Source organism: Xenopus laevis, chromosome 3S, assembly GCF_017654675.1.
Source record: "Xenopus laevis strain J_2021 chromosome 3S, Xenopus_laevis_v10.1, whole genome shotgun sequence".
Classification (NCBI taxonomy): Eukaryota; Metazoa; Chordata; class Amphibia; order Anura; family Pipidae; genus Xenopus; species Xenopus laevis.
In genome coordinates this window covers 89,361,878-89,897,457 of record NC_054376.1, presented here as the reverse complement: position 1 = coordinate 89,897,457, position 535,580 = coordinate 89,361,878, and the positions used below count along the sequence as shown (strand labels likewise).

The 535,580-nt window shown below is 39.2% G+C and overlaps 4 protein-coding genes and 1 long non-coding RNA gene across 24 annotated transcripts; 2 read left to right on the top strand and 3 right to left on the bottom strand.

Moving 5' to 3' along the window:
• Window positions 1–65,782: 65,782 nt before the first annotated feature.
• Window positions 65,783–105,580, bottom strand: tbk1.S (TANK binding kinase 1 S homeolog). Of its 2 annotated transcripts, none has more exons than XM_041588630.1 (21): window positions 105,439–105,580; window positions 101,565–101,681; window positions 98,324–98,464; window positions 97,124–97,253; window positions 92,967–93,148; window positions 90,482–90,642; window positions 89,802–89,912; window positions 89,140–89,319; window positions 87,589–87,785; window positions 87,368–87,426; window positions 86,257–86,348; window positions 80,283–80,384; window positions 79,356–79,422; window positions 74,520–74,641; window positions 74,367–74,443; window positions 72,611–72,650; window positions 71,679–71,780; window positions 71,501–71,597; window positions 70,028–70,134; window positions 69,407–69,478; window positions 65,783–65,940 (listed from the first exon to the last, which is right to left on the bottom strand). In XM_041588630.1, exons 2-21 carry the CDS (start codon window positions 101,649–101,651, stop codon window positions 65,889–65,891), a joined length of 2,178 nt encoding a protein of 725 aa, XP_041444564.1. In that variant the 5' UTR covers window positions 101,652–101,681; window positions 105,439–105,580; the 3' UTR covers window positions 65,783–65,888. The 2 variants fall into 2 exon arrangements, with proteins under 2 accessions (XP_041444564.1, XP_041444563.1); XM_041588629.1 differs by lacking the exon at window positions 65,783–65,940 and adding an exon at window positions 66,011–66,221.
• Window positions 105,581–116,739: 11,159 nt separating this feature from the next.
• grip1.S (glutamate receptor interacting protein 1 S homeolog) lies at window positions 116,740–376,810 on the bottom strand. 17 transcript variants are annotated; one of them, XM_041588620.1, is made up of 25 exons: window positions 376,449–376,810; window positions 199,752–199,832; window positions 187,369–187,504; window positions 185,162–185,307; window positions 176,057–176,140; window positions 173,660–173,735; window positions 171,945–172,090; window positions 153,241–153,388; window positions 152,194–152,363; window positions 146,578–146,739; window positions 144,397–144,552; window positions 138,517–138,703; window positions 133,369–133,514; window positions 133,189–133,269; window positions 132,128–132,197; window positions 129,559–129,704; window positions 128,530–128,674; window positions 127,584–127,723; window positions 126,517–126,696; window positions 126,158–126,314; window positions 125,062–125,173; window positions 124,937–124,981; window positions 121,755–121,988; window positions 118,788–118,934; window positions 116,740–118,437 (listed from the first exon to the last, which is right to left on the bottom strand). In XM_041588620.1, exons 1-25 carry the CDS (start codon window positions 376,510–376,512, stop codon window positions 118,204–118,206), a joined length of 3,393 nt encoding a protein of 1,130 aa, XP_041444554.1. In that variant the 5' UTR covers window positions 376,513–376,810; the 3' UTR covers window positions 116,740–118,203. The 17 variants fall into 17 exon arrangements, with proteins under 17 accessions (XP_041444554.1, XP_041444552.1, XP_018111467.1 ...); XM_041588618.1 differs by lacking the exon at window positions 376,449–376,810 and adding an exon at window positions 287,226–287,787; XM_018255978.2 differs by lacking the exon at window positions 376,449–376,810 and adding an exon at window positions 287,226–287,786 and having other exon boundaries at window positions 124,964–124,981; window positions 144,397–144,549.
• A 61,505-nt stretch (window positions 376,811–438,315) lies between these two features.
• LOC108713159 (cullin-associated NEDD8-dissociated protein 1) lies at window positions 438,316–462,711 on the top strand. The gene is made up of 15 exons (XM_018255976.2): window positions 438,316–438,918; window positions 442,472–442,615; window positions 448,119–448,273; window positions 448,981–449,104; window positions 449,302–449,558; window positions 449,642–449,747; window positions 450,502–450,647; window positions 452,567–452,859; window positions 453,757–453,898; window positions 454,016–455,509; window positions 458,307–458,402; window positions 458,839–459,008; window positions 459,089–459,253; window positions 460,432–460,539; window positions 462,046–462,711. The coding sequence occupies exons 1-15, from the start codon at window positions 438,851–438,853 to the stop codon at window positions 462,268–462,270; spliced, it is 3,693 nt and encodes a 1,230-aa protein (XP_018111465.1). The 5' UTR covers window positions 438,316–438,850; the 3' UTR covers window positions 462,271–462,711.
• Window positions 462,712–501,794: 39,083 nt separating this feature from the next.
• On the top strand, window positions 501,795–512,860 carry LOC108713158 (dual specificity tyrosine-phosphorylation-regulated kinase 2). Of its 3 annotated transcripts, XM_018255972.2 has the most exons (3): window positions 503,470–504,108; window positions 504,245–504,380; window positions 507,525–512,860. In XM_018255972.2, exons 1-3 carry the CDS (start codon window positions 503,924–503,926, stop codon window positions 509,124–509,126), a joined length of 1,923 nt encoding a protein of 640 aa, XP_018111461.1. In that variant the 5' UTR covers window positions 503,470–503,923; the 3' UTR covers window positions 509,127–512,860. The 3 variants fall into 3 exon arrangements, with proteins under 3 accessions (XP_018111463.1, XP_018111461.1, XP_018111464.1); XM_018255974.2 differs by lacking the exons at window positions 503,470–504,108; window positions 504,245–504,380 and adding an exon at window positions 501,795–501,985; XM_018255975.2 differs by lacking the exon at window positions 504,245–504,380 and having other exon boundaries at window positions 503,963–504,108.
• Window positions 508,001–522,308, bottom strand: LOC121402197. Its single transcript, XR_005966677.1, has 3 exons — window positions 522,267–522,308; window positions 517,331–517,475; window positions 508,001–508,136 (listed from the first exon to the last, which is right to left on the bottom strand). It is a non-coding gene; the product is annotated as an uncharacterized LOC121402197 (long non-coding RNA).
• Between the last annotated feature and the right edge of the window lie 13,272 nt (window positions 522,309–535,580).

Below are 535,580 nucleotides of genomic sequence, written 5' to 3'. Positions count from 1 at the left end.
TGTGCAATGGAGCCATAGGCTCCTGGCACATGGGCATTTTGTTCCCCTCTATGCACAAGTAGAGGTTCCTATCTTCACCTGTCTTAGTTCCTTATACTACTGAATGACAACTTGACAAGCGTCCTATTGAATGCACATGGAGCAGTGGACCTCAGCACCAGAGATCAACCTAGAGTTTTGGCACCAATGTGAACTTATCACCAATCTGGGTCCATTCTACAGGCACTTGTCATTCAGTAGTATAAAGCAGATAGTGGTGTATTGTGCACCGCTGTTCTCTTTCTGACCCAAGTGGAGGAGAAAATGCCCATGATCCAGGGGTTTAAGATTATAAATAAATATATATATATATATATATATATATATATATATATCGTGGTTTAAAGTACATGCACTCTTACTGTGATAGCTTGCACAGTCAATCAATAATGCAGTCAAATCTGGAACAAACAATTCCTGGACCAGCACTTCCCTTTGTGATTTTATTTATACACACATATAGCCACTCCAAGTTTCGTTCACTTTGATAAAGGTCTTCTCAGTTAGTCATCAGTTAGTCATCAGTTATATGTGCAACCATGCATACAGATGTGTTTTTTTCTCTTTTTTTAAATATATGAAACCAAACAAGACCTCCTATAGTTTCTCACCTCTGCTCCAAAACAAGGATGTCAACACTCCCTCCAGCTGGTAAGAACAGGAAATCCCAGCATACTCCCATCAGTTAAAATGCATGGAGTTTGATATTAATGATTATATATATATATTTTTTAAACAATGAAACCAGATACTGGGAGAAATTTCTCTGTTCCACTGTTGCTTCTATCTTACAGTGTCAAGGGTTTATCCTAGAAATCAATATCTACAATGGGAGCCACCCTTTTATAAACATGCCAATGTTTGGTTACAGAAGTAGGACGAAAAACTGGACTGGAAAACATATTCTCATGAAAATGACAATTTAGGGCAATGGCATATGTAGTGCTTTGTTGTCTTGAAATAACTGCTTCACTCACATGCATCAAAGTGTCCAAGATATCCTTTAAACTAGAATGGGGATTGGTGTATGTAAAATACTTTACATGCAGTGATCCAGTGTAATCCAGGGAAAATGTGCTAGGATTGTGTTTAACATGGATGAATAATGTTTTCAAAAGACGTTTTCTAATACCATTCAATGTGCAAGGCACTTGTTAATGTTATTATATTTCATCACAATAGTTGTATATATTTTGGAACTTTTAATTGAAGTCTACAAGTATGTCATCTTTTCTAGCTATATTTTAAAGCAATTGTCTCAGAATATCACTCAAAGGTGAACAAACCCTTTAACATCTGGACCCCACAGGTAAACTGCACTCTGATATATTACTCTTATTTCTACCTGATTTTCTGTTCTCTGTATATTTTGTCCTCTACAAAAATTGTGTGATTTTAGTACCCAAAGGCTCAAGTATTCTTAAATTGGGCCTCCCACATGATTGTGTCTGTGGGAAATTACCAATCCCATGGTAAACAAATCGCTGTAAAATATCTTGCCATCCGGATTCATTAGAGTTACTGCCTGTAAAACACTTTACATGTGTTTATACCAGCTAACTGTGAGAAAATGCTTTCCCTTTTGAATTAAGACCAACTCAATTGTGAAACAGTTTATTTGGTGGATTTTTGTGAGATTATGTGTTGTCAATGCAAATGTATTTCTATTATATTGCAATATATATTCATTACAAATTGTCTATGGTTTTTAAATTGACTTGCCCTTTACAATGACCCAGTGTTGTGTTCCATACGCCTGTATTCTCATACTGTATATAAATGCACTGTGTAAAATGGCATTGTTATCAACCCCACTGATCATGTTAAAGGCTTACAGTTCTACTACTCCCATATTATACATTCACCATTTTATTTGTCAAGTCATATACATACAAGGACAACTTTTACAATAGCAATATTAATATATTTTAATGTAACTTCAAGAAAGTAAAAATAAACTTTTCCAAGTGAACCTAAGAAAGGTTAAGACTAGGGAATGGTAAAATTAGTGAAATCCTTTAAATCGTATTTTAAAACTATTGATACTGTCATCATCAAGGCAAAAAGGTGATACAGAGATAATTATTCCTGTTCACTATATAGATGATCTTGTATATAAATCATAAAAAGCAAGTCTAGCAGGATGATGGTGCAGAGGTAAATAATGAGAAGGCATGGTACCTCCCTGTCTTTGTAGGTATTGAAGTCCAGTTGTGCGTGTCTCTGGAGTGTCACAGGAGTGTGAAATTCCCTTTGATTGCTGGTTTCTCATTTCAAACACAGGTCAATCTTTTTGTATCATTACATTCTTCAGAAGTGACACCTCCACATACTTGTCATGCACTATACCTTTTTGCTAAAGCCATACTTTTTGTCATGCTATATCTTCAGAAGAAATAACTGATATATCTGAAACAATATGATCACCTTTGTTCTACAACGCACCTTTGTGTCAATGTTATATTTAGGATAAACAACACTGGAATCTGGAACATAAAAACACTGGGTAAAGGGGGTCTAATTTTGCAGCATGGTGGGTAGCACAGTCATAGGTTTGATTCCAGTATGAGCCCTATGTGCAAAGAGTTTGTATTTTCTCCCCATGTCTGTGTGAGTTTCCTCTGGGTAATCCGGTATCAGGCAGTTTAATTAGCCCCTTGTACTATATTCCTACTGTGTGTGAAGGTGAGCGGGACCTTAAGGTGGCCATATATGTAACAATTACGATCTTTCTTGGAAAGGATCTTTCCAAGAAAGATTGTTTGTTTCAATACACGCGTGTAGAGCTGAATTCTCAGATATACAGGTAGTTATACAGGAAGAAACAATAGAAGTCTACCTGTATCTGACGATTCAGCACTAACAATGGCCGATGTTTGGGTCCCTTCAAAGGCACCCAATCAAAATTTTCCGTCCAGCACGATCGACGAGCTGACCGATATCGGTAGGATCTTTTTCCACCATACACGCACTGAATATCGGACGAAAATTAGTTTTGTACCATATTATCTGTGCGTCTATGGCCACCTTAACAATGGCCGACGTTTGGGTCCCTTCAAAGGCACCCAATCATAATTTTCCGTCCAGCCCGATCCAAGTCTTCTGCCGATATCAGTCGGCTCTTTTTCCACCATACATGCACCGAATATCGGATGAAAATTCGTTTCGTACAATTTACCTGTGCGTCTATGGCCACCTTTAGACTGTAAATTCCACTGCTGCAGGCCTGGAACTGATTTGAATGTTGAACAATCTCTGTAAAGTGCTATGAAAAAATGCGTCAGCACTATATAACTAACAATAATATTCTCTTGAATAAGATTTAGGGCAGATTTATCAAAGTGTGAATTTAGAACTCACCACAATAAAACTCACTCACTCTCTATTCATTACTATGGGATTTTTAAAAGCATATTTATCAAATGTTGACCTCCATTTATAAATACAATTCTAAAAATCCCATAGTAATGAATAGAAAGTGAGTGAGTTTTATTGTGGTGAGTTCACATTACAAATCACATTTTGGTAAATCTGCCCCTTAATGTGCAAGAGAATAAACAACATACCTGCTCTCTATATAATGCCTTGATAACAGTTGGTGCTGCCTACTACTATTGTAGGTTCGACTAGACATCCCAGTTTTAGCAGTTTTATATGGATAGCCCTTCTGTAGAGTAGTTTGGTTCCAGCTGTGATTGAAGCCCTGTGATTGAAAGCCAGTGTGGCTTGAGCAGTAATTAAAGCTTTGCATGCCACATACCACAAAGAAGAGCAACCAAACATTAGTCCACGGATCATGTAAAATAATTCTTGTCTGCAGAGAACCAAAAATCTGGTACCATCTGCAAAATTATGACGACCTGCCCTTTGCAGCATGCTGGGATGAAACATGCTAAACATTGTTTATCTACAAAACTTGCTTGTAGAGCTAACAAATTTAAAATAATACACTGAAAAATGTAATGAAAGCATGCCTACTGTTATATTTCATTTTCATTAATCACCAACAGAAACTAGTAAAGAGGATGAAAATGCTATGGGCAGGGTAGCCTAGAGCAGCACAACAAAGGTGCAGGGTAATGATCACCTATGATGTTCACAGGCAGCCTCAACAAGCTTAGGTTTGTCTCAGCTATAATTAATTACTGGCAGACTTGTACAGCTGTTATCACGGAAGCCACTCTAGTTGTTTTAGACTAGGTTCAAAGATAATTTTAATACTTTGGCATTTGAGCTCTGTTTTTAAAATGTTACTGAGAAAAACTGTGTATGTAATCACATATTTCAAGAACCATTGTGCATATTCTTTGTTAACTGAAGGCTGGTGACAAGACACTCCTTTAGGTCAAGTTTTCATAACGAAAGCATAACTTACAAACTGAACACGATCAGCTTAATAATAACAAATTCACAACATGATTTAAGCCCAACCCCCTTACTATCTGCAAACCATTACTTTAAATTAAAATACCTAACCTCACTCACCTGTAAAATGTTCAAGGCAATGTGGCCTTATTTTTCCATTATTATATCAGAGATGAAAACTATGGGAATGATGGCCAGAATATGTAGGATACTGAGATCACCCTATAATTTGCTAATCAGTATTACATATTGTTCTTTAGGCTCCTACTGGCCATTACAGTTGTATCACACCCTGGTGCCACCACTAGCTGCCCTGTTTTGTGTTACTAGTACTATTTCAAAGAGACCTAGACTATATCAAGATTGCAGGACTGGGCTTTTCTTACAGAGATACCACTCATCATACAACATACACAAACCAGCAATTACTTAATTACAAAGTGAAAACACTGCACAAGCATATCTGCAAAGTGTTTACGTTAGCCGCACAGAAACATAATGGAAGGAAGGAAATTCTTCAAAGATCTAAAGGCTGGCATTGTTCTATAACAAAAAAAAAAGAAACATGAATTCCATATTCATTTTGTATGTTCAAGGTGTGAGCCAAATATAGCATTGTGTGCTTCATTTTCATGTCACCTTCATTTGTGTTTATGTGTGTGACATCCAGTGTGTGACTGCCTCTGGAATGTGGCTCCAGAAATATCTCACTGCCTTCTCCTTTCTGTTCACCCTTAAGCTCGCCATAGATGCAAAGATCCGATCGTACGAATCATCGTAGGATCGGACTTTCCCATCTCCCGACCCGCCACTAACCATTCAGATCAAAGTCTTACCAGTCAGATTAGTTAAAGAACAGATCAGCAATGTTCTGCCCCTGACAGAATCGTACGATATCTATGTCCAACCAAAGCTAGTGACAGTCTCCCACTGAAAATCGTACGATCGGCAATACACGCAGAGATAATTTCGGCAGCCGACAGAAATTTTCTAACCTGTCCGATCGACCAAACGACCGATCTCCGCCGGACGAAAAATGTCGGGACTCTTTACACGGTCCGAAAATCGTACGAATCCTCGATTCGTACGATCAGATCTTTGCGTCTATGGCCAGCTTTACACTCTTTAGCCCATCCAATGTGTATGCATTGAGAGGCACACAATGGAAAAGTGGTGGTGATATGATGACTCATAAGAATGCACTGAATAAACATCCCCAGCAGTTTGCAGCGTATTCAGGGATCCCAGTTGGGCCAATCAGGGCCAGAACTAAGGGCAGGTAGAGTAGGCGCCCGCCTAGGGAGCAATCATGGGGGGGGGCACACTTTTAAGGGGAATTTCCTTTCTTTTTTAAACCCTGATTTGCTTGGCCTTTAATCGTTTTATAACTTTATAAACCTCCTGTTCCAGACAGAATCACTCCCAGCTCCCTTTTTTGCAGTTGCTGGCACAGGTACATATTTGTGGGCAATATCCTGGCTGCTAGTTGCACAGGTAAACAGATGATATGATGGATATTTGGCTACTGCTGGCACAAGTACATATATGGAGGCAATAGTGTATATTTTTTGGCTGATACTGGCACAGGTACAGATTGGGGGCAATATAAGGGATTGGCTGCTGCTGGCTCAGGTACATGGGGCAATATGGTGGCTGCTGGCACAGGTACACAGATGTTTGAGGGCAATATGATGGATTTTTGGCTACTGCTGGAACAGATACAAATTGGGCAATATGATGGATTCTTTTGGTTGCCGCTGGCATAGGTACAGATTGGGGGTAAAAATATGATGGATGTTTCTGCTTATGCTGGCACAGGTACAGATTGGGGCCTGGGGGCAATCTGAGGGATTGACTGCCATTGGCATAGATACAAATGGAGGCAATATGATAGGTGCTGGCACAGGTAAGGTGGGAAATGGTAATGAAGGACTGGGTGGGGGGGGGGCACTGATTGAAGCCCTTGCCTAGGGTGCAAAAATACCTTGGCCCGGCCATGGGGCCAATACTCAGATAAGCAATTGTGCTTGTGCTTACTCTAAACTGCATATACAAGACCACACCAAATGCACATAAAGTCTGATGCATGGGTCTACTAAGGGGCTAGGAGAATCAAAGCCGCACAGAAATATTAGGAAGCTTAATGGTTTCTTTTACTACACAGCATGCTCACTGCATATATCTGAGGATGTTATTCCCTGTCTGAGATTTCTCTGCATATCAAACCTTGCTGTGTTTGAGTTTGTTTCCTGGGTAGCTGGCACTGGAAGTGACTTGAGGTTAACATCAGTCAGGGTATTCTGGAAAGTCTCTCAACAGCTGGGCAGCAACAGGTTAACAATTACCGGTATAAACTTGCATGTTACATAGGATAACTAGGTTATATACTGATGTATCTAACCTTTTTGAATCTAACCTTCCTGTTGAATTAATACCATGCTGGTGAATACAAATTTCTTTTTTAAGTTTTAAAATTCAGCTATGTTTTAGTTGTAACATGTTTTACAGCCTATTATTTAGATTCAAATAATCCATAGTTAATAGCCTTGCAGCAGGTCCCATTTTCTAGCAACCTGGACAGATTAATACTGCCCAGAAATTTCATTACACAGCACTAATCTAATCTGCGCTCAAAAAGTTCAGACTGCTTGCTAATGAGATTAATAACGAATGTTGTTTATTGTTAGGTACTCAATTTTTTATTCAGGTAATAGAGGAAACTTTCCATGACCTCAATGGCTTCATATAGGTGAGCTTTTTGGGCCTTTGGGAATAAAATATCCACTGCCTACTCTACTTATATTCTACTATATGATGAGGGGCTGAATCATTTGGGTTCTGCATTCACAGGTAGTACAAATGAAATTAATAAACACCTATTTACAGTATATTCTGACAGAATGGTCAGTGTCCTGCAAGTAAGTCAACTGGTATCTTCAAACTGACTTATCTCAAATGTGTCTCTGCCATTATAGGAAAAAGTATCATCACCTTTCTCTAAGTAAAACTTTCCTCTTAAAATTGAATTATTTGCTAGGCAATATACTACTCTAAGGGGCAAATTCATCAAGGGTCGAATATCGAGGGTTAATTAACCCTCGATATTTGACTGGGAATGAAAATCCTTCGATTTTGAATATCGAAGTTGAAGGATTTTGCGCAAATACTGCGATCGAACGATCGAAGGAATAATCGTTCGATCGAACGATTAAATCCATCAAATCGAACGATTCGAAGGATTTCAATCCAATGATCGAAGGATTATCCTTCGACCAAAAAAACTTAGCCAAGCCTATGGGGACCTTCCCCATAGGCTAACATTGGGTTCGGTAGCTTTTAGGTGGCGAACTAGGGGGTCGAAGTTTTTTCTTAAAGAGACAGTACTTCGACTATCGAATGGTCGAATAGTCGAACGATTTTTAGTTCGAATCATTCGATTCAAAGTCGTAGTCGAAGGTCGAAGTAGCCAAAAAAACAAGTCTTTATCCATTGTTTATTACTTGTACCTGGAAACAAATATGTTTTGATAGTCGTGTTTCTACTACTAAAAAAAACAGCACTCTTGCCGTAGTTTATGTCAGAGCCTCTTTATGTACACTAAGGAAAACAACAGTTGTCTGACAATACACCTGAGAGCATCACTTGCCCTTTAGCTCAAGCAATATCCATGTTTGCCATAGAACTATGTGACATTACAGCTCAATCAATCACAAATAGGATACGTTTACTACAGTATATGCGTGTATGGAGTATTTAGTACACATTTTTTAATTATATTTGAGAAGGAGCTGTCATGTTGTTTGCCTCCAAAAATATCAACACCACAAACAAAAGTCATAAAAAGTGGTGGATACTTTAGTTTTATGTGTGCACAAATGAAAATATGAAGGGAATATACAAAACTTTTATATATAAAAAAATGTATTTAAATCCAAATTTTCATTTGCAGAGCTCAATAAAACAAGAAAATGTGCTGATAATCTTGTTCAATCAGCTTACTGTGAATATCAAGGCTTTCCTCCAGTCTAATGAACGAACTGAGCAACAGACAGACAAATAATTACTGGAAATGCACAGGAAACTGAGGCCAAGCCCAACAGACCAATCCTGGCTAAATCTTTGCTTTTATTAACAAGGGCCAGACAAAACCCACAGGTGTATCCACATATAAAATACAGTAAAATTACTGGCAGGCAATGGTGACGTGGGCTGGGGGATACAACATGTCTTGCCGGCAGAGCACATTGGCCAAGAGAGATAGCCACGGAGGAGAAATCAACTGCTGCAGAATGGATGGTCGCCCTGTCGCCTTTTCTGAAGAAGAGCGGAAGTGGAGTTTCAGTAAGTTATTTGCTATTTAAAAGTTTAATTTGTGTTGGTGTTTATTTTTTGATGTATACTAACAAATTTTTTAAAAAAAAGTTTTTTGATGTTACTGGTCCTTTAATGGCCTGGAAAAGTACTGGTGCATGATCTGCAATGTAACTGCCACTGAAAAAAACATGCCAAGACCAGTTATGAGCAGGTTAGTGTTGCTTGTGCCCAGCGTACATTGTCTAGTTATTATTATTAGATGTTATCATTTTAGTTTTGTCCACAAGTGCGTGTACACTGTAAGAGCAAGTTTTGTGACAGATTCTTAATAAGGAAGCACACACACCCCAGTCTGAGCCTTGCCCCAGCATGGATAGAGTTAAAGTGGTGCAGATACTGCGTGTGGGAGAAGTGCATGCCCTCCTTTTAAGTCCAGCAGAAGTGTATGACTGTCTAGTTGTACACATATTCCCGGTTTTCTGTAGATGGAGTTTAGGTCTATGAATGAGTTTATTGTTTCAGAGTTTGGCCTCACTGTGGTTACAGTATATACATTGGTCATATGAAAGGGGCACTTTGATGTACCAGTCTATATCCGGTCCATAAATCAATTTTCCTTGCATGATTTAAATAATATAAAAGTGAGAGCACGTGTAAGCATTACAGAGCAGTATGCTGTGGGTCCCTTTGGGATAGATGTTAGGCCTGCAGACAGCTTCAAAAACACAACATATAGAGCTCACATTCTTTCTCAACATCTCTTTCTAGTTACTTTTAATTCTCATAATGCAGTTACATTTCTGGGAAACAAAAGGCCCCTGGGTAATAGAAAGTGGTGTGTAGTACGAGGGCTTCCTTTATAGCAATTGCCTGTTTATTTCTGTGGCTATTGATCCTTTTGAAGTAAGACTTGCTAATGACCAGTGTTGATGCATTGCTCCTATTTTCTGCTTGAATACTTCCAAGGTCTTTGGTACTATTTTAATTCTGACCCAGCAAGAAACAGATATATAACATTGTTTTATATTACTTCTTCTTGTGAGGAATACAAATTAATAAAATCGAGTCCTTTTATTTCTGGAAACCTGTATCACGGTTTTATACAGTTCATCCATCGAAAGTTACATATCTTGCAAATAAAAATATGGTGGATCCTGGGCCTATTTTCCACCTTTACTCAATATTTGTATATTCAGTTAAGTTGTGTGCCTTTAAGGGCAACTTTGCCTTCTGGTCTCTTTTTTTTGTTCTGTATTATTTTATCTCAAACCATGGTCACACAACAAACTTATGCCAGATGTATTTCATATTGTATTATATCTATGATTTTCAAATTGCAGCACAGCTGCCAGCATCCTAAAATAAACTCAATTGAGGATAATGCCTTTTTGTTATCATTTTTCTTTAAAATATACACTGTACGAGTTTTTTTTAAACAAATTATTACAATACAGTGCCAGAACTCTGCTTTGGTGTGTTTGTTTATGGATATATCAGAATATATTATAGAACTCATGGCAATGAGGACTCAAATGTATTCAATTTTAGATATCTGTCTTATTTGTTACACAACTATTAGACCTTTAATGGCTGAACTGCAATGTAGCTGGTGGAGCTATTCTGTTATTAACTCTAGAAAAAATGAGACTGCTCATAACTGCAAGAACTAAAACCATCAAAATCGCTTTTTAGGTACACCATCTGACATAAATGACAGACTCCATATCTTCATTAACTCTATAACATACACAGAGGTATAGGATATCCAAACGCACTGCTAGTCCAATCCAGTATAAAAGAGTGCAACATTCCCCAATCGGGTCACCACAAACCCATATATATACACTTTAGAATCTCGGAAATTGAGGAGAGCACTCCACTCCTTTAAGGGCACATAAGGTCCCAAACATGTTGTGTATTGGTAGTCGGTAATAAAAGAATATTCACAGCATTTAATATGCTCTTGGAGTGCTCGCCTCCATTTCCAAGATTCTATAACATACAGTAAGGGAAGAAATTGAATATATTCTTAAGAGACGATACAACCCCTGTTTAAGAGTGATTGCTTGCTTTGTTTCAGATTCATATACCAGGTATGTTGATCTCCAGCAGAACATTTCAAAATATGCCTCTAAGAAACAAAGGTACAGCACTGGGATCTGTAGTAAGTACATTTTGTCCAGAGAGAACTATTTTACACATTAAACACACACTTTTGCAAATTAAGAATATATTTAATTACTACAATTTCTAAGCAATTTGTAGTTTATTTCCATATTTCACAGCACTTAGAACTAAATAAGAAACTAGATATGTGCTCCACCTTTCCATCCAGATAAAATTAAAGCATATATTTTCAACGGTTGTGAGAATAGCTAAAGGGGCAGCATAACCTCTTCAATTAAAGGGATTATGTCATTGGAAAACATGTTTTTTTATAATATGTATCAGTTCATAGTGGAATCTTGCATTGAAATCCGTTTTCAAAAGAGCAGATTTTTTTTATATTTTTATATATGGATTTCAATACAGGATTCTACTTGAGAAGCTTTGTTAATTGCTGCAAAAAAAACCAAACATTTTTTCTTGTGACAGTATCCCCTTAAGACAGAGATGGCAATGTTTAAAGTATTCTACTCTATTGGAAATCCAGTAATGTACCTTGTCATTGTTGTTAGAGCGGTCCAGCGTTTCATTTGCAGGGATACATTCCATCAACTTCCCATTCGGTTCACAGCTCAGATGCACACGGTCCTTACAGTGCGAGTGACATGTGTATTTGCAGTCTGAAAGCAGAAAAATAAATAAACAACCGGTTAAAATCTATATAGATGTTTATATAGCTTCTAGTATTTATGGCTGAGAAAATCTATCAAGTTCGGTTTACATGAATCCAGTTTACACTGAACTTGACTAAGGCACAGAAAACCATTATTGAACTATAAGCCAACTGGTCACAATGTTGGAAGAATATAGCTTGCCTTAAACAACAGATTCCAGGGGAAAGTTTTTAGGCATATATTGATATTTTTCTAACTACTCCTGAACATAGTATTTCCTACAGTCTGGCAATTATTTAAGCCAATATCTAATAAACCCAGTGGGCTACAGTGCAGTTTACTTTGTGTCTGGTTTTAGCTGGGGTGTAATCCAAGCAATACCAAACTTAAAAAAAGGCAAATGTGACATGCTAATTCTGGCGCCTTACCAAATAAGCATTTCTCCTAGTGCTAGTCTGAAAGCAAGTACCAAAACTTTGCTCCTATTGCACCTACAGATAACACCAGAAGCAGAAAAAATGGAGCGATTCTGGGAAAATATAGTACAATTCAGATTTTTGCATGATTTTATCTGGTTTTTATCTTTTTTTTTAATAATAAATAAGGTCCAATCGTGGATTCCCGATTGGTCAGATAAGGTTTCCAGATAATGGACCCTGTACTAGGAAAATACAATCCTACATTAATTCTGTAAGAGAAGGGATGTCTAATCTGAAGGCTGTTTAAATATCTAGTTTAACAAGAGACAGAGAGCAACAAGTTGGATTTCTGTGTTAGACTATGGACTAGATGTATGAAGAGTGGATATTTTTGTACTGTGCATTAATCTGTGGGCCAAAAAGGCTTAGTGCAGCAACCCCACTGGTATGTTCAATGCTAAAGCACACAACCATAATCTTTCTGCCAAAATAAAGGCATCCATATCCCAGACAGCACTTTTATGTTTCTCATTTCTTATTCATTTAGTACATGCCTTGTTGCATCCAACAAATGAGCAAAATGTGTAGATGGAAGACAGTGATGATTAAGCATATTCCTGTTTCACATTAATTTATGATTCCTTATGTTGCTCTGTCTTAGCTCAAAACACTATGGCAAGTCTGCAGACAGCAAAACATTTCTATTTACTGTGGTAAAACAAACCATACTAGCTGGCTGTATAGGTTAAACTGGGAATGCCCACCAATCCATATACAGGGTGGTGCAGTATGCTGTGCTGGGTTGTTTTTTTTACCCAATAACCATAACAATATAGAGGAAGATTCTAAGCATAACTCTGTACATCATGCAAATAATAACGACCAATATACAATTATGTTTCCAGCCAACTGATCACAGTTCCTGCATTTTCAAGTTGTAATAATATAACAGCAAGAGGAAGATTATCATCATTATGTCCTGTATATCATGGATGGTCCATAAGACCATAAGCATCATAATGTCCTGCACACAATGAATGCTCTATAATTTATAATCTGCATTTAACCCATGTATGATGTGATCAGCCCATTTTAAGTTATTCATCAGTTCAGGCTGTATATTTCTGAAGAGCAATGAGATATTGTAATGAACAGCTGGTCAAGAAAAGTGGCATGTACAAAGAAACATATAGCACTGGGCTATAAAAATAACACAGTGCATCCATTAATAAAGATCCATACCTGCAGTTTTAGTTTTCTTCACCTGGAATTTGATTTTACTGGAGAGCTTATATATTGCCGTTCCCATCCCAGACAAGATGCTTAGCTGTATTGCAGAGAACCGATTCTGCTCATGTAACAGTAACACTCGGAACTGAATGCACAGTCAGTCTGAGCCGGCGAACAACTGACACTTAAGAGATCCAAAACTGTATCACGCTCCAGTATCATGCTCCAGTCTGTCTCAGGCAAGGCTATTGGGAAGTCATCTATTCCTGCCTATCCCTCCACCATTAAATATGTCTTTCACAGACAGCTGCATTGTGCAGACAGAGGCGGAAGTAGGACAGTCCCAGTGTAATACTGACACGTTCTATCACAGACATGTATATTTTATATATGAGGTTCCTCAGTAATAAGATACCATTACTTTATCCTGCTGTAATCAGCAGCTACTGAGCAGCCCTTTAATGAAAAGAGGAGCTATGCACCTTTTTAATGCCTACAACAATTGTAACCTAATCCTAGAAATTTATGGCACAAATTAAGCAGCCAATTGACCGCTTTTGTGTCTGAATAGCAAAAAAAACCAAGGATTCTCTATTTGAGAGCATATTTACTATGTTATCACCAAATTGAATATTTGCCACACTTATCAAGAATGCACAGGTATAAGACCTGTTATCCAGAATGCTCAGAACCTGGAGGTTTCTGGATAATGTATCTTTCTGTAATTTGGATCTTCATACCTTAAGGGGCAGATTTATCAAGGGTCGAATTTCAAAGTGTAAAAACTTCGAAATTCGACCATCAAATTGAAAAATTCGAGTCAAATGTTTTTTTTGTTTAAATTTAGCTGTTTTCAATCGAATTAAAATCATTCGATCAATCGTAGAAATCGTTCGATTCGAAGGATTTAATCGATCGAGCGATTTTCAAAAAAAACCAAAAAACGTTGACTTCTGAAAACTTAGCCAAATGTTGGCTATAGGTTCTAGGAGGTCCCCATAGGCTAACATAGCAATTCGGCAGGTTTAAGGTGGCGAAGTGTTGAAGTTTTTTAAAGAGACGGTACTTCGATTTTCGAATGGTCGAATATTCAAAGTATTTTCAATTCAAATCGAAGTCGGATTTGGCCTATTCGATGGTTGAAGTACCCAAAAATTACTTCGAAATTCGACGTTTTTAAATTCGAAAATTCACCTTTGATAAATCCCTAAGTCTACTCGAAAATTATGTAAACATTAAATCCACCTAGTAGGATGGTTCTGCTTCCAGTAAGGATCAAGTATATCTTATTTTGGATCAAGTACAAGGCACTGTTTTATTATTTCAGAGGAAAAGGAAATAATTTCTAAAAATTTTGATTATTTGGAAAAAAATGGGAGACGGCCTTACATAATCTGGAGCTTTTTGGATAATGGGTTTCCGGATAACGGATCCCATACCAGTACTAAAATTAAAATGCCAGTTTTAGTTTTGAAAAAATCACTTCATAATGGCAAACAATCAAATCTCTCCAGTGCAAAACTGAGAATATTTGTCAATTAACCAAAGCCCAAGAACAAGGTATCTTTATGCATATAAACATGCACCCTTATATGACTGGGTGCATACATTCTATTATAATAATAGTGCCCTCTTTTGATCAGTCCCTTTTGGTATACAAAGGCATTCAATATGCAAACAGTTGGAGGCATAGGTTATATATGGTGATTCTGTATTGGCATTTTGGACATTGTGATGTATGAACAGCAAAGAGATTTAGACACACTAATTGCCTCATTTAATCCATGTAATTGTATAGTAAAAAGGGTAGCAAAATAAAGCTTAATTTGTTAATTTGGCTTTCAGAATCTTTTTTTCCAGTGTTTTCTAACCTCCAGAATAGACAAAAGAAAGAATTTAGTTGGGTACTTGATTCATCTGTCGGTTGTCAGGCTTCTAGACATCCTTACAGACTGGAATAGTCTGTGGCCATACACGGGCAGATAAAGCCGCCGATATCGTTTGTTTAGACCAATTTGATCAGCTAATCTGCTCGTGTATGGAGGCTTCCGACGGGTCTTTCCGATCGATATCTGGGCACGATATCGATCGGGAAGGTTTGATTTTTCTCCCAACTGACCCGTCAGAACCCATTGCACTCATCGTAATCCGATCGTTTAGCCATAGGGCCGAGCGTTCAGATTACCCCCGATAAAGCCCTGCCGTTAGTGGCATTTGGGGGAAAAGATCCGCTCGTTTGGCGACTTCACTGTTGCCAAAAATATATATATATCAGGACAGTTCACAAGAGCAATTGTTTTGCTGAAATTGCCTTCAAGCTGGGCATCCCTATTCACTCTGTAGGCCCCAGTCCCAAAGATTATGGGGTAGCCAAGAAGAGTCACCATTGCCTAAAGAAACTGCATGCCTACTGTCAATAACACCCAATGTTGTCTTTCTTACCTATGCTCTTACGAATTCCTGCCTCTAAGTTATCCCGATCTATGTATTTGGATCCTGATTTGCACATGAATGTAGCTGCACATAACAATTAAGCTTTTCCACTTCAGCTAATATAACCATATTATATTACACTGTATAACATCTGTGGTTAGGAACATAATAAAAAATACAAAAGTTGTCCATGGTGCCCTGGGGCTGTTATTACAGGTATACAACCTATTATTCAGAATCCTCGGGACCTGGTTTTCAGGATGAGGGATATTTCTGTAATTTGGATCTCCATACCTTAAGTCTACTAAAAAAATAATTTAAACGTTAAATAAACCCAATAAGATTGTTTTGTCTCCAAAACATTATTTCTCGGTTGTGATCAAGCACAAGGTTCTGTTTTATTATTATAGAGAAAAAATAGTGATAAAAATGGAGTCTATGGCCATTCTGTAATTCAGAGCTTTCTGGATAACAGAACCCATACCTGTCCTATTTTAATAGCACCCAGCCTGACCAAGTACAGACTAGAAATAGTTCATACCCGCACTGCTCTCAGCTTGCCCAAGGCACCAGAGGCTTCTTTCTATGACTACATTAGTAAGTATAGTCTTGGCTCACAGAAGAAGTTGCACAACATCTAATCTTTTATAAATAAAGGAATTGGACCAGACTGAATTTGTTTATTGTAATTCTCCCGAAAATTCTGATTCTAAATATTTTTAGAAGTTATTCTCATTAATGTATACCACTGAATTCTATTGTGCTTGCATTAACTTATCATAATTAAACGCATCAAGTGATGATGCTGCTGTACGCTTTTTACTATTTTGGAATAAAGATTTTTTGCTTTTAACCTAATGCTTGGGAGTACAGAGACCTTGGTTTTCTTTATCACTATTTCCTATCTGATTCCCATGTTCCTCTATGAGGGCCTGTCATATTTGTGCAGCTGAAGACCATCAGCATTAGACACTAAGGGGGTTATGTAATAAAAGGCACTAAGTTTGCCCAGGAGCAGTAACCCATAGCAACCAACCAGCAAAATGTTTGACTATTTTCTGAAAACCACTCCCACCAAATCCGCAGTCTTCCCCCCCCCCCTATTTATCAATACATTTTCATGAAAATATCTTGTGCGGAAAAAAACTCAATAAAACATTTTTTCACATTTGTCGCCCAAAACCTCTTTGGATTATACCCAGCGCAGATCAGGATATCTTGAAAATGTCAACTGGACATCTGCCGTTGACTTCTACATGACCAGGTCTGACTTGGAATACTTTTTTATTCTGACTTTTAACACCCATCATGTTTTAATAAATCTCAAAAAATTCAAGTTTTTTTTCGACAAAAAAAAGTTTTTTCCCTTTAAAAGTCTGACCAGAAAAAAAAAAAAAAAAAAAAATCGGACTTTAATAAATAACCCACTAATTGACAGTTTGGGAAGAGGCAAATTGGCAAAACAGTCCAGTTTAGGAACTTCAAGTAACAATTACATTATTTACAAAAGCAGACCTGTCAGCAAAAAAACAAACAAACAAAAAAAGTCATTATCATGTTAAGCCTGCAATCCCTGGGATCCGTCAGAATTCTGCAAAATTATCTATAATTGTTAATCACTCAAATTGCGTTATAATGTGAAAAAAACCTGCCTAAAAACTTTTTTGAAATTACGCAACTTTAATAACATACACCCAATGACTAACATTCAGGGCAAAGACAAGGTATAAGCAGGCGGTTTGTTGCCTGCAGAGAGTGCAGTTTCCCTGTAGGTCACAAAGAAACTCATGTGCCACACACTAGAGTTGCTTAGAATCATCAGCTGCTTTATTTGCACTGCTGAAACTCTAATCCACCACTAGAACAATGTTGGAACTATAATGTGTGAGCTTGGAACACGGTTATATTGTAAATGAAGCATGGATAGCTCTTTGGCTCTTCTAATATTAATATCCCTTTTGTTATAAAAAGAGAGCTAGTGACGCACAGTCTTGCCTGTAACTAGATTTTCCATTGTGGATGTTCTTTATAAGCATCATTAACCTTTGCAAGCATACAGCAAGGCATCTCATAAGTTAATAATTCATGGATACTACTAGCTCTGTAGATGTTATGTCTGTAAATGAACTCTGTTGTCTATTAGAACTATTTGTAACTGATGAGAAGGGTTGAATAATGATTGGTGTAATCCCTGTGGTCATCTAGATCAAGTATGGGCATGTGAAGGCTCACAGAAGCTGTTGAAGTACTAATCCCAAGCAACATCCCTGGAAGCCATAACTTGTTTTCCATGCATGTTTTCCAAAATGCCAGATAGGCTCCCTAAGGGTAATGTTTTGGTCCCTGCCCATTGTGTGTTAAATGAATGGCTGTGGGACCTTGCTCCTCTATGCTCAAGACGCAGGCCATGTGTACCTGAGTCTCATGCTGCCTATGATTTAGCCTCAAGTGTTTTGTGGCAGGCTGGGACATGGGCCCCTGGGTGTCTAAAACAGAGGTGCTCAGACTTTCATGATGTGGTATAAAATTTTAGTGCCTATGTACCCCTTGATCAAGGGTGAAACTACAGAGGAAGAAAACTCTTCTTTTTCATTGCACTGAAAATTGATCTAATCTAAAATCAGTGCAATGTAGATGTAATGGAAACTTCAAGCGACTTCAGAAAACGAAGCATCGCGTGTGCCTTCCCTCAGGCGATTTTCATTTTAGCCGGCGGAGGGCAGGGCTAAAATGAGCTATGAATGCTTTAATAAAAAATAGAAATTGGATTTCATCTTTAATTTGAAAAGGACTTTTATTATACAGCTTTTTTATGTCTGGGTAACAGGGCCACTTTAAGTAACCGGTTTCGGCATCCATAAAATACATTTCTGTTTTTAGGCTTACGTTAAATATCATATATATATGATATGATATCTGATATATAATATATGATAGCTGACATAGCTGTACAAGGTGCTGCCTTTGCAGTCCAACTACACTCTACTTCTTGTCAATATTGGGGGGTGGGCTTGACTTTAAGGGTTACATTAGTCTTAAAAGCTCCTGACAAGTGAATTCTGCTTGTGTGGTATATCTTCCATATAGGTCCAAAAATCTTCCCAGTACGTGTGATGTGAGCAAGTCTCAACATTCTAGCTTTATGTGCATATGAGCCCGTATATCGGATACAACTTTACAAATTGTGTTCATTCCACTGACCTCTGGTGATAGCTATACTGTACTGCACACCAGCTAACTTACATTTATATATATATATATATATATATATATATATATATATATATACAGTGTATATATATATATCTCTCATCATCATCATTTATTTATATAGCATATATATATATATATATATATATATATATATATATATATATATATATATATATATATATATAAATAGTGAATAAAGTACTCCCTATTGTAAAATATAAGGATATTATAAGTCACAAGGAGTTCCATGACCATAACGAGTGCTTTTATACAGGTCATGGAATTCCGAGGTTACTATTAATACCCTCATATTTTACGACAAAGTAGTACTTTATTTATTAGAATACACACGTTTTAGTGAGTCATGTGACAAAAATTACATCACTACTCACCGTTTATAACTGATTACATCACGACTCACCATTTATAAGGATATTCATGGCTTTTGTGTATGATATATATATATATATATATATATATATATATATATATATATATATATATATATATATATATATATATGCACACTCAGGACTTCTTTAAATAAAAAAATGTTTTATTATGAAGCTACAGACTGATGTAAAGTAACCATTATGATCTAAACCCGCAATATATGCATGATTTGGCGGGAAACAACTTGCTTATGTGATTCAATCGTCAAATTTTAGCGACTGCCAATCGCATACTATCATGTATACATCCCCTACTCAGTATTGCACAAATCTCATAGTAATAAGTATAACTAAACTCCTAATAGGATGACACTGAATGTAATATGTCTGCTTATAACAACTAGTTAAAATAATAGGTTAAAATCAACATACAAAATAGCAATATTTACTGTTAAAATATTGTGTAACTGTCAATTGGTACTGTGTCAAAATTTGAGGATGTAATTAATTATGGTCATTCTCATGGTCAATTCTCTTATATGTTAACTGTATATATGTAAGTAAGGGTACCGTCCCACAAATACGTAAAAACTTTTGATCGCACTCCCATCCACTCAATAAATCTTGGGCCTCGTTAACCCCTCATTGTAACCGTTTCTAGCTCAAACCCTGTTGGGGCTCCCTTCTCTAAGCTAATTGGCAAAATATAGTAAACCTGGACTATTGTGTACAGATACACAATATTATAAGCTTTCCCAAACCCTAAAGTGCTCTCAAAAACCTCCGAAAATCCGTGAAAGTCCCAATGATTTTTTGATGTGTGCTGGGCTTAGTGCAATACCCCAAAGTTTTCTGGCAAAAATCAGAGTTTTCGGGTGAAAAATCCAAAAAAATTGTGAAAATCGAATGAAAAATAAAAAAAAAAACGTGAAAATCAGATTTTTTTCACGCGAAGCTAATTTTCAGGAAAATGTAATAATAAATTAGCGTAAAAAACCCAAGCAGATTTGATCGGAGTTTGTATCAGAAAATATTGAGATAAATTCGGACTTTGATAAATAACCCCCTTAAAGTTGAGTGAACACTGTAATGTTTTGAAAGTTACAGTGTATGCTCTTCCTACAGTTCATATACTGCATGAAAATAAGCAGCACTGAAAAATATAAGCAAGGGAATGGAACAAGATTAACTACTGAAAATACGATTATAAAACATTTAGCGGTCTGCAAAAAATATATCCAAACCTTGTCTATATTTGTTAAAATGATAGCTAATTGATTGTTATGCTTGATGCTACCACTAGATGTCCCTATAAGATTGTTTATTTACTTTACTATTCAATTTCAAACTATGTACAGTGCTATGTACCCTGAATTTTAAAGAACATTTGAACATGATAAAGCCCTAGTTTTTTAAACATGGACAATATATTAGTAAATTAAAGGAACAGTAATTAAAAAAATAAAAGTGTTTTAAAGTAATTAACATTTGGGGGCAGATTTATCAAGGGTCGAATTTCGAAGTAAAGAATACTTCGAAATTCGACCATCGAATTAAAATACTTCGAATGCAGATTTAATTTGGCGAACTATTGAAGTCAAAGTTTTTTTTAAAGAGACACTACTTTGATTATCGAATAATCTAACTATTTTACTTTGAATCGAATTCAAAGTAAATTCGAAGTCGTAGTATCCTATTCGATGGTCGAAGTATCCAAAAAATTACTTTGAATTTCGAATTTTTTTACTTCTAATTCACTTCGACCCTTGATAAATCTGCCCCATAATATACAGTTAGCATGCACTGGTAAAAGCTGTGTGTAAAGACTACTTTAGTTTAAAAATACAAGCTGCTATGTAGCCATGGGGGCAGTTATTCAGTTTGAAAAAAAATTAGAAACGGCACAGGTTACATAGCACATAACAGATAAGCCCTGTCCAATACAATGGTGTTTTATCTGTTATCTGCTTTATCTGTTTCTTCTTTTTTCCAGCTTGAATGGCTTCCCCCATGGCTACACAGCAGTATGTTATATGAACTATAATAGTCTTTCTGAAGCAAACACACATCTTTTACCCATGCAGAGCAAAAATACATAATATCTTAATTACTTTGCTACACTTTCAGTTTTTGGTGTTACTTTTCCATTAAAAACAGAGTCAGAGATACCATAAAATAAGAAATCTGAGTCGAAGGATTTATGTACCGACTCCACAGCCCTGATTTTTATCACTAAATTACATTGTGTATATTGAAAGTAATTCAATCTTTAATAACATTTATTCTTGAACCAATAAATGTATTGTTTAAGTTGTAATATAGATGTGTAGGCAGCCATCTCAGGAAATTGTGCCTGGTCATGTGCTTTCAGAAAGAGCCAGCACTTCACAGTGGAGCTACTTTCAGAAAAGATATTGTTTCTCCTATTCAATGCAACTGAAGGTGTCACAGTCAGCCTTGTGTGTGATACTATTGAGTGTTATTTTCATATATACCACTAGGTAGGGCATGGAGCAGTTTTAGCAAAGCAGGTGTTTTCTTGTTACCTTCCCATTATACTGTTGATAAGTTGCTGGGAGGGATAACGAGGGTCACACGAGGGCACCTGGAAACTAACAATATGTCTAGCTCTGTGTCAAAATTAAATATATGAAAAAAACTGCTTGCTCTTTTGAAAAAAGGATTTCAATGCAGAATTCTGCTGGAGGAGACCTACTGACTAAAAAAATGTATCCATCTTGTCCCTACCTACTTATGATTAGGCTAATAGCATCTGTGGAGCTTTTCAGCAGTCTGAAAAGACACACACACACATATATTTTATTTAGCTTACTGGTGCTTAATATTTATGTATGTGTTTGAAACCTTCAGTATGTGTGCTTTTTAGCCCTCAAAATCCGAGAACAGCTGGGAATCACAAAAGGCTGGTGTGTGGCACTTTTTCAGATGCCATGTGTCTCAGAGCACTTATTCTAGTCCAACTTTGTTCTTCTGTGACGCTGTCTTGTTCCCGTGCTGGAACCTGCTAGCATGTGCAGCCTTCTAGCTCCTCTGTATACTCTGGGCAGAATAGTACATTGCAGCTAAAGCTTAATTAACAGAACCATGAGAGCAACAAAATGTCCACTTATGTGTTTTTAGCATTATCAGTCTCCTCCAGCACAGGTTACCAACAGGTACTGGCACGAAATACAGTAAATATTTTCCTGTGTTCCTGCTTGCTGAGTATTTAGCACCAATTTCTGAATGAGCATCACATTTTTATTTCTTAATAAACAAAGTGAAAAGACAGCAGAGAGGCCTGTTCTGTGGCTTTTAACCATTGACAGACTCCAATTGATGACAGATTGAGAAATTTTGCCAATTTTTCAACTTAAATGCCTACTGACCAACCTTATTGCTGTTTGAACCCCTCTCATTCCCTCACTCAATATTTGAATCTTGTTTCACTTGAGCTTCTCAGCTCTGCCCCCTCCATACCCCTCATCAGCTTCTAGACTTGCACATTCACATAACAGGGATGCCAATCTGATGGCTCCTATGGAAAGTGTAAAGAAGGATAATCCTGCAGTCGTCTTCTGTTTCTAAAAATCAAATCTATCAAGGGCACAGCAGCATGCTCCAACTGGTTATAATGACTTCATAACCACAAACTGCACATTTGTACCGGTTCCACTGGTTGCTCATGCAGTACCATTGTTAGTAATGGCACTTATTATACAAACCGAACCATAGAAGATCACTCCCTGCCCTGCAGTTCAACGCATCAATTGTCAACTCACATGAATTCTACCAATATGAACCTTACATGTATTTATGGGTTTAATAAGAATAACTCGGTTTGAACTTTAACAGTTGCTAAACTAAACTGTAGTGGATGCTTAATTATTTTTCACATAACTTTTTCTAGTTTTTCAGATATATTGGTTTATTTTACTGTAGTTTTTCAACCAATCATATTTTTCCTGCTGTAAATGACCAAACCATGCAGTGTGTCAGTAGGACATTTTACGTTTGCAAACTGATGTCATTAAAGGGGACCTGTCACCCAGACATAAAGGCTGTATAATAAAAGTTATTTTCAAACTAAACATGAAAGAGAAATCCTTTTTTTTATCAAACCATATTTTGCCTTTTGGCAGAGATCCCAGAATATGTGCCCGGTGCACTTAGATACTTTAGTAACAATTTAAGATAAGCAAAGACGCAATTATAACAATTTAAGATAATCAGGTCTCTTGGGGAAACTGTGACTTACGTTTAAAGGGCAATTTACCTGCATTAGCAAAACTGTAATAACACATAAAAACCAGAGAAATGTGTTCAAACTTTAATAACCTGCCAAATTTTGTCAAATTAAAATGGTTATCGGGGGGTGTGACCACAAAAATGGGCGTGGGCTGATTCACGCAGCAAATCTTTTTATCCCTTTTTCTATTTCTGAAATATTGGGAGGTATGGCAAACTCCCCCGTTATATTTTTTTCATTCTGCAGCTGGTAGGACTGCATGCAGATGTGCGCAGATGGTCCTACTGGCTGCCCCAAAAAACTGCTCTAAGAATGACCAGGGGGCACGTAATGTTTTTCCTCTGCCTTTTCCCCGCCAAACACTTTTTTTCTGGATAAAGCACTGGATTTAGAATAATTTCTTAGGATGAGAGGTCTCCTTTAAGTGAGTGAAATCTGTGTTGGTTGCAGCCAGGAGAGAAACATTTGGTTGAGGAACTCACAATTAAATCATTAAGATAAGAAACTGTAAAAACTAAGGATTGCTAAGCACTAAGCACTGTTTATGTATTTTACAGATTATTTCATGGCTATAGGCGAACTTCCATTAAGGCTTGTTTCATTAAGTGGTTAAAGGCCTTGAATCCTTAGCTTTCAACCTAATAAAAATGCCATTTCATCTTACTGGAGTACTGCTATAATTTTTATTACAGCTTAGCCTGCAGCATAAATGCGTTTAACCCTTTCACTGCCAGACGATTTTTCCGTCACTTGCAAACTTTTATTGCCAGACAGTTTTGAACATTTTGTGCTCTTTCAGTTTTGGGACCTTTCTTGGGCGGACTTTTAGTTAACCCAGGTAAACAATATATTGTTTTTTCAGGCAACCTAAGATTTCAAAATATACTAGAATTTCGATGCAATGCTACTTTTGTAATAAGATATAGGCATCTAAATGTCAAAAAATTAAGACACATTTAAACACATATAGTAGAAACATAATTTATTTTATGCATGAAAATACTGGTTTGAAATGGCCCATGTCTGCTGAACATGCCAATATCAAACGTGTAGTTATAGGGAAATTTATTACTTATATAGGTCAAAAACTCCAAGCAGTACAACTACCAACATTCCACAAATCTGCATACTTTAGATTTCAAGGACATAAATTCTGCTAGCAGTAGGTTTACCCCAGCAAACTATACACTTTTGCAAAGAACCGATTCTGACATATCCAAAATAAGTAAATTTGTCTTTATACTCCAAACTACCCAGTCAAAAGCGCTTTCCTAAAGTTACAAGGTTTTATAACATTTTCTGACATCTTTGAAAAAGATTCATTTTGCAGCATTGTTTCTCTCACATATCATTAGGTACAAAGATAAATCACCCTTAATATGAAAGCCAGGGTCTGCTGAACAGTTTGATGCCCAATGAGTATAGGTTTACCTAAGTATGTGGTCTCAAGGGGCCCCAAAAACTAGGACACCCTGTATAAGCTATCATTTCTGTAGTTCCAGCTACTGCAAAAGTAACACATTTACTGCATTTTACGTAGGTAAAAGTTATTTTAAAAAAAGTATGCTAACCCCAGAAAGTCATATATTTTTTGGAAAGTAGACAGTCCCCCAAATCCAAAATGGGTAAATATGTATTTCTACTCCAAAGTACTAAGCCACAAAGCTTTCCTAAATTTGTAGGTTTTGATAACATTTCTGAAAATCACCTCAAAGCTTTCACTTTGAAGTATCTTATCTCCTACAAGGTACAAAGATAAAGCACCCTAAGATGCAAAATCAACTCATTTACTGCATTTTATGTGCATAGGTTTACTAAAGTATGTAGTATGAAAAACGGTCATATGAATTTTCACACCTGTCAATCAGCTTTTGCAAATAGAGCCCGACTGTGTAGTATGTGCCACAAGACCGCCTTAACACACAGAGACCCTCAGAAAACCATATATTTTTAGAAATTACACATCCTGATGAATCCAGTATGTTCTTGGCAGATGAGACCCTTGTCTGCCAGCACTTAAGGCACACATGCTTGGCAGGCAAAGGGTTAATGTATTTTCACCTTTCTCTGGATCAGCTAGCAGATCAGTTAGGCTACTTTCACTTAGACACAAATTTTGTGTTGATGGTTGAATGTTTGAAAGTTTTTTTCAACCTCATCTACTATTGTGTTGTATTATGTTCAAACTGCAGTAAAAAGACAGCTACTTTTCTTTGCAAGAGAACCAAAATATATCTACATTATACTTTCTGTATCTAAGATCTTCCATAAATTACACATTTAACATATCCCTTTTGTATTATGTGAAAGTAGACCAATACATAAGCATTAGTACTGATTTCCAGTAATGTGGCTGAACTGAATGTTTTCTATATTTTTTATAAGAGAGTGCAATGCATATTATTTTCAAAATAGTTTGGGCTTTGTCCATGTTATGTGAAAAATTACTTAGTACTTAACCATGCAGCCCGTGGACTCATCAGTTAATAGCTTTTAAGTCAGCCCATGTATAGGACAGATTTCAAATTGTAGTGCATTTTAGACAAAAATCCACCCTGTGTGCAGGTGAATTACTTTTGCCAATGCTTATAATATGAGCTATTTACAGCTAAAGACTGGACTCAGTCACAGTATCACAATCATGTTTCACCAAAGCTTGAACTCTATGTTATAGCAAACTCTTCTCTTAAAGAGATACTGACGCCAGAAATTTAACATCTACCATAAAATTGACTTTGCATGTTTCTTATAATTTTGCCATAAAGTATTTACCAAATGCTTTTACATTACCTGTCTGGTGTCCCATGTTCCTGTATGAGGGGGCTGCCATATTTGTGCAGCAGGAGTCCGTTAGCTTTAGAAACTTTAACTGACAGGCGGAGATTGGACAGTCAGGTTGGCAAAACAGTCAGGTTTAGGAACTTCAACTAGCAATTAGTTACAATTACAAACCTCTCAGCAAAAAACAATCTGATTTTAGATATGTACCTTAGGTGGAAGTGACATGATTTAATAAGTGACTGGATATGAGGAGTGAAGGACAGGGCAGAATCTAGGATAACCCCATGGCACCGGGCCTTGGGAGATGGGGTGATAGTGGAATAGTTAGCTATGATAGATACTTCCGGGATGTTATGGGTTTTAGTTGGAGGAAAGAGAACCATTTCCGTTTTAGAGAGGTTTAATTCAAGGTAACGTTGCGACATCCAAGTAGATATAGAGGACAGGCAGGAGGGGACCCAAGTTAGGAGCTCTGGGTTGAGATCAGGAGAGGAGAGATAGACCTGAGTGTCTGTCATCAACATAGAGGTGGTAGTGGAAACCATACGAGTGGATTAGTTTGCCGAGGGAGGAAGTATAAAGGGAGAATAATAAGGGGCCCAGGACAAAGCCTTGAGGAACCCCAGTAGAAAGAGGTAGGGGAGAAGATATTGCACAAATATTTTACCAATTCATTGTAAAGTTCTCGATTTCCTGTTAAGAGTAAAATAATCAGTCCAGTACTTTCCTTTCAGTTTAGAAAAAAAAAAGAGCTGAGAATTGGAATACACTGTAAAATAAAGAATATTAAACAAGTAGTTGATGTAGTGGGGATTTCCTGCCCTGTGGTTCTCAACCTCACAGGAGTCCCCCATAGAAGTTCCCAAATCTCATTTTACAGCATTTGGTGGATTCCCAGCCTACACTTAGTCTGTCCCACTGCCCGACATACACTATAATTACACATCAATTATCCTAAAAAATAATACAGGGAAATAGATGCAAAAAAATGAATTTTTAAGAGGACAAAAAGTCCTAACCTCAGTCTAACATACAGGCAAGACTTTCTGCCATCAACTGTGAAAACCAAGCAAAGACATGTGGGATGCCAGCATGTACAGTATGTCCATTCTGTGTAAATGACTGGAGGTTCTGCTTGGGTATCACAAATAGACACCTACTTAGATTCCTTACTGCCAGTCATGCACTACCCCATGACAACACACATACCCATGTACAGGTAAAGCAGCTGTTATTCAGAAACCTGTTAGCCAGAAAGCTCCAAATTACAAGTTATCTCCCAAAGACTCAATTTTAGGCAAATAATTCACATTTTTAAAATTGATTTTCTTTTTCTCTGTAATAACAAAACAGGACTATGTACTTGACCCCAACTAAAGCTGTAACTATGGGGGGGTTGTGGATAACACCTGAGGCCAATTTCAAAAAGTTTAAAGCCCTGTCTAAGTAATTCAAGTAAATATGCAAGTGCATGTAATTTTGAAACAGGGTTTTTTTGTTACAAAGTTATGATCATAATATTGATATAATTACAACACCTTGCTTCTACTTTTCTAAAATGGGCGTTGGTTAAGGCAGTCTCTCCCTCTTAAAAGCCGCTCAGCAGTTGGCGGGGGAGGATTTAGCACAGAGTTTGAAACCAAAGCACAGGAGATGTTTACATAAAGAATTGTTACTACACCGAGAGGTAATGTTCCTTTTTTACTATGACTAAAGATAAATAAGTTAGGGACCACCATGTGGGGTTTTACCTTGACGTGGTATGGTGGCTTATCAATATTATGATCATAACTTTGTAACAAAAAAACCCTGTTTCAAAATTACATGCACTTGCATATTTACTTGAATTACTTAGACAGGGCTTTAAACTTTTTGAAACTGGCCTCAGGTGTGTCTCAGTGGGACATGGGTTTTACTATTGAGTGCTGTTCTTAGATCTACCAGGCAGCTGTTATCTTGTGTTAGGGAGCTGCTATCTGGTTACCTTCCCATTGTTCTTTTGTTTGGCTGCTGGGGGGAAAAGGGAGGGGGTGATATCACTCCAACTTGCGGTACAGCAGTAAAGAGTGATTGAAGTTTATCAGAGCACAAGTCACATGACTTGGGGCAGCTGGGAAATTGACAAAATGTCTAGCCCCATGTCAGATTTCAAAATTGAATATAAAAAAATCTGTTTGCTCTTTTGAGAAATGGATTTCAGTGCAGAATTCTGCTGGAGCAGCACGATTAACTGATTCATTTTGAAAAAAAATTTTTTTCCCATGACAGTATCCCTTTAAAGTATACTTAAGGGCCTATTTATAATACCTCAATTTATTCTGGGCAAGTTTTTAAAGGAAAAAACTAAAATTTTACAGGAAAAAACCTAACATTTTTCTAGATTTATTATGCTGCTAAAAATTCAAATCTAAAAATATTCCAGCTAAAACCTGTTAAAAAAAGTCAATGTCAGATGATCCCTTTAACAATTGGAACATGTTTTTTGCCTTCATGATCGTCAAAAGTTTTGGGCTGTTTGATGTTCGTTTTCGTTCGATAACCCGAATAATTCCAGTTTTTTGGGCAACATTTCAAAAAAAGTTTCGAATTGTTCGTAAATTAAGCCAGAGTGTGAGCATTTGGCGAAATGTTGTTATTAAAATAATGGGGAAAAAGAGAGTTTTAACAGCCCCCTTAATGTATGGAGGTCTGAATTATGGAAAGATCCTTTATCTGGAAAACCCCAGGTCCCAAGCATTCTGAATAACAGGCCCCATACCTGTACTAAAGAGGGCTATATACAATAAGCATTCTACACACAGCACCAGAGGTTGCATGAAAACCATTATAAGAGTGTTCCCTATATTAAAGGGGTGGTAAGACAGATGAGGGACAGATATTCTGATCCCAGGGCTGGAACTAGGGGTAGGCAGAAGAGTCACATGCCTCGGGTGCAAAGTTGGTGGGGTGCCAGGCACAGTACCTCTTCTGCCGCCTTTCCCTAGTTTGGACCCTTGTGTCTACCATCTGTGGCAGCAATTACTCTATTCCAGGCACCAGCTCGGCTGTATATGTGCATGCACACATATTCAGCTAGTGCGCCCATTTGTACATGCTTGCACACACACTCATTCATGCACGAGGAGGGGGGAGACAAAGTTGCCTAGGGCACCAGGCTGACATGGCCCAGCTCTGACTGATCCTGACACTCAGTTTGGGATTTAAGGGTAGGGGCAATTAATCCTAGATAAAGGGGGCCTGCAATGATAATAGAGCAAAGAGTAAGGCCATATTGCAGGTAATTGCCCCTATTTTCAAAGCCCATGGGATACAACTGGGGAAGAAGTCTGTGGTTGCTCATCCTGCATGTCTTGCCTCTATCTTTTGATAGAATACTTGCTTGATTGATTTGCTTTCTTTTACCAAGCACCACCTTTTTAACAAATCTTGTGCATGGAAGTATCCTTGTTTCACTAAGCAAAGTAAAAGTACTTTGTTTTTCTAAATTAGCAACCTGCATTGCATGCTGGGTAGTTCCCCAGCATATAATGAGTTTTAGTGCCCTTCTGTGGCTTTATTAAAGCATATTTCTTAATCATTTTGGTTAGCAGGGAATGCTTTGTGGGTCATTTCTAAGCCCATTGCCATATTTCACCAGGCTGCCACTTTATAATCATCTAACGATGAGATGTAACAACTGCAGCAACATAATTTATAGTCTGTGCCTTGTCTCTTTAGAACTAGCTGACTCTGAAAATGTCTTCTGCTGCAATCCCTAGACTGAAAGAAGATTTAATACATTGCTACACTGTCACATGAAGACAAAAGAGGAGCAGATAAGTGTCAGGTGGCACCTGATACAAACATGGAGAGTTCCTGTAGAAATCAGTAAATTCCGAATTTATGTTGTTGATTTTGAGAAACAAGAGTATTTATTTTGCTAATAAACCGCTTGCCTTGGAGAAAAAGAGTTTGCCAAATGGCCCATAAAATAGAATGTGTTTCACCTACGGTTTCTGCTTCAGCAGATGCTAACTACAGGCAGGGAAATGTATTAAAGTACGTCTCATCTGACTGTATACAGTTGTTCCTTCTTTCTACCCAATGGACTTCCCTGGGATATATATGATAAAAAAAAAATTAATATTATAAAGGATTATAAAGTAAAACACACATATATTAAGAAACCATAACTACAGACATGAAACAAATCATAAACAAAGGTGTGTCAGTTCTCTCTGACAGGATAGTACATGCAGTGAGTTTGTTTTACTAGCTAAAGTACTAGCTAAGGAGAGTGCAATCTGTTGCTGAATTACATTTCCATTGACCCTTAATTTTTCAAAAGGCTCCTGAGACATGCAGAGATAGAATTCATTTACTGCACCACCATAAACCATAGACTATTTTCTAAGAGCATGCTGAAAGTTCCCTCAGACATCAACATGCTGAGGAAATTGCCGCTCAGAATTAAGGTCCCATTTGGAAGAATGCTCCCAAAATTACATCTTGCACACTGCACTTGCAAATAGGCATGCCATTTACCACTGGTGTAACTATAGAAGTAGCAGACACCTTGGTAGCAGGGGGGCCTGGACCACAGGGTCTGCTTCCTCTATAATTGTTAGAAAATCAGCATCCAGCTACTCTCCCTCTTACTTGTGAGTGGTTGCGGAGCAGGCAGAGCTGAAGCGGGTGGGCAGAAAGAGCCAGAACGGTGGATGGGCTTAAGTTTAGTAGCAAGGGGTTGCTGTGAGTGCTGGGCCCCTCCAACAATTGTGGGAAGCCTGTAGTTTCATGTCGAAGGTTGTGCAATCAAGATACAAGATATAAATGCCCTAGTGCTAACATAACAGTGGCACACTCCAAAGTAGAAAATTAAACACTCAGGTTTGGTAAGAATTAATTTTAGCAAAATTATATTGAAATCAACATTTCAGTCCATATAAAGGACCTTTCTCAAGACATTATATATAAGAAATGCAACTGTAGATGGAGTATCATACATGTATGGCTACTTTTTATAACTGTACCTGTATTATCCTTTTTATTCTCCATCCAGCTGCTGGGTAGGTGTTAGCAGCAATATAATTCTACAAGACTGGATGGCTGAATGTAAGATAATGTAATAAATGTTCCTACCGCACACTCGCCTTTCCTCTCACTGCGTTGGTGGTGCTGGTTTCTCCGTTGACCCCGGCCAGGTCCCTTAGCAACAGCAAACAAGAAACGGATCCGCACACACGCTATTATCAGCAGTTGGGGGGACACCCCTCTTTATTATATCACCTCGTGATCAACGTTTCGGGGGGATAAACCTCCCTTCATCAGGATAGTATCCTGATGAAGGGAGGTTTATGCCCCCGAAACGTTGATCACGAGGTGATATAATAAAGAGGGGTGTCCCCCCAACTGCTGATAATAGCGTGTGTGCGGATCCGTTTCTTGTTTGCTGAATGTAAGATAACCCTGACGTGAACAGAACACCAGTTTAAGAGGGGAACTCTTGGCCAATACATGTCCCTGCTAAAATTACACACTGCACAAAAAAAAAGGTTCCATTTAAGTCCTAGATTCATAGCGAATCCAGGCCCCATAACGTATGTAGCCTAATGTGATAGCACAGGCCATTTTCAGCAAATAGAGACAACCTGATCTAGATTTCAGGACTGTTTATGCACACCACGGTTATATAGGCCAACATGATTAATGTCTGTAAGGGGATACAGGTGTATATCATTTTTAAAACATCCACTGACACACATAGAGATCCAAGAACGCCTTCAGATTCAAACAAAATCACAGAATACTAATCTCTGATGTAGAGCAGGGTGATTTACAGAGCATTTCCCCCAGATCACATGTTGGTCTGCAACTGGAGTCTCCCAGAGTTTCCAAGCCCTAAAACACGTTTTCAGATCTTAGACCAGCAGGTGGAGGTTAGAAGGACATTTTGGGAATTAATTATAGCTAACAGCATTATTTAGGTCAGTTATAGAAAGCAGCCTTCCAGAGGTAGTTAACACTACTACTGCCTGCATGACCCCAAGAGTCAAAGGCTCCAGTTGCAGGCTTGAGTTACCCATGCCTGATGTATATTTTACATGGAAGGTAAAACCATGTAAAAGCAGGAAAACACACTGAGGTGGACTTTTAAAAACAACTATGGTGTAATGTAACAACATTCTCAATATTTGTTACTAATGGTTACTAGACCTGCTACAAACATTGTGACATTTACTACAATATCCACTGACTTTAGAACTATGTATATGGGTCTGTGAAAAATAATCTACCAACTCATCAAGACTTAATGATTGAAAGCATGCACATTTTTATTATGGGAATGCAAATAAAAGCCTTTTTTCCTTCTGGAGTTTTATTCCACTCCCTTATGGTGAAGTATCTCTGGAAACAAAGAGAACTTAATTACAACTATTGTGGGCAAATTACAATGTGGCAAGTCTTGTGAAGGGTGTTGTTTTCCAAGTCCCATCCAGCATCTAATTATCAAAGCAGTAAGCGCAAGGATTGAAAAGCTTTTACAGCACGGATGTCCAACCTGTAGCTTTTGTTGAAATACACGTTCCAGCAGTAGCATAACTAAGGTAATAGGTCTGGGAGCAATTTTAATTATAGCTACTACCCTCTAGAAACCATGGGGAAGATCTATTTTAAATCCAACATTTAGAATCAGTTATGACCACTTCTGGGTCCCCCAGCAGTTTTGGATCTGTTTCCATTTTTATACCTTGCCCCCCCAACCTCTGCCCCCACCATTCACCCCTACCAGACAGCCAAAAGTTCCTTTGCATCTGGGATGAAGCAAAGAGTTAATAACATATTTGACCATAAACAGTAAGAAACGTTTATTTAAATGTCTGTTTATTAAATGTCTACTTATCTGCTGGACATGGTAGTCAGGTCTCCTAGTAGCCTTTTACGTCCGACCTGCTGATACATGTTTGCAAGCCCAATGGTGTAGAGGCAGGGATTGTAAAAAAGTACTCCATCTCAAACCTGCCGAGGTCATGTAGAAGTCAATGGCAGACGTCCCGTTTACAACTGGAAGATATCCTGATCTGGGTTTCATACAATAATCTGAAGAATTTATGGTTTTCGGGCGGCAAACGATTCGGATTTTTTTTTTTAAAAGATTTTATAGTCTTTTCCCGCATCAGACTTTTTTGAGTTCATTTATTGATAAATACAGTAAAAATGTGGGTTGGTCAAAGTGGCTTTAAGAAAATAGCGAAACATTTTGGATTTTAGTAAATAACCCCCTTAAAGTCCCTATATCATAATATATACAGATTAATCCCAAACACAATGTTTTTTATAGTTTTTAACAATATTGATTGCCATTAATTCCGTCAACATAAAAATACTATTTCTTTTTCTAACCAAAGGGGTTAAACATTTGACAATAAACTAACTAATATCTAAACTAATATCTCATATCACAGAATCTTAATCTGCAGAGATTTATGGTGCCTTCTATACAGGACAGCATAACAACATGACCAAGGTCATGGGTTTCCCTCATCCCAATTCTCAGTGTCTCAGACCAATGCATTATCCCAGTAAGTTTCCCATCAACTAATGCAAAGCACATGAGTGTTAGGTAAGCAAGTATTCCCATTTTATCTATGGATTAGAGCAGGGGCTTGTACAGCTTGGGATTCATGACCTATGGACATCAATAGAGCTCACCACAGCAAGTAATCAATAGGTGCAAAAGAAGCATATCTGTATCCTACCAGTCTTCATATTGTTTTCTCCTAATGCCAAGCGTGGAATACCTATTTTAAGGGCAAATGCTCCATAATGCCAGATGAGCTTACAGAGTGACATGGGAAAATATTTTTTGTTTTGTTCAGAACGAAAATCTCGGTGCCAAATAAAATCATTTCCAGTATTTTGCTGCAGTGTATGTGACCAGCATGTACAATTCTGAATAAAGGAAAGAGTCTATACAAAAAGAACCAATTTTAATTAAATACCAAGAGCATTAATACACTTGCTTCCCATTTAATTTAGATAAAAATATGGGCATTTGACATATTTGTTTTGGCTTCATTTTAAAACATTGTATATGCAGGGTGCACCAGTGGTTCTTAACAGTCAACTCCCCACCATGGGCTATTGCAGGGTCTCAATGAAGACGGGAAAAAAAAAAAAACCCACATTACAGCACTTTTCTATGGATCAGCTTATTCAGTGCTGACATACATTAACGAATAGTAATAAATGCAAATAAACTGTTTAGCAGCGCTGCCTCGGTATCCAAATATAATTATCCATTACCCGTCAAGCTGTAACAGTCACCTTGCATTCTGCATATATGTCCTTACTGAAGGGGTAAAAGATTACATACCTAATGCAGAGATGTCGTTTCCATGTTTGACAAGCACAGCACACTGCATTGCTGATCCATCTGCATCAATGGCATAAGTGACACAGAAAGCAGCCCAGACAGTGCTTATTGCTAGCAGTGCTGCAGTATCAGACAGTCACACTGCCCCAGCAGCAGCCTGAATGGAATATATTCTATCTAAACCTCAAGAAGCCTGTGCAGAAAGCTCATCTCCATTGTGTGCAAGGCTATGCAATGCACTGCTGCAACCACAGGCTTAACCCATTCCCTGAATATGCAGGAAAACACTGCTACTGCCTACAATGCAGCATGCACATGGCACTTTCTAGAATGCAAAAAGAGAATGAAGCAACCTGATGCATCACAGGTTCTTACCAGCAGTCCTCCACAGCAGCTTCAGTTTCCTCTCCCTGTTGATGCTCAGTGTCTTTGGGAACCAGAAGAAGAGACGTGCAATTCTCCTTATTGTCTTCCCAAGCTCATGCCTCACTGCCATGGCTGGCTGTTACTAGGGGCACACTGAGCTGCTGGTGTCAGAACTCACATGAATATGCAGGCGGCAGCAAGACGCAGACCTCTGCTCATCAGTGTGTGACATGTTTGCTCTGAGCAGTGCCTCCACCAGCATGTCTCAAGACCACCTGTTGTCCGACATCCTCCTCCCCCTCTGCCAGTCAGCTGGTACATCCCAGACCTCCCCTCTTTTGTAGCCGGCTCATGTATTAATAGAGAGCTCAAGAACTGCAGACAGGCTATTGAAATACTAATCCTGGGACCCCTTTCCTCTTATGTCCCAGTGGCATTTGCTAGATATAGAACTAATACATAAATATGTACAAAGGTCTAAAAGCATGCCTCCCTTCTTGTTTACATGAAATGGTTAGTCACTCTCATCAGCACCTGCTTCCCATAGGTCAATGGCTCAGACCATTTACAGTCAGTGTTGTTGACCTTTTATTTTTAGGCTATGTGGACAATGTCCTTGTCTAACATCTTGGAGTAAAAATATTTATTTAACCTTTGCACTTTTTTTGCATTGAGAGCCTCAATTAACATAGAACAATCTTTTTTTTTTTTAAATCTTGCATCCTTTTGAACCAGGGCTTCATTAAAGGACCAGTAACATCAAAAAATGAAATTGTTTTAAAGTAATACAAATATAATGCAGTGTTGCCCTGCACTAGTAAAACTGCTGTGTTTGCTTCAGAAACACTACTATTGTTTATCTAAATAGGCTGATGTGTGGCCATGGGGGCAGCTATTCAAAGGAGAAAAGGCTCAAGTTAAAAGGGGACCCGTCACCCAAAGAAATTATTCAGAATCCTATTTCATCACATTAGTCAAGCAAAATGAACTTTAATTACACTATATAAACTATTTGAATCTTGTTTCCTTCAGTCTAGGAATTCATAATTATAGCAAGCAGGCAGGAGCCATTTTGTGGACACTGTTATTAAGGCAAGCCTTGAATCATCTAAAAATCTTGTTTGTGCACCAGAATAGGGAACCCAATGTCCATCCAGATGCCCTGGCTACACAATTAAACAGGAAGAGAACGGGGTAATGTGGGGAGAGCAGTGACATCTAGGAAGTGCTGAATGGAAAGTGAAAGAAATTGTCTGCCCCGCCTCTATGCCTCTTTATGGAGACGTACATTGTTTGGGGGGTATAGTTTTCCTTTAATAGCAATGGACTTGCTCCAAGCAGATCAAATTATGTGTTTTGTGAGTATTAATTTGTGTTCATATTGGCATTTGCAAGTTGTGATTGGTGCAAGTGCTGACAATTATGCAAAAAATAAGAAAAATGCTAAAATGGTAAAAAAATGGTCATGTTTATCCAAAAACTGCACTTTGCACAATGTACCAGATTTGTAAATGAGGTTATATAGGGGAAATGACATTATAGTAGTAATCAATATGGTTTTATGATGGACAGATGATACCAGACAAATATGCACTTATTTTTTAATATGTACATTTGTGCTGAAAGTAGTGTATCTGTATTTGCCAATGAAACAAGGCTATGCAGGAAAATTAATTCATCTAGTATCTGGCATCCTTCCAGGCGATGGGGTACAAACTGGCAATCTGTGTGTCAGATAACAATACATTTAATAAACGTTAAAAAATTAAAAATAGGCTACTTATTGGTAGAATATCTGGTGGTCCAGTGGGCTGCCCACTGTGCTCTTTGTGGGGATGCCCACAGCGCTAATCTTCTTTGGCGTGCGTCGTGATGTCATTGCATTTGGTACGAAATTAGTATATTTAAAGGAACTACGGATAATAACTCATTGCCCAACATAGCTCCTGGGTGTGTTTATCAAGTCTGATTTTTGTTCCTGACCCTTGCCTGTCCCGGACTTTGCTATCCTGCTGCCTGTACCAACCACTGCGTGTTATTGACCATTCCTCAGATACAGATTCTGAACCGCGTTACTGGTTGGTGTTGACTTGATTTTGATTTCGATTCTAGCCGGCGGAAAGGCTTTTCGGGAGATTAGTCACCTGAAGAAGAGGCCATTAGTTGCCTAAATCTCCCCGAATCTTCTCTTCGTGTGTGCTTGTGCCCTTAAAGTCTTTTTAGGGGATTTTAAAATAATGGGCTTACTTATCCTTTTAACAATTTATAAGGGCCTTTTTTCATCTGTCAAACTGAAAATCTGCTTTTTGCCTTTTAGAATTGTTAATTAGAATACAGCCAGCTTACTGGCACTTAAGTGGCCTACTCAGAAATGCCTTTATTAATCGTCTTTTCACTTCCTGAGCATTGAATCCTTGTCTGAAATGCAGCTAAACAAGTTTTACTTTCTAAGAACAGCAAGGATCACTATTTATAGTGATTATTGCCACTGAGCTAAAGAAACTTGTTTTTCACAGTGGGATTATTCCTTTTTCCTGTTGTTTTGTATACACACCATCCACTGTGTATTAGTAATCACAAATATAGAAAAGTTGGAACAGATTGGAACATAGGCAGTATTTTTGTCTGCAATCACCCTTTATTGGTGCTAAGTGATTTAGCACCAAAAAAGGGTGATTGCAGACAAAAGTACTGCCTATGTTCCAGTTCCAGTCTGTTTCAACTTTTTATATTTGTATAGCCACTGAGCAACATAATGAACTACCCATAAATATTATAATTTTCACAGCAATAATACAGTACAGTGACATGTACACAAAGATATATATTAAAGAATTCCCACTCCATTCAGCTAACACTGACTGGCTCAATGAACCTGCTATGGCACAGAAAAACATCACATCTCGAAGTGAGTGGATCTGAAATGATGTCGCAACCCATTAGTACCAGTGAAATATGCACTGCTGACATTTTAGCCTGATAAGCTTTGCTCAATGCCACCAATGCCCCCTAAACTATCTGTATATAATACAATACTTGCAAAGAAAAAACAATCCCCCCTAATTATCAAAGAGTTGTCAACCCATACACATTAGCTCTATCTCTCATTCTCTGCCTCCTACCCGTACAGACCATCACGGTTTTATTTAATTTTTTTATTTTAGTGGTTCTTGTGCCACTTTCCACTGCCATGCCACTAATATGAGAGTCTCCCTTGAAATCTCCCATTTTAATCTAATCTAATATAGACCATGATTGTGTACTATGATTTCACAGCTATCCAACTACATAGAATAGATGGGCCGACAAATACATTTGGAAAAAATGGAGGTTGCCTCTTAAAGGGAACATATTTTTTTCAAAATGCATCAGTTAATAGTGCTGCTCCAGCAGAATTCTGCACTGGAATCCGTTTCTCAAAATGCAAACAGATTAATTTATATTTAATTTTGAAATCTGACATGGGGCTAGACATATTGTCAGTTTCCAAGCTGCCCTCAGTCATGTGACTTGTGCTCTGGTAAACTACAGTCAGTCTTTACTGCTGTACTGCAAGTTGGAGTGATGCCACCACCCCCCCCACAGCAGCCCATCAGTAAAACAATGGACCAGATAGAAGCCCCCTGGCACACGATAACAGCTCCCTGGTAAATCAGCACTTAATAGTAAAATCCAGATCCCACTGAGACACATTCAGTTACATTAAGTAGGAGAAACAACAGCCCGCCAGAAAGCAGTTCCATCCTAAAGAGCTGAAGGCAAAATGACCTGAGAAGGCTGCCTACACACCAATACTACAACTAAAAAAATATACTTGTCGGAATGAAATTTTCCATCATAGAGTGAATTATTTGCAGTGTAAACAGTGTAATTTAGAAATAAAAATGACACCATAAAACCATGACAGAATCCCTTTAAAGAGCAATTAAGTAGCAACAATCACAAAAGCAACATAAATCAATACAAGGCTAAAACATTTGCTTTCTGGTTTTTGAAAATCTGATAGAGATGGGTTTAGAATCTGCAAATCAGTCTGGTTCCATAACACATGCACTGGGATGACATGAGAGATCAGCAGATAAAGCCGTCACTTATTTCTGATTCATAGGAGAAAATTATTATATCACATGAAAATTATTATTCACACGCAGCATTTTACAACCCAACTCAAACCAGCCTTAACCCCTCCCTCCATTTGGCCCACAAATTCCTCCATTTTCTTATCCCAGATCCAAAGATGCCAACTTCCCAGAAGTGATGCACTTGTTACAGCTTGACCATGTCCTGTTGCATCCTGACCACGCCCCTAAACTTAACCTTGCTTATAAATGCAGGTATTTCTTTTTAAATAGCAGATATTGTAGATGCTACCTTTACTCTCCAATACATATGCATCAAAACATTGGTTTTGAAGAACACATTTTAACCCTTTAAGTGCCAGCAGAATTTCACATTTTGGTTACGCGAAATGCCAGCCGTTTTTAAGCATTTTGTGCTCTCTCACTTTAGGGGCATTTTCTGAGGGGAAACCTATAGTTTACCTAGGAAAACTATACATTGTTTTTTTCGGTAGAAACTGAGCTTTCTAAATCTGCCTGAGTTTTCATGTATTTCCACCTGTGCAAAAAATATTTATAGTGCTAAATACCAAAAAAAAAAGAAAAATTACCATTTTTCATCGTATATCAATTTATACCAGAAAAATATTTCATTTTACAGATGAAAATCCAACTAATTTGGAAAGCCTTATGTCTCTCGAACGTGCCAATACCAGATATGTATAGTTTTAGGGAGATTTAGGACCAGGGTCGGACTGGGAGGCATGGGGCCCACCGGGGCTACTGCCCCAGGGCCCCCTCCAGCCGCCACTGCCGCTCCGGAGTGCTGCAGGCGGCTAGTGCGCATGCGCGCGGCGCCGCGTTTGTGCGCATGCGCAGCCCTTCTAGTCTACCGCGACCCCAAACAAAGTGGGGTCGCGCCGCCCCACTAAGTAGCGGAACTGGGCCGGCGGGGCCCACAAGAGCCCGGGGCCCACCGGGGTTTTTCCCGGTGTCCCGCCGGCCCAGTCCGACACTGTTTAGGACTTCTGTACAGCAAAAACTCCCGGCAGTATATTACTGAATTTTGAAAGCACTAAGGCAGAGAACGGCATGCTTTAGATTCCAAGGCAAAAAATCCTGAAACCATAGGTTTACCCCAGAAAACCATACATTTTTGAAAAGTACACATTCTGCCGATTACAAAATGGGTAACTATGTCTCTCTACTCCCAACTACCAAACAGAAAAGCTTGTCTGAACATAGCGGTTTTTCAAAATAAAATTCAAAATTTTGAAAAATCATTTCAAAGGTTTTATTTTGCTGCTCCGCATATCCCAAACTATATTAGGTACCAAGAAAAAGCACCTGCAATAAGATTGCCAGGGGTCCACTGAACAGTTTGATACCCATTATGCATAGGTTTACCAAAGTATCTGGCATTTAGAGACACCAATATGAAGTTAGCACATCCAAATTGTTCAGGACTTTACTTCAGCTACTGAGAAATCAACACATTGACTGCATTTTTTGTGGGGTAAAAACACAGAAATATATATTTACCCCCCAAACCCATATATTTTTGGAAAGTACACATTCTACAGAATCTAAAATGGGTACCCATGCCTTTCTGCTCCAAACTACTGAGTCGCAAGGCTTTCCCAAAATTGTCGGTTTTGGTGAAATATCTGAAAATTGCCTCAAACCTTCAACTTCCCAGCACCATATCACCCATGTATCATTACGTACTAAGAAAAAGCACCCTAAATATGATTGCCAGGGTTCCTCCAAACAGTTTGGTGGCCATTGTTCATAGGTTTACCAAAGTATCTGGCATTTAGAGGCCCCAAAATGAAGTTAGCGCATACAAACAGTCCCGTGGGTAACTTCAGCTAATGAAAGATCAACACATTGACTTCATTTTTGTGGGGTAAAAACACAGAAATATATGTTTACCCCCCAAAACCCATATATTTTTGGGAAGTACACATTCTACCGAATCTAAAATGGGTACCCATGCCTTTCTGGTCCAAACTACTGAGTCGCAAGGCTTTCCCACAATTGTCGGTTTTGGTGAAATATCTGAAAATTTCCTCAAAGCTTCAACTTCTCAGCACCATTTCACCCATGTATCGTTACGCACCAAGAAAAAACACCCTAAATATGATTGCCAGGGTTCCTCCAAACAGTTTGGTGGCCATTGTTCATAGGTTTACCAAAGTATCTGGCAGTTAGAGGCCTCAAAATGAAGTTAGCACATACAAATAGTCCTGTGGGTAACTTCATCTAATGAAAAATCAACACATTGAATGCATTTTTGTGGGGTAAAAACACAGAAATATATGTTTACCCCCCAAAACCCATATATTTTTGGAAAGTACACATTCTACAGAATCTAAAATGGGTACCAATGCCTTTCTGCTCCAAACTACTGAGTCGCAAGGCTTTCCCACAATTGTCGGTTTTGGTGAAATATCTGAAAATTGCCTCAAAGCTTCAACTTCTCAGCACCATATCACCCATGTATCGTTATGCACCAAGAAAAAGCACCCTAAATAGGATTGCCAGGGTTCCTCTGAACAGTTTGGTGGCCATTGTTCATAGGTTTACCAAAGTATCTGGCATTTAGAGGCCCCAAAATGAAGTTAGCACATACAAACAGTCCACTGGGTAACTTCAGCTAATGAAAAATCAACACATTGACTGCATTTTTGTGGGGTAAAAACACAGAAATATATGTTTACCCCCCAAAACCCATATATTTTTGGAAAGTACACATTCTACAGAATCTAAAATGGGTACCCATGCCTTTCTGCTCCAAACTACTGAGTCGCAAGGCTTTCCCACAATTGTCGGTTTTGGTGAAATATCTGAAAATTGCCTCCAAGCTTCAATTTCTCAGCACCATATCACCCATGTATCGTTATGCACCAAGAAAAAGCACCCTAAATTAGATTGCCAGGGTTCCTCTGAACAGTTTGGTGGCCATTGTTCATAGGTTTACCAAAGTATCTGGCATTTAGAGGCCCCAAAATGAAGTTAGCACATACAAACAGTCCACTGGGTAACTTCAGCTAATGAAAAATCAACACATTGACTGCATTTTTGTGGGGTAAAAACACAGAAATATATGTTTACCCCCCAAAACCCATATATTTTTGGAAAGTACACATTCTACCGGATCTAAAATGGGTACCCATGCCTTTCTGCTCCAAACTACTGAGTCGCAAGGCTTTCCCACAATTGTCGGTTTTGGTGAAATATCTGAAAATTGCCTCCAAGCTTCAACTTCTCAGCACCATATCACCCATGTATCGTTACGCACCAAGAAAAAGTACCCTAAATATGATTGCCAGGGTTCCTCCAAACAGTTTGGTGGCCATTGTTCATAGGTTTACCAAAGTATCTGGCATTTAGAGGCCTCAAAATGAAGTTAGCGCATACAAATAGTCCTGTGGGTAACTTCATCTAATGAAAAATCAACACATTGACTGCATTTTTGTGGGGTAAAAACACAGAAATATATGTTTACCCCCCAAACCCATATATTTTTGGAAAGTACACATTCTACCGAATCTAAAATGGGTACCCATGCCTTTCTGCTCCAAACTACTGAGTCGCAAGGCTTTCCCACAATTGTCAGTTTTGGTGAAATATCTGAAAATTGCCTCAAAGCTTCAACTTCTCAGCACCATATCACCCATGTATCGTTACGCACCAAAAAAAAGCACCCTAAATATGATTGCCAGGGTTCCTCCGAACAGTTTGGTGGCCATTGTTCATAGGTGTACCAAAGTATCTGGCAGTTAGAGGCCCCAAAATGAAGTTAGCGCATACAAATAGTCCTGTGGGTAACTTCATCTAATGAAAAATCAACACATTGACTGCATTTTTGTGGGGTAAAAACACAGAAATATATGTTTACCCCCCAAACCCATATATTTTTGGAAAGTACACATTCTACCGAATCTAAAATGGGTACCCATGCCTTTCTGCTCCAAACTACTGAGTCGCAAGGCTTTCCCACAATTGTCGGTTTTGGTGAAATATCTGAAAATTGCCTCAAAGCTTCAACTTCTCAGCACCATATCACCCATGTATCGTTACGCACCAAAAAAAAGCACCCTAAATATGATTGCCAGGGTTCCTCCGAACAGTTTGGTGGCCATTGTTCATAGGTGTACCAAAGTATCTGGCAGTTAGAGGCCCCAAAATGAAGTTAGCGCATACAAATAGTCCTGTGGGTAACTTCAGCTAATGAAAGATCAACACATTGACTGCATTTTTGTGGGGTAAAAACACAGAAATATATGTTTACCCCCCAAACCCATACATTTTTGGAAAGTACACATTCTACAGAATCTAAAATGGGTACCCATGCCTTTCTGCCCCAAACTACTGAGTCGCAAGGCTTTGCCAAATTTGGCGGTTTTGGTAAAATATTCTGAAAATTGCCTCAAAGCTTCAACTTTCCAGCATCGTATTGTCCATGTATCATTACCAGCATAAAGCATCCTAAATATAAACATAGGGGTCTACTAAACAGTTTGATGCCCAATGTGCATAGATATACCAAACTATGTGGCGCACAGAGACCCCCAAATGACAATAGTGTATATACATTTTCACGGCTGACGCGCGCTGGCTGCTGCAATATAAGCACCCGGTGTGTGTAATATGCAACATTAGACCCCCCTAACAGTACAGAGACCCCAGAAAACCATATATTTTCAGAAAGTACACATTCTGACAAATCCAATATGGGTAAATATGTGTTCCTACTGCAAACTGCCAAACTGCAAAGCAATGCTGAACGTAACGGTTTTTATCAAATTTCTGAAAATCGTCACAAAGCTTGAATTTTACCCCATTATATGCCCCACATTTCGTAACTTATCAGCATAAAACATCCGAAATATGAGCGCCAGGGGTCTACTGAACACTTTGATGCCCAATATGCATAGATATACCAAACTATGTGGTGCACAGAGACCCCCAAATGACAATATGTATAGACATTTTCACGGCTGACGCGCTGGCTGCAGCAATATAACCACCCGGTGTGTGTATTATGCGACATTAGACCACCTAACAGTACAGAGGACCCTAGAAAACCATATATTTTCAGAAAGTACACATTCTGACGAATCCAATATGGGTAAATAAGTGTTTCTACTGCAAACTGCAAAGCAATGCTGAAAATAACGGTTTTTATCAAATTTCTGAAAATCGTCACAAAGCTTGAATTTTAAACCATTATATGCCCCACATTTCGTAACTTATCAGCATTAAACATCCTGAATATGAACGCCAGGGGTCTACTAAACACTTTGATGCCCAATATGCATAGATATACCAAACTATGTGGCGCACAGAGACCCCCAAATGACAATAGTGTATATACATTTTCACGGCTGACGCGCGCCGGCTGCTGCAATATAAGCACCCGGTGTGTGTAATATGCGACATTAGACCCCCCTAACAGTACAGAGACCCCAGAAAACCATATATTTTCAGAAAGTACACATTCTGACGAATTCAATATGGGTAAATATGTGTTCCTACTGCAAACTGTCAAACTGCAAAGCAATGCTGAACATAACGGTTTTTATCAAATTTCTGAAAATCGTCACAAAGCTTGAATTTTACCCCATTATAGGCCCCACATTTCGTAACTTATCAGCATAAAACATCCTAAATATGAGCGCATGGGGTCTACTGAACACTTTGATGCCCAATATGCATAGATATACCAAACTATGTGGCGCACAGAGACCCCCAAATGACAATATGTATAGACATTTTCACAGCTGACGCGCTGGCTGCAGCAATATAACCACCCGGTGTGTGTATTATGCGACATTAGACCACCTAACAGTACAGAGACCCCAGAAAACCATATATTTTCAGAAAGTACACATTTTGACGAATCCAATATGGGTAAATAAGTGTTTCTACTGCAAACTGCCAAACTGCAAAGCAATGCTGAACATAACGGTTTTTATCAAATTTCTGAAAAGCGTCACAAAGCTTGAATTTTACCCCATTATATGCCCCACATTTCGTAGCTTATCAGCATAAAACATCCTAAATATGAGCGCCAGGGGTCTACTGAACACTTTGATGCCCAATATGCATAGATATACCAAACTATGCGGCGCACAGAGACCCACAAATGGATATATAGTAGATAAAATTTACATAGGCAAAACAAACTAACACAGAACAGTGTGAAATGCAAATAAATCACCAAAAACTAATAAAACCACAAAAATCAATGCTTTTTTTTTTTCACACTAGTGTAATCGGCCACCAGAATTACCGTTTGAATATTTTAGCTGGGCCAAATCGATTATACGGACAGAAACAAGTGAACAACACAAATGCAGAGCTGAAAATGCAATAAAATGGCTAAAAATTCAATAAAATGGCTAAAAATGCACCAAAATACCCAAAATTGCAATATAACCACCAAAATAACATACAAAAGCTATTGCACAGTACGGTTAGCGAATACGCTATTCGGAACGGCAATAAAACATTTTTTTTAGCCCAAAAAGAGACAATGCGATAAGAAAAAAAAAAAAAAAAAGCCACAAAGCCATATATGTACATATGCGTGTGCACAACGTGTAAATTGCATGTTATTTGCACGTGTGCGCGTGTGCAAGTGTACATGGGTGCTGTGAGTGTGTGTGACCCCCCCAATCCCCAAAAATCTATGTGTGAGTGCGTGTAAGTGTGAATGTAAGTGTATATTACTGTAATAAGTGTGTGTTGGTGTGTTTGTGTGTTTTTGTGTGTGTAAATGTTACACTTACCTGGGGTAGATGCTGCAGATCGTTGATAATGGGTCCCACAGAGCAGATCTCCAGCTCCAACGATCATCAGGCATGGGGGGGCGGAGCTGGGCGGAAGTGAAGCGCAGGCAGCAGCAGGACGCATAGGAAACGCGTCCCTGCTGCTGCTTTGTGGCCCCCAGGGGCCACACGATCCCCTGCTCTGCTCGTTGTCTAGGGGCAGGGGATCGTGAAGGAGCGGAGCGAGCGTCTCTAACAGCCGCTCCTCCGCTCGCAAACCCGGAAGTGCTGCAGAACGTAGAATCTACGATCTGTGGCACTTTGGTCCTTTGATCCACAGAACGTAGATTCTACGTTCTGTGGCACTTAAAGGGTTAAAATAGGGATTTTTAAGCTACAGTTTTTCGGGTTGGTCTCCAAACCAATTTTCTGTAAAAATGTATTCTGCAACATAATTTTTTAAAATCTGTGTGGGTTTAAAAGCCCTAAAACCATGTAACCATGAAGTAGAAGTGGAAATCACTGTAGACTGGCAATGACATCAGCAGGCGAGGGATGGAGAGAAAAAAGTAACAGACGGTTAAACTGTGGCCCTCAACCCAAACCACACAACATTAGCAAATGCTACCCACAACCAAAGAAGTACCTGTAGTTTACCTGTGGGTACCTTAATACAGGACTCGAACTCTGGTCTCCTGAGAAAAAGGTTACCATACACTAGTTTAAAGCAAGACTGTAAAAGGTTTCCAAATTGTCCTGCTTTTGAATTACAATTATGGTGAATAGATCTACCCTGCCCCTTTTTAACTACCTTGAATTACATACCATGTCTGGAACTAGATTTTCTAGCACCCAAAGCTTTTAAATTCCCCTTCTCCCATTAATCATTTTACTTCCATCCCAGAAGTCAATCCCATCTAGAATAAAGAAGCTTTTACTTATTTAAAGCCGTTTACAAATGTACGCATGAAGTATACTGTATGTATAAACAATATATATATATATACAGTATACTGTGTACAGATATATTGTTTAGGGGTTAAAATTATGATGGAAGATTAGAAAAACTGTGTCAAAATGAGAATGACTGAATCTGTGGAAAAAACAGGGGGGATTCCACAGCTGTATTTCACCAGTGTTCATATTCTCAGAACACACAATCTATTTATCTGTCATTAATCCATAGAGTAAACATTTTTTATTTATTCTGGGGAAGGTTACAAATCATAGTTTTGCAAGGAGGTGTGAGCACAATGTGTTTCTTACTTCTAGAAATACCTGTTCAACAACTGTATATTTATATTTCAAATATTTAGCATTTTTGGTCTGGAGGTGGGGCCCCAATCACCTGCCTCCCCCTTTATTTGCCTTTGATGACATGGTCATGGCAGCATACAAAATTTTACCATATGATAAATGACAATAAACTAATAGCAGCCTTGAGTAGGGTTGCCACCTTTTCTGGAAAAAAATACTGGCCTTCCTATATATTTATCTTTTTTCCCTATTAATAACATTGGGATTAACCATAATCATGTAAAATACCGGTCAGGTGGCAATCCTAGCCTTGAGCTGATTTGGGAATTATTAAACCAAAAAAGTCTGGTACTATCTGGTTTGATTATACATTATAGGGAGAGCAGAAGATCTGAAGGTAAAACAACACTAATGAATGTGAAGGGTGAAAAAACAGCATGACTGTTCTCCAGAATAGGCACGTACACTGCCATAATTCTAATGGAATGAAATAGGCACATGCAGTAACCAATGGCACAGTTAGGGAGATGCACCAAGGTTTTCATGTGCTCCACTTAACAGTAAAATAACAAGAAATAGTCTATGTACTGTTATAAAACAGTTGTTCATTAAAAACTTATTTTTTTGCATAAAGTGTCCCTAAAACTGCACTAGTCATCATTTGTAGCATGTTACCCCAATACCTTTACATAAAATGGTATATGATTAAGATTGCTCAAAACAGATTTTTTTTATACCTTTTACTTAATTCAGAAGGAATCCTTCTCAGACTTCTTATAGTGTAAAGCGTAGTTAGCCCATACCTATGCTATGAGCACAAGGAATCTATAGTTCTCCCATATCTGATCATTGGTTTCAATGAGGTCTACAGTTTGCATATGGGTGCTTTATGAGTATATTGAAATATACAGATTGCTTTGCATGTTTTGTGGGCGCAAGAAGTTTTTTGTCCAAACCTGCTGTGTACGTATAGTGGAGTCTACGGTTACCTCATATTTACTCTATAGGTGCAAAAACTCTGTAGACAATTCACACCTACTGTATGGGTACTATGAAATCTATAGTTTGTCAATGGCTGCTTTGAAGTCTTTAGCTACCTCATACCCGCTTTGTGGCACAATGGGTGCTATACTTAGCCCATAACCAGGGTGTCTAGTTAAGCCGTAATTCCTTTATGTTTACAACGAAGTCGGAAATTTGCCCGAGTCTGCAGACATGGGCAAATTACTTCTCTCCATATGATGAGATCTAAATATTTCCGCATATTCTCTATAAGTACAATATATGGCCTGCACTTTGGATACATTCAAGTCAAGTGCACCAAGGAGGCAACCTTTATACTAAGTTTTATTGAGAATATCAATTTTCCCTCAAGCACTTTTCCTGAAAAAAATATTGTTCAACCCAATTTCCTCAGGAATTAACTCATATTATAAAGTAAAAGAGAAACTTATAAAGCTTTTAGTATTACTGTCGGGTGACTCACACCCATATTGCTCGACACAGTAAAACAAGTCACTGGCTACAAATCAAATAGAAACTAAATATAATTTAGGAAGTCTAACTAAAAATTCAATATACTGATTTATTAGTCTGTTTTATTTGCTTTCTGTAATTCTAATATTATTTCACGGGAAAACAGTTACAAAACAGATTAAACATTTTCCTGCAATCATATCAGTTTTGCAAGTCTCAAATTAGCATTTATTTGTGGTCAGGCTCAGTAAAAGGAACAATATAAATCATTTTGGATTTCCTTGAATGACAAAAAATAGAGTAAAATTATTAAATTGAACAAAGCAGAGTGGATTTTTTGCCAAGAATTACAGTCCAGAGCAGATGGTTTTCTAAGTAGAGACTGCATGCCAAACCTCAGCTTTCCAGCTATTGTAATGCTCAGTGCAACTTTGCATTAAAATACCAGGTCAGTGGCCATTCCTTGCATTACCTTTCATTTTGTGTAATATAGATACCATGAATATCTCTTCCTAATGAAGCTACCTTACACAACACTTTAAGGACCAAATGTTGGTAAACCTCTGACTTATATGCAGACAGCGTTGCGAATATATCATATCTTCCCTTAAGTGGTCTAGCACAGATATTTTGTTATCCAAATCCAGAAGCGGTGAGCATACTCTTATAGGAAAATCATTTACCCTTAATTAAAGCTTGAAGATATTAAATATTCTCATCTCATGTATATTTTTCTACCTCCTACTCTCCTATTCTGCTTTTAGATCTCCCTTGTCTATCTTTATCTTTTATAACTCCAACGATATAAAATCTACAGCAAAAAATGCTTACTAGAAATGGGGTTCTGTGTAGCTACCCATAACAAACCTAGTTAACCATGCTGAGGGTCATTTATAAACAGTGGGCAAATTTTCTCCTGGGCTGTGACCCATGGCAACCAATCAGATGATTGCTTTCAGTGCTCAGCCTGCATGTGGCTGAAAAAAAAAAGCTAAACACTGATTGGTTGCTATGGGTGACTGCTCAAGCGCAAATTTGCCCAGGGTTTTTAAATGGTCCCAACATAATATTGTTACCATAAGGCTGTGCTCAGAAGCTGCACAGCCCCCAATTTTACATTTTCTCTGTGAAAAGATTACTAGCCAAAATGCCCACTACATTGGGTGTTTGAACAATATGTTTCATATTGTTTAAATAAGTGACAGGTTTTCAAAGTCATGAACTTACATTTTATTTTTGCTCTATAAAATCAAGGAAGAGTTCTGTTGTTGTTTTGTTTGTTTCTGAGGGATGGAAGTTGTAACAATACAAACATTGTGCTTTCATTTAATTGTTTTGCTTGTGAAGCTAGAAGACAACTTCTACCAAATATACTGCCAAATATACTGCCTGGACCAGTTTTATGTAAACATGCTTAGGTGCACAAGTTCTGTCATCTGAATTGTTATATAGACCATAAAATATTATTCCACAGTCCTCTTACAAGATTTCTCAGGACTGTTTTGTCCCAAAAGTGCACGTTATCTACTATTTAACAGTTGCTAGAATAAATTATTTTTCTCAATCTGTTTTAAAACTCCCAAATACCCTTTAATTTACCAATAATTTATCTGAAAAAAAATTAAAAAGTGGAGCAAAAAAAAGTTGCAACAAAAACGAGCATCAATTCAAATCGTGCAACTTTTTTGAATTGAAACTTTTACAGTAAGTGCTGTCGCCAAAAAACTTGTATAATTCGGATTATCGAACAAAAACCAGCATGAACAGCCCAAAACTATTGAGAATCTTGAAGGAAAAAAACATGTTCCAATTGTTAAAGGGACCATCTGCTATTGACTTGAACATGATTTAAACAAAATTTAGCTGCAGTATTTTAGCAGCTTTGGAGCATAATAATTCTCTAAAAAGTCGAGTCTTTTTTCCTTTAAAAAATTAAAATAAAAATTCCCTTTAAAACTCGGCCAGAAAAAATTGAGGCTTCATAAATAGGCCCTTTAGTGTTCTGTTAATTTAGAATAGATATTTTAACTAATCCTTGTTACACTAATGGAACTACAACCCTTCTTCCACAGATAATTCTACTGTACATTATGCCTATATTTGGGTGAACTTCTATAGTGGTTTTTACATAACCATATTTTCTAGAAAAAATACCAGCCTTTCTATATTTTTCTCTTACTTCCCTATTAATAACATTTGCATAAAGCATAATTTGTACCAGTCAGACCAGTAAAATACCTGCCAGGTGGTAACTCAATTTCTACAGCATAACCCAACAAGTAGTCTTGAAATGAATACACCACGAACCACAGAAAACCAACAGTCATGACATGCATGCTGCTGATTCTGTGTAATTGAATCATTAATTGAGGCTTGTTCCAAATAATAGCAGTATTCAAAATAATAGCAGTGTGGAGTTTAATTAGTGAGATCATTTATTCGGTGAAAAAAAACAGGTGTCTTTTGTGGCCCTTATATAAGGAACGAAGCCAGCAAATATTGTTCATGCTGGTTATAGTGCATTTCTCTGAAAATCTGAGTAAAATCGGTCATTGCTCTGAAGAATAGTGTACTTTGATAACAAGTTGAGTGGAGAAGGAAAAACATATAAAGAAGTGCTTAGCAACCAACCCCTGAAAGACGTGGAACAAAAACGTAAAACTACCATTCGAATGGATAGAATAGCCAAAATGGCAAAGACTCAGCCAATGATCAGCTCCAGGAAGATCAAAGAATGTCTAAAGTTACCTGTGAGTACTGTTACATTTAGAAGATGCCTATTTGAAGCCAAGCTATCGGCAAGAAGCCCCGCAAAGTCCCATTGTTAAAAAAAAACGTGCTGAAGAGGTTACAATTTAGCAAAGAACATATTGACTGACCTAAAGAAAAATGTAAACATTTTGTAGACTGATGAAAGCAAGATTGTTCTTTTAGGTCTAGGGGCCGCAGATGTCCCCCAAACACTGAATTCAAGTCACAGTACACTGTGAAGACAGTGAAGCATGGTGGCACAAGCATAATGATATGGGGATGTTTCTCATACTATTGTGTTGGGTCTATTTATCGCATCCCAGGGATCATGGATCAGTTTCAATACATCAAAATACTTGAAGAAGTCATGTTGTCTTATACCGAAGAGGAAATGCCCTTGAAATTTGTGATTCAACAAGACAACGACCCCAAACACACCAGTAAATCAGCAGCATCTTGGTTCCAGATCAACAAGATTGACGTTATGGAACGACCAGTCCAATCACTAGACCATAATCTAATAGAAAACTTGTGGGGTGAGAAAAATGCTCTTTCTGAGGCAAAACCAAGAAACGCAGAAGAATTGTGGAATGTAACAGGTGCCAGAAGTTGGTGGACTCCATGCAACACAGATGTGCAACACTTCTCAGAAACACTGCTTATACAACTAAATATTAATTCAGTACAAAATCCTAAAACATTTTTCAGTTGAATGAGTTGATAAAGAAGAATACTGACACTGCTTATTCCCTTTTCTGCACTTTCTATATAGGAATAACATACATTTTTCTTCATGTTTTGATCTGAATTAAATGTGCAGTGTTCCCACTGCATTTGCGTGTAATAAAAGCTATTATAAGGATTTTGAGCTTTAGTCACTTTTTTTAAACACACTGCTATTATTCTGGACACAACTGTATCTGACGGCTTAGATAATTGCTTCCTGTTTTCTTTTTGCCTGAATTATATTTACATACATAGTAGCTGAGACTAGGAAAGGCCATTGTCATGAAGTTCGATCATTTACTCAAATGAATCCTACCTACAGTATCTTCTACCCAAACAAGAAGGTGGTTAAAAAAAAGGTACATCTCAATTTATACCTACATGGAAAAAAAATCATTCCTGACTCCTCAATGACCATCACACCAGTTCCTGGATCAAGAGTATTAATACCAGTAGCTTATTTTCAGTTACTAAAAAAATATTCAGCCAGTTCCTGAAATCATACAATGTTTTTGCCAGTACAACTGTTCCTGGAAGAGAATCCAAAACTTCACAATTCTCACAGTGTAATATATTTTATTTAGTCTAAATGACCATCATAATTAAGTGAGCAAAGCCATTTGGATGCTGACTTCAGATTGTAGAGAAATATTGATTAATGGCAAATCAATTTGTATTAGGGAAACTAGTGCTACAGGCTGTGCATTTCAATCTCTTCTGTTGTCATAATATAAATATGTCCACATAAAGACCCATTACAGTCTGTATGGAGGTCTAACAAAGTATTTTAAGGGGGAAAAAAAGATGTTCGCAAAAATCTGTTGAGGGGAGTGTGTAAACTGGAAACACCAATATCACTAAACCCGTGAAGATCAATGCATCAGTATTGATTCATCTTTACAATCTACTTTATAGTCGAGTGTTTTCTTTGTGTTGCAACTGCTTGATTATACGTCCAAACATTCATCAGCAGAGTCAGTGTTAGGTTCACTTCTTCATCAGAAAATTCAATGTGATATGAAGTGCAGAATACAAATGCATTCAGCAGGCAGGAAAGCTTTCTCTTGCTCACAGTTACATGACTTATAATCAGTGATGGGCGAATTTGTCCCGTTTCGCTTCTTCAACAATTCGCTGGCGAAACGCGGAAATTTGCTGCAAATTCTGTCTGGCGAATAAATTTGCCTATCACTATGTATTATGTAAATATTATATCATTATAATGCTTATTGCTTATTATTTCATTCTCTATAAATCACATGATCTAATTGGCATCATTCATCTAATCAAGAACAAGTGTTATGATTATACATACTGTAGTTCAACATCATCAGTCAGTTGATTAATCTTGGTGGAACCTTGTTAGAATCTTATTATTAAGCTGAGTTTCTGTTATAAGATCTCAAATCATCTGGGCAAAAGCGATTATCATTTAATTAAAGAATTGATTAAGTTATTACCAACAATCTTCATTTATTTAGTAAATGGTTCTTTATACTGAGAACAAGCTGCCCATACCTGACACTCGGAATACCTTTTGGAGGGTCGCACCTAGATCCTAGATGGCAAATTGGACCACTGTAAACAATTAGATAAAAGTCATCTGATTTCACGCTAGTTCTGTTCTGTAATGCTGCTCAGTAATTTGAAAATTCCAAGTAAATAAAATTAAGTAAATAATATTAACTGCAATATTAAGACAAGGTTTTCCTTCTAAAAGCTTCAACATTTTTATTTACATGTGATAGAAAGCTGCATGAGTTCCCACACACACCATATCTACATACAATTACACAACTATGAAAGAAGGAAGCATTTCTGAAGAAGGAAGTATAGTAGCTACACTTCAGCTAGAAAATGAGTTGGGGAAAACACAATAAGCTTCTTTTATGAAGGTAATTCTAATAGAGGAAAGGCCCTCACCACAATCTTTTTGTCTGCTGACTTCATGATGTTATGGTTTCCACATGTGATGGAAATTTTAAGCTAAGTGGGAATTTTATGCTAAAACACGTAACAGCTGTGTAATATTAAATGCAGCTATCCTGAAGATGAAATCTTATTTGACATTCTAAGGGCTCTTACAGACGAGCGTTTGAAGCTGCGATCCCCTGCGTTCCGTTTATATGCGTTCAGCCACAATGGGGCTGTACTCACACAGGCGCATGTAGGCGCAGAAAGCAGGAAAAATGCAGCATGTTGCGTCTCAACTTGCGTTCGGCGCCTACATGCGCCTGTGTGAGTACAGCCCCATTGAAAAAAACTGAATGCGTCTACTCCTGCGCTCCCTTTCGGCTGAACGCATAAAAACGGAATGCAGGGGAGCGCAGCATCAAACGCTCGTCTGTAAGAGCCCTTAAACTCATATTTATGAATATGTATGCATGAGCAGATTATTCACTCTTTACACAAGCTCATACTTTCAGTTGAGGAAGAAACCCTTTGCCCCAATAAGAAGAGAGGTGCAAAGAGGCTACGGAAAATTAAATCATATTTACGATGTATTCGTCACTCTACGTGATAGATTTTATACTGTGAGCTTCACAAAAATAAGGAAACATGGGCGAGAGGTGAGATAGGTAAGAGTTTTCCAAATCAGCGCCAGTTATTACATTTCCCCAGTGGTTTTAAATCAGCATCCCTATCACCCCGTGACTCTTTCTGCTAAGTGTGGTGATTTGTGACACGTTCTTATGCAGATAATCTCTTGTGGCCATTCATCCGTTTTTTATTAGCAGTGACAATCATCATAACACTCATTGTTTCTATCAGTTGATGCAGTTCGTATTTTATATGGTAATCCGAATTATTGTTACTCTATATGTCCATGGCTATATTAATCTAGGGGGACCATTTTCTAACAATTGAATTGAGATTTTTTCCACAAATCTTGAAAAATTTGTGGTTTTCCTGTATTTATTAAAAGTTCTAAAAATGTAAAATGTATTTAGTGAAAAAAACACAAAACCTTTAATACCAAACTTTGCCAAGTAAAGGTTGTCGAGGTGCTATAGAAGTCAAAGGGAGCTTTGGGGATATTATTTGGCTGCTTTTTAAGGGGAACTCCGGCTTCCAAACCAAAATTTGATAAAGAGGCCCACATAACACAGAAATCCCTAATATATCAATCACAGTTACCGGTTTCTTCGAAAAGTATGAATAACTGACATTTTTATGCTGAAATTCATCTGTTTAATGGTTCTTCTCTTTTTCTGCATCATTTAAAATCCTGGCAGGGAAGGAGGGACTACAAAACTGATGTTACAAATTTTATTGAAATCATGTGTGCAGGGAATTGTGGGGTTTGGAGGATGCAGACTAAGGACAGATGACTGTTGATACAAAGTATCAGTAGTCAGAGAGATCAGCAAAGTAGTCAGAGAGATCAGCAAAGTAGTCAGAGAGATCAGCAGGAAAGCAGGGGTCTAGGCTTATAGTGTATATTGCAACGTTGCTTGAAATTATGTTTACTTCTCAAAAAGCTTAAGTTATGTTTTTGTGGATTTGCCCTAAAATCAAATTGGACTTTCAGAGGTTTTCGGATTTTTTTCCCTAGTAATTGTCTGAAAAACTCAAAATTTTAGAGGTTTTCGAGATAGTTGTATTTTTTAGTGGATGGTTCACACTTTTTTCCCCAGATCTTTTAATAAACTCAATGTCATTGGTGGTTTTAGTGGAGTTTAGTCGTGGTTTCAGAAACCTCTAAAATCACTAAAATTCTAAATAAGCCTCTTCCTTTTATCAAAAAAGTGGAGGCAATCTTTTGTAAAGAATTTGTATACTGATTAAGAAATGCTTAAAAATTTGTAACCATACTTTATTACTTTGAGGTATTGACTGGGATATCTTCAATTATTTTTAATCCCCAGATGCCTGTGGTTGAATGGTTTGAAAGCCACTGTGTGTAGGGTAATTTTGTCTTTTAGCCTCCTCTTAAGAATGATATTTTATAGAGGCACTATTTTATCCACAAAGTAAGTTGGAAACTTCCAAGTCTATTAACGTGTTTATGTCACATATATGTGCTTGACTGGTAAACTACAGGGATCAGTTCTTTGTAAACTCATTTTGCAGAATGCACATAAATATTATTTCTAATAAAAGCTCTCCTGAAACAAACAATTCTTCATTTCAGTTGTCTTACATTGCTATAAATGAGTGGTTTTACAGGCACCAATTTAAATAGAAAATATGTACCACCTTTAAAACCAAGGCTTTATTTAAGTAACTATAATTTTTACATTTTGTACACAAATGATTGGACTTGCAATTCATCTACATGATCTACAGTACATTTTGTAGGGTCTGAATACAATCTAAGTTACATATTTAAATCAGGTTGAAAAAAGACCAAAGTCCAGGCATTAACTGAATCAGCCATCTCAACATCACCCGGCAGTGCATTCCACAACCTCACTGTCCTGACTGTGAAGAACCACCTACGTTGCTTCAAATGAAAGTTCTTTTCCTCTAGTCTAAAGGGGTGGCCTCTCTGCAGTGATTCTCTTTATGGGTAAAAAAGGTCCCCGCTATTTGTCAACACTGAGGGGCATATTTATCAAGGGTCAAATTTTAAATTGAAAAAAAAACTTTAAAATCCAAATTCAAAAAGACCAACCGAAATTAAGTCAAAGTTTTTTTTGGTCGAATAGGTCGGTTTTCGATCGAATAGGTCCGTATTCGGCCGAATTAGAATCGTACAAATGGAAGGAATAGCGCATTCGATTGAATTCAATTTCAAGTTTTTCCCCCAAAAAAATTTAGATTTTTCAAAGTCCACCAATTGACTCCAAATAGGTGTAGGAGGTCCCCCATAGGCTAAAACAGCAATTCGGCAGGCTTAAGATTGCCAATGGTTGACGTTGAATTTTTAAAGAGACAGTACATGATAAATTTCAATATTTGAATTTTTTTTAAATTCAAATCGAATTTGTACTATCCCTAGTCGAAGCACACAAAAAATAGCTCAAAATTCGAAAATTCACCTCAACCTTTGATAAATCTGCCCCTGAGTGTCTCAGTTGTTTTTACTAAATATTCAGTGAAGCAGTCATATTATCAATATTATATTGTTATAGAAATACTAGGATTTTAATACTAATTTTTAAAATTTGAGTAAAATAAAACGAATCTATTAAAAAAATAGGTACCCGTATGTTTCTGGTTTGACTAAAGTAACAAGTCTGATATAACAGCAGCTAATTATAAGCTGTCAGCTTCTCAGTGGGATAGTTTTAAGCACCACTACACAAAACAGCACTTATTCTCCAAATGTTATGTTAGTACTATAACACTGAAGGCAGAGCTTTGAAGAACAGGTGTAATTTGTGCGGAGCCATTTTTTATACATAATACTTTAGCAAGATAAACATTAATTAAAACGTCCTTCATGTGCAATTCCTGTTGACAACATACATGGGGATGTTCTGGGTGACTCTGGTAAGGCCTTAACAGCAACCTTGAGTGACCTCTTTAAGCTAATGATGGTGACATAAGAAATTGCAGAGGACATTCCAAAGCCAGTTAAGAGACAACATCATAAATGTGTGTGTGGAGGAAACTGTAAATGTTAATGACTGTGAAACCTAACATTGTGGTATTTAAATGATCCATAAAGTAGGTATTTCCTTTACTTAATGTACATGTAGTGTGTTACATAATATTTTATAGACATATATTATACATGTTAATTTCATCATGCAAGAAATCACACAATTCAACAGTACCTAGACAAGATTTTTTGTGCCTCATTTACATCAACCCTGAAAGTATGGAATAACATTCATCAAATCCTAACAAAAAAAATGACACAACCATTTTGTGTCAATTGTATTGCCCGGCACAACTTTGCCATAGTTGCTTTTGGACTACAGGTAACTGGACTAGTGATGTGCGGGCCAACCTGATACCCGCAGGACCCGCGGGTCGGGCAGATTCGAGTCGACCTCGCATTGCTCCTCGCGGGTGGCACCTTAAAATGCTGGCATCCGACTTCCAGGTTCCGGTTTTTTAGTCTTGCGTCTGCTCGCCCCGCCCCTTTTGTGATGTCATTGTGATGTCATCGGCGGGGTGGGCAGCACAGGTCTATAAAAGGACCCCGGAAGTGCGTGTGTGGGTTGTAGCAGGGCGGGTTAGGGTCGGGTGCGGGTCAGGGAAACTAAAATTGGACCCTCTGGTAACTGCACTGATTATAACCTTTGTTTGCCCTGAGCCTCTACATGACTTTATGCAGCAGTGAATACTGTGTTATCACATGTTCCATTGAACATTTGGATTAGGGATGCACCGACTCCAGGATTCGGCCATTTTCAGCAGGATTCGGCCGCCAGGCCGAACCGAATCCTAATTTGCATATGTAAATTAGGGTTTGGTCCAGTATTCGGCCGAATCTTTCACCAAGGATTCGGGGATTCGGCAGAATCTCAAATAGTGGATTCGATGCATCCCTAATTTGGATAGTGATCCCCAACCAGTAGCTTGTGAGCAACATGTTGCTCCCCAACCCCTTGGATGTTGCTCCCAGTGGCCTCAAAGCAGGAGCTTATTTTTGAATTCCAGGCTTGGAGACAAGTTTTGGTTGTATAAAAACCAGGTGCACTGCCAAACAGAGCCTCAATGTAGGTTGACAATCCACATGGGGCTACCAAATGGCCAATCACAGCTTTCCAGGAACATTTTTCCTGCTAGTGTTGCTCCCCAACTCCTTTTACTTCTGAATGTTGCTCACAGGTCCAGGTTGTGGATCCCTGGATTAGAGAGTTCTACACCTCATTGTGGATATATTATAATTGATAGTCAGGGTATATACATGATGGGATTTGTGTAAATGGCATACAAATTATCAGCTCATACACATGGGTTTATATCAGTTGCTGAAGAGCAATAGTATATATTGAATTAGTTCTTCTCATGCCAATTAGCATGACAGAGTGCAGGATAAAGCCGGTGTAACAGTATCACTCTCCTCCTCTCTGAGGGAAACCCATGAGCCTGCAGTAAGGGATAAAGAGCCAAGCGCTACTGTCCCTGGCGCTAACCCCACGCATGTGCTACTCACCGGAGCAACGGAGAGCCTCGGAGAAGATGAAGCGGACACACAGGTCACACCAGGCGTTCACAGCGGCCTCGGCCTGGAAGTTGTGTAAAACCACCGGCTGCTGCTCCTGGAAGATGTAGCGGACATCAGGGGGCGGACGGTGGGAGCGGACCCTACTGCGTCGGACTCCTGGAAGGATACCGGTTACTCCAGAAGCATAAGCCGGCGGCTCCGAGCTATGGCCAAGTCGGACGTGCAGAGGCCTGGGAGCCCGTGCGAGGGCAGACATGTCACAAGAGTCCGGTAATAGCACAACTGGAGAAATACAGTAGCCAGTCGTTCTGACAGCCCGGGACAGCAAAGAGACGGGAATGAAATAGCGAAGTGTAAGTGGGAAACGCCTCCGCCGCTAGCTCCTCCCACTTAGAGAAATTTGCTCTCACAGGTTAAAGAAACAGTAACACGAAAACATTTTAAAGGAATGACAGTCTGATGTACTGCTGTCTGGCACTGGTAAAAGTTTTGTATTTGCTTCAAAAACATAACTATAGTTTATATAAACAAGCTGCTGTGTAGCCACGGGGCAGCCATTCAAGTACAGGTTATTTTATACAGTAGATAACAGATATGTTTGGAATACTTCCATTGTATACTACAGAGCTTATCTGTTATCTGCTGTGTATCCTGTGCCTTTTCTCCTTTTTTAGCTTTCAATGGCTGCCCCCATGGCTACACAGCAGCTTGTTTATATAAACTATTGTAGAGTTTCTAAAGCAAGCACAACATGTTTACCAGTGCCAGGCAGCAGTACATTAGAATGTAATTCATTTAAAACACTTACTTTTTTTGGTGTTACTATTCCTTTAACATTAGACCCAGTGCCTTGCAGATTCTTGTGCCCGCCCCTATTCTCCATCCCACTCCCACTAACAGTGTCTAGCAGCAGCGTTGTGCCTCAAGCTGTGCGTCTCACCTGTACTGTCTCCTCCCTCCGACTGCATTCTTGCTGCATTTCTAACTCGGCTGCACCTTGGGCTCTTCCTCAGAGTGGCAGCAGCAGTGCAGTAGTACGTGGCCAGCTGAAGTGATCTACTTGTACATTACATGATGAGCTTTTAAAGGACTTGTTCACCTTCAAACACCTTTTTTTCAGTTCAATTGTTTCCAGAAATAAAGACTTTTTCCAAGTACTTTTTCTTCTATTTGTGACTGTTTTTCTAATTTTGACGTGTAAAGTTTCATTTTTCACCTTCTAAAGCAGCTCTGGGAGGGGGGGGGGTCACCAACTCTTTAACTGTTATAAATGGATACATTTAGTTGATACATTTCTTATCTTTGTCACTGCTGAGCAGAATCTCTGGGTTTCATTACAGGCAGCTGTTAGAATTGATACAATAGTTGCTAATATTCTATAGATACTGCTGCGATCAACTCTTGTCAGTCACACAGTTTGGGACCCAGTAAGAGCTACATTCTGGGTCAGACTGGGTTGGAGGAACACCTGGAAAAAACCAGTGCGCCCTCCCAACCAGGTCCAGACTGAGAATTAAAATAGGCCCTGGCATTTCAGGTACACAGAGGCCAAATCAGCCCACACAGAGGCCCATACAGCTCCCACCAGCCCACTAAATACTGACTTTCTATGGGACCTTATAGCAGCCCCTCTGGCATTTTCCAGAACCAACACATTGCCAGTCCGGGCCTGCTCCCAACCTAGACCCCCTACCAGCCTGCCTCCTGACCACTCTCAGGCAAGGGGGCAGGGGTGCCAGAGGAGGCTGGGGTGGACTGCCCAGGGTGTGTAGAGGCTCCTGATAATGAAGCCCAGGGTCGGACTGGGCCGACAAGCCTCTGAGGAAAAAAAACAGGGGGCCCCCGGCTCTTGTGGGCCCCGCAAGCCCAGATCCGCACCCAGATCCCACATCTGAAGGATTCTTCCACCCGCAACCTCCCTTTTTTCAGGCGGTCGCAGCAACGCAACAGCAGAGGGGGGCCCTGGTACTATGTGGGCTCAAGGTAAAAGATGTAAAAGGGTAATATTTACTTAAATATATATTCCAGTTTGAAAAAATTCTTAAATAGGCCACTTAATATGATATAAAGTATCTGTTGCTTAAAAGGGTTGTTCACCTTTAAATTAACTTTTAGTATGATGTAAAGATATTCTGAGACAGTTTGCAATTGGTTGTTATTATTTATTATTAGTGGCTTTTGAGTTATTTAACTTTATATTCAGCAGTCCTCTAGTTTACAGTTTTAGCACTCTGGCTGCTAGGGTCCACATTACCCTAGCAACCATGCTGGATTATGAATAGGAGTGGGCCTGAATACAAAGATGAATAATAAAAAGTGCCAATAGCAATACATTTGTAGCCTTCAAGTGCATTTGATTTTTAGAAGGGGGTCAGGGACCCCCATTTGAAAACTAGAAAGGGATAGAAGATAGTAAATAATTCAAAAATGATAAAAAAATAAATAATGAAGACCAATTGAAAAGTTGCTCAGCATTGGCCATTCTATAACTTTCAAAAAGTTAACTCGAAGGTGAACTACACCTTTAAGTATTTATTTTGGCCTAAAAGCATACACATGGAGCAGATTTTGGTGAGAGAATGCACCAAAAACCGCTCGTGTATCTGCATACAGGCTGATACAGTGACTCTGTGTACCAGTGGCATAACTAGATGTTGCAGGGCCCACAGCAAAATAATTTGAGGGGTCCCCAAAAATTGTCCTGTTTTACCAATATATAGTAAAATTACTCATTAATTAGAGCCTCATGGGCCCCCTGCAGCCGCAGGGTCTGCTTCCTCTGTAGTAACCTCTGCTGGGTACAGACAAACAAGTGCATGAATGGCTTGTTTTTCGGCATGCACTTACACATGTATGTATGTCAGAGCCATACAAGTGAATTAAAACAATTGTTACTACATAATAGGGTGCAGTACATTCCACTTGGTATTGATGGTGGCTCTGGATGTAGAGGTTTGTTTTCACCAGTATACATTTGGAGATTTGTCCATATTTAGATTACCTTGCATTAGAATGTATAATGTAGTTTGGCTGGACGTCATGTATGAATCATAACAGCAGAATCCCACATGTGGCTTAAAAGTCCTGTAACACCAAAAATGGAAGTGTTATAACGTAATTAATATATACTCTGGTAAAACTGACAGAAATGCTACTATAGTTTATATACATAAGCTGCCATATAGCCACAGGGGCAGCCATTCAAGCTGGGGAAAAGGGAGAAAAGGCACAGGATACATAGTGCATAACAAATAAGCCCTGTAGAATACAATGGTGTTTAAGCTGTTATCTTCTATGTAGCCTGTGCCTTTTCTCCTTTTTCCAGCTTGAATGGCTGCACAGCAGCTTGTTTATATAAACTACAGCAGTATTAAAGAAGCAAACACACACCTTTTACCAGTGCAGGTCAAACCACATAATATTTTTTATTATTTTGATACACTTTCAGGTGTTGTTGTTACTGTTCCTTTAAATAACATTCATGGGCGGCTATACTCCTGCTTTGTCTGTCCTTAGTTCATCTGAATGCTCCATGAGTTACATGAGTCACATCAGTATGCACTCCAAAGCACATACCAGCATCAGCAGTAAAATAATGACACCTGGGAACTGACAGTTGTATATCCACTTACAGAAATTCCTCAGACTTTTACTTTCACTTCTCAGATCTATAATGTGTGTATTGTGTACCCGGCCCTTAGCACTTCTTAAAAAGTTCCCTTACAGAATGATGTATACACAATGTTACCTAACAGTGAACATACATTATATTCTTTGCTATGCTTTAGAGCTGGTGCTACATTACTTCACATTAGCACACTGGTCCCAAGCATTCTGGATACTACAACCCATGCCTGCAATAAAAATTTCCTGCTGGGACTGCCGGTTCAGTAGAATACAGAGCAATTAAGGGGTTCAGAGCAACTGAAATTCTTGGGTAAGTCTTCCGATACTGGTTTATTCGAGTTGATTCATTATCTACCATAGAAAATTGTTGAATTGATAGCAGATGATGTAGTTTCATACAGAAATCATAAGCGATAGCTCATTAGTGTATTAACTAAAAATGTTGCTCGTTTTTGCTGTGAAATCCTTATAACTCACCTGAAAATGAAATGTGTTGTAAAGGAATTTACCTTTCATGAAGTCTGCCCTTATAATCACACCATTGACAATATATCCCTTTTTATATCGTTTTATGCATTTTGATAACACAATATTTGTGAAAAATAATAAGGATTTGAAATTTTGTGACCGGGCACATTTTTCCATTGGCAGAAAGGAAAGAATTGCTTTGGTCATAAATTCTTAACGATGGGATTTAAAAAATAAAACTAAAGAACTGTGAACGCCCAGTAATATAATTTGAGCAAGATAACTAGAACATTTAGGGTTCTCCTAAATTGTAATTTGCAAATCAGGATTCAAAAGAACAGGTCGCCTTTAGATGCAAAGACAGAAGTAAAATATTCTTCAACTTTCTACATATAGAGGGACAATTATTTCTCAAAATATCTCATGTTTGATGGGCAGAATATATTAAAATGCTGTCATACAAAGAAGTCTGCAGCACACTCGACAAGGAGCAATAAAAATGACTTGGATACCTGCAGGTTCCTGTGTAAGGGTCTGGCCACACAAGCAGATTCGGGGAGATTAGTCAAAGTCGCACGAAGTTTCCTCGTGAGATTGTCACCCCGAAGAAGAGGAGATTTGTCACTGGGGCGAATAATCTCCCCGAATCTGCACGTGTGGCCAGACCCTAAATTGTCTTAGAGCAATGACGCACAGAGCTACAAGTAGCAGCTACAAAATGCCAAAAAATACCCTGCCATAGACACTACTGAGAATTGCCTCTCTAAAACACAAGTACTGTCTTAGCAGAGACAATGATCATTACTGTCTATTTTGTAGCTGTGATAAGTTGCTGCTACTTGTAGCTCCGTATGTCAGTGCCCTTAGGCAGTGTTTTTTTCTAGCACCACATTTCTCTCTTACTGAACCACAGCATCAAACCACACTGTGTCATTATAAAGGTGGCTCAGATGTAGAAATCCACTTGTTTTGAGACCCCGATATGCCCACATTAAATTGGGCGATATCACAGGATCACAGGACCACATAAATGCAGAGATACGGCCGCAATCCGATGGCATTTTTTAACCTGCCCGATCCAGATCTGGCCAACTTTCAGCCAGATATCGATCAGGGAAGACCATCGGATGGCCTTACACACGGTCCAATAAGCTGCCGACTCGGTCTGTCAGCAGCTTTTATCGGCCTGTGTATGGGAGCCTTAAGGTAGTGTCCCTTTTATAAAATGGCCCCTGTTTAACTACAATACAATTTTTATTTAATGTTTAGCAGTTTTTCATTTCCTGTCAATCAAGAAATCACACAGGCTTAATGTACTGGAGTTATGTATTATTCAGCTTCACCAGCAATGTATTCATTTACAACCATTAGGAGAAATAGGTATTTAATTCTTTATAGACCCACAGTTGCATACTCTCTGGCAGATAACAAGCTCTCTGCTTTGCTTCTTTGTCTTATCATCAGCAATCAGCACACAGATCTGCACACACGCCTAACAAAAGCTGTTCCCTGATAGCATACACAAAGTGCACACAACTCTATAGTCAACCCTGCTGTAGCAAGATTAGCTCCATGGAACTGCTTCGTAGTCAAAGATTTAAATGCTTATAGAAAAACAAACAAACAAAAATAAAACTCATTTTGAAAGGGTATATCATGGAATGAACTGTCTAATTCAAAGGAATCAATTTACTAATAACAGAGTTACAAAGACTTAAAGGGATACTGTCATGAGAAAACAGTTAATAGTGCTGCTCCAGCAGAATTCTGCACTGAAATCCGTTTCTCAAAAGAGCAAACATATAAATTTTAAATCTGACACGGTGCTAGACATATTGTCAGTTTCCCAGTTGCCCCCAGCCATGTGACTTGTGCTCTGATAATCTTCAGTTACTCTTTACTGCTGTACTGCAAGTTGGAGTAATATCACCCCCCAGCAGCCTAACAACAGAACAATGGGAAGGTAACCAGATAGCAGCTCCCTAAAACAAGATAACAGCTCCCTGGTAGATCTAAGAACAGTACTCAATAGTAAAAAGCCAAGTCCCACTGAGACACATTTAGTTACATTGAGTTGGAGAAACACCAGCCTGCCAGAAAGCAGTTCCATTCTAAAGTGCTGGCTCTTTCTGTAATCACATGACCAGGAAAATGACCCGAGATGGCTGTTAGCACACCAATATTACAACTAAAAAAAATACACTTGCTGGTTCAGGAATTAAATTGTATATGGTAGAGTGAATTATTTGCAGTGTAATTTAGAAATAAAAATGACACCATAAAAATCACGACAGAATCCCTTTAAGAATTAACAACAGTTTAACTTTATGGGGCATGTTTATTAACACTGGATGACAAACATCACTGGTAATGTGGCCCAATCAGAACTTTGCTTTTGTTTTCTAACTTGTAGGTAACTGTTCAAATCTAATTGCCAATTGGTTGCTATGGGCAACATCACCGGTGATGTTTATCTCCAATGTTAATAAACACACCACGTGTTCAGTTTAACAGTTTTGATTGCAGAGAAACAGTTATACTGGTTACCTAGAATACTTTAGTTTCATAAGTGCAATAGTGACATAATAAAAATACACAATTTTTTGAAAAATCACAGTATGGTACATATATATACATATTTCTGGCACTAAAACTTTATGGATGAAATGGACACAGGGAGTTACAAGGTCCTCATATATTTATACTGGCCACAGTTTTCAGCATATTAGTGCCTATTTTACTAAATGCAATCAACGTTCCCGAAGCCGCCATCCATAGTCAGGGCGCCAAACCTAGAAAAGCAAAAACAATTTAAGCATGAACATTTCGTTTTATAGCATTTTAACTGAACACACATATACATCTGTATTAGACAGGGTCTTTATTATCCTGTTCTCAATTAAAAACATCAAATAAAATTCAAAGTCGTCATTCAGCAGGTTGCCAACTGCATATCCATATGCATTAGACTGCATGGGATTTGCTTGGAGGGGCTGCAAACACAATCCAATATATTTACACGGTCTCTGACTGCAATATTCTAAATATGGTATGGGATCCATTATCTGGAAACCTGTTTTCCAAAAAGATCAGAATTATGGAAAGGTCATTTACCATAGACTCCATTATAATCAAATAATCTAAATTTTTCAAAATGATTTCCTTTTTCTATGTAGTAATAAAACAGTACCTTATACATGATCCAAACTATTAATTTATTGGAAACAAAACCAGCCTATTGGGCTTATTTAATGTTTAAATGATTTTCTAGTAGACAAGGTATGAAGATCCAAAATACAGAAAGATTTTCAAACAAGTCCTAAAAGCAGATGAGGAAAACCAAATTGAACAAATGAAACAAAAATTATTCTATTTGTTCATGTATTTATTGAAAAAAAAATGATCCAATAACATATCTGCATGTTGCAACAGTAAGTAAATCAGTATTTACTTACTTTTGCTCAGTATTTGGTATGACTCCCTTGTGCAGCCATAACTGCAACTAGATGTTTGTGGCAATTGTTGATCAGTCCTGCACATTGTCTTGCAGGTATTTTAGCCTATTCTTCCATAAAAAATAGTTTCAGCTCTTGGATGTTGGTGGGTTGGCCATTAGAAATCACGGGGCCCCGTACAACAAAATTTTTGGGGCATACGCACAATTAATTCTATGTAGAATCTGCAAAATCCCAGGGGAGATGATGTACGGCGATGGGAGAACCAGGTAATTTTTGGTAATTTTGTGGCATATGGCAGTCAGTGTTGTTGATGCCAGCCAAGTGGACAATGATAGACCAAAAGAACACTGCATAGGGGTAACATGTATAAATGGGGATAGTGATGACTAACCCAGTGCTAGGGTGAGACCCCTATGCTACTGTCATAAGGTGGGGGTGGTAATTGGTAAAAACACTACTGCATAAAGTAATGCTGGGAAGAGAATTTCCCTTATTTGTGGCTTTTCAGCACCAAAGGAACAATGTCATCAAGTGTAAACAGTCCCCAGAATGGCGTACCTTTCTCCCAACATTCAGTCTGATGTCATTTCTAATACAGAAGCTCATATTGCAGTTCCGTTCAGCTACTTCCACATCTAGCGTCAAGCTCCGCCCCCGTTTAATTTACTGAGCCTTCCTTGCCTATTGACCAGGGAAGACGTCAAAGAGGTGTCTGCTGCGCACAGATCTACAGCCAGCCAAGTACCTGTGCGCATGTGCAGTTTCTTCCCAAGAGCATTCCTGTTTTTGATCGGGACTTCAGAAGAAAGTGGCATGGCTTCGGCGCTGGCAAGGGGGGACCCGGCTCTTCGAAAAGTGCAGCACTGCCGGGCTACCTTCAGGCCCGGGCCCGGTACACTTGTACCCCCTGTGCCCCCCCCCAATGGCGGTCCTGTTTGTGGGTTTCTCACATGAACTACTTGCTTTAGCTCAATCTGCAACATTTCAGTTGGCCATTCCAGAACATTCACTTTATTCTTCTTCAGCAGTTCTTTGGTATAACTACTTGTGTGTTTAGGATCGTTGTCTTGCTGCATGACACACTGTCTCTTGAGATCCAGTTCACGGACAGATGTCTTGACATTTTCCTGGCATTCTCTGGGATAATTCAGAATTCATTGTTCCATCAATGATGGCAAGTCATCAAGGCCCAGATGCAGCAAAACACCCACACCACCATGTTTCACAGATGGGATAAGGTTTTTATGCTGTGATGTTTTACTTTCTCCAAATGTAATACTCCTGATTTAAGCCAAAAAGTACTATTTTGGCTTTATCTGTCTATAAAACATTCTTCCAGTTTCCTTCTGGTTTACCCTTATGATCTTTAGTAAACTGTAGACGGTCAGCAATATTTTGGGGGGAAAGCTGTGGCTTTCTCCTTGCTACCCTGCCATACACACCATTGCTGTTCAGTGTTCTCCTAATGGTGGACACATGAACATCAACATTTGCTGATGTGAGACAGGCCTTCAGTTGCTTAGAACTTACCCTGGGTTCGTTTGTAACTTCTCGGACTGACTCTTTGTAGTTGGAGTCGACCATTCTGGGTAGGGTAACAACGGTCTTGAATTTCCTCCATTTGTACACAATCTGACTGGTAGAATCCAAACTCTTTAGAGATAGTCTTGTAACCTTTCCCAGCTTTAGGGGCATCAACAACTCTTTTTCTGAGGTCCTGAGGTGTGATCAGGCTTTGCTGGATCAATAAAACTCTCAAACACACTTGATTGTCATCCCATTGACTGAAAACACCAAACTGTGATTTCACCTTTAAATTACATGATCCTAAGGATTCACTTACTTTTGCCACACACAAATATGTTATTGGATCATTTTTTTATTTTCAATAAATACATGACCAAACATCATCATTTGTGTTTCATTTGTTTAACTACTTTTAGGACTTTAGTTTGAAAATCTGATGATGTTTAAGGTCACAGTCATATAATAATATAGCCAATTTTAAAGGGTTCACAAACTTTTAATCACAACTGCTCCATAAAAGTACAGGCGGGTTAACTTGCTCGTAAGATTTTATGTTTGTGTGAATAAGATAGGACCATTACTGTACTCACTGGGACAGGGACTGATAATGTATAATCTCTGTACAGCACTACAGAATATGCCAGTGTTATAAAGGATAAATTAAAAATCTGCATCCTGATTGTGCCCCCATATAGAAGTATAATGCAGTATTGGGTGACTTTAAAGGGGTGGTTCAACTTTAAGTTAACTTTTAGTATGTTATGGTATGGCTATGTCTAAGCAACTCTTAAATTGGTCTTCATTTTTTATTTTGTGTTGTTTTTTAATTATTTGCCTTTTTCTTCTGAATCTTTCCAGCTTTCAAATGGGGGTCACTGACCCCATCTAAAAAACAAATAATCTATAAGGCTACAAGTGTATTGTTATCGATACGTTTTATTACTCTTCTTTCTATCAATGCCTCTCCAATTCATATTCCAATCTCTTATTCAAATTAATGCATGGTTGCTAGGTGAATTTGGACCCTAACAATCAGATCACTGAACTTGCAAATGGGAGAGACACTGAATAAAAGGGTAAATAACTTAAAAACCACAAATAAATGAAAATCAATTGCAAATTGTCTCAGAATATCACTCTCTACATCATAGTATTATTTTAAAATCTTTATGTTTTCATGGTCTCCAGAACTGAAAATAGCATTTCCACTGTAACTATTTAGTTGAATTTTGCATGGAAAGTTTGCAAAAACTGTTGAAAAAATTAAGGGTACCTTTCCAAAATGTGATTGTTTTCCTCTAATTCTTTAACAACGCCCTCCATGTCTTCTTTCAGTTTACGCATTCTGTCAAAGAAAACACCGTTATACATTAATAGTAAACCGCAATGTTTAAAAATGAACTCCGGGGGGGGGGGGGGGGTTATTTATTAAAGTCCGAATGCCAAAAACTCAAAAAATGCTAGTTTGTTTTTTTTTACTATAAAACCCAAATTTTTACTGGAAAAAAATCTCACATTTTTCAGGATTTATTATACCCCAAGGATGGAAAAAGTCAGAATCCAAAAATCCGGCATCTCAAGCCTGCATAGGTTGTATATAAGTCAATGGGAGAAGTTCCAAAGATATCGTGATCTGCTCTGGGCGTCAAATCCAAAAAATCAGATTCAAATTTTTCACGCTTTACTTTTTTCCTGCACAGGAAATTTTGGGAAAAATGTATTGATAAAATAGGGGAGAAAACCGGTGAAGATTTAGTCAAGAGTAGCTTTCAGAAAATAATGAGATCATTTCGGATTTTGATTAATAACCCCTAAGGCTAATGGCACATGGGTGTTTTAATGTACAATAAAACAAACTGCCTTGTTCAGTGCAAATGAAGCTGTCTGTACCTACCCAAGTGTCATTTCCACTAAAGTGTTGGGACTTGAATATATTGGATTCACTCCTGATTTTATGCCACCGGGTGCAGCAAACATATTTGGAGACATCTTCTCTTGATACTACAGTTGCATAGATTAAAAAGAAAACAGCTTAGCAGAACCATGCAGCTATACAACAACAAAATAAAGAGAGAGATGGCCGGGCTCCATAGACAAACAAGTAAACAATAGAAGCTGGCAGTGGTTCACCGTTTACAGTTATACCACAATTTCTCACTGCTTGATGCTGGGCAATTACACGATTCTAAAAGATTTGTCTACTCTCTGCAGTCTTCTGTTAATAGACTAACCTGTCTGTAGTCTTTGCCAAAAAGAAATGTAGAAACATTGCTCAGAGGACAAAGCATTTATAGAATGGGAGGTCACTTGTTCAATGGAGCACAGTAAAGTTATTGTGAGGTCGATCATAGGAAGTTTGCTGGAAAGAGAGCCTGATGTCAGGATATGGATGTATGAACCCAAAATAACCTACCCTGTGCTTCCAGTTGCTTCAAAATTCAAATCTTGTTGGCCAATAACTATTGGTGCACATGTGCAGTCATCATTCTTGTCTATATACAGATATACCTATTTCTCTGCTTATCAACAGAACTAATTAACCTACTGGGATAATATACACACATAACTTAGTAATAGCCATTAACGACCCAATACTCTGTGCAAATAGTTATTTGTATCTGTCCTATCACTGTGAAGCAGCCTTCTTAATAAGCCATATGGGCATGACACATTTGTGACCTCCTAAATGCTTCCTTTCCCTGTGATATACTTTTTATGATAAATTAGATGATCCCTGTCTATGTTATTTAACCCAACACCCATCACTGTTTAACTAAAGCCCAATCACTAAAAGATCAAATTTGCTAGAATATCCAACTAATGCAGCATTTTGAAGGAGCAGTTCAGTGTAAAAACAAATAATGGCTAAATAGATAGGCTGTGAAATGTGAAATAAAAAATGTTTCTAATATAGTTAGTTAGCCAAAAAGTAATGTATAAAGACTGGAGTGACTGGATGTCTAATAGAATAGCCTGAAACCAACTTCCTGCTTTTCAGCTCTCTAACTCTGAGTTAGTCAGCGATTTTAGGGGGGCCCCCATGGGACATAACTGTTCAGTGAGTTTGCAATTGATCCTCAGCATGCAGCTCAGATTCAAAAGCAACAGTTATGACCCATGTGCCCCCCCCCCTCAAGTCACTGATTGGTTACTGCCTGGTAACCAATCAGTGGAAACCAAGAGAGCTGCAAAGCAGGGAGTAGTGTTCTGGCTATTATGTTAGACATCCAGGCACTACAGCCTTTATATATTACATTTTTGGCTAACTAACTATATTAGAATTTTGTTTTATTGTGCATGGGTTATCTATTTAGCCAGTTTGTATTTTTTTATGTACTTTTAATGGTATTGAAGCTGCAGGATGTACCTGGTTGATGTAAAGCTGGCACTTTGAAAGTTCTTCTTCAATGTCAAAACACTGGCTTTTAACTGAAAATAATTGTTTTCGTACATGAATCATCTTCCTAGAAACAAAGATTATACCATATTAGTGAACACTGCTAGTTACCCCTTTTAAAATAAGTCACAGTGCAAAATACACTTACCTCATCCAGTCTAAAGTCTTGCTGCGGAAAACTTCATACTTGCCAACACATTCATCTTTGAAAAGGGAGAATGCTTTTGTTGCATGTATGCACAATTTCTGCCTGCATATAAAGAAAATTCGAATAAATATAGCATCACTGGTGTTGTAGCCAGTGCACTCTCTTGCCCACCTACCCACTGACAATTTTATGTGACAATATATAAATATTTGTAGAATATTCAGTGCAACAACTTACAGTTGAGTGAAAGGGCCTTTTTTATATTGTAAAAGACTTGAATAAGAAATAAATAGAGAAAATATGCAATTCTAAACTTTTTAACTGGGAGTTGCCTACTTGGGTAGCCCCTTAACAAAATGACCAGTACAACACAGATGTCCCCTCTATGCCGCCATTGTATTTCACAGACATGTGACATGGGGTTTCAGTGCTATTCAGAGCTCTTTGACTTGTTACAAGCAGAGTAAGGACAAAGATACTGAGCCTCCTGGAGCACTAACTGAAGATGTTCTGAGCTATTCAACCAGGTTGATATAAAATGCCCTATGGATAATGTGCTATATAATGTAATTTTGCAAAATTTCATTTAAACAACGCCAAACATCCCCCCTCCCACAAAACACCTCAAATGACTGATAGCTGCTTCTCATCCCTTTCTATGGGAATTATTCTGCTCGTGTTATATGCTCAACAGAGGAGACAGATGCACAATTTCCTTAGAGAGGATGCACCATGGGACACGATAACTCCATGCGCAGAAATACCTGAAAGCGCCAGGCAATAATGCTTTGTTACTACTGCTCTATGTGATATTCATTTGGAGAAAAAGTTGTCATGGCACCAGCAAAAGTGCTTAACTTTCAAGTAGGAATTAGTTCCTTCGTGGTCATAGTACTTAAAACACGAGTAGACGTGAATAACGCAAGACTTACTTGTCAAACTTGTGTATTTGCTCCTCATTGTACAAAAGCCCTGTAACAGATAAGAATATAATTATAACAGTGATTGAAATTTAAAAATGTTAAAAAGTTGTTCAAGTTAGGTGCATATATGCTTATGTAAAAGCAAACAACGACTTCCTTGTATGTGTAATTCATTATTCTTAAATATCTGAAATATCATTGAAAGATCAAGTACAGTACATCATCTATTACTCAATGGTAGTAAATTCAGCAACATCAAGGGTTGTATGATGTAAACAGTGAGCCTGATTTACAGTGCTCTCACACTGCAGTAAGATACGCTCACTAAAGCAGTTGTTTTTATCCTTTTTTCCCCCCACATAGACTGTCCCCATTTGACAAACGAATTAGGATTGCGGGTGCAAACACCTGCATGCTGCAAGCAAAAAACATTGAACTACTGCTATAGTGCTATAGAGCAGGGACCTCCCTCCTCCTGTGTCTGCAAATATGGATACTCAAACTTGAAATGTTCTTAGTAGCCCTACTAAACTCCAGTAGCTCCATAAACTCCAGTAGCTCCATAAACTCCAGTAGCTCCATAAACTCCAGTAGCTCCATAAACTCCAGTAGCTCCATAAACTCCAGTAGCTCCATAAACTCCAGATCCCAAGCATTCCAGATAATTAACCCAATACATGTAAGTAAGTGGTTTCAAAACTAGCAACAAAGTTAAATAAGGATAAATAGTCAAACAGATTCTCTACAAGTTTCCACTGTATTATTTATACTACAAATCCTAGTCAAATGCTGGGTTTTTATCTTTCCCCAAATATCTGCCTTAAGACCACTAAATGGCCTAATAGAATTACTACGGGATGCACCGAATCCACTATTTTGGATTTGGCTGAAACCCCTGAATCCTTTGCGGAAGATTTGGCCGAATACTGAACCAAATCCTAATTTGCATATGCAAATTAGGGGTGGGAAGGGGAAAACATTTTTTACTTCCTTGTTTTGTGACAAAACTCACGCGATTTCCCTCCCCGTCCATAATCTGCATTTGCATTTGGATTCGGTTTGGCCAGAAGGATTTGGCCGAATCCTGGATTCGGTGCATCCCTAAGAATTACTAACAACTTGCAGAATGTAAAGTCACCACATGCATATACACATCTTGTCTGATAAAATAAACCCAATAGGAGTGTCTTGCCAACAATATGGATTCATGCATACAAGATATTGTTTAATTATTACAGTGAAAAGGGAGATCATTTTTAAAAATTTTAATTATTTGATTAAAATGAACTCTATAGGAGATGTTATTAAATTAATAACTTGTGCAGCACTGGTGTCACCACAAGAAATGCTACCTCATAGTCAGGGTTTGCTGTCCCCAGCAAAAAAGATTCTCTGTGAAGCTACATTTTAATAGTTTTTGTTTCTATAGATCAGAGGTCCCTAACCTTTTATACCTGTGAACAAAATTCAAATATAAAGCGTCGAGAAGCAAAAAATAGTTCCTGGGGGTGCCAATTACAGGCTGTGGTTGGCTTTGAGGCCACTGGGAGCAACATCCAAGGGGTTGGTGAGCAAAATGTTGCTCAAGAGTCACTGGTTGGGGATCACTGCTATAGATGACTGAATGCAGGTTGCAAATTTGCTTTACAACTTCACTCTCTACAACATGCTAAAATTTAATTTAAAGTATTACCCCTTTAGAGAGGTTTGGCAGGCAGGTCAACAACAAAGAGGGGCTCTTTCATTTGGGGACTAATTTACTTACTGCGCTGTGCTTTATCCTTCTTGAACTGGCAGTATATTTCTGTTATCAGAGATAGCAACACTTGCAGTTTCTCCACACTAAGAAATAGAAATGAAAATGTAGATGAAATTTGCATTTTTTAAAAATGATTTTTCTTAAACTTTGATTATTTACTTTCTGTCAGCTGAGTGTGAGCCTTCAGTGTTGATCCAGGTGTCCATGAGAGCTCCTCCAGGAGTCAGTTTGTTTTTAACTTCTTGTAACGAGGATTTCACACTTTCCTGCGTGCTGGAAAGCTGCAAAGGAAATTCCTTTTCAGTATGATGAAACAACTTAAACTCTGCATTCAAATGACTGCCCTTGAGTAACATGTAAGCAGCCAATTGATCCATTAACCCCAAAACTTGATGTGGGAGAGGTTTAAACTAAAAAGTGGACGAGAGAGTTTTAAAATGAAACAGGAAATGCTAGGACTGTTTCCCATGCTTTACTATGCAATTCAACGATAGACAATTAAGGGTACTTTTACTACCCTAGTTCTCCACAAGCACAAAAGCAATCTGAAATAGTCATAACATATTTTTTATGCTCTTTAAAATAGCCTGCAATATATAAATTATAAACTCCAGCCAGCACTGCCCTCTCTCTTTCCATTTCACTGTGATCCATGTTAGCAATTATTATTCAAATAAAACACAAAAAGATAAATAAGTGATGATAGGATAAATCTAAGGGGTTATTTACTAAAACCTGAATCGGGTTGGGGTTTTAAAGGGGAAAATGTATCAAGTCTTTTCCTGCACCGGATTGTTTGAGTTATTTTATTGATAAATGAGGTAAAATTGTGGAGTTTGATCAAATTTATTTAATAAAATAATGAGAACATTTTGAGTTTTAGCAAATAACCCCCTTAATGTTAAACTGGCGAGCTGCAAAACAAAACATAAATGCCAAAGCCAATTTTCTTAGAATATCACATGATATTACAGGAAGACTATACCTTAAAGAGGCACTCCAGCTTACAAACCAAACTTTGATTTAATTTTCTATGCTGAAATCCAGCTGTTTAACAGTTCTTCTCTTTCTGCAACATTTGAAATCCTGGCAGGGAAGGAGGAACTAAAACACTGATGTTACATATTGTAACAACTTCTCCACAGCTCACAGACAGCATGCAGGAACTACATAACCCATAATGCATTGCACTGAGATGTTCCTTTCCTTATTGAAATCACGTGTGCAGGGAATTGTGGGGTTTGGAGGATGCAGGCTAAGGACAGATTGTGCTGATAAAGAGTAACAGTAGTCAGCCAGCTCAGCAAAGTAGTAAAAGAGAGGTCAGCAGGAGAGCAGAGGGCTACGCTTAGGGAACTGTCAGAAATAGAGATGCACCGAATCCACTATTTGAGATTCGGCCGAATCCCCAAATCCTTTGATAAAGGTTTGACCGAATACCGAACCCTAATTTGCATATGCAAATTAGAGGCTGTAAAGGAAAAAGTGGGGAAACATTTTTTTTACTTCCTTGTTTTCTGGTGAAACGTCACGAGTTCCCTTCGCGCCCCTAATTTACATATGCAAATTAGGATTCAGATTCGGCTCGGCCAAGCACAAGGATTTGGCTGAAAAAGGCCGAATCCTGGCTGAATCCTGAACTGAATCCTGGATTCGGTGCATCCATAGTGAGAAACCATTAAAGGAATTGTTCAGTGTAAAAATAAAAACTGGGTAAATAGATAGTATGTGCAAAATAAAAAAATGTTTCTAATATAGTTAGTTAGGCAAAAATGTAATGTATAAAGGCTGGAGTGACTGGATGTGTAACATAATAGTCAGAACACTTCCTGCTTTTCAGCTCTCTTGGTTAACACTGACTGGTTACCCTGGTTACCAGGCAGTAACCAATCAGAGACTTGAGGGGGCCACATGGGTCATATCTGTTGCTTTTTAATCTGAGCTGAATGCTAAGGATCAATTGCAGACTCACTGAACAGAAATGTACCATGTGGCCCCCCTTCAAGTCGCTGACTAGCTCAGAGTTATAGAGCTGAAAAGCAGGAAGTAATGTTCTGGCTATTATATGAAAAACAACTCAGGTAAGGCTTAGTCAGATAATAACAGGCTTGTAGTGTTGGGGTGTCCACTAAATAAACAGCATATAAATCAAGAAAAGAAAATGAAAGGGACTTATCCCCACACTACAAAAGCCTGAAAATTATGAAAATTGTATGAAAACAAATAAGTAACCAAAAATAAATAAAAAGCAATTTTTATTCACCACCATGCCATATTGAGAACAGTGAAGTTAAAACCATTTAAAATAATAAGCAGCGCTGCATATGGAAATGAAGGGATCCCTTCTATCAGGACAAAAAACCCAAAGCTGGTTATGTTAACCAACAAAGGGGAAAAAAAGGGTTAGCATGCTATCAAAAATTGTTTAGTAACAAAATTATGAAGAAATTCAGAGCAAGATGGTACATGTACGTTTTGCAATGCAATGGTTCAGTGAAATTCAATTAAATCAGTCCATCTTGATCCTAAAAAGAAAAAATTCCAATGTTCTGAGAGTACAGCATGTGAATATTCCCCTACTTGATTTATTCAAACGGATTGGCAAGAAAGCAGGGGTTAAAACCCCTAAGTCTCTAATGTTGGAGGGTCAACAATTGAAGGGCTCCAATCCTAGGGTTAATGCTTAATGGACGTGCTGGGGCTTCAATAGGCCAGGGTAAAGGGTTGGCTCGCCTCCGGAAAGTAATGGCGATTATCCGTCAGAGTAAAATTTCACCACATATATTGCCCAAATATTTCCCAATGATCACAAGGTCCACCGCCTCTTGTGACGGTTCTGTAGCCCTCATAAATAATGAAAATATACAGACCGTCTGGCGGGTTGTGCTCACGAATGTGGCCGTATTTCCTTGGGGCGTCTGTGTGTGGATAAAGTCCTTAGCCTCTCCCAGTCACGCCAAAATGCAGTCCAAGAAGGGACCCCCTGCGTCCAGTGCAGCGCCGAACCTCGACAGCTGTTTTGACAAAGCCACACGTTGTGGCGAAACAGCTGTCGAGGTTCGGCGCTGCACTGGACGCAGGGGGTCCCTTCTTGGACTGCATTTTGGCGTGACTGGGAGAGGCTAAGGACTTTATCCACACACAGACGCCCCAAGGAAATACGGCCACATTCGTGAGCACAACCCGCCAGACGGTCTGTATATTTTCATTATTTATGAGGGCTACAGAACCGTCACAAGAGGCGGTGGACCTTGCGAACATTGGGAAATATTTGGGCAATATATGTGGTGAAATTTTACTCTGACGGATAATCGCCATTATTTTCCGGAGGCGAGCCAACCCTTTACCCTGGCCTATTGAAGCCCCAGCACGTCCATTAAGCATTAACCCTAGGATTGGAGCCCTTCAATTGTTGACCCTCCAACATTAGAGACTTAGGGGTTTTAACCCCTGCTTTCTTGCCAATCCGTTTGAATAAATCAAGTAGGGGAATATTCACATGCTGTACTCTCAGAACATTGGAATTTTTTCTTTTTAGGATCAAGATGGACTGATTTAATTGAATTTCACTGAACCATTGCATTGCAAAACGTACATGTACCATCTTGCTCTGAATTTCTTCATAATTTTGTTACTAAACAATTTTTGATAGCATGCTAACCCTTTTTTTCCCCTTTGTTGGTTAACATAACCAGCTTTGGGTTTTTTGTCCTGATAGAAGGGATCCCTTCATTTCCATATGCAGCGCTGCTTATTATTTTAAATAGTTTTAACTTCACTGTTCTCAATATGGCATGGTGGTGAATAAAAATTGCTTTTTATTTATTTTTGGTTACTTATTTGTTTTCATACAATTTTCATAATTTTCAGGCTTTTGTAGTGTGGGGATAAGTCCCTTTCATTTTCTTTTCTTGATTTATGTTCTGGCTATTATATTACACATCCAGTCACTCCAGCCTTTATACATTACATTTTTGGCTAACTAACTATACTAGAAACATTTTTTATTTTTCACAGCCTATTTACTTTATATTGCAAAGTCGCTTAAAATTATTTTTCAAAAAGCTTAAGTTATTTTTTTGTGGAGTTCGCTTTTAAGAATGGATACTTGACCAACATAAGTGACCTATTTTAGCTTTAGCTTGAGAGTAAAAGATACAGCGTGTCCATTCAATGGTTATTTACTTAAAAAATTGCTATTTTCTATGTATCCAATGGAAAACTAGAAAAGAATACTTTTATAGAAATGGTTTATTTAGATGAAGCACATATTTATTTATAGAGACCTGCAATGTTCAGGGGTAGAGTTTACCATTAAAATATATTTCAAGTTAACAGTTTATTTTAAAAATGCAAGCAGGGGCTGAATTAATTTTGTCTGAAATAAAGTGTAAATTCTGGTCAACACTTATTGACTAAACGCACATAGTGAAGTCAAAAGGTGGCCATAGACGCACAGATAATATCGTACAAAGCGAATTTTCGTCCGATATTCGTTGCGTGTATGGTGGAAAAAGAGCCGACCCATATCAGCAAAAGACTTGGATATCGGTCGGCTCGTCGATCGGACTGGACGGAAAATTTTGATCGGGTGCCTTTGAAAGGACCCAAACATCAGCCATTGTTAGTGCTGAATCGTCAGATACAGGTAGACTTCTATTGTTTCTTCCCGTATATCTACCTGTATATCTGACGATTCAGCTCTACACGTGTGTATTGAAACGAAATATCTTTCTTGGAAAGATCTTTTCCAAGAAAGATCGTAATTGTTACGTCTATGGCCACCTTAAGTGTGTTACTTTTAAGTAGCACAGTTGGCATTTCTTTTTACAGCTTATTTACCGGTCTTCGCTATTTTTGCACTGATTTTTATTATTTTCATTTAATTATATTATTTAATATTACATTTATTATTCAAGATTTTATACTAAACAATGAAGTCCAAAAAAGTATCTCATATAGAATGAAAGACAAAGGAAAGCATTCATCTCTTACATTCAGCAGTTTGTCATGGATTACATAAACTTCTGGTTCCACACTGGTCTGCATCAGTTGTTCATATCTGAAAGTTTACACAGACAATAAAACACTTTCATTAAAATATCTGCAAAGCCTTCCATTTACACAGTAGAATAACAAAATTTATGCACCCCATAGCAAAACCTGTTTAATATTCCCTTGAGTCGAGGTGAGAATGCTGTTTTACAGACATATATTAAAATTGTGCATAATCAGGACCCGGAAGGACCCCTCTATATCATGTCTCATAATCACAGTAAGATCATGGGAATGTACATAAAAAAACATTGGCAGTTGACATGAAAATTATGCCTTAGACCTTTTGTGCGCAAGAAATGCATTAGCCATGATTTCAAATATAAAACAAACACTATGGGGTATATTTATCGTGCTGTGTATAAAATGGAGTGAAGCATTACTGGTAATGTTGCCCATAGCAATAAATCGGCAAATAGAGTTCAACAGTTAGAAAACAAAAGCAAAGATCTTATTGGTTGTTAGGAGCAACATCACCAGTAATGTTTTACTCCACTTTTTACACAGCAGGATAAATAGAGCCCTAAGTTTTATATACCTTCCTATTATCTAATGGTGATTGTGAAACATCATCTTGGGCTTGTGAGTGCTGCCTCAGTATTCTCCATTGTATAACACATGATGCATTAGTTTAAAATGGTTGAGACCCAGTGGTTTAGACTTAAAACAGCCATGTACATAAAAGTGGTGAAATGCGGAGTGTGATCTAAAAGTGAAAACAAGTGCTCTGAGAATACTAATCGGAGGCGTTAGTGGTATCTTTAGACAGTACTCTAAATGAAAAATCTGGTTAACTACAGATTGGTACAAATATATGAAAGATAATACAAACATAGAAAGCTATTGAACCAATTCCACTTAACATACATTTTGAGGTCTTTTTCTGTTGTTCTGTTACAGAGGTTAAGCTTAAGAGAAACTTCAGTATTCATGTGAACATTCTCATTATACTCCTCCTTCATTATTTCACTAGGGAAAAAAAATGAAAATGCGTTAATCATTTGTAATATAGTTGTGCATGCCTAATGAAGGCAAACAAGCTGCCAACAAATTTGCATAACTTGATGATTTATTTCATCTTCATTTATTATGTAATGGTGGCTTTACATGTCCCAATATGGTAAAAGTAAAGTAGCAGGAAAGCGACACCACTGTACAAGTTTGTGCAGTCAATTTGCAACCAAATGGTGTTTAGTAGGCATCTGGATTTCTACAGCAACTGCTAGTACAACTACTAATTCCAATCATGGCGTTGTACAGTAGAAAAACATTTTAACTCTCACTCAAGATACAGATAAATAAAAGCAGTTTTTACTGAGAAAAAAACCCATTTGTATTCAATTTGACATGAATCCCAAGTTAACTAAGAACTCTGGTTTACAGTTATCAGATGCATCAACATTTATTACGAACTAGAATGTGTTATGGAATTGTTTAGGGCAATGACACACATTTTTCACGCTGCCTGAAAATTTCCAAAATGCCGTGTCATTGCCAGCAATTTAAATCTGCAATTAAATTACTCAATTTGTGTACTTGCCTCATAAGGTACCTTCATGATTATGCAATTTGTATAATTTGCATTGCAGCAATTATGCAATTTTAGATGTTAAATCACAGAGGATAAAACATACCATCTGTCATAGCCTTTAGTTGTCTATACTTACTATCTAGTTGTGATTTTCTTGTTTGTGAATGTTTGTATCACATCGGATTTACTCTAGATTTGCAACTTTATTAAAAAGTTTCAATAAATATTGTTCTCTCTCTCTATATATATATTCAGTTACTGATCCTAACCACCTCAGAACTCAGTATCTGTCATGAGACATGTTCTACTATTGTTAAAGGGATACTGTCATCGGAAAAAATGCATCAGTTAATAGTGCTACTTCAGCAGAATTCTGCACTGAAATCCATTTCTCAAAAGAGCAAACAGATTTTTTTTATATTCAATTTTGAAATCTGACATGGGGCTAGACATTTTGTCAATTTCCCAGCTGCCCCTGGTCATGTGACTTGTGCCTGCACTTTAGGAGAGAAATGCTTTCTGGCAGGCTGCTGTTTTTCCTTCTCAATGTAACTGAATGTGTCTCAGTGAGACATGGGTTTTTACTATTGAGTGTTGTTCTTAGATCTACCAGGCAGCTGTTATCTTGTGTTAGGGAGCTGTTATCTGGTTACCTTCCCATTGTTATTTGGGTGGCTGCTGGGTGGGTGAGATCACTCCAACTTGGAGTACAGCAGTAAAGAGTGATTGAAGTTTATCAGAGCACAAGTCACATGACTTGGGGCAGCTGGGAAATTGACAATATGTCTAGCCCCAGGCAGTAAATATCAGTGGCTATACTTTGTTTTGGAGGGACAGAGGCAATAGAAAAGGAGGAGGGGTATGTCTGTATGTTAGGCAGGATTTAAAAGCTCATATAAAGGAGGAGGTAATGTTAGAAAATGAGGGGCCTGAAGTCGTATGGGTGGAGTTCTTCACAATTGTAAAGAATCCAGCAAATTAATTGTAGGAGTATGCTATAGACCCCCTAATGTAAGTGAGGAGGAAGAGGCAAAGCTCCTAATGCAAATCATCATCATTTATTTATATAGCGCTGTCAAGATACGCAGTGCTTTACTGCAGTTATACCAAACAGGGAATAAATGGTGGATAACAGACAAGGATTACAGAGTACAATAGGGTTTACAAACTAAAAGGTTAGGGTACAATTGAGACATTAGGATTGTATAAACACTTTGTCATTTTTGATACAGAATAATTAAGGTACATCGAATAGGCCTCTTTAAACAGATGGGTCTTTAAGGAGCGCTTGAAAGTTTGGAAGGAAGGAGAAAGTCTGACAGCTTGTGGCAGAGAGTTCCAGAGAAAAGCAGAAGCCCGAGAGAAGTCTTGTAGACGAGAATGGGCAGAAGATAGAAAAGGCTGCTAGTTTAGGTAAAATAATGATAATGGGGGATTTTAATTACCCAGATATTGACTGGAGCAACGGTACTGCTAGATCAGTTAATGGGGACAAGTTTATAAACTTATTGCACGACAATTTTTTAGCACAGGTTGTTGAGGAGCCTACCAGAAAAAATGCTATTCTTGATTTAGTGATCTCAAATGACCCAGAACTTATAGCAAATGTGCAAGTCATTGAACCCCTGGGTAACAGTGACCATAATGTTATATCTTTTAATGTCTGGTGCAAAAAACAAAAATATACTGGGGCAACAAAAACCATGAATTTTGCAAAAGCTAATTTTAGTGCCTTGAGGGCGGCCCTACAGAGCATTGATTGGGGCATTAGGTTTTCAGCTAAAAACACAGAACAGAAATGGTTGTCCTTTAGAATGATATTAAATCATTCCTGTTCTCAATTTATTCCCTTAAGGACTAAACGTAGAAGCTCTAAGAATCATCCTGTGTGGCTTAATACAGAGGTAAAGATGTTAATGGGAAAGAAGAGAAAGGCATTTAAAAACTACAAATCTGTAGGGACAAAAGCTGCATTTAATGAATATAAACACTGTAATAAATGTTGTAAATCAGCAATCCGGAAGGCTAAGAAAAGAAATGAAGAGTTAATTGCGGTGGAGGTGAAAACTAACCCTAAAAAGTTTTTTAAATATATTAATAGTAAAAAGATGCAGGTTGAGAGTGTTGCTCCATTAAATAATGGTACCAGTATGGTTGTAACAGATACAGAAAAGGCAAATGTGTTAAATCAGTTCTTTTCTTCAGTGTATACAATAGAGGAGTCTGGGTTCACAGGCTCACTTAATAACTGCACGAATGGTTCAGCTCAATCTAGTCAGTGGCTGACTCAGGATATGATTCAAAAAGCTTTAATACAAATTAATGTAAACAAGGCTCCAGGGCCTGATGGCATACACCCCCGGGTTCTAAGAGAGCTTAGTTCAGTTTTAGACCAGCCCTTATTTCTGATTTTCTCAGATTCACTGTCATCTGGTATGGTGCCTATGGATTGGAGAAAAACTGATGTTATTCCAATATTTAAAAAGGGATTACGATCTCAGCCTGGCAATTATAGGCCAGTAAGCTTGACATCTGTGGTGGGCAAATTATTTGAAGGCTTGTTAAGGGATCACATTCAAAATTTTGTCCTAATGAATGGCATTATGAGCAACAATCAGCATGGCTTTATGAAGGATAGGTCATGTCAGACGAATTTGATTGCATTTTATGATGTGGTAAGTAAGATTCTGGATAGTGGGGGGGCAGTAGATGTGATCTATTTGGATTTTGCCAAAGCGTTTGATACTGTGCCCCACAAACGACTGCTTTCTAAACTAAGGTCTGTTGGGCTAAATGAAGTCGTTTGCACGTGGATAGGAAACTGGCTACAGGATCGGGTACAGAGGGTGGTTGTTAATGGGACATTCTCTACTTGGAGTAAGGTTCTTAGTGGGGTCCCTCAGGGCTCAGTATTGGGTCCTTTTATTTAACTTGTTCATTAATGACTTAGGGGAGGGTATTGTAAGTAATGTATGAGTGTTTGCAGATGACACAAAATTATCCAGCCCAATTAATTCCATCCAGGATGTGGCATCCTTGCAACAGGATCTTGACAAACTGGCAATCTGGGCAGCTAAGTGGCAAATGAGATTCAATGTTGATAAATGTAAAGTCATGCACCTGGGATGTAAAAATATCCAAGCCACTTATACCCTTAATGGGACTGCACTAGGCAAATCCATTATGGAAAAGGACCTTGGAGTCCTTGTAGATGATAAACTTGTCTGTAGCAAGCAATGCCAGTCAGCAGCATCGAGGGCAAATAAGGTCTTGAGCTGTATTAAAAGGGGCATATAGTCAAGGGAGGAGGGGGTCATTCTTCCACTGTATAGAGCACTTGTAAGGCCCCATCTAGAATATGCCGTACAGTTTTGGTCTCCATCACTCAAACAGGACATTATTGTATTAGAGAGGGTACAGAGAAGGGCAACTAAGCTGGTAAAAGGTATTGAAAATCTTAGCTATGAGGAAAGACTGGCCAAATTGGAGATTTTCACGCTGGAGAAGAGGCGCTTAAGGGGTGATATGATGACTATGTATAAATATATAAGGGGATCATATAACAATCTCTCTAATGCTTTATTTACCAGTAGGTCTTTCCAGCTGACACGAGGTCACCCATTCCGATTAGAAGAAAAGAGGTTCCGCCTAAATATTCGGAAGGGGTTTTTTACAGTGAGAGCTGTGAAGATGTGGAATTGTCTCCCTGAATCAGTTGTACAGGCTGATACATTAGATAGCTTTAAGAAGGGGTTGGATGGCTTTTTAGCAAGTAAGGGAATACAGGGTTATGGGAAATAGCTCATAGTCCAAGTTGATCCAGGGACTAGTCCGATTGCCATTTTGGAGTCAGGAAGGAATTTTTCCCCCTCTAAAGCAAATTGGAGAGGCTTCAGATGAGTTTTTGCCTTCCTCTGGATCAACTGGCAGATAGGTAATTAATAAACAAGAAAAAAAAAAAAAAAAGAAAAAAGGTTGAACTCGATGGACGTGTCTTTTTTCAACCTTACTTACTATGTTACTATGTTACTATGTTACTATGTTACTATGTTACTATGTTACTATGTATGTTATGTCAGATTTCAAAATTGAATATAAAAAAATCTGTTTACCGGTACTCTTTTGAGAAATGGAATTCAGTGCAGAATTCTGCTGGAGCAGCACTATTAACGGATTTATTTTAAAAAAAAAATTTTTCCCATGACAGTATCCCTTTAATGATGGAAATTGTATGAAAAAACAGGATATTCTGGGTAAGGTTTACTAACACTTTATATATTCCCCACATTTATCATGAGAATACAGTATATTATATTTATCATTTACAGACTCAGAAAATAAGCAAATAAATGTGTACCGTATATACTCGCGTATAAGCCGAGTTTTTCAGCACCCAAAATGTGCTGAAAAACTCAAACTCGGCTTATACGCGGGTCATACCTTTCCGCGGCCCCAGCAGGACTGCCTGTGACTGCCTGTGTCGCCGCCCGGAGCAGGTCCAGGAGCTCCGGGCGGCGCGTCCTTCCCTGCCGGCGTTCGCTTTCAAAATGGCGGCGCCCATGGCCGCCACGTGGGTAGCGGCGCCGGCCGCTACCCACGTGGCGGCCATGGGCGCCGCCATTTTGAAAGCGAACGCCGGCAGGGAAGGACGCGCCGCCCGGAGCTCCTGGACCTGCTCCGGGCGGCGACACAGGCAGTCACAGGCAGTCCTGCTGGGGCCGGGTCACGTTTTACTGTGACAGAGGGAAGGACAGAGGGAAGAGCAGCAGACGTGAGTGCCGGGGTGGGGAGAGCGACGGGTGGGGAGAGCGACAGATGGGGAGGGCAGGGGGGGGAAGTGGCAGAGGGAAGCAAACATGAAATGGGGGTGGCAGAGGGAAGCAAACATGAAATCCGGGCGGCGACACAGTCAGTCACAGACAGTAACAGGTACCTGCCCAGTGTCCCCCAATTGTTGCGGCCGGGTCACATTCACATTTTGAAATCTGACATGGGGCCCCTAGGCTTATACACGAGTCAATACATTTTTCCAGTTTTCTTAGGTAAATTAGGTACCTCGGCTTATACACGGGTCGGCTTATACACGAGTATATACGGTATATGCTTCTGCATATTATATGGACAACAGAGTCATTAATTAATTAGTTATTACTTGAGCAAATTAACCTTTGCCTATCTTTTACTGAACTTAAAAAACACACACTGACCTTTTATGTAATGTGTTCATGACAATTGTTATGCCAGACTGCAAGCTTATGATTATGGATCATACGGATGCTAAAGTGAGAAATAAAAGAAGATGTTGCTTACCTAAGCCAGCGTATTCCTTTACGCATGAGCTCCAGTACAAGCAGCAGTGAGGCAGCAATTCGGCAGTAGTAGCAAACAGCGCCCGTTATTGCCTGGGAAAGGCAAATAAGAGTCGGTTTATTTAACAGGAAATGGATTTCAAAAACAACAGAACATGAAACAAACCCTTAATAAAAAAAACGTACCCCCCTACCCTACATAGACCCCCCTACCCCCCCCCCCCAGCCTAGCTGCCCCCCTGGGCAAATGCCCCTAACTCTACTCCTCCATTCAGATTCTGTCCAGCGGAGTTCACAGGTGCCATCTTCTACTCTTTGGTAACCTTCAGAAAGAGACAGGAGAAACGGCGCATGCGCTGTTGGAGCAATTGCCGAAGTGCCAGTCTCATTCCAAAGATTACTGAAGAGAAGAAGATGGCACCTGTGAACAAAATCTGCACGTAAAGAGTTAGGGGCATTTACCCGGGGGAGGGGGGCAGTTAGGCTTCTTATACAAAGATTGGCCATAATTATTCTCCTGTGGAGCTTAGAGTTTTTCATCATGAGCCAAATAAACTTGACAGTAATATTTAAAAAACAGGGTACTAACAAGGTAACTAACAAAGTTTTATAGATGAAAGAGCAGGATTAAAATGCCCGGTTGCATGTTTTTACAAAGCAAGATTGCCAACATATCCCTTAACAATTCTTCGAAAATTGATTTTTACGCAAGAAATTTTGCATTCGTCAGAAACGATGAAAAACTCTGAATTTCACCATTGCAGCTACAAGTAGCAACCAATCAGTACATAGTTTTCATCAGTCTACTATGTTTCAGAAAGAAAAGCTAATAACAGACAGCTATTACCCACACTGCATTACCCATTAAGATAGGTTTATTAAATGCTACAATGTATGCTGCTTTGTGTACAAGGCCTGGACATGATTTATTTCAGTGATTTTAAAAATCAATTTCAATATTGAATAATAGATTCTTGTTGGCCTCTACCATTTACCATGTTCTACCAATAATGTGATCTGTACATGCAATTGATATGGCTGTATAAAGATCTGATTTGCCAATCTCAGAGCTAAAAAAAAAACAAAAAAAGCAAAAAGGTGTTAATACCTACCTTTGCCATGTTAGCATCTACATCCAAGTCATAGTGAGAAACAAGCTTTGGGATCACAACTGAAATAGAAGCAGAAGTCTGTAAGAACTCACTACTGTCATTTATTCATGTTGTTACTATATTATATGTCAGTAGTTTAAATGTGAAAATTGAAAAGTTCTATTTTAGGAAGACTACTAGATTCTGCATAAAGAAAAATTCTAACAAAGAACATGACATACTTTCATCAAACCGCAGGCCAATAACAGAAACCATTTCTCTGGTTAAAACAAATATTGGATTTTCATCTGTGGTTGTAGGAAAATGCTGAGCAAGTCTCCCTTGTTCCAACACCAGTCGTCTGCCTTCAAAGAGCAGCTCTTGGTTCTGGGCAGGGATCTTTGTCTGTTTGTACACCAAGTCATGGAAATCAGGTACTCTGAAAGGCATGCATGCATTGTTAATTAGGGCCTTCTAAATCGATAACTGGTTAGTTATACGTTTGTTAAAGGAATAAGGGAAGATTAATACACTGGGGGTGCCAAAATGTTTGGCACTATCCAGTGTATTAAACCGCCAACTCTTTCTTCAGACTGATGGTCCTGTTCAATTAAAATGTCATAACTCCCAGACTCTTAATTACTAAAAGGCATTCCACTAACTCTGTAGCATTTCCCACAGCTAATTTTTTCTGCATGCGCAAATTGCCAATTTTTTTAAATTATTCTGTTCTAATTTTTAACAGGAGCACCAGTCCTGGGAAAAAAGTTAGCAACGAACTTATTAGAATCCCCAGTATATACATTTTTCTTGTCATTTAAAGGAACAGTTCAGTGTAAAAATAAAACTTGGTAAATAGATTGAATTTTTTTTTTATTTTGCACAGCCTAATTAGTTTGCCAAAAATGTAATCTATAAAGGCTCGGATGATGGGTATTTATAATGGGCAGAACGCAACTTTCTCCTTTACTAAGTCACTGATTTGAAGGGGCCACATGGGACATAACTGTCCAGTTAGCTTGCTTTTGATCTTTAGCATACAAGTGGGCTTCAAAATCAAACTAACTGAACAGTTATGTCCCATGCCCCCCCCCCACCCTTTCAAGTCATTGACAGGTTAGAGAAATGCAAAGGAGGAAGTTGTTCTGGCTATTATGTAAGACATCCATTCATTTCAGTTTTTATAGATGATATTTTTGGCTAAGTATACTAAAATATTTTGCACAGTTTCTATTTTTCCCAGTTTCATTCTTACACTGAACAGTTAAAGTTCCTTTTTGTGAATATAACTGAGAGTCTAGAATTCACAAAAATAAGTCACAAATTAACAACTGTCAAATTCTTTAACATTCGCTCTTTCCTGCACTCCAACATTAGGACTCTAATACTATCTTTTACGGTCTTTAATCCTTAGTTATTTCTTGCCCCTCCCAGTCTCCTGTCTCCCCCTTTCTCTCCTAATTCCAAGATTTGGATCACGTTTTTAAAACTTCAGCACATTTGTAGGATTTAAAATGCAGCTGACTTGGAACCATAAAAGTCTCTTTTCAGACAGCTGAAAAAGACAATTGTTTCTTCAAATGTAATTATGCAAATTAGGATTTGGCTCAGTATTCATTCAAGTCTTTTGTCAATGATTTGGTATTTGTCCAAATTAAAAGGCCATAGATATTTTTTTTTGCAATTAAAACAATAGGCAAAACATATGTTCGACATATACCCAAAGCACTGAACTTATGTTCAAAGGGTTAGCATGCCCTCTTAAATCTTATGAGGAAAGTATTAGCACTTACTTGTCATATGTGTTGATATAGATCTTGTGGAGAGTCATTTGCTGCAGTGAAAACACATGTATAACAATGTGATTAAATATATCATTTGTTACTGCAAAGAACTGCTCAAACCCCCAACACTTCTCCTGATCAGCTTCAAGGATATTTGCAAGGACTGGAGTGAACAAAGTCTGCAGACCCCTGGAATGAACCAAAAAAAAACAATGATCTTCAGGAGAATTTATGGGAATATTTCTGTTACAAATCCTCCCAGCTTTCAACACACAATCTTAGGATTTACACAAAAGTACAGTGGCATAACTAAGGGAGCTCTCCCACAAAATTATTTGCCATCCCCCCCCCCCCCCCCCAGCGGCAATAACAGGTGACCCATGGTGCAGGATCCTGACAAAGGGATGATGCACCATCCCCAAAACATTTATCCGTGTAGTTGCACTGGCATAATAAATGGGGTAAGCTCCTCGGTCAACAACTTCCAGTGAATGCAGTCTCTTTTTCATGTTCTACGTAAATCCTGGGACCATGAAATAATTAGAAGGGCATGTGCAGCAGCAAAACCTTTGTGTGTATGAAGTGATCTATTTTGCAACAGGCACAAACAGTACTCTTTGGCAGATTACAAGGTAAGAGGAAACAGCTAACTGAGAAGCTCTTGTACTTACATTGACAAATTACAGGTAATAGGTAATTCCCCGCTCCACTCAATTGGGCCATTTTCTGCACGCTGTACACCAGATATTGCCCCAGATGGTTTGCCAGCGATTATTTTATACCTGTAAAGAAACAAAAGGCAGGACCATATTTATTAAGTAGTAGGACTCAAATGATATGAGGAACTTTCATCAGTAAGCAAATTTATTTAAGAAATACATATGCAACACTGTATTTGCACATGACAAGGGAACATCTCATACATTTAGTGAATGGACATGCGTTGGGTGTTGTCTGCCCCAATAAAAGCCAAGCCACCCAGACTTTTTATTTAAGCAGTTGGTTTTGAGAAACCATGCAAAATTATACGTTTATTGTGGCTTTTACCAAGTTACAATCACAAAGAGGAAGAGACTATTATCTGAGGTTAATTATTTTCATAGGCCTTTTGCAGTTTAAGGTGAGAGCATATTAATGTCACAGGAAATGTTTTGCTGTGGATTTTGGCCACAGTTACACGAAAAAATTTGCAAATGGTGAAATGCGGAATTTCACGGATAATCTATGCCTGGCGAAAAAAAAAAAATCGATCATCACTAGTTTTCAGTTCTTTTTTTCAACATTCATTACAGTAATATTGGAGATTGCCCCATAATATAATTCAAACAGAACAACCATTTAAAGGGCATACATGACTTCCTTGTTCCTTCGAGGTCCTTCAAAAGGTCTGAAAGGAAGACTGCCTGTGGCAGCATGGTAGAATGTCACTCCGATACTCCACAGGTCCACTGTTGCACTGTACTTCTTCTGATGTTCCTTTCGAAGCACTGCCCGCTCATACATGTCTGGGTGCTTTAAGTGCAGAAAAATATATATATTATATCATATGACAAGTGCTTTGCAGGGTATCACATTTGTTTTAATAGAATGTAGATACTATATTAGGAAAATATACATTTTGGCAACAATGATAACTAGTCATATTTATTGTGTAGCTGTGTTGTTTAGCAATCAATGTGAAAATAATGGGTTTTTTTCACATTTATAATGATTGGTTGTTAAAAGGCAATAAGAGCTACACAGCAATAAATCAGACAGACAGCCAGGCATATTAAAGAAATAAAAATGAATTCATCATTTATTTTATGAACTTTGTGTTTTCCTAACCATTTGCAAACAAAATCGCCAAAAAGCATTAAAAGGTTAATTTGCAAACAAAATCGCCAAAAAGCATTAAAAGGTTAATTTAAATTACGTTTTAATATGTTACCATACATTTTATTGTTTGAATTATTATTAATTATTAATTCATTATTTGTGCACAATATATTCTTTCCTTTTCTTGCACTTCTGTTCTGACCCTTGAAACAATGTTGCAAAAGCCAGTTGATTAAAGGAAATCTATAACCCTCAACAATGTAGGTCTCTATAAAAATATATTGCATTATACAACTCATGTTGTAAAACCCTGCTTCACGTAAATAAACAATTTTCATAATAATATATTTGCTTAATAGTATGTGTCATTGGGTAATCCTAAACGGAAAATTTACATTTTAGGAGAACTAAAAACGAACGAAGAAGTAGCTAGAAATGTTGAACATTATGTTTTGGGCTTCTGTACCAGCCCAAGGTAACCACAGCCATTTAGCCGTAAAGATCTGTGCCTCCAAAGATGCCCCAGTAGCTCCCCATCTTCTTTTTTGCTGATTCACTGCATATGCTCTGTGCTGCTATCAGTTACTGAGATTAGGGGCTGACTCACAATATACAGTATATACACAATATAAGGCTGATTAATACTACATGGCAGCACACAAACCAGTGCAATTAGCATCAGAATTTAATCAACCTTGTATCATCAGCTTATATCAACAGCTACTCAGAGCCCACTGAGCATGCAAGTGTTGCAGATACTTTCCAAGATGGTGACCCGCTATAACAAGTTTGAAGTCCTGGATCATTGCTACTATAGAGATGCTGAAACTTTAGGCTGGTGCAATAAATTTAGTATGTAAACTATGGCATTTTAACCAGTCATTTTTAGGGTTTAGTTCTCCTTTAAGGGGCTGTTCACCTTTACACTAACTTTTAGTAAGATGTAGAGAGTGATATTCTGACACCATTTGCAATTGGCTTTCATTGTTTATGATTTGTGGTTTTTGAGTTATTTAACAGCTCTCAAGTTTGCAGTTTCTGCTAAGGTCCAAATTACTCTAGCAACCATGCATTGATTTGAATGAGACACTAGAATATGCAGAGGGTCTGAATAGAAAGATGAGTACTTAAACACTGTGATAACAATAAATTAGAAACCTTACAAAGAATGTTTTTTTAGAGGGGGTAAGTGACCCCTATTTAAAAGCTGGAAAGAAGAAAAAGGCAAATAGTTTATAAAAATTTAAAAAATAATGAAAATTGAAAAGTTGCTTAGAATTGCCAATTCTATAACATAATAAACGTTAACTTAAAAAAGAACCACCCCGTTAAGAACCAAGGTCCGCCCCCTGGGATGCTACGATTCACAGTGCATACAAACAAACCATACATGTTTGGTCACATGAGCCAATTAACGGACAGAGGCGTATATTTATCAAAGAGTGAAGTTAAAGATCACCACAGCCTGCTACAGTGAAATTCCACCACTCTCCATTCATTTCTATGGGATTTTGAAAGGCGTATTTATCAAAGGATGAACTTTCACCCATTGATAAATACTCTCTTAAAAATCTCATAGAAATGAATGGAGAGTGGCGGAATTTCACTCTAGTGGACTGTGGTGATCTCTAACTTCACTCTTTGAAAATATACCCCATAGTTTTTGCTTCCACCCTTCTTCCTGCTGTATTTTTTTTGGTCAGGTGATCTCTGAACACAGAATGGGAGCTCAAGGTAAAAGATGTAAAAGGCCAGTATTTACTTCTGAGTAAGTAAGAACAAGAGAACATATCAGTAACAATAGTGATTATAAAGTGCATCAAGAAGTAACAAAAGCCATAGATTTTCGGTAATATAATAGGCAAAAAAGTACTGGCACTGCTCAATACCAAATAAACCATTTCTAATGTACCATTCTTAAATTACACTCTGCAACATTATAAGGTATAGGCACTATGGGTAATGGACAAGAATTTATTTTAGTTTACATATAAAACATTTTAAATATAGCCTCTTACCAAGTACTCTTCAGTCCCATAGAGAGAGACAAACTGCTCATCGTCATCAAGTTCACGGGCTGCCCCAAAGTCTGTCAGCTTGTAAACAGATTGCCCATCCTCTCCAACCACTCTCATAATGTTGCCTGGCTTGATATCTCGATGAATAATTCCATTTTCTCTCAGGTGGTTCATGCCTGCCACTAAAAACAATAGTCAAATAGTCATTTGTACCTCTGTATGAATGACATACAACAACTTGGAATGAGTGAATTATTTCCAGTTTTACCGCAAAAAAAATAAATAACTTCCATAGACTCCAAAGGCTGCTAAATAAAAAGTTGTGAAGTAGAAGTGGTAAGATAGTCTGCCCACACTCTGAAGAAACTTTCTGCATCTATGGAATTAATGAGGAATAAGAGCTACAAGATCCAATTGCCTCGATCTGTGGTTCATGGTTCATATAATTATCTAGGTATGCCATAGACAAGCACAGTGCTCACACCCATAGTGCAAATTTTCCAAAAGAGGTATTTTTATCAGTGGTTTTACTGCTTTTAAACAAGCCAAACCTGTTTCTTTAAAGGTCATAATTTTCAATTTCATATTTTATGCAGGCTAAATAATATCAGTGCATTTGCCTTGTTGGTTGCGGTTTTTGATGGTAGAAGTGAAGAACTATACCTATTATATTACTCTGGAACCTCCTAGGTTGTGTACTGTATGAAGCAAAAATGATTATATTTGGTCATGTATTTATTGAAAAAACATATATGCAAGAGGCAAAAATATGACATCAGGTTTGAATGAGAAACTCTGTTTTATTTAAAGACCAGGGATCCAACAAAGCCTGATCACACATACAAGGCATTTGTGGATGTGTATCATGGCTGGAACAAAGGAGGTGTCTGAGGACCTCAGAAAGAGTTGTTGATGCCCACAGTCTTGTAACCTTTTCCAGTACTATCTATCTCTAAAGAATTTGGATTTCACCAACAGTCAAGACAAATTGTGTACAAATGGAAGAAATTCAAGACAGTTGTTACCCTACCCAGAAGTGGTCGACCATCAAAGACAACTGCAAGGTGTCTACAATGGAAGCCATGGTAATTCTTAGTCCACCATCAGGAGACCACTGAAATGCAATGATGTGTATGTCAGGGTAGCAAAGAGAAATCCACTGCTCTCCCCCAAAAATATTGCTAGCTGCCTACAGTTTGCTAAGGATCATGTGGACAAAGAGAAGGATACTGGAAGAATGTTAAGTGGGCGGATGAAGCTAAAATAGAACTTTTTGACTTAAATGAGCATTGCATTTCGAGAAAGAAAAACACTGCATTTCAGCACTGCATTTCTTATCCCATCTGTGAAACATGGCTGGGTTGGGCCTGTTTTGCTGCATCTGGGCCTGGACGGCTTTCCATCATTGATGGAACAATGAATTATACTAGAGAATTCTAAAGGAAATTGTCAAGACATCTGTCCATGAACTGGATCTCAAAAGACAGGGGGTCATGCAGCAAAACAACGATCCTAAACACACAAGTCGTTCTACTAAAGAATGTTTAAAGAAGAATAAAACGAATGTTCTGGAATGGCCAAGTCAAAGTCCTGACCTTAATATGAAATTAAATGTTGTGGAAAGAACTAAAGCAAGCAGTTCATGCGAGGAAACCCACAAACATCCAAGAGCTGAAGCTGTTCTGTATGGAGGAATGAGCTAAATTTTCTCTAAAGCTGGACATAGATGTTGAGATTTTTAAAAGATCCGATCCTCATAGTGAGACCACGATTTTCTCGGAACGATCGTAGAATCTTACGAATTGACCATCAACTAAAAAGACCAATTTGCCAGGAAAACAAAGGGGAGCTGCCTGCTTGGCCCTGCAAACATAGATAGATTGCACTGGGACCTGGCCGATCAATTTCCTGACATAAGATGTATGATCGTTCGAATCCCACTAACCGCACGATAATTTCGAAGGATTGGTCGGACTTCCCTAAAATCGGTCGTTTGGCAAGAAGAATCGTCGCGTCAATGGGGAGCTTTAGTCGATGTGCAGGACTGATCAACAGTTACCGCAAATGTTTAGTTGCAATTATAACTGCCCAAGGGGGTCGCACCAAATACTGAATACGGATTCACTTACTTTTGCCACACGCAGAAATGTTATTGGATCATTTTCCCCCAATAAATACATGACCAAATATAATATTTTTTGTTTCATTTGTTTAACTAGGTTATTTTCATGTACATTTGAAATCAGATCCTGTTTTAGATTACATTCATATGAAATATAGAAAAGCACCACTGTACATACACATCTCATACAGACCCCCCCCCCCCTTATACTTACATACATAGTTTAACAGTTTTGGGACTACTTTTTTAAGGATGGGGCCCTTTAATTCTAAAACCATTTCAAATTCATAAATACAAAACAGGGTTATCTCAGTATATGATGGAGCAAAACCACGGGCAACAAATACTACCAATACCTTAGTTGAAATCTGTTCTGCAGTAAATGAGAAGCATATATTTTTTTACAATAAATAAAATCCTAGATCTTACATACTACACGGATTTTATTTTTTTTTTTTAGACCAAAGGATTTTTTTCACAATGTGGCATTTTGCCATAATTCAGTAAATCAATGTCTCTGCATGTAGTGTAGCAAGGAATGTTTTCATTAAGGGTTAGTTCACACGAGGAGATTCAGGGAGATTTTGTCGCCTGGCGACTAATCGTCTCTTCTTCTGGGCGACAATCTCCCCGAACTGCCTTCGCATGTCTTCCCATCCGCTATAATGAAAAGTCCCCTGCGTTAAAGCAATGTTTTCCGAAGTCGTCAAGAGGGAACCGGGCGACATCGGAAAACGCAGCACCGTGTTTGCTTTAGCAGTTAGGCTTAGGCAGTTAGGGAAGATTGTCTCCCAGAAGAAGAGGCGATTAGTCGACAGGCGACAAAATCTCCCCGAATCTTCTCATGTGAACTAACCCTAAAATGTGACCACTGTATTTGTGAAATTCTAAGCCAACAATAACAAATGGCACTTTTACAATATTTGTGAACATTACTAGTTTCATATATTGTCGTCTCTTCAGACTTTCATCCCATTATCAATATAAGTTCAGTTTTTCATGAATCATCAGAAAGACTGTAACGCCTTTCAAATGTGTACAAAAAATAAATAAAAAATCAACCATCTCCTTGTTGTTTGCTCATTTGCTGTTGTGTATCAGCTTCTACTTCTTCTTAGCAAAGGTTTTGTTTACAATTCAGATGACCTCCTTGCTTTATTATGCAACCCTCCTCCATTGTACTTCACCAGATACATTAGCTAATACATAATACTGTATCCTGAATATTCATACTGTGCTTATCCTTGTGTCCTTGTGTTAAGCCTGCACAGAAAAACTGAAGTTAAAATACTTGGAAAAGAGAAGTAAGTTCTGTAGGCTGTAGTTAGCACTGGCTTGGTAAACCATCACACTGATTGGGCTTCCTGATCAATAAAAGAAGTATATAGTCATAAACGTTATAAACGTGATAGTAGTATAACCCATGAAACAAAAGGTGATATTTGGGGGCCGATTCATGAAGCTCGAGTGAAGGATTCGAATGAAAAAAATTCGAATTTCGAAGTATTTTTTTGGTACTTCGACCATCGAATTGGTTAAATTCGTTCGAATTCGAACGAAATCGAACGAAAAATCGTTCGACTATTCGACCATTTGATAGTCGAAGTACTTCCCCTTTAAAAAAAACTTCGACCCTTTACTTCGGCAGGTAAAACCTACCGAAGTCAATGTTAGCCTATGGGGAAGGTCCCCATAGGCTTGCCTGTGATTTTTTGATCGAAGGATTTTCCTTCGATCGTTGGATTAAAATCCTTCGAATCGTTCGATTCGAAGGATTTAATCGTTCGATCGAACGAAAAATCCTTCGATCGATCGATCGCAGGATTAGCGCTAAATCCTTCGACTTTGATATTCGAAGTCGAAGGATTTCAATTCGAGGGTCGAATTTCGAAGTATTTTTAACTTCGAAATTCGACCCTTAATGAATCTGCCCCTTAAAGTTACATATTTCAATGTTTTCGAACATAAAATTGCAGGTGTTTGTTGCCCTAATTTACGAGTATTTCATATGACCGCTTACAAGAAAAACACATACCAACATCACGTGATACAATTAGGAATTCTGACTCGGGCAAACCATATGCATTAGCTGGCTCTTCTAATACAGAGTATAGACTGGCACACGGGCAGAACTCCATCACAAGCACTTTATGGCGACTGGACATCTGAAAGCAACAAAAGAATATAAACAATCATATATGTATCACAGGAGAAGTAACACTACAAAACATTTAAGTTTTTATATATGCATTTAAATATAATATACTGTTATAGTGCACTGATAACAAATGGTGTCTGCTTTAGAAACACTACTTTAGTTTTTATAAAAAATAAGTTTATGTGTAGCCCTGGCTTGGACATTCAAGCTGAAAAGTGAAAAAAGGCTCACGTTCACAAAGTAGATAACAGATTGACTTTGTAGAATACAAGTTTAGTTATTTCACAGGAAAATAAACAAGGGTCAAATAACATTCATGACCATCTACAGGAAAATAGGACATTTTCATGGAAAGTGAAAGTAATTGCCTGCCCTGCCTCTATACCTAAGGCAATATATGATTGACAGCAGAGGTTTTAAAAAGAGAACCCATACCCCCCTCCCTGCTCCCCACACACAGGCGTTCACACAAGTAAATGCCCCAAACACATATACCAATCAACTGCAAAGGACTAGAACTATAAAGATAAATACTATAAGGGCGATGGCACAGGACATTTTGTAGCCGGTTTAAATCTTCTACAGCATGGGCAACAAAACCTCTTTGATGTCTGTGTGAATAGCTGGCTGCAAAACACATAAGACCAGAAAATGCCTTCCACTGCATTTTCCAACTCTTATGCAATACAAATGTTTAACCAGCAGCCATTTACACAAACACCAAGCAAAAGGTATTTTCAGAGATTTTGTTGCCCACACTGGAGAAGATTTAGCACAAGCTACAAAATGTTCCATGTGCCATTACTCTATAACTGGAAAAACAACATGGATAGGAATGATTGGGAGAGCAAAAAGGATTGTCATTCTGTCTTGTCACTGTGAACACAGTCATTTTGCCCACAAAAAAAAAACAAAGTGTACATTTTCTGCCAGGAAAAAGGTAAACCAGCTTTGTTGGCAATTCACAACACTGATTTAAAAATAAATAAATAATCAGGAACTGCAAGTGCTCGATAAGTAAGCAAGCATATGATTGCACCTGATTTGCATCACAATATCCACAAATACTTCCTTTACCTCTTCCTCAATTGCGAAGAGTTTAACAATATTCTTATGATTGAGTTTCTTTAACACTTCAAACTCCCGCATTTGAACATCCGCAGGACGTAGGAAACTTAAGTTGTTAAACACTTTGACCGCATACAAGTCGCCTGTTTTCTAAAAATAAAACAAATGAATTATAAATTACAAATACATTTTGTACTGGTACATATGGTTATCTATTTCCAAGAAAGCTGAAAACCAAATTTTTGTGTTTTCAAGCTTGAAAAAAGGCTCTGTGTAGCCTGAAATGTCGCTTATCCAGGTCCTGCCAGTGTTCCAAATAGGCATGCACCGAATCCACTATTTTGGAAAATCTTCCGAATCTTAACAATAATTTGCATATGCTAATTAGGGGTGGAAAGGGGAATACATTTTTCACTTCCGTGTTTTATGACAAAAAGTCACACAAGTTCCCTCCCCGCCCCGAATTTGCATATGCAAATTAGGATTTGGTTCGGCTGGGCAGAAGAATTCGCCCGAATCCTGCTGAAAAAGGCAGAATCCCGAACCGAATCGGGGATTCGGTACAGTGGAGTAACTAGATGCTACTGGGCCCCACAGCAAATTAATTTTAGGGCCCCCAACATTTCCAGAGGTTGTCCTGTTTTACCAATATATATATTGAGATTTCTCATTAATTAGGGCCTCATAGGCCCCTATACCTCCTGGGCACCCCTGCAGCCGCAGGGTCTGCTTCCTCTGTAGTTACGCCCCTGATTCGGTACATCCCTAGTTCCAAATAAAAGGGATGCTGTACTTCAAGGAATATTTGCAAGAGAATTGGGAAGTGGCCATTCAAGGTATGTGCGCCAGGACTCTCAGGTGTAGAGAATTGGGAGCTGATTCAACTAACCAAGCATGTGATTTCATGTTAGCCACAATTTATTAGCTTGTTTAATAATGCACGGGAAAATGTAATTCACAACTTTCTAACTATTTTTCCCATGATGTTATGTGATGATGATTGATTGTGTTAATGATTTTTCATAAATATATACATTAATAAAAAAAATAATAATGTCCCCAGGCATTTAACTATGCTTCTTTGTCACTATAGTAATAATATCCTAACCTCGAAACATTACATATACTGTAAATTTTTCACATTTGCCAAACACAGATATTTCTATTAAACATAGAGAGCGCTGAGCTTCAGACCTTGTTTAGAGGAGGGCCACTAACTTCAGAATAATTCTCCATGTTTTAAGTGCAGTGCTTGACATTTGGAGTCTCTAGCCCCATCCATAGATGGAGTGGTACTAGGGGTCTAGTAAATACATTGCTGCCATCAAATACAGGTCAGCGTTATACACTGTCTTTTTTTGTTTTTATGTCATTATGACATTCTCCCTTGCTACCACCAGAGCCCAGTTATACCTTAATGTACAATAATAGGATCCATTATCCGGAAACCCGTCATGCAGAAGACTCCAAATTATGGAAAGGATGTCTCCCATATACTCCAGTATAATCAAGTAATTCAAATTTAAAAAAAAAAAAATCCTTTTTCTCTATAGTAATGAAATGGTACCTTGTACTTGATTACAACTAAGATATCATTAATCCTTATTGGTGGCAAAACAATCCTATTGGGTTTAGTTAGTTAATGCTTAAATTATTTTTTAGTAGATTTCATTTAGATATGAAGACCCAAATTATGGAAAGATCCCTTATCCGGAAATCCCCAGGTCCCAAGCATTCTGGATAACAGATTCTATACCTTTTTGAGCACTATTGCTTGTACCGTTGTTTAAATCACCCGCTACTCACCACTGGTTGCTTCACATTGACATAAAACGGCTGCACTAAATATCACCTGTGCAGAAGATAAATGCCTTAAAATGTTTACTACCAGACAATGTGCAATCTTATGTGGCATTGTTCTGAATAGTCCACATCTTCAGTCACTCTTATCTGGAGCACAGGCACAAAATAATAATAGGGTTGTGCACTGTCAACCCTGACACCCATAATTACTAGATACTCAGTACTGGACTGTGGCAGGCAAAGCAGATCCAAAATATAGTTGTGTTCATAACAGGGGGTGTAAATTGAGAGGCCCCTGACCCACCCCAAACAATTTTCAGGCCCCCTGCATGAAATTTTGGGTAACCCTGATGTACCACGTGTTGCAGCATATGCCCCTTCTATAGTCATGACACGGATTCATGAATTTCTCTGTCCCAGCCCACTAAGGAAAAAGTGACAAGAATGATGCTTCCTTGAAGAGATTAAATGCAAAAATATGGCTTCTTAATACTTATAGAAGAAGATAAATAACATAGGATCATTTATGTGTAACACTCAAGCTCAAAGTGTCACTGCATATGAGCTTGGAATCTAAGACATAAACTATTAACTCATACCTCCCAACTGTCCTGTTTTTAGAGGGACAGTCCCTCTTTTGACAGCTCAACCTGCAGTCCCTCGTTTGGACTGGAAAGTACAGTTTTTCTCTGCTCTGAACAGCCAGAAAAAGAAACAAAGTTTTTAACTTAATTGGATTTTGGCAGAGAGCCCAGAACAGCCACCAGGTGCACTTGGAAACTTTTGTAACAATTTCAGATAAGCAAATAAGTTATTGTAACAATATAAAATAACAGGTCTCTTGGGGAAATTATGACTCACAGCTTAAGGGTAAGGTCACACTGGGAGATTCGCCTATTGTTTTGGGCGACTAATCTCCACGAACTGCTTCCCCCTGTCTTCCGCCTTCCAGAATGAAAAATCGTTTCCTCGTGAGGCAACTTCGGAAAACGAAGCGCTGCGAGTGCGATGCCGCAGGCGATTTTTCATTCTGGCAGGTGGAAGACAGGGGGAAGCAGTTCGGAGGGATTAGTCGCCCAAAAGAAGAGGCGATTAGTCACCAGGCGACTAAATCTCCCCGAATCTCCCAATGTGACCTTACCAAAACTGTAATAACTGAAAAAAAAACACAGAAATGTGTTCAAACTTTCATAACCTGCCACTTTTTGTAAAATGAACATGGTAATTAGGGAGTGTGGTCACAAAAATCGGCAACTTTTTTGTCCCTCTTTTTATTTACAAAATGTTGGGAGGTATTTTAACTACTTGTGAGACTATGACTGCCTTAAATGCTAGAAATCATTACAAGTAATAAATACGAAAAAAACGAAACACAATGAAATTAGAATGCGAATATCTAGAAAAAAAATCAGTTTTAGCCTGGTTTGGTTCAGAAAGAAATTCTTACCTTATTGCGGCCACGATACACATTTGCAGTTGCTCCTTGTCCAAGAATATCTGATAGCAACCAGAGATAATTTGCTGTGCTCTGCATTTTGCTTAGGTAAGGAAGATCAGGTACAGTCTAAAAATATTCAGAAAAAATAAACCAGTTATATCTGGCAAGTTAGAGCACTGGCTCAGAAGGCAAATGAAAAAGGCAGCAAATGGAATTAAACAGACAACCATATAGAATGCTGTATATCTTTAAGACTACAAAAGACTCCATGAAAGAGAAAGTACAATGCAAAACACTAGAGAAAGTACACGAGGCAAAATTGTGCGCTATTTTTGCACACCATTAATATATTTTGCCTATATAGCATGTTATGGCAATACCTCAGGTGCATCCTGCTCTGTTGAACTGTGTTTGCAACTACAAAGTATGGGGTGATGCACATAAGGGAACCCTGGAATTAGCATCGAGTCTCCTGTGTGTGTTGCAATAGTCATGACTAATGACTCATGCTAATACTATCTTTCATGCTGTATACAGGTAGTGACAGTCACAAAATTTCAAAAAGAGAAACCATCAATGCAGCTTGTTCACAATTTATGAAATGGAGACTATTTAGGATCCACATTTGTAAATTGTGCACAAATTGTGGCACAAGCTTGTAACTTGTAGTGTGGGGAAAACATGGAAACTTGAATATAAATTTTGCACTTTGCACCATCTTAATAAATGGCTCATTAAATAATTGTCAACTTACCCAAGCAAGCACTACATTAGAACTGCCTCACAAACGAGAGGACATTTAAAAAATAATACTTTCGGCAATTTACAAAATGTTTTAAAGTCTCTTTTTACAAAAAATGTATCTGCATAATGAATATACTGCTACATGTTGTATTCATGTATTTCTATGTGGCAGGTAAAGTATAAATCTGCTACATGTTTTAATCATTGCAGCCTGCTTCTTTCCTGTTTAAGAACATAACAGATAAAAGAAACAAAAGTACTTTTACCTTCACTTTATAGCACAAGTGTGTGTTTAAATACATTGTGTGTTTCCAATCTAGTACAGGTATCGGACCTGCAATCCAGAATGCTCGGAATTCGGCTTTTTTTTTGGATCTTTCTGTAATTTGGATCTTCATATCTTAAGTCTACTAGAAATTCATATAAACATTAAATAAATCCTATAGGCTGGTTTTGCTTCCAATAAGGATTAATTATATCTTAATCTAGATCAAGTGCAAGGTACTTTTCTATTATTACAGAGAAAAAGGAAATCAATTTTAAAAATCTGGATTATTTGATTATAATGGAGTCTATGGGAGACAGCCTTTCCGTAATTCGAAGCTTTCTGGATAACGGGTTTCTGAATAACGGATTCCATACCTGTATACATATTATTATTTATAAAACTCTACTTCTCTAATGAATGCAAAGCTGCTGGTGGAGGACACCAAACAACTACTCCTGAGAAAACACTGGTGTATAATGGGCAAATGTAAAGAAGCTTATTGCAACATACTAAACTAAACAATTTTGTGAAATCTCTGAAGAGGGTTGGGACAAGTGAAGGCTTCAGGCAGTTTCAATAGGTTATATAAATGGTTATTCAATGGGTTATGACTTTGGTGAGAGGTTGGGTGTTGTCAAATAATGGCACTACTGTTTAATGTAGGTTTTGCTTAAAAAAAGATGCCATTTATATCTTGTAATGAATTATTTATGATTACAATACAGAATTAATGGATAAGGCCAACAATGGAGGTTTATTAACTCTGACAGTTGTATTAATATAAATTTCTCCCTGGTGTGGAGAGAGCTATTCTCTGGTTGCTAGGTCAAATTGCCCTGAAAACTGCGCACCAATTTTAATAAGAGACAGAAATATGAATATTAGAGGGCCTGAATAGAAAGACAAGTATTAAAAAGCAGTAATGACAATGCATTTGAAGCAATGCAGAGCATTTGTTTTTTAGATGGGAGTCAGTGACCGCCCCCATTTGAAAGCTGGAAAGAGTCAGAAGAAAAGTTGCTTAGAATAAGTCATTCTACAACATACTAAAAGTAACATATAAGTAATAGTAAGTAATAACATTTCATTGCACATTGTTTCACCGGTATCCCACATCACCCTCTTAAACAATGGTTCCAAAACTGCCCAACCTAAAGAGCTGTCAGGATGAGCATGAAAACAGATTTGCTTTCCTTTTGGATCTATGGCTGAATAGGTGATCCAATAACGTTTCCCAATACCTATAGCCTTATAATGAGCTAAGATGTATCTAAACAACAGCTGGGCCTCCAAAGCACAAGTAGGCCTCTGACACGCCTGGAACTCATTCTTGCTGAACATCAGACTTATAAATCTGATTTGAACATTCAAATAGTAAACAAGAAAACTAATATATATTATAAAGTATCTTTTTTCATGAGATTGTTAAAAAACAAAACTTGCTTGTATTATGCTTATAGGGCACAGAGTCACAGGAGAAACTGTTCTGCCCATGAAACACCTCTACTATACTTCACAGACATATTGTCTCGCTAGAATGCCATACACAAACAAGAACATGTGATTCAAGGGGCAACAACTCCATAGAAATATAGCAAAATCACTCATCATCCATCAGCTCACAGCCGTCTGGTTCATACAAACAGGCATTATGACTGCCTTTACTTGTTTTCAGCAAGCAGTAAATCAAAACTTTACTACTTGCCCTTGATTGTTACCCATTCACTTGTTAACAGCATAATATGTAAGTGAGCAGCAGTTTAGCGTTTTAAAATACACCACAAGAATGGGAAGCAGTTCAGGATAAGACCCACATGAATAGTAAAAACGACCCAGTATCTGCCACAATGTTGACCTAGAAACAACCCAAATTCTTCTAGAAGTAATTCAGTACATTTCCAGTGGGCAACCTGGTAGATTGGGGGCTACTCCAAAACTCATTGCAGCAATTAAATAACCAAAGATATGCTGCTAAAACTTCCATTTAGGTGGGATAAAAAGATCACAGATTTCTGCAGAAACTGGAAACGTTTGGTGTTTTCTAGGGATGCACGAATCCACTATTTGGGATTCGGCCGAACCCCTGAATCCTTCGCGAAAGATTAAGCCGAATACCGAACGGAATCCTAATTTGCATATGCAAATTAGGGGTGGAAAGAGGAAAACATGTTTTACTTCCTTGTTTTGTGACAAGCGATTTCCCTCCCCATCCCTAATTTGCATATGAAAATAAGGATTTGCGTTTGGTTCAGTCGGGCAGAAGGATTCGGCTGAATCCTGCTGAAAAAAGGCCCAATCCTGAACGGAATCCTGGATTCGGTGCATCCCTAGTGTTTTCAGGTCTCAGTCATGACAAGCCAGAAATTTGCTTCAGCAGCAGTGAGCGAGGCATTAGGATTGTACTGTTTTTCTGAATTGTACATGATTGCTGCCAAATCCCATAGCAACAGGCCCAACCAAAGGATGTTACTTTACAGGTATACATTTAGAGAAAGCAGACCCTGAGGCTGGGGGCAGGCAGACTTTTATAGGGTCCCTAATTAATGAGCAATACATTAGTTAAAAAGTACCAGTACCATCTAGATTCACCACTGATGTCAGCAGTCAGTCTGCTTTAACACTAAGAGCAGAGCACGGTCAGTGGCGATCAGATAGAGAAATTAGGCTGGACATAACGTTAATAAGATAGAAACCCATCGAAACTCTATTACACCGCTTTTATCAGTCTACTGGAGGTAAAGACTGGCCTCTTCAGGTTGTAAAAGCCCTCCTCTAATCATAAGAGCGCAATCCATTAGCACGTATCAGTATAAGCCAACGCCATCCATAACGAATATGTCACTTCACAGGCCATTGTGCTGAATGTCTCACCTGGGCTCCACACTCGTTCAGTACCTGCGTCTGTGCTTACCGGACGCTCACTGGTCCCCCAACTTCCGCATTCTGACGTCACCCCGCAGAATGACAAGGGAACTAGGGAGGCGTGCGCCCCGGTCATGACGCTTCCTGTTTTGCTTTCATAATTTAAATGGGCAGAATGGGAAACGCGCTCCGTTTTCACATTGTCCTTTACTTTTATTGACAGGAGGTGATGGACTTCGTGCCTTTATGAGTTATTCTGACAGCCAATTGGACGTTACCAGGAAAACACCGCTTACTGGACTATATAATGGCGTCTGTATTTAGTTAAAGGGGAACTATCGCGAAAATGAACATTTAATGGCTTCAGCATACTGGAATAAGAAACTTTCTAAATATGTTCAAATATTCTGCATCGTTTCTGAAATCGTTCACTATCCCACTCTTTGCATCTGTTTCTCTTCATTCTCATTTCATGCAGGAGCAGGGTCGGACTGGGGGGGGGCCAGGCCCACTGGGGCTACAGTCAGGACCACCATCAGAAATCGCAGGGCCCCATACGACAAAATATCCTGGGCCCCCTGGGCTGTGCCAACCACAAGCCCCACCTACAGGTCTGCCCTCCCCACCCCACAGTAAAAAAACAAAAAAAATATTGGTGGCTAGGGTTCCCACATGTTAATAAAAAATAAAAAAATATTGGTGGTCAGGGCCCCCCAGAAAAAAACATTTGTGGCCAGGGCCCCCCCCCCCCGATTAACAAATATTGGTGGCTAGGGCCCCCCCCCCACATTATAAGAAAATTGGTGACAAGGGCACCTTAAACATCCATGCCTTCCCGAAGTCAGCAGCTCTCAGAAAGATGGGGGGCCCGGCTACAGTCTCAGGGCCCCTCGCCGCTGTGCCCTGCTGCACATGTGTGTGAACACAAGCGCGTGCTCTGCATTCCTTGGGCCTCGGGCTAGGGTTGCCACCCAGCCGGTATTTTACCGGCCTAGCCGGTAAAACACCTGCCAGGGCCGGTATTACAAATTTACGGGCAATGCTACATTGCCGGTAATTTGTAATACCATTTACAAAATCCCCTGCCTGCCGATGAAAAATTACATTTTCGTCAGCTTCGGGCGGTGGCCCCGGCCCTTTTGCGACGCTACTCCACATGGCCTGCCCCTTTTGTGACGCTGCTCCCCCATAGCTCCGCCCCTTTTGTGGTGTCCCTCATTGGCTCCACCCCTTTTTGCATCATGCCCCACCCCTTTCTTTTCCAACCCCCCCCAACATGGCCAGTAATTTTTTTTTTTAAAGGTGGCAACCCCACCTCTGGCCCTTCTTCAGGCCAGCGGGGCCCACAAGAACGGCTGGCCCACCTAGGGTTGCCACCTGGCCGGTAAAAATGATGGTTGATCCAAATGTTATTGATAGGGAAAAAAGATAAATATATAGGAAGGCCGGTATTTTTTTCCGGAAAAGGTGGCAACCCTAGGCCCGCCAGGCCCAGTCCGACCCTGTGTAGGAGTTGGGTGTCAGATATTTATTTAATTTAACATCCAATATATCTTATAGGAGGGCTTCCTTTCCTAGCAGATGAATTAGAGCTCCCTCAAATAACTGATTCCAGTACAAACAAAATCTAACAAAATAACTGCCTTTTGCACAAATCCTGCATGTAGAGAGACATCCTGTCTGGTGATTTTAATAGAGTGACCTCTAATACATCTTCTAGACAAAAGGTGCCCCCCTATAATATATATGAGATCTAAATGTCAATGAATAGCTGACAGAAATAGGTGGTTTGAGCAAGAACAGGATTTCCTTGATTGTGAAAGTGCACAGATTCCTCCATGTGTGGAAAAGCTGGGAAATTCCGTCCTACTCTTCAGGCACATATAACTGAAGTTTTACAAGAACACTGACAATGAATTTCCAGAAACACATAATATTTTGATGTATTGAAACTGATTCATGATCCCTGGTATGTGATAAATAGACCCAACACCATAGTATGAGAAACATCCCCATATCATGATGCTTGTACCACCGTGCTTCATTGTCTTTACAGTGTACTGAGACTTGATTTCAGTGTTTGAGGCTCATCTGGCAAACTGTCTGTGGCCCCTAAACCCTAAAAGAACAATCTTGCTTTCATCAGTCCACAAAATTTTGCGCCATTTCTCTTTAGGCCAGTCAATGTGTTCTTTGGCAAAATTTTGCACCATTTCTCTTTAGGCCAGTCAATGTGTTCTTTGGCAAATTGTAACCAAAGTCCAGGACCCGCTCCCCCCCAGGTGAACCAGACCCCCCAGATTGGTTTTTCAATAGCACCCCATACCCACCCCTTAAAACTAATGGTGGTCCTACGCTTTTAAATGTGGACGTTGGTTTGGGCAATCCCTCTCTCTTAAAAGCCTTTACTGGCGGGGGAGGATTCAGCCTTCAAATTGAAACCAATGCTCAACATACACTGAACACAGGTAATGCTATTATGCAGAGAAACATTTCTTTTTAATAAGTAAGTTAGGGACCGCCATATGGGGTTTACCTTGACGTGGTATGGTGGCTTTTCAATTTTATGATCATAACTTTGGTAACTAAAAACCCCTGTTTTGTAAACATGCACTTGCATTTATACTGAATTAATTATGAGACAGGGGCCCAGGGAAATGCATTGTAAGTAGCACTTCCATTATATTTAAATATATTTTGATTTAGCCTTGAGTGCTTCCACAATTTCCCCCCAGATGAAACCACCAGTTTCTTCCAGGGACACCCCACCCGAAGCACAATCTATTCCAGAATGGGCATCCTAACTGGACACGGGAATTCAGAAACTGGCTCAATATTTAGATAAACTCCGCTTTCTAGCCTGAACAACCTGAAGGCCAAGGCTTCCAAGTGCAGAGCTCCTTCAGAGGAGGAAAGCGAGGGTAATTCCAGAAATCCCTCCCCCTACCTCCATATTACAGGGATGAGCATGACCTTCCAGAAGGTGAACTGTCCAATAGTTCACATCAGGAGGACAAGAAGTACCCTAAACTCTCTTCAGAGGCCATGGGCTCCTTAATTTTATCTCCACCACAGTGGTGTCCTAAATTTCTAAGCACACACCTCTTCCTGTACCGGATGCTGCTTCCTTCAAGGACCATATGGATAAAAAGCTTGAGGCCTTCTGCGCTCGGGCACCTCTTTTCCCCCAATATTGGTCACAGCCTGGGTTAGCAGAGCTATCCAGTCCTGGTCTGATTCACTTTGTCGAGCTATTTCTTCAGGGGCATCTCGCAAGGAACTATCACAGGAAGGGAATGATTAAATTTGTGAGGCCTCACTGGATACTGCTCAAGTGATAAGCAGAACCTTGTCTCTCTCCGTGGCGGTGCGCCGGTCTCTCTGGATAAAAGAAGACCTTTCTTCTAAAAAAATCCTTGGCTTCCATACTATTCAAGGACAACCTTCTTTTCGGTCCCGATCTTGACAAAATCATCAGTCAAGCCACTGGGGGCACAAACTTCCACAAACTAAGGCGCGCTTGTCCTTTCGCAGGGGCAATTTTTTTTATAGCTCTCAAAACAAGAACGCAAGATCATGCCCCCCCCCCACAACAGTTATCGACAGGCAGAGGCCATTTTGGAGCAAAACCCAGGTCCTCCTGGCAGAGCCATAAGTACTCCACCAAGCCTGCAGATAAGTCTACCTCCACATGTCATTGTACACCCACTGTCAGGCCAAACATAGGAGGAAGGTTGCAACACTTCGCCGACTTATGGCTCACACTCACTCAAGACACTTGGGTTCACAAAGTCGTGACTTTCTTCTCACCATTTCTTTATTTCGAGGCTTCCACAAGAACCAATCAAGCGCAAGGCATTCCAAGAGGTGATCTCTAATCTTCTTCAGGCAGAGGTGATAACCCCCGTACCTCCTGGAGAGCACTTCAGGGGCTACTACTGAAATCTACCTAAATCAACACTTCCAATTCACAGCTCTCCCATTAGGCCTAATGTCGGCCCCCATGACCAAGCTGCAGGTCCTCGTTTGGTACCTCAACATGGACAAGACTTTCTTGATCCCCAGCCAATATATGGTTTTACTTGGGATGCAGTTCAACACACAGACACAGAGAGTCTCTCTCCCTCAAAAAAAAGATTCTGCACCTCCAAACATTGGTGAAGTCCCTACTGTCGAAACCGGTACACACAGCTAAGTTCTGCATAAAATTCCTGGCAGGTCACGGTGTCAACCATAGAAGCGGTGTCTTTGCTCCAAGAGATCCACCTATCTCATAAAACTCGAACATCTCTCTTCTGGTGACTGGTCAGCTGGTCAGCATTCAGCTCAGATTCAAAAGCAACAGATATGACCCATGTGGCCCCCCCTCAAGTCTCTGATTGTTTACTGCCTGGTAGCCAGGGTAACCAGTCAGTGTAAACCAAGAGCAGGGGCGATCCAGGCCCCTCCACTGCCTGAGGCAGCAGCAGTTGCTGCTGCCCCCCCTCCCCCAGAAATTCGCTCTTAAACTACCAGGAGCAGCATTTTTGCTGCCCCTGGTACCTTGTGGGGTGCTACCGCCTGAGGCGACAGCCTCAACTTGCCTCATTGGTGAAGCACCCCTGACCAAGAGAGCTGAAAAGCAGGAAGTAGTGTTCTGACTGACATGTTATACATCAAATCACTCCAGCCTTTATACATTACATTTTTGGCTAACTAACTATATTAGAAACATTTTTTATTTTGCACAGCCTATCTATTTACCCAGTTTTGATTTTTACACTGAACAATTCCTTTAATGTTACAATACATTCACCTGTCTAAGCTTTAAAGGAGGAGGAACGTCTTTTTGCGCTTGGGGGTGCCAAATGTTAGGCAACCCCAAGTGATTGTATTTACTTACCTGAAACCCGGGCCGGTTCTCCTATCAGCAGAAAATTACACCAGCCCGAGGTTATTCCAGTGAGCAGCACAGAGTGATGCTCTTTTGGCTTCTTCTTTCTTGAAAATTCCCCCTGGCAAACTCATGCGCAGTTAAACGAAATAGCCGAATTTTAGTTAAGGTTCGGCTTTTCACTCTATTGCGCATGAGCAGCCAAGTGAGGAAAGAGGAAGACGGAAGAGGATCGCTCTGTTGTGTTCACTGGAATAGCCCCGGCAGGTGCAGTTTTCTGCTGATAGGGTTTCAGGTAAGTCAATACAATCACTTGGGGTGCCTAACATTTGACACCCCCAAGTGCAAGAACACTTTCCTTCTCCTTTAAAGGAATTGTTCAGTATAAAAATGAAAACTGGGTAAATACTGTAGATAGGCTGTGCAAAATAAAAAAATCTTTTTAATATAGTTAGCCAAAAATGTAATGTATAAAGGCTGGAGTGACTGGATGTCTAATATAATAGCCAGAACACTACTTCCCGCTTTGCAGCTCTCTTGGTTTCTACTGATTGGTTACCAGGCAGTAACCAATCAGTGACTCGAGGGGGGGGCTACATGGAACTGTTGCTTTTGAATCTGAGCTGAATGCTAAGGATCAACTGTAAACGCACTGAACAGTTATGTCCCATGTGGCCCCCCTTCAAGTCACTGACTAACTCAGAGTTATTGAGTTGCAAAGAAACATTTTTTATTTTGCACAGCCTATCGATTTATAAAGTTTTTATTTTTACACTGAACTGTTCCTTACGGAAAATCATTTATAGAAAGTGGGGCAAAACAAATGCTATTAATTGGTGTATTGTTTTGTAGTGCTGGTTTACTTTACCCATTACTACACTATGAAAAATCACTCTCGTTGTATATGCAACAGCCATATGTATCTGCATATGTTCAACCTTAAAGGAAAACTATACCCCCCAAACAATGTAGGTCTCTATTAATAGATACTGAGTAAAACAGCTCATGTGTATAACCCTGCTTCTTGTAAATGAACCATTATCATAATAATATACTTTTTTAGTAGTATGTGCCATTGGGTAATCATAAATAGAAAATTGCCATTTTAAAAAATAAGGGCCGCCCCCTGAGATCGTAAGATTCACTGTGCACACATACAAACCACATGTAAGGTCACATGAGCCAATTAACAGACAGAGTTCTGCCTTTTGCTTCCTCACTTCTTCCTGTTACAGTTAGAGTTGTAGTATTTCTGGTCAGGTGATCTCTGAGGCAGCACAGATAGAGTCACGAAATGGTGGTTCAAGGCAAGAGATGTAAAAGGGCAATATTTATGTAAATATATATTCCAGTTTGGTAAGATTCTTTAATATGTCATTCAATTTGATATAAACTATCTGTTGCTTAAGTATTCATTTGGGGGGTATAGTTTTCCTTTAAGGGCTATTCCACACGGGGAGATAGCGACGCGTTTGCGGTCGCGGCGACAAAGCGCCGCGACCGGCGCAGGCGACAGTTTTGTATGGGCGCCTATGTAAAAACGCCTGTGCTAACCACACGAGGCGATGCGCTTTTCAACAGTCGCCTGAAAATGCCTCGCCAGGCTTTTTCAGGCGACTGTTGAAAAGCGCATCGCCTCGTGTGGTTAGCACAGGCGTTTTTACATAGGCGCCCATACAAAACTGTCGCCTGCGCCGGTCGCGGCGACTGACGCGGCGCTTTGTCGCCGCGACCGCAAACGCGTCGCTATCTCCCCGTGTGGACTAGCCCTTAGAAAAATAACACTGGTAGTTTTATATTTTTGTACAGTTGGATTGTTTGATGAATTGTGCTTTTTGTGGATAATCAGTGAATAGCTGCAGATAAAATTCTTTGTTTCCAGGAATACTTAACGTCTGGATTTGACACAGTCAGCAGGACATGTAACCTGTCGGGAAGTAATACCCAGCACAGCAGCAAGTTCACAAACACACTCTGAACGTTTGGCAAACGAAGATGAGAAATTATGCAACGGAGAAATATTTTTTATAACTAATGTAACTATAAAAAAAAAGTCATACTTTTTAAAGGACAAAGCAATCCAACAACCATCTGTTCTGCGTGGTAATGTAGGACATGAGCCTAGGGCATTTAAGATGTTTGCTGTTGCAACCACGTTTATATCAGAAATGGAGGGGCACCAGCCAGGATACAAGATGGCACCCTCCAAAGTTTATTTGCTATCTTTGTCCTTTAATGCCATTTTGTTTCACTCCGTTACATTTCCAGAAATCAGAAAACGTGTTTCTCCCTGTGAAGAAAGGAACAGGTATAACTGCAGTCTGGAATAACTGCAATGTACTTAAAAGGTTCACATGGGAATTTTGTTCTTCTATTTCATAGAATGTGTTTTCTGTAGTGAGCTCCATTTTTATGCAGCATTGCAGGATGCGGAAAGAGATAAAATACGCGACTAACACTCTGGGATTCTGAAGATCGAGAGTACATCTTAAATCATAAAGCACTTAGTTGTCGCTGTGGAATAAGGCATGCTTGGGCAAGACTATTCACACTTTCCAGGTAAGTGTCTCCCACTTTAGTGTAGTAGCTAAAATAGTCCAGTAATTTAATGCACCACAATCTACAGGTTATGCGAGGTCTGTTGCATAGTTATGCAGTGTATAAGTAAAAGGTATAATATCATCCAGAAAAAAAGTGTATTTTCAAGTGCAGTTAATGTGTAAAGTTTCTCATTAAATCATATTAGAGTTGAGAAAATTGACCTAAATTATGTTTTTTTTCTTTTTAAAGACAGAGTAAATTTGTTAATTGGAGGCCTGTACTGCATCATCATTGTTGGGGCTGTGGCTATAGGGTCTTGCTGTTTGGCACCAGGCCTCACAGTGGCCACACAGTGGTGCAACAATCTTATTTCTGTTTGCTTGCAGGGCTCAGAAGAGGAGACAGTGGTATATATTCTAGGGAGTGCAGGCAAACGTGTGTATGCAGTAACAAAATTTGACCAGCTGGGTAAAGCCCTAGTAAATAAAGCACATGACAGGAAAACTTGTTTGCAGCAGCGCCTGAAAGAGACCCTCCTACAAAACAGATAATCCTGGTGCAGCAAAGCCTACCAGTACCCAGGTTCAATGTGTCTCCAAAGTGGAACATGAGGATTCTAATGGAGAGCAGCCATTTGATAAAATACTATACCATCACTCACCAACATGGCCTGGTTGTTCATGTGCCTTCAGCTGATCCACCTAACTGTGAAATTCCTAGTACAAGCACTAATCATACAGAGGGGAATCTGGCAAGTGGATATTTCAATGACTCCCTACAGCGGTCTTCTTCATTAGGCCAAGGAACTTCTTCCTTGGCCTTCCACAGTTTACAGTGTCACTAGTAAACTATGTGGAGAATGAAGCATACAAAGTGCATGATATGAACTCTTTAAGTTTATGTATCAGTGGTGAAAACAAGTGGCATTTATAAGAAGAATCTGTTTTGTGTCTGGTTGGAGTAGTCATGAGAGAGCGATCATGGAAAAATAATATTGACATTGAAAATGGATAATGAAAAGTGTTCTGTCGCTCTACACCTTTTTTATTTTATCAAGTGGTTGTCCCCTTTAAAGCATCTTTTAAAGGATAAACAGTTGTGTTTAGAATAATAGCAGTATTTTTAAAAAAAGTGAATAAAGCTCAAAATTACAATAATTTTTATTTGCATACACACAAATGCACTGGGGACACTGCACATTCTAATCCAAATCAAAACATGAAGAAAAATGTATCAAATTTGTGTTATTCCTTTACAGAAAGTGAATAAAGGGGAATATTAGGCTGTTCCAAAAAATATCAGTGTCTGCATTCTTCTTTATAAACTCAAACATTCACTGTATCAACTGAAATAGGTTTCAAGATTTTGCTTTTCTTTGAATATTTAGTTGTATAAGCAGTGTTTCTGAGAACTGCTGCACATCTGTGTTACATGGAGTCGACCAACTTCTGGCACCGGTTACATTCCACAATTCTTCTGCATTTCTTGGTTTTGCCTCAGAAACATTTTATATGTCACCCCACAAATTTTCTAGTGGATTAAGGTCCAGTGATTGGGCTGGTCACTCAATAACATCAATCTTGTTGGTCTGGAACCAAGATGTTGCTCATTTACTGGTGTGTTTGGGGTTGTTGCCTTGATAAAACACCCATTTCAAGTGCATGTCCTCTTTGGCTTAAGGCAAATCACCTCCATTTATTTTGATGTATTGAAACTGATCCATGATCCCTGGTATGAGATAAATAGGCCCAACACCATAGTATGAGAAACATCCCAATATCATGATGCTTGTGCCACCATGTTTCACTGTCTTCACAATGTACTGTGACTTGAATTCAGTGTTTGGAGGTTGTCTGACAAACTCAGTGGCTCCTAGACCCAAAAAGTACACTCTTCATCCATCCACAAAATGTTGTTCCCATTTCTCTTTAGGCCAGTCAATATGTTCTTTGGCAAATTGTAACCTCTTCAGCACAACGTTTTGAGACTTTGCACAGGCTTCTTGCCGATAGCTTGGCTTCACATAGGAGTACTCACAGGTAACTTTAGACCTTATTTGATCTTCTTGGAGCTGATCATTGGCTGAGTCTTTGCCATTTTGGCTATTCTTTACCATTTGAATGGTAGTTTTCAGTTTTCGTCCACGTCTTCCAGGTCTTGGTTGCTATTTTAAAAGATTTGAGATAATTTTAGCTAAGCAGCCTATCATTTTCTGCACTTCTTAATATGTTTTCCACTCTCCAATCAACTTTAATCAAAGTACGCTGTTCTTCATGTCTGGAACAACCCATTGTATTCTGAATTTCAGAGAGAAATGCACTATACCCAGCATGCACAACATTTGTTTACTTACATGCACAACATTTGCTCATAAGTGACACCTGTTTTTTTAACAGAATGAATGATCTCACTAATTGAACTCCACACTGTTGACTGTTGGGCCTGTTGGTTTTCTATCACTCTACAACTACTAGTGCCGTAGAAATATGTAGAAATAGAATTTCTACCAAAAACAGTGATTCATCAGTTTAGTGATGTTATGACTGCTATTATTCTGAACACAACTATTTGGCAGTGAAAAGTTAATCTAAACATGCATCATATTATTTTCAACACTATTTACCAATATTTATGATGCCCTAGAGTCACCGGTGGTTATTGTTATCACTAAATAATGTGTTGAGTCTCCCAGTTTTGATTGTGGAATATGGTGGGTTTGCCAAAGCCTATTGATCACTTTGTGTAATGTACAAAGTTTAGCCATTTTAAAGGAGAAGGAACGTCATTTAGCACTTGGGGTGCCAAATGTTAGGCACCCTCAAGTGAATCTATATACTTACCTGAAACCGGGATTATTCCAGCGAGCACCACGGAGTGCTCCTCTTCCGCATGCACATTAGAGTGAAAAGCCGAATTTTAACAATAAATTCAGCTTTTTCATTCTACTGCACATGCCTCTGCCCCAGGAAATTTGAAGTAAGAAGAAGCCGGAAGAGGATTGCTCTGTGGTGCTCGCTGGAATAACCCGGGCCAGTGCAGTTTTCTGCTGATAGGAGCACCGCCCCGGGGTTTCAGGTAAGCATTTACATTCACTTGGGAGTGCCTAACATTTGCCACCCCAAGTGATTTCCTTATCATTTAAGAATTGAAGGCCTGATAACTGAACAATATTTCGTCCTGGGTATAGTACTATTTGGTAAAAACAACTGTTAAAGGGAATTTGTTGCATTTAAGGCTGTTTCTAATATACCATATTAACTGCTTATTTTTCTGTGCTGGGTTCTAACTGGTCTCGTTTTGTTCTACAGGAAACAAATTCACCAATAGGATGTTCTAGACTGCATAACCTGTCTATTGGCAGCCCTTCTCCCATGAAGCAGCTTTTCAAACCATGAACATTTCAGCACAGCAGCAGTTTGTGGGAAGATAATGATTCTTTAGTACTACATTTTCTTACAGGAACTGGTAGCATAAGCACAATGTTAAACACAGAAGTGTCCTTGTTTACATAAACTCATTTACATAATAAGAAATATGTGCAAGCTGCCCTGGGACATTGCCAATCATAACTGAATATTTCATTGATTTGTGAACCTTCATAGCTTTGCTACTTTGCACTAGGTGTGATTATTTTTGGAATGATACTTTGCTTATAAATAACTAGTATGACACTAGGTGCCTTTCTCCCAGGTTTATACTTTTGTTTTTGTTCAGTTTTACTCTTTTAGTGGCGCTCTTAATACAATTATTATGATCTTTGAGGAGGAGCAACTATCCCAATCTAGCATTACACATGTGCTAACTAAATAGGGTATTTCAAACATGGATATTTTTTTTTTTAAAAAAAAATAAAGTTTTGTGCTTTTAAATAAGTAAAACAGAGAAATGCTTGATGATTTAACTGTTTTATAAGCATTTTAGTAATATGTAGATTACACAACCTATCGCTGCAGATTTTCAACATCATGTTAGTTTGGCCAAGTGAAATTTGATTAGCAACAGACCCCAAAAATCTCTTATGTGCAATTAAACTGCCCAACTGTCGCCCATTGAAGTTTTCAATATAATTTAGACATTCTTTGGCCGACGCATGGGCACTGAATGACCATTTAATGTTGTTGATTCCATACATCATGATCTATCTATTGTGTTCTCAGAGACGCCTGCGTTGTGAGCATATCCGCACCCTTGTTCTTTAAATTATGGTTTATTCCAGTTTTTTTTACAGTACGATTGTTCCATACAAATATTCCAACATGTTCCCAAAAAACACAGACAATAAATGTCATGCTATTAAAGTATTAAATTTGTATAAAAATACTTTGCTGTTTAATACTTTTTCTTGTTTACAAACAAAAATACATATTTAAATGAATCATGATAAATGTTTTCCCTCTTCCATATACATTTGAAATTTTATAGACTTTGCCTGGCAGTAATTTAGAAGAGTATGTTTGTGTAAGATTTTGGGGTATCGCCATTTAAGAAAAGCAACAAGACTGTAGGCAGAAGCTACACAGACACAAGCTATGGATACTCGGAGGCCAGTCTGCTGCTCTCTTGATGGATCCGCTCCTACTCAGCAGAAGACAGTTCTAATTGTCAGAAACAAAGCTGCTGGTGATTATCCAAACAAAATAGGTATCTTTTTATTGCTTTGAGGGATAAACACAGGGCAAAGCTCTTGGACACTTGGAAAATAACATTTATACATGGCTCAGATGTTTTGATGCCAATGCCCTTATGTATACTGTACAAACGCCAGAGCTTGGATTGGATATCCAACCACAGATTATACCACAGCAAAATCCCTTACACCCACTGTCTAAGTGCAACCTTTGTTCTTTCTGCCCTTTTCACTATACATTTCATACAAGTCAATAACATGAATACACACTAATGGATGTATTACTGAATATATCAGCAAAAGGTGCCTCACAGTACAGGGAACGTCTGTCTTTATGCAAGATGAAATTATCTTGTATCCATCTTAGCACTGTCTGTAGTAAATATGCTTTCCAGTATAAGGTCAGTGAACAGAATATGTTAAAAATAGTAAAAATTCTGCTAAAATTCTCAGCAGCTTTAAACCATATATATATTGTCTGTAGACAAGGCGCGGAAAATAAGCCACTTTGTTTCCAGTAGTTTCATTGCACATCACAGAAGCCCCATATATGCTCAAGAGTAAGCTTGGAATGGCACTAAAATTTAGTGGTCACACATTAGTATTAAACATAAAAACAGGTTTTTTAAACAGTATAGCCACATAGTGCCATCTATGACTTAAATGCCACAGTTCAGATAGCAGGGTATTAGCACCAGTTTTTTGTTAAGTCAATAGCTAGATTTTTCTTTTTCTATAAAGTATTTATTGAGTCTCTCATGTCCATCGATGCAAGGCGACTACTTGTAGATTGGGAGAATGTGTTGTGGTCAGTCCATTCTTGCACTGACGAATTCTGTACATCTGAAGGATCCTTCTGAGAAGCGACTGGGTTTCTGCTAATAACCAGGTCAAGTTTGTTGCCAGATTCTGCTATTAGCGGGATGACTAGGCAGCAATCAAAGTCTCTGGTACGGATATGATTCACCTAGAGAAATACACAGTGAGAGGAGTTATAATGGTTTGCACTGAGTAGCTGGGATGTACCACTTTTCCCCTAGGCTAGGGCCACATGACAAAGGCTGAGATTCAGCTGCCCACTGCTCCTCTTATGCTGCGCTGCAAGCATGGCGGGTTCCATGTTTTGGTGCCAAAATCTGCACCCGAGTGGAGGTAATGATTCCAGTGCAGCAGAAGAGGAGCAGTGGGGCGGTAGATTCTGGTCCTGCGGAGAATCCGTGTTGTGTGGCCCTAACCTAAGGGGGAAGAGATCTGTGCCATATGGCCCTAGCCTTAATGTACAAAACAAAAATTATTATTGTTACATATGACTCTCACCTGCAAGAGACGATCGTATGGCTTTAGCCCTGCAATATCCCCAGGCCCATTAGGACGTATATTTTTCACATAGACTCCTTTCTCCAGTAAGCCATCAGCAACACTAAAACCAAAGTCTTCCCTATCAGAATCTTTAAATAAAGCGACCTGCAATAAAAATAGATTGGGTTTGTAACTAAAGAGTGTGCATTACATTTGTGTAAATGATATGCCTTTAATATACGGGGAATCATTGATCCTGTCACTGTTCATGTCAGATTTATATCCATGTTCCAAGTAAAATAAGTATCTATGTTGTCAATGTCAATGAAAATAGCACAACAGTTCTTGCAACTATCTGGTTACTTTGTTATTAAATAAGTTATATGTATAGATCCGTTTAAATGTGAAAAAAAATAACATCTGATAAGCAATAATATTACGTTAAAAATGGCGTGCTGTAAGCAAAAGGAAATGGCTTGCTTAAGATTAACAGGCTTAATATTTGACATGAAGATATTGCCACAGTTGCACTAGTACAGTAGTCTGGCTGCTTATATGTATTAGGGATGCACCAAATTCAGAATTCAGTTGGTATTCAGCCTAATTCAGCAGGATTCAGATTCAACCAAATCCTCATGTCTGGCTGAACTAAATCCTTAAAATGATACGACTTTGTCACAAAACAAGGAAGTAAAAAGTCCTATTTTTCTCTTTCCTTTCCTGTGCATGATTTGCATATGCAAATACGGATTTGGTTCTGTATTCGGCTGAATCTTCCATGGAGGATTTGGGGGTTCGGCTGCATCCAAAATAGTGGAGTTAGTGCATCCTTAATATGAATAAACTATTAAGGCTTCTTTTCAGAATAAGAAATGCAAAAATATGTTACTGAACCCTTTTAAACTCACATTCCATAACTATTCTACTTTGCTTGACCTGTTAGTATGTCAGATAGAAATAGCTTTGCAAGAGCGACCCCCATCTAATTCACTAGATTTATAGTGATATAAAAGTTTAGTTGAAGCAGAGAAGCCCAAAAAAATGTGCTTTAAAAAAAGAAATGTTCAGTACAGTGAATGGCTTATTTAACTCAGGTAATAGAATTTATACTCAAATAAATCAGTAAGAAGCATTGTCCCACCAACAGTTCTGTACACTGCTTGATTGTTCTCTCTGCTGAATTTGTCTCTATTTACGTAATTATTTTAGTTCTCTTTACTTAAACCATCTGTGGTTCTAGATGTAGGTCTCTGCTTCCCCCATCTCTAACTCCAAAATCTAGGATGAACTGACTTCATTCTTTCTACCTTCTCTCTCTCTCTGCTTGCCCTTCCTTAGCATCTAGAATCTAGCTCTCTGCTTTTCCCATCCCTACCTCTAGTATATAACTCTCAGCCGCCCCATCTTTGCTTCTAGGATCTGGCACTTTTCACTTACCCAACCTCTACCAGCAGGGTTTAAGTCTCTTGGGTCACATCATTTTTAACTACACAAATGAGTGCTTTATGTTTTGATGATGGTGTAGTTCTCTCTACTGACAGCTTCTCTAGCTACAGGATTGCTCAACTGCAGGACTTGTCTGTGCTTGTAGCTTTTCAGTTTTGACTTTACCCCCATCTCTACCTCTAGGTCTAGCACTCTGTTCCCCTTGTCTCTGATTACATATCCTCTAATGCCAGCTTGTGGGCCTCTCTTCTTTCCCAATTTCTTCTCTCACTTGTAGCATTTTCTGGTGACGTAACCTCAGAATCTACCACTTTCTGCTTACCCTGTCTCCCACACAAGATCTGTTTCACTCAGCTTACTTCATATCTGTCTCCAGGATTTAGGCCTCTTTTCTTTTTCAATTGAGACCTCTTGGATTTAGCAATTACTGGTTACATGATCTCTAACTTAGTATCTGGCAGCCTCTCCCACATCCAGGTCTCCTTACAATGTAACTACAAGATGTCTCATCATCAGGTCTTTAGGCCAGAACATCTTTTAATAATGACTTGGAATATAGATCTATACCATCACGTTTTGGCATGCTTCATTACATACTGTATGTGGTTCCCTATATTACCATCTAGTTACTTATATCTGCTGATAAATGGATGCTTTAAGGGTAGGCTGAGCTGCCCCTTACTCTTTAGTTATTCGGCTACCTTCAGAGTTAATTTATACTAGCAACTTACTAAGTTGGTTTAAATCAGTAACATGTTTCTCACTACCCCCTTAGATGTTGTTCCCAATGTCGTCAAAACAGGTGGAGTCCAGACTTGGACCCATTTTTTGGAGGCAAGAAGACACAAGTTCACTGCCAAAAACAGCCCCAGTAGCCATGTGCATGTGGAACAATGTTGGGAAAATTTCAGTTTAAAAGAGAACAAAACAGTAAAAATAAATATGGCTAGAAATTCTTTATTGTGAATACTGAACTTATTGCACTATGTTCAGCATTTCTGTAACACTAATGATCCAATCCTAAAGTTATTACAAGAGCTCACCATCTTGGAACTTTTTAGGAGTGTCAGTGACCCTGCACATGCTCAGTGTGATCTGGGTTGCTGTTGAGAAGCTAAGCTTAGGGGTCGTTGCAAATCAATCAAAGAAGGAGGTTTACCTGTCATAGAAACTGACCATTGAGGTTTATTTGTTAAATTTTGAGGCACGCTGTATTGGTTTCTGAGCTGCCATGTAATGTGAGTATGAATTGCTTACTAATCAGCCTTATATTGTTACATTTATATTCTCCATGTACAGTATATTGTGAGTGGATCGCTAAGCTCAGTGAGTGACAACAGTGAATCAGCAGAAAAGAAGATGGGGAGCTACTGGGGTATATTCAGACACAGATCTTTACTGCTGTGGTTGTCTTGGGCTGGTACACAAATGTGCAACAATCCTCCCCTACTTCTTTGTTAAGATTTAGTTCTCACTTAAAATTAACCAATTACACAACAAATTCAGTATCTGCTTATGAAAGAAACTTCATGCACTTGCCTTGTGTAACTCCACAGGAGTTGGTGACATTATGTCTTTTATTTCTTGTTTCATTTTTCTCATGGAAACAGATTTCCTTCCCACGTCAGATGGTAGTGTGTTGCTGCGGATGGTTGGGCTGTAATGCGGCCTGCCAGAGCTTTTTTCTTGGAAGCTTCCTTGTCTCCCTAGATGGCTGCGAGGCTGGGAGTTGTCATGATTCAGGCTCAGGGTGCTTCCTGACATGATTGTTGCCTGCAGCAAAATATAGTGCTGAATAAGCCTTTGTTTATCAACCGACAGCTAAAAAAATCATAATCAACAATGTAGGGGAAATCAGGCTTGCTTGCACTTTCATTAATGAAACCACAACTTTGTGCAGTATAATAAACAACAATCTAGGTCTAGGAGGCAGTGGGGAGGCTCCATCACTCAACCATATTCATGGGCTGATGGATATGGCAGCAATATCTATTGGAACCAATAGCTTTGGCAGCATGCTGCTCTTTATCTAGTAACGTCAGCCAGTGTCAATTCCTTGACAACATAGAAAGCTAAAAGAGAAGTGAAGAAACCAATATACAATGACTAACACAACTACAAAAGCATCTTATTAAAACTGAACATGTGATATTGTCATCTACTGCCCTGTGTCCAGTGTGCCATGTAGCTGGACACCATGAAAACACATTCATGGTTTATAACTAGACTATAAAGAACACATAGAAGTCTATGTAGCTATTGGCTGGTAGTGGCCATAAAAATCCTTCTGTGCTGCTGCAGGTTAATTAATGGACACTGAGTACAGAAGTATCATGTGATGCAAGTTGCATGCCAACAGACACAGGTTATTTTACCACTGAAAAAGCCCAAAACACAATTTATTCTTTAGCACAAAGATCCATATCAAACATTTATAAACTGCTGATTTGGGCACTGCATATTCCAAACCTACAGTCAGGCCAAAAACAACAGAGAAACATGAATGAAATATGAATTTTCAGGTGATAATCACCTGACCAAATGAGCACCAGCAGAGCTAGCATGATTCCCATTACCGTATATACTCGCGTATAAGCCGAGTTTTTCAGCACCCAAAATGTGCTGAAAAACTCTACCTCGGCTTATACGCGGGTCAGCTAAAAAAGGTTGCCGCTTACTCACTGATTGAAGTCTGCAGTGACTCCTCCGTGCTGCCCATACTTCTCCCCGCTCGTGGCTTCCTTAGCACTCAGCCCCTCCCCTCTCAGCTCTCGTCACTCAGTACTCAGTACTGTGTGCGCATTACCGTATTGCGCGTAGGAGCGTAGGAGCGCACAAGAGTTTAGAAGAGGAGCGCTCGAGACGTGGATGAGGTGCGCGCTCACTCTGTGATACGAGCACGCACCTGTACAGGGAGCGGAGGCGCGCGTCTTCTCCCTTTGTGATGTGCCCTGGGACGCTGCAGCCTCGTAATAGGGGGAAAGGAGGCGGCAGTTTACTTCTCCGTGTAAGTTTGTGAGCTACCATTGTCATTTGAGAGGGAGGACTGATTGACAAGAGCTGAGAGGGGAGGGGCTGGAGCAGAATTATGTATACTTGTGTGTGCAGTAGACCATGTGTGTTAGAAAAATAATGTGAATATATAACACTAGGTATAATTGAAAGGTTAACAGTTCCAGTAATGGCCTTATTGCATGATATGTCCACCTTTTTTTCCTTGACAGCAGCATGGAGGAGTCAGTGCATGCTTCAGATCAGTGAGTAAGCAGCAACGTTAAAGCTTTAAATTGGCCATGTCCTAAAATAATTTCTCACCCCTAGGCTTATACACGAGTCAATAAATTTTTCCAGTTTTCTTAGGTAAATTAGGTACCTCGGCTTATACGCGGGTCGGCTTATACACGAGTATATACGGTAGTTAGTACAAAGGTATTTTACAGTGTTTCATGCTATAACGCCAATGTGTGGAGATTATTTATAGTGTTGTCTCAGGGCAGTCCAAGCGCAGACTTCAAGGGACAGAAAAGAGGGTGATTATGCCACGAGGCAAGGTGAGCAGGAGAGGGACAGAGATACCAGATACCAGATGTAGGAAATGCATAGAACTTTACAAGCTTAACTTACTGTTATCTTATTAAAGAACTCACACTACTCCAGTACAGGTTCTGTGTTGTCCTTGAAGCAGGGCCACCATCAATACTGACGTCACGGGCCCATGGCAGAGAGTGGCACTGAGATAGCAAAGTGCAGTAAATGGGTCACAAGGTGGTGGAGCTTATGTGGTAGTCGGTGGGTTTTTGGCATAATTGGAAAAGTAGATGGGGGATTGGGGGATTTTGGGAATTTTTTTTATTGGGCCTCATTTTAGTTGTTGGCAGGACAATTATACCAGGAGGCCAAGTGGAATAATAATTGAGTCCTGCTAACTTAGAACTATGAGCCCCCATTATTACTGAAGGCGGCTCTGCCACAAACAGTTCAATTTACAGCCTTGTTCAGCAGGTCCTTCACCAGACCACATCGCTGAACACTGCTATACTGCTAAGCAAAGACATAACACTTTTGTCTACAAATGGTATTAATAACAAAATAGGAGACCTATGGGAGATTAAAGGGCCGCTTGTTATCAGCTTCCTAGAGAGCCAAGCTGAACCAGTAATACCTTCTTAAAAGTCCCTATACCTTCACATTACATTTAATCATTATATATGAAGGTATAGGTTTTTTTGTTTTTTTTTAATAATTTAATAATGACTTAGCACAGAGTTCATTTTAATACATTCAAATCTAGGACATTTTTGAGTTCTGGGCAGCACAATATAGCTAAGCATGTTGGCAATGAATATACCGTTTCAAAATGCAAATGGATCAATATATGTGTTTATGAATTTTAAGGTGTGTAAAGGACAAATCCCTAGTTGTGTTAACATGCCTGATCCATACCTGCCAACTGTCCAGTTTTCCCTAGACTGCTTCAAATTTTGCTGTGAAAAAGAGGTGGTTATATGTTGTTTAAGGGATTATGGGTAAAGCAGGGTAATGGATTATGGGTAAAGCATTTTCCTGATCAATTAATTTGGAATGTTGGCAGGTATGCTGATCTAAGGAGTGGTTTGGCATTCTTGCTGCTGTAATTGTATGTATAAATACACACTGTTGCATTATAGCCAGCCCCATGCAAATATCATATTCTTGAAGCGCAAAGATACAAAAATATGTACCAAAGTATACGTGTTCCTGGAAATTACCTGACTGCCAGCCTTCTCCTGCAAAAACAACATATCTGCATTAAATCAAAATAGCAGCTAAATGTAATGTTCATATTGTTTTCAGTATTAGCCATTACCTCAAGTTCTCTGAGAATCCCAGATTGTCCACAAGTTTCTAAGTCTTCCAGGGCTTGAGACCAGAAGTTTTCCTCTTGCTCCCCATCTGGTTCCTGAGGGCCTCCGGCGTAACTTGCAAATAAACAAAGAAAAACTGAATCGCTTGCAATACAGCACCACGTATTTAGATAATAAACTTGCTAGCCATTCACTGTCTCTTCCATGCACCTACTAAGTGTCCAACGAGCCTGGAAAAGCACTAGACACCCTGTGTTCTCCTTAAAGCTTTTGTTCTTTGGTAATCAGCCTGTATATGAATAATATGCCGTAGCTTATAGACTTTATAGTTAGGCTAGAGTCTAAACTACATGGCAATCCTGTGGGGACAGGAGCAGGAACATGTGTCAGCTGAGAAACTTGAATGTGTTTCTGGCTGCAAGCAACGCCCCAGTAATATTCATTGATGGCTGGGAGATGCTGGGATCTCAGTCTGTTTAGTTGGCCATGGGCCAGCATAACAGTTCATCAGACATGCTTTGGGCATGTTGCCAAGTCTCATATTGTTTGAATCCTACCTGGATGTTTGTTGTGGTATCCTGCACCCCCATCCGCTGGCTGCCTCTAGCCCACCCCTGCACAGAGAACATGATTGCTCCCTACAGGAACTTTATGTCTATGCGCTGAGATTATAGCTCCAAGTGCTGCTACATCTTATCATTATTAAAGAGCTGAAGCCTTTACCCATATTAAAATAATAATCCTATAATATTTGCACAGGGAAATACCTGGTTTTGATATGTGAGAGAACAGAAATTTGAATAATATCTTCCAAAAAGGGCATGGAAAAAAGTATTCCCTATAACTACTAGTTTTTCTACTCCTTCATATTGGAACCCAGGCAAATAGCTACTCCAGCCCAGTAACTAATAGAAATCAAACATGTAACTGGGTGCTACTACTGTAGATACTGGACAAGGATTAGCTGATCTGCATGAACATTCTTGTGTAATACATTGTAATTGAACATTTAGCCATGATGTAAAGTCAATTTAGCCATTACCAGAAATGAAAGCTTTTTTAATCAGGTTCAAGCTAGCCTTATAATATTGTACTTACGCACTAGTTGTAGGCCTATCCCACTCATCATCACTAAGCCCTGTGTCATGGAAGTGATTATTTCTGGGCCTACCAAGAGGTGATAAGCTGCCCTTTTGCTTGGGGTTTCTCCATTCATAGGCATTAAAGCTAAATCCAGATGCTTGGAAGTTGGGGCCTACAAGATGGAGACAGAAAACTAGAGTTAAATACAGGACAGAAGTGGGTGGCTTGCTTTGGTGTCTCGAATGCCATGAACATACAGTATATAGTGACATTTAATAAGATGATAGGATTTTTCTTATACTTCTGCACCAAATCAAGTCGACCAAGAAGCTGCATGTTATTTCATGGAGCAGTAAAAGAATTAGCAAGTTTACCTTGACTTCCGTAGGCAGTGTCAGCAGCAGAACCATCCCAGGATTCGACAGCGCTATCCACACTAGGAACGGTGGTAGAGTAAATGTCAGAGAGATTGCTTGACTTCTGCGTGACAGGAGTCTCATCCTCTGCATCACACAGCTCACTGATCCTGCCAGATAACAACTTGGGACTTGTTGCTAAACATAAAATAAAAGATGTCAAGACAAGTAAAGTGTTAAACACAAATCGACAACAAGCTGGACTCTTCCTTGTCAAATAACAACTTGCAATTCAGATGGATCATAATAAGTTACATCTTAAGTTACAATCAAATTTAAACAACTATAGTTTAACCCAGTGGCATAACTAGATATTACTGGGCCCCACAGCAAATTATTTTTCAGGCCCCCAAAACATCTAAAGGTTGACCCTGTTTTCCAAATATCCAGTGACATGGTTTATGAATTAAAGCCTCATGGGGCCCTCTAATCCTCCTGGGCAGTCGCAGGGTCTGCTTCTGCTGTAATTACGCCCCTTGTTTAACCTGACAGCTATGGATTAAAGTGAATCTGATGTATTTGTCAGCATATTCTATTTTCATTGGTTGGAATATGGCATACATTAAACAAACATGATTTTTTAGAAACATCCCTGGTTCATTTATTATCCTGACCCAGGGATTAATGGGATGCCTGACTCTGGTTTATTTTATTCAACACACTCCTTTATTTATGTGCAAAACTAACTGCAGCTTTCACATTTCAGTAATGATCACAGAAACATAATTATGATCATCATCAGCATTTTTCTGCAATGCTATTTCTCTAACTTTAAAATGACAGATGACAGGACCAAAGCAGAAATTGGTGCCAGATAAAAATCATCATAAATCCATTTTTATATAACTTTGGGTAAGGCATACTGTGCATCAGCCTTAACTATACCGTAGCCTATCGTGTAGCACTACAGATTTTCAGTAACAAATTCATGTCTAATAAAATGAAAACAAAGTCTGTTCATATGGTCAGTGCATAACATTATACACAATTAACTGTCACAAATGATAACTACCCATCTGGCTTACCATCCGTTTGTTTTTTTATTTTTAAAGTGACTGTCTCCCCTGCCATCTGTAATAAATGGATGGCTTCACTTAAGGGCTTCCCTTTTAAACTGTTGCTGTTAATGGCAAGGATTCTGTCTCCAATGTGGATTGCCCCCGTCCTACAGAAGAAAGAGTTCAAATATAACATGATTCATTAGTAAAAGGAACAGCAGATCTCACTTTAGCTATAAATGCTTTATTTGGTCTCATGTTTAAAGTCTATTCATTGCAGCCTTTGTACACAACATCACTATTCTGTTATTGTTATAATCAAATTCCGAAAATAAGAGATTTTTTTTTTTTTTTTTTTTATACTGGAAATCAAATTGCAAAAATATTTTCAATCGTCAATATTATTATAATTATTTACCCACCAAGGAGACTTTTTGGAGGTAGAGACCAAATAAATTAACCAAATTATTTGGGCACAAACATAAAAACAAAACAACAAACCTACACTCATCTTAAGGCTCATAAGTCTCTAGTACATCTCTTACTTCTCGTACATATTCATATATACTGGGAAAAAGGTGTTGATTGTAAATACATTTCCAAGTTTATTGGCAGTTATCCGCCTAAAAAAAAATCAATAAAAGTTTCACCATAAAAAAATAAAAAATCTTGCAGCTTTAGAAGAATGAATCACATGAAGAGTTACTGCATACAATAAAGCCAGATATAGGTATGGGACCTGGTATCCAGAATGCTCGGGACCTAGGGGTTTTCTGAATAAGGGGTATTTTTGCATATTGGACCTTCAATTTGGATTGTTTTGCCTCTAATAAGAATCAATTCTAACTTCCTTATGATCAAGTACAAAGAATTATTTTATTATTACAGAGAAAAAAAAACATCCCAGATATTGCCTGTCCCTGTGCTAGTAAAGATGTAGTGATCCGATTCAGAATTCATTAACAAAATGTACCTCTCAGCCAATCCGCCTTTAGTAAGACTTGAGATGATAATTGGATCAAAAGGTTCTTCAGTACCAGAAATGGTAATGCCCAGAGGCCCTCCATATCGCTTTAGTTCAACCGTATAAATAATAGATCCGCTAGTCTCCTGTTCATCTACAAGAAATGACAAAATGGATATTACTGGTCTTGCATCTTAATCGCACTGCTGAGATAAATTGGAATCAATTACAAACTCTTAGGAGGTTAACAGCCTAGCATCTTTATTAGTCAACATGCCATCATTGTACCAGCTGCCAGAAACACAGATCTACCTGGAAAATTCTGATTTTCCACTTGAGAGCCTTTGGTGTACATTGAGTAGCCCTGAAGGTCTTAAAGATACATGAACATCTATAAAACAATACAGGGGAGTCTGTTTCCCACTTCATGTGCCTTTTTAACAGTTTCGCATATATTCTTTGGGTCAGGCATGCACCCTTGCTTTACTGTTCTTTTTATATATCTAAAGTCAGGTCTAAAGGTTAATGAACCCCTTAAGGACTTGACATTAATGCATATCCAAGCCTTAAAGTGAAGAATAATTTCCATAGATTACTGCTGGACTTTGTACACAGTAAAATATGTCCTTTGTTGCCTTATTTTGGGTGTTGCAAAAAGAAGCATTTAAGCAGTTTGCTATTATAAGCTTGTTTTAGAAAGCCATTGTTCTCTGTCCCACACCGCCTCCAGTTAAAGGGGATCAATGCAAGAAAATGTTTCTTGTACAATGAAAGAAAAAAGTAACTTTCTTATAAACATTCATTAAAAAGTCTTCAGGACCAAGGACAGCAGTTCTAGGATTTAAAGAATTGCCAAACAATACATGTAAATGCACAAAAACAAAGGTTTGTTACTCAATGGTCTCACACAGAAGCCATCCTTAGTGGGAAAACAAAAAGCATTAAAAAAGAATAAAAAGAAATAAAAAGTAACATTCTCATTGGCACAATTAAAGAAAATGGAAATATTTGAATAGGAAATATGCCTTATTTTCTCACCGGAATTATCTTCATCTTTACGAATTTTCAGCTTTACAAGTTCCTCGCACTGCTGTAATATTTGAACAGCATCTTCCATGGGGCAGTTGTCTAGGCGGATGTTGTCTATGGCGAGCAGCTTGTCTCCAAGCTCTAGGGTTCCAGTGCTGTAAAAACAAATTTGTGCCATAATGTGAGGCTGCTGACTTTCATTTTTGTAAAATGTAAGGTGAGTTCAATTTAGAAGCTGGAAGATAAGTAGGGCTTGGGCATTCTAGGAATATTATTGGAAGATGATGCTGGAGGCAACTAAGTGGCCTATGAATGTACAAATGCCTCCACAGGTGCATGATATGCAGTTTTAGGATACCATTATATGTGAAACAGATTTGATGGGCCCTATAAGAATTGTTTATCAGGGCCCAATAACTTTGCACAACAGTGAATAAATAGAATTGCTTAGCTTTACTCATGAACTGGCTGTCAGGCAAAGCCCCTGGATCTACAAGGAGGCATGTATGACCCATCACCTATGGGTTGGTGCATGATCCTTTAAAAGGATACTGTCATGGGAAAATAGGTTTTTTTCAAAACGCATCAGTTAATAGGAGCGGCTCCAGCAGAATACTGCACTGAAATCAGTTTCTCAAAAGAGCAGATTTTTTTTATATTTAATTTTGAAATCTGACATGGGGCTAGACATATTGTCAGTTTCCCAGCTGCCCCCAATCATGTGACTTGTGCTCTTATAAACTTCAGTCACTCTTTACTGCTGTACTGCAAGTTGGAGTGATATCACCCCCAGCAGCCTAACAACAGAACAATGGGAAGGTAACCAGATAGCAGCTCCCTGATACAAGATAACAGTTGCCTGGTAGATCTAAGAACAGCACTCAATAGTAAAAAGCCAAGTCCCACTGAGACACATTCAGTTACATTGAGTAGGAGAAACAACAGCCTGCCAGAAAGCAGTTCCACCCTAAAGTGCTGGCTCTTTTTGAAAGCACATGACCAGGCAAAATGACCTGAGATGGCTGCCTACACACCAATATTATAAATTTAAAAAAAATACACTTGTTGGTTCAGGAATGAAATTTTACATGGTAGAGTGAATTATTTGTAGTGAAAACAGTATAATTTAGAAGTAATAACTACACCATAAAAATCATGACAGAATCCCTTCAAGCACACAAGAAAATTTAAGGAGCCAACCAGAAAAAAAATGCTATTCTGGATCTAGTGATATCTAATGACCCAGAACGTATAGCAAATGTGCAAGTAATTGAACCCCTGGGTAATAGTGACCATATTGTGATCTCATATAGAGGCAGATTTATCAAGGGTTGAATTTCAAATTCATGTGAGTTTTTTAACACATGAATTTGATTTTACTAGAAATTCAACTGTTCAGCTATTTATTATTAAATCGAATATGTAAAACTCGGACAAATTTTACAGACACAAACTCGGACCAAAAAAACTCAAATTTTAGGAAGGTTGCAAACATCTTCAAATTGGTCACTGGATCTCTCCCATTGACTTATACATGAATTCGGCAGATTTTAGGTGGCGAATAGTCGAATTTGAATTCTTAAAGGGCCAGAGTATGACAAATCTCTACTCGAATTGAGTTTGGATATTTTCCTAGTCAAATCTGACAGTTTTGACCATATAAAAAATTTGAATTTTAATTTTCAATTCGACCCTTAATGTCTGGTGCAAAAAAAAAAAATACATTGGGTCAACAAAAACCTTGAATTTCAGAAAAGCTAATTTTAGAGCCTTGAGCGCTGCCCTTCAGAACATAAATTGAGGCAGTATGTTTTTATCTAAAAACACAGAACAGAAGTGGTTGTAATTTCAAATTATATCATATCGTTACTGTTCTCAATTTATTACCTTAAGAAGTAAACGTAGAAGCACCAAGAACCACTCTATGTGGCTTAATAAAGAAGTAAAGAAGTTAACAGGAAAGAAGAGAAAGGCATTTAAAAACTACAAGTCTGTGGGGACAGAAGCTGCGTTTAATGAATATAAACACTGTAATAAATGTTGTAAAACCACAATCTGGAAGGCAAAGCAAGGAAATCAGGAGCGCATTGCGGCTGAGGCTAAGACTAATCCCGAAAAGTTTTTTCAAGTGTATTAATAGTAAAAAGATGTGGGTTGAGAGTGTTGCTCCTTTAAATAATTGTACCAGTATAGTTGTAACAGATACAAAAAAAGCAAATGTGCTAAATCAGTTCTTTTCTTTAGTGTATACAATAGAGGAGTCTGAGTTCCCAGGCTCACTTCATAGGTGCACTGTTGGATCAGCTCAAGCTAGTCAGTGGCTGACTCAGGATATGGTTCATAAAGCTTTAATAAAAATGTATTTAAACAAGGTGCCAGTGCCAGATGGCATATATCCCCAGGTTCTAAGAGAGCTTGATTCAGTTTTAGACTCACCTCAAAAAGCAAGCTTTGCACACTGCAGTGCAGTTAAGTAAATTACCCCTTAAATCAAACTAAAGAAGTCTAACAGTCTAATAATGTAAGAAAGTTTTGAATATTACAGTTCAAGACATGGACTGTATCACAGGACACTTACCGGTGTGCAACGCTCCCTTTCTTAATATCAGAAATAACCAAAGGGTCACCGTTCTTCCGAGTGGAAGGAGCTGAAAAGCACAAGCACAATTTTTCCCATCTATGGAACTAAAACTTAAGCCCTCTAAAGTGAATGATGCACACCAAAACTCTGGGTATAAACATTATTCCTTTCATCTGCACATAGTGAAAATAAAATACAAAAGCAATCTATCATATAGACTTCACCCATCCAAGGTAATACCAGCCAATCAGGAATCCACTTCAAACAAAATAAATCAAAGCCATACAGTAGAATGGACCAATGATATAAAGTAGTGTTGCAGCATTTTAAGCCTCTGGCTCCAGTTGAAGTGCATCAACCAGCTGCTGTGGGATACAGGGAATTCAAGAACTACTCAGGAGGCGACTTAACATTCAGAAAATACTACCACTATTAATAAGGTTACATTATCGAGATTCATCTATTTGCAAACTTTTAGTAATTTTTCAAGAATTACAATAACTGAGAAATCATCTGAAACTATCAATGCTGATAACATGGCATGTATTTGCACGAGGGGTTAATTAGCTAACTCTGTGTCTGACATTGGGAACATCTGCTCTGTGGCAGAAAAACAATCCTCCCTCGCAGCTCTTTAATCTGTATCTATTTCCAGGAGCTGACCAAGTCGTTATTACTAAATTATTAATCGGTCAGGTGTATTAGGTTCAGAGAGGATTTTTTCTGGGTTTTGCAGACCTTTTCGTAAGAATCCAATTTAAGCATTGCTTTTAAGTCATCATAGCAACACAGACAAGAAGCCAGGATTCCCAGCGACCCAAGGATGGAACACAACATGCACACACACAATGAAAGAAAGAATAAAAAATAGGATAATTCCTTCCTTCCATTATATATTAATATTTGCATATGGGAGCTCAGATATTTGGTTTGTGCAGCACTCTCTTTCCTATAAATGCCTTAATTCACCACATACTGATTGGCCTATTTTTAACAAACTTATTGTGTGGTGTCTTGCCCCCCCCCAATTTTCTCCTGCACTTAACAATAATACATACAACTTATTGTGATGCCAAGTTCCACGTTGTGCTTCTTTGGTAGTTTCACATGGAATGTCCCACTGCTGGGTATCACAGACTCTGCAAGAGAATAGGGGCAATCAAGCTCATGAACTTACACTAGCAGCCAAAACTGGAAAGTAAAACTTACAGCTCTTCCACTAGATGGTAAATACTTACCTGCAACATCAAACTCTACTTCCAGTGTAACTTTGCCTGCAATTGTTGAATCTCTTAAAAGCTGATTGGCCTCTTCAAATGTGCTGTCCTCTGTCTGCACACCATTTATTGCAATCACCCTGTCTCCTACTTGGAGGACTCCACACCTGTAAAAGTTCACAAAGAACTCACGTTTTAAAATTCAAACATAAATCTCGGATGGCCTCTGCCTACTACAAATGCTGAACACTAGATCATGACTGGTTATTTATGTGCTTATAGTGTTCATGCCTTCAGACCCACAAAAGATAAATAGAACCAATTACTCATAGCAGTATTGCATGGTGACAGTCACATGAAAGCATGTGGGCACAAGCTGTAAGCAGAAAATAAAGGACATATGAGAATTAAAATAGGCCCTGGCCTCTCAGGTACACAGAGGTCCAATCAGCCCACAAAGAGGCTCTAACAGCCCCCACCAGCCCACTAAATACTGATTTTCTATGGGAACTTATAGCAGCCCCTCTGGCATTTGCCAGAACCCACAGATTGCCAGTTCGGGCCTGTGTGCATCCTCTAGAGAACCATGGGCACCGAAGGCCTGCAGACCTTCTCTATTATCTAAAGAGACATACCTGTGATGAGTAGCGCTAATTCTATTTAGTAACACCATGTGCCCACCCAACTCTACTCTGCACAGCTAAGCAATAGGATATATATTTTTTCGAAATATACAGACCCAGAACTGAAATATAAATACAATGTAATAGAATAATTATGGTAACTGGAGATGATGGAATGTTTTCCCTTTCAGAGAAGAACAGCAACAAAAATATATTTATTTATTCAACTCATTTCTGGTAGGTATTAATATGTGCTTGATGAATATTCTGTTGTGATTTGGCATAATAACATGGTTTCAGGTTAAATTGTTCCAGTCAGTTACTGGCCATCACCAATTAGCAATCATCAGCAAAGCTCTGCCGATCATCTTGAACATGCCAACATTTTACTCAGAAGAGGTGGGATTAAACAAAAGGTAGGTGAAAGAGCTGTTTTAGGGAAAAAATACTATAGAGCTAATTTATTCAGGTTGGGTATTAGCAGACTATGGTCTTTTCATGAAAAAAAGGATCTCAGCCTGAGGCAGCAGTCCCGATGCTGCCCCCCCTTACGCTCTGCACTTAAAACGTCAGTTTTGGAGCAGTTCAAAGGGGGGCCACATTGCTAGTGCAATGAGCGCAATAACTCCAAGGATCTAGGTGAACCATAGGCCAACAATTGGGCCCCCTGGGGGGGGGAGGGCCCAGGTGACTTAGTAGCATGGGGCCCCATGATTACTGATGATGGCCCTGACTACTGACATAGTTTATACCATTTGTGCTAAGTGAGAAAGCAGTTTGTGTAGTGTTGTGGTAACATGGCAATCGTGTGTTGAGACTATGCACATCAGTTCTATCATAACATTTTAGGTTATTTTTTCTTATGAGAAAGAGCATATTGGAATATAGACTAATACATACCCAATTTTCTTGTGTTATCACTTGGCTAAAGTGTTGACACAGTTCAGTAACCTATAGCAAACAAACAGCCGTCTGCTTCAGGTAGTCCAATACAATGTATTCATTAAAATGATGAATACATTGTATTGGAAATTATGGATAACCAAACCATAATACATACAATTTTTGAAATAGGAAGGATGGGAAAAGAAACATATATCCCTATATGTAATATAAGGCACTATATTTGCCCAGGAGCTGTAACCCATGTCATCCAATACGATGCTTGCATTTAAACAGGTGACTAGTAAATTCTCCCTTCTGATTGGTTGCTATGGGTTACTACCCTGGGCAAACTTAGTGCCTTTTCTTAAATAGCCCCAATAGTTGTCAAAAGGAGCAGGATATATATATATATATATATATATATATATATATATATATATATATATATAAAATTTATTTTTCATTTTACAACTTATAATGTGCTTCCCCAAATCTGGTATGGATATCAATAACAAGGGACGGAGAGCAACCCCTGTGCGTGATCTTACCCCTATGTAGCATACGGCAGAGGTAGACATAAGCTTAATCAATTTAATTTTATTACAACTAAATAAGCTTCACATTTTCTGAGCACATCTTGATCTTTAATACACTTGTGTTTGTTATATTGTTACATAATTGTCTACCATTAGATAACATCACTACAATGTAATTGACTGTATCCTTGTTAATTTGATACAGCAGAAAAGATTGCTTTTTCACCCTGCACAAAGACATTGGACACTTTTTTCTATGTTTTGCTAATAATTTTTTGAATGTTTTAATTATTTTTACTTTTTTTGTGTGTTATTTTGTCACATCCCTGTTTGCCACACCATGTATTTATTCTGATGTTTGTATTTCCGGGAGAGAGTGAGAGAGTGTGTATCACATAGCAAGGGTCATCAACAGTGTGACTCAGTAATGCACTGGTAAGTAACAGTATTGTATATCTATCTATGTGGGATGCATCCAAATGTAAAACTTGTAGCCTGTGGGCTTTATATCTCCTATCTTAAAAGCTGAGTTATTAGTTCCTTTTTTGAATATAATTTTGTGTAGCTCTGCTGTGCATCAATCTTCCAATCATTTCCTGCAGCAGGCCCACTCAGTCTGATTACACAAACATGCCACAATTACAAAAGGCCTGTGAAATGTCCCAAAGAAGTGATTAATAATTCAAAACTAATGGGGGGAGCACACGGAGTGCTGACTGATGAAGCTTTCCCTGTTGTGCAGGAGAAAATGTTGAAGTTCTCTATATGCCAGTCCTTTTCAACGCCTGCCCTCTACTGTAATTAATATAGCCTCCAGGCTCCCTGACAGAAACCAGCATGTTAAAGCCACTAGAGCTTGTTAATCTTCCCATGCCAGGTAAAGAACATGATATTTTAATGTCAGATCAAAAATTTCATTACATGCTGCATGCAGAGCATCATTTATTCATACCAAAAAGGCACACCTTGAAAAACAAATCTCTTACTCTGGAGTTTAGTCAGCAAGAAAGGAATTTACTTTAATGGGCTATAGAAATGAAGAACAATAAGAAACACATATATACGCTAATAATAATCAGCTGGCAATTTTAGAACGAAATGGACTGATCATTTCAGTTAAGTATTTAACTGCAGGAGGGAAAGCTGGGTACAATGAGCTGCACTGTGGATCCTGCATTTTGATTTGAATTTAAGAAGATATATACTTCTTTAACAAGAACTGTGCAGGAGAACGTACATCTAAATATTTCATGTATGGTAAAAGACACACAATATATAAACTAGTAAGCTTGGAAACGGGTGTTTTTTTGGATAAGATGTCTGCGTAATATAGAATAGTTCAAGTATTATTTATATACTGGAAGATAGGGTGCAAAGAAATGGGTGTAATCTTTTCTCTGCAGTGTGTATCCTGCCTTCTAGCTTCAGTGAATGATCATTGGCCTCTGCACTCTATTTCAAGCAGTTAGTTGAGCCTTGAGCTGCCTGTATTTGGCAGGACACTATGGGAAATGGCATTGCTTTATTTAAGAGCTTTCCCCAGCTCTCAGTTTAAATTGGACATTCCAGATTTGCAGACTGCAAAATGTTCCAGGTCTAATTAGAAAGTTGGCAGGGTTTTTATGGTGGATCAGGGGTATGTCTGGATGGAACCAACTAGCAATGGGGGCTCTCCTAAATGATTCCACTTTTACATTTTCTGATGTAGGGATGAATGACTTTCTGTCTGCACAATGAGTTTTTTGATAATAATCAATAATATATGCCCTTAAAGCTGGCCATAGACACAAAGATGCAATTTTGTACAATTTTCGGATCGTGTGTGGAGTGTCCCGACATTTCTTGTACCACACAATCGGCCGTTTAGTTGATCAGGCAGGTTAAAAGATTTCGGCTATCAATAATAATATCTCTATCTGATGATATCAATGCATGACTATCACTAATGTCTCTACTATTTGTATATGAATTTGTACAATTGCTGTCTGTCGATTAATGGCCAGAACATAGTTATTATATAGTTATAGATTTGTTATTTTTCCCACTTATTTAATCTAAATGGTTAACGGTAGATCATTAGACATACAAAGAATAAAATGTACACATCTATTGGTTGCTGCTCCCAGCACATATTTTATTGTAGCGATTGCACTTGATCTGATAGGTTCAAATCCAGGTATCTATTATGTGTGACTATGCACAAACCACTTAATCTTGAAAGTGTATAAGCATACATGCACCCGCAACGATTGACTTGATTGTAAAGATCTTTGACCTCATCAAATCAACATGGAACAGACCAGGTGCCTTGAAAGAAAAAAAACCCACATGGAAGGCTACCTTTGAAATATTCTACATTCATGCAAAGGTGCTTAATAAATATACTAACTGTAATAATGCTACAAAAGATTAAACGCAACGCTTCTATTGCAATATCAGGTTCAACCTGCTACATTGCTTTCACTCTGCCATTTTTATTTTTACAGGCAAGAAAATACAGAATGAATGTTGTGTTTGTTCTGATACATACTGTATACTGTACATGAATTGCAATTAAGCTCAGACCTCCAGGTGGGCCTTCTCTTCTGCAGGGCCTTTAACCTAACCTGTGAGTTGACAAATTCCCAACCAGAACCATGGCTCCCTTATCCTGGGCCTCCTGTCCAAGGCCATTGTCAAAAATCCAATTAGCACTCATACAAGTAGGACGTCAGACAGGGGTGCTGTGCCAGTGAGGCAAGTTGAGAAACTCAGCTCTAGCGGCAGCACTGAACAGGTTACAAAGGGTGTCAAAATACCACTCCTTGCAACTTTAAGAGGTGAATTTGTGGTTATTGTACACTCTCCATTATCAAAGCGTAAGCGTTGGCTTTAAAATTGCGCCTGGCAAGTGCCCCCACCATCACAAAATAGACAGGGCTATATAATGTGTTAAGGCCAAAGTTATAGCATCATGTGCAGATTTATCCATTGGTCACCTTCTTATTGATATTCTGTCCTTGAGGTTGCTATGCAAGCAAGATGGGAGCAACTTATTATTTTTAGCTATCAGGCACATTATCTCAAACATGTTCTAAACAGAAAAAAGTCTTTAACTATGAAGTAAGAAATGAAATGGCACTTACCTTTCAGCTGGGCTGTCAACATCAATATAGGAGATAAGTGGTGGAGAAGACAATGTCTCAGTGGCAAACACACTGCCCTGGAGCTGTATCCCAAACCCAACAACTGGGTCTGCAGTCAGTACAACCTCTGTGCTCTCTGTGTGTACAATTTGACCTGCCAAACCAACAGTACTGGATGCCAAAGACACTGCAAAAACAAGAACAAATACTAGTAATTATATAATCAAAGCAAAAGTGATTAGCCACATAAGAAAAGTAATATATGATGGGAAGCAATTGATCGATTCAATCAGTTTCTAAAATGTGTGGATGATGCATTTAGGCATAAACTATTTGTTCCTGAAAGGAACTCAAGATATCAAAAATTCCAGGCTCCCTGGTCATAAGGTCTGAAGCACAGTGACCAAGCCATTCAAATTTCTGCCTAGTCTGTGTGTTTACCAGTTCCAGCTTCCTCCTTGACCCTTAACAGTGTTAAGAATAAACAAATGTATAAGGGTTCCACAACCTGACACAAACTAGAGGGGAAAAAAAGTAGAGGAAAAAATGCCAACAAGTCTAAAGGGCAAACACAAAGGATTAATGACTGATGAAGCATCAATAAACACGGGGACAGCATAAAGCCATTTATGTTCCGACAGGCTTCTCAACCACTTGTGAGTTCAGCTACAGCAGGCATGTCCAAAATCAGGCCCGGGGGCCAATTGCAGCCCGTTTTCAAATTTACACCGGCCCTCAGCCTCCATCAATGAAATTAATAATAATGTTGCCCCCAGCACCATGCAATCAGGAATCACGTAGCCGTAGCAGTAATATTAAGGCACATTAGTGAAATGGTCTGCCACTTGGTCTATACTGCTGCCTGTGTGCTGAAGGTCTTAGTAATAGACATGACTGGCACATAGTGACGACCCCCACACATTTCACCTCACCAATCTGGCCCTCTTTGCAAAAAGTTTGGACACCAATGAGCTACTGTATATTCATTGGATTAAACTTAATTTCCTTTGTTCATCCATCCTAAACTCAAACACTGCTATAAAGCCATCATGATCTGATTACACATAAATAACTACTTCCACTAGATTGCTTATTGGGTATTCACTGAATGTCTCTGTGGATGCGGAAGCTGAATGAAACTGGGTGAAACTACATTGTTTTAGCCCATCTTTAGCACAAAGTAAATCTATTTTTGTATGAAAATAAATACAAGTGTTTACAGATAAGTCACATAAGTATAGTCTCTAGTTCATCAAGCTAAACTTTAAACAACAACTAGTTTAGCATATTCTGAAGAAAAAACAAGCACGGAAACTGGTCTATGGGAACATCTTTGTTCTGCTATAAAACTCAAAATGAAGGAAACATTTAAGGAGTTTAAATGAGACCTGTTTGGCATTGCATTGTACTCAATATTCCCTCAAAACAGGCAAGTAAAGTCCTTCTTACATAATGCTATTACATTAGTGATAATGGAAACACAAATTAATTCTAAAACGGAACCTTCCATTAAGACACATTACGTGTGAAACATATTTTTGAGATGCTTTCCCGATATCACAAAAGTAAAACAGTAAAGAGGTTTGTGCTAACACATTACAGTCTATTTGTTGTTGTTGCATTTTTCCCTATTACAATGAATAGCAACAATGATTCTGACTTCTGAACTATATAAGAAATGATGGTCTTAATGTACTTGCCTTGCTACTTACCCAAAATACTTTGCAGTGCAAGTTTGTAGGAGAGTTATTGAGGGTCACAGACTTTGCTAGTAATCACTGTTGGTCAGGGGAGAAGATTGATGGTACAATAGACAAAGTGTTTCAATGTTATAACAAAAATAATAAAAATATTTTCTTATTTTCTCAGCCCTCTTGTCTGTTAAGTTGATATTTAGAGAATGCAGAACACAACTCTATATTAACAAAATAATTTTGGTATTTACCCAACATCAACTCTGCAGTATCTTTATATGGTCAGGTATGTCTATGAACATTTGGTGTGGATGACAATGGACATCCTATACAGGTTTGAGATTTACAATTCATTATGTTTTTGATTTACTTTATGGCCACCCAGAGCAAGGACTTTGAGAGCCATAAAATAAAACCCACCAAAGATAAATTAGGCTTAGGCCATTCAAAAAATGCAAGGGTACAAGGGATTCCTAAGGATTAGTAAATTACAATTTTTTATTTTAAGGGGCTGTTCACCTTCAAACACTTTTTTCAGTTAATTTGGTTTCAGATAGTTCACCAGAAATAAAGACATTTTTCAATTACTTTCTATTTTCTATTTGTGAGTGTTTTTCTAATATTGAAGTGTAAAGTTTAATTTTTCACCTTCTAAAGCAGCTCTGGGAGGGGGGACTCTATAACTGGGAGAGGTTAAATGAACAGGGCAGAGAGGGAAATGAACAGTGCAGGGAGGGGAGGAGGGAAAGGAACAGGACAGAGAAGGAGAGAAAGGAGCAGTTCAGGGAAGGTAAAACAAGCAGTAAGGGTTAACAGATGTCTGCAGGGAAGGACTCATTGTGATATCACAAAAACGCCCACTCCTCCCTCACTGGTGGCTGCAGAGTCAGATAGTGGAAAGTCTTGGACAGGAAATTGCAAAGGGGGAGGGCTGAGTACAGTTTTCAAACTATTACAGACGGTTTACATACATGGTTTGATGCATTGTGAAAATGTATGCTATATGTCCCCTTTAAAGGCAGCTGTTAGAAAAAATTGATACAATAGTTGCTAATATTCCACAGATGCTGCTGAAAAATGTATTAACTAATTGTAGCAAAATTGTAACGGTTCAGATTCCGCTCCTGGTAAAGTCCTGCACAGGTCCAATCAGGCAGACCCATGCCGACCAGAGCCCGAAGATGTGCAAGCCAACCCACAACCACCATCCAGAATGCCCTGCCACCCGGACCCACTAGCTGACAAAGCCTGCAAACAGCTGGCTTACCCCCCGACCCGGCATCCGCAAAAACCAGAAGTGACGTCACTTTTAACCGGTAATGACGTCACTTTTACCCGGACGTTAATAAAGGGAATAAAAATCCCTTATAATACAGACTAAAAAATAGAATTATCTGTAGTTGTAAAACAATCAATTTCTTTGTGCCCTACGTTTTTTTTTAAAAAAATTATATTTATCATCAAAAAGATGAGCAGGCATCTCACTGCCTTGTTCTAGGAAGAAGTCTAAGCACATAATGATAAGTCATGTCTTCAACTTTCCTTAACATCAAGTTATCACTTAAGGTGGCCATAGATGCATCGATATTATCATACGAAAGATCATTCATACAATAATCGTTACATGTGTGGTGGTATATAAGGTGACCAATATTGGTAAAAAGCTTTGGATATCCATCTTGCGGATCAGGCAGCACTGAAAATTTGGATCAGACACCTGAAGGTTCGTGAACATCATAATGTTAATACTGAATCATCAAAGCTAAAGAATTATTTTTGCTTTTATCTGCATATCTGATGATTCAGCTCTTAACATTAGAAGAGTGGATGAAAGATCTTTGGTACGACCAATGGTTGTGGGAAAGATAGTGATTCTAGCATGTATGTATGTATGTATTTATGTATGTAGCATGTATGGCCACCTTTACTCTTAAATAACAAGTATATGAACAAAAGAGGGTTCATTATAAAGCCCAAGTGCAGAAGCACTAAAGCACACCTTTCAGTGGTCATGCAGAGAGCACTTCTGCCCCACATCTAGCTGTACCATGTATCTGTTCATCGAGAAAGAGGAAGGCAATTTGCAAAGTGCAAAAAACAGACTATATTTGCACTCTGCACACTGCCTGCTTTAAAGAATTTCTGTTTTGAAGTACTAAGGCTTCCAACTGCCCCCATATGTCAAAGAGCTTCCAGCATAAAGGAGCTGCTTCCTGTGTTTATTTAATGTAGATCCTTGTGACATATCACATTCAGTACATCATGTAGATCTAGCACAGACTCATAGTGACTATAAAGTATAGACTAGATCTGCACTGTGATGTTTTAATGATATTCAAGTATATATTAAATATTATGATTTTGATATACATTGTTCATGCATGTTCCAAGTTATAAAGGCCTACATGTTGCTCAACTGGCTATAAAATATTATGACAAGATCCACAGTATTCTTTAGTTGCTCCATGTGAAATAGACCTACATCCTGCTCAAGTGGTTATTAAATATTACTGGGCTCATTTTATTTTGCATCCATTTATTTTCAAGTGAGGAGTGTGTTCTTTGCCTCATTTAGCATGGCATGCCATCTACACTTGGCATAAACATGATCATGGTTCATTAAATAAATGTCTTTATACATGTACAGTATACATTTGTACCATGCTGTTATGAACATTTGAAAATACAAATATATTTTTGTAACAGAGAACATACTTAGATTTTGCAAACCTGGTGTCATATAGCTTTGTGTTGGTACTAACATGGGCAGCTTTAGTGATTTCAATAGAGGACAAATATAGCAGTTTATGTAACAAATCCTCCCAAAACATCACACGGTACTTGAGCTCCTCCCCCCATGATGTCACATGCATAATCACAACATGGCAACACCCAGCTCAACAATAACACTGCCCAGTCAGTTGATAAACATTGGTTATACAGCACTGCAGAGACTGCACCCCAAACTATTTATTCTGCATGGGGATATTCTCTGTTAAATACAACCCCTTGTAGCTGGTGATAGGATGATAAAGCCATCAGTTTATCAACAGCTAAAGAGCCACAGGCTCAATATCACTACTCTTGCAAATCAGCCTCACTATAAGTATGGGGGCATTTGAGCTCTTTCAAACAAACATCCCAACACATCAGCACCTTGGAGAACTGCCAGCAGAAAATTGGCTCATGATACAAGCTCCTATTAGCAGAATACTTTGTGCTACTAATTATTTCTTAAAGCAATGAGAAACCTAACAATACTAAACTGAATGAACAGATCTTTCTACCAGCAACAGAATTCATGTGCTCCTCACTAGTATTATTTCTGGAAAGCAATCTATATTTGTGTGAATCTGAAGCCTACACTGCGTATGTTTGGGGTAGGTCATCCATCAGGGTGGATTAAAGACTGTACTGCCACCAAATTATTTATCCATTTCTTTGACTTCTTTTGACTTCATTGTCACCTTCTACCTCTTGTCTATTGTTGACTGTAGTAATCCGCTAGCTCTGCACTAATGCACAAATATGTTGTTTCTCAGACTGATCATCAAAATAGAATTTTATTTATAATATAATGCCATGTTGTGTGTCTTTACAAACATAGCATCACATTGTCTATTATGAAAGATGGATAGTTTTTACTCCTTGAACAATATAAGCTTTTTAATTTCTTCTCAGTTTTGACCTTCAACATTAAAAGGAAAACAACATGAACGGCTTCATTAAGAACATTCAAATTGTATACATAAATCTAAGGCAAAAGCTGCCTTTACTCAGTGTGACCTTTCATAGATGAACAGTTTGGTGCTTTACTTTATGTTATGAACAAGCATTATTCATCCTTATGTATAAAATATGCCAACATGTGGCATTTAAATTGAAGCCATGACATCTGTAAAAGAGATCTCTAAACACTCATACTTACTGCTACCATTTAACATGCAAACTCTGTTTTGATGACAGATTTTGCAGCAACCACTACAGCAAAATATATAATAATATATATGAACTTTAGGTTTAGTGTCAGTAACTTGGGATTCTTATGATAGAAAATACACATATGTGGGTTAATGCTACTATGGTTTAGTCAATCAAAGCAAGCAAAGCCTTTGAACGAGGGGGTAGAAATTTTGGTGATTTAGTTGGGAAACATTTTTCATCTCATTCTATTTAAAGGACTTACAGGAACTTTTGAAGTCTTTCTTTTTCATTCTTCGCCTCATTAGTGTCCCACGAGGGCTGGTTGGATACAGGCTACGAGGTAAAGTCCCCGTATTGAGAGAACTCAAGCTGTACGCACTCATGGAGGTAGGAGAGAAGGATGAAGAAACCAATGCTGCTGCGAGAAAGGAGACATATATTATATTCTGTATTTCTCTTACATGACATCATTAGACACCATCAAGAGGCTAAAATATAAATCAAGGATCCTAACATGATGTTGTATGTGTTGTTAAGTATCCAATGAACAAGAGAAGAAGGGGCGGATATTATATATATCTATATCTATCTATCTATCTATATATATACACACACACACACACACACACACACACACACACACACACACACACACACACACACACACACACCACACACACACACACACACACACACACACACACACACACACACACACACACACACACACACACACACACACACACACACACACACACACACACACACACACACAGAGACATATATATTGGTACCCATTACAATTATTAAAGTAATTCTGCATGATTCCGTGACAGTATGCCAGTATACTAAGGACATATCCTCAGACCCGTCTAACTGAAGTAAAACTAGAATGGGTCTCCACTAGAATAGCATTTCTGATCAACAAACCGAACTTTTAAGAAGATCAGTTAATATAAACCTACACGGAGCACCTACAGTAGCTAAGGCCACATACAAGAAGCACTTTGCTGATACTGTAACTAACAGACATCCAAACCCCAGTGTATGCTAAGCTGCATTGCAGGATAGCAAAGCAGTGGTGGGACAGCATGACAGCTTGGGATACTGAGTCAATGGCTCTAGGTTTGTGAGCTACACCACCCAATATCACCACATATACAGTATGGAATAAATTGGGAGCCATGAAAATTATTTACGTCTGAGCTATATATATATATACTCACATATTGATTTCAGTATGAATCAGAAATATTAGTGAATCTAATAATAAAAGGGAACTGCTTAGACTAAATGGCTCTTCATAGAACATCTATTTTTAGTTTCTCCGCAACCCACAGGCAATGAAATGCATTACACTGCACACGCATCCAGTCACACTTTCACAAGGAAAAACCACAGAACGTGCTAACACCAGAAAACATTTTATATATTTCTTGATAGCGGGGAAAGGTGATAAAATAAAAGAAAGCTTTAATGCCTGGAATGGGAAAGCATGTAAAAAATAGAAGCGGGTGATTAAAGGGATACCAAAAGCTGTTAATGAAAAGTGGTCACACGTGGGATGCAAAAGAATATAATGTGTATATACAGTTAGATGTACAGTGAAGGCTAAAGCCTTGGGATAAATCATATTTTACGTTTGCTCAACATCATGTCTTTAGGTAGTTTGTAATGTTGCCAGCTGCCCAGGACCCACACGTCACGCCCGTGTGTGTGTGTTTGGGGGGGGGCAGCAGGAATAGCATTACATATTGTTAACAAACCTAAGAGCCTTGAGCTTTTGTTGAGGAAAAACTCCCACTATCTGCCAATGACTGATGAGTCATGACATGAGCCAGTGTTAGTTGGGACACTGCCTCATTGGCCCTGCTGGCAGAGTCTCAAGAAACTCTGCCATTACAATCTCAAACTGTACTTAAAGGAGAAGTAAACCCCTTATTGAAAAAACCTCTACTCCCCTCCCCTACATAGACCCTCCTCCCCCCCCAGTCTAGCGGCTACCCCGGGCAAATGCCCCTAACTTTTTATTTACCCCTTGGTGCAGATTTGCGGCATCGGAGTTCACGGCAGCCATCTTCTTCTCTTCAGTCTTCATCGGGAAGTATTGGTGCATGTGCAGTTGAAGCAGTCCTTAGGTAACGAAAATTGCCGAAGCGCCAGAAGAAGACCCGATGAAGAACGAAGAAGAAAATGGCGCCCTTGAACTCCGATGCTGTGAATCTGCACTGAGGGGTAAGTAAAAAGATAGGGGCATTTGCCCGGGTAACAGCTAAGCTGGGGGGGGGAGGAAGGGGGTACTATATAGGGTAGAGGGGTAGGGTTTTTTTGTACTTCTCCTTTAATAGTGTAGGATGAATATGATGTCCGACCAATTTTCATGTTTTGCTCTTTGTGACCCTTTAAAGGAAAAGCCAGGATTATAATGGGGGTGGCATATTACGAAGCAGTTTTTGAGGAGGTGCTTTCTGGCATTTCATGGCTGGCGTCCTGCAATGATCAGGGTGGTGGTAGGTGTTATAATGTTGGCAGGTGGGCAGGCGACTGTGGCTGTTGGCAGAGGAGTTCCTGGGAGGTTGCCTGTCGTTGCTCCTTTGAACCTTTACTGCCCGCATGAAAGGATGGCAGGAAATAAGAAAAAAAGAACCGGAGAAGAGGGAATAGTAACTGAATTTTAATGAGTAAAATCAGCAGTGGAAATGAAAGCAATCAGCAAGGAGTAAAGCATCAAGAATAAGCCACCAAAACCCAAGAATTACACTACAGAAGAGTAAAGCAGAAATACTTCAGGGCATTAGCAAAAAGCGCTGTATAACTCCCACTGAATATAACACTCAGCACTAGTGATACACTTAGCACTGGAGAAATATTTTGCAGCTAACTGGTATTGTGACACATTTCTTAATCACCATATAAAACACAAATGATGCACAAAGTTAGTTATAACCACCCTTGATGTGATGTTGTACCATATTTCTTTTCATCCCTCTTATGTTTTCTACATACAGGTATTGGATCCGTTATCCGGAAACTCATTATCCAGAAAGCTCAGAATTATAGAATGGCCATCTCCCAAAGACTCCATTATAATCAAATAATCCAAATATTCTAAAAATAGTTTCCTTTTTCTCTGTAATAATAAAACAGAACCATGTACTTGATGCCAACTAAGACAAACATAATAGCCAGAACACTACTTTTCATCCTGCAGCTCTCTAGGTTTCCACTGGTAGGTTACCAGGCAGTAACCCATCAGTGACTTGAAGGAGGGGGGCACATGGGACATAACTGTTGCTTTTGAATCTGAGCTACATGCAAAGGATCAATTGCAAACTCACTGAACAATTATGTCCCATGTGGGCTCCCTTCAAATCACTTACTAAGAGAGCAGCAAAGCAGGAAGTAGTGTTCTGTTATGTTACACATCCAGTCACTCCAGCCTGTATACATTATATTTTGGCTAACTAACTGTATTAGAAACATTTATTATTTTGCACAGCCTGTTTACCCAGTTTTTATTTTTACACTGAACTGTTCCTTTATAGGTATGAAGATCAAAATTATGGAAAAATCCCTTATCCAGAAAATCCCAGGTCTCGAGCATTCTAGCTAACAGGTCCCATACTTGTACCATGACTTTTTATGTTTTGTTATTTCATTATTTTATGTCCTTCATTGTCTATGTTTATTTTTTAGCTGTGAACTGGGCCGCCCCCTTTCTCTTTCCCTCTTCCCCCATCTAGCCTCTCTTCTCCATCCTATTTCTTTAGCTTCTTTTTCTCAATTCACATCTCTTCTAATTTTTGCCATTCTGTCTATCCTATCTGCTACATATCCAGTGGTTCCCCAAAAGGATGTGTGAAGAGAAATCAGGCCAGATTGGGTCATTAAGGCCCTCTAGATCCCCCAACACCTGTGCTACTAATCTTACACTTGGAACAGTCATAAATAAAATGTATTTGATAGCCTATTATTCCCTTTCTGTACTCTGTAAAATTATCTGCAAATTCTTTCATCAGAAGTTTCATTCAAATCTATAGTTACTGCAAGTCAATTTGGCTCAGAGCAAGAAATACAATTACATGCATTTCCATTGATATTTTAACATGGTTACATAAATTTGCAGCCCAAATGCCATGTGAAAGAATGCCCTAGGCAAGACTGTTTAATCTAATAGAACATCCTTATTTTCAAATGTAATTCCACGCAGGCATGACTCGTTTGAGTCTCCCTATTTGGTTTTGATCTTTCCATACTTCTGCTGTTCTTACTATAATCCCTAAATTATCTGGCTTTGAATTTTCTGTGTTTGCTATCCAGTCTCTGACACATTGTGCATATTTTGCTTGCATAATTCTGCCACTTTAATTATCGCTTCACATTTTCTTCTTGGCTTTCTCTTCTCCTAATGAAATTTCTGGTATCATCCTTTTATATAGAAGATACATGGAACACCAGAATGTATGCTCTGCAATTAAAATGTACCATTTATTGTCCACATTTAAAACATTATTGCACACAAGATGTGGACCTTACGCTTCAGGTGTTTCATGGCTTTTTGACCCTTCCTCAGAAACCATCAATTTGCCCATTCCTCCCAAAGTTGTATAAATACACCAATTACACCACCCATAAAATCATTAATTCATTAATACAACTCTTCCCAGCAGGGCCGGAACTAGTGGTAGGCAGAAGAGGCAGCTGCAAAGATTGAGGGGCGCTGGGCAGCTGCATCTTCTACCTACCACTAGACCGGACGCACCTTACACCCAGCTTGCGCACTCCCCTACTGATCACATACATGCAAAACGTCACCGCGCATATGTGTGCCACGACATTGCGCATGCGCGTGAGCCACAGGAGAAGGAAGGGGCGAGCTGGCCGGCTGGGTTGCCTAGGGTGCCCGGTAGGCCTGGCCCGCCTCTTGCTTCCCAGCCATTAGTATGCCACTAGTCCATCCAGCAATTACAATAGAAATATTCGTAGTATAAATGTACATTATACAATTATCATAAAATTACATTAATGGGGAAAGAAAAAAAGGAAACCAAAGTAGAATAAGGAAAATACTCTCAATTATTTCTGAACACTTTGCAGGATGGAGTGGGCCCCCTTATTGTATCTGGTACAATATCACAATTTCGCTATTCACAGCCATATGACATTAATTTAGAGCTATTGCTAACAATTGCCCTCTTATATGCTACCTTGATGTTCCTAGGGCTATAGCCTCTTTGTACAAACCTGACCCACATTAGCATCACTTGTTGCTGAAAAGCACTATTCCCAGTTTAACGTGGCACAGAAATTGTCCCACTGGGATCCCCCTCAGGCAGCATGCTGGTTGTCCGCTCTACCAATGTACTTTGTGTAATAGGTTTCCTATAAAAATCTCTTCAAAAATCACATCCAACAAGATGTGAAATATATACCCTCCACTGCATTATTACATTACTGTGTGCTGCCATATGATAAAAAGGCTGTGAATAGATCTGGTTAAAATTGGGAGACCAGCAGTTACTGAGTGAAAGGGAAATGTAGTATACTAAACAACATCTAAGGTTTAGCTGTTGAAGAATGTGTTGATTACCTTTGTCAATATCTGACATCAAACTGTTAATATTATATTTCAGTGGTTACATACAATACATTATTTGATGTACTATTGCCCATTCTTAACCTTAAGTTGCTCGTATTTTATGAACTAAGAAAAGAACTGTGCTAGCAAAAAGTCTTATGTGAATATTTCATTTTATTTGCCTGCACTTGAGCAGCTAATTTCATTTTCTAATTAACTGAATTTAACAAAATTGCAAATGGTTAATTTTATAGCAGTTGTGTAACTGCAGTCATTATATCTTCAACGTACGCTGTCTTTTCATATTGAAATTTCCATTATTATATCAAGACAGTGAGGCTATTCTATGCTCAGTGATTTTCTTAAAGACTTTAAATGTTATAGCCTTAGTTTTGTCATGTTCTGGTGTTTTTTAAAGATGTTTTCAAGATCAATTCAAGCAGTGTTTTCATTTAAATGTTCTTTTCCCCGTGGTCATAATATGCTCTGTTAAAAGGAAGATTGATAACATATACTGTGCTTCAGCTGCTCCTGTGATTAACTTTTCAGATCTTTTCAGTAACTGTTTATTTGTAATTTATATTTGACCAAGAGGAATAGGCACTACTCAGGAAGGAGTACAAATCAGTTTTAGTAGAAACAAAGCTCTAAAATGTGTTCCATTGAGAGAAAGGACAAGATAAGCTTCGCTAGAGATCATTTTGGATGATAAAATAATTGATTTTGCAATGTACAGACATTACATATAACAGAAGCATTTTGCCACTCAGCTTGAAGGTTATGAATCCCAGCAGGTAGGCCAATAAGAAAAAATGATTTTCACAGTCTGATGCTCAAAGTACTGGCAAATCAATAAAGTTAGAGAGACTGGTTAGATTATTATTGGTGAAATCAAAGTTTGTCACAATACATGCTACTTCCTTTTGCTCTGGCTCTTGCATATCAACATTTCTAGTGATGAGTACTGGTAAATCAGTGAAGGAATATAAACATTATATAAAATAAAAATTCAGACGCTCTGGTTCTAAGTCCTTTGACTTCTTATTGGTTAAACCCCAGCTTGTCACTTCCCTGGTCTTAATTTACCTTCTTCAAGAGAATTCCAGGCTGGTGGTAGTGAATACGACTTTTGCTCTGGCCCTTGGATACTAAAACCCTTTGGTAAAACCCAGCTTCCCACAATGTCACAACAAATGTACATATCTTATATTCTGGGCTTTACTCCTTCATGGTAAGACCCTGGATTGTCACAATGCACACACCTTTCTTATCTTATGCTTTAAGCCTTAATTATTATAATGCCTAATGGTTATACACTGGCTTTTCCAATGCATACACCTTCCTTATGCTAAAATGCTACAGACATTCCTTCTGTGTTACCTATAGTATCAGTGCAAAAAAATTCACTGGCACACGTGGAAAATAAAAGCAGGGCAAGCCCTTGCATGCTTATTTATGTGTGCAACGTTTCGAGGGTAGCTGTATGCTTGACAAAGGGGTTGTTGCCACAAAACATTGCACTCACAAATAAACACGCAAAGGCTTGCCCTGCTTTCATTTGCCACGTGTGTCAGTGAATTGAATGCTTCGTTGAAGATTGGGAGCGTGCCAATCCCTCCATCATTGAGCACCGGGCTCTCAATCCTTTGAAGGCCAAAGTGTGCGAGTTTGGATTAACCCTGTTACACCTATAGTATCAGGACCTTTTCTTCTGGAGGGGCATTTACATAGTTACTGTTGTTGAGTTTCATTTCAAAACAAAAGATTATATTTTTCCCTTCCTTTCATTACTTGCATTCATGTTTCTATTATTATTAACATGTGCAAAAGAGACTCAGATGAGGCTTAATGAGGTAATAACAGACTTGTAGTGTTGAGGTGTCCACTAAATTAGCAATATATAAACCAAAAAGAACACAAGGGACTTCTCCCCACACTACATATGTCTGAAAAAATCTATGAGCAAAATGATAATTAAATGTCAATGTAAAGTAAAAAGCAATTTTTATTCACCACCATGCCATATTGAAACAGTGAAATTATAACCATTTAAAATAATAAGCAGCGCTGCATATGGAGCTGAAGGGATCCCTTTCTATTATTATTATTATTATTAACATGTATTTATATAGCGCCAACATATTGCGTAGCACTGTTTTAGCACTGTTCTAGTATAAACTATACATCAGTATATACTATTTTGTAAGAGTTCAGGAATCTAACTATGCATTTTAAAAATGCCACACAAAATGCTTTTTTACATATATATATAATCACTTATAGTAATCCCTACTAGACACTACTTAACTGCATAGACATTGAACCTCTGATTTACTGATAATGATATGCCATTTGCACCTATGTTTTATCCTTTTCTTCTCAAAAAAAATTTCCCTGGGAGTTTGGGCAAATCTGAAAATATTTCTTTAATACATGTGTCAGCCACCATTCAGGAGGCACAAAAATAAGGATTTAACTTACCGTGATCTGGGCCCTTCAACGCCAAACGAGTTTGGTGGTATGGAAGGATCTCTAGTTTTACATGTTCAGTGGTACTAGCTAAGAGTTGGGTGGATTCTGCTAATGTGCAATATTCCATACTTGTACCATCCACTGACAAAATGTGATCCCCAATGTGTAAAGCACCACACCTAAACAGAAAGGTCATAAGACAAAGCACTTGCATTTTAATAAACAATCAATCTACTTTAGAATACGATCATAAAATGTTTGTGTCAACCCACCATTCGATGTAACTTTGTGAAAATGGAATAAGAAAATGTATTGCTATTTATTTACCATGTATTGATTATGTAGTAGACTAAAAAATATAATGAGTAAGTGTATTGTGAGAGCAAAACATTATACAGCACCATAAGCCTATATCTAGATCATGCACATTTTAGTGCAAGCATAACTACAGACCCCTGGCTATGAAACCCCTATTAAGTCAGTTGGTTTTCTTTAAAAGAATGTAAGCGTATATGCCTAATTGCCTATAATTTCTGCAGTTGCGCCAAAACAAAATTACACTGTCTACAAGCAGGTCTTGCAGACCCTTTTGGAACTCATGGTCTACCATCCACTTCTTCGATATCTTACTTTCTAAGAGACTAATAGCTTAGAATTTAACTCGTTTTAATGTATGAGTTACCAGCCTTGTAAAGCATGCATATTGATTTTTCAAAATGCTGGAAGTGTTTTATAGCCATGATTAACGGTAAAGGCAAGCAAGCTGGATTTCGTTCTGAACAAAAGTAAATACAGAACATCCACTGCCTTAGAGTGCGGGCAGGATAAACTGCCACCCAACAACATTGCTTGAATATAGCTTTTTAATAGCCGACATTTGGAACAGATCATGTGATCTGGAGCATAATACATAATTGTGAGGCTTTATAAGGGGGAAAATATTGAAGTGTTACCAAAATGTGTACAGTTTTGGAAAATAATCAAATAAATAGGCACAACAAAAAGACATGGAGGCTTGAAATGGTAATCATAGAAAGATAGATGTTCCCATCTTACCTGTCAGCAATACTTGCAGATTTAATCTTGTCTATAACAATGACCTGTTTGTTGTAGTACATGGAGGTAGTTAGTGCTACACCAAGGTTAGAACCAGGAGTTTTGGCAACTTCAACTAACAGCGGCCCTGAGGCGGTGGACACAGTATCTGGAGAGAAAAATGTTGAAAATTTTAAAGAAAAAAAATCAGCAGCTAAAACAATGGGAGATGTATTTTCAGTACTCAATCTATTTTATTTTTCAAGCTTTTTCGGAACATTCAAACAATGCATTTTTTGTTGCAACGGAGTTAATTTCCTGTTGAGTTTACTTGAACTTAGAAAATACTCAAATTCAATTGTTCATAACATGGCCTTCCTGTGCTGTACATATTCCATCCTCTGTGCTGTGTGATGCACGCAATGGATGATTTCTAGTTAAACTCCCTCTTTATCCCAAGGCAAAATTCATTTGTTTATGTCAACTTTAAAATCCTGCTGGATCAATACCGGAACATCTTTAGCAGCTTCTAAGCATTTCACAATCCTTTCAGAATATATTTATTGGATGTTACAGGATTTAATGTTTTATATACTCATTTATGACCTTTTACACACACATTAAACATTCTGAAGAAAATAATAGCTTGATAATAGCTTTCAGTTCCCAATAAAAAAAGCAGCTCCAAACTCTACTGTAGAAAAGGTGAGCTTACCAAGAGCCCTGTATAACAATGATCTATATGGAAGGGTGGCACAAAAGCCATGACCTAAAAAGCATACGCAAAAGGACATCTGGAGCTTACCAAATGAATGATCGTGACCAGTTACTGTTTGTGGGAAAAGGTTTTGAAGTCAGATGAACCAAGAAAGGAGTTACTGGCCAAAATCTGATGAAATGTGTATGCAGTGCAAATGCCTAACCTCAAACACTAATCAGTGGTGGTGTTAGTAGCATGTTTGGTGTTGCTTTTCATCAGGAAAGAAGAGTATCATCAAATGAACGTGGAAACCCTGGGGCAAACCTATATGGAGGAATTGGAAACATTCTTGAACATTATGATAACACTTATTCCAAAAGATTTGTGGCTCTTCAAAATAGAGAATAAATGGTAAGGAAAAGGAAAGGTTAAATTACTGAAGGGTGCCTGAGTTGTTAGGCACAATACTGTGATTATAGTTGCTTATTTGTTACCCCAGGTTGATGTCCCTCTCATTAAAAAAATGCACTATCCTGCCTGGACATTCTTTAGTGCACATGCCCAGTTCAGAAATCTCTGAAAAGGTGCTGTACTGCATATGCACCTGTTCTAGGAGGACACTTGGAAAAGTAGAAAACAAATCGAGCTTTCTGTTCCTCAAATAGTACCTTGAGCTGGAGCTGTTTTTTTTAAGAAGGGGAGGTCCAGCTCAGGGTAGCAAGTAAGCAACTGGAACCTTTGGGAGGTGCCATAAAACTTGCCATCCCCCAGTAAGATTGTACATTACTTCTCCTTTAAATTGCCACATTTGAATATTTTGGCCTTTAAAACTTATCCAAACAACTACTTTTGGGTAAAAATAGCACGGAATGAAATTTAAGTGTAGAACCTGTATTTGTTATTTAGTAAATTCTGAATACTTTTGCAATTTGCTGTATATTAAGAATGTTAATTGGATATCCTCTTTGATAAAATAAAATGTGCTGTTCTTGGAGAACATTCAAGGTGTTAATATATAAAACAGCCACCATGTGATAAAAAGTGCAGATGATCCCTATGCTAACTTCTGCCAATAAAAGTATTTTCCATCTTTACCTACATATAAACAATTAAACAGTTTTGTATGTTCTATTTTTTACTGCCAGTAAGTATAGCATATAAATAAGAACTGTATAATTAAATTGTATCATAAACCCACATCATGTTTACAACCCACATTATCTTGTCAACTTGAAAATATGCTTTGATTACAGCATAGAAGATTACTGGCTGGAATCAGGCACATTTTGGCTGGCATTTTGCACAAGAATATATGGTACCCTCTAGGCTGCATTACCATTTCTGCTCATTAACAGCAGCAACATGTCTCAACCCAATTAAAATGCAGGAACAGCATGCCTATTCTTAGAAATGGGAAACCTTTCCAAAATCACACACTGCAAAACAATCATGTTCCCATGTAAATGATTTCAATGCGCCTCACATCTTTCCGACTGAGAGCATGCTTCAGTAAAAATGGCTTGCATTAGGTTTTTGTATTCCCACCAGGTATGTAAGAAAAAAAAATGTTCTTCCATTCAGCCATTCAGTAACAATTCATATGGGACTGAAGCTGGGCACTTACTAGCGATTGAACCTGAGGAAGTGGTGTATGGGCTTGTATCCCTAGTTAGGGGAGGAAAAAGAATAGTTATGTCTAAAAGGAGATAATGAATGTGGGTAATAAATAAGGGCTTATTTATTAAGATAAGTGCTAAAATGCACCAGCGAAGTTGCTCATATCAACCTTGAGTTAATGTAACAGCTACTCACCCTGGTGGTCTAGCGGTTCGGCTGGGACGCCCACCACGCCATCGGCGGGGACGCCCGCCACGCAGTCCTTGATGCTGCTGTGCGCCGACTCCTTAGGGTGCATTATAGGTTCACCTAAGTGAGTTCCTAAGAGCTATTTTGTATCCTGTCTGTGATCTCATTCGTGTTGTGACCCCTGCCTGTCTTGATTCTGCTGTCTTCTATGATTCTGACCCCTTGCCTGGTAACCGACTAATCCGACCCGTGTCTTGACTCTTCTTGATTGATACCCCGGCTATGACCCTTGCCTGTCTTACTCCCATTGTATTCTACCTGCACCGACCCGGCCTGATTTGACTATGCCTTCTGCCTACTGCAACCTTCTCCCCAAAATACTTTGCTTTACCGTCGTGCCCCTTTGCTTGTCCAGAACCCTTAGCTTGGCACCTCTCTTAATAAGACCTGGCAGCATCCTATTAGCCGAGGGCTCCTCTCGAGGTGAAAGGCGGCTGTTAAAGGCAGAAGCAAGAGCCGAGAACTGGGTGCTTAGCATTAGTTCTGGATTTAGGGTGCCGACCGTGACAGTTAGTTTTCTAATAGGAAGACTCTCTGTAATTCACTCTTCCTTCTATCCATAATAACCAGCTGTGCCTTAATTAATTATAATCTGTATTCATTTCACAAAGGACTGCCTACTGTTGCTCACTGTAACCAGGGGCGATCCTGGCCCCTACGCTGCCCGAGGCAGCAGCAGTTGCTGCCGCCCCCCTCCCCCGTGCGCTTTCCTTTTTGCGCCTGAGGGGGTCCGGGGGGGTCCACCAGGGCAGCAGAGTGGACCAGTGCACTAGCGCAGAGAGCCTAACTGCGCTCTCTGCGCTAGAAGAGCCGAATTTCCAGTTTGAAAATCGTAAATTCGGCTCTTAAAAGTACCAGGAGTGGCATTTTTACATACTGGTACCTAGTGGGGCACTGATGCCTGAGGCGACAGTCTCAAGTCACCTCATTGGCGAAGCACGCCTGACTGTAACCTTACTGTAAAGTCAAAACATAATAAACAAGGAAATTGTAAATCTTTTAGATTTGTGCTTTTTAGATTATGATTTTTTTTTTTTAGATTCAAATTTAGAACAAAAAATAAAAGCAGAATGTCTTAGCAGACGACATGAAATTATTTTGGGCATTCCATCTATTAATAATGAAAATATAAAAGCATAAAATATAAATCCCATCTGTTATGAAAGAGCCTTTAAATGAAGAATCTACATTGACTCGTTATAGTGATATAGTAGTAATATGTAATATGGCCCCACTAGACCTTTCTACATCTTGCCCTGGGCATGCAGCATCCCAGGATACACTGCAGTGCAATATATTCTGTAAGGATGGAGTATTGCTTGTAATGTCTAAAGACAAGTGCAGAGTTATAAAAGAGGAGAACATATGCAGAATAATATGGACAGAGACATATTACAGAAAAAGCAGGCCGTGAGGCTACTGGGGCATATGGACATCACAAAGAATTCCTGAATAATTATAAGAATAACTTTTTATTATATTTAAGCAAAACATATCTACTACTGTAGGGTGTTCATGAGTATTGCCAAAAAGATTTTACTGTGGAAGCTACAGGACAGGACACTAATGATGCCACTGGATAGTTTATGAAAGTAGATTTATTAACACTTGTTACTGGACCAGATGAAATTATTCTAGTCTAATTAAATACATATTACTTTTTGTACCTTTTTGCTATAATTAAAAGAGATTAGAGCCAACAAAATGACAGTAGGAGACTTTAGGCAAATTGTGCCCCATAGCAACAAATTTTTATATTAGCTACCATAAAAATGCAACATTGAATTGGTTATTCTGTCTCTTTGCACTGGGGCATATTTTTTAATTTATTGCATTAGCCCCATTATACTAAGCACCAAAGAGAACATTCCCTAGGTAAAAATAATACACGTACAATTAACCATGGCCAGTCCATTTTCAGTAGTACTGAACAGCTTTCTGAGCTTAAATAAGAAAATCCCAGAAATCTGTGCTTTGTGCAGCCACAATGACCAGATGTTAAGGCAAAAATTGTTATCTTTGAAACTGAGTGATACCTTGTGAAGTGCTGCAGAGCCAGTAGGGAACAAGCGTACACAGAATGAAGAGAATATTAATAACAACCTTTCATGACAAAATTATAAGATTCACTTAAGAGACACAATTTCTATGTCCCAAGTACAGAACTTTATATTGAAAAAACCCCTAGGTAACATGGAGCATATTATTAAAATTACGTTACTAAAATGTCGTACCTGTCAAGACTCATAACGTGACACAAAGGTTGTGACAAAATAACAATCTCTACAATAACATTGGCTAGTTCAGCTTATTGTAGACCTGACACATCTTGAGTAATGAGAGATGAAAGATGGGATAGCCATTTATTCCATGACCCTGAGCAGCAGAAGCATGCAGAATCATAGTGGGATGCATTCTGATGCATAGGAGTAGGCAGAGTATGACAGCAGTACACCAAAGCATTATACAAGATTTTCTGAAATGCATATGAGTTTGGCAGCTATATCCATCATGGACTATAAAGGTGACATTTGGGGGACAGAAAGACACTTCCGAGAGGAGAAGGAAATATTTCACACACAGTAGGTGGTAAAATTGCTTAAATACGGCAATTTTAAGAGAGCAGCAATTCTGATTGTTGTACAGAAAATTATATTTTTTTTCAATAGAATTTAAAAATAAACTTACATTTCAAGATTGGTAGGGCAGGGGCCTCTTTCCCTTTTTTGTCTCTTAACACATGGCATTTCACTATTGTAAATGTAAAAGTGTATGTGCATTATATTGTACTATTAAAGCATTATAAAAACTTGAGAGTATCATTATATAAATAAACATATACAGACACAAGCCACCATTTTTTTTTTGCACAACTGACCAGCCTGACTGTATAAGGGCTCAGGTACTTTCTGAATGCATAAAATACTGCTTGTGTTCAATAGCAGTGTATTTATGAGGTGTAGGTTGGTATAGGCAACCCCATCCTGTCCCCTTCCCACCCTCAATCTTGAATGCTATTGATATATAGGTCAACAAAAAGTTGGCCCAGGTCTGACCCTAACATGCAGTGTCCCAACCCAACATGCCAACGTTGCGGGCAGGATAGGGCTGTGGACAGAGTTTGGCCCTCCACCTGTTTCTGCTACATTTTTGGACAATGCAAATTGCTGCTATGCCAGCGCTTCATGAATATACACTGGTATGTGAAATTGCAACACATTAGGGACCTATTTACTAAGATTCAAATTTCTATTTTCAAAAATCTAAATTTTTCTCTAAAAATGCATGTTGTATTTCTTTAAAACTAAAAATTTGAGATTTATGAAAAACTTTACGAAGTAAAAGCAGTCGAGTTTCCATTGAAGTCAACGGCTGGACTTTTTTTTTTTAGTCATTCGGACTTGGGGAGGCCCATTTATCAAAGTCCAATTTATGTCATTATTTTCTTAAAAATACTCCGACCAAATCCATACGAGTTTTCCCCTTATTTATCAATACTTTTTCCTGAAAAATTTCTGTGCTTGAAAAAACCCTAAATAAACATGAAAAAAATTGTACGAATTTTTTGGATTTTCCACCCCGAAAACTCATATTTTTGTCCATAAACCACAAAATCTTTGGATTATTGCACGAAACTCAGCGCAGATCAATATATCTTTAGGACTTCTCCCATTGACTTATATGCAACCTTGGCAGTTCGGAGATGCCGGATTTTCGGATTCTGACTTTTTCCATCCTCATGGGTATAATAAATCCTGAAAAATAAGTTTTTCTTTTCCTCTAAAAATTCTGATTTATTTGGAGTTTAATAAATTACCCCCATAGAGTTCTTCTAATTTTTTTATACTAGTAATTGTCCAATAAAATCTTATTTCTTATTTTTTCTAAGAGTTACATTCAACTTTTTTTTTTTCTTCGTTTGTGCCTTTCCTATTTGGATCTTTTAATAATAATTTACATGGCATTTGCAGAACCACTAAAACGAGAATGTTGATAAATGGATAATCTGAGGGCTAAACGCCACAGAAGAATCTGATCAGATTTTGTGGGTCAGATTTTATCTGATCTTGCCATGCAACACCAAAAAATTGTATGTATGTATGTATGTATGTATGTATGTATGTATGTATGGATGGATGCTAGGTTTCATTCGGAGGGGTTGAACTTTATGGACTTTTTTTTCAACTTAACTTAACTATGTAACACCATCCTACAAAATCTCCCATGGAGCTTAGCCCTTACTGCTGAAGAACTCGTGTCCAGGCTAGTATATGCTATTTCTGATTCAAATAGAGGTAACATTGGAATAAAACATTCATTTATCTCGTGGAATTGACAACAGTTCTTTCTGTTCAGTTTTTCATATTTTTTAAAAGGAACATGCGCTTAGCGCCTATAAAATGGACTGAATATATGACTAGCTTAATTCTGATTTGTTTTGTTACTAGTTTCTCTTTGGGGCCTCACCTATTCCTCTTAGTCTGTCATTCAGGCTAATGGTCGCCTAATAAAGAACGAGCATGAGGCAATCCAAAAGAAAAAAAATGTCCAAAAGCATACCTCCCAACTGTCCTGTTTTTAGAGGGACAGTCCCTCTTTTGACAGCTCCACCTGCAGTCTCTCATTTGTCCTGGAAAGTCCCTTTTTTCTCTGCACTGAACAGCCAGAAAAAAGAAACAATGTTTCTAACTTAATTGGCTCTCGGCAGAGAGCCCAGAACAGTCACCAAGTGCACTTGGAAACGTTTGTAACAATTTCAGATAAGCAAATAAGTAACTGTAACAATATAAGATAACAGGTCCCTTGGGAAAAGTTAGACTCACAGCAATTCACCTTCATTAGCAAAACTGTAATAACTGGAAAAAAAACACAGAAATGTGTTCAAACTTTCAAAACCTGCCGAATTTTGTAAAATGAACATGGTAATTAGGGGGTGTGGCCACAAAAATGTGCATGGTCAAAAACATTTTTTGTCCTTGTTTTTTCCAAAATGTTGGGAGGTATGCAAAAGAATAAAAAAAAAGTACATCTTAAAGTGGACTCCCATATGTAAAACACAGTACATAAGGAAGAAGTGGTGTCACATGACTGTTCATAGGCCTGGGTTATGTGGTGTCTGCATTAGCAGGAGCTGATGAACAAGTGCTGTCAGGCTGGGTGTGAATGAAAAAAAACCCTGGTGCAATATGTACTTTCCCAGAGAACAGCAGGACAAAACACAGACACACAACAATGAATCAAATATCAAGTATTCATGTGCTAGGATGCTTTATTCATTGCAATATTTACACCGTGACAGAGGGGTTTACAAGCCACACTGATTTATTGAACTCTTAATTGCTTGTGAAACATTAATCCCTTTTTATATTAACATGTTAATTACTAAAGCCGACCATGCTGGATTCCAGCTACAGTAATGGAGTTATTTTCCACGCAGAGTTAACAGGTAGTGATGGGCGAATTTATTTGCCAGGCACAAATTTGCGGCAAATTACCGTGATTCGGGGGCGGCGAATAAATTCGTGAAACCGCCGTGAAAATTTCAAAAAAATGGACGCCAGCATCAAAAACAAGACACCGACGCCGTTTCGCATATTTTTCACCGTTCTGCGAATTTAGCGGGAAATTCACAAATTTTTTGGCTAAGCAAAACGCCCCAAATTCGCCCATCACTATTAACAAGCAGATTTGATTGTTGGTTCACATGCAAGAAGCAATTCTGTGAGCAATTATTTTTACCTTTGTTATGGCAATAATCTCTGATAAAGAAAAGTAACACATGAAAAAACAATCTATTAGCAGCAGCTGCTTTAGAACTACAACTACCTGGATCTTAAAGGTTTTCTATACATCTTTTATTGATCATTTTCTCTTGCATTCTCTTGCATGAGAATTAAAACAGTTTTCTGGACATTGTTAGGATTTTACTTTCACTGGGCACATAATCTTCTGAGAATCATATCCCCATGCACAATATTCTATGTTTCTACAGTATATATATTGTTGGTTGTATTGTGTGTCGGAAAAGGCTTTGTTTACAGCTTACAGATTCAGCAATATATATATAATACAACTACTAATACAAGTGACGACTCAGCACAAAGCAAATTTCGTTACCAAAAATGTATTTTGTCAGCACAAAATTTTGCAAACACTAAAATCAGACAAAATTATTTTTGACATTTAAAATTAATACTTATATTTACAGCATACATTTTTGTGAACATATTGTTTTCTGATTTTGTAATCATGGAATTAATTTTAGAGATCACAAAACATATTAGCAGCTTATTTAGTTAGCAGGTACTGTGTGAATTATTGGTGGCGCACCATTCTTCTTAATTGACAGGTATGAGAAGGAAATTGTGCACAATGGAAAGCAAAGGGAGTTCAAGTCCCAGAATCCATATCTTCAATGTGGAAAAAAGATGGAGGGAATTACTTTGCTGGCCTAAGCAGGTAGGGGTGGGGAAGTGGTCCCTGCAAGCCGGGGGCGGACCATGATGGGTTCCTTTTACTTTGTGTAATCATGTATATCTGTAAAAATATATATACACGTATTATACAGGTATGGGATCAGTTATCTAAAAAGCTCCGAATTACGGAATGGCCATCTCCCATTGAATCCATGTTATACAAATAATACAAATTTTTAAAAATGATTCCCTTTTTCTCTGTAATAATAAAACAGTACCTTGTACTTGATCCAAACTCAGATATAATTAATCCTTATTGTAAGCAAAGCTAGCCTATTAGGTTTATTTAATGTTTACATAATTTTCTTGTAGACTTTAATTACATAAAGATCCATTATCCAGCTGATCAGCTGGCTGACGTCTTAACTGACATTTTCAACACATAGCTAAGGCAGATAATCATCCCCACATTCTTCAAGTCCACCACCATCATTCCAGTGCCAAAGAAATCTTCAGTAACCTGCCTGAATGACTACCGCCCTGTTGCACTAACCCCGGTCATCATGAAATGCTTCGAGAGACTTGTGATGGCACACATCAAGAGCACCATCCCCCGCTCACTGGACCCACTACAATTTGCATATCGGCCAAACAGGTCATCTGAGGATGCCATATCTCTCCACCTCTCACTAACTCATCTGGACAAGAAAGACAGTTATGTGAGAATGCTGTTTATAGACTTTAGCTCAGCATTCAATACCATCATCCCTCAAAAGCTGAGTGGGAAGCTAAGAGAGCTGGGATTGAGTACCTCTTTGTGCAATTGGATCTTGGACTTTCTGTCAGAGAGACCTCAATCTGTTCGTATCGGCGACAACGTTTCCAGCGCCATCAGATTGAGCACAGGAGCTCCTCAAGGATGTGTTCTCAGCTTGTTGTTGTACACATTGCTGACACATGACTGCATAGCTAGACACAGCTCAAACCACATCATCAAGTTCGCCGATGACACAACTGTGGTGGGGCTTATCAGCCACAATGACAAGTTGGCGTACAGAGATGAGGTTCAGCAGCTGGCAGTCTGGTGCATTGGGAACAACCTGTCACTGAATGTGGATAAAATGAAAGAGATGATCGTCGACTTCAGGAGAACTCGCACTGCTCACACACCACTCACCATCAACGGCTCCACAGTAGAGACAGTAAAGAACACCAAATTCCTGGGAGTCCACATCTCTGATGACCTCACCTGGACCACTAACACCGCCTCCATCACCAAAAAGGCTCAGCAGCGTCTTCACTTCCTAAGATGACTGAAACGGGCCAGCCTTCCGCCTCCCACCATCACAGTGTTCTACAGGGGCACCATAGAGAGCGTCCTGACGAACTGCATCTCCATCTGGTACAGTAGTGCCAGCTCTGCTGACCAGAAAAGTCTACAGCAGACTGTCAGAGCAGCTGGCACAGCATTGGAGCAGCTCTTTCATCACTGCAGGACATCTTCCACAAGCGCTGTGCAAGAAAGGTTTACACATGTATATATCCAATTTCTGCCAATAGCCACGTCGTCTCATCTCACTGTGTATTCGTATAGTGCTGAGATGACAAAGTTTACTTTTGACTTATACCTGTCTATTTTTTTGCAGTTCAAATATTCATGTTTTTACAATTTTGAACTTTGAATACAGGCAGATGGAAGCACGAAGGGGATACTGTGTGCCAAACAGGAGAATTAATCATCACGTACCTGTCTTCCACCTGCCTGTATTCAAAGATCTTTACGGAACTGTTTTTGTCAAAAGTCAAACTGTTGTGAGGAAAAGTACTTTGATGGTGGGAGATTATTATAGGAAGCGCATACTGTTTTATTCTTAAATTTCCTTTCTGGGGCAGAATCCCCATTTTGTTTTGCGAATCCACTGGTTGCATCTGCGCAAAGTTGAATCTAATTTTCATTAATTGTTTCAGGCAGTATGTTGCCAGAAACAGACATGGCTGAGCAAAGTGTCAGGGATACTTCATCTGATTTACTGAAGCCAGTTCAGACTTTACAAAATTTAATAGACACAACTAGGGAAAAAACTGTTGAGCTAAGAGATAAAGGGCACTAGTGTTGTAATAAATATAGTATTTCAGTAATGATTGTTAGGATTGTTGTAACACCTACAAAATCAAATGGAGCAACTTTCCCATGGGCACTGCAGCAGGAAACATGCACTTTATTTTAGCTCAAAAAATAAATCAAGCCAGTACTGCAACTCTGTCTATTATAGTAACATTACAATAAGTTTCTATACCAAAGAGTAATGCTAAACATATTCCCATATATTTGTTGTAGAAAAAAAGAGACTTCCAAAGTCATAATTAAATTTACTTAATTTCCTAGTAATTGCTGTTCTGGATCTAATGCAAATAGTAATAGAAGAAATATCCCAAGTATGTTAGACCTCATGCATGTTCCCTGTATGCCCCATGATATATATATATATAGATATAGATGAATATATATATAGTGTAATAGACAGGCAAATAAGGATGATGCAAAGGTCACTTCCAGCCTGCAGATGGCAGTGTTAGGTAATCCGGAAATAGTAAGGCTGATGCCATGTGACTGTGTGAGGAATGCTGGGAAAGAGAAAGACAAGACAGGAATGCAAGGAGAGAGCAGACACAGATCTGGCAGCAGCAGGGGGAGAGAGATCCCCTGTGAGGTAAAGCTGGTAAAGTGCAGGGAAAGCTGCACCAACTGCAGATTCCACTTAGTGTGTCAGTGAGTGTCAGTCAGGGAAGGACCTCACCCTCCATTTAGGCCCCTTAGGTTCCTGTTCCAATAGGCCTCACTGTAGCTATTGCAGATGTAGGGCCCAGTTAGGGACTCAGGGAATTGCTCCATAAGAACCAGAAGGTTCATTAGTCAGGCCCCTTCTCTGAGCGGAGTAGGTTAGACCCCAGGTTCCAGCGCCCGTTAGGATCAGTCACCCCGGCTTAGTTACTGGCCCAGTTCTATCCAAAGGAGAGCCAGGACTAACTATTGGACACTGCACTCCCTGGGAAAACCATATGGATTACAAATGTACTGGAATTCATGGATGCAACACCAGGGATTACAGATAAGTGCGCACCAACGTAAAGTTACACAACAAGCAGGCCTGAACTGTCAGTTATATGTGGTGCACCACAGGGGTTAATAAACGGTTAATGACTATTACTTTGTTCTTTACTGATATTGTTTGTGTTTGTTCATGCTTCTGATTTACATGTTCTAGTCAAACAGAATGTTCCATATTCACTTTTATTATAAACTCAGCAAGTGTGTCATGTTTACTTTGTACCAGGCTGTTAAAGGAACCCATACCTTGCCAGGCTACCCAGAAGGTAACAAGTAATTTGGTACAATATATATAAAATCTAGATTACTCTATGCCAGGGCCATAAATACTTACAAACAGACCCTGTGGCTGCAGGGGACCCAGAGGTATAGGGGCTCCATGAGGCCAGGGCCTGGCCAAGTTGGCCACGCTAGGCAATCCAGCTGGAAAGTACCGCTCCCCACGCGTGTGACATAGATCGAAGAGAGGGATGGGGAGGGGAGGGTGAGCGACGGAGGGAGGGGAGGGACGGAAGGGGGAGGGACAGAGGGGAGGGATGGACGGAGGGGCGGGAGGGGACAGCTATGGAGGGGAGTAAGACTGACAGATGTGGACTAGGGGTAGTGCCCTAGGCAGCTGCCTCTTTTGCCTACACCTACTGTAGTTCTGGCCCTGCATGAGGCCCTAATTAACGAGCAAATTCAATATATATTGGAAAAAATGATCAACTTGAACATTTTGGGGCCCTAAAATTAATATGCTGAGGGGCCCAGTAACTTCTAGTTATGCCTCTGCTGAATGCAATTTGTCATGTACAATATGTGCAAGGTACCTGTGGGACACACCTCATGTATGGGCTAGAAAACTTCTGATCAAATTTAGCAGAAGTACTATCTCCAATGTTATGGCATGGCAATGGGTGCTAAATGTGCTCCTTTTTTTCACGCATCATATAAAGACTGTATTATACATTATGGCCGCTACATAGATGACATTCTACTAGTCAAGGCAAGCACAAAATCACAATTTCAGGATTTCATATCATATATCAATTCTAACGATTTAAACTTGAAGTTCACCTTTGAGTACAATACAAATACATACATTTTTTTAGATATCACACTTAGATCTTTGAATAACAAAGTTCTTTCAACTATTTATTGAAAAGACTGTGCAGGCAATACCATTTTGCATGCCCAGTCTTCTCACCCTGACCATTTCATTAAAAGCATACCGTTTACCGGTAGTCAATTTTTGAGACTTTGTTCTACTTTTGACGAATTCGTAATACAGTCATGTTTATTACGTGACAGACTCTTAGATAGAGGCTATAACATGAACAAATTGAAGGCGGCCTTCTGTAAAGCTCTATACATAAAACGTTGTGACCTTTTTAATAAATATAGGTTCAATTCAGATAACTCCACTAACGGCCTTTCTCCCACAGAACCTAATCCACAGAGAAAGAAAAAAGATATTGAAACATTATCATGTGTTTTGACACATATCACACAATTCAAACAAATTAGAAATATTGTAAATACAAATTTAGCTATCCTTCGTACAGACCCGACACTTAATCAAATATTAGGACCAAAATGTTGTTTTGTCTCTAGATGCTCGAAAAATATTGGAGATCTTTTATCACCAAGTGATACAAAGCTCCGAATCTATTCATAGTACTTGGTTAAATACAATAGGGAATGTACAAATGCGGAGCTCGCAAATGTATTACTTGCAACTATGTAGACAAAACCACAACCTTTTGGTCCTCTCAATCCAATAAAACATATAATATTAAACAATATATCAATTGCAACTCAAAAAATGTTGTATATCTCATCACATGCAAAAAATGCTTTATGCAATATGTAGAAGCTAAGTGGATATTTTTTCTGGAAACTAGGCAGCCATTCGGCATGAACTTTGAATATAACGTTACCTGTTTTGTATAAAAGCATGAAATGTAAAAATGTATAGTCACAATTTATATATATACAAGTTTTATTTTGATAAATCCCAGTGTGCGTCAGCTTTCTACAGGAATATACAATTTTTTTGACTAGCACCTATTTTTAACTTTGTAATTATATTTTTAACTTTGTAATTATATTTTTATGTATAAAGCTTTTTGATAGACATTCATCTGTAACCTTAATCTATTATCCTACTGTGGATTGGCCAAAGTAAGATGGATTACTATAGGCCTACCTCTGATTACCGCCCCAATTGTGATTGGGAGTTAGACACATGCGATTGATTGGTTACTTTTCATTTAAATATGACTGTGTGTTATAAGTTTATTTAGCCTATGCCCTCAAGGCACGAAACGCGTAAGGCCTTTGCTGTGATGTTTTTGTCTTAATAAACTAACTTTTTTACTACATCTATTTCTGGAGTGTGATCCAGTTTGTGCCAGTCCATCGCCATTAACATTTTTTCTACTTTCAATAATGAATTAAAGACCACAGTTCTGCTTTTCCTCTCCTGACATCTACTTTGAACAAGAAATTGCCTTTGCTACCTTATGCATATTTTTACAATATATTACAGAAATGCACATAGAAAATGTGATATATTCACAGAATAAAATAATGAACAGGAACATCCTGACTTTCACTTACTGTTGTGTCCTTGAAATGCTTTGAAACAATCTGTTTTTCAATTGCTCCATTCATATATTGCAGTGAACTGACTTTTCTCTTTGCAAATTTAACATAAAGACAATGGGGCAATTTCACTAAAGGGCTAAATTTCGCCTGCAAAGACTTCTCCACACTCTGCTCCACTTTTCAGGCACAAATGTAGACAGTTTGCAGCACACCACCCCACAAAACAATTCAATTACACTTCTATATTCAGCACCCTGTCCCTCTCTGATACTGGCCACAATTACTGACTCATCTGAAAACTTTTGTAGGTGACATAATTGCGATGAGTACCTAAAATCATAAGTAAAAAAAAGGAGATAAAATTGTTCCCTGTGTTATACTCGTATTAGAAAGTACAGAGTCAGACATAGCACAGAAAATTCTTGCATATTGGGGCCTACTGGTAAGATAATTAGTGGGATCCAGCACACGTTTTCTGCTTAAGGGTTAATACCCGTGTTTAATGTCAAGCCAAAGGTTACAACGTTTCGGGGGCGTACCCCTTAGTCAGGGTCTGAGTAGTGGAGGTGCCTTCCTCCTATGCCCCAAGCACCGTGCACGATATTGAGAGACCAGGTGTGCACCTGCAACCTTTTGCTGAATTAAGATAATTAATAATCCAAGCCACTAATTGAGCAGCTTCATTTATACAAGATTAGGCCCAAGCAAAGCAGGACATAAGGTATTAAAAGCACTTGAAAAATAAAAAAAACATAATCCTTACATTACTACCTGCCTCCTACAAATGAGCACAAACCCTACTTAACAAGAAGATAGAGGTGTCCTCCACACCAATATCCTCATGGTAAGCAAACTGCAGAGGATCGAGGGATGACTCGACTACCTTGCTAAGTTGTTTTAAAATTATTTTCTCCAATACATTCATAATATGAGAAGTCAGTGCTATAGGTCTATAATTATTAAAGGTATTAGGGTGCTTACACTTTGGCACAGGAACAGGGCACAACAGTCTTCCAAAGAACAGGGACAGTCATACCAGTTAAACTCAAATTAAATAAAAACGAAAAAAATTCACTCAATTGGGTAGCACAGCCCTTTAACACCCTAGGACATAAACCATCAGGTCCTGCAGACTTCACAGGACAAATCATTAAAACTTTCCAAATATAATCAAATAAACATTCTTTACTGTTTATGAAATAACCAAGATACTCTACACTGACCCACACTCAGCAACCTTTCTCTTTTTTTCTCTTCATGCAGTAAGAGTGATAGGTTGCTTAGGGGGAGATACTGAAGGGTAACTTAATTATTTCATGAACAGTACCGATTTTTTAATTGGTTATATTTAGAAAGTGTCTTATTTCAGTGAGATGAAGCTTGCATTAAATTTTAGTTTTCGCAATAGATCCCCTTAAAAGGATGTAGTGCAGGTGAGAATATTTATATACAGTGAAACCTCTATTTTACATACCCTGATTTTAAAGGGCATAAATATTCTTTTAAAAATCCCTTCATTTTACAGTTCTTTTTGGTCATTATCATACAGGTATAGGATCCCTTATCTGGAAACCCGATATCCAGAAAGCTCAGAATTACAGAATGGCTATCTCCCATAGACTCTATTTTATCCAAATAATTCAAATTATTAAAAAATGATTTCCTTTTTCTCTGTAATAATAAAACAGTAGTTTGTACTTGATCTCAACTAAGATATAACTAATCCTTATTGGAAGCAAAACCAGCCTATTGGGTTTATTTAATGTTTAAATGAATTTCTAGTAGACATAAGGCATGAAGACCCAAATTACGGAAAGATCCAGAAAACCCCAGGTCCCGAGCATTCCAGATAACAGGTCCCATACCTGTATAACGCATTTCCCTGATTTTATGATATTTTACTGTTTTTGGTCCCCTGAAAAACATAAAATGGGTGTTCTACTGTATATATCTATGCAATTTCCACTGGTGGCGGAGATCTAATCATTCAACCACTAGGCGGAAGGCCCAATTACAGCACACACTGTAACTATATAATAAACCCAACCCACAGGAACATGATGTTTGTAACAATATCTCCCCATATGAGGAGTGCTATTTTTATAAATCCAGTTGTGCTGAAGAGGGATTTTTTCTCTCTCATTAACATACACAAAGAAAGGTTATAACAACACAATGAAGGAGCCAACCAATTTGCAGTAAAGAATGCATTATTAATCATCCTGCACCAATACTAATCAGCCTGCAAATATGATATGGACAGTTGTTTCCTCGGATGTTATTTGAGGCAGTCTGCAGCTCAGATTTATTTCCGCATACTCATTAAAACCAGAGGGTCACGACATTAAGCAGGACATGCTGAAAAGTGGTGAGCGCAGACAATCTATTTTAAACATTTCACAGGCATTTTGCTTTTAATTGGGTCTGCTTTATGTTTCACATTTAAATAGCATTTCTATATCCATCATAAAACAAACACCTGCTACTATTTTATTATTCCACAACCTCACTGTGAAGAACCCCCTATGTTGCTTCAAATTAGGGATGCACCGAAACCAATATTTTGGATTCCGCCGAATCCCCGAATCCTTCGCAAAAGATTTGGGCGAATACGGAACCAAATCCGAATACTAATTTGCATATGCAAATTAGGGGTGGTAGGGGAAAACATTTTTACTTCCTTGTTTTGTGACAAAAAGTCACTCGATTTCCCTCCTACCCCCTAATTTGCATATGCAAATTAGGATTCATATTCGGTTCAACCAGACAGAAGGATTTGGCCGAATCAGAAGCCTGCTGAAATATGCTGAATCCTGTCCGAATCCCCAACCTAATCCTGGATTCGTTGCATACCTACTTCAAATGAAAGTTATTTTCCGCTAGTTTGAAGGGGTGGCGTCTGGTGCAGTGATCCATTTTATGGAACAAAAGATCCCCCACTATCTTTCTTTAATCCCTTCTAATGTACTTGTAAAGTGTAATCATGTCCTCTCACAAGAGTCTTTTTCTGGAGAAACAACCCCAGCCTTGACAGTCTACCCTCATAATTTTAATTGTCCACCCATTTTACATACCAAAGTTACATTAGTTTGAAATTTGCATGGAAATATGTTATTTTCTTAAAAAAACATTTAAAAGAAAACTTTGTTCAAACTTTAATTTAAGAAAGTTTCACTAACAAAGGTCAATACACATTTAATCTGCAGGTGAACCAAGGGAACATGTGGAGTTAAATATGGTCTTTTCTGTAGAAGCCTGTTTATAATATGGCAGCAGCTGGGCCATCCCTCCAAATGCCCAAGCAGTCCCAGCACTGCAACAAATCTATATGGTCACAGATTTCATAGTGTTCTGAAAAGTTAGAGATTTGTCTTCAATATGGATATATATACCTATTTCAGGCTGAATCAGCACTAGGTGCAAAGCACAGACTGCACAAACGCTATGGGTCTTATTTGTCATGGTAGGTCCTACGATTAATCTGATTATAATATCATACAGGTAGGAAACCCGTTATCCAAAAAACCATTATGCAAAAAGCTGCATTATGCAGAAAGGTCCCATAGAGTCCATATTAACTAAATAATTCTCTTTTTTTATTATTTCCTTTTTCTCTTTAATTATAAAACAGCAGCTTGTACTTGATGGTAACTAAGCTGCATGAATCAATATTAGTGGCAAAACAATCCTATTGAGTTTATTTAATATTGAATTTTTTTTTAGAGATCCAAATGACAAAAGATCCCTTAACCAGAAAACCCCAGGTCCTACTAAATTTAATATATACAATATATTGAATACCCCATGCTTCCAAACTCGTTTTTATTAATTACAACTTTCCTACCTTGAATATAATTTACAACTGCAATTCTATGAAAACGTGTCTCAATATAAAAGCCTAAGCAGTGAGATTCTAGCGGTGTATAATCATCTGTAGAGCAGGTTAATTACCCAAAGAAATGACTGAGATGAGAACGCTTTGAGGTCACTACAAATTGTGTGCAAGTACCAATAAAATCTGGAAGTTATCAGTCTAGCTTACCCATTACAGAGACATCATATTCTATCAGCAGTGTTGCCTCCTGTCCGCACTGCTTTAGTATACTCATGGCTTCTGTGTGAGTGGTTCCATGCAGCCGAATCCCATCAATGCTTAGCAGCCTGTCCCCTGGCTTGATTGTGCCCTCTCTGAAAAGGGATGGAGGAAACAATCTTTATTAATTTAGCGTAATGTGGCTTAGAGATAATAACCACTTGCACAAAATGATTCACTTGCATGGCTCTTGACATCAATCCCACTTGTCTTTCACTCTTAACATTTACCTTGACAGTTAGTGAGCACGAGGTCACAGAGGAAAAGAAATTACTTCAATCTGCAAATCAGTGATGGGAGAATAACTGCCTATTATTGAATAATGACCAAGCAATCCACTGCAGGCTTATGTTTTGGTTCCATGGCTTTATTATATGATAAACTGAACAGGATGGAAAACAAGTTAAACTTGGGAATTATATAAATGATGGATTCCAACCCATAACCCTATTGATGAACTTCAATTAACAGCAAGCCCCTCATGAACCCCAGCTGTTCTATTCCTGTTCCAAGGCAACAGAAATAACAATCCTACTGTATATACCTTTTTCTACTACACTGTGCTGTATGCATATCCTTGCAGTACAGAATTTAAAGTAATACTGGCAAATTCTAATTGGGGCAACAGAGCTAAAGCAGTTCAAAAACATAGCCCAACTCTTTATTGACAACCAGAAGGATAATGGGTTGTGGTGCTCAATCAGGGTTGTATTTTCTGACTTAAAATTAGAAGTTTTGCGAAGGTGAACTGTCTCTTTAATGCCCCGATTCTTGTTAATTATAGCGATTAATTGAAAGCTCTGGCACTGTCATGTCATTCTGTCAATGGAAACAAAACAACTAAATCAGAAATACAGGTAGGTTACCCAGAATGGAGAAAAATTGGCTATACAACAATAATACATGGATAGTTATTGCATGGTGTTCAGGCTGAGACTATTTGTCATAATAAGCATAACAATAAAGGGCAGTTACAGAATGCTGGGAGATGCAGCTGAGAAACAGCTGGAGGTTGGCTTTAGCCTAAGGAGAATTTTACAGTTTTATGGTTCACTACTCCAGGGGATCTTATGAAAGTCAACGTTTTATGTGTAGTATAATTAGTTACAGGAAAGAAAACCAGAGAAATTTACATTTTTAAATTGTAAAGATATGTAAAATTGCTAAAAAACCTGAGATTAAGATTCTCATTAATGTGCAACCTAGACAGAATACTAAACATGTTGCAGAACATTTACATGCTCCCAAGGGGAAAGAAGAACCTTGCAGCTCTACGTGGGAGGGCGCTTGTCAGAAACGGGTCTTTTTTATTTTTATTTCATTAGGCTGGTTAGCTCAACCAATCTCAGCACTGTCTTTGTGGCTTTGAATAATGTTAACAATTGTTGTCATATGTCTCCTCTAGTGCATTACGTCTGGCAATACATTGACATTGTTTAAAGCAATAATAATAGCTAGTAATGGAGGCAGGGGAGATGGCAGAGTACATGAAGCAATAAGCATTTTCTACAGATGATTTTGGCAGAGCTGCTAATACATAAGAATACATAGAGAGAATCTTTACATTCATTATAACTGCTTAGAAGGTTTGATGTGTAGCTTATCTGCTCATGTGCCAGAAAACTCCAGATCCATCTGTTTTGCTGCAGAAAGATGTATTGTACCTGTCAGCTGGTCCTCCGGGTCTAATGCAAGTTATTACAATGGGTCGAGATTTATTTCGGTCCTCATGTGCTCCTCCTGCAAACATTGACACAAAATGAGTGTATGGCTCCAAGCACAAACATTCCCCTTAGTGGAACAGGGGGAACATACATCAGCCATTGCTGCTCTACACAAATCTTCCATGGACTTCTTTCTAACCAGTAAACCTTCAACTGCCACCTTGAAGCAAAGATTATGAACAATGCATTCACTACAAGTCTGCAAAGGTCACAAGAAGGCAATAATGTCATATAGCATGTAACAAATCATATTAACCCATGTAAGATTTACTATATAAAAGCTACTGTCCTCATCAACAGGTTTTAATGTGAATTCCAATGTCCTGTCTGACTTCACCAATAAGAAGCATTAAATAATAAACATATGTACAGAGAAGAATTAAGGTTGAATGAATACAAGAGACATGGACCTAACAATAGGGCCCAATGGATAACCTAAATTATGTCATTATTATTATAAGTGCAAAACAGATCACAGTCTGCAGGGTTAGTGGCCATCGTTTCTCAAAAAGAGGGTCTGGTGCTGGCTGGTCTGATGTCACAACCTTCAAATTTGAGGTCCTGGATCTAGGCTAGCCCACAAAGAAAGCACTATCTACATTGTTGCAGGAGTCCAAACCAGCACTACAGACTATATATATATATATATATATATATATATATATATATATATATATATATATATATATATATATATATATATATATATATATATAAAATATATATAATATATATATATATCATCATTTATTTATATAGCGCTGTCAAGATACGCAGTGCTTTACTGCAGTTATAGCAAACAGGGAATAAATGGTGGATAACAGACAAGGATTACAGAGTACAATAGGGTTTACAAACTAAAAGGTTAGGGTACAATTGAGACATTAGGATTATATAAACACTTTGTCATTTTTGATACAGCAATGATTAATTAAGGTACATCGAATATATATATATAATACAATATATAATGGAATTTGTTATTCAAACAGCTTTATGATAGAGATTCCTTTTATTGGCAGCTTTTACCATTTTCACATATACATGTATACTGCTAAAATGTATCAATATTTGTTAGCTAGGGGAAATAGAAATTCTATCATCGAATAAAGCAAATATAATAAAACCAAAATATATCTAAAGCAACTTGAATCTTTTGTTATATAGATTAAAATCATAGTTTCATTTACCTGTCATGGGTAAAGAGAATAAAATACTGTTAAAAAGAATATCCATCAATGGTAAAGAAGAATATGACACAATGAACATATAACAAGTATATAAAAGTCTAAAAGAAATAAAGTATAATAATGAATACTATAAAGCAAACATGTGGGTATACACATTAAAATGCTGTGAAAAAGAATACATTGAATGTAAAGAACAAGTACAGTATATAAGGAAATTAATCTATTTTTTATAAATGATTTCCTTTCTCCTTGTAATAAAAGTAAAGTACATTGTACTTGATCCTATCTAAGCTGCATAAATCCATGTTGGTGGCATATTTAATTTATTTAATGTAAATAATTTTTAGCACACTTAGGGGCAGATTTATTATGGTTCGAATTGGAAATTCTAATTTTTGAGTTGGATGTGTGGTTCAAAAACAAATTTGAGTTGAGAATAATCCAAACTCTAATTCGGAATTTATCATACTTGGACCCATGGAACAATTCAAACTTGACTATTCGCCACCTAAAACCTGCCAAGTTCATGTAGAAGTCAATGGCAGAGGTCAATGACCCATTTGAAGATGTAAATAGCCTTCCTGACATTTGAGATTTTTTGGGAGGGACATTTTAGTTTTCGGGTTTGTTAATACTTATTAGAGTTGTAGATATTCTACTTTTTTCTTTAAGATACTATTCGAATTTTAAAAACTCTAATATTCGACCTTTGATAAATCTGCCCCTTAGGCTATGGTGAACTAAATTACTGAAAGATCCCTTATGCTAAAGACTTCAGGTCCTGGGAATTCTGGATAACAGGCCCCATACCTGTACAAGTTTGAGGGACTAAGCAAGTGTAGCCTTCTAGATTTAAAAATCTCATACTCTACACATAGAACCAGATCACCTACAGCCAAGTTTTTCTGCCAGCCAAAGTAATGACAGCTTTATATAATGCAGCATAGCTATCATTTAGCAGATTTTCTATTTTGCAAAAACATAGCTATAGACCAGAAGCATTTTTTCATGGAAGTTAAGATTAAACCTTGTTGCATATTGTTGGATAGTTCTGCCATAAAATATATATACAGCCTATTTGGGGAAAATTAAAACTATATCTATACATTGTGGTTTTTTTAAAGAATGTTACTGACAGGTAATGTACCTCTAATTACGAATCCAAATGTGTTTCCCTCTTTATGAAGCGTCACTTCCACAGTTTTAAAGATCACCCCTGATCCTTGAATAGCTAAGGGCAAAAACACACAGACAGAAAGCATTAACATGTACTAATAGAATCAATAGAAACATAATTAAATAATTGTTCATAACACAGGGTTGGGTATTGTTAATAGCAAATTGTTTTTTTTTGTAACATTGTGCTATATAGAATCAGAATCTATATTTTTATATACAGTATGTATATACAGTATGACATAAGTAGTTTATTGTATCTGCAGATCGTCTCAGTTCCAAACAGGGTCGGACTGGGGCCCACCAGGCTGCTATCTCAGGACCCCCCATGGCAAGCCAGCCCCAACCTCAGGGTCCCCTGCTGAGCCAGGCCCCCAGCCGCGCATACGCGCACTTTGTATTTGCCATGATCTGCCCAATAAAGGGAGATCGCGGCAGGAAGATGCAACAGGGAGATTCAGCAGGGCGCGTATCTGGGCCAGCAGGGCCCACAAGAGCCGGGCGCCCACCGGGTTTTTTCCCAATGCCCTGCTGGCCCAGTCCAACCCTGTTTCCAAAGAGGAAAGAGTGATAATGTTCATCTAGTAGGGCAGTTTCTAATGGAATTGCTACTTTGATCTTCCAGAGGAACTGTATCAAAATGATAGCCTAATTCATGAAGGCTCAGTAGGCAGCATGTTAGGAACAAAAAGGCATAGTAAACTAGGGGGAAACACTCAAGCAGATATTGAAAAGGTTTGTAATAATGGAATGGACTGATAAAAAGATTCCCTACATATTCACACAAATAGCTGGAAGCTGGCTTGCTAATGAACAAGAACTCTTCCCTCAACAACAATTTGTTACGTTACAACAGATGGCTTTCTGAATAAACTACAATACATTAATTCTATAGATATAGTTTCTGTAATCAGTTTCAATACCAAAGAAAAAGGAAATTATTTTAATTAAAATCACTCTTCTAATTGGCAGATAAATGTACCTTAAAGGGAGGAATTAAATAATCTCTTGCTTAGAACAAAACATTGATTTTCAATGATAGCCACCAACTGGGTATAATGATACCAGGCGAAGTGGGAAGAACTCATAACAATAAGTTTAAATGCCATTATTGGACGTTCATTAACTATCATGTGTGCTAATGAGGATCAACCCTATTTTGCATCAAATTTTAAACAACTGAATGACTTAACTCATTACAGAGAAGGAATATCACCCATTTAAAGGAAAATACTAGATGAACTGTCATAGAGGAATATGCAATGGCTTAAAACTCAGGTAGAACTGGGGATTAAAGGTAAACTTCAGTGCCCCAAAAAGATGACAACCTGCTCTACACAAACAATACAGGGCTCAGATTATAAATAATCACCTGCAAAATGCCAAATATTGCTTCAACATCTTGTAGTGCAAAATGGAGCTTGCAATGGAGCCTACTGAACCTCATTTCTATTTGAGCTGCCCCATCTGCAACCAAGCACGTTACACTAAGTGCATTTCAATGTGGTATACATGATTACATGTACTAGGTGCTCTACAGGAGGCATATACTGTATATTGGTGAAACAGGACAAAAATTGCGCACAAGGATGAACCATCACAGACATAAAATCAACACCAAATCATGTGATACACCAGTGGGGCAACATTTCTGCAGCCAAAATCAAATGTATGGAGTTATTTAACACATTAGGATAGGGTCTTAATTTAGGGTCAGGTTTCATGTCACACTATGTGACCTGACTGAATCCAGACTCCTGGACTATTTACATCCCACCCTAATTCATTGTATTATCTCTACATTTGATCTTTAGCTATCTGTAAAGTCCTAATTTATTGTCCATGAATACCTTTCACTGATCTAACAGAATATATGTTGTGCCTTTCTAGCTTTCATTTTTATTTTGCCTGACGAAGGGGCCTTGGTGCTCTGAAAGCTTGCAATGTATTTTTTTTATTGTTAGCCAATATAGGTATCACTTTTACAATACTTTTTGTATTTGTTTGTTTTTTTATTTGTTATTTTTGCTACTGGCTAACACTGTACCACAGTTTTTGTTGTGTGTATTTTAACAGAAATGTATTAGAACTTCAGTGGCAAATAATAAACACTGTTAGGCAATTATGATACTAATTAAGGATGCCAGATATGCAATTGGTTGATGCTGATGCCCCAATAGGCCCCAACATCACTGCAAGATTGTAATGCACATTGTACCAAATCAAAGCTTTTTCAGGAGATCCAGTCCTTTCATATTTGACCCAGTCCTTAGTAAACAGCCAGCCAAAAATCCAATATCATAGGATTTTAGAGTGCTCAGCAATGGAAGGCGATACTCTTTTCAAGGTGAGTTTTTATTGATTGTAGTTACATTTTATTTTAAATAAATGTGTTGGTCAAAACCACTTGCTTCCTCACATACCAGCATTGCCCTCTAGTTTCCCACAATTCTCACTCTCATATGGCCCCAGCATTGCCAACTTTGGTTTGTCCTCAAATACCACTATTCCCCTAACAATACTGTCGCTCTTGCAATTTATTGTTCCTTCAGAGCTGCTTGTATTTCCAGCACTGGTTGCTCTGTTGGCGTTTGTTGTACCCCAGCAATACTTCATTTTTGTGGCATATGTGGGCTATGATAAGAATACTGTTCTCTGAATGGCAAGCCACTCAAAGATGCTCTGGCTCGGGTTTTAAGTATGTTTTCCTTTTTGAAGCTGATGAGTAATCAATTTTTTTATATAGCTGTTCAGCCTCAGGATACTTCTTTTTCCCTTGACCTAGAAAGTTGAATTTTATCCTTACAGTTCTGCCACTTTAGAACATAATTACAGTTTAGATGTGTATCTTCTAACCTCTTTGCAACATTGAAGATATTTTTTATTCCACTAGATCCCATTTTCTCATTTATTTTCTCTTAATAACATCTATACATCACTTACTTTTTTACAGGGCCATTATTTCTAGTACAGTATAATACAATTCTGTTACAGGCTGGATTTTTGTAAAGGCAACAATAGATATCTACTATGTTATCAGTGGAGCTTGCAATGCACCAGGAGGCACGGTCTAGTAAAAAGTGCTTTTGCTATCACTTAACACACCACATAACTGTACAGCAACACATTAAATAGGTCCTAAAACTTATATAGTAATAATTTAATTTAGCTGTCTGAACCAGAAGCCATCTGTAATAGTTTTAAACTCAACAACGAATAGCTAACATTTCTCTAATTGCTCTCTGTTTCCTATTAAAGGGAACCTGTCACCCTGAGAAATAATTCCAAATTATATTCTATTGTTAGTCTGGCAAAATTTACTTTACCTACACTATATACATTATTTAAATCTTCTTTCCTTCAGTCTTGGCATTCACAATAACAGCAAGCAGGCAGGCACAACACTGTTATTAAAACAAGTTTGTATCATGCCATAATCTTGTTTACATGCCAGAATGGGGGACCCAATAACCAAGCCCACAATTACAGGTAGTAAAAAGGAAAGGGAGAATGCGAGGAGTGCAGTGACACAAAGAAAGTGCAAAATGGAATGTGAAAATAACTGCCTGTCCCTCCTCTATGCATTTTAAATATCTTTATAGCAGGTATTGATGCTTTAATTAGAATTTGGATTTCATGTTTAGTTCAATAAGGACTTTTATTATACAGCATTTTATGTCTGGGTGATAGGTCCCCTTTAAAGCAGCTATTTTGTGAAAAACAATTATTGTTGCAGTTGAACATTTCCAATTCAAAGAATTCTAGGTGAACTTTCATACTTGGCTTTGGCATAAGAATATATTAAAGGTCTTTAATTGATTGAAGATGAAGGAAATTGTAGTAAAAATGTATTCACTTCATTTTCTGGTATCTTTTAACTTTAAAAAAAAAAAAAAACCTTTTGTTTCTCTGCAGTGAATTCTGGGCAATTATCGTTTATTGCTACTAATTCAAAAGATCCTCATATATGCAAAATAGTCTGTCATTCAAATAAAGGGGACATGCAAAAGCACAGTTCTTAGCAAGCTGTAGTACTAGCAGGTCAGAGAAACCATGAGTTATTGTGCAAGTACACAAGAGAAGATTCTGTGTTGTTCTTAAACAATAGATGGTAAATTATAAAGACACATGGCATATTCACTGCTGCAAGGTTTTTACAACTTCTGCTGATTTACAGTGCTGACAACTCGCAGTGCAACATGGAATTTTTAGTCTTTCTGCACATGCCAGCAATGAGTACAAATAGAATGCTGAAGGCAGATGCCGGAGTTTATTTTACTAAACCACAGTAGTTGTCCAGGATGTTCTGTTCAGAACTACATAATCTAAAATGTGCCTGGAGTTGCACTTTAACCAACGTTGCTAAACTCCACAATTCAATTATCCTGCAGCAACATAGAACCTTTTACTTTTTGACATCTGTCTGCTGAGTTTAATATTCATATGAATACAAGATAAATTAATAAGATGATAATAGTCAATGATAATAATTAGCTGAAAGAGTAGAGCAAATGGCACTGTAGTAAAATGACCAAAGAGAGGAATTGAAATTAAACACAAAGACATCTTTAAGTAAGACCAAAAATTACTATTCTACTAGTTGTCTACATAAAGGGTCGATCTGTAATTTGGAGCATTATGCCATAAAGCCACTAAAATATGCAACAAAGGAGGGCCTACCTAATTATCCATACCACCACCCCAAAGATGTCTCACCACTCCCTACAACACTGAGTACCCCACACAAGGTTCGGACTCTGGTGCTCAATCTGTTAGGTCACTCTCCTTCACTAAAGTCTAAGTACTTAGCCTTTTGGGGCAATTCATATCTCACAGACCTTAGATTTTTGCAAAACTTTGTTTTCTGGCCTAAAAACAGCATCAAGTATTTGGGGACCTCCTGGATCATGCACTCTTCCCAACTTTCTCACAAATCAAGGAGAAGACTTAGAAACCACACCTTCCCATTTATAAATATCTCCAGTTGAGACATGCATTCCAGGTCCAATTTCACTCTCTTTCTCCTCAGCTGACCCACAATACAGGAAATACTTCACTCCCCCACCTTAGACAAAATGACATCTGTCAAGACCTTATGCTTACAGGTCCCAAACCATTCCGAGCAGCAGAAGAATGGTGGTAGACCAAAATCCCCGAACTTACAAATGGTGTTGGAATATCCCTCTCTACTTTAATTTATAGTGAACAACCCCTTTAATACTTCCTGAATACTTAGCAGTAACTAAACACATCAGACTCTACACAATAAATCATTATACGCTTAGTCCTTATCCAATGTTAGACCAAACTTCTTAACTTGTTTAAATTAATTATTAATTTAGATTCCTACACCACTTTATAAATCTCGAGTCAAAATCACGAAAGATTTAATTATGTTCCAGAGTGTTGTTTTGGAAAATTTTAGAGATAATGAAAGGGGTCCATTCTTGCCAAATTTTCAAATAATATTTTTACCCCAGATTTACTATCTGTACTAACAGTTTCAACCAGATCCCTATAATTCTTACACTGTTCTCCAATACCTTCTTCTACAATCTTGGGGGTCTTAAAAACTTCTCCTTCCATTAACTGCTGGAAATTGGGAGCCTCCCACCCATCATTACAACACCACATAAAACGGATCTGAGCTCTTAAACATCTGAAACAAAACTCAACATCACCTAAATAAGCACTTTACATCAACTCAAGCTTTCCAAATTTCTGGCTACAACAAGATTCTTATACTGGTCAACCCAGAGAACCAAATAATGAATCAATATTCTGCAATATTCCAATTTTTTTCCTTTACTGCCCTACAGCAGATGTATAAAATATTAAATTATATAAGTCTTAAATGGAGATCTTTTGTACCTCAAGCCTGGTTAACATGGAAGGAAATTTTTAGCCACTGTCTACCTGTTATGAAGGAGTCACAGCAATACACTTCAACTGTTTAAGAGGAAGTCTTCCATACCTGTGTCTTCAGTTAACAGGCTAGTTTACAGTGAAGTTGTAAGGAAAAGCAGAGTAATTTAAATGTGCAAAAAGTCTAGTTAACTTTAAATAGAATTACTGAAAGTCCCTGGTGAAAACCTAAAATAATGTAGGTCATTCCAGGAATACAGTTATTCACTAGATACATTATAAAGCATCTATTGCTGAATAACAGCAGTAAATGAAGGATCGCTGGTTTTGATGAGCTGAAAGCTGAACAGGTAAGGAATTATGTATATGCAGTAAATAAAAGCTCAAAGCATAAAGTATTTACATTTGCATGCTTCTTCATTTACAAGCAGATATTTGCTCTACTTCCTGTTGCTGCTAAAATGAAAACATCAAATGGCAGTGAATATTTTGTAAGGGGAGAAGGGCAACATATGACAGTTTCAAAACTGCCATTGTGCACTGACGAGTTGCTGATGCTAGGGATTTAGAAAATCATAAAACCATGTCAGCTATTTGTTAAAAGTAGATAAGTAGGCAAAAAAGGGGACTGCATACATGTGACAAAATATAATCTAATATTGGCAAATTGTGCAAAAAGATTGCTGATCATTTGTAAAATCTTTAACATTTTTTTTTTTAAATCTAATATTTATCAGACCTTTTCCAATGACAAACAATTTCCCCAGAGCAAAGTGTAAACTAGGGTTCATATGAAGTCCTGTTGGGCAGTTATATACTTATAATACACACTAAGGGGCACATTTATTAAGGGTACAATTGAAAAATCAAATTAGAATTTTCCATTTTTTTTTTTAATGGTCAAAACTTCTGACTTCAAACTTGTCACAGGGGGTCACCATCTTAGAAAGTATCTGTGTGTGTGTCACATGTTCAGTGGGCTCTGAGCAGCTGTTGAGAAACTAAGCTTAGGGGGTGTCGCAATTTTTCAAGCAGAAAATTAGCTTGGTTTGTCATCAGGGTCGGACTGGGGGGCCCCCCTCCGGCCTCTCCGTCTGCCCCCTACTATGAGGCGGCGCTTGGTGCGCACACATGAAGATGCGCCCGGCGCACACGGATGAGGGCGCACTCGGTGCAACTCGCACGCGGCGCAGGTGGAGCAGCGACAATTTTTTTTCTATTTTGTAGAATCCCATGTGGGGAGATGGGGTCTGACCTGGCAGGCCAGTCTGACATTCCCTGTCATATTAGCTGATGCTACAAGGCTGATTATGAAATGCTGATGCTAATTGCACTGGTTTCTGTGCTGCCATGTAGTAATTATCTGTATTTATTACTAATCAGCCATATACTGTGACATTTATATTCTATGTGTACTGTATATTTTAAAGTCAGTCCCTAAGCTCAGTAAGTGACAGCAGCACAGAGCATGTGCAGTAAATCAGCAGAAAATAAGATGGGGAGCTACTGGGGCATCTTTGGAGGCACAGATCTTTGCTGATAAAGGGCTGTGGTTGGCTTGGGTTGGAACAGAAACCCAAAACACCATGTACAACATTTCTAGCCTACTTCTTCAGTTAGGCTTTAGTTCTCCTTTAAGTCAATGGTGGAGGTCCAGGGATCATTTTGGAGATGTTTGCAGCCTTCCTGACATTCAAGTTTTTTCAGAGAAAAAACTCAAATCGAGTTTGATCGAATTTGAATTGAACTAGATTCAATTTTTGGGTTGTTTAAATTAGTCTGAGTTTTAATAATTCCATTTTATTATTAAATTTAGACTAGTCGAATTTAGAATTTATGGGAGTTTGTAAAAACTCACATGAATTCGAAATTCGACCCTTGATAAATGTGCCTCCCCGCTTGTGCATTTTTTATGCTAGTCTTTGATGGCATTCATCTTTACTGTTTACTCCATGTTGGGTGTATGTTCCTTGTGGGTCAGTGAATAAGCAATCTCTGTGCCAGAAGTAGTTCCCTTAATGCAAACACTATTTTTACTGAGAGTTCAATCTTATCCAACGGCAAGTGACAAGTATGCTCTACCATAGGCCAATTTTAAGTGATCCATAAAAATTAAAGGGGAAATTAAAAAAAAACATGAAGCTGCATTTATCCTATGCTTATTGGCATTGTTTGTGCCTGAAGGCTTAACACTCTATATCAGTACTGTCCATCAATGAATATGAGAGAAACATGATCATATGGATTTGAATAAGTTACTTTTCTTCACTCTCTCCTTGGAAATCATATATTTACCAAAAACAGAAAAAAGAAAATCTATGTATACAGGGGGAATAGCTTGATCATATGATCACCTTCTTGGGATGGTGACACTGTAAAATGACAAGTATCCGGTTTTAGAAACTTTCTGATATAGAATGGATAAACAAATTTCAGTTTTTCAGCACTAGAGGCTTGCGCCATGGCAACCCGTGAAGGGTCCTAGAGAAATTTCCATTCATACAGTCAATTAAAAAAAAAAAAACCTTTATGCAAAACTCACATGCACAACTGCTGGTTGTTTGTATGAATGTTCTGTTCATGGAGGGCAGGTTCCTTCATTTGATGATGAAGAGACGTGCAACTAAATTGGTTAGGGGGATGGAAGACAAATTATGAGGGTAGACTGTCAAGGTTGGGGTTGTTTTCTCTGGAAAAAAGGCGCTTGCGAGGGGGCATGATTACACTTTACAAGGACATTAGAGGACATTATAGACAAATAGCAGGGGACCTTTTTACCCATAAAGTGGATCACTGTATCAGAGGCCACCCCTTTAGACTAGAAGAAAAGAACTTTCATTTGAAGCAACGTAGGGGGTTCTTCACAGTCAGGACAGTGAGGTTGTGGAATGCACTGCCGGGTGATGTTGTGATGGCTGATTCAGTTAATGCCTTTAAGAATGGCTTGGATGATTTTTTGGACAGACATAATATCAAAGGCTATTGTGATACTAAACTCTATAGTTAGTATAGATATGGGTATATAGAATTTATGTAAAAGTAGGGAGGGGTGTGTGTATGGATGCTGGGTTTTCATTTGGAGGGGTTGAACTTGATGGACTTTGTCTTTTTTCAACCCAATTTAACTATGTAACTATGTAACTATGTCCATGATAGTGAAATTAAGCACATTTGGCACATCTAAATCCCGTATTACTGGTGAATTACTTACCAACTGGAGGCAGTTCATACTCCACTTCAAGAACCACTCTTTCCCCAACATTCTTTAGCAGGCTAATAATCTCATCATGACGGAATTTTGTGAGGTTGATGCCATTCACAGCTTTGATATAGTCTCCTACATTCAGTTGGTCACTTCTGTAATAGACAGCAGGTTTGTCAGGTTCAGATAACTGTAGTTGGCATAAAAATACATATCCATACATACAACGTATATATGCTGGGCAAAGGACTAAAACCTCTTTTTTTCCTCTACAAACAATTACATCTCAGAATATATACAGTAGCAGGGTCGCTCCTACATGAGACAAGATGAGAACCTTGCATTAGGTGGCAGCAAGCAGCCAGTTACAAGGGGCGGCAAAAAGCTATTGCGCTCATTGTACTAGTGATGTGGGCCACCCCTTTGATCCGACACTGATGTTTTAAGCTGGGGGGGAGGGCAGCAGCCCCAGGATCATCCCTGTACAGTAGCTAATTTATGGAAGGAGACAAGATGCAAAGTGCAAAATTAGGCACAAAGCATAGATTTAGGCTGGAAGTGCTTTCAAAGGCACAATCGGCATGGAGTGCATACAGTAAGAACCACATCAATGTCAGGCACCAGGCCTAACTGCACATACAAGGGCTCATTTACTATAAAGAGGGCAAGCAACTTTAAAATTAGATTTAAATGTAATTGCTTCAAAGAGTACTTTTTATTCCTGCACTGTTGGCACTGAAGCAATGTTAAAGGAGTCATCTCTCCTCAAGCCAAGACTGTTTTTTCACTGGTCAATTAATCAGCTGGCTTCTTCTACGTTTTCAAAACCTTTTTGCCCTCATTTTTGAGAACAAATGCCAAGCACCCTGGTCTCGGCTCGTGCTTCAACTACAGTGTGACCGCCTTTGGCCTCGGGAGGAGCCCTCAGCTACTTGGATGCCACGAAGACTTAAACGAGAGGTGCAAGGCTAGAGGTTCTGGATAGGCAGAGGGGCACGACTGTTAGCGAGAGTCTTTGGGCAGAAGGTCATAGTACAAGGTGTTAGGCAATAAAGTAGTCAGATCAGGCTGGGTCGAGGCAGGCAGAGAATAAGCATAGTCAAGCAGGCAAGGGTCAAACCGGGATATCAATCAGAAAGGATTTAGCAGGAGAGGTAGTCGGTATTCAGGCAAGGGTCAGGATCCAGAGGTCAGAATAGTCAAAAAGCCAGGCAGAGGTCACAACAGGAATCAAAACAGGTTCAGACAGATTTATCTTAAAGCTCAGAAGCACCAGGAACAAATCCTATAACGGGCAAGGATTATACACATAGATGTCCCTTTTAAACATTCGAATTTCGTGCCAATTGCGCGCTGACGTCACGACGCCAGTGCGCATGCGCCTTTAATTAGAAGAGACATGTGGCGCGCGTTAGAAAAGATTACTTGAGGAGAAAAACTGCGCGGCGGCCATCCCCGCCGAGGGGGCGGCAGGCGTCCCTGCCGTCCCCCCACTAGACAGCCACGGTGAGTCGCCTTTATTACAATGTATATATGTATATATATATATATATATATATATATATATATATATATATAGTATAGACACACATATTATACATGTATGTATGCATGCAATACTGTACCCCATATAGTAAAATATAAGAATATTGTAAGTCAGGGAGTTCCATTTACATAACATAACTAAAAACCATATATATATGGTATATGGATATAACAAAGGATTTTCATGGTTCTTGTGTAATCTATATTATCTATCTGTCTGTCTATCCATCTATATCTATCTACAAACACACCACAGATTATTTCACCGCATGCATGTTGCAGAATTGCACAAAATGCCCAGGTGCTTTAGAAATTGAGTTTTGTATATAGTACTGAAAAAAGTGATGTACACCCAGGACCTTAAAATTACCTATTCACTCATACATTGATCTAAACAGCAAATCAACACTTCAGTCCCGGTCTAAGACCAAATCACCGACTTACTGATTTATTATCTGTTTAATATGGGTAATAACCATTGCTATGATATGTATCAGAAGTCAGTTACAAATATTGGAGTAGAGGAGATTTCATTCTTACTGACATGCTTGTTCCTACAGCTAGTTCCAGAACAAATAATACGATTTTCAACATGATGGCCCAGGGCTTGGGTCATATCTCCATCATCTATTTTAGGGCTTTCTTTTTGAAAAGAACTTAGATGCCATTACCTAGCAGCGATTCCTCCTTGACGTAGATTAGATACTCTTGGCTTTCCATCCTTGTCAATTCCACCTGACACTGTGAGCCCTAGAGTGGTGCCTTCTTTCTTCATTAATTCAACTACTGTTGAGCCCTTGAACTCTTCTGTTGAAGAAAAATTATAGATGGCATTAAACAAAAATCTCCAAAATGCCTCTGCTTAGCTTGACTCGCATTTTTAGAACTAAGGAAAGCTTCCACACAAAGCATTTTTTATTCTCAGAGCATAATAAACCATCGAGTTGTATTTCATTTCTGCTAAAGCATAGGTCATGAGATTAGAGAATTTAAATCATAGCAAAATCTAACAACGCAAAAAAACAATTCAACAATGCATCATAATACTAAGGTTATGCTTAGTAAAAAGCACAATTAAAGCAATGTTTATGAAATAATTTCCAACATGCACTCTTTCCTCCTTAACTGAATTAGCAGGGGCCAACAAGCTCTTTAAGAGTCCTGTACACTCTAGATTCCTGTAAATCAAAACAGTTTGTTAATGGTTTAATGCTAAATCAGACAACAACCCTGGCATGACCTCCAGTTGACATTCAGGGGATGTGCCCCGTTTAATATAAATTAGTTACATATTACACACTGTCTATGAGGGCCACTGCCTCCCTTCCTCAGGTGAAATAGTTGTGTCAGAATTTAGAGCACAGTTTACCAGACTGTGAAACTTATAGCACCCAAAATACTAACAATTAGCCAGTGGATCTGGTGAGTATGGAAAGTGTCAACAAGCCCATGTTAGGACAACAACATATCATTTTTCTGATGTAGAAGTCCTTAGTGGCAGAGTGCTTGAACAGAGCAAAGTGTTGCAATGCAAGTTTCTACAAAACAAAAATGGTTCAGCAAGGGAGTAAAAATAGAATGATCAGTTTTACAGTAGAAATGTAATGTTCCATGAGGCTGTATCACCAACATGGTGGTCCTTCAACTTTTAATGGTGGTCCTTCAACTTTAATATTTTTTAGTTGTTTCATAAAAAGGAATTAATGAAAAATATGATCAGATGTTAATAGTAGTATAGGTTCTACTTTCATGTGGCAATTTTATGAACAAATATTTGTGACGAAGACCCCTATTTTTCAAATGTAAAATGTATGCATTGCAAAGCCTGGGAACAGGAACTGTATAATGAACAATCCCTTTGTGTGTCTGTGAATTGGTAGCACTAGGGTTGCCATCTTTTCTGGGGTCGGAAAACAGATAGGGGGGTGGGGCGGCTGATGTCGGAGGCGAGACAGGGGTGGATACATTGGGGGTTGGGGCGGTGATGTTGGGGGTGAGACCGGTGACATCAGGGGCAGGGTTGATGATGTAGCGATCATCGATCGATTGATCTCATTGCCATTAACTTCAATGTCCTGTCCGGATTTCCTAATCTAGAAATCCAGACAGAAAGGTTTCAAACGGACAGCCCTTTCAAATACTGGGCTGTCCGGGTGAAATCCAGACAGGTGTCAACCCTATGCACTATATATACACAAACCAAACGTAGGACTTAACCTCCATGTGCTAGGCCCAATCGTACCTTAAATGAAAAAAAGCCATACACTATAATTAAGATAAAAGGCAATATTTATTTACCACCATGCCGCATGTACTCAAAACCATTTAAAATAAATTAGAATAAGCAGCGCTGCATTGAGGATAGGGATCCCTCTACCCCAATTATCTGTAACTGTTCATTCAATAGATCAAGGTGTATAGGACTGCATGTAGTTTGTGTTCCGTTATATGGGATGGCTAAACAGCCCCCAACCAATGCAATATAATGCCGTGAACAGAGCCTCAGTCCAAATGAATCCTTGAGTAATTGTACATATAGAGAGGATGAGCGTACTTCCACTGTACTGTTATTCACCTTGGACTTCTCACATAACCAGTTACAAAGTATTCCTGTATTTTTACAGTTTAAAATATAGTTTACCTTAATTATATTGCCTAGTCAGTGTCGGACTGGCCCACCTGGATACCAAGCAAACTCCCGGTGGGTCCATGTTTCAGTGGGCCTCTTGTTTCTAACCATTTGGCCTATTTCATGGTCATTTCCTGATTCTTTATGGGAACAAAGAGGTTTAATAATGGAAATATACAATTAATCCTTCACACAATGAAAAACACAACTAAAAATGTAGCTCACTTGGCTTCAACCGCCAATAATCATGTAGGAATTTATGTAAGATGGATTTTTGTTGTCACACTATCTGTTGGGCTTTTAGACAGCTGGGCGATATGAAATACAATGAGAAATCATTTATTCAATGATAAAAAGTGGATTATATCACAATGAATGAACTACAAAGATTTGGCTCTTTACTCTGCAGGTAGTAAAATGATTGAAATAGACTGACAGGAGATCATTCAACATATTTAGAAAGTTATAAGAAATATAGTTTCCTAAATGCATGTAATCTTTTCAGTCCACTGCCAGAAAACAAATGGCTAAAACTGTTGATGTTTTGAAAAAAATATGGACATTCAAAATAATGCTGATAGAAAGAAACCTGTAGAACACGTGTAAATGATTTTTAAAAATGATATATCTTATAAAAAGTGAAGCTAGACTGTGAATAAACTATGGATGCAATAAATCCACTATTTTGAATTCGGCCAAACCCCCAAATCCTTCGCGAAAGATTCGGCTGAATAGCAAACCGAAATCTGATCCTACTTTGCATATGTAAATTAGCAGTGGGAAGGGGAAAACTTTTTTAGGCAATTGGGAAGCCATTCCAAACATTTTGTCTTCTGTCCACCAATCTAGAAATCAACCACCTGACAAAATGCTAAAAATTGTCGCATTAACCATTGTCTAAAAGTCAACGGGGTCCCATATATTTCTTTTTACAATTTCTGATAAATATATACATGTTAATTATACATTCTTTATACAAGTAAAATGCTCGCTCCCATTCTGCAAGAGAATCTCCAAAGTATTTACTGTTATGTAAAATCCCTTATATTATGTATTCAATGAAACTGAATTGACTTAAATTATACCCCCCCGCATCACTGACGGATGCTGATTCAACATAATATTACCCACTCCACCAAACTATGCCATAGGCAGGGGAATAAAATGTACAAATGTTTTTATTATTTACGGGAAAACTTTAGTAAGGGAAATTTTTTACAAAAATACATATACATTCATTATAAAAAATACCACTAACATCACATTTGCCTCCTGGAATACCTTAAACAAACCTACCACAACTCTTTAATGCATCATGTAGCATGTTCTAGTTTGCACCTTTTCAGTCGAAGGGATGAGATCAGTGTATCTGAACTACAATACTTGGAACAACATACAGTATAGGAACAAACTCACGTCTAAACTTGCGGTCAACAAATGTTTCTCAACACTGGTCAGATGGGGAAAAATAATGTTGGATGACTTCAATTAGAAGAGAAAGGCTGATTGCTTGATTCAAGTTTGCTTTAATACAGAATATATTACACGCTGTCTAGGCTACTGCCTGGGGCTTCTATGAATGCCCTACAGTCTACAAATCAGTCCTGATTCTGACATTATTTAGACAGGACCTTCAGCTTTCTTGCACTAAGCATTGGTTCAGTCATCAATAATATTCCAGGGTTTCACTTTTTGACTTTGCCGCAGGTATTACCACACATGTATATTCTCTATTTGTTAGGTCTTTCTACAAAAACTATTAAATGCAGTAGCATTTGGTTTCTGAAAGCATTATATCAACTTTATGGGGGGGGGGCAAAATCATACTTGTATAGTCCATTTATTCAAAGAAAGCAGGCAGGATGCTTTAAAGAGAAACTGACACTAGAAAATCAACCTTTTTTTACATCTACCATAAAATTGACTTTGTGTGCTTCTTATAATTTTGCCATAAAGTATTTGCCCAATGCTTTTACATTACCTATCTGACTCCCTGTGATCGACTATGAGGGGGCTGCCATATTTGTGCAGCAGGAGTCCGTTAGCATTAGAAACTTTAACTGACAGGCTGAGAAGGGACAATCAGGTTGGCAAAACAGTCAGGTTTAGTAACTTCAAGTAACAATTACCTACAAAAACAAACCTCTCAGCAAAAAACAATCAGCATGACCTATAGGTAATTTATAATGTATATTAGTGCCAGTATCACTTTAAGTTCAATAGCATGCAGGTCTGCAACAGTGTGTATGGTATAGATCTAAAGGTAAAGGGCATTCTTGGGACAATGTACAGTATGTTTATAGTTTACCCAATAATAAGTTAGCTGTTAAATAGTAAAAAATCCAAGTGATTCTTCCTGATAATGTCTACCTGAGAATATGGAGGATAACCAACATATTTTGCATTCTAACTGCTATTGTTAGACTACTGCTAACGCTGTAGGACCTACAGACAGCTCTGCATTTAGAGTTCTCTACACAGAGTCCCCATTAAGTTCCCATTGTAAACCTTTCTATAGAAGGGAACATCCAGTACCTTATCGTCTTTGGGAAATTGCATTTAAAGTATAATATCAATAATTTCAGTCTATCATCCTATAATGACTTGTTCTATTACAGTATAAAATGCCGGCGAAGTCCTCTCGACACGATTATTGTGACTTCCATGCTGGAAGGGGTATAACTACAGAGGAAGCTGACCTTGCGTTTGGAAGGGGGCCCAGAAATTACCTAAATAATGAACAATTTTAATATATTTTCTTAGAATCTATGGATTTACTGATAATTAGGGGCACCAAATTGAATTTGCTGCGGGGCCCAGTAACATCTAGTGACGTCCCTGGCTAATATATAATACAGCAGGTAGAGTCCTGCGCGGGTCCATTTTTTGGGACCCGAACCCGACCCGTACCCGCAACCTGCAATCCGCAACCCGCTTGGACCCGCTACCCGACCCTACCCGCAAGTACCTATTTCGCAACCCGGACCCGCGACCCGCTGACCATCAAGAATCAGGAAGTGCTGTCATTGTAAACCAGAAGTTACATCATCGGAAGTAGACGTGATCAGAAAAAAAGGAGTAAAACAGGAAGTGCTGTCATTGTAAACCGGAAGTAACGTCATCGGAAGTAGACGTGACCAGAAGAAGTGAATATCGATATTGAGAAGACCCGCAGAACCGCCGACCCGCAGAACCGCCGAACCACCGACCCGCGGGTATACCCGCACCTGGAACCTCTAAACGCAACCTGCAGGGTACCACAGGTTTTTGCGGGTAACCCGCGGGTAACCAACCCGCTGCAGGACTCAGGACAGCAGGTATACAGATTCCTTCCTGCTGCCAGTTGGAGATTTATGGTGCATTAAATCCTTCAGTCTTTAACAGCTAGATTCTTAGAACTACTCCATTGCTCTTATACCCTTCCAACTTTCTGTGTAAGAATGAACCCATTGATTAAATGTATAATTTATTATAATTGCAGATGTTAACTTTCAGTGTCCGATGAGACATTCCAGTAACGACTTCAAAACAAATGCCTCATCGGGCAATATCTTCTACCAATAATACATCCCTTTTAACATGATATGGCAAATGGCTTTGTGACTGTGTCTCCTCCAAATCATCACACAATGTTTCTCTAAGGGAACATTTGCTCTTTAAAATGAACAGATCATTTTTCTACTTGGGTGATTAGAGATGAAGATGCAGCTCATTATAAGCTTAACAAAGTACTGCTGAGAGTAAAATACTTGTTCATTAACTAAACAAAATAAATTGTCAAACAGCATCTTTATTACTTCTGTGTGGCAGTTACAAACATTTTTTATTTTGTGCCTTAAGAATCACTAAACTAAGTTACAATGAACTTTACAAAATGGCAAGAACATTTTGTAACCAAAAACCTTTGTTAGAAACAATGGCATGATCATCCTTTATCTGTTGGGAATGATATCCTACAGCAAGTGTAATGTCTTTCTTTGTGTACGGCCTTGAATATTTTCTGCTTGAATGTATGATGTATGCAGTTGGCAACAAATGCTGCACTGCTTCTACTCTGCACCAAACAGCAAATGCAGCTGTAGAGAAATAATGTAACACCACTGAACATTCTGTTATTGGGCATAGGTCACCGTTATAGGCTTGTTTTACATAGGAAACCTGGCTGCCGCACATAGATACATGAATCTAGCACACGGTTGGCAGGGAAACTGCAATATTAATATTGATAATGTAGATGCAGAATGGTAGAAAGTGACAGAGGCTATAAGAAAGTGTGTGTTGCATGGTCCCTTTTTGAGCACTTGCAATGATTGATGTTTATCAGGAAAACTGATTTTTCTTAGTTTCAAAGGCGAAAGCAATTTCCCTTAAAGTTCAAATGTCCCTAAATTAGATTTAGATTTTTGGGGCACAAATAAGGGTTCTTATAATAAATGTAGTTTGAGTGTGGGTGTGGCCTGGGGGCATGGGTTAAAATCCTCACCTTTCCAATATGTAGATATTCCAGTCCAGTGGGACGTTTCTTACTTAACAGAATTAGCTTGAAAACATAACTATAATTATATAATAGAGATCCCATGGATTTCAATGAACTTCAGCAATTCAAGGGTGTCCAGAGGGCTCAGGCTCCAAAACAAAAATTGTTCAGGAGCACTTTTATAAATTGTCGCAATGAAGCTTTACCATACACATTTCTCAAAATGTATTTGCATGCAATGCAGAAAGCCTGCTTTATAAATAAATCATCGACTGCCGATTTGTATTCATCAATAGGTCTAGTACATACAAGAATACCTAATAGAATACACATAAATATAAATTTCCTTGACATTCACTTTTTTCTATTGACATTACTGTGATAAAAGGTTTTTTTTTTGCTGCAGAATGCCCAAAAGGAAATCATTGCTTTGAATCAGTCAAATTTTGTACAGGGCAGACTCTTCAGCGTAACATTTATTTACTTTCAGAATCTTAATGAGACAGTGAAACTAATGGGTATGAATTGCAGAACCCATTATGTTTAGTGAAGAAACCCAATACAGTTTTACTGATTGTGCAGCATAAATTGTAAATAAATTCCTCCTGGATAATGTTTGTATGTAAGTGATAAACAAAGAAAATGTGCACATCAAGAGGCAGATCCATGCAATACTAATTCCAGTTCTGCTGACTTTAATGTCACTTGGCTTTCCATTTCAATTAAATCTAATAATCGATGTTTTTATGTCTATAAATTTTACACTTTGCATTCCCTGTATTAACAGTTCAAGGAGCACCTACTGTATTCACTGACCTGTTCTTGACACTGAAATTTGGAATTGTTTCCCTATTAATTTATTTTATGAATATATTAAGAACCGCGTCTCTTTATTTTTATTTTCCCTATGCTATAAAGGTGACCCAGTCTGCAGTTTTAGACATGTTTATGCAGCCGTTATGTTAATAGCAGGCTGGCCACAAGCTCCTTTACTCACATCACCTCCAATTGGGCTCATATTCCAATTTCCATTTACTGTACCAAAATGCATCTAGCTTCAATCTGTTATCTGTATACCCCATCACAGCCGTCTGTAACATGACATAGTGTCATTCCTTAGTATCACTGAACTACTCAGCAGCTCATTGTAGTAAAGGATGCAGAACTTTGCTTACCTATTTAACCATTGACACTGTGACATTTAAAGACATAGGAGAACTACCACAAAAGCAAACAAAAAAATGGACCACAGCTGTATTGTGTACAGAATAACAGATCATTACATATATAGAGTTTGATAGCATTTAAAACAAGTACATCACTGAAGCAAAAGGGGAAATACATGGGTACAAATGATTCCTACAAATATAATTATTATCCAATAAAGAAAAGGAAATCTGTCGCAAACTAGTGTGATTGCTTGGGTTTGCTAATACACTATACTATTGTATTGAAGGGAGAATGTGTAAATCTGATGTTTCTTCCATACCAACCCAAAGTCTATTTCACTAATCTATCTCCTTTTTTACTCCTTAGAAAAAAATGCATGCATAATGAACTAAAAAGCAAAGCAAAGAAAGGATGGATGCTTTCATTTGTATGAGCTAACTTATTATTTAACCAAGCCATTTGAACTACAAACGGAATAGAAACATGGTGTATTACAATTTTTAATGCATGGTATGCAAACCTAAATACACACGCAGACATACAGGTAGGGATTAAGGAATATTTTATGAAGATTTCTTAGGAATGTTATTTCCAGACTCATTTGGAGCAGGGCACAAGGCTACCAAAAACATTTGAAGCACTACATTGTTGCAGGTGGTAAGAACAGGGCCCTGTTGTGGCCTCTGCTATCTGAATGACAAGTTATGCTGATTAAGTGCCTCCCCGTCCCTCATAAATATACCACTGGCAAATGCAGACAGCAATGAAATTATTGAGGCAGCCACAAGTCTCTGTGCTCCAAAACAGAGTGTGTGCAAAGAAAGGCACCTTATGGGGCAACTTTTAGGGAGTTATTCAAATTCAATTAAAGTTTTTGAAAAAAATCGAATTTGATTTTTGAGATTCATCATACACTGGCTCTTTAAGAACTCGACTTTGACTATTCGTCAACTAAAACCTGCCGAATTGCTGTTTAAGTCAATGGGAGATGTCCAGGGCTCAATTGGGAGTTGTTTTCAGCCTTCCTGACATAATAGAGTTTTTAAAACTCGAATTGAATTCCTTTCAAGTTTTCGGGTCGATCCTATACAACTATTCAAGTTTTAAAAATTCGATTTTTAAAATAAATTCCGATTGGTCGAATTTCGAGTTTATAAGCGTTTATGGGAGTTTTAAAAAACTAACATGAACTCGAAATTTGACCCTTGATAAATCTGCCCCTAAGTAAAGCATTTAACACTACAATGCTAAGAGGGAAATGCAGTGTAATGAACCCTGAGTCTTTTGAGAAGTGCCATGCTCCTAAGTGTATTCATTCCTGCCATAAAGCAAGACAGGATTACCGAATTCTTCCAAAACGAACACAGAAACAGTCAAACGTCCTTCATTTATTTATCCTTTGAAGATTTTTTAATTCACAATAAAATGCTGCCAAAGAAAGACCTTTAAATCAATTTATACTACTGGGATATTGTTTCATATGACAGATTTTTACCATACTATTGCTCATATTTCATGCTTGCTGTTTTGCTCCCTCTGATCGTTACATACCATGAAATAAACAATTTATGACTCACAGCTAACTGTTAACTGAGTAAGTGTTAAGAAATGAATAACACTATGAATGGAATATGTTCCCTTATGCAGCTAGATGGATGCAGCTAGATCAGGGGTAGGCAACCTGAGGCTCCGGAGCCTCATGTGGCTCTTCATCCTGCTTGCTGTGGCTCAGTCTTGCGGCTTTGCCTGTCATGTCGGCTATACAGCCCACACCTGCTGGCGGCTTCTTGAGTGCGCGACTGTGGTAAGCTAGCGGTTAGCTTACCATGGTCGCACACTCAGGAAGCCGCCAGCAGGAGCGAGAGCTGTAAAGACGTCCCAGGAGTGACAGGCAAGACTGAACCGCAGCAAGATGATTCATCATGGACCTTACCTCGGTCACACACTCAAGACAAGAGAGGAAAGATCAGCATGGAGCTTCAGAAACAGAAGTCACCTTAAACAGATGAGAACACTAGCATTTAATAGGGCTATTCAGTGTTATTAAAGTTTATAAGCTATGTTATGTTTTGCGGCTCCAGATTATTTTTCTTTAGTGGAAGAGGTGGCAAAATGGCTCTTTTGATAGTAAAGGTTGCTGACCCCTGAGCTAGATGGTTAAATGAACACTACATAGGGAATATTATCCCTAAATATAGCACACAGTAATCATTACTGGAATGCTAGGTAGGGTGCTATTCCTTGCATCTACAGAGTATCTTTTTAAAAAAAACCATGGTTGCTACATTTCTTCTAATAATAAAAAAGCATAAGTGTTCTGCTCCTTTAATTTAATAAAACACAATCTGTTGGCATGCTAGGAGGGTGCATGGTATATTGCAGTCTTATATTTTTCAACATGTAAAATGTAATGATACTGAAATAGGTCAGACTTCACAGATGCCTGACATGTTTATGTGCAAAACATAGTTTCTCTGAGCAACTGGCTGCAAACACATGGAACTAGATCTGTCACTCTGTATATTGTTTTCCAACATTGATGGGAGGTTGCCGCATCTGCTTGCTGGCAGCCATCCAACGCTTCATGCAGCACAACGTGCCACAGTAAGCCCCCACTACACTAACATATGAATCAAAGCCTGAGGGAATCCCATAGTTCCCTTTTACCCAACTGTTGTTTTCAGTACAAGCCAAGTGGATATTATTAATCGCTAGATTCACTAGAGGGCTTAAAGCAATGCCAGTAGCACATTCTTATACTTCTGAATTTTCCTTCTCTGGTATTTCTGTTCATAGGAATCCTAAAATTCTATATACTAGTAATCTGTTTATTCTAGCAAATGTTGTTGTAAAATGCCGTAGACAAAGGGGCGTTTCTGCCATGAGGCAAGATGAGTGAGTACCTTGCCTCAGGCGGCAGCTCCCCGGAAGTTACCAGGGACGGCAAAAAGCCGCTCCTAGTAACTTTACTAGAAATTTGGATTTTCTAGCACAGACAGCGAAATTTCACTGTCCTCACTAGCAATGCACCCCCCAACCCCGTCTGTGATTTTTTACAGTAAGCGCGATGGGTGGGGGGGGGCGGCATTTTAAACGCTGCCTCAGGCGGCGTTACAAGCTGGAGCACGCCTGCATAGACAATTACTATTTAATAGGCCAGTATAGGACTGTCTGGGCCCTATTGCATCAGCTTACCAGACAGGCAAACCTCATTTTCTGCTTGAGGATTTGAGCCGACCCTTAAGCGTTGCTTTTCAACAGCTGCTCAGACCACACTGAGCATGTGCAGAGTCACTGACACTCCTAAAAAGATCCAAGAAGGTGAGCCCCTGTAAGCAACTTTGAAGATCTGTATAATTACTGTTAAAGAGTTGTTGAACCTTTTAGTCTGGAGCAGTAAGTTTAATATATAAACTATGGCATCTAGCTATATTCATTTTAGGGTTTCATTCACCTATAAGGGTTAGGATTTGGTTTAGCTTAATAGTTAGATTCAACCCAATGTGAATACTTAAAAGTGGGCTGGGATTCAGACACATCTACATGAATGCTGAATTCTGTGCATTCCTACACTTAAATACATCAATCTAGTAAGAGACCAGCTTTCTGGTAAGTTTCATTGCTTACCACTACATTTAAAACTTATTTGTACACAAGGTAGTCATGATGTACTGTGCATTGAGAAATAAAACCTGTCTGCATAATATAGATACAGCTGAAAAGTTCAATAATAGCACAACTGCTACAGCCACAAAAACTAAAAAAGAAAATCAAACAGTAAGACTCCAACTGAAAAAAAAAATCAAAAAACATGAGCAAAAGATAAAAAAAACCCTGTCAAATTCTAAAAAAAAAAAGAATACTGCCATTTCCTGGCAGGCCACTTTTCTGCCATTCTGAAAAACAGACTTGTGTTTGCTGTGCTACTGGATAAGTTCACTGATCTCTTGAAAGGCCTAAGGAAACTTTCCTAATGGGTAGACAGGGATCAAACTATGGCCATGCAGTCCATCTTTTTTTTTATCTGAAACCTTAAATATAGGGTTACTTCAGGACAATACAGTCAAAACAGAATACAAGTATTCACATTTTTTCAAGAGAGTATTTACAACTACAGAAAAGTGAAGGGAGACACACAGACACCTACAAAACATGTGAGCCAAGTATTCCTCACATTCTCTTGAGATGATTGGTGACCTATAAACAATACCAGAAGTAAGAAGTCTCAATGACAGCCCACTGAGAGTTCAGCTAAGAAAAAGTTGACTTGTTCATTTATCCCCCAGTAACACCTAAGGCAAGTAATAAATGGTGATGTTTAATTCATACATCAGGCCCAACCAGGAGCAATTCTGTGGAAATATGGGGAGGTCAGGCTGGATGCCTTGTTCAGGACTAAGTGTCACACCCTGCACATTTCTGTTATATGATTTTGCAGAGTGTTTTAGAGACAAGCTCTCAGCAGCAGTAAACTCAATTAAATGTTGAGACTATCACAAACTGCCTCTTTAATCTTCATCCACTTTTTCACACTCATTAGAGCAGACAGATTTAAACCCAGAACAGTTATTTCTTTAAACATGTCTGGCAGATAATCATAATTAAGTTGTTAGGAGAGAGACAGAGAGAGAGAGAGAAATGTGTGTCTCAAAGAGAGATGCTCATCACCTTTGCTTGTTATGAAATACAAGTACACATCTAATATGGAACTGTACATGGTACACTGTTGGCAGCTTTCAGAACAGAAGTGTATGTTTTTATTATTGTCAAGTCCTCACCTGTAATGCTCTGCCTCCTGACGGCCAACGCTCCATCTGGAGCTTTGCTTGGAGTCGAAGATTTTGTGTAGGGACCCTCATCTGGGGAACAAAAAGAACATTTGTAAAATATGCTATTTTAACCTATGAAGTGTTGTTGCTTTTAAAACCATTTTTCTCGTTTACCTGCAATCAATGTTCCCTCTGATACATTCTCAGCAATGTGCACAAAAAATTATTTGCACTATTCTAGAGCAGTATTTAAAAACTGTGTGGAGAGTCGGAATTTTATATAAAATGTTGTTTTCTCACACAAAATTCTTTGTGCATGCACACGAGCACACACCTTATAGGGAACCATTGCCTTCAATGGTTTATTAATAAATAATTAAATAATATTAAGCATCTTTTCTAAAGCTCTGTGTACATGGTCACACGGCTCTTCCTCCATTTCTGTTCATGTACCACTATTAAAATTCATCATATCATTCACCAGAGAAAATGGCATGAGACTATTAACTTGGTTTTGTTTAAATTAATAAAAAAAATTTAAAAATAGGTACGTACTCTAGACAGAAGGTTTTAACAGAGTATAGGCAACCTTATGCAGTTACGATGTGTCACAGCCATCTATAAGGATTATTATACGCCAATGTTTATTTTTATCCCATTAAGCTGAAAATTTTAATTAAAATTTATAGTAGGAAAAATCTGTATACTATGTTTAATCTACACAAATGCAATATTCCCTAAAGAGGACAGAGTGTAAATAACGAGTATTTCCCATTTAACACCTCTAAAAATAGAATACGTGTTTTTTTAAAGTTCTCTTTAGTTTTGCTGAGATTATCCCCAAATCCTTTCTAGCAGGTTGTGTAGTATAGCCAGCAGCAATCAGCACTTTCCATTGTCAAATGCTGATCAATAAATGGGTAAACATTAAAGGTAATGGTCCTTTTGTGGCCCAAACCAACATACATAGTAAGTTAAATTGAAAAAAGACACATCCATCAAGTTCAGTCTTTTAATTCTATATATAATCTGCCTAACTGCTAGTCAGTTAGTGTCTGCACATTGTAAGCATGTTTTAAAGAGTGTGTATGCCCTTTTTTATCATAAAAGTGTGTTAACTGCATAGATAGCTTAATAAATCAGGTTATGTAAGTACAGTCTTCCTACTGTTCAGGTTCCATCAATTCTCAGAGTAGAGAAACATACCTTACTGTGTGGCCAGACTTTTTCTCATGTAAGTGGTCATATTCATTGGCAGAGGCAACAGAATAACTAGTGTTCATAAAATGATTGTATTTGTTAATACTTTTGTTGGCCAGTGTCTCAGATGAAGCCAGCAAGATGGCATGGCACATTCTACTCGTAAAATAGAAATAACAGGTGTTCTGTGTACAGACTAAACATTACTCTTAAACTGTTACAGAAGCAGTGTCGGACTGGGGTGCCAGGGGCCCACCAGAAAACCTTAGGCTGAGGGCCCACTTTTCAAACTATTATGCCTCCTCTTCTCACTCAACCTCTTTATTCTCCTAGTCTCTTTTCTCTACATACTATATTCTATTCTTCCATTATTAAGCTTATTAAGCCTATTAAGCCTCTTATTAAGCCCATGAAATAGGCCAAATGTTTAGAAGCAAGAGGCCCACTGACACCTGGGCCCACCAGGAGTTTTCCTGGTATCCTGGTGGGCCAGTCCAACACTGTACAGAAGGCTATAGAGACCATTGTTACAAAATAGGTAATTTTACATCCGTTTTATAGACAATGTAGAAATGGTGCAGATGAAAAAGACAAATGTTGCCAGTGATGATAATTTTCACTCCCAGTTTGATACAGACTGTGGGAAGCTCTTTTATCTGCAACAGATGATGTAGGAAGAAGCATTCAGTTTGCTTCCTCAAATACTGTAAGTGTATTTAGACTTAAAGATTCTGTATAGAAGAGTAGGATTATTTTTTTGGCAGATCTCTGCAAAGCAGCACAATGGCAAATTACATATAATAGAGTACTCTATTATCTTACTCAGTGTATAGGCAATGGGAATGATATATATAGAAAAGGTAAAACCATTTTGCAATGTAAATGTATGGGGGCTGCCATGGAAAGGTCAGTGTATGTACATGCTCTGCTGGAAGCTGCATCTGGATTTTCGTTATCCTGTTACTAGACTGCTACAAGATTGTAAGATCCACTAACAAAACTTGTCCTGGCACTGACTGTATATGTACTGAACTAACACATATGAAACAGTAATCCAATATCATGCTGAAGTAATTTTTGCCTTCTGGTGGAATACAATTCTTTATACCCGTCTCTAACAGTCGTCAGGTATACCTTCCTCTATTGTGGAGGGAGCTTTCTCAGTGATTAATCTAAGGGATATAATAGGATCATTTCAAGTGTTCCACAAAATGAATTAATTGGCTAATTAGTATACAATTAGTGTATTGGAAATCTGTGCTAGCTGTTGAGTGACTGGATGCTCAAGGTGAATTACTGGAAGTCAGTGGTTTATGATGGTTCATGGTTTATTTTTATGCAAGTATGTTGGTGCTAAGTTCATCTATAATAATTCTACTAGAATTGACCCCCTTTTTGGTAAACTTCTTTGCCCATGTCTGGATATTGCATCCTCCCCAGGGGTGTTTAATTGTTTATTACTGTTCGTTCCAAGTATGGGGAGAGTGAAAAAGGGTTCAATGCCATGACCCTTCCAGTGTCACTGAAACAACTTATGTAAAAGCAAACAAGGGGCAACATTCTGAGTCTTGCATTACAATCTATAGAAAATTGCAGCACTCCCAGGTAGTAATAAAACTGTCTTTATTTATGGTAAAGCAATTTTTTTTTGTCTTTATCAAGCTGGCAAAGTATACATTCACAGGTTCACAGCTTCCTTAAATACCCACTTTGCAATGCCCTCTTGTGGTTACAATATAATATAATACAATATAATATAATGACTTTGTATTAAAAAATACACCCACCTAGGTTTCAATTAGAAACAATGTTGCATTACACTTATTTCTAACATGGGAGCTAACTTAGCATGTTGTTGCTCCTCTTGCACATTCTTTGGTGGCCACTAGAAAATAAAACAAAGCAAACACCACATTAAAAACCATATATAATAATGTGGTTTTTGCTTTGTTTTATTTTATAGTGCTCACCAAAGAATGTGCAAGTGAGGGTATATAAATGAGCTGGAGAGAGTGCAGAGACGTGCATCTAAACTGGTTAGAGGGATGGAAGACTTAAATTATGAGGGTAGACTGTCAAGGTTGGGGTTGTTTTCTCTGGAAAAAAGGCGCTTGTGAGGGGACATGATTACACTTTACAAGTACATTAGACAAATAGCAGCGGACATTTTTACCCATAAAGAGGATCACCGTACCAGAGGCCACCCCTTCAGACTAGAAGAAAAGAACTTTCATTTGAAGCAACGTAGGGGGTTCTTCACAGTCAGGACAGTGAGGTTGTGGAATGCACTGCCAGGTGATGTTGTGATTCAGTTGTGATTCATGCCTTTAAGAATGGCTTGGATGATTTCTTGGACAGACATAATATTAAAGGCTATTGTGATACTAAGCTCTATAGTTAGTATAGGTATGGGTATATAGAATTTATGTAAAAGTAGGGAGGGGTGTGTGTATGGATGCTGGGTTTTTATTTGGAGGGGTTGAACTTGAAGGACTTTGTCTTTTTTAAACCCAATTTAACTAGGTAACTATGTAACTTAGTGGAGCAACAACAAGCTAAGTTAGCTCCCATGTATTACTTTCTCAGCTAGATAGGACCAGGTGGTCCGAAACATTGCTGTGCCAGATGTAAAATAAAGGCTGTTTTATTACTACCTGTGAGTGCTGCAATTTTCTATGGATTTCAGATAACAAGATGTGAAGGTGAACACATTGTTTTGTGTGCACCCCTTGAAAAATAAGCTCCTACTATTAAAGTGCTGGATGGTAGTTTGTATCTTTGCATTATAATCCACAAAAGTAAAGTAAGACACTGAAGTTATGATAGTTGAGCCTTCAGTCCACCCATCCATATCCCAGAAGAAAAACTTGCCCTTCTCAACACAGTCTTTTTCAGATGCAAGACTTTAAACTGGCTTTAAGGTTAATTGTCAAAGTCCTAAGTCAACAAAATGATGCAAAGTCCTTTTGACCTTATTCATAGGTATGTAACAAACCTAATCCAGGCAACTATTGTCCCCATTAGTCAGGCCCATTTTCCCATACTAATATTGCTCAAGCCCAATAATTCAGCTAATATAGATTCGTAGGGTACATTTCTATAACTATATCTCTCATAGTGCTTCTGTTTACATTGAGGCAACACTAGAAATTGGCCACACAAAACATGATTTTCATGTATTAGCTTCTTGTCACCTTATTTTTTACACACAGCTCCTCTAGTGCTATTGCAAAGAACAGGTAAATGTATTTGTTTATGGAAAATTATATAGATCCACAGAAAACTGCTACGTTACTAGAAACACAAAGTACCAAAAATCACCATGAAAAGAACTGCTATAACACTACTTACACAAGGAACCCTTACAGCAATTTTTTTTAAGAATAAATAAAAGTGTGACCAGACAAAATACAGTTTCTTGGGTTGGGTTTCAGGTAAGCATATTTCACTCTGCCTTCGGCAACCTAACTTAAAAGTGTAACATGCGTCTGCCAGAGAAGGAAAGCACAATTTGAGAAAATCAGTGGTTTAACATGACAAATCTGTCTAGGACTAAAGTTATCAGGGTATCAAAGAGTTATGTGATTAGAAATCAATTACATATGGGTTGTATGCAATGACACAATGGACTTACCAGTTCCCTTCTGGAAATTCTGGTTAAGGCCACAGAGCAAGGCCATCACTGCTCTAAGGCCAAAACAGATCTGCAGACCCCAGTAATGCCAAATTCCAAAGCCACCACCACAGCACCTGCCTTGTTCAATAAAAAAATCTAAAAAAGATCGAAGAGTCTGTTGGTGCCTCTTCATCTGCATGCTCACAGCTCAAGAAAGTCCATAATGACTTTTTGAGTGAAGATGTTTCAGTTCAATTATTGTGGCAAGCTGACTGTCCCTTTAGATATCAGTAAAGCACTTTATGTCTTGCTGTAACCCTGTTCAGACTGGGCTGCGGAAAGCAGTTTAATTTAGCTCCTGGTCTCAGCATGCAGATACTTGGCAGCTGTAACACAGATCCAATGTTGCATTCATATTCCTCCTCCCTCCTCCCAGCATACAGCACATTAATACAAGCCAGTAGACTTCAATGAATGAATCCATATGAATGTAGTAGGCTAGCTTCTGTTTATTTAATTTGGTATTTACTTATTATGCTATGCTAGAAGTAGCCTGAATGTTGTGTGTATAATTAAACATAATTAATAAAGTCTGGGGTGCTTATTTAAAATCTCTGACCCAATAAAGTGCCTTGTAATTGCATCCAAGTAACAGCTGCTTTTATTGCACTATATTTTTTACAAGAGATGAGACTTAATGCATTCATTTGATATGATAACAGAAAGGGCTGCATAACAGCTTTTCAGGGAGCCATAAAACACAGGCATTAGCTTCAGCGACAGCCAGTCCCCGAATGCAACAAATCTCAGCCATTACTGTAATATTAGTGTCACTTTTATGGTAATGGTAGTTTTACCTTCTCCAATGCATTCTTCCTAAAACAATGTTTGGCTCCATACATCAGGCCACTAAATTACATTCTACCTATTATCAATATTCCAGGAGATTTCAGGAGTGGAACAGAGTGACAACAACAGGGTACACAGGGGTGATCCTGGCCCCTCCACCGCCTGAGGCAGCTGCAGTTGTTGCTGCCCCCCCTCCACCGGAAATTCGCTCTTAAAGTACCAGGAGCAGCATTTTTGCTGCCCCTGGTACCTAGCTGGGCGCTGCCGCCTGAGGCGACAGCCTCAACCCGCCTCATTGGCGAAGCACCCCTGAGGGTACAAGAAGAAGCTAGTTCTACTCTGTGAAATTAAAAAGACAGGGGGTTTTTGGGATACAATACACTCTACTTTAAATCTAAAGTGGATGCAAACCCAAAAATAAAATTTGAGCTAATGGAAGGAATTGTAATTCTAAGAACTTAACAATATACAGTTATTCAACGTTTAGCAATTTTAAAGTTATTTGTAAATGTAACTGCAGTCACTTGCAAATGAGAGCAGTATCTGTTTGAATGCATGCTTTTTCATGGCTCTGTCCGTTCATTATTTACATTGCTGCAAAAGTCACAGCTACAAGAAAGAGAGAAGAAACTGCAGATGCTGCCTTGATGAATGAAAATAGGATCTAAGAGTCTGTTTGCCTCCATTATAAGACCAAACTGAAACTTGAACTATTGAAATGGTAAATAACATTTTGGAAAGTTGCTTAGAAATACAATTTTTTTAAAGATAAAATTGTATTTTTTGGCTGTACATCCTCCTTAAAAGGGGCCAAATTTAGCCCCATGGAAGCTGTTCTTTTTTTGCTTTATATTTGTTATAAACATGCTCAAATAAAGACAATGACATGCCCAAATCAAAATTCAGTTAGAAATAATTGTTTGGATATAAAATAGCTTTTCAGGTCAATATTAGCACACATGAAGGATTGAAAGATGTTTAAAATATGGTTTTGACAAGAATCCAAAATAATGAGCTTTTCTAGCAACAAGGGAGTGGCTGGGCAGCATATAAGTGTCTTACCTAATGACATGCAACACTGTTACAGAGCTGCCAGAATGTGGGAAATGCGCATGCTATTTCACTGTGTAAGCATGACACAAATACATCCCACAGGCACGCACCCTTCTGCACACTTCTAGGCTTGCTTCTTACACCATTCATTTGAGATTTCCATTTCGTGATGGGCGAATTTATTCGGCAGGCGCAAATTTGCGGCGAATTGCCGCAATTCGCTGCCGGCGAATAAATTCATGAAACCGCCGCGAAAATTCGCCGGCATCCGTTTCTTTTTTACGCCGGCATCCGTTTTTTGGACACCAGCGCATTTTCGCTTGCGAATTCTTGCCGGTGTCCAAAAAGTGCCCGCTGGCGCCAAAAACGAGATGCTGTTTCGCAAATTTTTCAGTGAAGTGAAACGCCCCAAATTTGGCCATCACTATTCATGACTAATATATTCCATGCTGTTTGTACAATTTTTTAACTTGAAAGTGAAAAGTAAATGGAAATGAGTAAATGACTACCGATTTGAGCACACCTTAATGCATAAGCAATTTGTTTCCATTAGATTCTGCTTGGCTTTATCCTTCAGAGCTGTGTTTTATTGCAGTTGCTTATCATTGCGTTTTTTTAATTCAACATGCTGCAATTTCTTGAGCTTGATACACATTCTAATAACAAAAGAATAAACCGTTGCATTTGAAAATCCTCAAAAACACAATTAGAAAAATGCATATAAACACTATATATGAGGTTTTCTGTGCTCAGCATATGTTTGTAAGAGTCCTAACTCAGCCTACACTAGCAGTTTAAGAACTCTTCTACACTGTATATAGGAATTATATCATTACAGTGCTACGCAATATGTTGGCGCTATATAAATACATGTTAATAAAATAATAATAATAATTAGAGGCAACATATATAGTGAAAACTGTTAAAGGTCCCTTCCCATTTTAATTAAAAGGTGGGAATTAGCCATGAATATGACATGCACAATATGAAAACCATAACAGGGAATAATTAAGATTATTAGAGGTTTAGACTCCCCAAAAAGAGATTACCAGCTATATATTCATAAATCAATAAGTTTTCCAGTGATAAGGCTTCATATTGTTAGTACCCCCATGCAACTTCTTCTGTTAAAAAATGCACCTGGAAGTAGAAACTAAAATGAGGTCAATCTTCATGGTGCCTATTTACCCATAAACCACATAAAATGGTTGATGCAACATTCCTTATACCATTCTGCTTTATACAAGTGACATAAACATAAATATAACAGACCCGGGGGCCGCTGGGTGTCCAGAGTATAGAGGAAGGCCTGTGGCAGTACAAAGAAGAGCAGAGTGGGCTCCAGTATCTTATATTTTTGCAATTGTTTTACTCTAGATTGACAATTTTTCTATTGATTATTGGACTTAATACACAGGTATTAAAAACAGAACTGCCAGTGTTCAATAACTAGATGTTGCTGTTCTTTCCCTACCTAGGTAGAATTCCCAGTCACTTTTCTGTATAAGGATAAAGGGCACATTATGTTTTATTTATGAAAGTAGCAACTGTATATGAACCATGAACATATGGCAGGTTTAAGAATAAGGAAATATCAGTAAAAGCACCAAAGAAATAACAGATTGAACTGGTAAGATGCCAAGCTACCACTGAATTCTAACAGTTTTTATTTTATATTATGTTTATACTGTATAAACAGGGCTCATTTTCTAAATAAAATAATGTACTGCCTTATTGTATCACAGTAATGATTTAACAGGTGTCCAGGGTTTCCGACCCCCACTCCCTCTCTGCGATTAAAAAATCAATGTGTCAAAGGGAGCTGCATTTTCAGGTTAAAACTCGAAAATTTTGCTCTTACATTTACAAGAGGCCTTTTGCCGCCCCTTGTAACTGGCCATTCGCTGCTTTCTGAGGAAAGATTTTCTCCATGCCTCATGGCAGGTGCGGCCCTGTGTATGTCATATTTACCATTCACTGCCCCATTAAGAGTATAAATATTTATATGTTGTCTGTTCAGGACTTGAGATGGCAGGGTTTCTGCTCAAGTCTCCCACTCTGGGTGTTTCATCTGAAATCAAAAGCAAACTGGGCAGCCAAACTCATTATGCAAAGGGGGATAGAATGAGAGATGAATTTGTCACACTGAGTAGAACCAATTTGATGGAAATCTGCAAAATGTACATTTACAAATGTAATTGTGATTCAAGTTCTGCTAAATTATCAACCCAACTAACACACGATTGCAATGGATTTACATAGTGGTTATAACTTCCAGTTCAGAAAATGATGTTGACATTGCACCTCGTTTCCATGTCAGCACACCATTTTTTCTGTTTTACTTTAAATGCAGTATAAAGTCATACTGGGGCAGTTGTTGCTATGGATGGAATTAATCCATTGCTCATTAGCTGTTTTTAGGTTGGCGCAGGCATAAGTCAAGGACTCCAGTGTCCAGGCATGTGTGGGTACCCACAGTTCAATTACTGGAAGTAGAGAGCTTTCTCTCTTTTCTAAGATAAGCTGGAACTGTGTGAAATATTGTAAAATACAGAGCAAGATGGTGTCAATAACCCCTCATATGTGGGGTTGTGGACATACAGCTTCAGAAGTATCAACCAACCCCATATCATGAGGGTGACCCACTCTAATAATTTCTGAGAGCTTATTTTAAATTACCGTTAGGTGTGAGAGGAATTTAGGCTTACAAAATCCAGGGATGGATATCTGTAGAATTAAGTAAAATCAACTGGACTAGCAATATATTCTGGATCATTATCACCATCATGACATAGAGTTGGTTGACATCTCTGCAACTTGGAGTAGTAGATCATTGGCAGCTGAAGGGGTAAAAGAACTGGACATGTCATACAGGATTCAAGGCTTACAAACTGATTGCTTTTAAGCATAGTTTCTGGTAGAAGGGTCCTTTCAGACTAAACTCCTAACATACCTCCCACAAACTGTGCTGGTTTTCTGCGAGTTTCCTCACTTGGGATATAAAAATGGCCGGGCCTGCTTGTGGCTATGGCAGGTCTGTTTGAAGTTAGGGTGCACCTGCAAGGTGAAATCAATCATTCAATAACACTGTAGATACCAAACTCAAAAACATTCCCCTCCTATAGAAATCACATGCCTATATGGCTTAGGGGCATGTTAAATATCTCCTGAGATCTCTGGAGATGTTGCCCATGGCAAACAATCAGATTTCAACAGTCACCTTCAAGTTATATACAAAAGCAAAGATCTGATTGGTTGCTATGGGCAACATCTCCAGAGATATTTATCTCCAATATTAGTAAATATGGTCCTAAGTACGTAAGCATTACTACTAGCAAACTTAAGCATCAATGAGTGAATGGAATGAGCAGGTCTAAGGCTGGGCATCTAGGGACGTGTAAGAAACAGATCTCTTACTGCTACTGCAAAATTCAACAGAATGCTTACACCAGCATTGCACAGTGCCAGCAACCGACCCAATCAACTTGTTTGGCTTTCATTTGTCCTTTAATATATATTTGATCTAATTTCATTGATTTACATTCATTTTACAATCAATATTCATGAAGCAGCACTGGCATAGGTTAAAATGAACACCTTGACCTTTGATTAATCATTTTTTTAATGTTTATGATAAAATAGCAACCCTTACAGCATTAACACAACCACATTTACAGCACTAGCTACATATTTTCCATTTGTGTCTCATTGTCTTGTGCTTTTAGAATCTATCCTCTACTAGGAATAAGGGTTTTCTATGTTCTCTTCTGCACTGACAGTTGGATTGTTGCCTGGCAACCTCTGTGTTGCAATATGAATAGAGGTTAACAAAACATCATGTCCCCCTTCTGCTGTGCTCACCTTGCCATTGGCTGACTACAGGAGTGATCCCATCAGCTTAAAATTAATCCATCAGTAAATCTAAACAATTTCTACAAATTTTTAAATATGGCTTATACTATACCCTACAGACTGGCTAAATTGTGGCACGATGCATCAGGGTAGTGTCCTATATGCAGTATATAGGTGGACACCTTCTTCCATGCAAATAATTCACTCTAAAATGTTATTCTTGAACCAACAAGGCAGCTATTTTCCTCTTCTCTTTGTATTTCAATACAACCCAGGTCGTGTAATAGAAGGGTTTCTCCTGCTTGGGTGTTACTCTCATGTCTAACATTAGGAAACAATTTCTGACTTCATTTTGATCTCTATAATGCTCAAATATTCTCCAGCACTCAGGAAACATGTTTTTTTTGGAAGGGTAAGGGGGTCTGGAGTGTCAGAAATAATTGCCTCATTGTATTTAATGTATTTGGGCGCAAAGTTATCACTGCATATGGGGATAAAATTCCTACTGCCTCTTATTGTATTTAATGTATTTTATTTATGATCTGTAGTTCACAGAAGCCAGTGTACTATTACTTAATGCATATTGTGTATATATATATATATATATATATATATATATATATATATATATAGTGAAAAAGGATTGCGGCACTCACAGGGTTTTAGTGAAAAAACAAAAAAATTTTATTATTAAGCCTTAATAATAAAACATTTTTTGTTTTTTCACTAAAACCCTGTGAGTGCCGCAATCCTTTTTCATTGCTTATTTCCCATGCTGGCATCCAGGTATTAATTTTGTCTACGGAGTGCACCATTCCTTTGGTTATTTATATATATATATATATATATATATTTATTTATTTATATATATAAATCTCCATTACTGTACAAGCTAATTAAGACTAATGGTACAGGGGACATTTTTTTCCACAGTGTGTTTTCGCTGGCAGAAATGCCTGAAGCGACCCTTAATTATTAGGAGGCAGTATAGGCAATTTTGCCTGTTCGACCACTTGCCCATAACATTCAGGACAATAGAAGTTGTGCTATAAGCCCATGAAGTCAATCAGTTCTGGTGACAGGTAGCTACTATCTGGTTACCTTCCCACTGTTCTGTTGATAGGCAGCTGGAAAGGGGGAATGGCAGGGAGTGCTATAAGTCCAACTTGCAGTGCAGCAGTAAAGAGTGACTGAAGTTTATCAGGGGCATCCGGGAAACTAACAACATGTCTATCCCCATGCCAAATTTCAAAATTAAATATTAAACAAATCTGTGTAGAATTCTGCTGGAGCAGCACTAATTACTGTGTTTAAAAGAAAAAAAAAAGCTTTCCGCCGACAATATTCCTTTAAAGGACATGTAAAGGCAAAAAAATAAAATCCCATTTTTACTTTCTTTAATGAAAAAGAAACCTATCTCCAATATACTTTAATTAAAAAATGTGTACCGTTTTTATAAGGAACCTGAATGTATTCAGTGAAATTCTCCCTCCTTTTACTGCTGTGAATAGGAATTTTCAGACAGTCCCTAACTGCTGGTAAGGGAAACAATCATACTTATGAACTACAGAGGGAGCCCCCGCCTTACTTCCCAGCCATGCAGAACTCAAGCAGCTTTGTTGTTTGTTTCCCTGTAGAGCAGTCAGCGACTGTGTAGAGATTTTTATTGGATTTTTTTTCCTTTACATCCCCTTTACTGTTTCCAACTCCAGCTGCAAGGACAAAGATTGTGGAGCCAGATTTTAACAGATAAACTGGGATTCTATTTGGATAATTATTTTGCTGCAGCCACTAGTTCTGCAGAGTTGGAGAAAGTTTGTATTAAACAATACAAAAACTATAAAGTCCACATTAGATTACATGACAACACAGGTGCAGTCTGCATATTCTGTTAATTCTTGCTGTATTGGCTTCTGGCAGATTTTTGACATGTGCTGTTTTGATAATATATAACGATCCCTAAGCAACCCAGACCACACTGAGCATGTGCACAGTCTTGGTCTTGCAAAGATGTTTAACAAAGTTCCAAGATGGTGACCCCCTGTGGCCAACTTTGAAAGCATAAATTATTTGTTTGATTAGGCTTGTGGTGCAGTAAGTTCATGTTTATGTTTAGTATACAAAATACAGCAGTTCTAGCCTTTGGCCGACTATGCTACCTCCAGTCCAAAAAATAATAGTGAAAATCTACCGTTATGCCTATTTTAAACGTATGGAAAACCCTCAAATGTAATCACACATTTCATTACATAACGAGAAGTATTATGTATGTTTCACTTCTTTTACTGGCAACTTTGTATCTAAAGCTCCTTTAAAATACAAACACTGGGGAAAAAGAACTGCAGATATTAGTTTTGTGTAATATTACTGCATAGACATAGTAACAAAATAATATAAAATTAACATCCTGCCTTGGATACTTAAAGAAAATTTCACATGATAGTTGACCAGCATATACTAATATTTACGCAATAAGCACAAGAAACAGTAAACTATATCTATATTGTAATTATGCCTTTTGATTGATATATAAATGCCACTACGTTGTAGCACAGACAGCTAATTTCCCTAATTGTGACTTGGTGAGCGTTCCTGCATGACAGGGGTATAACCACGGGGGCAAATTGTGTAAGCTATGTTCTGTAACGTGCCTGTTTTACTTATGGAAGAATAAAACTTTGGAGTTTTAAATTTACTGGTGTGCGGAACCATCTTCTTTCTGCAAGACATAATGATGCCATATGCAGGATCTGAATTCTTATCATGTCAATTACACCTGCTTTCAGATGTGACTATTCTACTGTGCGCTTCAGTGATTAAAATCACACCCTATGTCTGTATGCATGCCAAACATAGTATTATACATTTATTATACATATTATGAAGCAGGGCCGGAACTAGTGGTAGGCAGAGTAGCCACGTGCCTAATGCGCAAAGCTGTTGGGGGCGCCAGGCATGTACCTTCTCTGTCGCCTACCGCATGTCCGGTCCCCGATCTCCTCAACTGCCTGCTCCCTCTTGCAGTAATTTTGAGATTCTGCTTACGATTCACACACAATCGGCACATGCGCGTGCCTAGGTGGCGCCGTGAACTTCTCTTATGAAGTTTAATCCCTGGAAAGTTCTACATTATTTTCCCAGTTTGTTTTTCAGAACTATGTTTAAATGAGGCTTAAGGTCTGCTCTGCTGTAGGTTTCCTACCACCATTTAAATACACAAAAGCCTCCTGGCGAAGCCTAGTACTCCTATGAGAAGTGTAAGATTACCTACAAAAGAGACAAAATGAAGCTCCAATCTAAAATAGCATATACAGATGAAGCCATCAGGATTTCACATTTTGTTGCACCGTGTGGTGATAAAGTGCAATACATTGCTTTTGATAGACCAAGGCCATTGCACTTTAGTACCATCTAGAGGCTCTGCCTGCCCTATGTTCCTTGTGTGTGCCATACTTTTCCTGCCCCATGCTCCCTGGGTGTGCCATACTCTGCCTTCCCTATGCTCTCTGTGGGACACAAGTCTTGTAGGGATTGTTAGCATTTGGAAATTGTTGTTAGGGATCCCTAAGGTGTTAAATCATGTGTTATCCACAGGGGAGGAATTAGCACTGAAGTTGGACAGCACTAAATTAGATGATTTAAATATTTCAATAGAATTAAGGTAATTCTTATTAATTATGTAACATTGTCCCACCAAAGCAGCAATTGTCTGAGAACAATATATATTTTAGGGTGACTTTTGCTTTTCAGGTTTACAAGCAGTCATAGCTCTTACCTTGCCCCTACCTTACCTTGATTTGGTTGCTAAAGAAGCCTGCTGGAGTCGCTTTGTGGAACTGATTCTATCCTTGTTGTACACTTGTTATAACACTCCAACAGATAACATAATAGGAACAAAAATATATTGCAAAGTTCAAATGTCCAAAAGGTTGAAGAATTGTTGTATTGAATATATCAGTATTAAACAATGTATGACCTGGTTCTGTTTTGTAATAAAGGAAACTTGTGATTGCACTGATTGGAAAGGATTGTCGTGGACTCAGTAGCAAGAAATCATTATTAAGAGACTTACAAGGTATGTAATATGGTATCTGGATAAAGTAGAGAGGGATTACTGGAGGCAAATCAGAGGAATGGTAGCTATCCTGATAAACACACAGAGCAATACCGGAATGCTTAAAACCTGCCACTTCAAATTATGTTTCATGAAAACTCCAACTCACAGTCTGTCCCCAGATGCCCAGCAGCGCTGGCTAGATATGAATTTTTCAGTTCAACATTGTGCAGTCATTAGGAATTCATATGCTGTGATCAAAAAAGGCATGGTGTTACCTAGGGGGCTTGTGGTAGAATTCTGACTGGATACAAACTGAAGGCCCTTTCAGAGGTAATGAACTGGTTACTAACATCACACCTTTGATGCCACTTCTAAATCTTCAGTGGTATGCAAAGAAGTTGGAAACAATCATTATGCTGGTTAAAGAGCAAAACAGTGGGATTACCATAATATAGATTGCCAACTGAGTGGATATTTTAACAATTTGGCTGACCACGTGGTGGCCAAATGATGGTTACTTTGGCTGTTCAACCCTCAAGCAATACAAAGTTGCAGACTCTCAAGAGAGGTTGAGTTTGTAGCCAATGCATGCTCACATTTTTTGTTAGAGAAAGAAAGGAAAGAAATATCACTATGAAGTGTTTTTGTGGTGTACCTTATTGGTAGTATTGTGGCAAATCATTGGAGGCATTGGAGGGCACCCGGTGCAAAGGGTAAATAGGGGCAGCGCAGAACAGCTGAACAAATCTGTGTCAGGCGGTAGAGTAGCCTCCCTGGTTTTGCAGTCTGGGTAGCCAAATACCCTTGGCAGTAAATATAAGTAAGTGATTATTTAAGTCATGAATTAAAGGAAATGATAAAATTAGACTTTCAGTAGCGATCAACTATGAGCACAGGGCTACTGCCCCCACAAAACACCACCTCAGAAATGTTATGCCTATTTAATTGATGGCCTTTTTTATTGTACTTGACTTCGATTTGATAGCTTTCTTTCCCTCTGATGGCAAACCTAGTGCTATTAGCTATCCATATTCCAGCAAGGCATCCATCAATATCAAAGATCATTGAAACTTGTTCTCATCAAAAAAGTCATCCGCTATCAAGCTGTCAGGAAAAGGTTCTGAGACGTAATTTAGAAGATTAGCACCTGCACATTCTGTTCTGATGGTCTATAGAAACATCTCATCTGATTTCTTCCATATGGTTTGCTTCCTTCACTTAAGCAACAATTATGGAAATTTAAAAGACAACTAATGCTTAACAACACAGTGCGTCAGTGCTGCAGAATGCTTCCCCAAATATAAAATCTCTATGAGACTAAATATCTGCCTCCAGCGTTTCCCACTTACCAATGGTGACTTTACATTTTACAGTGTACAGAAAGACAATTTTGGTTTTTTGAAGGAGATAATGTTTTTCTCAGAAGGACACACAATTACTGCCCATAAAATGTATATGTTATAATAGTGATGTATATGTTATAATAGCGATAGCAGGTGGTTTATTGTGTTGATGCTAGGTATTAGTCTCAAAATATTTAATGTGTCTAAAGTACATCAAGAGGCACTAAGGCATTGATGAATTTGCGTGAAACACCGGGAAGTCAACGGGCGTTTTTACGAGCAACAATTTTTCTCTCTCCAAATGCATTAAAGTCAGTGGCGTTTTTTCTTATGGCGACTTTTTTGTCTAATGCATTAAAGTCAATGGGTGTTTTTTCTTATGGCGACTTTTTTGTCTAATGCATTAAAGTCAATGGGCATTATTTCTTATGGCGACTTTTTTGTCTAATGCATTAAAGTCAATGGGTATTTTTTCTTATGATGACTTTTTTGTCCTAATTCAATTAAGTAAATGGGTGTTTTTTCTTATGGCGACTTTTTTTGTCCTAATGCATTAAAGTCAATGGGTGTTTTTTCTTATGAGACTTTTTCTGTCCTAATTAAAGTCAATGGATGTTTTTTCTTATGGCGACTTTTTTTGTCCTAATGCATTAAAGTAAATCAGTGTTTTTTCTTATGGCGACTTTTTTTGTCCTAATGCATTAAAGTAAATCAGTGGTTTTTTTTATGGTTACTATATTTGTCTTAATCAATTAAAATAAATCAGTGTTTTTTCTCATGGCAACTTTTCTCCTAATGCATTAAAGTCAATGGGTGTTTTTTCTTATGGAACTTTTTTGTCTAATGCATTAAAGTCAATGGGTGTTTTTTCTTATGGCGACTTTTATTGTCCTAATGCATTAGTCAATGGGCGTTTTTTCTTATGGCGACTTTTATTGTCCTAATGCATTAGTCAATGGGTGTTTTTTCTTATGGTTACTATTTTTGTCCTAATGCATTAAAGTCAATGGGTGTTTTTTCTTATGGCGACTTTTTTTCTCCAAATGCATTAAAGTCAATGGGTGTTTTTTCTTATGGGAGTTTTTCTCTGCAAATTTTCCCACTGCAAATTTTTGCCACAGCTTTGCAAAAAAAATTTGCACATGGTGAATTTAGTAATTTTGCCGCAAATCCATAGCTTGAGAATAAATTCGCTCATCACTACTACTAATAACTAGCTGCTATAGATCACAGGTCACTGGATATTAATCTATAAATAAGTAAATGAATGTCCATTGTCCATGAGCTATATGAATCTGTGATTGGACTTGACAACTTTAAATTTTAAAGGTCCGGAAAAGCCGACCCGCACATCACTATAGGAGATGTATAAAACAAAGCCACATCTTGTTTTTGAATCAGTCCATACACACTAATCTGATTCAAAGTTTTGCAACTACAGTATGTACAACAGAGATGAATATATTGTTAAGACTTTGACTTGATATGAATAACAATAATTCACATCAAACATATTAATTTGAGAATGTTACTTCTCTTTTTAGACAGTTCTCTAAATCTTGTTGCCAATAAGCTCATCATTAGTTTAGAGATGACATAAAGCTATTTACTCCGTATCTGAACATAGTACTGTATTTGGCAGACTTGTCAACTTACTGCTTTGCTGACAGCCTGAATGTGAATTATTCAAATCACATATAAAAGGTACATAGTGCTAGGATAGAATATGATATATTTTTCCAATTTAAAAATACTGCAACTGACAAATATGAAGCAACCTTTCAGAACGGGATATTTTATTTAGAACAAGATTACATATGGTACAGGTATGGGATCCATTATCTGGAAACCCCTTCGAATTACCGGAAGACCATGTCCGATAGACTCATTTTTATACAAACTAGATCCAAACTAAGATAGAATTAATCCTTATTGGAAGCAGAACCAGCCTATTGGGTTTTTTCATGTTTACATAATTTTCTAGTAGACAAGTTATGAAGATCTATATCATGGAAAGATCCATTAACCAGAGAACCCCAGGTCCCCAGAATTCTGGATAACAGGTCCCATACCTGTAAATTTGACTCAAGTCATTAGGAAGGATCTTGCTGGTTGTGCCCAATTTCTTATTGATGTTGTACCACTTTATCTCCCTTCTCTTTTTCAAATGCAAATACAATCTTTTGTGCATGTTCATGTACACATACACACACATATATACTGTACACCCTGACCAGGAATAAAGCACTGGAATGGAAATAGGAGAATTGGCAAATACTTCTAAAACCCATTGGCTCCTCAAATCAGTTTATTATTCAATATCATGTGGGTCAATAATTGAATCATTTTAACACATCCACTGGATTCGCTTATTGACCACCCACAGCCTTAATGTGAATAATTAATACATAGATACCACTTGAGGACTTATGGCAACTTGTAATAATTGAGATGGAGACAATAGAGAGAACAGTGGAGATAAGACTACCACTAGATCCAAGTTGGTGACATGACATCTATCTTTTGGAAGTGCTCTAAACTGTATCTCACTGTAAGTTAAGACCCTCCACATCTCTTCATCTTGTAGGCCCCACCATGATTTTGGGCACTGATCCCTTTTATAAAGGAGGTTGCAAGTGTGCAAAATAATGTAATGGGCTGTTCAATATATAAAATTAGCAGTGTCATCAGTGATGTAACTAGATGTTACTGGGCCCCACAGCAAATTAATTTTAGGGCCCCCAACATATCCATAGGTTGTCCTGTTTTACTAAAATATATTGAAATTTCTCATTAATTGGGACCTCATGAGGCCCCCAACATATCCATAGGTTGTCCTGTTTTACTAAAATATATTGAAATTGTTTGTTAATTATGGCCTCATGGGGCCCCCTGCATTCGCAGGGTCTGCTTCCTCTGTAGTTACACCCCTGAGTGTCAGTCAAGTCAATGTGATTTATACACTTCTCAAATATAGTATGAAAAATGGAAAGCACATTATATCCTGCTCTGTTCTGTGCTTCAATGGAAGCGCACCCCTTTTAATATTTTTGATTGTGTGGGACCTGGTGTTGAGTCTGGGCACGCTGTGACTTGAATTAGCTGTGACTTGAGTACAAGAACATCCTGGACATGGCTTTTTCTGTACTGTAGTCTTGTTAGAGACATTGCAGTTCATGCTTAAATAGAGAATAGGAATAACTATCACAATCCAACAACAGCGGCTGTCAGAAGAAATTACAGTTATGGGATCCATTATCCAGAAACCCATTAACCAGAAATCAATGAATTAGGGCCCGGGCACACGCTGCTATTTTGTGAGATTAGTCGCCCAGCGACAAATCGGTTTTTCTTCAGGGCGACTAATGTTCCTGAACTGCCTTCCTACCTGCTAGAATGTAAATCGCCGGCGGGATGGCAGTCGGATCACTTTCCAAAGTCGCCCAAAGTTTCCTTGTGAGGCAACTTCGGAAAATGAAGCACTCCGAGTGCCACCCCGCCGGCGATTTACAGTCTAGCTGGCAGTTCCGGGAGAGTAGCCACCCGAAGAAGAAGTGATTTATCCTAAAATAGCAGCGTGTGTCCTTACCCTTAAGGGAAGGCCATCTCCCAAAAACCCCATTCAAATAAATAAAATTTCTTAAAAACATTTTTTTTTCCCGTAATAATAAAACAGTACATTGTATTTGAACCCACCTGAGATATCATGATTCCTTATAGGAAGCAAAACAATCCTATTAGGTTTAACTAATGTGTCTTTTAGTAGGCTTACGGTATGGAGACCCAAATTAAGAAAGATCCCCTTATCTGGAGAACCCCATGACCCAAGCTTTCCATATAACAGGTCCCATACTCATACTTTAAAACTAGGGAGCCTGAAGGGAACACTGGAGAGACATGTTTATATTGGAAATAGCAGGAAAAATGAAGCACCTTAGATGCTTAGATCTTACCACCTGGATTCATACGTATATCATTGAGTAAAGGTTATTATAAGGGGTAAGATTGTGTTCACTCCCTTCACTCCGTTATGATAGTCTTTTTAAAGATGCTAGCTAATCGCTGGGTTAAAGTACTTTTACTCTTCTCCTGTCTTTACCATAAGTTCCTCAGCCCCTCACCTTGGCTATGCCTTGCAGGGACATAACCTGTGAGAGGCTAAGGCAGAGACACAGCAAGAATGTCCCGGTTAAAGTCTTCCATGTACAGTTTGTGTTAGTGTATAGGTTCTATTGTTCTCACATATATTTTTTTTTTCTTGTGCACGGCAGTTTTTATTTCATCACACATTTGACAAAATGCACTGTTTTCCTGCTTAATTAACATGGTTTAGAAGGCACAAACAGAACATTGAGCTGGGTTTATAAACAATAGATTTAGAGAACGGACTCCAAAGCCCCAGGAAGCTATGCAAATCAAATTCTCACTGATGATGCATAGAAGAGCTTCTTTCTAAGTGTTACTTAGCTTATGAAATCTATTTCCACATCCTTAGCAGGATTGCTAGGAAGTGTGACATCACAAGATATGTGTGGGGCTGCCATATTGCTTAACACTCAGACAGTGTATTACCTATTAATGTCAGTCCCACATAACACTCTATTATGTCTTGATAAAACATATAAACTGTATAAAGCCGTTTAACATTTGTGTTTTTGAATCTTTTGTCAGGTTACAAATGAAATGAATATAAATGATGCAATAAACACCTTCAGTTGCTTGGCAGTTTACATAGCAGAAAAGGATTATCTGCTACACCTGAATATTTTTATGGGCTACATGTAACCTGCATTTGAAAAACACTCAATGCATGAGAGCACAAGGTTAGACTCAAACCACCATCCCATACTGCAAGATTTGTCCTGCAAGCACAGCTTTACTGCAATATCAGATTACAGTTAAAGACAGTAAACACCCCAGCCAATAAGAATGCTTAATTACATTTCTGGCATTAGGGTAAGGTCACACTGAACGTTTCGGGGAGATTTAGTCGCCTGGCGACTAATCGCCTCATTTTTCCCCGAACGCCTTCCCTCACTCTTGCGCTGGCTAGAATGAAAAATCGGGGAGATTGGTTGCCGCAAAGACGAGGCGATTAGTCGCCAGGCGACTAAATCTCCCCGAAATGCTCAGTGTGACCTTACCCTTAGTCATGCCTCACAGGAGCATCTTAGCACTCCTTCCTTAGTGCACTTCTCCTTCTAAAGCTATGAAATTATAACATGCAACAGCAACTGTACAAGGTGCAAAGTTTACTTACATAAATGCGATTTATCCAAATAGAATTATATTTGCAGATTTTTTTTTCACTGTAAGTGCAAATTCACAAATTGACTTGTGGTTATTTTTATATGTTCAAACAGCACCTGCTTTCCAAGCAAAGCAAAGCAAAGCAAACCATCCCAAGAGGCATAAGGCAAGCAGTAATTAAAGATGAGGAGCTGCCAAACAAGCCTTTTAATGTGAAAATGTAAACAGATTCCTGACCCACTGATGATAGCTCTTCTTTTATGATATTTTTACTTTTGCATTTCCTAGAGCCAAAGGGAATAATGCAGTGAGATCCAGTCTAACCATAGGTTTATGTCTCTGTAAGGGTTACCACCTTTTCTGGAAAAAAATACTGGCCTTCCTATATTTTTTTTTTTTTTTTTACCTATAAATAACATTGGGATCAACCATAATTTTTACCGACTAGGCCGGTAAAATACAGGCCAGGTGGCAACCCTAGTCTCTGTGCACATCAAAGAGTCCAGAAAGGTGCAAAAGAAAATTAGTGATGTTGGTTTGCAGCTGAAGCCCAAAATACAAGGTTTAATTTGCACTCCCACAGAGGGTTTTAGCTCAGTAATTAAAAATACTGTGGATAGAGCTGTTGTTGAGGAGGGACACACAAAAGCTAGTGTCCCTAAGCATAACTTACCAACACCTTGGAAGCCCCTTGCTGCCAGACTCTGGAAGTATTCATTTATAAACATAGGGTGACAGAGAAGCATTTACCCTAGGCTCCAAGAATTTCTAATCTAACAAATGTAAGACATTTTATATTAAACCCTTAATTTTCCAACCAGCCAGGACTCAAACTCCACCCACTTCTAGTTAATCACTACCCCTTTTCAGGTTAACAGGAGATTGGGTTGCCACCATTTTTGGAAAACAATACCGGCATTCCTATATATTTATCTTTTTTCCCTATTAATAACATTGGTATAAACCCTCAATACCAGCCAGGTGGCAATCCTAACAGGAGGGTGCTGCAGAGTTGCATGTTGGATAACTCGGATTCATTTATATCTTTCTAAAGTTTAAGGGTCCAGCCTTGTTGAAATTGAAAAAAAGAATCACTGCAATCTTCAACGAATATTGACCTTTTAGCTCTATTAAAGAACAATAGACAGAGGGAATACATTTCTGCAGTGGGGTTTATTGGCATCTCCAAGATTTGTTTAACAGTTCAACAGACTAGTGAACCTCTATCTGCTCTTTACAAGGTAATGCTGGGAAACAAATATAAATCACAGTGTGCTCATTTTACCCAATCAACATCTCCATACCATACGAACAAGGCACGGCAAAGAAGCTATACACTCAATAGCACAAAATGATCATAAGCCATTTCCATTCATGTGAAATATTTCAATATCACTAAGACGTGCACAGTGAGCCCTAGCAGAGCAGCGAGGATTCTCAGCTGGCTGCAGAGCGAGACGCAGCTCTCTAACTGTTTTATTGAAATATTATTATCAGGTCGCTGCAGAGAGCCACGAATTACAGCAGCCTCTGCCAGAGGCATGAATAAAAACAACAAATGCAAACCTAAGGATAAAATAGCAGGGATTTAAACATTTAAATGGAAAACAAAGGCTGCTGGAGTGTTTTTCTCCTGATGGATGCAGCTTGCTCGGTTTCCTTCTCATCTTAACCTTGTCACTGCCAGAAGGAGTGTGCAGAGCTTATCACTGGGGACTGGAGTGCTCTACCTTGTGCCTTAATGGACGTGCAGTGCTTTTTAAATTACTCCAGCACAACATATTACACTATGTGGATGCCTGTGTGCCTTCAGTGTACTGCAATTCATCTTATTTATGATGTGTTGGCTGAACAAAGTTTTATAGCTTCCCTATCAATCACTAACTGCATTAGTAGGAGCACTGCTATTTAAGCATGGGATTAGGGTTCAGCAAAGCTACTAAAAATGATACAATTCCTTAATCCCAGGATATTTATAGGATTGCAAAAAAAATGCATTGCTGTATATTTGCTCTGCCTCATTAACATAAACCCCTTCTGCAGTCATTTACAATAAGAGATATGTTTGTTAACAGGTTATTTATCTTTAGTTTAAATACATATATATACACAGAAAATAGCCACAACACAATTATATTCTGGGGTTCCTGAAATACTTGGTGATCTTTCATAGCAAATAAACCAGACTGGAGAAAATGTGAAGTATGATGTATAATTATTTATCTGAATTAGAGATGGAAGTTTTCAGGAAATAAAAAAAAACTTAACACACTGTAATGGGGATAAAGCAATTAAAATAGACAAAATATCCATAATTCAAGGTAATAGTATATATGTTTAAAGACAAGGAGAGTGGGGGGGTTTCTGCAGTACACAGACTAGGATAGCAGCATCTAGACAGTTAAAGGCAAGCCTCCAATATGGACCAGACTGTGAGGTGCATTAGCAAGCAGAATATGGCCTGACTTTGAATGGGGTATTCTAGAGCCCAGCAGCCAGCACTGATTGAGATATTAGCCTATAAATTGTGAGGACTGGCACACTGACAAGTCAAAGCTACCAGGCAGTCCATAGAAAAAGCTCAGATACTAGAGTGGCTGTAACAGCCTCCTTCCCTTACCTTTAACCAGCCTCCGCAGGATCTGACAGCGGCATTTGAAAGAGACAGCTATCATCCTTGTGTGCTGCTGTTTGCCGGTAATGCTCGTGCACAGTCCTGCTTGGAGAGAAGGAGCAGCAGCACAAGCATACGAATTCCTGGCGCGTAGAAGAGAGAGAAGGAAGTCCCAGAGGAGGGTGACACGGTTTGATTCCTTGTGGCTGATGCAGAGATCAGCTCTCATATAATGACAGCGTATCAGTCACACGGCTCCACACTAGCACTTGAGCATCTAACCTGTGCAGAACGGGATCAATTGCCTAACAGGCACCCAGAAAGCTCCTGCTCCTGATAATGCTCACATTACTGTAGCTGGCACACAAACCAGCCTCCAAGCACAAGGGCCGTGTGTGCTCAGCCTCACTCTATTCTCTTATCCTCTCAATAGGATGCTATTTTCTAGGCAAATTAACACAGAACGAGGACTGCTTTTATCTGCTAGATCCATGAAGAGCAATATTACATTAAAACCTATATTTATTTCAGCTCTAGGCCAAATGCTTACATTTTTAGTTCCTTACCTTAGGAAAAAAAGAGATTTACAATGCAAAACAAATATTTAAAAATGATCACATGAACTGAAACTGGTGAGATACACACAGTGGCAGAAGGTTGACATCCCTTTTACACCATGGCCAGTGCCATAACCCACCTCCCAATGTAGTCAATGCAACGTGTCCTTAATTCACAAGATTGCCATGCTCTTCAAAAAGATGGGAATTGGTGGGTTTTGTCCAAACACATTTTGAGTAGGGTGAAAAAATGCAAATGTTCAAATTGGTGTAAAATAGCTGCTTGTACCATAAGCCTAACACCAGGCAAAAAGCATACATGTGCACCTAATATATCATCAGTTCCAGTAAAGGCATTGTAATAACAGGAGACCTGTATCAGAACCCCACCAACTAGCATTGTGCAAACTATAAATCTAGCAGTGAGTTGATCAATAAAAACAATGTGTCTCATTTGCCAAACACTTAGGGCACACAGGGTGGTTTCTGCCCATGGGAAATCGCTTCTCCTCAGGCAAAAAAGCACCTGAAAATACCCTTTTATTGAGACAAATGGCAATTGCCCAGGGGTAAAACAACTGGATTGCAAAATCCCTTAAATTCAAAGATGTATTTTGCTGCTATCGCCATTTATGCCAATGGCAAGGTATTTTGAGTTGTTGTGTTGCTTACTAGAGTAACCATTTTATACACCCGTGTCCCATTGCCCACTGAGTTATGTTGGTCAATGGCTACTCTTACAGGTTTGCCAAAACTAGCTTTATGTTATTAATGGCTTTCCTAATGCTAAAAGTAGTGTTTCATAAGGTTATAAATTAGACTGTTTTAAGTCAAGCCCCTACCTAAGCTTTAAGGTGAATCCAGGAAAGCAACCAAATCTCACCCTATCTGGCTGAACTCCTCAGCTGCTCTTCATGTCCCTTTGTGGGGGAGGGCAGCCTCACAGTTTGGGAACCACTGCCTTAAACTACTAAAAACATTTTTTTAAAAAACCCACAAAGATTTGCCATCAGCAAGGATTTGTCTGTTAAGTTGATTTTAACTACAGGAAACATTCTCATTCCAGTCTTATTTCAGGACTGAATTTGTTATCCGGTAAGCTATTATGCAGAACGCTCCAAGCAAGATCCTCTTCTCTTCGGAAATGTATGGAACTTTGTTTGTGCATGCACAGTTGGTACAAATACTGGACTGCTCCAACTGCAAATGTGCCAAATACCTCAGCGTCGACAGTCCCTTACAGTAGAAGACCGAAGATCCGGAAGATGTCCCCTATGAGCTCTGATGTACTACTTTGCACAAATAAGTGAGCATGATATTCAGGGACACTTTTTGGAACAATGTACTATACAGGGAGAAAGCAGGGAGGGGTGGCTATCTAGGGTAGTGGATTGGATTTTTCTTATGGGGAGTTTAGTTTTCCTTTAATGAGCCTGCAGCTTAATGGCTGCATATACAGGCAACACAACAGCCTCCCTGCACACTATATGGTCAGGACATGGTCATATAATGATCTGACTGGCTGGAACATCCCTTTGTGTGAGGCCTGCGTCAAGTCATTATTGGGCAAAGATCCACCTATTTGGTCATCTCTCCAGCTAAGTAGATTTTAATGTCTATGGGCCAATAATAATAGTCTACATGTTGTCAGAATTCCTGATAAAAAATACCATTACCTTTACAAATATGGTAGTAAGGACAGGGATTTGTCAATGCAGGAAGATGGGGCCCCTGTCTGAGAGGTGCAAATCAATAAAAAAAAGTCTTCAAATGTTAATGAAATTCTGGGAGTTACAGCTGAACATCAACTGGCCATCCCTGATGTATCCATTGATATACTGTACATGTTCTTTGTCATTTGAATCCCACCCAGGATTGCTTTGTTTTGTCCTTAAAACGCATAGCTTATTTCTCTTGCCTAAATTGGGGGACACAGGCACCATGGGGATGAAGATCCTGCAGCTGGAGATGGACACTATGTTGCAAAAAATGACTCCTCCTCCTCCTGCTCTGGGCTTCATCCCCTGCCTCCTCCTATTACTCTCAGTTTCTTTTAGTGTCCTCAGAAGGAGAAGACACAACTTTTTATATGTGGCTGGAGCACGGATCAAGGCCCCAGGTCTAAGATCTCGCCACGATTAGGGGCCACTGAACTTATTCAAGAGCCTCTCCAGCTTCATCCTTTCTGCCCTTCAGCCTTCCCGCTCTACGGAGGTCTGCAGGCTTGCTCCTCACCCCTGCACTGTCTTCCCGCTCTACGGAGGTCTGCAGCAGTGATATACACTCTCCTGAGTGTATACTAACATACTTATACATATATATTTCACAGCTGTGGATTTATATATTTATCTGTGTGTCCTTCTTTTCAGGGGTCTTTCTACTCAGGGCAATATTCAGCTGGCATCTGTTTATTAGGTGAGTAATTTATTTATATATTTATTTATTTATTATTTATTATTTCTTTTGTTTTATTTACTCCCCCCCCTCCTGCCACTCGTCTTAGCGCTCCTCCACTGGCGCCATTCTGCGCTCTACTAGAGGTGACACGCACTCTGTGTTCCACTTCCCTCCTCCCTACTTATTCTGGCGCGCGACGCCTCTGTTCGCACCCTTTCTTCTTGTGACACGCACTTGCGTTCCATCACAGCGCACACGCCCCTTCGCATCCGGCGCTTCTCTCTCTCTCTCTCCAGTCCGTCGCCATCAGCACACAGCACGGCGGATCCTGTCTCTTCCAACTGCGGAGCAGGTTAGTTCACTGCAGCGCCGTTACTAGACACGGGCTTACCTCAGGGGGCGGTCAAGGGAAGCATATGTAACCTTCTCCCTTCCATGCAGAGTCCCTGGAGCGCGCCTACCTACAGCTCCTTCGTAGCTGCCCCCTCTACCTCACTTTCTACGGGTTTCTCAGCTCCTGCTCAACCCCCTTTTTTCAGGCAAGTTTTCACTAACTGGCTTACCCTGTAACTGTGTCTTGTATTATACATCTACATGCTGTATACATTTTTTCCTAGGGAGCATGGGACTGAGGGCTCACCCCTTGTTATCTCTTCTCTCTGCAGGCCATTTTACAGCACCTCTACATTTTGTGCCTGTCTTCACTCCCCTGCCTACATAAAAAAAAAAAAAAAAAAAAAAGAGGATTCTATTTAACTCTGAGGGATCCCATTGGGATTATAGCTCCACCTCCCATTCTCTCACCGAGAAGGAGTGCAATGGCTAATAAAGCAGAAGAGCCCAGGACCAACAAGTCCTCAGCTCAAACACACCCACAGGTCACCTTTTTAGCCTGTTCCAATTGTAAAGCTAAATTTACTTCAGCCTCGGCTGATTCATTGTGTGGGGCCTGCGGAAACCCTGAACCACTGCCTCTCTCACAGGCAACTAATTCAGACTCTGATCTCCTTAGGGCCTTATCCCTCTCACTTGCAGGCATTCAACACCTGGCCCGCATACCCGAGACCTTAGATAAAGTTCTCGAGCGTTTATCTCAACCCTCTCATTCTGACTCCCGTCCTGGGACCTCAAAGCGCCACGCGCTCTCCCCTCCAGACTCTCCGGGGGAACGCCTCAGCCCATCCGATGAGGAAGGTCAGGCCTTGTCCGCAGAGGACTCTGATCAGGACCACCCTGATCTGGATGTCGACACTCCCAGAACCCAAGGGGAGGTTGAGGGCCTTATTCAAGCCGTACTAAACACACTCAACATTGACGATTCGGCTGCCACAGTCGAACCAGCGAAAAACATTTTTAAGAGACACAAGAAGAGCGCATGTGTGTTCCCAGCATACGAACAGCTTGATGACATTATCAAGTCCCAATGGAAAACTCCTGATCACAGGGTGCAACTTTCCAAACGCTTCACACAAACTTATCCATTTCCACGGGAATGCATCGACCTCTGGTCCTCGCCTCCCGCAGTGGACCCTCCTGTTTCCAGACTATCCAGAAACACTACCATTCCGGTTGCGGACGCGGCCGCATTCAAAGACCCCATCGACAAGCGTCTCGAAGGTTTCTGCAAATCCACCTTCACAGCTTCAGGATCTGCCTTTCGTCCCATTTTCGCTATAGCCTGGGTGGCGAAGGCCATGGAAGTCTGGGTGGAACAGGTGGCACAGCTAATTGGTTCCGAAGAACCCACTGCAGACAATATGCTTTCCCAAATCGCAGACGCCACCACATACATTGGAGACGCAGCCCTTGACGCAGCGCGGATGGTCGCTCAAGCTTCAGCCCAGTCTGTAGCCGCTCGCAGGTTTCTCTGGTTAACGACTTGGTCCGCTGACCTAACATCCAAACGTTCACTAGTCAGCATACCCTTCCAAGGAAAACTGCTCTTCGGGGCCGAACTTGATAAGATAATTTCTCAAGCGACCGGGGGTAAAAGCACCCTTCTCCCTCAAACTCGACCCAAGAGGCCACCGTTCAAAAGGAGACCATTTTTTCGTCCCTTCCGACAAGGACAAAGGTCCAAGACGCAACCCGACAAATCCACTTCTAACTTTCGCTCCCGCTTCCAGAGCAAGCAACGACTGCCTTGGTCTACATCCAAGTCTACCTCCAAATCCTCTCAAGACAAATCTCACGCTGCATGAAGGTGCGCCCCCTCCCGAAGGGATACCCTTAGGAGGCCGACTCAAATCCTTTCGAGAGGTGTGGCACAACAAGATTCAGGACCAGTGGGTCCTCAGGGTGGTGTCACAGGGACTCCTCATAGACTTCACTCAGACACCACCCCACCGATTTTTTATATCCAGACTGCCGACCAAAGACCCCGACAGAAACAACTTCCTCTCTGTCATACAAGACCTCGCCTTAGCGGGAACTATTCAACCTGTTCCCCCAAAGGTCAGAAGAAGAGGCTACTATTCCAACCTCTTCATGGTTCCCAAGAAAGACGGTTCCCTCAGACCCGTCTTAGACCTCAAGGATCTCAATCCCTTCGTCAAAAAATGCCATTTCAAAATGGAATCGATCCAATCGGTGCTTTCGTCCATGGAAGAAAACGAGTTCATGACAGTCATCGACATCAAGGACGCATATCTTCATGTACCGATTCACCCAGCTCACCACGGCTTCCTCAGATTCTGCGTCAATGGACAGCATTGGCAGTTTGTAGCTCTCCCATTCGGCCTGTCCTCAGCTCCACGCACGTTTACGAAGGTCATGGCGGCGGCATTGGAGGACCTCAGACTCTCGGGAATCTCCGTCATCCCCTATTTGGACGATCTCTTGGTCAAGGGTCCCTCCGCACCAGTAACCCTACTTCACACGTCCCACGTCCTACAGAGCCTGACCTCCCTGGGCTGGACGATCAACTTCAACAAGTCGAAACTTCACCCAACTCAATCCATAGAGTACCTGGGTCTCATCCTGGACTCCAGACAAGGGAAAGCATTCCTACCACGAGCCAAGGCCGAACTCCTTCAGAAACGTATTCGGTCTCTCATGGGGCCCAACCGCATTCCGCTTCGAACAGCCATGCAGACTCTAGGCACGATGGTTGCCTCATTCCCGGCCATTCCTTATGCGCAAGCCCACACCAGACCTCTTCAACACACCATCCTTCTTCACCAACGCAGAGATCGAACCAACCTCGATCGCCGGATTCCCATTCCGAGCCATGTACAGCTCTCTCTTCACTGGTGGCTCCACCCGCTTCGGACCTCTCAGGGAAAACTATTCCCACCCCATCACTGGACGGTCCTCACCACAGATGCCAGTCTACGCGGGTGGGGCGGAGTCGTAGGCCAAACCACTGTACAGGGCCTTTGGACTCCGGAAGAAACGAAACTACCCATCAACCTTCTGGAGCTCAGAGCGATTCGCTACTCCCTCGAACGCACAGAACCGTTGCTACGGGGCCTGCCGGTGCGGATTCAGTCCGACAACGTGACGGCGGTGGCCTACATAAACCATCAGGGCGGAACCAGAAGTCTCAAAGCTCTCAAGGAAGCTCAGGTGATCCTTCGGTGGGCAGAGACCAACGTTCCAGCGTTATCCGCGGTCCACATTCCCGGAGTGGACAATTGGATAGCCGACTATCTGAGCAGGGAAACCATCGATCACGGGGAATGGGGCCTCCACCACGACGTTTTCCGCCTCATAGTGGAAAAGTGGGGGCTGCCCGAGATCGACCTCATGGCATCCAGGACCAACAGACAAGTCCAGCGGTTCGTCTCAAGAAGCCTAGATCCCCTAGCCTACGCAGTAGACGCCCTCGTGATTCCCTGGCGCTTCTCCAGGGTGTATGTCTTTCCCCCCCTCGCTCTCCTGCCGAAGGTCGTCAAGAAAATAAAGAGAGAAGGAACTCCAACTATTCTGGTGGCTCCGTTCTGGCCAAGAAGGGCGTGGTTCGCGGACATCGTGAACATGGCAGCAGACGACCCCTTCCATCTTCCGCATCGGATAGATCTGCTCACCCAGGGTCCTCTTGCCCACCCGAATTCTCATCTCTGGGCTTTAACGGCGTGGCTCTTGAAGCCTTGATTCTACGGAACTCTGGAGCTCCCGTGGAGGCAATTCCCACTATGCTTCGCGCCCGGAAGCCTGTCTCGGCTAAAATATACCATAGGGTATGGAAGACCTTCATATCGTGGTGCGAACAAAGAGACCTTAACCCCCAGACAGCGGGGGACCGGGAAACCCTCTCCTTTCTGCAAGACGGACTGGCGAAAGGTTTAGCGCTGAGTTCTCTGAAGGTACAGGTGTCGGCGCTGTCTATTCTCCTTCGGATGAAACTGGCCCTGCATCCTAACATTCAAACCTTTCTGCAGGGAGCAACCCGTCTCATACCACCATATCGTTGCCCAATTCCACCTTGGGACCTCAATCTGGTCCTTTCCGCCCTGCAGGAGGATCCATTTGAACCATTGGACCAGCTACCTCTGTCCACACTCACTGAGAAGGTCGTTTTCCTTTTGGCCATCACCTCGGCTAGGAGGGTTTCCGACCTTGCGGCACTGTCATGCAGATCGCCCTACACGGTGCTACACATGGACAAAGTTGTTCTCAGACCCACTCCAGAATTTCTGCCCAAGGTCGTCTCAGAATTCCACCTCAACCAGGACATTGTTGTTCCCTCCTTATGCCCGAACCCTAAGGGTCCCATTGAAACCAAACTCCACACGCTGGATGTCGTCAGGGCTATTTTCTGTTATCTCAAGGCCACGGAGGGCATCAGGAGATCGGATGCTCTTTTCATTATACCTGCCGGCCCCAGGCGTGGTACCAAGGCCGCCAAGTCTACTTTGTCAAAATGGATTCGAGCCATTATCTCCAGAGCTTACACTGTCAAGGGAAAAGACCCTCCGATTCGTGTTAGAGCGCACTCTACACGTTCTGTCAGCACTTCTTGGGCTCTCCGACACCATGCTTCTGCGGATCAAATCTGTAAAGCGGCCACATGGGCATCTATTCATACCTTCACTCGCTTCTACAGGCTCCACACACACGCTTCAGCCGACGCTGCCTTTGGGAGGAAGGTGCTAAGCGCCGTTGTTGGCTAGCTACCTTTTATTCAGTGTCCCGCCCTTGTGGGGTGCTTTGGGACATCCCCATGGTGCCTGTGTCCCCCAATTTAGGCAAGAGAAAGAGAGATTTTTGTACTTACCGTTAAATCTTTTTCTCTTGTCCTATATTGGGGGACACAGGCCTTCCCTCCCGATTCTGACACTGTTTTCACATTCTGTTTTTGTGATTGTATTATACCTTGTTGTCAGTTCCTTTTGATCTGAGTTTTTTCCAGTTGTACTCGGGTGTTGTTGCTGATTTTTGTTTCTGGCTTTTTGGGCTATTCTGCTCCTTCTTCGGTTGAAACTGAGAGTAATAGGAGGAGGCAGGGGATGAAGCCCAGAGCAGGAGGAGGAGGAGTCATTTTTTGCAACATAGTGTCCATCTCCAGCTGCAGGATCTTCATCCCCATGGTGCCTGTGTCCCCCAATATAGGACAAGAGAAAAAGATTTAACGGTAAGTACAAAAATCTCTCTATTGAGTGATGACTCACAGGAATGATAGGTATTTAACTGCAGGAAGAAAGAATTCATCAATTATGCGGCACTGTGACAATGAGCAGATGTTTGTAAGTCTGATACTATTGTTTCAGAATCCACTGTGGATTGTTTAAAAGGACACATCTGGTTCAACTGATTATTTTTCTTCATGATGTGTAGAGGTACATATAAGTAGTCGTAGATTTTACCCCAACCCATAACATTTTAATATTTGGTAATGAAACTCTTTGGTAAAAGTCTATGGAAATAGAATTAACATAACTATTGGAATGCTAGACAACAATTACACAGTATTCTTATCACTCTCTTCTAAATAAACAATACCTTGGAGCATATTATCTTCCTAGGCTAATGTCACACATAGCAGTTTCTCTGCAGGCAGAAAAAAAGAGGCACCATGTGTGAATTCAGTGGCAGGAATAGTACCCTCCATTTACTGCATTTATGGGGTGGATTTTGGCCAACAAATCTGCTCTGTGTGCACAGTGAATAGATCCCAGGGCAGTAGCATCTTCTCCACTGCCTTTTTTTTGGGGCCAGTGGAAAACATTATTGGGGCTATTTATTAAGATCCGAATACCCAGAAAAAAATTCGGACCTTAAAAGAAATCTGAATTTTTTAAGATTTATTAAAGTCCAATGGTATGAAAACACTGAATCCGAAACCCCAGCATCTAAAAGCTCTCAAGGTCCTGTATAAGTCAATAGGGAAGATCCCAGTGTCTGCGCTTATGGCTGTACCTATATCCGATGATTTCAGGGTTTCTGCGCAAAAAACTCTGAAAACTCCGAAAAAATCATAGTTTTTCAGGGAAAGCTCCGAAGTTTGCCCGAGCCTATTGTTTCAGGCTTTTTTCTCGATAAATAAGGTCCATTCAGGAATTCGGAGTTGCTCGAAGTTTGATACTAGAAATATTGAGATAAATTCGGACCTTGAGAAATAACCCCCTAAGTGTGTGACAAAAGCCTTAGACTTCTTAGGTCTGCTGGGGCATATAGGACTTTTCAACTATTGTCATGCAAAAGAAGAAAACAGTAGCAGTTAAAATGCCCTTGTGCTAATACTCTGCTTACGACAGACCTGAAGGGAAAACTGTGGCATACATACAGGTCTATGGAAATAGGTGACAGGCAGATATGATTGTTTTGAACATCAGGTGGCATTGGCACACAGTATAACTGCTATTAAGCTCATGCAGGAAACCTCCCACAGGACTAAAGATGCAGCATCTATGGCATCTGTGCCACGGAAATGCAGATAAGCCTTGCTACAGTGGTTACAAATGAAGTTTCTCAACACAGAGAACTCTGCTGAAATCCTTTCGAAAATGGCAATGCTGCAAAGGCTCCAGACAACAATGAAACTAGCCCTCCCTGCAACCAAACAATTAATGAAATCGGCCTGAAAAATATAAAACAGGAACAAAAACGTAAATACCAGACAAGTCGGCTTAATTTTACACTGATTGGCATTGCCCTATACAAACTGTACATTTAACTATGCTATTCCAAGTCTTGTCTTTAGAGTATTTCCTTTTATTTTAGCCCGGGCCTAGGACGGCAGGATTTTAGGGGGGCGGCATGCTGTCCAACCACACCCACATTAGTTCAAAAACACTGGGGATGTGCAGAAGATACAGTAATTTTGTAAATTTCCTGTGCCCAGTCCACATTGCTCATGTCCCGATCATGAAAATTTGCATAAACAAAGGGGGGACACGGGTGAAGAATAGCAGTGGGCCTAGGGGCACCCGCTATGTAAATCCGGCCCTGTATGTATTTAGTAGATTCAGAGTTCCTTAGAACTAAGTATCTAATAATGGCTAATATAGTAGAGACTCCTCAGAACATATATAAAGAGCAAACAGTGACTTAGAAAACATTGTCGGTCAAATAAACCCTCCTTTGCTTGCATTTAATACTGCTTTTGTGATCATGTAGCACTAACCTGCACAGCACACTGTATATTAGTGATGTGCGGGTTGAACTAAAACACGTCATACCCCATTGGTTAATAATTGGTTGAGCGGGTTCGGGTTGAATGTGTGACATTTGCAGGTTAAGGTTGGCTACAGGTAGGGTTGCCACCTGGCCAGTAAAAATGATGGTTGACCCCCAATGTCATTAATAAAGAAAAAAGCTTACAGAACAAGGTATGGGTACGGGTTGGGTCCTACAATGGCAACATTTTGTGGGTTAGGGTCAGGTACGGGTTAAGGTTTTGTGGGTAGGGTCTGGTGGAGGTTGAGTTATTCCTGATCTCCACATCACTATGTGTATGTAATAAAATATACTGGCAAAATTAGATTTTTTTTATTTACACAAATAATTTTTTAGTTCATAACTTCTATTACTTCCTCATCAGAATCCAGGAAGCAAACATCTGGTTGCTATGGACCAGAAGAAAACTGATTTCCTGTCATGCTTCACCTTTTGTGAAAAAATACTGCCCTTTTCTCTTCTCTTAATAACTTTGGGATAAAAGATCATTTCTACCAGCCCGACCGGGCCAGCAGGACACCGGGAAAAAATCCGGTGGACCCTGGCCCTCGTGGCCCAGACCCATTCCCCAATGGGGTGGAACTTGAAGAAAAATATATATGCATTTCACACGAGCGCCGCATGCTGCATTTCGTGCAAGCGCCCCGGTTTGGAACCCAGTGGGCCTCAGATGTGACAGTCTGACCCTGCTTCTGTAACCCAAGTTTACATCATTTTCCATGAGCCTCAGTGTACAGTATGTAATACAATTTCTTATTGGAAATGCATAATTTTGGTGAGGCCACAAAGGCCCAGCCCTACGGCGGCAAAATATTTGGGGCAGCATGCTGCCCAGCACCTTTTCTGGGAGCACTGGGGAGCAAACGGGGAGGGGGGTATGCGGGCGGGTGCCAGTGAAATCCGGCTCTGCTGACCAGAAATACTACAACTCTAACTGTAACAGGAAGAAGTGTGGAAGCAACAGAATGCTGTCTGTTAATTGGCTCATGTGACCTAACTTATCGTTTGTTTGGTTTGTTTGTGTGCACTGTGAATCGTATGATCCCAGGGAGTGCCCATTATTTTTATGCACAAGAAATCGCCATCTTGGATTTTGTTAGGCGTGTCAGTAAAATTGCAAATGCTTAGTGTGCTTTTGGCAGCTGTTGAGAAGCTTAACTTAGGGGACATGGCAAATCATCAAAAAATTAGGTTTGTCTGTCATAGAAACTGATGCTACAGGGCTGATTGTTCAATGCTGATACACTGGCTCTTCTGAGCTGTTATGTAATGACAATGTCTTGTATTGTCACATTTATATTCTATATATATGTTGTGCTTGTAAGTCGGTCCCCTAAGCTCAGGTAATTGACAACAGCACAGAGGAAGAAAAGAAGACAAGGAGCTACTGGCGGCATATTCAAAGACACAGATCTTCACTGCTATAGTTGCCTTGGGCTGGAAGAGAATCCCAAAACATAATTTGCAGCAATTATACCTTAAAGCAGTGATCCCCAACCAGTAGCTCGCGAGCAACATGTTGCTCTCCAACCCCTTGGATGTTGCTCCCAGTGGCTTCAAAGCAGGAGCTTATTTTTGAATTCCAGGCTTGGAGGCAAGTTTTAGTTGCATAAAAACCAGTTGTACTGCCAAACAGAGCCTCAATGTAGGTTGACAATCCACATAGGGGCTACTAAATGGCCAATCACAGCCCCTATTTGGCACCCCAGGAACATTTTTCATGCTAGTGTTGCTCCCCAACTCCTTTTACTTCTGAATGTTGCTCACGGGTTCTAAAGGTTGGGGATCCCTGCCTTAAAGGAGGAGGAAAGGAGCCTTTCAGAGCAACCACTGGCAGGGGCTAGTGGAGTGGGGGGAGGAGAAGGGGCAGTGGAGGCTAATGAAGGAGTAAGGTTTGTGACAGTCAGGAGGGGAAGTAGGGGACAGAAGGGTAGGGGGGCTGGTCCACAGCTTGTCCAAAACAGCAAATTCGCCGTTTTGGCTGAAGATGCTGGGGATGAAAACCCTGAACTGGCGTGTATGGAGCAGACTGATTCTCAGAGCACCCTGGGAGGCAGTGTTTCTAATACGGGTGGTGGGGGGAGTGCAAGGAAGGAAAGGCAGGTTATAGTTATAGGGGATTCAATTATTAGAAAGGTGGATAGGGTAATCTGTCGTAAGGCCCCTACATGCCGAACAGTCTGCTGCTTGCCTGGTTCTAGGGTTCGGCATGTGGTGGAACGAGTGGACAGATTATTGGGAGGGGCTGGGGAAGACCCAGCAGTCTTGGTACACATAGGTACCAATGACAAAGTTAGAGGAGGTGGTGAAGTCCTCAAGAACCATTTTAAAAAACTAGGTGTAAAGTTGAGGATGAGGACTTCCAATGTAATCTTCTCAGAGATATTACCTGAGCCACGAGCAACGCTAAGGAGACAGCGGGAGCGTAGGGAGATTAATGAGTGGCTGAGAGATTGGTGTAGGGAGGAGGGTTTTGGGTTTTTGGAGAACTGGGCTGATTTCTCAGTCGGCTACAGGCTCTTTGCTAGGGATGGGCTGCACCTCAATGATGATGGTGCAGCTGTTTTGGGAGAGAAGATGGCTAGAGGGTTGGAGGAGATTTTAAACTAGGCGTGGGGGGGAGGGTTCAGTAAAAGATTCAGTGGAAGACAGGTTAGATGAGATAGTGGGCAAAGAAAGGGAAAATGGGGGAGGAGATTTGGCTGTGGATACTGTTAAGGATAGGGAGGACCACATGTCATATGTTCAATATTGTACCAGTGTTAAATGTATGTTTGCAAATGCAAGGAGTCTGACTGGTAAAATGGGAGAGCTGGAGGTGCTGGAGGGAAAATATGATGTGATTGGTGTGGCTGAAACATGACTGAATGAGTCACATGACTGGGCAGTAAATATCAGTGGCTATACTTTGTTTCAGAGGGACAGAGGCAATAGAAAAGGAGGAGGGGGTCTGTTTGTTAGGCAGGATTTAAAAGCTTATATAAAGGAAGAGGTTATGTTAGAAAATGAGGGGGCAGAAGTCGTATGGGTGGAGTTCTTCACCAATTGTAAAGAGTCCAGCAAATTAATTGTAGGCGTATGCTATAGACCCCCTAATGTAAGTGACGAGGAGGAGGCAAAGCTCCTCATGCAAATAGAAAAGGCTGCTAGTTTGGGTAAAGTAATGATAATGGGGGATTTTAATTACCCAGATATTGACTGGAGCAACAGTACTGTCAGATCAGTTAATGGGAACAAATTTATAAACTTGTTGCATGACAATGTTATGGCACAGGTTGTTGAGGAGCCTACCAGAAAAAATGTTATTCTGGATTTAGTGATCTCAAATGACCCAGAACTTATAGAAAATGTGCAAGTCATTGAACCCCTGGGTAATAGTGACCATAATGTCAGGGGCGATTCTGGCTATAATGCCGTCTGAGGCGGCCTTCTTTCGCCGCCCCCACCCCTCCCCACGGCACTAACCTTTATAGCGCCGGAGAGGGCAGGGGCAGTCCGCGACGCTTAGTGCAGAGAGCGCAATAGCGCTCTCTGCACTAGAAGAGCCGAATTTCCGGTTTGAAAACCGGAAATTCGGCTCTTAGTTACCAGGAGCGGCATTTTTGCCGCCCCTGGCAACCAGGGGGGCGCTGCCGCCTGAGGCGAGTGTCTCAACTCGCCTCATTGGTGGAGCGCCCCTGCATAATGTTATATCATTTAATGTCTGGTGCAAAAAACAAATATATACTGGGGCAACAAAAACCATGAATTTAGCAAAAGCTAATTTTAGTGCCTGGAGGGCTGCCCTAAAGAGTATTGATTGGGGCATTAAGTTTTCAGCTAAAAACACAGAAAAGGAATGGTTGTCATTTAAAATTATATTAAATTATTACTGTTCTCAATTTATTCCCTTAAGAAGTAAATGTAGAAGCGCTAAGAATCATCCTATGTGGCTTAATACAGAAGTAAAGAAGTTAATAGGAAAGAAGAGAAAGGCATTTAAAAACTACAAATTTGTTGGGACAGAAGCTGCATTTAATGAATATAAACACTGTAATAAATGTTGTAAATCAGCAATCCGGAAGGCAAAGAAAAGAAATGAAGAGTTAATTGCGGTGGAGGTGAAAACTAACCCTAAAAAGTTTTTTAAATATATTAATAGTAAAAAGATGCAGGTCGAGAGTGTTGCTCCATTAAATTATGGTACCAGTATGGTTTGCCAAAGTGTTTGATACTGTGCTTTCTAAACTAAGGTCTGTTGGGCTTAATGAAGTCGTTTGCACGTGGATAGGAAACTGGCTACAGGATCGGGTACAGAGGGTGGTTGTTAATGGGACATTCTCTACTTGGAGTAAGGTTCTTAGTGGGGTCCCCCACTAAGGTCCACTTTATTTAACTTGTTCATTAATGACTTAGGGGAGGGTATTGTAAGTAATGTATCAGTGTTTGCAGATGACACAAAACTATCCAGCCCAATTAATTCCATCCAGGATGCGGCATCCTTGCAAAACGATCTTGACAAACTGGCAATCTGGGCATCTAAGTGGCAAATGAGATTCAATGTTGATAAATGTAAAGTCATGCACCTGGGATGTAAAAATATCCAAGCCACTTATATCCTTAATGGGACTGCACTAGACAAATCCATTATGGAAAAGGACATTGGAGTCCTTGTAGATGATAAACTTGGCTGTAGCAAGCAATGCCAGTCGGCAGCATCAAGGGCAAATAAGGTCTTGAGCTGTATTAAAAGGGGCATAGAGTCAAGGGAGGAGGGGGGTCATTCTTCCACTGTATAGAGCACTTGTAAGGCCCCATCTAGAATATGCCGTACAGTTTTGGTCTCCATCACTCAAACAGGACATTATTGTATTAGAGAGGGTACAGAGAAGGGCAACTAAGCTGGTGAAAGGTATGGAAAATCTTAGCTATGAGGAAAGACTGGCCAAATTGGAGATGTTCACACTGGAGAAGAGGCGCTTAAGGGGTGATATGATAACTATGTATAAATATATAAGGGGATCATATAATAATCTATCGAATGCTTTATTCACCAGTAGGTCTTTCCAGCTGACACAAGGTCACCCATTCCGATTAGAAAGAAAAGAGGTTCCGCCTAAATATTCGGAAGGAATTTTTTACAGTGAGAGCTGTGAAGATGTGGAATTCTCTACCTGAATCAATTGTTGTAATGGCTTACCCTGGTGGTCTAGTGGGGGGACCAGGGGTGCTTCGCCAATGAGGCGAGTTGAGGCTGTCGCCTCAGGCGGCAGCGCCCCACTAGATACCAGGGGCAGCAAAAATGCTGCTCCTGGTACTTTAAGAGCGAATTTCTGGGGGAGGGGGTGCAGCAGCAACTGCTACTGCCTCAGGCGGTGGAGGGGCCTGGGGGGGACGGCAGGAACGCCCGCCGCGTCTGCTTCCTCCTGCGCCGGTTTGTTAAAGGTGCGTGCGGCGCCTCTGCTGCTTTATAGGCGCATGCGCGCTGGTGAGAAAATTCAAATATTTAAAGGCCCATCACACTGGTTCTCATTGCCTGTTATAGGTTTGTTCCTGGTGCCATTAGCTTTCTGCTATTCTGATTCTGAGCTTGATTCTGACTACCTGTTGTGACCCCTGCCTGTTCCTGACCACTGTATCCTGATCCATTGCCTGAATTTGACTATCCCTTCTGTTAAGTCCTTCTGATTGATCTCCTGGTTTTGACCCTTGCCTGCCTGACCTCGCCTATAACACTGCCTGCCCAGACCTGGCCTGATTTGTTTACGTTTTCTTTCTGCCTGCCTCGACCCGGCCTGTTCCGACTACGATTCTGTCTAACACCTTGTACCACAAACTTCAGCCCAAAGACTTTGCTAACAGTCGTGACACTCTGCTTATCCAGAACCTCTAGCCTTGCACCTCTCTTTTAAGTCCTGGTGGCATCCAAGTAGCGAAGCCAAAGGCGGCCACATTACAGGTGAAGCACGAGCCGAGACCAGGGTGCTTGGCATTTGTTCTGGTGTTGGGTGCGACCGTGACAGTTGTACAGGCTTATTCATTAGATAGCTTTAAGAAGGGGTTGGATGGCTTTTTAGCAAGTGAGGGAATACAGGGCTCATAGTACAAGTTGATCCAGGGAGTCAGGAAGGAATTTTTTCCCCCTCTGAGGCAAATTGGTGAGGCTTCAGATGGATTTTTTGCCTTCTTCTGGATCAACTGTTAGTTAGGCAGATATAAAAAAAAAAGGTTGAACTTGATGGACTTGTGTCTTTTTTCAACCTTACTTACTATGTATGTTACTTCTTTGTTTAGCTTTAGTTCTCCTTTAAAAATACCACAGTCTAAAAGGATAGGATGGTGAACATTATTATAAGGGTACGGTACACCTGCAAGATCATGAGTTGCTAACTTTGAAGGATGGATTGAGATGGATCAAAGGAGTTACCAGGGGCTCCAGGGGAATAGCAATAGCAATTAATGCCAGTGAAAACAGTGAAACAGTGAAAGTATTCATCACGTGAAACTTATCATAGAACACAGTTACAGTGGATTTAATGTGGGGTTTTTTTGGCACTGATAAAGTTCTTCTACTTTCAGAATCATTAGACAGACAATACAGAAAATAATATGATTTCTTTTTGTTTTGAGCCCTATTTTCCCAGGGGTTGGAAATTGGAAACATCTTGTACTAGTATTGGATTCACATAAAGTCCAAGAATGAGTATGCCATAGATACAGTAGGTGCCCCAACAATAAGTTACATACTGTATTTATTGGTCAAACTGTAATAATCAGTGAATAAAATAGTCAGGGAACAACCCATTGCTAGTGATTGTTAAAGAACAATTGTCTGGTTGTGTGCCTTTCAGTTTTATTATACAACCTGCAACAAGTCCCGGAATTCTAGGCAAAATAATTAGATTTAGAAAAACTTTATGAAATTGGAATTGTGATGGAAGAAAGTAGACAAGTCTCTTGCAATCCACTACTTGTACAGATTTGCTCTAATGAAGTGAAGAATGGACCGTGGAAAACTGACATTTAAAAAGGAGGCATACTAATAACACAAATCAGAGAAGAATTATCCTACGCTCTGGACTGTGCTCTTACAGGGATATGTGTGTGAGTGTGTGCATGTGTGTGTGTCATGGGCAAGTAACGACACGTTTCAGTTATTGATCTGTGCCAGGATGCTGGGTGTTTTAGTTCAGTTGTAGAGCAAGGGCACCAAACACATTTGCAGTTTAGCACCTAAACCAGCATTCTCTAACATTTCCTGGGAAGCTAGCCTTAATGAGGCAAAGAGAATATTTCCTGAATTAATGTTACTCTTTTAATGTTCTGTGCAGCGCCTTGGTTTGGGCAAATAATAGGGGGAGGAAGTTCTTGAGATGATTTTTAGCCTGAGCTCAGCAGATGTTCCCACTGCTGTCAACATTACAATTTCATCCCACAGGCCACTAAAAAATTGAAGCGGCTTTTTTCACAGTAAAGTATGCAAATTGCTTTACTTCTTCCATCAACAAGTTCAGCCAGACTAGCCCTAAGCATGTTTCAAAGAAGCACTAATTTGCAGTATAGAGTGTCTTGCAGGAATAAACTGCCTAGCACTCAAGGAGCAGCAGTCTCTGAATTCTATTTATTGGTGACAAACATTCACACCAAAATAGAACAGAACTGATTTTTCACCAGAATTCAATATTTAGGTGGTATTAAAGGAATGAACTAGAAACAGTTTAAGTTACACTAACCCCAATATGCCTGTTCAAGTAGAAACACATTAAAATGGCACCATGATGGGCTGTGATAAAAATCTATGCAACATGGAGTTATTTATTTACTTTGTGGACTGTGTGCTGCATTGTAGAAACAACAGCCCTGTTATCCCTGATTAAAGGAATGTGTTCATAATACATAAAACCAGTGAACGTATGCAGCTTGCATGTGAATCATAGCCATTAGACATACAGCATTTAAATGTGTTTGCTTTTTAATCGGTTGTTATTTCAAAATTATATCAAGCACCACTTTGGTCTAGCAGACATGAGAATTTGAGGGAAAAAAAAGACAACGACTGAGTGGGAGCCATTTCTCAGAAAGGTCACACTTTGGATTTCATGTCCTCTAATGTAATCCAGAGCTTGATGAGCTGTGCAGGATCAGAGAAATCTCAAAAAACCTTCACTTTACTGGAAGGGCAAGGAAGAGAACAAAAGTGCATGTTACTACCCAAAGGGGAAAAATGAAAGAAAAAAAAAGAAATTTAAGTTACAGGAAATGTCTTCCTCCTTTTGAAAGCACATTTTACAGAAATAATATATTCTCTCTTCACTTCATTAAGTAACATCCAGTGTTCAAAATTTAATGTAAGAGAAATCATTTTGCTGGATAACTGTTATAGTACAACCATTCATTTAATTTGCATTAAAGGAGCAGTTAAGAGTTTAAATTCGTTTTTTCTCCTTTTACTAGAAAATAAAATCACCTTTTAGGTAATTTAAATACACAGTTTTATGGTAATTTAACACAAACTCTGAAGTGTTTTTACCATAATGCTGAATTATTATAATACGTAATTAGCTTTGATTTTTTTTTTTTTAAAAAGTTACACAATTATTTTTACTTGTCTGCATATTCCTCAACTGCGGTCAATTCAACTTTATCCAACCCTACACATTCACAGCGCAGTTAAAACCCCCCAAAGCTGAAGGAGTAGAAACATATATTAAGGGGCAGATTTATCTTGGGTTAATTCTCGAGTTTAAAAGTTCACACATCTGAATTTTAATCCCCCTATTCGAATGTACTGTCAATTTGAATGTGAGATTTATCACAACTTGACCATGGAAACAGTCCTAATTCGAATATTCACCACTTAAAATCTGCCAAGTTCATGTACAAGTCAATGGCAGTGGTCCATTGAGCCATTTGAAGATGTTATTAGCCTTTCTGACATTCAAGGTTTTTTTTTGTAAGAAAAATTAGATTTGTACGAATTGAATACGATTTGAATTTTTAGTTTTTCGAATATTAGCCATTCAAAATTTTTCTTAAATGGGCCTCCTCATCTGCAGACACAGGTATAAAATTTAGTGCAGAGCTCACTTTTGGTTCAGCACACACAGAAAAGCATAATGCCGTCATTCTTTCGCATTGCTGCTATGGAGCATTTTGTAAGTAAAATGTTACAGGAAGCTTTTAAAAAATACAGGGGTAGTAAGCGTTGCCTATTATAGCAGTTTTTTGGGGGATTAGAAACAAATTTTGGTATTACTGTTCCTTTAATGCTCTCAGTAAAACTGCTTATCACAACACATGGGTTGGATGCACATTTTGCCACACCATATAATAAAATGTGATTATTTGTAAATCATACCTCTACATATTTAAGCATGCATCTTTGAATTACTCAGAGATACCTCTTTTTGGGTGAATTTGGTAAAACCCATAAAAAATACATTGGAATAGGCTGCTATAAAACATGCCTGGCGACTTACAGTCATGTTGGTTTTTTCTGCCCCTCTTGGGGCATAACACCTCTTGGGGATGGAGCACTGGGGACCTAGGTTCAATTCCAGCCAGACCACTATTTGCAAGGAGTTTATGTATTCTCCCTGCGTATGGGTTTCCGCTGAGTACACTGGTTGCCTACCACATGTCAAAAATATATACACAGGTTAATTAGTTCCTAATTAATACTGACCATAGTGTACAGTATGTAACAGGAGAGGAACATAGAATGTAAGTCCCCCTTTGCAGAGACTGATGTGAATTATGTATAATCTCTCTAAAGTGCTCAAGATTATGTCAGAGCTAGATAAAGAATAGGGTTTGCCCTAGTAACCAGACAGCATCTTAATTCTTGCTGCTTAGATTGCAACATTTATAACTGGAAAAGATAAACTTGCAACATAAGCAACAATGTCAATCTTGTTGTCCTGCAATTCAGTGGTGTAACTAGATATTGCTGGGCCCCACAGCAAATAATTGTTCAGGCCCCCAAAATGTGTAGGGGTTGACCATTTTAACCAATATTTATGAAAACTGTATATGAATTAGATTCTCATGGGGCCCCTGTACCTCCAGGGTCCTCCTGCAGCTGCAGGGTCTGCTTCCTCTGTAGTTACTCCCTTGCTCCAATGGGGTATAGACAGGTGGAAATAATGCGAAATCCAGGCAAAACACTATGTTAACACATCAGTGCTACAAAAAATAAAGGATTACATTAAAATACTAAAAGTTTCTTATTTAGCCTTTGTGCTGTGATATTCAATTATGTGCCACTTGGCAGGCTTGAACAGGCATATATATGCCATAATTAATCTATATGAAGAAAAAAAATATGCTCTCTAATCTACTGAAAACAAGAAATCCTCAAGTAATGGCCGCCACCTCTTATCATTTACTAGTCCCTACACACAATTAACCAACCCCTGACTAAAGCTGGCCATAGACGCAAAGATTTGATCATACGAATCTCTGTTTCATACGATTTACGGGCCGTGTCCTGACATTTTTCGTGCCATGGCGATACGTCGTTCAGTTGATCGGTTAGAAAGTTTCTGTCGGCTACCGATAATATATCTGCATGTATTGCCGATCTGACGATATCAGTGGGATATCAGCTTTTTTTGGACATAACTTTCGTACGATTGCTGTCAGGGCAGAACATCATCTGATCTGTTCATTTACTACTTTATTTAATTTGAATGGTTAGTGGCAGGTCGGAGATGGCACCAAATGATCGTTCGTCTGATATAAAGGTAAATGTGCACATCTATGGCCAGCTTATGAATACTGGGGAAATGCAGCTGAAGAGCTTTCAATTTGCCAAATATGTTCTGACATGGTATAGAAATGTATTATGTATGATGCCTGGACAACTGCTTCATTTTAATGACTGCTTTTCCTTCCAGCATTAAAAGGCTATTTATTTCCATGACTGACTGTTCAGTGATTTTAGAGAACAAACAGGAGCGTTCTTGGAAAAAAATATGGTTTGGAGAGAGCAGTTATTGTATTAACCCTGTTATTGCGATAATATATTTAGCAAAGACTACAGGAGCTTGAAACCACTTAAACATTCAGGAAATTGATTGATTCACAAAGTAGGGTTGTAGCTCTGAAGCCTTTATGAGCAGTATTAGAGCTGCACTCATATGGTTACATTAAAATGCACCAATTATCCATTAGGCAATTTTCTGTATAATTGGAAATGTTCCTTTGTAAACAGTGTGCTAAGTCTTTTATGTAATCCACAGAATATTAGTGAACTACCAGGGCTTGACATGAAGTTTTAATCAAAATCTGAATCCCTGTGACAACAAATCCCTTGGAATATAAAGGCCACATGGCAGAACATATAATCCACTGTTCTGCTATGACTGTTTCTGGCTCACTCTATATTCAGTCATAGTTGTTGAGGTAGGAAGAAAAAAAAAAAACATATCAGTCAACTTGAACTTCAAGCCAAGGTTCCACAAACCACTGGAAACTAGATGTGCAGCAGTGGAATTTATTTAGTGGGGTAATGAAATTGGAAAGGGTTCAAGAATAAAAAAAAAAATCCTTTGTTTAAATAACTTAACGAATCCTCAATTCCCTGATAGCTCTTCACCATTTCCAGTATGAAAGGTCAGCTAACTCCAAGCGTTGATCTCATTGTGAGAAATTGACTGGAGTGACAGATTAATTTTCTGCCCCACAGTGTGGGCTGCTGCCCCCTGTATTTCATTTTCCAGACAGATCTCCAAATATTTTACTCTGTTCCAGAAACTTCGGATAGTAGAAATGTTACAGTCTGCATGGGCATCAACAAGCAGATGTGGCCCTTGATCCAACAGGAAAATCTGGAAGACTTTTGGAAAAATATTGGTTGGGTATGACTGTTGGAAGGTCCCATACACAGGAATATACGCTTCTGAAATGGTCTAATGGGGCTGAATCTACATCTTAAATCTGCTCATGTATAGCCACCTTAAGTCATGTTGCTTGTCAGCATTGATTGTTATTCTTTATAACACAACAGAAACCCTTCTGGTAGTTACCATGTATCCAATATATCTGTATAATGGATGCAGTGCAGTCAATTGTTGGAAATGGCACAGTTTGACTGATGCACCAGCCAGGGGCGATCCTGGCCCCTCCGCCGCCTGAGGCAGCAGCAGTTGCTGCTGCCCCCCCTCCCCCAGAAATTCGCTCTTAAAGTACCAGGAGCAGCATTTTTGCTGCCCCTGGTACATAGTGGGGCACTGCCGCCTGAGGCGACAGCCTCAACTTGCCTCATTGGCGAAGCATCCCTGGCACCAGCTATCTGAATACAGTCACTAAGTCCCATTCAGGACTTTTTATTAATAGAGTTTGCATAATTTATTTGTGAAAAAGGGGAGAAGATATTGCAGCTAATGGGCTTTATGAAGCTTTGCTCTGTGACTGCCAAATAAATGTGGCTGATGAGAGAGCACAATTCCAGCAAAGTGGAGCTCCCAGCAAATCACTAGGCCTGACTCACCAAAATGTATTTTTAATTCAGCATAATGGTATCTCTTTGAAACAGGTGTCAACAGTGCTGCGTAAACCATCCTTTACCCAAACATATAAAAGCATGTTGTTAGCTGTAGTCCAGGAACATCCAAGCTGTACTATTAAAGCATTAGTAAAAGATTTCTCAACTCTGCAGGCAAATCAGTCCACTAAATTCAGTTGTAATTTTGCCTACTCTGAATACACATCCACCTCTGATCTTTGCTCACATGATTGGTTCAAAAGCCATTAAACTATTAATTTGTAGCACTAAATACCTAGACAGCATTATGCTCTCCCCTTCTGATATTTCACTATATTTTAACAACAGCGCAACTAAATTGCACTCTAATCTCCCCTATACAAGACATGTGATGCAGAACTGCTAGGAAGCTAAAAATTTGCATTTTTTAATTTTAATTCAGTATTCGCCACCTGATTTGGTAAGGTTGAGAATGCAAGGGAGTAGCCCTAAGGAATAAAATTAAAGCTATCATGCCATTTGATTGCTTTTATTTTTTGGAATCTAGTTTTTATTCAGAACTGGCAGTATTTTGGTCAGTATGTTCTGTAGTAGTAGACATATATAATGCTTTAGCTTCTTGATATTGGCCATTTGTAGTATTTAATTAGATGGAGTATAAACTGTGCAAAGTCTGAATCACTATGATTCATTACCCAGGTGGAGGGTGCCAGTAGAATCAGGAAAAATAGAGCTTCCTGCAATTCACATTAGCCTTCTGCAGCAAGGAAAATGATAACAGCTATTACATTCAGTGATATTCACCTAGTAGTAATAGTAGCCAAGGCAGCTGGTTCAGAAGAGAATAACAGCAAAAATAATCTGGCCATCAAGTGCAGCATTTAATTAAAAGGCAACAAGCTTTCATGCCTCTAGCCATTTCTGAGTGTGTATACAATCACAGCAGCATTCCGTGTTATTTTCCTGGCTTTTTTTTTTGCATCTGAGTAAGCCCATACTTCACGCAGCCTCCTTCCACAGCAGAGAGAATTCAGGATGAAATGAAATCTATAACGGTTTTCTGATTGCTTTTATCTGTGTGGCTCTAGTGAAAGCCTGAGCGAATGTCCCACTACCAGTGGGGATGACAGAAAGATGGAATAGGTTGCAGGGAATATCCTTAAACCATGGTTCAGCTGCTTCTTCCTACCATGTGGTTTACTTCAAAGGAACAAATCAATTTCCATTTGCTAGATTAAAAATTAAGTATCACAGTCAATCGGCAGACAATTTTCCATTTTTCTTTTTAAAAATTATACTCCAAAGGTTAATGCACAGAGGAAAAAGACTATTCATACAATGACAACATATCACAGTTTAGTAAACATGACTCTCCGCTGAAATCTGCTGCTCTGTTATATCCATCCTCTGCAAAATCGACAATGTGCACAACCATCCTCTGCAAAATCAACAATGTGCACAACCATCCTCTAAAAAATCAACAATGTGAACAACCATCCTCTTAAAAACAACAATGTGAACAACCATCCTCTAAAAAATTAACAATGTGCACAACATCCCCTGCAAAATCAACACAATGTGCACAACCATCCTCTGCAAAATCAATACAATGTGCACAACCATCCTCTGCAAAATCAATACAATGTGCACAACCATCCTCTGCAAAATCAACACAATGTGCACAACCATCCTCTGCAAAATAAACACAATGTGCACAACCATCCTCTGCAAAATCAACACAATGTGCACAACCATGCTCTGCAAAATCAACACAATGTGCACAATCATACTCTGCAAATTCAACACAATGTGCACAACCATCCTCTTCAAAATCAACACAATGTGCACAACCATCCTCTGCAAAATCAAAACAATGTGCATAACATGCAACACAAAATTACATGCCTGTCCAAACCCAGTGGTTTTGGTAACATGAAGAAGTGCTGTGTTAAGAATTAGATCCTTAATAATTCCTAATGAAGAAATAGGTTAATAGCCTAGTGATGATTATATAGTTATGATGCTTATGATAATCCAGTGTTTGGAGCTAAAGCAAAGTTTCATCTAAGTTTTTGTAGGCCATGTGTACAAATTTGCAACAGAATATTCATCATACTAAGATAAGAAAAACTTTCTAAATATAATCAATTAACAATTCTGAACTGTTTCTGAAATAATCAAGTTTATCTTCACTCTCCCCTGCTCAGCATCTGTTTCTCTTTATTCTGTCTTCAAGCAGCAGTTGGGTGTCAGATATTCAATGACAGTTAGATCCAATATATCTTATGGGGGGGGGCTCCTTTTTCTAGCAGATGTATTAGAGATAACTTGAATAACAGATTCCATCACAACTGGAACTAAATAACTGACAACTTGCATGTAGGGAGACAATATTTCTGGTGATTTTAATAGAGTGAGCTCTAACACATCTTCTAGGCAAAATGATTCCCCCAAAGGCTGTATTAGACTTATCTGTCATTCAAAATCATACTGCTAACTCCTGCATTACAGGGGTTGTTCACCTTTAAATTAACTTTTAGTATGATGTAGAGAGTGATATTCTGAGACAATTTGCAATTGGTTTGCATTTTTTATTAATTGTTTAAGTTATTCAGCTTTTTATTCAGCAGCTCTGCGCTGATTTGAACAATAGACTGGAATATGAATAAGAGAGGGACTCAAGAGAAAGAGGAGTAATAAAAAGTAACAATACATGTGTAGCCTTACAGTTTTTAGATGGGGTCAGTGACCTCCATTTGAAAGCTGGAAATAGACATAAGAGAAAGGCAAATAATTAAGAAACTATAAAAAATAAATAATTAAGACCAGCTGCCTAGAATTGGCCATTTTATTACATACTAAAAGTTAACTTAAAGGTGACCCACCCCTTTAAGACAGAATGAGGAGAGACCTGCTGGGAGGTGGAGAGCGAAGATAACAAATGCCCCACTGGCAACTAGGAGCATATGGGTAAGGGCACATACTGCTATTTCGGGAGATTAGTGGCCCAGCAACAAATCGCTTCTTCTTCGGGTGACTAATCTCCCCGAACTGACTCTAAACTAGACTCTAAATTGCTGGCAGGATGGCACTCAGAGCGCTTTGTTTTCTGAACTTCGGTCGACTTCGGAAAGCCGAAGAGATCTGAGTGCCATCCCTCCAGCGATTTAAATTCTAGCCGGCAGAAAGGCAGTTCGGGGAGATTAGTCGCCCGAAGAAGAAGCAATTTGTCGCTGGGCGACTAATCTCCCGAAATTGCAGTGTGTGTACTGGCCTAAAAATTAAGGGTAAAATGAGAAAACAGAATTATGCAACATGCTGACCGGACGTCTGTGTTTGTAGGCTGCTGCTGTTTTTATTTACCTCACTTGCACATCCAAAGAATTATAATCATTTTAGAAACAATGAGAGAATAACGCAATATGGTAATTTGAAATATAAAACAATCAGTCTCCACTTCACTGAACAATGGAACGTGTTTTAATCATTTTGGAGACTAAGCTAAATCACCAAATATAATAAACAATATAAAATAATTCAGATACATACTAGTAGAACATGTTTGAGACAGCTGTGCCATCTAGTGGTCACATACTGACACTCACTCAGGCAGTTCCTTCATGGGGCTTATTGCAGACAATTTTTAACACATTTATAAGGCACCAACATAGAATTCTGTGTTATACAATAAATGGGTATAAGGTTGACAAAAAAAAAGGTATAGGTTAATGATTAGTTAGGATTCAACCCTGAGCTGGGGTGGAAACTAGGAGCAGATTTATGAAAGTGTAAAAAAGAGTTTACAACAGAAAAACTCACCCACTTTCTAATCATTCCTATTGAACTTTCAGCCATTGAAATTTAGCTCAAACATTCCATAAGAATGAATAGAAAGTGGGTGAGTTTTTCTGTGGTTTTCACAGAATTTGTAATGTTAATCAACCATATTAGCCTGTGAAACGAGTTCCATTTCTAAATTTTGTGAATATTCCTTTCACTTTTTATTAATTTTATTACATTACATCATTAGGCTATAAACTTAATGAGTCAGTGTACCTGAATAATGCTGCTTATGGTTAAAAGTTCTATAACTGTATACTACACGGAAAAACACAATAATAATGGATCTGTAAATGGACCATAGACAAAACATAAGAAGCTCATTTACCAAAAGCAAGTGCTGGGGACCGAAGAGGCCCAAACAGGGCACTTGTAACTATGGGATTAGAGGTTAAAGTTGCAATGTGCTGGAATAAAAATTAGCTTCATGGTAGAGTGCAGTACTGTTAAGCACATACTAGGCCTGTAGTTAAAGGGCAAGAGGGATGCCAATTTGTCAGGCTCCCCTTAGTAACTCTTAAGCGAAGGGCACGATTTTCTGCCACTGTGTTTTGCATGTGTTTTGTATTCAGGTGCCCTCATCTGCTCCTTCTTGTAGCTCCACTGACAGTCATGGCATCAACCTGTTTGCAGCTACACAGAGTGGATTTTGGTCTGAAAATAATTACAGTTACATTAATAAATTTTTGAAATACATACAGTAATGTTGTTAAGATTATAAATTGCAATTCCCAGGAACGGATTAACCTATGATGTTGCCCTGAGCAGTGCCCCAGCCTGCCCCGTTTTGCCGACACTGTGTCCCCTTCCAATTATATTGGGCACGCCTTTCAATTTTATCTTTAACTACAAAAACACAAAAAAAGCCAGAGAGGGGAGTGTTGTGCTATATTGGGGACCGGCTGGGCCATGATAGTCCTGAATTGGTTCAGATTTGGTGAGTAGGCAGAGTTTGGGGTAGCAGAGAGAGGGTTTTGAGGCAGATTGGAAGCAGACTGGGTCAGAACAAGTAGGGATTACAAATTTACCGGCAAGTACAAAACTTTGCTGGTGAAATACTGGCCTGGCAGCAATTCTAAGTGATACCCACGGCAATACTGCTTGGCCTTGTGCTTGACCAACCTGCCTCCACACAGCCCATACTAACACCACTGTTATCACTCACTTCCCGAACCAGTCGCTAGATGCCTATCCTGTCTCCCCATAGTTCGAGTCTGGTACAAAAAGCTTGATACACACCAACATTTTGTTATTTTCTGCTTACTATAAACACCAACCCATGCTGCCTGACCGATATTATTGTTGAACTTTTGTCTGGTGCAATGCAGTAAGCATTTTCAGGGATAAATGTGCAAGCACCAGCTAAATTGTACATTTCCCAGACGGCAGAGGCAATTTAGAATTACGTTTGTGTCAATTCACTGGTAGAGAATATGCTCAGAGTGCCATACTTAGATACTATGTGTTCATGATCTGTAACAAAATTCCATTGAGTGTAAAACTATATGCAGAAGAGCACAGCAATCAAGGCTAGGGCCATACCGGGGCCAAAGTCAGCTAGCCGAAATCCTCTGGCTGACCATACCATGGGCATTAGCCTCCTCTTCTATTCTGTATTTAATCGGTTCGGCGCAAACAGACTCAGCAGGTTTTGGCGGAGAACTGAAAGTCTTTGCGATTTGAGCCAAAATCCCCGAAGTCTTTTCGTGATGAGCCAATTCAACACAGAATTCAATGCGATTCAATGGTAGGGCTGAAACCAATCAGCAGATTTTGCCTGGCCAAAAAGAGTCTCTCCATATTAAGGTTATTTAAGAGCAAAGCATGATCCTTGGGTGGAACTGTAACTAAAATGGGCTACTACATGGGAAGTCATACATCAGACAGACAACAGTTTAGGGCTGAAAATCCATGCAGTGAGAGGTAGGCAATAATGTACAGTAGCTGCCTGCATTACTCAGCAAAATTCCTTCAGCAGCTTTGTGTTAGCAACTCATTCCTGACAAAATTCTTCTCTCAGCAGCTAGTATTCCTTCTGGCTTTACTTGCAGCATGTGCAAAAGGCTTACATTTGTTTGGAAACATTTTAATTAGGGATGCACCGAATCAAGGATTCGGTTCAGGATTCGCCCAGGATTCGACCTTTTTCAGCAGGATTCGGATTCGGCCGAATCCTTCTGCCCGGCCGAATCCGAATACTAATTTGCATATGCAAATTATGGGCGGAAGGGAAATTGCGTGACTTTTTGTCATAAAACAAGGAAGTCAAAATGTTTTCCCCTTCCCACCCCTAATTTGCATATGCAAATTAGAGTTCAGATTCAGTTCAGTATTTGGCTAAATCTTTGACAAAGGATTCGGGGGTTCGGGCGAATCCAAAATAGTGGATTCGGTGCATCCCTAATTTTAATACTGTATCAGAGCTGACAGCCATTGCAATGACAAAAACCAGAACTGCACTGCATGAGGTGCCTAGGATTGGTTCAGTTTTATTAAGTCGCTGCCATGCTATGCCTTTCATTAGGGGACATTTATGTAAAGCTGACTTATTTTAGATGCTGTCAGAGTCTTTCAATACCTTATTCTTCATGAATATCATTGATATCTGAAGCTGAATGGAAACCACGGCTCAGAAAGGTTTACATAACATTCCAGTCTTTTTTTAAGCACCAACTACTCATAAAGGCATAGCAGTGCTCACATATTAGTGCAGAGTAAGTGCAGCGGAGTTCATGGGCACCATCTTCCTAGGGTAGTAGGTAGGGGCTTTTCTTATATGGGGGGGTTTAGTTCTCCTTTAAGAAGAATTTTGCCACCTACTGGTCTAAACCATATGGGTAATATAACATGCATAAATAGGGGATCATTTTTAAATTACCTTTGTGCATTTATCACAAACATTTTTTACAAATGCAGTGCAGTGTGCCATTTACAGACGTAGGTTGAAATGTTCACAGTCACAGTGCACATTCAGCACTTCCTAGATGTCACTGCTCTCCCCACATCCCCCCGTTCTCTTCACTGTTTAATTGTGTAGCCAGGGCATGTGGATGGACATCAGGTCCCCCATTCTGGTGCACAAACAAGATTCTGAGATGATGCAGGGCTTGTCTTAATAACAGTGTCCATAAAATGGCTCCTTCCTGCTTGCTATAATTATGATTTCCTAGACTGAAGGAAACAACATTCAAATAATTTATTCAGTGTAATTAAAGTTCATTTTTCTTGACTAACATGATAAAATAGGATTTGGAATAATTTTTTTGGGTGACGAGTCCCCTTTAAAGTCTTCCCATTTCCTTTTTAATTGATGTTTATACAGTGCACCTAAATAAATAACTCTCACCTACAGTTCTTTTAGTTGGGCCAAGCCTGTGTCTGCTGGAAAGTAAATCTTACATTTACTGGCTTCTCACTACTCTGACTTAGCAGATTCCCTATAGAAAAAAAAATGAAGGTATGGAACATTTTAGATTGAAGTTGAGAAAGAAGTCACCAAAGAACAATTTTACTGGTCTCCATTTTCCTTTCATCAGTGTCTATGACAACTACCTTAGATTGTTATATGAAAGTACAAGTTTTCTAGGTTTGCAGGGAAGCAGACTTGATAGGTCATCTTTCTGCTTCAGATTAATGATACACTGAAATCCATTCTGCAAGTGGCCTTTATGCAAACCACTGGGTATTTTTTTCATTATTAAACAAAGGGCAAATATAAATAATTCAGGATGTGTAAAACAGTACTTTAAATTCCTCCTGAAATATTTATGACATGCTTTAAAAGGAGAATATCCTTTCTGCAACTTACTTGAAACCTATGAACATGAAAAGAAAGTTGTACAAGAGTGGGCCTGCGCTTGGGCTGGCATATAAGGAGAATCAGTTTGATATTTCTGTCTCGCTTTTTCTTAAGTGAACTGGTGCTAGCAGAAAGAAATAAGTGAACTATTCAATGAATAAATACAAAACTATGGGTTTTGGAGGAAAGAAAAAAAAACCCCAGCAGCCCACCAACAGTCAACTGCTGCCAACGGTGGTGGTTGTAGTTCAACATCAAATCTCTGTGCTACTGTAATTATAGTACCAGTAATGTTAATGTTCCTAGTGTCTTGAAAAGTTCAGAATGCTTATGTAATTTACATTAATTGCTTTTTCCTTTTTGTTCTCATTACATTTGCAGATTTATATTGCAAATATCATAGGCTTTCCCCCCCCCCCTCAAAGTTTATGTTACTGGTGTAAATATACCCCCTGGCACAGAGAAAGAAGGAGATAACATGAGCAGCTAGGAGAATCATTGTTTGATTAAGTATTAGAATGGGGAAACAGGTGTCTGTTTACAAACAGTGTGTCAAGAACTGCATTCAAACATAGGTTTTTGGTATTTTACTGCCTGACCCAACAGAACAAAATATGTCCCCATCCTTGATGCTCCTTGAAGCTACTCAATCTTAGACCAGATATCAGACAGTCAGGCAGGCTGTTTTGTTCCCAAACAGGAGCCAAAACTTATGACTCAGTATAGAGTGGTTAATATCAATATCAGCCCATGTATGGATAGTTTAGGAGAGATTAAAATCAGCTCAAAGAATGCAGAGTATACAGATGCAAACTATATATAAGTATATGACGAACCTGTTGTTTTGTTTCCAAATAGGAGTGGTTGAGTAAGCAGACAATATCAGCCCATGATATGAGTCTCAAAGAATGCAGAGTATACAGATGGAAACTATATCAAAGTATACGATTAACAAATATATATATATATATATATATATATATATATATATATATACAGTATATATAAACGCAAACTATATATTAGTATATGATGAACTCAAATACATAGATCTCTAACTTTATCATGAACAATATCACAATAATATTAGATGGAAAATGTAATCATGATTACCCCATATTGTGTGTACTCTTTTAAAAAGCATTGCCACATATACACTGCACTATATACTGTACAAAGTGCAACACTCTATTATAAGAGCAGACAGAAACTAAATTGTTATGCACAAAACAAGGGCCTCTCACATATTCAGAGAGTGCTACTCAGCCTCAAGGCCACAGTTCTGTAAATAGTACCAAGGCCATTTCACAGGATAAGTACTGCTGCATTAACACTGTTCTTTATAAAATGTAATTGCTAAATGAAGAACAGATCATAGTCTTTCTATAATTGAGAGAGAGACAGACTGCTTGAAGAAATTGTACAGCACAGTGTTGTAAGTATGAATTAGTTAAAATAATATTGTGCTCTTCACCTCTCATGGAATAGTATTCTGTTTCTGTATATATACTGGTGCCTAGTCAAAATTGTGGTAGTGTAAGGTACCTTTGGTCGCAGCTCAGTCTTCTCGTGGGCGCAGGCGCAGGGGTGTGCAGGGTTCTGCGCATCCTTGGCGTCTGTTTCCGGCGCCCGCGTCTTTGCGCGGGCACGCGTCCGTTCATTCGGGCGCGCGCGCGTCGCGACGGTCGCGGGCGCGCTAAAGTTGACGCACGGCGTCCTGACGCTGCGTCCTTACGTTTGGCGCCAATCTGTCCCTATTTATCCTTGTCGAAAAAAGCAAACAGCGCTTGGTGATTATTTTCCTTGCTCCTGAACCTTTGCTGTTGTACCTCTCTTTGAACTTGATTCCTGGATTTTGACCTCGGCCCGTTTCTGACCACCGCTTGACTTCTGCCTGCCTATCGACCCTGCTTGTTTTGACTACCGCTTGTACTCCGCCTGCCTTCTGACCTCGGCCTGTTTCTGGTTTGCTTGAACTCCGCCTGCCCCTCGATCTCTGCCTGTCTACGGATTCTTCTCTACTCTGACACGGCCTGCTACCACCACCTGTGAGCTCCTGCTGTACACTAAAGCAATTTTAACTGCTAAGCTCTTCTCCAGTGGCTCCTACCCTCCTGGCACTCCTGACAGAATCACCAAGCCAGAATGGAGCCATCAGAAGAGTTGCCAACTCTAGTCGATCTGTCTCAACAGATTGCTGCTCTGACCCACGTTGTGAGGGATCTTCGGGGAGACTATCAGAATGTCCAAGAACAACTTCAAGACATTCGGATGTCGACTGCTGCCTCGCCTCCTTCCTCTTCAGGACAGTCGGATTCGGGAACTGCAGCTGCTAGTGCATCACATGGGGAACCCAAGGTAGCGATGCCCGACAAGTTTTCTGGCGATCCTAAGACTTTTAGAACTTTTATTAATGGTTGTCGCCTCCTCTTTACCCTCAAGCCCCACTCTCATGCCACAGATCAAATCCGAGTGGGGGTTATGATCTCCCTTTTGCAAGGACAACCACAAGCCTGGGCCCATCGTTTGTTGGAACAGAATAGCCCTCTTCTTGCCTCCACTGATTCCTTTATCCAGGCGTTATCCAAGATCTATGAGGATCCTCATAAAGTAGAGACTGCTGAAGCGGCTATCAGTAATTTACGTCAACTCCGTAGACCTGTGGAAGAATACGTGACGGACTTTCGTTGTTGGGCACCAGACACCTTGTGGAATGACAGGGCCCTCCGGCATCAGTTTCGCAAGGGTTTGTCCGATCAACTCAGGGATGAGTTGGCTAGAGTGGGTCTTCCTGGTTCTTTGGAAGAGTTGATTCTTCTTGCCATCCAGATTGACAGAAGATTAAGGGAGAGACGTCAGGAAAGAGGATCCAGTATGCCAAGTCAGGCATGGGGCCATGAATGGGTGCTTCCTACAGCTCCTCCTCCAGTCCTTGTTTCTCCTTCTTCTGATGGCGAGCCCATGCAAATCGGGGTGGTACGCAAGACCCTGTCCACGGAGGAAAGACTGCGACGAAGACGGCTGAATTTATGTCTATACTGCGGTCTTTCTGGACATTTGTTAAGGAATTGCCCCACTCGACCCAATGGTAATTTCCTCTCACAGCAATCTTCTAATACTCCCTTGGTTCCCTCTCTCCAGTCTTATGTTCTTCTACGTCTCTCTTTGCAGTGGAACCAAAGAAAGATTGAGGTGGATGCCGTAATCGACTCCGGAGCTTGTGGGTGCTTCATAAACCAAGACTTCGCGAGTCAATACAAGATTCCTTTTATTTCCAAGGCCCAGCCAATACCTGTTAAAATGGCTGATGGTAATTTTGTTTCTTCTGGTTCTGTTTCGCAAGAAACCCCATATATTTTTGCTTCTTCTTTAAGAGGTCACTCTGAGTTAATAAAGTTTGATGTGATGGAAAACCTTCTTTTTCCCGTAATTCTTGGCATTCCCTGGTTGAGGGGTCATAATCCAACTATTGACTGGCAGGCTGGAACAGTTTTCTTCAACTCGGATTACTGTCGTTTGAATTGTTTTCCTCCAAAGATGCTGGGTGCAACCATTTCCGATGATGAACTTCTCCAATTTGTCCCACAAGTCTACCATGAATTCGCTGATGTCTTTAATAAGAAAGCGGCTGACTCACTTCCTCCCCATAGGAGTTATGATTGCCCGATCGATCTTCTCCCTGGCGCATCCATCCCTTTTGGAAGAATATATCCTTTATCTGAGCCTGAGTTAGCTACTTTGAAGGACTATATTGATGAGAATCTGGCTAAAGGCTTCATACGTCATTCTTCCTCTCCTGCCGGTGCAGGTATTTTTTTTGTCGAGAAAAAAGACCACTCCCTAAGACCCTGCATTGACTTTCGTGAACTCAACAAGGTGACAATTAAGAATCGTTACCCGTTGCCGCTCATTTCTGATCTTTTTCAAAGACTTGGTCGTGCTACAGTTTTTTCTAAGTTAGACTTGAGGGGTGCTTACAATCTGATTCGAATACGTGAAGGGGACGAATGGAAGACTGCCTTTCGTTCCCGATATGGTCATTTTGAATACACCGTCATGCCCTTTGGCCTTTGTAACGCTCCTGCCACGTTTCAATATTTTATCAACGATATTTTTCATGACTTACTGGATCAATTTGTCATCGTATACCTGGATGATATTCTTGTTTTCTCCAATTCTTTAGAAGATCATCGTTCTCATGTGAGGGAGGTTCTGCTTCGTCTTAGGAAACATCTTCTCTACGCCAAAGCTTCTAAGTGTGAGTTTGAGAGATCTCACATTGAATTTCTAGGATTCCGAGTTTCTAGTCAAGATTTCAAGATGGACACTAAGAAAGTTGAGGCGATTATTAACTGGCCACCCCCGAATGACCGAAAAGGGGTTCAACGTTTTGTGGGATTCGCAAATTTTTATAGAAGGTTTATCAATAAATTCTCTTCCATCATCAAACCTCTCACAGATCTTACAAGTTGTAAAATTAAATTTTCCTGGTCCCCAATTGCTCAACAAGCCTTTGAACTTCTTAAAAGACTTTTTATTTCTGCTCCCATTTTAGTCCATTCCGATGTTTCCAAACCTTTCGTTCTTGAAGTGGACGCCTCTGAGGTAGCTATTGGAGCAATTCTTTCACAGCGAGCTGGCCCCAAAGACAACTTACATCCGGTAGCGTTCTTCTCTAAGAAGTTAACTCCTACTGAAAGGAACTATGATGTTGGAGATCGTGAGTTGTTGGCGATTAAAGGTGCTTTGGTAGAGTGGCGTCATTTATTGGAAGGAGCTGTCCATCCTTTTATCATTTTCACTGACCATAAGAATCTGGAATACTTAAGATCTGCAAAGCGTTTAAATCCTCGTCAAGCTAGATGGGCACTCTTTTTCTCTCGTTTCCAATTTCATATTACTTACAAACCTGGGGCCAAAAATGCAAAGGCTGATGCCCTGTCCAGAGTTTTTCCGGTGGAGAAGGTGTCCATGGTTCCTGATACAATTCTTCAGTCTGGACATTTTTTACTTCTGCAGTCTTCTTTTATTGATCGTCTAAAGAAGGTTCCTCAAGCTCCAACAGATTATCCTGGTGTTGAAGATATTTTTGCTCAAGATGATTTACTTTTGAGGAACAATAAGTTGGTGGTTCCACCAAATCTTCGGGTGGAGGCCTTGAGAATAGTTCACGATCATCCTTTAGCTGGGCACACTGGTATTCGAAAGACCTTAGAATTGGCCAGACGTCTCTTTTGGTGGCCCTCGTTAATAAAAGAATGCACTGCTTATGTGCGATCGTGTGAGTCCTGTGCTAGATCCAAGTCTTCTTGCAACAAACCTGTGGGTCTTCTCCGTCCCTTACCCCTTCCTGAGAGACCTTGGAGTTCTATTTCCATGGATTTTATCGTTGAACTGCCTCCATCCAATGGGTGTAATACTATTTTTGTGGTTGTCGATCGCCTTACCAAGATGGCACATTTTATCCCTCTTCCCCGGCTCCCCTCTGCTGCCATGACTGCGGATGTGTTCATTAAAGAGATAGTTAAATTACATGGTCTTCCTAAAGAAATTATTTCTGATCGCGGTACCCCAATTCACATCAAGGTTTTGGACTGTGTTGTGTAAATCCCTTGGTATCTCTTTGTCTCGTTCTTCAGCCTATCACCCACAGACCAATGGGCAGACCGAGAGGACTAATCAGACGCTGGAGCAATACATTCGTACTTTTTCTTCCTATTTGCAGGACAATTGGGTGTCACTTCTTCCATGTGCTGAGTTCTGTTATAATAATTCTATACACTCTTCTACTGGCCAGACTCCTTTCTTTTCTAATCTGGGTTTTCATCCTATCATGTTTCCAGATGTCCTTTCTGAGGTGACCCTTCCTGCATTACAAGATCGTTTGGAGTTTCTTAAACAAAATACGTCTTTTTTGAAGGAACAGATAAGTAAGGCTCAACAAAATTTCAAAACTTTCGCAGACAGAAAACGAGGGAAGGATCCTGAATTCAAGAGTGGTGACAAGGTTTGGCTCTCTTCTTTGAATCTTCGGCTCGCTACTCCTTCCAAGAAGTTGGCTCCAAAGTTTCTGGGTCCATTCGTTATCAAGAGGGTCATTAATCCTGTGTCCTTTGAATTAGAACTTCCTGACTCTCTTAAAGTATATCCTGTGTTTCATGCTGCTCTGCTTAAAAAATTTGTGCCTAACATCTTTCCAGGTCGTGTGTCTCCACCTCCTCCAGTTATCTCTTGTCAAGGCGAGGCTGAGTTTGAAGTGGAAAAGATCTTGGACTCCAGAGTTCGTGGCAGAAGGTTGCAGTACCTCGTCAAGTGGAAAGGTTTTCCAAATGAAGAGAATTCCTGGGAACCAAAGAACAATGTTCATGCTCCGAGGTTAACCACAGCCTTTCATAGGAAATATCCTGACAAGCCTGCTTTTGACGTCCTGAGGCCGCCCCTCAGGGGGGGGCAATGTAAGGTACCTTTGGTCGCAGCTCAGTCTTCTCGTGGGCGCAGGCGCAGGGGTGTGCAGGGTTCTGCGCATCCTTGGCGTCTGTTTCCGGCGCCCGCGTCTTTGCGCGGGCACGCGTCCGTTCATTCGGGCGCGCGCGCGTCGCGACGGTCGCGGGCGCGCTAAAGTTGACGCACGGCGTCCTGACGCTGCGTCCTTACGTTTGGCGCCAATCTGTCCCTATTTATCCTTGTCGAAAAAAGCAAACAGCGCTTGGTGATTATTTTCCTTGCTCCTGAACCTTTGCTGTTGTACCTCTCTTTGAACTTGATTCCTGGATTTTGACCTCGGCCCGTTTCTGACCACCGCTTGACTTCTGCCTGCCTATCGACCCTGCTTGTTTTGACTACCGCTTGTACTCCGCCTGCCTTCTGACCTCGGCCTGTTTCTGGTTTGCTTGAACTCCGCCTGCCCCTCGATCTCTGCCTGTCTACGGATTCTTCTCTACTCTGACACGGCCTGCTACCACCACCTGTGAGCTCCTGCTGTACACTAAAGCAGTTTTAACTGCTAAGCTCTTCTCCAGTGGCTCCTACCCTCCTGGCACTCCTGACAGGTAGGATGCACTAAGCTACACTTAAAGGGACAGTAAACTGGGTAAATAGATAGGCTGTGCAAAATAAAAAATGTTTCTAATATAGTTAGTTGGCCAAAAATGCAATCTACAAAGGCTGGAGTGACTGGATGTCTAACATAACAGAACACTACTGCTTTTCAGCTCTCTAACTCTGAGTTAGTCAGCAACTCATGCATGAAGAGAGAATGAAGAGAAACAGATGCTGAGAGAAGAATAGTGAAGATGAACTTGATTATTTCAGAAACGGTACAGAATATTTAATTGATTGTATTTATAAAGTTTCTAATTTCAGTACACCGAAGCTTATATTACATTTTCATTTTCACTATAGTTTCCCTTTAAGAATTTCTTTGATCTGGCTTGATCTCTGCCATTAGCTTTTATAGGAAAGAGAATACTAAGACGTAATCATTGCTTTCACATGCTTTTCATCCTCCCCCATTTGCAGCTTTTATAGGAAAGCAACCAGCCAGGCCAACTCCCATTTTTAAAGGCATAAGATCACTATTAGGGCAGAGACAAACGCGGCAATTCTGGGAGATTAGTCAGCCAGGCGACAAATCTCCTCTTCTTCGGGGCAACTAATCTCCCCGAACTGCCTCCCCTGAATGAAAATCGCCAGCAGGATGGCACTCGGAGCGCTTCGTTTTCAGAAGTTTCCTTGTGAGGCGGGGGGGGGGGGGATATTCAGGAAGATTAGTCCCCCCTGAAGAAGAGGAGATTTGTCGCCGGGAGACTAATCTCCCTGAATTGCTGCATGTGTCTCTGCCCTTAAGGGTCTGGCCACACGGGCAGATTCAGGGAGATTAGTCGCCAGGCGACAAATCTCCTCTTCTTCGCGGCGACTAATCTCTACAATCTGCCTGGGGGCAGGCACTAGGAGCAATTCATTTATCAAATTGAGTTTCCTCATGAGACAATTATGAACGACTTTGGAAAACGAAGTGCTCCGAGTACCTGCCCAAGGGTGATTTTGATTTTAGCTGGCGGAAGGCAGTCAGAGAGATTAGTCGCCGCGAAGAAGTGGAGATTAGTCGACTGGCGACTAATCTCCCTGAATCTGCCCACGTGACCAGACCCTAAAGGGACAGGTGTGGGGTGCTACAGCCATACATAAATTTGGCCATTCTTCCTGCAAATTAATCCTGCTAAAGTACAGAAATACTGTACACACAATGGGTGGTTGTGGGACGACTCAAAGGCTAAGGAAAATATACACTAATGCTGGATCAAGGGTTTGACTGAGACCACTTTTTCCCAAGAAATGCTACCATACAGGTAGGTGCCAGCCTATGAAAAATGTGGTTGGAGGTTAATGATTAGATGGCCTTCACCTTGGAGTTGTATGGTAGCTTTCCAATTGTGACTAAAAATCACAGTTTCTGAAAATATATTCACTTGCAAAGATACAAAATTACTAATGAAACCAGGAACCAGGGAAATAGTGTTAATCTATAGGCTCTCTTTTGTATATGGGCTAGTAGGGAGATCTACTGTTGGCTAAGCAATCTGTACAATAATGACAGTGGAAACTGTAAATATTAGGCAACGCTGTTCCAGCTTAAAAAGCATAACATGCCTCAAGTCTCACTTTTTTTCATTAGACTTGTTCCACCTTTAGTCTATAAGAATCATTCATATAAAAGATAATTACTGCTTCTAAAATCAGAAGAGCACAGTGACCTAATGTAGCTAAGAATGTAAACGCTGCCCAGGAGTTCTATCAGACTACAAATGGGTATCAGCTTTGGCAAGCATACTAATGTAAATATATGCTTGATATATTGGCTTATTAAAATAACATTTAGATCTGAGCCAGCTAACTTTTGCCCTGTGTTGATACTCACATGGGGACATTTGCCCTTGTAATACAAATTTAAAGCATTCTGCTATAAATATTCATACAATTAAGTATTTCACATCTTGCTTTCGTAAAAATCTGACATTCCAAAGAGAACTGGCTCTGCTTTTATGTACTTTGATGTCTGTGGGGGGATATATCAACGGTCACGTGACAATGGACAAGAGAACATGACATTATTGCTAAAGGAAAAACAAAAGATTTATATTTTTAGAATATTCCTCCTCTGTAACCTTTCCTATATAATGCAGTTAGATGGACTTTATAAAGAAGCACAAAGAGCAATAATTACTCTAGGGCAGCTGAGAAATAATGTGCTTCCGGGAAAGAAGGACCCCACTTACTAATACCTCCCAACATTTGTAAAATGTAAAGAGGGACAAAAATATCAGCTGTGTGTAGTTTGGTAAATGTTTTGACCACGCCCATTTATGGCCACACCCCCTAATTACCATGTCCATTTTACAAAATTTGGCAGGATATGAAAGTTTGAACACATTTTTGGGAGTTTTAGGGCAATGTTTTATGTGTGTTATAACAGTTTTGCTAATGAAGCTGAAATTACCCTTTAAACTGTCAGCAAGAGACTTGCTTATCTTAAATTGTTACAATTGTTTCTTTGCTCATCTTGTTACAAATGTATCAAAGTGCAGCTCCTCAGAATTCTGAGCTTTCTGCCACAAAACCTCGTATTGTATCTTTTTCTGGTGTCAGTGCAGCAGATCAAAGAGAAACTAGCGACATTTCAGTAAGAAACCAGGGACTTTGCTAGCTGTCAAAATTGGGACTGTCCCACAGAAAACAGGACAGTTGGGAGGTATGCATACACTGGGGTATTGTTTATTCCATTGTCTGATCTACAGCTCCATAATTTGTTATTACCTACTTAAACATTTCTCAATAAAGTTTTTGAAAGGATGGAACAAGAACAACCATAATAGTGTTTCTTTTATTTGTGAATTGCTGATATCACCCACTGTGAGCATACAGTACACTTGGCAGATAACTACAGCAATCACTTCCTCCTGGTCCTCACATTTCAAATAACTTCCGCCTTCCTTATCATTTCCACTGCGCTATTCATTTATCAGTGTCTGGGTAATCTGATTCTTCTACACAGGCACTGCGTCTGCATTTTTTTTGTAACCCTCAACTTGTCCTCTATAAAGTCACTGTTTTAAAGGGTTATAAAAAAGGTTGGATTAATGCTAATTTGCTTAAAATACTTCTTCTAAAGTAGTCTTTAGTAGAGGGGACCAGAAAATTAGTGTAAAATCTGGGAAAACGCAACATTTGAGAAATGCATTATGCAAAAAAATGCAGGAAAAACCTAAGGGGTTATTTAAAGTCCAATTTGTTCATGATTTATTAATCTCCGATGCAGCGTTGGACTGGGACACCAGGGGCCCACCAAAAAACCATAGACTAAGGGCCCACCTAAAGTTTTTAGACCAGTGGCCCACCCTCAGTACTATTTTCTTCCTCTCCTCACTCAACCTCTATTCTTCTAGTCTCTTTTCCTTACATACTAGAATATATTATTTCACATATTTAGCCACTTTGTTCGCATAGAAATAGGGAATGGCCATGAAATAGGCAAAAAGTTTAGCAGCATGAGGGCCCACTGACACCTGGGCCCACCGGGAGTTTTCCTGGTATCCTGGTGGGCCAGTCCGACACTGCTCCGATGGTGTTAAAAGTCCAAATAAAAAAGTACTCCAACTCAGACCTGCCGAGTTCATGTAGAAGTCAATAGCAGATGTCCTGTTGTCATTTTGAAGATATCCTGATCTGCGGTGGGTTTCCTACAATAATCCGAAGATTTTGTGGTTCTCGGGCGATAATACAAAAAAAAAACAAAAAAAACCCCAGAGTTTTCGGCGTCAAATGCAAAACAATTCCTTTCCCGCACAATAAATTTTTGTAAAAATGTATTGATAAATGGGGGGGGGGGTCTATGCTGATAAATCCCCTTAAAATCAGGTTATGCACATTTTTTAACTGTTCGGTTGCTATTGGTAACCAACTGGTGTAATAATTTAGCACCTACACAGTAAAATAGCCCTATGAAAATTTCATTAAAATGAATTGCAGCTTGCATTCAATGCAACAACTTTCAAAAAACCTTCCCTTTGCATGAAAGGGCATATTATAAAATGTATATTGCTGGATCTCACACTTTGAACTAGTAAGAAATATCACATGGGTCTTTGCTTTTTTCCTGCAATTAAAATAATGTTACCAGCATACCACATCCCCTACTGGCATAGCATAGCTTCTGCTGTATTCGGTGAATTAGTATACTGAGAATAAAGGGCACGTAGTCCTCTTGATCTTGTTCAACTGTGTTTTATAACAACTAACAGCTTGTTTTGCTCTTGCCTATATAAAACTTCTATTAATGGGTCACTTACACATGATAACAGATTAACCAAACTGCCTATTAATAGAGAGTTACATTTTTTAGACAATGCTGTACATCTCCTAACTGTAGTGTTTGTGCATCAATGTTTCAGTTTTTCTCCTCGAAGTAGTAAAAATATTTATAGTATAAGTATGGAAACCATTATCAGGAAACCCATTATCCAGAAAGCTCTGAATTACCCATCCCCCATGGACTCCATTTTATCCAAATAATCCAGTTTTTAAAAAACGACTTCCTTTTTCTCTACAAAAATAAAGTGTCTTGTACTTGATCCAAAGATATAACCAATCCTTATTGAAAGCAAAACCAGCCTATTGGGTTAATTTAATGTTTACATGATTTCCTAGTAAACTTAGGATATGATGAACCAAATTACAGAATGATTTGTTATCTGAAAAAAAGTCATCCATTCTAGATAATAGGTCCCAAACCTGTACTACACCATTTCAGAAATCCGAAACAGAAGTGAAGACATACAAAAACATATTTCATTAAGAACATTTGCAAATAAATTGAAAACATTGAACATGTTTAATTAACATACACTGAAAAGATGCTTAGAATTACTTGTTTGTTCTTTATGCCGTATTTGGGTGGAGATCCCATTCTGAAGGGAGTAGTAGAGTGACCAAGAAAACTCCACAATGCGGAACCGCAGAAACTGAAGATGCAAAACCAAAAATAACAGAGAGCCATAACAAGGATGGGGCATCCCAACTATACACTTCAGTTAAATCAGCTGCCCTATTTCCATTGAATTCCAACTTCCAAATTCAATTAACAGGGGTCCCAAACATTCCTGATACTAGATCCCATACCTGTATATTGCAATGTCTAAAGAAGCCTTTGTGAAACAACTGCTACACAGGGGCAATGTAATGTTCCATTTATACCATTGTCTGTGCCTTTTTTAAACAGCAATTCGGCATTCCATGGAGCAATTTAAATATTTAAACTTATGATCTGAATGCACAAATAATTCATTTGCTTTATTCTCAGACAGGCAAAGCCGAAGACTACGAATCATCCTTTCCTGACTCTAAAAACACTGGCTTTGTTACCTAGACAACATTACCCTTCTGTTCCTTGGCACTACAAATGTTTTAAGACATTTACAGACGTTATTATATATGTGGCATATGCGTTGGTCTATCTTCTTTACATATTTACATTCCATCCTTTTTGCTGGGCCAGATTTGTGTACAATAAGATTTCAAGGCAAATATTGACCTCACTTATTCATAGTGCTATCTGTTTCCTAGCAAATATACTTGTACTTATTTCCACAACTGCGTATTCTGTTATTACAGATATCTCAATTTGATTCACACATACAGCATTTCAGAAACAATCATTCTATTTTCTATAGCCTCATCTCACTTTAGTATTATTTAACCTTTGTGTCACAGTACTGCTTCTGAGAAAGCTATATTGACATCATACAGGGAAGAAGGCAATAATTAGTTCATCCTTTCAGTTAGAGCTGTATGTTGCTGGAAGGCTATGGGCCAGATGTGGCTCTCAACGGAGGGGAAAAATCAATGCCCACAGTAGTTTACCTGCTCTTGAACATGTAGTATTTGATATAAATGGCCCACTGAAACTGAACAGCACTGATTTAAATATTAATTTATTAACCCAGGAATGGGATCCGTTATCCAGATAGCTCCGAATAACGGAAATGCTGTCTCCCATATACCCCATTTTATCCAAATCTAAATTGTTAAAAACTTTTGCCTTTTTCTCTGTAATAATAAAACAGTACCTTGTACTTGATCCAAACCAAGATATAATTAAACCTTATTGGAAAAGAACCAGCCTGTTGGGATTATGTAACATTTAAAGGATTTCCTAGTAGGCTTAAAAGTTGAACATCCAAATTAAAGAAAGATCTGTTATCCAAAAAGCCCCAGGTCCCAAGGATTCTGGATAACAGGTCTCATACCTGTAATTCACAATACTGTGAAACTTTGTTGATTGTTTGTGCTTATTTCACATTTGCTTAAAAAAAGAAGTGCAGATTATTGCATGATGGTAACCATTGGTGGCGTCTTTTGAGTGCCCTATGCTCCCTGTATGTATACTCTGCCTGTGTGTGCCCTGCTCTGCCTGTGGAACATAAGTCTGGTATTTGTTTGCATGCCGCAAGTCTCAATCTTGTGCTTTCTTCTATTAGAAATTAATTTTGGAGCATAGATGTGCTAAATGGTACCTGATTAACTTTTTCTTCCCTAAGTACTAGTACAACCAAACATCCATGCCCATTTCATTTTGGATGCTTAGGAAGTCATGAGGTACACACAACTTGAATGGAAGGTTATTTATGATAGAACTTGAATGTCTAACATTCGATCGAATTCGATAGAACCCAAAATTTTTTATTTTCCTCTTAATGTCAGGAAGGCTATTAACATCTTCAAATGGTTTAACAGACATCTGCCATTGACTTCTAACTGAACTCTGCAGGTTTTAGGTGGCAAAGTATCGAATTAGAATGGTTTCCAGGGTTGAGAAGTGATAAATCTCACATTAAAATTTGAGTTGGTTCGAAATTGTGAGTTTTGGCCAAAAAAAAATGTGCCCCTTCAGGTCTGGCACAAAAAAGGCCCTGGCATTTCAGGTACACAGACGCTCAATCAGCCCACACAGAGGCCCAAACAACCCCCACCAGCTCACTAAATACTGACTTTCTATGGAATCTTATAGCAGCCCCTCTGGCATTTGCCAGAACCCACAGATTGCCAGTCCGGGCCTGTGCCCCTTAATACACGCAAGTAGCTTTCAAGCTCCAGTGTATAGAAAGCATAACTGACACCTACCTACAGTATGGAGTCATTTGAAAGCATATCTAATGAATACAGAATGTGGCATATTTAGCCAAATGAGTTACTAATTAATTATGCTTCTGGACCACTGTTTCTTTATGGCATCTTGTTTACAACAAGAACATCATCTTTTCAGTTTACATGCAATTAATGGGAAAACATGTAACTTTCATTGGAAGTGATACTTTGCTGTCTGAAAGCTGAAGAACTCCATGAACTGGACTTTCCATATGCAGATATATGGCAGCTGCCAGAGCATTTTGGGAGCTGTATTTATTCCTAGCTGGGAGGAGAATTTCAATCCTTTCTAACAGGCTCCTAATATAAATATTATAAAAGGACACTTTGATTGCACACAGGAAAGGCTATAATCTGAAAAAGCAAGTATCTTTCTACAATAAACTTCCCTATAATGATATTATAAAAGCAATAAAGGCATCCACTGCATTTCCGAGCATTTGACAGCAGGGAAAAACATGGTCATCAAAGTGACTAGCGAGCAATTGCCTTGAGGTACTTTTCCTGCAGCGATAAACAAGTTTGATTCCAAAGAGCAGTGCCCACAGTCAGGACAGCCATTAGGGAATACAACTAGTACAAGTGTAAAGGACTCTGACTTACTGGGGCCCTGAAAACAAATATTTCATACACTACTATATAGCACAGTATGAACCCCAGTGGGGTGTGGGTTTCTAATAGGAGCCCTATCCACAGAAGGTGAAACTTCATCTGGTCACATTATTGTTCTGGTCTGGTAGAGACATTCAGTGTAGAGTGGAACCAATTTCATATCCATCCTAGAAGGAGAAGTAATTATAGTACATTCCAGCAAAAAGTAGATTCTCAGCAGGGAGCAGAGATCCATGGAATCAATTTCTTTTTTACTTTTTTACTATTATGCTCAGTTCGTGCAACAGATGGCAACATAATAACAAAGAACGACAACTCTATTATTACTACTTAAGGAAAGAGACAAAATACAAATTAATGTCAGAACAGATAATGACTGGGTACACAATGAGGAATTTCTTATTTCTTGCAAGGAGCATAGTAAATACGACCTAAAACTGGCTAATAATTGCACAGAAATCACGAATGACAATGCCATCTGCTGAGCAAGTTCCGTTTCTTATAACATGAAAAGTCTCTGCTGCATTATTCCCTCTCTGAATGTATTCATTTTACTGTCTGCCATTTTATTGTGAGGACAGAAATTACAAGACAGCGTATGGAGCATTCCCGATCATTTTCGAGCAGCTGAGGTGAGAGTACGCCCAGTCAGCTAATTATTCTCCTCTAGTTGCAGTGCAGATGTGTTTGCTGTTGACTTACCCTCTTATCTGGCAGATATGCCGCCAACGCACTACCGCACCATTTCATGTGACTGGGGCACAAGCACCCACCAGCAATATCATTAAAAGATCAGGAAGTAACTAGAGCAAGTGGGTCTCTGGGTAATATACTGTATGAATGTGGCTTGCCTCATTTAATGCATAACTTATACAATCAATGCATACTGTATTTGAATATCTGGGACACAATGTCTAGCAGATCCAAACATTGCAAAGCTTCAACAAATTATGCATTTGTTAACCACATAACTGTCTACTTAATGCACAAAATGTGCAAACTGGCTTTACAAGGATTTGTGTATTCTTTGAGTATGGAGATAATTATGGTAATGTTATATTTCAGTGATATCCTTGGAAAAACTAGTTAAGATTTGAAAAACTAAAAAGTGAATAAATATATGCATTACTGCAGAGAGTTAAGGAATAAAAAATGACTCTCCATAGTGAACAGTTTCTGTAGGGATTGCAAAGTCTCAGAGGGCTGGGAGTAATTCCTCAGTTTAAGTACAATTATGGGATCTGTTATCCACAAACTCGTTATCCAGAAAGCTCCAAATTACAGAAAGGCTGTCTTCCTAAGACTCCATTATAATTAAATAATCAAAATTTTTCAAAAAGATTTGCTTTTTCTCTGTATATAATGAATCCTTGTTGAAAACAAAACCAGCCGATTGGGTTTATTTAATATTTAAATGATGCTCTAGTAAACGTAAGGTATGAAGATCCAAATTACGTAAAGATCAATTACCAGCAAAACCACAGGTCCCGAGCATTCTGGATAACGGGTCCCATACCTGTACAATATAAATTTGATGATTTCTAGCAAAACACTAGAAAGTAATCCTCATTCAATGTCAATGAGAATTGCTGGGGTCTGTCTAGTGACCAGCATGTATCGCTTGTAAATGATTGGTACTGCATTTTTAATAAACAGTACCCCACACAAGATCCAATGCATTTTGTTTAGGAATTAAGATTTTTTTTTCAGTTTGCCAACATCTGCAGTTGTCTAATAACAGCGGCAAAGTTTGGGCCAGCTCTATTTGCCCATAACAACCAAGCGGAGAATATATATATATATATATATATATATGTTCACAATATATATATGTTCACTATTCCTCTCTCAGCATCTGTTTCTCTTCATTCTCTCTTCATGGAGGAGTTGGGTGTCAGATAATCATTGACATTTAGATCCAATATATCTTATAGGGGGGCTCCTTTTGCCTAGAAGATGTATTAGAGCTCACTATGTTAAAATCACCACATATCATATCTCTCTTCATGCAGGATTTGTGCAAAAGGCAATTATTTTGTTAGATTTTGTTTCTACTGGAATCAGTTATTTGAGTGAGCGCTAATACATATGCTAGGAAAGGGAGCCCCCCTATAAGATATATTGGATGTAACATTCAATGAATATCTGACACCCAACTGCTGCACGAAGACAGAATGAAGAGAAACAGATGCTGAGAGAGGAATAGTGAAGATAAACTTGATTATTTCCAAAACTATGCAGAATATTTAATTGATTGTATTTAGAAAGTTTCTTATTTCGGTGTAATGAAGGTTATATTCATATAATATTCATATATATTTTAATTTCCGTGATAGTTCACCTTTAAGCATTGCATTTCCTATTGCACAATTTGTCTGATCCATATGATCACAGCTTTTGGGGGAGACGAGGGAGGAAAGGAGAGTTATGCTACTGGTAATTCTTTTTCTTAGTAATATATTTTGCAAAACTATTACAGCCCTATATGAATGAACATCCTCCACAGTAAAAAGCAATAAAGGCTGCTTTTAGCCATAATGTCCATAAACCATTTCAGCTAAAACACAAATGCTGAATTTAGAGACAAAGCCGTGGATAAAACCTGCTAAGTGCCATCTTCAACAACAAAAACGCTCAATAGAAAAAAGGTTGTTATCAGTGTATCTGGGGAGTGACCAGTTAACTGAATTCATCTCACTAATCAAGTCCCCAAAAATATATTTGTAATGTGGCAAATTGTGTCATAAAAGGTTTTCAAATCAGATCATTCTTGAAAGAAAGTCATATATCTTCACAGTAGTTTATATTCGCACTGGGCAGTCATTGAATGGAATTCACAGAAAAGTTCGAAGTAACTAAAAGAAAAGCATGCAAATAATTTGAATACATTAGTACTGAAGACAAACAGCGGGAGTTTGGAAGTTAGGAAGATTGCCAATTAACAGGATGGAGTTTACTGTACAATTACAGCCTGAAAAAATACACTGCATCAGTTTCCAAGCTACAGTATGCACAGCATGTTCCTTTGTTCAGATTCCCCCCCTTCCAACCTCTGGTTTAGTTAAATACATTCCAAAAACACATGTAATTAGCCTTTAGAACAAAAATCATTTACCGATTTGATTCTTTTTATTTAAAAATCAATATGTACAATGAATGGTAGGCAAAATACAATTTATATAATCCTATAATTAATCACATTTTAGCCAGATATTTTCTTAATTGGGGGGGGTGCACATATACCCATTAAGCAACAGGATTGAACAGAGACACATAAGAAATTTAAACTCTTGCCAAAAGTACCTCCACATCCATGATATAGGAAGTGTAAAACCATCTAATAAACTTCTAATAGCTTTAAAAAAAAGTATCTTTGCCCTAATGCGCATCCGCCGTGTGCAGCCACTGTGCGTGATCACTTAATAAGACTGTAACATCGTTCTCAACCCACATATTACCATCTGGGGGGTACATGTAAAAGCCAATACAGCTGAAAGGGACTAGTGGTGCCTGGCATGTAAGGTGGAAAGTAGTGATGGGCAAATTGCTGCGAAAATTCGGCGGCGTTAAAAAAAAAAAAAAAAACAACGCCGGAGCCGTTTCAAATTTTTTTCGCTGTTTCTGAATTTCACGGGAATTTTTCAGCAAAACGGCCCAAATTCGCCCATCACTAGTGGAAAGTTAAAGCACATACTTTAAAATCAGTGGAAAAGGAAGTTAATGCACACACTTAACAAATGAATCAAAATACGGTAACTAATTATCTCAGTGATTCAATTGTTGCTGGAATTTGGCACCACAATAAGTAAGGGGAAGACTATTATACTGAATAGACTTCAGAGATGGATACAGTTTAGATAAAACATCCCAAGGGCAGAGTTTCATTCAACCCACGAGGAGTAACAGTGTCCAATCGATAAATCCACCTAGCTTCATGTCTTAGTAATGCCAAGTCCCTGTTGCTACCTCTTGGTAGTTGGGGTTGGAAGTCTATTGCCATGCAAAGAAATGTGGGTAGTCCATGTCCCATCTGTAAAAAATGTCTCACATTTGGCTGTTTTCTCTTTTAGTGGTTTACTTATGTCCGATCTGTGATTGGCGATCCTGTCTCTCAGTGGGGTAGTGGCCTTACCTACATAGTAGAGGTCACATAGACATGTAACAATATATACCACAAAGGATGTGGTACAAGTGAGTCTATATTGAATTTTGAACCTCTTGCCGAATGTGGATGGGGGAAGTTTTTCCTGTGAGCATTGATCTGCATGTGGTGCAGTCAGGACAGCCGTAGCAGCCCAGTTTTTGTTGTTCAGTCAGCCAACTAGTGGTCATCTAAATGTTTTGTTTTTGCATAAAGCTCCAGTGAGTGCAGCATTCTGCTATATATAGCATTATATATAGCTTTTTTGGCAGGCAGTTGTTTCTCCTACTTAGTGTGTCGCAGTGGGACCTGGATTTTACTATTGAGTGCTGTTCTTATATTAACAGGCAGCTGTTATCTTGTGTTAGGGAACTGCTAACTGGTCCCCTTCCCATTATTCTGTTGTCAGGCTGCTGGGGGGGGAGGGAGGGGGTTATATCACTCCAACTTGCAGTACAGCAGTAAAGAGTGACTGAAGTTTATCAGAGCACAAGTCACATGAATGGGGCAGCTGGGAAACGGACAATATGTCTAGCCCCCATGTCAGATTTCAAAATAAAAATCTGTTTTCTGTTTTGAGAAATGGATTTCAATGCAGAATTCTGCTGAAGCAGCACGTTTTGAAAAAAACAAAACATTTTTTCCCATGACAGTATCCCTTTAAATAACCTTCCATTCGAGTTGTGAGAATATTCAAATTTATTACAGTAAAAGAAAATTCACATACATTTGAAATTCAAGGAGCTGAGGTCTGTCATATATTCTCCCGCACCACAAGTACAAAAAAAAATAATTTCCTTTATACAACTGGCAAAACTAAAAGCAAATGGCTAAACACAGGATAAGACTTATCACACATTCTTTCTGCACTCCTGCAAACTGAATTAAAGCTAAAATGCAGAATACTCCTGTGCTAAATTCTGGTATATTCCCAATGTAAATACAGAGCTAGACCAAAAAAGGAAGCATAACAGCATGTTATGGAAAACCCATTCTGCAGTGTGAAGGGAAGAATAAGCCCAGTTATAATGGAATCTGAGAACATCCCAACACATTCCTGGAGAGTAATGACTCATCTACCATAAAGGATTGCTGTTTTGGTTATCTTTAGTCTGGAATGTACTGTAGGAGTTACCTGGTTGTTCCATTCAACATGCAATCTCAGCAGTCCAAACAAGCTGCAACACGAATCTGAAATGTGATTCCTCTTCATAACAATATTCCAATCACTGCACACAATTAACATGCAATATACTTGTTTTTTGTACTATATATTTTACTGAAGAAATACTGAAGCTACCTTGTTAAATTAATCTTCCCTTAAAAGTAGGAATTGTTTTTTCCTTAAAAAAATCCAGGACAAAAAAAAGATTATTTGTTTTTGTATCTGTATACTGTCAAAACTGTCATAATTAACAATTGTCATCAGACAGTTTCTGCAGAGTAAATGCCATCTGGATATATCTGGCAGAGGCTGGAAGTTAAGAATGTGTGAATGCTGCCATTTAATCCAAGATTAGTGATATTTATATCAAGTAAATGCACAATTTAATTCTGCAGACATAGAGACCAAACTTAAAACATGAGTTTTTGCAAAAGTATGTGTACACCACAAAGTACTTTTCCATCAGAATGCGAAAAGTTGTTTTATTTATGAATATAATGTTACTATGCCTTCAAAAGAACCAAGGTTTCTCATTCCTGACCCAGGGACCCATTAGAAGTGTACATATGCATATACTGTATATGTGTGTGTGTGTGTATTTTTACATATTCATATACAGTATTCTTGTGTGATGTGGTTGTAGGTAGCATATATTTATATATATATATATATATATATATATATATATATATCTAAATATCAATACAGAAGCATATATCTGGATAGTGGTGTAACTAGCCATGACTGGGCCCGGGCACAGAATGTAGTTCACAGGCACAGTTCAAAGTTCTCCCTGCCCTGTACCTGCCATAAGCTTTAATGATGCTCAGACGGGCCCTTGGGGGTTTGATCTGATATGTTTTTTAATATTGATGTTTACAGTTTCATCGTTTCTCTCTCTGGAACAGCAATCTGAGGAACAGTCACTAACCCTGTACACTGTTTTAACTTGTTACATTCGTTGATACATTTCTTATCTTTGGCCCTGCTGATTATAATCCTTGAGTTATAATTGATACAGCCGTTGTGACTAGTCCACAAAGAAATTTATCAACTGAAGTAGCAAATTGTAAAGGTAGCAAATGTGGACAGGGCATCAGATCAAAACCGCACCAAACCATTATTGCATATATATTTAAACTCCACATTTGTGTAGTTTAGCTTTAGCCAAATCCTGCACAAACTCAAAGGAATTCAAAAGAAAAAAAGAATAAAAAACAAAAAAAAAAACAGTGTAGTGTTCAACACTCACTCTTATCAGTGCTGGAAAACTCCCACCTTATATAATGCTTAGAGTTCCGGGGTAAAGGTGAAAATATAACTAACATACATCATTGTTACTTAACTTCCTGATCTTTGTTCGCACCACTAGTGCTAGGAGTATGAAATGCAATTTTACCAGCTCCCAACAACTGTATTTAGCTCCCCACAGACGCGACGATTCTTCTTGCCGAAAGACCGACTTTAGCGAAGTCCAACCAATCCTTCGAAATTATCGTGGGATTCGAACGATCGTACATCTTACGATTTTTCAGCCGACATCTGTCAGGAAATTGATCAGCCAGGTTAAAAAATCTTTGTCGGCCCCAGTGCAATCTATCTATGTTTGCATGGCCAAGCAGACAGCTCCCCTTTATTTTCCTGGCAAATTGGTCTTTTTAGTTGATGGTCAATTCGTACGATCGTACGATCGTTCCGAGAAAATCGTGGTCTCACGATGAGGATCGGATCTTTTAAAAATCTCAACATCTATGGCCAGCTTTAGATGTACTATGTACTTTGTACTATGTACATCCTTGACTGGTTACAGTGTATTGTCTGCAGACCAAAACTGCACATGAAGAAGGCTGATCTAGTCCTGGGAGGCAGAAATGCCAATGGAGACACTTCTTCTGTTATTATGTCAGAATCATAACATGATATACACAGAGAGTCAGGTTTCATTGTCCGAGAGTTGAGCAACTTGCAGGTAACAAAACACTAGCAATAACTTTTCATTCATTTCAGTGGCAATCATAAGGAGCCATGAATGTGCTGTGGTGGCTTTTACATTTCTAAACATTAATCACATGACCTGCAAGAGCATTGAGTGGGTATAGGCAATTTCCAGTAAGAGGGAAGGGAAGCATTTTTGGGTGTTTTGTCACCTGCCATTCAAGCATTCATGTGGCAAACAGCCAGAATCACTGCATGTACCATTGCTCTAATGAGTGCTACTATTATTGTGTACAACTGTGTCTCCTACAAGGGCAATCAGTTGTCCAATTTATCTACCTAAAAGAAATAATGAAAATCAATATTAGCCAGAAACAGTGGGGGTCATTTATAATGTTTGCGCAGTGCATACTTATTCACAGATGGTTGTATTGCCCATGCTTTTTCCTAAAAGCTAAAATACTCCACTTCTGTGCCTGTCTTTAAGCCTTATTAAACAAATGATTTATGCTTTCAAAGTTGGCCACAGGGGGCTGTCATCTTGTAACTTTGTTAAACATCTTTGCAAGACCAAGACTATGCACATGCTCAGTGTGGTCTGGCCTTCAGTTGGGAGGTTAAGCTTAGGGATCATCATAAAAACAGCACAAGTCAAATAATACTGTATCTGCATAGAAGCCGACACAGCAAGACTAATAATCAGAATATTGGGTTTCCCTGCATAGCAGTTAGGGAAGTTTCCTATCTGCAGCTGTCAGAGCAAGTTTAACTAAGGGTGAATTTCACATCCCCTTAATTTACAAAGCACCTGAATTTGCTGCTGATGAAAGAGGTTGCCCTAGTCTTTAAAGCTTATTTTTACACAGTCTCCAGAGATCAGAGAATAGAAAAACAAATGTATTCTAAATTGCAAGGCCTAACTACAGATTGAATGAAAAACACAACTGTAAAATAGACTAAGCATTACATAGCTTATCTATCCCTGGGGTCACTTTATAGCTCTAGAGAGGCCAGAAGATGAAAACACACAGTAGACATCTTTATTATCAAGAAATAGAATGTATTATAAAGATGCAGCAACCTGCAGTAATCATTCCTCTCTGCAGAAGTGATACAGTATATGTATAAAATGGTTTAATGGACTACAGAGGTCACACACAAACTGGCACAATCATCAAAGATATTTACTACTAGTAATCTATGTAGTTGTAGAGTCAGAACACAAATTCATTTTTACTCTCGCTAATTAGATTCACTGTCACTCTTTTTTCTCATGTGCAGGAACAGGTATAACTGAACAATCATTTAAAGTGCCCAGAATGATCAAGATGTACTGATTCCATTTGATGCTCCCATATGCTCACACTTGAGGGCACAACATATCTAAGTATTGAAATAAAGCTTACCCAGATAGCAAAGTTTTACATTAGTCCTGTTAAGTGTTACATTACTAGTTTAATTGCCAAGCTTTTGAAGCTTTCTTCCAGTTCTCATGAATGCCAGCAGTTTCTAGGTTCATGCTACTGACCAGTTTTGAGTTCTGTTTGCCTCCACCACCTGACCATCCCTCCTCCCAAGGGAAAGAGCCCTTACCTGGAAATCCCCAGATCTCAAGCATTCTGGATAACAGAATGTGAGTGTGTGAGAGTGTGAGTGTGTCAGACCTATCTATACACTCAAATATAAAATATGTAACAATACATATACAAACTGTAGATGCCAAAATAACTATAGCTCTTGAACATTATGTCTGTTCAAGAACTCATCCATGCCAATCTTAAAAAGATTAATAGAAAACAACCCTAAACTTAATAGTCTTTCATCATAGTTTAAATATTCTATTACCTTTCCTTTAAGTTTTAAAGAAACAGCAACACCTCAAAATCAAAGGAATGTGTCAGGGATTAGGTAGGGGGCGCTGTAGAGTCTGAAGGGAAAGGGCGAGTCCTTGAGGCAGGGGCTGTATGTGCCAAGGGGAAACTTGAAGGGAAGCAGGAACAGGTAGATGAGGGCGAAGAGTCAGACTGGAACAGGACGGATAGGACGACGATCAGGACTGGACAAGACAGGAAGAAGAGGGCGACGACTCAACAGGAAAGGACTGGACGCGGCAGGAGTGGAACGGCTTGGATGGGACAGGACGGTGCGGGCGTAGATCAAACTGGGGGATAGAGTGCAGAGGGAGACAGGAGCGGATAGCAAGACAGGAGCGGATAGCAAGACAGGACTGGAGCAAGATAGCAAGAGAGGACTGGAGCAAGATAGCAAGAGAGGACTGGAGCAAGAGAGGGCTGGAGCAAGATAGCAAGAGAGGGAGACTGGAGCAGGATAGCAAGAGAGGGAGACTGGAGCAGGATAGCAAGAGAGGGAGACTGGAGCAGGATAGCAAGAGAGGGAGACTGGAGCAGGATAGCAAGAGAGGGAGACTGGAGCAGGATAGCAAGAGAGCAGTACAAGGTAGGGTTGGAACAAGGTCGAGGCTAGAAAGGTACAAGATAAGGTAAAGCAAGACAAGGACAGGCAGAATAACAAGGGAAAAGGGGCAAGAGCTAGAACTACCTAGTTAGGGGCGCTGCCACAGTACTAGGAACACCATACAATGCTCTGGCAAGGAGTGGTCTGAGAGCTGCCCTTAAATAGGGAAGAGGCAGCCCTGATTGGTAGATTAAGATAGGCAGCAGCTGAGCTGGGGCTGGAGAGGCCAATCAGGCGGCAGCTGGGCTGGGACTGCAGAGGCCAGGTTACACACAGTGAGCAACCCTACAGGCTGCTCACCTGGCCAAATGGTTAGGGTATCGAGCCAGAAACCCAAAGGTCCCAGGCTCGACTCCCAGCAATACCTGACAGAATGACACTATTACATACTATTGCCCTGCACTGGTACAACTAGTGTATTTGCTTAAAAAAACTATCATATTTTACATAAGCAATTTGATTTCTAACCATCAGGGCAGCCATTCAAAGCTGAAAAAAAGGAGAAAAGGCACAGGATACACAGCATATAACAGATAAGCTCTATAGTACACAATTGGATTCTTCAGAACCCTCCTGGCTACACAGCAGTTTGTTTATATAAACTATAGTAGTGTTTCTGAAGCAAATGCATCACTATACCTTAAAGCTAGTGATAAAGCATCATTCAAACAAACCAACAAAAGGTTTGTTTTGCCAAGGTGTATGCAGTTTAGTTATAATGAAGTTCAAGGTAATGCCATATTATTACTTGTATTAGAGAAAATACAAAGCTGTCAAATTGTAAGCTTATATGTGGTTCTTTTTAATACATTGTGCAATGTGTTTCTACTGTTGTAGAACATAACATAACACATGTATAAGACCTATTATCTAGAAAACTAGGTTTTCTGGATTATAGAAGGACAAAATAAGGTTAAAACAAAGTAAGCTTTTTCAGAAAGGTCTTTATAAATACACCAGTAAACCCTCAAAGTAATGCTGCTCTGAGTCCTCTGTCAAAAAACCCCCCACTGCATTTCTTTTCTTCTATTATATACACATGGGCTTCGGTATCAGACTTCCTTCTTTCAGCCTAAACCTCCAGGGCTCGGTGACTATGAATATTTTCATTCATCCAGGTCATGGTATATCTAGTATAAAGTAATACTAAAACAACTGGAGTTGCGGAGTAATTTCACTACTCACTCGCCGTTTCTTCCGTTCAAATGACTGGTATGGGAAGTCCACGGCATATAAACTCTTCCACTAATCCAATCACAATGGCACATTGACATCTGAAGCTCACAGGTGCTATTCTGTGGGGTTACTGTGATAGGATTACCAGGGTATCCTAGAAATGGGTGTTACTTGTGAGAGTTGCATGGCTCGGACTGAGCCGGCAGGCCACTGGAGAAAAAAAAACGGTGGGCCCCCGGCTCCAGTGGGCCCGACCGTCCCAGATCCTCACCCTGGTTTTCTTCCTCCTGGCAAAAAAAGCAGTATGCTCGCTGCCCCGCATGCGCGAGTGCGTACTGATGCTCGCTGGCGTGCATGAGCTGGGCTGCCAGACTGGAGCTTCTGAGGCAGCATCCCCCAGGGTCCGGACCTGGTTCAGCAAGATCAAATAATTCAGAGCCCCATCTTTTCTGAATTATGCAATATATAGCTACAGGTATTTTGTAAAAATAAGGGACAGTATAACATATTTTGTGCCTGTTATTTTTATTTAAAAATATATATATTATAAATCACTACTACAACTTTTGTTTTCATTTTAACTGCCCCACTTTCCTACCTCTGGAGTTTTCGAGGTTGGCTCCATAAAAATGAGTGCCTCCTTTTGGGGCCTGAGTCTTAGGTTTACATAACAAGGAGTCTCTAATACAGGGAAATTAACTGGGAAGGGCATTTAGATGAATTATTTTCTGCTGTTCTCACAAATGCTCTGAAAACAGAAATACGATCAAAATTGAGTGCTTTTAAATTTGATGTTCTAAAAAATAAAAAGATACAGTACTTTTGCCACGAAAAACAAACAAATAATTTCCATCACAAGCCCTAGTTATTGGACATTTATCAACAGGAGTACATTGCTTCTTTAAAAAAAAGCAGGGCTTGTCATATGTGTTACAGCATTATAAGCAAGACATAATCATAAAACCTGTGAAAAACATACTACAAACCCTTGAAAAAAAACACACTGTTGATGGAAAATCTTAAGCATTGCTGCATTGTGGCTGGAGTTTGTGAAGCCCTGTTAGTTACTTATACTGTATCTCTTGGTGTTACCCTAAACTAAACCTATTAAGCATTCAAGTAAGTACACCACCAGTTTACACGTTTTTGGATTACAAAATGTCAGCCTGCTTCACAGAATACTCTTTCTTTGAAAAATATATGTTCCCATCTCATTTCTTTGTGTCTGGAATAGTTTCTCTCCATGGATCAAATTTCAACATATATTGATGTATGGAAACCTTAATGGGCAAAGGTACATTCGTGATCAGTAAGTCAGCTCTTCAAACATCTGCCAGTAACACCTTTACAGTTGCTATTACTGACTGTTCACTTCAGAAATAAAGTCAAAGTAATTGTGCTAATTAAAAATAATATTTCAGCAGTAGTTTCAAGCCAATGTGGTATGCATAAAAGAACGCGACACATTCACTTTGTCCTTTTCAGCCTCAACTATTTTGAGGCATGAAAAATTCACTTTAGAAAGTGACTTGTATACTACAGGGTCACGATTCAAATGCCTATCACACCATCCCAAACTAAACAGAGCACAAGATTCATTCAGAAGCACCATTGTGTAAGATGTCATGGCTTGATAAAATTCTTTGTGATCAAATGATTGATGTAGAGCTGTATGCCAGAAAGCCAGGTCCTTAAGTTTTGTATAATAAGCAGCTCTTTGAAGTTACAGAATCAGCAGTGTACTTTATTTTGCTGGATGACGTGGTATAGGGTGAACAGCTCTTAAAAATTATACAATAAAACGGTTTTACTTCTCATTTCTTTATTTTGTTAAAGGAACAGTTCAGTGTAAAAATAAAAACTGGGTACATAGGCTATGCAAAATAAAAAATGTTTCTAATATAGTTACCTTAAAATGTAATCTATAAAGGCTGGAGTGACAGGGAGATTAGTCGCCCAGCGACTCCCTCGCCACCCCCTTGGCGATTCGTATTCTTACCAGCGGGAAGGCATTTCTTGGAGATAAGTCGCCTGCAGTAGAGAAGATTTGTCGCTGGGTGACTAATCTCCCTGTCTGCCACCACCCTAAAGGTGGCCATACATGGGCAGATTAAAGCTGCCAATATTGGTTCTTAAAACCGATTCGGCATCTTATCTGCCCGTGTGTGCGGGCGTCTGACGGGTCTCCCCAATCTGTATCTGGCCAAAAACCGGCCTGATATAGATCGGGCATGTTTGATTTTTCCTGCAATCGAGGGCCGTAGTCCTACGATCCATCGGCCCCCACTTTCTTCGTATTATCCAATCGTTTGGCCCTAGGGCCAAATGTTTGGATTAACCGGATATCGCCCTGCCGTTAGTTGGCAAATCTGGGAAAGATCCGCTGGTTTGGTGACCTTGCCAAACAAGCAGACCTTATCGTGTGGCCACCTTTACTCTGAGTTAGTCAACGACTTTAAGGGGGACCACATAGGACATAACTGTTCATGGAGTCTGCAATTAATCCTTAGCATGCAGGTCAGATTCCAAAGCAAACCGTTATGACCCATGTGGCCACCATCAAGGCACTGATTGGTTACTGCCTTGTAACCAATTAGCAGAAACAAAGGGGTATATTTATCAAAGAGTGAAGTTTGAGATCGTCACAGTCCTCTAGAGTGAAATTCCGCCACTCTCCATTCATTTCTATGAGATTTTTAAAAGAGTATTTATCAATGGGGGAAAGTGAAAGTTCAACTTTTTGCATGCTTATGTTGCTCTCCAACCTTTTTACATTTGAATGTGGCTCATGGGTAAAAAAAAGTTTGGGGGCCCCTGTTCTAAATGTTCTTAAATTGTAAGCTTACTGTGACAAGGACCGAATGAAAGATGTATAATCTCTACAAAGCACTGTTGAATATGTTGGTGCTATATAAATAAATAGAATACTTTTACTGCATTAGCCCCTTTGTATCTCAGCCAGCTAGAGAACCTCAACCAGCAGGGGAACTAACAGTTACACCTTGTTGTCTTTGCCTAGGCAGCCCAGTCCTGCTCACTGTGCTAATCCTTCTTGCCGCAGGCTGCAGCAAATAGAGCAGGGGGCGGATCAGCGGGGGAACCCAGTGGCAGGGGACCCAGATTCCGACCCTGCACCTATGTTTGTTCTGCCCATCTGACACTAATCTTACTTAAGCAGTACATCCAGAATAAGGTACCGACATATAGGAATTAGCAGGTATACTTTCACCTCTGAATGCACTTTAGTATTTATTTTTTATGTACATTAAAGAGGCCATTCCTAAGACATGAAAACGTTTATTCTGCTATTTACTTGAATTCATAGAAGTCAATTTTTAATACATTCATCATTTCATTTGTGGTAACTGTTTTTTTTTATAGAATCAAAGTACACCAAGGAGAGGCGTTTATACATTATTGTTGCTGTACAGACTGCTGTGATTGATAATGTCTGCATTGTAATTTGATTAAGTGTTACAATATGTTCAGAGCACTTCAGAAAATTAAAACTGTGATGAGGCAGTGTAGGAGTTGTATAGACAATCATGGCTTGAAGGCGAAACTCTGCACAACCAGACAGAGGCAGTCCCTAGCTTCGTGTTATTTATTGGTATGATGGGGGGGGGGGGGGGGTAGCAGACGCATGCAGGCTGACATACAAGAGTGCCAAGATATATGCTTTGAGCATTACCTATTATGCAGCTCCACATTAATCATTATTAGTAATGATGCAACACGGTATAATATAAAGGATGTATACAGTGAATATATAGATTACATGCAAAAATATACTGAAAAATCAATACAAAAGGTAAAGATAGCCCAGTTTAAAAGAGTTTACATATTAGGCTTAATTGATATCTCTACCGCTTTCATTGGTCTAGTATAACCTTATAAATAGTATGCTTTCCAATGCAGTTCATTTAAACCAGTGATCCAGGAGCATGCATCATGTTTCTTGCCACCTGTTTGATGTTCCTCCCCATGCCATGATTTGATGCAAGTAAATCCTGCTTTACCCTACTCATGGCTTGCTGCAGCTTGGCAGTCCACATCGGGCTACCAGCAGCCAATCACTTCTGTTTTTTGGCAACATTTTTTTAAGCCTTTGTGGCTCCCCCAACTTTTTTTTATATTTGACTGTGGTAAAAAGGTTGATGTTTCTAAATTACCGAAGTGTAGAACGGGGATAAAATATATCCTCTATGTAAAAAGACACACAACGACACATGATGTACTGCCACTGACAAAGCAATTCTTTGTCCCAGACAATTGAAAAACTGTGCTGATAATTAATTTATGTAATTATTACACAGGCGGCCCCTGGAATATATAGTTAGTTTTACAAATTATTCTATAGGAGTGTTCTTCAACAAAGGATTCACATTTCTTCCTGCACAACAACAACCATCATACATCAACTTTACATTGTATATTGAATATTTATGGTAGTTGCAGTCCTGCAAGGCCTGGGGGCCAAATAAAAACAGGTTTTCATAAACCAACTCAATTTTTAACATGATATGTCAGTATGCTTGAAAAAAAATTGCCTTTATAATTAGGAAATTAATCTAGAATAAGAATAAAAGGAATGATCTGGAGTGAACAGTACCCTGAAAATACCTTAGCACTGATGTTAATGTGAATTGCTGGCAGTTAAGTGCTGGAAACTGCCTTCTCCTACATTTTCTGGAGGTCATTCAATTCACAGTGTCTTACCACACTAATATCAGTGCTATGGTATTTTCAGGATATTTGTCACCTGCTGGTAGTGCATATTTCTCGCAGGCGACAAATCTTTTTGTCAACAGATCTATTGTCTTTCAGGATTACTGCTAAATGAGGAACTCATCCAATAAAATAAAATTGGCCATGTATAGAAAGGATGATCCATATATATACTATATATAGTGTGAGTTGCCATTTCTGCTCCCATTGGGGAGTCATGATCTATAGATAATAGAACATCTATTTGAGGAAAAATAGAGGTAGAAGACTAATTGTACTTACAAACACTGTATATGTTACTTTCAAATAGGTAAAATAATATATTTAGAACTATAACTGAGCTGCGCATCTGATGATTACTGTGATGGGTCAGCATTTTTACATCTTAAAAACCAGTTCAGCAACATCTGTAGGTAACAGCCAATAAAGGCCATTTACACAAACACCAGGTTTAGAGAAAAATAGTGCCCTGAAGATTTCATTCTACTCAACCTGTGATAACCAATAATGACTGTGTAATGAAACAAAAAAATACATATTATATTATTTTTTTTTAAAAAAACTAGCTGTAGTGAGTGAGGGGCCATTGGTTAATTGTCAGTAAGCTTTATAACCCTGGGAACATGTTTATGCCTTTTTTTTTTTTTTACAACAATGTGGACAGCTGTTCTAAAAGGTTCCAAAAGCTTTTGTTGTTCCCTGACATACCTGGAATACCTCAAACGGCTGTTCCCATCAGAAGGTTGCTTTTGTTACAGTTTTTCACTTTAATGTGACATGCCAACAGGGACTTCCATAATCAAAATGCACCAGCATTTTCTTCTTGAAAGCATACATTGTGCAAAGTTAAGTTTATTCCCATCAGAGTCCACATAATGCAAAGTGACAAAGCAAGCTCAGTGAATACTGCACCAGCTCTAGTTTTCCCATCACTGTTTCCCCAGGCAGATCTGGGCATTTGCAAACCAATTGGACAAGCCTGACACTGGAGGAGGGAATGGAACTGATAAATGAAATATTCCAGGCCCATTTCGCCTTCATTTCGTCTACACAGAATCTGCAGTTCTTTCTCTAAAATATAAATATGTGTGTATGTGTGTGTGTGTGTGTCGGACTAGGGGGTCCGGCCCCAGCGGAGCTGCCACATCAGGGGCGCTAACGCCAACCGCCCACTACCCCTCCTCCCACTGCCAGTTAGGTAACCAACCAACCTATGTATTTTTGTGTAAGGGAGTAAGCCAGAGTATCTGGAGGAAACCTCCACAAGCGCTGGTTGGAATCAAACCTAAACCCCACCATTGTAAGGTTTTTTCATTAAGAAACAATTCCATTTTATTACCAGTTATTTAAAAAATAATGGCATATTTTGTAGAATAATATGGCGTATACGACACAGATATAAATATTGAGCAGAGGAAAATAGGTCCTTCTCATTACAGTTTATAATCTTAAAGCGGAACATGTACTTTCATTCCAAACATAACGGGCTATTTCGAGTTTGTGAACATATCATTTATATATGAATTAAAATCAGCTTTTGTGATACATCTGTATTAAACCTCAGTATCTACTGCAGACTGACACACTTTGATCAGTTAGTAAACAGCGGGGATGTTCAACTTGTAGTTCTCTAGTTGAACCAAAGTCCCCAGAATCCTTTTAGCTGGAGCTGTTCTTATCATCGTGTATAAGGCCACAGATTGTATTATTATTTGCAGTTTCCTTTAAACAAATCCAGCAAATGTATTATATCATTTTTCAGCAACATTTCATTTTTTTTTGCGGCTATGGCAGCAAGTTACGATCCATTACCCCACTGCTGTTGTAGAGGTATCAAGATATCATAACAGATGACTGTGTCAACTTTTTGATTACAAACACTAATGAGCAGGGCTCTCTTTAACTCTTGTGTCATATTTGTAAACATTTAACATAATAATCCTCATCATAACAAAAGTCATCACGCAGGGTCAGAACAAAAGGTGACCATCCCGGGCCCTTCCGGTTAAAATGGAGCCACAGAATTTACTGTTAATATCTCTGTGAAAACACCTGGATGACAACACTCACAAGGGAACTGCATGCGCACTTAAACAACAATGCAAATAAATTGCTGTTTCTATTTTATTTAGAAATCTATTTTGGCAGAAATCATTCTGTGAATAAAACATGGTTTGCGGCAAAACTTTACAGATGACTTTTGCTGGTTATATTTGCATACACATCACTTTGCACCTGATGAATTCCACTTTGACCCCAGATACATGAATGAGTTTATATATTGGTTCATAAGCAGGCATCGTCAACAAACAGAATAATTACAGTACAGTTACTCCTATAAAGTCAACCTGTGGCTGGTTGGACTACACATACCAGCATCCCCTCATAAGGCTTTCAAATTAGGAAGGCTAGGGGCAGCTGCATAACAAAAGCTGGGAGCTGGAGGCAGATATAGGAAACCAGACACCTGACAAACTACAATGCAATGATGTGAAGCCACCTGGATCCCCATGCAGCGGAGGCAGAGCAGGAGACTTACTTCGGAAATGCTCTGAGGCGTAATAGTAGACATCTTCATAGCCCTCGTGGTAATCCTCCTCAGGTCGATACTTTTTACCTTTTCTCCTCCGGGATCTCCTGATCTGCCGGACAAAGCCAAGGAACCTGTCCATGCCTGACTGTGGAGCTTCCCAGTTGCTTAGTGCAGAGAAGGGTGCTTGGGTGCAAGGCAGTGCTTGTAAACATCCGCTGGGGAGTCACTACTGCTGTGTTTGCTCAGTGCCAAGCTTGTCCTCTGGATGTACCTGGCTGCCCAACAGCTGCCTCCTACATTCACACCCTCCGCACTGGTTTCTGCCAGAGAAGCAGACACAAGCACAAAGCAACCAGGGCTCTTTTCAGAACAGAGCAGAGTAAAGTTGCCTGATGCTGCAAGTGTGCCTGTGTGCGAGGTAGCCCTGCATTAACATGTTTCGCCCCCCTCCCTCTGTTGCCGGGTCTCCATCATTGGAGAGGGGCTGAAGGGAGGGAGTGTGTGGAGGGAGACGCCTTACAGCCAGGGTTGAACCATTGTGCTGCAGAGAAGATATAATAGCGGGAGGTAGGATTGCCACTGCCTTCTGTTTGTTGGGGACTGGCTAGAAAATCAAAATCAAGATTAGACCTCCCCCTTCCTTCAGCCAAGTCAAAAGGTGGTGTAACCCATACAACACAAGAGTACTACTACTGTACCATACAGCCAGGGGATCTGCCGTAGGGAGACTTAACCATAGCAACACCAAAGACTAGCAGCAATGTGATCTGTGCTCCTACCAAATAATATCCTAAACATCCTGCAATAATATGAGACTACAAATCCATGCCCTGCAGTCTTATCAAAGCAGGTAAACTGCTCACAGTCACATGCTGATATGTTTATCAGGAACCCAGAAACCCCCACATTTCATGATCTATAAAAGCAATCGGCCTTGTACCTTTTTATTTTCATGAAACGCCTCTGTGATTTAAAATAACCTTATATTTTACAACAAAGAGTACATTATTTCTTATATTTTCATACCAACTGTCCCGTTTTTAGAGGGACAGTCCATCTTTTGACAACTCAACCTGCAGTCCCTCATTTGTACTGTAAAGTCCCGTTTTTCTCTGCACTGAACAGCCAGAAAAAGAAACAAAGTTTCTAACTTAATTGGCTTTTGGCAGAGAGCTCAAAACATCCACAACAGAAGTAATTGTAACAATACAAGATAACAGGTCCCTTGGGAAAAGTTAGACTCACAGCTTAAAGGGCAATTCACCTTCATTAGCAAAACTGTAATAACTGAAAAAACCCACAGAAATATGTTCAAACTTTTATAACCTGCGAAATTCTGTAAAATTAACATGGTAATTAGGGAGTGTGGCCACAAAAATGGGTGTCGTCAAAAAAATGGCCTAGATACGCGCGCCAACTTTTTTGTCCCTCTTTTTAAATAAAAAGATTGGGAGGTAATGTTGTCCCAAAATGTTGGGAGGTATGTTATCACTATACTAGACGTTACTATATACAGCGCTACCCACTGCATTACTTGTCAGTATGTGACAAAAGCATTGACATTCATCTCAAACAACCTACAAGATTAAATATATATTTAAAAAAAAATGAATTTATGTTATTACACAAGGAGGACAAATACTTCATGAGAAAATGTAGTTCAAATAAAACATTGAAAGAATAAGAAAGCATTTATCAAAAATACAAAACGTGTGACTGCTGTAACCAAACATTTCACATAATGTTCAAACAATGTTTGACAGTAATAGGGATTGATAAAGTACATTTAAGCCCCAGAGGTGGCAATACAGAAAAATGACAGATAAGTGGATATTTAGTTTAGAAGCCAGGCAGCTACACGAATGAATTTTTGTCTTGGAATATTGAGTAACAGAATTTATATAATTTATTTTATGGTGAGGAGAGTCAGAGGAAAATCCCTAAAACATTTATTGCATTGCTTTCCATGTTCATTCACAAGTGCAGAGTGCCAAGCGTTATTCCTGTGCAAGCTTCCATGGTTTCTTTTACCCACAAATGCTGTTCTTTTCCCATTGCCATTGCATTGACCAAGCAGGGTTGTGATAAAAATGTTCATTGTCATTTGATGTCATTTCCAGGTTTTCGCTGGGGTATTTCAGCCCTCTCTGGGGCTCCCAGGGGGACAAAGCAATAACGCTGCCGCACCCCATCGCCCACCTGTACTTAACTTTTCAGCATTGCAGCATGTCAAGGGGGGCAAAGTCACTAAAAGTCACTAAAGGGCTCTGCCACACTTCGCCAGGCGTAAATCGTGACCACTACACTAATTCACTAAAATGCAAAGTTGCGTCTCAGCAGGCGACGTTAATTCGTCAGTGAGAGCATTTCCTAGCGATCGTGCGCTAGCATTCAATTCTGCCTACCGAAACTTTGTTAGTACTCTTATGCTAAGATCAACTTGAATAGTACATAAAGGTTGTATAGATGTCGGTTAAAATGCTTGAAGTGGCCACTTATTATTACAAATTTTCAAACAAGCAAAATAAAGACAAAAGAGATCCTCTAATGCCCTAGACATGAGCCCACCCTAAAACAAATGTGGCATGCCCCTCAAATTGGTTAAACAAATTTTGTTAACAAAGAAATCTTTAATAGTTAGAACTTTTGAAGGAAATCCCACTTTAAAAAATGAAAAAACGCTAACTTTTGTGACTTTACGGCATACAGGATATGATGTCACTGACATAAGATTGAGGAGGATGTATCTTCATCTTATCAGTTCGCCTGGTCTAAGGTGGTGAATGAAACTCTGGAAAAAAAGGTAACGTTCTGTAAAATTCGCACTTTAGTGAATTTGCGGAGTAACGATTGCTCAACTGAGCGAAAATCTGGCAATAGGGCGCAAAACTGCACAAAAATCTTTTTCACTAGTGAATTGTCATCTACGCCTGTAAATTGGCAATATCCCTGCAGATGAGATTTCTGGCAAATTTTTGCTAGCGACGGCCACTTTGCCCTTTAGTAAATCTGCCCCAAGGTGTTTTGCTAGTGCAGAGAGTAAAATGTGATTTCTGCATTAAAGAGCTTTAATTCTGATTTTAAAAAAAGTGTGTTTTCACTCATTTTATCCTACGATTCGGTGTTCCAGTAAAACGTTTCTATGTTTTTCATGGATGTTAAAATGTAACAAACAAATATTCTTAAATCTGTGTTATAACCTAACAAATAAATATTCATCATAAATCTGTACATCAATGACTGTGGCCCAGCATTAGCATTACCTGCCTATGAATTGTTTGATTTTGAAGAAGTTTGTCCTCTTGCGTACCCGAATCCCATAGTGGAACTGCACAAAACAAAAACTGTGGTACAGTGTTAGCCAGAAGCAAAAATAACAAATAAAAAACAAACAAATTCAAAAAGTATTGTAGAAGTGATACCTATATTAGCAAACAAAATATGGCAATTTTTCTATTATACAACTGGCTATTCACAATGTTGGTGGTGTTAATACTAATCGAATCACCCCTTATAATGCATGTATATGATTGTACTGTGTATAAGAGGGCAGCTCTATAATAAGTTGGAGGGTACTGTAGATAGATAGAGGGCTACAGTATTTTTATAAGACTGGTAAGTGTTCCAGAACTAAGTAACAGTTTTGATCCATCTTCTAATGATAGACATGGCTGGAATGTTGTTTAATGGTAACACTGTTCCTTTGTAGCACTGGGGTCCTAGATTTAATTCTGACCTACATTCTGAGTTACATTACCTGCTTTCCCAGGCTGTGCAGGAGAGCCGGTGAATTTTAAGACAGCATACCTCCCAACTGTCCCATTTTCGCAAGGACAGTCCCAATTTTGCACCTCAGCCAGCAGTCCTGGGTTCCTTACTGAAATGTCCCAAATTTCTCTTTGACCTCCTGCACGGACGCCAGAAAAAGATACCACGTTTCTGAAACGTAATTAAAATAAGTGGATTTCTGGCAGAGAGTCCAGAACACTGAGCAGCTGCCCTTTGACACATTTGTAACAATTTAAAATAAGCAAAGGTACAATTGTAACTATTTAAGATAAGCAAGTCTCTTGGAAGAACCGAGATTTACTGCTTAAAGGGCAATTTCAGCTTGATTAGCAAAATTGTTATAGCATAAAACATGGCTCTAAAACTCCCAGAAATGTGTTCAAACTTTCATAACCTGCAAAATTTTGTAAAATGGACATGGCAATTATGGGGTGTGGCCATAAAATGGTCATGGGCAAAACATTATGCAGCGCTACTTTTATGGCGGCCCCTGACCACCAATTGCTTTTTTTTACCCATTCATGGACCCTGGCCATGAATGGGTTTTTAGCACCAATGTTTGTGTGGCTTTTTTACTGTGGTGTATGGCCTGTTGGTGATGGGCGGGGCCCAAGGAGGTCAACAAATTTTTGTGTCATACGCGACTCCATGATTTTTGATGGTGGCCCTGATTGAGAGCATTCATAATGATCAGATTTCAGAAACCATTTCACAAATCAGAAGAGCACCTAAAAGCTTATTTAAACCATAGAATTTGAAAGCAGTTATATAGCTTGGATCCCACTAGCATTAGCTTATAAAATCAGCAAAATGTATGAAACTCCATTTCCCAACAATAGCTGAACCAAAAGGTTTGTCGACTGTTTGGAGCAGCAGCAGTTCTTCAGATATGTAGGGGCAGAATCATGGGAATTGTTTTATAATTCACAAACAGAAATGCTGATGGCTGTGGTTTTAGGAAAAAGATGATATTGCAATGTGGCATGTTATGAGACTGAATAAGATGCCAAAAGGTTTTATCATGGCTACTTTTCTGGAAAAGGGTTGCACCTAGAATCCTCAAACATACCTCCTAGTGTGACAAGAATCCATTTACAACCAAAAGGACAGTCTCAAAGAAAGGTCTATGTAAGTTGTTATGCTTATAGCACATGTGATCTAGTGGTTATTATTGTTACATGTATGGGACCTGTTATCCAGAATGCTTGGGATCTGGGGTTTTCCAGATAACAGTCTATTAGAAAATCATTTAAACAAACCCAGTAGGCTGTTTTTTCCTCCAGTAAGGATTAATTATATATTAGTTTGGAGCAAGTACAAAGTACCGCTTTATTTTTACAGAGAAAAAGGAAATGATTTTTCAAAACATTTAGATTATTTGGATAAAATGGAGTCTAAGCCATTCCGGAGCTTTCTGGATAACGGGTTTCCGGATAAAGGATCCCATACCTGGCGCTCTAAAAATACATGTTATTGATTTCAAAGAAGAATTGTCAAACTGTCCTGTGTGGGAATTACCAAATATTTCAAAGGGAAAATCTGGAACCCAACCCTAGAATTGTTTCCAGGAATCATTTTACAAGTTGGTTAGCTGTGCTGAAGAGATTTGTAGAAAGACTGAGCAACCCACAAAAGACAAAAAATATAGCATAAAATGGTGTTTTGCAGTTGCAAAGCTGAGATAAAATAGTTTTGCCTGGGGACATAAGAAACTGCGACTGCAGACGACCTTTAATGTAGTAAACTGCACTTCTGATGGGGAAGAATCCTTAACCCTTTACATCACAGGTACAGAAAATCTGCTTCTAAATGCAAAGCTATAATAACATATAGAGCTTTCTGTGTAACACTGCACCAATGGCGGAACTAGATGGTACTGGGCCCCACAGCAAAATAGTTTTAGGGATCCCAACATGTCCTGTTTTACCAATATATGTTGAAATTACTCAATTAGTGCCTCGTGGATCCCCTATACCTCCTGCCCCACCCCCCTCCACAGCTGCAGAGTCTGCTCCTGTATTTATCCTTACAATACAATACTTGTACTTTCAATTTCTGACAGTTCCACAAATAGTTACACTGTATTTGAGAACATATATCAATGCCGCCTATAGAGCTAATACTTTTTATAAATGTATTTTTCATTAAGACCCAAAGAGTATACCTTTGCTTGTTTTATAAATGAAAATGATTTCTGCACTCTTCTCAAGAGTTATACAGTGGCATTGGCACTTTTACTTATTAGATGACAGCTGGTAAAGAGCAATGTGCTTGCAACTGTTCTCCCTAAAAGGAATGCTGCAGTCAAAACACCCAATGTTCTATTTACTTTGGATGTGCCTATATCCAAGTCAAGAGTTCAGATTCAGGCATATACAGAGGCATATGTTATAGAGAGAACATTAATAGACACAGGAAAGAGCAGTAAAATCATATCAATATGATAGGTAAATCATGAAATTCTATAGAAGTTAATTTGCTCTTGTGTGCTCTCACATTCATTATTCTCTTTCTTGCAGCTATACAGCTAGATCTTTTCTTGGCCATATGACTCAGCCAGGGAGACCATTTGGCAACAGCAGGAGAGTAGTGTAAAAAAAGCTTCCTTCCTCAACTAACTTATTTCTCTGGGATATTTTTGCACTGCAATATATCAAGAATGTTACCATTAGCAGATCATTATATTTCATTTTATAGTCATATCCCTTATGGATGAAAATGATGTCCTCTTGCAGCTAAAATGAGATATCAGAAGTTTTTTTCCTACCTCTCATGTGTAAATAAAATATTATTTTTAGTAGACATAGCACACTTTTGACGTTTGCGACTCTTTAATTACATTCATTGTCCAATCAGTCAAAATGAGTCATCCAAGATTGCAGAGAAGTAATACATCCCTTACATTTGAAAAATGGAAAAATAGATTTGCCATGTGTAGCGTGGTGAACTTTTTATAACCATGCCAATTTCTGGCTACACCCTCGTAATTACCATGTCCATTTTACAAAATTTGGCAGGATATGGTGTTTGAATAAATTTCTGGGAGTTTTAGGGCCATGTTTTACTGTACTATATGTTATGACAGTTTTGCTAATGAAGGTGAAATTGCCCTTTAAGCAGAGTCTCAGATGAATCTAAAGCTCTTTAGTAAAGCACGATAAATATTTTAAAAGAAAAAAACCAAGACTTTCATCCAAACACCATCCTAACATGGATGTGATTCATTGATATCTTTGGGTTGATTTGCTGAAAGTGGAACTGGATGCTTTACGTATAATATATACATGGTTTCTTGAAATCAGGAAATTATCTAAGTAGAATACTGAACCCATTGTCAGAAATATTGGTGTTTTCTGACAATGGTATGCTGATTGTGCCGGTTACTGACATACCTGACTGTGAAAGTGATACTATATCTGTTCAAGTGGGTCTAGATTAATGAAGTAGAATAGATAATTAATTAACTTTTTCAAAAATCTGGGGACCCCCAGAAGCCTGTGAACAAAAATAGAGCAACAAATTGACCAGTCCGTGCAGCGCATTTGTTTGGTGATATGGTATCTTTTATACATGATTGCATTACTGTATTTTTATATATATATATATATCATATCACATACACTGTGAATTGTATACATGGCATAAGTAACATATTTTATGAATGCACATGATACTAATAGGCACTTTTTATAATTGACATGAATCACTTTATTGCACTTTGCTTTCACTTTACAACACTTTTCAGCACTTTGCACTTGCTTTACAGCAGTAGTCACTTTGTGGCATTGCTGTCACTTCGTATTGATTCGTTTGCTATGGGTATATATATGTGTTTGGATTGTAGCTCAGCCCGCAGTCCCAGGTTTCTTACTGAAATGTCCTACACTGACTCGAGAAAAAGATATGTTTCTGAAACTTAATTAAAATAAGAACCTTTTTGGGAGAGAGCCAAGTGCAGCCACCAGCTGCATTTGGATACTTTTGTAACAATTTAAGATAAGCAAAGAAACAATAGTAACTATTTAAGATAAGCAGGTCTCTTGGGAGAACTGAGACTAGCAGCTTAAAGGGCAACTTACTTTCATTGGCAAAACTGGTATAAAACATAAAACATTGCACTAAATCTCCCCAAAATGTGTTCAAACTTTCACAACCTGCCAAATTTTGTGAAATGGCTGTGGTAGTTAGGGGGTGTGGTGATAAAATGGGCATGGCTAAGCATTTTTCACCACGCTGCACATTTTTCAAATGTTGGAAAGTATGCAATACCAGTAGGGATACCTACAAAACAGATCCTCCAATTAAATGATAGACTCAGATCCAAAAGTAAGTCTATTGCACAGATTCTCCAGATGTGGGCCATTGTCCCAGGTTGAGTGCATCCTTTTAAACTATTAATATTCCCGTAAAGGGAAGTATAGGTCAACCCCAGTTAGGTACCATTGGAAAATGTTTTTATCATGTTACTAGAAATTTTCCAGAGATTGTATATATATGTATTAAAAGCCCTATAGCACAAAAAAGTTGGAAAGACTACTGAGAATGTTACGGACCATGTTTGCCTCCTTTTTGACTGAATACAAAACCTTAATGACTTCCTTGCAAAGTTTGTGACCAAATGGCTTTTATAAACATTTGCAAATGCTAACCTTTGCTTTGCGATGTAATCTTCGCCAGTGAATGATTTTACATTGCAAGCAGCGCTATAAATTCCCAAAAGCGCCATTTTAAACATTGCTTGCGATTTTTAATTACATTCCCCTTCTAGTGTCTTAGGGTAAGGCCACACTGGGCGTTTTGGGGAGATTTGGTCGCCTGGCGACTAATCGTCTCGTCTTTGCGGCGACCAATCTCCAAAAACTCCTTCCCAGAAAAAAAACTCCGCTGATTCGTTTTCCAAAGTCGCCCGAAGTCAGGTAAGGCATTTGGGGCGATTGGTCACCGCTAAGACGAGGCGATTAGTCGCCAGGCGATCAAATCTCCCCATAACGCCTAGTGTGGCCTAACCCTTAAAGAGATTTCATATTGTTCTACGAACTACAGAATCAAATGGTTTGTCTGACAAATGCTAAGCAAAAAAATTAACCCCATAACAATAATTAAACATTGTTAATGAAGTTTACAGTTATCCATCAGTGTAATGTTTTTATGTTACTATTCATTTAATTTGTTGTCTTAATTTGTTTTTCCCAGAACTGTGCCACCCTTTCTGCTTCTGTAAATTGGATAGTGTGTTTAAATAGAAAAAAATAAACTTTGTATAAACAACCCCTTCCCTTCACAAAAACATTTGTTAAGTTTGGTGTTAAAAAGCAGGTTAATACACAGCCAGCTTGTCTTTGGACTGGTCATTTTTTACTACCTACTACTCTGCAAACAGTGACTGGGCAGAACCAAGAATTACTATGGGAAGCTAGAAATTTAAAGTGGTTTTATTTTCTTGTTTAGTGTAAAAAACAACAAAAATATATCTAGACAGTACCCCAAGATGTTGTCATTGCATGAACTGATGAAATACACTGAGAAATACAGTGAACATATGACCTTCATAAATGATATGCCTTTTCATATTTTGTGATGATAACCCTTGTTATATTGTTGCTAAGTTATGCCATTGCCTGTAGCCTAAAATAATAATAATAATAATAATAATAATAATAATAATAATAACAAACTACAAAAACAAAAAGAAGTAGACATGCATCATAGAAGCATCTTGACTGAAATTAGAACTAGTTTTTGGAGGCCAACCAGAGTTATTGTAATCCTTCACTACTGCAGTTTTAGTTGCTAAATGTTTAACAATGATCTTTCTCTTTGCTCCTTACATTTTGTGTACATTCTGACAACATCAGCAAACACCAGACATCTTTCTGCAACAAGACTTACTAAATATTAATGTTAAATACTAGCCTGACATTATAGAAATGAATATGCACTTGATTATCATCACTATTCATATTAGGATTTCATTGCTTCCCCAAAAGGATTCACAGGATACCCCAATAGAACAAGACTTGAAGTTGTCCATTCATTGCTGCTGCCTCTGCAAAGCAGTTGGAAACCTTTTTGCATGATATGATACTTTTCTACCTTCTAGAGTCTGACAATGATAAATTGTAAGTCGGACCAGGCTACTGAGCTGTATGTGTACGTAGCCTGCCAAATTGCCAAATTATTGGGCTTTGTAGAAAGACTGTAAAAATGTATTTATATTTGGGTAGATGTTATAACCTTCACCTAGTTTTAATATGATTTACTCCACCAAGGCATACATTTATTTTTACATTTATTTTGACAAGAAATTTCCTTTGGCAGACTTATGATAACTAGTTTTAATAATTTTTATCCCTGCACAACCCAGGACCTGCAGTGATGATGTAGTTCTTTACTGCATGCAGCTTTCAATGAGCTTGCCTGTTATTAACCCTAAGGTGAAGGCCATTCATCTGACAAATCGATTTGGCAATATATTCACTGCAGCAGTGTGACTGGGTGCTCTATAAGCACCATACACATGAATGCCCACTGTAACTACATTGGGAGGGTCCATTTTAAGTGCTGCCAATTTCACTCACATCTGTTAAATTGCATGGAAAAGGCTTTTTTCATACTGCAATAAATTCCCTGAGCATCTGCCTCTCAAGCAAAGGCCTGACAAAATTGCATTCATTCTATTGGTAAGATATATTCACCTAGTTCCTGTGTGATTGACTAGGATCGGTCAATTTAAAGATATTAAGACAAGTATACAACTGCTGATGCACAACAGACTGGCACATATGGTAAATCTACAAATCTCCCACTATGTTTGATCCCTGAACGGACAGATATACATTCAACAAAGATATTGGTTGGAGCCATCCATGAAATATACACATGAAAAAAAGACAGTGAACAATTTCATTTTGCTGTACATGCCGTTGAGGCAAATGGTTTACCAGAAAAATTCTAAGATTAGAGACATTGTTCTGCTGAATAAACTAAACTTATAACCTCTGAAGTCAACAGAGGAAATAAACAGAACAAAAACGAAGTAGATTATCTAAGAAAGGTGAACTTGTTTACATAAGAGACACACAGGTGCAGCACTATTACAAACATAACTGTATTAATTATTCAGTTACAGTATGTTTGTAAGCTACTTTCTATGCCACAAAATGCAACAAATTTCTTGTAGATGCAACACATTCTCATATAGTATGCTTGCACATATTTTTAGAGCAAAAACTAAGTCCTTGAACCTTCTCTGAGCTAAAGGTTTGAACTCAACTCTTAAGTTTTTGTTTGTTTGTTAAAATCTGACTTCCAAGTCTTGATGTATCCAGTGTCATTGTTACAATCCAATGTCAATGTTACAACTGAGTTCCATCTGTAAGGGGTTTGGCCATCAGACCAAGGCCTTTGTTGTTTGGGAGTCACAAACAAACCATTCCTGGTGGGGAATGTAAAAAAATACCCTTAAACCTTTCCCACCAGGCCTTTTTTGATCTTACCATGCTGTCTGTTGTCAGACATAATAACAATGAGTTTCCTCTGAGATTCAAAGGGAAACTAGAACATGGTGGAATCTATGGGGCCAGTACTTGTCAGGTACTTGACAGATATGGCTATAGATGTCATGGTTGTAAGGATCCGCTTCCGCGTTCCTTCCGGCGCAGGCGCAGGCGCGCTCATCCGGGAACCGATGCGCGTCAGCGCGCAGCGTTGGACGCCGGCGACGGACGCCGGCGCGAAGGCGCCGGTCGCCGACGCAAGGGCGTCAGCGACGGACGCCGATGACGGACGCACTGACGTCAGCTGTGCGACGCCAGCGTGATGACGCCAGTTTGGCGCCAAATAAGCTCTATTTAATTCTTACCAGTACTGTGACTCATTGCCTGGTTATTAGGTTATTTGACTGAAACCCTAGCATTGTATTCTACTGATCTTCTGTGTTTGACCTCAGCTTGTTCCCGGATTGTCTATTGCCGCCTGCCCTGATCTTCTTGCCTGACTTCGTTTACGACTCTTCGCTGCCTGCCCCGACCTCGGCCTGTCTGACTTCGCTTCTGCCTGAACCCTCTGTACTTCGCTTCGGTTAGTCTCATTGGCTACTCGTCACTTCACTTCTCCCTGTTCCACTCCAGGTGGGTTAGTGTTGTGCGAGGCGCTTGTGGGTTCGTGTTCTGCAAGTTCCTGCTCCTTCCTCGTTGGATCAGACGGTAAGCCTGACAGTATAACCAGGCCATGGATCCAACCGAAGGGGCTTCTCCATTTGCTGTCCTGACGCAACAACTGTCATCTTTGACTCAAGCCGTTCGGGAGCTGCAGAGCGGTTATGCTCAGCTACAGGAACACATCAGAACACATCCTCCGGCTGCAGACCCTTCCTCTGCTGCAGCATCCTCTTCCTCTGCTCCAGCTGAAGTACAAGTGATCACTTCCGAAATTTCGGAGCCAAAAGTCGCTTTCCCCGAGAAGTTTGCTGGGGATCGGAAGTTATTTCGCAACTTTAGAAGTAGCTGTAAGTTGCTATTTTCGCTTAAACCCCACACTTATCCAAATGAACAGACACGAGTGGGGGTTGTCATTTCTTTCCTGACTGGAGAGCCCCAGACGTGGGCCTTCCGTTTGTTGGATCGGCAAAGTCCTGTTTTGGCCTCTGTGGACTCTTTCTTTGATGCCATGGCTGTGGTGTATGATGACCCACACAGAACCTCCACTGCCGAAGCCGCCCTGCATGCTTTGAGACAAGGTACCCGTCCTGTCGAGGACTACACTCTAGAGTTTCGCCAGTGGGCCGAGGATACGGAATGGAATCCTGCAGCCCTGAAGAACCGCTATCGTCTGGGCCTTTCCGCTGAATTAAAGAATGAGTTGGCCCGTACAGGTATTCCTGATACCTTGGAGGAGCTTATCCATATATCCATTCAGTTGGATCAAAGACTGAGAGAACGTAGGGAGGAGGAAAAGGCTGAAAAAGCTGGTCTTGTGTCTCCTACTTGGCTCTTACCTTCTGCTCCACCTCCTATCCGTATGTCTCCTATGATGACATCTACGGTTCCTACAGCCACTAACAGTTCTGCCCCAGAGCCGATGCAAATCGGAGCCATTAAGTCTGCATTAACTCCTGAAGAACGCCTCAGACGCCGCAGGCTTAATCTTTGCCTTTACTGCGGTCAAGCAGGTCATCTTCTTCGGAATTGTCCGACCCGTCCCTCGGGTAAGGAGACTTATGAAAGAGACTTTAACGGTTGCAACTTTTCTGTGTCCTTACTTACAATTTCTCTATCCTTGCAGTGGGGAGACAAAGTGGTGGAACTCCAAGCAATACTTGATTCCGGGGCAAGTGGGTGCTTCTTGGACCGTGAAGTTGCTCTTCAGTTCCAAATTCCTCTCCAATCCAAGAAGAACCCTATAGCTCTTCGTGTGGCGGATGGTTCTCTAATTACCTCGGGTCCTGTGGTTCAAGAGACTGCTGCACTTTTTGTTGTGATTAATAAAATTCATGCTGAAGTAATGAATTTTGATGTGGTGACGTCTCCATTATTCCCTATTATTTTAGGGTTACCCTGGCTACAGAGACATAATCCTTCTATCAATTGGGCCACTGGCGGTGTAACATTTTCTTCTAAATTTTGTCTTTCTAAATGTTCATTAGAGAATTTGTCTTCTTCAATTAAAGTATGTTCCCTTTCTTCTTCTTCTGAAATTCATGATCTTCTTCCTCTGGCGTATTGGGAATTCGCTGATGTCTTCAACAAGAGAGGGGCCGACAGGCTACCTCCCCATCGTATTTATGATTGTCCCATTAATCTTCTTCCAGGAGCTCAAATCCCCTTTGGACGTATTTATCCTTTAACTGAGCCTGAACTCTTGGAATTGCACACTTATTTGGATGAAATCTAGCCAAGGGATTTATCCGACAATCTTCTTCTCCTGCCGGAGCTGGGATTTTCTTCGTTGAAAAAAAAGATCATTCTTTGAGACCGTGTATCGATTATAGAGACTTGAATAAAATCACGGTCAAGAATCGCTACCCTCTTCCTCTCATTCCAGAGTTGTTCCAACGATTTAAGGAGGCCAAGATTTTCTCTAAGCTTGATCTTCGAGGGGCCTACAACTTAGTTAGAATTCGGGAAGGGGATGAATGGAAGACAGCGTTCCGTACCCGTTATGGTCACTTTGAATATCTTGTCATGCCGTTTGGACTTTGTAATGCCCCCGCAACGTTTCAGCATTTTGTCAACGATGTCTTTCGAGACTTTCTCGATATTTTCGTCATCATTTATCTGGACGATATTCAAATTTTTTCTAGTTCTTTGGAAGAGCATAGAATACATGTGAAGAAAGTTCTTGCCCGCCTCCGTACTCACCAGCTCTATGCCAAGGTCGAGAAATGCGTTTTTGAACAAACATCTGTGGACTTTTTGGGGTTTTTTATCTCTCCTTTAGGAATTCAAATGGATTCTAAGAAGATCTCGGCAATTATTGATTGGCCTATTCCTTCTTCTAAGAAAGCTGTTCAACGCTTCATTGGATTCGTAAATTTCTATAGAAAATTCATTAAGAATTTTTCTCGAATTATTTTACCCATAACTGAACTTACACGTTGTAATCAAACATTCTCTTGGTCACCACAGGCTCAGATGGCTTTTGAGAGATTGAGAGGACTCTTCACGTCGGCTCCAATTCTTCGTCATCCAGACTTATCTCTTCCATTCACATTAGAGGTCGACGCCTCAGAAAGTGCTGTGGGCGCTGTTTTATCACAGAGGTTTGGGATTCAAGAAGAACTCCATCCAGTTGCTTTTTTTTCACGCAAATTGGCCAAGTGTGAATGATGTTCACATGTGGCGGATCGTGAATTACTTGCTATTAAACTGGCACTAGAAGAGTGGAGGTATCTCCTCGAAGGGTCCAAACATCCAATTCTCATTTTCACTGACCATAGGAATTTGGAGTACCTGCGTTCCGCCAAGAGATTAAGACCTAGACAGGCAAGATGGGCCCTTTTCTTCATGCGATTTAACTTTCACCTTACCTACCGGCCTGGGTCAAAGAATGTCAAGGCTGATGCTCTTTCCCGCATGTTCTCCTCTGAGGATGAGACTCTCTCTTCTCCTGAGACAATTCTGAACTCTAATAACTTTCTTTTGTTACAATCTGTTCTTGTGGATCAAATTAAGGATGCCTCTAAAACTGTTTGTGTACCCTCTCTTGTGCCCAAAGAAGGGTTTCTTCTTCATGAAGGGAAAATCTTTGTTCCTGAACAGATGCGTTTGGAGGTTCTCAAGAACATTCATGATTCTAAACTGGCGGGTCATCCAGGTATAAAGAAAACTATTGTTTCTGCTAAAAGACTGTTTTGGTGGCCTGGGATGACTAAAGACTGTTCGAAATTTGTCTCTTCGTGTGAAGTCTGTACCAGGTCCAAGGATTCTCATGTTCGACCTATTGGCCTCCTGCAACCCCTTCCAGTTCCTTCTCGTCCTTGGGGCTCAGTGTCAATGGACTTTATTTCTGACTTACCACTCTCCTCTAATTGCTCCGCTATTGTTGTCTTTGTTGACCGCCTGACCAAGATGGCTCATTTTAAATCCCTGCCTGGACTTCCTTCTGCCTCTGAGACGGCTGATTGTTTTATCAAGGAAGTAGTAAGACTTCATGGCCTTCCCGATGAAGTAGTTTCTGATCGTGGTCCACAGTTTACGTCTCAATTCTGGAAAGCTTTATGTGGGGCTCTTAAGATTTCTGTGTCACTTTCATCGGCTTTTCATCCTCAAACCAATGGCCAAACGGAGCGAACTAATCAGACTCTTGAGCAGTATCTGAGATGTTACTCATCGTATCTCCAGGATGATTGGGTTAATCTCCTGCCCCTAGCGGAATTTGCCTATAATAATGCCCAACATTCTTCTATCAATCAGTCCCCCTTCTTTGCAAATTACGGTCTACATCCTGTCACCTTCCCTTCCTCCATTGTTTCTGATATTCTTGTTCCTGCAGTCAAGGATCGGTTAAACTTTTTGGCTGATAATTTTCTGAAGCTCCAGAGGAACATGAGGAGAGCGCAACAAAATTTCAAGACTTATGCAGACAAGAAACGAAGAAGTGATCCTGAGTTCAAGGTGGGGGACCGCGTTTGGTTATCTACTGTTAATCTCAAGTTGTCCTGCCCCAGTAAGAAGTTGGGTCAACGGTTCCTGGGTCCTTTTCTTATTACTCGGCAGATTAATCCTGTGGCTTTTCAACTTAAGCTCCCGGCTACCTGGCGTATTCATCCGGTTTTTCATTCTGCTCTACTAAAACCAGCCTCCACATTCCACTTTCCTGGCCGTACAAGTTCTCCTCCACTTCCTGTTGTTGTGGACGGTCAAGAAGAGTTCGAGGTTGAGAAGATTCTGGATTCCCGTGTTAGGGGCAAGCATCTACAATATTTGGTCAGTTGGAAAGGCTTTGGTCCGGAAGAGAATTCTTGGGAACCTGTTTCGAACATCCATGCTGCTGAGCTATTGAAGAATTTTTCACAAGAGCTACCCTGATAAAGCTTCTGCCAGTTGCGTCCTGAGGCCGCTCCTCGACGGGGGGCAATGTAAGGATCCGCTTCCGCGTTCCTTCCGGCGCAGGCGCAGGCGCGCTCATCGGGGAACCGATGCGCGTCAGCGCGCAGCGTTGGACGCCGGCGACGGACGCCGGCGCGAAGGCGCCGGCGACGGTCGCCGACGCAAGGGCGTCAGCGACCGACGCCGATGACGGACGCACTGACGTCAGCTGTGCGACGCCAGCGTGATGACGCCAGTTTGGCGCCAAATAAGCTCTATTTAATTCTTACCAGTACTGTGACTCATTGCCTGGTTATTAGGTTATTTGACTGAAACCCTAGCATTGTATTCTACTGATCTTCTGTGTTTGACCTCAGCTTGTTCCCGGATTGTCTATTGCCGCCTGCCCTGATCTTCTTGCCTGACTTCGTTTACGACTCTTCGCTGCCTGCCCCGACCTCGGCCTGTCTGACTTCGCTTCTGCCTGAACCCTCTGTACTTCGCTTCGGTTAGTCTCATTGGCTACTCGTCACTTCACTTCTCCCTGTTCCACTCCAGGTGGGTTAGTGTTGTGCGAGGCGCTTGTGGGTTCGTGTTCTGCAAGTTCCTGCTCCTTCCTCGTTGGATCAGACGGTAAGCCTGACAATGGTCTACTGTAGACAGCTAGTTAAAATATCTAAAAAAAATTTTGTTTAAAAAACCTGATGTCTGCACTTACTACATCAAGACACCCTTGTTTACCTAACCCTTAAACCAATGGGCAGGTATGACTAGGAGCCTGTGGTCCCTTAGTAGAGGGACGGTTGGCCTGTCAGGAATTCAAATGATACTTTCTCTTGCAGTTATCCAGCTACTGGCAATCATAAGCTAGCAGTAAGTTACTGTATTTTTTGGACTCAAAACAGCTCCTGACCAAAAGGTAAATCACCATTTTACAAAAAAATTTAGAAAAAGAAATAAGAAGGCAAAATACAGCATTTAGTAGTCTTGCAGTATGTATGTGTCTTACATACGTAGGAGTTCTATTTTTTACCTATAATCCAGCTTTTCATTATTCCTTTCTATTTAATTTTCTTCTGTTATCCCATCTTTGTTTTTCTCTTTTCTCTTTCTCCTGCTTTCCTTTTCTGTTCTCCTCTTTGCCTCCCTTTCTTGAATATTCTCTTCTGCCCCCCACCCATTTGATTAGCGCTTACGGGAATGACACTTGGGGCAATTTGTCACCCATGTAAAATTGCCCAAAATCTGTGGATACATTAACAGGCAAAAGTATGTTTAACACAAGTCCTGTTCATTGCACTTATATTTACAGAGGAATACTGCACCTTTACAAAAAACCTGGTTTTGGTGTAAAAAGGCAGGTGTCTGGGTAGTTTTGGCCATACAATCTACCTAGTAAAAGCAATACAAATTTAAAAATGTTTAAAGTGCCCAAGTCCATCAAAATGCATAAAGGAAATGTGCGTCAAAAAGCTGTATCTCTCTCCCTGCCAGGCTAGAATTAATGAGCAATGTCATCTGCTGTGTGGAGTTAGAAAATGTTTTGCATTGTTTTCCTCGGGGTACTGTAGAAGCTAATTAACACCAGCTCTCTCTCTGCTTCTTCTCTTTAACCTCAAGATTTTACATGTATTTTGATGATGACAATATTTACACTGTAGAGAGTCAGAAGAAAAAGGAAAATAACTATAAAAAATAATGAAAACCAATTGAAAAGTTGCTTAGAATTGGCTGTTCTATAACATAATAAAAGTTACCTTAAAGGTGAACCACCCCTTTTAGCCCAATTTAAACAACACATACCAACACATACCGTTATCTACGGGACAGTCTGGATTTTGACTGCTCAGCCCACAGTCCCAGATTAAAAATGCCAGAATTTTTACTGCACTGACACCAGAAAAAGATACAAAGTTTCTGAAACTTAATTAAATTAGAGGCTTTGTGGCAGAGAGCCCAGATATCAGTGCCTGCAGTTAGATACATTTGTAACAATTTAAGATAAGCAGGTCTCTTGGGAGAAATGTGTCTCACAGCTTAAAGGAGAAGGAAAGCTCCAAGACAGTTTATTGCCAATATTAGCCACAATAGAGCAAGCTAGAACACTATATTTATTCTGCAGAATGCTTTACCATACATGAGTAAACAGCTCTAGATGCTGTCTCTGTTTGTTTAGGATAGCAGCTGCCATATCCACTTGATATGACATCACTTCCTGCCTGAGTCTCTCCCTGCTCACTCATAACTCTGAGCTCAGATTACAGCAGGGATAGGAGGAGGGAGGGGGAGAGGAGCAAACTGAGCATGCTCAAGCCCTGCCCTGGAGTTTTAGGTTGAAAACAGGAAGTCTGATACAGAAGCCCATGTGTACACAAGAGAAAGAAAGAAATGTGATGTTTCTTTTGACAGAAGACAACATTACTTTGAGGGTTTACTGGTGTGTTTATATAGACCTTTCTGATAAAGCTTACTTAGTTTTAACATTTCCTTCTCCTTTAAAGGGCAATTTTACCTTCATTAGCAATACTGTTATAACACATAAAACATTGCCCTAAAAACGCCCAGAAATGTGCTCAAACTTTCATAACTTGCCAAATTTTGTAGAATGGACACGTTAATTAGCGGGTGTACCCATTAAGTGGGTGTGGTTGTCCCGCTTTCCATTTTTGGAATGTTGAAAGCAAATTTTGCTTCTGTGTTTTGCTTCAGAGGGGCAAAATTAGATATTAATTAGACCAAGTTTTGGGTTCTGTCATGGATGAAACCCATTTATCCTGCCAGTTTCTAGCCTGCAAGTGAAAATGCTATCTGGTTGCCAGGGTGACCAACCCCAGTTAAAAATAAAATTTGTATGGTTCAATTTGGTTTTCTTTGGGCAGTGGCATACTAGGCAGTTTCTCTACCTCATTAGAAGTGCACATTATCTTAGCATAAAACTATTAAGATTTTAGGCACACTATCCTGTTAATAAACGGACAGAAGTGTATTTGCAGATAAATATTTGAAATCTAACTATTTCATTATTGGAGGTTTAATTATGCCTGAAAATGCATGCAAGTTTCTACAGTCCCTTGTTATCAAGCACATTAAAGAGCACAATTTTCTAGAACAAGAATGTGACCAGGAGTTTAGCAGCAAGAAATTAAGCACGTTAAAACATAACAAACATCCAAGTGAATTATTAACTGCAAATGTTGAGCCTGGCAACACATTTCTTACAGCTACTGTTTGGCATAAATTTACAAACTTAACTGAACCACTTTTGGCTTTCATAATCCAAACCCATCCATGGTGCACATTATTTTTCATTTTACAAACAGATTCCAAAAACAAATAAATTTTTTTCTAAAAAAAACCCCACAAAAAGTCACTGAAAATAGCTTTTAACCTGGAATAACAGGAATCGGAGCACGCAAAATACTTTACATGTGTTGAATACAGGAAATTATGTTGGATTACGGTAATTCCCTTTCTTCTGAATTAAAAGGTATTTTTGAGAGATTTGTCACCCTTTAGGGTAAGGCCACACGAGGAGATTCGGGGAGATTTTGTCACCTGTGCATTAGCACAGGCGACTTTGCATTGTAACCTATGGGGAAAAACGCTGAGGCAGTTCGAGGAGATAGTCGCTCAAAAGACGAGGCAATTTGTCGACAGGCGACAAAATCTACCCGAATCTCCTTGTGTGGACTAGCCCTTAGACTTAAGTAGGTTAAAAATTAAACAGGGGAACGCAATAAAAGACTTGTTCCTAGTAAGCCATAGTGACCGATGAGTAGGTTGCATTTATTGGTTACTGTGGGTTCATAGACCTTAAACAAAAGTTATACCTAAATTCACTAAATAGTGACCACTATATAGTCTGGTCATTTTGTTTCTCATCTATGACCATATGATTTTGATGTATGAGGTCTTTATCCAAAGTTGAAATTAAAATGTGGAGGAGAAAGATCAGTTCCATCAGTGTGAGTATGGACTGGAATTTAGTCATACATCTACATGATAAATATGAACAGAAAACTTTAACTGCATACCTGTAGAGACCAGCAATCATCACTGTTTATACAAAAACTAATACGATAAATGGCCTGTTATTCATCTAGGCTAATGGCATTTCTCTGCCTATCATTCACATGAATGGAATCAGCTTGCCACTACTGGTGGCAGACACAAAAACAGGTGAATGTGCATTTTCAGGCTGAAAACTTTCTGACAGGTAGTTTCCACTCATGTGAATGCCAGGCAGCACAGAGGTATTGGGCATTTCTCCCCCATACACTGGCAGAGAAGCATTACTTGTGTTACTGGGCTTAGACAATTCTGGGCTGAGTCACTGCTTTCCCGTACTAAACAATCAGTGACAAATACCCTAGGCAGGCAGGAACTTTAGAAATGTATATGATACTAATTAGGACTCTAATTACCTATTTATTTAGTGCCAACACATTTATGGAATGCCATTCCCATCAGTCTGTACGTCTGTAGAGTTTACAATTTAAAGAACAAAACCCTAAAAATGAATATGGTTCAGCATCTCTATAGTAGTAATTATCCAGGACTTCACCCTTGTGCACAAGCTCACTATCCTGGATTTTTTAAGGAATGGCATCGACACGCACATGCTCACTGTGGTCTGAGCAACTATTGAGACCAGCTTAGGGGTCATCCCAAATCATCAAGCAGAAAATGAGGTTTGCCTGTCATATAAGCTGATGCTACAGGAATGATTATTCAATTCTGATGCTAATCGTGCTGGTTTCAAACCTGATAAATTAATTATTTTTAGTGTAGGGACCCTAAGAATTGACTGTCCCAATTGACAGGGAGTTGACATCACAGAGCAGGGCTATGATGTGGCAATCGGCCAAATTTGGAAAACCAGGCAGGCAGTTTTGACCCAAACAGAACATGCTAAAACCGGGCTGTTCAAGTCAAAATCAGACAGGTGACAAACCCTAGTGGTAAACACTAGGTAGATATTTCTTATTCCTGGTAAATGAATAAATGTTCAAAAATTGTCCTGGTAGGTGGCAGTGTATATTTGTATAAAAGGTAGAGCATACATGCACTCAGGGCTCTTTCCTAGGATCCTACCTATATCAGAGGGCCAGGGTCTGGGCAGTTGTCAGACTTCATTAGTTAAATCTAACCCTAGGATAATTCTGTCATAGTCACTCTAAGAGTGAAAGACAGGGTTAGGATAGCTAGCCAAACAGCCAGAGGCTCCAACAAGGAGTTTAGTTGGGTTACTATCCAGAGGTGACAAGGACGTCAGCACAGGGACAGAGGTGGGTAAGCTCAGTGTCAAGCTCACTTAGCCTAAGGTGTGTCCTGAGGACACTCAGACCCGAATTTACAAACGGGGCACCCCTAGGCTGCCTCCGCTCATTGCCCCCGTATACATCCCTCTCTCTGTCTTCCGCCTCAGTGTTGCACTTCCCCCTCCCGCTTCCGCGTCGTCCTCCTCCTCTTCTGCGTCGTCCTCCTCTCCTCTCCAGCGTCGTCCTCCATGTCTCCTTGTGCCTGCACGTATATCTGCAATTTCAAGATGTGCGCATGCGCATAAACGTGCAGGCACAAGGAGACGGGGAGGACGGCGCAGAGCTGACGCGGAAGGGGAGCAACTCACTTGAATGCCGTCCCTGAATTTCTGGCGCCCTAGGCCCAGGCCTTTGTGGCCTTGCCACAAATCTGGGCCTGAGGACACTGCCAACAGCAGCACCCACACTTCTATAGTACAGTCAGCCTTCTATTGTGACGTTTATATTCTATACATACAATATATTGTAAGTTGGTCCCTAAGCTCAGTAACTGACAGCAGCAGAAAACATATGCGGTGAATAGGATAAAAGGACATGGAAAGCTACTGTGGCATCTTTGGAGACACAGCTCTTCCGTACTAAAGGGTTGTGGTTGCCTTGGATTGTTACAGGTGCCCAAAATAATGTACAACATTTATGAACCACTTCTTAAGTTAAGCTTTAGTTTTCCTTTAAGTTACTTAATCATTAACGTTAGGGCCAATATTATCAGGAGGCAACAACTTTTTTATTTTTTGCGGAAGTGCTCAGCTTTGCCTGCACAGACATGAAGAAAACAAACTCTGTGCAGAGATTGCCCAAGTGGAATAAAACTCAGGAATCCAATTTCTCAACAGGTAGAAAGTCTGCCTATTGAGACACAGTGCTAAACCTAATGGTCATATGCTACATCAGAACACTTTTCAGCAACTGTCACCTCCTACTGACGAATAGGAAATGCCCCGATATCCCCCACTGCTGCCTCTCATTGACCTGAAAGGGAAATGCGCGACACCACCATTACCTTTTTAGTATAAGCTGTGCTTACTTCAGAACTGTGAATTGTAAGCTATGCAATCAACCAAATATTATTGTTAAATCCATGTACTACAGAGAGTGAAAATGGCCAACTGATATTTTATTTTCCAAGAAATCTAAACATCCATAATAAATTAAGAAGCACAGTCAAAGCACACTGTTAAATTTCATTTCACACTCAGTGAACAAACATTACCAAACTTGAAGCAATGTCAACTCCTATCTTTTAAGCTAGAAATCTCATGGCCAGCCAAATCATGACCTTGACATATTTCACAGCTGGATGCATTACCTTATTTTGTTAGTCCTCTGCTTTAAAGACTCAAGACTAGAAAAGTAATTTTTAATACTGTGGAAAAGGTAAGAGGTTGTATTAAATACCAGACTTAAAGAGCAAAAAAGGAATGGAATATATCAGAATGGAACAAAGTATGCATAGGAAAAGCAGAAATTCCTCCACCTCAAGTTGAGCAACAAAAATCTTATGGACCCAGAGACAATGGGGCAAATTCACTAAGATTCGTAGTTGCGCCAGCGTCCGCTTCGCCGCACTTCACCAGGCTTATTTTCGCCAGCGCTACGCAAATTCACTAAAATCCGAAGTTGCGCTCAGGGGAAGCGTAAGGTTGTGAAGTTGCACTAGCTTTAATTCGCCAAGCAAAGTGAAGTTACGCTAGCGATGCTTAATTTGCATACGGCGCCAAATTGAAGTTACAATGGAGGTATATGTAGCATCACTACACAAGCCTGGGAAACCTTCAAAACAGCAAATAAAATTTTTATTAACTGTATAGTTAAGGTGCCATGAGTTAGGAAATGTAGGGGGGAAGGAGGGTAGCCTATCACCCATAAAAAAAGAAAAAACGTCAGCGTTTTTTGGGACTTAAATTTACACCAGTGTCCGTTAGTGAATCGTCGAATTAACGAAAATGCGATACGCTATCGAATTAACGCTAGCGTTAGGCGATTCGTCCTTTAGTAAATTTGCCCCAATATTTCCACAGGAAGGAAAAAAGTAACTGGCCATGAATGTATTTCACAAATCCATTTTACATTATTCAGGGGGCTAGAAAAAAATTGGGGTAAAATCAAGAAAATGCATTATGCATTTTTTTTTTAGAACTACAATAAATAAATAAATAAATAATGTAAAACAAGGGAAAATTTTAAATCAGATGTAAATTTGAGGTTTCATTATTATTTTAAAATGGATTGAACACTAAGATTTACAGTTTGGATTGGTTTAAAAGATTCATGAATTTCTGTGATGCAATGGCTAGCACACATATCAAAGAGAGATAGCCTATAGGAAGCGTGACAAAATGGAACTCACAAGAAACTGAATTTTACAGACTGAAAGAAAAACATACAGATGATATATGCCAGATCTGTCACTTTCAAGAAAATACACTAAGCACTTAACTTGTGTGTGTTCTGGAAAGAAATGTACTAGAAATGGGTTGAAAATGCAACTTCAGCACACATTTAATATATATCTCTATCTGCCTTTGCCAAGTTTTGAAAATTGTAAAATCCAACTGTAGAAGCATCACAGGATAAAAAAGGAACAGTGAAACTTCCTATTAAAACTGGAACACTGTACTTTCTGCTGGTGCAAGTAATGTGACATAAAAACTAGAGTGGTTTTAGCTTGAGCTTTGAATTTAGGTTTCCCCCGCATACTCCTAAAACTCTTAGACGCCCAGTTCTTTTGTGTATTGGCAGTTATCAGCGTTTATATATTAAAAAGCTGATCAAATATTAAATTGCCATCATATGAAGATTTCTATTGATGGACTTAGTGTGTTATATAACACATGAAGATCTGTGCAATGTAAAAATTAATATAAAATAAAAGGTTACTAGAAGCCACCTCATGGCCTTATCATGGAGCTCCTTGGTGATTTCTAATATATTTATATTTTACAGGAGTGCATTGTTAAATATAAATATCATACACAGTACAGCTAAAGCTACAGTATGTAGTCAAACATCTAACCTGAAACTACAAGTGTGTTACTGAAAACACAGCTTTCGGCAGCATAAACTAGAACAGGTCACTATCTTAGGCTCCCATGAGGATTTTACGCAGTTGTACAGAACACATTTAAGAATCCTGCAAGAGCTGTTAAAGCTTCAAAGTAGGGGAGGTATGCATAAAAGATTTAATAACTGCTCTTATTGGTTATTTTGTTGCACACTGGTGTTCTCATCTCAGCCCACACCAACCGAAAAACAAGAAAGCATTAACTACCTGCCATAATGCAACTTGATATGTAGCAAGAGGAGTCTGTCAGAAATGCTGAACATGGGCATCTTTCACTGCTGAGGCTGAAATTTAATTCCTGCTTCTTTCCCACGATACAAAGCTAAAAACTTCCAAGCATAAGCAGAAAGAATGAATTACATTGAGCATTAACTGTCATGGCTATAAAGTTGCTACTGGGTATCCATTTTATATTAACAAGTCAACATCTAGGCTGGGAAGTAAGTTACATTAGGTTGATCATCAAAATTCTATGTGTACTGTTCTGTATATTTTGAGTGGGTCCCTAAGCTCAGGTAACTGACAGCATCACAAAACATTTGTAGTGAGAAGAAGATCGGGGGCTACTGTGGGCATCTTCAGAGACACAGATATTCACTGTTAAAGTGGACCTGTCATCCAGACACAAAAATCTGTATAATAAAAGTCCTTTTCAAATTAAACATGAAATCCAATTTGTTTTTTATTAAATCATTCTTAGCTGTTGTAAGCTCATTTAAAAATCCCAGCTGTCAATCAAATATTGTCTGCCCCTCCTCTATGCCCTGGGCATAGAGGCGGGGCAGACAATTACTTTCACTTTCCATTCAGCATTTCCTAGATGTCACTGCTCTCCCCACATGTGTAGCCAGGGCATGTGGATGGACATCAGGTCCCCCATTCTGGTGCACAAACACAATTCTGAGATGATACAAGACTTGCCTTAATAACAGTGTCAACAAAATTGCTGCTGCCTGCTTGCTATGATTATGAATTAGCAGACTGGAAGAAACAAGATTCAAATAATTTATATAGTGTAATTAAAGTTCATTTTGCTTGACTAATGTGATAAAATAGGTTTTTGAATAATTTTTTTGGGTGACGGGTCCCCATTAAAGGGCCGTGGGTGCCTTGGGCTGGTACAGAAGCCCAAAACATAATTTACAACATTTCTAGCTACTTTTTTAGTTACGCTTTAGTTCACTTTTAAAACACTTTAATTTTTTGCAGTTACTGTTTGTTACCATTAATAATAAAAATAATAATAACCAAATTATCTCTGTGCCTTGTAATCAATTTCCAAGACCTCAATGATCTTCACATTCTACCCCAGTTTGAATCTTCTGAATCTTAGTACAAGTGTCTTGTACTGCATTTCCAGTTTGAATCTTATGATCAATACACAACTGAAACCTATTTCATTAAAGGGATCCTGTCCCTTTCATGAAATAACGCATCAGTTAATAATGCTACTCCAGCAGACTTCTGCACTGAAATCCATTTCTCAAAAGAGCAAACAGATTTTCTTTATATTCAATTTTGAAATCTGACATGGGGCTAGACATTTTGTAAATTTCCCAGCTGCCCCATGTCATGTGACTTGTGCCTGCGCTTTAGGAGAGAAATGCTATCTGGCAGGCTGCTGTTTTTCCTTCTCAATGTAACTGAATGTGTCTCAGTGGGACATGGGTTTTTCTTAGATCTACCAGGCAGATCTACCAGACAGCTGTTATCTTGTGTTAGGGAGCTGCTATCTGGTTACCTTCCCATTGTTATTTTGTTTGGCTGCTGGGGAGGAAAGGGATGGGGGTGATATCACTCTAACTTGCAGTACAGCAGTAAAGAGTGATTGAAGTTTATCAGAGCACAAGTCACGTGACTTGGGGCAGCTAGGAAATTGACAATATGTCTAGCCCCATGTCAGATTTCAAAATTGAATATAAAAAAATCTGTTTGCTCTTTTGAGACATGGATTTCAGTGCAGAATTCTGCTGGAGCAGAACTATTAACGGATTCATTTTGAGAGAAAAAAATTTTCACCATCACAGTATCCCTTTAAAGGAAAACTATACCCCCAAAATGAATACTTGAGCAACAGATAGTTTATATCAAATTGAATGACATATTAAAGAATCTTACCAAACTGGAATATATATTTACATAAATATTGCCCTTTTACATCTCTTGCCTTGAACCACCATTTTGTGACTGTATCTGTGCTGTCTCAGAGATCACCTGACCAGAAATACTACAACACTAACTGTAACAGGAAGAAGTGAGGAAGCAAAAGGCAGAACTCTGTCTGTTAATTGGCTCATGTGACCTTACATGTGGTTTGTATGTGTGCACAGTGAATCTTACGATCTCAAGGGGCGGCCCTTATTTTTTAAAATGGCAATTTTCTATTTATGATTGCCCAATGGCACATACTACTAAAAAAGTATATTATTATGATAATGGTTCATTTACATGAAGCAGGGTTTTACACATGTGCTGTTTTACTCAGTATCTTTTAATAGAGACCTACATTGTTTGGGGGGTATAGTTTTCCTTTAAGCATTTCTAGAAATACACAGCACATTGTTAATTACTATAGAACTGGAACTCAGAATCACATCTGTGTAGCTCAGACAGCTTTCTTTTCCTTTATGATTCTCGCTGGGGAAGAGGTATCAGTAAGACAATTAGAAACATCAGGCATGTCAGTGATTTACTGTTCCATCTGTTGGTGACTAAGAACAAATTAAAGCAAGTTTGTATATCATTGCTGAATTTGAGGAATTAGCATAAGAAGCAGCCTAACTAGGTACTGTAGTAAAGCACAAAAATATTGTATAAAAAGTTGTAGGAAGTCTGGCAGCATGACACAAAAAGAAAACAACAGAGACATGGCACATATTTGGCCGGGTTTGTGAGAGATAATTTGTTGCAGTGGTCTAAAGGGGTTCATCTGAGATTTATAGTACCTACTAAAACCTATTACTTTACAGTGTTAGGTTTGTAATAGTGATTACAAAAGATCTGCCTCACAACTTTTTGACAACACCCATGTTATGGTCACACACCCTAATTACCATGTCCATTTTACATAATTTTGCAGGTTATTAAAGTTTGAACATATGTCTGGGAGTTGTAGGGCCATGTTTTCTAATATAGATGAAATTGCCCTTTCAACTGCTATAGTTACAAATGTATATTTGCTCATCTTAATTTGTTACAAACATATCAAGGCGCAGGTGCTGAGTGTTCTGGGGTCTCTGAATGTGGTGCTTCAAATTCAAAATATTTATTTTTCTTTTCCGGGATTTGTGCGGTGTGAGTAGGCATAATATTATACAAAGTGGGTGAACATCATCAGCATGTGTCATGATCACTCATGTTATGAATAATCCCATTCTCCTTATACAGTATAAGAATAGTCTATCTGCAGAGATGGTAGAACCTTATAAAGCTTCAAGAATAGGTGTCAGTGTTCTCATAGCCTAAACCATTAAGAATAGTGAGTCATGCCATTCTTACACAAGGCTTTTTATAGAACCCAAAATCAAAATGTTGCATATTTTTTTAATTAACAATAACTAAAGTGATAATAAATACTAGTAGTAGATTATTGTATACTGCCAGACAAGTAAACGAGAGGAAGTGTCTTAATAGCATTATTAAATTGAGTGCAATAGCTCCTTTTGACTGTTTTGTGATATATTTCTCTGTGCTCATGCAATCTTGACACAGAACGCAAGTAATATTTGCATAATCATTGTGCCTTGTGCATTTATTTGTCTCTAGATTTTACATTGTTATTGTTAGATTATTTGCAATACCCAGAAATTCCAGCTGTATTCTATTACCTATACAACCCATCACCATTAAAACAGTACAGTTACCCTGTAGTATTTTAAAGTTATGAGGTCTACAGAGGCTTCATTGCAATATGACAATTAAAATCACATAGCAGGTCCTTCAACCTTCAGTAGTTTAGGTATGCTGAGAGAGTTGTAGTTTAATAACAGCTATGAAGCAACACATGGATGATGCCATAATCCCTGCTGCAGTAAAACAAAATGCCGTTGGTTTAAGTATTGTTATACAGCTGCTGGCAATTATTGCTACTTAAAGGAGCCAAGTAAGGGTAGAACTACACAGGCGATTTTCGTTGCACGTCCATCCTTTCCAACGCAGCGTGAGGAAGTGCAGGCGCCACATTGGATGCGCCAAATCGAATGTAAATAATACAAATGTCGCACGTACAAGCTGATTGCATCCGACATAACACGACTGTCGGGAGGCGAATGCTGCATGATGCTTCTTCATCCAACAGTTGTGTCTTGTTGGATGCAATCAGCTTGTACATGCGACATTTGTATTACTTACATTCGATTTGGCGCATCCAATGTGGCGCCTGCACTTCCTCACACTGTGTTGGAAAGGATGGACGTGCACCGAAAATCACCCGTCTAGTTCTACCCTTACTTGGCTCCTTTAAGTAGCAATAATTGCCAGCAGTCAACATGGAAAAATTCCTTATGATTAAAGAAAGAAACCAGAATTACAAAGTGACAAATTCATATACATAAAAGCTTCCAGCAGGAAAATGTGCTGACTGATGGTTTTTACACCTTCATTAAACTTTAAATGTTGGACAATTGTGCTGTCTAGATAATAAACTAGTTCCTTGCTTCTTGGGCCCTATAATTTATAAGCACAAAGCCTTAAGTTATTGCCTCCTACTCCCCAAATGCCTCACGGCAACAGATCTCTATAACACAACAAGACATACACTCCAAACAAGTGGAGCAGAGAATGATTTAGCTGGCCTTGATGATGCCGTTAAAAGCACTCCATTTGCTGGTCTCAAAACCCACCTCAATATTCACTTGCAGCCTTATATTCACTGAATTTTCACATGAAAGCAAATGCTTTGTTTCAGTTGATTTAGAGACAGCACGCATAAAATAGTCTACTTGAGTGCAGTGGTTTGTAAATTTATAGTCTAGATTTATTTTTGCTCCAACAAATTTGTAAAACAAGGCTTATTTACTATGAAAACAAAAGAAAAATAATAAAGAGATGGAAAGAAAACACATCTGAAAAATAAACAGGAGTGCTTTATATATATTTCAAGAAAAGTATTTTTCACACAGAATTTTACAGTTTTGTAAATGTAGAGTGCAAACTGGCATGGCTGCTCAAATAGCAGCAACACTACTTAGATGCATAATATATTATTTTATTGAACACTACATCACCTTGCAGGGTCGGACTGGGTCGGTGTAACTTCGGGCAAAAACCCGGTGGGCCCCTGCCGACCCAGACCCGCTCCCCAGTCAGGTGAAACTTAAATATGTACTGCGCTCAGTGCACCGGATTTCGCACATGCGCACTGACTTCCAGATTTCGCGCATGCGTGCCAAGTGCTGGATTTTGCGCATGCATGTGGGGGCCCCCGAGGTTAGGAACCCAATGGGCCCCAGATGTGCCAGTCAAACCCTGTCACCTTGTGTTTTAACCCCTTCTTTTAGATTGTAAGCTCTTTTGGGCAGGGCCCTCTTCAGCTCTTGTATTGGTTATTGGTTGTTTCGTATGTAACTCTGAATGCAAAATGTATAAACCCATACATTAACACAGTGCTGCAGAATACATTGGCACTTTATAAAAATAAGATAAATAATAATAATAACTGAAGGAAGAATTGCCTTTTTATAACTTTAAGGGAGAATTTCACCCAAGAATTGAGGTCTAGTATTATGTAGATTATTTATTTGCACAACTGCCAAAAAGAATATTCATTTTGAGAGGCTTATTTTAGTTATTACCTATACTTCTATTTAGCCCATCATCTATTAATCTTCTAGTTTGTTAATCGAACCACTGCCCGGTTGCTATAGTGTGGCAACAATACAACCAACCCCATGACAGTATCCCTTTAAGCTAGGCCCCTGGAGTTCTCTAGTGACCAGTAGATGGCACTGTGCTATAGTATAATTGTCTGGGTAACCATGTGCTCAAGGTCATTTGCTTTAGCCCTTACCTGAGTGAGCAGAAAGGGAATGGGTAATGAAACCTAGGTAAATGAGGCCTAGAAAAGGATAAGCTTTACTCTTATATAGATCACTCTAGGAGTGATAGACAGGTAATTTAGTTGAGCAGCTCAAGGCTCTGACGAGGAGGGATTAAGATCTCAGGAACTAATTGCCCAGAAATAGGGACTAAAGGTGGCCATACACAGGCAGATAAAGCTGACGATATCGGTCGTTTGGACCGATTTGACAGCTTATGTGCCCGTGTATGGGGGCTTCCGACGGGTCTTCCTGATCGATATCTGGCCACGATATCGATCGGGAAGGTTTGGTTTTTACCCGACCGACCCGTCAGAGCCCCTTGGCGCATTGTAATTCGATCGTTCGGCCATACGGCCGAACGTTCGAATTACCCCCCGATATATCCATGCCGTTAGTGGCATATCGGGGAAAGATCCACTCATTTGGCAATGTCGCCAAACGAGCGGATCTTTGAGTCTATGGCCACCTTAGGTGTACAAACTTAGGGATGTAGAGATTCCCCTGGGTTCCACCTAGGGAAAAGGATGAACGCTGAGTGTACCTTCATTTGCTGCTGTGTATATTCCCTTGCCTGCAGGGACTGAGCTGTTCATTGGTGCTTGTGAGTTATGCTATCCTCTGTTGCTCTATGTTCCTGTTGATTTCTATGAACTCCTATGTGGATGAAGTTGTTGGATAAACTATGTTCTCTGGTTAAGCATAAAGAACCACTGGCACCCAATTATTGTGCATAGCACTTTATTACAATTGCACCACACCCTGCCTCCCCACCATTGCGAGGGCTTCACCCCTGAGAGAAAGGTCTCATCCGGAGCACAAATCTATATTAGGGTAAGCTCTTAGTAGAGACGGTGCCACTCAATTTAGCGCTAGATATTAATCCTCAATCTGGACTGTGACCTAGACTATCCTGCAAAATACAGGAGAGTTGGAATATGTTCCAATTCTGCACCCATAGCTAAAACTTTTATACATATATATGAGAAGATCCTAGGCCTGCTCTCTAGAACACAGCTAAATGACATGGAGGTATTCCAGCTCCCATTTAAGCTCGTTCATTAATAAATATTCATGCACATAGTTAAAAATAAATTATCTAAGTATTTAAAACATTAAAAATGTATGCAGTTATGTGAGAGCCAATTAACAGCATATACAAATATAATATTTTCATTAAAAATTCATCCTTAATGTCTACATAATGAAAAAACTAAAAGATAAGCATAGCTTAGTCAGTTTAAGTGCCATAATAAATTGAAAGAACACTAGTAAGTGATAAGGAACAAAATGCTTTCTGTAAAAGGCAACCATTTGAGTAACATGATTTTGGGAATGAGCTACACAGTTGGCCAATTTCATCAAAATGTAGAAACAAACCAGTGTATAGTGTAAAAAGGTTTCTCTCATTTTAATATCCAATCCTTCAATATTTGTACTATTAATGGTACCACTAAACGGTAATTGGCAAACATGTAAATTTACATAAGGTGATTATTGTTGTAATAAGAAAATCTTTTTATTGCATGATAAAAATTCAGCGTTCAATTCTAGATAGGTATGGTACTTTTTGTTTGATCAAAATATCATATGGTGTGCGGCTTTCACTATGTGTGAATTATTAACAGCATACAAACCTGGCCATCTGTATACGTATATATATAATTCAGAGGCTTTGAAATCTACAAAGAAACTGTTTGTACATTAAGGGGCACATTCACTAAGCTCGGGTGAATGAATAGAGGGAAAAAAAACTTGAATTTAGAGGAGTTTTTTGTGCTCCTCCACTATCGAATTGGCGTAAATTCGCCTGAGTAGAATGATTTGAATAGATTGAGCGAAAAAACGCTGCAACTATTCGCCCAATTGATGTTGAAGTACTGTCTCTTTTAAAAATCATTCGACTGCCTACTTCGCCAGATTAAACCTACCGAATTGCTTTAAAAGCCTATGGGAAAGTCCCATAGGCTTTTTTTCTAAATTTTTGATCAAATAAAAAGGCATTGGATCGAATGAAAATCCTGCGATCGAATATTCGATTGCTCGACTATTAGCCAGCGAGTAAATTCGCCCGAATTCCCTATTTGATTCTATTCCCCAGTCGAATTTTGAGGGATTTAACCCCTCGAAATTCGACCCTTGATACATCTGCCCCTAAATGTTTGTTATTATTAACACAACCAGCAGGTAACTAAAATGGTGATACAGACTCTAACTTGTGGCCAAGCTGCTATCAAACTTATTCATGCCAAACTAACTGCAATAATTCCATGTGAGAGTGGATCTTACAGCTTATGCCCATATTCCCAAAAGAACAGAAATGCACTGCCGTACAGATATAAATTCATTGCAGAGCTGTGCATTATTGACACTAGAAATACAGAGAGATTCCTTAATGCCTTGTTATGATAACTATGTTAATGATGTTAAATGCATTTCAGATGAACTTCTGTGTACAGGGAACACAGAAATAAGGATTGGATCTCCAATAAGTATTTCACAAGCATAATGCTCTGCAGGCCTTCGATGTTTGGCGCTCAGACAGAATGATCAAATCAGAGAAAGTTCTAACTTTGCCCAATAACCTACTACATATGCAGTTAGAGGATCTTGGTCAATGGTATTTTTAAATCTTACATCAATTCTGATCTACCTCGCCAGGCTTTTTCAGGCGACTGTTGAAAAGCGCATCGCCTCGTGTGGTTAGCACAGGCATTTTTACATAGGCGCCCATACAAAACTGTCGCCTGCGCCGGTCGCGGCGACTGTCGCGGCGCTTTGTCGCCGCGACCGCAAACACGTCGCTATCTCCCCGTGTGGACTAGCCCTTAAAGGAACATTTCAACAAAAAAAGGCAAGGCATGCAACACAATCTGTCTGTGTGACAGAACAAAGCTTAAAATGAATTAGTTAACAGAATATTCAATATTCATGATCATACAACAATCAGTCAATGCGTGCTTGGATTGAACATAAAAGCAAAGCATTACTTATATGGTAAAAACAATTAGATTCTAATATATTTCATTGTGGTACACTTTTCTAGAGCATTACAAGAAGCCCGACCCACCTCTAGAAGCAGTGGCGTAACTAGTTGTTACTGGGCCCCATAGCAAATTCAATTTAGGGCCCCAAAATATTTATAAGTTGGCCTATTTTACCAAGATATATTAAAATTACTAATTAATTAGGGTCTCACTGGGCCCCCTAAACTCCTGGGCCCCCCTGCAACCACAGGGTCTGCTTACTCTATAGTTACGCCCCTGTCTAGAAGGTTTATTTATTTTCTGTTTGTCCAGATGAAACCAAAATTGTTATAAATAAATATTTTTTAGTATGGCAAAAGAATGTATTTCTCTCACTCCCTGACCATATATCTACCTGCTGTTAGAACAGCTCAGATCTAAGCATTCTTAGATGACTTCCCTCTTGTAAACCTTTTATTTTCCAGCCAGCATGCAGATGCCCCACTGTTCTTCCTAAAGTCTCATACTCTAAAATTGGACACAGGAAAGTTAACCTTGTAAGGAAGAGGTTTTCCTACTGTGCTGTCCATTTTAAACCCAGAAACACAAAACCACTTAGTTAAGTACTGCAGTTTATTTATCCTCTTGTGTTTAATACTTGTATCCAAATCATTTTAATTCTGACAAGACAAAAACAGTGAAAGGTATCTAAAAACTGTACTTTAAGGGCTATTCCACACGGGGAGATAGCGACGCGTTTGCGGTCGCGGCGACAAAGCGCCGCGACCGGCGCAGGCGACAGTTTTGTATGGGCGCCTATGTAAAAACGCCTGTGCTAACCACACGAGGCGATGCGCTTTTCAACAGTCGCCTGAAAAAGCCTGGCGAGGCATTTTCAGGCGACTGTTGAAAAGCGCATCGCCTCGTGTGGTTAGCACAGGCGTTTTTACATAGGCGCCCATACAAAACTGTCGCCTGCGCCGGTCGCGGCGCCGGTCGCGGCGACTGTCGCGGCGCTTTGTCGCCGCGACCGCAAACGCGTCGCTATCTCCCCGTGTGGACTAGCCCTAAAAATGCAAGTAAATATTATTATAAGAAACGTTCCAATATACTTTAATTTAAAAAATTCTAAATATAATTTCTATTGAAATCAGTATTTGTCTGGCTGTTTACATTCCCTGCTGGTTATGATTCCTTAAACAATGTAGCAGCTAATTCAAAAGGAGAAACTGGTTTCTGCTACATTGTCTCAAAAATTAGAACATTTCAAATAACAAACTGATTTTTTTTGTGCCCTGCAGCTCCTTTACAAATAAAGTTACACTTATATACATGCATTTTTTAATTATACAATGGGTACAGTTCTCATTTACCCCGGAACATGATTAATTGGTCTATTTTTTGTGATGCATTATTTCCAAGGTTTCTGTGAACAGTGAAACAGTTAAAACATCCCATAAAGCTCCTGACATGTTATTAAAGGAAAGAGAAATGATCAATTGCCTAACCACAAATCTGAATTACAGTAGAAAATTGCATTTACACAATCAAAACAAAATACATAAACATGTATCAGATGATAGCGGCACAGGAAGACACTGTTCTGCATATGTTCCACTTTCTACCAGACTGTTAGAACACACTGCCCTCTTTTGCACATACTCACTAATCTATATATACTGCATTCTAAAATAGGATGCTACTGGATTCTTGAAATCTAATTAATTAGATTTTCTTAGCAAGCAAATGTGTAGGAAAAAGGTTTGCCTATATAGATCTACAGCTTAACAGAGAAGTGTAGGAAGACATTTTTCAAAAAATGAAAATATGCCAATTACAAAGGATCAAGACTACAACTTACTGCCCTTTATGTATGCATACACACAGGCTTTAGTTGAATCACTAAAGGATGCTACATGTACTATAGCCCTTGAAAAGGGTACAAACCTAAAAAATATAGACACCTAGGGGCACATTTACTTACCTCGAGTGAAGGAATAGAATAAAAAATACTTAGAATTTTGAATGTTTTTTTTGGCTATTTCGACCATCGAATTGGCTACTTCGACCTTCGACTTCGAATCAAACGATTTGAACTAAAAATTGTTTGACTATTCGATAGTCAAAGTACTGTCTCTTTAAAAAACACTTCGACCCCCTACTTCGCCACCTAAAACCTACTGAACCTCAATGTTAGTTATGGGGAAGGTCCCCATAGGCTTTCTAACAAATTTCTGATCGAAGGAAAATCGTTCGATCGATGGATTAATATCCTTTGAATCGAAGGATTTAATTGTTTGATCGAACGATTTTTCCTACGATCGTTCGATCGAACGAATATCGCTAAATCCTTCGACTTCGATATTCGAAGTCGAAGGATTTAACTTCGACAGTCGCATATCGAGGGTTAATTAACCCTCGATATTCGACCCTAAGTAAATGTGCCCCCTAATATAGTTTGAAAGGTTTCTTAATTCCAGGGCTACTGATGTTACACTCAAAAGGGTTAGTGAAATCAGATTTTGAACTGATTTATTTACTGCCCTAGTTTGAATACAATGAAAAATGTCTGTTTGAAAACCTCCAAACATGACAACCGGGGAGGGGTTGTCACTACTGATTTTGACACGCAGTAGATAGTATATTCCCCTGAATATTTTATGACAGTTTTGTCAAAATAAATTTATTGTTCACATCAAGATTCCTGGTTCATTGGTGGAAATTATCTATATCAGACAGCACATTTTGCTTTGACAAATCGAAGTCGAATGTAGGAAAGGAAATGCAAAAGACACAAAATATTACCCTGGGTCTCTCTTTGTCATAGACACAGCTTATAATATATGAATAGCTTTTGAAAAGCCATATAACCAAAAGCATATTTGTATTATACTATACTTGTCCAAAATATTGTTGAAGGCAAAAATTAACATAAGAAATAAAAATTAAATATGTCCTTTGCCTCTTAGAAAGGACCTATAAAATGTAACTCTTCCTAAGGTCAGTCTGAGAGAATTTGGCTAGGCAACATTGTGCATGGCCAGTCTGATGTTAGGACACCAGAATGCATATTGGACAACCAAACATTTATTAACATCTTAATTCTACAGACACAAATAATCCTCTGTTCTGTAGGTCAGTTGCATTTTTTTTCTACCAATGTTCTCCTGTGTTAGGCTTGGCCACAGCAAATATTTTAATTTAAAAATAAAACTGATTGTAGTCTAGCTTTTTCTTCTTATTTAAAATGTGTCCACAGTTGGCCCAGAATACACCTGGATTTGCATTCCCCTAACCCAAATTTGTCACATAACCCCCACCTACACAGAATATCCATCCTCATTTCAGAACTCTTCTACTATCACATAAAAAACAGGAAAGGTATTAAGTATGGTTGATAATTAATAACTCTGAAGCCTGCTGACAAGCTGTTATCAAGACTGCTCAAGACCTGGAGATTTCTGAATAAGGGGTTTCTAGATAACAGATACCATACCTAATAATAACTAAGTAATAACTTAAAAGGCACCACAGCTCTAGGGGTGACCAAAGCCAATTCTCATGCGCTTACATTGTTACATTGAGGTTTCCAATATTTTAGTGCTATACCACCAGGCCAGCACATGAATGTGTCAAAAAAGCTTGATTATTAAATGTCTAATCACATGAAATTAATTGATAGGACAAACAAAGGAAGACTTTGGCTACTATGCTACCTTGTGTCATATACATGTGTGATTTTGCAGCACGATTGAAGTAGCTTTTTTATGACTTTTCACATACTGAGTGGCATGGAGATACATTAATAGTAAGTAGTATTTAGTAGCCAGCTAGTACTACAGTGATAAAAAAATATGAATTATTTTGAAGGTGCAAATGCCCTGAACCTTTCGCTTAAACAATTGTTTTCAATGGCATTTATGTTCAGGTTACTCACTGCCCAAAGTCCCTGGCCCGGGTGCGACACCCCGAACCCGCAGCTTAGGGAGACCTGACAGACAATATGTATCCAATGTTGCGTGCACTTTCACAGACCAGCAGAAGACGGTGGTTAAGAAGAAAGAAACTGTATTTCCCCAACACTCCTCCTAACACGTTTCGTGTGGTGTCACACATACTCATAGGCATCGAAATGTGACACCACACGTACTCCAGATTTCTGGCTCAATGGTGCAAATTATGTATGCCTGGGAAGTTGTTCATTTCAGTCACACCATGTTGTACTGCAGAAAATTCACCTGGTTTTGCCTAAAATGTAATAAAATGTGATGTTGTATACTACTTTGCAGTCCCCATTAGGTGTTTAGTAACATTCTTTTATTTAGTTACACTTATCAAGCAGGTCGAATTGTTCAGTTTACTGGCCCAATGCAAAATTTCAAAAGTAATGGAGCAATTTTATGCCTATGAAATACAAAAACATGGGCTATACTAGAGGCTACAAAATTATCTGAAATTATAATCTAATTTACAGTTTTTTGTATAAAAACTTGGAATGCTACATAAAAAGCACCCCTTAACTTTTAGCCTAAATGCCTCTTCCTGATGGCACCTGCTTGAAATCAGAATTCATTGGAACTGGCTTACAACATCTGAAGTGAAAATTTAGGTTTGTCAGCTTTGGAGAGGATTATAACAGTTTGCAACATATATTTTCCTGCAGATGGCTGATTAAAGAAGATCCTCCACTTGTCAGGACTGAGAGTAAGAGCAGAGTGAGCAGTAGAGAAAACACAGGGGTATAGGCCCAATTGTCGTTTTTAGAAATTGCATAGGGGCTAGCAAATGGCCTATTTTTATGCTTGCGTTGCTCCCAAGTGACCCCCATTTGAAACTGGAGCCAGAAGAAGAAGGAAGCAAATAAATAAATAGCTATAAAAAATAATCAACAACCAATTAAAAGGTTGCTTAGAATTGGCCATTCTATAACATACTAAAAGTTAAGGTCCAAACCGATTCATCAGCTTATATTGTATGATGACTGACCCTGCTCCCCCTACTAGTATCTAGCTTCTTAATTTCTTATTTGTATACAACAGTGTTTTTTTGCACTGCATTCAAGCAGTGCCGGGCCAGGCCAGCAGGGCGCTGTAGGCAACCCGTCCGGGCACCCCCGGGAACAACCAAGTACACGCGTGTGTAACGGCGCACAACCGGGGAGGTGCGTACGTAACAGGGGACGCACATGCATAACCGCGCACAACCGGGGGCGCGCGTGCACAACCGTGTGCAATAGAGGACACATGTGTGCAACCACACGCAGCAGAGTGTGGTCATACGCAAAGAGCTTTGACTTCAGAGAGTGCACCCACTTTTCACTAAGGTAACACTTGTCGGACTAGGGGTAGAATCATGTGAGGTACGTGCCTGGCCCCCCGGAAGCTTTGCGCCCTAGGCTCGTGCATCTTCTGCTTACCCCTAGTTCCAGCCCTGCATTCAAGCATATCATGACCAACTACCCAGGAATAAGTCAGATGCATTGTAAATGCAGCAAAAACACAGCACATCTTAGATGCAGGGATGTAGCGAACGTCGGAAAAAAAGTTCGCAAACATATTCGCGAACTTGCGCAAAAATGCGAGCGGTTCGCGAACGGTTCGCGAACCCCATAGACTTCAATGGGAAGGCGAACTTTAACATCTAGAAAAGACATTTCTGGCCAGAAAAATGATTTTAAAGTTGTTTAAAGGGTGCAACGACCTGGACAGTGGCATGCCAGAGGGGGATCAAGGGCAAAAATGTATCTGAAAAATCTGCCTGTGTGTGCTTGGAAGAGATAGTGTAGGGGGAGAGCTGTTAGTGATTTCAGGGACAGATGATAGTAAGTTTGCTGGCTAGTAATCTGCTTGATACTGCTCTGTATTGGAGGGACAGAAGTCTGCAGGGATTTGAGGGACATTTTAGCTTAGGTAGCTTTGCTGGCTAGTAATCTACTGTTCTCTTTAAACAACTGCCATACGTTGACCTTGTAGGCATTGTTTGCCCAGTTTTTTTGGACGCAGCCACTGAAGCACAGTTGCCATAAAAAATATGCCATATAAATGCTGAAAATAGTAATTTTTCGCCATACGTTGACCTTGTAGACATTGTTTGCCCAGTTTTTTTGGTTGCAGCCACTGAAGCACAGTTGCCAGAAAAAATATGCCATATAAATGCTGAAAATAGTCATTTTTTGCCATACGTTGACCTTGTAGGCATTGTTTGCCCAGTTTTTTTTGGTCGCAGCCACTGAAGCACAGTTGCCAGAAAAAATATGCCATATAAATGCTGAAAATAGTAATTTTTTGCCATATACGTTGAGTCAACGTATGGCAAAAAATGACTATTTTCAGCATTTATATGGCATATTTTTTCTGGCCTCTGTGCTTCAGTGGCTGCGGCCAAAAAAACTGGGCAAACAATGCCTACAAGGTCAACGTCGTTGACCTTGTAGGCATTGTTTGCCCAGTTTTTTTGGCCGCAGCCACTGAAGCACAGAGGCCAGAAAAAATATGCCATATAAATGCTGAAAATAGTCATTTTTTTGGTCGCAGCCACTGAAGCACAGTTGCCAGAAAAAATATGCCATATAAATGCTGAAAATAGTCATTTTTTTGGTCGCAGCCACTGAAGCACAGTTGCCAGAAAAATTATGCCATATAAATGCTGAAAATATGCATTTTTTGGTTGCAGCCACTGAAGCACAGAGGCCAGAAAAATTATGCCATATAAATGCTGAAAATATAAATTTTTTTGGTTGCAGCCACTGAAGCACAGAGGCCAGAAAAATTATGCCATATAAATGCAGAAAATATGCATTTTTTTGGTCGCAGCCACTGAAGCACAGTTGCCAGAAAAATTATGCCATATAAATGCTGAAAATATAAATTTTTTTGGTTGCAGCCACTGAAGCACAGAGGCCAGAAAAATTATGCCATATAAATGCTGAAAATATGCATTTTTTTGGTCGCAGCCACTGAAGCACAGTTGCCAGAAAAATTATGCCATATAAATGCTGAAAATATGCATTTTTTTGGTTGCAGCTACTGAAGCACAGAGGCCAGAAAAATTATGCCATATAAATGCAGAAAATATGCATTTTTTTGGACGTAGCCACTGAAGCACAGTTGCCAGAAAAAATATGCCATATAAATGCTGAAAATAGTCATTTTTTGCCATACGTTGACCTTGTAGACATTGTTTGCCCAGTTTTTTTGGTTGCAGCCACTGAAGCACAGAGGCCAGAAAAAATTAAACCAGTAGGGTTTGCACCCTAGTTTGTAACGGTGGCGGAGGGAGGAGGAGGACGCTAAAGGACAGCTGTGTGTGGAGTCATGAGGCTTGAAGAGAAGGACAGCTGCATAGAAGTCAGAACAAGTCTTCCGGCGTGCAGTAACCCTCCGAGATCCACCCCTCATTCATTTTAATAAAGGTCAGGTAATCGACACTTTTGTGACCTAGGCGAGTTCTCTTCTCAGTTACAATCCCTCCTGCTGCACTGAAGGTCCTTTCTGAGAGCACACTTGAGGCTGGGCAAGACAAGAGGTTCATGGCAAATTGTGACAGCTCTGGCCACAGATCAAGCCTGCGCACCCAGTAGTCCAGGGGTTCATCGCTCCTCAGAGTGTCGATATCTGCAGTTAATGCCAGGTAGTCCGCTACCTGCCGGTCGAGGCGTTCTTTGAGGGTGGATCCAGAAGGGTTGTGGCGCTGCCTTGGACAGAAAAACATTTGCATGTCTGACGTTACAGACTGGCCAAAGGGCTTTGTCCTTGCAGGTGTGCTCGTGGCAGGATTACTGGCACCTCTGCCCCTGGAATGTTGATGAGTTCCTGAAGTGACATCACCCTTAAAAGCATTGTACAACATGTTTTGCAGGCTGGTTTGTAAATGCCGCATCTTTTCGGACTTGTGGTATGTTGGTAACATTTCTGACACTTTATGCTTGTACCGAGGGTCTAGTAGCGTTGCGACCCAGTACAGGTCCTTCTCCTTAAGCCTCTTGATACGGGGGTCCTTCAACAGGCATGACAGCATGAAAGACCCCATTCTCACAAGGTTGGATGCAGAGCTATCCATCTCCGCTTCCTCATTATCAAGGACTGCATCATCCACGGTCTCCTCCCCCCAGCCACGTACAAGACCAGGGGTCCCCAAAAGGTCACCACTAGCCCCCTGGGAAGCCTGCTCCTGTTGGTCCTCCTCCTCCTCCTCCACAAAGCCACCTTCCTCCTCTGACTCCACTTCTGGCACCTCTCCCTGCGTTGCAGCAGGTGCCTGGGTTCGTTCTGGTGATTCCGACCAGAAATCGTGCGCTTCCAGCTCCTCGTCACGCTGGTCTACAGCCTCATCTGTCACTCGTCGCACGGCACGCTCCAGGAAGAAAGCGAAGGGTATTAGGTCGCTGATGGTGCCTTCGGTGCGACTGACCATATTTGTCACCTCTTCAAAAGGTCGCATGAGCCTGCAGGCATCGCGCATAAGCACCCAGTAACGGGGGAAAAAAATCCCCAGCTGTGCAGATCCAGTCCTACCACCCAGTTCAAAAAGGTACTCGTTGACGGCCCTTTGTTGTTGCAGCAGACGTTCCAACATAAGGAGCGTTGAATTCCAGCGAGTCTGGCTGTCAGAAATCAAACGCCTGACTGGCATGTTGTAGCGCTGCTGAATGTCAGCAAGGCGTGCCATGGCTGTGTAGGAACGTCTGAAATGGGCCGACACCTTTCTGGACTGGGTGAGAACGTCCTGGAATCCTGGGTACTTGGAGACAAAACGTTGGACTATTAAATTTAACACATGTGCCATGCAGGGCACATGTGTTAAATTGCCTAGTCTCAACGCTGCCAACAGATTGCTTCCATTGTCACACACCACTTTTCCGATCTGCAGTTGGTGTGGGGTCAGCCACCGATCGGCCTGTGACTGCAGAGATGACAGGAGTACAGATCCGGTATGGTTTTTGCTTTCCAGGCACGTCATCCCCAAGACAGCGTGACAACGGCGTACCTGGCACGTCGAATAGCCTAGGGGGAGCTGGGGGTGCACAGGTGTGGAGGAGGAGAAGGAGGACCCAGCAGCAGAGTAAGAAGAAGAAGAAGACGAGGTAGAGAGCGATGGAGGAGTAGAGGTGGTGGCAGAACCGCGTGCAATCCGTGGCGGTGACACCAACTCCACTGTTGTTGTTGAGCTACCCATTCCCTGCTTCCCAGCCATTACCAAGTTCACCCAGTGGGCAGTGTAGGTGACATACCTGCCCTGACCATGCTTGGAGGACCATGCGTCAGTAGTCATATGGACCTTTGGCCCAACACTAAGTGACAGAGATGCGGTAACTTGGCTCTGCACATGTTGGTACAGGTGTGGTATTCCCTTTTTAGAAAAAAAATTGCGGCTGGGTACCTTCCACTGCGGTGTCCCAATTGCTACAAATTTGCGGAAGGCCTCAGAGTCCACCAGCTGGTATGGTAAAAGCTGGCGGGCTAAGAGTGCAGACAAGCCAGCTGTCAGACGCCGGGCAAGGGGGTGACAGTCAGACATTGGCTTCTTACGCTCAAACATGGCCTTCACAGAAACTTGGCTGGTGGCAGATGACTGGGAATGGGAACAGGTGGTCAAGGTGGAAGGCGGAGTGGAGGGTGGTTCAGACGGGTCAAGGAGAGCAGAGGTAGAGCAGTAAGATGCTGGACCAGAAGGAGTGTGGCTTTTAGTTTGCCTGTTGCCTTTGAGGTGTTGCTCCCAAAGTGCTTTGTGCTTGCCGCTCATGTGCCTTCGCATAGAAGTTGTACCTATGTGGCTGTTGGGCTTACCAAGGCTCAGTTTCTGACTGCACTCATTGCAAATTACAATGCTTTTGTCAGAGGCACACACATTAAAAAAATCCCACACTGCTGACTTTTTGGAAGTGTGCGATCTGGCGGTAACAGTAGAAGTTGGCGGCATTGGCGGCAATGGCGGGTGCGTTGGCCGGCTGAACACAGGTGCCGATACATGTTGTTGCCCTACTGATCCCTGCGGGCTGTCCTCCCTGCTTCTTCTAAGTCTTATTCTCCTACTGCCTCTCTGACTCTCCGTCTCTCCATCTGAACTACCCTCCTCTTGCTCTCTTCTACTAGGCACCCACAAAACATCAATCTCCTCATCATCATTCTCCTCAGATGCATCAATTTCTTCTGACACATCACAGAAGGAAGCAGCAGCGGGGACCTCCTCCTCATCACTCATTATGTCCATCTCTATCGTGTTCTCTGCCAGAATTAAATCTGGTGTAAGGTCCTCATCTCCTTCATCTTCTTCTGGCAATAATGGTTGCGCATTACTCAGTTCAAGAAACTCATGGGAAAATAACTCCTCTGACCCCAGTGAAGAAGGGGCACCGGTGGTGGAGGAAGTGTTACGTGGGGTGGCCATAGCAGTGGAGGATGAGGAGGATGTTGTGGTAAAGTTAGAAACGGTAGAGGATGGGGTTTGCTGTGTAAGCCAGTCAACTACCTCTTCAGCATTTTGGGAGTTCAGGGTCATTGGCTTTTTAAAACTGGGCAATTTGCTAGGGCCACAGGATTGCATAGCAGCACGGCCCCTAGCACGGCCTCTGCGTGGCGGCCTGCCTTTGCCTGGCATTATTTTTAAAAAAACAACAACAACAACAAAAACTCAGTTGGTTTTTCTGGAAAAGATAATACACACAGCTAGATGGCGGGTTGAAGAAAACAGTGTGCAAATAATGCCTACAAGGTCAACGTATACACTACTACAGCGGTGGATACGGATTACGTAAAATATATGAATGCTGCTTGAAAAAAAGTAACTCAAGTGGTTTTTCTAGAGACGATAATATTATCAATATTTAGACAAAATGTGAACAAGCTCACACAGCTAGATGGCGGGTTGAAGAAAACAGTGTGCAAATAATGCCTACAAGGTCAACGTATACACTACTACAGCGGTGGATACGGATTACGTAAAATATATTATGGCTGCTTGAAAAAAGTCACTCCGGTGTTTTTTCTGGAGACGGTAATATTATGGATATTTAGACAGAATGTGAACAAGGTCACACAGCTAGATGGCGGGTTGAAGAAAACAGTGTGCAAATAATGCCTACAAGGTCAACGTATACACTACTACAGCGGTGGATACGGATTACGTAAAATATATGAATGCTGCTTGAAAAAAGTCACTCCGGTGTTTTTTCTGGAGACGGTAATATTATGGATATTTAGACAGAATGTGAACAAGGTCACACAGCTAGATGGCGGGTTGAAGAAAACAGTGTGCAAATAATGCCTACAAGGTCAACGTATACACTACTACAGCGGTGGATACGGATTACGTAAAATATATTATGGCTGCTTGAAAAAAGTCACTCCGGTGTTTTTTCTGGAGACGGTAATATTATGGATATTTAGACAGAATGTGAACAAGGTCACACAGCTAGATGGCGGGTTGAAGAAAACAGTGTGCAAATAATGCCTACAAGGTCAACGTATACACTACTACAGCGGTGGATACGGATTACGTAAAATATATGAATGCTGCTTGAAAAAAAGTAACTCAAGTGGTTTTTCTAGAGACGATAATATTATCAATATTTAGACAAAATGTGAACAAGCTCACACAGCTAGATGGCGGGTTGAAGAAAACAGTGTGCAAATAATGCCTACAAGGTCAACGTATACACTACTACAGCGGTGGATACGGATTACGTAAAATATATGAATGCTGCTTGAAAAAAGTCACTCCGGTGTTTTTTCTGGAGACGGTAATATTATGGATATTTAGACAGAATGTGAACAAGGTCACACAGCTAGATGGCGGGTTGAAGAAAACAGTGTGCAAATAATGCCTACAAGGTCAACGTATACACTACTACAGCGGTGGATACGGATTACGTAAAATATATGAATGCTGCTTGAAAAAAAGTAACTCAAGTGGTTTTTCTAGAGACGATAATATTATCAATATTTAGACAAAATGTGAACAAGCTCACACAGCTAGATGGCGGGTTGAAGAAAACACTGTGCAAATAATGCCTACAAGGTCAACGTATACACTACTACAGCGGTGGATACGGATTACGTAAAATTTATTATGGCTGCTTGAAAAAAGTCACTCCGGTGTTTTTTCTGGAGACGGTAATATTATGGATATTTAGACAGAATGTGAACAAGGTCACACAGCTAGATGGCAGTTGGTTGAATAACACACTGGGCAAAAAATGCCTACAGGGCAAATAATGCCTAAAAGGTCAACTTATACACTACTACAGCGATGGATACGGATTACGTAAAATATATTATGGCTGCTTGAAAAAAGTCACTCTGGTGTTTTTTCTGGAGACGGTAATATTATGGATATTTAGACAGAATGTGAACAAGGTCACACAGCTAGATGGCGGGTTGAAGAAAACAGTGTGCAAATAATGCCTACAGGGCAAATAATGCCTAAAAGGTCAACTTATACACTACTACAGCGGTAGTAAAATAAAAAAAAGTAAAATAAAAAAAAATGAATATTAAAAAAAAAAATTAAAGTTGGTGCTGCTGAACTACTAGGAGCAGCAGATTAGCACACCAGTCCCACTCCCCAACACTGCTAGACTAATAGCACTGGGCTCTTATAGTAGTAGTAGTAGTAGTAGTAAAACAACAAAAAAATAAATAAAAGCAGTCCTTACAAGGACTACTGTTATTGCAGCAGTCAGCAGATGAGATCAGAAGCAGGACAGCTGCCCACTGCAGCTACATACAGAGCACTGCAGTAGAAGGTAGATTACTAGCCAGCAAAGCTACCTAAGCTTAAATGTCCCTCAAACCCCTGCAGACTTCTGTCCCTCCAATAACAGAGCAGTATCAAAACGATTACTAGCCAGCAAACTTTCAACTGTCCCTGAAATCACTAACAGGCAGCAGCTCTCTCCCTACACTATCTCTTCAGCACACACAGGCAGAGTGAAAAAACGCTGCAGGGCTTCGGTTTTTATAGGGAAGGGGAGTGGTCCAGGGGAGAGCTTCCTGATTGGCTGCCATGTACCTGCTGGTCTGGGGTGAGAGGGCAAAAAAAAGCGCCAACAATGGCGAACCCAAAATGGCGAACGTCGCGCGACGTTCGCGAACTTCCAGCGAGCGCGAACACCCGATGTTCGCGCGAACAAGTTCGCCGGCGAACAGTTCGCGACATCTCTACTTAGATGTTGCAGGATAAAACTGTATTTTGCACAGGTGCACTTTTTTTTATTATTCTTACTATTTTTGGGAGGTTGATCAGTTGATTGCTACCCATCTGTCAGAAAAGGGTCATACCAGTTTAAGGGCCGCTTCATTTACAGAAACTGGAATGACTGACAGTTTTATGGATTGTCGGAGCTGGAACTCTAGGGCCACATATATAAAGTTTGCTAGCTGTTCAAGCCCCCCCCCCCCAAGCAACATAGGCCCTACATGTTTGGCAGGGAAAGGGCTACACAGGCATAATACAGAAGTTGCATTTTAAAAAATTTGTCATCTATCCTCAACAGACATTTACCAAGAGTAATTCACAACACTGCATTTATTTCTGAAAATATAGTGCCATCTAGAGGACAAAATCAAGATCTACATGTGGCGCTTTCACATTATAAGGCTGCCAAAATGAAATTACATTTAGACATTTTATTAGCTGTGAAAACATACTGCAAAAAACTGAATTAGTAATATTTACTAATCCACTTGGACTTACGAATTTTAACAGCTAGATGTTTAGTCTGAGGATCGAATAAATGAGGACAGGGGGAAAACAAATAAACTATTATTTTCCTAACTGAAGTGCAGGAAAAAATTTGGAGGTGACAGTCGCCCTTTAAAAACACTCGACTTTCATTCAAATAAGAGCACTTAGGCTCTACTTAGTTTTAAACTTTCCATGTTTTTACTTAACCAGACAACTGTACAGCTGTTATGCACATTAATCAATCATTTCAGCATACCTCCCAACTGTCCCATTTTCTGTGGGACAGTCCTGATTTTGACAGCTCAGCGTGCAGTCCCAGGTTTCTTACTGACTTCCTCTTTGTATCTTTTTCTGGCGTCAGTGCAGGAAATCAAAGTTTCTGAAACAATTAAAATAAGAGCCTTTTTGGCAGAGAGCCCAGAACAGCCAGCAGCTGCACTTTTCTAACAATTTAAGACAAGCAAAGAAACAATTGTAACTATTTCAGATAAGCAGGTCTTTTGGGAGAACTGAGTCTAGCAGCTTAAAGAGCAATTCACTTTCATTAGCAAAATTGCACTAAAACTCCCAGAAATGTGTTCAAACTTTCATAACCTGCCAAATTTTGCACAATTGTCATAGTAATTAGGGAGGCAACAGGCATGGCCAAAAAAAAATCCAACGCAATGTACGCGGCACAAGTCTTCGTCCCTCTTTTCATTTTTATAATGTTGGGAGGTATGTTTCAGTGTAAAGAAATCAACCAAGTAGGATATCCTTGTGTTTAATTACCAAGACCCTGAGACTATACAAGAGTATAATACAGCAAATTAGCAGCAGTATTAAATTTTAATCATGCACAATTCTGAGAGTAAGCCCACAATTAGATACTTAAGCCTTAGAAAATCCAGCATAGAAATTTAGTTTGGTGATATTTTCATTTGAAAGAGATGTAAACCCAAAAATACAGTTTTGCAAAGTGATATAATATGTAATTCTAAGCAACTGCTCTTTTTTGCACTTAAATTCTTTATTTTAAAAAGGATAACAATGCACAGCAAACATACCTGCAAATGAAGGTTTAAAATGTTTTTATGAATATTTAAATTGACTTTTTATGAGCCCAGAAAACACTTGAAAATTCTTGTGTTTGTTTAAAACATTAATTTAAAAATGCTACAAATTCTGTGAGAGAATACATGACTATTTAAAGTATATTAAGACAATATAGATGTTAATGAACCAGATAACTAAATATGTATATTTTACATTTAGCTGAAATTTAAAAAAGTCATGCTTGTTTTTAGACGAGCCAACAAAGAAGGTACATGCCTGGTGCCCCCTAAGCTTTGCCCTTGGCACATGCCTCTTCTTGTTCAAACCCTCGGCAAACCACATCACAGTTCCTACTCATAACAGTAGCCAGAGTTCAAAAAGTGGTTTTCTTTCATTCTGTTTTATAGTGGTGAATAGTTGGACCCCCACCTTTCAGACTCGCATCCTCTGCCCGCCAGACATGAACAGGAACTTAAAAGATCTCCTTACATCCCACAAGTAATGTTGTTCTATTACAACTCCTGTGGGCCCCAAAAGATCATACCAAACGGAGGTTTACAAGGGCAAAAATATACTAGTCCTTAATTGGGGTGGAGAAGGAGAATCTGGCCAGCACCCCTAACCAACAGATGCCAAATTCATGGAAAATAACATGGCTTTGGCCTGTATATTAAGAAAAGATATATAGCTGTACTAGTAGTCTAGTCTCATATATACAGTTTCTACAGTATATTCATTGTCATCTGGGAAAATGGGGAATTCAGAAAATAATAACTAATAGCAAACATGTCAGCAATCCCTATACCCAGAAACAACACAGAAACCTAGAAGCCCCACATGGTGCAGAATAAAATAAAAACATTAAAGGCATAGTTTAAAACATCTCAATGATAAGATGCATACCAATGGGAATTTAGAGTAAAATTACACATTTCTAGAGTTTAAAAAAAATGTAGAACCCCTGCTTAATACTCTAAATTATAACTTGTTAAAGGACCAAAAAACTAAAGATCTATAATCCACAGTACAACTTCTAACCCAAAGTGACATTCATATATGTGCCAGTACACATTTACCTCATCTATAATCAATAACCAATTTATCTAAAGTGACATGTGCATGTTTGTTCTAATAGTGATTTACCAAAATTGATCTATAGACCATACTCGGTTTTATCCAAAGTGCTATGAATATTTATGTCTGTAAACATTTACCAAATATATCCATGGCCCATACCCATTATCCAAGTGACGTGCATACTACAGTCCTGTTTCAAGGGGACCCCCAGCATTTTTTTCTTAATTGCACAAGCTCATAAAATTGGGTTATGTATTTTTTTTTCACATGGACATAGTGGATTCTTTATATTGAAAGGAACACTATAATCCACAATAATCCATCTCTGCTTTTTAGGAACAAGCCTCCTTTGATTTACAAAATGATGCAACTTCTCCCTTGCCTCTTTCTGTTGTACTGTGATTCTGAGACTTGAAATCCTTATGTGTTCCATGGTGGAAGGTGCAGCATCAGCAACACTGTGCTTTGGAACAATTTTGGAACATTTTTCAACAGCATCATCTGTCCTATGCTGCTAAACAAACGGTGATACATTTGATTATATACACACATGGCATTCTATTCGGAAAAAAGCAAATCTATCGCCTTTCAATTCGATACATCTAACTTGGCTCAACAACAAAACATTTCCTCCAGGTCTAAATAGTCTCATATTTAAAACATGGCAAACAAATGGTCTACAAAATATCAAAGACATTATTACGAATACCAACTCAATGCAACCCATTTCGGATCTACTACAGAAATACCAATTCTTACGGTCTCGTCAATTCTCCCTAATACAATTTACACATTACACCACACAACAAATAAATTAATGGGAAAAGATAAAAACAACTCTATAGACTCGCTATGGCTTACACATGAGACAATCAAATCAACAGCACATATGTATAAACAGATTAGGGCAACCATTCATGTAGACAATACTACCACAAGTCTCACGAAATGGACAACAATAATCCCACAATCAGAAAACATAGATATCCTTCGATACCATACACGAGCGATGAAAATCTTACTGGCTAGTATGTATCAAGAAATGTCTTTACAAATACTACATCACACTTATCTGACACCACTAAAGAGATTCCATATTGGCACAGCAATCTCAGACATATACTTGAAATGCGGAGAAGCAAGAGCACATATCATACATTGCTTATGGTCATGTCCACTCATACAAACATTTTGGGAGGAAATCGCCAGTTATTGGAAAGACTTGTCTGGGAAGACAATGAACATCAATGCTACATGGGCCATATTTAGTAAAATGTTGCCTACCTCACATATCTCCAAGCAGAAAGACAGCGGCAGCTAGGAAAGCCCTATATCTCTGGTGCAACAAAAATTACATACATTTTTCATTTAGATTGGGTAGAAACCTTAACAAAGAAAAAAAAAACAGAAACATTTTTTGACACCTGGCAAACATACATAAATACTCTTCCACCACCTATAAAATTGCTAACTATACAAAACTTCCAACATACCACTTGGTACGAAATACTAAAAGGAACCGATCTTGTCAAAAAAGCGGAACAACAATTAATGAGTGTGGAAAATCTCCAACAACAAATCTCAACGGGACCCCCCAGGAGTCATTACCTCAACAGACTATTTACAAGCCCTTTATTATAATCACAAAACTTTGATGTCTCATCCCACTGCCTACAGGAATGCAAATCAATAAAATGGTTCACATACTCATTGATAAGAGGATGGTGATGTGCGGGCCGACCCGATACCCGCGGGACCTGCGGGTTTACATGGGGGTCGGGCGGGTTTGGGTGGACCTCGCAGTGCTCCTTGCGGGTGGCGGGCGAGTACGGGTTGAGCTCTTCTCCTGCTCTCCCCACCTTCAAATGCCGGATGCCACCTTCAAATGCCGGCATCCGACTTCCGGTTTTATAGTGTTGCGTCTGCTCGACACGCCCCTTTGTGACGTCATTGTGACATCATCAGCGGGGTGGGTCGGCACGGGTCTATAAAAGGACCCCCAGAAGCGGGTGCGCGCAGGTATTAGCAGGGTGGTTTAGCGTCGGGTGTGGGTCAGGGAAACCCTGACCCGCACATCACTAATAGAGGAATACCTGCTCTGTTTTGATGGTCACTTTGGTAAGATCAAAAATTGTTAATTACCAACTCTGCTTTTCTAATATTTAATTTGTGCTTGACATTTATATTGTTACTTTATTTTATTTGTTATAATTCATTTAATTTGTATAGCACAAGAAAATAAATAAAAACATTTTGGGGAAAAAAATTATATACACACACACATACAAGACTGGCAAGAGTGTGAGTACTAGATTACATATTTTGTAATAGATGTTTTAGGAAAAAAAGGATATTGAAAAGATATTCCTTCCAAAACACAAAAAAACTGTTCTAAAATAACAAGGATAGGTTTACCTGAATTCCAGCATAATGGCTGCTACACAGGAAGTTGCACCAGCCACAACTGCGCCAAAAACTGCTCATGCTCTCAAACAAGGTGCAAATTGCACTGGCAAATCATTAATGAAACAACAGTTACCGCCACATTCAGGGTGGTGACAGTTTCATGGCTCCACCCCCCCCCTCCATGTCAATAGTTGCATTAGCGCACAAAACAGGCGAAGAGACAGGAGTGAGGCTATGGCATCAATGTATTTAGCCTGCCTTATTATTAGCTTTTACCCACTCTCTTATATTTTAATTAAAGGGAAACTACCTCTCTAGTGGGAAAAAAATGTGCTTTTTCAAGTACAATGTTTGTTAACCAGAAAGCTCTGAATTACAGGACAGCCATCTCCCATAGACTCCACTTTAAATATGTATCTGTAAAAAGACAGTATCTTGTACTTTATCCCAAATAAAATATAATTAATCCCTAATCCAAATTAAGATCTCTTATCCAAAACATCCAATGCCCCAAACATTCTGGATAACAGTTCCAATACCTGTATTAATGTCAGGTAGTAATTAATTGGGAAAAAAAACGCTACAACTTGCAGAATAGAATTAAGTTGTTTTTTTTTTACTATAGACGTGGGTGGGTTTGGGAAAAATTAACAAACATAATTTTGAAAAACATATAAATGTGGCATTAAAAAGATATTAAATCTGCATTTACTATACATGCCGCCAGCATCTAAAATGAGCACATTAAGCAAATGAAGCATTTTGGGGGCAACGTGGCCAATAGACAGTAACAACAAATTATCAAATTTATTAGTGGAGAAACTGTTTGGAAATGGAAGTCAAAATAAATTTAAAAAAAATGAAGGTAAACTGAAAAGCTCATTTTTACATGAAAACACTATACTTGTTTGCCTTTGTTTAGTGATTGGAATAATGACATGTATACTTGAATGCACATATTTAAATGCCTGATAAAAACAATATACAGAGAGTATAAGATGTGAACAAAAACATTGAATAAAAAGATTTTATACAGGATGTCACTTGATTTATGATCAAGAAGAAGATATCATTAAAACAATTTTAAACGGATTCATTATTTTAAGTAAAATAAGAAAGGAAAAGAAGGTCTCCTGTGGGCTTTGAAGTTCAAAGAGAATGTTTGGTTGGCTGCATGCATAGCAAGGCTTGGTTGTCAGCCACGTCATCAGCGGGGATTTAAGAGCTGACAACAGTCATGAGCATATCTGCCTACTGACAGAGCAGAGTTGCTATGGACTTAATCCAAAATTATGCTCTTAACATATTTAAATAGGTCCAACACTTTTCATGGAAGCAAATCAAATGGACATGTGTTACTCCAAGCGCTAAGAATTAAACTATGCCTTGTACAGCTGTCAAGGCTTTATAGCTTTTAAATACAAGATATAAGGAAGAAAGTCTTTGCAGGGATGCCAAACACGAAGCTCTCAAGCTACAATATGCAGCTCCCAGCATCTTCTGCCTGCCACCTGAAATACAACAAGAGTAATCCAGCTCATTTATCATGTGCGGGACAAGGTGCAATATGCAAAAATCATTGGTACCAGGCACAGGGCAAAATGGAGTCCTGCACTTACAACTTGCCCTAATTTTTTGGTTTTATATACATGAACTGGGGGTTTTATCAGAGAAACTATGGCCCCTATTGGACAGGCCCCTTAGACTTTAACATCCCATTAATATTTTTCAATAAGTTCTCCTAAGAGACCTGCTTATCTTAAATTGTTACAAAAGTATCGAAGTGTGCCTGATGGCTGTTCTGGGCTCTCTGCCAAAAGTAAGAAACTTTGATCTCCTGCACTAAACAGCCAGAAAAAGATACAAAGAGAAAGTCGGGACATTTCAGTAACAATCCAGGACTGTGGGTTGAGCTGTCAAAATCGGGATTGTCCCACTCAAAACAAGACAGTTGGGAGGTATGAATAAATGACCCCAAATATTTCCAGTCAATGGCGGGCAAATACTGTACACTAAAAGCAGACCCTGCCCTAGCATTAAAGTGCATTCAAACAAAGTGAATATAAACTGCATGAGGAATGAATATTATACATTTTTCAGTGTACACATTTCTTTTCTTGCAGAAAGTGGTGAAAACCTTTGGGTGATACAATTGAAGGGGTATATGTAAAAAGTTTCAACTGTACTCAAAAGCTATATTGTATTATAAAATTCCTTTTCTACTCGATATGTATTGATTCTTGAGTTTAAAATAGCTAAAAATCAGAAGCAGTGGGAAAAGAGAAAATAAGAATTTTTCCACCCCCCACCAGAGAAATTAATCAGACATTTGCATGGCTGCTGAGTGCGTAATTGCTAACTGCTTGATGAAATTAACAAGATTTGTCTAATGAAAGCCCATTTTTCTTTCTCTGCAGCAATCGAGCCTTCTGTGATGCCTGACGCATGTGATAACTAAGAAGTATTTCCATTTACTGTCGGGTCAGCTATTTCTTGGGCTTTGCGTACATAATGTCAATGCATTATTTTTTGCCATATGCAAGATCTTTCATAACGCAATTATGAATGATAAATGATTTTCATCTTTTGGAGATTCAATTATTACACCATACTCAATTCATAGTGTGCACTCATTCTTAAACACTTATCATAGACCTTAAAGGCATAATATACACCATAATATACATTGCAATCAAACAAATATCACATATATATATATAAATAGCCAACGGTAAACTGGTGCACGCCAAAAAATCATGCCTGGGTGCTGGTTGGAAGTTGATAAATAAATATCAAACACAGCACAAAATCCCATACCTGTATGTGAAACTATATATTTTTTTTCTGTGGAAAGTGGTCATTTAAGTTACAGCTGGTCTGACCACACCCCTGTGGACAAATTAACAGATTGTTTGTAAATTAGCCCAAACAATTTTGAAACAGCAGCTGAATCAGTAACACATTTAGAGAAACTTGGAGATAATTTTAAAAAAAGGGCTATACATTTTTGAAGTTTTGTAGTTCCAGGCCAGGGAGTAGAAGATTTCTTTTAAAGATGCAGCCACATTCTACACATTACTTGAGGGTAAACGCTCAATATCTCCCAGTACTGCCAGTGTAGGCTGCCATTTAGCAAGCACCTGTCACTCAGCACAAGGGCAGATTTCAGTTTTTCGGCAGTGACAAGTAGCTGTCTGTAAAGTCAGTTGCAGCATGTAGGGGAGATAAAGTTATCAAAAAAGGCTAACCAAGTAGCTCAAAACAGGTAACTGTATGCCCATGTGACCTGGGGAAATGTTTAATCTTTAAAAAGTTTGTTTTCTTAAAGGGGTGGTTGGACTTTAAGTTAACATTTATTATGTTTTTGAATAATTTGTCTTCCTGTTCTACCTCTTTTAAGCTTTCAGAAGGGGGTCACTGACCCCAGTGACCAAACAACTACTGTTCTGTGAGCAGAGTTGGACTGTGGGGCCCGGGGCCCACTGAAGCTGCTGCCTTGCTGCTGACTTTCCTAACTGTACCTCTGCCAAGACACAAAGCAACATTAGAGAGCATTCCACAGTACAGATTTAATTGTCAATAACACAGGCCAAACATGTTTATATTATTTACATATTTCTTTAGATATTTGGTTTTATATTAACTTATACATCTCAAGGATTGTAACCATACCACTAGCTTCAAAGGCTTTATCTTAACTAGGTTGCCCATTCAGAACTATATGTATAGTTCTCATTTTCTATCATAATGTAAATAGAACTGATGTTTAAGTATGTCTATATAAAGTAACTTGTTCAAAGAGAAATACCAAAATTGTACTGGAAGTTGTGAAAGAAATAGCACTACAATAATGGCTCTGCACTAGAACAATGTTCCACAATCCAACACCTTTTTTTTTTTTCAATCAGACTCCCACTCACTCCCCTACAAAGTATTTAAAGAATTAGCTGAAACTTTTATCACTTTATTTCACAAATGAAATATGCTGGCTGCACGATTTCTCTCTTCCTTTTATATAAAGAACAGCATTCAATGTATGAAAGTAAATGGTGAAAGTTTCGCCCAGCCACTGGATTTATGATTTTAAATCAAATAGTGTAGCCTAAAGTATTCTTGGATCCATGTTTTAGGATTAACTTGTATCTGTGAGAAGATGCAACCTTGAATAGGTTTGATTCATTGCTGGCTTGTTTGTTGTTTTATCTGATGATTCTGGGTACAGACACATGCTTTCAAAGCTTGGTGCTTATCCTTAAAGAGACAGTATTCTGTACACCCCTTTTTCAACACGGTTTAATCAATAGGGCCTGTGCGGAACATACTCTTTGCCTATTGTTTTAATTAAAAAATATATATGTTTTTGTTCATTCTGGCACTAAACAAGAAAATTAAAGCAGTTTCACTTCAGTACTTCCTGTCACATACTGATCCCACAGAGCACAAGTGGAGCTCATAAAACTAACTACCAGTGCACTGAGAAGCCTTTGATAATGAACTGCTGAAAGGCTTCTGCTTGAAAAAGAATTTGAAGGGGTGTCATGATACAGGCCTGTAAGAGTTAAAATAACAGGCCAAGGTATCATGAAAAAAACATTTCTGCACCAGCCATGTATAAAGGGGTCACAGTTTGTGATGCCCTGCTCCAGGCCCTTACCTCAAACAAATTTATCAGCCTAGACTCTATACCTGTTGTACCAGTGCTACAAGAAACTGGTTATAGATTTAATGCCACATTAGCTTTCAAAAAAGTCCAAACATGACTAGGTTTGGCTCTTGGTTTGTCAGAATATCTAGGCAGGGGCAGGTCACAAAGTATTGATATTTGGTATCTATGGACCCAGTAGGATGAAATATGACCACTACATATTATATCATTTCTCTACAGTGTTCCTGAAAGGAGTTATAGGTGTTATATTCTAGGTAAAGTTCTTACTCACAGGAGGTCATAAAAACTTGTGCCCTGTAAGGCCATGCCCCTTTCATTTCTAAGGGAGGGGGGAGTATCCAGTTATCTGATACGCTGAAGTCATAGATAAATAGGCTGCTCTTCAGACTAAACCTTGGATTTACTTTGGAGGACCAATTTCCATTGGAAGTTCATCCTGTTCTTTGCCCTTACCTCCAGCACCAGGAAACAAAACATTCTTCCAGTAAACTTCTGATTTTTCCACATGATCTTTAGCAAACTTTAGATGGTCAGCAATATTTTTTGGGGAAGAGCAGTGGCTTTCTCTTTGCTCTAATACCCCTTCAAAAAACGTTCCTACCACTGATGTCATACTAACCAACCTATAGTTTTGAGGCTGAGAACGAGATCTCGTTAGTAATTCGCCACTCTCTCTGCACCATGCCAGACCTCCATGAATCCTACAACTAGTAATAAGTAAAGAGGTTTGACAATCACAGAGCTAAGCTTGCCAAGTACCCTGGGATGAATACCATCTGGTCCCAGACCTTTGTTTATCTTAACATGTTCTAGTCTCTTTTGAATTTCCTCGTACTTGAACCATACATCATTATTCATTAGTTGTATTATTAGAATTGGGACTATTAAGAAGGAAACCTTCATTAACTGGTTCCTCATTTGTGTAGACAGACAAAAAAATAAAAGTTCAGAATCTCTACCCTTTTTCTGTTCTCATTAACCAGGTGATCCCCCGATATTAAGAGTTCCACCCTTTCTTGCTTCATTTATTTACTATTTACATATTTAAAAAATAATTTTTTATTATTTTTACTGCTTGCTGCAATACCCTTTTCCATACCAATTTTAGCATGTATGATAGCTTTTTTTGCATGATTTATTTACATAAGTACCCTTTATCCAGAAAGGACCAGATCCGAAGTATTTCAGATAATATACTCTTTTTAGTATGATGTAGAGAGTAATATTCTGAGACAACTTTCAATTGGTCTTTATTTTTTATTTGTGGTTTTTAAATCACAAATAGCGCTCTCGTGTTTCAGCAGCTCTCCAGTATTTCAGCTGCAATGTGGTTGCTAGAGCCCAAATCACCCTAGCAACCAGGCAGTGGTTTTTAGGAGAGACAAATATAAAGAGGAGATGGCCTGAATACAAAGATAATAAGAAAATGTAAGATTAACAATAAAATTGTAGCCTTACAGAGGTATAGTTCTTTTAGCTGCTGGACTCAGTGACACCCATTTAAAAGCGGGAAAGAGTCAGAAAAAGAAGGCAAATAATGAAAAATACTATAAAAATTGATAAGTTGCTTAAAATGTCCATTCTACAACATACTAAAAGTTAAGAATAACTGTTTAATTTTCTGTGTTGGTAAGCATTTGTGGTGTTAAAAATATCACCACTGCAATAACTGCATAATATAGATTCTCCTTACCAGAGGTTGCCTCCCAGTTAGCAAATTCACAATGCTCAAATCAAAATGAAGCATCACCCACACAAATGTGGCTGATTATTCCAGTGCGGGTTGGCCTTACTACTTACATTTTGTTATGGTGCTTAGTCTATCACTTTTCTATTCTACGACTAAATGTAACACTCCCAGAAGGACAGGTCTACTGGGTGATCAGGATAGCTATAAGTGATAGAATTCAAATGTAGCCAAAAGCTTTTTAATGGGAACTCTTTATGAGCTTGATCTAGGTTGCATTGGTAAAGGAATAATTTCTTTATATGTATATACACTAATTTACATAGAGAACTATCACCTACATTTGGCATCATGCTATTATATGTTCATTAACTACTCTGTGAGTTATAATATCCTTTTTTTTGTTTTTACTAAATTACACATCCATTGCAGTATAATAGTTGAAAAAAAATAAAAACAATTGCTTATTTAAATAATTCCCTTATGGAAGTATGCATTAGAACAGAAGAGAGAGAGTAGTTTAAAATAACTCCATTGCTCTATTTATGTGTATACATTCATGTGGAAAATGCATAATTTTCTGACGCTCAGTGCACCTTCTTGTGTAACTAAAGAGGCTAGCATATCAATGAATGTGGAAAGCAGGTTAATGCAGCCTGCTTACTCAGCAGTGCATGAATGCTTCTGTATGTACTGATGCTATAATCATTTATGTACAGTGCAGATGCATCCCTATCGGCAAGCACAATTACAGAAATTTAAAATGCTTAAATGAACTAACTTTTAAGTAAGCACAGGGAAACTGTTTTCTATTATACTAGACTCCCAAGTTAAAAGAAAACTATACCCCTCAAAAAAATCTCTATAAAAATATATTGCATAAAACAACTCTTATGTAAAACCCTGCTTCATGTAAATAAATAATTTTCACGATAATATACTTTTTTTTAGTAGTTTGTGCCATTGGGTAATAATAAATAGAAAACTGCCATTTTAAGGGCCGCCCCCTGGGATCGTATGATTCCTGGTGCACACAAACATACCAAATAAACCATACTTGTTAGGTCACATGAGCCAATTAACACTGTCTTTTGCTTCCACACTTCTTCCTTTTACACTTAGAGTTGCATTATTTATGGTCAGGTGATCTCTGAGGCAGCACACAGACCATCACAAAATGGTGGCTCAAAGCAAGAGACGTAAGAGAGCAAGATTTACTTAAATATATATTCCAGTTTGATAAGATTCTTTAATATGCCATTTAATTTGTTATAAAATTGAAATTTGAAATATCTGTTGCTCAAGTATTCATTTTGGGGGTATAGTTTTCCTTTAACTTCTGGTTGCTACAATACATAGACCAGAACAACATTTTCTCCATATTCTTATCCCGACAGACTATCAAACAGTCAAACAGAGAGGAATATTTCACTATAAACTGTGTAGTCTAAAGTAAAGTAACAAGACAGCGCCTTACATAGTATGTCAAATGTAAACATACAATGAAAATATGAAATAAAAATATATATTTACAAAGGATAGCTACATAAGAGTCCAGACCAGGTCAGAACTTAAGACCAATCAAGTAAACTTAGAAAGGTCCCATCAGGACACAATATAATGGAATATTAAGAATACCTAATGAGGGGTCATGCCTACCCTGCAGCATTTCACCAAAGGACATATTCAGTCTCACAGATAATGAAACTTTCAGAGGAAATTATAAATCTCAGCAGGTGTCTTTCATTGTCTCACTGAACTATGCAAAAGAAAAGAAAGGTTAGATATTAGACATGGACATGGATTTATTACTTTTGTCTAGTACACTAGAACAATTTATATTCTGACATTTGACTCCTCATTTGCTCAGAATAAAATCTAGCTGCAAACAAAGAAATATTTGGAGATAGGAATCATAAATATCTCTATCCTCTGGCTTTACCTCTGACTTTACCCGTTATGCAGAAGGGTCTGAATTATGGAAAGGCCATCTCCCATAGACTCAATTTTATCAAAATAAACTAAAATTTTTAAAATGATTTCTGTAATATTCTGTAAAATTGTCTGTAATAATCAAAGAGCACCTTGTACTTGATCCAAACTAAGATATAATGAATCCATATAGGATTGGGTTTATTTAATGTTTATATTTTTTCTGAATTACTGAAAGATTCTTTAGCCAGAAAACCCCAGGTCCCAAACATTCTGGATAATAGGTCCCATACCTGTACTAATGTACAGTAGTACAGGTATGGGGCCTAGTATTCAGAATGCTCAGATAAGGGATCTGTCCATAATTTGGAACTTTATATCTTAGGTCTGCTAAAAGTCATTTAAACGTTAAATAAAGCCAATAGGATTATTTCTCCGAAAATTCTTTGGAGCAGGCACTAAATGAAGACAATCTTCCACCAGGCAGTTAGTTCAAAGTGAAAAAAGTGGAGACCTTAAACTCAGATTTAGGATTATTTCTCCACCAATAAGCAGTATATCTCAGATGGGATCAAGTACAAAGTACTGTTTTGTTATTACTGCGAATAAGTTAGTGTTACATTTGTGAATTATTTAATTAAAATGGAATCTATGGGAGATGACATCCCACGAGATTCCCAGGTTTCTGGATAACTGGTTTCCGGATAATGGATGCTACACCTGTACTGCCAGTAAGGCTACTCTCCAGAATTAGTGTTTGGCCAGGGTTTTAGGGCTGGTACATAAGAGGCCCCTAGCATCATATAAATATAGAGGGAAAAAACAAAAAATAGTGCAATATAGTTAAATATTGTGGCAGCACCTGGTGTCAGGATTTAGTTTTTAGGTCTAGTTCCCATTTAAACCTTCCACTCTTGGACATTCAAGATTCCTTTACATCCAATACTTTTTCCACTGCAGCTGAGAGACTGTGCAAGGATCAGCAAGAGAAAAAAAATTATTTTCCCTAAATTTTTGTATTTTGCATCATATAAATATCTAGCATTTACTAGGATGAATAGACGAATTATAAGGTCCCGTGCTGGCCCTGCCATTTCACTTTGTGTGTTTACCAGGACAAGTTAAATATTATGTGCCATGCACAGACTACATTTTTGTACAGGAAAAGCTTCTCATGCTTTACAGCATGAACAGCAGTGCAAAACTTCATACAGAAGCTAATATTTCAAAAGGCAATTGATTCATTAGCAAAACTGTTATAACATATAAAACACTGCCCTCAAAGTCTTATATATGTGTTCAAACATTCATAACTAGCTAAAATTTTATAACATGGTAATTAGGGGGTGTGGCCATAAAATGGGCTTGTCAAAAATGTTGTCGCACTATGCACAGCTTATTTTTTTGTCCCAAATGTTGGGAGGTATGCTAAAGAGTTGTTGGTGCTGTCTATTGGTGTGGCTGCTGCAGGGTACCTCTGCCAAGGTTTTTATCAAGTATTATCTGACCCTAGAATAAAACCTGTTTTTAACGCATGGGTTTTTCTTTTTAATACTGCAATAAATATAGGACACTGTATTTATAACAACCACAGAATGGATCCACCTTCCTATGTAATGCAATGGGAATCAATGTTCTGAGTGCTTACAAATATTTATTATTTCTATGAACCTACAACTTCATATGCAAGTTTTCTGAACTATATGGATAATCACTAAAGTTTGGACAGAATCTTTGGATCACTAAAATTCTCTTGTATGCCAGAATTCATATCCTTTATTGCTGTGCTAAGCAAACTAGTGTTTTATATTTTAGTACATAAGAGCCTCTACAGGTACAGTATATTTTGCAGCTAAACAGAGGTTTAGAATCTCCAGGTGGGATCAACACTCATCTTGAAAATGACAATTCCAAAAAATATCTGCAAAGCTGAGCTGTAAAGAAATACACAGAGTGCAGATACCAAATTTCTGTTAACCAGATGGTTCCATTTTTATAAACAAATATGACCCAACTAAAGATTCTCTAGTAAAAATTAGATTGCATTCCAAAAACAATTCTAATCAGTGTTTCTGGTCAGTTATTAGAATTGTACAAACTCATGATTACAGAGCAGGATTTGTTCTTTACTATTTTCAAGTGTCTCTCTCTGGAAAACAGCCTGTCACATAATCAATACCCTAACAAATAGAAAATTAAATACATCAGCTACAATTGGAAAGCACAATAGTATTGACCAAGTAAGCTCTGCAACGTTTATATATAAAAGTTAATGGCTTCAAGTATTCAATTAAACTGTAAAAAGTAAAAAAAAGTAAAAAGCTGAAACTGTTGCACTAAGTACTGTCACTGGGAGCAAAGTATGTAAATGCCTTAATAAATCATTTTGTAGAATTGAAAAAAGTCCAAACTCCAACTTTCAGATTTAAACACTTGGATTCTTGTGTTCTGGCACTTACAAACAGATTACCAGTTTCCAACCTGGGGTGAACTATGATCAACCTTTGACATGTTACCTATAAATGCAATTCAATGAACCTAGTGTGTGTGCTTCCCTGGTGCAGGGATATTATACTGTAAGCTCTCTCAAGGCATGCACATTGCAGTATTCCCGATTGTATTACAACTTACTTTATTCCAACTACCAGTTACAAATAGTAGAGAAGCAGCAGAAAAGCAGTGGCTATATGAATTCTATATGAAATATTTCAATTGTTAGAATGCACTGTCCTTGATACCTGCAACCAACACTTGTGCAGTGGCATCTTACTAATAAGCCTGCATTATGTATGCAATTTGTTCATCATAGGATGGAAGCAGAATTCAAAATTGGGTAGGTCAAAATGTAATATTACATTGAATCATTTAGCATCTACACAATAAAAAGGTAACAGTTAAAAAACAAGAGCTTTGGTGCTTTTTGGGAAAATCCTGGCTGTCAAGGTAATACAGTGAACAATGTACTAGAATACAAAATCACACCAAATCCAATCTATAACATAAGCTCATAATACTAAACCAACAAGCTTTGCCCAGGACTTCATTAAAATTCATAGTGCATTATCATCTCCTAAGCCTCAGGCAGGTGTGGATTTTGAGGAACCATTTTGCTCTTTATCTAAAATGCCTGCAGGGCTTTTTGATGCACTCGAGACCAATACGACACAGTTAGGATTCTAGAAACAACGACATGACTACTAATGTGACAGTACAAATTTTTCAGTACTAACAGTAGCACAACTATCAGCTCCGATGAAACTAAATGAATTAAGAAAAAGGGGCTTACCAAAAAGGATTAAAAAACAGTGACTATAATTAACTCAGTCCATCATTGTTCTTTGATGATAACAGTGTAACAATTTTTTAAAGTATCTGTGTATAATACAATAATACAAAAAAAAAAAAAAAAGACATACATCCATCAACTTCACATTTAGAAGCAAAAACACCCTGAAGCAGTCTTCAATTTGCCTGAGAGGGGGAGAACTCTGTTCCCCAATACAGTTGTACAAAAAATTTACATTTTACCAATAGGTATAAAGCTTGTTACTAACACTTCAGTCATACAAGGGAGAACATTTAAGCATAAAAAATTGTCAGGGTCACTTCTGAGAGACTGCTCTTTACTAGAAAATACTCTGTAAAATGTAATTAGTATGTCCATATACTCAGGGGCACGCCGCCAACGAGGTGGCACGCCGGAGAGGTTTCCAGGGGCGGCAAAAAGCCGCTCCTGGTACCTTTAAGAGCCAAATTTCCGGTTTTTAAACCAGAAATTCGGCTTTACTAATGCGAGAGAGTGCAAATGCGCTCTCCACATTAGAGTTCCTGCCTCCCCTCCTGACTGGTAAACCGGGGAGGGGGGCGGCATTGCAGGAGCCGCCTCAGGCGGCGTTTTCCCCTGAATCAGCGCTGCATATACTATGTGAATCAAAATATGATACCATGTTTGGTATTTTAATATACAATACATTCATAAATAGTGATTATTTGTAATTTAAGGTACAAAAAGAAAATAGACACCTTATGGCTGGCACAGCCCTGCTTTCAGCTCAACAGTTCTTTTTGAAGTGCAGTGACCATTATAAACTAAACTGATAAAACAGTCTAAAATTTGCTTATTGTGCATAAACTTGTAGCAACCAATCAGCAGGTTGTGAATACTGGTCTGCTGAAATTTATCTGATTGTTTGATATGGGTGACTAGATAAATACAAACTTTTTATTACATTAATTCGTAACTATCTAGGCACTTGCCGTATCTGGTTAACCCTAGGATTACTTACCTAATTAAGCTATTAAAAGAATAGTATTAGCATTCTATGCAAATACTGTATCTCAGACACAACTAAGCATAGAAAATGTATTGAAATTGTGAAAGTGCTCAGAAAAGCACACTAAGGGGCCCATAAATTCAAATGTTATGCTCTAAAACTCATGAATTTGAGTTTACAAAAACTCAAAATTGTCTGTGACGCTGTATATTAAGTGCAAAAAAGTCAAAATATAAGAATTTGGCATGAGCAAGTTCATGTTGAGGTCACTTGGCATTGGCTAGCGAAAGAAAATTCAACTCGAGTTTTTGTAGTTATTTTGTAGTAATTAAAAGTTATGAGTAGAATGTGATTTTGCTCTATTCAAGTTTTTTTTTCACTTTTTCATTAACTGAACATTCGAGATTTGAGTTTTTTAATAAATAATGCACATTTGAGTTTGTCGAGTTTTTTCACTTCGAATAATTTGAAAATTCACACATTTGAATATTGTTAAATAAAATATTGCAAATCATTAAAACAATATATTTAATTGCATATGAAATGTTGAACCTGAGGAATTTTACAGTTTTCTGAAAAATAGATGCTTACGTTAAATTTGATGCCAGCAATCAGTTTCAAAAAAGGTTGGGACAGTGGCAGCAAAATGTGTGTAATGCTAAAAAGAACATTCATAGAGGCTGGACTTTGAGAAAAATGTCCCTAAACACAAAATTTCTAAGAATTTGGTGGTTTTATCATCTACAGTAGATAATATCATTAATAGATTCCGAGAAACAACAAAGACTCCAAACTGAGCAAGAATGGGACAATATTTCCCTTTCAAACAATACAGCAGTCTTCTCAGTTCTCAAACGGTTACAGAGTGCTGTTAAAAGAAGAAGTGTTTCATCACAGTGGGTAACATGCCCCTGTCCCAACTTTTTGAAATACGTTGCTGGCATCAAATCAAAATAACCATATATTTTTCAGAAATCAATAAAATTTCTTAATTCTTAGTTGATATGCAGTCTTTTTACTGTTTTCAGTTAATTATAAGGTTTATAATAATTTGCAAATCATCCCACACTCTCTTATTTATATTTTACACAGTGCCCCAACTTTTTTGGAAACAGGGTTGTAAGATTATTCAATGACCCATGTTATATAGAGCGTGTAAGAAATAGATACATATAGGCAGGTTTTTATACACCCCCAACCTGCAATGTTCAGGTGTACAGTTTAACGAAGCATCATTTTTTAAAGAATATTTTAGGATACCCAGTAAAATCCAGTGTTACATTGTCTGATGAAATTAAAAACATGCTCCTTGAAAGAGACAAATCACCATACATAAAGGTTCATGAGGCAATGCAAAATGTAAACTGATTTGAATGCAATAATGCAGGTTATTTCAGGTCTAATCAGCAGAAGCTGTTTACAAAGAACAAAATCCCTTTCTCCTGATTTTGTAATCAGTAGGGTTATTAGCACAAAGAACTTCTCTTCAGGCTATGCTATCTTTACCAAAGCTGATGCATTCTGTCATTCTATCTTGCAAAAGATTAATTTCCTTTCACCAACGGTAGATCACCAGCTACATAACAAAACATTCAAATGAACCAAAGTAATCTCTCTGGATGGATTGTATTTTGTCCCATCTGGGTGTCTGGTTAACTGAATCATTAGGCGTGCACAATGCAAAATGTTAGCACTTTTTTTGTAGTGAATAGTGGCATCCCACATCCCTGGGCATTCTGGATAACAGGTCCCATACCTGTAGTAGCAACAGAGGACCTGTTATCCAGAATGTTCAGGACCATGGGTTTTCCAGATAAGGGATCTTTCCACGGTTTGGATTGACATACCTTATATTTACTAAAGATTACTTATTGTTTTGCCTCCAATAAGGAATAATAACAGTTGTACATCACTAACTTGATCAATCACTGTTTTTGGTAGAAATTATATTTCTACATGGCAAATAATTTGCTTATAGGTGTAGTAGAGTAATAGAAAACCAACATGACATGCATGCTGCTGATTCTGTTCAATTGAATCATTAATTGAAGCTTGTTCAAAATAATAACAGTGTTCAAAATAATAATAGCTTGTCCCAAATAATAGCAGTGTGGAGTTCAATTAGTGAGGTCATTCATTCTGTGGAAAAACAGGTGTCAATTATGGCCCTTATATAAGGAAGGAAGGCAGCAAATGTTATGCATGCTAGTTATAGTGCATTTCTCTGTTAATCTGAGTAAAATGGGTCGTTCCAGACATTGTTCAGAAGAACAGCGTACTTTAATTAAAAAGTTGATTGGAGAGGGGAAAATATATAAAGAAGTGCAGAAAATTATAGGCTGCTCAGCTAAAATGATCTCAAATGCTTTAAAATAGCAACCAAGACCTGAAAGATGTGGAAGAAAACAGAAAACTACAATTTGAATGGATAGAAGAATAGCCAAAGTGGCAAACGCTCAGCTCCAAAAAGATCAAAGAAGGTTAAATAAGTTACCTGTGAGTACTGTTACCATTAGAAGACGCCCATGTGAAGCCAAATTATCGGCAAGAAGCCCCCACAAAGTCCCATTGTTGAAAAAAAGTAATGTGCTGAAGAGGTTACAATTTGTTGAAGAACACATTGAAATGGCGCAACATTTTGTGAACTGATGAAAGCAAGATTGTTCTTTTAGGGTCTAGGGGCCGCAGACAAAAAACCCAAACAAGTCACAGTATACTGTGAAGACAGTGAAGCATGGTGGCACAAGTATCATGATATGGAGATGTTTTTCATACTATGGTGTTGGGCCTATTCATCTCACACCAGGGATCATGGATCAGTTTCAATACATCAAAATACTTGAAGAGGTCATGTTGCCTTATGCCAAAGAGGAAATGGATGATTCAACAAGACAACAATCCCAAACACACCAGTAAACGAGCAACTTCTTAGTTCCAGACCAACAATATTGACATTATGGAGTGGCCAGCCCAATATCGAACCTTAATCCAAGAGAAAACTTAATCCAAGAGAAAACCTCAAAATTTCTGTTTCTGAGGCAAAACCAAGAAATGCGGAAGAATTGTGGAACATAACAGGTGCGAGAAGTTGGTTGACTCCATGCAACACATAGGGGCAGATTTATCAAAGCTCAAATAGTAAATTCGTATTTTCGAGTGTCGAAATTTACGCAATGTAAATTTGAATGTGAGATTTATCACAATTTGACCATGGATTAATTCGAATATTCGCCACCTAAAATCTGTCGAGATCATTTACAAGTCAATGGCAGAGGTCTGTTGAGCCATTTGGAGATGTAAATGGCCTACCTGACATTCGAGTTTTCAGGTCTAATTGTGAGTTTATTCAAATTTAAAAAAAAATTCACATGAATTCAAAAATTCGACTTTTGATAAATGGCCCTCAATGTGCGTTTGTGCCCGAAGGCACAGTTGGAGTGCGGACCAAGGAGGAGGCAGGTAGTAAGCAAAGTTTGTCGTAACAGAAGGATGAGGCAAGAGAATAGTCAAAGTCCAGGCAAAAGTTCAATCCAGGCAGCGAAGGGTCAATCCGAAATAACAGGCAAGGTTGGTACACAGGAATCAATCAATAATAACACACCCAGGAATTCACGAAGATAAACCTATACTTGGGCAATGTTTGCAGTGTCCAGAAGGCTTAAATAGGGCAGAATTGGCGCCAAAGTTTGGGCGCAATGGCGTCATGACGCTGACACTGGCGTCCAGACGCTGGCATTTAGACGCCGGCGCACGTTCTGACGTTGGCGTTTATGCGCCAGCGCACGTTCTGACGCCGTCGACCATTCCGTTGCCGGCGACCAATCGGCAGGCGAGAAGATGCTGGCATCATATCGCTGCGACCCACGGGATCCACATAGGAAAGCAAGGGGTCGCCATTTTGGACGCCGTCGCCATCTTGGAGGTGAGTAACTTCCATTTCCATTACAGCGTTTTTCAGTCTGTAGTTTTGTTTTCCAAACATGGATTTGTTTTTTTCTCATTCCCCACAATACAGCTCAGAAGAGGTTTATTAAACTTTTGTGAAAAAAGAAAAGCAATTTACATGCAAAATGTAGCCAAACTGGTCATCAATACACAGTGTAATTACGTCAGTATAGTGCATATTCCATTGTTTTCAGTAGGGCTTCATTTCATGCATAGTTTCACTCGACCTTGGGTTTTTAAACACGCAAAGTAAACCCCCCACCACCACGACCTCGCCATAAATAAACCCAATGGGCTGGTTCTGCTTCCAGCAAGCACATTTATTATTTGTATCTTAGGGGCAGATTTATCAAGGGTCGAACATCGAAGTGGAAAATACTTCGACCATCGAATAGAATCCTCCGACATTCGAATTAGAAGGATTTTATTCATGGTACGATCGTATTCTGATCGTACTCCGATCGCACTTCGAAACGAACGATTCATACGATTTTCCTTCGAAACCCAAAAACTTAGAAATATGCTCTGGCAGGTCCCCATAGGCTAACATAGCACTTCAGCAGGTTTAAGTTGGCGAAGTATTGAAGTCGAAGTTTTTTTAAAGAGACAGTACTTTGATTATCGAATAGTCAAACGATTTTTACTTCAAATCGAAGTCGAAGTAAATTCCAAGTCGTAGTATCCTATTCGATGGTCGAAGTATCCACAAAATTACTTCAAATTTTTTTACTTCGAAAATTCCCTCGAATTCACTTCGACCCTTGATAAATCTGCCCCTAAGTATGGATCATGTACAAGGTATTGTTTATTACAAAGGAAAAGGAAACCATTTTTTAAAATTTGGATTATTTGGATAAAATGGAGTCTATGGAAGAAGGCCTTTCTGTAATTCAGAGCTTTCTGGTTAATGGGTTTCTGGATAACTGGTTCTATATCTGTATTTCCTTTTCTTCACAATAGCCCGGGCCCACCTGCTTTTTTCCCGGTGTCCCGCCGGCCCAGTCCGACACTGGATCAAATACAAGGTGCTGTTTTATTATTAGAGAAAGGGTAATTGTGTTTAAAGATTTACCGTATATACTCGAGTATAAGCCGACCCGAGTATAAGCCGAGGTACCTAATTTTACCTACGAAAACTGGGAAAACTTATTGACTCTAGTATAAGCCTAGACACAACTACAGCCCTGTCTCCCAGCAGCGCACATTCTGCCAAAGCGACCCCCCCAGCGATCAACCGGACTTCTTTGCAAAGTTGATGGTGACAGAGAATTGCCGAACGGATTACTGTGTGCATTGTCCCACTGTCCCACTACCATGTGCAGAGGGTGCTGTTTGATATTGCCATCACTGTTAATCTTTCGTATAACCAACAGAGGGCGCTGTGTGATATTGCAGTCACTGTTATTCTTTCATATAACCAACAGAGGGCGCTGTGTGATATTGCAGTCACTGTTAATCTTTCATATAACCAACAGAGGGCACTGTGTGATATTGCAGTCACTGTTATTCTTCCATATAACCAACAGATGGCGCTGTGTGATATTGCAGTCACTGTTATTCTTTCATATAACCAACAGAGGGTGCTGTGTGATATTGCAGTCACTGTTATTCTTTAATATAACCAACAGAGGGCGCTGTGTGATATTGCAGTCACTGTTAATCTTTCATATAACCAACAGAGGGCGCTGTGATATTGCAGTCACTGTTATTCTTTCATACAACCAACAGATGGCGCTGTGTGATATTGCAGTGACTGTTATTCTTTCATACAACCAACAGATGGCGCTGTGTGATATTGCAGTCACTGTTAATCTTTCATATAACCAACAGAGGGCGCTGTGATATTGCAGTCACTGTTATTCTTTCATACAACCAACAGATGGTGCTGTGTGATATTGCAGTCACTGTTATTCTTTCATACAACCAACAGATGGCGCTGTGTGATATTGCAGTCACTGTTATTCTTTCATACAACCAACAGATGGCGCTGTGTGATATTGCAGTGACTGTTATTCTTTCATATAACCAACAGATGGCGCTGTGTGATATTGCAGTAACTGTTATTCTTTCATATAACCAACAGAGGGCGCACTGTTATTCTTTCATATAACCAACAGAGGGCATTGTGGAATATTGCAGTCTCTCCCCAAGTGTACTGTTGGTATAGGAATGATTAAAAGTGACTGCAATCTCAGCTACTCGGGTCTGGTGCCGCTGACCCGAGTATAAGCCGAGGTAGACTTTTTCAGCACATTTTGGATGCTGAAAAACTCGGCTTATACACGGGTATATACGTAAATTATTTTAATAAAATGGAGTAAACTGGAGATGGTCTTCCTGTAATCTGGAGCTTTCTGAAAACAGATCCTGTACCAGCTTGTTACCTAATGAGGAGAAAGGGTAACCACCACGGCACAATGCTGGTAATATCTACAATGTGTAGTGATGGTATAAAAGTTATACAGAAGTCACTTCCCACATACATAGAGAATGTAATAACTTGTCCTGGTGTGATTGTGGCAGGTTCTATCCTAAAAGGGTGAGAATAACCCATAAATAACAGCTACAGTACATTCACAGGTGATTTCTATCATTTATGCCTCTGCAGCTTGAGGCATAAATGATAGACCTACAGTCTTCTAGTGAATCTTCATTAGCAAGATAAATAGGAGCACAGGAACTAAAAATAGACATTTGTATAATTTAATCAAAAGTGATTGTTTTTGGGCAGGGCCCTCTTTACCTCTTGTATTAGTTGCTGATGGTTTTTATGTGTTCTCTTTGTATATTTACAACACGGATTGTTTTATAAAAAATACACGTTAATAATAATAATAATAATAATAATAATAATGTTAATAATAGGTTTCACAAAATTAAATTGAATCGCTTAGTTTTAGGGTAAACACAAATACAAAATGTCCTTGTTTTCTTGTTTCAGCTCTGAATTTCTCCATGCAGTTCAGATTCTCAGGTAGTTCATGAAACATAAAAGGAGAAGTCAACCTGTACGGGGAAAAACTATTAACTTATGATGTTGTGCAATAATTAATTTTAAAGCTTATGATGTTAACTGAGAATTTGATATTACAATGTATAACTCAAGACTATTATGGATAACTTAAAGGAAGTGGTACAAATACCCTGCATAGGCACTATGGGTTATTATAAAGGAAGCAGGGCTAATTGCTTGTGACTTCCAATTGGGTTTAAAAGAAAAAGGGATGGGACTACTTCGATTTAAATTCTGTACTCAATGTTTTACTGACAGAGACACCTATGACTGGAGGGTACTAAACGCGTAAGGTGGGTCATGTGGGGTCAGTATGTACCGAAAACCTTTTAATGTGATTACTAATAAATTACTTGTTTTTACTATAAAGAAGCCTTGGGATATATATCTTTTTGATATAACTTATGCAATGTGATTGCCTTTGGAACTGGGGCATGTCCCTCTGGCTTAGTTAGAGATCTATGGAAATCAGCCATATGGACACCCGACTAACAAATAATTTGTGACCTCCTCCCTCTTGGCCTACCTCCAAGTGCCCCTAACTTGTTACTCACCCCTTGGCGCAGGTCCTCTGCTGCACAGTTCACGGACGCCATCTTCTCCCGAGCGCTCTTCTTCCTGCTTTGACCAGCGTTTTTTGGCGCATGCGCAGTACGAGGCATTTACCGGTAAGGATCTTCTGCACATGCGCCGAAAGTCACGAAGTTTCCGGAAACTTTGAGACTTTCGGGCACATGCACAGAAGATCCTTATCTGTAAATGCTTCGTACTGCGCATGCTCCAAAAAACGCTGGTCAAAGCAGGAAGAAGAGCGCTCCGGAGAAGATGGCGTCCGTGAACTGTGCAGCAGAGGACCTGCACACCTCCTGAAAAATTAAAAGAGGGGCAAAAAGATCTGCTGCGCAAAGCGCTTCGAAAATTGTTTGAGCATACCCATTTTATGGCCACACATCCGAATTACCATGCAAGTTATGGAAGTTTGAACACATTTCTGGGAGTTTCAGGGCAATATTTTATGTATTATAACAGTTTTACTAATGAAAGTAAAATTACCATTAGCTGTGAGTCTCAGTTTCCCCAAGAGACTTGTTTATCTTGAATAGTAACAATTGTATCTTTGTTTATCTTAAATTGTTACAAATACATCTAGGTGCAGCTGCTGAGTGTTCTGGGCTCTCTGCCAAAAGCCTCTTACTTGACACTTTTTAATAAAAAGCCAAGACTGAGGGCTGAGCTGTCAAAATCGGGACCGTCTCACAAAAAACTAAACAGTTGGGAGGTATGGGTTTGGTCTTAGTACAGCTGAGTAGATTGAGGGACTATGCTCAGGTATGGGAAATAAAGTGATGACAACAGTAGAGTGTTTACAAGAGTGTGGGACCTATCAAAATGTACAGCTGTGCTGCTAAGCTACCTCACTTAATAATATGTCTGTAGTTAAACAGGGGCTATTGTTACATATGCACTACAGTACTCTTGTACTATGGCAAGAAAACAAGCCATGCTCCACTTGCTCTAAACTATCATCTTAGATAATTTTTCTGTCATAATCAGAATTATCCAAACTGACAGGCAGAATAAAAAGTGCCTTCTCATGAAAATGCACAAAAGTCATAAAAATTAGCAAACACAAAAGTGCGCACTGTCCAGACAGAGCTTGAGGCAAGTGTAGCATGCAAAATGAGCATTTCTAACCCAGTATTACAGTGTTGCTGCATTCATATTTATACAATATCAGTTATCTTTTATTCATTGCATACAGTAGATATTTTTATAGCCAGAGAATACAAAGACATTTTCTGTCTCCAGTGCCAATATGAACAGAGCCAAGCTGACTGATTTGAATCTAAGGTCAAAAGGGTTGGTCATTCATAGTGAAAAAAATTAAGCTATCAGAAGGTGGGCAAAGATACAATTATATGACCTACAATGAAGTCTCAGAAAAATGAATTATATTACTGCTACTGTAATTTCTATAAATTCCAAAACAAGGTAAGCCAAAAAGAGTAACTTTTTCATGCCATATGGTACCCATACTAATTAAAGTGGGCTTTGACTGCTATAACCAAAGAAAAAAATTAAAACAGCAGCAGGTCACAGACAAAACGCAACGCAAACCAACTTCAGTCCCATAATATCCAATATGCCATTTTATACCTTATGACCTGCATCTGACTACCTGGTATACAGGATCAATGCCACAACAGCCACACATTCTTTTGACATTTTCTCTCCAGTAAAAGTTGTTCACAGCTTTTACTTTTCATTCACATTTCTGTTGAATATACATGTAATGCATTTGTACAATGTATTTCAAGAGAGCGTTCAGATCCAGACTGTTCTTTTTAAATTAAATATCTGAAGCCCAAGTGCTGTTATACACTGTTAGTGGTCTCTTCAGAGATGCAGATGGCTGCTTTCCAAATTACATTTCCACAAGCCATCAGAACATGAAATTGCATATTCTCAATGGATGAATTCTTTCAGATGTATATTTTAAAATCTTATTTTATATTTTATTTGTTGACACATACAAGATAAGCAACTTTGGAACAAAGTATTTCTGGAGTTGGTACTAAAGCTGCACATGTAAAGAAAAGCCCAATTGAAATGGATAACATTAAATATTGCATTTTGGTGGCATAATGATTTATCACTGCGTTGCACAACTGGAGTCTTTTGGTTAATTCTTATATGCATGGAGATTTTATGTGTATTTTCCTAGACAAATTATTTGTTCACCAACCTATTCTCTCCAACAGAAGGTGTTGAGATATAGGTGAACAAAAAGAACAGCAGACAGAGGTCGATTTACGTTAACACAATTTGCCATGCAGACACCCATGGGTACATACCCCTGCTACAATTGTGGTCACTGTAACAGAAAATAATACGTAGAGAGGAGGTTGTACACCCATTAACTGGACTAAACATAAAAAAAAGGCTCTGTTTTAACTTCAACCAGTAAGGATAGCATTTTGAAAAAAGACAAGGAACACAAAGGCACAGAATTTTTGTTTGAAAATGGTCAAAGGATAACACAATCAAGGTTAGGCACGTTTCAGGGGCTGCTGCCACATGAGGCAGCAGCCCCAATGCCGCCCCTCCTCCTGCTACGCTCTTCTAACTTCTAGCGTCGGAGCGGGTGGAGGAGGGGCCGCATCGCTAGTGCAGTGAGCGCTATTGCGCTCGCTGCACTAGAAGAGCCGAATTTCCATTTTAAAAAATGGAAATTCGTCTCTTAAAGTTACCAGAGGCGGCTTTTTGCCGCCCTTGGTAACTGGCCGCTCCGTGCCGCCTGAGGCAAGATTCTCACCTTGCCTCATGGCCGGAGCGGCCCTGATCAAGGTGGCAAATACTGGATATGAATGTACTATTGCATCAAAGAGAATGTTACTGAATTTTGTTACTATTAACACTGGCCTCATGTGATTTAAATGAGGAATTTAACAAGTCATGTTATTTTAATTGAAATTACAGTAAGGTCCATAAATCTTTGGACAGAGACAACTTTTTTCAAATTTTGGTTCTTTACATTACCACAATGAACATTAAATGAAATGACTCAGATGCAGTTGAACTGCAGACTTTCAGCTTTAATTCAGTGGGTTTAACAAAAAGATTGCATAAAATTGTGAGGAACTAAAGCCTTTTAACACAAACACTTCATTTCAGGGGCTCAAAAGCAATTGGTCAAATTAAAAAACTGAAAATAAAATGTTCATTTCAATACTTCAATCAATGCTTGGTTGAAAACCCTTTGCTGGCAATGACAGCCTGAAGTCTTGAACACATGGACATCACCAGATTCTGGGTTTCCTCCTTTTTAATGCTCTGTCAGGCCTTTACTGCAGCGGCTTTAAGTTGCTGTTTTTTTGTGGGCCTTTCAGTTCGAAGTTGGGTTAAGATCAGGTGACTGACTTGGCCATTCAAGAATATTCCACTTCTTTGCTTTAATAAACTCCTGGGTTGCTTTGGCTCTATGTTTTGGGTCATTGGCCATCTGTATTATGAAATGCCTCCCAATCAATTTGACTGCATTTAGCTGGATTTGAGCAGTTAGTATGTTCTCTGAACACCTCAGAATTAATTTGGCTGCTCCTGTCCTGTGTCACATCATCGATAAACACTAGTGTCCCAGTGCCCCTGGCAGCCATGCACGTCCAAGCCATCACACTGCCTCCTCCATGTTTTATAGATGATGTGGTATGCTTCGGGTTGTGAGCTGTTCCATGACTTCTCCATACTTTTTTCTTTCCATCATTCTGCTAGAGATTAATCTTGGTTTCATCTGTCCAAAGAATGTTTTTCCAGAACTGTACTGGCTTTTTTAGATGTTTTTTTAGCTAAGTCCAATCTAGCCTTTCTATTCTTGATGCTTATGAGTGGCTTGCACCTTGCAGTGCACCCTCTGTATTTACTTTCATGCAGTCTTCTCTTTATGGTAGACTTGGATATCGATATGCTTACCTCCTGAAGAGTGTTGTTCACTTGTTTGGCTGTTGTGAAGGGGTTTCGATCCACCATGGAAATGATTCTGCTATCATCCACCACTGTTGTCTTCCATGGACGTCCAGGTGTTTTTGCATTGCGGAGTTCACCAGTGCTTTATTTTCTTTCTTAGGATTTACCAAACTTTAGATTTTGCCACTCCTATTATTGTAGCAATTTATCGGATGTTTTTTTTCTGTTTTTGCAACTTAAGGATGGCTTGTTTCACCTGCATGGAGAGCTCCTTTGACCGCATGTTGTCTGTTCACAGCAAAATCTTCCACATACAAGCACCCCCCTCAAATCAACTCCAGGACTTTTATCTGCTTCATTGATAATGACATAACAAAGGAATTGCCCACACCTGCCCATGAAATAGCCGTTGAGTCAATTGTCCAACTGCTTTTGAGCCCCTGAAATTACCAACGTAAACTGAGAACAGATAAATAAATAAGAAGAAAGAAGAAAACAGGGGAAACAGTGAAACCTGTCACCCAGTGTCAGATGTAAGCACACACAGAAAGTAACATTCAATATTCAGTTTGCCATCTGCTATGTGGTGTCATGCATTTAACTAATATTCTCCAGTGCCTCCATTAGACAAATTATGGGATAATCAGTTACTCTCTTCTTCCATACCCGTTTGGATTTCTGTATTTCGATTTCCCACTGAACTGAACAGACAATATGTGCTGTTTTAAAATCTAATTTAGAATGAGAAATTCATTAGAGTCGTTATCAAGAATTCTGAACATATAAAGCACTCAACTCTTTAGCATGCCCAATTACATATATATACCTAATTCAGAGACTTTACTTCATTAACTTACTTACTTATATATAAATATACATACACACACAAAATTATTAGATTTTTATTACCTGAAATGTAGCCAAACAAAAGGTTCTTGCCAGTTTATAGTAACAGAAACTGAATTAGTCCCCTTTTATTACGATCCAATTTTAATACAACTCTATACTTCAGAAGCAGATGTTTTTGTCACATACTAGAGTTCTGCTTTGATTTTAAATTGTATAGGGTGCTTTGCAAAAAAAAGCCTGAAAAATCAGTGTTGTAAAATATTACATGTGATCTGCAGTGGCAAGTCAAACACATATTTGATTATGGGTCCCACTAACGTAGATATATGTAAACCACATAAACATATTGGCAAGCCATTTTAACATAAGATGAAAAACAAATCAACAGCAAATAAAGTGATAATTTTAAGATAAAAATCTTAAAATTAACTCCTTGATTGTTATATGTTTCTGATTGAAAATCAGGACATTTCAGCCAAAACTGGGACATTTTGATTACACACACCTTATAATAATAGTTGCCAACACCTTATTGACCAGTCACAATATTTGTTACATACATGTAAGAATCAGTAACCCAGAAAGATGATCCCATAGCAGTAATGTGAAACCTATGGTTTGCGGTTTACAGTTATGTAAGAGGAAGAAAGAAGATGAAACAATCAATCCACTAGTGATCCAGTACAGAATGCCTTGAAAATGTCTACTCTTGACAGCTAACTGTAGTGCTGCTTTTTAAGAGAGAAGTGGACAAGGCCTTATTTGGATCTTATAATTATGAGATTTGGAGTGAATAATTTTTCTGGATTCCTTTGGATGAAAACAACAGTATCATTTAAGAAAATATATTATGTTTTGTAACAGAATAATTGTCTAAATAATTCCAAAACAACATTTGACCAGAAAGGGATGTCTGAATCCAAAATTCCACAATGTACTGTTTTGCTACAATCACTATTTATACTACTGTTTTCTGACATTTAAGTCTTTCATCTGGTCAGACCATTATCTAACAAAGCTGATAACAGGTTACTAGCATAGACATACCTCCCAAACATTTGAAAAATGGAAAGAAGGACAAAAACATATGGTGCACATGGCCCTGTGAGATTTTTTGACCACTCCCATTTTATGGCTACACTCCCATTTATGAAATTTTGAACACATTTCTGGGAGTTTTAGAATTTAAAAATATTGTAATCTGGACCTTAGAAATCACAGAATTTCTTTCCCAGCTATACAACTATTTTTAGTGTACAAAGAACAACTGACAAAAACCAAGACTGATGAAGCACAGTTATCGGCTATATTAGAGAAAACAAGACATCTTGCACTTGAGGAAAATAACAGCAGTGAAGACACTGTTAAGTACACAAGAAGCTGGAGGATTCTTTAGACCTTTAAGTCAAGCATTGCCTTAATCAAACTGACATCTGGTTTGATTTCTTTTTGATTCAGTGAATATCAATTTAGATCTCTGCCACCGCAGCATGATTCTCATTTGCTATTTATTTGTCTTCGTTTCATATACAGACAGGGAAAGCAAAGTGTGGAGATGTCATTCTCAAACAGGGCTGCCATGTTAAAAATAATGATCGGCAAAAAGACGTCATAAATAATCCACAGGAGCAGTGAATCTGTGCAAATAAATTATAACATTGTAGCAATTAACATTTTATAATAAAACACCAGTATAAGTAAGCATGAATCAAACAACGCGTTAGGACGTGTAATTTTTAACAGAATGGAATAAAGCTTTGTTTTTATCCTCACCGGTTGGCCGCAGAAGTGCGTGTACAATTTTTGACAAGTATACCGGTAAGTAAGCATGAATCAAACAATCTTAACTTTGTTCACTAAAAAAATCTCATGGGTAAGGCTATAATCATATGTTCAGCATGCATAGTATAGGTAGATTGGGCAACAAGCAGCCATCAATGTATTGTTACAACTCTCATTCTCCCAGAAAGCCTTTGTCTGTCACTATGAGATACTGAAATCCATGGCCCAAAAGGATGTGTGCCTAAACCTTGGTTTATGACAAATTTTGCGGTTTCACAAAAATAAACAGCACTAGAATGGTAGTTATGTCCTTAATATTACTTTGGTTATTTTCCTGTGTTTAAAATGGATGTTTTTTCTCCCTTACCGGTCATTCATGTCATCAAAACATCTATAAATATGGTTTTTAGACCTCAAAAAGGCCAGGGTTTACCAGCTAGCGTGTCAAGTCTAAGGTAATCATCATTTATTGAGTAAAGTTGGCTAAAGAAAAATGTTGTACATTATGTTTTTTCTGTACGCACCCAAAGTAACCACAGCCCTTTAGCAGTAAAGATCTGTGTCTCTAAATAACCCCCAGTAGCTCCCCATCTTCTTACCTGCTGATTCACTGCACATGCTCAGTGCTGCTGTCACTTACTGAGCTTAGGGGCGGAAGCACAATATATTCAATATACATAATATAAACATTAAAATATAAAGCTGCTTAGTAAATCATTCATATTGGTACATGACAGCTCAGAACCAACACAATTGGCATCAATATTTATTAATCATCCTTGTACCCAGGGCCAGGCCAGGCCGGCCGGACGCCGTAGGCAACCTGGCCGGACAATCCCCACCCTCCCCGAGCTTGTGTCTGACTGGGCTTGACTGAGAGAGGAGGGAGGGAACCGAGAGGAGGGAGGGAGTCGGCCCAACAGAGAGAAGAGAGGGGAGGGGTGATCGAGGGAGGGGACAGCAACGGAGGGGAGGGTCACAGGAGGAAAGGTAGACTGAGGAGTAGGGGTAGGCAGAGGACAATTTTAGAGATAGCTGCACAGCACCCCCCTATCATTGCACCCTATGCAGCTGGCTTGTCTGCCTACCCCTTGTTCCGGCCCTGCCTGTACCATCAGCTTATATGACAGGCAAACCTTATTTTCTGTTACATGATTTGCAATGACCACAGATCATACTAAAAGTTAGTGTAAAGGTGGACAACCCCTTTAAAAATTGACAGTTTATAATCTTGTATACCTGGCCATGCTGGCCTGCCCGGTTGCTTTTCTTGTAAATTCTAAGTCAGAAAGGAAACCCTAAGGTTGATAAACTAATAAAAATTGATAAATGCAGGACAGGAACTAGGGTGTCAACCACAAGCCAAAAGAAGAGGAAGGATTTATGTAGCAAAAGATAAAGCATGATTCACAGACCCTAATTATTTAACACAGATATAGAAGCAGTTAATCTACCTTTTAAAAATTTTACTTTGAGTTATTATGAAATATATGTAAAAACTGCGAATATGGTACACATATTAAACCATAATAATTAAAAAAAACACATAACAGAATTACATAAGCTTAGATACCATTAAGGTACAGACTTATTATTTGGGGGTCAAAGAAACAAATGAAAAATTGTTTCTTTGACCCCATGGGACTACATGAGAAATATATTTTTCAGATGATAAATCCCATATCTGTGTCTGGCTGCATAGGAGTAAAAAAACACACATGGGCTTTGTACATAAAAACTCAACACAAATGTGTTGAGTATTGTTGTTAATATACATTGTTATGATCACCTGTGATTGTAATTTCAGAGTACAGCAAAGACAAGAACACACATGCTCTTAGATTTTAAATTCTTGCAAGCAGGTCCCTGCCCCTATTGCTGTGGTCTTAGTTTTCGTCTTTATCGAAATACTAATTCTGAAACGTGTTACTACACCAGTGGTTCCCAAACTGTGGAACCCTGAAAGCCAAAGGTGGAATTTAGTGAATATGTGTTTGCTGTGCTAAAGTATGGTAATGAAAGATGTTTTCTTGCATCTCTACTCATTTCATAAGTGAATTGGATCTAACCCAGAGGTTAGGCCAGGAGCTTATTGTGCCCCTTTGAGTGCCGAGCTGTGCTATTCTTTTGACAGCCATACTCTTGGACTGTGCCACTTCTTATCCCTGTTTAGATCTCTGTGGTCAGTGGACAAGGACAAGCCTATTGGATGCTGACCCATAGTTGTGGACCAGTGCAAATGTACCTGGCTGCTAAGAATGGAGAGCTAAGCAGGGAACTGAAGTGAAATACAGCTCAATATAGTTCCCAGTTAAAGGAAAACTATACCCCCAAAATGAATACTTAAGCAACAGATAGTTTATATCAAATTGAATGACATATTAAAGAATCTTACCAAACTGGAATATATATTTACATTAATATTGCCCTTTTACATCTCTTGCCTTGAAGAGGTCTGTGTGCTGCCTCAGAGATCACCTGACCAGAAATACTACAACACTAACTGTAACAGGAAGAAGTGAGGAAGCAAAGGCAGAACTCTGTCTGTTAATTGGCTCATGTGACCTTACATGTGGTTTGTATGTGTGTACAGTGAATCTTACGATCTCAGGGGGCGGCCCTTCTTTTTTAAAATGGCAATTTTCTATTTAGGATTACCCAATGGCACATGCTACTAAAAAAGTATATTATTATGATAATGGTTCATTTACATGAAGCAGGGTTTTACACATTGAGACCTACATTGTTTGGGGGGTATAGTTTTCCTTTAAACCAATTCAGCTAAATAATGGGGTCCCACAACCAGAAAAATTAATGTTATTTGTAAATGTAATTGAGTGGAGGATCCTTTTAATGGTAAGCCAGTAAGGGACAGATTTATCAAAGTGTAAAAATAAAGGCTCACCACAGTGAAATCCCCCCACTCTCTATTCATTCCAATGGGATTTTTAGAGGTATCAATGTGTGGAAGTAAGAATTCACCATTTGATCGATGCACCTCTAAAAATCCCATAGGAATTATTAGAGAGTAGAGGAATTTTACTGCTGTAAACTCTAATTTCACACTTTGATAAATCTGTCCCTTAGTGTGAAAACAAAATAATGATAATAAAAAAATACTCCATTTTATCCAAATAATCCAAATTTTTAAAAATGATTTCCTTTTTCTCTGTAATAATAAAACAGTAGCTTGTACCTGATCCAAACTAATATATAATTAATCCATATTGGAAGCAAAACTAGTAGACAAAGTATAACAATCCAAATTACAGAAAAATCCATTATCCAGAAAACCCCAGGTCCTGATCATTCTGGAAAATAGGTACCATACCTGTATAGTTTTTGTAGATTAATAAAATAGGCATAATGTATTTAAAGTGGGCCTGTCACCCAGACACAAAAAGCTGTATAATAAAAGTCCTTTTCAAATTAAACATGAAATCCAATTTCTATTTTTTATTAAAGCATTCATAGCTCTTGTAAGATCATTTAAAAATCTCAGTTGTCAATCAAATATTGTCTGCCCCTCCTCTATGCCTCAGGCATCGAGGCGGGGCAAGCAATTACTTTGACTTTCCATTCAGCACTTCCTAGATGTCACTGGTCTCCACACATTACCCCATTCTCTTCACCGTTTGTGTAGCCAGTACATGGGGATGGACATCAGGTCCACCATTCTGGTTCACAAACAAGATTTTGAGATGATGCAAGGCTTGCCTTAATAACAGTGTCCACAAAATGGTTCCTGCCTGCTTGCTATAATTATGAATTCCTAGACTGAAGGAAACACAATTCAACATTTATACATTTATATAGTATAATTATAGTTCATTTTGCTTGACTAATGTGATAAAATAGGATTATGAATATTTTTTTGGGGTGATGGGTCCCCTTTAAGCATAAGTTCCATTTGCAGATAGGTGTATACTGCCTCTTTAATTGAGGCAGTAAAATGTTTGTTAGGTGAAAGGTATTATACTCTTATCAAATAAGGTAGTAAACTGTAGCAACATAAAATATAATAAGAAGTATTTTTAAATAGACAGCGCCCACATGTGAGGCATCTCAGATATTACATGCTGCACATTACTGTCTTTGGCTATTATGGTTCAAATTCTTTGCACAAAAACTCACTAATTCGAATTATATTTTCAAGAACTAGAATGTCTGGTATGTATTAGACAGAAATAAATGAATAAATGAAAAAATCAGCAGAAGTCAATGGGAGTTGACCTAGGCAAAATTCAAGCCATTTTTTTAAAATTGTGATTTATTTGAAAAAAACCTTTACAAATTAGATTTTTAATAAATAAGCCCACAAGTATGCCATAGGCCATGTCACTATTGCAAGAAAATGGAATAGGGAAGAAAAAAACAACTAGGCCATTCTTATTCCCCCACCAAATAAATAAACAACATCAAGCACTTGCAACACAAGCAGAACAAATTAAAATGTGCAGACTACAGTTCCAAAAGAGTATTCCACCTGGTGAGTCATCCAGTAACGATGGACATGTGCATTTTCAATATATCAAAAAGCAATATTGTGTACAGCATCAGCCCTTTTAAATTATTGTTACAGGCTTATCACGTTAAAAGTTAATAGAACACATTTTCTGGTAGAGAAGGCAAAAAAAAAAAAAAAAAATATCTGTTATTAGGAACTTGCCAACCATGACATTTAAGAAACTGTAACATAAAACAAGTTACAGGTTTTTGTAGCAACTGATACCAAGTGTAAAGGTTATTTATTGGTCCCCCTTACTGATTTAAAGTGAAAAACAGCATACCTTTCACACGCTGTTAAAGCACTTGTTAATGTGCACAAAGACTATATCCCCAAATAAGCAATAAGGTATACTTGCAAAAAATTGCACAGTAAATGTTTGCATAGTAAGTTGGTACCAGTAATAGGCATGCGAAAATTCCACATAACAAACAGATGCTATGGCCTATCCCCCATGTAGAGTTTAAAGGGGTAGTTTATTAATTTAACTTGTAGTATGTTATAACATGAACTTTTCAATTGGCCTTCAATTTACTAGTTTAATTGCCTTCTTCACTGATATATTAAAAAAAGGTCTGTAAGGGTACAAATGTAGTGTCATTGCCACTTTCTATTACTCATCTTTCTATGTAAAATTCATATATATACACCAACAGATGAACGGCACTCCGATTAAAAACAGGCTTTTTATTACTGGGCAATGTGGAAATACATAGGCCTATGTATTTCCACATTGCCCAGTAATAAAAAGCCTGTTTTTAATCGGAGTGCCGTTCATCTGTTGGTGTATACATTTGTGGCAGTGGGGACACTGCGGACTGAGCACCCGACCTCAAAGGGAAGCAGCGAAGTGGTGGTGAGTTGGAGCGGTCCTAATTGGTGTTGTTGAGTTTATGTAAAATTCATATACCAGTCTCATATTCATATCAGTGCATGGCTGCTAGGGTAATTTAAACCCTAGCAACCAGCCTGCTGAAATTACTACTTGGAGAGATACTGAATACAAAGTTAAATAACTCAAACAATCACAAATAATAAAAAATTAAAATCAATTACAAATTGTATCAGAATATCACTCTTTAAACCATAATAAAATGAATTCATAACTGTAAGAAAATGGCCTCAGATAAGTATAAAGTATGGCTGGAGGGATATTTCATGATCTAGGGATCTTTGGTTTGGAATCAGGAATCAGGCATGCCCAAATCACCCAAGTTGTTAAATCTAACTGCTATATATTAATATTGTCTTGTGTATATGATCACCAGCCAAATAATTAACAGGCTCACCAAGCTGAATTTTGGGCAACTGTCAAATAATTAGATCAAGGCGTGTTTATACTAAGCAATTTTACTGATGTGTGTGGTCAAACTTGCAAATGATCTTCTGATTTGAAGCTGCTCAAAGTTTCCTCATAAGGAAAATGAAGCACTGCATATGTTAAAACCTGCAATTTACATTATTGCCAGTGGGAAAGCATGTAGAGGAGATTAGTCGTCTGAGGTAGTGAAGATTTATTGCAGACAACTAATCTCCTTGTATGTCATCACCCTTTAAAGCACTTGTTGATTAGTTAGTGCCTCCCTTTTTCCAACTGCTTACATTGCAAAGAATTCCCACTAACATTTAAAATGTATTCTTGAACCAACAAATGTATTTTTTTAGTCTGTAATATTGGTTGGAAGCAGTCATCTCCGTGCATTGTGCTTGATTCAAAGCTTTGAGAAGAAGCCAGTGCCAGAAACCTAACTAGATGGGGACGAGCCATGGTGCGGGCCGTGCAGCCACACTGTATATTTCAAAAGCTATGGGGTTAATGTAATAATATTTGCAAAGAGAACAAATTTGTGAATAAAAATTTGCATGTCAGAATGTAATATTCTACATTAGACATTTATTGCATTGTAAATCTTAATTGCACATAGCAAACCTTTACCACCTGCTTGAAGGTGGTGTAAACTTTTGGATCAAATGTTCATCTTCAAACACGGTTTTCAGTTCAGTCAGTTTCAGCTTGTTCAACAGAATAAAGGCTTTATCCATTTACTTACGATCGTTTATTTAATATTGAAATGTAAAGTTTAATTTTTCACCTTCAAAAGCAGCTCTGGGATAGGGGTCACCAACTCTTTAACTGTACTAAATTAATACATTTGTTATCTTTGGCCCTGCTGAGCAAAATCGCCGAGTTTCATTAAAGGCATCTGTTAGAATTGATACAATAGTTGCTAATAGTTCCCCAGATGCTGCTGAGAAATGTAGCAAATTGTAACAGTTCAGACTGAACCTGGATCACAGAGCTGCCAGAATGAGACACTAAAGACAGAAACATTAAACTCTAAGCTTAAGTTTTGGGAAACCGGTACAATAGGAATGCTGGAAAGCAATTGAAAAAAGTATTTGCAAATGGTGAAAAATCTGAAAACAACTCAACTGGAAAACGTGTTTGGAAACTGAACAACCGTTTTAGGAATTAATACATACACTACACACTATAGCAAAGTATTAGATTCGCAATCACTATCCTACTGTCCCGTGAGGGGCAAAGGGTCCGCAAAGGCAAAATTGTTCCTTTTATTGAACATTTATCTGCACTGCAAACTAATTGTGAATGATTTTTGTGTTACTGACCAATATTTCACTCCCCCATTAGACTTCAAACATATTTTGCATCTGGAACACACACACATACTGGGAATTAACCAATGGGCAAAGTTGTCATTTAAAATCTGATCACTGCAGTTACTTTCTAAACACTTGAGTGAAATTCCTATATAAAAAAAAGTTTCTGTGAATTTAAAGATTATATAATCTTTGAACAGGGGCAGATTTATCACTCACTGTTTTAAAAGAATGATTAATAAATAGGATTCTAAAAAACCCAGATGTTTGAACAGAACATAGGTGAGTTTAATCTCACATTTTGATAAATCTACCCCTTAGAGGCTTATTTACCAATTTTCAAGGTTGAGAGAAAAAAACAAGTCCCAAAACAACTGAAGCAAAACTTGTGCAACGTTTTTTTCTCTAATGCTAGCTTATTTAAGAAACAAATCGACAATATTCCTACGTGCGAGAATAATAATCTTCCAATTAATTTTCAATGAGGCTAAAAATAACCAGAAAAATAAATATATAATTCAATCCATAAGGGTAGGCTCCACAAGTGTTTCTCGTCCGATTGACACCCACCAACAAAACGGCCGCGACAAGTCAGGTGGAGTTGCACGCGTCAAGATATAATTGGACTGATTGAATGAGTTAACTACATGGTCCGGCTATTGGATGACGATGCTGCTTTCTGCGTCCACATCCATCAGTTGTGTCGCGCCGGATGTAATGTAGTTATTAGCTCTGCAACTCCATCCGACTTGTCGCATGCGTCTTGACGGCAGACGTCGAACTGATAAAAAAAAAACGATCGTGGAGCTCGTAGAGACAGTTTCCATTGTCTCCTATTGAACCTCGCCAGCTTTTACTTGCTGAATTTTTCCTGACGACTTTTTGTTGAGTCATGCTTTAATAAATGGCGACTATTCGAGGTTCCAAAGAATATTCTCAAATATATTCATACTAGAGTTTTTTCGCTGAGTTTTTTCTCAAATCATGAAATAACGTAAACTTGACTTTTGATAAATTGGCCCCATACAATTATAAAGGAAATATAAATAAAAGTAAAACAATTTTACCAGCAGATACATATTTCTGTTTATTAGCCAAGTCTATAAACAAACATAAGGTTGCAGAAAAATGCTGATGCTTTCTCTTGCATGCAGGGTTAATTGAAGTGTCATAGAGCACAATGCTTCTTGCCAATGCCTTTCCATTTGAATGGTGGCTGTGGCAACATGCTAGATAAATGTGTCTTCTCTGAGCTTTACAGATGAGAGCTACATCAGCAAACGTTTGCAGAAAAGTATAAAGTATAATTGTATTCTTGTGGTAAACCCCATTGATACACATATTGTTTTGGCTTGATGTAGACAATAACGTCCAATAACCAGTGTACTGGTGAATCACTGTGCAGCACAGACCAAATTTTTACCTATGTGGACCATGTATTATCATGTATTACTTGATAGCTTTAGGGGTATTCTGTTCCTTTAAGATAAAGGTAAGTATGTAATCTGTTATCCAGAAAGCTCAAAATTACGGGAAGGCCATCTCCCAGACACCATTTTAATCAAATTACACAAACTTTTTCCTGATTTCTTTTTTCTTTGTTATAATAAAACATTACCTTTTACCAGATCCTAAAGATATAAAGTACTCAAAAATAAAATTACCTTCAATGACATAAAAAAAAACCTTAATGAACTTTAACATTATATTCACACAATATACTGTATTTAAAGTAAAATTATCATACTGGCAAGATTGCATTACAAAATTATATAAACATTTTTACATAACCTTTGGATAACTGTTTCAAAAGTATTTAAAACCTTTGAAAATCTCAGGACATTAAAGAAAAATTACACAGGAAACCTGAAAGTTCACATGTGCAAGTCAAGAACCTTGATATTTTTTGAAGTCTCCACTAAATATGTATTTAATGCACTGATGGTACAAAAATGAATACAGTTTTTTTTTTTTGAGTCACTGATTTTTTTACAGTACAAGGTGACACAGTTACTATAAGAATACAAAACAGTTTCTGTATACAAACACATGAATAAAGGAAATGTTTGTGCGATCAGTATGTTGAAAACAAACAACAAGTATTCAAAAGAAAGTTAATTCAGAAGGAAGAGAAAACACACACAATTTTTTTTTTTTTTTTATTTGCAGCCTTGAAAATCCTTCATCCTTGTTGTCAGGGATGAACTTCACCTCAGAGACAACAGTCTTAGTCTCATTGGTACTTAATAGTTGCCATCACACTGCACAGTGCAATAACTCAACAAAGCCGAAGCAAAGCAAATCAAATCCAACATGACAGCAACAAAACACATGTATATGACAAAGTCCCCCGCCACATAAATCATTTACTTAAGGGTTAGGCGCAAACGCACAATATAAGGGCTTCGCTAAAAGGAACTGAATAAATGAAACACACTTGATGGGCTTGGCCTGTGATGAACTACATATTAAAATAAGTTTAATATAGAATATTGGGCCTTTTGAGTGGTACATGACATTCATTTAAAAAATCAAAAATACAGAAGAAAGATCATTGATTCTATGTGGCATGGATATTTGGGACTAAATTGATTTAATTAAACTCAGGTTTAAAGTTGTTGTACTACAACATTCTGCTAGGGGTGTAGTTTAACTAGGGATGCACCGAATAAAGGATTTGGCTTTTTTCAGCAGGATTCGGATTCGGCCAAATCCTTCTGCCTGGTGAACCGAATCCGAATCCTAATTTACATATGCAAATTAGGGACAGGAAGGGAAACCATGTGACTGCCGAATCTTTCGCCAAGGATTCGGGGGTTCGGCCGCATCCAAAATAGTGGATTCGGTGCATCCCTAAGTTTAACAGGTTCAAACTGAATACCTAAGGCTAGTAGCATATGAAAACACAGATCCAAGAGAGGCTTGCTATATAATAAACACATATTTTATAAACATGACCATGCCTTACATCCTTTAAACATAGTTCTACTATTAATGCTTCTGAATGATCTAATAAAAAGAATGTCTGGAGAGTTCTGTTGGATTAATGAGCATCTTCCTAGCTCTCTATGCAAAGTGATGAGAAGGCGGATAGTGGCAGCACCTGCCCCACACACACTTCTGCTGAGACAGGCACATCCAAGCCCATCAGGCACTACTGACACATGTGTATAGTACTGAGCGGTGGAGGAGCAGCACCATTGAGCTCATTTTATTTGGGAACATGAGGATGACAGAGCACATTGACAAGCACATCCCTTGGAAACATGCACCATTAATATACACACTATGTTTCCTGCATTATCCTGCAGATATTCCCATCACCCCCCCCCCAACTACATTTGTGTAACTTTCAAGATGTTGTAGACCAGCAGAGAGAAAGGATAGCAGAAAGCTTGCTATGTAACACTTGTATCCAGCTAGCATTTCCACCACCACCTGAATGCAACAAAACAAGTTTTTCCCCCTCACACACAAGCACAATACAGTGGGAATGAGCCCGCACCAAGGAATTGTGGGTAACGTTATACATAGTGTAAGTGTCCCGTGCCTTGTACTTCCCTCCCCCTGCGGGTTCCCCCTCACCTCGCTCCGCTTGCAGACAGATGGGAATGTTTCTCTTCCAGCCCGGCATTTGCACTTTTCTCATTCAGGGGTTAGTGCACCTTTGGCACATATCAGCTCCGAGTCCCAGGGGAAGCGCTGCTAAGCGGCTCAGTGTCCAGCTCGTCTGTCTCTGGTGTGCGCGGCTGGGTGATGGCCGCTTGATGGGGGATCACGGGAGGCTGCGGGCAGCGGCAGGAGGAGCTGCAGAAGCGGCGGCGGCGGCACACAGTAGGCACTGGAGTAGGAGGAACAAGTGCAGAGAGCGATAGAGGCACAGGACTGAGGAGGAGGGAGACAGGAGCAGGAGGCGGACACTCAGTCAACTTCACTCACCGGAGAGGGCGGAGGCTCAGTGCTGATACCCGCGTAGCTCCCCTGTACCTGCCGCCGGGCAGGCTTTTCAGTTTAGGGGTGACGTTTTTTCTGCCGCGTGCCCTTACACCTGACTGACCGGGGTGAGAAAAATCGATGACGCCTGTGCCAAGAAAGGAGTCTACACATGGAAGCATTTGCTTCTCTTACCTTCACTGGTGGCCAGGGAAGCCTCATTCATGCCTAGAAAGCAAGTCACTCCCCTGTAGTGCCGACGTCTCACAGTCTCACACTGAACCCCATCCCCTCACTGAACCCCCTTCCCTCACTGAACCCCTTCCCCTACTACACCCCTTCCCCTACTAAACCCCTTCCCCTCACTGAATCCCTTCCCTCACTGAACCCCTTCCCCTCACTGAACCCCTTCCCTCACTGAACCCCTTCCCTTACTGAACCCCTCACTGAACCCCTTCCCCTCACTGAACCCCTTCCCTCACTGAACCCCTTCCTCTCACTTAACCCCTTCCCCTCACTGAACCCCTTCCCCTCACTGAACCCCTTCCCTCACTGAATCCCTTCCCCTCACTGAACCCCTTCCCTCACTGAATCCCTTCCCCTCACTGAACCCCTTCCCCTCACTGAACCCCTTCCTCTCACTTAACCCCTTCCCCTCACTGAACCCCTTCCCCTCACTGAACCCCTTCCCTCACTGAACCCCTTCCCCTCACTGAACCCCTTCCCTCACTGAATCCCTTCCCCTCACTGAACCCCTTCCCTCACTGAATCCCCTTCCCCTCACTGAACCCCTTCCCTCACTGAATCCCTTCCCCTCACTGAACCCCTTCCTCTCACTTAACCCCTTCCCCTCACTGAACCCCTTCCCCTCACTGAACCCCTTCCCCTCACTGAACCCCTTCCCTCACTGAACCCCTTCCCCTCACTGAACCCCTTCCCTCACTGAATCCCTTCCCCTCACTGAACCCCTTCCCTCACTGAATCCCTTCCCCTCACTGAACCCCTAACTAACTGCCAGTGTCGTACCCGCACCTACAGTACCTGCCCGCCCTGTGGGGCTCCGCAAAGCCTATAAAATCCTCACAGCAGTATAGGACTTTTATTTGCTAACGTGTAACTGTTTCAATAGGGTTTCCCAGATATTGTGGAAAAACAATGGCAACATACAATAGTTTAATAATGAAAGAAACTGTTGTTATAATCAATTTCACAATATTTCGTTTTACAATCATTTATTAAGGTCATTGAAATCAGTATTTATATCCTTCTCTTCCCTGGTTCTTCAACAATGTAGCAAAAGTCACAAAAGTGGTGATACATTGTTTCCGAAGTCAGACCCCAGGCCTGGCAGAGAATATAAACAGCCAGATGCTGCTTTCACACGCAGACACATTTACAAATATCTGGACAAAAAGGCTAAATACTTTTCAACAGTGTATATTGGAAAGTTATACACTTTTTATGATGCAAAATCAGTTTTTGGGTGGAGATCCAGTTTAATAAAATCACTGATCATATGGGAGGCCCTGTACATGTCTTTTACATCTTTGTCTGCAATTGCACCCAGTGCTTGATACATAGGTTTACTCATCCCTTATTTAATTTAAACGTCAGCCTTTGTAACCAGCTTTATAGTTGCAGTTTATGCCCTACTTTAACTGTAATACAGACCAGGGGCGTAACTATAGAGGAAGCAGACCCTGCGGTTGCAGGGGGGCCCAGGAGTGTAGGGGGCCCAGTGAGACACTAATTAATGAGCAATTTTAATATATCTTGGTAAAATATGCCAACTTATAAATATTTTGGGGCCCTAAATTGAATTTGCTATGGGGCCCAGTAACAACTAGTTACGCCACTGATACAGACATTTCTTTGTTTCCTCTCTAGAATGCGCTTCTATGTTCTCATTGTGCCCCCTGCAACATATAATCACTCCTGTTTATTTCACTTGTTTCCAACTGAATGGTCTGGCAGTGCTACAGGTTGGACCAGGTTTCTCAGGTGATTCATAAGGAAACAGTGCAAGGAAATATATGTTTCTGCCATTTAATTATATGGTTGGGGAATTATTTTATATGAAGGAATGTATGTATGTGCTTTCCAATAGTTTCTATACTGGCAGACATTTCTGCTAAACCTCTAAAAGAATCTTATCTTCAACAGCAGCTCTTAGAATGAACATGAATGGTGTGGTTATAGGAGAAGGAATTGAAAAGCATGGTGATGGGACCGAAAACAGTGTTTTTGTTTCAATTATTATGAGACAAAGTGCACTGTACATACATACCCCCTATATTGAGAAGCATGTATGTGGAGGGCCCTATTATAGGTTACAGTGGAATGAGCAGGCATCTCTGGACTTACTACAATGTTGCGTGCTTTTCCCTCAAGCATCTTTTATTCCTTCCACTCACTGGAATGATCATGTGACAGCCTGTCATTTCTTCCTCCTCAATAAACAGAAAGCAGAAAAGCTTTGGAAAAGCACAGGAGGAGATGGGGTTTTCCAGTTCTAATTCAGGATTCACTCTCAATTTAGTAGAAACATAAATTACACACCTTTCTACCTGCTCATGCTGTGTACAGCTGTGCAGTCAGAATGTTGTAGAAGCCAATGATGTTTCATTGTCATCAAATTGGAACATATGTTGTAGTAATTTCATCTATTTAATGTGCCAACTAAAAAAAAATGTCTCATGGGAAAAGGTTCTTTTTTTTCAAAACACACCAGTTAATAGTGCTGCTCCAGCAGAATTCTGCACTGAAATCCGTTTCTCAAAAGAGCAAACAGATTTGTTTATATTTAATTTTGAAATCTGACATGGGGCTAGAAATATTGTCAGTTTCCCAGCTGTCCCCAGTCATGCAATTTGTGCTCTGATAAACTTCAGTCACTCTTTACTGCTGTACTGCAGGTTGGAGTGATATAACCCCCTCCCTTTCACCCAGCAGCCTAACAACAGAACAATGGGAAGGTAACCAGATAACAGTTCCTTCAGGGGCGTAACTATAGAGGAAGCAGACCCTGCGCCTGCAGGGGGGCCCAGGAGGTATAGGGGCCCCATGGGCCCTAATTCATATAAAATTTCAATAAATATTGGAGAAACAAGTCAACCCCAAAACATTTTGGGGGCCTGAAAAATAATTTGCTGTGGGGCCCAGTAATATCTAGTTACGCCACTGAGTTCCTTGATACAAGATAACAGCTCCCTGGTAGATCTAAGAACAGCACTCAATAGTAAAAAGCCAAGACCCACTGAGACACATTTAGTTACATTGAGTTGGAGAAACAACAGCCTGCCAGAAAGCAGTTCCATCCTAGTGCTGGCTCTTTCTGAAATCACATGACCAGGCAACATGACCTGAGATAAATTAAATTCAAAAAAATACACTGGCTGGTTCAGGAAAAAGGGTTTTTGAAACTCAAGATGTCTGAAATCCTCTGGCATAAGCTTTGAGTTGTCTACCATCACATTTGAAGTTCCCTAAATGAAAAGAGAACAGGTGGAGGGGTCCATATCCAGCATGTTTATACATATACAAGAGTTTAAGACAGGGGTGCCCAAAAGGTAGATCAGGATCTACCAGTAGACCTTTAGCTGGTGATCAGTAGATCTCAAGACTCTGTCATTAAACAGCTTGTCTAAATAATCCTCTTATTTCATGCTTTTCATTCAGATATTTATCATGTTAAGATTACATTACAAGAAATAGTTGTTTGTTAACCCTTTAAGTGCCAGCAGAATTTCACATTTCTGGTACGCGAAATGCCAGACGTTTTTTAAGCATTTGGTACTTGTTCAGTTTAACAAGGTTTTTCTGTAGGAAAACCTCCATGAAACTAGGAAAATTATATATTGTTTTTTTCGTTATAAATTGGACTTTGACATGCAAGTGTAATTTTGCAACTTTTCTGGAGATTTAGTGTGTATTTTGGGTGAAATATGTAAAAAAAAAATAAAATTATTAAAAAATGGAGTATATCTTGAGTTTTTTTTCCACAGAAAAGTTGATTTTACGAGCATTTTTTTTGTGTTTGTAAAAGCCGTGATCCTGCCAAGTCCAACGATACCAAATATGTATCAGTAACCCACTTTTTTTGTCCAGGAGTAACCCCCAAACTAAATCAGCATTTTCTAGAATTTTACACCAGAACAAAGTAGATAAGCACATGTAACAGTTGATGCAGCATAACTTATATGTAAATTTAAATTATCCCTTCAAGTTTGGTATTTTTAGAAACAACAGACCTTCAGGTTTGTAGGGGTGCTGTATTTTTTACTCAAAATTGAAATACATTTTACCAGCGCATCATGAAATTTAGAGCTTTTTTGTTGCATTTTTAGTTTTTTTCTAAAATGTAAACTTAGACGCAGGATCAAATGTAAATCTGACAAAACAACACGGTTATAAATGTTGAAACCACAGACAATTTGAAAGACAAACTTCTCATGAATAAAACAATACCCCATATGTATGGATACACATAGAGACGCAGCCACCAAACACCCCAAAACAGGAGCAATGCATAAGGGCAATTGCAGTTGAAAATCTGGGGACTGCGCTCTATGTGTACTACTTGCAGTTTTTCCATCTAAACACCCCCAAAATGTGAAATAACCCCCACAAACCATACATTACCGAAAAGTACACTTCTTCAGCTATTCAAAGATGCCATTCTCGCTTTTCTACACGGAGAATTGTGGCCGCAGTCCTTCGTAGAAGTCCGAGACTTGGCCTGAAATAAAGGAAAAAAGATATACAAAGCTAGATTTCTCCCTAACTATCCATGGTAACTACCAAAAACCTGCTCAATAACAATCTGCAAGTCCCCCTGAATGAAATGATACCCCCTATGTATGGATACACATAGAGACGCAGCCACCAAACACCCCAAAACAGGAGCAATGCAGAAGGGCAATTGCAGTTGAAAATCTGGGGGCTGCGCTCTATGTGTACTACTTGCGGTTTTTCAGTCTAAACACCCCCAAACTCTGAAATAACCCCCACAAACCATATATTACCGTAAAGTGCACTTCTTCAGCTATTCAAAGACGCCATTCTTGCTTTTCTACACGGAGAATTGTGGCCGCAGTCCTTCGTAGAAGTCCGAGACTTGGTCTGAAATAAGGGAAAAAAGATATACAAAGCTAGATTTCTCCCTAACTATCCATGGTAACTACCAAAAACCTGCTCAATAACAATCTGCAAGTCCCCCTGAATGAAATGATACCCCCTATGTATGGATACACATAGAGACGCAGCCACCAAACACCCCAAAACAGGAGCAATGCAGAAGGGCAATTGCAGTTGAAAATCTGGGGGCTGCGCTCTATGTGTACTACTTGCGTTTTTTCAGTCTAAACACCCCCAAACTCTGAAATAACCCCCACAAACCATATATTACCGTAAAGTGCACTTCTTCAGCTATTCAAAGACGCCATTCTTGCTTTTCTACACGGAGAATTGTGGCCGCAGTCCTTCGTAGAAGTCCGAGACTTGGTCTGAAATAAAGGAAAAAAGATATACAAAGCTAGATTTCTCCCTAACTATCCATGGTAACTACCAAAAACCTGCTCAATAACAATCTGCAAGTCCCCCTGAATGAAATGATACCCCCTATGTATGGATACACATAGAGACGCAGCCACCAAACACCCCAAAACAGGAGCAATGCAGAAGGACAATTGCAGTTGAAAATCTGGGGGCTGCGCTCTATGTGTACTACTTGTGGTTTTTCAGTCTAAACACCCCCAAACTCTGAAATAACCCCCACAAACCATATATTACCGTAAAGTGCACTTCTTCAGCTATTCAAAGACGCCATTCTTGCTTTTCTACACGGAGAATTGTGGCCGCAGTCCTTCGTAAAATTCCGAGACTTGGTCTGAAATAAAGGAAAACAGATATACAAAGCTAGATTTCTCCCTAACTATCCATGGTAACTACCAAAAACCTGCTCAATAACAATCTGCAAGTCCCCCTGAATGAAATGATACCCCCTATGTATGGATACACATAGAGACGCAGCCACCAAACACCCCAAAACAGGAGCAATGCAGAAGGGCAATTGCAGTTGAAAATCTGGGGGCTGCGCTCTATGTGTACTACTTGTGGTTTTTCAGTCTAAACACCCCCAAACTCTGAAATAACCCCCACAAACTATATATTACCGTAAAGTGCACTTCTTCAGCTATTCAAAGACGCCATTCTTGCTTTTCTACACAGAGAATTGTGGCCGCAGTCCTTCGCAGAAGTCCGAGACTTGGTCTGAAATAAAGGAAAAAAGATATACAAAGCTAGATTTCTCCCTAACTATCCATGGTAACTACCAAAAACCTGCTCAATAACAATCTGCAAGTCCCCCTGAATGAAATGATACCCCCTATGTATGGATACACATAGAGACGCAGCCACCAAACACCCCAAAACAGGAGCAATGCAGAAGGGCAATTGCAGTTGAAAATCTGGGGGCTGCGCTCTATGTGTACTACTTGCGGTTTTTCAGTCTAAACACCCCCAAACTCTGAAATAACCCCCACAAACCATATATTACCGTAAAGTGCACTTCTTCAGCTATTCAAAGACGCCATTCTTGCTTTTCTACACGGAGAATTGTGGCCGCAGTCCTTCGCAGAAGTCCGAGACTTGGTCTGAAATAAAGGAAAAAAGATATACAAAGCTAGATTTCTCCCTAACTATCCATGGTAACTACCAAAAACCTGCTCAATAACAATCTGCAAGTCCCCCTGAATGAAACGATACCCCCTATGTATGGATACACATAGAGACGCAGCCACCAAACACCCCAAAACAGGAGCAATGCAGAAGGGCAATTGCAGTTGAAAATCTGGGGGCTGCGCTCTATGTGTACTACTTGTGGTTTTTCAGTCTAAACACCCCTAAACTCTGAAATAACCCCCACAAACCATATATTACCGTAAAGTACACTTCTTCAGCTATTCAAAGACGCCATTCTTGCTTTTCTACACAGAGAATTGTGGCCGCAGTCCTTCGCAGAAGTCCGAGACTTGGTCTGAAATAAAGGAAAAAAGATATACAAAGCTAGATTTCTCCCTAACTATCCATGGTAACTACCAAAAACCTGCTCAATAACAATCTGCAAGTCCCCCTGAATGAAATGATACCCCCTATGTATGGATACACATAGAGACGCAGCCACCAAACACCCTAAAACAGGAGCAATGCAGAAGGGCAATTGCAGTTGAAAATCTGGGGGCTGCGCTCTATGTGTACTACTTGCGGTTTTTCAGTCTAAACACCCCCAAACTCTGAAATAACCCCCACAAACCATATATTACCGTAAAGTGCACTTCTTCAGCTATTCAAAGACGCCATTCTTGCTTTTCTACACGGAGAATTGTGGCCGCAGTCCTTCGCAGAAGTCCGAGACTTGGTCTGAAATAAAGGAAAAAAGATATACAAAGCTAGATTTCTCCCTAACTATCCATGGTAACTACCAAAAACCTGCTCAATAACAATCTGCAAGTCCCCCTGAATGAAATGATACCCCCTATGTATGGATACACATAGAGACGCAGCCACCAAACACCCCAAAACAGGAGCAATGCAGAAGGGCAATTGCAGTTGAAAATCTGGGGGCTGCGCTCTATGTGTACTACTTGTGGTTTTTCAGTCTAAACACCCCCAAACTCTGAAATAACCCCCACAAACCATATATTACCGTAAAGTACACTTCTTCAGCTATTCAAAGACACCATTCTTGCTTTTCTACACGGAGAATTGTGGCCGCAGTCCTTCGTAGAAGTCCGAGACTTGGTCTGAAATAAAGGAAAAAAGATATACAAAGCTAGATTTCTCCCTAACTATCCATGGTAACTACCAAAAACCTGCTCAATAACAATCTGCAAGTCCCCCTGAATGAAATGATACCCCCTATGTATGGATACACATAGAGACACAGCCACCAAACACCCCAAAACAGGGACAATGCATAATATTGGGGCTGCGAATTTATATGAGGTTCTCAACTTTTCTCATCCTAAACTGCACCTTTTCTGTTAAACCCCCACAAACCATATATTTTTGAAAAGTACACTTCATTAGATATTCAAAGATGCCATTCTTACTTTTCTACACGGAGAATTGTGGCCGCAGTCCTTCGTAGAAGTCCGAGACTTGGCCTGAAATAAAGGAAAAAAGATATACAAAGCTAGATTTCTCCCTAAGTATCCATGGTAACTACCAAAAACCTGCTCAATAACAATCTGCAAGTCCCCCTGAATGAAATGATACCCCCTATGTATGGATACACATAGAGACACAGCCACAAAACACTCCAAAACAGGGACAATGCATAATATTGGGGCTGCGAATTTATACGAGGTTCTCAACTTTTCTAATCCTAAACTGCACCTTTTCTGTTAAATAACCCCCACAAACCATATATTTTTGAAAAGTACACTTCATTAGATATTCAAAGATGCCATTCTTACTTTTCTACACGGAGAATTGTGGCCGCAGTCCTTCGTAGAAATCCGAGACTTGGTCTGAAATAAAGGAAAAAAAGATATACAAACTTAGATTTCCCCCTAAGTTTCCATGGTAACTAACAAAAACCTGCTCAATAACAATCTGCAAGTCCCCCTGAATAAAATGATACCCCATATGTATGCATAAACATAGAGACACAGCCACCAAACATCCCAAAACAGGGACAATGCGTAATATTGGTGCTGTGAATTTAGGTGCATGTATCCATATATCATCTGAAACTGTCCCTTACTGATGAAATAACCCCCAAAAACTAAGATTTCTTGAAAATAAACACCTTCAACTATTCAGAGATGCCATTCATGCTTTACTGCGTGGAGAATTTTGGCCACATTCTGCATTGCAGAACTCTGCTTTGGTCTGAAATAAAGGAAAAGATAGTATACAAAGTTAAGATTTATCTCCCAGGGAATTTTGGGAGCACTTTATGGATCTGCATCTGGGTGCTACTACCCCAAAATATATTTCACTCACCTATTCGGATATATTGTAGTGGAGTGTCTTTGAGTTCCATCTGTCCTGTGGTGTTACGATACGAATTCCTTTGCTTCTTCCTACACTATTTCGCCAATGACAAAATCTGTACCACATTTACAAATACATTTTCCAACAGAAACCATAGTAAATTTGGCCCATAAATTATGCAAGTGTCCTAAGAAGTTTAGGAATTTAGGTGGCAACAATGAGGATTGGGGCATTAGCAGCTGAAATACTCACAAATCCAGAGATACCTAAATCTACAAAAACAAATGCAAATGTTGCTCAGAAATACAAACAAAACTATAGATAACTGCGCTGATAGACGAGCTTTTGAGGTGCCAGTAAAATAAAAGACTTGTAGCATCAGCATTAGAGATGCACATCATCCCACGTATTCATCACGCACCACAAGTTCTATCGTGTGCCCTCTCGCCAACCAGCACCTCATTTTGCTATTTACCACCAGCGCAATAGAAGTGCTATCCATAACACAACTGGTCTAAAACACCATTGCTCAACACAAAAGCTGAATGCCTAGACTAAGAACAATTGGAGTAGACACTCGCACACCCGTTGTGCAGGTATATAGCTTTGCTCGGTGCACAGTGAATGGAGGATACGGTGGCCTCCTAGTAACGTCTTGTATCTGCAGGGCAAGCCCTAGCAAAGGTTTTTACTGCGGTGGCACCACGGCAGTAAAAACCTTTGCAAGGGCTTGCCCTGCAGATACAAGTCTCGTGTGCTAGTGTGGTTTTTTGATTTAGACTAAGAACAAAACTACATACAAGTTTTTACTGCTACATTGCACTGCTCACCCAGTGCCAAATCCTATATAAAAAAATCAAAGATCACTACTATACAGAAAAAAAACTGTCATTGTTTGCCTTGTCAAACTTTTTTTTTTATTAACAACATCTATACCTAGTTATAAGCGAAGTAGGGACCTGCCAAAATGTTAGATCTCAATAGGGGGGCTTGAATCTGAAAAACCACTCCACAAAAAAAAAAGAAAAAAAAGAAAAGTATCACTCTGCCAGCACACCTAAACAGCTACTGCTAGCATGTGCATAAAACCTAGAGCATGCCAAGTTTACTATACAGATTTACTAAATCCTTTTACCACCAACAAACCCAGAGAGCCCTAACCTACCAACACAATACAGAATTCAAGCCCTCTCGTAGTGTACCACAGTGTGGTACACCTCAAAACAGGGTTCGAAACACAAAGCAGGCTTGCTAGGACACTTGGGACAAAAATACCGCACATCTTTTCTAACACCCCTGGAACGGCAAACCTTACAAGCTCTCTGGGCATATCTTTTATTAGGAGTTGGTGGAATTTGGGCAATGAAATGCTTACCCACCATTCGGGCAACATTGTCATTGCCAGGCATTTCTGGAACCTCCTGTAAATCACCAAACAAAAGGGCAGGGAGCAGCTGCAGCAGATAATTGTAAAAACTCAATTTTGGGCCTGGTACTGCCGTTTTGTAAACGACATAAGAATTATAAAGGGCCATTTGGATCATATAAATTGCGGCTTTTTTGTACCAGGCCCTGGTTTTTCTGGTGGCGTCGTAATAAGTTTGGATTTGGTCGGTTTTATCGACGCCACCCATATGCTTACTATATTCTTTACAACAGAGTGGCTTTGATTTTGCGGGCCTATCACCACTTCTGTGTTGGACAACTACACTCTCATTGTGGATAGTAGTAAGCATAAAAACATTTTTGGTGTCTGCAAATTTTAATGCCAGGAGCTCATCGCTTCTTAGAGCATGTACTTCTCCACGTTTCAATTTCTTATCCACCAGTTCCTTGGGCAGTCCTCTGCGGTTACGCCTAACAGTGCCACAAGCTGGGGTGTCCAACCAGTAAAGGGTTCTGAATAAGGGGATGCTTGTGTAAAAGTTATCCACGTATAAGTGGTAACCTTGGCCCAACAGTGGAGATATGAGCTCCCAGACAATTTTACCACTGACAGTCAAGTCAAGGGGACAGCCGGGGGGGTCCAAATTAGTGTCCTTTCCCTCGTAGATCATGAAAAAACTAGTATAGCCCGAGCTGCTTTCACAGAGTTTGTAAAATTTCATCCCATATCGAGCACGCTTACTAGGGATGTATTGGCGAAATTTTAGGCGCCCTTTGAAGAGCAAAAGGGACTCGTCCACACATATATTTTGGGAGGGGGAGTAGACCTCTGTGAAGCGCTGAGACAGGCTATCTATAAGGGGCCTCAATTTGTAAAGCCTGTCGTAACCGGGCTCATTAGGGGGAACAGCCGCTGCATTGTCGTTAAAATGAAGAAACCGCAGTAAAATTTGATAACGGTTTCTTGGCATAACGGCTGAAAAAAGAGGGATGGAAAGGACTGTAGTGGTATCCCAGTATGAAGCTAAGGTGTTGCGTTCTACGAGTCCCATTGCCAATGTGAGCGCCAGGAATCTTTTGATTTCATTTACAGTAGTGGGATACCACGCCTGGGCTCTTGAATACCCTGGTATAGGGTGGCTGGCAAGATACTGCTCAGCGTATAAATTTGTGTAATGGACCATGTCCTGTAGGATGGCCTCTGTGATAAAAAGATTGAAGAAATCTAGGATTTCAAAGTTAGTGGTGTCCACCTTGACGCCCGTGACTGCAGTGAATGGGGGAATTTCAGGGGCATAATTACAGGGAGGCCCCCACATAGGCGCTCCAACTGCTGCATCACCACTACCCTCACCCTCTTCTACCTCCATGGGTGCATCTGGCACACTGCCACCAGCCTCTCCCTCTTCTTCTACTTCTTCAGCAGTAAGTGTGCCGCCACTACTAGCCTCTGCGCTAATAGTGCTGCTATCACCAACCTCTGATTCATCAGTAGAGTCATTAGATGGGACATACTCCGAATCAGAATTGCTAAATTCCTCTGAGCTGGAGTCCTCACAATACCTAGCCGCTTCTGCAGCGGTATAAAACCGTTTGGCCATTGTGCCAGAAAAATACAGACCACTGCAAAACTAGTAACAACTGCAAAGCAAGAAGCTCCTAAATCCAATCCAGCAAGATTTGACCAACTGCTAATACAAACAACCAGAGGGAAAAAAAAAAGGCAGCAAGATCTGACCAACAGTTAACCACTGCTAAAACAAACAACCAGAAGAAAAAGGAAAAAAAAGAAGGCAGCAAGATCTGACCAACAGTTAACCACTGCTAAAACAAACAACCAGAAGAAAAAGGAAAAAAAAGAAGGCAGCAAGATCTGACCAACAGTTAACCACTGCTAAACAAACAACCAGAAGAAAAAGGAAAAAAAAGAAGGCAGCAAGATCTGACCAACAGTTAACCACTGCTAAACAAACAACCAGAAGAAAAAGAAAAAAAAGAAGGCAGCAAGATCTGACCAACAGTTAACCACTGCTAAACAAACAACCAGAAGAAAAAGAAAAAAAAAAAGGCAGCAAGATCTGACCAACAGTTAACCACTGCTAAAACAAACCAGAAGAAAAAGGAAAAAAAAGAAGGCAGCAAGATCTGACCAACAGTTAACCACTGCTAAACAAACAACCAGAAGAAAAAGAAAAAAAAGAAGGCAGCAAGATCTGACCAACAGTTAACCACTGCTAAAACAAACCAGAAGAAAAAGGAAAAAAAAGAAGGCAGCAAGATCTGACCAACAGTTAACCACTGCTAAAACAAACAACCAGAAGAAAAAGAAAAAAAAGAAGGCAGCAAGATCTGACCAACAGTTAACCCCTGCTAAAATAAACAACAAGAATAAAAAAAAAAAAAGAAGGCAGCAAGATCTGACCAACAGTTAACCCCTGCTAATACAAACACCAAGAAGAAGAAAAAAAAGAAGGCAGCAAGATTTGACCAACAGTTAACCCCTGCTAATACAAACAATCAGAAGAAGAAAAAAAAACTAGAACTTGAACTCCTTCCAGAAATCTACAGAATAGATTACAGACAAGACACTGCACGTGCCCAAAATCGAAAAGAATCTTTTGGGGGCACTAAACAAGCAAACAGGGCAAAGGAACAGTCTGGAATAAAATCACCCAAAGCACTAAAACCAACAGCTATTGGAATGAAATCGGGGGCCAGAAACCTAAACCAACCAGCGTCACTGCAAACAACTTTTTTTGGGGCACTAAACAAGTAGCAAAGGGCAATGCAAATGAAAAACAGAATAAAACAACAAAATGTAATAAAAATCAGCTAAAGCAATAAAAACCAACAGCTATTGGAATGAAATCAGGGGCCAGAAACCTAGACCAACCAGCGTCACTGCAAAGGCAAACTTTTTTGGGGGCACTAAACAAGCAGCAAAGGGCAAAGCAGAATAAAACAACAAAATATAAGAAAAAAAACTAGAACTTGAACTCCTTCCAGAAATCTACAGAATAGATTACAGACAAGACACTGCACGTGCCCAAAATCGAAAAGAACCTTTTGGGGGCACTAAACAAGCAAACAGGGCAAAGGAACAGTCTGGAATAAAATCACCCAAAGCACTAAAACCAACAGCTATTGGAATGAAATCGGGGGCCAGAAACCTAAACCAACCAGCGTCACTGCAAACAACTTTTTTTGGGGCACTAAACAAGTAGCAAAGGGCAATGCAAATGAAAAACAGAATAAAACAACAAAATGTAATAAAAATCAGCTAAAGCACAAAAACCAACAGCTATTGGAATGAAATCAGGGGCCAGAAACCTAGACCAACCAGCGTCACTGCAAAGGCAAACTTTTTTGGGGGCACTAAACAAGCAGCAAAGGGCAAAGCAGAATAAAACAACAAAATATAATAAAAATCAGCTAAGACAATAAAAATAACAGCTATTGGAATGAAATTGGTGGTTAGAAACCTTGATCCACCAACGTCACTGTAAAGGCACCAAACAGCAAATAAAAGTGAAAATGCAATATAATAGATATAAAACACAAAGCAACAATGAAAATGGTAAAAAACTGCAAAAATACAATAAAATAAAGCAGATAATTATAGAACAAGAGTAGAAATAAAGTTTTAGCAAAAAAAAACCAACTACTAAAGAAAGCAAAGAAAGAAAGAAAAGAAAAGAAGTATAGGGGAAAGAAAAAGTGTAGAAGTGTGAGTGTGTGTGTGAGTGTGTGTGTGAGTGTGAGTGTGTGCTTGGCAAAGATGCCTGTAAGTGTGTGAGTGTACAAAAGTGTGCTAAATGATAAAGACAGAAGAAAAAAATATTCAAAAAAAAAAAAACAAATTTAGAGAGATTAGAAGGAAACAAGTAAAATAAAAGGTGTAAGGGTGTTGTAGTTCAGCTCACTGAATCCAAGGCAGGCAATCAAGGCGACCAAACCAGCAGGAGAACCGCAGGAAGGCAGCAGGAGGGCTCCAACAGACACAAGTGCGCAGTAGGAGTGAAAGGGGAGGCGTCAGGAGGGCTGGATTTATTTGGGCAGCAGGAGCGCGTCACAGCCATGCGCCCTGCGTGCGCCCTGCGCTCCTATTGGTTCCAGCGACGATCGGTGGGGAGACCGGTGAGTATGACCGGTTTTGCTCGTTGCCTAGGGGGTTCTGCAGGCATCTAACGTGCGCTTGCGGTTTTAAATGCAACCGCTGCGCACTGGAACCCGGAAGTGCTGGAGATCGTAGAATCTACGATCTGTGGCACTTTGGTCCTTTGATCCACAGAACGTAGATTCTACGATCTGTGGCACTTAAAGGGTTAAACATAGCAATATAAATTCTTATTATATTATAATTTATATTATAATATAAATCAATATACTATTTAAGTAATATCCATGGAACAGAATTCTACAGTGCTTTTATGGATGTAGATCATAATGGGACAACATCAGTAACAGTAGACCCCACATTAGTATGGGTACTGAGGGGCACACGACAGTCTTCCTTTGTATATTGTTTACGTTTGTAGACTTCAATACTTAGCGGTGTAGCTCAAACATAATTTATCTAAGACTTCAACTCTTCATTCTTCCAAATATTATTCACCTGTTTGGAGCAGAGATTCATGGTTAGAGTTGAACCAGTATTATTAAAAAGGAAACATGCTTTGAATAAAATGTGTGCATTCCCTTTGGTGTTAGCAAGGACTGAACTAATACATTATTTTTCAGAGACTTTTGCTTCAGAAAAGATGGCATGGTAGGATCAATCTAAGCATAAAATATGATTCCAAAAGATCTAAAGATAGAAATGCTGTGAATCATTATTTGACAATGACTTCTGTCTTTAAGAAACATAAGAGCTTTAAACTCCTCTCAGCCATGTAAGCTGTATGTTACCTTCAACCAGCTACAAGTACGTTTATCAAGCTATATAACTTCTGTTAAATTTAGAATCGGATGCACTCCTCTGAGTGCTGGCATGAGAAGCAGTTACAAATATTATAGGTCTCTATACATTGAAATACCCAAACAAAATGTTACAGGTCACAATACATTTCAAACATTTAAAGCTACTGATAAGGTGAGGGTGTTCAGAAGGATTTAGATGTACAAGACCTTCTTCTGATCCTCAATTAGAGTCCCATAACGTCTTTGTGCTCTGTAGAATAAATCTAGACAGTGTTTACTTGAGATAAATGAATTTGTATAAATCCCCCGAGAATTTCTATAAATAATTTCAGCTAGTGCTGAAAGGATTTGGGTTCCCCATCATACAAACAGGGACACAGTTCCTTTGAGAAAAGTATCTATGAAAACTTGAAATCAATATCCTCATTGGTGAATCTGCAAACTAGCTAAGAAGTCCACCATCCATGCAAGTACTTTTTCTTCTACGTCCCTCCATGTCAGTACAAATGGGGCATTGCCCCTCCCAGACCTGGAGGTAGGACCTATAACATAGCCAATCAAAATGAATCATGACCTATAAGACCACATGACTTCCTCCTCACCACAGTTATTTTTTGTCCTACTGGACAGGGAGGTAGGATCTCCCTCCTCACTTTTTATTTTTTGTTGATTTTTGAGAGAAATCAAACACAGTTTTTGTTTTTCTTTTGTATTTTCTTTTTGTTTATTTATTTATTTTTTACCTCTGTGTAGACACAGAGGGATGATTCCCAGGTAATGGAGAAGATTTTACCTGATGCCTCAAGACGCATAATCTGTAAATTATCGCTTATTGGGAAGAAATGCAGGTGTGGGCATATCCATGGTCCTAGCCCGGTGCTAAAATAGCCCCCCTGCTATATGCCCAGCGAGGCACAAGATTCAATCTAGTGCTTTTTGGGAAGAGACACAGTTGTGGGCTTCCCACATTATTACCTGTGAGCCTTTTGTTTTTTCTTCTGTATTTTTATTTATTTATTTATTTTTGCTTATTTTTTACCTCTGTGTGGACACAGAGGGATGATTCCCAGGTAATGGAGAAGAATTTACCTGATGCCTCAAAACGCATAATCTGTAAATTATCGCTTATTGGGAAGAAGTGCAGGTGTGGGCATACCCATGGTCCTAGCCCTGTGCTAAAACAGCCCCCCTGCTATATGCCCAGCGAGGCACAAGATTCAATCTAGTGCTTTTTTGGGAACAGACACAGGTGTGGGCTTCCCACATTGTTACCTGTGAGCTTTTTGGACTCCCCTTTTCTTTTGAGTTATGTGAGGCTTTACAGAACTCTACAGAACTTCTGCAAAAGGGCCATGGGTATGCATATGGGCTAGTTATAACAGCCTGAAGCTGGTGAGTATGATTCTTCATTATCTACTGTGTGTAGTGCACTGGGAAGTCTGCATGCTAATTGGCTAATTATGTCCCTCAGCTGAGAGCTATTGGGGCTTTGGCTGGAGTTTCCATCCAGCTAATTAGCCACTCTGATAAGGTGCAGGTGTGCCTTCAGCCCTGTTGCTATTGCTGTTTAATATTTTAAGCCTTGTATGAGTGAACCTGCATCCACTGTGCAGACACAGAAGTTATATTGGCTCATGTTACTAAGGCACCTCCAGGAAGGGCTAGAGGTTGCACTGATCAAGCAATATGGCACCTCCTTCCTTCTTATGAGTCTGCTCTTAACAAGCAGTGTTCCACCTGGATATTCCTGCTGACAAGCCTGAGCTATCTGGTAAGGTGCCTGTGTTCCCCCTGACTTCTTGTATTATCTGAAGTCTTATGTTGTGAGCGGGCGTCCTCTGTGCAAAATAGAGTATTGGCTCTTGCTACACTTTAAGTACTGGCTGGTGAATCCCTCTGCCTAAGCAGTGTGGTACCTGAATCCAGAGATTTTGATTTCTCAGTATCCATTGTGTATTTGAAACATTAATTTCACTGGGAAGTCTGCATGTTAATATGCTTAATATGTCCCTCAGCTGAAAGCTATCAGGGCTTTGGCTGGAGTTTCCATCAAGCTAACTAGTCACTATCTGGTAAGGTGCAGGTGTTCCTTTGGCCCCTTTGCTATTGCTGTTTAATATTTTAAGTTTTGTATGGGTGAACCTGCATCCTCTTGGCTGACACAGTGGTTATATTGGCTCATGTGCTCAAGCAGTATGGCTCCTCCTTCCTTTCTTATGAGTCTGCTCTTAACAAGCAGTGTTCCACTGGACTGGATATTCCTGCTGACAAGTCTGAGCTATCTGGTAAGCTGCCTGTGTTCCTCCTTATATTATATGACGTCGTATGTTGTGAGCTGGGGTCCTCTGTGCAAAATGCAGTTACACAAGGTACTAAGTCTGCATGTTAATAAGCTAATTTTGTCCCTCCGCTGAAACCTATCCGAGTTCTAGCTGAAGTTTCCAACCTGCGGACTTTTCATTGTTATCAGGTAATGTGCAGATACTCCTCAGTTTGCTACTGTTGTTTCTATTGTCCTCTGTGCAGACACAGAGGTTATATTTGCCTTTTATTACACTGGGTGCTTGCAGGGTTGGCTGGAGGCTTGCACTGCTGAAGCAGTATGGTAGCCCCTTCCTTCCTTACATTGAGTCTGCTCAGTGCTGTAACCTGATGTCATTGGGCCCCACAGCAAATTCATTTTAGGGCCCCTAACATATCCAGAGGTTGTGCTTTTTTACCAATACGTATTGAAATTGCTCTTTATTTGGGCCTCATGGGTCCCTATACCTTTTGGGCCCACCTGCAGCCGCAGGGTCTGCTTCCTCTTTAGTTACGACCCCTGAATCTGCTCCTTAGAAGCAGTCTGCCACCAAGGATCTGTCTGGATTATTCCTACTGTCTAGCGCATATTATCTGGTTAGGTGCCTGTATTCCTCTGACTTCTTGTATAGTTGTCATCTGAGGTCTTAGGTTTGTGAGCCCGAGTTCTCTGCGCAGACACAGTAGGCAAGTGTGCTCTTATTACACCTGGTATTTCCAGGACCGGCTAGGGGTTTGTTCTGCTGTAGCAGCATTGTGCCCCATTTTTTCCTATGATGTTTCCACACTTAACAGGCAGTGTTCCGAGTTATATGGTGTCTTTTTGTGTGATGTAGGCCTTCTCTTAGATATTCTATTCCCATCTGGTGGCTTTTGTTGGGACCTACATTTGTGACTGTAGGTTTCCCTTCTTTAATTGTTGGTAGATTAAAGGGCACTTACTGTTATGTCTATTGGCACCTTAACATGCTTGAAGCCAGCTTGTAGTCTATGGCCCTTTGTGTGGCCTCGGGCATCTCGCCAGGGAGCTGGGTTTGTGTGGCCTCTGGCTTTCATTATGGCCCTTGGCTTAGGTTAGAGCCCTTGTTTTGGTCCATGGCTTTTTACCATGGTCCTCGGCTCCTGGGTCTGCTGGCCTGTTGCATGAGCCTTTGGCTCATGTGGTCTTTTACCCTTGGCACATTTGTTTGGTTGTCCTTTTACCTGGGTTATTATGGCTGCGGGCCTGTTTTCATGGCCCTTAACTTAGCTGCTTGCTTGCCTTTTACCAGGGTTCTTGGGCTGTTTGCCTTTTCTGTGGCCCCTGGCTAAGGTGGCCGCTAGTTTTTATTATAGTCCTTGTGGGCTTGCGGCTGCCAGTCTTGGCTGTGACCTATGGTGCATAGGTCACCAGCCAGGCTGTGGCGGCATGGTTACTATTCTTGCTGTGGCCCTTGGTGGGCATGTCTGTTTGCCTTGCGGCAATCCTTGGCAGGACAACAGCCATTGGTTTTGTCTTGTCTGCAATCCTTGCAGGTATGGTTCTGGTTACACCAGCAGTAGGCATGATTGACTATTTGGTTGGATCTAGCATGGGTTGTACCATCAGCTGGTGTTTGCTCTGAGTTTCACAGCCCATAGCTAATTTTGTTGCTGATTGGTATTCAGCAGCTGATGTTGGTCATATGTTGGCTTACAGCTAACCTTTTCTTCTGCCTTACATGCATTGTTTTTGGTCTTGTATGCAACTGCTTATTATCAATAAGGCTGGCTTGTGGACCAAGTTGCAAGTTCAACAACTGACGTGCTCCGTTGTTGCATGTATGGAAATTGACTTTTGTGTCAGGTGCCAGTGCAGTTGGTTACCTTATCCCTAAGGGTGGCATTCACAATAGTTGGCTTATTTACTATTGCTTGTGTATTCGAATTCCACTCTGGTTTTTTGCATACACTTCAGCTGACGGGCATCTTGGCCTGCTAGTGTGACAATGGCCTTGCACATCTATGTTGGAATACATAATAGCTGGCTGGTCCACCACTGGTTGCATGTATGGTGGCTGGCTCTCTGCCAGTGGATTGTGCATCATTGCTGGTTGGTACCAGTTTTTGTAGGCTATAAGCTTCTGACATGCCTGATTTTGTATTGTGATCCCAGCTGTTGGCTGGTTCAGTAGCTTCTATGTATGGTCACAGGTTTGGTTCAGTTTTTGCATAAACTGTAGCATTGTGCAGCTTGAGCTGTAGTGGCCTCGGCTTTTGTGTGTTTTTCTAGAACTGTAATTGGCTTGGGTCCCATTGCTTGCTTGTGTAGCAGTTGGCTGGGGCAACAGCATAGCTTACTGGTAGATGGCTTTAAGTCACATTGGTTGGTTCAGCAGCTTATCCTTGTGCTGTTGTATACCCAGTTTAGATTCGGTGGTTGGTGGAGCTACTGGGCTGTACCAGCATGGCTCTACAATGGTTACAATGATATGCTGATTTATGATAACCCAGAGTTGGTGTTCATTTAGTTAAGTCTTCATTAGGTATTATTAGCATGGAGTTAGTGGATCTTGGACTGATCTCTGGTGTAGAGGTGACTCCGGTCAGCACTGGTTTGAGCTGCTTCCATTAAGATGCAGGACCAGGCTAATGTGGGCCAAGTCTTTTTAGGGCTACTTGCTATTGCTGAGGATCATGTATTTCTCCAGCACTGGTGATAGATGCATTCAAGTTGTGTTTAGTTTCTGATCTGATTGATTTCCTGGTGGTTTCTAGGGTGTTTTAGTTCTGAGATGGCTATTGCCATCATTCTGGTTTTGTCCTAAGGCACCTTTTTTGTTTTAACAGTTGCAGGATTTTTGTTCTTCCCCAGGTGGGGTTTTGTCAGATAACCATATTGCAGGTATCCCTCTAGTCACTGAGGGAACCTTTTTAAACAGAATATGTTTATTCTTAATCTGCAATGCTTGATCCTCAAGTACCGGTCTCTGTAATTTTGTGGTTGATTTTGTAGCTCTTGTTAATCATTTACCATGTCCTAGGACATGTTGTTCTTGTGCCTTTTATCAACCCTTTTCAGGAGATATACATTTTATCAGCTCCCCTGTTGGATGGATGTGATGCTGGCCTTTTCTCAAGGCCTCCTTAGCATCAGTTTGGTTTTTGCAGTATGTTGGTTATTCCCACCCCTTTTTTTCGGTGCATGGCTTGGTAGATCCCATTTGTACTGACATGGAGGGACGTAGAAGAAATAGAGAATTTTACTTACCTACTTGACGTAAATTCCTTTTCTTCTAGTCCCGACATGTCAGTACAGGGTTTCCCATCCCAATTATTTATTTTGGTTACTGTACTGCTATGGCAAAAGTATAACTGTGGTGAGGAGGAAGTCATGTGGTCTTATAGGTCATGATTCATTTTGATTGGCTATGTTATAGGTCCTACCTCCAGGTCTGGGAGGGGCAATGCCCCATTTGTACTGACATGTCGAGACTAGAAGAAAAGGAATTTACGTCAAGTAGGTAAGTAAAATTCTCTATTTAAGTGAATACTATAGACAATATTCAATTTAAGTTCATGCTTGTTACAGGACGCTTAATCAGCTCTACTGGTAGTTTATTGAATCAAAAGAATGTAAACTATGACCTCCATGTTCCTCATCTCAACTATTAATTTTTTTGATAGCAGTACAGAACTACTCTGCAATACTGTTTCTTCCACAGACTTATCATCCATTAAAAGTTTGATGCATGTGGGGAAACCTCAGGGAAATCAATGTTTAGGCCAGGTATCAACAAGAATAGTTCAGACCTTAACTAGTGCATCTTAATTTCAAGAATTTTTGGAGCCAACTTCTTGATTTGCAATTTTTTTCATAGTTTGATTTGTTGCAATGTAACTTGAAATGATGCCTTTTAATTTTTAGTTTAATAAAACTTCCAGTCTAACTGATAGGGATGTAGCGAACGTCGGAAAAAATGTTCGCGAACATATTCGCGAACTTGCGTCAAAAATGCGAACGGTTCGCGAACGTCGCGAACCCCATAGACTTCAATGGGAAGGCGAATTTTAAAAGCTAGAAAAGACATTTCTGGCCAGAAAAATGATTTTAAAGTTGTTTAAAGGGTGCAACGACCTGGACAGTGGCATGCCAGAGGGGGATCAAGGGCAAAAATGTATCCGAAAAATACATTGTTGACACAGCGCTGCGTTTTGTGCTGTAAAGGGCAGAAATCACACTACGTCACTCAGGTGATGTTTCTGGACACGGAATGTGAAAAAGCTCACACAGCTAGGTGGCACTTGGTTAAAGACTGGGCAAACAATGCCTGCAAGGGCAACGTATACAGTAGTGGGTACGGAATATATTATTGCTGCTGTAAAAACATCACTCAGGTGATGTTTACGGACACGGAATTATTATTGTTATTTAGACAGAATGTGAAAAAGCTCACACAGCTAGGTGGCACTTGCATACCTCCCAACTGTCCCTCTTTTGACCACTCAACCCCCTGTCCCTCTTTTGTACTGGAAAGTCCCTCTTTTCTCTGAACTGAACAGCCAGAAAAAAAACAGTTTCTAACTTAATTAGCTTTTGGCAGAGAGCTCAGAACAGCTAACAGGTGCAAATAAGATACTTTGTAACAATTTTGACTCTGGTTGGTGCTGGTAGTGGTGAACTACTAGGAGGAGCAGCACACCAGTCCCTCTTTTCTCTGAACTGAACAGCCAGAAAAAAACCAGTTTCTAACTTAATTAGCTTTTGGCAGAGAGCTCAGAACAGCTAACAGGTGCAAATAAGATACTTTGTAACAATTTTGACTCTGGTTGGTGCTGGTAGTGGTGAACTACTAGGAGGAGCAGCACACCAGTCCCACTCCCCAACACAGCTAGACTAAAAGCACTGGGCTCTTACAGTAGCAAAGTAAAAAAACAAAAAAGAAAATAAAAGCAGTCCTTACAAGGACTATTGGGTTACAGGCAGCAGTCAGCAGATGAGAGATCCGAAGCAGTGCCCACAGCAGCTACATACAGAGCACTGCAGTAGAAGGTAGATTACTAGCCAGCAAAGCTACCTAACCTAAAATGTCCCTCAAATCCCTGCAGAGTTCTGTCCCTACAATACAGAGCAGTATCAAGTCGATTACTAGCCAGCAAAGTTACTATCAACTGTCCCTCAAATCACTAAACAGCTCTCTCCCTACACTAGCTCTTCCAAGCACACACAGGCAGAATGAAAAAACGCTGCAGGGCTTCAGTTTATATATGGAAGGGGAGTGGTCCAGGGGGTGTGGGGGTGGTCCAGGAGGGAGAGCTTCCTGATTGGCTGCCATGTATCTGCTGGTCTGGGGTGAGAGTTCAAAAATAAGCGCCAGCTATGGCGAACCCAAATTGGCGAACGTCGCGCGACGTTCGCGAACATTCGGCGGACGCGAACACCCGATGTTTGCGCGAACTAGTTCGCGGGCGAACAATCCGTGACATCCCTACTAACTGAAGTGATTTTTCTTTTTGTTATTTTAATATTTCTTTTTCCTCAGTTTAAAGGGAGGATATTTTATTTTTTATTTCTATACTTTTTATTTTATTTTATTTTAAAAAGTAATTTGCATTTTGATTTGGCTCTCCAGATCTCCTGTGAAAGTATTTATTTATTTACACAGCTTGCAGTTTAAAGGGCATGTAACCCCGCCACAAATCTTTAAATAACCGCCACATTGGTTTTTAAAAGGTTAATCATAAGCCAGGATCATCCACTTAATCACTTAGGATTCCTTCTCCTCCTCTAACTCACTCGTCCCCTCCCTCAGGAATTTACTTTGGCTGTTGGCTAGTGAGCTTTCTCAGTTCTTCTCAACTCAGATTACTAAACATGTCCTCCAGTCTAGCAGCCAATGAAGCAATGACAATGCTGGTTCCAATAGAAACTCTGCTCTAAATGATGTGACCAACTTATATATTTGGTAAGGGGAATGTGCCTTTACATGTCCATGAAGCCTTGCCTAAGCAACCATTGATTCTCTGGGTGACTGGGCACAACGTTTCTTTATTTGTAATCCAATTAAAAGAATCAAAAAAGTGAGTTTAGTGAGTCAGACCAGGGTGGGAACATTACATCAATAACACCGAAAGAGACCAATGTCCATAGCAGGGACAGATCATAACATGTAGAAAAAAGGACACATGTAAAGAATAAATAGTGTTTTATCTGCATTCACCTTTAGAGGTTTTAAGGGTTTGATGAAGCAAAACAAATCCAAATACCAGCACTTACTTGCTAGAATAATTAATGATTCTTAATTGGTGTAATTACAATACCAAGAATAAAATGCAAATGCTTCATCAATGTGCAAGGTGCAGCTTGAATACAAATTATTATGATAAAGGAAAACTATACCCCTGAACAACGCAGGCATCTATGAAAATCTATCACATAAAGCAGCCAATATGTAAAGCCCTGATTCATGTAATTAAGCCATTTTCATAATAATATACTTTTTTAGCAGTATGTGCCATTGGGTAATCCTAAATAGAAAATTGCCATTTAAAGTACTAAGAGCCGCCATCTGGGACCATATGATTCACACTGCACACAAACAAGTCAAGGGCACACATACATGTTATCTCACATGAGCCAATTAATGTACACAGTTCTGTCTTTTTTTTGTTTCCACACTTCTTCCTGTTACAGTTCGAGCTGCAGTATTTCTGATCTGGTGAAGGAGCACAGGGAATACAATAAAATGGTGGCTTAACCCTTTCCCTGCCAGCCGTTTTGTACTAGATGCGAACATCTACTGCCAAGCAGTTTTTAGACATTTTGTACTCTTTCACTTTAAGGGCCTTTCTTGGGGTGGTCTTTTAGTTTACCCAGTATAACAATATATTGTTTTTTTCAGGACAACCTGAACTTTCAAAATATGCAAGAATTTTGGTGTAATTCTACTTCTGTAAAAAAATATAGGCTTCTAAGTGTCTAATAAAATGAAAAAAATCACGTTTCACAAAGAACAATCACATATATCAGAAACATCATTTATTTTATGTACAAGAACACAGCTGATTTGGAAAGGTCTATGCCTCCTGAATGCGGCAATACCAAATATATATAGTTTTATGGAGATTTCTCACTTGTATAGATCAAAATCTACAAGCAGTACACTACCAAATTTCCAAAGCAACACTCCCCAAACGGCATACTTCTGATTTCAAGGCCAAACATTCCACTAACAATAGGTTTACCCTAGAAAACTACCCATTATTAGAAAGAACAGATTCTGGTGAATCAAAAATGGGTAAATATATCTTTGTACTCCAAACTACAAAGTTGCAATTGTTTCCTAAAGTTATAATGTTTTATAGAAATTGGTGAATTTTTTGAAAAATGACTTCAAAGCTTCCACTCTACAGCATCATATCTCCCACTCATCATTAGGTATCAATGTAACACACCCCAAATATGAAAGCCTGGGGTTCACTGAACAGTGTGATGCCCAATATGTATAGGTGTACCTAAACATGTGGTGTATAGGGGCCCTAAAATGTAGACACCCCATTTGAGTTATCTGTTCTGTAATGCCAGATACTGCAAAATCAACACATTTACATAGATTGGGGGGGGGCAAAGTTAGAAAAAAGTACGTTCACCCCAGAAAACCATATATTTTCGGAAAGTACACATTCCCCTGAATCCAAATTGGGTATGCATGTCTTTCTACTCCAAAGCACCAAGCTGCAAAACTTTCCTAAGTTAGGCAATTTTAGGGACATTTTCAAAAATCACCTCAAAACATCCACCATACAGCATCGTATTTCCCACATACTATTGAGTATCAAGATAAATCACCCCAAATATGAAAGCCTGGGGTCCCCTGAACAGTTTGATGCCCAATAGGTATAGGTGTACCCAAGCACCTGGCATATAGGGGCCCCAAAATGAAGACCCCCATATGGTCTGTCATTTCAGGTGCTGCAAAATCAACACATTTACATCGTTTTGGGGTGCGGCAAAGGTAGAAAAAAGTACGTTCACCCCAGAAAACCATATATTTTCGGAAAGTACACATTCCCACGAATCCAAATTGGGTATGCATGTCTTTCTACTCTAAAGCACCAAGCTGCAAAATGTTCCTAAATTTGGCAATTTTGGTGACATTTCCAAAAATCACCTCAAAACTTCCACCCTGCAGCATTGTATGTCCCACATACTATTGAGTATCAAGATAAAACCCCAAATATGAAAGCCTGGGGTCCTCTGAACAGTTTTATGCCCAATATGTATAGGTGTACCCAAGCACGTGGCATATAGGGGCCCCAAAATGAAGACACCCATATGGTCCGTCATTTCAGGTGCTGCAAAATCAACACATTTACATCGTTTTGGGGGGCGGCAAAGGTAGAAAAAAGTACTTTCACCCCAGAAAACCATATATTTCTGGAAAGAACACATTCCCCCGAATCCAAATTGGGTATGCATGTCTTTCTACTCCAAAGCACCAAGCTGCAAAACTTTCCTAAGTTTGGCAATTTTAGGGACATTTTCAAACATCCCCTCAAACCATCAACCCTGCCACATCGTATGTACCACATACGATTGAGTATCAAGATAGATCACCCCAAATATGAAAGCCTGGGGTCCGCTGAACAGTTTGATGCCCAATATGTATAGGTGTACCTAAGCACGTAGCATATAAGGGCCCCAAAATGAAGACCCCATATGGTCTGTCATTTCAGGTGCTGCAAAATCAACACATTTACATCGTTTTGGGGTGGGCAAAGATAGAAAAAAATACGTTCACCCCAGAAAACCATATATTTTCAGAAAGTACACATTCCCCCGAATCTAAATTGGGTATGCATGTCTTTCTACTCCAAAGCACCAAGCTGTAAAACAATCCTAAATTTGGCAATTTTGGTGACATTTCCAAAAATCACCTCAAAACTTCCACCCTGCGGCATTGTATGTCCCACATACTATTGAGTATCAAGATAAATCACCCCAAATATGAAAGCCTGGGGTCCTCTGAACAGTTTGATGCCCAATATGTATAGGTGTACTAAAGCACGTGGCATATAGGGGCCCCAAAACGAAGACCCCCCATATGGTCTGTCATTTCAGGTGCTGCAAAATCAACACATTTACATTGTTTTGGGGGGCGGCAAAGGTAGAAAAAAGTACATTCACCCCAGAAAACCATATATTTCTGGAAAGTACACATTCCCCCGAATCCAAATCGGGTATGCATGTCTTTCTACTCCAAAGCACCAAGCTGCAAAACTTTCCTAAGTTTGGCAATTTTAGGGACATTTTCAAACATCCCCTCAAACCATCAACCCTGCCACATCGTATGTACCACATACGATTGAGTATCAAGATAGATCACCCCAAATATGAAAGCCTGGGGTCCGCTGAACAGTTTGATGCCCAATATGTATAGGTGTACCTAAGCACGTAGCATATAAGGGCCCCAAAATGAAGACCCCATATGGTCTGTCATTTCAGGTGCTGCAAAATCAACACATTTACATCGTTTTGGGGTGGGCAAAGGTAGAAAAAAATACGTTCACCCCAGAAAACCATATATTTTCGGAAAGTACACATTCCCCCGAATCTAAATTGGGTATGCATGTCGATCTACACCAAAGCACCAAGCTGTAAAACAATCCTAAATTTGGCAATTTTGGTGACATTTCCAAAAATCACCTCAAAACTTCCAGCCTGCGGCATTGTATATCCCACATACTGTTGAGTATCAAGATAAAGCACCCCAAATATGAAAGCCTGGGGTCCTCTGAACAGTTTGATGCCCAATATGTATAGGTGTACTAAAGCACGTGGCATATAGGGGCCCCAAAACGAAGAACCCCCATATGGTCTGTCATTTCAGGTGCTGCAAAATCAACACATTTACATTGTTTTGGGGGGCGGCAAAGGTAGAAAAAATATGTTCACCCCAGAAAACCATATATTTTCGGAAAGTACACATTCCCCCGAATCCAAATTGGGTATGCATGTCTTTGTACTCCACAGTACCAAGCCGCAAACCAATCCTAAATTTGGTGATTTTGGTGACATTCCCAAACATCAACTCAAATTTTCCAACCTGCAGCATCGTATTTCCCACATACTTTTAGGTATCAAGATAAATCACCCCAAATATGAAAGCCTAAGGTCGTCTGAACAGTTTGGTGTCCAATATGTATAGGTGTACCCAAGCATGTGGTATATAAGGGCCCCAAAATGAAGACCCCCCAATATGGTCTGTCATTGCAGGTACTGCAAAATGAACACATTTACATAGTTTGGGGGGCGCAAAGGTAGAAAACATTATGTTCACCCCAGAAAACCATATATTTTCGGAAAGTACACATTCCCACGAATCCAAATTAGATATGCATGTCTTTGTACTCCAAAGCACCAAGCCAGAACCTTTCCGAAATTTGGCGATAAAGGCAGCTGTTTTTACATTTCTAAAAATATTGCAATTGCCCACATTTATCTCACCCAATTTCTTACATACAATTAGAAAACACCCTAGATATTGACACCAAGGGTTGACTGAACAGTTTGATGCCCAATATGCATAGATAAACCAAAGCAGTTGGCATGCGCGGACCCCAAATAACAACAGTGCATTTGACTTTTCTCCGCTGCCGATTCGCCTTCAGTGAACAAAGACCTATGACTGAGCATTGTGTGCCACAAGATCCTCCTAACAGCACAAAGATCCCACAAAACCATATATTTTTGGAAAGTAAACATTCTGACGAATCCAAAATAAGTAATTATGTCTTTCTATTCCAAACTACCATACTGCAAAGCTACGCTAAATGCAGCGGTTTTTATGACATTTCTGAAAATTGCCTAAAAATATTGCAATTGGCCGCATTTATCTCACCCAATTTCTTACATACAATTGTAAAACGCCCTAAATATTGATGGCAAGGGTCTACGGAACAGTTTGATGCCCAATATGCATAGATATACCAAAGGAGCTGGCATGTGCAGACCCCAAATAAAAACAGTGCACATTCTTTTTTCCGCTGCCGATTCGCTTTCTGTGAACAAAGATCTGTGACTGAGCATTGTCTGCCACAAGACCCTCCTAACAGTACAAAGACCCCCCAGAGCCATATATTTTTGGAAAGTACACATGCTGACGAATCAAAAATAGGTAATTATGTCTTTCTACTCCAAACTACCATACTGCAAATCTACGCTACAGGCAGCGGTTTTTATGACATTTCTGAAAATCGCCTAAAAACATTGCAATTGGCCGCATATATCTCACCCAATTTCTTACATACAATTGTAAAACACCCTAAATATTGATGGCAAGGGTCTACCGAACAGTTTGATGCCCAATATGCATAGATATACCAAAGCAAATGGCATGGGCGGACCCCAAATAAAAATAGTGCATATGAATTTTCACGCTGGCCAACTCAGCCCCGACTGCATTATGTGCGGTAAGACCCCCAAACTGTAAAAAAAAAAAAAAAACCCAGAAACCCCATATATTTTTGGAAAGCACAAATTCTCACGGATCAAACAAAGTAAAATACATATTTCTATACCAAAACACCAAACACCAAAACTATACATAAGCAAAACAGAAAATAATATTCAATAAAAAATCACAGAAAATGCAATAATGATAAAATTACAGCAAATTAATATAATTATACAGGTGTATAGGTGTGTATAGGTGTGTGTAGGTGTGTATATGTGCGAGTATATGTGTGGGTATATGGGTTTACAACAATAAGTGGGAGAAAGAAGTGAAAAATTGAAAAAGCAAAAAAAAAAGAAAAGTTTGATAAAAAAAAATGTGAAATAAAGCAAATTTTGTACCTGGAAAGTCTCTCTTTCTCAAGCAACACTGGAGGACCGCAGCAGGAAGGCTCCCAGACAGATCAGCACCAGTAGAGAAGGGGGCAGTGCTGGTAGGCAGCCCCTAGAAGCAGCCACGTGTCTGATGACGGCGCTGCTTCTGGTCATGTGTGGGGCGGTCGGTGGGGCAGTCGGTGGGGCGATCAGTGGCCAGCAGGCAACCCGGAGCTCGTTGCCTAGGGAGAGCCAAGTGATCTGCGGCTTGCGATGCTAGGGAAAAGCCGCAGATCACAGAAGATTTCCACATGCGGACATCGTAGATGCGCACATCGCACAAGGTACGTGTCCATGTGGTCGGCCATCTTGGGGTCGGGTGGGGGGTCGATCGGGGGGCCTAGCAGGGGATTGAGGAGCCTTTGCCCATTGCCTAGGGGCTTGCCAAGTGATCTGCGGCTTTTTCGCTGCATTGCAAGCCGCAGATCACACAAGAATACCGGAAGTGCCAAACAACGTACTATGTACGTGTTTGGCAGTCTGAGCCTTGCCTGCCAGAACGTACGGCGTACGTTCTTGGCAGGCAAAGGGTTAAGGTAAAATATGTAAAAGGGTGATGTTTAGTGATATAAATATTCCAGTTTGGTAAGATTCTTTAACAAATTAATATGATATCAACTATAAGTTGGTTAAGTATTCATTCAGAAGGTATAGTTTTCTTTAAATAATGCCATATTAGAGGACAAGTGGATATACAGTACAGATGGGAAATGACATATACATACTGTGTGTGTGTATATATATATATATATATATATATATATATATATATATATATATATATATATATATACATACATACATACATACACACACACACACACACACACACACACACACACACACACACACACACACACACATACATACATACTCACATATATAGCATTAGGGGTATAAACACATCTTTAATGTTCAGGACTGCACAAAATTTCACACCTGAGCACAAGAATACATTGCTGTACTAACTGTGTATCATATTTTGTAAATATTACTGATTGACTTCTTGTGTTCTGTTTTGGTATAAGGGCAAAACCCTCAAAGGGAGCAGCCTGTAGGAATCCTTGTGTAGAGTTACTCACTCTCTCAAGTCTAGCAAAGCTTTGGTAACTGCTAAAGTTTAGACCAGGGGTCCCCAACCTTTTATAGCTGTGAGCCACATTTAAATGTTAACTAAGTTGGTAAGACAATAATGAAACATGGTGGTACCTTGGGGTAACAAATAGAGCTTTGATTGGCCATTTGGTAATCCCTATGTGAACTGGCAGCACACCTGTTTTTTTATGCAAACCAAAACTTGCCAACAAGCCAGCAATTCAAAAACAATCACCTGCTTTGATGCCACTGAGAGCGACATTCAAGGGGTTGATGAGCAAAATGTTGCTCTTGAGCCACTGGTTGGGGACCACTGGTTTAGGCAGTGTCAGTTTGCAGCACATGCATTAGAGAAGAAGTGTCTAATTAGGGTGTGTTCTTGCTAGTTAAGTCAGGTAATCAAGCTAGATGTCCCATATGCCATATGTTTGATATGCAATCAAACTATGCAAGATTGCAGCCCTGACCTACTTTATGGCAGAGATTCCAGTTATCTTCATAGTGCAGTTTTCAGACCACAGTAGTCTGAAGATCCTTACTGATGCCCACTAGTTATAATGCCACAAAAAGTGTTGTAGGACAAAGAGGAGAAAATACAGCAATGCTTTTAAAATTTATGTTTATGGAAAGAATTACATAATTGATACATTTTTGAATTAGGAAAACAAAGTGATGGTGCAATTTAAAAAACAAGTTCTACACTGCATTCTCTTTCACATTCTCCATATTTGTCTTCTGCTGACCTTGTGTGTCATGTCAGGTGGCCACTATATGCTATAGGCATTCAAATACCCTTAAAGGGCCCAATGTATTACCTAGTCCTTTCCTATATCATATGGTGATTTTTTCAAGTACATCGAATATTAAATACTGTAAATCCATGGTCAGTCATATTGTAAACCTTCTTTGACTTCACAAGAAAAATAATGATGGTGAAAATAATTCTAGTGATTTATTTTGAGCTGATTATAAACATCAAAATAAATGAATAAATAAATGTATTATTATACACATTTTATATCAGTATACTGTTAAATAAAAGTATTTATTTGAAATCCTTAAAGGGGTGGTTCACCTTCAAACACTTTCTCCAGTCCAGTTCACCACAAATAAAGACTTGTTTCAATTACTTTCTATTTTCTATTTGTGACTGTTTTTCTATTAATAAAGTGTTAAGTTTAAGTTTTCATATTCTAAAGCTACTTTGGGAGGGGGGGTCGCTGACTCTTTAACAGTTTAAATTGATTTTAGTTGATACATTTATTTTTGGCCCTGTTGAGCAGAATCCCTGAGTTTCATTAAGGGCTAGTCCACACGGGGAGATAGCGACGCGTTTGCGGTCGTGGCGACAAAGCGCCGCGACAGTCGCCGCGACCGGCGCAGGCGACAGTTTTGTATGGGCGCCTATGTAAAAACGCCTGTGCTAACCACACGAGGCGATGCGCTTTTCAACAGTCGCCTGAAAATGCCTGGCGAGGCTTTTTCAGGCGACTGTTGAAAAGCGCATCGCCTCGTGTGGTTAGCACAGGCGTATTTACATAGGCGCCCATACAAAACTGTCGCCTGCGCCGGTCGCGGCGCTTTGTCGCCGCGACCGCAAACGCGTCGCTATCTCCCCGTGTGGAATAGCCCTAAAGGCAGCTGTTAAAATTGATATAATAGTTGCTAATATTCCACATATTCTGCTGTGAAATGTATCAACTAATTGTATCAACTAAATGTAGCAAATTGTAACAGTTCCAGGGTGCTCCCTAGGCCATATGGTCCTAGCACCGGACCGCACGGTCCTAGCGCCGCCTCCCGTGATCTATGGATCACAGGCGCACCAGAGCACTGGGGAGCTGCCGCCCCTGATAACTTGCCGCCCTAGGCCCGGGCCTTGCCACAAACCGGGCCTGAACAGTTCAAAATGCTCCTGGATCACTGAGCTGCCCGACTGAGACACTAGCAACAGGCAGGGGTGTTACTCAACACCCCTGCTGAGTAACTCGCCTCAGGTGGCAGCACCCCACTAGGTACCAGGGGTGGCAAAAATGCCACTCCTTTTACTGTAAGAGCTGAATTTCCAGAGCAATTATGCTCTCTGCGCTAGTGTCCTGGCCCTCTCTGCTGCCCTTGTGGACCCCCCCCCCGAACAAAAAGGTGAGCGCACTGGGGGGCGGCAGCAACACCAAGCGGAGGGGCCAGGATCGCCCCTGCCAACAGGAACATTAAAGGGGTTGTTCACCTTTGAGATAACTTTTAGTATGATGTAGAGAGTGATATTCTGACATTTTGCAATTGGTTTTAATTTTTCATTATTTGTGGTTTTTGAGTTATTTAGCTTTTTATTCAGCAGCACTTCAATTTGCATCTTAAGCAATCTGGTAACTAGGATCCAAATTACCCTGGCAACCATGCATTGATTTGAATAAGAGACTGGAATATGAATAAGAGAGGGCCTGAATAGAAGGATCAGCAATAAAAAGCAATCATAGCAAATTACAATACATTTGTAGCCTTACAGAGCATTTGTTTTTTTTAAAACTATAAAAAAAGAAATAATGAAAACCAATTAAGATAAGTTGCTTAGAATTGGCTGTTCTATAACATAATGAAAGTTACCTTAAAGGTGAACCACACCATTAAACTTTAAACTTCAATTGTAGGAAAACAATAAAAAATAAAATATGGAAAGCAATTGAAAAAAGTCATTGTTTATGGTGAACAATCTGAACGCAACTGAAAAAAGGTGTTTGGAAGGTGAAAACCCCATTTAATTTAGTACCAGTATTCTAACTTGTTTGTTATATAATAACATACACAATGCATATTGATTTTGACTGTGAATCATTTGCCTTGGTGAAGCAAATAGAGAACCAGTTCTTAGGAAATCAGACTCAATTATATTATTAAACCTTCCCTAGTTTATGATGTGGAGGCCTTCTGTATCAATTAACTTGCTAGTGGTTTTCTTTAGTGAGCCATTTACCTCTATTGATTCTTTGCCTTAAAAATAAATAAACAAATCACTGTTTGTGCTGAGTAGTGAAGATGATTTGCTTCATAAACTCCCCAACATATAAACCAAATATTACATGAAAAGGAAACCCTTGTTTTGCATGAGAGGATCTCCTCCAACTCTGCACAACTGATACCTTCCCCAACTCCACCAAAAGCCTGTAAAAGGCTCCCTCAAAGGTCCCCCTGGTGGAGCGTTTGGGGAAGGTGGCCTGTACTGGGGCAATCATCTGTAAAAAATAAAAAGGTTTCTTTCTTCTTTAATCTAGGCATCAGATAAAATATCAATATATGCTCTATCTATATTCAGTTATCTGGAAACCAGTTATCCAGAAAGTTCCAAATTAGGGAATGGTCATCTTCTGTAGACTCCATTTTAATAAAATAAATTAAAGTTTGAAAATTGATTTCCTTTTTTCCTTGATTTCCTTTTTCTCTGTAATATTAAAATTGTACCTTGTATTTGATCCCAACAAAGATATAATGAATACTTAGTGGAGGCAAAACAATTGGGTTTATTTAATATTTAAATGATTTATTAGTGGACTTAAAGTATGGAGATAAAATTACAGAAAGACACCTTATCCAGAAAACCCCAAGTCCCAAGCATTCTAGATAACAGGTCACACTCCTGTGTTCTTATTGGGCCTTCACACTAGAGTCCCGCACGGGTCCATTTTTTTGAAACGCGTACATAACCCCTGCCTGACCTCTACCCGCTACCCGCACTCAACCTGCTTACTTGCTTCCTGGATCCGATGAAGAAATTCATTGACGCCTGACGTCATGATGCATTTCTTGGATCTTGCGACATTTAAGTAACGGCTGACGCTGCCTGCAGCATAAAAAGCCCACCAGGGCAGAAACAGACAGAAAGTTTAAAATTTAAATATAAGAACACTCCCACCTGAACCAGACCCTATTTAGGGTGCAAATAGAACAGTAGGTTGTCATCCGAAAACTAGCCCGCATTAACATTAGGGTATGATTTTCCGCCCACAACCCTGTGTAGGGTATTCCGAGGGTACCCAAACCGATGCAAGACTCTACTTCACACTGAAGAGAATGAGCAGGTATATTTTTTTGTTTTTTGCATTGAGTGTTACTTGGTATGACTCCAGTGAAAGATGTTAATGTAGAAATTAGGCATAGTTCTTCTGGCTGGATCTTGTCTATGTAGTAAAGGAATTCAGGCTATGTGAATACATATAGTTATTGCTGAAATTTCATTTTTATGACCTGTATAGATATGATTGGCATGTAACTGAAGAATGTATATTCCAATTTTTATGGTACCTTTTAAAATCATATTCTGTATGAGTTCTTTAACTGTGTAGTTAGTTATATATACTTGTCAATGAATTTGATGTACTATTACAAGTACAATTAATTACATTGATGCTTTTATTGTTATACAGCTCAACTTATTTCAGGCATATTTTTACACAGAAACCTTGTCCAGTATCACTTCTCATCTTAATATTTTGGTGCCAAAGGCAAAGAGAGGACAGTTTCAATACAGATACAATTGCAGGCTTCCTTGGTTAGCAGAATATGCATCTCATTTATATTTCGTTGTGATTAATAAACTGTTTTTGACATATCTTTGGAGGATTGCAGGGGAAAGATCTGACAATCCTTCACATTCCTGTATCAGCTTGTCTGACATTCTCTGAAAATACAACTCAGATTTATACCTTGAAACACAATGCACAGCAGCATCACAGAATATGTGCAAGTTTGAAAACTACCATAAACAATCAGGAGTTATTTCAACATCATTTAATTGTCTTTAATAGAGTCAGTTTTACAAAAAATACACATTGAGAAACTATATTCTGTCTCCCAAATGACACAACTTGTATTTCAGTGTTAAAAGTATTTAGCAGTGCCAGTGTTTGTTAACTGAGCAGTTTGTGATGGCTCCATCTGCAGGGCACCACTGCAACCTAAATCAAGCAGACATCTTCCTAACTATTCAAGGTCCACCAAAAGCTCATTTCTATAGCATAGTGCACTGGTGCAAACTATACCTGTACTACAAAATTTACTCCATATTTTAGTTTAGTGAGCCATTTACCTCTATTGATTCTTTGCCTTAAAAATAAATAAACAAATCACTGTTTGTGCTGAGTAGTGAAGATGATTTGCTTCATAAACTCCCCAACATATAAACTAAATATTACATGAAAAGGAAACCCTTGTTTTGCATGAGAGGTTCTCCTCCAACTCTGCACAACTGATACCTTCCCCAACTCCACCAAAAGCCTGTAAAAGGCTCCCTTAATGGCCCCTGGTGGAGCGTTTGGGGAAGGGTGGCCTGTACTGGGGCAATCATCTGTAAAAAATAAAAAGGTTTCTTTCTTCTTTAATCTAGGCATCAGATAAAATATCAATATATGCTCTATCTATATTCAGTTATCTGGAAACCAGTTATCCAGAAAGTTCCAAATTAGGGGATGGTCATCTTTTGTAGACTCCATTTTAATAAAATGAATTAAAGTTTGAAAATTGATTTCCTTTTTTCCTTGATTTCCTTTTTCTCTGTAATATTAAAATTGTATCTTGTATTTGATCCCAACAAAGATATAATGAATACTTAGTGGAGGCAAAACAATTGGGTTTATTTAATATTTAAATGATTTATTAGTGGACTTAAAGTATGGAGATAAAATTACAGAAAGACACCTTATCCAGAAAACCCCAAGTCCCAAGCATTCTAGATAACAGGTCCCACTCCTGTGTACTTATTGGGCCTTCACACTAGAGTCCCGCACGGGTCCATTTTTTGAAACAAAACAGGAGTTATTTCAACATCATTTAATTGTCTTTAATAGAGTCAGTTTTACAAAAAATACACATTGAGAAACTATATTCTGTCTCCCAAATGACACAACTTGTATTCCAGTGTTAAAAGTATTTAGCAGTGCCAGTGTTTGTCAACTGGGCAGTTTGTGATGGCTCCATCTGCAGGGCACCACTGCAACCTAAATCAAGCAGACATCTTCCTAACTATTCAAGGTCCACCAAAAGCTCATTTCTTTAGCATAGTGCACTGGTGCAAACTATACCTGTACTACAAAATTTACTCCATATAAAATGATTGTCAGAACTGAAAAAGCTATGAGTTATCATTAAGGCAATGGCAATGGTATTTGATCTCTGTTTCAAATAGTGAAGATCACTGCTGATTGCTGCAAGCAGCTTAGAACATGTGAGTGTCACTTAAAAATGCTTATGTAAGAAATCTTATTTATGGAATTGCAGTGCTACTGTCTTTATAGTCTTTTACAGTAGTGGTATAACAATTCAATAACAGATTATGTTTTTTTATTATTTGTAGCATAATTTATGTTTTGGCTCAAGCACACAGCAGCATTGTCCTTAGGTTAGAAATCAGCGCTATACAAAGCTTTGCTGAGCACAGATATAGAAGCCAAGATAATAGTATGAGAAACAGAATGGCTGCAAGGCATTGCATTTGGTATATCAGCATAGCTTGACCTGAAAAAGAAACGTCTAGAACGCTTGCCTTCAAATACAAAGTTTTAGTCTTCAAAGCAAAATGACAGAAAACATCAAGAATCATTTGACCTTATTTAACTTAATTAGCAGTGACTACAATATGTGTATATTTGTATGTGTATATATGCAATATAATAGATATGTATATTGAATTAAAATTTAATTAAAAATTAAAAGTGAAGAATTTATTATCAACGTTTCAGTCCCTGTTGGGACCTTTCTCAAGACCTAACATGGAAACAGTTTCTCCCAGAGTTTAAATGGAAGAAATGGTATCAAAATTCACAGTGAAAAAAAACCCCTATATATAGTATAGAGTGCCACAACCATCACCCAAGTCCCTGCGGCACCCAAGTTTCAAATCCCGGTGGCATACTATACCATACAGAGATGATTTTAGGTGGTGCTTTATGTGTTTTCACCACTTTTCTCACTCTATTCTAGTGTTCTGGAACACACTACTTTCATACTATGGAATTTTACAACGGCCAGGATTTTTATTTAACTTTGATTTTATTTATGACCATTTGTCAAAGGCTCTACAAAAGAGGTGAAATGTTGACACAGTTTGTTATGCTGTAACTAGTAAGATTGAATGAATCCAAAAAACAACCATTTAGTGGAAATGATTACTCTTAGTCAGAAAGAGTAGATGGTAAAGCAGGTATTGGTACATTAAATCTAGTGTAGACTGTCTACATTAATAAAATATGCCCAGAATAATTAAAAAAGAAAATACCATGGCCAACTATGAAGTAAGGCCAATGACATTATACTTACCCAGCAAGCTGTGTTACTGCTTAAAAAAAGAGGTCTTTATTGGTTGAGGAAGTTTTGAAAAGAAGGCATGTTTTAGCTCTGCAATATTGCATGGTAGAATTGAAGCAAAAGCATACTAATGGATCCCATACCAGAAAGCATAACACCTCTACATTACAGCAAAGACTAGCAATGCACACTGCCTGGAATGTTTTACCTGGGCTCAGTGATATCAGGGCTAAGCAGTCTGAAACTGATGTACTATATTACTAATGCTGGATCATGTGCATGTTCAGCCACTGGAGGTATGGGAATTGTATTGCTGGTGTAACATTAATTTAAGGATTTAAAATATCTATTATCTATAAAATGTAAAACAATGAAAATGGTGGTGCAAATTCAAATAACAAATACACATAGAATAATGTACCTGTAATTTATAAATCTATCAGAAGTCACCCAGGAGTATAATGACCATTAAATGTACTAGTCCGAATTTAGCACTGGGTATATTATCCTTTGTGATACATTGCCACCATGTTAGTGAAACCACTGCTATTGGCACAAGAATGGGCACACTATAAGGGGGTTATTTACTAAGCTCCGAATAACTTAAATTCCCCGAAATCCGAAAAATGTGTGATTTTTTTTATAAAATCGGACTTTATTAAACCCCTGAGGGCTAAAAAGCCCTAATATAAAAACACAGCATCTCAAACCTGTAGAGGTTGCATAAAAGTCAATGGAAACAGTCCCATTGATTTTTGGTTGTGTCGGGGGTTTCGGCAATTTCACTATGTTTTCGGAGCTTCCGGGTGAAATATCTAGAGATTTCGAGGAAAATTCATGAAAAAATCGTGAAAATCTGAGCTTTTCCCGCAAAGCAAATTTTCGGGAAAATGTAATAATAAATAAGCGTTAAAAACCAGAGCAGGTTAGATCGGAGTTTGTACCAGCCGACATTGAGATAAATTCGGACCTTGGTAAATAACCCCCTAAGAGTAACATGCCAATAGGAATGGTAACAGGCAGCAATATCAATACACTGTCGAAGCAGAAGGTAGAACAAGACACAAAGCTCCTATTGCTGCTACTGCAAAAGGTGCTGTATATTCAAAAAGCACCAATCTCAAAACCCTGCATTGAGATCACAGAAATCATTTCATATAAAGAGCTAATCACTGACTTTTTTGCCATTATTTTAAATAATGCCAGAGCTGGTATAACCCAGTGAAGATAATGGAATAAATTTAGATTGCAAAGAAAAAAAATCTGAAGCAAAAATGAGTTTAAAATGCATAAAATATTTAAAAATAATCCCATGCAACACTCCTTGGTGGAGCTTCAGCTGCTCAACTAAATAAACCTGACTATCTATCACTTACATGCAAATTTTTGCTTCAGAAATCTTTGCTATTCATTACGTAACTATGTCAGACGTTATTTCGTGATGACTACGCATATTCATCAAAATACATAATTTCGTCTCTAAAAAAGACAGCTGGTTTACTTTCAGCAGCAGAAATTTGTTAGCAAGATTTCTTAGTTATTTTGATCTATAGTTACTTTCTTACTTCGTTAACTTTCTTATGCTTATGCTGCCTTACATCAACTTAAATTCAACTGGGTATATTTAAAAATGTATATTAAAATGTCCAAGGAAGCAAAATGAAGAGAATAGAGAAATAGGCCATAAGTCCACCCTAAAACAAATGTGGCATGAGTAAATAAGATATTTTAAACAATTACAACTTGTAAAAATAATCACACTTAAAATATATACACATATAAATATGAAAAAACACCAGCATTCTTTTTTTATGACTTTTTTTTTGGAATACCGGATAGGATGTCACTGACATAGCTTGAGTTTCAGTTTATTAATTTGCCAGTCACAAACTGGCAATATAGACTTTGGTGAAAAGGGTAACGATGAAAAACTTTTACATTTTCATAAATAAATGGATTGATTGTTTGCCTAAACGAAAATTCGCCTGGTGACGCAGTGCAAAAGCTTTCTAGCTCGGAAGTTTTTCCCTAGTGAAGTCTTACTAGCCCCTTTTTGTAAATTGGCAATGCTGCTGCTAATTGTCATTTTGGTTCATTTTTGGCCAAAAAAAAACCACAACATGCCCTTTAGTAAATGTGCCCCCTACAGTTATCTGTTAACGTGAGTAGCCTATCCCTTGCTAGACCTGACCTGTCTAGGTTTCACTTCACCCTTCTTACCTGCTCATGTACGGGAACTGATAAATGTGTGCTCAGTTTATACTGTATATTGTAACACAGTGCCACTAAACCTGGGATAATTAGGGGTCATGCTTTGACACAGGGAACTGCTCCCTTCCATAGATTAAGGGTCGCCAGAATGGCCAATCTTTAGGAGAATGCAAAGTAAATGGTGAAGACATTTATCAGTCCCTACAAATGTATATTGTAGAGTTGTTAGAATTAAGTTTTCTTTTAATAGGCAAATTTTATTTTATGGTTCACTTGCCATTTAAGCTTTAGCTCTCCTTTAAACTGCAGCCTTTCTTAAGCTTTTAGGAAAGTAGTTTATTTGTGCGTTGGTAATTTCTTTTACTAAATTCTATAACACAAGTGGTGTATTTTCAAACAGAAAGTTAGTGGTTTTATTGTCTTGTTTGGTGCAGGATAACGCAAAACATAAATATTTTGTAATTAAAACAATAGGCAAAGTAGGTTCACCATAAGCCCTGTTCACTAAGCTGATCTTGCAAAATGGGCCATAATGTTTCTTTAAAGTTCTAATTTAAATTACTATTTACAAGAACATTGGAAACTATGTCAAATGATTATCTGTCTGAATGTAACTGTGAAATCTGTGACTGACAGCAAAGGAGTCGGCCCAGGCCAATTCTATATATTACTTTTTATTTGAGATCACAGGCTACAAGACTAAAACATTAATTACTCTATGTGAACAGTTAGTCACTTTTATTTGCTACATTTATAACTACCTCAGCCTCATATAGCAGAAACGTAAAATATTAGCCTTAAAACTCCCTAGCTAAGTTGTCTTGTGCATCACAATGGGCTTCTACTTAGATGAAAACAGTAGCAAACAGGAATGATTGCAGCATCAATCTCGAATCTAAGCAGGTTCTCCGTTGTATTCCTCTCAGATGAATACATTATACCATGCCATTTATTCTAATATGTGAATAGGCTAATATCTCTATAATTCTTTATGTTGTAGATGATCAATTACTACAAAGAATGTGGCTATTGAGTATATAGCATTACTGGCCCTGGGCCATATGGCATTATTATTTTGTCTTCTGTTGGTTTCCTTCTTAAACTATTGTAGCTCTCTTCTGCTACTGCAAGAAATGTAGCACTGATTTTCTTCCTTGTGGCTCTACAGGAGTCCCGTGTCTCCGCTACAGGGGAGAGCAGGTACACTATAATTTGGTGTGCCTCCACACAGGGTCAGGACACACTGGACTGTAATACTCCTCCATGGGTACTTCCCTGATCCGCAAACACACACACAGTGGAAAGGTTGAAGGAAATAATTGCAGGACACTGTACCTTTAAATAACAGTGATACATACAGCCTGCCAACCATGACCAACTTTACATTATATTTCAGATTATTTTATCACTGAGCTGTTGAAGGGAATCCCCGCTTACAGTATGTGGCAGTATTTTCAGAGTCCTGAGAATGACTCCCTTTGGCCCTGAGAAGAGCACGCTTTGCTCTTCAGAGCCCTGACAAGGTCCCCGTTTCCTTTCACACCCTAAATAGAGTGCTATATTCTGCCACTGGGGTAAGCTACTGACTTTTCACATACAGAAATACCCAGCACTTCCTTCCCTGTCAGCTCACATGGGTGGTAATTCCTACCCCCTACTTGCACAGAACACAGAGAAGAGACAAATATATATAGCTGCAGTGGCGGAACTACCGGGGGAGCAGGGTGTGCAGGATCTGGAACAATTGCACACCCTGCTCCCCCGGTAGTTCTGCCACTGAAGCTATATATATTTGTCTCTTCTCTGTGTTCTCTGCAAGTAGGGGGCCGCCTAAAGTTCACACGAGCAAGTTGGCACTTAAAGAACGCTTCCGGAGGGGGGCGGCCGTCCCGACTGCACGATCTGCACCTGGGCCTGCCACTCCATAGTTACTGTATAGCTCCGCTACGTTATATATTTTAATTAGGGTTGCCACATATCCATGGTCATGACATCATGGGGACTGTGGGTGGTGATGACATTGTGGTTGTGGTTGTGCAAATTGTCATATCAATCGGGGAGAGTCCTGTCCAGATTTCTTTATTTGGAAAACCAGGCAGGAAGTTTTGACCAGGACAGCCTTTCCAACTGGACTATCTTGTTCAAAATTGGACAGATGGCTTCCCCAATTTTAATACTGAACTGCTTTTGCCAAAATTTGTATTGACTATTAGTTGCAATAACACTTCTCCAAATTTTTGACCTACAAACAGTTTTATTGGTTGTGCTTCCAGGACAACATGCAGTTGGGTGTACAGCACATTTATGGAGGGAGGTCCTAAGTAATATTTGAAATGTTCAAGATTCTCAGCACAGACTAATTGGCATTACATGAGCAACCTAGCTAGTTTTGCTGCATGTTGCAAATTGTCTTCTTGTGAACAGCACCTAACAAATTACTTTGTAGGAGCAGTATTTTCCATCCCTTAGACCAACAGTACTTATTTTTTGGTTCTTTATGGTTAAGAAAATAATATTCCAATGAACATGCTGAAAATTTCCAAGGAATTCTATGACGCAGCTTCAAGCTAAGACAGTTATTTATTTTTCTATAGGGTACATGTCTATTTCATTATATCAACACTATTCATATGCATTGTAATTTATGTATTATATTTACTTTTACTGATGGCTGAATAAAAGGTTCTCTCAAAACATCTGAGACTGCATTAAGGATTCTGTCATGATTTGTATGGTGTAGTTTATATTTCTAAATTGCATTGTATACATTATAAATAATTCACTCTATCATATAAATATTCCTAAACTAAAGTGCATTTTTTCAGTGATAATATTGGTGTGTAGGCAGCCATCTCAGGCCATTGTGTCTGATCCTATGCTTCCAGAAAGAGCCAGCACTTCACAATAGAACAACTTTCAGATAAGCTATTGTCACAGTAGGTGTTATGTTTAGGGTAGTTGAGGATGAGTAGAGTATAACAGTGCTTTATTAGCAGATTCATGCAGGCATTACACAACAGTAACTTTCACTTTCATGCTACCAGGAAGTATGCACAGTATAAGTATGAGCACAGTGACATCTACAGGCCATTTGCATGAACACCACAGTAGGACTTGGATTTTTACTAATGAGTGCTATTCTTATATCTTCCACTGAGCTGTAATCGTGTGTCAGGGAGCTGTTGTTACTTTCCCATTGTTCTGTTGTTAGGCTGCTGGGAGGAAAGGGGGGTGATATCACTCCAACTTCAGTGCAGTTATTTCTGTTAGAGTAGCACTATTAACTGATGCATATTGCAAAAAAAAAAAAAAAAAAAAATGTTTTCCCATGAAAAAGTTGATGCATGTATGGCAGATTTGACTCCTTAGTTAAATTTTTATACCCCAGCTCCCTCTTCCAGCCAGCTACCACTTTCTTTTATCGTGAGTACTGATTGTCTTGCTCACATTTGTCTGGATCAGATGTTCCCTGGTTACAAATAAAAATTGTCTTTATCCATATTTTCCTTTCTGCAGTTCACCTTTAAATAAACTTTTAGCATGATGGAGACCATTATATTCTAAGAATATACCGTTGGTTTAAATGTTTTTTTTTGTCTTGAATTATTAAAAAACATCCACTGCAAAGGTTCCCAAACTATGAGGCTGTGCCTATAAGTGGGGCTTATTGCCCAATATGTTTTTGGATGTATAACTGGATAAATAATATGACAATGGTTTCATGTATCTGAGGTTGGCATTGATTAAATGTACAACAAAATGTGCTTAGAACAAAAAGGCTAGAACACCATTCACGCTTCACAGTTTCAGCTGTAAGAGCTCAGCTTTGCCATACACACACATTTACAATTCTTGTACATTTAAATTTTTGTCTACTATTACTCGATTTCCTGGTTATGTGTCTGTATATAGTGTCATTTAAAGTTTCCTGGATTCTTTTCCATTACAATTGCAATTGCTACTTTGTTTGCGAGAAGCACAAACTCACTTACATTTTGTAACACACTTTCAGGTTGTCATTTCACAAAATGATTTGCAAAGTACCTGTCGTAATTCAGCAGGAAGGAAACACATTCAATTGCCTTTTCTTTTTCAAGCAGGCAGCTGAAATATTCTAATTGGCAAGCCTTAGTTATTCAGCATTTTCAGCTTACTCAGTAGAAAGTACATCCAACATATAATTCAATGGGCCAAACACACAGATGGTTCATTTCTATGTGGACAAATATAGATATATACATTTTATTCCGCCAGAGGCTGAATTATTTTTTCAGCGACAGTGGTAAACTATTTTCTGTGCAATCTTTATTGAATTAATTTATAATTTGTTATACTTTAAATATCATAAATAAATTAGTTGATGAAAAATATACAGCATTTATTTAAAAAAAAAAAAGTTAATGAACAGAAATAAAGACAGGTAACAATCAAGGATCAAAGCGAAGGGTCAGAAGTCCAGGAATCCATATAAAGAGAATTAAGGAACACGTATAACTGTGATCTTGACCTTAGCGTCTTTTTATTTTGAATTTTCACTGCACATTTTGTGGTTTAGGCCGTGTTTACATAAAATCTAACAATCAGTGTGTGTGGTAGGTATGTTTTCAGTTTATGATTTTAAAAGTATTGAATACTAGTGCTTATATAATTATTTCTTGTGTAATTTAAATAACATTTTTGTACATCGAAATGTAGTGACAACTACCTTAACCAATGCATGTAAAAATGAGATATATTTATTTATTTGTCTGCATAGCAATAAATTTAGAACATCTGATGCAAAAAAAATTGCATAGTTGTTTTTCACAGATTTCATGTGCCTTTTTAATTCTTAACATGATATAATAATTCTTAAACGTAAATATTTATAAATTAAATATTATAAATCAAGCACAATCACACAGAAAAATTCCTTCTCTTTTCCCTGCAGAAAACTATAAAGTAACAAAAACCCTAGGCTAGCATAAGAAGATACAATTAAAAGTAAATAAAAATGATCCATGCTATGAATCACATATAATAGCTGGCAGAGTTTACTTATGCCCATTTTAGAATATTCCTTACTAGCTCAGTACCTTCTAGCTAAATTAACGCATTTGAATTCAATAGCTCCCAAGGTAATAGTGTTGCTAAGGGAGGATAAACCCCAAAGGGTTCCAAACATGACATCATGCAAAGCAGAATCATTGCACCCTGTGTCCCAGTGGAATAATGGCAGAAGCTTTCTTCAGGTAACATGAATTAACCCATACACGGTTGCATCTTATAATTGAGTGCTCTAGTGCTTGCTAAAGTGTCAAAAATGGTTTACAGAAGTCAGGAAAATTAAAAATCCAACAAATGCAATTTGTCCTTTAACTTTATACTGCTAGTAAATTAATAAGTGCTTCTCAGCTGGCCCCATGCTTCCAAATAAAGAAAGACATTACAGAAAGAGCTATTTGTTTTATATCTCCATTACATTATAGAGCAAATACCACAGTGCTTGCACAATACAACACATTTCTTATGTAGATTAGAGGACATAGGGCAGATTTTCCCAGATTGGTTCTTATGCAGTATAGATGTACAATCTTTATATACATCAATACCGCATAAGGATGGGACGCATTACATTGAGGAGGCATTACAGAAAGGTAACCCACACCCTATGGTCTTTTTTTTTCTGTTTTAGTAACAAATGATTAAATCCAGATACAGGGTATGGCGATGGGTAGTAATCTAGCATCCAGCTATGAAAGTCAGAAGAATGTAAATGACTGAGTTTATGGAGTTTATTAACAGAGAGCATAATAAGTGGAGGCACATAATAAGTGGAGGCACACCCAGCGTTGGACTGGGGGGACCGGGGACCACCGGGCCTGCTGCCTCAGGGGCCCCCACACAACACTCCTGGCCCCCCAGCTGCAAGACCCCCCTCTTATTTTACATATGACACTGAATTATATCACTGTCTTTGATGCGGTTTCATGGAGAGGGAGGAGAAGGCTACCTTTGTTATGTTTTGATTTTGCATAATGAATAATTTGATACTATAAGGTGCTATTTGTGAGTAGGTCACTAGATGGCAGTAATCCTTAAATTCCATAATGATCTATGTACCTGGCCACACTTTCGAGCTTGTAAAAGTTTGTGGGGTTAAGGGTTTAAATGTTGATTTGTTGTATCAGTTGTATATGCATCTGAGGAAGGCTGTTAGGCTGAAACATGTAGTGCATGTTATCCCTGCAATAAAACAGCTATGATCAAGTCATAAGATGAGGAAAATTAAAAAAAAACATTTATTTTGAAGTCATTGAATATTTTTGCATAATATAGGAAAATCCAATTCTAAGCAACTTTCCAGTATAGATTAAGACCATTTTTCTATAGTTTTATAGGTATTTGTAAATGTAATTTATATTAAAATGAGTAACTTTCTGGCTGTTTACATTCTCCTGTAACAGTGTTGCAAGCCAGCTGATTAAAAGAACCATGGAACAGAATAAGGCCAATCACACTGCTTTTAGTTGCAACTGAATTTACAAAAACCGAACTTTAAGCAAAAAAGTCAACTTTTTCCCAAGTCCAAACCTAGGTCTCTCACAGGACATGTTCCATGCTATGCCAAAAAAGTAATGGTCATCACAGTGGGTGAATTTGGTGAATGCATCCCTTCCCTCTATTAGCTTTATATGCAAGGCTTGTGGCTGCCCTACGAAATGTCATAAGGTGTGGGCTCCATGGCTTGATGCCAATCCTACAGCTGACAGTTGTGCCCCCCACTTCACATTGTATCATGGCTCCCTGGTAATGTTCTCCTTTTAGCAACAGTCACCAATTTGCTTGTTGTATTCATTGCCTATGGTACCACACATAAAATTTTTATATCATTGGGCAAATTTAACGAAGGGCGTAGTGACTAACACTGGCGAAAATTCGCCAGTGTGATGTCATTTTGGTACATCGCCAATTTACTAACGGTCGCTGGCGTAACTTCGCTGGCGTAACTTCGCTAGCGAAGGAGATAGTCTTTAGAGGTACTTTGCTCCCTAACGCCTGGCGAATTTGCGCTCTGGCGAATGGACGTAACTACGCAAATTCACTAAGATGCGGATTTTACTGAACATTACCTCTTGCGCCAGACTTGCCTTCATTACCTCAGACCAGGCGAAGTGCAATAGAGTAGATAGAAGTTCCTCAAAAAATATTAGAAAATTTTTCTAAGTCCCAAAAAACGCTGATGTCTTTTCCTTTTTCAGGGGGATAGGCTGAAAAAGAGAGTACATTTTTTTGGGGGTAACCGGCTTCCCCCCTACATTTCCTAACATATGGGACATAAACTATACACTGGGCCCATGTGTAGGGCACTATGACAAATTAATTTTCTTTTATTAAGGTTTCCCAGGCTTGTGTAGTGTAATGTATACGTCCATTGAACTTTAACTTCGCGCCTTATGCAAATTAGGCAACGCTATCGAAACTTTACTTCACTTGGTGCAGTAATGCTAGCGCAACTTTGCCAGCGTTCAGGCGCCCTGGATGAATTAGCTTTGTACTGGCGAATCTACGCCTGGTGAAGTGTTGCGATGTGAGTGAAGCCTTTGCTGGTGAATTTTCGGAGGTTAGTAAATTTGCCCCCATGTATTGTACTACTTTAAATTCCCCTTTACTACACAACTGTGTGTGTGCTTAAAACGTTAGAAACAGGAGAAGATGATCGCTCCATGGTAGTCACTCAGAGCTGGGGCAGTTCTCTGCAAACAGGAGCCCCGTGCGGGGGGAGGGGGTACCTAATATTTGGCACCCCACAGTGATTAAAACTTTCTTCCTTCTTTCAAGTAGATATATCCATTTTCCCTTCTCTATTATGGAAGGACTTCTAGAGCTTTCAAGAGACTGCAATTTCCTAGCACTTTGTAAGTCACAGCATGTTTGTTAGGGTCTGTGACAGCTAGGTGTATATTGCCACCATGTATTAATTCCAGTGATTGTGCTAGAGGCTGGTTCTCTCTCAGCTCCAATCTGGGGAATTGGTTTTGTCAAAGTGTAACTCCCATTTAAAAACTTAATTAAGTAGTGTATGCATGCCAGTATGATGATGTGAGTGAGCCTCATCAGGCTCTAACTACTAAGTGTCTTGATACTCAAAACATTAAAGGAGAATGAAAGGGTAAAACAAACTAAACTTTATCAGAAAAGTCTATATAAATGCACCAGTAAACCCTCAAAGTAATGCTGCTCTAATGACTCTGTAAAATAAACACCACATTTCTTTCCTTCAATTATATACACATGGGCTTCTGTATCAGACTTCCTTCTTTCAGCTTAAACCTCCAGGGCACGGGCTTGCGCCTTTCTCAATCCATTCTCCATCCTCCCCTCCATGCAGTAATCTGAGCCCAGAGCTATTAGTAAGTAGGGTGAGACTCAGGCAGGAAGTAATGTCACACCAAGCTAATATGGCAACTGCTATCTAAAGCAAACAGAGAGAGCCTCTAGAACTGCCTTGGTAGCTTTCCTTCTCCTTTAAGGCTTTTTATCCTATGTTTCTTTAGTAATGGTTTCCCTTATACATTGATCCCTGTTATGTTTTGTTACTTTTAGTGAGCGATGCCACTTGGTTTCTTTCTATATAGGACTGTTTAATCATTTAAAGATATTTGGAACTTGATGCTTTCAAGCTTTGTTTTTAAGCCACTACAATCAAATATTATTATTAAAAATGTTTTAATCATGATACCTTTAATCTGGTATAATGCTCTAGGTTCAGAAATACAGTTATGACATTTTTAGGGTTTTGTAAAAATAGTACTGGCTAAATATATTCTGGGAGATGTACTGTGAACATTAGTGTTCTATTTTGACTGGTCTGGAAATTAAGGAGGAGGAAAATTGCCTGATGGATCGAATGTAAATGAAAACAGATTATTTTTATAACCGCCAATCTTCACGCTTTGAATTCTGCTTGTGAGATTTTCCAAACTGCTGCAGTTCTAAAAGTATCCCAGTAAATTATCAGTTAGAAACAAAGGAACCAGAAGTAGAAATTAAATTAAATTTTTCAGAGGCTAATATATCCTATTCTGATTGCTCAATATTTTATTAAAACCACTTTGACTAAACTCCCATCCACATTTTTACCTATAAGGTTTTACCTATAAGGTAAAAATGTGAATGGGAGTTTAGTCAAAGTGGTTTTAATAAAATATTGAGCAATCAGAATAGGATGTATCAATAAATTAACTTGAAAAAATCTGGTGTGGGAAAAGACTCGATAAAATCGTGAAAAAATCCTAATCAATATTTTCTAATTTGACGCCTGAAAACACCGACTTTTTAAAAAATATTGCAGTTTTTTCCGGATTATTGCAGAACCACAGCACAGATCATGATATCTTCCAATTGTAAAAGGGACATCTACCATTGACTTCTAAAAGACCTCAGCAGGTTTGCGATGGAGTACTTTTTTATTCTGACTTTATTCAGCCTCAGGGTTCAATAAATCATGAAAAAAATGTAGTTTTTTCTTAGAAAAAATGCTGTTTTCCCCTTTAAAACTCAGACCATAAAAAATCGACTTTAAAGCAGAACTAAAGCTTAACTAAAGAATTAGGCTAGAAATGGTGTAAATTATGTTTTGGACTTCTGTGCCGGCTCAAGGCAACCACAGTCATTTAGCAGTAAAGATCTGGGCCTCCAAAGATGCCCCAGTAGCTCCCCATCTTCTTTTCTGCTGATTCACTGAAGATGCTCTGTGCTGCTGTCACTTACTGAGTTTAGGGACCCACTCACAAGATACAGTACATATAGAATATAAATGTCACAATATAAGGCTGATTAGCAATTAAAAAAGATAATTACTACATGGCAGCACAGAAGCCAGCACAATTAGCATCAGAATGTATTAATCAGCCTTGTAGCATCATCTTATATTACAGGCAAACCTTATTTTCTGCTTGATAATTTGCAACAACCCATAAGCTTAGCTTCTCAACAGCTGTTCAAAGCCCACTGAGCATGTGAGTGTCGCAGACACTTTCCAAGATGGTGACCCTCAGTGAAAAGTTTTAAGTCCTGGATCATTGCTGCTATTGAGAAACTGAAACTCTAGAGTGGTGCCTATAGTTCTGTATATAAAATTCCCGCCCCCCCCTTCCCTCTCAGCACTTTCAACTTTAGCGTCGGAGCGGGTCCAGGAGGTCGCATTATTGTGCTCGCTGCACTAGCAGAGCCAAATTTACATGTTAAAAACGGAAATTCGGCTCTTAAAGTTACCAGAGGTTACCCCTGGTAACTGGCTGCTCCATGTGAGGCAAGATTCTCACGTTGCCTCATGGCAGTAGCGGCCCTGCATATATAGTATAGTAATTCCATTATTTACAGACTATTTGCTTTTATTTGTAAGTCCTCCAGCAGGGGCACAGTCAATAGGAATGTGACGAATTAATGCAACCTAAAATAGGGGTCATTAATTCACAGACTTACTTCTAAGTGAATCTGCAGAGATTGGTGGAGAGATTCTGGTTATTTTTATAATAATGCATTCTGTTATGTCTCAAACATTATATATACTACTAAAGTCAATTTATAGCCCTATATTAGTAATCTGTAAAAAGCAAGGGAAGAAAGTGCAGGAAAGTGCAAAGAGAGCACATGTGGGGCAAGTAACTGTGAACCCACATCCTAACCAATACATGCATTCATGTGGAATTTACTAAAGTTTGCACCATTATTGGTTGGGAGGGATTATTTCTAAATTAATTATGAGGAACCCTAAAACTCTGCATTGAGAAGAAAATGAAGCAGGTTTATTCATCTTAATATATATATATATATATATATATATATATATATATATATATATATATATATATATATATATATATATATATATATATATATATATATATATACAGTCATATGAAAAAGTTTGGGAATCCCTCTCAGCCTGCATAATATTTTACTCCACTTTCAACAAAAAAGATAACAGTGGTATGTCTTTCATTTTCTGAAAAAAAATTTTTAGTGAAGCAGAATTCAGTTGTATGAAATTAAATCAAATGTGAAAAAACTGTCTGTGCAAAAATGTGGGTACCCTTGTAATTCTGCTAATTTGAATGCATGTAACTGCTCAATACTGATTACTGGCAACACCAAATTGGTTGGATTAGCTTTTTAAGATTTGAACTTCATAGGCAGGTGTGTACAATCATGAGAAAAGGTATTTAAAGGAGAAGGAAAGCTATGGAGGCATTTTATTGCCAATAGATGAGCCACAATAGTGCAAGCTAGAATTCTATATTTATTCTGTAGAATGTTTTATCATACTGAGTAAAAAGCTCTAGAAACTCTCTGTTTGTTTAGAATAGGAGCTGCAGTATTAACATGGTGTGACATCACTTCCTGCCTGAGTCTCTCCCTGCTCTGGGCTCAGATTACAGTAGAGAAGGGAGGGGGAGGGGAAGAGGAGCAAACTGAGCATGCTCTTGCCCAGGGCAATGAGGTTTAAGCTGAAGGCAGGAAGTCTGGTACAGAAGCCCATGAGTACACAATATAAGGAAAGAAATGTGCTGTTTCATTTGACAGGGGACTCAGAGCAACATTATTTGGGGGTTTACTGGTATATTTACATGGGCCTTTCTGATAAGGCTTACTTAGTTTTAACCTTTCCTTCTCCTTTAAGGTGGCCAATTGCAAGTTGTGCTTCAGTTTGACGCTCCTCTGAAGAGTGACACCACGGGATCCTCAAAGCAACTCTCAAAAGATCTGAAAACAAAGATTGTTCAGTATCATGGTTTAGGGGAAAGCTACAAAAAGCTATCTCAGAGGTTTAAACTGTCAATTTCAACTGTAAGGAATGGGTTTGGAAAAATTCACTGTTTTGGACATATTTTACAGAGGTATTTTATTTTATGATTCTATAAGCATCTTTTATCAGGGTGTGCTCTTACTCTGTAATGTGCAGTCCTTGAAAACCGGTGCATATAGGAAAAAGGTGTTGTAGCTTTAACCATTAATCATGTCACCATATGAATGGTGTGATGCATACATTACTTTTTAGGGAAATCCTTGTTTGGTTCAACAAAGTGTCTTTTGAAATTATTCTAAAATGTTGTTAGTCACAACATGGTACACTCCATGTGAATAGTACTCACACGACTACTTGCTAACACTGACCAGTGCAATATGGCTACAGACACTGATCGAAAGCACAACCCAGCTTCAAGAGTGTGCATAGAATTTCTCTAAAAAAGTATGTTTGTAACTTTATCAAATGCATCCAACACCCTAGTAATGTTTATTATTGTTAATATAGCATTTAAGCTGCTATACATAACTCGCTGAAATTGTTTCCCTATTAAAAGATTAAATTTTGTACTGCTGGTATACAAACATCAACAAGAGAACATTGTGTTTCAGCCACTCCAATAGGTAATCAACATTGCTAACAAATATTCTATATCTATATTAGGTGCCGTCCCATCATGTTCATACACTAATTTTTTGATAATTCTTTATTATTATTATTCAGAACACTATAATCTGACCTGTTAACTTTCATAGCAGTCTAATGTATTAACAAACCCAATAATCTCTCTAAATATATCTCATGGTTGCAATATTTTCCCAAGGGTCTAATTATCTATTTGAATGCTGAATTTTTTCTCAGTAAATACTGTGCTTTATCAGAATTTTAGAAAAGAAAAGCCTGCTTCATGCCAAAAAGAACTGCTGCCTCATATTATTGGAGATTGTGATTTATAAATAAGAATGTATTTCTGGCTGCACATCAGCAGTTGGAATAGGCTGATAGTATTGCATTTAATTTCGTTCGTTCACTAGCTGTTGATCCTGCCATGTATAATTAAGCCTTGTTTAGTTAATGAATGCAGGGGAAATGGTGACTAATATTAAGCTTTCAGTTTTTGAAGTGTAACTGATTTCTATGCTTCTTTAGGCAACATTTTGTATTTGTAGGCAGGGCAGTATTTTGTAGTGGCAAAATAGTCTTTATAATTGGAGTAAATTATGACCAATCAGCTATGGTAGACAGCTGGAATGTGAAAATTAAGGGCTATAGGATAGTGATATAAAGATTCAATAAAACTGTAAAGGTAATTTTATACAAAAGACATCCCAAAATGAATTAGTTGTTGGTATAATTTTATAGTGAATAGGAGATTTGCCTTTCACAGTGTACAGTAGGGATGTGCAGGTCGAGAAAACCTCGACCTGCTCCTGACCCGAACCAGCATATGCTGGACCCGCTAGCCAACTTTCCCCCTCTATTTACAGACCTGCTCTGTGCCACCCCATTGATGACATCATAAAAGGGACAGAGCAGGCCCACACCTAAAAAACCAGAAGCCGGCAGTGTAAGGACGCGGGCAGGGATTACTGGAAGAAGAGCTCAATCTAAACCTGCCCACAACATCACTAGAGTACAGACCCTTGGGCAGGAGGAGATTTAAGCTTGGATTGGTTTAAAGATTATATGATTTTTCAGTAAAACATAAGGACATGCAATATGTTATTCTGCACAAGAAAATTATATTATCATCATATTATTTTATATGTGTACTCTCTTCATGGTATGTATTAATATTTTTTCTGTATTAAGTATAAATAATTTGAGTCATGCAGTAAGACTAGCTATTATTTGGTGCTGGCAAGAAACCAAATGTTTAAGAGGGACCTATGAAACTTACTATAACTGGATGGGATGGATGTTTGCTAATGGTTCTGATTTAGGACTTTATTCAATCGGTAGGGTTGTCTGTTGACTTTTGTTTATTGCAGTGAGCGTGCCAGCTGAGGCAAAGTTTTCACACTGTTGATATGGTTGAATGCTGTACATAGTGGTGATTCACATGAATCAAATATAGGAAATAAGCTTGCTACTGACTGGGTTTATTCAGGATACTGGATACAAAAGGCCTATTTATAAATCAATAAGATTGGAAAAATATATACTACTTCAGTAAAAATGTTTCAATACTATAAAACTTCTACTTCTATCAGTGTTTTATGTCACTCTCTATATAGAGAACTTTGACAGCCACTTCAACCAAAATGTTATTGCCATTTTATCACACCTGACAAATAGGATGAAGTACTTAATATTTTACTACTTGCCTGTATATATTGTAATTCAAATGCTACTCAACTCCAATAACTACAGAAATGTCTAGCAGTTTACTGGCATTTGTAATTCTTAGCCAAATATTATGTTTTTAGACATAAATCTGCATATCAACACATAATTCACATATACAGCACTATGGGGAAGATTTATCAAAGGTCAAGGTGAATTTTCGAATTAATTTTTTGTGTACTTTGACTAGGGAATAGTACAAATTAGATTTGAATTTGAAAAAAATTCAAATATCGAAATTTATCATGTACTGTCTCTTTAAAAATTTAGACTTAGACCATTCGTCATCTAAAACCTGCCGAATTGCTATTTTAGCCTATGGGGGACCTCCTAGAACCCATTTGGAGTCAATTGGTGGACTTTTGGGAAAAACTTTGACTCTAATCGATCGAATGCGCTATTACTTAGATTCGTATGATTCGAATTCTGCCAAATATGGACCTATTCGATCAAAAATGGACTTATTCGACCAAAAAAAAAACTTAGACTTAATTTCGGTTGGTCTTTTTGAATTCGAGTTTCGAAGTTTTTCAAATTCGAAATTTCGACCCTTGATAAATATGCCCCTATATGTTCCATACACTATACACGTACAAAGTCAGACTTCTGGAATATAAAAGCTAGAAAACTTCCGAAATTGACTAAAAACGTATTTATTGCATCTTATATCCCACATGTACTCATTACTAGTACTGATGTGATCTATGTATATATATATATATATATATATATTTAGATCACTAAATAACTCTTTTTCTTTTAAGGTTATTGAATGATATGTCTGATGCTACCATCTACATAACCAAAAGTATCCTAGAGAGAGAAAAATGGTTATAGTATACAGTACAGGTTCTCTATATGCGTCTCAGATCGATTCAATATTACGGTACTAACAAATTGTATGGATTTAAGATACATGCAGACCTTGCAAATAATATGATATAAATAATTGAATGTTCATAAGACTCATATATACATGGCCTTTAAGCACACCTATTGATTGGATTTAAATATCAGAGATTGGACACAAAGATTATAATACAGGAATTGTCTATAATGTGATGTACATGTGTATAATTTTTTGACACTTGATTTGTTGCATATTCTGTCCATCCTCCTCCCGTTACCCCCAATTGTCTATCTACTTCCTTGTTAAACTTTTGACACAGTACTCAGGGTGTAAACCTAAGCTTTATAAATGGCCCAGTGTGGCCCGAAACGTTGGCCTGAATTGTCTATTCTATTGTCTACATTTTGAGCCAATAAACCACCTTTTGCAAGGTGTGCTAAAGCGATTTTGGACTTTTCTATGGCTTGTTCTAACCCTGGGTCTTATAGACTCTTTAACACGTGATACTTGAAAATGTACACTAGAAACAGTTATTGCACTCTAATATTGTGTGGAGATGCCTTAGATTTTTGAGAAGAGGGAAGAACCATATTTAGAGCATTTCATTATGTCCCTTTTTCCAGTGTTTACAAACTGAATTAAGATGCTTTTTTCCAGTGTTTCCCTAATTTGTCTCTTTGTAATTTAGCATATAGCTTATTTAATTCACTGCACAATAATTATTTACTTGTTTTTGTTTATACCTGAGGTGGTGTTTGTTTTACTCAGCTGAGGTATTCTGCATAGCCTATAACACTCTTTCAAGACATCCCTTCAATAGAGAGGCTGCTGTTTCTTTGTAATAATGTAATTATGATTTCACCAGTTTGATTTCCTTTCCTTTGTGGTTATTAAAATAAGTATTTAGAATCCATGATTCATTAATACATATACTTTAATACTATTCCCTTATATCATGAAATCATACAACTCTCTGTTAGGACAATATTCAGCCTGTTTAATACAACATGTACAACTCATATACGATAAAAAGAAAATGCTACAGTGTATATATCATCTCATAAGTAAATAAATAATTGTGTATAAGTGTTATCATCCTGTGTAAAAAGTGGAGTGAAACATTACCGGTGATGTTGCTCATAGGGACCATTGGTAGGCTATGAGGCAAGCTGAGAACCTTGGCTCAGGCAGCATTTCCCAGCAAGTTACCAGGGGTAGCAAAAAGGGCGGTAAGGGGAGGAGCGGCATCAGGGTCAGGGTGGCTTATGTGCCAGAAACTCCCCTGACAGCAACTATTCAGATCTTTTGTTTTCGAACTATTGAAATCCAATTCCTATTTGGTTGCTGTGGGCAACATCACCGGTAATGCTTCACTACACTTTATAAACATCGTGATCAAAAGGCCCCTTAGTGTATGTTTTATTTAAAAGCAAATGAGAACAGAGAATTATATTGAGAACATTACATTCTTCCATAGTAGCCCATTTAGTTCTACATGCCACCATAATACCTTCTGCAAATGGGATAATATAGGCATATTGCTCTTGGATGCACTTCCCAAGTTCCCTTGGGTTTTCTCTTATGTCTGGTTGGAAGATAATTTTAACTTTGAATAGAGTGTGAGGATGTGGCTCAGCTTGTCATGTAGTGATCGCCTCGTATGAAACCAATCAAGTGAAAAAACCCCCACTAAAAACAGTTACTGGCACATTATTGTGAATCTGGACATTTTATCCGCTGATATAAACATGCTACAAAATTCCAGGGGACACAAAGCTTGACCTTAATTCCACCCCTAAGACCTTGTCAGTATGTAGAACAAGACTGGTAAACTGTGCTCATCCATCTGTTGCTGAACTGTAGATTCAAGCATCCCATGTCATTGTAAGGCTCAAGAACTGGACCACTACAGGCTATACCTATACATCTGTTTTGTGCCTGTTAGTATCAGGTTAATGCACTGACAACAGGTTCTTCTATATGAATGTTACCCCCTGGCCCTATGCAAATCATTCACTAAAATAGCTTCATACTAAAATCATTCTTCTCCAAGGTTTGTCAAGGGCAATCAAAACTTGCTTTAATAATTAAAAGAATTATTTCAGAATGAAGCTATTTTAGGGAAACGCTCACATATGAGTGTATAGGGTTCATATAAAAGAAACAGCCTGTTGTCAGTACTTTATAACACTAAGTAAAATATTGGAGAAAAACATCAAGGTGATGGTGCCAATAGCAACTAATCAGATCTTTGGTTTTGTTTTCTGACTTGTAAATGACTGTTGAAATCTAATTGCTGATTGGTTGCTATGAGCAACATCACCGGTGATGTTTTTCTCCAATGTTTTACACAACATGATTAATAGGCAACTTGAAAAGAGGCTGGCACAAGCCTGGACCCACGAAATGGTAAAGCTGGAGTCAGATTGTAAAAGGATCGAAAAAGCTTACATTTTATTTTCCATAATTAAGAACCATGGCCTGACACGTTTTGTATCTACCAAGGACACTTAGACATAGGCTGAACATTGAACATTACATACAGAATATTTAAAAGAAGGATAGCCAATGGGAAACAAGTAGAAAGGATAGCCAATGGGAAACAAGTAGGCAGTGCTACTGGATGTGTCACTCGAAAAAGACATTCAAATCCTAGGATTCATTGGACACACACCCCCCCCCCCCCCAAGGCCAAAACCGTACATAGGTTAACTTAATTTAGGAATAAGTAATACAAAATATAAGTACAAAATGAATATATCAAAGATAGGGAAAAAGAAAAAAAGGGCTGACTATTATACATAACAGGAAACATCAAAATTTAAGACATAGGAGCTGCCTTGTGCCTAAATAAAAAATCCGTTTGGTTTCTATTTTAAATAACTCAGAATAAATATTTCCACCCCTTATATTGGGAACTGTTCTATTTATACCTGTAACACTCAGATATGAGGAAGTTCTATTATTACACTCATCAAAATGTCTGGCGACTGGTGTTCGTGATTCCTTTTGTTATTAATGTTAAGAAGATGTTCTGTAATTTGATCTTTTAATTGTCGGCACGTTTGGCCCACATATTGTTTTTACATTTTTCACAGGTAAGAAGGTAGATCACATTTTTAGTATTATAGTTAATATAGTGTTTGATATCATAGTTTTTTGTAGTAGTGGTGGAAGTAAAGGTCTTGGTTATGCACATGTATTTACATGTAATGCACTTTGTTGAGCCACATTTGTAACTCCCTTTTGTATGTAGCCAGGTTTCACTTGGGGTATTAGTGCTTATTAGACTAGGAGACAATATATTACCAAGATACTGAAAAAAAAAAAAATACTGAAGATGGTGCCTATGAGCTCCGCTGCATACTCTGCATGAAAATGTTAATGCCACTTTTTTCAAGAAAGGTACTATGGAGGGAGAAAGCAGGGAGGGGGCCAATGGAGGGAAGGGCACACCAGAGAGCGCTCTAACAGCAAGGATGTGTGCAGTCTAACGCCGGAACGTTATTGCATTCGCATGTGCACGCGACATGCGCACGTTTTGATGCAGGCGCACATACGCACGCCAAAGAGTCACCTGGCGCATTACATTTTTGGCTAACTATATTTGAAACCTATTTCCCCACAACCATATGGGACTTAACCTCTAAATGCGAATAAACGATATTAGATATCCAGGACCATGCAGATTATATTAAAAAGCAATATTTATTGTCACCATGCCAAATAACTAAAACCATTTAAAATAAGCAGCGCTGCTTAGGGGGTGGGGATCCCATTTATCCTATTTTGCATATGTTATACAATACAATATAATATAAGAGACTGCGTGCACGCTATAGATCAAGGCCTCCAATATATGTAGATTGCAACCAACTGGATAGATCCGTAATTAAGTGTTCATAAGATGAGGAGAGCGATAAATCATCGCGGCTGTAGTGTAAATAACCAATAGGGTGCTCAATTTGATGGTAGAGAAAGTACTTAGTCGAATTCAATTATGAATGAGATATCAGAATGTAGAACGGCATGTGAGGGCGGAGCCAGTGTGGGGTTAATTCTTTAGTGCCCAGAATGATTCAGTCTTAAATGGTGTAGACGTAGACACTAGAAGAGGAGATATCCTCTATGCACATCCAATGGACATTCAGATCCCGGTACTATGGTGGTATGGCAATCGCTATATGATAGTGTTTATCCCACCGCTCCGCAGCAGACCGCTGTTCGGAATAGAGAAAATACTGACCGTGATGGATCACCTCTCACACCGACTGCTCATCGCTCCATACTCACATCCGACTCCCACAATCACTTGAGCCTATGATGCGCATCATCCTCAAGAAAGGGAAACAGGAAACCACAAAATCCCCTTGCAGCGATGTGCCTCGACAGCTGTTTCGCCGCTACCTGCGGCTTTGTCAGAGAGGTGATCCATCACGGTCAGTATTTTCTCTATTCCGAACAGCGGTCTGCTGCGGAGCGGTGGGATAAACACTATCATATAGCGATTGCCATACCACCATAGTACCGGGATCTGAATGTCCATTGGATGTGCATAGAGGATATCTCCTCTTCTAGTGCCTACGTCTACACCATTTAAGACTGAATCATTCTGGGCACTAAAGAATTAACCCCACACCGGCTCCGCCCTCACATGCCGTTCTACATTCTGATATCTCATTCATAATTGAATTCGACTAAGTACTTTCTCTACCATCAAATTGAGCACCCTATTGGTTATTTACACTACAGCCGCGATGATTTATCGCTCTCCTCATCTTATGAACACTTAATTACGGATCTATCCAGTTGGTTGCAATCTACATATATTGGAGGCCTTGATCTATAGCGTGCACGCAGTCTCTTATATTGTATTGTATAACATATGCAAAATAGGATAAATGGGATCCCCACCCCCTAAGCAGCGCTGCTTATTTTAAATGGTTTTAGTTATTTGGCATGGTGACAATAAATATTGCTTTTTAATATAATCTGCATGGTCCTGGATATCTAATATCGTTTATTCGCATTTAGAGGTTAAGTCCCATATGGTTGTGGGGAAATATGTCAATATAAAGTAAATGTGGACACCTCTTTTAATGCGGGCCACAATTGGCTGCTATTAATTGTATGCACCTTGCTTGGGTCATATGGATATTTTATATTTGAAACCTTTTTTATTTTGCACAGCCTACTTATCCAGTTTTTACTTTTATACTGAACTGTTCCTTTAAGTACTGTACATTTGTCAGAATGTTTACTTGACAAAATCATATCGTTTTCTGAAATCAACCAAAAAATTTTTTTTTACCACACATAGAATGCATTCAAAGGGTCAGTAGTAATAAAAATATGAATGAAAAATTTAATTCTGTCATCTTTAGTAATCCTAAGGATATTAATTATTGACTACTGTAGACTCAACACCTTAGATTAAAGGATAAGTAAACCTTAAAAATAAGTGAATGTAAAATTTATGAGAGTGCTATTCTAAGCACTTTTGCAATGTACGTGAATTATTTTTTTAATTTCAAGATATTATAGGTTACATGTACTGTTAACGTGAATGAATTTTGTTTATTTCAACAGCGCCACCTGCTGGTCATTTTCTGACCAGTCTGACCACCAAGTAGTCAAGGAAGTTGTCAGGAGAAAGAAAGAGGGCTGTTCAGATGTTTTTCTGGTTAGGAAAAATTTGAGAAAGGTTTCTAATTTTTTTCCTAATCATCAACATCACAGCAGCCTCTTTCTTTCTCCTGACAACTTCCTTAACTACTTGGTGGTCAGAAAATGACCAGCAGGTGGCATGTTGTAACAGAATTCAATGATGTTAAAGGAGACATAGGATAAATGAAAAAAAACCTAATTTTGAAGGCAATTGTGAGTAATTTATGGTGTTGCTTTTACATGGGGCTAAAAAATGTACATTATCTTTAAAAATCACCCCTTTATTGAATATCCTTATAAATATTCTCTGGTCCTCTGAGGGGTGGGAGTGTCCTAACGGTCCCTGGCAGAAGCACAGTAGGAGGGGACAGCCAATCACAGCCCTGCAGTCACACAAGCAAAGACAGGCTTCAGTTTCCTATTAGGTCCTGCTAGCTGCTGAGTGGTTCCTGTCCTACAGTGCAGTGAGCTGAGAGCCAATGACTTCCCTGCACAGCCTGGGAATTCAGGGAGCAGGAAGTGGAAGAGAAGGGAGGGATTTATTGCAGAAATATTCAATAAATAAGCCTGAAACACTACATGAATCATTTAATATCTTGGAATTCAAAAAAAATTAATATTGAATGTACATTGCAAAAGTTCTTAGAATAACATTCTCGTCGATTTTACATTCACTTATTTTTCAGGTGTATTTATCCTTTAAGGACTGATGTGAACCATTTACAATCTCCGCAAGGCCCAGGTTGAGAATTAGGGGTAAAAGGTTGCGTATATTAGATCCACTTCCTTCAACAGCCCTTCTTCCTATGACTAAATAAGACGCTATCTGCTTTGAGAAGCGGTAACCATAGGATTCAATGTGAAAGTGTCTCAACGTGTCAGGCCTTTGAAACAGACCACTGACAGCACAGAACGTTTCCGTTACAAAGCTGATTGGCTGTCGGGCACGCCAATCACCTGCATCAGCAGCGATTCAGTCGTCTCAGGACTCCCATGACACTGTGGAACGAGCGTCTAAATGACATACCGCTTATCCAATCGGAACAACACAAACGGCCCCACGCCGACTGCTTTCGAGTATACGCCGTAAACTTTGACTTGTTGGGCTCGCGGGAGGCTGGCTGCCATCCTGCCTCTCGTCCTGTGCTCCGCCTCACACACGGGGCTGTATGCGAGACAGGCAGTTTAGCGCGGCCTCCAAATCGGCTCCCGAGCGAGTGCGCGCACCGTAGGCCTCCCGAGCGCCTGAAAGGACACGGGCGCGAGCCGGACTACTGAAACTCGTGGCTCCGAAGCAAAGGCTCTTTTTTTCCCCACCCAAGGCTACGGAAACAGCAGCGTCCATCATGGCGAGCGCCTCGTACCATATCTCCAATCTACTGGAGAAGATGACGTCCAGTGACAAGGACTTCAGGTGAGCGGCAGGGCCTCGGGGGCAGGCCGTGGCTGAGTGGCGGGGAGAAATGTGCAGACTCCTCCAGAGGGTGCGGCCTAGTTGTCAGCATTTGTCTGCCAGGCCTGGTGCACGTATAGGCCTTCCCTGCAGCACCTCTTGCTTTATATAGCGGAGCTAAGCTTTCCACTGCTCTCCCTGCCTCTGTTAATGCACATGTCTGGCTCAGCATTCAGGCTTTGTACTACTACTACTGGCACTTCCTGCATTTAACTTCCTGGGAGGCCTGCTTCACCATTTAGTCTTGGTTGTCTCAGTTACAGAGGGACTCGTTGTGGGGCTTCAGTACAGTCCAGTGACATTCTGCATGTATTCACTATACTGTATGTATAATTCACACCCAGTGAGCCTCTGAACTGTGCTTGCTGCAGCTTTGCAGCCTGGACTGCTCGATTCTCAGGGCTCTAACAATAGAGGTATAATGGCGGGTGCCCAAAAGCATAGATGACTGTTGTGCAAAAACGCAGGCGTCAAATCGGATGCGACGGAAATAGGGTAAGTAGGGTTGCCACCCAGCCGGTATATACCGGGCTAGCCGGTAAAACACCTGCCAGGGCCGGTATTACAAATTTACCAGTAATGTAGCTGCCATTAAATTTGTAATACACCTAACAAAAGCCGTGGCCTGCTCAAAACTCCCCTTTTTGCTGCCGGCTTCTGGTCAATTGTACTACGTGGCTCCGCCCCCTTTGACGTCATGACCCACCTCATCCAATCGTGCACTGTGGCCCCACCCCCTTTGACGGCACAGCCCACCCTTTTGTTATCGCCCCCCTCCACCGGCCGGTGGAAATTTTATTAAAGGAGAAGGAAAGCTACTGAGGCATTTTATTGCCAATAGATTAGCTGCAACAGTGCAAGCTAGAATGCTATATTTATTCTGTAGAATGTTTTACCTTACCTGAGTAAAAAGCTCTAGAAACTCTCTGTTTGTTTAGGATAGGAGCTGCAGTATTAACTTGGTGTGACATCACTTCCTGCCTGAGTCTCTCCCTGCTCTGGGCTCAGATTACAGTAGAGAAGGGAGGGGGTGTGGAAGAGGAGCAAACTGAGCATGCTCTTGCCCAGGGCAATGAGGTTTAAGCTGAAGGCAGGAAGTCAGATACAGAAGCCCATGTGTACCCAATAGAAGGAAAGAAATGCAGTGTTTCTTTTGACAAGGGACTCAGAGCAGCACTACTTTGGGGGTTTACTGGTATATTTAGATGGACCTTTCTGATAAGCCTTACTTAGTTTTAACCTTTCCTTCTCCTTTAAAGGGTGGCAACCCTAAAGGTAAGTGAATGCATTGTCAGATGAAGTTGCAGCGTTGATCCGACGCAACACGACTGTCGGATGCAGGCGCTGCGTCTGCATCCGACAGTCGTGTCACGTCGGATGCAGGCACTGCAACTTCATCCGACAATGCAGTCACCTTATTTCTGTCGCATCCAATTTGACGCCTGCATTTTTGTGCTCCATAATCGTCCGTGTATTCCTACCCTTAAGGGGACCCATCACCCAAAAAAATATTCAAAATCCTATTTTATCACATCAGTCAAGCAAAATGAACTATAATTACACTATATAAATTAGTTGAATCGTGTTTCCTTCAGTCTAGGAACTCATAATTACAGCAAGTAGGCAGCAGCCATTTTGTGGACACTGTTATTAAGGCAAAACTTGCATCATCTCAGAATCTTGTTTGTGCACCAGAATGGGGGACCTGATGTCCATCCCCATGCCCTGGCTACACAATTAAACAGGCAAGAGAACAGGGGAATGTGTGAAGAGCAGTGACATCTAGGAAGTGCTGAATGGAAAGTGAAAGTAATTGTCTGCCCCTCCTCTATGCCCAGGGCATAGAGGAGGGGCAGATATTTGATTGACAGCTGAGATTTTTAAATGAGCTTACAACAGCTATGAATGCTTTAATAAAAAATAGAAATTGGATTTCATGTTTAATTTAAAAAGGACTTTTATTATACAGCTTTTTGTGTCTGGGTGACAGGTCTACTTTAAACGGGATTTTATGAAAACAAACCATCTTCTGCAGAGTATTGCTAACCAGAGGCTTCAACATTTATTTGCTGTAGGGCCTGGTAACCAATGCTTAAGACTTTGGGGTATATTTATTAAAGAGTGAAGTTAGAGATCACCACAGTCCTCTAGAGTGAAATTCTGCCATTCTCCATTCATTTATATGGGATTTTTAAAAGAATATTTATCAATGGGTGAAAGTGAAAGTTCATCCTTTGATATATACACCTTTTAAAATCCCATAGAAATGAATGGTCAGAGGTGGAATTTCACTCTAGCAGACTATGGCAATCTCTAACGTCACTCTTTTACTATACGCCTTTGTGTCTTACTCTGGAATTGCAAGGCTTACACTTAGCAATAAAAAGTAGTGCAACCGCCCACTGATTGACAAGGTGTTCTGCAAATATCTTCTGTTTTGGAAAGCGTACTTATGTAAGCAGATATAGTATTACTATATTAAATATTAGTTTTTAATATATTAATAGATAAATGATATCTGTGTACATAAGCAGTTATAGTAGGAATACTATCGAAGTTTCATTGTGAGGCGACTTCGGAAAATGAATAGATCCGAGGCATTTCAGGGAGATTAGTCGCCCCCAAAGAAGAGGAGATTTGTTGATGGGCGACTAATCTTCCCGCAACGCTACATGTGCCACCACCCTAACCCTTAGGTTTGAAGTGAAATGCTGCCCTCCTTTACTTTGTTCCATTGTGAAGTGAAGAATCCTGGGACTAGAAGTCACTTTGCTTTCCATAGTGAGTGGTGCACAGTTTCTCCAAAAAGCAGAGATATTTGAATTCCCAGAATTCATCACTTCACAGTAGAGCAAGACTTAGGGTGGCCATTGATGTAACAATTACGGTCTTGCCTGCGACCATTGGGAAACAATATAATTCTACCTGTAACAGTGGCTGACGTTTAGACGTCTTCAAAGGCAAATCAAAATTTTCTAGCCAGTTCAATCGATGAGCGACGAATTTCCAAGTCTTCTGTCGGCTCAAAAACATACAAACAACTCACCTGTGTTGTTTGTTGCTGACCCATGGTGGAATCAACCAGTCAGAGCAGGCGAAATGCATGAGTGTGTTTTGCTGCTAGAAAAAAATGTTAGGTTAAAGAACTCCAATCATTAAATATGTGAACAACTGTAAGAAAAAGACTGTGAAACATTTATTAAATATGCATTATAATTTAGTGTATTTTTTATGGTAGCACTGTAATTCTCCTGTATACTTAATGTTTACTGAAACAATACTATATTAAAAGCAGTCATGCAATATGAATTCAGTAAGAACTCAGTATTGTATTTTTAATTTTTTTTGCCGATTACTTGTTGGTTTAGAATCATGTCATTGTAAACACAACACAGTTCTGTATATCTGTTTTAGAAAAAGACTTGTATACTGCATACACTTATTGTTACTTATACTTCACACATATACAGGGTTTTTTTTTTCACTTGAATAATAAATTTAACTCTTCTTGTAGATTCATGGCAACTAATGACTTGATGACAGAGCTACAAAAGGACTCCATAAAGCTAGATGATGACAGCGAAAGGAAAGTAGTGAAGATGATATTGAAGCTGTTGGAAGATAAGAATGGTGAAGTTCAAAATTTAGCTGTGAAATGGTGAGTTATTTATAGAATATTTTTGTTGCAAAAAAAGTTAATTGTTCATTTTTAATGGCACACCAGTTATATAGTGAATAAAGTACAGTACTCCCTATTGTAAAATATAAGGATATTATAATTAAGTCACCGAGGAGTTCCATGACCATATAAAACCACACGGCCGAAGGCAGAGTGTTTTTATACAGGTCATGGAACTCCATGACCTTCTAATATCCTCGTACTTCTAATATCCTCGTATTTTCCAACAAGGGGTGCTTTATTTATTATTAGGGTTGCACTGAATCCTTTGCGAAAGATTTGACCGAATACCGAACCGAATCCTAGGGGTGGGAAGGGGACAAAAAGTCAGATTTTCCTCCCCGCCCCTAATTTGCATATGCAAATTAGGATTCGGTTCGGCCTGGCAGAAGGATTGGGGCGAATCCTGGATTTGGTGCATCCCTATTTATTATAATACTCAAGTTTTAGACAAATGACATCGCTACTCACTGTTTATAACTAATGACCTCACTATTCACTGTTTATAAAGATATAATTTACAAGATATTTATGGCTTTTGTGTATTAAAAATGTATAAACATGTGCATAAGTGTTAGATTATAGTGCAGTGCTTCTGTGTGCTGTCTTACAGGTTGGCTAAACAAAGCCCTACCCTGTCCTATGCATTCAGTAGATTTTAGAATTCTAAATAAATAGGTTATGGTTACAGATCTGCTGAATTTTCAACATATTTAATCTAAGTGGGCGCTACACGTAAAAGGCATGGTCTGCTTGTACTGTCATAACTTTGGTTTTTATCGGTAGCTAATTGTAACTACATAGCATCTTCATTCCTTTATTTCTCTGTTGTCTTAGGGGGACACAGGGAACAATGGGGGTTAAGCTCCATCCTCCAGGGGCGTGCCAAGTGAGGCTAAACCCCGCACACTTTACCTTACCATTCAGTTTTTCAAGTGTCCTGCTGCCGGGAGGAAGGACAATCCAGAGAAGCAAGTGAGTCTTCGGTCAGCCGGCGGCTGACACCAGGGGTGATACCATAAGCAGGGATACCTGTTCTTAGGTTGGTTAGCACTCAACGTTTTCAGTCCCCCGTGGTCTATCTCTCTAGCCATTCGGGCTATATCCGATCACCCAGACGCATCCCTGCTTACACCTGTAATAGCAGACGGTCTGGCCGGTGTAGACATTGGGTAAGTGGACAGTGCCACTAGCACTCTGTCTCAGAACCCTCCTGCCTTAAGGCTCTCGCCCATTCCCCTCCTCCCCTGCCTGGGACAGTTAAGTTCCTTCCATCACTCATATCTCCATTCAATTGCCACCACGGGGAATGGAACAGGGGCAGTGAATTACCACCTTACCCGTCTCCTCTAACGGATGCAAGGCTGTGGGCTGCTGCTGAATGCCACGCTCAGCGGCATATTCTGGCAGACAGGCGAGCGGTAGCTCTCAGTGGAAGAGGCGGCTATGTCTGGCGCCATTACAGTAATCGCATATCATTGCGTTCCAGTCGGCCATCTTGGAGACACGCTGTGAGGGATTACAGCACAGGTGCGCGGCAGAGACACAACGCGGAGGTGCGGATACTGACTCCAAGCTTGGTCTTGGGACTCAGGGCAACGAGGTGACTTCTCCCTACACTTGCCTGCCAGTCAGCCTCTCCCATGGCAGAAGGTAGAGCTATTCCCAAGGGTGGGGGGGAAGCACCTTCAAAAGCACAAGTTACATAATATGCCTGTAACAAGTGCAAGGCCAAAAGACCTGGGGGCCAGGGGAAGCATCTGTGCAGAGCCAGCTCCAGGGGACAGGTAGCAGCACATGCTTCAGGTGACGAACACATCCCAACAATGGCGCAAACGGGAGAGCTATCACAGCCCTTGGTTTTTAGCGAAGCTTAGCCATAAGACAAGCAGCAAACGCTCAGATGACCTTAAGGGTGACATTGTGAAAGGTCTTCCCCTGATTAACCCTCTTCACAGTCAGAGGATGAGCTCCCTCCTTCTGATGCCTCCTCAGGAAGATTATCAGGGTGACAACAAAGAGCGAGACATGGCATTATTACAGGGGTTCTTGAGGTGCCAAATATTTCTCAATCTCCCCAACATCAATGAGAAACTTCGAGCCATCAAGAGGCTTTCAAAATAGGTGATTCAGTAGAGTGCGTGCCTTTGGTCCAAAAGGGTCATGGGTTTGTTTCCCACCTGTGATAAAAACTTAATGCCAAAGCAGCTCTGGTCGGTTGGGTTTCAACCAACTCTCCAGATCAGAAGGAAAGACAAGTGCTAGAAATCTATCATCCGCCTTCCATTTCTGGGGGTAGATGCCCCAGTTTCGCTGTGACACCCTACCTAGACTGTCCAAGTCTACCACCTTACTGGTCACTGATGCGGCAGCATTCAAAGACGCGTCCGTCCGAAGGCTTGAAGGGTTCTTAAGAGCCACCTGCTCCTATTCAGGTTCAGCATTGTGCCCTTGCCTCGCCGCCTGGGTATCCAGGGCCATCTAAGCCTGGTCAGAGTCTCTTCTCAAGGATATCCAAGAAGGGGTACCCAGAACGGAACTTCTGTTATCCATACAGGTAATAGCAGAGTCATCATCTTCCCTATGTGATACCACATTGGACACGTCTCAGATCACTGCTCGCACATCAGCCCTGTCCATAGCAGCATGCAGGACGTTGTGGCTCAAGAATTGGTCGTCGGACCTCAGCTCTAAGAAAACACTAACTTCTCTACCCTTCAAAGGTCAGCGACTATTTGGAGAAGAGCTCGAAAAGATAATTTCCCAAGCAACGGGAGGGAAGAGCATCTTCCTCCCACAGAACAAAACATCAAGACATGGGGAATTTTTTTGTGGCCAAAGCGGACGTTTTCCTTGTCTGAACAGCTCACCTCAACGCTCACAATTTCGCTCCAAGACCAATGACGAGTCGTACCCCTTGGAAGACTAATAAACCCAATCTCAGGCCCTCAGCTGACAAATCAGCTTCAGCTTGACAGGCCATTCCCTCCAGAATCGTCAGAATTGATAGGGGGTAAATACTACGATTCCTAATACTACGAGGTATGGACCCATCACTCTTTGGACACCTGGGTCAACAAAATAATGTCCAAAGACTATCACCTGTTCTTCATAACCACTCCACTCAAAGTTCCTCATGGCCAGAATTCCATCCAATCCAAGCAGGGCACAAGCCTTCTTGGATTGCATAGACAAGATGGAAAAGTCTGGAGTGATCATACCAGTACCACAGCCGGAGAAATTTTCCTGGTTTTAGTCCAACTTGTTCATAGTTCCGAAGAGGGGCGGTTCCTTCAGACCCGTACGCTACCTCAAACATCTAAACAAGTTCATCCGGTTCATTTGATTCAAATTGGAGACCTTGCAGTCAGTGGAACAGGGACAGATATAGATGTCTCTAGACATCAAGTACGCATATCTCCACGTACCGATATGGCCCCCTCACCACCGCCACCATCGGTTTGCCTTCACAAATCGATACTACTAATGGCGATGGCTGCAGTAAACTTGCGATTACAAGGGATCTCTGTGACACCCTACCTGGACGATCTTCTTATGAAGGCCAGTAGAAAAAGCCTCAGACGATCTTCGACGGATGACCATTCTTCTTTAGAACTTGGGCTGGACCATAAACTGGTCGAAGTCCAACTTAAGACCAGCCACCAGATGGCCTTTCTAGGCTTTGAATTCAACATTACTACGCAACTAGTGAGCCTTCCACTGGACAAGCAGTACAAGATCTAAGAACAAGTTCAGCCGCTACTCTCCATACAGATACCTACAATTCACAAAGCACGCAGGTGCTGGAGCTAATGGTATCGGCCATTGAGGCTGTGCCATTTGCACAGATCACCTAGGCCATCTCCAAACCAACATCCTGGTCACTTGGAAAGGGGGATCTATGTCTTGTCCCCTATCTCTAAACCAATCGACAAAGGAAGGTCTCAAGTGGTGGTTACAGTCTGACAATCAAGCCAAGGGACAATCCTGGATGACACCGGATCGGAATGTGATTGCAACAGATGCCTCTAAAAGGGCTGAGGGGCGACATGGGACAGTATCTCAGCCTAGGGTTAGTGGTCTCCAGAGGTGTCCAGACTACCAAGAAATATCCTCAAATTAAGAGCCGTAAAACTAGCTCTACTCCACTGGACTTCCCCACTACAGGGAACACCAGTGCGCATTCAGAGCGACAATGCCACCACAGTGGACTACATAAATCATCAGGGAGGAATCCGCAGCAAAGCGGTGATAACGGAAGCCAGACAATTCCGCAGCTGGGGGGAACTCAACTCTGATTTTCCGCCATGCACATCCCAGGAGTTTCCAATACGAAGGTGGACTTTCTTAGTCAGAACCAGCTGGATCCGGGGGAATGAAAACTTCACCCAGAGGTGTTCGGGGAACTCGTGGATAGCTGGGGCCATCCTCAAATAGATCTAATGGCGTCCAGAGCAAACCGAAAGTTATCTAGATTCTTCGCAAGCTACAGAGACACATTGGCGGCAGGAGTGGACGCAATGACTCAACGGTGGAGGTTCGACCTAGCCTATGTTTTCCCTCCTCTGCCCATGCTACCCTGGGTTTTAAAGAACATCAGACCATTTCATCTCACAGGCCCCATTTTGGCCTAGGAGGATCTGGTTCTTCAATCTTCAAGACATGTCGGTAGAGCAACCCATCTGACTAGACTACAGACCAGACCTTCTACAACAAGGTCCGATAGTCCATCTGAACCCCGGGCTGTTTGCTTTGACGGCTTGGCTGTTGAGGCATCTATTTGGCAGAGTATAGGGATAGTGGAAGAAGTAATATTTACAATGCGGCAGGCACGAAAGCCTACATTGTTCAAATCCTATCATACACTCCTTGAGTCCTTTCATTCCTGCAGAGGGGCCTCCAGTTAGGCCTTAAGATCAGCTCTAAAGGTTCAAGTGTCGGCACTATCTCGATCATTCTACAACATAGGCTGGCAACCAGAATTCTACTTGGTTTACCAGTTCTGACATATATATATATATATTATGTTAACAGACTTTGCGACAAACTGAATAGTAAGGTAAAGTGTGCGGGGTTAAGCCTCACCTGGCACGCCCCCTTAATTAATATTCAAGTGTCCTGCCTCCTGGAGGATGGAGCTTAACCCCCATCGTTCCCTGTGCCCCCCTTTTGACTACAGAGAGACAGATTTAACGGTGAGTATCAAAAATCCTGTTTTTGTCATTTTTGCCAGAAAAATGTAGCAGGGTAGACTCTTTCTGCGGTATTCTCCAGCATTTGACATTTTCCAGCATCTACATATTCATTGTACGGAATATATTCATTACTGTTGTTAAAGAATAGAAAAAGAAATTGTGTGGCTGGCTTAATGTTTATAAAGAACATTATACTGGTTCTGTTTCTTTTATGTGGAAGGATTAGTCTCCTTAGAGTGTTTGGTTGAAATATTAATGTTAAAAATATTTCTATTTGTTTTTGCAAGTCTTGGGCCACTGGTAAGCAAAGTTAAAGAATATCAAGTGGAGACCATTGTAGACACTCTTTGTACCAACATGCTTTCAGACAAGGAGCAGCTTCGTGATATATCGAGCATTGGGCTTAAGACAGTAATTGGAGAACTTCCACCAGCTTCTAGTGGTAAGAACCAATGAAGCTTTGGTTGTTTTGTAATGTTTGATTATTCTCGTATATTACCCCCTCTGAGGCAGTGGCTGTTGGACTTTTTCAGTTCATCCTTTGTTCAGGGATTTTGCAAAGTTCCAGATATAGCAAAATATTGGTATTTCAGTCATTCTGTCATTTCTCAAAAAACAACAAATACATTTCCACCCCAAATGCTAATCTAACTGACCTTCAAGGTGCATCAAAGGAAGCAAATCTGCATTCTCCCAAAATGTTACCCTGCCTGGCATTCAGGCTGCAATGCTAGAAGCCCCCGTAGTAGAGTTTGTTCCACTATTGCGGACCACTGCTTTAAGCCCTGTGCCAAATGGATCTTTCATTATTTTATAGTATACTAGAATATGCTGTTCTTCCTCACTGACTCCAAGTGTCTCTTTATGTGAGACCTGCCTCATTGCACAAGCAACCCTACCTCTCTGGTTCCTCCAGAGAGACATCTGGTCACCTAAGTGATTAAAAGTTCAACAGAACTTTCAGGCAAAATGCTGAGTGATGCAAAGTTTCAAAAAAAAGTCTTTGATGGAGATTTTATTCCACCCAACCGCACACACATTAATTTAATTAATGCCCTGTTAATGTTTTAAATCACACCAGCATTAAGGTCGATCTTATTTCAGTAAAAGGGCTCTAATATTTGCTTAATTTTTACCTTTTTATTAAAGGATCTGCTCTAGCTGCAAATGTTTGCAAAAAAATTACGGGCCGACTTACAAGTGCTATTGCAAAGCAGGAGGATGTGTCTGTTCAGTTAGAAGCATTGGACATTATGGCTGATATGCTTAGCAGGTAAATTTCCAAAAAACAAGTACCATTTATTTACATTAACACCAACCTTCCAAACTTGTGCATTATTGCAGACCATTGCAGCTGCTTAATATCATTCACAGTAACATTTTGTCTTTAGCAATACCTGTTACAGGTAAAATGATAAAATGTAATACTGTAAATATTGATACTATTACTATTAAACTTTCTCTTTACAGACAGGGTGGACTTCTGGTGAATTTCCATCCTTCAATTTTGAGCTGTTTACTTCCACAGCTAACAAGTCCAAGACTTGCTGTAAGAAAAAGAACCATCATTGCTCTTGGCCATCTTGTAATGAGTTGCGGCAACATAGTGTTTATTGATCTAATTGAACATCTGTTGACCGAACTATCTAAAAATGATTCCATGTCTACCACTAGGACATATATACAGTGCATTGCTGCTATTAGTAGGCAAGCTGGCCACAGAATAGGTGAGATAAATTATTTTACTTCTTTGGTTTATTATTACCTCAAAATAAGTATTATAAATAACATACTGGAACATCTATTTTAGGTGAATATTTGGAGAAGATCATTCCACTTGTAGTGAAATTTTGTAATATAGATGACGATGAATTGAGAGAGTACTGCATTCAAGCATTTGAATCATTTGTCAGAAGGTATGATTGCACTTAATATTTAAAAATTCAAGAAAAACTAATCTTGTTGTTTTCTTAATTTTATAAGGATTTAAATGTCAGTCAGGCATCAGTGTACACCAGTGTTTGTCCTTATTCTATAAGAAAACACATGGTAGAGGTATAAAACGTTTGTTTTATTTCCAAAACGCAACAGTTAATAGTGCAGCTCTAGCAGAATTATGTACTGAAATACATTTTTCGAATAAGCAGACATTTTTTTTTTATATATTTAATTTTGATCTGACATGAGGCTAGACATGCTGCCTGTTTCCCAGGTGCCCTCTGCCATGCGACACTTAACTGCTGCCACTGAATGTTGGCGTTATATCCCCGCCTCCCATTTTCCCCAACAGCCTATCAACAGAATAATGGAAATGTAAAAAGATAACTGCTCCCTGGCAGATATGAGAATAGCACTCAATACTAAAAAGTTCCGCTGCGAAACCACCAGTAGGCGAAACAAAAGCTTGTCAGAAAGCCATTGTAATACACTTATTGGTTCAGGAATAAATATTTTTATGGTAGAGTGAATTTGTAAAGTAAACAGAGTAATTTAGAAATAAACATTACACCATAAAATCATGACAGAATCCCTTTAACATCAAACCTGTTGTAAAATACAGGCAAACATATCTTGCTTGTTATGCTGCTTTAGTTGCAACAAAGGACCTAACCACTACAATAGCAAGATTCTTTTTTTATATACTAAAGTTGACTAATCATTCTGTTCCAGGTGCCCAAAAGAAGTTTATCCTCATGTATCTACTGTTATAAACATTTGTCTAAAGTACTTAACATATGATCCCAATTACAATTATGATGACGAAGATGAAGATGAAAATGCTATGGATGCAGACGGTGCAGATGATGATGATCAAGGTAGCCTATTTCTTCCGAAAGACTTAAACATGAAAATAAGCTAACTCTAAGCATTACACAGCACAATGTTTTCTGAATCTACAGTTGTATCTGAATTATATTTCAACTTACTGACAATAGCTTGTGTTTCTTATTTAGATTACATTTTTTACATTTAAATATAAAGCACATAATACCTGCTGCTTATGTGTTTTCAAAAGCAGACATTTAATCCTTAAGAGAAGCAATATTTTCTCTGCTTTATACCAAACTTGTTTGCACAACCTTTCCTCTACTCCTACAGATGTTGGGAGTAAGAAGCAGTTTTTTCTATGTGATATGGCCATGCTGCTTCATACTCACTTTTTCAGGCATTGGCATGTGGAACCTTTTACCGTCCACATTAAATCTCCTCCAGCATGGGCCAGAAAACCTCCGAAGATACCTTTTCAATGGTGTCAATATGAATGTGCGGCAGTAATACATTTTGCTGACATCACATTTGAAATTAGGCAACTTCGGACATTTTGTGGCCTGCGCTGAAAGCACTTTGGCATGGCTGACAAATTTTCATGTGTGCCATTTCTTTAAAACGCATTTGTGCCAAAAAAAAATGCCATTCACTAGATTGGAAGCTTCTTACCATAAATCACAGCCTTTCTACATATAAATAATGCAATTCTAATGCAATTTCACTATTTTTAAAGTTGCAGAGTTAGAGAACACAATGGTGTGTACATTTGGGAAGGTCATCTCCGCTAGGGGCAACAGTCTACTTGTGAGCAATGCACATTATAAAGTACAGGTATGGGATCTGTTATCTGGAAAGCTCCGAATTACAGAAAGCCATCTCCCATAGACTCCATTATCCCAATAATACAAATTTTTAAAAGTGATTTTCTCAGTAACAATAAAACAGTACTTTGTACTTGATCAAAACTAAGATATAATTAATCCTTATTGGAAGCAGAACCAGCCTATTGGGTATTTTTTAATGTTTACGTGATTTTATAGTAGACTTAAGGCATGATGATCAAAATTACAGAAAGATCCGTTATCTGGAAAGCCCCAGGTCCCGAGCATTCTGGATAACAGGCCCCATACCTGTACTTTTCTGATGATTTCTTTGTTGCCTGATTTATTTTCCACTAATTAACTTTATTAAAACCTAAGGTTTTATCTCTACCTGTTACTATCATGTAATAGCGCTGTGTTACTGGTAGGTTACATTACAAAAATATAAACCTTAATTAAAGTGGGACCACTTAGAATTTCTTCGATCATGTGAACAGAAGTTCTTGATAAATGCCTGAAATCTGTCGGTTTCATCAAGCCTATTACAGGTTTGGCACCTGTTATCCTGGGGTTTCCAAATAAAGGATCTTTCCATAATTTGGATCTCTATGCCTTAAAGAATAAGGAAAGAGTTCATTCACAGGCATACCTCCAGTGGTGTCATCTGTTAATTTAAGTCCTGTCTAGCCCAAGCCCTTTTCCAGATCAATAGGGTTATTGCAGAAAAAAACATATATATAGAAATACCCATCAGCCACTGCTTCCTGGCATAGACCAAGACCCCCGTTGGCAGCCAAGGGTGAATGGGGGAAATTATGCGAGGGAGCAAGAGGATTTCTGGAAATCCAAGGGGAGCGCTTACAAAATAATAAAGGGCTGAGATAAAGCCTTTTCCTTGTATTTAGTCTACTAAAAAATATTTAAAAGTTAAATAAACCCAATAGGATTGTTTTGCCACCCATAAGAATAATTATAGCTTAGCTGAGATCAAGTACAAGGTACTGTTTTATTATTACAGAGAAAACTGTAATCATTGTAAAATATTAGTTAGTATTTGAAAACTATTTAAATCATGGTAGATGACATTCATGTATTTCACTTATTATTAAAGTAATGCAGTTGGTCTATTTTTTTTTTTTTTTTAGGTAGTGATGATGAGTATAGTGATGATGATGATATGAGCTGGAAAGTGAGACGTGCTGCTGCTAAATGTTTGGATGCTGTTGTCAGCACTCGCCATGAAATGCTTGGAGAGTTCTACAAGACAGTATCTCCTGCACTCATTTCTAGGTTCAAAGAGCGTGAAGAGAATGTAAAAGCAGATGTGTTTCATGCATACCTATCACTTCTGAAACAGACGCGTCCTGTGCAAAGTTGGCTTTGTGATCCTGATGCAATGGAACAAGGGGAAACTCCTTTGACAATGTTGCAGAGCCAGGTTAGTGGGATTTGTAGATACAATTCTAAATAACCTTTTTAGTGCTATGGCACGTGTAGATTCCCAGTGTTTTTCTGCCTATGCTGTTTCGAGCTTGGCGAGCAGGTTTCAAATATACTACCAATCTTTTTGACCTTCTATCAAGTAGAATTGTTCATCTGATTCATAAGAAACAAAACTAATGAGATGAATTGTAGCAGATTCTGCCAAATAATCTCTAGAACAGGGTTCTATAGCTAAGAGTGTAACTCATCCTGACAAGTCTGCATACCATAAACAAAATCAGTCACCTTTAAAGACTTCTAAAGTTTAATGGTGATGAATATGTATGCTGAAAATATATTGGGCAACAAAGGGACCACTTTTTATTTATTTATTTTTAATAAATTCTGTGCATTTTGGCATGCCATTTACCTAGGCTAAACCTAGAAGTCACCGTATTTTCTGGTAGCTGCTTCTTGCATAATGTTCTGCAGATTCGGGACTCTGGTAATTTTATAGAAATAAATAAATATATATATATATATATATATATATATACATATACATGATTCCTATTTATCAGATGGTTAACACATTTATTTTTAATTATTCCCAAGACCAGTCACCTTGTAGTTGGGCTTATTTATCAACACTGCAGATTTGTTCCTGGCCAATAACCAATTAGTGATTAATTTTGTTTACCCAGCTGTGAGTAAAGCAATGAAAGCAAAATTTGATTGGTTGCTATGATTTTTGCCCATAACAAGTTTGTGGTCCGTATTCTAGGTTTTTGGAAAGCACAGCAGGACTGTGAATACAGCCTTATGCTAATAGTTTGGTTTGTGTTGTTTATGCTTTGTAAGAGTCCTTTAATTTCCCAAATATTTTTTTTGTTGCTGCACCTTCATTTCTTAGGTTCCAAATATTGTAAAGGCGCTACATAAACAAATGAAGGAGAAGAGCATAAAGACTCGGCAATGTTGTTTTAATATGCTTACAGAACTAGTAAATGTTTTGCCTGGAGCTCTGACACAGCACATTCCTGTTTTAGTACCAGGTAAGTGAAACTTATCTAACACAGAATACTTCTAAATATTTCTAAATACCACAAGAAACTAGGTATAATCCATTGATGGTTTTTTTTTTATCTTTCCCCTCCCCCCCTTGTTTTTAGGTATCATCTTTTCATTAAATGACAAGTCAAGCTCTTCTAACCTGAAGATAGATGCTTTATCATGTCTTTATGTCATCCTTTGCAACCATTCTCCAAAAGTCTTCCACCCACATGTGCAGGCATTGGTTTCTCCAGTGGTCATCTGTGTCGGGGATCCTTTCTATAAAATTACATCTGAAGCCCTGTTAGTTACGCAGCAAATTGTAAAAGTCATTCGCCCATTGGACCAGCCATCTTCCTTTGATGCTGCCCCATACATAAAGGATCTATTTACATGTACAATTAAGAGACTCAAAGCGGCCGACATTGATCAAGAAGTAAAAGAACGTGCAATTTCCTGCATGGGGCAAATCATTTGTAGTCTAGGTGATAATTTAGGGAGTGATCTACCTAGTACCCTTCAAATTTTCCTGGAAAGGCTAAAAAATGAGATCACACGGTTGACCACTGTGAAAGCTCTAACTCTTATAGCTGGGTCTCCATTGAAAATAGATCTAAGGCCAATACTGGGAGAAGGGGTGCCTATTCTGGCTTCTTTTCTCAGGAAGAACCAGAGAGCTTTAAAATTGGGGACACTTTCTGCATTAGATATCCTAATAAAAAACTATAGTGACAGCCTGACTGCAGCAATGATCGATGCAGTGCTAGATGAGATTCCACCTCTTATTAGTGAAAGTGATATGCATGTCTCCCAGATGGCCATTAGCTTTCTTACAACTTTAGCTAAAGTATATCCATCCTCTCTGTCCAAGATAAGTGGATCTATTCTGATTGAACTTATTGGGCTAGTGAGGTCACCATTATTACAAGGAGGAGCGCTCAGTGCAATGTTAGAGTTCTTTCAAGCTCTGGTGGTTACTGGAACAGCAACTTTAGGTTACATGGACCTGCTTCGTATGTTAACAGGCCCCGTTTATGCACAGAGCTCAGCACTTACACACAAGCAGTCCTATTATTCTATTGCCAAATGTGTAGCTGCACTTACTCGAGCATGTCCTAAAGAGGGGCCAGCTGTTGTTGGACAGTTTATTCAGGATGTTAAAAACTCAAGGTCTACGGATTCTATCCGGCTTCTCGCTTTGCTTTCTCTTGGTGAAGTTGGACATCACATTGATCTAAGTGGACAGCTTGAACTTAAGTCTGTCATTTTGGAAGCATTTTCCTCTCCTAGTGAAGAAGTAAAATCCGCAGCTTCCTATGCACTTGGCAGCATCAGTGTAGGCAACCTTCCTGAGTATTTGCCATTTGTCCTACAAGAGATAACCAGCCAACCCAAGAGACAATATCTCCTGCTTCATTCTCTCAAGGAAATAATAAGCTCGGCCTCAGTAGTAGGTCTGAAACCCTATGTTGAGAATATTTGGGTGTTACTTTTGAAACACTCTGAATGCGCAGAAGAAGGAACCCGGAATGTTGTTGCTGAATGCTTGGGGAAGCTCACTCTGATAGACCCCGAGACTCTCCTGCCAAGACTAAAAGGATATTTAGCTGCAGGTATGACATAATTTGTGGTCATCCTTTAAAGGGTATCTAAACCCAAAGCAGTAATTGATGTATGCTTAGAGTGTTCCTCAGTACTCTTGCAATTTACAATTGATTTTCTATTTTCGTGGAGATATTTCTGTTTTAGACTACTAATATGAGGCATTCCGCTCATCAGCTTTCTGCCAGGTTCATTGTCAGTAGATGGAACTACCAAAGCCTTCATAGTTTGTTAACCTAGGGCCCCTGTGTGAGCACAGCTCTTTTTAATGAAATATTTTGCCTGTGATGTCTTCTCATGTACATTTGGCTGCTCACTGGGTTGGTATGGTTTCCCCAAAGACTAAGGTCTGTCAGCCCATAAAAGTCTGCTAAGCTGTGGTAGGTACTGATGCACATATGCATATAATGTAAGAGTGGGTGCATTACTGCTGGGTTATGTTGTGTCTTTAGTGTAATGTACTGTTACCCTTACTGTCAATTTATGTTTGCATTACAAACCGTTTACACAAATATGATCCTATTTAGCTGTGTGGCTGCCATTCAAGTCCCACTGGGGATGTACGGCTCACATTTGCTTATCTGAGAACAGATATACTATCATGAAAATTTAAATGTAATATGAGCTTGATCTCATGGAAATAAACACTATATGTACTGTACTGTTTCTGAAGTAATCAAATTATTCTTCACAGCTCCAATACTTGCCTAGACTAATTCCGGTGGGTTGGGGAGGGGAAGGTAAAGATTTATTTGATTATTTAAGAAACGGTACAGAATTTGATTATTTTTAGACTATTTTATATTTTCATGGCATGAGACTTGTGTAACATTTTTATTTTGATGACATTTCTATGTAACAGTATTTGCACTCCTACAGATTAAGGCTAGGGCCACACAACATGGATTCTCTGCAGGGGGAAATCTGCTGCCATACTGCTCTCATACTCTTTTTAAGGCAGTATGGATTTCAAAAGAGAATTTGCGAGAAATGCAAAATCGCTGAAATCCGCTGCTTTTGCCTGAATCTGATCGGATTCTTCTTCTTAAGATCAGTGTTGGTGTAGCCCTAGCCTAAATCTTTTATATACAATTAAGCAAATATAACATTTGTTAAAGGGGTGGTTCACCTTTTCCGTTAACTTTAAGTATGATATAGAATGGCCAATTTTAAATTTTTCATTTTTTTTTTTTTATATTGTTTAGCTATTGCTGCCTTCTTACTGTTTCCAGCTTTCAAATGGGGATCACTGACCCCATCTTAAACAAATTCTCTGTAAAGGTGGCCATAGATGCAAAGATCCGCTCGTTTGGCCACATCGCCAAACGAGCGGATCTTACTCCGATATGCCATTAACAAACATGGCTATATTGGGGGTAATCTGATTGTCCGGCCGAACGATCCGATTACGATGTGCCGTGGGCTACGGCGGGATCGGTCGGGTCAAAATCAAACCTGACCGATCGACCAAACAACCAATCTCCCCCGGGACGAAAGATGTCGGCCACGCCACACACGATCCGAAAATCATACGAATCCTCGATTCGTACGATAGGATGTGTGTGTCTATGGCCACCTTAAGGCTACAGCTTTATTGTTATTGCTACTTTTTATTACTCCTCTTTCTATTCAGGCCCTCTCCTATTCATATTCCAGTCTCTTATTCAATTCAGTGCATGGTAGCTATCAATTTTGACCCTAGCAACTACATTGCTAAAATTGCAGACTGGAGAGCTTCTGAATAAAAAATAACTCAACCCGCAAATAATAGAAAGTGAAAACCAATTGCACATTATCTCAGAATATCACTCTTTACATCATACTAAAAGTTAACTCAAAGGTGAACTAACCCTTTAATAAAATATTTTCATTTAATAGTGTTGCTGGCTACTCAGTCACACCATATCCATCAGTGTATTGAGCACTGGCAAATGATGAAGTGAAAAGAGCTGCAGCTCCTCTTAACTTCCTGCTGTTCCGATCAGTCAGTTTGCCCAAACAATCCGAACAATAGCAATGCGGCAATACTATGGAAACTGTGTACTAGCAGGGGCTGAAAAGGTTCATTAATACTAATGATGAGCACAGCCAGTAGGGTTGGCATGCTGTGTTAACTGCTTTGCAAAATGGTCTTTACATGGCCCAGCATAACAGCATGCAATGCTACAGAGCAGCTTAATGATGGTGCTATTGGTATGGTTAATGGTATTATTGCTTCTGAAGCTAACATAACCTATTATCAGAGCAGGGTAATAGTACATAATATTTAAGGGATTTAAGACTTTTCATTTTTTAATGTAATGCCCTATTAATCCTCAGCCGTTCAAAAAGGAACATGTTTTATTGCCAACCTCAAGGTTGTATAGAATCAGTTTAACCAAACTGCCATACATTTTCTATAGTTTTAAATATAGTATGGTAACTACTGCTGCTAGTTGGATTTTTACACTGCTTTTGATTATTGCTTTCCTTCAATTACAGGACTGTGTTGCAAGAGAATTTCTAATAATAAAAAACTTGATCTAAGTCTGAGCATATGCTGCAATCCTACCGTACTTTTGCTTAAACTAATGTAATTTTAGCTTCATTATACTGAAACTTGCAGGAGTCGGGAGCCTGATATTTATTGACTGTTAGTTCTAATATGGTCTTTAAGGGTGCTTAGAACAAAATAACTGACTTTGGCACCAATCCTGCATGTAAATAGGCAGGATTTCTGGTGATTTAAGAGTGAACTAGAACACATCTTCTAGGCAAAACGTGCCACTACAAGATGTTACATTCACTTTAAACGTTTTATCTTTAAAGGTTCGTCTTATGCTCGAAGTTCTGTAGTAACTGCTGTCAAGTTTACAATTTCTGATCATCCACAGCCTATTGATCCACTGCTCAAGAACTGTATCGGTAAGATATTTTCAAAAGTGTGATTTATTTTTTCAAAGGTTTTTTTTTTTTTTTGTGATTTCAATTAGTGTACCTTCACAGCAGCACATGTTCACTATATATTCGAGTTCATTTTGCTTTTTTACATCTCTTACCTTAAGCTGCATTTTGTCATGGTCGGTGTACTGCCTCGGAGATCACCTGACCAGAAATACTACAACTCAGAAATAGCCCTGGCATTTCACAAGGCTGTTGCCATTTGTTGCTCAACAGATGAGTCAGTCTTGGTATGCTTCCTAGGCTAGTTTTAGCCAAAACCCTCTCATGTATGTTATGTAGTTGTTTCTTATTCTGTGTATATAGTCATGGCACACTTTGTATTTACTGTACTTCACTACTGTACAAAGTCTAGGAAAAGTTGTTTATCATAGTTTTTTCCCCCAATCTTTTTAAACAGGTGATTTTCTGAAGACCTTAGAAGATCCTGATTTAAATGTTCGACGGGTAGCACTTGTGACATTCAATTCTGCAGCTCACAACAAACCTTCATTAATCAGGGATCTGCTTGATTCAGTGCTTCCCCATTTGTATAATGAAACTAAAGTTAGAAAAGAACTAATAAGAGAGGTTTGTAAAGTTTGCTAATTATTTTTTTGTTTTTTTATGTTGTACTGGAAGTAACATTCGCATTCATTTTTTTTTTCCAGGTTGAAATGGGTCCTTTTAAACACACTGTCGATGATGGCCTAGATATCCGAAAAGCCGCCTTTGAGTGCATGTATACTCTTCTTGACAGTTGCCTTGATAGGCTTGACATCTTTGAATTTCTAAATCATGTTGAAGATGGCTTGAAAGATCACTATGACATTAAGGTAATTTTCCCCATTTGTAATGAGTTGTAGGTAATGAATCATCAACTTAATTTTAAAATTCTTGTTCAGTGGCAAATAAAGAAGGAGACAGGGCAGTCTGTGGACATCTTAAAGGACTCTAAATCCATGTTTGTAAATACAATTGCTATTAAAGCTAAAGTCGATCCCGTGCTGTTCATTGCTCTGCTGTTTTCAACTATTGAAACAATGTAGCAGAAACAAGCTTGTTAATGGAGCTGTGAAGAGGCATGCAATGAATTGTAGGATCTAAAGTCTTGACAAAGTCTACATTTTCCTACCATGTTTATAAGTTGGGCATATCTTCCCCACCCAAGCCAAATCATTTGTATTGCATATATCCCTCCATTTGCCTGCGCCATCACATTTTCCTTAAACAAATTGCAGCTTTCACCGGGCGCCATTTTCCCTCAGACACATCAGTAACATTGACATCTGCAAACAGGACATGTATGCTGTAAATTCATGCAATGTAGAATGCAGGTTACACAGGCACAACATACTTTAATAAAAAAGTTCTATTGGGGTTGAGCACTGTAATGGTTAAGCTAAGCTCAGGAGAGGTGGTAGGAGAAAAAGTAGGATCAGACAGCTGGAGCAAAGTTTCAATGGGAACCAGCAATGATATCTCTTCATTGGCTGTTAGACTGGAGGGTGTGTTTAGTAATCTGAGCTGAGAAGAACTGAGCATGCTCATTAGCCAACAGCCAAAGTAAAATCCTGAGGGTGGGGGAAGAGTGGGTTGGAGGAGGAGGAGAAGGATTTCTAAGGGATTAAGGGGATGCTGCAGCCTTACTGTTAACAACCAGAGTGGCAGTTGTTTAAAGATTTCTAAGTGGCTGTTCACGGATTAAAATTTTTGTGCGAAGGGTTTACATGTCCTTTAACTGATATTGATTCATAAGTCAAAACCAGCACTGAGTGCAGAGGATAGTAAGGGACAAGCAGTTGCGGCTTTTAATTTGCTTCAAAGCTTTAAAATTGTTCTAAAAATCCAGTTGCAAGGCCTAGCGTTAGTTTAGTTTTCGTAGTGTGCTCAGTAATTATGAGTGAGACCTTAAGCAGGTGTGCAGAGCAACTAGAGTAAATACAACTTTGTATAGTAATCTTTATCTTTTTTTTTTCTCGTTAACGTTTTTTTTTCTTTATTTCATATACAGATGCTAACGTTTCTTATGCTGGTGAGGCTCTCTACTTTGTGTCCTAGCGCAGTTTTGCAGCGGTTGGATAGGCTGGTTGAACCCTTACGTGCCACATGCACAACAAAGGTATAATCATATTTAAAATGTATATAGATATTTTGTGTATTTCTTTTTTTTTTTTTTTTACTTATTTCAACCCATTATTGGTTATATGAAATGCAGATTAATTTTAAACCATGACCTTACCCTTAGCACAGGCCAAACTTTGTATGTTCCTTTGTTTGCTTATGATGAGTTATATAAACTGTGTATATAGACTGTGTGTGACTCCAGCCACATTAGCAAAAAAAAGGGTCGCTAAGAAGGGATCTAAGTATGCTTGGACAGCAATAGGCCAGTACTACATTGGTATCTTTATACATTTTCCATTAAAGGGCACCAGTCATAGTAATGTAAATACACTTTGTGAAAGTTCAAGAAATCAGATTTTTAAAACAGAATTGTTTGTATAATGTAAATGATCAGCTCACTATTCCTTCTGCAAGATCTCCCCTATCTCCACTGCAGTTCTAGCTGAGGCAGGCATCTTGGATTTCACTGGCTCCTCTACATCTTCACAGCTCTGAAATGTCGCACATGCTCAGTTGAAATTCCATTGTTGCTTAGCAACCCTTCTAAGCTATTTTTAAATCAGCCAAACCTCTGTGTTAGCTGCTGTTCAGTAGTGCTGCCATCTTCTCGAAGTTAGTGTGTGCCCTTCATTTGCGTGATAACATCACCAGCAGGGACAAGATAGGGAAATCTCCTGATACTTCTAGTGGAGGAGTTTACTAAAACAAGGCATTCTGGGGAGAATACTCAAGGCAGTGCTACAATCTGAGCATGCTCCTGAAATTTGCATGTTATAGTCTCAGTATGGACTCCCTCAGTGAAAGAACCCATTTGACAAAGTAAGGGATTTTTTAAAACCTGCAGTTTTTTTTTTTCAAAAAACTATATATGTAGTTTGATTAACCATGTTTAGGTTGTACTGGTCAGATTGTTAATATGTGTTTGATTTTGGCTGTGATAGGTGCCCTTTAGTCTGGTATGAAGCAGGTGCCCATACATTTAAGACTTTGTCAGGTTAGGCCGTTCAGACCTACTTGACTGCAGCATAGCCATATGTTCCATAAGAATGCATAATGTTAAGGTAATTTATACCTAGTATTTACATGGTGTATACATTACAAAAGCTATTTTTAGGCTTTTTTAGTTTATTTGTACACTAGTTCACTGCAAAGTATCAACTTTTAACTTTCTTATATAAACCTGGCAGTTACAAATTTACTGTAACATTTTAAAAAAATGTTACATATGTTGGGTAATTTGAGGCGCATGTTAAACTTTTTTTTTTTTTTTTTTTAATTTTGGTGATCATATACCTCTCCTTTATCATAAGAAAATGTTGACCTGGTAGCCATTACAACTTGCATATGGCAGCTGCGCTGGTTTGTGTGTGTGGGTGTAAAACACTAATAAGATGAAAATATTCTGTGCAATGATTATACTTGTATGTGTATGTACAAGTATAGCTTTAACATTCAAGTTGTAGTGCCCTTTAACTCTAATACGATTACTTTCCTTTCATAGGTAAAGGCAAACTCTGTGAAACAAGAATTTGAGAAGCAGGATGAATTGAAACGTTCTGCTATGAGAGCAGTGGCAGCACTTTTAACCATTCCGGAAGCAGAAAAAAGCCCTCTCATGAGTGAATTCCAATCCCAGATCAGTTCAAATCCTGAACTGGCAGCCATCTTTGAAAGTATTCAGAAAGATACTTCCTCCGCTAGCCTAGAGTCCATGGACACTACATAAATTACTTAAGGAGGGGACCGCAATGTTGAACCATATAATGCACTGAACTTGACAGGTTATGTGTAAGGCAAAAGAGAATGAAATATCTAAATTTCAAGCTTCACAGTGTTCCACTTTACATTTTAAGGATGCAATTTGGTTTAATTCTATAGTTGTTTTTGTAGCCTTAATTCCAGGAATACATATTTCCATTCAGTACAGTTGTTATGGGCTCAGACATTTTTAAGATCAATATCGTTTAGAAAGCATGATGTATGGAAAAACATTCCAGCATCCATTTGCAAGTGTAATGTTTAGAATTACAACTGTTAAAAACTGACCATGAACATTCTTTTTTAATTCCATTTTTCTTCTCCCGCTATTCAAGCATATGAAGACTTGGCTTTTTGTACAACTATTCTGTTCTTTTGATTCAACTACATAAATGGCTTCTGGCTTGCAGAGTCTTTGTAATGTTTCTTATACCCCTGGCCTACTGGGAAGCATAAATCAGCTGAACTGTAGTTCTGGAAAATTTCTAATATGCACGACTGGGTTCCAAATGTGTCTGTAAATGAGCATGCATTTTTTACTACACTTACATGATGTCTTGTTTCAGTTTTCACACATCATCTGCCTTATAACTCCATTGCCCCTTTATCTGTTCTGGACTCCTGTACTTTTTCATACACTTACAGAAATTAGCTTCATATTTTGCTGCTCCTAAATCGTATCATCTCAGACATGGGTTATATTAAGGAACTGGAGGTGGCTATTCGTAGATCTATTGCCTAAAACATGAACCTTTGTAACAAAAACATGAGAATGCAATCATGGCAAGGTGCATGTTTGCTGAAAGACTGCAAGCGTTTTAGAAAAATACTTTTTGAATGGCCTGAACATGGATTCACTTAGATCCTGCATGGTTTTTAGTCTGTTACATATACTGATTAGGATTCACCCAAGTTTGTGTCACTGTGCCCATGTACTTTTATGGCAATAATTTTTTTTTTAATTTTGTAAAATAGATTTTTTTTAAAATATACATCACATGAATATTTGTAAATTAGGATTACAACATGAAAACACTAGGCACCTCCAAGTACAAAAAAAATATTAATTGTCCATTGGTGGCAGAAAAGAATGTGTATAAGTTGAGCTAATCAGGCCTTGAGGGGACATCAAATTATCACACTTCCCCCCTCCCCCACCTGCATTTTCAACCTAATTTGTCACTAAATGAAAACCTTTTGGTACCCTAAGGTTTTACTGCCTCGTTCATCCGAGAACTGCTTGCTTCATCCTAACTGCCAATCAGACCTTGAATTGTAACAGATCTGTAATAGTTCTCCACAATTAAACTGATACCTGAATTTTGTGTACATTGTTTATTAGTACAGATAATATAACTTGTGGTACGTCAGAGGTTTTTATTTAGCAATTACCTGTCAACTAAACAACTTTAGGGCAGGTGCTGCTTATTTTTTTGGTTTCTGCAGTGGAGCTGTTGTCCACTAGTCTCAACTGAGGGGATGGAACAAAAGGGTGGTACGGTTGTTGAAATTGATACTCCCTTACTTGAGGTTACTGTCGAAAGGTTATAGGAAGTACAAAATAGAACTATTGACAGGGCGACAATTCTTTGGATACAGGAGGCAGTAACCCTTATTAGCCAGATGTTTTAAATTGGAAGGAAAATAATTAAAGTATATTAAAAAAAAAAAAGATCCTGTATGACATACTAACCTTAAAGGAGAAGGAAACCCTGTAGGAAAAAATCCCTCTACCTCCCACCCCATATAGACCACCCTCCCTCCACCCACGGCGAAATGCCCCATACATTATACTTACCCCCTGAGCAGTTGGAACAATTTGCCGGTTTTCGACAACCGCGCATGCACAGAAATTGCCGGAGATTGACAATCCCAAGCAGTTTACCAAGGATCCGGAAGATGGATGCCGTGAAGTCCACGGCCTTCTTAACGACAGGATGGTTTCTTAGAAGTTTTATCTAATTCGGTCAGGCTGTGTTGTATATCTCGTGTCACTGTGCCAGCTGCGACGAGGGGTAAGTATAAAGTATGGGGCATTTCCCCCAGGGGGCAGTTAGCCTGGGGGGAGGGGGGGTCTACATGGGGGGAGGGTATGGGTTATATTTTCTACAGGGTTTCCTTCCAATATTTCTGACAATGAATTCACAAATAGAATCTGAGAATTCTTCTGAAATACTGTATATGAAGTTGGCTCGTGCTTGGCCTCCTGCCTAACTGTGTCAACCTGAAAAGAGTAAGGCTGCAAGTCATAGATCAAAAGCAACAGCAAGTCCTTCACTTGTAGTTATTAACGGAACACTCTCCTCAAAGTACAGCATTTAGCTTGTGCCTTCAAACGGTTCTTGGACTCAAAGGTGAGCCACACTCCCAACCATAATTCTGTGTCCTTTAATGATCAGAGTGCTAAGGGGATGTAAGCTCTGTAGTTCACTGTTTTATGCTGCATTCTGTGGCTGGCCATTACCTCAGCAAGGGTTAGTAAAGCTGTGAAGTTGTGGGCAGATCAGTTGTGACAATTGTGGTGTGGCAGAGAACCAACGGATGGATCAGAGAGGTGAACCTCTATATGAGTGATGGCACTCTGAATGTGGCAAGAGTTGCAGCAAGCTATTCTGCCTATCGTGGCTACCAGAAGTACTCTGCGTCTGTGCAATGGCTCAGCGGATTTGAAGTCTAAAAATACCTCGTATATCATTACTGCTTTCTGGCTTAGCCGCCTTGGAGAATATTCCCATGCATGCCACTGGAAGAAAGAACATTCTGCTTTCTCACAATTGGACTGTTTGGATCAAAGTAGGTAAGGTAAATCATCCAGATTTTATACATTTTGTTCCTTTTGCAAACAATCACACTTTATCTTCCAAGTCTTCCTTTCAAGGTAAAACCAAAATCCAGGGATGCAACCAAGGCAGTAGAGCAGGGATGTCCAAAAGGTAGATTGGGATCTATCAGTTGATCTTTAGCTGGTGATCAGTAGATCTCAAGACACTGTCCATATCAACCTCCTATTTCATGCTTTTTATTCAGATATTTATGTTAAGGTTACATAAGAAATAGAAGTTTATTAAATATAGCAATATACATTTTCTCAAATAATTATTTAAGTAATATTTTCCATGGAACAGAATGCTAACAATGCTTTTATGAATGTATATTATAAAGTAGACATCACATTAGAAAAGTATGGGCAATCCTGCAGTAGAGTTTCACCAAGTGATAAAGACTTTGTGTGTCCAAGGTCATCGCGTTCTTCCCAGCTGGGAAATGATTTTGAGGCTTTTATTCCAAACTTTTTATTGCACTCAGAAAAGATGGTTCTTTTCTTCTGATTCTAAACCAGTGTGTGATTTTATTGTGCTTCACAATGGAAAGTTTGAAATCCATAATTCAGGATCTGGCCTGCTGGCACAGTGAGATATACAACACAGCCTGACCGAATGAAATAAAACTTCTAAGAAACCATCCTGTCGTTAAGAAGGAAACCCACAACTATCATATTGTTCAGAAAACATTGGTCGCCAGTCTTCTACTGCCCCAATAAAGAGAGTAAGAGAGAAGTATGTAGATTTTACTGGATGTTATGTAGGTGAGAGAGGTAAAATTGTTAAATAACTCAATTATTGCAATAAATATATATCAAACAGTAACACAATAAAGGGAAACTACTTTGAACAGCTGCAACATAGTACATGAGCTGGCAAAAAACACGTATGTAGCAAAGTCTCTGAGCTGCTGGTAACACTAGAAGTGGCTTTATGCACATTTAAGTCCATTTCCTTACCAGCAATGCTATCATAAGGGGAGAGGATAGAACTAGGGGTGATTCTTCCACAGCATGGGCTACAAATTGCAGTGTTAACCCCACAACTCACTAGGCTGGCTCACATGTTGGGAGTATGGTAGCCAGATAGGTTCCAATGCAATACTGTGAATGACCAAAGAGAGGTGCTGGATAAATACCAAAAATACCAAAAATGTTCAGCAGAAGGAGTTCCCAGCAAAGGAGTAAACAAATAACGGATATGTTGGAAGCTTATGCTGGAGACATGACAACCATAGTGAGGATACTTGTGTCTTTTGCCGTGGAGGTCTTCCTTGACCTACCAGTCCCTTTGCAATTACATAGTTTACCAGTCCATTCTTTCTTCTTAATGATACTTCAGTTCATTTTGGCAATTCTAAATTAACTGTTAGTATGATGTAGAGAGGGATATTCTGAGACAATTTGCAATTGATTTGCATGTTTTATTATTAGTTTTTTCAGGTATTTAGCTTTTTATTCAGCGGCTCTCCAGTTTGCAATTTCAGCAATCTGGTTGCTGGGGTCCAAATTACCTTAGCAACCATGCACTGATAAGATTAAGATAAGATTCTTTATTTGGCACATGCATAGTTATACAAGTACAACATGTAGTGAAATGCATCCTGGTCCACTTTTTTAGACTGCAAAATTAAAACATACTAGTTAAATACTACAACTAAGTACAAAAGCTCAGATTCAAAAGCAAGAGTTATGACCCATGTGCCCCCCCATCAAGTCACTGATTGGTTACTGACTGGTAACCAGGGTAACCAGTCAGTAGAAGCCAACAGAGCTGAAAGCAGGAAGTTGTGTTCTATTATGTTACACATCCAGTCACTCCAGCTTTTATACATTACATTTTTGGTTAACTATATAAGAAATGTTTTTTTATTTTGCACAGCCTATTTATTTACCCAGTTTTTATTTTTATACTGAACATTCCTTTAAAGGAGAAGGAAAGTCATTTCACACTTGTGGCAAGTGTTAGGCACCGCCAAGTGAATGTATTTACTTACCTGAAACCCCGGGCCGGTGCTCCTATCAGCAGAAAACTGCACTGGCCCGGGGTTATTCCAGCGAGCACCTCGGAGTGCTTCTCTTCCGGCTTCTTCTTTCTTCAAACTTGACGGGGCAAACGCATGCGCAGTAGAACGAAATAGCCGGCTTTTTAGATAAAGTTCAGCTTTTCGCTCTACTGTGCATGCGCAGCCGCAAAAAGTAAGAAGAAGCCAGAAGAGTATCGCTCCGTGGTGCTTACTGGGATAACCCCAGGCCAGTGCAAATGCCCTCTACGTCTATACTTACCCCTCGGTGCAGATTCTGTCCAGCAGAGTTCACGGCAGCCATCTTCTCTTTGGTAATCTTCAGAAAGTAAGTGCCGTATCGGCGCATGCGCAGTTGGAGCAATTTTCTGTTTCGCGACAACTGCACATGTGCCGAAATTGCCGAAGAGAAGAAGATGGCGCCCGTGAACTCCATGGAGGAGTAAGTAAAGACTTAAAAGGCATTTGACCACGGGGGGCAGCTAAGCTGGGAAGGGGGTCTATGTAGGGTAGGGGATAGGGAATTTTTAACTTTAGGGTTTAGTTCTCCTTTAAGGGGTTATTTATTAAGCTCGAAATTTTTCTGATCTGACTTTTAAAGGGGAATTTTTTTTTGGAGATTTATTAAAGTCTGATGGTGTTCAAAGTCCCATGTTAAAAGTACTCCAACTCAGATCTGCCGAGAGCATGTAAAAGTCAATGACAGATGTCCCATTAACAACTGGAAGATTTTCTGAGTTTATAAAAAAATCGTAGGTTTTACACTGTGTGGTACATTGTATTTGAGCCCTCAAAAGTCTTTGCATCCCCAAATGGAAAGCCTTATGTTAGAACTAACACGGCAACTTAATGTATGTCATTTTATAAATTGCACTTTTTTTGTGTAAGATTAAAGACATCTTTTTATCAATATGCATCTTGGAGTCTAAGACAGAATGTCTAATGTAGATTTTCTCAGATGATGACATCTATTTTAATGAAGGTAACACATCTTGAAATAACAATTATATTCAAGGGCCCATTTATGGCCATAATAGTTTCCCTGTGCAGTAATTGGAGCTTACAGATTTAGCGTAATGCCTTATTGAATAAATTATATTGACATCTAATGACTTCTTACTTCTACTAGAAGTCAGCAGGGACTACAAGCTCAATTCATATATTATACTGGGATGAGGGTATATTTTTGCTTATCCGGAGTACAGATGATAAAGCATTTGATTCTGAGTCCACCAGATGGCAATCTAGTCCCTTCTGAAGAAAGAAAGTGGATGAATGCAAAGTATGCTTGGAAATACATTGTAAACCAAGAGATTTATAAACGTGAGTTTCATCAGTAGTTCATGAGATGGGGGTTAACCATGTGCTCATTATTCAAATGTTTGAAATTCTTACTTAAAGGGGTGGTTCACCTTCAGGTTCACTTTTAGTATGTTATAGACTGGCCGATTCTAAGCAACTTTTCAATTGGTCTTCATTGTTTTATTTTTTTATAGTTTTTAAATGAATTGCCGTCTTCTTCTGACTCTCTCCAGTATTCAAATGGGGGTCACTGACCCCATTTAAACAACAAATGCTCTGTAACATTAAAAATGTATTGTTACTGCTACTTTTTATTACTCGTCTTTCTATTCAGACCTCTCCTATTTATATTCCAGTCTCTTATTCAGATCAATGCATGGTTGCTAGGGTAATTTGGACCCTAGCAACCAGATAGCTCAAACTGCAAACTGGAGAGCTGCTGAATAAAAAGCTAAATACATCAAAAACCACAAATAATAAACAATGAAAACCAATTGCATATTGTCTCAGAATATCCCTCTCTACATCATAAAGGTTTATTTAAAGGTGAACAACTCCTTAAAGAATTCAACCTTCTCTCTAAAGCTAGCCTCCAATATCTCTGTTGCCCATTAGCTGCACTTGCACTTATATGCATTTTTTTAACACAGCTAAGTGCTTTCTTGTCAGTTTCAACCACACCCCTCTATTCTATTGGTTTCTAAAAGCGCATCAAGTGCAAGAAAATGGAGCATATTGCATCTAAAAGAGCAATGAAACATGAGTGGAGTAAAACGCAACTCTGAATGCTTGAGTACAATCATCGCATCCATTGTATAGAATTAAGAAGCCTTTTAGGAAAATGTCTATGAGCAGGGACTAGTCCGATTGCCATTTTGGAGTCAGGAGGGGATTTTCTCCCCCTCTGAAGCAAATTGGAGTGACTTCAAATTGGGTTTTTCGTCTTCTCTGGATCAACTGGTAGGTTAAAATAGAGTTAAAAGGTTTAACTTGATGGATGTGTGTCTTTTTTTCAACCTAGCTTTCTATGTTACTATCTCTGACAAATATCTACGTTTCAGGCCAAAGCACTCCCTTTTTTTCAAGCTTAAAGGAACAGTAACACCAAAAATGAAAAGGAGGAAGGAATGAAAATATAATGTACTGTTGTATAACTGGTGTGTTTGATTCGGAAACACTACAATAGTTTATATAAACAAGCAGCTGTGTAGACATGGGGGCAGACGTTCAAAGCTGATAAAGGAGAAAAGGCACAGGATACACAGTAGATAAGCTCTGTAGTCTTACAATGAGAGTCTTCAGAACTTATCTGTTATCTACTGTGTATCCTGTGCTTGAATGGCTACCCCCATGGCTTGTTTATATAAACTATAGTCATATTTCTGACACAAACACACCAGATTTACTGTGCAGGGAACATTACATACTATTGTCATTTTTTTAAACACTTTAATTTTTTGGTGTTACTGTTCCTAAGCCTACTTGAGAACTCAAGGATAGCCTCCCAGGTGAGGAAATAAATAGCCACCCCAAATCCCACTGTAACTGGTATTCAGGTTGGGTTGCTAACAAAGGTTTACATTTAATATAAAAAAAAAAAAAAGCATTGCTGGTCGGGTCTTCCACAGCTGAATTTGACTGGGTCTCATACAACAGTCCCCAGTGTGACCCTCTGGTGGAGGCCCTGCCTATGACAGATGCTAATAAGAATTCCTGACAGATCTAAGCCTGATGATGCAAAAGTCATTATTGACAGAGCTTTTCCCATTATTCTGCAGGTAGATGGGTTTATTGCCCTTGTTTTCAGTAAGAGGAGTGTGGCCCAAGGGTCTTTAAGCATGAGCCTGTATTCTGCTCATCAATCCCACTTTCCTTACACAATTTAAAAAATATTTCCTTTGAACTTTTAGTAATAAGAAACAGTTGCTGTCTTTAATGCTAAACCACGAAAATTAAGTGTTATGTGTTACTAGACTGGTAGTTCTACAAACAAAAGTGTTCTTGTCTATTGTTGGTATCATATTGTAGTTATTTAACATGCTGGCGTGTCATGCAATACATTGCATAACAAATTGACGCGATCGACTTTTCGGACGTGCATCCAAAATTTTCTGACGCAGACACATTTTTCGCAGAGGATTTGCAAATTTATTCACCGGCGGCAAAATGCAGAAATTCACTGCAATTCGTGACAGGCAAATTTATTCGCCCATCACTACTCCTTGCACAACAGTGACACCTTCTAGGCCAAAATCTGGAATATGCCAGGGCTCACTGTACATGGGACAAAGGACTCACTTCTCCTTCCAGACCAGGATATATATATTGGGCCTATATATACACAAAATTAGAAAAAAAGTTATGCCTTTGCTTTTTGGAAACTGTTTAGCGACCACTTCCGACAGTAGAAGACCGTTTGTGAATTTTATAGTTTGCACCAATGCGCAGTCAATGTAATAAAACTTCTTACTGAAAAAGTCGTTATGTTTGCTCCAAAAGATTACGACACCTTCAAGCACTTCTTAAAATTCGCAATGCGCAATTAAAATTAGCAATGTAATAACAGTTTAAGGAACAATATTACATTGTGAGATATGGATTTTTATTCTTATTGGTGCAAATTGTTTTGCTCTTTTCGACTTTTTTTCCGCCAACGGCATACTACATGCTTCATTATTACATATATTAATACATAAAGGGGTTAAGTCTTTCCAGTGATTTTGTAACACAAGACCAAACATTGCCTTTTGACCCCCTTATGTTTGGAATTCTGATTACCTCTGCCAAATGAAAGCTCATAATACATGTGTGTTCATAAATATATGGATTTTTCAAGGATGTTTAACTTGGTTATGTTATCAGTTTGCCTGAAAATGAGTTTTCAAGGGAATGCCTGAAATATATCAATTGCATATACATATAAGACCATAGACACTAAAGCATTCCATAAAATTGGAGAAATCAGCAGTGCAAATGTTTTGCAATGCAGAATTTATTGTATATATATATATATATATATATATATATATATATATATATATATATATATATATATATATATATATATATATATATATATATATATATATAGTTGTGTTCCAAGGAATGACGCACTCCAGGACTTCATAATGAGATCAAGCAAAGTGAAGTTTATTTGTCAACGTTTCGGTCTTTCTCAAGAAATGTCTTGTGTTATTATTAACATTAACATGCAGCATTACATTTCCCAGGGTATCTCTGCTAGTATTTATAAAGAAAAATTGTAAAATATAAAGATATTAGAAGCCACCAAGTTATTTCATAACCATATAAAAAGACAAGACTAAAGGCTGAGTGTTTTTATAAACCGAGCAGAGAAACAAATCTGGTTAGGGTGAGACAGGCTAAAAGGAGCCAAAAAGCTCTTCAAAATGCTGAAATAAAAATAGCTGTTGGAGCTCTGGCGGGGATGCCTGCTGCATCCTGGCTCTGCTGTCACTATCAGGGAAGTGTGTGCACTCGGCAAACTTCTGGGTTTTGATGCCAGTTCGCGTCTGATGTCATTGCGTTTGGTACGGTTTAAATATTTAAAGGGGCCTCAGGCAAATATTCTCTGCCCAACAAAAAAGTCTATTTCTTAGTTCCTGTGTGCGTTCTTAATGTTTTTCTGACTTGTTACTGATCCTGACAATATTGCTCACTGCAATAGTGATGCGCCTCCCCCCAGGACCCGCCCCGACGCTAAAGTTAAAAGCACGGAGCGGGAGGGGTGGCGGCATCGGGGCTGCTGAAACGCCCCTGCTACCTGTCCATGGTTTTCGTCTGCCCAACCATACCTACGTCTCCTGTATCTGTACCATATTAACTGATTGTTACCGACCCGGCCTAGCTTTTGACTGTGTTTCTTTTTTTTTCCTTTCTACAACCCCAGGCTTGGTTCCCTTGCTTGCTCAGAACTCTCTTCTTGGTTCTCCAGCCAAGGAGGGCTCCAGCCGAAGCCAAAGGCGGCTGCTAAAGGCAGAAGATTGGGCCGAGACCGGAACCTTGGACTTAGTTCTGGGTTTAGGATACCCTGCGTTACAAATGCAAGATATGCAACATAAATCTTTCTGAAAACAGAAGGTATTTACATACCTCGTGCTACACACATAGCACTGCCTTAAAGGGCATGTAAAGGCAAAAAAATAAAATCCAATTTTTACTTTCTTTAATGAAAAAGAAACCTCCAATATACAGTGGTGTGAAAAACTATTTGCCCCCTTCCTGATTTCTTATTCTTTTGCATGTTTGTCACACAAAATGTTTCTGATCATCAAACACATTTAACTATTAGTCAAAGATAACACAAGTAAACACAAAATGCAGTTTTTAAATGAGGGTTTTTATTATTTAGGGAGAAAAGAAATCCAAACCTGTGTGAAAAAGTAATTGCCCCCTGAACCTAATAACTGGTTGGGCCACCCTTAGCAGCAATAACTGCAATCAAGCGTTTGCGATAACTTGCAGCGAGTCTTTTACAGCGCTCTGGAGGAATTTTGGCCCACTCATCTTTGCAGAATTGTTGTAATTCAGCTTTATTTGAAGGTTTTCTAGCATGAACTGCCTTTTTAAGGTCATGCCACAACATCTCAATAGGATTCAGGTCAGGACTTTGACTAGGCCACTCCAAAGTCTTCATTTTGTTTTTCTTCAGCCATTCAGAGGTGGATTTGCTGGTGTGTTTTGGGTCATTGTCCTGCTGCAGCACCCAAGATCGCTTCAGCTTGAGTTGACGAACAGATGGCCGGACATTCTCCTTCAGGATTTTTTGGTAGACAGTAGAATTCATGGTTCCATCTATCACAGCAAGTCTTCCAGGTCCTGAAGCAGCAAAACAACCCCAGACCATCACACTACCACCACCATATTTTATTGTTGGTATGATGTTCTTTTTCTGAAATGCTGTGTTACTTTTACGCCAGATGTAACGGGACGCGCACCTTCCAAAAAGTTCAACTTTTGTCTCGTCGGTCCACAAGGTATTTTCCCAAAAGTCTTGGCAATCATTGAGATGTTTTTTAGCAAAATTGAGACGAGCCTTAATGTTCTTTTTGCTTAAAAGTGGTTTGCGCCTTGGAAATCTGCCATGCAGGCCGTTTTTGCCGTCTCTTTCTTATGGTGGAGTCGTGAACACTGACCTTAATTGAGGCAAGTGATGCCTGCAGTTCTTTAGATGTTGTCCTGGGGTCTTTTGTGGCCTCTCGGATGAGTTGTCTCTGCGCTCTTGGGGTAATTTTGGTCAGCCAGCCACTCCTGGGAAGGTTCACCACTGTTCCATGTTTTTGCCATTTGTGGATAATGGCTCTCACTGTGGTTCGCTGGAGTCCCAAAGCTTTAGAAATGGCTTTATAACCTTTGAAATTGAACTCAGGTGTGATAAACCACAGTTAAGTTATTTTTTAACAAGGGGGGCAATCACTTTTTCACACTGGCCCATGTAGATTTGGAGTTTTTTTTCTCCCTTAATAACGTAAACCTTCATTTAAAAACTGCATTTTGTGTTCAATTATGTTATCTTTGACTAATAGTTAACGGTTTTTGATGAGCAGAAACATTTAAGTGTGACAAACATGCAAAAGAATAAGAAATCAGGAAGGGGGCAAATAGTTTTTCACACCACTGTACTTTAAAAAATGTGTACCGTTTTTATAAGAAACCTGACTGTATGCAGTGAAATTCTCCCTTAATTTACTGCTGTGGATAGGAATTGTCAGATGGTCCCTAACTGCTGAGCAGGGAAACAATCATACTTATGAACAGCAGGGGGAGCCCCCGCCTTACTTCCCAGCCATACAGAACTCAAGCAGCTTTGTTTATGACAATCCCTAAGCAGCCCAGAGCACACTGAGCATGTGCACAGTCTTAGTCTTGCAAAGAAGTTTAACAAAGTTCCAAGATGGTGACCCCCTGTAGCCAACTTTGAAAGCATAAATTATTTGTTTGATTAGGCTTGTGGTGCAGTAAGTTCATGTTTTTATTTAGTATACAAAATACAGCATTTCTAGCCTTATTCTATTTTAGACTTTACATATCCTTTAATACCAAAAATGAGATTTTAACTCTCGCATAAGGCATTATGGGTGGAGACATGCAAATCACTCCTTTATTTCCCTGTGGCCAACTATGCATCCAGAACTGATTTTATTCAGGTCACGGAACTTCCATATGACTTCTAATATGATCATATTTGACAAGGGTACATTATTTTTTATAATACGCAAATTTCAGTGAGTCATGTGATATCACTAAGATACAAAATACATATATTACTGAAATACCAATATGCCATACTTAGCAAGAATAGTCACTGTTCTGCTATGTAGGAATTTCATTATATTGGACTTACCATGTTGGTGTGATGACAGGCTGCAGTACAGTTATTACTTAGCAGAACATAATCTTCACAAGTGCTTTCCTCCAGCTATAAATACTTGACTTTCAACTTCTTGTTTCGAAACTTCATTTATAAAATTATCTTAAACATTAGTTGTATGAAAAACTGACCAATTTCCAAATCAATTTTTATCTCAGCAAACAGACAAAGAAATTATCTTTGCCTTGTCCTTTTGGTCCAGCACATCAGATACAGAAATACCCAAACAGTGACTGTTTATGACATCTTGCAGCAACCAGCATTTGCCAGGGTTTTCTTGCTATTGTTGGGATGGTGGGAGTTGAAATTCAGCTATAGCTGGATAGCTAAAATATGATTAATAGTCAAATGTTATTGATCTGGAAAAGTGACACCCCAAACTTTCCATGTAATAGGCGGATTGTCCACTATTCCATGTTTTGGGTACATTATAATATAATATATAATATATATGCTGTTATCATATTAAAAATCTATAAAACAACAGGGCAAGCTGGAGGGGCATAAAAATGTCTTCAAACGAAACTGTGCCTAAGGTTCTCCAGATAGATAGTTCTGATCAAAAGTGTAAAAAATCAACGTTTAAACAAAAGGTCAAAGTAAACAGGGGCTGATATATATATATATATATATATGAGTTAACGATAATTGTCCAAATCATTAATTGCCATATGTGATTAGCATCAGAGTGCTCTGCTTGGCATGCTATGTCCATATGAAATGAATACTTTTGACTACTCAGAGCAGACACATTCAGACTGATTGGAATGTCTATTAGCTTGGATAAATGTCAATTATGTTAAGACTTTCATCAAAAGTGTTGTTAAATGGTAAAATAGTTTGACCCCAGAATTATACATTAAACTGCTGAGAATGGATTTGAAATAGTTTTTAGCATTACCTTCTATAAGATGACAAATTATCGTCTGTCGTATGGGTTTGCTTTACAGCATTTTTAAGACGGTTTAATTACTGTATATATGGGTAATGCAATTTAAAGGGATACTGTCAAGGGAAAAAACTTTTTTTTCAAAATGAATCAGTTAATCAGTCTGCTGGCGATGCTTAAAGGGACAATGTAATTCTCCTACCGCGCACCTGTAGTTCACCAATCCTGCAGTTGGTGGTGCTTTTAAATGGGTTACTGCACAAATAATTGTATCCTGATGAAGGGTGGGTGTTGGTGGGTGTTCCCCCCCCCCGAAACGTTGATGTTTGGTGGCTGAATAAAAGGGGATATTCCCCGACTGCACTATTAACTGATGCGTTTTGAAAAAAATAAAACATTTTTCCGATGACAGGATCCCTTTAAGCATCGCCAGCAGTTTATTTTGTGCATGCTGACATGCGTGAAGATAGAAATCCCTCATATGTCAAGCCTGACTGTTTTATGACCTTACTATTTCCTTCACATCTATACAGGGAATATGCCGGCCGTGCTTTCTGAGAATTTGAACCTGGGATTGCATTTAGACTTAAGGAAGCATAGGCAGCCGAGCCCGTGAGCACAAGCCAAATTTGCTGATTCAGTCACTTCTGGGCATTTGATACCACAGAAGAGAAATTCAACATGTAACAGGTTTGATGATGGGACTTTGGCTGGCTATACTTGATGCCAACTTCTAAACTTGGATCTCTGGAAATAAATCTGTTTTAGTTCCATTTCTACTTTAGTTAAATGATTAGGAATAAGGAAAATGGCTTTTTGTATTTAAGGGTTTTAATATTTATTATATTTTATTCATGTACCACCATTTGTTTTCTTCAGAATAATGTTAATTCCATAACAACACAGAGAAATGCTAAGTGGTAGCGGGGGTCAAAGACAAAAGTATTTATGTGCTGAATTCAACATATCACTTGACTAAACACATTTTCCTCTTACACATGGGCTGATTTATCAAAGTTTATATCTTTCTTTTCTGTGAATTAAACGTTTTTGCACAAGTAACCGTCATGAACTATTTTTTAAAAAATAAGGAGGCATTTGTTTTTTAAATGACACTGTTTACACTGCAAATAATTCACTCTACAATATAAAATTTAATTCCGGAACCAGCAAGTTTATTTTTTTTAGTTGTAATATTGGTGTGTAGGCAGCCATCTCAGGTCATTTTGCCTGGTCATGTGCTTTCAGACAGAGCCAGCACTTTAGGATGGAACTGCTTTCTGGCAGCTGTTCTCTTGTGTTAGGGAGCTGCTATCTTGTTAGCTTCCCATTGTTCTGTTGTTAGGCTGCTGGAGGGGGAAGGAAGGGAGGGGTATCACTCCAATTTACAGTACAGCAGTAAAGAGTGACTGAAGTTTATAAGAGCACAAGTCACTTGACTGGGGGCAGCTGGGATATTGAAAATATGTCTAGCCCCATGTCAGATTTCAAAATTCTGCTGGAGCAGTACTATTAACTGGTGTGTTTTGAAAAAAAAAAATTTTTTCCCATGACAGTATCCCTTTAATCATTTATTGTTAGACTGCGATGGTTAAATTATTAGGTATATTGCTGATCTGGAACAGGACTGTTAAAGTGAAGCACCAGTGGGTTTGTACAATCATTGAAAGAATTCTTAAGGCCACGCAGCCTTCCCAAGAACTCCACAGATTGTAAAGATGGGCAAAATCAATAGAAATGACTGCCACTGTAACAGTAGTAACAGGACAATACATAAGCATATGGCAAAATATTTAACTTTGTCTGGCTCGGATAGCTAACTCTGATACAGTCTGTTAAAATAAATCTGACACCTGTGAACATTCAGCCTGTGCTTTGGCTGGGTACTCCAATTTCCTCCCACACACCAAAAACATACAGACAGGTTATTTGGCTTCTAATAAAATTGATCATAGTGCGTGTGTTAAAGTGGTAGAGCCCTTGTACGATCCAGTGGGGCAGGCATTAATGTCAGTGATGTAAACATCTTGTATCGCACTATTGTTTGCAAGGTGGCTTTACGCCATAATTAATTTTTTTGTTTGTTGCTTTGGAACTTATTTTTTTACATTCTTGGTGTATTTAATTGATTTACTCCTCCTGTAAGAAAGTTCTGCCACAGGGGTAGAAGCTGCTCAATATAGTTTGTCCTGAATGTATATGCAGCAGATATGGCCCTTGAGAGCAATCATATACAAGAAAGGTTGTTGTTTTTTGATTGGCACATAGTAATACGCTGTACTAATATTTATGTCTTTACCCTACTACTACCCTTTTTGTAGCACAGCACAAAGACTATACATCAGTCCTGGCCCCAGAGGAGCTTACATTCTTAAATCCCTTTCACTAGGGTCAATTTTATCAGGAACAAATTATTTTTCTTGTATTTTTGGAGTGTAGTAGAAAACTGTGAGTCCTAGAGGAAAACAATGCGAATGACTCAAGTGGAGAATATACAGACTTCTTGTAGGCAGTGCATTGACTTGAATCTATGTATCCAAAACTTGCTCTTAGTAATAAAAGAACATCAAAAAATAACTCATTTTAAAGATATTTTCCCAATAAACACATGACATTTAAATTGAAATTATTGTAAAAATTAAAATGTACATGATAGTTCCTTCATTTAGAAAGAAAGAAGTACTAATCCATAGGCTATTTGTTTAAAAGCAATGGCATATTACAGGAAGAGCCAACTACATGGTGGGAGGGGGTGTTATGCTGTAGCATCTTGGTTGGCACATGGGGGTTACCTGCATAAATGAGAAGTGTTCAATAAGGAAAGTATCCCAAGGGGACCGTGCACAAATCTCATGAATTTGTACATTGTATATTGTACATTGAATACAGTATATTGCAAGACAAGCTGCACGTGTCTGTAAGGCAGGAATGTATACATGTATCTCTAAACAATACCGGGAGCACTGATATTTCCTATAGATGATACACCCTGCATGGACTGGCATTAATTAAGCACCATGTGCACAATGTAATGTAATTAAAAGCAATTATGATGTCAAGAAACATGACATATCGCTTCTAGTTATTCTTAGCAGCCAAATGTACAACATGCATTACAGAGGAATCAAGCATCATTTAATGTATGGTGTCTAGTGGTTATAAAAAACAAATTGCTTTGGAGATCTAATGTCTGTTAATTATGTGATTGCAGATGGGCAGAGAAATAAAAGTGGCTATTGTGAGCAGTATCTTTATCTATCCTAACTCCTCACATGGGTTCCACTTACTGCTTTTTTGCCATGTTAATCTGTAGCATTATAGTAGATGGAAAAAGAAACAATAGGGGTAATTTACCAACAAAATGGATAAAACAGAGAGTGTACACTTGTTTTCTGCACTTGTATATGGGTATTAATGCATCTATCCTGCTTCTGATAAATGATGGCTGTGTTAATTGATGCTGGGAACCCCTGGAGTTATGCCTCCCTGGAACTGGCAGGGGGGTTGCACCTATAGGTTCACCTAATTTGTGCCCCAATGAATCTGATGCAAATGTTTTGAACATGTGATTTGTAAGTGACGCATACCCTCACTATCACAAAGCTAGATGCAACTTACTCCCAATTGGTGTCAAACACAAGAGTCATTGTGTTCGTTTTGTGACACATCGAGCACAATTCCGAAGGCCATAACTATGTTTGTAAATGACTCCTAATCAAATACCAGCATTAGAAAACCAACACAAAAATAATGACTAAAAATGGCAGCTACCTTTATCTGTACTAGTAGAAACTAGCACTGAACAAACCAGTTCCCTGAATAATAATGTGCTGCCATTCAAAGAAATGTTCCGTCAGAGCTGTTTGAGAGCACATCATTTACCTGCGCACACTGTTTTTATCAAAGTGCGGACAGAGGTTTATAAAGTGTGCACACAGCCGAGTAAAAATTAGCGGTAACTGATCCAAAGGCTGGATCTTTAAACCAGAGTGATTAAACAGATGCATTTGAACCTAATGTGTGGATTCCCAGGAGTATAATATTGGATATTAGTGATTTCAGTGTCATCAATAAAATGGAAAGCTGCAACTAAACCAGAATCAGTGATTGTGGCTTCCTAGTGTGGCTTAAACCCCTAGGGACCATGCCATGAAACGTTCTGGTTGACTGACTGCTGTCACTTCTATATGGAAGTCTCCAAAAGAATTAAGCAGACATATGTGTTTTTGAATTTGCTTTGGCCTTCCTTATTCACATACTTTTGGTATTTTATGCATGATGCATGAGTACAAGTATGCCTAAGTACAATAAGCTATACCAACCATTCAGATATCTGCTTTAAATTTTTTAATTACTCTAGATCAGGGCTGTCCAACTGATGGCCTCTTGTGTGGCCCCCCACATGAAAGTCTGCCTTCTAAGAAACAAATGTGACAAAAAGTGCAGACAGTGCGTGACATGAAAACATTTGTTACTAGTCACTACCTGCTTCTATTTATAGGCACACAATAAAAAAAAATAAGCCAATCTAATGCGATTAATACACAACACTGTTGATATGTACTCAAAGTTCCTGTATGAGACAACTGGGATTTCTGTTTGATTCTAGTAAAGTTTAAAGGCACTTTAATCACATGGTGCTTAAGCTTAGTAAACTTCTTACTTATCACAATTTCTTTATTAGGACTTTTACATAGGTGTTTCTGCCCACGTTCCTCTTGTAGCGAATGTGTACTGCCACAGGGGAACGCAAGAATAAAAAACAGCCCGTTTTTTAAAATTACTTTGTAATCACAGAGGCACGGACAAGTTTCAAATGCAGGCGGAACACAACTTGGTGCAGCTTGTAAGAGCCCTTAGAGAAGCAGACACTGGATTATTTGCTTGTCAGCTATGATAAACCCCCTTTCATCTGCCAGATCATCTGTGAAGTTTTAGGGGCAGATTTATTAAGGGTTGAATTGAAACTTCAAATTTGAATTTTCAGAGAGAAAACTCAAATAGTGTTTGATCAAATTCGATTAGTGTTTTCAGGTCATTTAAATTAGAACAACTTGATTTATACATTCTGATTAGTCGAATTTCGAATTTATGGGAGTTTTAAAAGACTCACATGAATTCGAAATTTGACTCTTGATAAATGTGCCTCTAAATGTTTGCATGGAAAAATCCTGTGCCACATTTTATTATTAGAGTAATCAATTGCCAGCAATGTCTATTACCTTAGTAGGTAAAAAGTTCGGCACATACCCTATTCATTGAGCTTATGTTAAAGAATAAAGGTTTTCTGGCCACCTTTATTTAAGAGAAGATTATCTGACACTTTCACACGTCTCACTTTCATTAACAGAAAGTGAAATGCAATAAGCATTACTAATATGTTTTTTACCTGCACAGTTTGCTTTCTGTTGTCATGAACAAGAAATAAAAAACATTCCAAAATGATTAGCATATGGGGCCAAAATGATGATTCACCTGTAGGGATGTAGCGAACGTCGGAAAAAAAGTTTGCGAACATATTCGCGAACTTGCGTCAAAAATGCGAACGGTTCGCGAACGTTGCGAACCCCATAGACTTCAATGGGAAGGCGAATTTTAAAAGCTAAAAAAGACATTTCTGGCCAGAAAAATGATTTTAAAGTTGTTTAAAGGGTGCAACGACCTGGACAGTGGCATGCCAGAGGGGGATCAAGGGCAAAAATGTATCTGAAAAATACATTGTTGACACAGCGCTGCGTTTTGTGCTGTAAAGGGCAGAAATCACACTACATTTCTAAACCTGTGTAATAAACTGCTTTAAAACGTCCGGCGTCTACATGCCAATCAAGTCGTGTAAAGGTTACAGCCTGTTCACACGCAAAGACGAAACGCGGCACTTACTACAACGCAAAAAAACGCAAAGAGCTTTAATGAATGATACCGTCAAGTGAGCAAATAATAGTTGTTAATTACTAGTTGAGCTTGTCACCTCCAGGATGTTCGTCCTGTTGGTGGCAATATTTCTGTAGTGGTGTGTTTAGCAGTCACCGTGCTTGTGCGCACGTGCACGGTCAGGCAGAGGTAATTCAATGTACAGTGAAGTGAACCAAAAAACACTGATTCTGCAGTGTGGGCCCAGTTTTGGTCTACTTTATTGATCACCTGCGGTGACCATAAAAGATGCGATTTTGCCACTGTTGCAGAACCCTGAAAAATTAGGCATGTGTACTTTCCTGAAAAATTATGTTTTTTTTGTCGCAGCCACTGAAGCACAGAGGCCAGAAAAAATATGCCATATAAATGCTAACAATATAAAAAAAATTTGTCGCAGCCACTGAAGCACAGAGGCCAGAAAAAATATTCCATATAAATGCTAACAATATAAATTTTTTTTGTCGCAGCCACTGAAGCACAGAGGCCAGAAAAAATATGCCATATAAATGCTAACAATATAATTTTTTTTTGTCGCAGCCACTGAAGCACAGAGGCCAGAAAAAATATGCCATATAAATGCTGAAAATATTAATTTTTTTTGTCGCAGCCACTGCAGCACAGAGGCCAGAAAAAATATGCCATATAAATGCTAACAATATAAAAAATTTTTGTCGCAGCCACTGAAGCACAGAGGCCAGAAAAAATATGCCATATAAATGCTGAAAATATTTTTTTTTTTTTGTCGCAGCCACTGCAGCACAGAGGCCAGAAAAAATATGCCATATAAATGCTAACAATATAAATTTTTTTTGTCGCAGCCACTGAAGCACAGAGGCCAGAAAAAATATGCCATATAAATGCTGAAAATATTCATTTTTTTTTGTCGCAGCCACTGCAGCACAGAGGCCAGAAAAAATATGCCATATAAATGCTGAAAATATAAAAAAATTTTGTTGCAGCCACTGAAGCACAGAGGCCAGAAAAAATATGCCATATAAATGCTGAAAATATTCATTTTTTTTGTCGCAGCCACTGCAGCACAGAGGCCAGAAAAAATATGCCATATAAATGCTGAAAATATAAAAAATTTTTGTCGCAGCCACTGAAGCACAGAGGCCAGAAAAAATATGCCATATAAATGCTGAAAATATTCTTTTTTTTTGTCGCAGCCACTGAAGCACAGAGGCCAGAAAAAATATGCCATATAAATGCTGAAAATATTAATTTTTTTGGTTGCAGCCACTGAAGCACAGAGGCCAGAAAAACTCAGGATTTACCTGGATTCAAATGAAACCAGTAGGGTTTGCACCCTAGTTTGTAACGGTGGCGGAGGGAGGAGGACGCTAAAGGACAGCTGTGTGTGGAGTCATGAGGTGTGCAGAGAAGGACAGCTGCATGGGGAGTCAGAACAAGTCTTCCGGCGTGCAGTAACCCTCCGAGATCCACGCCTCGTTCATTTTAATAAAGGTCAGGTAATCCACACTTTTGTGACCTAGGCGAGTTCTCTTCTCAGTTACAATCCCTCCTGCTGCACTGAAGGTTCTTTCTGAGAGGACACTTGAGGCGGGGCAAGACAAGAGGTTCATGGCAAATTGTGACAGCTCTGGCCACAGATCAAGCCTGCGCACCCAGTAGTCCAGGGGTTCATCGCTCCTCAGAGTGTCGATATCTGCAGTTAATGCCAGGTAGTCCGCTACCTGCCGGTCGAGTCGTTCTTTGAGGGTGGATCCAGAAGGGTTCTGGCGCTGCCTTGGACTGAAAAACATTTGCATGTCTGACGTTACAGAATGGCCAAAGTGCTTTGTCCTTGCAGGTGCGCTCGTGGCAGGATTACTGGCACCTCTGCCCCTGGAATGTTGATGAGTTCCTGAAGTGACATCACCCTTAAAAGCATTGTACAACATGTTTTGCAGGCTGGTTTGTAAATGCAGCATCCTTTCGGACTTCTGGTACGTTGGTAACATTTCTGCCACTTTATGCTTGTACCGAGGGTCTAGTAGCGTTGCGACCCAGTACAGGTCCTTCTCCTTAAGCCTCTTGATACGGGGGTCCATCAACAGGCATGACAGCATGAAAGACCCCATTCTCACAAGGTTGGATGCAGAGGTATCCATCTCCGCTTCCTCGTTATCAAGGACTACATCATCCACGGTCTCCTCCCCCAGCCACGTACAAGACCAGGGGTCCCCAAAAGGTCACCACAAGCCCCCTGGGAAGCCTGCTCCTGTTGGTCCTCCTCCTCCACAAAGCCACCTTCCTCCTCTGACTCCACTTCTGACACCTCTCCCTGCGTTGCAGCAGGTGCCTGGGCTCGTTCTGGTGATTCCGACCAGAAATCGTGCGCTTCCTGCTCCTCGTCACGCTGGTCTACAGCCTCATCTGTCACTCGTCGCACGGCACGCTCCAGGAAGAAAGCAAAGGGTATTAGGTCGCTGATGGTGCCTTCGGTGCGACTGACCATGTTTGTAACCTCTTCAAAAGGGCGCATGAGCCTGCAGGCATCGCGCATAAGCACCCAGTAACGTGGGAAAAAAATCCCCAGCTCTGCAGATCCAGTCCTACCACCCAGTTCAAACAGGTATTCATTGATGGCTCTTTGTTGTTGCAGCAGACGTTCCAACATGAGGAGCGTTGAATTCCAGCGAGTCTGGCTGTCGCAAATTAAACGCCTGACTGGCATGTTGTACAGCTGCTGAATGTCAGCAAGGCGTGCCATGGCTGTGTAGGAACGTCTGAAATGGGCCGACACCTACTTGGACTGCCTGAGAACGTCCTGGAATCCTGGGTACTTCGAGACAAAACGTTGGACTATTAAATTCAGAACATGTGCCATGCAGGGCACATGTGTTAAATTGCCCAGTCTCAGTGCTGCCAACAGATTGCTTCCGTTGTCACACACCACTTTTCCGATCTTCAGTTGGTGTGGGGTCAGCCACCGATCGCCTGTGACTGCAGAGATGACAGGAGTACAGATCCGGTATGGTTTCTGCTTTCCAGGCACGTCATCCCCAAGACAGCATGACAACGGCGTACCTGGCACGTCGAATAGCCTAGGGGGAGCTGGGGGTGCACAGGTGTGGAGGAGGAGGACCCAGCAGCAGAGGAGGAAGAAGAGGAAGAAGACGAGGTAGAGAGCGAAGGAGGAGTAGAGGTGGTGGCAGAACCGCGTGCAATCCGTGGCGGTGACACCAAATCCACTGTTGTTGTTGAGTCACACATTCCCTGCTTCCCAGCCATTACCAAGTTCACCCAGTGGGCAGTGTAGGTGACATACCTGCCCTGACCATGCTTGGAGGACCATGCGTCAGTAGTCATATGGACCTTTGGCCCAACACTAAGTGACAGAGATGCGGTGACTTGGCTCTGCACATGGTGGTACAGGTGTGGTATTCCCTTTTTTGAAAAAAAATTGCGGCTGGGTACCTTCCACTGCGGTGTCCCAATTACTACAAATTTGCGGAAGGCCTCAGAGTCCACCAGCTGGTATGGTAAAAGCTGGCGGGCTAAGAGTGCAGACAAGCCAGCTGTCAGACGCCGGGCAAGGGGGTGACTCGCAGACATTGGCTTCTTACGCTGAAACATGGCCCTCACAGAAACTTGGCTGGGGGCAGATGACTGGGAATGGGAACTGGTGGTCAAGGTGGAAGGCGGAGTGGAGGGTGGTTCAGACGGGTCAAGGACAGCAGAGGTAGAGCAGTAAGATGCTGGACCAGAAGGAGGGTGGCTTTTAGTTTGTCTGTTGCCTTTGAGGTGTTGCTCCCAAAGTGCTTTGTGCTTGCCGTTCATGTGCCTTCACATAGAAGTTGTACCTATGTGGCTGTTGGGCTTCCCAAGACTCAGTTTCTGACTGCACTCATTGCAAATTACAACGCTTTTGTCAGAGGCACACACATTAAAAAAATCCCACACTGCTGACCTTTTTGAAGCTGGCAATCTGGCGGTAACAGTAGAAGTTGGCGGCGTTGGCGGCAATGGCGGGTGCGTTGGCCGGCTGACCACAGGTGCCGATACATGTTGTTGCCCTACTGTTCCCTGCGAGCTGTCCTCCCAGCTTCTTCTAAGTCTTATTCTCCTCCTGCCTCTCTGCCTCTCTGACTCTCCGTCTCTCCATCTGAACTATCCTCCTCTTGCTCTCTTCTACTGGGCACCCACAAAACATCAATCTCCTCATCATCATTCTCCTCAGATGCATCAATTTCTTCTAACAGCTCACAGAAGGAAGCAGCAGCGGGGACCTCCTCATCACTCATTATGTCCATCTCTGTTGTGTTCTCTGCCAGAATTAAATCTGGTGTAACGTCCTCATCTCCTTCATCTTCTTCTGCCAATAATGGTTGCGCATCACTCAGTTCAAGAAACTCATGTGAAAATAACTCCTCTGACTCCAGTGAAGAAGGGGCGCCGGTGGTGGAGGAAGTGTTACGTGGGGTGCCCATAGCAGTGGAGGATGAGGATGTTGTGGTAAAGTTAGAAACGGTAGAGGATGGGGTGTGCTGTGTAAGCCAGTCAACTACCTCTTCAGCATTTTGGGAGTTCAGGGTCATTGCCTTTTTAAAACTGGGCAATTTCCTAGGGCCACAGGATAGCATAGCAGCACGGCCCCTAGTGCCTCTGCGTGGCGGCCTGCCTTTGCCTGGCATTATTTTTAAAACAACAACAACAACTCAGGTGGTGTTTATGGAGACGGTATTATTATTGATATTTAGACAGATTGTGAAAAAGCTAACAGAGCTAGATGGCAGTTGTTTGAAAATGAAGAACACACTGGGCAAACAAATTGAAACAATGCCTGCAAGGTCAACGTATACACTACTACAGCAGTGGATACGGAATATATTATTGCTGCTTGAAAAACGTCACTCAGGTGGTGGTTCTGGAGACGGTATTATTATTGATATTTAGACAGAATGTGAACAAGCTCACACAGCGAGGTGGCAGTTGTTTGAAAATGAAGAACACACTGGGCAAACAAATTGAAACAATGCCTGCAAGGTCAACGTATACACTACTACAGCAGTGGATACGGAATATATTATTGCTGCTTGAAAAACGTCACTCAGGTGGTGGTTCTGGAGACGGTATTATTATTGATATTTAGACAGAATGTGAACAAGCTCACACAGCTCGGTGGCAGTTGTTTGAAAATGAAGAACACACTGGGCAAACAAATTGAAACAATGCCTGCAAGGTCAACGTATACACTACAGCAGTGGTTACGGAATATATTATTGCTGCTTGAAAAACGTCACTCAGGTGGTGTTTCTGGAGACGGTATTATTATTGATATTTAGACAGAATGTGAAAAAGCTCACACAGCTAGATGGCAGTTGTTTGAAGAACACACTGGGCAAACAATGCCTAAAAGGTCAACGTATACACTACTACAGCAGTGGATACGGAATATATTATTGCTGCTTGAAAAACGTCACTCGGGTGGTGGTTCTGGAGACGGTATTATTATTGATATTTAGACAGAATGTGAACAAGCTCACACAGCTAGATGGCAGTTGTTTTAAGAACACACTGGGCAAACAATGCCTACATGGTCAACGTATACACTACTACAGAAGTGGATACGGAATATATTATTGCTGCTTGAAAAACGTCACTCGGGTGGTGGTTCTGGAGACGGTATTATTATTGATATTTAGACAGAATGTGAACAAGCTCACACAGCTCGGTGGCAGTTGTTTGAAAATGAAGAACACACTGGGCAAACAAATTGAAACAATGCCTGCAAGGTCAACGTATACACTACAGCAGTGGATATGGAATATATTATTGCTGCTTGAAAAACGTCACTCGGGTGGTGGTTCTGGAGACGGTATTATTATTGATATTTAGACAGAATGTGAAAAAGCTCACACAGCTAGATGGCAGTTGTTTGAAGAACACACTGGGCAAACAATGCCTACAAGGTCAACGTATACACTACTACAGCAGTGGATACGGAATATATTATTGCTGCTTGAAAAACGTCACTCGGGTGGTGGTTCTGGAGACGGTATTATTATTGATATTTAGACAGAATGTGAAAAAGCTCACACAGCTAGATGGCAGTTGTTTGAAGAACACACTGGGCAAACAATGCCTACAAGGTCAACGTATACACTACTACAGCAGTGGATACGGAATATATTATTGCTGCTTGAAAAACGTCACTCGGGTGGTGGTTCTGGAGACGGTATTATTATTGATATTTAGACAGAATGTGAAAAAGCTCACACAGCTAGATGGCAGTTGTTTGAAGAACACACTGGGCAAACAATGCCTACAAGGTCAACGTATACACTACTACAGCAGTGGATACGGAATATATTATTGCTGCTTGAAAACGTCACTCGGGTGGTGTTTCTGGAGACGGTATTATTATTGATATTTAGACAGAATGTGAAAAAGCACACACAGCTAGATGCCAGTTGTTTGAAGAACACACTGGGCAAATAATGCCTGCAAGTGCACTACTATTGGTGCACTACTATGAAGAACAGCAAACAGCACTGGACACGTTAAAGAACAGTAAGATAAGTAAAATAAAAAAAAATATATATGTATATTAAAAAAAAAAAATTACTCGGGTTGGTGCTGCTGAACTACTAGGAGCAGCACAGTAGCACACCAGTCCCACTCCCCAACACAGCTAGACTAATAGCACTGGGCTCTTATAGTAGCAAAGTAAAAAAAACAAAAAAGAAAATAAAAGCAGTCCTTACAAGGACTATTGGGTTATTACAGCAGTCAGCAGATGAGATCAGAAGAGATCAGTGCCCACAGCAGCTACATACAGAGCACTGCAGTAGAAGGTAGATTACTAGCCAGCAAAGCTACCTAACCTAAAATGTCCCTCAAATCCCTGCAGAGTTCTGTCCCTCCAATACAGAGCAGTATCAAGTAGATTACTAGCCAGCAAACTTACTATCAACTGTCCCTCAAATCACTAACAGCTCTCTCCCTACACTAGCTCTTCCAAGCACACACAGGCAGAATGAAAAAACGCTGCAGGGCTTCAGTTTATATATGGAAGGGGAGTGGTCCAGGGGGTGTGGGGGTGGTCCAGGAGGGAGAGCTTCCTGATTGGCTGCCATGTATCTGCTGGTCTGGGGTGAGAGGTAAAAAAAAAGCGCCAGCTAAGGCGAACCCAAAATGGCGAACGTCGCGCGACGTTCGCGAACATTCAGCGAGCGCGAACAGTCGATGTTCGCGCGAACAAGTTCGCCGGCGAACAGTCCGCGACATCCCTATTCACCTGGTTGGTACATCTGGGTGTATAATCAGCCAGACATATACTGGACAGAACTAGGGGTAGACATAAGAGAGTTCTGAACAGAACTGTTCTCCTTATGAAACTAGTATAGACGTGATAATGTAATAAAGTCACATTTGTTTGCAGCAATTCTAATAACTCTCAGCAACCAATTACCAGGTATAATTTAAAGGTAACTTGTTTGAAATCAACCATCCTATTGGTTGCTTTTTTATTACATTATATCCTAAGCCAGGGGTTGGCCCACCCTAGGAAGGCCCAAAGGAGTGACTGACGGTATCCAATCTGAATGTCAGGGTGAAATTTGCAGTTTAAAGGAGAAGGAAAGTCTCTAAACAACATTCCCTAAAAATCTCAGCCTTAATATAGTCTCTAACATATTCCCCCAGCTCAATGTAATGTTGCTTAGTTTGACTTTGTAATGGCAAAGTCAGGTCCTGCTATTAGGTACCTGTTTCAATCCAGAGCTGCTTCCTTTCTCCTCCAACAGAGATTTCCCCGGGCAAACACATGCGCACCTCACTGCTGAGCTGCTGCTGCCGTTTTTTTTTTCTTCATTAGCATATTCAGCCTGTACGTGCTGAAAGTCTTGCCCTCGTTAGCCCCGCCCACTTAATCCCATTGTCCAATCGGAACTCTCCTCTGTTTTTTTCAAGACAGTCCTGCACAGCCCCTCTCCCTAAAGCTGCAGTTTACAGTGTAGGAGACACGGGCGGAAGTGATGTCAGCAGCTTGAAAATGGCAACTGCAATCTATTTAAGAGAGGGCTCACTTTCAAGACAGCAAGCTGGATAAATAATGCTCATCCAGAAGAACTACTATAGCTGTTTGGGAGGCAGAAGTATGGTAATTATATTAAAGGGATTTTCATGTAAATCCTTTCCTTCTCCTTTAATGCATATGTACTATTTTAGATACATTTTAAAGGGATACTGTCATGGGAAAACCTGTTTTTTTTTTCAAAATGCATCAGTTAATAGTGCTGCTCCAGCAGAATTCTGCACTGAAATTAGGGTTGCAACCTTTTGCTAGATTTTTTACCGGCAGGTGGGGGGACGGGTACAAAAAGGGGCGGGTGTGACGTCAAAGGGGGCGGGGTTGCACATAAAAGGGCGGGGCCACGGTGCGGCCAGGACAAAAAAGCAGGAAAAAGATAAGTTTACAGGGGATTGGGGGCAGGCCGAGGGGTCTTTTTAAGGGTATTACAAATTTACCAGCATCTACATTGCTGGTAAATTTGTAATACCGGCCCCGGCCTTGGCAGGTGTTTTAACTGAAATCCATTTTTCAAAAGAGCAAACTGATTTTTTTTATGTTTAATTTTGAAATCTGACATGAGGCTAGACATATTGTCAGTTTCCCAGCTACCCCCAATCATGTGACTTGTGCTCTGATAAGTTTTAGTCACTCTTTACTGCTGTACTGCAAGTTGGAGTGATATCACCCCCCACCCAGCAGCCTAACAACAGAACAATGGGAAGGTAACCAGATAGCAGCTCCCAGGTAGATCTAAAAACAACACTCAATAGTAAAAGCCAAGTCCCACTGAGACTGATTCAGTTACATTAAGTAGGAGATATAACAGCCTGCCAGAAAGTAGTTCCATCCTAAAGTGCAGACACAAGTCACATGACTGGGGCAGCTGGGAAACTGACAATATGTCTAGCCCCATGTCAGATTTCAAAAAAACATGTTTTCCCATGACAGTATCCTTTTAACTATAAGATAATGTTTATTATTTATCCTCAATAGTATCATGAGCTAAAGGGTATATGGGAAAGTGAAGGGCCACAAATGGAGATCTTAAACCCCCAAAAATCCAAAAACCTCTGTCATCATGTCACCCAGACTTGACTTGCCACTTGAAACCAAGGATTGGTTCAAAGGATGGAGGAGGCTTTTCTTATATGTTTTAAGAAAACATCAATCCATAACAATGGGTTATTCTGTGTCATTTACAAAGACCTAGGGAAGAAGTGCTATAGCACTAAGGAAGTACAGGGCTCTCTCTGAATGATGAGTAAGTTCTGTTGAACACAGGCAGCACTGTATTCATTGGGCATTTTGAATAGGTTGTTACATTATTGTTTAGCATTATATAGAGAGTGAGACAATTTGCAATTGGTTTTCATTTTTTATTTTTTTCTTATTCAGCTTTTCCAATCTGGTTGCTAGGGTCCAAACTACTCTAGCAACCATGCACTTGAATGAGAGACTGGAATATGAATAGGAGAAAGCCTGAGTACAAAGATGAGTAATACAAAGTAGCTATAACAATAAATAGGTAGCCTTACACAGCTTTTGTTTTTTTTAGATACTGTTAGTGACCCCCACCTGAAAGCTGGAAAATAATTCAAAAACTAAAAAACATAATACTATACAAATGAGGAAGGATGAGACAGGGCATAGGTAGTAGCACTAAAAGGTGCACTGGAAATAATGCTTCAAGAATAGTTGAGCAGATGTTTGGTGGCCTCCTGCTCCAGTGGGGGACACAAGCCCATAGGATTGTATAAGCATTGTGCTTATTGTAGCAGTAGGAACTAGTTATCTTTAGCTATAGATATTTAAAGATTAAAAAACCCTGTGGCATAATAAGGTACTTCTCATCACTGAATTAATCAATACAGTACGGTATGAGGTATTTTTGAGGTATTTGGCGTCATTTCCAAAGACCCTGGAAAGTAGTGCAAGAGCACTAAGTAGTGCAAGAATGTCTCCCAAAGGGCTCATGCAAAGAACTGGGGCTTTGATCTGCACTCCATAGCTTGCCCACCTGAATGATGGGAAAGTCGAGGATGGGTAGGGGGGACACCTAAGTGCTACCCCACCTGCCTCTCATAAATAGTAAAGTTGGGCTGAAAAAAGACCAAAATGCTTCAAGTTCATCCCCTCCAAATGAATCTCTGTGCACACACATACACACACTCACACCAACCCCTTCATACACTCACATAAACTACAATATATATATACCAATATCTATTAACTATAGAATTTAGTATCACAATAGCCTTGGATATTATGCTTGTCCAAAAAATCATCCAAGCCATTCTTAAAGGAATTAAGAGAATCAGCCATCACAACATCACCCGGCAGTGCATTCCACAACCTCACTGTCCTCTGTGAAGAACCACCTACACTGCTTCAAATGAAAGTTATTTTCTTCTAGTCTAAAGTGACCTCTGGTATGTTGATTCAATTTATGGGAAAAAAATATACAGCATTGTCAAATTTATGCTGTATTCATGGGGCAGCCACAGGTGTTTGTGGTTCGAGACAGAGCTCGGAGATCTGTGGTGATTAATCTAGGCTAGAATCTAGGCCCCTTTTCTGCACTTTAGGGTTGGACAGAAAGTGGAATTCTACGAATTTTTAGAATTCGAACTTTCATAAATAACCCCCATAAAGTGAACATGTCACCCAGACATAAAAAGCTGTATAATAAAAGTTATTTTCATATTAAACATACTAAAATTCCTTTTTGCATTAAAACATCCATACCTGTTATAAATACATTTTAAGATTTCAGCTGTCAATTTTATATTGCCTGCCCTCCCCATGCCCTAGGCCTAGAAGCAGGGCAGGCAATTACTTTCACTTTCTATCTTGCATTTCCTATGTCACTGCCCTCCTCACATTCCCCATTCCTGCTCACAGTCTATAATTATATAGCTAGTGTAAAGGCACGGGCATCAAGCCTCCCATTCTGGCACATAAACAAGATTTTAAAGGTGTTGCAAACCTTATCTTAATAACAGTGTCCACAAAATGGCTGCTGCCTGCTTGCTGTTGTTGTGAATTCCAAGGCAGGTGGCAACAAAGCTTTAAATAATTTATATAATGTAAGAAAAGTTTATTTTGCTTAACAATCACAATAGATAAGATTTGAAATTATTTCTTAGGGTGACAGGTCCCCTTTAAGTGAGAGGCACAAGAACATAGTGATTTGAGTGATACTGAGCCAAAGCTTGTTCTCTTAATCTGCTTTATATAAATATACCCTTTACTACAGTGTTGTGCAGTTTGTATCAGTTCAAGCACTGCCTTTCAGACGAATCTAGAATAGCAAATAGGCATCCCACCTTGTGTGGCCTTTAGGCTGAGCCTCCCCTTATCAGTGTTCCGAGCCCCCTGTTTGGGAACCACACGTTACTGTATGATGTGAAAGAGGTATGTTGGAATCAGCATATCTCAAGAATCAGACTAATGGTGTGTTATTTTTTGGTATTGAAAATATATGCATGAGCCAGCTAGTGTTATAATATTGAAATACTGAAGGGATACCCCAGCCACCTGCTTCTCATTTCTTGAAAAATGTATAACAAATCATGTAAGCTGTTGCCTCTATTGTAAAACAGTTACAATTGTTTGTATAATGTCAATGATCAGCTCACTATACCTGCTGCAAGATCTCCCCTATCTCCACTGCAGTTCTAGCTGAGGCAGGCCTCTTGGATTTCACTGGCTCCTCCTACCTATATCTTACCAGCCGAGAGCCGACTGTAGCTCTGAAAACTTGCACATGCTTAGTTGAAATTCCTTGGTTGCTTATCAAACCTTCTAAGCTTATTTTAAATCAGCCAAACCTCTGTGTTAGCTGCTGTTCAGTAGTGCTGCTACCTTCTGGAACTTAGCGTGTGCCCTTCATTTGCATAATAACATCACCAGCAGGGGACAAGATAGGGAAATATCGTGATACTTCTAGTGGAGGAGTTTACTAAAACAAGGCATTCTGGGTAGAATACTCAAAGCAATGCTACCATCTGAGCATGCTCCTGAAATTTGCATGTTATAGTCTCTGTTATAGTCTTAGTATGGACTCCCTCATTGAAAGAACCCATTTGACAAAGTAAGGGATTTTTTTAAAACCTGCAATTTTTTTCAAAACACTATATATGTAGTTTGATTAAACGTGTTTAGGTTGTACTGGTCAGATTGTTAATATGTTTTGATTTTGGCTGTGATAGGTGCCCTTTAATAAGGATTTGGTCATCTCTTAATTGCATTAAAGTAATGCTGGTTACACATAAAATTTGATTCCTGTCTCTGCTGGGAAGTACAGAAAAACATAATGATCTCCCACACTTATGTTCTTTCAGTCCAAGTCAGGATACTATTCTGAAATGATCACTCCTCCACTAAAAACTCCATCTGCCTTGTGTCTGAGCGTAAAGGTACACAGCAATCTCTCCCTTGCAGAAATAACAGGAAACAATTTGTTCCTTGTTTAGTTTTCTCCGATTTTTTATCCAGCAGCGGTGTTCCTCCTAATAGTGTTAATAGCAATGTAGAAACAAATCTTTAGATGTTTTATAACCATTCAGCAGAATAGACAACAAGCATGGGAACAAATTGTTGAGTTTAAGCTTCCCAATTGTGTCAAGATGTCAAGAAGAAATGATGGGTTATCACTTGAGAAAGGGCAGCTGTTGTCCCGAATTTTTTAATCATAACCAGCGTGTCTTGAGCACTTTGATAAACCTGGAAACGCCCCACTTTAGATACAGGTATTGACATTCAATTTTTTCTTCAGTATACTTGTAACTGGCGGTGGAGCAGGCCAGTACCAATACCTTTTTCCCCAAACAACTCATTTTTGCAAAGAAGAAATGACTGCAAGCTGTGGGGTTTCATTAACTGTACAAGCCTAAATAAATCACTCCTGAAATATGCCTACTGTTTACTTATGTTATCATGCTTCTTTAATTATCAGGGTTTTAGCCTCAGCACTATTGTTGGTTATGGAAACCAGGCTTTACACAAAGTTCAACTATTGAGCAGGGCCCACTTTACCTCCTGTACCCGTCACTTTTTATATGTAATTTGTGTTTGATAAAACCCTTCCATTGTAAACACTGTATAATATGCTGGCACTCAATTATGTGTTGCTAATATCTGTTCATTTTAAGTGTATTTGAAAAACCTTTGTGGTCAGCATGCCAGTAAGTCAGTGATGGAAGAACCATTGGTTGTTGATGAACCTTTAGAAACTGGGAGCACATAGCAAATCTTTTAAATTCAGCAGTTGTGAAAATTGTAATAGCAATTACCAGCGCCGTTTCTGTATGCATTGCCGCCTGAGGCGGCTCCAGTAATGCCGCCCCCCCAGCCCGATTCGATTTCCGGGGGGAGGCAGCAACGCTAGTGCGGAGAGCGCAATTGCGCTCTCTCGCCCTAGTAAAGCCGAATTTCCGGTTCAAAAACCGGAAATTTGGCTCTTAAAGGCACCAGGAGCGGCTTTTTGCCGCCCCTGGAAACCTAGCTGGCGATGCCACCTGAGGCGAGCGCCTCAGCTCGCCTGATTGGCGATCACCCCTGGCAATTACCATCATTATATATTGTGACCAAAGTCAAAAGAGAACAAAGGGGTTAATCATTACCTCACACCCCAGGCTGGTGCTCCTCTTAGCTGAAAAAATGCACTTGCCCGGCTACTACTCTAGTAAGTACTGCACTGTCATCTTCTTGATTATCCCAGGTTCCCTTATGGCTAGTCTGTGCACCTGCAATAATGTAAAACCAAAACTAAAATTAGAAAAGCCAAACTTCTGCTCTGCTGAGCATGCAACCCTGCATAACATCTGAGATGAGTGGGCAAAAGAAAAGAACTTTGTGCTGGTCGATTGACAACAAGAAAGAAATGCAATAAGGCGTAGTTCAAAATATGAAATCCAGAAGATATGTTCCAAATCTAGTGTTGATTCAACCTACATTACTTTCTGCCTGCTTTTTTACTAATACAGAAAACAAATACAATTTGTTTAAGTCCTCCATTAAAAAAACAGAATGAATGTAAACCTAATTTCTCTCAACAATGTATTTAGCAAAATACCACTTGTAATACCACTTGTCCTGCCACATATGCAAAAACCAGCAATGCAGAGAATCAATTCATACCTTATTTACTCGCCAAAATAATCTTTTTAAACTTTAAAGGGGACCTGTCACCCTAAGAAATAATTTCAAATTCTTTTCTATCATGTTAGTTGAGCAAAATAAACTTTACTTACACTGTATTTATTATTTACATTTTGTTTCCTTTTGTTTTGGAATTATACAATCACAGCAAGCAGGCAGCTGCCATTTTGTGGACACGGTTATTAAGGGAAATTGCATATCAACCCAAAATCTTGTGTATGAACCAGAATGAGGGACCTAATGTCCATGTGCAGTGGCGTACACAATTATAGAGCCTAAGGAGGGAAGGGGCTCTGACATCTAGGAAGTGCTTAGGCGGGGCAGGTAATATTTGATTGACAGTGACAGTTTAGATATTTAAACACCTTTATAACAAGTATGGATCTTTTAATGAAAAACATTTTTGGGGTTCCATATTTAATATGGAAAGGACTTTCATTATGCAGTTTTTTATGTGTAGGTGACAGGTCCACTTTAAAGGAACAGTTCAGTGTAAAAATAAAAACTGGGTAAAAAGATAGGCTGTGCAAAATAAAAAAAAAATCCTAATATAGTTAGTTAGGCAAAAATGTAATCTATAAAGGCTGGCGTGAGTGGATGTCTAACCTAATAGCCACAACACTACTTCCTGCTTTTCAGCTCTCCAATTCTGAGTTAGTCAGCGATTTGAAGGGGGGCCACATGGGACATAACTGTTCAACGAGTTTGCAATTGATCCTTAGCATTCAGCTCAGATTCAAAAGCAAACAGTTATGACCAATGTGGAAACCAAGAGAGCTGCAAAGCAGGAAGTAATGTTCTGGCTATTATGTTAGACATCCAGTCACTCCTGTCTTTATACTTTACATTGACATATTGTCTAACTACCTATATTGAAAATATTTTTTATTTTGCACAGTTTATCCAGTTTTTATTTTTACACTGAACAATTCCTTTAATTAGTCAAGCTGACTGCAAACCTATTATGGAGTGGGGATTAAACCCAATTTACTTTAAGTCCAGTGTACACAGCTAATGGACTTTTCTAGGAGGAAACTTTCTGTAGCATACTACAACAGACATTGCTGATACGGAAAACGTTCACTTTTGATTTTAAGCAACCTCAACTATAATTAAAATTAATTTTATAAGCTGCAATCCCCTTTTTAAATATAGCCTCACTTCTGTGAATTTGTATGAATAGCCTGCATGATACTGTATATATCCTCTGCAAGAGGTGCCACGTTTAGAAAGCCTTACTGGAAGAGGTCAGTGTATTTTAAGACTGTACAGGGAAAAGCTGCAAAACTATTTCCTTGCACCTTACATGCAGATTTTCTTATGGCTCCACTCCACCTATCTGTTTATTTCTCTCATTAATATATCATTTCTTTTCACAATTTTTACTTTTGTTCAGGGTGGAATAGTTTTTTTCCCAGATATGGGGGCTCGATATCTCTTTATTGTGAATTTATTGAAACTGCTGTGACAAGGCATTGGATTGGGTAGAACTGACATCCTGTGTATATTTTTTTTAAAGCTGAATAAAATAAGTGACAGCGAGGAATTCAGATAACCTTTCTGGTTTAGCAACTTTTTGTTCACGCCACATACTTTACATACAAAATCAAAGTCATTGGGACTGAAGAAAAGTAGGTTACATATGCTCCATGAACTGAATCTGTTTTGATTATGCTGATAACTAGCACTGAATATGTTTGCCTTGTGTGCTCTGTATCATATTCTCTAATAAAGAGCTACATGACATGTAGTGTATATTTTCTCAATGGGTTTTTCTCTTGCCAAAGTGCAGATTAGTTAGTAAATTTCCTGGTGCGATACAGACAGCTTCTGGCATCTTCATTGATCATCTGCTTCATAACTTGACGCCAAGGTCGATACCCAAGCATATCAATCCATAGCCATCTGTCATAGCAAGCATATTTCCTAAGCTATGAAGCAATCTTAATCTTTTTTAGCAGCATAAATTAAAATGTCGTATATATGTACAGTATGTTTACAAATACTGCAATAAGGGCACAATTAAAAAAAGACAGTGTGCAGCTTAAATGCCTGTTAAAGTTTGACATACTTTACATTTTGCACATAGTACATAAAATATGCAGGTATGGGATCCATTATCCGGAAACCCGTTTTACGGAAAGGCCGTCTCCCATAGACTCCATTTTGATCCAAACTAAGATATAATTAACCTGTATTAATAACAGAACCAGCCCATTGGGCTTATTTAATGCTTTCATGATGTTTTAGTAGACTTAAAGTATGAAGATCCAAATTACAGAAAGATCCATTATCCAGAAAGCCCCAAGTCCCGAGCATTCTGGATAATAGGTCCCATACCTATACTACATTTCTACTTATTTGTCCTAGAACATCAAAGCTAATATATGCACAAAATAAAATTTAACTGGCAATCTCAATACTTTTTAATGGAGAAGAAAAGGTTCAATCAATGGGCATTTCAGTTCTTAGGAAGAAAAATGCAGTACAGAAATACATACTGGAACCTCTATGGAAGTAGGAAACCCATTTCTCTGAAAAGGTGGGTCTACATTTGGTGCATATTGGGAAATAAAATATACAATGTATGGGAACAATTAGGAATGTACTGAGTCCAAAAATGTATTTATTAAAGTAATAAATATGTAATGCAGTGTTGCCCTGCTCTAGTAAGGGCAGAGATACATGGGAAGAATCGGGGAGATTTAGTCGCCCGGCGACTAATCTCCCCGAAAAGCCTTCCTGCTGACTAGAATCTAAATCGCCGGCGGGATGGCACTCGAAGCACTTCGTTTTCCCAAGTCACCTGACGAGGAAACTTCGGGCGACTCTGGAAAACGAAGCGCTCCGAATGCTATCCTGCCGGTGATTTAGATTCTAGCCGGCGGGAAGGCTTTTTGGGGCGATTAGTCGCCGGGCGACTAAATCTCCCCGAAATGTTCCTGTGTGTCTCTGCCCTTAAACTGGTGTGTTTGCTTCAGAAACACTACTATTGTTTATATAAATAAGCTGCTGTGTAGCCATGGGGGCAGCTATTCAAAGGAGAAAAGCCTCAAGGTACACAGCAGATAGCAGATAAGCTCTGTAGAACATAATGTTATCTGTTATCCATTATTTATCCTGTGCTTTTTTTTCCTTTCCGCCATTGCTACTCAGAAGCTTGTTTATATGAACTATAGTAGTGTTTATGAAGCAAACAGATCAGTTTTACCAGTGCATGGCAACATTACATGATATTTTCATTACTTTAAAACACTTTCATTTTTTTGGTGTTACTGTTCCTTTAAAGGACCAGTAACATCAAAAAAAAAATTTAAAAATTCGTTAGAAAACAACGAAAAAAAACACCAAGACAAATTAAAATTTCAAAATTGCAAAGCCATTATTAAGAAATAACTTACTGAAACTCCACTTCCTGTCCTCTTCTGAAACGGCGATATGGCGACCATCCATAGTGCGGTGCTGGATTTGTCCTCCCTGGCTAGCTCCCATAGCCTACTGACAGCAGGAAGACGGTGCTGGAAAGCAGACGGCTGGATGAAGAGCTGAAGTGCCCGGTGTGTTCCCGGAACATCCTTGTGCAGAGCAGCGCGCCCCTGCAGCAGCAGGCAATTCTTAGCGAGAGTGCCCCAGGCGGGTGGCAGGGCACACAGACATCGCAGACATCACAGATTGTCTCTTCATCCCCTCTGGGACGCATCTATCAGCACAGGAGCGTTACATCGCAGGAGCGTTACAAGCAGTGTGCGGTGTCTGTGTGAGGCGCAAGAGTGAGCGCACACTGACAGCCGCACACTTTTTTCACAGGCAGCAGCAGCACTCGGCCATTCTCATGCACGGATTGCATCGCGCCGCTGCTCGGAAGCCTCCTTAGTCCCGCTCTGGAGAGAGGCTGCTGGGATTGTACCGATTCCCCCTTTTGGTTCCACGTCGGAGCGATGGAGGCTGTCAGTGTGCGCTCACTCTTGCGCCTCACACAGACACCGGGCCGGCACCAGCCGCACACTGCTTGTAACGCTCCTGCGATGTAACGCTCCTGTGCTGATAGATGCGTCCCAGAGGGGATGAAGAGACAATCTGTGATGTCTGCGATGTCTGTGTGCCCTGCCACCGCCTGGGGCACTCTCGCTAAGAATCGCCTGCTGCTGCAGGGCTGGGTTAGTAGGAGGCTGAGTCCCTGCAAGATCTCCCCAGAGGCGCGCTGCTCTACACAAGGATGTTCCGGGAACACACCGGGCACGTCAGCTCTTCATCCAGCCGTCTGCTTTCCAGCACCATCTTCCTGCTGTCAGTAGCCTATGGGAGCTAGCCAGGGAGGACAAATCCAGCACCGCACTATGGATGGTCGCCATATCGCTGTTTCAGAAGAGGACAGGAAGTGGAGTTTCAGTAAGTTATTTCTTAATAAAGGCTTTGCAATTTTGAAATTTTAATTTGTCTTGGTGTTTTTTTTCGTTGTTTTCTAACGAATTTTTTTTTTAAAAAAAAATTTGATGTTACTGGTCCTTTAAGTGCTCCTTTAAGTACTCTCTTACACAGCCTCTCTAGTGGAGAGTCAAGAAACAGCACCTATACACCTGATGGAACTGGTAACCAAAAATAGGATTCCAATAATTCCTTTTTGGAATACTATTAGTAATTATTATTTACTGATAGGAATATGGTGTTTTTGTAACTATTTGTTGTCTCTTCAGTTTGATGGGCACAAAGGCTGACCATGGTAATAATATTTATTATACACTTTTATTAATTTTATCTCCCATTTCTGTCACTTTTATTTGTTTAAATCTCCTTTTCACTTAAAATATGGGGTGCAGAAGGCCCATAGGATGCTGCCATGAGGAACTAGGAGAGAACTATGTAGTCCTTAGGTTCTAGTTCTCCCCGAACTTGCTCTAATTCTTGGAGACAGGGACCCTCGTTTGCTGTGAAGACCCTTGCTCTTTAGAGCCTTCTAGTCTAGGAGTTGGGAATAATAGGTCTATTGTTAACTCTGTTGATGGATAGACCTTAGACTCTGGATTTCTTGTAGAACCTACTGGCCTTGGGTTTTTTGGATTTTTGGGAGCCCTTAACTTTTAAGGGAGGATTCAACTAACTGCACCCGGTGCTGAGCTTGTTTTTGCGATGCATTGATTTTTTTTTTGTACTTTAGACTGTCAGAAAGCACAAGCTCGAGCTTTCAAAAATAAATATCTGCCTATTTATTGTATTAAGAGAATACCTGTTGCTACCATTAATAAAACCTACATAAGTTACAAATCACTAGTTCCTATGACTCATTTCTATACATTGAATTTTAGAGTTAAAGATCAGCTTCCACAACACCAAGAAGGCCAAGCTGAGGAATAGCCATAATGTAACTGGTTCAACTGGGAGATGAAAAGGAATTCATTAGACCTTTCCCTTCTACTTGTAACAATAGTTTTGATTTTGTTATAAGCATTCCACATCATGGTTCCAGCAGCACTATAATTGGGAACCATCTCAGTTAAATCCTTCGACTTCGAATATCAAAGTCGAAGGATTTAGCGCAAATAGTTTGATCGAACGAAAAATCGTTCATTCGGCGCATCACTCGATCGAATGATTAAATCCTTTGAATCGTTCGATTCGAAGGATTTTAATCCATCGATCGAACGATTTTTCTTTGACCCAAAAAAGCTACCAAAGCCTATGGGGACCTTCCCCATAGGCTAACATTGACTTCGGTAGCTTTTAGGTGGCAAACTAGGGGGTCGAAGTTTTTTCTTAAAGAGACAGTACCATCAAATGGTCAAACGATTTTTAGTTTGAATCGTTCAAATTTAAGTCGAAGGTCGAAGTAGCCCATTCGATGGTTGAAGTAGCCAAAAAAACATTCGAAATTCTAAGTTTTTTTCCTCTATTCCTTCACTCGAGCTAAGTAAATGGGCCCCTAAATAAAAGTTTTATTTACCATTGTACAACTGTGAGTGAACCTTCCACCACTTACTAGCAGCTTCCCACTGTGTAACACTGACCTACACGTCTCTACCTGCGACTCCCACTAGGCGGCTACGTGAGGCGTCACTAGGTGTAGCCGTGACGTCCCTATCTCGCGTGATGAGACTGGCGGGGTCGGGATTTTGTGGGAGACGGGAGGCAAGGAGCTTGCAATTAACAGCTTTGCGGGACTGGTAAGTAGCGACAAGCAGCGCTGTTGGTCAGATGCACTTGTTCGGATTAGCTGCCAGTCAACTGCAGACGTTGCCAGTGAATTGTGAACATCCCTAGCGGCAGCCTATATTATCCCCATGCGGCTCTACCGGGGCTATAACTGCTTTGACTAGACGAGCTGTGCAGAGACATGTTTAGGGTAAAGAAGACGCAGTCACCTTAGCAACCGCCCTCCATTCCATAGTCTGCAGCTCACTGACGGGAGGAGGGGCGGAAAACCCCATTACCTGCAGCACTGCCCCCCCGCATAAATAAACCCACCGGTCCCGGCACTACGCCCTCCCTCCGTCCTGCCCAGAGTTCACCGCAGTCAACGGAGCGAATTCTCATTTAAGCAGAGTTGGGGGAGGGCATTTGATGTGTTATTGTAACACATTCAATCTTTGTGTCCGTCTCCGGGGAAACATTTAGCCTGCACCACCGGAGGAAGCTCCCTTCATCCATTCATTTTATTCTACCCCCTACACATACACAAGCTGTGCGAGTTAATGGCATTCCTAGTATCTCTGTACCCCTGTCCCCTATTCACAAATGGAATAAATCACTGGCGGACTGACAGACACACAAGGGCAGACACACGCCTGCACATTACAAAAAATATCCCCTCTGACTTGGAAATCCTGTTTGTTCCATTTTCCAGTCCACAATTTAAACTGGTATAATTACCCTTATCTTGTTTAGGGTAAAGCCACACTCGACATTTTGGAGAGATTTGGTTGCCTGGCGTCTAATCGCCTCGTCTTTGCGGCGACCAATCTCCCCAAAAGCCTTCCCTGACTCTGCGCCGGCTAAAATGATGAAACGCCGCTGCAGAGTCAGGGAAGTCGTCACGAGGAAACTTCGGGCGAATGGCCGCGTGTGATTAGCACCGGCGTTTTTTCATTTTAGCCACCACAGAGTAAGGGAAGGCATTTGGGGAGATTGGTCGCCGCAAAGGCGAGGCGATTAGTGTGGCCTAACCCTTAGGTATCAGAGACCCTTGCAGCCATCCGGTGCGATAACTTAGTAAATCCAAAAATTGGGTAATGATACCATAAGGGGCAGGATGATTCTGCTGCAATGGCCTTTATTCAACAAAACACGACAAGTTTCAAGCTTTTCAGCCCTTGACACTGCTGAAAATCTCGAAACTTGTCGTGTTTTGTTGAATAAAGGCCATTGCAGCAGAATCATCCTGCGCCTTATGGTATCATTACCCAATTTTTGGATTTAGTAAGTTCCATTTTCCACTTGTGTTTAATGTAGGGATGCGCCTAATCCACTATTTTTGATTCGGCTGAACCCCGAATCCCTAGCCAAAGATTTGTCTGAATCCTAATTTGCATATGCAAATTAGGGGTTTGAAGGGGGGAACATTTGTACTTCATTGTTTTGTGACAAAAAGTCACGCAATTTCCCTCCCCGACCCTAATTTGCATATGCAAATTCGGATTTGGTTCGGCCGGGCAGAAGGATTCGGCTGAATCCGAATACAGCTGAAAAAGGCCGAATCCTGGATTCGGTGCATCCCTAGTTTAATGTCCAACTAATCTCGTATACTTGATTTATCCCTATTGACAACATCACCTTTACATTATTAGAAGTCTGAGTGGTAGACTTGGGGCTGTAGTAAGGCTGACATGATGTCTACTCTTTTGTACCTCTGTTATTAGCAGAGAAAAGGCCAAATAAGCTGTAACAACCAAGTGCCAGGCAGGCTGTATGCAGTCACATCGCTGCGCAGTATGTTGGCACTATATAAATACATTTTAATAATGGTTATTAGGGGACACCTTGTTTTTCCTTGTCCTGAGATATGGCGTGTGTTTTGTGTGCTGCATGCAGTGAAAGTGAAGGCATCAGTCAGTTGCAACTAGGGTTGCCACCTGGCCGGTATTTTCCCAGCCTGGCCCGTAAAAATGTTGCTTGATGCCAATGTTATTTATAGGGAAAAACACAAAAATATCAGAAGGTATTTTATTCCAGAAAAGGTGGCAACCCTTATTTGCAACCCTGTTTGGGATTACCACGATGTGCAGCTGGAACCTGGCCACCATCTCCTGTATCATTGCCACCTCTCAGAACCAGCAATCCAACACATAGGGTAAGGAGAGCTGATATATAAAATACTAGCTTGGCATAACGTATTCTTCACATATTTCCCAATGGTAAGAGAAATTAACGTTTTGCCTTTTAATCCTGTGATTTCCTACTTTCCCCTCCTCCGTTTCCTCTTCCAGCCAGATAATTGGTATAAATAGAAATAAATGTGCAAGGTACAGTCAGGCTGACAGCCAGACACTCGCTATGTTGGTCTCGATCTCATCTCTGTGGAGCGGAGCTGAAGAAAACAGCAGGGCCGTGTCTCAATACATTGTATGTGGAAATTATTTTTTTTTTCTTCATGCCATACTTTTATGATATTTTCTGGAGAATGCACAGTTTTTAAAAAAGGGGCAATGTTTTTATTTTTAATTGATTAAGCCATATCTATGTTTATGGGAAAATAGAAAGCAGAATTGTATAATTTTAGAAATATAACATACCAAGCTGTGTTTAAGTTTCAAATGAAAGTTAAAATTACTTTAAATCATGTGGGTTTTAATGGTGTGTTTCTGGTTATTAAATTTCTTTATATTTAATATTTATATACAGAAAGCATGTTCAGCAAAACCAATAATTTTGGTGAAATGCATTGAAGTCTATGGACGACAATTTTTTTTTATTGATTAGAGTCTATAGGGTCATTTTCGAGGCAAAACTTGGTAAATAATTACGCTCATCAGACTCGGATTGTGAAGTCGTATTCAGCACAAGTATTTCATTTGTCATCTTATTTTACTGTCATAATGCAGATTAAAATATATATATAGAGAGAGAGTGTGTATGTGTGTATGTTTATACACATTAATTTAACAGCACCAAATGTTATGGAGCTTACAATTGTTTTTGTAACTCCTGTCGTTTTAAAAGAACAGGGGTTCTGTCAAGTTTTTTTTCCTGTGAAATCAGTATTCATAGAAACAGATCATTTCAATATGAGTAGAGCAGCTGTCATATTAGTGGAGCAGTTGCTCCCTGACAGCTGCTCTGCTTTGCAATATATTTTAGAGCTGCATTTAGAGGAACAGGCATTTGCAGTTACATGTTGTTCATGTGTAAGATATGTAGTTTTTTTTTTGGTTTTATTTTTTGGTTTATGACATGTATTGTAGTGCAAAGGCATAAGCCATTCCTGCGTATGATACCCAAATTTATTTAACCCCCTTAGGATATTCAGTAATCTGAAACATTTTACCGGCTTAGCATTTTGTAGCTCTGTGGACACAGGTTAACTCTTCAAATTGCTCCTCTGTTAGCTTTACATTGAAAGTGCCTGGTGCGGTTCAATATCACTTGGTGTTTTGGAGCGATAATCGCATTTTGAAATGCATTCAAAATTGCTTGTAGACACAGTATAGCATATTGGTTTAATGAGAACCTGTATAATTTTTTAAGGGATAACTGAATTGTTTTCTTCCAAATAGTTCTGTATGCAAGGTTATTTCTAACTGCTGAATGCACATAGCATCCAAAGTTAACTGCAAATGTTGGTTGTAAACTTCTACAATTCATTACACTAAATGGCAGTGTGTTGGGAGTTTCCTTAAATGAGAAGGCTCTAGGGGTTTTTGTAGATAAGTTGTCTAATTCCGGGCAGTGTCATTCTGTGGCTACTAAAGCAAATAAAGTTCTGTCTTGCATAAAAAAGGGCATTAACTCAAGGGATGAAAACATTATTATGCCTCTTTATAGGTCCCTGGTAAGGCCACACCTGGAGTATGCAGTGCAGTTTTGGACTCCAGTCCTTAAAGGGATCCTGTCATCTGAAAACATGTTTTTTCCAAAACGCATCAGTTAATAGTGCTACTCCAGAAGAATTCTGCACTGAAATCCATTTCTCAAAAGAGCAAACAGATTTTTTTATATTCAATTTTGAAATCTGACATGGGGCTAGACATTTTGTCAATTTCCCAGCTGCCCCTGGTCATGTGACTCGTGCCTGCACTTTAGGAGAGAAATGCTTTCTGGCAGGCTGCTGTTTTTCCTTCTCAATGTAACTGAATGTGTCTCAGTGGGACATGGGTTTTTACTATTAAGTGTTGTTCTTAGATCTACCAGGCAGCTGTCATCTTGTGTTAGGGAGCTGCTATCTGGTTACGAAGGGAGGGGGTGATATCACTCCAACTTGCAGTACAGCAGTAAAGAGTGATTGAAGTTTATCAGAGCACAAGTCACATGACTTGGGGCAGCTGTGAAATTGACAATATGTCTAGCCCCATGTCAGATTTCAAAATTGAATATAAAAAAAAAATCTGTTTGCTCTTTTGAGAAATTGATTTCAGTGCAGAATTCTGCTGGAGCAGCACTATTAACTAATTCATTTTGAATTTTTTTTTCCCATGACAGTATCCCTTTAAGAGGGATATAAATGAGCTGGAGAGAGTGCAGAGACTTGCAACTAAATTGGTTAGAAGGATGGAAGACTTAAATTATGAGGGGAGACTCTCAAGTTTGGGGTTGTTTTCTCTGCAAAAAAAGGCGCTTGCGGGGGGACATGATTACATTTTACAAGTACATTAGAGGAGATTATAGATATGGCAGGGGATCTTTTTCCCCATAAAGAGGATCACCAAACCAGAGGCCACCCCTTTAGACTAGAAGAAAAGAACTTTCATTTGAAGCAACGTAGGTGGTTCTTCACAGTGAGGTCAGTGAGGTTGTGGAATGCACTGCCGGGTGATGTTGTGATGGCTGATTCAGTTAATGCCTTTAAGAATGGCTTGGATGATTTCTTGGACAGACATAATATCAAAGGCTATTGTGATACTAAGCTCTATAGTTAGTATAGTTATGGGTATATAGAATTTATGTAAAAGTAGGGAGGGGTGTGTGTATGGATGCTGGATTTTCATTTGGAGGGGTTGAACTTGATGGACTTTTGCCAAGCACTAAAGATTAAAATGAGTGAGTTTGACTTGTCTTGTTGTGCTATATTGCAATGTATTGCAGAATAAGTTGGTGCTGTATGATATCAAAATGTGCATGTTGATAATATTAAGCAACTCAGACCCTCATAGTTGACATCACTAATGGGAACAAAGCCTGTCTCTCTGGGGATGTTGCTGTCCCAGCTTGTCAGACCTACTCATGTGGTCTGGCTAATGCCACATCCGTTTAGCAGAAGGGATGGGGGATGTTGATAAACCAGTCACTGAGTGGTGGCTGCTGTGTGGCTCACTAAGTGCTAAGCTTATGAATATATCAGCCTGTCCTATAACAGTATGGAAGTCTGGGTTCCGCTTAGAAAGTATTCAGTATATACTGTGAGACTGGAAAAATATTACATGCTGTCCTTGTATGGTGTTGTGTCACTGTTCATTAAATTTCCATACTAAGAGGAATGATCCAGTCCAGAATATATTTTCAGATTATTTATTTCATATTTTTGTTCTAATTTACAATTTTTTTTCCTTTCAGACTGGAGGCAATAAGCACACAATGAATGAACATCTACATGTCTCCAGTCATGGACAGATACAGGTGCAACAACTGTTTGAAGAGAACAGCAACAAAAGAACTGTTCTGACAACACAACCAAATGGGCATACAGCTGTTGGCAAATCTACTTTACCTGTTGTTACAGAGAGGCAGCTTGAAAGCACTCATAGGAGACAAGGAAGCTCTAGCTCTTTAAAATCAGCAGAGGGCATAACCAAGTTGAAGTCTTCTTCATTAACTCCTGAACAAGCAATGAAGCAATACATGCAAAAGTTGACTGCTTTTGAGCACCATGAAATCTTTAATTACCCTGAAATTTACTTTTTGGGTCCAAATGCTAAGAAACGACAAGGTGTAATTGGTGGCTCAAACAATGGTGGCTATGATGATGATCAGGGCTCCTATGTACAAGTGCCGCACGATCATGTTGCCTACAGGTATGAAGTTCTGAAGGTTATTGGAAAAGGAAGTTTTGGACAAGTTGTTAAAGCTTATGATCATAAACTTCATCAGCATGTGGCGTTAAAGATGGTAAGGAATGAAAAGCGCTTTCATCGGCAGGCTGCAGAGGAAATCAGAATTCTAGAACACCTGAAGAAACAAGACAAAGACAACAATATGAATGTCATTCACATGCTGGAGAACTTCACATTCCGCAACCATATCTGTATGACATTTGAATTATTGAGTATGAATCTCTATGAGCTGATCAAGAAGAACAAATTTCAGGGCTTTAGCTTGCCTTTAGTTCGCAAGTTTGCTCACTCAATTTTGCAGTGCTTGGATGCTTTGCACAAAAATAGAATAATCCACTGTGACCTTAAACCTGAAAACATTCTGTTGAAACAACAGGGCAGAAGTGGCATTAAAGTTATAGATTTTGGTTCCAGTTGTTATGAGCACCAGCGCGTATATACGTACATACAATCACGTTTCTACCGGGCACCAGAAGTTATTCTTGGTGGTCGCTACGGGATGCCTATTGATATGTGGAGCTTGGGTTGTATTCTTGCAGAATTGTTGACTGGCTATCCACTTTTACCTGGAGAAGATGAAGGTGATCAGCTGGCATGTATGATTGAGTTACTGGATATGCCTTCCCAAAAGCTTCTCGATGCTTCAAAAAGGGGTAAAAATTTTGTTAGCTCCAAAGGTTACCCACGCTATTGCACTGTTACAAGTCTGCCTGATGGTTCTGTGGTATTAAATGGTGGTCGCTCACGAAGAGGAAAACCAAGAGGCCCCCCTGGAAGTAGAGACTGGGTGACTGCTTTGAAGGGCTGTGATGATCCCCTGTTTCTTGATTTCTTGACACAATGTTTAGAATGGGATCCTTCTCTCCGAATGACACCTAGCCAAGCACTGCGACATCATTGGTTAAGGAGGCGATTGCCAAAGCCTCCAACTGGAGAAAAGATCTCTTCTAAAAGAATAACAGAAAGCACTGGTGCTATAACATCGATTTCTAAATTACCTCCAACATCAGGCTCAGCTGCAAAGTTAAGAACTAATCTGACCCAGATGACTGATGCCAATGGAAATATACAGCAGAGGACAGTGTTGCCAAAGTTGGTCAGCTGATTTACTGGACATCTTACATCGACAACACCTTGCTGAGCCTTATGCATACAAAGCAGCAACTCGGATTTGTACCATTTTTAATTGCTCAGATTATTTTAAATACATTGTGCAACAGGTGTATTTTTATGTAATCATGAAATTGTTAAACAATGGGGACAATGCTTTAAGGTTTTATACCTTTTTGGTATTTGTAATTGGCCTTGCTTAAAATAGGAAGTGTCAAAGTCAGTGGCTGGCCACTGATTAGTACTTGACAGTTAAACCTTATTTATTAATGTCAAAAGTGTTTAGTTAATTCATTCATATTTAACAATTTTGCTCTGTGTGCCATAGGCCATTTAGAGCATCGAAAACATGTCTGATACACAGTCACACAGTGTAGTTCCGTGCATTTTGGTTTTTGTGGAATGGGCCTTGCATAAAGTTGTGCAAAGTAGTCTATACAGTAACATTTGTTTGTATTTGGAGCAATTCAATGAAACAGATTTGTGTTAGACTGAAAGGTATCGCATTTATACTTAAAATTGAGCAGTTTAATCACTTCATTTAATTAAGGTATTCTAATACCTTTTTTTTCCTTATTTTTGATATAGCCAAAGGTTTTTATTTTACCTTATTCGATATACCTTTAGATATATTCTATATGTAGGTGATTAAAACATTTTCTCAACATTAAAAGGGCATTTGTAAGCAAAATGTTTTTTAAACTATTGCTTTGTGTTGGTTACTATGTGTTTTGGGTTGGGATTATCTACGGTTTTTTTTTTTTTTTTGCAAAGTAAAGTCAATTTAGTATTTTTAATGTAAAAATAGCTGAAGGAATTGGTATTACTGAAGGATGAGTAAGAAGTGTTGCAACCATGTGCTTTGAAGCAGCTTTGTACATTGGGATTCAATTAAAAGCTGTCTGACTGTTATCCCCTTTCCCTTAGCCTACACATTGCTTAGCTGTGAGATTTTTTTTTTTTTTGTAAGCCACATTGTTTGAAGGAGTAGTTCAACTAAACATACAATGTTAATTATTAATAAAAGTACTTTAAGTGGGCATTATTAATCACTTTATATGTTTGCCATGAAAATTGTTTCCTCTCCTCCTTTATTTCTACTACACTGTTAAAATCAGTATCTAAATGCTTCAAACTAAAGAGTTGTCTAGATAAGTTTAAGCGCTATGAATGGCCCTTTAAGTACTTTTATACATATTTGACATTTTATTTTTGTTAAATGTCCAAAAATGTAAGTTTAATTGGAAAGTGTGGGTATAATTGTGGTTACATGGAATTTGCAGCTCTGCTTTTTAATTTTTATTTTACTTAAAGCATGGTCCCCAAAAATGGCTAAAATGTTTCTGGCTACGTTTTTGAATGTAAGTGCAAGTCAAAAAGCAAAGAGATAACTATTTACTTCAGGTTGATAATTTACTTTTTTTTCTTGCTTTTTTAGATTCAGACCACATTTTGTAATCCAGCAGTTGGTCCGACCTTTTTTAATTCACATCAGGGTTAAACAATATGAGATCATTATTGTAGTAATCATCCTGCTCTAATTCCAGGGTTATCCAGAACAGTATGTAAGCACAATTCTCACCCTTCCTGCCTCTCCCACACCACTGGATATTATTAAAGCAGCTTGGCAAGTTATTTCCTAGATCCTCATGGTGCAGTTTTATCTAATTTGGTGGGAGATTAAAATCAACAGTCTCACAATATTTTGATACAAAACTTATCTTTTATATTTTTATCCTCTAAAAACTGATTGCACTATTTGATTTTTAATTCTCAAACTTTTATGTACCAGAAACTTTTAGACAAGGGGTAACTCACAAGCACTACTAACATTCTCAGTTGCTAAGTGAGAAACCCCTTTGATACGTGTCTGGATTTATTTTATTGGTATTTGAGTAAAGTGGTATATAAAGTTTGCTTACAGGAAACAGACATTAGTTGTCGATGGTTTTCCATTAAAAGAAACATGGACACTAAAAAATGAGCGTTTTAAAGGAAAGTCAATATAATGTACTGGTGCCCTGCACTGGTAATACAGCTGTGTTTGCTTCAGATACACTACCATAGTTTATATAAATAAGCTGTTGTGTAGCTGTGAGGCAGCCATTCAAGCACAGAACACATAGATAATTGATAAGTTCTAAAGAATCTCATTGTATGCTACATCCCTTATCTGTTATCAGTTGTGTATCCTATGCCTTTTCTCCTTTTTCAGCTTTGAATGGCTGCCCCCATGGCTACACAGCAGCTTGTCATATAAACTATAGTTGTTTTTCTGAAGCAAACATACCAATTTTACCAGTGTAGCACAGCAGTACATCATATTTTCATTACTTAAGGATACGTTCACATTTTTGTGTTCCTGTTCCTTTAATGTTAATTTAACCATTTTTCGAAGTAAAGTGCTTATGGAAAGCTTGCTGAAGCGAACTTTGTTTTTATCTTAAGCACTTCAGTGGTTGATCTGTAATAAATTGTTTTGGAAACAGTACTTTGTCTCACAGGTTACCATTGTCTAGGGAAGTCTTACCTATTTGCGGCATTTGGGATAGCACAGTATCCTTGGTTGCAGTCTCGCATGGCACATTCCATGCACATATTTGGAAATTTTTGTCACACAAGTGTTTTGCTATACGAGTTCAATTCAAATGAGAAGCGTTTATATAAACAATACAGGATACTTTGTGAACTTAGTGTGAAGTATGTGCCTTTTCGTTAATAGTGCTACATTGGCAGGCATATTTTTGCCTACTTTATAAAAGATAGCAGGTAAAGGCATTTATATTACACGTTTACTCTAATATGTCTTAAAATATTCATCATGCTAAGAGGCCTTAAAAGTAACCATAGCTCTGGCAGGTTTTTTAAGGCTGGCCGAGTATGCTGCTAGAAAATGCTTCCTTAGACTGTGAGCTCCTAAAAGCCCTGTTGGTTACCTGTTTTTATACTTTTCATCATTTCTTTTTTTCAGGGTTTTGATTATGCTTATACTAGTGAAACAATCTTAATTTATGTGCAAAATTTACCTCAAGCTGTTTTTCAATTTTAAGGTGTAATCAATCCCAGGGCATTTGGTAAAAACCAAGGTGCATTCCTTTTATATTTGCTGGCAGGAATAAACCAGCCAGTGATTTTTATAATTTAGGTGCAATGCACATAAGCCACTTTTGATGTATAGTTCTTGTATACATCTCTTGGACATTGGGTTTATTGGAATCTCAAAGAAGAAATGAAACTGTAAATTATACAGTATATTTAAAATGCCCTTGATTCGTTCGCTTCTTCAGAGATTCCCTCATATCCCAATTTGATGCAATTTGCATAAAAAGACACAATGAATTCTTGTTGGCACTTTTACATCTCTGTAAAACTTGTTGGTTCTGAAAAGTAATTTTTAACTGCTCACAAAACTGCTACAATTGTCTAGGCCATGACAATTCTATTGAGAAACATCTTAGACATGTGACTGTAATATGCTGCAATTGTGTATACCGATGATATGTGAACATTTGGAGTGAATGTGGACTTTGTGTATATTTTGTGTACATTTTCTGTAAGATGCTGCTGTCGCCACTCTACTATGTTGTAGTGGATTAGAATCAAAGTGGCAAAATCTATAATACTGGATGTATTGTTCAGCAGATGACAGATGTATGAAAATTTAGTGAACTCTTGTTAAATTTTATTGTTGTGGCCAGAGATCATTTCAAAATAAAAATGTATGTTCTACTTCTTGCCTTCAGATATTTATGTACAGCTTCAATGACCGCTGAAACAATGTATTGTAATTTTGCATTTAATATGATAGACCTAATTATGAAACTAGGCATTGTTATATTGTTTCTTTTATTGCTACTTGAGTCTAGATTATTGAAAGTAAAAAGGATGCCCCCCCCCAAAAATTAAATAAAATAAAGACCAGTTACAAATTGCTTTAGAAACAAAGTGTAAAATGTAGCTTTTCTTTTTATTAAACTAGAACCCTACAGGTATCAGAATTGTTTAGCATATACAGTAAGTCCTGGTTGAAAACTCATGTCTATACAGTATCTGTGTCCTCCCTCCTCTCCAAATTGAGAACTATCTGTATATGGGAATTGTTTTATATCCACCAATCTTGGGAACAGAAATATTCAGTATGCACTTGTATCATTCCCTCTAACATACTGTATATATTTTAAAGCAAGTTATAGCCATGTTCTGGAATGTTTGCCAATGTAGCCTGTAGGCTGATTATATCTGTTCTGATCTTTGCTTTAAGGTTTCTGTGTCATTTAGGGAGCACCTTCTTTAAAGCAGGATTTTTGAGCCATCAAAATTAGAATCATATTGCATATAGCAGACACACACAAGCCTGCACTGCAAGTGAGTTGATTTTGTATGTGTTCATGGTGCTCAGTCCTATTTTCTATAGTTTGTGCAGTTACAATAGAATGTCATGGGAAATTACTCACAGTAATAAAAGAAAAACTGGGCAAGAAAAGGAGTCAAAATGGAAAATGCATTTATAAACCACAACGAAATGAGCTTACTGGATCTGTATCTGTGGATGGGATCATTTTAAACTTTATCTACAGAAGATTTCAAGAAAGCTCCACAAAAAAGGTACAGCATTATTATAGGATACCATTGTAACAAATCAGCCTTATGGTTATTGTCAGATAAGCCACTCTTTTGCACAATACACCAGTAAACCCTGCTGTACAGTCCATAGAACATGAACTATAGGATATATAATCCAAGGGATAATACTGTGCTTTTAATCCTCTTAAGAAATCCACTGTACAACCTTTAATATGTGCCTAGCAATTTCTGTTATTGTGACCAATAGTATTATCCCTATTCCAAAGAAATATAAAAAGTTTATTCATTAATAGCTTTCATTCTTTTCGTATTTAAAAACATTTTTTCTCACAATTTTTTCTTCATACACTATGGTGCAGATTTATCAAGGGTCGAATTGAAAATTCTAATTGAAATTTTTTTATGGTTAAAACTGTCAAATTCGATTTGAGTTTTTTTTAAAAAAAATGTAATTCAATTTTCAAGATTTATCATACTTTGGCCCTTTCGGAATTCAAATTAAACTATTTTCCACCTAAAACCAAAAGAATTACTGTTTGTCAATGGGAGAGGTGCAGGGATCAATTTGGATATGTTTGCAGCCTTCCTGACAATCGAATCGAGCTTGATCAAATTCGATTAGAATTTTCAAGTTGTTTAAATTAGTCTGAGTATAAAAAAATTGATTTTTATAATAAATTTAGATTAGTCGAATTTATGGGAGTTTTAAAAAAAACTCGCATGAATTCAACCCTTGATAAATGTGCCTCCATGTCACCTATTCTGTTCCGTGTTCTTGAATACAATGAAAATCTTAGACTAATTTTCTGCTATACTGTACAATGAAACCAATCAGTCTTTTTCAAAGGGTCCAATGAATCTTAATTTATTGTAAAGTGCATTATTAGACCAGAGCAGGCTTCTCCAGAATCCGGGGGAAATTGTGTTACAGTCTTCTGGCTTAAAGAGTCGTCATACAAGAGGCGGAAAAGAACATGTTTACAAGAGCAGCTGCAAAGCTTATACATTTGAGAAATGATAGGTTGTGACAAGCAGCAACCAAAGACAATGCAGCTGCAGCCTTTTAGGGAGGTGGTATTTTCTACTATTATGTATGATTTTATAACATTATTGAGGTTTAAATCCGTCTTACAGCAAATCACTGAAATCAGATATACTGTATCACAATCCATGTTGCAGTGAAATACAAACCCTGGTTTCCACTTCTTAGCATTTCACAAATATAATTTCAAGAAGAGTTATGTTGATAAGAGAAAAAGATACACCACATTCATTATGAGAAATTGCTTGAATATGCTTAGGAGCCCCTGTGCTAAAAAGAATAGCTTTTTCCTATGCTGGCTCTATTTTTATGGAGACTCTTGGTACAGGTTTGGTGCTGCTCTGTTTTCCTGGTGCTTTTCATTATTTGCTTTCTTTTTCACAATGTAATGTAGTCAAACCACGCTCACTTAATTGATAGTCCATACTTCTTGCTGACTTCTGGGGTGTGGATAGCATTATCCAAGGATGAATGCATAAAGTTGTGTTCAGAATAATAGCAGTGTGTTTAAAAAAGTGAATATATCTCAAAATACTTATAATAGCTTTTATTTCTAAATCAAAACATTAAGAAAACGTCATCAAATTTGTGTCATTCCTTTACAGGAAAATGATTGAAGAAAAGGGAACATTAGGCTGTTCCAAAAGAATATAGCAGTGTTTGCATTCTTCTTTACAAACTCAAACATTCATTGTATAAACTTAAAAATGTTTCAAGCTTTTGTTTTATTTGAGTCACTGAACTAATATTTAGTTGTATAAACAGTGTTTCTGAGAACTGCTGCACATCAGTGTTGTATGGAGTCGACCAACTTCTGGCACCTGTTACATTCCACAATTCTTACTACAAACCAAAAGATAAAAATATTTTTTGTGTGACCGAAGTTTCTGAAATATCCAACAACACCAATCCAAAGTTCAAATAGGTCAGCGCTAATCAAAGCTCAGGGGAGAACATATGAAGAAAAAGAGAAAAAGAAAAGAAAAAATAATATAGTGTAGTATTTGGTTAGAGAGTAAAAGTTCCACAACACCGTATGGTTTCACTTAACCTTTAGTGCAGTTAACTCTTTACACTTCACCACGTGCGTTTGTTTGAAATGGGTACTTACAAACGTTCAGATAATTTTATGCATATCGGAACTTGTAGATTGTAAAACTTTTGGTTGATCCTTTTTGCTAGGGGAAGTTTAGAAAGCACAAATAGTGTAAAAACTTCTTTATTTTCAATAATAAAAAAACCAATTGGTTACACTCACATTTAAGTGGATTAAAACAGGCAAAACATCTCTCTCTATATCGTCCCAGTTTTTGGATCCTTAGTGATTTGCAGTTCAGGTCCCGACCAGCGTTTCCTTCACACGCTACTCCACTTGCTCCTTCCTGGGCGTTTGGTTGTGATGTCAGCTTGCTGTGCCTAACGCATCTAATACCTTTTCTAAATTAAAGTCAACTGGTAATGTTAAGTGTGTCTGACATCCAACTGTGCTCTTTCCACTTTGTACAGCTTGAACTCTCCCTATAGGGGATTCATGAAATTTTGTTGAATGAAAAGGAGCAGCTTGTTTTCCGTCATGTTGAGTCCATGGTGACGGAACAATCGTTCTCTTTGTAAAAAACTCTTCAATGGCTTTTTGTCTCCTCTCCTCAGTTTCCTTATCTATTTTTGCACGGCTTAAATACAAGGTTTGCCGATGGGATATCTTCTGGGTCAAATCAACGGGGTTTATCGCTGCAAGCTGATCAATTGACCATCTAAATTGCTGGGGAGTCTCCTAAAACTGCCATTATATCAGTAGTGCTGTGACCACTTCCTGTGGGAGATTGAAGAGACACTCCCACTATTCATTTCAGCCTAGCTTCTGACCTGTAAACCTCTCTCTGCAGCTGATATAATGGCAGTTTTAGGAGACTCCCCAGCAAAATAAATTCCAGCTTCTGCAATCCAGTTTATGCATAGTGGTGACATTTTCACTTCCTGGCCTATACCTTCCTGAATGTAATATTAAGGAAAATCCTTTTTTTTTTTTACAATGTGTTTGCAGCTCTCTCTCAGGACATTTTTATAGAATTGTCTTTCCTCTACTGATGTCTAAGCATATTTCATGTTGCTTAGAGGGTACTGTCATTGTGTAATGGTGGGAGCGGTCAATGCAGTATAACTTTACCTATAAAACCCAACCAAAAACCAGCCCTGTCCATATGTGTGTGTGTGTGTGTGAGTTCTTAAACTGGTCCTGAAATTTAATTTTTTAGTGTATGGTTGCTTGCCTACGGCCCAGAAAACAAGACTAGTCAAACTAGACATTTGCTACATGTATGAGAAGTTGAGATAAAAAAAAGTTGAGATAAATAGAATTCTGGGTGAAAATCAATAAATTACATTTGTGCAGAGCAAGGTCAAGTCTGAAATCAGAGTTAGAAGAACCATTATGTAAGCTAGAACAAGACCAGAGCAAGAACAGAAGCATAATTACATAAATGGATACAGTCAATCCTTTAAAAAAAGTTTCAAAGTGGTGATTATAAGCATGGGGCAATATGAGCCTGAAAATGCTTTTATCAGACACTTACCTTCTCCTTACTAGCTGTTGACACTGCACTATTCATGGCAGTGAAAAGTGTACTTCTCAGTGAATGCATTCCACAGGACATCAGCCAAGCAGTGTAAAGGATGTACTTAACCATGAATTGGCAGAAGCACAGGGGCTGTTATATACTGAAGAAAAACAGCATTAAAAAAAAAAACATTTACAGGATATTCATGGCTCTTGTGTGTTAAGGTGGCCATACACGGAGAGATCCGCTCGTTTGGCGATGACGCCAAATGAGCGGATCTCTCTCTGATATGCCCACCTTGAAGTGGGCAATATCTGGCTGATCCGATCGTGGGCCCTAGGGCCCAACTATTGGATCCTAACGAATGGGAACGGATCAACGGACAGATGCGGCCGCAATCCGACGGGACTTTTAGTCCCATCCGATCGAGATCTGGCCTACTTTAGGCCAGATTTCGATCGGGGAAGCCCGTCGGGGGGCCCCATACATGGGCCAATAAGCTGCCGACTCGGTCTGTTGGCAGCTTTTATCGGCCCGTGTATGGCCACCTTTAGGGCAGAGACACACGTGGAGATTCCGGGAGATTTAGGCCGACTAATCTCCCCGAATTGCCTTCCCGTCTGCTAGAATCTAAGTTGCCGGCGGGATGGCACTCAGGTTTTCCGAAGTCATCCGAAGTTTCCTCATGATTCCTTCCTTAGATTCTAGCCGGCGGGAAGGCAGTTCGGGGAGATTAGTCTCCCAAAGAAGAGGCGATTTGTCACCGGGCGACTAATCTCCCTGAATCTCCACGTGTGTTTCTGCCCTTATAAAGATATTGTAACAGTTCTTTTGGAATGTTCTTTGAGGTGACACCATAGTGGGTGTTTTGGTTTCATATAGTTATATGGTAGTGTGACACCATCACAGTGTCCGGTAGATCATATTCTAATTGACTAATAAAATCTATAATTACAAAAGATGTATTTATCGACTATTTGCTCCAAAGGTGTGCAGAATAATAATGAATAAGAATAATGTTTATCATTTTAGGGATGTGCCGGATCCCAGATTCTGATTGGGAATGGCCGAATCTGGCCCTCTTTTGGCAGAAGTATTTATAACAAAAGTGTGAAAAATTATATAATTTCTTATTAGTAATGATTTTTAAAATGGAGAATAAAAAAATATATAGAGCATACTGTTTAAAACTAAACGGATCAAACTTTCATCAAGAAATGAGACCCACTATTCCACTTTTTTTTGCTGCTGCGCACTATACTATACTCTCTCCCCGTTTTTACCCACAAACCACCCACAGAAACTCCTAACACAACACATAGAGTACATATTTTTCTGTCTCTGCACCAACAGCAAAATAATTGATTTCTGTGCCATAGTCATGTACCATATTTTTAAGTCACATTATATTATTCATTTAAATAGCAAACCAAATTTGAATCATAATCAGCAAGTATTTAAACACCGTTGACAAAACTATGATATATCAATTAAAAACATGTCACCTTCAGTTATCCGCATATTGCATATGAAACAATTATCTGAAAACAATCAGATGTCCATTTTTTGGGCAGAAATATGCCCCATTTTCCAAGCATTCATCCGAGCATTTGGATGAATCCTAATTTGGAATAAATTAGGAACTCAAAACCAAATCCTGGATTTGTTGCATCCTTAGATATGCCCAGGGATTTGTTTCTTTTGGACATTTTTGTAATCACATTTTGTGCTCTTTGAGGAGTACTTATTTTTAAGTAATAATTTCTGTGTCTCTGAGCTTGATATATAATTATCACATGCAAATTATTCTCTTCAATTTACTTAACAAATATGGAAAATCATCTAATAAGACAAGCTTCCTGATATCACTGCAAGTAGCCAAGGCCGAATTTCATAAATCGCTCTTTGTTCTTTGACTTGCAGCCAATTTGTTGATGAGCTCTGGTTTTCTTTAATGCTTCCAGCCCACTCTACAAGATTTTGGCAGTCAGAAATGCAATAATAGGATTTTAATAAGCTGTTACTGGACAGTACAAAACAATCTTAATGTAGAGGTTGTGCATTAAATTGTACTTGGATGAGGCAGCTGTCATATGACTTGCTGGTGGTACTGTTCTCCATTATTGACCTAAATTGTCAAAATGTTGATTGCTGTTTTATACATGTTTTTTTCATACTTGATTTACTTTTGTTATATTTGGTTTATGGTGACAAATCTGAGCCTTGTCTCTGCCCAGACATGTTTCCAGAATAAAAATTGAGAGAAGTCAAGCATACGCTCCTTCACACCCCCTTGGTTCAACCATGGAAGCCAAATGCAATAAATAATTAAAAAAAAAAAAAACAAGTCCAGCTGCTTTGATATTAGTAGATATAAGTATGGATGCTTGATAAAAGCAAAATGAAATATGAATAATACAGTGGATTTCAAAATGCATTATTCTGAAAGCATTTTGGATGAAGGAGAATGTAGCTTAAAGGAACAATAACACCAAAAAATGAAAGCATTTTAAAGTATTGAAAATATCATTTACTGCTAACCCTGTACTGGTACAACTGGTGTATTTACTTCTGTACCTTCTACTATAATGTATATGAACGAGATGCTTTGTAGCCATGGGGGCAGCCAAAGCTGAAGAAGGAGAAAAGGCACAGGATACACAGCAGATAACAGATAAGCTCTGTAGTATACAACGCGATTCTTCAGACATTATTTGTTATCTACTGTGTATCCTATGTTTGGCTGCCCCATGGCTACATAGCAGTTTGTTTATATACAGTAAATTACAGTTGTGTTTCTGTAGTAAACATACTGGGGTTCATTTATAAACAGTGGACAAATTTGCACCTGGGCAGTAACCAATAGCAACCAATCAGTGATTAGCTTTGTTCAGCCAGCTGCAGGTTGAGCACTGAAAGCAATTATCTGATTGGTTGCCATGGGTTACTGTTCAGGTGCAAATTTGCCCACTGTTTATAAATGAGCCTCACAATTTTTACCAGTGCAGGGCAACAGTACATAATAGTGTCATTATTTTAAAGGAGAACTAAACCCTAAGTACAAAAGCCCCCTTCCACTTCCATACATTGGTCCCCCTCATTTCTCCCTTCCTGCACAGTCTATTATGTAATTAAAAAACACTTGAGCTAAAAAAAACAGAGTAGCACACCAACATCTGTCCATTTGGATACTCTTCAGGTCTCTTCTGTGACACAGACCCTGCATGCACATGCGCAGTTAAAGCTGATTCCTGAGTAGCTCCAATTGCACATGAGCCTGCAGGGTGCATTTCAGTGCTGAAACACTAAAGGTGGCCATACACTATAAGATCCAGTAGAGCAGATCTGTACCCGATATGCCCACCAAAGGGCGATAGCAATAGGAGCAATTCGATGAGGACCACATCAACTAGCCAATTTGGTCCTCGATCGCAAAGGAACATCAAACCTGCCTGATCTATATCAGATATTGATGGGAGAGGCCCATTGTAACACCCCAAACACTGGCAGATAAACCTAAGTCTAAAGGAACAATATTGCCAGCTTAAATCTGCCCATCTATGGCCACGTTTAGCGTATATTAATGTACCGAAGATGGTGTTTGGGAACTCCTGCTGCGCTACTCTGCATTCTTAGCTCAGGTTTTCAAACAGGGCACTTTTTTTACATAATAGACTGTGTGGGGTGGGAGTGAGGAGAGGGGCTGAAGGAAGGTAGTTAAGGGGAGCAGTTTAGTTCTCCTTTAAAGCACTTTCATTTTTGGTGTTACTGTTCCTTTGAGTGAGCGCTGGGGCTTTATACATGCTTTATATATGCATTTGCAACCCTGGAATGATGATTTGACAGGAAAATGCTTGAAAAAGAAATGGTGATTTATCTTTTCATTAAGGGTTACTAACATATTTCTTTTTATTATAACAGATGTATGAACACGACTCTCTATGCCTGCTTTATGTTTATGTTGATGTATACACCCTTCTTTTGTACAGCACTATGAAATAGGCTGCTGCTTTATAAATATGTGCTAACAATCTATGAGATATCAGTACTGCCTTAGCAGGCTGCAAGGTCTGGTCAAAAGCTTAAAGTTTATTGCTTTATTGCTTTGTCCACACAGCTGTCATAAAGTAGACAGCTTGTCAAGAAATAAGCTGCTGTTCTGGGAGCACAAGGAGAGTGTGGATGAATGCTGTCCCTTTTCCATGAGACAGAGCGCACATGCAAAATAATTCCCATGAGATTTAAACCTCCCCCACCCAAAATGTTGTGCACACTGCTAGTGCTTAAGGCCAGTGTATTTAAAAGGGGGTGGTAGCAGTCTGATATGTTTTCATGTTGAATTGGCTTTTAGAAAAGCAATATTTCCAACAGGAGTATTTGTGCTTTCTTATCAGGGTAAACAATGCTACTATAAGCTCATGCTGGGAAACAGCAAAGAGGAAAATAGAGAATGAGCTTAGCAAACATAGCTCACATTGACAATAATCATGTACAAACATCTAATTGGTTCTATTTTTGTACCTTAAAAGGAAAGCGAGAAATGGAGACCAGGAGGTTGGAGTGCGCAGTGTGAACTGTACTGTCAATTAGAAGAGCCAGATCTATATATAGAATGCAGCACATGGGAAAGTAATATACATGAGGGCAGTCGGCTGCAGGAATGCAGTCATTTGGGATATTTGGTCTAGATCCGGTCTATCAACTGCCTCACTCCAGTCTTAGAAAAACACTTAAGGGCTTGTGTTTTTTTTTAAAATTCCTTGTTGCTTGAAGTAAATATTTAAATTTAAAAGAGAAAGTTCCAAATTAATTGAAGGCCATCTCCCATAAAGTCCAGTTTAAAGCAATACCGACACATTCCTATAAAAATCATAGGAACGTGTCCATATCAAGAAGGTGCTGCACACTGACAAGTTTCCTTTTAAAGCCCCTCCAAAACCACCCCACGAACCTGCGTTAACCAGATTCTCCGACACTGCTAAATGATCTTCTGTGTTGTTTCAGTGATGCTGGGCTGGGGGCTGCGCAATCTTTCCATAGGCTAATTACAAACGAAAACAGGACTTCAGCCTATGTAAAGGTCGCTCCGCCCCCAGCCCAGCGTCACGGAAGCAATGCAGAAGATCCGTTAGCTGTATCAGCGGGTCAACTTCACAAAGGTTCGAAGGGCTGGGGGGCAGCTTGAGGGGGCTTTTAGTGGAAACTATTCGACGTGCAGCACCTCCTTGATATGGACATGTTCCTATGACTTTTATTGAAAAGTGTCAGTATCGCTTTAAACAAATATTTTAGTGTTTAAACATGATTTACTTTTTTGGAGGAATAAAAAACCAGTACCTTGTACCTGATTCTAACGAAGATGCACAAATCCATATTGGTAGCCAAACAATCCTTATAGGTTTATTTAATGTTTATATTTTGTTTAGCAGGTATGGTGATCTAAATACAAAAATATCCCTGATCCGGAATACCCCAGGTCCCAAGCATTCTGAGTATTAGATCATTTACCTATACTAGAATTTGTTTTGTCACCTGGAAAAATTAGATGGACAAAACGAAACAAATGCTTATTTGCTTAATACAACTGAAACCTCTACGACCCCCCCCCTCCAAAAGTGGTGACATGACTATGTATTACAGAGAGTGCTATTGCAGGTAAAGTTGCTGTACCGTGTTAGCCAGTAAAAATGTTACAGGGCAACCCTTTTGAAATAAAAAAATAACAAAAGTGGTATAAAGGTGATACCTTTATTGGCTAACTAATATAATCATAGCAAGCTTTCAGAACATTTTAGTTCCTTTTTCAAGCTGATTACACTGAAGCTGTGGTGTTCTCTGGTATATATACAACATTCAGCTCATCGGTCAAATGACCAACAAAAAGGAAAATCAATCTATGTGTACGGTGTCAAAGTCATTTACAATGGGATCTGCAGATAAGGTACAAGATAACGTGGGTCAAAGAGGCTGAATATAAATCAGGGCTGAATTATTGGAGTGTAGAATCAAAGAAATTCCATATGATCTCTTAGTCTATATCCATACATATTGGTATTTCTGACCTGGTGTAGTCCACATAATTAGCCATAAATCCAAGGCCCAGGTTTAGTCCATTCTTCAGAGAATTGAAAGTTTCCATTAATTTGTACTCCCACACTTTTCTTTCATTATCTATTTTAAAATTGCCCTTTAAAACCAAAATTCTTAATTCCTTTATGGAGTGATGAGGGCCATTGAAATGATTTCCTATTGGTGTGTCCAGTTTTTTATTGGTTATAGTGAATCGGTTGTGTGTATTTCTCCCTCTCAGGCTTTGCCCAGTCTCTCCTATATATAGTCCCCCTGTTATGCATTTAGTGCATTGTATTAAGTACACACATTGGAAATAGAACAGATGTAGTGACCATGGATGCTGTATTCCTCTAATGTGTTTGGAATTGGTATTTTGTCTGAAGTCAGGATGTGTGGGCAGGTTTTGCATTGTTTTTTGCCACATGGATATGTTCCATTTTTGGTGGGTTGCAAATACATTCATGCAGCCACCAGGATTCCCAGAACTCACCTTCTACAATATAAACAAAAACCTGAAATCAATCGGGTTCCCCTAGTAGTCACATACAATCTACAACTAAGGACCCTCAAAAAAATAGCCAGAGATCTACAAGGTACACTTCATAAGGATGAGAGGCTCAAAAGCATATTCCCAGACCTACCACTCCTAGCATTCAGACAGCCTCCCAACCTAAAGTCACTAATAACAAGAAGTGCCTTATTGCAACCCACCAAAAAATAAATGTTTCAGTGATAAATGAAGGTTTTCTATGATTTAAGAGGTTTGTAGGATCTTTAATGGGGCAATTCTGTATTTTGCAACAATGACAAAAGAATATGACCTTGCCCCATAAAGGATGACCGGCAGAGTATTTTCAGTATTTTCATAAATTCATTTGCCAGAACATTGTGACTACAATGATCCGTATGTCCAGTCACTGGTTGACGTTATCATGATGGTGAACGCAGGTTGTTCTCCGGAGTTTGTGTGTTCACAAGAGGCTACAGCTATATTTTTCCCAAGAGCCACTGTTCTATAGACATTCAGCAGTCAGATAACATATGTTCAAGTAATGAGATTTAATGAAATGAAAAATTTATTTGAGGAGGGAGGCTACTGGTCTGGGTGAGAGAGTTAAATAGTAGTACAAGTATTTAGCCTGTTATCCAGAATGCTCGGACCAGGGGAGTACCGGATAACCATAATTTAGAATTGCATACCTTAAATCTACTAGAATACAATGTAAACATTAAATAAACCCAATAGGCTGGTTTTTACTTCAATTCATTATATCTTAGTTTGGATCAAGTACAATGTACTGTTTTACTATTATAGAAAAAAGGGAATCATTTTTAAACATTTGGATTATTTGGATAAAATTGAGTCTATGGGAGATGGCCTTCCCATAATTTGGAGCTTTCTGGATAACAGGTTTCCGGTTCCCATACCTGTACTGTGTAACAGATACCAGCCAGTCAGGTAATTCAGATTAATTAAAACATCTGCCCATTTGTGTGAGATGAATTTAACTGTTTTTTAACAGCCTTACCCATTAATTCTGATATAATTTGTTGTGCTTGTAATGCAGTTCCACTCCTTTGTTTACTCAAAGAAAAAGTATGTTAAAGGAAGTAGGGCACTATAGACAATTATTATTATCCCAGCTATTTACAAATATGGCATTTCCACCATTTCCAAAGAATGGTGTAGTGGATATGGATAAATACATTTTAAAATTTCACTTTAAACATAATTTATATTAATTTCCTTACTATTTCCTTCTCTCCACTGCAGTTATTACTCTATGCATGGCCATTTATGAACCCATGATGTGATGGACTGTGATGCATGAAGGACATCATCTACTGTATATGCAGGTATGGAGAAAAATCAATTGATGCTGTTACTGACAAGATTAAAAAGAAACAAATCACAGGAAAAATCATTGCCTATTTGTCGATAAGTAAAGAAAAAAAAATCTACATTTTTACTTTTGATTTGGATGTGTCAGCTGGTCACTGACCATTAGACTTATTGAAAATGTCAGCCATGTATAAATGTACATACCAGCCATTGCCCACTTTTCATTTTTTTTATTTATCTGTCATGTTCTCAGTATCTGTTCTCCTTTCTGTTTCCCGCATCTCCATTGTCCAGCATCTTCTCTTTTCACCAACCTTATTTCTTCATTCATTTTCTTTTCCCCTATCTAATGTCTGCCCCAGGATAGGTGATACCGTGCCCTAGTGACTGCCCACAACAACTGCATCGATTGCATTGCAAAACAGCATGTGACCCCTGCACAGTGACCAAATGTGTGCTCTACTAAGGTTTATAACCAGTGCCAGTGCCGTTCACGGGGTGCAAGCATTGGACTGCTCAGGGACCCTTAGGGCATATTCAGAGGTACTTCTGCCTATGACATTGGTCCATGCAAGCAGTGTAATGAACTTTGCACTGATTTAGAAATCCAGAGCAAGACGCAGAGCACAGTGCTGTGGGAGCACTTTGTTTCAGCTGGTGCTCTTTAGCTTGTGCATCTAAATGGCAAACGCACTAGGAGATGTTACAAGGGACACCCAAGGGTCATTTAACTACTGCCCACTCTCTATGCATAGGGACAACACCCTAGGTTTGTCACAGAGAAAGACTGTAAGATACTATACCACCATAGGTATTACATTGTACTTACTGTACATAGAATTCACCTCTGAAAATTTGGATTACTTGGCCCTTTAAATGCATAAATCAATTTTCACTCTAAATTTACATCTAATACAAATAATGAATACATTACCCAATGTTGCTCTGGGGTATGTTATAGTAATTCTTACAAAGGTATGCATTTTGTTCAAATAAGCTGCTAATTGTTTCAAGAATATACTGACACCAGAAAATAACCTTTTTTATATTCATCATAACATTATCTTTGAATGCTATTTATAATTTTGCCTTAAAAGTATTTGCCTGATGCTTTTACATTACCTTTCTTGCCCCCATGTTCCTCTATGAAGGGGCTGCCATATTTGTGCAGACATAGTCCGCTAGCATTAAAAACTCTGACAGACTGAGATGGGACAGTCAGGTTGGCAAAACAGTCAGGTTTATAACCTTAATAATTACTTACAAAAGCAGAACTATCAGCAAAACGATCAACGTGATCTATAAGTAACTTTTAATGTAGATTCATATTTTGAAAAGAAAATATTTAGTCTCAGTATCGCAGATTCTTTTGGCAGACTAATCATTGCTTCTGTCAGTTAGGTCAGTAATTAATATACATTGTACATATGCCACAATTTACACAGTCCACTGCTTGTGACTGACTAATTTAGAGGCTCTTCTAGTATGTCTTACACTCATATATTCATGGAATGAATGATACAAAACAAGCATTTTCTTATGTTACATTGTTTTCTAAGTTGAAGCTCTGGAAAATAATTGCTCTGTATTTCTAAAATAAGACCACAAGGCTCATATTTTAGTGCAAAGCTATAATGGATGCATAACTTATTCACAAGGCACTTCATACCTATTCATGTTTTGAATAACTTGTACATAGTGCCATCTGATTTAGCCCACTTTTATAAATCGTGTCCAAATCCTATACTAGTTTGCTCAAGTACAAAGTACAGGGTGCATAAGTGCAATGGAACCAGGGAAGTAGCACCTGTCTTAAAGGAGAAGGAAAGGTTAAAACTAAGTAAGCCTTATCAGAAAGGTCCATCTAAATATACCAGTAAACCCCCAAAGTAGTACTGCTCTGAGTCCCCTGTAAAAAGAAACATTGCATTTCTTTCCTTCTATTGTGTACACATGGGCTTCTGTATCAGACTTCCTGCCTTCAGCTTAAACCTCATTGCCCTGGGCAAGTGCATGCTCAGTTTACTCCTCTCTCCCCCCCTCCCTTCTCTACTGTAATCTGAGCCCAGAGCAGGGAGAGACTCAGGCAGGAAGTGATGTCACACCACATGAATACTGCAACTCCTTATCTAAACAAACAGAGAGTTTCTAGAGCTTTTTACTCAGGTATGGTAAAACATTCTACAGAATAAATATAGCATTCTAGCTTGCACTATTGCAGCTAATCTATTGGCAATAAAATGCCTCCGTAGCTTTCCTTCTCCTTTAAAGAAGTGGTACTTTCTGAGTCCCCTTATCCCAGAGTAATGAATCACATACTAATGTTGTTATTAATGCTTCGAGTTATTCCATTCACACAAACAATCAGTAAGAAAAACACGTGCCACAACTTGCACATGGTTTACCAAAATCAAACCTAATTGTGCTTGCAGTGGCAAATCTGATGCCGGTTGTTAGGGGTTGCTTGCAATGGATCTAGAACACTAGCAAAGACTGCTGCTTTGTTAGGAAAAATATGGCACAATGCACTTGTTTTCAGAAATAAACATTTGAGCATGATATAAACAAAGTATATCACTCATTCACTGAATTTGCTTTGTGATTAAGCACATGCCTTTGCTGTATATCTGTCTTTGATTAGTGAATAGTGGATTTTTTGACCCACAAGTAATTACTTTTATTCAATGCATGTGCAGTGCTTTGTAGCGTTTAATTTCTTATGGAGGAGTCTCATTGGTATCTAGTAAACCTGAAAACCTCTGTGAGGGCCATGTCTCTAGACACTTCATTATTCTACTTGGGGCTAGTTTCTGATCCTCTTACTATCTCTCTGGAGTTGAATAATATATAATAATGATTATGATGAATAACTTCAGTCTTTACTAATGAATATGTATGTTTCATGAATATTATTATATAATCTATATGGATCAAACTCAGATAGTAATTTGATGTGCAAACGTGTAGACTTTGTGAACATTCTGATGTCTGGAAAGACAAATTATTGCTAAACAGATTTTATTACACCAAGTAAAATGCTTATAATATGTGAAGTAGCTGTAATGACATAAGTGTAATGGATAACTACAGTATGTAAAGATGTAATTCTGTCTTGACAAAGTTCAGCCTGTCTGACACACAAACTGCTCAATAATCTTCAGATTATTCCATCAGTCTGATCTTAAATGAGCCATTCACTTTTAAACTCTACGGTTTTGTTAGAATTCACAGATAAAATTGTCCATAAATAATAAATTGCTGAGCATTATCTCAGAGAACCTACTTGCTGTTCCGAAGCTTTACTAATACACTGTGCAGTATGTATTTTGTTTGAAATAGCTCCTAATGATCTCTACAGTGAGACAACATTGTGCTGTGAACTGCCAGAGAGCCTGTCAGTTCCATCAATAATTAATGTACCTTGCACACATCCAGCTTTCGGCACCGTCTGACTTTAACTGTAATTTCACCATTTAATATTAGATTACACGTAACATAATTCCTATTCATGTAATCTATGTGAAAAGTTATATAACTGCATTGGCATCTTTTAGGAGGAATATTTTTAGAGTGTACCCTGCCATACACAATATATATATATATATATATATATATATATATATATATATATATATATATATATATACACATTTTTATTTACCAATTAGCTTGCACTGGTAGAAAACTCCATTCTTGTAATGCACCAATATACAGTATTCCAACACATATACAGTACAGCACTTTACAACTGCTAGGCCACCAAACTGCCATCTGCTAATGTGATTGTGGCTATACAGTATGTACTCCTAAGGACTTTGCTTTGTAGGCATAAAACATTGTGAACAGCATAGTTTTTTGCACTTTTCACAGATTTAGTAAATGAACCATATTATATGCAACACAACAGAACACAACACACACTACACAATGCTTCAATAATCAATTTGCAGAAATAATAAAAAATGAGAATGATCGGAGTTGTTTGTATGTGACTTGATGTGTTCTTCTCACAGGCTTACAGCCCCACACAAGCCATCCATATTCTGGCATTCTCCAGAGAGTTAATATCTTAATAGCCTTATTTATGATATAGATATTTGCAATTGTATTTTTCTTTTTTTGCCTTCATATTTTATGAATGCAATAAAAGATTGTTAAAAGCAATGAGGTTTTGCATTGTGAAAGGCAAGATTCATACTAAACATGAGCAGCCAATATACTCATGTAGTAGTTTACAGGCTTCAGCAGGATTGGGCCCAGATAGGACTGTGTCATGGATGATGGAAGACTGCCAATAATATGAAATATTATTTTCAATTGCTAGAACTCATTGTTGTTAAATACTTCCCAAAAAATGTCTCTTCAGTGAATCCCTGTGTGTTTTATTGATATATAAACTATAATATCTGTGCCAATACATTTCCTTATACTTAAGAATAGGACTCTAAAAAGTGATTCCCCCTTTAATATTGAGAAGGGTCTTGTGAATGATAGATAATGGAAAAAGAAAATGTAAGGTGAGAATTAAAGCAGGTTCACTTGTACAGCAAGCTGAGCTGCAAACGGTTCAAAAAAAGGTCATTTGTGTGTTGGGAAGTGTTGCTTTTCACTCGTGAGCCAACTGCTTTGTGTAATGGTTATAGTAAGGCAAGCTAAACCAAGAGAGGCCAATATATCAAGTGCTACAAATCCCAGCCGTGATTATTGCTACATATTTATTTTACGTTTTTCTAAGGAGGAATCTTTATTGTTTCTGGGGAACTCATCATACTGAATGAATCTTTGCTAATTCAAAAAAAAAAAAAAGGCACTTTATTCTGCAGTCCTGTACCGTACTTTAGAGAGTTATCCCTTTTTAACCTTTCTACTGCTAGAGATGTGTGACACTGGAATGGTGGAAGGATGGTGCACTGATAATAGTCTTCAAGAAGGAACGTGAACGACCCTGTGCCTCACTTGCTATAAAAATGCCTGACTTTCCAGTCCATCCTCTATTCAACCCTAAACAGATCTTGTGCACATAGAAAATAAGTTTACATTAATTCATTTTCAGTATAGCTTTGTTTCCATTAAAAATAGGCCTGTTTTGTCATAAGAGCAATTCTTGTTGAACTACAATTTTCAACAGCTGTTGGAATATGCTGGTAGTTTTAGTTCAGTATCATTTCGAGAGCCACAGTCACTGCTGAAGGCAGTCAACCTGTCACAAAGGAAGCTGCTCTTATTTTCAGCTTTGGAATGCATCTTGAGAACAAATCTGTTATATCAATTCAGTATGCAGCTGCGGATATAAAACATCCTTCCTTTCTGTTTTGATCAATAACATAAACGCAGGGCTGATCATTTGCTGAGAGCTTTAGCCAGTGTTTACAGAGCAAACATAATGGAAACAGGGTAAACATTGTAGCCAGGTTATTCAGGTAAGCTCCAGGGTTGCCAGGGTGAGGAATCAACACAAAGCAGGATTGTTTAAAGCCACAGTTAGACAATACCATGGGAGAATCATTGTTTATGTATAGCAATTAACAGTAGCCATTGAACTATTTGCCTTGAACAAAGTTAATGTTTTCTTTTATGAATTCCCAAATTATTTTACGTTTAATCTTATTTTCAAAGTCACCCATGGCCAGCATTCACCAATGGTTTAACCTCCATCTGGGCCAATGGACAGTACCTCCCTCCAAAGTTAAAAGGGACAGCCCCTCCCCTACTCACTTGTCTTTTTCGTCCTGTCCGGAAGTCAATGGATCAAGTCGTGGAGTATGATTTCTTATTGCCCAGCATGAGGGGGGTTTTCTTGCCCTCTGTCTTTCCCCTCTTATGCTGGAAGTCCAGAGGCTCCCCAACAGAAGGAGTTAGCCGAGGAGGGCCAGCCTTACCTCCCATTCTGGGTTAGGTGGGCAGATCTTTCAATTATTGTTATAATTACAGCCTTCCTGTCGCTGAGAAAAAGGATAAAGCACCAGAGAAGATGGCACCTGTTGTACAAACACAGGAAGAACCAGGAATATCTGGAATAGAGGGAAACAAAGCACATGTAGATTCCCTAGTGGCTGTTATTAAACAAGCAGTGGTACAAGGCTTTCAAGAAGTAGCAACTGCTAAGAAGAGGCCAAGGCAGGCTCGTTCAAGGCAAACTGATTCCTTGTCAGAAGTCTCAGAGGGAGAATTGTCTGAGGGCTCAGAAATGCTTTCACCTTTAGGCTCGGAGGAAGGTGAAATAGATACGGATGAAGAATCAAATTTTGATGTGGCTGTAATAGAACCATTAATAAAAGCGTTCGGCAGACCCTGACTTTTCCCATGGGAGCTTCTAAAGTATCCTCGGCTGACAAACTTTTTCCTTCGGTAAAGAGAAGATCAGTATGTTTCCCAGTGCATGCCTCCATTAAAGAAATAGTGGCAACAGAGTGGAAAAAAACAGAAAAAAGGCCTCAGACAGCGGGTAAGTTTCTTAAGAAATATCCGTTTGAAGAGGAGGATGTGAAGTTCTGGGATGCCACACCTAAGGTGGATGCTGCGGTGGTAAGACTTGCTAGAAGAACCACATTACCAGTGGATGATGCAGCAGTCTTTAAGGAACCCATGGAGAAAAGAATTGAGTTTAATCTGAAGAAGGCATATGGTGCAGCAGAGGCTGCATGAAGACCAGCGGTAGCCCTTTCTTCAGTCTCAAGTATGGATGACAGATATTGAGGAAGGGATCTCAACTAATGTAAAGAGGCCAAAATTACTTGAGATGCTATCAGATTGTAAGATAGCTATTGACTTCATGTCAGAAGCATCCATTGATCTAGTGCATTTCATGGCAAGAACCTTGGCGCTCTCAGTAGCAGCAAGAATGGCCTTGTGGTTGAAACAGTGGGCTGCAGACGCTGCATCAAAAGCCAATTTCAACTGTCAACTTCCCTTTTAAGGGGAGATGCTCTTTGGTGAGAAGTTGTATACAATTATCTAAAAAGTCTCTGGGGCAAGAGCATATTTCTTCCGCAAGAAAGAAAAATTAAAAGGGGGAGATTCGATCTAGATTTGGTCTCCAATGTCTAGAGACAAGGAGAGGCCCTTTAGATCCTCAAGGCAGTACAAGCCTGGCAGAGAATATGCTAGACAGGCATCATGGAGGTCAGGGCGACAAGGAGCAAGAGGAAATACCCGAAGGCCTGGTATTTTTGCTTCCACAGCCTCTACATCACAACAACAATGAAGGTGTCTTGGCCCAGACAGAGGTTGGAGGAAGGTTAGCGCTTTTTTTCTTCACAATCCGTGTCAAGTGTCTCCCGTTCAGGTTGTCCCAGTCGCCAAGAGTGTTTACCAAGGTCCTCGTTTCACTCATAGCAGAGCTAAGAAAGGAGGGGATAGCAGTCTTTCACTATCTGGACGATATCCTGTGACAGCGAGATCTAGGGAAGAAGTAGATATCCGCACAAGAAAGGTGGTAGAATTTCTTCAGCGTCACAGATGGATAATCAATACGGAAAAAATCAATCTCTCCCCAACAAAGTCTCTTTCATTTTTAGGGGCCTATTTCCAGACAGGGGAAAATGTAGTAAGTCTTCCGATAGAGAAACAGCAAAAAATTGATCGAGCAGTAAAAGACTTCAAGAGAAAGTCAGTCGTGACAGTACGACATTGCCTGAAGGTGCTGGGATTTATGTCCTCAACCATCCAAGTGGTGAAATGGGCAAGGTGGCATTCAAGGGCTCTGCAAAATTTTGTATTAAGAAGAGTAAAATGTCTGCAACTAATGTTGCAGAAAAAGTTAAGGTTGCCTCAGAAGATAAAGGAAGAGTTAGAATGGTGGTGCATTCAAAAGAATCTGGCAAGAGATATGTATTTGGAAGAGCCGGAGTGGACAATTCTGACAACCGACGCATCAGGCATAGGTTGGGGAGCCCATTTAGAAGAAAGATTTGTCCAGGGAGCTTGGAGAATGGAACAAGTATCATCAAACCTTCTAGAGTTAAAAGCAGTGAAAAAGGCTCTGTTCTCTTTCGAGAGAATGATAGAAGGGAAAAACGTAAAAGTAATGTCAGACAACTTTACAGCAGTGGCTTATGTTCAGAAACAAGGGGGCACCTTGCCACCGCCTGTCCTTGATGGCCTGGAGGTTGAAAGGGAGAGGCTTAGAAAACTGAGTTTAGGAGAAGACATTATTGAATTTCTTTTACAATCAAGATATAGCTCAACATCAACGTAGTACTATAAGGTTTGGGACAATGCCTCCCTCCTAAAGACAAGCAACTATTTTTAATGTCTTCAGAATTCATGGACCAATTTACTGCCATGGGAGTTCTTTTAAAGAAATACCAAGGGGTCCATGTGAGAAATGACATCCTAGTGTTAGAGGGACAGTTCCCCTGAGGAAATGAATCGAACTCTTTAACATCTACTTGTATCCACTCTGGTATTAAGATTGTAACTTAACTGGATATAATGTATTCACAATTGTATCGATTTGAACAAAAGTTATTGAATGAGATCGTGGAGAGTTTCTTCCCAGATTAAAACATGGATTTATTTGTTTATATATAAAAAGAATTTCTGTTTAGAACATATAAAATGGATTAACTTGTACAGACTTGATGAACTGATTGTTTTTAAGGGTTTACCTGAATTTAATATATCTTTTAATACTATGTAACTAAGGGGTAAATGTGTGAATTGTTGGGGTGGATCTTGTGGGGTTTAAATGGCGAGTGTACCAATGAGCAAAGAGTTTAATGTTTATTCTACTGTTTTTTTGTCAGCTTTTGTTTTGTACTGAACATACATATTCTTGGTCAGTTATCATATTCTAGCAGTATTACATTTTTTAATACTTACATTTACAATATAGTCCTTATAATACCAACTAGACCAATTATGTTCCAAAATCAGCAATATATTATAATATGCCCTTTTGTAGTCTGGATAGTGCAGGTTCCTATTACAGAAAAGGGAACTGTGCTACAGTCCCCTGCTCCTATTCATGTCAGGAGAGTTGCCAAAAATAAATGGATTTTGACAGTCTATTGACTAGGAACAAGAGCTGCCAGCTGCTGGCAGCACTTAAATTATTCTAGAAATGTGAACTGCTCCATGTAATCTGGCTTCCCTCCAGAGCCCAGAATGACAGCTGTAGAATAGATCTGTGAAAATGCTAAGCGCTCCAAAAAGAGAACTGGCCTTGGGAAGCACCTTCTAAGATCACTTTAATTAGCCTGAATTCCGTATGTAGGTCCAGCCATAATATAGAAAGTTATAAAATTGTACTGGGTGAATATGTACTAACTTTACTCTCAGCTTGCGTTTTGCAATCATGGCAATAAATTGCTCAGACCTAATAAAAATACTTAAACTGTAAATATTCTATATATTGTTGCTAAACATAGCAAGGCAAATCATAAAACTACATCAAGAACAACAAAGCTGCACATTCAGAGGCATATGGCCTGATTTGTTAATGCTCTGTAAATTTTAGTTATAGTTAAAAAGTTATAGTTATAGATAAAATCCCACTGTATTCTATTATATAACTTATCTGTTATCTGCTAAATAGCTTGTGCCTTTTCTCCTTTTTTAGCTTAAATGGCTGCCGCAGGGCTGCACAGTAGCCTTTTTACATAAACTATATTTGTCTTTCTAAAGCAAACACATAACTTTTACCAGTGCATAGCAAGTACAGTTTAAATGCTTTTATTTTTTACTTATACTGTTCCTTTAAAACTTTCCTCACTGACAGGTAAACATTCCTGTGTTGTTGAATGGGAAAAGTAAAACTGCTGAGAATCCTGGCATTGTTATGCATAGAATTATGACTGCATAAATCTTAATATTCCAGATGTAATAAGTCATGGTCACTGTTGCTCTAAATTGTGAGTTAATGCATACAAACTACTTATGAAGCCAGCACACACAACAAACTTTGGAACATGCACTAATTTTTTTAAGCATACATATAATTGAGTACTTACAAGACCTACAGGACTTTGAAGCTTGTAATGTAAAATAACCGGTTCACAAATGAGCCACTTAATTTACTATGCCAATATTGAAAACTGTTCTCCATAAGTCTTAATGTATGTTGTTTTGTCAGTTGCACTATTCCATGGAAAATAATTTTATTTCTGACCTGGTATATAATTGTCTGTACACTTTTTCTGGTTGCCTATCTTTAAAAGTTTTTTTTTTTTTAATCAACTCTAACCTTTTGAACACTAGTGCTTAAAACGGTACCAACTACTCAAGGGTTTGTCTATAATTAAGTTATCCTATGCAAGTGACAAGGTCCCATTAACTATATTTCTTGGCCAGGTCCTGCTAACCAGAGAACTGCTGGTTTCAAGGGATCACCTTGCAAAGGATCAAGTA

Bases quoted from the DNA above. Each gene is read 5' to 3' on its own strand.
- tbk1.S (XM_041588629.1), bottom strand. From the start codon at position 101,651: ATGCAGAGCACAGCAAATTATCTCTGGTTGCTATCAGATATTCTTGGA. The intron at 98,465-101,564 runs GTAAGAATTTCT...TTTTATTTTTAG, and splicing joins TGTATCGTGGCCGCAATAAG to AAAACAGGCGACTTGTATGC. The intron at 97,254-98,323 runs GTAAAGGAAGTA...TGTTGCTTTCAG, and splicing joins TCTTCGCAATTGAGGAAGAG to ATGTCCAGTCGCCATAAAGT.
- grip1.S (XM_041588614.1), bottom strand. From the start codon at position 204,757: ATGCAGATGAAGAGGCACCAACAGACTCTTCGATCTTTTTTAGATTTT. The intron at 176,141-185,161 runs GTAAGTAATTCA...TTTTGCCCTTAG, and splicing joins GTATGAACTGCCTCCAGTTG to CTATTCAAGGATCAGGGGTG. The intron at 152,364-153,240 runs GTAAGATGGGAA...CTTTCTGTTTAG, and splicing joins TCTGCAAGTATTGCTGACAG to GTGTGGTGCTTTACACATTG.
- LOC108713159 (XM_018255976.2), top strand. From the start codon at position 438,851: ATGGCGAGCGCCTCGTACCATATCTCCAATCTACTGGAGAAGATGACG. The intron at 448,274-448,980 runs GTAAGAACCAAT...TTTTTATTAAAG, and splicing joins ACTTCCACCAGCTTCTAGTG to GATCTGCTCTAGCTGCAAAT. The intron at 452,860-453,756 runs GTTAGTGGGATT...TTCATTTCTTAG, and splicing joins TGACAATGTTGCAGAGCCAG to GTTCCAAATATTGTAAAGGC.
- LOC108713158 (XM_018255972.2), top strand. From the start codon at position 503,924: ATGTTGCTTGATGCCAATGTTATTTATAGGGAAAAACACAAAAATATC. The intron at 504,109-504,244 runs GTAAGGAGAGCT...TTCCTCTTCCAG, and splicing joins CCAGCAATCCAACACATAGG to CCAGATAATTGGTATAAATA. The intron at 504,381-507,524 runs GTATGTGGAAAT...TTTTCCTTTCAG, and splicing joins GGGCCGTGTCTCAATACATT to ACTGGAGGCAATAAGCACAC.